Source organism: Calliopsis andreniformis, chromosome 12 (genome assembly GCF_051401765.1).
Source record: "Calliopsis andreniformis isolate RMS-2024a chromosome 12, iyCalAndr_principal, whole genome shotgun sequence".
In the NCBI taxonomy this organism is placed as follows: Eukaryota; Metazoa; Arthropoda; class Insecta; order Hymenoptera; family Andrenidae; genus Calliopsis; species Calliopsis andreniformis.
The window spans coordinates 13,372,618-13,846,542 of NC_135073.1; the positions used below are offsets into that span (position 1 = coordinate 13,372,618).

The 473,925-nt window shown below is 36.7% G+C and overlaps 60 protein-coding genes, 1 long non-coding RNA gene and 1 other non-coding gene across 108 annotated transcripts; 39 read left to right on the forward strand and 23 right to left on the reverse strand.

Annotated features, from left to right (window-relative positions):
• Positions 1 to 18,747: 18,747 nt before the first annotated feature.
• Positions 18,748 to 24,070, reverse strand: Bsg25d (blastoderm-specific gene 25D). 2 transcript variants are annotated; one of them, XM_076389272.1, is made up of 13 exons: positions 24,043 to 24,070; positions 22,805 to 23,231; positions 22,587 to 22,717; positions 22,281 to 22,480; positions 21,935 to 22,177; positions 21,449 to 21,869; positions 21,203 to 21,363; positions 21,070 to 21,125; positions 20,924 to 20,988; positions 19,942 to 20,835; positions 19,158 to 19,881; positions 18,989 to 19,089; positions 18,748 to 18,885 (listed from the first exon to the last, which is right to left on the reverse strand). In XM_076389272.1, exons 2-13 carry the CDS (start codon positions 23,184 to 23,186, stop codon positions 18,748 to 18,750), a joined length of 3,516 nt encoding a protein of 1,171 aa, XP_076245387.1. In that variant the 5' UTR covers positions 23,187 to 23,231; positions 24,043 to 24,070. The 2 variants fall into 2 exon arrangements, with proteins under 2 accessions (XP_076245387.1, XP_076245388.1); XM_076389273.1 differs by lacking the exon at positions 24,043 to 24,070 and having other exon boundaries at positions 22,805 to 23,250.
• Positions 24,071 to 24,677: 607 nt separating this feature from the next.
• Positions 24,678 to 28,110, forward strand: Tos (Exonuclease tos). Its single transcript, XM_076388733.1, has 9 exons — positions 24,678 to 24,970; positions 25,043 to 25,162; positions 25,544 to 25,805; positions 25,893 to 26,108; positions 26,182 to 26,469; positions 26,566 to 26,782; positions 26,872 to 27,677; positions 27,786 to 27,891; positions 27,982 to 28,110. The coding sequence occupies exons 1-9, from the start codon at positions 24,810 to 24,812 to the stop codon at positions 27,990 to 27,992; spliced, it is 2,187 nt and encodes a 728-aa protein (XP_076244848.1). The 5' UTR covers positions 24,678 to 24,809; the 3' UTR covers positions 27,993 to 28,110.
• Positions 28,111 to 28,117: 7 nt separating this feature from the next.
• L(3)neo43 (cytochrome c oxidase assembly protein COX16 homolog l(3)neo43) lies at positions 28,118 to 28,983 on the reverse strand. Of its 2 annotated transcripts, none has more exons than XM_076388735.1 (3): positions 28,719 to 28,983; positions 28,534 to 28,636; positions 28,118 to 28,378 (listed from the first exon to the last, which is right to left on the reverse strand). In XM_076388735.1, exons 1-3 carry the CDS (start codon positions 28,817 to 28,819, stop codon positions 28,310 to 28,312), a joined length of 273 nt encoding a protein of 90 aa, XP_076244850.1. In that variant the 5' UTR covers positions 28,820 to 28,983; the 3' UTR covers positions 28,118 to 28,309. The 2 variants fall into 2 exon arrangements, with proteins under 2 accessions (XP_076244850.1, XP_076244849.1); XM_076388734.1 differs by having other exon boundaries at positions 28,534 to 28,648.
• A 1,315-nt stretch (positions 28,984 to 30,298) lies between these two features.
• Positions 30,299 to 67,071, forward strand: LOC143185553 (SLIT-ROBO Rho GTPase-activating protein 1). Of its 8 annotated transcripts, none has more exons than XM_076388659.1 (14): positions 38,477 to 39,177; positions 41,045 to 41,923; positions 56,472 to 56,655; positions 57,251 to 57,416; positions 57,965 to 58,189; positions 58,516 to 58,644; positions 58,858 to 59,079; positions 59,250 to 59,525; positions 59,612 to 60,207; positions 60,479 to 60,700; positions 60,776 to 60,846; positions 60,927 to 61,107; positions 61,453 to 61,732; positions 63,449 to 67,071. In XM_076388659.1, exons 2-14 carry the CDS (start codon positions 41,848 to 41,850, stop codon positions 64,475 to 64,477), a joined length of 3,657 nt encoding a protein of 1,218 aa, XP_076244774.1. In that variant the 5' UTR covers positions 38,477 to 39,177; positions 41,045 to 41,847; the 3' UTR covers positions 64,478 to 67,071. The 8 variants fall into 8 exon arrangements, with proteins under 8 accessions (XP_076244773.1, XP_076244774.1, XP_076244775.1 ...); XM_076388660.1 differs by having other exon boundaries at positions 39,163 to 39,177; positions 41,089 to 41,923; XM_076388661.1 differs by lacking the exon at positions 38,477 to 39,177 and adding an exon at positions 53,849 to 54,158 and having other exon boundaries at positions 40,163 to 41,923.
• A 909-nt stretch (positions 67,072 to 67,980) lies between these two features.
• LOC143185552 (E3 ubiquitin-protein ligase RNF123) lies at positions 67,981 to 73,281 on the forward strand. The gene is made up of 11 exons (XM_076388657.1): positions 67,981 to 68,178; positions 68,368 to 68,647; positions 68,729 to 69,045; positions 69,166 to 70,143; positions 70,217 to 70,353; positions 70,451 to 70,554; positions 70,722 to 71,851; positions 71,926 to 72,254; positions 72,326 to 72,491; positions 72,580 to 72,726; positions 72,793 to 73,281. The coding sequence occupies exons 2-11, from the start codon at positions 68,550 to 68,552 to the stop codon at positions 73,119 to 73,121; spliced, it is 3,735 nt and encodes a 1,244-aa protein (XP_076244772.1). The 5' UTR covers positions 67,981 to 68,178; positions 68,368 to 68,549; the 3' UTR covers positions 73,122 to 73,281.
• Positions 73,268 to 75,611, reverse strand: LOC143185554 (sodium-coupled neutral amino acid transporter 7). The gene is made up of 4 exons (XM_076388666.1): positions 75,317 to 75,611; positions 74,645 to 75,005; positions 74,327 to 74,576; positions 73,268 to 74,252 (listed from the first exon to the last, which is right to left on the reverse strand). Exons 1-4 carry the CDS (start codon positions 75,420 to 75,422, stop codon positions 73,596 to 73,598), a joined length of 1,374 nt encoding a protein of 457 aa, XP_076244781.1. The 5' UTR covers positions 75,423 to 75,611; the 3' UTR covers positions 73,268 to 73,595.
• A 480-nt stretch (positions 75,612 to 76,091) lies between these two features.
• LOC143185557 (bolA-like protein 3) lies at positions 76,092 to 77,263 on the reverse strand. Its single transcript, XM_076388668.1, has 4 exons — positions 76,878 to 77,263; positions 76,517 to 76,643; positions 76,348 to 76,436; positions 76,092 to 76,276 (listed from the first exon to the last, which is right to left on the reverse strand). Exons 1-4 carry the CDS (start codon positions 76,926 to 76,928, stop codon positions 76,211 to 76,213), a joined length of 333 nt encoding a protein of 110 aa, XP_076244783.1. The 5' UTR covers positions 76,929 to 77,263; the 3' UTR covers positions 76,092 to 76,210.
• Positions 77,264 to 78,755: 1,492 nt separating this feature from the next.
• On the forward strand, positions 78,756 to 83,081 carry LOC143185556 (uncharacterized). The gene has a single exon (XM_076388667.1). It carries the CDS (start codon positions 79,570 to 79,572, stop codon positions 80,077 to 80,079), a length of 510 nt encoding a protein of 169 aa, XP_076244782.1. The 5' UTR covers positions 78,756 to 79,569; the 3' UTR covers positions 80,080 to 83,081.
• Positions 83,082 to 83,419: 338 nt separating this feature from the next.
• Positions 83,420 to 92,373, forward strand: Dip-c (dipeptidase C). 5 transcript variants are annotated; one of them, XR_013003001.1, is made up of 13 exons: positions 83,420 to 83,502; positions 83,585 to 84,844; positions 85,910 to 86,108; positions 86,178 to 86,417; positions 86,495 to 86,556; positions 86,628 to 86,672; positions 89,597 to 89,866; positions 89,947 to 90,391; positions 90,467 to 90,618; positions 90,716 to 90,793; positions 91,065 to 91,091; positions 91,176 to 91,485; positions 92,347 to 92,373. XR_013003001.1 is itself a non-coding variant. In XM_076389479.1 (11 exons), the coding sequence occupies exons 3-11, from the start codon at positions 84,810 to 84,812 to the stop codon at positions 90,756 to 90,758; spliced, it is 1,491 nt and encodes a 496-aa protein (XP_076245594.1). In that variant the 5' UTR covers positions 83,420 to 83,502; positions 83,585 to 84,431; positions 84,636 to 84,809; the 3' UTR covers positions 90,759 to 91,041. The 5 variants fall into 5 exon arrangements, 3 of the variants coding, with proteins under 3 accessions (XP_076245594.1, XP_076245593.1, XP_076245592.1); XR_013003000.1 differs by lacking the exon at positions 92,347 to 92,373 and having other exon boundaries at positions 91,176 to 91,560; XM_076389479.1 differs by lacking the exons at positions 91,065 to 91,091; positions 91,176 to 91,485; positions 92,347 to 92,373 and having other exon boundaries at positions 83,585 to 84,431; positions 84,636 to 84,844; positions 90,716 to 91,041.
• On the forward strand, positions 87,112 to 89,292 carry LOC143185920 (uncharacterized; the record flags this gene model as incomplete). Its single annotated transcript, XM_076389249.1, has 1 exon — positions 87,112 to 89,292. A coding segment is annotated over one exon (2,181 nt), but the record flags the coding sequence as incomplete, so codon positions are not given.
• LOC143186077 (C-Maf-inducing protein) lies at positions 92,373 to 102,960 on the forward strand. 4 transcript variants are annotated; one of them, XM_076389476.1, is made up of 10 exons: positions 92,373 to 93,056; positions 95,076 to 97,002; positions 98,788 to 98,973; positions 99,056 to 99,624; positions 99,864 to 99,953; positions 100,118 to 100,370; positions 100,466 to 100,723; positions 101,621 to 101,921; positions 102,000 to 102,152; positions 102,261 to 102,960. In XM_076389476.1, exons 2-10 carry the CDS (start codon positions 95,725 to 95,727, stop codon positions 102,269 to 102,271), a joined length of 3,099 nt encoding a protein of 1,032 aa, XP_076245591.1. In that variant the 5' UTR covers positions 92,373 to 93,056; positions 95,076 to 95,724; the 3' UTR covers positions 102,272 to 102,960. The 4 variants fall into 4 exon arrangements, with proteins under 4 accessions (XP_076245591.1, XP_076245590.1, XP_076245588.1 ...); XM_076389475.1 differs by having other exon boundaries at positions 92,373 to 92,744; positions 92,875 to 93,056; positions 102,000 to 102,960; XM_076389473.1 differs by having other exon boundaries at positions 102,000 to 102,960.
• Tsp (Thrombospondin) lies at positions 102,885 to 114,456 on the reverse strand. Its single transcript, XM_076389472.1, has 14 exons — positions 114,207 to 114,456; positions 113,213 to 113,386; positions 112,678 to 112,901; positions 111,016 to 111,607; positions 110,849 to 110,934; positions 110,497 to 110,560; positions 109,663 to 109,870; positions 108,872 to 109,148; positions 108,415 to 108,567; positions 107,892 to 108,273; positions 107,445 to 107,798; positions 106,895 to 107,122; positions 106,296 to 106,805; positions 102,885 to 104,622 (listed from the first exon to the last, which is right to left on the reverse strand). Exons 1-14 carry the CDS (start codon positions 114,280 to 114,282, stop codon positions 104,510 to 104,512), a joined length of 3,441 nt encoding a protein of 1,146 aa, XP_076245587.1. The 5' UTR covers positions 114,283 to 114,456; the 3' UTR covers positions 102,885 to 104,509.
• A 1,592-nt stretch (positions 114,457 to 116,048) lies between these two features.
• LOC143185631 (uncharacterized) lies at positions 116,049 to 120,386 on the forward strand. The gene is made up of 12 exons (XM_076388801.1): positions 116,049 to 116,322; positions 117,058 to 117,232; positions 117,335 to 117,513; positions 117,680 to 117,789; positions 117,856 to 117,981; positions 118,048 to 118,213; positions 118,294 to 118,530; positions 118,604 to 118,747; positions 118,836 to 118,972; positions 119,077 to 119,205; positions 119,288 to 119,461; positions 119,566 to 120,386. The coding sequence occupies exons 1-12, from the start codon at positions 116,259 to 116,261 to the stop codon at positions 119,806 to 119,808; spliced, it is 1,884 nt and encodes a 627-aa protein (XP_076244916.1). The 5' UTR covers positions 116,049 to 116,258; the 3' UTR covers positions 119,809 to 120,386.
• Positions 120,387 to 121,949: 1,563 nt separating this feature from the next.
• Positions 121,950 to 123,151, reverse strand: Smb (small ribonucleoprotein particle protein SmB). The gene is made up of 3 exons (XM_076389480.1): positions 122,970 to 123,151; positions 122,252 to 122,786; positions 121,950 to 122,126 (listed from the first exon to the last, which is right to left on the reverse strand). The coding sequence occupies exons 1-3, from the start codon at positions 122,970 to 122,972 to the stop codon at positions 122,011 to 122,013; spliced, it is 654 nt and encodes a 217-aa protein (XP_076245595.1). The 5' UTR covers positions 122,973 to 123,151; the 3' UTR covers positions 121,950 to 122,010.
• Positions 123,152 to 123,577: 426 nt separating this feature from the next.
• LOC143186266 (uncharacterized) lies at positions 123,578 to 124,753 on the reverse strand. The gene is made up of 2 exons (XM_076389837.1): positions 124,051 to 124,753; positions 123,578 to 123,978 (listed from the first exon to the last, which is right to left on the reverse strand). The coding sequence occupies exons 1-2, from the start codon at positions 124,751 to 124,753 to the stop codon at positions 123,578 to 123,580; spliced, it is 1,104 nt and encodes a 367-aa protein (XP_076245952.1).
• An 80-nt stretch (positions 124,754 to 124,833) lies between these two features.
• Positions 124,834 to 126,328, forward strand: Cbp20 (cap binding protein 20). Its single transcript, XM_076389078.1, has 3 exons — positions 124,834 to 125,260; positions 125,411 to 125,731; positions 125,803 to 126,328. Exons 1-3 carry the CDS (start codon positions 125,186 to 125,188, stop codon positions 125,905 to 125,907), a joined length of 501 nt encoding a protein of 166 aa, XP_076245193.1. The 5' UTR covers positions 124,834 to 125,185; the 3' UTR covers positions 125,908 to 126,328.
• Positions 126,329 to 126,351: 23 nt separating this feature from the next.
• Positions 126,352 to 130,969, reverse strand: LOC143185814 (ras-like GTP-binding protein RhoL). The gene is made up of 6 exons (XM_076389077.1): positions 130,731 to 130,969; positions 127,648 to 127,813; positions 127,191 to 127,317; positions 126,919 to 127,033; positions 126,723 to 126,840; positions 126,352 to 126,647 (listed from the first exon to the last, which is right to left on the reverse strand). Exons 2-6 carry the CDS (start codon positions 127,664 to 127,666, stop codon positions 126,448 to 126,450), a joined length of 579 nt encoding a protein of 192 aa, XP_076245192.1. The 5' UTR covers positions 127,667 to 127,813; positions 130,731 to 130,969; the 3' UTR covers positions 126,352 to 126,447.
• A 2,387-nt stretch (positions 130,970 to 133,356) lies between these two features.
• Cse1 (chromosome segregation 1) lies at positions 133,357 to 138,359 on the forward strand. Its single transcript, XM_076388384.1, has 16 exons — positions 133,357 to 133,576; positions 133,949 to 134,094; positions 134,189 to 134,527; positions 134,593 to 134,700; positions 134,794 to 134,886; positions 134,959 to 135,126; positions 135,193 to 135,322; positions 135,408 to 135,571; positions 135,642 to 135,831; positions 135,910 to 136,108; positions 136,184 to 136,444; positions 136,531 to 136,622; positions 136,682 to 136,985; positions 137,101 to 137,268; positions 137,361 to 137,671; positions 137,779 to 138,359. The coding sequence occupies exons 1-16, from the start codon at positions 133,492 to 133,494 to the stop codon at positions 137,922 to 137,924; spliced, it is 2,904 nt and encodes a 967-aa protein (XP_076244499.1). The 5' UTR covers positions 133,357 to 133,491; the 3' UTR covers positions 137,925 to 138,359.
• Positions 138,360 to 139,168: 809 nt separating this feature from the next.
• LOC143186134 (sterol regulatory element-binding protein 1-like) lies at positions 139,169 to 143,329 on the forward strand. Its single transcript, XM_076389588.1, has 8 exons — positions 139,169 to 139,347; positions 139,686 to 140,297; positions 140,369 to 140,600; positions 140,674 to 141,068; positions 141,134 to 142,066; positions 142,144 to 142,451; positions 142,704 to 142,859; positions 142,938 to 143,329. The coding sequence occupies exons 1-8, from the start codon at positions 139,248 to 139,250 to the stop codon at positions 143,292 to 143,294; spliced, it is 3,093 nt and encodes a 1,030-aa protein (XP_076245703.1). The 5' UTR covers positions 139,169 to 139,247; the 3' UTR covers positions 143,295 to 143,329.
• A 151-nt stretch (positions 143,330 to 143,480) lies between these two features.
• Positions 143,481 to 144,434, reverse strand: LOC143186137 (nuclear receptor 2C2-associated protein). 4 transcript variants are annotated; one of them, XM_076389594.1, is made up of 4 exons: positions 144,254 to 144,434; positions 144,074 to 144,164; positions 143,633 to 143,952; positions 143,481 to 143,552 (listed from the first exon to the last, which is right to left on the reverse strand). In XM_076389594.1, exons 1-3 carry the CDS (start codon positions 144,289 to 144,291, stop codon positions 143,674 to 143,676), a joined length of 408 nt encoding a protein of 135 aa, XP_076245709.1. In that variant the 5' UTR covers positions 144,292 to 144,434; the 3' UTR covers positions 143,481 to 143,552; positions 143,633 to 143,673. The 4 variants fall into 4 exon arrangements, with proteins under 4 accessions (XP_076245709.1, XP_076245712.1, XP_076245710.1 ...); XM_076389597.1 differs by lacking the exon at positions 143,481 to 143,552 and having other exon boundaries at positions 143,559 to 143,801; positions 143,868 to 143,952; XM_076389595.1 differs by lacking the exon at positions 143,481 to 143,552 and having other exon boundaries at positions 143,559 to 143,804; positions 143,868 to 143,952.
• Positions 144,435 to 144,710: 276 nt separating this feature from the next.
• On the forward strand, positions 144,711 to 146,256 carry Surf1 (surfeit locus protein 1). The gene is made up of 5 exons (XM_076389592.1): positions 144,711 to 144,967; positions 145,044 to 145,165; positions 145,246 to 145,446; positions 145,532 to 145,705; positions 145,789 to 146,256. Exons 1-5 carry the CDS (start codon positions 144,752 to 144,754, stop codon positions 146,006 to 146,008), a joined length of 933 nt encoding a protein of 310 aa, XP_076245707.1. The 5' UTR covers positions 144,711 to 144,751; the 3' UTR covers positions 146,009 to 146,256.
• A 156-nt stretch (positions 146,257 to 146,412) lies between these two features.
• Gs2 (glutamine synthetase 2) lies at positions 146,413 to 164,448 on the reverse strand. 3 transcript variants are annotated; one of them, XM_076389590.1, is made up of 3 exons: positions 164,277 to 164,448; positions 149,091 to 149,281; positions 146,413 to 148,907 (listed from the first exon to the last, which is right to left on the reverse strand). In XM_076389590.1, the coding sequence occupies exons 2-3, from the start codon at positions 149,272 to 149,274 to the stop codon at positions 147,982 to 147,984; spliced, it is 1,110 nt and encodes a 369-aa protein (XP_076245705.1). In that variant the 5' UTR covers positions 149,275 to 149,281; positions 164,277 to 164,448; the 3' UTR covers positions 146,413 to 147,981. The 3 variants fall into 3 exon arrangements, with proteins under 3 accessions (XP_076245705.1, XP_076245706.1, XP_076245704.1); XM_076389591.1 differs by lacking the exon at positions 164,277 to 164,448 and adding an exon at positions 156,154 to 156,410; XM_076389589.1 differs by lacking the exon at positions 164,277 to 164,448 and adding an exon at positions 151,545 to 151,855.
• LOC143185715 (uncharacterized) lies at positions 149,822 to 150,615 on the forward strand. Its single transcript, XR_013002950.1, has 2 exons — positions 149,822 to 150,231; positions 150,317 to 150,615. It is a non-coding gene; the product is annotated as an uncharacterized LOC143185715 (long non-coding RNA).
• A 4,185-nt stretch (positions 164,449 to 168,633) lies between the features above and the next one.
• Positions 168,634 to 175,875, reverse strand: LOC143186374 (putative peptidyl-prolyl cis-trans isomerase dodo). Its single transcript, XM_076390031.1, has 4 exons — positions 175,789 to 175,875; positions 170,814 to 170,995; positions 170,064 to 170,276; positions 168,634 to 169,994 (listed from the first exon to the last, which is right to left on the reverse strand). Exons 2-4 carry the CDS (start codon positions 170,866 to 170,868, stop codon positions 169,774 to 169,776), a joined length of 489 nt encoding a protein of 162 aa, XP_076246146.1. The 5' UTR covers positions 170,869 to 170,995; positions 175,789 to 175,875; the 3' UTR covers positions 168,634 to 169,773.
• On the forward strand, positions 171,558 to 175,244 carry LOC143186267 (coiled-coil domain-containing protein 39-like). The gene is made up of 10 exons (XM_076389839.1): positions 171,558 to 171,662; positions 171,920 to 172,345; positions 172,416 to 172,637; positions 172,751 to 172,942; positions 173,008 to 173,223; positions 173,292 to 173,675; positions 173,750 to 174,004; positions 174,092 to 174,574; positions 174,646 to 174,858; positions 174,936 to 175,244. Exons 1-10 carry the CDS (start codon positions 171,558 to 171,560, stop codon positions 175,242 to 175,244), a joined length of 2,805 nt encoding a protein of 934 aa, XP_076245954.1.
• LOC143186372 (S-formylglutathione hydrolase-like) lies at positions 175,583 to 177,185 on the forward strand. Its single transcript, XM_076390030.1, has 5 exons — positions 175,583 to 175,808; positions 176,058 to 176,128; positions 176,195 to 176,572; positions 176,646 to 176,871; positions 176,939 to 177,185. Exons 2-5 carry the CDS (start codon positions 176,058 to 176,060, stop codon positions 177,119 to 177,121), a joined length of 858 nt encoding a protein of 285 aa, XP_076246145.1. The 5' UTR covers positions 175,583 to 175,808; the 3' UTR covers positions 177,122 to 177,185.
• Rho-7 (rhomboid family intramembrane serine protease rho-7) lies at positions 177,087 to 179,612 on the reverse strand. 4 transcript variants are annotated; one of them, XM_076390026.1, is made up of 9 exons: positions 179,369 to 179,612; positions 179,056 to 179,240; positions 178,795 to 178,978; positions 178,406 to 178,507; positions 178,167 to 178,332; positions 177,886 to 178,106; positions 177,696 to 177,797; positions 177,523 to 177,620; positions 177,087 to 177,458 (listed from the first exon to the last, which is right to left on the reverse strand). In XM_076390026.1, exons 2-9 carry the CDS (start codon positions 179,100 to 179,102, stop codon positions 177,365 to 177,367), a joined length of 1,014 nt encoding a protein of 337 aa, XP_076246141.1. In that variant the 5' UTR covers positions 179,103 to 179,240; positions 179,369 to 179,612; the 3' UTR covers positions 177,087 to 177,364. The 4 variants fall into 4 exon arrangements, with proteins under 4 accessions (XP_076246141.1, XP_076246142.1, XP_076246140.1 ...); XM_076390027.1 differs by having other exon boundaries at positions 177,886 to 178,046; positions 179,304 to 179,612; XM_076390025.1 differs by having other exon boundaries at positions 179,304 to 179,612.
• A 140-nt stretch (positions 179,613 to 179,752) lies between these two features.
• Klp3a (kinesin-like protein 3A) lies at positions 179,753 to 184,804 on the forward strand. The gene is made up of 14 exons (XM_076390017.1): positions 179,753 to 180,033; positions 180,249 to 180,474; positions 180,640 to 181,075; positions 181,158 to 181,423; positions 181,505 to 181,945; positions 182,037 to 182,436; positions 182,517 to 182,883; positions 182,951 to 183,245; positions 183,360 to 183,496; positions 183,568 to 183,750; positions 183,832 to 184,023; positions 184,119 to 184,298; positions 184,372 to 184,442; positions 184,522 to 184,804. The coding sequence occupies exons 2-14, from the start codon at positions 180,249 to 180,251 to the stop codon at positions 184,538 to 184,540; spliced, it is 3,213 nt and encodes a 1,070-aa protein (XP_076246132.1). The 5' UTR covers positions 179,753 to 180,033; the 3' UTR covers positions 184,541 to 184,804.
• Positions 184,805 to 185,711: 907 nt separating this feature from the next.
• Positions 185,712 to 186,761, forward strand: Rps23 (ribosomal protein S23). Its single transcript, XM_076390032.1, has 3 exons — positions 185,712 to 185,750; positions 186,106 to 186,265; positions 186,446 to 186,761. Exons 1-3 carry the CDS (start codon positions 185,747 to 185,749, stop codon positions 186,711 to 186,713), a joined length of 432 nt encoding a protein of 143 aa, XP_076246147.1. The 5' UTR covers positions 185,712 to 185,746; the 3' UTR covers positions 186,714 to 186,761.
• Positions 186,762 to 186,821: 60 nt separating this feature from the next.
• On the reverse strand, positions 186,822 to 195,527 carry Kto (mediator complex subunit kohtalo). The gene is made up of 13 exons (XM_076390016.1): positions 195,468 to 195,527; positions 194,600 to 195,371; positions 193,673 to 194,385; positions 192,825 to 193,605; positions 192,389 to 192,717; positions 191,776 to 192,307; positions 191,038 to 191,631; positions 189,246 to 190,960; positions 188,736 to 189,161; positions 188,167 to 188,641; positions 187,835 to 188,097; positions 187,601 to 187,762; positions 186,822 to 187,475 (listed from the first exon to the last, which is right to left on the reverse strand). Exons 2-13 carry the CDS (start codon positions 195,141 to 195,143, stop codon positions 187,275 to 187,277), a joined length of 6,735 nt encoding a protein of 2,244 aa, XP_076246131.1. The 5' UTR covers positions 195,144 to 195,371; positions 195,468 to 195,527; the 3' UTR covers positions 186,822 to 187,274.
• A 504-nt stretch (positions 195,528 to 196,031) lies between these two features.
• Daxx (Daxx-like protein) lies at positions 196,032 to 200,211 on the forward strand. 2 transcript variants are annotated; one of them, XM_076390019.1, is made up of 5 exons: positions 196,032 to 196,311; positions 197,114 to 197,243; positions 197,415 to 198,528; positions 198,602 to 199,276; positions 199,377 to 200,211. In XM_076390019.1, exons 2-5 carry the CDS (start codon positions 197,184 to 197,186, stop codon positions 200,003 to 200,005), a joined length of 2,478 nt encoding a protein of 825 aa, XP_076246134.1. In that variant the 5' UTR covers positions 196,032 to 196,311; positions 197,114 to 197,183; the 3' UTR covers positions 200,006 to 200,211. The 2 variants fall into 2 exon arrangements, with proteins under 2 accessions (XP_076246134.1, XP_076246133.1); XM_076390018.1 differs by lacking the exon at positions 196,032 to 196,311 and adding an exon at positions 196,767 to 197,020.
• A 35-nt stretch (positions 200,212 to 200,246) lies between these two features.
• On the reverse strand, positions 200,247 to 202,327 carry Kfase (kynurenine formamidase). The gene is made up of 8 exons (XM_076390029.1): positions 201,880 to 202,327; positions 201,723 to 201,813; positions 201,546 to 201,647; positions 201,123 to 201,257; positions 200,971 to 201,049; positions 200,701 to 200,892; positions 200,495 to 200,630; positions 200,247 to 200,420 (listed from the first exon to the last, which is right to left on the reverse strand). The coding sequence occupies exons 1-8, from the start codon at positions 201,889 to 201,891 to the stop codon at positions 200,286 to 200,288; spliced, it is 882 nt and encodes a 293-aa protein (XP_076246144.1). The 5' UTR covers positions 201,892 to 202,327; the 3' UTR covers positions 200,247 to 200,285.
• A 4,002-nt stretch (positions 202,328 to 206,329) lies between these two features.
• Positions 206,330 to 206,402, reverse strand: Trnar-acg (transfer RNA arginine (anticodon ACG)). The gene has a single exon. It is a non-coding gene; the product is annotated as a tRNA-Arg (tRNA).
• Positions 206,403 to 208,593: 2,191 nt separating this feature from the next.
• On the forward strand, positions 208,594 to 213,611 carry Inx2 (innexin 2). Its single transcript, XM_076390024.1, has one exon. It carries the CDS (start codon positions 209,093 to 209,095, stop codon positions 210,167 to 210,169), a length of 1,077 nt encoding a protein of 358 aa, XP_076246139.1. The 5' UTR covers positions 208,594 to 209,092; the 3' UTR covers positions 210,170 to 213,611.
• Positions 213,612 to 214,041: 430 nt separating this feature from the next.
• Positions 214,042 to 223,913, forward strand: Inx7 (innexin 7). 2 transcript variants are annotated; one of them, XM_076388883.1, is made up of 7 exons: positions 214,042 to 214,114; positions 219,979 to 220,069; positions 220,556 to 220,628; positions 221,471 to 221,648; positions 222,098 to 222,435; positions 222,697 to 222,887; positions 223,136 to 223,913. In XM_076388883.1, exons 2-7 carry the CDS (start codon positions 219,987 to 219,989, stop codon positions 223,380 to 223,382), a joined length of 1,110 nt encoding a protein of 369 aa, XP_076244998.1. In that variant the 5' UTR covers positions 214,042 to 214,114; positions 219,979 to 219,986; the 3' UTR covers positions 223,383 to 223,913. The 2 variants fall into 2 exon arrangements, with proteins under 2 accessions (XP_076244998.1, XP_076244997.1); XM_076388882.1 differs by lacking the exon at positions 214,042 to 214,114 and adding an exon at positions 219,413 to 219,516.
• A 15,775-nt stretch (positions 223,914 to 239,688) lies between these two features.
• Positions 239,689 to 248,091, forward strand: Ogre (optic ganglion reduced). Its single transcript, XM_076390023.1, has 4 exons — positions 239,689 to 240,832; positions 243,472 to 243,579; positions 244,118 to 244,273; positions 244,530 to 248,091. Exons 1-4 carry the CDS (start codon positions 240,584 to 240,586, stop codon positions 245,100 to 245,102), a joined length of 1,086 nt encoding a protein of 361 aa, XP_076246138.1. The 5' UTR covers positions 239,689 to 240,583; the 3' UTR covers positions 245,103 to 248,091.
• A 1,047-nt stretch (positions 248,092 to 249,138) lies between these two features.
• Shakb (Innexin family member shaking B) lies at positions 249,139 to 271,529 on the forward strand. 2 transcript variants are annotated; one of them, XM_076390020.1, is made up of 7 exons: positions 249,139 to 249,271; positions 249,372 to 249,502; positions 249,885 to 250,128; positions 265,319 to 265,538; positions 267,812 to 268,101; positions 268,674 to 268,927; positions 270,930 to 271,529. In XM_076390020.1, exons 1-6 carry the CDS (start codon positions 249,233 to 249,235, stop codon positions 268,920 to 268,922), a joined length of 1,173 nt encoding a protein of 390 aa, XP_076246135.1. In that variant the 5' UTR covers positions 249,139 to 249,232; the 3' UTR covers positions 268,923 to 268,927; positions 270,930 to 271,529. The 2 variants fall into 2 exon arrangements, with proteins under 2 accessions (XP_076246135.1, XP_076246136.1); XM_076390021.1 differs by lacking the exons at positions 249,139 to 249,271; positions 249,372 to 249,502; positions 249,885 to 250,128 and adding an exon at positions 261,858 to 262,256.
• Positions 271,530 to 273,363: 1,834 nt separating this feature from the next.
• On the forward strand, positions 273,364 to 291,786 carry Pot (zona pellucida domain protein papillote). Its single transcript, XM_076389010.1, has 6 exons — positions 273,364 to 273,503; positions 282,122 to 282,203; positions 284,865 to 285,201; positions 286,099 to 286,255; positions 286,731 to 287,088; positions 287,172 to 291,786. Exons 3-6 carry the CDS (start codon positions 284,865 to 284,867, stop codon positions 289,302 to 289,304), a joined length of 2,985 nt encoding a protein of 994 aa, XP_076245125.1. The 5' UTR covers positions 273,364 to 273,503; positions 282,122 to 282,203; the 3' UTR covers positions 289,305 to 291,786.
• A 2,220-nt stretch (positions 291,787 to 294,006) lies between these two features.
• Positions 294,007 to 312,150, forward strand: LOC143186043 (GTPase-activating Rap/Ran-GAP domain-like protein 3). Of its 5 annotated transcripts, XR_013002989.1 has the most exons (19): positions 299,345 to 299,520; positions 301,564 to 302,100; positions 303,611 to 303,677; positions 304,624 to 304,707; positions 305,202 to 305,283; positions 305,762 to 305,880; positions 305,959 to 306,023; positions 306,090 to 306,156; positions 306,380 to 306,482; positions 306,693 to 306,791; positions 307,044 to 307,256; positions 307,533 to 307,801; positions 308,095 to 308,380; positions 308,595 to 309,037; positions 309,495 to 309,831; positions 309,901 to 309,987; positions 310,056 to 310,313; positions 310,442 to 310,783; positions 311,064 to 311,974. XR_013002989.1 is itself a non-coding variant. In XM_076389419.1 (18 exons), exons 2-18 carry the CDS (start codon positions 301,790 to 301,792, stop codon positions 310,687 to 310,689), a joined length of 3,138 nt encoding a protein of 1,045 aa, XP_076245534.1. In that variant the 5' UTR covers positions 299,345 to 299,520; positions 301,564 to 301,789; the 3' UTR covers positions 310,690 to 311,974. The 5 variants fall into 5 exon arrangements, 4 of the variants coding, with proteins under 4 accessions (XP_076245536.1, XP_076245534.1, XP_076245535.1 ...); XM_076389419.1 differs by having other exon boundaries at positions 310,442 to 311,974; XM_076389420.1 differs by having other exon boundaries at positions 308,134 to 308,380; positions 310,442 to 311,974.
• A 2,715-nt stretch (positions 312,151 to 314,865) lies between these two features.
• Positions 314,866 to 334,158, forward strand: Hr39 (nuclear hormone receptor FTZ-F1 beta). Its single transcript, XM_076389423.1, has 8 exons — positions 314,866 to 315,228; positions 327,126 to 327,658; positions 328,054 to 328,478; positions 328,551 to 328,889; positions 328,965 to 329,646; positions 329,847 to 330,712; positions 330,798 to 331,088; positions 331,227 to 334,158. The coding sequence occupies exons 2-7, from the start codon at positions 327,316 to 327,318 to the stop codon at positions 331,062 to 331,064; spliced, it is 2,922 nt and encodes a 973-aa protein (XP_076245538.1). The 5' UTR covers positions 314,866 to 315,228; positions 327,126 to 327,315; the 3' UTR covers positions 331,065 to 331,088; positions 331,227 to 334,158.
• A 1,137-nt stretch (positions 334,159 to 335,295) lies between these two features.
• Vhasfd (V-type proton ATPase subunit VhaSFD) lies at positions 335,296 to 339,865 on the forward strand. The gene is made up of 9 exons (XM_076389424.1): positions 335,296 to 335,448; positions 335,824 to 335,905; positions 336,054 to 336,243; positions 336,339 to 336,557; positions 337,491 to 337,696; positions 337,777 to 337,861; positions 338,725 to 339,131; positions 339,209 to 339,322; positions 339,410 to 339,865. Exons 1-9 carry the CDS (start codon positions 335,394 to 335,396, stop codon positions 339,501 to 339,503), a joined length of 1,452 nt encoding a protein of 483 aa, XP_076245539.1. The 5' UTR covers positions 335,296 to 335,393; the 3' UTR covers positions 339,504 to 339,865.
• Rpi135 (RNA polymerase I subunit Rpl135) lies at positions 339,816 to 344,575 on the reverse strand. 2 transcript variants are annotated; one of them, XM_076389417.1, is made up of 15 exons: positions 344,439 to 344,575; positions 344,021 to 344,353; positions 343,676 to 343,915; positions 343,277 to 343,599; positions 342,944 to 343,203; positions 342,629 to 342,871; positions 342,253 to 342,530; positions 341,965 to 342,162; positions 341,787 to 341,894; positions 341,541 to 341,717; positions 341,258 to 341,472; positions 341,052 to 341,190; positions 340,819 to 340,975; positions 340,326 to 340,744; positions 339,816 to 340,096 (listed from the first exon to the last, which is right to left on the reverse strand). In XM_076389417.1, exons 1-15 carry the CDS (start codon positions 344,505 to 344,507, stop codon positions 339,887 to 339,889), a joined length of 3,369 nt encoding a protein of 1,122 aa, XP_076245532.1. In that variant the 5' UTR covers positions 344,508 to 344,575; the 3' UTR covers positions 339,816 to 339,886. The 2 variants fall into 2 exon arrangements, with proteins under 2 accessions (XP_076245532.1, XP_076245533.1); XM_076389418.1 differs by lacking the exon at positions 339,816 to 340,096 and having other exon boundaries at positions 340,353 to 340,523; positions 340,601 to 340,744.
• A 272-nt stretch (positions 344,576 to 344,847) lies between these two features.
• Positions 344,848 to 347,632, forward strand: LOC143185770 (uncharacterized). Its single transcript, XM_076389012.1, has 9 exons — positions 344,848 to 345,029; positions 345,166 to 345,384; positions 345,455 to 345,641; positions 345,702 to 345,928; positions 346,002 to 346,130; positions 346,205 to 346,544; positions 346,613 to 346,842; positions 346,908 to 347,076; positions 347,150 to 347,632. The coding sequence occupies exons 1-9, from the start codon at positions 344,848 to 344,850 to the stop codon at positions 347,288 to 347,290; spliced, it is 1,824 nt and encodes a 607-aa protein (XP_076245127.1). The 3' UTR covers positions 347,291 to 347,632.
• A 1,411-nt stretch (positions 347,633 to 349,043) lies between these two features.
• Positions 349,044 to 358,506, forward strand: LOC143185773 (thioester-containing protein 1 allele R1). Of its 2 annotated transcripts, none has more exons than XM_076389018.1 (28): positions 349,044 to 349,134; positions 350,338 to 350,413; positions 350,495 to 350,687; positions 350,769 to 350,993; positions 351,063 to 351,313; positions 351,483 to 351,641; positions 351,716 to 351,887; positions 351,964 to 352,155; positions 352,246 to 352,347; positions 352,415 to 352,548; positions 352,618 to 352,738; positions 352,816 to 352,959; positions 353,038 to 353,157; positions 353,237 to 353,291; positions 354,029 to 354,251; positions 354,834 to 354,951; positions 355,028 to 355,214; positions 355,290 to 355,450; positions 355,520 to 355,658; positions 355,744 to 355,862; positions 355,927 to 356,066; positions 356,147 to 356,366; positions 356,443 to 356,823; positions 357,071 to 357,223; positions 357,289 to 357,464; positions 357,533 to 357,704; positions 357,768 to 357,870; positions 357,955 to 358,506. In XM_076389018.1, exons 2-28 carry the CDS (start codon positions 350,349 to 350,351, stop codon positions 358,152 to 358,154), a joined length of 4,425 nt encoding a protein of 1,474 aa, XP_076245133.1. In that variant the 5' UTR covers positions 349,044 to 349,134; positions 350,338 to 350,348; the 3' UTR covers positions 358,155 to 358,506. The 2 variants fall into 2 exon arrangements, with proteins under 2 accessions (XP_076245133.1, XP_076245134.1); XM_076389019.1 differs by lacking the exon at positions 354,029 to 354,251 and adding an exon at positions 353,458 to 353,593 and having other exon boundaries at positions 349,047 to 349,134.
• Positions 358,507 to 358,736: 230 nt separating this feature from the next.
• Positions 358,737 to 359,973, forward strand: LOC143185602 (NFU1 iron-sulfur cluster scaffold homolog, mitochondrial). The gene is made up of 4 exons (XM_076388743.1): positions 358,737 to 358,894; positions 358,996 to 359,423; positions 359,509 to 359,612; positions 359,684 to 359,973. Exons 1-4 carry the CDS (start codon positions 358,815 to 358,817, stop codon positions 359,906 to 359,908), a joined length of 837 nt encoding a protein of 278 aa, XP_076244858.1. The 5' UTR covers positions 358,737 to 358,814; the 3' UTR covers positions 359,909 to 359,973.
• Positions 359,969 to 361,929, reverse strand: Rack1 (Receptor of activated protein kinase C 1). Its single transcript, XM_076388740.1, has 5 exons — positions 361,730 to 361,929; positions 361,205 to 361,413; positions 360,725 to 360,931; positions 360,424 to 360,534; positions 359,969 to 360,336 (listed from the first exon to the last, which is right to left on the reverse strand). The coding sequence occupies exons 1-5, from the start codon at positions 361,836 to 361,838 to the stop codon at positions 360,019 to 360,021; spliced, it is 954 nt and encodes a 317-aa protein (XP_076244855.1). The 5' UTR covers positions 361,839 to 361,929; the 3' UTR covers positions 359,969 to 360,018.
• Positions 361,930 to 362,253: 324 nt separating this feature from the next.
• On the forward strand, positions 362,254 to 363,887 carry Mrpl15 (mitochondrial ribosomal protein L15). The gene is made up of 5 exons (XM_076388741.1): positions 362,254 to 362,489; positions 362,700 to 362,854; positions 362,998 to 363,163; positions 363,243 to 363,402; positions 363,481 to 363,887. Exons 1-5 carry the CDS (start codon positions 362,388 to 362,390, stop codon positions 363,780 to 363,782), a joined length of 885 nt encoding a protein of 294 aa, XP_076244856.1. The 5' UTR covers positions 362,254 to 362,387; the 3' UTR covers positions 363,783 to 363,887.
• A 204-nt stretch (positions 363,888 to 364,091) lies between these two features.
• Positions 364,092 to 366,937, forward strand: LOC143185636 (solute carrier family 25 member 16). Its single transcript, XM_076388806.1, has 7 exons — positions 364,092 to 364,404; positions 364,635 to 364,727; positions 364,794 to 364,927; positions 365,289 to 365,474; positions 365,775 to 365,931; positions 366,021 to 366,162; positions 366,241 to 366,937. Exons 1-7 carry the CDS (start codon positions 364,341 to 364,343, stop codon positions 366,413 to 366,415), a joined length of 951 nt encoding a protein of 316 aa, XP_076244921.1. The 5' UTR covers positions 364,092 to 364,340; the 3' UTR covers positions 366,416 to 366,937.
• A 537-nt stretch (positions 366,938 to 367,474) lies between these two features.
• On the reverse strand, positions 367,475 to 372,819 carry Mts (protein phosphatase 2 catalytic subunit mts). Its single transcript, XM_076388320.1, has 6 exons — positions 372,538 to 372,819; positions 371,073 to 371,282; positions 370,626 to 370,889; positions 370,371 to 370,543; positions 370,182 to 370,289; positions 367,475 to 370,095 (listed from the first exon to the last, which is right to left on the reverse strand). Exons 1-6 carry the CDS (start codon positions 372,637 to 372,639, stop codon positions 370,023 to 370,025), a joined length of 930 nt encoding a protein of 309 aa, XP_076244435.1. The 5' UTR covers positions 372,640 to 372,819; the 3' UTR covers positions 367,475 to 370,022.
• Positions 372,820 to 373,282: 463 nt separating this feature from the next.
• Positions 373,283 to 375,599, reverse strand: LOC143185375 (uncharacterized). 5 transcript variants are annotated; one of them, XM_076388319.1, is made up of 6 exons: positions 375,479 to 375,599; positions 375,297 to 375,397; positions 375,026 to 375,222; positions 374,422 to 374,893; positions 374,158 to 374,349; positions 373,283 to 373,790 (listed from the first exon to the last, which is right to left on the reverse strand). In XM_076388319.1, the coding sequence occupies exons 1-5, from the start codon at positions 375,489 to 375,491 to the stop codon at positions 374,176 to 374,178; spliced, it is 957 nt and encodes a 318-aa protein (XP_076244434.1). In that variant the 5' UTR covers positions 375,492 to 375,599; the 3' UTR covers positions 373,283 to 373,790; positions 374,158 to 374,175. The 5 variants fall into 5 exon arrangements, 4 of the variants coding, with proteins under 4 accessions (XP_076244434.1, XP_076244433.1, XP_076244432.1 ...); XR_013002903.1 differs by having other exon boundaries at positions 373,285 to 373,790; positions 373,885 to 374,349; XM_076388318.1 differs by lacking the exon at positions 373,283 to 373,790 and adding an exon at positions 373,811 to 374,061.
• Positions 375,600 to 376,088: 489 nt separating this feature from the next.
• Las (lipoyl synthase, mitochondrial) lies at positions 376,089 to 378,380 on the forward strand. Its single transcript, XM_076389103.1, has 6 exons — positions 376,089 to 376,448; positions 376,660 to 376,965; positions 377,256 to 377,412; positions 377,494 to 377,551; positions 377,615 to 377,770; positions 377,844 to 378,380. Exons 1-6 carry the CDS (start codon positions 376,383 to 376,385, stop codon positions 378,202 to 378,204), a joined length of 1,104 nt encoding a protein of 367 aa, XP_076245218.1. The 5' UTR covers positions 376,089 to 376,382; the 3' UTR covers positions 378,205 to 378,380.
• Positions 378,381 to 378,463: 83 nt separating this feature from the next.
• On the reverse strand, positions 378,464 to 380,062 carry Prosalpha6 (Proteasome alpha6 subunit). Its single transcript, XM_076389105.1, has 5 exons — positions 379,963 to 380,062; positions 379,309 to 379,559; positions 379,072 to 379,231; positions 378,788 to 378,997; positions 378,464 to 378,707 (listed from the first exon to the last, which is right to left on the reverse strand). Exons 1-5 carry the CDS (start codon positions 379,963 to 379,965, stop codon positions 378,486 to 378,488), a joined length of 846 nt encoding a protein of 281 aa, XP_076245220.1. The 5' UTR covers positions 379,966 to 380,062; the 3' UTR covers positions 378,464 to 378,485.
• A 136-nt stretch (positions 380,063 to 380,198) lies between these two features.
• Rpl21 (ribosomal protein L21) lies at positions 380,199 to 381,120 on the forward strand. The gene is made up of 2 exons (XM_076389100.1): positions 380,199 to 380,243; positions 380,596 to 381,120. The coding sequence occupies exon 2, from the start codon at positions 380,610 to 380,612 to the stop codon at positions 381,087 to 381,089; it is 480 nt and encodes a 159-aa protein (XP_076245215.1). The 5' UTR covers positions 380,199 to 380,243; positions 380,596 to 380,609; the 3' UTR covers positions 381,090 to 381,120.
• Positions 381,121 to 381,143: 23 nt separating this feature from the next.
• Usp12-46 (Ubiquitin-specific protease 12/46) lies at positions 381,144 to 384,464 on the reverse strand. 2 transcript variants are annotated; one of them, XM_076389092.1, is made up of 8 exons: positions 384,141 to 384,464; positions 383,404 to 383,484; positions 382,860 to 383,076; positions 382,662 to 382,742; positions 382,289 to 382,578; positions 382,076 to 382,213; positions 381,845 to 381,988; positions 381,144 to 381,762 (listed from the first exon to the last, which is right to left on the reverse strand). In XM_076389092.1, exons 1-8 carry the CDS (start codon positions 384,180 to 384,182, stop codon positions 381,655 to 381,657), a joined length of 1,101 nt encoding a protein of 366 aa, XP_076245207.1. In that variant the 5' UTR covers positions 384,183 to 384,464; the 3' UTR covers positions 381,144 to 381,654. The 2 variants fall into 2 exon arrangements, with proteins under 2 accessions (XP_076245207.1, XP_076245206.1); XM_076389091.1 differs by having other exon boundaries at positions 381,146 to 381,762; positions 382,289 to 382,581; positions 384,141 to 384,455.
• Positions 384,465 to 385,043: 579 nt separating this feature from the next.
• On the forward strand, positions 385,044 to 387,738 carry LOC143185635 (condensin complex subunit 2). Its single transcript, XM_076388805.1, has 2 exons — positions 385,044 to 385,092; positions 385,186 to 387,738. The coding sequence occupies exon 2, from the start codon at positions 385,244 to 385,246 to the stop codon at positions 387,296 to 387,298; it is 2,055 nt and encodes a 684-aa protein (XP_076244920.1). The 5' UTR covers positions 385,044 to 385,092; positions 385,186 to 385,243; the 3' UTR covers positions 387,299 to 387,738.
• Positions 387,739 to 387,990: 252 nt separating this feature from the next.
• On the forward strand, positions 387,991 to 390,725 carry LOC143185826 (cysteine-rich hydrophobic domain-containing protein 2). The gene is made up of 4 exons (XM_076389099.1): positions 387,991 to 388,465; positions 388,806 to 389,016; positions 389,254 to 389,370; positions 389,619 to 390,725. The coding sequence occupies exons 1-4, from the start codon at positions 388,347 to 388,349 to the stop codon at positions 389,667 to 389,669; spliced, it is 498 nt and encodes a 165-aa protein (XP_076245214.1). The 5' UTR covers positions 387,991 to 388,346; the 3' UTR covers positions 389,670 to 390,725.
• L(3)05822 (SH3 domain-containing lethal (3) 05822) lies at positions 389,410 to 400,007 on the reverse strand. Of its 4 annotated transcripts, XM_076389090.1 has the most exons (7): positions 399,948 to 400,007; positions 399,384 to 399,462; positions 398,627 to 398,753; positions 397,791 to 398,546; positions 397,446 to 397,709; positions 397,325 to 397,376; positions 389,410 to 389,758 (listed from the first exon to the last, which is right to left on the reverse strand). In XM_076389090.1, the coding sequence occupies exons 1-7, from the start codon at positions 399,967 to 399,969 to the stop codon at positions 389,733 to 389,735; spliced, it is 1,326 nt and encodes a 441-aa protein (XP_076245205.1). In that variant the 5' UTR covers positions 399,970 to 400,007; the 3' UTR covers positions 389,410 to 389,732. The 4 variants fall into 4 exon arrangements, with proteins under 4 accessions (XP_076245205.1, XP_076245201.1, XP_076245204.1 ...); XM_076389086.1 differs by lacking the exon at positions 389,410 to 389,758 and having other exon boundaries at positions 395,179 to 397,376; positions 399,948 to 400,006; XM_076389089.1 differs by lacking the exons at positions 389,410 to 389,758; positions 399,948 to 400,007 and adding an exon at positions 399,760 to 399,921 and having other exon boundaries at positions 395,179 to 397,376.
• LOC143185828 (uncharacterized) lies at positions 393,369 to 395,379 on the forward strand. Its single transcript, XM_076389101.1, has 7 exons — positions 393,369 to 393,544; positions 393,660 to 393,838; positions 393,920 to 394,092; positions 394,162 to 394,378; positions 394,526 to 394,708; positions 394,781 to 394,964; positions 395,049 to 395,379. Exons 1-7 carry the CDS (start codon positions 393,441 to 393,443, stop codon positions 395,377 to 395,379), a joined length of 1,371 nt encoding a protein of 456 aa, XP_076245216.1. The 5' UTR covers positions 393,369 to 393,440.
• A 920-nt stretch (positions 400,008 to 400,927) lies between the features above and the next one.
• Positions 400,928 to 428,341, reverse strand: Trbl (tribbles pseudokinase 2). Of its 2 annotated transcripts, none has more exons than XM_076389093.1 (4): positions 428,205 to 428,341; positions 424,264 to 425,024; positions 413,322 to 413,623; positions 400,928 to 403,551 (listed from the first exon to the last, which is right to left on the reverse strand). In XM_076389093.1, the coding sequence occupies exons 2-4, from the start codon at positions 424,555 to 424,557 to the stop codon at positions 403,101 to 403,103; spliced, it is 1,047 nt and encodes a 348-aa protein (XP_076245208.1). In that variant the 5' UTR covers positions 424,558 to 425,024; positions 428,205 to 428,341; the 3' UTR covers positions 400,928 to 403,100. The 2 variants fall into 2 exon arrangements, with proteins under 2 accessions (XP_076245208.1, XP_076245209.1); XM_076389094.1 differs by lacking the exon at positions 428,205 to 428,341 and adding an exon at positions 428,059 to 428,162.
• Positions 428,030 to 468,711, forward strand: LOC143185824 (putative RNA methyltransferase CG11342). 4 transcript variants are annotated; one of them, XM_076389096.1, is made up of 4 exons: positions 428,030 to 428,194; positions 428,713 to 428,918; positions 466,974 to 467,189; positions 467,965 to 468,711. In XM_076389096.1, exons 3-4 carry the CDS (start codon positions 466,986 to 466,988, stop codon positions 468,508 to 468,510), a joined length of 750 nt encoding a protein of 249 aa, XP_076245211.1. In that variant the 5' UTR covers positions 428,030 to 428,194; positions 428,713 to 428,918; positions 466,974 to 466,985; the 3' UTR covers positions 468,511 to 468,711. The 4 variants fall into 4 exon arrangements, 2 of the variants coding, with proteins under 2 accessions (XP_076245211.1, XP_076245210.1); XM_076389095.1 differs by lacking the exon at positions 428,030 to 428,194 and having other exon boundaries at positions 428,704 to 428,918; XR_013002959.1 differs by lacking the exons at positions 428,030 to 428,194; positions 466,974 to 467,189; positions 467,965 to 468,711 and adding an exon at positions 429,088 to 429,838 and having other exon boundaries at positions 428,704 to 428,999.
• Positions 468,712 to 470,223: 1,512 nt separating this feature from the next.
• Lsm1 (U6 snRNA-associated Sm-like protein LSm1) lies at positions 470,224 to 471,729 on the forward strand. Of its 2 annotated transcripts, XM_076388861.1 has the most exons (4): positions 470,224 to 470,480; positions 470,568 to 470,686; positions 470,963 to 471,147; positions 471,233 to 471,729. In XM_076388861.1, exons 2-4 carry the CDS (start codon positions 470,641 to 470,643, stop codon positions 471,404 to 471,406), a joined length of 405 nt encoding a protein of 134 aa, XP_076244976.1. In that variant the 5' UTR covers positions 470,224 to 470,480; positions 470,568 to 470,640; the 3' UTR covers positions 471,407 to 471,729. The 2 variants fall into 2 exon arrangements, with proteins under 2 accessions (XP_076244976.1, XP_076244975.1); XM_076388860.1 differs by having other exon boundaries at positions 470,224 to 470,686.
• A 535-nt stretch (positions 471,730 to 472,264) lies between these two features.
• Positions 472,265 to 473,595, forward strand: Mgr (prefoldin subunit mgr). Its single transcript, XM_076389098.1, has one exon. It carries the CDS (start codon positions 472,431 to 472,433, stop codon positions 473,001 to 473,003), a length of 573 nt encoding a protein of 190 aa, XP_076245213.1. The 5' UTR covers positions 472,265 to 472,430; the 3' UTR covers positions 473,004 to 473,595.
• Positions 473,596 to 473,925: the final 330 nt, after the last annotated feature.

A 473,925-nucleotide genomic window follows, 5' to 3' on the forward strand; every position in this document is an offset into this window, starting at 1 on the left:
CATTAGACGTGAGTCTGTTAAAAAAAAAAAAGGGAACTTTTCAAAGGTATATATACCCAGTACGTGCACAAAAGCGTACTCCAGCGAGTATATACGACTGCATAAGTTAGAGAGAATTTTTAACGCGCGTACGCGAACACACATACATACACACATAACTATTCCTATATACTTATATATACATATACGTTCTAGGCAAATTTGTTTAGCTCTACATGGCCGACTTGCGAACTCAGCATTTCTTCTACTCTATTTTTTGAGTACCTTCTTTCACCCAATGACTGTACAGGCTGTTTTAAAACTAGGGTATCAATCTAAACACGATAATAGAACTGATGAAAAGGCAATAAACGCAGACAGTCATTTTAAATCAACGTAAGCTCAGTGTGAGCAAAGCCTTTAATATTTCACAAGCAATTGAATTGTTGATCCATGTTCATGAACAATCTGTTTGGCTTCTTTCACGACTATTGCTAGGCAGTTTTGTACCCACAGTTCTGAAGCATCCTGTACATAAAGCTCAACGATTTTAACGTTCCAACGTGTACGACTGTACGAATCTGTTTCTTCTTTTCATATACATTTTTCTTTTCTTTTGAATTTAATTCGTAACGAGATCGTGTAGTTTCGAGTTCCGCGAGATACATCGACAATCTCGTTTCGTTCTGCATCTTTTCTCGACAGGCTCGAGCGCCGAGTTCTGTATTCCTATCGAAAGCTACAGATACACTCGCCCAACGATAACGGGGCTGGAAGAAAGCTAAAATCCTTGTGCAGGACGATACGGAGACAACGCAAGCTAGGTGCATGGTTTTATCGTTATCTCGAGGTCTAACTTTTCTTAGTTTCTTGGTAATCTAAGCTGAATCGATCGGCCTGTATTATCGTTAGAACGCTGGTGAACTCGGGTTGTCGGTTATCGAACGATTGGTGAAGCTTTAAAACATAATCGTCTCTTTGTATATATCCGTCAACTTCCATCTAAGCTGCATCGTGCGTAGTTGATTCCCGAACGATAAATCAGGGAACGGTGTGTCGGTTTAATTCCTCGATACTTCTATATCAGTCTTTAGACGAGACGTCGTAGCGAAGTATTTAGTTTAAGTAATAGTGTTATCACGTTATTCGAATACTATTTCCAGGTTGTCTTTGTCGCCGATCACGCCTACGCGCTTCCTCAAAATTGTTACATATTTACAGAGTTTTATATATCTACATTATATTTCTCTCTTATTCAAGGCTGCCTACTTCTAAACAACATGGAAACATCACTACACAGTGATTAACATCAAAGTGAAAAGTCTAAATTCGCTTTTATACAGGGAGATCCTCTGGCTTGGAGACTCAGAGACAGTGTCGTCACGAAAACATCGCATTGTGGGCTTTTTAGGTCACAATAGGGTCCTACAATGTATATGGCATCGCTATATTTGAGCCTCCAAGCGAGAGGTTTACTCTGCACTTCTTTTCTTCATTCATAAACCACTGTCAGTGTTCTCATTACCTCACACTAACTAATCTTTCATTTTTAGAAGGTCTGTTTCTGAAACGAGTCGCACCAATAAGAGAGAAATAGAATTTGTTGACCCTAGCCAGAGGGAAAGTTTCGGAGGACACGAAAGTATATCGTTAGGAAAAAGATATCCCTGCGTGGAGCGAAAAGTATGGTCTTTCTATCGAAGCGCCGTAGGAGTCGAGGATTGGCTCGGCCTCAAAGACAATCTCGCGTGGAAAAGAAGAATTGAACGGCCCGGTACTATTCGATCTTGCCAAGGAGGCAAGACGTACATACAGACTGTTATAACTCGCTTTTACATAGCGCTTACTTAATCATTGGGGACCATGTCGAGCATCGTCTCCGTGTGTCAGCATAACACTTAGAACCTCTCGTTTTCACTGCGCGAAGGAACACATGCATTTCTTCTTCGACCTCCGCCCTTCTGCCTAATTTCGGAGGTACGCGATGGTTGACCCCACTCTTGCATATTCTTCTTCGTTCGCGTCCCTCTTTGTCCCCAATTTTCTTCCCTTGACGAAAGAGAAGCGAGCAGCGAGAAAAGGCGCGCGCGATTTTGCGCGATCTTCGTTCTTTTTCTTTCCCTCCGAGTGTACAACGCGTGTCCGGGTGTCGAAAGTATAGGCTTAGCAAAAATCTAGAGAAAAAATGAATATATATATTATACGTGTGTTTGTTAGGATAGAATAGGATCGTCGAATGCTCACGAGCGTACAATGAACAGATTCGCCGTCGCTTGTACCGCGTTTAGCGAACGTGGAACAGCGTGAAACGCGATCGAGGGGACAAAAAGCTGTGCGTGGTGTTGGACGAGAAACGAAAGCGAGCGGGTGCTTCACAGAATTTCCTTCCGCATTTGTCGACGTATATTATATTGTAACTGTGATATATATAATGCCAATTTGTACATAAACTACGCAAAGTTTTTTCGCGACAAAGAACACGGTGAACGCAGCCAATCTGTTGGTATCCATTTGTCACGAGCAAATGGGGGCAAATGAGTTTCGACCTAGTTCTGTATTCCCCAGAATACAAAACCTGGAAAGACTCTGCAGGGTTCAGATACGTTCGAGGTGGAAAGTCATTCGATCCCAACTGTGCTCTTCGTTTCAGCATTTCTTCGCTTCGCGAGGCGCTTAACGCTCTTTCCGTATAAATACGTGGAATGTGATAACGATAGGGAAAATTTTTACCACGTCCACGGTTCTGTCCGCGAGGATGATCCGCGAGCAAACAGGATTCCGCTATGATGAGAATCGCTAAGCCGTTTCTAGCTTGCACCAGAGGAGTGCTCGAGTTTACTTAATCGATAGTACTTAGCCCGAGTAATTGTCAATATCGTGCAATCATCCGAATTACTCTAGTGTACTTGTCCCTTTTTGGATACCCAGCCACTCGAAGCCCATGTGAATAGCACCACGGTGTCTTTGTCAATCGAGTTTATCGTTTACTCCGCATGATTACTTTGCGAATCGTTTCTTCGGGTTCTAGGCAACGAATGCAGACATTTCTATGCTCCATCGGTGTGTATTATAGCGTTCCCAATTATGAGCTGTTTCAATTTCGCGGAAATTTAGGGCCCTCGAGGCCAGTCAGGACCGATCGTAGTTCTTCTCAATGTACCAAGGACTTGGGAGCCTTGGATATTCGACAGTGAATAGTTTATTCGAATCGTACAAAAGACTAGGAGATTTTCTATGAACTGCAGCTTTCGAATGCACTGTTGGAGCGATGGTTCACTTCTGGCCGAAAGATATTTATTGTATACGTGCTTAAGTAGGGAAATGAGGTATCGCTAGTGGGAATAAAAATTCGAGTTCGTCCGGTTTCTTCTTCTTCCTGCTCGGGAAGGCACAAGGAAAAGCTTTCTGCATAAAGGTTCTATATACGTATATGTGCATGCGCACGTATTATAAACGATTACCTCGTGTCGTATTTATCATACGCAGCATCGTTAAGAATAGGAACACTATCTGCATAGATATGTGTTTGACAATCCTATTTAAATTGCATGTGATATTATATAGTACTGAATAGCTAAATATGTATATCTGTGGTTGTATACGTATGTGGAGAATACTCTGTTACCGAGAACTCGACGACAATGCATTCATTGCATTAGTGTGATTTCTCTTTTCTAAACTCACAACAAAAGAAAGAAATAGTTGGAAAAAGGGAAATAAATAATTTCTCAGAATAATAAGAGTGAAAAATATCACTTAAAATTCATTAATACACTATTCTACTCCATTAGAAAAATTACCATACTTTCCATTGGTTCCACAAGAAAGCCTCTCTAAATAATGAAACCTCTAATAACGAATCTATTCATGAGAAGTCCTCATAACAGAATTAATGAAGCATTCTGTACGTACGTATACAGGATATATGTGCGTGTATATGCTCGTATATACGAATATACAAATGAAATATATGAGCGCCAAGAGCGCAGTATAGGGAGAACCTGAAGCGTCCATAAACACTTGTACATAGAGCAGGCGAGCTATAGTTATGGGGAAAAGTAGTGGAAAAAATCGACCAATGTTTCAATCGTGAAAATGATGCACATCAGGATATACGTGTATTAGTACACGTTATAAGATCGACGATTCCTTTGCCGATCATCGCGTAGAATGTCAATAGCGAAGATGCTTATACTAGATCGCGTTTCCAAAATTTCAGATAACAGCTAGGAGCGATACAGGGTCCGAATGAAAATTTCGAGATATCACTTACGCGTTACATAAGATGAAAATTAATATTATATAAATAAGAATGGACAGTGTTTGATATTATTCATAGCGTCACGTTTTTTCCCCAAGAATTTTCGTTTTTTCATTACTGTTTGTTTTTTCTGTTGAATTTGCATTAATCAAATACGAGTAAAATTGCTTGCTTAATGAACACCACTGAAATACGAGTCGTCTATTATTCTCCTGAACTTGACACGCACTGCATTATGACCGTGGCACAACATTGTGCATCAGAGATCAATAGACAGCACGAACGTCACAACAACATTCAATATAGAAACAAATTTCTATCACATGAATAATTTAATCTCTGCCATTATATTTATACGCGCATTTCCCTGCAGTTATTTCACTACGATGTGTTCGCTATATTCATCAATTTACATTTCATTCTATTATAATTAATTTATGCATTTGGGTGAAAACAAACTTCAGTACTTAGAAATTCAGTTTCCAAAAATTATAAACGTGAAAAATATCATAAGTAATATTAAACACTGTCCAAAGAACGTGCGAGAATTACTATTCCTATTTGTATTCTTCTGAAGCAATTCTATGCAACCAAAGCCACTCACTGAGCCAATTAAATCGTTTTAGCTCGAGGGTCTCGATAATTTTCAATCGTCAGTTCCCATTGTGGCCGATTCATCGATTTCCCTGTCGTGAGACGAATTACAAATTATTCATTCATATCGCTACGATGCTCAGTTCCATAAAATTGAACCAGAAGTTCGTTATTCGATTAACCACTTAAATGGGTTGCATAGATAGCTGTACGTTCACTAGCAAAAGTCACATCAATTAATCGCTAATCTAGGGGAATAACGATAGATTAATGGCCAATTATTAACTCACTGGGAAAATCGTTAACTACGTGGCACGCTCATAAAACGCTACGTGCTCAAAGATACGAGAAATTCATTTCCGCTAGGTAATATACATTTCTGTACGCCCCATTTGTCCGATGGCAATATTTCTCTTAGAACAATGATGCTTATAGTCGAAGCAGAGTCAGATGGCTGTCCAAGGTCACCGAGGGTCTTCTCCCACCACTCTGCTTGACTGCCCCCACTCTATCTTCGCTCCGCCCATTTTGCTCGAGAGACAGCGCAAACCTATGGAAATAAAGCGTACCTATTATTGTTTCTGTCTCTGAGAAGCAGAAAAAAAAGTAAACATAGCGTAAAAGTAGTGTCTAGTTGATCTACGAAGTGGGAGAGACCTTGCACAATCATTTGATTCTATTGTAGTTTATGGTAGGACGTGTTCTATGCGATACAGGAACATGGAATGACTTTATCGAATTTATAGAATTAGTTTCTCAGCTTTCCATAGCTACCACGGCCACAGTTTCCTTTACTCTGTGAAACTTCTACAAATATTACGTAACATATTCGCTGTAAGATCGTGGACGATACGTTTTTCGATTGAGAGCCTTCTAGCGTTGGAATTCCTCTACTTCCAAGCTAACAGTATATTAAGGTATGAACGTACAAAATTTGTACTGGAACTATTTTCTCTGTACGGGAAACTTATATCGATTGCATTACACGTATCACTGCTTCGATATCGTTCAGCATTTAAATCGTCTGAGATTCTCTAGCAACAAGGTCTTCTAGTTCGTTTGAAGCTCCTTTAGTGTTCGCAATGTGTGCACGATCGATCTTACTGAATCAGTAGAAGTAATGTCGGTGCTTCGATTAGTGTCTATTGTTCCTTGAATAGATAGTCGAATGATAGTTTAATGTTAAAGTGAAATCTAACGATTAGTTGCGTTTCGAATGTTCGTCGACAAGTTCGCGTTCTTGGCGCACGCGTTTCGTTTTTCGTTGCTTCAGTTTCTTTTAATCATCGCTGGGGACTGAGAGGACGAGTCGTTCCTTTCTTAGTAATTATTTGTAGTTTCTATTGTTAGTCAAATATATAGTAAATTATCTTAGCATTAAGGCTGTCTTGGAATTATAGGTACAAACGTTTTCAGTATAGTCTCAATTCGTTATAGTCTCGGGACTCGTTAGTAGAATTGAAATCAGTTTATAGCAAAACGATTGCAAGACATTAAGAAAACAGTGACTTTATGACGAGAATTATTGTACGAGGAAATTATATGAAAAAAGTGTACATAAATATAATTTTCTCAGGAATATGAAAAATTCAAAAGTTTCAAGACTTTTAGTTATCTTTAATGAATACTAATAGTATCTTAAATTATTTCTCTGAACTCTGTGTTTACTCACAGGATAATGATCCAAAAATTAAAGGAAAAAAGAGCTGCAGCCTCAGGTACATTTTTTTTTATTTACCAGCAAGCTAATTAGGTATGGTGGTATCATCAGCACTATATCAGAATTTTCTTTAATTAACTTAGTGAATCTGAAAAAGCGATCATTTACAAAAATAGTACTAACTTCTATAGTTACTATATTCGTGTCAAATTGACACCTTCTTTTATTATTACTTATTACTTATTTACCTATCCATTTTAGGGTAATGTATTAGCCATTAATACTCCAAAATCTCAAAAGATTCAACTCTATATATTATAATATAGATAATTATCCAACGTTTATTAAACGTTTCTCTAGAAATTCATATCTATAATTCTGAAACAGCCTATGTCCTAGCTATCTGTGCTTTCGCCATTCTCTTCCAAGCTTCAGTGGTTAATACCAATTAGTAGTCAGTAGAATCAAGTCGTCGTTCGTTGGGATCAGAAGCGTTCTCGTCAGATGTTTGGCTCTGTATTAAGTCCATGTCACTTTGAAAACGAGATCTGAAATAGATATTGTATTTATGGAATCAGTAGCGCAATTAAAACCTAGGGAAGCCACGATTAGAGTCACGTTCGACGTTGATCGAGGAAAATCGATTCGAGAACTGTTTGAATCTGATCACACGTGTCTCTGATCTTATTCGAAGATTGTCGAGTATGATGCAGCCACGAGACTATTGGGGAATCGTGTCGCCAACTACGACGGTTCTCCATGCTCACGAGATCGAGTCGTGAACCATTAATTGCATCGAATGCAACGTCGAATGTTGCGCTATCGATTGGCGAGGACTCGTTAGAGCCACGCGACGAATCGTCGTGTTTGATAGAAAGAAAAGATCTTAGAAAGAGGGGTTCAATTTTATCGTGACCGATTTTTTTTGTAACAGCTAGTCTGTTGTTGGTATGTGTCATTAAAAATGTCTGGGTAAAATTTTGTTGTCAGTAGTAAACTGTAAATGTGTGAAAAGTGTAGTTAAAGAGAAGAGGTTCGAGGGTCCTTTAAAATGCAATTTTTTTTTTTTTTTTTTTTTTTTTTTATATACACTTCAACTACTATTAAAAATATATTTGCACATTAATTTTCATGCTTCTTTTCCAGAAATACTGACTCAGATTTTTACTTCTCTGTTTATGTAAATTCTCATTCACCATAAAATTTATTTATCAATACAGTACCAAGTGTTACAGACATCTCCAACTATACTTTTCATACATTTACAGATCACCATTAATAACCAAATTCCACACAAGTATTACTGATCACACATTCCACATGCAGATTAAAAACTACAATAATTGGGCCACGATAATCATCTCTCCTCCTTAGACAAATAGTAGACGCGTAGACGCGAAAGTTCACGATTCTCGATTACTCTAAGGTAGCTGCATCGATGTTAGATCGTAGCTCGTAGCAAAAGGAAGAAATAGATTAGCGATCGCCTAGTTAGAAGAAAGTAGTAGCTAGAGGTTGAAACTTACAGTTTAAAAAAAAATACGTATTACGCATATATGTGTGTATGTGGGTATTTATATCTGTATCTGTGTTAGTAAAGTAAATTGCTTAGCGAAACGTCGAACCCTAGCTAAAAGGAAATCCTAGATGTTTTGAATAGTCGGTGACGAAAACGGTTTCATTCGCACCGAGGGTAGTTTAAAAGAGCTTAGGCATTTTCTATGATCCGATTGAACCGCTGGCGAGGTCCTTTGTCGCTGATTCGCGTGGGCGTATTCGCGATCGTTCACTCGTCCGCGAACCTGGAACGTACATCGGTACGGACGAGGGAGATGGTCAAAATTTCTAGTACAATTTCGTAGAACCCTAAATCGCGAATTTTTCATCGTACCGATGGCGATTTCCAATTGTAAATATCGTAAAGAAATTGGAGACGACGGATCTCCGAGAGAGAAAACAGAAAATCAGAAAGATGAAATTGTGCGTAACCATTGGCACATCATGTTTGATTCTTATTTTTTTCCTCCTTTTTTTACTATTTAGGAAATATATACATTTAGTGTGAATTTTATTATATTTTCTCCTTTGTTTGTTTTCTCTTTTATTAGCTTGAGAATTTTTCATAGGATAAGGTAGAATGTTTTACTGGTCAGTCTGTGGTTCGCCCTTTTGTTTCGGGAAACAAAAATCACGCGAATCGCTGAAGCTATTCCTATTAGGTAATTTAGTATAAAAGTATTAGGTAATGGTTAGCTCGAAAATTGTATTATTTATTCTCATTTTTGCTAGGTGTCAATTCGAACGACGTCTAAGGCGTCGTTTTTAGTATTACATTATTTGAAGCACGATGTTCGTGATGTTTCACATATCGGTAGTCGACGATAGATATCAGCGGTTCCTTGCCAGCCGGTTTATGGGTTGTAATTTTCTGCTTGTTCAACGTTAAAGAAAAGATAGAAATATATTATAGGCATCGTTCTTTGCGAACGATTATATAGACTTTCGTGTGTAAACGAGTAAGCATCGTTAATAGATTTAACGCTAGTTGCATTCTCTTGTCTATGAAATAGGGGCTAAAACTAAACAGAAGATACTTATAAAAAATTCATTTTTCTTTTTCCATTGAACAGGCTGTAAAAAAATATTCAAAACTCCTGTATCATAATTAAAATCAAATTCTCTGAATCTGAAAAACATCAGCGTTGGTTTTACACTATCTATAGCAAAATTTACACACTATAATATTATTCCAACGAGTTTAACGTCATTTCGAGAAAGAAAATGATTTTTTACCGTCTTTCCTGTTTACGTGCTTTATACTTAATTGTACGATACATTAGGCAAACGTGGAAACGATACAGCGATGAATCTATTAATGCGGGAAATCCCTGTGGAAATTGTATCGATGTCTCTAGCGCCAGTACACTAGGATCTTCGCTGATCCTCAATCAAATTCAGCGATCGAATGTCGCAACGATCGGTACTCATGGGTGTCTAAGAAATAGAGGCAAACAAAAAATGCACATGCACACACGTACGAAGCAAAATTGCTCGCCGATGTAGAATACGCCCGTGTATGGTCTACGTCGCAGGCTATAAAAGTTCTCAGGGAAATGCAACCGAAGGAGGTACGATTCATTATGAGAGCGCAGTATTGGTCGCCCTGATCGATTTTCTTTTGCGGTGCCAAGAGGATCTCGGCGATTCGGAAACTGTCTCATTGATGAATTTCATGAAAATTGAAAAAATATATGAAATCATTTTCAGTGGAAAAATCCTATTTTTGTTAAATGAAGAAACGTCATCCATTGTGGAAGATAATTCAGGAAGGATCATAGTATCTAAGAATTTATGGTATACCTGTTTACCAAATATTTGGTTTCAATTAATTTTATTAAAATAATAGGTGAGTTTCTGTACCATTAATGTGTCTAAAGTATTCTCAAATATGAGTACTAGAAATTATGTCGAGGCTTCAGAGAGAGAAGAAATCTATAACTAATGATACCTGGCAAATTATATGCTACCCAAGATTCAATTCTAAACTCCTTCAAATTTTCCCTAATAATGAATCAGTCGTATTTAAATATTTCTAAAGAAAAAAAAAAATCGAGTATCATCGAGAACCAGAATCGTCGAGATCCCCGCGAGATCCAGCTTCGCGCGTCATGGGACGACAGAATGCAAAAAGGGGATGATCTCACGGCCATCGCACGCATGATTCGTTCGTACGAAGACAATCGTTTTACGCTATTTCGAGAAAGTAAACGCTCTGCTGATTCAGGGTAACGGGTCAACGGTTGGTCGAGTGTTACTAGGCCAATTAAAAAGCGACAAAAAAAAAAGAGGATAATATAAATAATAATAAAAAAGAGCAAAATACACATCGACATCGCGAGGGGATTGGTTTGCGGACCATTAAATACCAAATACTATACAACGATCGCGTTACAATAATTATTTAAACGTAGGATTGCAAAGGGGGATGAAAGGGGGAGGGGGTATAAGCTTAGATCTGTCCCGACAATGGGCCAGAGTCTGTGCATCCGTGACGCGGCTGAACAAAGGAAGCGCGATTCGTAGCAGCGACGCGCGACCCGCCAAAAGATCGAGTCCAATCGCGATATAGGATATTCCTTGCCGTTTTGCGGTTATCGGTTAGTAAATTTGATTGAGGACGTCACCCTTAAACGTAAAAGAGAAAAAAAAATAACAGAATATAGTTCGTGTGCGTTTCTCGAGTAGTGGCGAGGTACCAATTAGTTTCGTTGACTAGGACATCTTCCGTGGATTCGTCCCATGCTGATGAGTCGAACCGGGGAATCGAGAGAAAGAAACCGTGTCGGTTCGGTCTAGGGGAAGCTTCTTATCGCGTGATGGATTGTAAATGCTTCTGCGAGCATACACTGAGATGAGAAGGGACTCGCGTCTGAAGGAGAGAAATCCAGTTCGAGTTGTGTGTCGCGAGGGGTTGTATATTCTCAGAGTGATCTTCGGAGCATGTTTTACTTCTTATTTCTTTTCGCTTTCCTCGAAGCATTTTCCTTTTCCTTCGGCGTCTATCGAATTGAGGGTGGGAATAGAGAGATTCGACGTTCGTAGTCGCGAGACGCTGCGAGGTGAACGTTCGCGCTCGTAGAAGGGTTTACTGTGATAAGATTAGTCGGAAATGTAGGAAAGAAGAAAGTTATCGTTCGTAAATTCTAAATCGCTGAAATTCCATCCTCTCCCGACCAGAGTATCGAGCTCGGTCGATTACTCGATCGAATCTCCAACATATCGCAATATTTCCTAATCTCGCGTGCTATCGTAATTGCGTTTCATGAGACTCTATATTATACTGATGATGTCGTGGAGGTACTTGTACCAGCTACTGAATCGTTTACGACCTAATTATTTGCTTGCGCGTAACGTAACTATATGCTTATAATTTGAGCAGATTTGCTTTTCAATATACCCACGAGTAATCATTATATTCGCTGATGTATATTTTACGGGCTTAAAATTTGAACGTTAGGTTTCCACGCATGTAACCCGCTTTTCATTTAAGGGATTGGGGATTTAAGTATACTCTTGTTATACTTTTTACACGTGGAAACACGGCTTTACGTACACCTTATGCTGGATATTTTACTCGTGGATACGGGGCTTTACTTGCATCGCGTATTTCACATGTAGGAATGTGGCTTTAGACATACCTTACGTTGGACGTTTAAAACGTGGACATCTTGTATCGCTTATTCCACATGTGGGAACGTGACTTTAAGGCATAGATTGCGCAGTAGTTTCACACGTGGGAACGTGGCTTTATGTACACTTCGCGCTTTTGATTTCACTAGCTATTCGTGCGTGGAAACAGGCTGGTACCCTGTCCTATCAAATTTTAAGCGACCGTTTCAGTGGGAAAAGTGTATAAAACGGATACGAAAAAGGATAAAATAAACGATGCTCAAATTGTAAGTGCGCGTCTCGGCGTGCGTCTTTTTAACGTCGAGTAGACGCGGGCACGTCAAAACACTTCTAAAGTACAGACTGTAGAGATGCTAAGATAGTAGCTCGCACCTTCTATGAACTGCACAAAAATAATTTTTTACGGATATACATATATACGTAAGTGTACATGTGCTGTATGTGTCGGTGCCACTGACCGCAAATTCGCTTTCGTCGCTTGCAAGCGATCTGTACTGTTCGCCTAACTCGATTTTTTATATTCGTTACGCTTATACGTTATGTTAACACTAAGGACTGTTTTATCGAAATCTCCGAATCGAAATAATACACTATATACTGCCGAAAGTGAAATTGTAACCGAGATCATTGCGTCTCAGAGACCAATTCTGCGTCCTTCGATTCGAAGCTTCGAAGCTTGCACAACGGCACGTGTCGCTGGTTTTATCGTTTAATTCGCTTATGTTCCTTCAATTGAAAGTTCCTCGAATCTTTTTAAACGTTCGAATTTCGTCTGGTGCAATGCGTTCGACTGCGTTTTCACGTTGCACAGGAAGACACGATGAAACTGTTCGATAAACTTTGTACGCACCGAAATCGGTACCGTTTCATTTCTCTATTATTGCGTAGATTATATGTCGAGAATTAATTTTATCGTGCGACTATAATTATATATTTCGATTGCCTGCGTATTTTATTATAAATCGATATGGAGGAAATGATATGGCGGTATAGTTAATACTTGAGGTGCCCAACTAAAAGTTTCGGCGTGACGAAGACGAAATATCGACCAATTTTTAACTCTAGTACAACTGCTTTTGGCTTTTGCTCAAACGTCTCGTAAAACGCGTTCGCTTATTTCTCTCTTATGTTCCTTTGCGTGCGTGACGAAACCAAAGGCCTCGCGACGACTGAATTATATTTGACGATGGGTCATAAAGTCTTATTTCCGCGTGTGCAATGCGCGACACGGCGTACATTTCGAGAATATATAAATTAAAAATAAATGTGTGGGAGTGTGGCTTAAGTCTATTAACATACGCTGAAAACACAAATACCAGTACTTTTTGAGTCACCCGTTGCACACGTGGGATCGCGGCTTAAGCGTGCTAAGTGCTCCACAAAATTCCACATGTAGAAACGCAGCTTAAACTAGCACACCTTACATGTGGAGACACGGATTAAAGCACAGTCTGAGTCTCGCGTTGCACACGTGGGATCGCGGCTTTAGGTGTGCAACGAGCATAAATCGCGGCACGTCACGATTATACAAATAATCACCGCCCTCACTTGTCCATTTTCGTTCGTTCGACTCCTTCGATGCTTTGGGGCTGTGAACTTTACAACGCCGATACCCGAACCGTACTTTATTCTCAAGCGAAACTAAATATCGACAATCCAATCCGCGAGAACTTTTAAGGACTTTAACGACGCGTTTTCTTATTATCTCTTTCTTCGAGTTCGTACGAACCTTTGACATCCTGTAACTTAAGCGCCAGTAAACGAACGTTTACCACGATAACGTCGATCGTGCAGTTCCGAATAATATAGATAGGTATGAAGAAAGTGAGAGAGAGCGAGAGAGAGAGAAAAAAAAAGATATATTGAGCGTAGAGAGAGATGCGAGTAATACGAGCGAAAGATAAAGGGAGAGGGGGGGAAAAAACGTAGAAGACAAATTCCATAGGATTTGGACGCGAAAGGGAAGGAAAGAAAAAAAATTAACTGTCGTTCTTAGTGTTTTATATATATTATATATGTTACGTTTCAATGTACACTACGAATCGTATTAATATGATACGTATATAATAATATAACAATAATATATATATTATATACATATATTATATATATATATGAATGATATATCGTTAAATGGGCTGTGGTAGAAACCTTTATATACTTTATACACCAGACGAGTCGGATCCTCTTGTTTCGTTTGTTTTCCGAGAGAAATGAACGACGATAAAGCGGAAGTAAGAAACAAACAAAAAAAAAAGAAGTTAACACAGGAAAGGAGCTCGAAAAAAAAACGCATAACGGAGAGGTTATGGCATCATTTTACAAAGACGCTTCGGTCGTTTTGAGTGCGTAGCCACTTGTCCTATATTCTGTCACACAACGATTACCTTGCACAAAATGTACCTAATTATACTTAATATAGTAGGATCCGTCTTAATGATTGTCAATAATACTGTACCTACCGTGCCCGTCGACACGGGCGTGTTTATGATATTAGGCTAATAAGGCTGTAAGGCGTAACTACGATTAGATAGAGGAACCCAATCGCTGAAACTGTGTACTGTGATGCACCTGCTTCGAAGAGGAACGTTTCTCGATTCCGCAGTGCAGAAACGTAACATTACCTTTTTCTTTTTTAATCTACTCGAGGCATGTCGCTACGCCGATTATATTCGTAGCCACTTCCTCCCCTTTGTCTCTCCCTCTCTCCCCCTCTCTCCTTTCTGTTGAATTGATCTTTGCGAAGGAACCGTTTTTAAAAGAGAACTTTTGAGAGGTGCACGTTTACATTATGATGTTTGTTACCTACACTATTGACGAGATTTTGATATTTCGAAACTTTTCTTCGCGACGACTTTTCACCGTAAGAACGGTTATACAGTAATATATTTTGATTTTAGAGATATCGTTGATCGTAGTCACGTTCCAGTAAGATTTTACGAAGATGCTTTTCGATACGTATCACTGATTCTATAGCTTTAGCAATATTGTTTTAAGGATTGAGCATCCTCTTCATTTTGTTACGTTGGTGGAGCGCGAACAGATCGCCGAATTGAATATTTTATCAGTATTTATTTTCGCAATTGCTCTTTGATTAGTTTTAAATGCTTGCTGTTTTTGTTTCGTTCCCTTCTCTATCCCTCTTTATTTCGTTGTTATTGTACAAGATACCCTTTTTTTTCTTTTTTGTTTATTTTCGAAGATCGCGAAAGCGGAAGCACTCATATCCGGGGCTATGCGTCGTGCAAATCTTCGAAGCAGCGTGCACGATTAATCGTTTATATGAATGTCATAGCCTTAGTTTCGCTAGTTGAGAAGAAGAACGAATGTTTTAGACCCTTGCTCAAATAAATAAAAATATTAATTTCGATGTCACGAATTATATATATATATATATATATATATATATATACATACACATGTCAGAAACTCACGTAGAGACTCACTGAACGCTCAAGGTTTTTTGCTTCTCAGAAGGAGCTTTAAAGCTCTGGACCTCGCTGTACATTTCTCTTTCTATTTATGTTTATGTTGTCTTATTGAATCTTCTCCTTGCCTAGCATTGAGGAAACAGTAGAGTCTACAGAAAGGTGTACACCAAGGTCTATCAAATCATTATCTAAGTAAGTAAAGTGCATCTTAAAAATCGACTTTCTGCAGAACCAAGCTTTATTTCAAATAAATTAACCCTTCATTTTTTATTTATTTTTTCTATTACGCATATGAGACCCTCTGTTCGATTAAACTACACTTCGTAGGGCACCTATATATTTGTGGAAAAAACCCTTTATCTGAATCCCCCTTTGCAGGAAATACAAATTGTCTTTTGGATTTTAATGACGTCATAACCTTACTTTTTTCGAAAGTGTGACTTATGTCGATTTACCATATAACCATAAATATACACACATTTTAATCCCTTGTATCTTTAAAAAAAGTTTCCCACTTCATCTTTCGCGTCAAATTCTTTTTAGTCCTCAGATTGATTTCAAATTTGAAATTTTGGACACACCCACAAGATCACTTTTTTCTTTTTTGAAACGTAAAGGATAAGACCTTGAGCTTATTGTACTCTCTCGTGAAACCGTGTATAAAACTCCTGTTTGTACCTTACTAGTTTACTATGATGCTATTATATATTACATATATAGAGGAATTGAAGCGAAAGAGAAAAGCGCGGTAAAATAAAAATGAGAAAGAGAGAAAGAGAGAGAGAGAGCACGTGAGTTAGAGCGAAAGAAAAAACGAGAAAAAGAGAGAGAGAGAGATAAAGAGGGATATTTATTGTCCAATCGAAGATCACGTTAAGTCCTTTATTTTTCGCTACAAAGCGACGGAAGATTAGTGTGTTAGTATCATTAGCAAGAGAATGCGTATAATTATCGTGCTTTCGCTTCGAAATGTTTCATAAACATGTTTCTAACTGAATTGTTTTCAATGGCGTGTTGCAAATACGAACGCCGATTCAGTGAAAGACTATGTATCAGCAAGGCTGGTGATTAGATTTCGGTTAGTTTTCTTTTTTATGTTAAGCATGATACAACGGTTTAGCAAATGTGTTTTACTAAAGTGTCCTTCCTATGTAAATTGACTTGTTTGTCCTCGTAAATTATAAATAAATGATATCTTTCGTGTTCACGTAAACCGGCGATCATTTTACTTTTCGATGGAATCGGAGATGCCATTTAAAGAAGGTATGTAACAAGTTTTATCTCATATAATAATAATGAATATGGGCAGAGAAATAGAAAGAAAAAATATTGATTAATATTTATAGGGCAGTTGAGAAATTTATTTATTAATAAAGAACGAATATATCTGCTACAAGGTCATTTCGATCTGATTTTATTAATTGCATTTAGCTGATATACAGAGTGATTCAAAATGAACCGACCTGAATTTAAAAAGACAAATGGAATAGATTTTTTTTTATTAAATGGGAAATTTAATTACATTCTCAAAATGTTTTTCCTCAAATGTAAATAAGATAACGCATGGAAGCTCGAAATTTCGAAATGCTCGATCCATTTTTGTTCACCCTATAATTATGATCTGATTTTCAGTAACAGATACAAAACGGTTTAAATTTACGATAATAATAAAAAGCTTTACTTTTTTTCATGCTTTTACTCATCAATATACTTTGTACACCTTTCATACAGTGTAAATACAATAGGGAACATAATTGTTTAATAACAAAATCAGTTATGCCTTTTAGACACTTTATAGTTACTGCATAAACTGCATAATTTGCTTATAACATTACAATTATTGCCGTTTAACAATTCCATTTTGGAAAACAATACACTCGAAGACAAAATATTTTATCTTTCTAATAATATCTAGTAAAACGTTTAATATATAAAATAAGATAGACACTGGAATTTTAGCAGGAATCTGAATAAGCAATAAGGCAAATCTGACAAACTTAGTTTGCTGCAACATGGAAATATACAAACGTTTTATATAAATATCATGTACAAAATGTTTTATATGGCAGCTGTATGATTGAATTTGTAATAGTATGGAGTAGGATAGCTACTATACAAAGTGAGTAAATTGTATATATAGTATATATACATATTATCTAGTACATTCAACAATTGTTAGTTAAAGTTAAATATTACTGTGTCTTCTAATTTGATACAACTATTGCATACTGAAACAGAGCCGATAACCAAAAATTCTATCATCATAGTAATCTTCAAAAATATGATATTGTAATGTTCATTTTTCAAATACACATTATCAAGTATTAATAATGTTCATTTATAATTCTCAAATTTCGGCTTTTTTATGTGAGATTATATTAAGAGAAAAGTAGATGAAAAAATCAACATTATGATTTGCGTTCATTCCGAATTTTTCGATTCAAATCTAATGTTAATTTTAATACTAGTAAACTTCTCTATCTTACTACATGTGTAAAATACATTTGTTTCGTATAAGTGTTCCGTTTTCATTATAGTTATACTCTCAATATAACAAAATAATTTTGTTTCAATTTCATAGTGCTAATTAAAATAAATTATATCATGAGGAAACAATCACTTACACGTAACAAATAACAAATATAATAACGCCATGTTTTACAGTATAGTCAAATCAATCGTCCGTCTTTGGCATTTACACTAAATAAGCTAAAAAGATAGCTGCTAAATATTTGTTTCATATACAATAACATAAGAAGTAGAAACTAAAAAATGATAATGAAATTCTTACAACAGTTAGCATACCTTTTTCGCACATACTTAATGATTGAAGCTGCTTATTTCTCTTGGTCTTTTTCAAATTATCTAGCTAAGAATATTAATTAATTGGATTTGTAAAAGAATACATGTATGAATTACAAAACTAGTTATAAACTTTTATCAATGATTGTTAACATCACAAACTAATTCAATAGTGAACACACTACAGTTTTGAATTTATTTTATGTTAGAAAAATTTAAAGTCGTAGATAAATACTGGTAACCTTACATGCACAAATTGGTTTCGAATTACCCAAACTCTTTGAACCATAGTAGTTTCATTAGTTTCTTTACAGAACAGAATGACCTGTAGAGTAAAGAATAACAATACACAAGACCTTTCATTCGTCACAACTACACACATACGTATAATATAATACAACAACAAGTTGAATCAATTTCAAATACCAGTGCCTTCAAAATGATCTTCGTATAAATGCAAGTACGATAAAATTGTTTAGTGCATTCGATATTGCCCTGTATGTATGTGTTTAAAGCGTCAAGTAAAAATTATGCATACATGTCTATCCCAGAAAATTTACATTATCTCCCATCAATCTGATAGTATTAACCAGTATGGAAGGGATCAAAATAATTGATCCTGTTCACTTTATAAATGATTTTTCACAAATTGTCTACTAATATATGTATCGCAATTAATATTTTATAATAATTTATAGTTCATAATATATTATTTAATAATTCAGATAGAATCATGTCTATCTTTGATTCACTTTGACGTTAGAACAGTAGCAATGCTTTTATTAATACTTTATGAATAGAACTTGGCATTCCAGATATCACTTACAATATCATATAGAAGTAGACTCAGCGCTCAAACCTGTTAACGTGTGAAAGCGTTGCTGCAAATGTTTTAGATTGGCTAATAAATTTGCATTTTCTATGTACAAATCTTTGACTAATATGTCCGTCCACGCCATACGCTCAGCCTGTGAACAAATTTATTATTACGATTGATTAAAAATTAATAGTTATTAGTACAGAAATACTAGTATTAAATAACACAACTATTAGAATTATTTTAAATATTACCTGTTCAGCCCTAGTTTGGAGTTCTAATTGCAGCCTTTCTTGAGTAGTGCGAAGAAGACTCTGTAATTCTGACACCTCCATTTGATGTTGAGATATTATATCTGGAAAAGTATTATCTCGTTAATAATCAGTGAAACAAATGCTATAAATATATTATTAGAATTCTTACTTTGTAGTACTTGTTCAATTTTATACTGTTGCTGCTTAAAACACTCTTGCAACTGGTGTTTCTTACGTTCTTGTGCCTGAAGTTTCATTCTTAAGCTCTGCAATATATTTACATCCACACAACACACTTGCGACTGCGCGTTATTTCGCGCACACTGACAAGTTACAGGTTTTAAGTTCTGCAATTTTAATGTACAATTTTGCATCGCATCGTAATCTGCGGTATGCACGTTCTCCACTTTCGTGAATTTTCCTCCAACTTCTGCTGCCTTCCATTGAGGTTCTGACTTTTCCAATTTACATGTGCTATTTACATCTTTCATAGGATATGATATATTCATTTGATACGGTGCAAAATTGCTAATGCCTATGTTTTCTTTCGTTACCCGTGGAATAAACTCATTTCCTAAGTTTGACGATTCTAGGATTCGACTGAATTTGTATTCCTCAGGAAGTTTAGAAATATTATCAGTGAACTGAGCTAACTTAGAAGTAGACTCGTTGGACGGTTGTACATCGAAGAAATTATTAGGAACATAATTTGTTTGCATTGGTAATGGCGAGGAAATAGACTCATCCGTAACTTGTACAGATACATCAGTCATTGATGGTCGTTCAGAAGCTTTCACTTTTTCTTGTAATTCCTGTACTTCTTTATCTTTTTGTGCAATTTCTTCTTCCATTTGCACCCTCCATTTTTCGAATTCTTCTTCCAGATCCAAATACTAAATAAATAACAAAATTTAGAATGTTTAAAGATATTCAATTTTCATGCATATACTTACTTGTTGTTCCAAGTTAAACTTCTCTTCAATCGGAGATAAACGTCCACCATTCTTTCCTTTCTCAACTGGACTAATTAACTCTTCGTATTCTTCCATTTTAGCTATAAGTTCCGAAAACTTTTCATTGCTAATTTTTTGTTCCTGTTCGAAAAATTGTCTCTCTTCTTCTAATTTAGTGGTCCAATAATCTTCACACTCCTCGTACTCCACCTTCAGCAGATCAAGACTTCTTTCCAATTCTGCGCATTGTTCAATTAACTGTTTTTTCTCAGCAGCATGCGCCGTTTCAAGTTCTTGTAGTTTCAAATTCAAAACAGAGATATCTTCAATTGGTTCATTCTTTACTACACTTGAATTAGTCTTTGCACTAGAATCATTGGACACTTTTACGTGGTTAAACGATACATCCCTTTCTTTATTTGATTTTGATTGGTCTATAGTTCCATGTTCTTCTTTGCGTGGAGGATAATCTCTGAGACTTGAAACTTTGTTCTGCGATGTACTTTTCATATCTTGATTATTGAAATTGTCGTCAATATCGGAATTATTGTCACTATTGGACATTGCAGTCCGCTTAACAGAAACAGAATTTTTATGCTTGGAAACGACAAAATCTCTTAACGATTCACTCGTACGTTCTTCGCATTCTGTCTCCATCTCAGATGCAATACTTTTGGCAAAATCTGTTTCTTTAACAATCTGCGTGATTGTATTTGATTGCAATCTCATGATTACCTCTATTATTTCATCTCTGTACATACAATTTTCTAAATTACATGCATTACTATTCGCTAAGATATTTTTTAGTTGCTTTACTACCAAGTCTTTAAAAGTTTTTAAATCTGTTTTTCTGTAATTTTTCGCGCTCTCCTCTTCACTAACATTACAAGGCATCTATAGAAATAATAATGGACGATACATTAAAATTAGAAATTAGTTACAGAGAATTCTATGATAGATAATTTTCTTTAAATCTACTCACAGATGTGGAATGTTTTAAAAATACATCTAAATCATCTTCTTCGTCCACTAGAAATGCTTCTTTGTCTGAAAAAGGGAGAAAAATATTGAATTTGAATGCTTTTGATAAAATGTTGACACAAATAAAATATTTAATATCTTCACTACCTTCAGTCTCATTTGAGTGCACATTTCTTGCACAAGCACCTGACAGATTATTTTGTCTGTAATCGTATAATATAAAATTAAGATTATTTCATAAAATCAATATATACTTTACAAAATATTGTGTTCACACTACCTCGTATCTTTAATATGATTATCGCGTAGTTTTACAGTTTCTAATTCTGCTGTGAGTTCATCATTCTGATCACGTAAAAGAACTGTTTCTGTTTGTAATTGTTTAATACGATCAACTAAATATAGAACTTCTTGTTGATGTTTCACCTCTACACTGTGTGACTAAATGAACAAATTAAAAATATTATACAACAAGGCAGAGATAAAAATTACATATGTGACTTTTTCATAAAAACATTTAAGATACCTCATCATCTTCTGCTGCCAACATTTTCACTTGAGTTACCAATTCGTTGTTCGACTGTTTAAGTTTCTCAATTTGACCACGAAGATTTTCATTTTCAGTTTCTAGGACCTGATTTTCTTGTAACGTATTTACAAACTTATTTTTAATTTCTTGATTTTCTTTCTGTAACATTTGTATTTGATGATGTTTCAACTGTAAAGCACTAGCGTTTATATCTCGCTCGGAGGTAAGTTGATTAGAAAGGTCTTCCATAATTTCAGCATGACGTTGTTCGAGTTGTTTCCGCAACTTTTGCATAGCCTCCTCTTGCCGCGCATGTTGTTCATCAATTTCTTGTGCAAGAGTGTTTACTCGTTCATTAGCTTCGATAATATCTACACGTAATTTTTCCTTCTCCCCATTGATATTCTCTATCATGAGGCTAAAAACACTATTTTTAATTATTTGTTCTTTATCTCAAATGTTCAAAGGATGTGTAATATTTACTTTGAATTATGTAGTTCCTCCTGATACAACATCATAACGTCTCGTAATAACATTATATGCGATCGGGTTGCTGAGTGGTCTAATGAATCGTTAAAATTTTTCAACTCATCGCACAAAGTCGTTGTTAAATCAGCTAAACAGACTTCTGAAGTTTTAAGGCCTCTATCCGTTAATAAAGCCGTATTCGTGACGCCAGATAGTTTCCATGAATCCAAGAAAGTGTTGTTTCTTGTAAAGCTGTTACTTCATAAATAGAAAATAAATATATTTATGATATGATATTAATTATTGAAAAATGGACCGTTTCTTAAGTTCATGATAAATTCAAAACATTATAATGTAATACCTCGTTTTACGAGAATTATATACATCAAAATTACGTTTCTTGAAATCTAATTTAGTTAATCCTTTCATAGACTCATCATTCTTAGCTAGTGCTGATTGTTCCTCCATGATTCCCCTATTTTGAAATATAATTAGAAATTCATCCAAACTGATTAATCCATCACAATTCTGGTCTAGTTTCTCGAAGATGCATTGTGTAATCTGTAATAGAAAATTTATCTATTTAATACACAACTTACAAAATACAAATAACTATCGAACTTAAATATTATAAATACAAGAAAGAAAAACATGACTATGTAATTACTTGTTTTGGAAGAGCTGGGATTCCTAAACAATTAGATATAAAATACATTGCTGCAGAATCTACATTTTGCTTTAAACAGCTATCTACTTTTTCCCATAGGCATTTCAGTCTATTTTCATCTAATAGTGTACCTAAAAAATAATGATATGTAATTTAAATTAACAATAAATTGGCTTTTATGATTTTCAGTACTCAATAAGTACAAGTATTACAATTACCTGTTTTTACATTAAGAATATCTACAGGAGAACTGGAATTATTAGATGCCACAGTATTACATCTTTTACTATTTGTAATGCCTGAATTTATGTCACCTTGTGACTCTGTCACAATATTTTTATCTGTATGGGCATCTAATTCTTGAGTTTTGCCTAATAAAGTCAGTAAAGCAGCTCTAAACTCTTGGAATGATATAGATTGCTTTTCTTGTTTATGCTGTTGAATACAAGATTTCAGCTCCTCACTTTGTTCTGTGAGGTGTAATTTCTGACATAGACTAAGCCAATTCTCTTCCTGTAGTTCGGTTTCTCCTTCTGCCAAGCAACTTTGAAACACAGCATAAAGCTGTCGTTCATAGGGATCATCGTTGTGTTCATCCATGGCATCCTTTCATTGTCTTTTGATATACTACAAAGTACTATACATCTATAAATGATTATATTATTTATCTTAGATGTGCTAATGGGAATTTTAAATAAAATCTTTATAGTTTAAAACAAAATCTTGTTTTAAAAAGTGATGTAAGTATAGTAAAAAAATATGTCCTTCACAAACATATAAAATATAATTCACATAATTTATATCAAGTACTTCAAAACTAAAAAGGTACAAAATCTCTTTACATTAATTTTTGAATTTTTGAAAATATCCAATCAATTTAAAAAACAATGATCAATTAGTTATTGTATTTATTTTATTACCATGTACATTGCTAATACAGTAAAATAATCAACAATTAGTAACAATTGCTTGAAAATTAATTATTTATTATGTAATAATTGTGATCACTGGATTCGACTGATTGCATTTTGATCAATTAATGTGATTTTAATAAACTGTCCACATACAAGTAAAAGTATAGAATCATTTGACAACTGAAATATATTTTATTTCTTGCATAATGTGCTAACCTAAGAAACGCACAAATTAATTAATTTGCACTATGAAGTAGTTTAATAAGAAGGTTACTCCATAATAATAAGTGGAACAAGTGAATCATTTTTTTCAGCAATAACTGTTACACCAAGTTTCCGTTATTTTTAGACTACGTGACAAATATGTTGTAAAATTATATTGCATATCTTTTGCAAAATAACAGGCATGCACATAAAATTTAACGAATACATTCCACAAGAAAAGAAAAAGCAATAATCTTCTAATAACAAAATTCTTTAATCACGATAAGTCCGTTAGACGAAAACACCAATTATCTACGTATAAAATGATTATAACCTACCATTAAATTATAAAGTTCGTTTCACGACTACACGTACACATGTATCTATACATGCATGTATATACATATTAACAACGGCCACGCTACACAATGAATACGCGACACTAAATACTCCTCCTGTTAATACTCTCCGATCCCTGACTGTTATTTTGATTTGACAGTTTCTCGGAAAGTTTCAAACTTCTACTTGTGACCTACGATTCCAAAAAAAAGTAAACATGGTTTAAATCTACTAAATCATGATAAGGAACGGCAGGTGGCGCGTATCCATCACTGGAAGCATGGCGTGTATTCATGTTCATTTCAAATTAAATATTCGTTTTTTTAATTAATTTCAAAACCCCATTTAGTTGCAGTTAATTTAGCGACATTTTTGTTCAATTTTATGTTGAATACAACCTCAATATGAGAAAGTACACCAAGTGTTACGAGTAAAATGCCTATTCTTTTTTTAAATCATTAGAGCAAGGACACTAAAGTACCTTTTTCTTTGAAAATCTTTTATATGATTATTACTATAGGTAATTACCAGGCATTTTACCTCTATTTTGGATAAATTCTCGAATACCTGAACTGTCGAGTGTCAGAACTGGGTACTAAACAGTGTATACCTATTTTGAATAGTATGTAGCTCATCTATGAATTTCATAATCTTCGACTGTAGTTTGGCGGTAATGCGAATAACGGCGCAGAGAATAACTAGGTGATAACTGTGAAACTCAGCTGTTTAGTCGGCCACGATTTGGAATTTTTGATTGAAGTCAAAAATGGGTATCACTGGCTTACTGCCTTTTTTAGAAAAGTCTTCGAAGAAGACGAATATTGATCAATTTGCCGGTGGTACTGTTGCTATTGATTCTTATTGTTGGTTGCATAAAGGTGTTTTCTCCTGTGCTGATAAACTGTCAATGGGACAACCGACTGATGCGTAAGAAAGTCATTGTTTTAACCGAGATTGTTTGCTGAAACAATTTGTCATGGTATTGTCTGCATGTTTTAGGTACGTTAATTATTGTATGAAGTTTATACATATGCTGCTCAATCACAAAATCAAACCGATTCTTGTGTTCGATGGACGACATTTACCTGCTAAAGCACAGACTGAAGTTAAACGACACGAGTATGTATAATGAAATTTTATATTTGAAGTATTTAGGATCGTTTACGGTAATTACGTAACTGCAATATATGTTTCAGTAGCTATATGATAAATTCATTGCAGATGTAAACATTCGTAAAAACAAATTTTTAAAGAAACAATATTAAACAATTTTTTATAAAATATTAGTTTCGATCGTTAATTATTATTAACATTGTATCAAATGGAGTTTGTTATTTTACTTTATGAGAAAATAACTAATCTCATTGATTGATATTATTTTGAACACAATAATTGCTATAATATTCAATTATTTAACAGAAAATTTTGTACTTTCACTTTGAATGATTACCCACGCATTAAAACTTTTTTTAAAATTTTGTATTATATTTGTGTACTTAGAGCTAGACAAGCAAATCGTCGTAAAGCTATTGAGTTGATGAAAATGGGGCAGCACTCAGAGGGAAGAAATTTATTGAGGAGATCTATAGATGTTACACATGAAATGGCTCTACAATTAATTAAGCAGTGTCATAAAATGAATATTGATTGTATTGTAGCACCTTATGAAGCAGATGCACAATTGGCTTATCTTAATATAACAGGAATAGCAGATGTTGTTATTACTGAAGATAGTGACTTAACTTTATTTGGTTGTAAAAAGGTTCATGTTCTTTCATACATACTTCATTTAAATTTATTTTACAAAATTTACCAAATATATAGCTCTAAAGTCAAGTTCACATTGTAGGTTTTTTTTAAAATGGATATAAATGGTAATGGTCTTCTTGTTGATCAAGAAAGACTGCATCTTGCAATGGGTTTGCGTGCTGAACACTTCAGTATGGAGAATTTTCGTTATATGTGCATTTTATCAGGCTGTGATTATTTGCCATCTCTCCCTGGTATTGGATTAAGTAAAGCAAAAAAATTTATTATGATAAATACAGACTGTGATATACATAGGGTAAATATTCCTGAATGTGCAATTACTAATAGTCTCCTATAAGCAAACCTGTTATCTATATTCATTTTTCTAGGCTTTAACACGCTTGGGATCTTATTTAAACATGAAATCATTAGTTGTAACAAAGGAGTATAGGGATGCATTTATATTAGCAGTTATCACTTTTAAACACCAATTAGTATTTTGTCCCTTACAAAGAAAACAAGTTCGTTTAAATCCTCCTCTGCCTGATGTGACAGAGGAACAATTATATTATGCTGGTACTGAGACCAATCCAGATACTGCATTACAACTTGCTTTTGGAAACTGTGATCCCTTTACCATGCAATTGCTTCATGACTTTGATCCTGATAAACTAGAGGTAAATACTATTACAATGAATTCATTTAAAAAATGAAAAATACATTATTGTAAATGTTTAATACAATATTAAATCTTATTGTTTTGCGTGTCGTAGCAACGACATAATAAAGGTAATACGTGGGGACGAAAAGCAAATCATCCTCAACATACTAGCATTTGGTCAAAAGAATATAAATTAAGACATGATTGTCCACAAAAATCTCCTAAAAGTAAAAATTGTACACTATGGCCAAATACTGCTGGTAAAGAAATGGTTCTAAATACAAGTCGCCTAAAAAAAGTTATTGCTATAAAACAGGAGGACAATTCTGGTATAAATTTCGTCTTACATATAAATATGAGTGAACAAATTTTTTGAATGTATTTAGATATTTAATTATCCGTATTGTACTTATTACAGAGTGTGCAGAATTAAATCAAAAAGAAATTCTAGGGATGTATGAGTCTAAGGATTCAATGGACACGGAAAATAATTTGCAAATGGACATTTGTAGTCCCACTGAAGAGACAGTATCTCCGATTTTAATTAGGAGAACAAATCCATTTTCCCAAGAATCGTCTAACAGTAAAACTTCTCCAAGTCTCCTGTCCAAAGGCAGAAATCGAACAAGGGGAAGAAATATGATGCGTGTTAGACGAACAATTATAAACGAAGATACTGTTACAGAAAGCAAATTTTTTTCCACATCGACCAATGAAGAAAATACTGACACTTTGACAAATAACGATGCGTTGCGTTCAGCTAGCAACTCGAATACAAGTTTTCAAGAAAAAGAAAACATAGAAGTAGAAAAAACTGATAGAACAAACGACATTAGTCTTAAAAGATTAATGGTCACTGAGGAAATGGAAGTTGAATCGCATCCTATGGATGTCGATGAAGATTATAATGTATCACTTACATCAGATAAGTGCAATAATGTTAAAAGTTTAAATACTTTTTCGCATTGTGATTCGGGAAAATCGCATTTGAATGTTCAACAAAATGAACCAATGCTGAATGGAAATAGTATTAGATCACATAACTTAAATATCTCGTTGACGCCATCGGAACAAATTGATGTAGATCCTGATTTTTTAATTTACCAAGAAGATATAAGTATTGTGAACAGTACTTTATTTGATTGCTCCACTACGAAATTATCTCCACAAATACTAAATAAGAATAAGCAAAGCAAAAGTAAAAATTCTTCAAATTCTCGCACAGTAAGTCACAATTTTAAAAGGGATGTTATATTGGAAATATTTATATGTTGCTTAATTTAATCTTTAATTGAATAAATAGTCAAAAAATTTCACAATGTTCTTTTTTAGTCAACGAATAATAAAACGAGTACAACAAACGGTACACGTAAAAGCCAATCCTTAAGTTCATCGAGACAGCAAAGTTTGTTGAGCATGTATGGCTTTGAAAAGAAAAGTAAGTAAAAAAGTGTTGAAAGATATTTTACATTAATGTCCAGTAAAACTTTCAGATATTACAAAATAAGTTTCATTTTTTTTCTTACAGAACAAATTTGAAAATAATTTTATACATAGAAGATGTGTGTGCTGTGCTACAATTATCGTATAAAAAATTTGTTATAGTATAGAGGAAATTTTAAATTGACTATTTATGAAAATAATACATGAGTTGAACCATGTGGTGAAGAATAATTTAAGAGAATTAAACTTTATTGTAAAAAAAATACTCAAAACTAAATACTGAAGTATTATAATTAGTACAATTTTATATACATATATATACATTCATATCAGTGTAATTGTACCTACAAATGTAATAAAACTCCATTTTTTCTACTATACATTGTATATGTTTGAAAATGAAGATTGAAGTTTCAGCTGCTCTCATCTTTTTCTTCCCATGGCCTAGAAATTCGGACATTCTGCCAGTTGTCAATATCCAACTGTTGAATAATATTATGTTACTAAGTAATTATACACAAACTTCAATATATAATCAAGACAATATTATTTTCACATTTTGTTATATTTACAAAATTAATTTTAATATAATATGAGAAAGACTTCATGTTAATCATCTTAAATAAATTTTACTTACTTTTTTTATTTTTTCATATTCTTCTTCTAAAGTAGCAGGTTTATTCATTTTAATATCATCTGCCCCTATCTGATGTTTAATATCATCGTACGATTTAACTTTTCTGTATTTATATCTGAAATAATAAAACAGGGTTAATTCACCATTATCGATAAAATTAAAATATGTATCATTAAAATACATACCTCACCTCGGCAAATTCACGTACATAGAATGATCCTCCGACAACAAGTATCATAAACGGCACAAAGTGGCGAAATATTTTTGACTGAAAAAATGTATGCATATTACAGGTTATGTGTAAATTGATGCATACAAAATTTTTAACATCCAGTAGTATTCGTTATAGCCTCGTGTCTTATTCAGCGTAAAGAGTTAACAGAGTGTAAGACTCGTAAAAGTTTTGGTTTTTCAAAGACTGATACTGCCTTGCATTCATCGGATACAGAATGTTTCTAATTTTTTGTGACTATTTGAAGTCCGCCATCTTTGAGAATAAACCCTAAGCGCTATCTGAATAGGGTCAATGATAACTGCTTCAATTTAGTGTAAAATAAGATTACAGCGCAAAGAACGGTAGGAATTCAAGTTAGGTGTAATCAAAACATTTGAAAAACAAAATAGAAATATTCATATTTTTTTATGGAGATATGTATTAACAAAAACCTAAAAAGTGGAAAGGATTATGATAAATAATAGTAATCATGGTAAGTAATACATACTGTATATAGAATAGGATTATATGATAGATTATAACTATAATTTATCCGGTAAACATAATCTTATATGATTGCCACAATAACCAGTGGTCATCTACCAAGTATCCATTGAGCAGGCGGGTCCAGGGGTCCAGGGGTCCAGGGGTCCAGGGGTCCAGGGGTCCAGGGGTCCTCCAAGAAGAGGATCCACACCCCTCGAAGGGCCCATAGCGAGTGAGGCACTCGTGCTCCTGCAGGAGTATTTATACTCTCTCAAGGAGAACGACAAAAACAATCCCACAGACCAGACATCAAACATCAATATCTTATCGGTTAGAACTAGAATTCTAATCAACAGAACAATCCAATTCAATTCAATTTATTATTCAACTTCTTCCCTCGCTTCTCACTCGACAATATTCTAAGTCTTCTCTAGTTAAAAATGTAACATATAACAGACCGTTCGAATTGAAATCTCTACTACCAAACCGCCCCACTAGATGTCGCTAAGGTGTCCTAACCCAGGCACGGGGAGCAGTTGCTAGGCAACAAAGGTGACGCGTCGTGGCGGCGAAGTGACGATGCACGACGGTGACGGCGACGGCGACGGTGACGGCGGCAGCGACGCTGGTTCCCCCGAACTTGAATTAATACACGGCAGTCCAAGAATATCCTCCGCCTGCCTCGGGATAGCCAGAAGTCGATCGGCGTTACCACGGTGACCCGCGTCGCGGCTAGGTTCGCCCGTGGCCATCGCTCGACGCTGCTCGACGCTGCTCGACGCGCAAAACGCCTCGCCGCTCACTCGTTCGCCCGCTCTGCTCGCTCGCTCCGCGCCGTTCGCTCCCTGGCATTTCTTCCTCGCCTTCCGTTCCTTTTTCCCCCCTTTCGACCATTCTTCTCGCTCCTCCCGCCTCAATGGGCCAGGCCGTATGCACCGACGGCACATGTACTCGTTGATAGCGCGTCTAGTACAGATTAGAGGGAAAAACAGAACCGGTAAACCGGTTTCGCCGCGGCGAAGCGGTGACCTCCTCGCGGCCGAGAATGCTCTAAAACTGTGACACGCCGAAGTATTCTTTCGTCCGCGCTCGTCCGTGGCTCCTCGGCTCTGTGCGCGTCCCTTGGCTCGCGTCCCCGCCCACGTGGGGATCGGAAGGAAATCGGTGGCGTCGACAGGGACGAAGAGGAAGGCGAAGAGACGATGGACGAAGAGGAAATCGACGGCGTGAAGTCGCCCATCAAGAGGCTCGGCTCCACGCGGAAGCTGCTCGTCTTTAACAGTAAGTCGCACACTTGCGCGTATCTCTTTTCTTCTCGCTCGCGCCTAACTGATACACGGCTTTCTGTCCCGCTCGACGCGATGGGGAGAAAGCCAGCTTTTTGTAAGCACTCGTATACCGCGTGTCCATTGCTTGGCGAGCTTGCTTTCCGCGAGAGGAGACGGTTGGAATTGTGTACCTCTGAGCGAGGCTAAACCAAGCCCGTTTTTGCGGGATCTTGATGCTTACTTTTCATTTTGTTTGAGTAGGAGGAATTTTCTTCAGCTTGCGTTACAAGTGAAGGAAATTTAATGGTATTAACTGCTTTAAATATGTACCCACTGTGTTGAGAGATGGGTGATCGTTTTTGTTTTTCGACTCTCTCGAAAAATAGCTAAAAAGGACTTGGGTTAGAGTACAGAATCGAAGTATATCTGTGAAGTAGAGAATTATAATAGAATCTGGATCAATCGGATCTCAATTATTCATAGTCGTTTTTAGTTGAATATTGAATCTATTCTTCATATACTTTCGACTTATTTCCTGTAATGAGCTTGTAGCAACATATGTATAGGGGCAGGTCTGGGTTTAGTTAGACATATCATGAAAAGTGGATGTCAGAATTCTCTACCACTGTATATCTATGCTCTAACAATAAGTGACAACGAATGTGAAGCAATATTCTATATAATTAAGCCATGATTAACCTTTTTTTACTTTTAGGATTTAATATCGTATTGACTTCTTGATCCTCGGTCATTAACGACGAATTTACTTCTATTTCTCGATTATCTTGCTAGGTTAAATTCTCTAGTTAGATTGGTATCCTTGAGCAATTTGATTGTGTTTTTCCTGTCGTTGAACGTGAATGTCGTATCTGGTTTTATGCAGTTTCTTCACCTATGCTGGTCAAGTTTTCTGTATTCGTATACTCTGTAATTTTCGAAGCTATGATACTAACACTGCAGTAGAAGATCGATAGAAACTTAAATTATGCATTATTTGATAATAGTTTATTGCAAGCCATAAAATTAGCCAATAAGAAAATCTTTCAAATTTAATTTCAATATAATTCTAGATAAATTAGTGTCCATCGTGGATGCATATTATTTATTTTTTCGATATACGCCCACGAGGATTAGCACTTATAAGGAGGAAAGATTTGTGAGAGCCACTCAGGTTGATAGTTTTGTGTTTTGTTAGACTGTAGATTTAAGCAAGAGTACTTCATTGTAGGATTCACATTTGTTTGAAATAATTGTGAGATGTAGTGAACATAGCTGCGGGTTAAGTAACAAGAGGGATACTGTGCGTCGGTGATTTAGTTTTCAATGCGTGGAACGCTTTTTCGGGGGATCATGTGCTCGCTGGGATTGGAGGCATGTAGGAACAGTCTGACACGATGTGTATGGTCAGCAGATGTTAGAAAATCTTGTTATGTATAACGCGTAGCCGGCGACACAAGAGCACCAATGTTAGGTTTCCAAGAACGATGAGAACGTCGACGCTTTTGTTTTTCAGGATCGCTATTTTCTTCGATCTTACAGTTTCGACACTGTTACCCTGAAAATAATTGCATGCAATTCTGCTTCTGTACAGTGAATAGATTCTTGAAGCAACCTTGCAACACATAAAATGGAAATTAAAAAATAGAAGATTCATTTCGGAAATGAAAGTTCAGTACAATTTAGGATCTCGATTAATCGACTTTAAATCGTTCAGTAGTCTCATCGTTAATACTTGAAATAATTATGTTGAATAAAATATTGATTGAATTTTTATTCATCTCAATTTATTGTAATTTAGAAAACAGTAGCGGAATTTTAGTAACGATTTCATTAATGGCGTTTCGCGACATCTAATCGCTGTTATCTGCACTTTATACATATACCAGTGTGTGGTAATTAAGTAGACACAACTTCACCCCGAGTGGAATGTTCGCGCGCGTGAAGGTTACGCTAGGCATTCCTAGTTACTGGTACACTTGTGTGTCATGTATGTACATACTTGCACCAGTAACATGTCTGTTATGGATTGAAATGGCACTTCTCTCTTACTCAATCAGGCATGAAAATAATATGGAATATTATATCCTTGAAACATAGGTTTCTTCATTTTCCGTTTACTGATTTACTCTTCAACATACACAGGTATCTCAATTCTGAATTACAGACTGACGTTTATATTCTCATTTTTTGAGGGGAAAGTTTCATTTGATAGAATATTTTTTTTCTGATAAGTACAATGAAGCTGCAAGCTCAAATTCATTAAAAATGTAACGTCGAAATTCCTTTCAACCTAACAAAGTATTGTATTGTAATATTGTAATTAAAAGGGCATCGAGGAACTGGGATTATTCCGTTTCGCTTAAACTACGAACAATCGCGCAGCACCTATGGCATTCGATGGGAACAGATGAGGTGCTTGCACGTCTCCCAGTTGAAATGTTGGCGCGGCGCACTTGAAACTGCCTCGTCTGCATATTAAAATTGTGGGAAGCAACAGGGATCGGTTTCCGCGACATTCTCGCGAAAACTCTTCTACGCAAATACACATTTCAAAGAACTGAAATTCAGAAAACTGGAAAAATGCACTGCTTCAAAAATGTGTAAATCAGTAAAAAATAGTAAAAATATTTGACTGCTATTTTGCACTAAAACAAGACAAAATGTTTCAACTCATCCAAAGATGCAAGAAACATAATTTCACATTTTTCTGTAGTCGCTATCTTCCTCTATAGTTGGGGGCAGTATTAGGGTCCCCATGTGACCTCATCTTGCTAAGGCTTAAGAGATTATACAGGATCACCATAAATTATACAAAGTATCTAGTCAAGAGAATGAATTATAGACTACTAGTCTATCAAAAATAGCTACACTTCACAAAATGAAATTTTTCCTGGCTTATTAATGTAACCCACGAAAGTATCTATCCCCATAGGAAGTTCCCCAAGAAGCGTACATGGGCTATCCTTATTTCCGTGTACAAACTTTCGAGTCGATTTTCATTTTCTTTTAACACGCGTCGTTCCACCCCAATCCCCTCTCTCTCCCCTCGTCTCTCCCCCTGCGTGCACACACACACACGTGTCGAGCATTTTCAGGCACCGTGCGACGTGTGTCTGTATTCTTTCGATTCCCCCCGTGGCGCATGCGCACAGTTTCGTTGTTCCTCGCCGCGAGTTCTACACAGCGTGCGTGACTGGGTGACTGTGTTTCCTCCTCTATGCATTCTGGCCTTTTGTGTTGTATCCCTGCCCACGGTTGCAACATTGTCCGTTTTAATATCGATCTCCAGGCGACTGCGACAGTATGTGAAAAATAACGCACGCTCGTAACAGATAATATTAATAGATGCTATTTATTCGCGTTAATGCATTTCACCGAGCGACACGCATCGAAATAGGGTTTATTGAACAACACGCGATGCGGGTGATTCGATATGCATGGCTCATTTGATTCTTACCGCCGTGGCTGCAAACGCATCGACGATCTACCAATCGCGCGCCACAGCGACCGTCTAGGATTGGCTCTACGCGCTTCCGCTTGCGTACGATTGGTCGGGTCGTCGATGTGTTTGTGGCGACGAGGTTAGAGTCTGTTGAACCGAGCATCCTTGATCAAAAAGTTGTTATTTAGACCTCAAAGTCAGGGCCGCTTTACTGTGAGGTATCTTTGGTGTAAGCTGGGGTCACGTTCTTCGAATCTTATTCCTTATAAATGGCAAAAGGAAGAAAAAATGCGAATATTCTTCAAATATTTTATTGGTTTATTATTTCATTGAAAATTAAATATTATTTATTGAACAATAAGTTTCAGTAGGCACAAAAATCTTGAAACTTTGTTACCGCCAGAGATATGTGACTTACATCAGTATCATAACACTGGATATAATGTCAGACAGCTCAGAAGTATTTTTTTTTAAATGAGTATCAAGTCTGAAATTATCTTAACCTAAAATTGAACTTAAAATTGTTTGGCCCTGAAGCTTTTTATAAACTGGTATCGAGTCTAATATTATGAAACTTAGCAGTGCAATTTAGAACGTGCTAAAGCTGGAAAATATCTAAAGCTTTTTAAACTGTTTAGATTAAAGCAAAGATTAGGGTGGTAATAACTTCTATTCATATCGTAATAATTCTTACTATCGGAAAGATTGAAAAATTTTGATACAACAAAAAAGTGGTATATTATTTTTTAAATAAAGTAGACTTAATAAAGTCTGGCTCAGAACTTCAGATATGTCGTGTTACGTGAGACGAGAGTCGTCAACCTAATCGATCGTGTGCGTTCGAAAGCGACTATAATTCGGTGTTACGTGCTTACAGCTGCGCACGATTGGCAAAATTGTTCATACGTTTGTAGCGTAAAATTGACGATGTTTTTAATCGAATTACGTCACTCTGACGAGCACATACTGTAGAATAAAGCTACAGTGCTGATGCAATTTTTAGAATCGTATTTATTGGAGGAATGATTTCAAAATATAAACCTTTCAGAAAATTGATCAGTTCCACTTTTTGTAAAAATTTTAATTTTACGACCAAGGTGTGTGATCAAACATTTTGATTTAAATTAGAATTTATTTCTTGAAATGTGTCTTGTTACTTCGAGAATCAAAGGAACTTATTCTCCAAAGATTTCTTCCCACAGATTGTACCTTGAAAACGATAAAAGCAAAAAAGGAGCTGATGTTTCCTGTTTCCTCGCGACAGATGTTTTTAGGAACCGAACCTTTTTAGAGTCAAAGAGAGTGCCTATCCTACGCAGTCAAGTATACTTATACCTACCTTCTGGACGGCTATTTAAATATAAAAACTTGAATTTATATTTTACTTTTGGAATAAATATTCCCTGTTTTATTGGAAGAAAATTATTCGCGTCGAGTTAGTACAATATTTCTTTTTATTTGTCACCAACAGAAAATATGCATTTTTAATACTAATATTATCTGCATTTTTTCTATGCCACATTTTTATATCATCACGCATCAACTCGACGAATGTTTTCGATTCGATTTTCCCCATCTATAAATATCTCTGAACTTTCGTTCAAGCTTTAACAGTATGGGTTAACTCGTGTCGTATTATACGGGGTAATGTAATTTTCTGGTGCACACAAGAACCGAGCCATTCATTCTAGTTCAGCTCATTAGTAACCCTAGTTCTAAATAGCAGAGCATGAGCAAAGAACTACAAAGAAATGACTTGTCTCCCTTGCATCTGTATCATTGTCAAATTAATTAACTCGTAATGTGCGTCTCGTTGAGCCACAATTTTTGATCCAGACATAAGTCGTTAATAGAGATAAATCGTCAGAGAAAAGATCGAAGCACAAAACTCTCGTAATGATGATCGATCGCCGCAACAATACCATTCAGAACAATAGAAAGTTCCATGTATTTCGCAGCGAAAGAAAAAGAATTTATTTCACTCGCTACAAAAACGATATTCATCAATTTTTTTTCTGCAGAGGACCAAAAAAATATACTGAAAATTGTTAATTCTTATTTAAGAGATCAGAATATTTTTTAACCTAATATTCCGCGTGAAGTTGCACTCAGTAGTATTTCTGGTTTTGAGGAGCCCTTCTAAAATTTGCACTTAGGAAATTATTTTTTTTAATGGCGTTGCGAGTCTAGTGTATCAGCAAGTTTCGGATACGCGTAAGAAGGCCAAGTGGTATTATTGAATTTGCACGCTTATCTGAACGAAGGTCGGAACCCCCGAGCGATCTGCAGCTTTAAAATAGCGTTGCTACGTAATGATCACATGAATAGAGGGTTTAGTTTTAGAATAGTTACACACGTTGAATGATCGTCATCCATTATACTCAATCATTGATTCAGAAAATTTGCATTGATATAGTTGACATTAAAAAGTATTATACTATCGAAGTGATTAAGAAAATCGGGAAAAAATAATTTGAGGTTTGAGTGACCAGATTGAGAAGCAACACAATGGCCGATGTTTTTTCGCTGTGAGGTTAGCAACCTTAATAAAATGGCGTGTATTCCATTGAATCACTTGGCTGACCCTTCCAATTGCTAATTCACGAGGTCCAAGAACGTATTTTTTACAAGTGCTTTTATGAGGCTTCACGATTTAATGTACGCTTATGTCGAAGGGCAAGAGATCAGTATACGATGCAGAGTAATAATAAAATAGTGTTTTAAATTCTTTACTGAATAATGAAGTGTATTTCTTGGTTTAACTTACATTTGAAAATTTACGTGAGAATATTCTTGAAAATAGATTCATAAAATTAGAACTACTAATATGAACTTACTAGATTGCAAATGTATGGGGAAACTGATCTCAGAAATCGATCAAACAGAAATCCAATAGTCATAACTCTCAGATGAAATAACAGATGACGCCGTATGTTCTGCATTATTCATCCTTTGACATTTAAAAACGATGTGGTGATCATTAATTTGAAACGACACATGAGAGGAGAAAGAAAGTATCTCTTTATTAATAATTCTATCGTTTTATCAACTTTCACGAGTTAAAGTTACAATATACGTGAAACCATTAATTTTTTGTAACGTGATGGCTGGATAACCAGTGACATAACCTTCAAATTGATTTCGCGAACTGGTAATGTAATTCGATATACAGTGTGTATCTTTTTATCACATTTTAACGATCAATAACTACCGTATTTATCATTTTTTGGTACATAAGTTTTTTTGCTAGATTCATATAAATCTTGAAACATCGACGTAAAAATTGACAGTTAAGTGCGTATACAATAACCATAAAATATATCTATACCGAATGGGTTGCAAAGACTGCAAAAAAATTAACTAATTAGTTACCATCTCAGTAAATTAATCGATACGATCACCAGTAAGACAATCTTTAAATTGAATCCTGTGAAAAGCAATTTCTCTCGCAGAATTTCACTTAAATGCGATGCAACTTCGAAGTGCATTTTGAATAGAAATAAAATCTTAGCAGATACAACTTTTCTTTCAAAAGAGTGGTTATGCTTACGCAGAAGTTTTAACTAACTTCGAAGTACAGTAAGCAAAATAGCAGTAAAATTGTAACGAGGAAGTACCGTAAATACTCTACATAAAAATTGTCTATACATACTCGGCGCGACCGAAATTGGCCGAAATAACACATTCACAGTTCTACGACCCGTATGTGGGTCAGGATAATTTGGGCGATATTTTCAGTACGTTCTTGCTAAATTGTTTATTAAAAAGTATATACATATATACATTTTATTTACAACGATACGAGGCAGTGAGTGCAAAAGTGGACTAAGCTATATTTTTCCGAAATTGAGTTACTAGAACTATTTTACTACAAAAAACCCTATATTTTAGTATAGAGTTATATCAATTTTATATTAAGATTATAATATAACCCAGTATTAAAGGATTTATGAAGCTTGCTCATTTTTTTTCAGTCTAAAAACTTAATTTATTCTTTATTGTTCAATATTCATGGTCAAATGACTTGTTTAAAGCACCTTTTCTTATCTTTCCCCCCACTCAAGCTCTCAACTTCATTCTAGACGCGTTAACAAAGCAAACACAAATGGGACGCACGCGTCTCAGAAGCCACGAAAGGGTTAAAAGAATTTTTCTCACGACAAATGGTATTTATAAGAGGCCTGGCTTTGAGGGAGCTCCCTCAGGCTCAGGGCTCATCGCTTCTAGGGTCATCTCGCTCGTTAAGATGGTCATTCGGCGGCGTCGCGGTTGACCGACAAAGGGGGCGAACCGCTGGCCAAACAAAAACCGATTGAACCAGACGAACGCGTGGTGTCGCACGTGTATCGCGTTAAATAACGGCCGCGAAACGGCCAGTCGTGTGGTTCTCCACGTGGTGAGACGAGTCACAGAGGAGGCGGCGGGCACATAGGCCGCGGCGTGCATGTGCACGGTGGACACGCGCACTCCGTTTGATCCAGAGTCACAGTCACGGTCACGCTTCGAGGGTTGGACGAATCTGTGGGGCACGGTGGGGGAGCCGAGAGCACGAGAATACCATCTCGGCCAGAGAGCGACAAGGAGGGGAACAAAAGCCGCGGCGCGAGTACACTCATTGATTCCCCTACCACCTCCTCTGTCTTCCTCGCGCCGATTCGCCATCTTCCTCGCCACCACCTCGCCTCTCCCTCGCTCTTGACGTCTCCTTCCTGCCTGGATCCCTCGTTAACCCTCTCCCTTGGCCCTCTCCCTCCCTCCCGTGATACTAATGATTTGGCCTGTCGATCTGTCCCTCTCGTTCCCTCGCTCGCTCGCAGGATACGCTTTCCGCTCGACGCTCCCGCAACGGTATTATGCGATTCAGTTCATTTCGAAACAGTGCATCGGGAACGCGAATTTCTCCTGGCGCCAATCGGTTCTGTACGAGCCCCCTGCTCCCCTTTCCCCTTCGTTCGCGAAGGATATTCGACGCGGTTCTTGAAGAATCCTGTCGACTGGTTTCGCGGTGCCTGCGGATGTACTGTTTCGCGTGTGGAACCGCGCGTATTGTGAAAATTGTGATGGATGTGAAGGTTTGATAGAGCTGATTCTGTTTGCTTTTCAGAGACGTGGAATTACTGTTTTTGTATGTAATACGTACCAGGAGAAAAAGTGGAATTTTAGAGTGCGGGGAGAGGAAGAATGCATTTGTTGACTTTCGTTGTTTTGAGGAGTTCGAACATAACCTATAGGAGGTAGGCACGAATTTTTTGGACGATCCAGTACAAAAGATTTTTGTGTGCTGTTAGGGTTTTGTAGTTTTTGTAACTGTTTGGAAAGATTTGTGTTATTTATGTGAAGGTAGTTTTTAGAGGTTAGTGGTATTTTTTATTTGAAATTTGGGATTGAGTTTCTTGGGAGTTTTTCGTATTTTCGATTTATGTACGTATCAATTCGTGTATTCTCGGCCAGACTGGGTGAGTGCAAAGCGCACGCTTAAAGGTTGACCTCACACTGAATCTACAGGTGCCAATGGCGTGCATTGTGATGTATTAACTTTTTTGCGATGGATTTTGAGGGATTGAGTACGAAAATATGAGTCTGAGTAGTATTATGCAGGTTAAGCTAGAGGGCTTAACTTCTTTTCCTTTCTTTCTTGTTTTCTTCACTGTGTAATTGATGTGGCTTTCTGTGTATTGAGTGCCAATGCGTCGTATGAGAGGGGGAAACGATCCATCGGGAGATAACGCTGATAATATTCGTAAACAAAATATTTTTTATGTTAATCACGATGTAGAGTCAATAACATTATTATTAAATTATTAGGTTGTTATAGTATTAAAAAGTAAATTAGTTTCGATAGTTATAGTTGTTATTTTTACAATTTTTCAGTCAGTCTAGTATAGTTCTAATCTCTTTTATTTAATCATCAAATAACACTGATTTATATTACTGTCGTAATTATCGGTAGATTGCTATCTCCAAACCCAAGCCACCACCTTGCATTTCTATCCTACTTGCAGTGCCATCCTGTATATTCCAAACCAGAGTTGGAATTACTCTATTTATTTCAAATAAATACATTATTGAAAACCTGATAATAAACGTAGTTCTTGTCAAATTTTACGATCTTAGAGATAAGAACAGTGTAAATAGTAATCAGAAACGAGCTTAAGAAACTTCCCAAATTTCTAAAACGCCATCCAACACTCAATACGTGTACTACGATGAATATTTTTTTAAAACAAACATTACTCAAATAATACTAAAAGACGCTCTCCACTCTCTCAGTACGTTCTTTATCCCAGAAACCTACGAAAATTAACAAGAGTAATTTCTCTCAGCACCTCCTCAACTTGCTCATAATTTTTATTACAATCCACCATTCCAATAAAACGCCGCCCATCCCTGCCTGCAGCCCAAGCCCCTCAGAACCTCAACCAAACTTATTTTCCCCGAGAAAGCCCCATAATCCCGAAATGCATCGGTGTGTACGGTCAACCTCCGCGGCGCGGGGGGATCCGCGGCGTTCCGGAAGATGCAGGGGGTGACGAGAGTCTCTCTAGAGATAGAGCGAGAGAAAGAAAGCCAGGAGAGTGAGTGAGAGAAAGAGAGAGAGAGAAGAGAACCTGGCGAGCTGCGCCTCCTATGGGAATAAGCAAGAACACGGGAAAGGGGAACGGCGGGTTGGGAGAGAGAAAGAAAAAGAGAGAGTGCGCGCGAGAGAGTTGAGCGCAGAGGGAGAGAGAGAGAAAGAGGGGTGGGGGTTGGAGCGAACGCGAGAAGAGCAGAGTATGGAACCGAGACGTTGGGAATCAGGGAGAGACGGACAGAGAGTGAGAACGAAGTGACGGGGAGGGAGGGTCGCTGGAGAGAGAGAGAGAAAGAGAGAGAAAATCCGGTTGCCTGGCGACGAGCCATCTAGTTCGATCCCAGCCAGCCGACCAGCCACCCTCTGGTTGCAGGAGCAACGGGAGAAGGCGACCACCTCTGCCTTCGTTTCCTTCTCTCGTGTTTTCCTCTGCTTGACCGCGCCTTTGTTCCCCCCTCCTCCTCCTCCTCCCCATTCCTCGGCCCCCCCTGGCCCGTGGGCCCGATCTTCACCGACCCTTCGTTCACCAGCTTTCTCGGGCATCATGGGTGTTGTTTCGGTCGACTCGACGAAGGTGCGCATTTCAAGGCCGTCGTGAATCGGTCCAGTGACGTTCGCACGCGGTGAACCAGTCGGCGAGGACTCCGCGGGTTCGAGACAGTGCTTGATTTTCGGGAACGGGGATGAGTGGCTCTTAGGGAGAGACTGGAGGGGGGCGTCGAAGGGAAGAAAACCAGGAGGAAGCAGGAGGAAGCGGAACGGGACAGTCTGTACGCGTGTGCGTGAGAGAGAGGATGATAGAAGGGAGATGAATCCGAAATGAGAGTGATGGTTGGACAGGAGATAAGGAGCGCGATCGGAGATGAGGCTGCGACGACACGAGTGATTAACGAAGCCAGGATGGCAGCGGAGAGTTTTGACCTTCGGCGGTGCGCGAGGAGCCAATAACTCGAGGACCCTTGGGAGTGCATTTTCGAGATGCAACGTCGATCTGTTGAGTAGCTTCTGGGAGACTCGAGCTGCGAGACGATTCCAAGTCGCGGCGAACGTTGGTTCAATTGCCTCGACGATTGCACGGGGCAATAAATCGAACGATAATCCGCGGAGGAGGATCATCGATCAGGGGTTCAATCTGGAGTGCGCGGCTCTAGAGATATTTTCGAGAGGATCAAGGTGGAAGGCTCGTTTCGAAGGAGCTCGACTATAACGGATCTCGATTCTTCTCTTTTTTTCTTTTCTTTCGACGTGCTGCGTCTCCCTTGCTCGTCGCTGCCGCTCTCTTGCTAGTTACGAACGATCAACGTGAATCGAGACCCACGCACACCACGACATCATGTTCCAGTGCATTATTCAGCAAAGGAACGGATGGATCCATCCTTATACTCCCGACACCAAGGACGTTTTTCCAGGTACGGTTTCGATAGAAGCTAGAACATCCCTTTTCTCTTGCATCGCTGAACTGACCCTCGAAGGCAGTGTTTATCGCTACTTCAGCTCTTTATTAGAAGTTGAATCGAGGGTACGGTAGATGAAATCAGATCTGGGTGGTTTATTTGAAATATCACTCGAAATAACTTTATTTTATTTTATTTCTGAATTATTTCCAGGTCTGTGAACACTTTTGAAATATTATTTCACATAACATGAAATTTAGATTTCAAGCTATTATGAAATAAAATAACACGTTATTTGATATAATATTTCAGATTGTATCATTTCAAAAGCGCTCACGGGCCTGGTGGAGACAATACCACAATTTTTTTTGGTCCAATTCGAAGTAAAAAATAACGGTATAATTCACTAAGTAAATCGATATTTCTTATGGTTTTAAATAACAGTGTTGAAAATAACGATTCGAAATGTTTCAAATACAATTTACCCAAGTCTGAAATCAATTTTTAATAATTGTAGGTAGTACGCCATTCGATTGTAGCTATAAAAAAAATCGCCTCGCAAATATTTATCAATTTGTTCGCCATTTTAATTCCCCGTAGGGTTCATGCCATTAATATCGACTTCACATTTCTCATTCTTTTGTTTATTTTTGTATGCATTGCGTATTTTGCGATGTTTTAAAAGCATTTTTTCTGGGGGAAGGTCAGTACAGGTTTCTGTTGTACTTCATGCATTTCGCGTGCATTATACAATAATTCGAAACTCTAGATAGAAGGACACCGAATGTCACTGGGCAGAGCCTCGTACGAGTGTTGCGCGAATGGATAGAGTTTCTCTTCACGTTGCAGGAACGCGAGGAAAGCAGTCGGTGTTCGATGGTAAAAAGTCTTTGAGGGCACTAGTACAGCGTCGTAAAACGTGCAATATGAATCGCGAGTAAATACGAATTACGATCTGTTATTAATTTTTGTTTACGACTCTAAACTGAGTCTAAAATGTATACTATTCATTTTGAACTATATAGTATATGTTTTGAAGTATTAGACAGAATGATTAGATATTGAGTTAGGTTTAATTTAAAGATCTGGAGAAAGTGTTCAATAAATGACCATCTAGGTAGTTGTAAGAAGAGAATAAATTCAAACGTACGATAACAGTATAAAGAAGAAAATTCCTGAATTTATTTCGTTCTTCAATGTAACATAAATTAGTCCCAGGTCCTTGGGAACTGCTTTTATTATCTTTTTCATCTTTCTGCCACTTGGCAGTAGAATCTCAATTTTCGATTTTTGGTCTTTATCCCCTTTTACAAATTATCAGCTCAGACCATATTTTGCTATCACCATGTATGTTACAGAACACGTACTATAAGATACATGAACCATGAAATTTAATATTTTCAAGAATCTAACATTTCACAAACGTCACCAGGAAATTGCAAAATTCTTCCTAACATTGAAAAGGTAACGTGAAAGATCGTCTTTCTAGATTCCATTCGTTTGCCTAGTTTCTTTTATATGGTAATTCGTTCATCACGCTTCAACGTTTTATAGTCTCTCTGAAACGACCAGGGAAACGCGCTAAGGGCAGCGTTCGCATGATCTTCACACATCTTTCCATTCTGTCGTCTGCTCGCGTCTTTTCCAGAGTTGAATGCACCGTGAAAGGCAATCGCGATTCCATGGTGGCGTACCTTTTTCCGCCTCGATTATGTTCTCACATAAAGCACTGTGTGCTCTATTTCTAGTTAATTGCATAATATTTATACTGTAAATTTACTGTTTTAATTATGTGAAAAAGAGAATGGGTTGTTGTATCGCTGCGGTAACTTCAGTTTACAAACGGCTACAAAATATCCTGCAGTCTAACATAAATGTATTGCTATTAAAATTGTGTTTACAACGCATTTATAATTATAAAATAATGTACGACTATAATTAAACGCGTTTTCAAGCTCTGTGTACTTCAATTGATAATGCATTTATGTTGAAGCGTAGGATATGTTTTACATGATTGCATAGTGGAACCTCAACTATTGTACCAATCTATTTTTTATATATATATATACTGACACGACTTTTAAAAATTTGAAAATAGTTTCAAAATCCTTGCGTCACTAAAGTGTAGGATATTTTTTAACCGATTGCATAGTGGAACCTCAACTATTCTACCAATCTATTTTTCTTTAAATACTGACAAGATTTTTAAAAATTTCAGAATCTTCGCGTCATTAAAGTGTAGACTATTTTTTAATCAATTGCATAGTGGAACCTCAACTATTCCACCGATCTAATTTTCTTTAGATATTGAAAAGATTTTTAAAAATTTCGAGAAAGTTTTGAAATCCTTACGTCATGCAATGTGTTGATTGAAGTCCCGCTTCCGTGAGTGATAGTATGCATTGTATCAAAACAGGATTACGTGTTGTATATCGTTCGTTAGACGAATTCTGTCCTACCATATGGTGCACGAAGTACGGGTTAATTTCCGGTCGAGTCGGTTATGCGATCGTGTCGTATAGAAAATCGGGGGGTCTTGCATGGCTTCACCGACATCGTTTAGCACTTCACCGTCTTTTGCATTCGAAGCTTTCGTTTCACTGTTGAATAATATTCTATATTCTATAACTCTCTTCTATCCAGTAGCAATATTCTTGATCTAAAATAATATTAATTATCTACTTCTTGGTACGTGATCTGTTCATATGAATGTTTGATTAATTGACACGATCTGCAGACTGTAACAGTCTAATTACTATCTAATTTTATGATTCAATCTTGTCGTGAAAGTGGGATAATATAGAAACTATATAAAGAAAGTTGTTTTTCTGTAAAGCTTGTTTATATTAATTGTATACATAATGAGCTTTCATTCGTGATTCCTTTTAAAGCGTATTGTATGAATTTTAGATTTATTATCGATAGATAGAAAAGCTTTAGAATTTTCGGATTTTTTAATTTTATGAAGTTCCATTTATATTTCAATGGAGTCAGTGTTTTAAAGTAATTCAATATTTTAAAATTTTTCTGATCGAACAGCGACCTATATTGATTAAACAACTACGTTGCATAATTATTCAGGGATCATCGCACTGTGTATTAATCTTATAAGTCCATCGTGCGCACAGCTATTCACACATTCTACTATTAAATTGTGTAGATACGACGATGAGCTTGCTCGACGAGCATGCTCGCTAATGTACATACAGTGGCCTTTAACGCGTTGAAGTTTCTAGTTGGCCACGCACACGCGGGCCTCGACACAATTATGGTCTAGCTGGTGTGTATCAGAATTGAGATAACGAAAAGCAAACCGAGCCGACGACGCAATAACCATTTGACGCTTCCCTTCAATTCGTGCAGGAAGGAAGTTGATAGAGAAACATTGCGTTGCATATCAATTTGTGTGCGAGTCATGCGCGAAGATTCCCTCCTCCATCATCTTAATTGCATCTTTTCAAGCGTTCTTTATGGAACTATTGAGCGAGTAATAGATGGACGTGCGTTTGCATCGCCCATCGACGCGAGGAATGTCTGAAAGAATTTTCTAACAGGACAAAGAATTCGATAAAAATGAAATAGATTTTTAAAAAATTTGAAATTTTACGCGTTGGATTCATTTTACATAACAAAAAGTGGAAAAAATTAATTGTTCATTTCCGTTTACGTATTGTCCGGTCGCTCAGTGGACTCGAAAAAAAATTTAATTCAATAAAGCTTTCGACAGCAACGTTTACACGCATGACGTGTTCGCGAGCGGTTATTGCAAACGATAGCCTGATAATTGGCGGCTGACTCGGTGGTATGTCCACCTTCCTCCCGAATTTGCTGGAATTAAGCCCATATGTATTTTGCTGGCGCCTCGAATATCTATTCTAGAGCCATCTGGACTTCTGAAATTAAAATTTTAATGGAGATTTTACAATCAGTTGATCGTAAAAAATCAGTTCGTTGTTTTTAAATTGAATGTATTCTTTATCTTTTCTGTTTGAGTAATAGAGATTGCCCAACCCCTTTTTCAATAATAATATTAATAGTTAGTAATAAATTTCAACCTGAATTTAATAATTTCTCTCAAATAAATTCGTGAGTCATTATAAATGCAAGAGGTTCGCTTTGCATTTCGACAATGCTGTTGTTCATCATCAAGCTATTCATCAAAAGCATTCAGCATCGAAAGGGTTAACCTATATTTACTACTACTACATCAGATACCACCACGAAGTATCAAATTACACGATAATACTCGCAGACATCGTCTCTGTGTCTGCAAAAATTCTCGAGAATTCGAACACACCTGATCGAACAAATCAATACCTGTGCCACAGTATTTCCTCGTTGATTGCTCGTACTGGGACCGACCGACATTGATCGATCTCTAATCGTGAGGCGAATATAATTCCCTTTAATGTTTATTCAGTCGTCAATCAGTCGCCATTTCCAAATTAATTCCTCTAACATAATTTCCTTTACAGAGAATTTGAAACATGGACATCTAAACTCGAATTCTTTTACAAGTATCCAATATACTGTGTTATTTGTGTTCCAGGAGAAGTCCACTGAGAAACATTGCCCTCATTGCTTTCCAGGAGACTTCTCATGAGACACGAATAATACATTGGTCGACTTCAATTGAATCTGTATCGAATGCCGATAAAGGCAAAATAACCGATGTTATTTTCTGTATCTGAGAGCCAGATTAACCCAAGTCCATTATTATTATTTTTCAAGAGAGCCGAAAAACAAATGCAATTACCTATTTCTTAACATAGTATTTAAAATAGTTTATACTATTAAATTCCCTTCACTTATAATTAACGAAATGAACTCCTTCACTCTATTCTAATAAAATAAAGAAAAAAAAGCAACAAGATCCAGTAGAAAAACTTAATTTTGAAAAAAATGTCCTTGCGTCAGTCTGACTCTGAGTTACAGAATTAAAGCATCAGGACATTTAGCTCTAGATTGTTTACTGGGACATTTGTCATCAAGCCATTTAGGTATCGGGACATTTACCTCGCTGCTACCATTTGAAACATTCCCAGACAAGATCGACCATTCACCGAGAGGAGCCCACAGTGTCCTCTCCCAAAGTTCGCCTCACTGTCGCCTCGCTAACTCTGCGGCTCCAGATCGTCCCCGGTATCCCCCGTTTAAAGGCGAGCGCGCAAGTGCGCACGCACACTGGCACCGATCGCTAAGACGGATGCGTGTACGTGCAGAATGTTGCACGGCTGTGGGGGCCAGGGCACAGTAGGCGTACAGAGGAAGGCGCGTGCGTGTAGGTTCCGCTGGTAATTGTGGTTAATTTAACGGCTGGTCAAAGCGACGACTGGCTTGTCCTTACTGGTCAGTTCACGCGGCCAAGTCCCTCTGGTCGCCCGCGAGACGCACGGCGATCGTCGAAACCGCACGTCATCGATATCCGCCTTTAGTTTCGCCTTCTCCTTCGTCTAGGATCGAAGGTACCTGTTCCCATTGCGCGTTCTTTCAACCTCGCCGAATGTATCCACTCTGCCCGCGACACGCTTCACTCGCGACGGACTCGCGCGAGCTGTCGACGATTTCGAGTCTCTGATTCTGTATTCCTTTGTTAGAGAAGTCTTGCTGTCGGATTTGGTGCAGCTTGGAATTGCTTTGGAGTGAAAGAGGTTCATGGGAGCACTGTTGATGAGGATTTTTCTGGCACCTCGGTATCCTTGGATCCTAGTTCAGGTTGAATGAGGCTACAGTGGAATACTGAGTTGACCTCGAAAAAATATCACGGGTTTTTGATAGCGAGTAGTAGTGAGTCTGTATCAGGGAACACTACTCGAGGCGACTTGTTGCTTGATCGTCACTTGAGAAGTGGATGAAATCGGTATACGTTTTGGATCTTGAATTTTGATATTTTGTGGTTGGTTTGGAGAGAGCTGTGGAAGGAGTCGATAAAGTCGTGGAATTATTTAGTAAATTAATCCTTGTGTCGATAGAATGTTTATGATTATTCTGTATGCATTACAAGTGTTCCAATTTTAGGCAGATCATATGCAGTGATGATTTCATATTTACCTATACCATACTTTGGCAGAATTTCAATATTCCCTTTTGTGAGAAATTAATGTGAACATAGCAAATTCTCAACTCTACAGTGTGCAATACTTTATCTTGAAACAAAATTATTTCTTTCTTTCTCTCTAACATATAGATATTACAATTTGTATACACATCATTGTGCATTCTTTTGCACACTTTAACTCGTTTGAGATGCATGTATGAAACAGCACTCAGCTTCCTCACAGTAAAAAATATTGACAAAAAACTTGGAAAATGTACATCTGCATTTTACATCACTGTCCACTTCTAGACTTAATATTGATACATAATAACAATATTGTCTCGCTAAAACCTCTCTGCGACACTCACCATACCTTCTAATAGTTCATAATAAGCTACCACCCACAATCTACCCTCAGAAACGTGCCTCAGCCCATAAACTCCTCAGCAAACTCCAAACTCCTCAGCAAAAACGACACTCTGCCCGATCGTCAACACAAATCTTAAAAAAAACCATCACTCAAGTTAACAAAATCGTTTCGGTTGTCATGGAGAACGGTCATCGAACTCGCACGTGAGTTGCCCTCTCCCCTTGGACCCTCGTGGACCCCCGTGGCTTCTCGGCCATCGCAGTAGTCCTGGTTCACGCGTCGACAATGACTTACCGCTCGGCGAACAGTCCAACGTCAGTGTAACCATGACGTTTCGCGAGATACAGAGGCTGCTCGCTCGATAGAAGCGCTCTGTGACATTTACGTGCCGCTGTGCGCGCACCTCGCCTCGGCGAGGCAGATTCCACGCAGTTTGAACGAAGAGCAACCGCGATCGGTGCGTTCGCAGCCTGGCGATTATTGATACCAAGAGACTTCGGTAAATAAAACGATAAGAATTGGCGTTTCGAGGCACCAGCTGCGTTCGACTTTCCCCGTTCGCTGCATAAAACTGTTCTGAGTCATCAGAAGATACGCTCGCGTTTTGAACGAGGCAGCGTCGCGTTACCGATCGCGGAACGCTGTTGCGACAGAATCGAAACGTCTGGGAAGTCGTTGGAGGGGGGTCTTTTGATAGAACGACGCCGAGGGTATCGTCGATGCTCGCGCGAGGTAGTTCGCGATCGTTGGATAACGCGAGCGGAGGGCGAAGTAGTAAACGGTGAACGGGGATATAGTAAATGGTGGTCGCGAAACGAGTGGCTGTTTCGAGGTCTAATGGTAGGTGGACTGAGAAGTGTGTGAAAGTATGACAACTGGCGAGTTCAAAGCATCTGAAGGGAATGCGCGAGAGGCTTGAGGAACACAGGTGGAACGGTTTACATAACGAGACGGTGTTGTAGTTCTCGGGAACAGTAAACATGACTGTCTGTTGACGTCGAGAGCTCGGTGGCCGATCGAATTCGATCACGGCTTCTGCGCCTGCCATGATTGATACGGTTTATTAAGCGCCAAGGATAATTGGTTGGGTCGTTCATTCTGGAAGTACTGGAGGACTCGTTGCACTCGGTGCTAAAATTTTCGTGGCTGATAGAGAGTCCTCGGTTAGTGATACGTTGCTGGGGTGCAGTAGCTGAAGTGCGAGGGAGGGTGGAGTTTGAAGAATCGGTTGGAATATCACGCGCGGCGGAATTGTCTTGTTTGAAGGATTCCGTGTCTGGAGAGAGTCTGGAGAAAGTGGTAATATTAATCAGAAATAATGTTAAGAGAGGATGGTAATTATTTGTTGGTGTATTATTTATTATCAGAGTGTTAAATTCGTTGTCATTTTCATTAGGTTTCTGAAGGTTCATTATTAATGTCTCAGTGGTATATTTCGTTTAGAAATTAAATTCAAGCATGACCTAATTTGAGCTGAGTTTGGTTAATTATAATGTGCAAATTATTTATGAAATCTAAATATTATTTCAATGACCTATCAATTTATTAATCACTTTGGGGTCAGGGAAAATAGTACTTGTCGTGTAACTGAACGAAAATTACAAATAATTGCATAACTCCAATTTTGGGCTAATTTTATTCTAAATAATGAGCAAAAAATAACGAATATTGATTCAGTGTAATTTTATATTTATTGAAAATATTGAAAAAATAATTCTTCATCTACTTGAGTACTCTTTCACATTTCCCTGTGATAAAATTCATTATATTGAAACATAGAATAACTTTTAGATTTCCCCCTACGCAACTGCTATTGTGTTATACTTTGTACTTTAGTCTCTCTTTCAAAGTTACAGCTGCATTGCGATACAAGAGGTAGAGTGGCAGTTTGCCATATGGCCATATGGGGGTAGCATTTTCTCATCTAGACCAGTCACAGTATTTTCTTGTATACAGGATAGGGTTGCCATTGTTCGCCATAACATAAATACTGGTTCGTTACAAACTTTCTTAACTGAAGTTGATGCCTTTAATTAACTTAGCGAATACTAGTGTGGACGTATTTGTTAACACCTTCAGTGCCACGCGAGGTTCACTAAAAATTCCATCAACTTTTTATTACAATATCACTATCATATGTACGTTGTCACCTACACATGACGAGAGACAGTCAAAGTGTTAATTAACATGACAATGAACTGTCAAAAAAAGTACTAAGGAAATATTAAAAAAAAATCTTTCTTTTTAAAACTTGCACAACAGATTGCCTCTGGTGAAAAAAATCTTTTTTTTTCTTTAAATACTATAATTTACAAACATTTGTACGAAATTCCTCGTTGCTGAAATTTCAAAGTTTGTTCATAGCTCAGACAAGTTTCTTCGATATCCTTTCTCTTGAATTTGATCTCGAACATTAAGCGCCCCTTAATCGACCCATATAGTCATTGCAAATTCATGGGTTCGGTCCGAATCAGTTTTAGTGCGCGTCAAACGAAACGGTATGAATGAAAGTACATGTCAATTTAGGAGCAATTGTGCCTAACAGTCCGACGTTCTCAATCGACCGTGGGCGTTCGTCTCGCTGACGAACGAGCGAACGAGCAGAACCCACGAACTGTTCCATTCTGTTCTGCATTATCAGCGTTACGATTTCCCTTTCCGGTCTTGGCTTACTGTATTTACGCCTTCGTTAAAATTATGTCGCTCAAATTTACGACACATCGATACATGATGAACGATTAGCCGATTGTCCTGGAAGTAATCGATTTCGCCTTGTCGACTAATTACGGCGTTGCGATAGCTGGAGGCAAGAAACAGGAATACTATCGAGCTTGCCTCACAATTAAGCATCGGTTGTGATTCAATGAATCACGTTTATCCTATTCATTTGTTTCTAATGTTACAAAAGTGTACGAGTCACGTCGAATTCGTTGGAATAGTTTATTATGTATAGTTGTATCATGTTTCTAAGAGTTGTCTTCACATATTGCAATGGTTTCGTTTCTTTTTTTCTGCAAATAATGTTTTCATAATGGAGTTCATGAATATGAGTTTTGGCTGGTGGGAGGCTTTCAGTGATAATCCCCACTTAACATTCCTTCGTATGCCCCTCGGGAGTCACGCGATTCAAGCAGCTATATTATAGTCTCGATTGCTGTTCATGACCTTGAACAGCCAAAACTTGGGAATTTTGGTACTGGAGATTAGCTAACGATCTATCGAGAAAGCAAATAAGATCGTTTGCATTATCGTAGATATTCTGAATCTTATGAAAATTTCATTTAAGAAATAAGAATAGTTCAATGCTAGGGTGGATCATTTTAATTGAAAAATATTACTGAATTTTAGATTTATTATTTGAAATAAAAAAGTCAGTGTATAAAAGATATTTCAAATAATAAATTATATTATAGTATTTCCTTCTTGAGTATTCGGTTTTCACGTCACGAATCGATAGACGAATGAATGGGTCTTAAAATTAGTATTCATGTCGCGATGAGATATCGTCGTCGGTTCCGAGTTGAGAGTTCTTTCGGTAAATAGTTTCCAATAAAAGTAGTGACTATTAATAAAAATTTGAGAAACCTCTCATAAAAATGTTTTATATATATTCTATCACTAGTTTTATTAACTAACAAAGTTCTTTAAAAGATCGATCTCTTCATACATTATCCTAAATTTTTTATTTCAAATGATAGTTAATATATGGTTCCAAGAACATCAATTTTCTATTTATTCCAGAAACTCAATTCGTCTTCAAAGATAGTTCCAAGAAATGGAGCCCAAATAAAAATTCACTTCCCTCTTCAAACACCATAATACTAACTTGAAGTGCTACTCCACTTTTCATATTTCGTATATTTTTGCGTCCTGTAACTGTTTACATATTCAAAATTCCCGCAAATGCATAAAGATCAGCAGTCCAGTTATGATAATACGTGCATGGGCAATGACAGACCGAAGACGGTTCGAACCTCGGCTGGGCTCCTCCGCGTCGCATAAAACGGCCTATTAAGGCCACACTTCGCAGGCAATTTAAAAATAATTCCCCGCATGGGCATCGCGCTGTGAAAATCGCGTCTCTGCTCCTCTCGTGTCTTGCTCTCTTTGAGAACTTCACGCAGCAATCGGCGCGCGTAATCGCGAAACACACGAGAACCTCCGCGACTCACCTTTCGCGCGAGAGTTGCATTCTATTCGTGGAAGAATCGTCCTTTCCGCAGGGTTATATCGAGATACGAAGCCCGCAGGGGGGAGCCCCCGTTTCTTGTGCCCATCGAACTTTCGATTTTCCTCTGCTTATATCGCAGAACGCAGAGATACACACGCCCTGTTTCTCGTCTAACATTTCACTCAAAGCCAGAGTGTCTCTCCCCTTCTCTCGAGCGACGCCGATTTTCACCAGAGTTTGTTTTAACGTTGGATTATTTTTAACCATGGTACCGAGATTGGGAGGAAGCGGGTGGGGCTGTCTTACAGAGATTGGAGGCGGTATTTCTTGTTTCTCGTTTTCTGCTGGGTCCTTGGCTCCCTTTTTGTTGCATAGAAAGTTTACTGGGAATTAGTGAGTCTTTCATGGATTGGGGGTGTGGATTTAGGAGTGGGAGTGATGTCTGTTTTATTTTTGTCACCTTGTAGAATATATTGCTTAAGAGAGTAGATCTGTTTAAGTATTTCAATAATATGAAAAAAGTAACCACTGAATACTTAATTACTTTAATAGTACACAGATGTGTGCTCGAACCAAGTATCTCAAATATAGGTATCAATGTTATTCGTAGGTGCTACTTAGATAAGTACTCAAATATCACAATGTTCAAATATTTACATAGGCAGGTATTCAAATAAAATTTTGAATAATGTTAATGAGCACTTGGACCATCAAGATGTTCAAATATTCGAGTGTGATAAACATTCTAGTCCTCAAGTCTAGTCTCAACTACCACCAGTCTCAAACGCACTATGTAGTATCTGCTATTGTATCGTAAAGCTGTGATCAAAAAGTATCATCAGTAGACTGCGACTGTTTCCTCCAAAAATATCTATTTTTTGGATAATTAGTACATTTTAGCTAATTATATATACAATGTACTCATACGATTTATCTAATTTATCCTGAACTTTGAATCTAATAAGGTCCACAGAAGCACTTCAATCAACATTCGAACTTCCTTCCCATAAGTAAACATCCGCAGTCTACTTATCAGTCACACGACAGCTACTACAATCTCACCTGTTTTTCTCACGACTTTTGTTACTATTCTCGTACCACATTTTCGTTGATCACCATCGTCCCATCACACGCGTATCGTTCGCCAACAACGACCTCTTCGCAAGCCCATCTATCATCACAGCAATCCGCGCGATTAGATTGAGTCCATCGCAATAAACCGACGATTAGATTACTTTCTTCCGCTTTCATCGTTTCCTCCCCCCCTCTTTTCACTTTTCCAACGCGTCGCTGATTTAAAAGGCGAGAAAAGAAATTAATAAAGAAGGAAGAAAAACGAATGTGATATCCATGAAATCCTAGATGCTATTGTCCCTTGAGCGCGGGGGACGTCGAAGATCCACGAGAAGTGATTCAGCCGCTGCTCCCCGACGATCGGACGATCTCTCGTAAGATGGGAGAATAGTGTCGTTGATTGCGCGAGATTTCACGCGAGAACCGAGTCTCCGTATCCGTGTGTGCGTGAGTTTGAGGAGAGACGGCGGTGATTTGTGGGCACGAGGAGATCTAATAAGCGAACATCGACGGAGGTACGAGCGTGGAGTTGGCAGGATAACAGGCGGAAAAATGTTCAAGCTCGCTGGACGTCAAGAATGGGAAGCTTTGACAAAAGGTAAATGGCGCGGCCGTTTACGGAAATCCTCCCACACTTTTTATTATTATCACGATAGGGACGTCCTTGATCCTATGGAGGATGCTTAGACACTTAGGTATAGATGCATGGACCTGCCCTCGGATGAGATCACCGTGAGATCCTAATTCAATTGAATATTTTTAACCCTCTATATCTTAATCCATTTTTGGGCTATTAAGTGGTATCCTTGTCTTGTGTGTTCCTTTTTTTTCTTCTTGTTTTAAATTCAATTGTATATGTAGGCGTATAGAAATTCTACCCCACTGTCCCTTCAAGGTTACAAATAAGGGTTTGTTGAAACAAAAAGTTTGAAATTTATGAAGTAATTGTTAATTTATATCTGGAGAACAGTATTTCTTATTTCCAAATAAAATGATTTTTTTTTACTTTCTAAAATAAGTTTGAGTTATGGAGGGTTAATGTTTTTTTGATTTTTAGTGGATTCTCTATCTGTGGTAATTATTTGGAGAACAAAATTCTTTCGTTCTTAGCGAAAAGGGAGAGTCAACTCGACCCTCCATCACTCGTTGAGGTTTTAAATATTCTATAGAGCTAATTTTTTTATTAGAAAAATAAAAAAAGGGCTTTAAGAGATTAATATTAAACATAGAATTCATTTTCCAAAAGTACTTCCCACGTTCGTTCTCTGTTGCACGCCCTTTATAGAACAGACTATATACTGCGTGCATTATTACCTTCTTATGGACGTAGAGAGCTTAATTCATGGTTTCAACCCCTACGTTGGGGTCGAAAATCTCGCTCAGGGAATGAATCACACATCGTAAATATAGAAAATCGATACAGACTGCACTGAATTAGGGGAAGAAAAATTCTCTGGCGTTCGTGCGAGGATATCAGGAATAAAGGACAATAAAGCAATTGAAAAAAGATATTCATGACCAAAAAAAATTAGGATTGCTGGCTTGAATTTCTTAAAACGCTAAATAAAATTCGCATTAACCCAGTGTAATTGAAAAATTAATTATTTTCGTATTTTTGTGTCTCTGTATACTTTGAATTCTTTTTCCCTTTGCCAATGGATAAACCTTATCAAATTATATAAACAGATGCACGATGCATTTGATGTACCCTTGTATAAATATTAAGTACTATTTATGTTAATTTACTTCTTAGCAAATTCAATAAATATACTCTTTGTAGTTCAGTAATATATCAATATATGTGAATGGAAGTTTTCGTGATATAATCAAAAGTAATTAAGACAGGTGTAATTATATTTTCTTTTAATTTCTGCATGCGTGCTAATATGCAAATATGTATATGTATCTATATATATAGTTTCAATATTAACATTCATTTTTTAGGTCTGTCGAGAGCCATAGATTTAAATATTCATATGTTTAACTTTATATTATATAAAAATTAGTGTTCTATTTAAATAATGTCAGAGCAACTAAAATCCTAAAAATAGTAAAATTTCTAAAAAAATTGCAATTGTTCGACAGGTGTCATTAAAAATATACACTTCCTCTGATATTTTCCCACAATTCACAAATAAAGGAACTATTTGAGCTTCTGAACTTTGTTAGTCTATATACAGAGTGAGTCACCCAATTCCCACGAGGTTTATCTCATACGGTTACTACTAAGACAACAGTGATACAGAAAAAAGTTGAATGGCACAATAATTACCAGCTTCTATAATACGTTTTCTTTTTCTCAAACACAATGAATCGTTTTTTAAAATGAAACTTACTTTTTCCTCACAGAAATCTCTTTTTTCTTTCCTAGATAATTTACAAATAAAAATAAAATAAACTTTCTAAAATAATTTCGCTAATCAATTTCATTACGCTTGTAAAATCGTACTTATTACAAAGTAATAATTACTATTATATCATTGAAAACTTTCCTAGCATCAATTGCATATAAAGTATTAACCAAGATTTGTATGACTCACAAAGTATTTTAACTCAGTCGCGTTAATTAATCTAGTAATTAGATTGTAAATGTTATCTATTGCATTTCTGAAGACACCGAATTTCAAAGGCTTTAAAGGCTTTAAAGTACAGAACTAGACGCAATATGGAGCCAGGAAAAGCGTTCGTTAACTTTTCCAAGCAGGTGCACAGACTAGAGGAGAGGAAAAAGGAAGCAAAAGCTGAATGCTGCACCCTTGGAAAGCCCAGTCCCTGAAGCAAACGCGTTAGTAATATGAAACGCGTTTGCGGTGAACCCCAACTCAGCCCAGACCTAACCGATCGATTATCGAAAAACCGAAGGTCCAAACTGAATCTCTTATTCTGCTCGCTTTCTTTTCCTCTGTTACAGACATACGGCTGCAGCTGAACGAACAGCTGAGATGTCTCGATATCAGGATGGAGGCGCAAGTCGCCCTCGTTGCGGAGCTTCAGGATTTTTTTCGAAGACGGGCCGAGCTCGAGCTCGATTACAGCAAGTCCCTCGACAAGATGGCCAGAAGCATACAGCTGAGGCACAAGGAGCAGAAGCAAAAGTACAGACCTTTCTAAGTGAAAAAGATTGAGGGGATCTTGACAAAAACGGACCTTCTCGTTTTTTCTCACCTTTTTCTGGGGAGAGAGAAAAATGCTCTGCCATTATTCATTCATGTTCAGTAGACGAAAATTTCGTGTTCTTATTCAAAAATAGGTGGTGTTTGAGAAAGGTTTTTTGTTATGAGTCTTTCAATTTTTTCAAATTTTTGTTTTCGAAGAGTTGTACGTAACTAGAATTTAAAAAAAAAGATAGAACCTTTTGAGAATTCTTTTCATTGTCTTGAGAAATACAAGTACAAATTATATCAAATTTTGTTCTAATATAGACATTATTAATTAATACATCGATACTTTACAGATCTCATTTAATCGAGTCTCGATTATGCACAGTCTCGCTTAGAGTTAATGTTATTCACTACAAAGCACAGTAAAATGTCAATTTATTCTTGAACTATTACAAAACTCTACTGCAAACAATAAAATTAGCCATCCAAGAAGGTTCCGTATGTGTGACTCTTGCGTCAAGTCGGTTAATCGAGGCCCTACTGTATGCATAAATCGAGAGATTTCATTCAAATCCAAAACAATTTTCAGGCGAGAACAATGGCCCCTATTCTCCAGCTACGCTTGCTGGCAGCAGCTCGTCAACGAAACAAAATCCTTGAGCAGGGATCATGCAGCCCTCTCGGAAGTCTACAGCACACACCTCGTAGGTCGTCTCAACCAGGTGATGGAAGACGTTCAGCGGATATACAAACGTGTGAGTATGAGTTAGTTTCTCCTGAAAATCAGCTTCTTCACAGCTCATCTCATATACTTCTCTACATCCTCATTACAAACTGCAGAAGCTACTAAAACCTGTAGAAAGACATATTAATATCTACTAAGTAAACACAAAAATTATGCAGCTCTTGAAATAACAGTAAAATTAAAATTGTATTTTTTAAATAAAATAATTTTAAACTACCCTTTCCCAACAATAAGGTTGTCCACAAATTTCTTCTTTACTTTCAACTTCAAAAGCATTAGAAGTTTCTTAGTTATCCAATATAATTAAAAGGAACTTAGCAAGGTCAATAGTTAGTTATTTCAAATAGAAATGTGGTCACAGAAAAATTTCGTCGAAATTTCAACTGAGAATCCGAGAATATTTCGATAACCATGACCCTGGCCTTGACCCTGCACTCAGCCGTGACCCTGACCCTGACCCCGTCCGTGACCGTCATTGTTTCAGTTTCCACTTTTCTGAATCTGAATTTAAAGCTCTGACGAAAGCAGGAATAAAATGGACCAATTATCGATTTTCAGTGCCGCGAAATAGGCTACGAGACGCACGAGGAAATTCTTCGGGTGTTGCATGAACTCCACACGACGATGAAAACATACCAAGCGTACCAGGCGGAATCGAGGCAGGCTGAGACAAAGCTCCGCGTTGCTGAACAACAGAGGACTAAGCTCGAGGTGGCGAACGCCCCGCCCGAGAAGCTTGCACGCAGTAAAAAGTACAAGCTCATCGAAAAAGAAGTGAACAAGGTAGGAGCAGAACCAAGGCCAGCCCTCTTGTTCCTATTCAACCTCTCTTTCTGTCTTTTTCGTGCCACTACCTGATCTTGAAGCGGTCGAGTTTACTCCAAGACTTGAAGTATTGATTTCCGTCTCAGAGTTCTAGCATTCAAGAGACACACGCATTACCTGGGTCGTTTTAATTTCAACTGTGACGCTGTGTGTTGCAATATCAGAAAGAATTGTATTTCCCTCTTTTTATAGTTGGTGTATTAGTTACCTTAGAATGGTATTTTTAAGGCGTTAGGTGTTGAATAGAATTGATTCCACTCATGTGAGTTCTTTGCTTGTTTTAGAGAAAGAGCAAATATCAGGAAGCGAAGCTGAAGGCCCTGAAGGCGAGGAACGAGTATATTTTGTGTCTCGAGGCATCAAATACGACAATACATAAGTATTTCGTGGACGATCTGTCGGATCTCATTGATGTAAGTTCTTCTAGAATGTTTTGAGTAACTGTGATATTTTATTTCATGGTGTTCTGGTTGCAGAGAATAAAATATTGAAGACTCTTGCTTTTGAAATTGTCTCATCATACAAGTTGATCCCTTTTTCAAAACTAAAAGTTGTTTATCTTTAGTGCTTTTTTTTAGATATACTTGTTTCCAATAGAAATATTCAGATAATGATGTTTTTTTCAGTGCATGGATTTTGGGTTCCACAATTGCATCGCTAGGGCGTTGCTGATGCATTGCAGCGCGGAGGAAGGTAGGCAGCGTTCGTTGCAATCTGGTGCTGAACAATTAGCTGCCTGTGTCGGCGCTCTAGATTCCAGAGCGGACAAACAAAGGTTTCTGGAGTCTCATCATTCTGCCTTTATGATCCCTAAAAAATTCGAGTTCCAAGGACAACGAGGAGATGAGGTATTTTAAGAGACAAAGCTCTTAGTCTTTTAAATATTTTCAGTTATCTGTAAAGCAGGAAAATTCAAGGAATGTTTTTATTAAAACTTTGTTTCACATAAATATAAAGTTGTGAAGTCTGTTTAGTGATAAATATTTTAAGTGTTACATATATGATTTTATTTCTCTAGACTCCGGAACCTGAATTGCAAAAACTGTTACACGCGGAGATGGAACAGCGACTAACGCAGCTGCAACAGAGAGTAACATCTCTGAGGACCGAATCTGAGGAAGTTTGGAAAACTTTGGAAACAGCAGAAGCTAGTCTGTTGGAAATGTTGACAGCGAAGGACTACGATTGCTCCAGGTATTTTGGAGAGAATGCTGTGTCCACGTCAAGGCCTCCCGAAACATTGCAAATCAAGCTCAGGGCTGATCGACAAGAAACCGAAGAATTCTACCTCACGGTGCGTTGAATACCTTAAAGATAACTTCGATCATCTATTTTATAATCACGATCTAGTGTCACAAATAATGTTCATGAATGTTACAGAAATTTAGGGAATATCTTCTTGGAACCTCAAGAATAGCTAGGCTAGACGCGAAACAAGAATACATTAGACAGAGCCTGTTGGATGGCTCTACAGCCAGCCCGAATCCTTCGATATCAACGACAAAGCAAAAGCAAGCCAGGAGGAAACGAATCGGCCGTTTGCAGATGAACGGCCAGCCAAAGTTATTTGGTGGCTCGTTAGAAGAATACTTAGAGAGCACGAATCAGGAGATACCTTTGATCATGAAGAGCTGTATCAGAGTAATCAATCTATACGGACTTCATCATCAAGGCATCTTCCGAGTCTCAGGATCTCAAGTAGAAATTAACAATTTTCGCGAATGGTTCGAGAGAGGAGAAGACCCCCTGGCTGATGTCACAGACGCGTCAGACATTAACAGTGTTGCTGGCGTGTTGAAGCTTTATTTAAGGGAGCTCAGGGAGCCGCTATTCCCCATCATTTATTTCGAACATCTCATGGAACTGGCGCAGTTGGAATCGAAGCAGGAGTTCGTCAATAAAATGAAGGAACTGATCTCGAGTCTTCCACGACCAGTTGTCATTGTGATGCGATACCTTTTTGCCTTCCTCAATCAGTAAGTATTATTGCTCACTGACATTTATTTTTCATCGTACAGGGACATTATACACTACTTAACATGATCGCCTCAATTATTTTCAAGATTCTTTGAAATATGTGACAAAAAAAAATGTTAATCTGTCCATTAATAGTAGAAATAATTAAGGTAATCACATTGGGTGGTCCATTCTGTATAAAATTAGAATTTACGACACTTGTGACTCACAAGTTATGAGTTTGAAGATAGGTCGAAACAAAATTGAAAAATTGAAATCATTTTTCGCCAGCCTTTCGGAATTCTCCGACGAGAACATGATGGACCCATACAACTTGGCAATTTGTTTCGGTCCAACGCTGGTTCCCGTCCCAGAAGACAAAGATCAGGTTCAGTACCAGAACCAGGTGAATGAATTGATTAAGAATATCATCACCTTTTGCGAAGAAATATTCCCATACGACATTGGTGGTACTCAGTACGAAAAGTACATCAGTAGAGAACCTGATGACGTGTAAGTGTCTGCACGTTTTAACATTACCAGAATGATTCTCGTGGTTTCTATTCTTGAAGTGAATTTTTTATACAGTGACGTGGGTGATTCGCCAACGGACCAAGTTCAGGAGGACATGGATTCCGAAGTGTATCCATCCGAGGACGGTAAGTGTTAGATAAAATTTGAGGCGTAGATAGGCCAATCCAAACAGAGCGCGATCTACGTTCGTTTTGTGTATTCCCAGAATCGGAAAACCTCGAAGCCACAGCGCAATTCGATTTCAATGCAAGGTCCGAAAGAGAGTTAAGCTTCAAAAAGGGGGATACCTTGACTCTATACACACAAGTTAGTAATGACTGGTGGCGAGGTGCCTTGGCCGGTAGAGAGGGGCTTATTCCCGATAAATATATTATGATCAAGATAAAGTAAGTGCGACTTAATCACACGCAATGCCGAATTATTTACTATGACACTGCTTTTAGTTCAATTGGTGAATCTGGTAGTCTGAAGGGAATAAAATTTAAAGGAATGAAGATTCTTGCTTTAAAAACGCTAAGAAAAATGCTTCTTCAGTAAAAATGCTTACACAATTTAGTCAGTTTTAGAAAACATCCGCAGAGAGATTCGTAATTAGAGAGTCCTCTTATTAAGACAAAGAGAAAACCTCTACTTATAATAACTCATAGACACTTAACTGATTCTGTAACTATGATTTGTATCCCTTAACCTAATTTCCATCCCATAAAAACATTGCGCTGTCGTTTGTTCAGGGACGAAGAACGCGAGAAAGAACTCCTGAAATCATCGAGCGAAGAATCTATGAGAAGGAGAACTTCCAGTTCAGCCGACAGTGTTCTATCAAGCAACAATTCACCGCTAATGGGACCAACCGGAAATCCGACTACCTGGTCTTCTAGTAGCACGTCCGACATGCCAGCAACCACGAGCATAATAACGTCAGACAATAGCAGCGGTAACAGCGGTGTTATCCCAGCAGTGGTGACAAATATCCCTTGCATCTCGTCGACACAGCCAATCATCAGTCGAGAGGTACTGGAAACTACCGTTTAGTTTGAGCATTTTCTCGATTTTCCTCCTCGTAATACGTTTGCTTGTGTATCTTTGCGGCACACTCGAGAATTTGGAACTTCAAGCACAAGTGCATGGCTGTTTTATTGTCATTTTTTTTTGTTTCTCGTCCTTCAAACGCAATCGCAAAAGATTGATATGCACAAATGCCGTTTCAAGTCGCAGACTTGCTGCCTACACCATTGCACCTGGTAGACAATCATCAGTATTGCTTTAATATCGCGCGACTGAGATCAGTCGCAAAGACTTTTATTTTATTTTATATACGACAACGTTTTTATACTCGAAGGACATGCAAGTTCAACTTTTTTTTTTGTGGTTCGTGACCGGTGATTCCAAGGTTCAACCGAGTTTAGTTTTTTTTTTTTTACCAAATGACGAGTTGACGACGAAGTGGAAGACGAATTTAGGGCTATGTTAAGTTTAATGTTACTCGAGGTAGTAGTGTGTCACAAGTAGCTGTAATCATTTGTACGATACTATTTTTGTAAATAAAATAGAAATATACGTGTTTGTTGCTGCATGTGCCTTGGTCTCTTTGTCTTGTCTCGCCTTGTGTCCTCTTGTGTCTTGTGTCACGTTTTCCTTGCCCCCCCTTTTTTTTGGTACTGATCATGACTTTCGATGTTAACAGTTTGGGATGGTTGCTGTTTTTCCAGATATACGTTTAGTCAGCCTTTAGTTGACAAGAAAAAGTTTCGCATACATAGAGTAGTGGGCGAAATGGACTAAAAACTGTTCGATAAAAACTGCTGCCAAGTGTCGTGTGGTTCTCTGTCGTTTGTGTTTTTCGTTTCGTTGAAGGAGTGCCTCTGTTTATGCGGTTCAGTTGGTTTGTGAATCCTAGCATTCTGTAAAAAAGCAATTTCAGTCTATAGATGATAACAGGAATGAACAGGAATGCTACGCGCAGTGTCTACTTATCCAGCGGATATTCTTTTATCCTAGGTGAGTAAAAAAGTATCTCACCCACTCCAGCACCAGTCCAGTTAATATTAACTTCGCCGTTGACATCTGTAGAACGAAAAATAGGTATCCGTGCAAGGCTGTTGGTTGTATTTACACGTTTGCCTGCTTTTATTCATGCTATTCATATTGTCAGTTTTTCGAGCAGTTTTTAATCCTAATCTTCGCACGAATATTAATTCCGTATAATCAAATCATTCCTTTTTTTTATCTTCACATTAACGCATGCTGAAAAACAACTATTCTCCTTTTTATGATAGATTATTTCTATCAACAAACTTTCTCTATAATAATTGATCACTAATCTGACTTAGATTTGACTTAATATATTTTCTACAAAAGCTGTTAAATTATGATTCCATCCCTTCATAAATCAAATCCAAGATTTCTTCACTAAATATTCTAATTTAGACTCTAACACACCTGTTGAGCATTTTGAAAATGCACAATAAACTGCAGGCAGTTCTCATCACTGTCTTGCGTATAATAATAACTCTCTAATGCATTTCCAGGTCACTGCATCATACGTAATAACAATGAAAGTAATTTGCATTCAGTTGCAGCGAACATGATTGGGAATTTACCCTATTTCACTCCATTTCAAATCCTACTGTTTACTTCGTCATGTAACCGAACCTTTCACTTCAAAAGCTTACTGTGGAGACCCATCCTCCTACTTTAAATTTACTTCATCTATCAAATTGCTTTCAGGAATGTTCGACCCGAGTGGCAAAAGTCTCCACGCCCGAGAAAGAAAAGCAAACCTTCCCTTCCGAGCATCGTACAGATGGTACATCAGTCGTCGTGAGCGCCGCTGAGAATGAGAAAACATCCAGCACCAGCGACTCGCCCGTGCAGCAGCCACAGCGCAACGAAGAGGTCACTGATGACGCAGAACGCGGTTCCTTACTGAACGTAGACGGTCAGAAACGTGGGCTCAGCAGGAAACAGCACTGGAAGTCTCAAAGCATGGGGGACAATGTACAACAGACAGGGAACTCCCTTCAACCGAGTAACGCGCTCTCTCAGGAAGAGGATCTTCAAGAACAGCCGACCTTCTCAGCTAATCGAGAACTCTGGCAGAGACGAGCGACGTCTCAGACCCAGTTGAACCCTCCAGGGCCCCCCAACCACAAGATCTTCCGCACGTCCCAAGAGTTCCGCGAGATGCGACAGAAGCACACGCCAGATTTGGTGATGGATCTTCCTCTATCGGCGCAGGACGCTAGCAAGAAGTCCGCCTCGTCGAGCAGCCTGAGCAGCTCCGACGAAGAGACGCCTGTTCAGCCAACTCGCACAGAGGCTGCCACGTCTCCCACGGGAGGGCCAGAGTCTCCTGATATGAGCACGGCAGCGGAACGGTTCGCTAAACAGAACCAGTGCACTCTTAAGAAGAACACCAAGACGAATCCAGAGGCGTCCAAGTTGAAGCGCGTGGAAACAGAGCACGAAGGCGAGCACGAGCCTGAGGAAATGGTTAGATCAGCCAGCTCAAATCAGATTTCTGAGTCTGTACCATTAAGGTCGCCACTTCCTCCTCGCTCTACACCGAAAATAGTCGCCAAATTCGCGGACATGCACCTGACCGGGGGCAGCCAGGTGTCCTCGTTCAAGCCCCAAGTAAAAGTGAAGCCCACGATCTTGAGGAAACCGGTGCTACCCTTCCCGCACCCTCATATGAGCCCAGAGCTAGCGAGGAAGATCGAGAAACAAGCGCAGAGCGCCGAACAGACGAATTAGTTCGCTGAGTTGGAGGGGAGGCCTCTGGAGAATGATTCTTTTGCAACGATCCAGTGTTTGAGTAAGGATACGTGTCCACTTGAGAGTACAGTACTTCCTTGATAAAGTACCGTTACTAGGAAGACGATAGTGTATCGAGGAAGCATTACACAAGTATCATGAGTGAAATTTTCTAATACTCACAATATTCCCTCGATGTAGCTTCATTGTTAGATTCGCTATAGTTTGAAATTATTTAGAGTGGAAGAGTTTTATTTGCATGCACTGTCACTCATAATTTTCGATGAGAAGTGGGATACCAGGAGCATGGGTTGACTTCGTCTCACGTTATGAACATGCCTGTAAGCCTGTATTGGGGAAATATTGTACAGAGTATTGAGAATTTTCACGAAAAGAAACTGTCATAGAAAATTCTTAGGTGGACACGAATCCTGACACTTAAAAGACCGCTCACGAGTTTTCTCGTTTTTATTTCGTATCTCTGGAAATTGTCGGTCTTAGGGTAAAACTGCGGGAAATGATACGCGGTCGTTTAAGTGTTTGAAACAGAATCGCCACTAACTTCCCGTTTGACCAGTTACTCCGCCCAATCGCGAGGACTTGAAGAAGCGCGTTAGTTATTGTACCCAAAAGAGAGATAAGGAGAGAGAAAGGGGAAGCCAGGCAGCATTGTTCCTCAATATAGTAACGCCTGAGATAGATAGCACTAGGTATACGCTACGTGAGATTGAGGTTAGGTGCTGTCCTCGGGCCGAGTTTATTTTTTCTACGACTATTTTCCATTTTCGCATAATTTTTTTACCAAACGACCCGCGAAACGATGTTTCTAGTCATCGAGCGACGACGCGAAATATGTATGAGCGAGAAAATACATCGAAACGAAAACAAGAGAGAAAAAACAAAGAGAATAAGATTTTTTGAGGTTAAGTAGTTGTATTTGTGAGAGAAAGAGGGAGCGCGTGAGAGAGAGGGAAAGGATAATGAGAACAATTTTGTACGTGTTTGGAGGATACATGTAATTTATTATTGCAACAAGGATAGATCTCCTTCCGAACATTGTGTATTGGTTAACAATGATATTTGCAAGAAACGTGTTCGATGTTCCTTTAAAACGCACGCGAGTGAGTATGAGTTTTAAAACGCCGTTCTTCGGGAGTTTTTTTTTTTTTTTTTTTTTTTTATGGAGGATGAGTGAGATGATCTTTCGGGATAGATCCCCGGCTCACTATTAGACATTATAATTTTATTATTATTATTATAGTTATTATTATTATATATTAACGTATCACGGACATCTTATATCATTAAGAACTATATGACAATGGTATGTTCGATATATCCCAGAATAATAAGTGTACAATAACGCACGAGTATTTAATGGTTCGACGTCAGTCTTTAGGCATGGTAATTCCGCTACGAGCAGTTCAACGAAATAGAAGAAAAAAAAATGCGTAACGATTCTGCGACATACTCATGCCCCTTATAACCAACGTAAGAGAAAGCATCGCTGGGCAATAGAACCTCGATTAACCGAGTCTCAATTATGTGAGTTATTCAGAGTTACTTATTGTCAGTTTACGCAGAGATCCCAATACTTGATAATTGAATTCGAATATTCAAATTTTCAGTCTCTTTACATATTTCTTTCCATTTTCTGGAGTCCAATTCTTGGAAATCTGTAATTGAACTCCGAGTAGACTCTGGTATGATAAAAAATAAGAGTACAGCAGAACATGATTGAGACTTGAACTACGATTTAACACATTCGCTGCCTATCACACAATATCTTGTCTCCAGTACATTGTTCCAAAGACTCAGTATTTCTTCAGCATTGACTACTACCCGCTTCTTGGACCAGGCAACGAAAGTGTTAATAGTAATTATCGAAAATAAGGAAAGTAGCCATCAGGAGTGAGAGTGAAACAGTTTGACAAACATTTTTCGTCATCTATACCTAAGGACTTCCCTAATCAGAAATGTACTTCAAGCTTAAAACTCGTATTAAGTCGGTTAATTAAGGTCCTATTGTACTCGTTTATCGAATAATATCGCATACAGTAATCCGATGCTACGTGCAGGCATTATAGAAGGTGAAATTTTGAGAAGAAAACGTATCGCATAACGTGAGCGTGTTCGTAAGCTACACGAAGGTCCGCGAATCGTGGCTAGGGTGATTAACGTAATACTCTTTCTAGTTACTGGTAAAGTATTAGTACGAATAATTATCGCAATGTATTCCCCGCAATAAGATATACCAAAGTCAACTGGATTATCCTCCTCCCCCCCACTTTTTCAAATTTTGTATCATATTCGTTGAAAAAGAATAGCAACCTCGGTTCCTTACGGATATACGTACATATATATATATATTTGTTTTTATATTCTTCTCACGAATGTTGCGTTTTTAACGTACACCGAATTGTCATACGTATTTCTTCAAGTAGAAGTTCGGTGTAGCACGCGTTACTATTGATATCTTGTTGCGTCTATACCCGGTTGATTTTCGTCCTTCGAGATAAACGCAGGAACAATTTGACAATTTTCCGTGACGATTACTGATTAACTTCAATAAAAAGACTTGCAGGCCGCATTAACCTTTGATGCAACAATCCCAATCGTTTCTGATCCCAATCTCTGCGAATTCAATGTCGACGGTAAGTTTCATCTCATTTTCAAGTTATTTACGCGGGAAACTCCTGTTATGTATGACCAGACTATACAGGGTGTCTGATAAATCGTAGAGCAACTAACATGGGGTTGATTTCTTACCAAAAAAATAAATAAATGTAGAATAGAATTTTTTTATTTTTGCGGACAACAAAGGTTTTGATTATAGACTATAGACTAAGCACAGTCTTTCTTAGATCTTTTTGTTTACAATCATTTTCTATAATTTTATCACATCTTTGCTGCCGATCTGGAACAACAGGCGATCTCAAACTGCCAGTCGCAGAGCTTCCGTTGACTGAATACAGATGCATCACGCGATAGTGCGTGACCGGTTACTTACGAAAATGCCTCATCACGCATTGACGCGTAATCGGCACCGAATATATCGCAAAAATTACACGAGTTAGACTCGTTAAAATAAATGAAAGGGTTAATAAAAATCCTAAAACTTGGAGACAAAATTATCCCATAAAATTAGGAGACGAATAACGTTCGTAAGTTCCATCTTAAACATTCAAATCCATAATACTGAAGTAAGCAACAATTAATGTAACCGAATCGATTCTCGTTATCAGCTTTCGCTTGTTCGGAAATCGTGCCCTTTCTTCGTCCAACTATTTCCACATTTTTCAATGCTAACGCAGTGACTAATGAAAAATGTAGACAAACAGGCATGAAATCGTCCACTTGTGGCTTCTTTAATACATCCCTTAAGGTAGGGTCTTATCGCTGCGCGAAATCCCTCTGTTTCACACGAAAGCCCCCCACCGATGCAATTTGCGCGCCGCGCACGATCCGTGTATCGAATTCGATGAGCTTAACGTTAAGTGCTTCTATGTGTGCACTCTTTTCCACTTCGCAACGTTTGATACGTCGTAAAAAAGGACGACCGTGGCTTCTCATTCCTTCCCCTGTCCTCGATATCGCGCTAAACGAAAGTGGGGACAGGGACATCGGCATCTAACGCGACTAGATTAGCGCGGCTGATAGATCAACCAGTATCAGCTGATGTACGTGACACTTGAGAAATGGTAGGAATCTGTAGCATTCCACGTGCGTGGATGTTTGATAACTGATCAATTTTTGACGACTCCTGCACCAAACGTCACGATCGTGGTTGCGTTACTTTTTCTACTTCAATCGCTGTCGGGGCGATACCAAACTGGTTTCTTGATAACTAAACTGGTTAATTGATGTCTGAATGACCGTATTATTTGCAGATTGATAAATTGAACGTCTGAGAGAGGAACGAAGATACTGATACGAGTCGTCCACTGATAGGAAAATATTGAACACTGATTTTCATTTAACATTGTGAGAGAATTTCGTTGCACAATTCAGTTTTGCAGAGGCTGCAGCTTCTTCAAATGTTTTCAATGCTGGTGATCAATAGATTTTAGAAATGGAGGTCGATGAAATTGTGAGGAACATTTTTGGGCCAAACGTAGTTGCAGAGCCTGTAGATGCAAATTCAAAGAAAGAGAGTTCAAAAAGTTCAAGGTACGTTTATTTTTGTGTTAACTTTGCGTCTCTGTAGTTACTGTAGGATTATGTACCTCAAAGTATGTGTTTGTATTGCAGAGTTCCAAGCATTTTGAGTTTGGTAGATGAATACATTAAAACTACTCTTACGAAAAATGTACAGAATACAGAAGATAATAGGGTTGGTCGGATAGGACCAAATTTGGTTAGATTTGATATATCATTGATTCAAGGACTGTGTATGATTTCCCCTGATAGACTGAGTATTAATTCTAAAAGTAACTTCAGTACAATGAGAGCAAATACAGCTGTGTACAAGGGAAAATGGATGTATGAGTTGCAGCTCGGATCAAAGGGTGTAATGCAAGTTGGTTGGAGCACTATTGATTGTGTATTCAATCAAGAACGTGGAGTTGGTGAGCTTTACTTTATTGTGGATATTTTACAATCTTGCAAATTAGGATTTAGTATTCTCTCTTTAGCACTGAGTTTACTGAGACATCAATTTTAATGAATACAGTTTTATATCTTTTTAGGAGATACTGTTAACTCATATGCTTACGATGGCAATCGTGTCAGAAAGTGGAATGTACTTACGCACAAATATGGGGAACCGTGGCTCACAGGAGACATTATTGGATGTGCATTGGATATGGATAATGGAACAGTTGATTTCTACAGAAATGGGAAACATTTGGGAAGAGCATTCGAGAATATAGCAATGGGCGCTGGTTTTGCATATTTTCCTTCTGTGAGTCTTGCGTTAACAGAAATTTTAACAGCAAACTTTGGTTCCACTCCAATGCGGTATCCCATAAAAGGCTATGAGCCTCTTCAAGCACCTCCAGAAAAAGAAATAGCTCAAGCCACATTTTTATTCGAATGGTTCTTGCAAATAATCAAACTGATGGACATGAGAGAAAATGAGGATGAACGGAATATATTACGTGATGGAAATATGAGCATTCAGGCCTTATTAATGTGTCTTTCAAGATTAGTTTTAAACCATATAGGTCCTTTACTTACAGTACCATATGTTACAGAGTATATTTTTTATCCATTCTTGCAACAACTTTCTGAATCAAAAACAAATTCAGGAAAAGAATATGTTCAATCAACTGTACATTCTTCTATGCTGTTAACATGCTTCGATTTATTATGGACGTTTCTCGAAGAGCACGAAATTAAGGCATGTCTGGAAAGCATGGTTTTTTGTTTACTGTCGAAATTTAGATATGTTTCACTGTCATTGGAATATCCCAGTCAATGCAGAACTTTACTCCTACTAACGAAAATTTGTCAACATACATCGACTCGTCAATATTTACTGCAATACTTGCTCTTTGATCGAGTAAGATTCGCAAATTTCATGCACGTTAAACCACTCGATGAGGGAGGCCTCGCTGACATGATTAGCAAAGTGTGGTGGGAAACGAATCCTGTGGATCCAGCAGTTGAAGCTAATAAAGCGAGCTACATGGATATATGTGAGAAAATTAAAACTGCAGTATCTGGTATGATCAGTTTACAATATAACTTTTCAATTTATCTTTTCGTTTTAATATCATCCTGAATTAAATTTCATAGAAGTAGAAATGCTACAGGTGGAATTGTTAGTAACACTTCTGAATAACTCCGATGGTAATGCGAAAAGACCCGCCTCGAGAACGATATTCTTGAAGAAATTTAAACGTTTCGTTCAAGAGAACGTTGAATCGAATAGTGTAAGTAAAAATACTATTAAATTTCCTGTACTTGAATCGCTTTACATAGAGTCATGCTTTCGGTCAGTATTTCTACAGATAATAATCAATACTTCAGACCCCGCTACCAATCACGTTATGTTGTTTTTATCGCCTACTGGTTGCATTCAGAGTTTTGTGGGATACAGATATAAGGACACCTTCTGTGTACATACCCTGCAGGTAAAGGAACAATCAATTTCTATTCTCCTGTTTCTAAAATCGAACTTTCCACTTACTTAACTTTTGATAAAGGGATACCATAAATGTTGCTTTACATAAGTTTGTAAGCATTATTGAGTCTCATTTAATTTACGTAATAGCATTTCCTTATAAATTGGAATGGGCAGGGCGTTCTACGATGCATCCATCGATTACTCTAGAACTGAGAGACTGGGAGGAGTTTTGTCACACTTACATAAGACGTTCAAACCTGAATTACTTGAGCAATTAGGGCCTGACCACGAAGTAATCGTTGCGATCGAACAGAATCAAGATTCGTCTAACAGCAGAGCAACCAGACTAGTGGATTTACCTATAGTCATTCCGACGCTTGCTCGAATGACCAATATCGGCCCATCTGGTCAAGGGAATTCGATGATTTTCGAGAGACTTGGATACTTTCCATACGCAAGAGAAGACAGAAGTCCATTGCGTTTGGGCCCTTTAGATCCAACTATATCATTGCTCGAACTGCTTGACAGTATCATATTGTTTTACCACATAGTGGCAAAGAAGCAAATAGCAAAAGTGGCTGTTTTTAGAAACAACATGTCAGAATATATCTCTGCCGTCCAAGACACCAAAGCAAGGCTGGAACAAGTCAAGAAAAAGAAAGATCCCGAGTCACAATTGATTCAGCAAGAGCTATTGAGAACTATGGATGTCGTCAATAATGAGCTAACAGATCAAGCAAGGCACATGGCATGGATTCGTGCGGCAATTTACTCGGAAGAAAAGCAATTACAATTGGCATGGCTTTTAAAAGTGGTTACAGCGACCTTACAAAACGCCAGCAAAGAAGGGAACATGTTCAGCTTTGTGCCAGACTTTTTCCTGGAGTCACTGGCAGATTTGTGCGTTGGTTTGAGGAACCACATGCACCCAACAGTACGAATCGAAAAGATCCCAAATTATAGAGAAATGCTTCTAGACATAGCCGAATTTCTTTGCGAACATTTTATGGATCCTCGTATAGTAAATGCAAATTCGAAGAGTACGCTGCTGTTAACTTTAGGTGGATTTGCTTTTAATCCCCTCACTTTGGAAGCTTTGGAAAATGTACAAGAGAAAAGTAGAATAAAGCTTGTGACAAATTTGTTGAAATCGTACGAAAACAGAGCGTGGGCTGAATCGAACTGGATTCTAGTCAGATTTTGGCAGGGAAATGGCTTTGCCTTCCGATACGAAAAAAGTCCCCATCTCTCGAAGAGAGTGGGACCAAAACTTTTGCAGCAAGACTCAATTTCTCAGTCTATAAGTACGTAATCATTTTTCTTCAAATATACTTCAAAAATTAGTTGTTTAATAAATCAATTAAATTTCCTTTTTTAGAGCTTTGCCCATCTGTCGTGTACCAAGGACACATAAAAGATGTACTGCTACAAAATCCACAAGCATCTATGAAATTTCTAAATTCTTTGCTGAATCAATTGAACTGGGCCTTCTCTGAATTCATTGGAATGGTGCAAGAGATTCACAATGTTTCACTACGGCCTGAAAGAGTTTTCATTGACTCTAGACAACTGAAAATTTGTGCTACTTGCTTCCACTTAGCCACTTCTCTCTTGAGAGTTTTAGAAATGATTGCCACGGTGGCTCCAAGTATTTTCACTGATCCGCTAGTGGCTTCTAGCGAGAATTTACTATCTAGACTATGCCAAGTATGCAAAAACCTTTTATACAAAAAAGTTTCTTTAGTTAAGATGATTCTTATGTCAAATTACTTTTGCAGTTACTTTGTCAAGTACTAAACAGAATGAGCTCACAAACCAGTTGCTTCCAACATGTTGTGTTATTAGAAATCCCAGATTTAGAGTCCGTGGACCATTTTCCAATACTGGCAGCAGTCACTGGTATCCTGTTAGCCCTACTCAGTGAAGATATGGCTAATTTTAAATGTAAGAAGTACTAATAACTAACTAACTGACTTAGATTTAGACGAGACTACGTAATTGCAATTCAATAACTAAATGTAAATTTTATTAGCCAAAAACTTAACAGAAGTACCAAGAACCACCCAAATCTTGTTAATGGAACCTAGTTTTCAAATGAATTCTCTTTACTTTATGTTGGGAGACACGAAGCTTAGCAGTAAAAAAGAAAAAGTTGCGAAACCATTTTCGTACGTGAACTGTAAGTGTTGGATATGTAATTGCCATCAAATTTTGATGTATTATCATTATGTAACATTTATTATAGATCCAGATGATGTTTCGAAAGAAGAAATTAAAAAGGTAGAAGATATGATAGAATATTTAGACGAATGTCGTGCCATTCTACCAGATTTAAAAATTTTGAGCGATGATGACGATACTTGTACAATTTGTTACGCTTATCCTGTTGCTGCTACATTTAAACCGTGTCATCATCAAACTTGTCGCAATTGCATCGACCGACATCTGTTAAATACCAGAGAATGCTTTTTCTGCAAGGTGAACATCGAAAAAGTCGTAGATCTTTCGGGTAATATATTGCACGATTTTACTAACGAAACTTCAACCTCGGAACAGCCTGTACAATTATCTTGATGAATCAACGAATATATTGGAAAGTCGTGTGCATACTGTGAACAAATTATGAGACATATTTTGTCGTAATGTTGATTATAGGGATAAATTTCAGACTAAAGTTGTCTTTTTGTAAAGATTATAAGTAACAGAAAAATTGTATAAAATAACGTATATAAGGCTTTATTTATTGAATAATTGTTTTCTGTTTTCAAAGTATATAAAGTGCGATATAAAAATTAGAGATTACAGATCTTAGTTTCTAAAAATTTCCTGGCACAATGACCTACTGGATATAGTAATAAATTTGTATATACATATCAGTCTTCTCCAGTTTTTTTCTATACTAATACTATAATTACAATTATCTATCGCAAAGTACTAACTTTAAATACATAAGTTTTCTGTTTTACACTATATTGAGCACACAATGTTTAGAGGACTTACAGAAAATCTTATCCAAAATGATATTTTTAACAATCAAATCAATACAAATTATTTGCATAAACTCTCTCTGAATTGTCTGAAACCAGTTACTAAAAGCGGTTTTTTTGATGTTTTTAATAAGTCTTCTAAGGCTTCTACAAATATCACACCAAACATGAAGGCCCCAAGAGCAGTAATAAAAATAGCTAAGACTATTAAAAGTCGATCTTTATTCAAATATAATTCTGAATCTTTTAAAAGAATACTTTGAAACAGACATATGCCAGGGAAAATGAATATGAAAGTTGCTGACAATGCTCCCAACAGATTAATAACTGGCGAAATGTCTGGCACTAATATTGCAATTATTAGAGATAAAATATACCAGATAAGTGTAATAAAAACCCGAAATTTATCATTTAACTGAACGTCCATTCCAAAGAGACTTACCAAAGCATCACGACCGCAATATAAAATGATTGGATACGTAGTAAAATTTTTAATTGCTATAAATATGATTGCTAGTGTAAGAATTATACTTTTGTCCGTGTATCCTTGAAGTATGTCACTAGGCACGTTTCCAGCGCCAAATGTTGCATATCCAGAAATGCCGACCACTGTATAGGTAGCAAAACAGATGATCATGCTCACAATAGCACACATACTAAATTTCCCAAGATTTCGATCCTTCATGCAAGCATACATTGGTATTGCTGTCATATGGGTCTAAAAATTCATTTTAGATCACTTATAGATTATGAAAGCTTCATTTGTATTATTCTATATTTTTACTAATTTACCTGATATGCAAAGCATATTATTGGAATTATTTGAAGTGCTTCGTAGCCATTATCTGGCCATATCTTCATAGGATTGACAGAGTTCTCAGTTTTTGTTATGCTTTTATAAACAATCAAACCCGCTACATATAAAATAGTTATACAACCAACAGAGCTACTATAGCTCAAAACGTCTAGTTTCTTAAAAAAGCACAATGGTAATATGAATATAGTGGAAGTCACAATTGTAACAAATGATCTGGACAAATACCTAAAACAGTAAATTTCTTAGAGAACAACAGAAAAATATTTGCTGATACATAATTCAATTGCTCTTACCAAGTGTAACAGTAATTGTATCCATAATAAGTTGCTAAAACTCTATCAAACTGATCACCAATGATTATTAAAAATGTCAAACAACATCCAAAACTATATATAGTAACACACAGAGCACACAGAAAAAGTAACTTTTGTCCACAAAATTTAGCGAACATAGTTTGCATGGTAGAGGTATTGGTGATGTCACTACAATTTGCTAAAATTACAAGTGTTACTGTGATAAAAACTAGCAACACACATTGTGTGATAATTCCCGTGGCTATACCCCCAGCTTTATCAAATGCCTGGGGGTAATTTAAAAGGCCTGCTCCTAAGGTGGCATTGATAATTAAGAAGATAGTACTGAGTACTCCAGTTCCTATAAATATTAGAAATACAAATAGCAGTTTAATGCATGCAAGAAAATCATTAAAAGAATTATATAAGATACGGAATACCTATTACTACACTGTGATTATATTCTCAAAGATATTGGACATGTATTAAAGATGTAAAACAACTCAAAATATGTGATTTTCGAGGTTCAACAATGATTCAATTTGCTAAATACACCTCTATTAATTACAAAAATTTTCTTAGTTAAAACATACCTTTTTGAGTTGTGTCACTCTAAATACATGTGCGATATGTAAATTAGAAATGACCGTAAAATAATAAAAATCAATATACCTGATCGATTAGGCTGCTCATTGCGAAGAGATGAAGGATGCGGGGCAGTGCATAATAACATATCATTGTAAATAAGTCGATCTCGTTCTCCAGTTAAGCAATTCATATCCAGCGAGATTACAGACGAAATGGTTATTTCTCACTAACGATCTGTTCCGTTTCTATCTTGTATTAATGCTCTTGTTCGTATAAAAAGGAGCCATTTATCACTGATAATGATTACAGTGTAACAGCTGTGCCAAAGGTCAATTTAGGAACAAACAAAGCTGTATTTATTGTTTTGATGAGGCAACACGTATTATCACCCCTTCACGAATGTTTTGCATCGACACAATGGAACGTTTCAAATTTTTTAATAAATTACTGACTCGAACCACATGATGTCGCTTTTTCAGCTTATTTCAAATGCGAGAAGGTTATTAAAGAAAATTCAAATTTGATACAGTGATTTATTTAACCAGAAATATTCTGAATTACAGCAATGCTTTCATTAAAGAGTACCTTTTTTAATTATATATTTTGTCAAATAATTTTTTTCAGTTACATTTCATCTAATTGTGATTTGAAAGAAGTGGGAAAGAAATAAAGCTAAAAAGAATCCATGGAAGTATCATTTCTGGGGTTATTATCGGTAAAGTTTATCTAAAAGGTCGACATTTGAGACCCCCTGCACATGACCTATACACACATGGAAATACTGTTCTGCAGACTGCTGTTGCCCTCTCGCGGTGAGTTAAAAAAGCACAACTATCTTCCAATTCAAAAGAATTTAAAATATTCTTGCAGGTATATTACATTCAAGTATACATGTATGTATATTTAAAATTTACAAAACTTTATACAGCTTATATATAACTATAGATATAAGAAATAATTTTGTACATTCAGAATTGTCTAGGACTCAGGAACACTTGTATATATCCGTAATCCATGCATATCTTTAATCTCTTCTTTAAGTGCCTATGGGAACATTTCACATTAAATATCTCTGCAATCGGAAGGTGACAAAATTTGTAGTTAACATTTCCTACCTCATTGATCAGTCGGTGCTGCTTAATGGTATTCAATCCCTTGAATTCGGGAGCAGTAACATTTATTTCAAACATTGCACCACAACCTCCTGAAAAAATAGAGACTGATCAGTAAATTCTTTTTCCCAACAGAAGTATTTTTCTTCCACAAAGGCTGTGGTTTCTTTACCTGACACGTCATTCACTTCAATGACCTTAGCATTAGGAAACTTGTCCCTCAGTATCGCTATCATCTTCCTTTCGGCCTCTTTACCAGCCAGTACTCCACTAGGCCCATTCCATACCCGTGACAAAAGCTGTAAAACTTTCATTTTATTCATCTTTCGCATTTTCGATGAGTTTCATTCATCGATTCGGTTTTAAAAGGTGTGTTAATGGGAAACGGAGAGGCGGTGGAAGTCTCATCGAACGTGAGAAATAACTTTTAATTCGACGTCGGCATGCATGTAGCAACGAGGAAAACTGTGTTACAAATTTTCACTGATTACCGCGTGTAAACATGCGTCTGTGCAAAAATGCTTTGTACCTACCGATATATTACGAAAATTTGACATAAACACACGACCGAACATAGTTGTCATAATAGTTCACGTTATCACAGGTCTCGCTTGTTTCGATCTTCAAGATTCACCGCGTGACAACGTATTCTAACTTAAAACAACCACGCGATAAAATACTGATACTCGGAGACTGAACCGAATCTAACCGCAACTAACTGATTTTTAACGAAGTCACTTCTAATGCTCACTGTTTGAACACTCAATTTCATATAAGAGAAAGATATTTAAAGCATAAAAAGACATGAAAGGCGACATTAACGGAAATTAAGCGTATATAATTTTTAATGTAAATTTTTCTTAGGCGCTTCGAGAACCCGGAAGATTCTTTTATAGGTTAAGGTCTCCGAGTGGAATAAGACTGTAACGCTAATGACGGCGAGAATTGGAAATAATTATAATTTTAGGTAATTAAGAAAGTGCTGTCGCTTTTAAAATTAAAAAGTCGCTTATACTGTAATAGATAAAGTCTGACTTTCGTAAATATGAAATTTGTGAATACTCTTCTTGTTAGAGAAGGGTTCAATGCGAATTGAGGCGTAGAATTATTTTATTTAAAAAATTCGAGCGATGATTTTACTGTAGCTTCGAGAATGATAGAACTTTTTTTGTTTACTAATAATAGGAATAATATAGAAGGTAATAGTGAAATAGATAGTCATACTTTAGTAGACTATCTAGTGGAGTATCAATTCTAGGAACCGTTATTTTTTCTGTTCTATATTTATTTCAAGATGGTTCTAGAATCAATTCCTATGTCAATTTTACAGCAATTGGAGTCATCAGCTGTTATGGCTACAAATTACTATGATACTATATAAGTACAAATATTTATATAATATTCAAAAATATAAATACTTATATAATACTGGAAAAATATAGCCTGTATAAAAAAAAAAACGAAAAAATGTTAGTTTCGCACTTCAGCTCATATTTCGATAATTTCATCAATTTTCTACAGTTCTGTGAATTATACGTAACAAACTTAAGGGGATAGGAAATCTACCTATACACATCACACAAAAAGAGCTTAAATGCCTACAGGCTATGTTTGCATTTACCACCGCAAATGACAACGAAATATACAACTTTTATCGCATATCGTATCTCACGCGATCCCCATTACGAATCCGAATAAATCCCTCTATTCAGTTAACGCCTAAAAGGAACAACAATCTCGTACAAGTATTACGAAAATGATGTAACAATTTTACGATGTGCATTAAGAAAGCATAAAAAATTGATCCTAAAAACATCGCGAATCTCAACAGAAGGTTCGACCATTCGCCGTGGTGACGCAACGAATGCAACCTTCCTGCCAATTTCACAATTTCCAGCAGGTCGAACGCTCCCGAAACGACCATGTACACTACATGTTACGTTATCCTACGCGGATTAGCCTAATGAATGATTCGTTAGCTGCAGATAAGTGCGCGCGTAAATACACACGGGCCATCGTGACTGGGCAATCGGTAGCGGCGCGTATGCGCAAGCACGATAAACTTGGCAAAGGATGACGTAGTGAGTTAACACAGGCCCGAGTGTAACCTTGATCCGTGCATCGCAGCCTCTCCCTCCCTCTGCATCGAGTGGATGCCCCACAATCTTCATACACCCTTTAACCATCGGGATTCTCCAGAAAAAGAACGAATTCGTCCCATCAAAGTAGGTATAAAACCTACGGACAACTGAGCAATCATTTATTCGAAGCGATAGGACGTAAAGTATCGCAATAATCGGCATTTAAATAGACAGCACTCCCTCAATGGGGATACAGGGCAACGTGGAACGAGGAAGTGGCATAGGGTATTATCGATTCGCTAGAGCTCACGAGTTAACGGTTTGTTTACACGAGCGTGGGGGAATGTGCGCATGCGCGGCAGAACCAAAACAATAATAAGAGAGTAGAAGGTTCGTGGCTGGCGGACGAACGGTCGCTCGCTTTGCTCGTACAAACTCCTGCTCGCGCCGTGTTTCTGCTTCGTCTCTCCGACAAAGAAAGAAACCTCGGCCCTTCCCACGGCTCGTGCCCGTTTACTGCTCCACGAGAAATCGACTCAGCGTGCGTGTACTCTCCACGATTCCTCCATCGTCGTGCCACGCCGGAGCGAGACTTGCGTCAAAACCTGTATTGTTGTGCAACGACGTTTTGCACAGGGACACGTAGGCCGCCGACACAGGCACGCTCGAAAGCAGAGTGAAAACAGTGTGTTGTACACCGAGGTGAAGCACCGATCGCGAAAAGGACGCGATTTGGTCCTCGCGTACGCGCGTGTCGGTGAGAGTGCCCGTTTCATTCAGCCCCTGAAAAGCGGAGCAACGGTAAAAGTCTGACGATTTGTCAACAATCTTCGTGGAAAGGAGCGAGCGAAGGGAGGGGGCAGGATACATCACGCGTATTTACCCAGTGAATCACGCGTGCTGTTCCACACGATTACGAAGCCAGTCTATGTTTACACACGTACACGTCCCTAAATATGCTGGTAAACATTAGACTGTACAGCGCGCCGGTCGATCGGTTCTAGTTACCTGTCGCTTTGTGTACGAGCAACGTCGCGAGGGACGAGACCAGAGGCAGGATCAAAGGAAGAAAGGGACGTTGGCGTATTAATTGATTCGAATAGCGAAGATAAATACGGTTCGTGGCATCGACCTCTCGTTCAACATGCCGAGCGCCGAAGAGACCACGTACTTGATCGAGGTGATGCCGAACACGACCCAGGACTTCCTCTCCAGCGACGTGGACCTCCTCGTCTCGCAGATCAAGGAGAACCTACGACTATCTAGTCTGAAGGCCAAGTCGAGCGTCAGCCACAAAAATCGACCCTCGCCGTACAAAGTGCCGTCGAGGTCGTGGGCAGACCCAAACGGCTGCGAGGTCTGCGGCGTAAGGAGCACAGGGCCCCACGATCATCGCCATCACGTGATCCACCATCACAAGAGGCCCAGCTCGAGGGAGGACGACCCCTACGAGCTGTTCAAGGAACTCCTCAGAGAGGGTGGTTTAATCAAAGAAGCTGTGAAGAGGCTGCAGACGAACCTCGACGAGCTGAGGAGCTCCGAGGCCGAGGAGGAGGGCGAGCAGTTGGACTACAAAACTGTTTACATACGAAAGAGATATATGTACGACTCAGAGGACGAACAGTTGCCGCCGTATGAGCCGCTCGAGCTGTGAGACCGCGTCGCTGTGATTCTTTCTCGTTTAATGTGATAAAAATCGTATCAGGGTCGAAATTCTCGGCGCTCTTCCCTTCGGCCGCCTCGCGACGCCGTGCGAAAATTCGGCTCGTGTCGGAGGATGGCACGATTGGAGCATAATCGGCCGGAGAACTCGCCTTACATGACCGTGTTTCTAAATATGGTATGTTGTGATGCGCGCGCATCGTGTGTGCCCTGTGTTGCTCTCGTAGCGGCCTCCTCGAGCAGGTTCGCGCGCCCTCGGCCGCGGTCGTCGGCTTACGTGGAGGACCGACGATGGCCGCTTCGATCCGAGCGTGTTGGACTCGGTTTATGTAATCGGCACGTTTCATCTTTTTCCTCGATTCCACGAGCCCCGTGTCTCGTCCATTAGGAGTTCCTGAGTGCTGCTCGCGTTCGAATGTACAATCACACGATTCACCGTTTCCCATTATTTCGTGATGTTCGATTTTCTCTTCAGTTCTCTCGAGCAATGATGATAAATCTCTGGAGTAATGTCTAGGTGAATTCATATCGGTTACCGTTGTAATCTACTTTACGTTGTTATCATTTTTGTAATTCCGAAGATTACGAAGGCAAGCACGCGTACGAATGAGAAGTATCCTATAGGGTATTAGTTGAACATTTCGCTCGCTATCGGGCTTTTCAAGTTACTATTAGAGGTATACAGTATTTCTTCGTTATAAGCTCGTCGCTGTCCAGCTCAGTTCTAGGAGTTTTCTCAGTTTCTTTAGTTCTTTTTTTTACTTTGAATCTTTCGATTACTAGGCGCGTTTAGGCGAACTTTGCAGACTGTGCGGACTGCCTTCAGGTGTATTTAAACTAAATGAACGAGATTTGTATTCGTTTAGTGGAAACAGTCATGATTCAGAGACGTTCAACTTTCGCTGAACAAAGCTCTGGCGATAAATGATGTTTATTTACGCTTGAATTTTGTCAAAAAAGGAAAATTAACAAGCATTTTTTCGCTCAGTTTAAATGCACCTTTGGATGTCTCTGTAAATATGAGTAATAGGTTATGTCAATTTCTCGTGAATCGCGTGAAGAGTTGATAAAAAGAGAAATGCGTTGTCTTGTTATTCTCTGTAAGCTCGTTCCTCATACTGAATCGCGAGATTATAGCGATCAAATACTGTAAAAGAACCGTCTGAGGATCGATCAACGAACCGAAACGCATTTGCGCGCGATTTGAAGGACAGCGATCTCATTTTTATTTTGCAAACAGCGATATTCGTTGGTTTAGAACTCGTATCCTCGATTTTTCGTCTGGCGACTCGTGAAGTATAAAGTTGCGTCTTCACTGAAGCAACAACAAGGAACCTTTTGTTGTTTGCTGTGAAACAATATAACCGGAGAAACATTTCGGTCTTGTGCTTTCAAGGCTACACATGTTCCTTGCAACAAATTAGCGAAATTAGCCACAAGTGTAGCATTAAGTTGCGAATGACTGAAAATGCTTCTTACAGCTGCAGCATTTATTCTTATCAGTGGTAAAAAAAAAAAGGAGAGAGAAAAGCGTGGGTTAGATCAAGTCTTCATTTTTCTCGCGACTCGTATTCTGTTAATTTAATCATTTGGTCATTGTCCCACTTCGCTATTGTGGGCATTTTAAATAATGCATTAACTCTTAACAGCAATGCACTTTCAATTTTATGAAATTGAAAACAAAATGTTAGTACTAAAGGAATATTTATTCTCCTTGCGACATGTTGACACATTTTCTGTTTCTCTTTATATTTACCACTTCGAATGGAAACTAGCAATAAGCAGCGACTTTTGTTTTGTATGGAGAAACATTCGTCAACAATCAACAATTTTAGAAAATGTGGAATATAAAGGAAAAGTTTCTCGTTGTTGCTCAAGTGAGGACATAGTTTAATATTGAAAATTTCGTTGAAGGAACGGAAATTCGGCGCGACGTGTGCGCAGAATCGTTATTCGCTCCACGTCTATTTAATACATATAGTTATTTATCACTATCGATCGTTAGCGACATAATAAACACTGCGCGGCGCCTTGTAAATTTCTTGTATATACAATTGTGCGTGTATACACGCATATTCCGCTCCCATTGAGCGTGATTCATTTATGGAATTGGTAGTGTTGTGATAATTAATTTGTTTTGCGTGTGGTACGACGTCCGCTGAAAACGTGAGTCGAGTCACGCATGTGTTGCGTTTACAACGCGTTATCGGGTTATCGGTTGATACGTCATACGTTTCCTGTGACACCGCGATAGATTCAAGGGGTACACCATCTTGGAGGTCTAAAAAAATAGGTCAATTTGAAATTTTGTCCTATAGTAGGTCTATCGTTTATAGCTTTCTCTGTATAATAATTTTCCAATTTTTCAAACCGACAAAGTGGTGTATCCCCTTGACCCATTAAAACCCAAAGTTGAGTAAATAACAAAAACATTTGATGATACTAAATAATACTATATAAACAGCTTCTGAATGAAAAAGATTCACAAGAAGAAGTCTATGACTCATAAAAAACTGGTGTACTCTAATTTTATAAACACTTCAATTTTTGTAATTTTTAAAACATAGAATCCTTTCTACATCAGAAAGGAAAAATAGTAACGATAAAAATTTAATCTTCTTTCATAATAATCACATTAAAAAAACAGAATTCGATAATTTATATTGACTTAAAAGAAAAAGAAAATAATGCAATGTTGCGTTTACGCAACTCTAGGCCTTAGTGGGTTAAATCGCGGTTCCAGAGAATGCATCGATCGTATGCATCTTGAATGGAAGAATCAAATGCATTTCTTTTTTGGATGCTGTGCGATCGCGCCTGCGCAGAGGTTTCAATTGTATGTAGAGCTGACAAGAGTGTAAGAGGGAGAGAGATTTGTCTTTAAATTGACCGTTATATAGTATAAATCGAGGAAGCTATACCTCGTTGTGATGACCGGATTCGCTATCCGGTGAGATCTTAATTATAAATAAAGAAGTTAAAAATTTTATTCAATCCTCTCGTTTTTCCTTGGCGTTAAAAAACTGTTCAACACTTTTTACATCGCTTTATTTTTAACGCGATACAAGTCCAATATCCTTTGAATCGAGATATTTTTAATGTTTCTGATTTATCTTTGCAAACATTATGGGTCATTAATGAGCTTTTTTTTAGAGACTATTCTACATATGCAGTTTTCTTCATGTAATTATTTTTGCAAGTGTTTTCTAAAAATAGGACACTGTTTTCATTAACAGCTGGACTGATAAATTATAATTCTGCTATCAGTATTTTTCTGTTCTTTTCTTTGGAACTACTTTTTTTGGAGTTCAGTTTATTCAGTCTTCAATGACCTAAGACAATTTTTATGAAAAACTTATTTACAGATAAAAGATGCAAATGACTGATAAAAAAATATAATTTCAATAAAAAGAAGGTAATTATAACACAAGTAAAAAAGTTGTGAGTAAATTGAATTTTCATGAAAAGCAGCATTAACGATTAAAATTAAAATCTAGGTTAAACTAACAGATAAACACCGTAGTATCAATTCATATTAACGTTACATAACAATGGAATAAGTACTTAGGAACAAAAATTGTTATTGGTACTTAACGCAACAAACAAGTCATAATGACACTTTCATTGATTGTATCGTATAATCAAAGTTGAGAAACCCATATCGGTTCGTATCAACTAGATAAAATAAAAGGAAACAGTCGCGATAGACGTTTCTCGGTGTTTCAAAACGATGAACGTGACTTGATTAAAATGCCCACGTCATCGCTTAGGACTAAATAGGAATGGGGAAGGAGAATATACATAAACAATGTGTGGTGTTATGAATAGCCCATAGTTAAAATAGTCTCCTATTATATTTGATTATAGACACACGTTCTGTCTACACATGTACATACATATATATGTATTAGATCATTACATATGCGTCAATTACGTCATCATTGTCACGTTCTACCCACACACTTTCGAAAATAAATAACGAACCGCGAGTGAATTATTGGCAATACATCTAATGCTGCCAGGCATAATGAATACAAACTGTGTACAAACAACTTGTCGCAATTTCGGTCGTTTGGCTACACGAATTGGCTTTGCTTACAAATCAACACAACCTAAAATAGTAAATTAGAACCCAATTGCATACGAAATAAAACGATGTTACTAAACATTGAAACCTTAGACAGGATACATAAAAATAACACTTGAAACAATATTTCTGCTTTAAAACCTAGTAAATAATAACGAAATGATTATTTTTTTAATTAATACGGGTTTTCTTCTTTGTTTGAACTGTTTAGGAAAAATTTTATATAAAAATTGCGTTCGAGATTGAACAACTGTAAGGTTATATTCGGCAACATATTGTTAGATCGCGTATAGTTTTGCGTTTAATAATATAGTGGCTTTAATAGTGACCCTAATACCTATTTAAAGTTTGCTTCCCAGCTTCTGTTTACTAACGCATATGTTTCATATTTTTATTTCTAAAAAAATAGTAACTGTTGGTTGGGTTGAACCCATCACGTGATACTATATCCCACGTTGCAGATAAGGGATAATAAAACAGAATGGGATTTGAGTGCGCGCAAAAAAAGTGTTCTGATAAGTAATAGAAGGTTTTTCACATCTGCACATCGCATAGCTTTCGATTACGCTGCGAAATCATCGTTGAAGTCAGTGTCCTATACAAATTCTACTGGTCTACGACAGACAAATCGACGAATGACAGAAATCAACATGGCGAAAGCCAACCATTCGTATGTACATATGGATAATTTATTGACTATTTTAGTCTTGTTATCTCAGAGGGAATCTTAGTATTCGTTAAATACGAGTATAAGTTTTGTAATGACATCTAAGAGATGATTAAACATTTCCTCGTTTCCATTTTCCTTTAATTCCATTGTTTCCTTTTTTTTTCTACTGAAAATGCAATACTGTTGCACTGTTGTTTTATTATCGATCATTTAATGGTCTACTGATTTTATTAACGATCATGTGACTGAATGACAACTTAAAATACTGTTGCATTAGTTTTTCTACGGGTATACATATCTTGATTTTGATTTTACATACAATTTTAAGGTTATGTCAGATATTTTTAACTCTGAAGAAATATAAACTACATTTCGTTTTATAGTTATACGTTTATATTTAATCACAGTTTATTGATTTGTAATTAATCTTTAATAAGCAGCGCGAAAATATTCGCGATTACAGCAAATGCATTATAAATTTAAATGGATAGAACTGGACAGCCAATTCTAATCTTTGTTTGCGTCTTTTTTTGGTATCCTTAATGATCTCATTAGTCAGGTGGATGATGCATATGGAACAGTGAAGAACGCTATTTTTTAAATATATCGTACATCAATATTAATTTACGATTTAATTTAGAAATAAAGATACGTTGAAAATAAAAATAAATGCGATTAATACAATGATTTGAAACGTATTATTGATATTTTGCAATTAGTAGTTCACTAATTAATTTTCAAATAATCTAAATTATTCTTATCGGTGCTTTGATAAGTTTTTATTTATTTCATCGATTATAAGTAGATTCAGCATATGCACAGACAAGGTCTGTGATACAGATAACATTATCGATTATCGGTACAAATGTTAGTCTACACTTTTAAAGCGGTTTTTATAAATAGTTGAATTTTTCAATTTTTTTTATTTGTCTTCAATTATATGTTTTCCTTTATTCACGAAAATTTTTAATTTTATTCATCGTTATTATTTCGAGACCACATGACACATTTTTATTAAATTTCTTAATTAATTTTTATAATAACTTAAAAAATGTTTTGTTTTAGAAATTCGGTAGAATCCCATTTTCAGAGAGGCAATCACACTCTAAAAGTGCCTATGTCACTTTTTCAAAACAATCGTCAAAGATTAGTTGAACGTATCAAAGCAAATTCAAAGGTTTCAACTACAGGCAGTTTTATTATTCTTCAAGGAGGAGTAGAAATTCCATTCAATGATACAGATATAAGCTGGCCATTCAGACAAGTAAGTAACTTTTCTATTTCATAATATATTGAACAAACAGTAGTATTTTTTATATAATTGTTTTAATAGGAATCATTTTTTCAATGGTGCTTTGGTGTTGAAGAACCAGGATGTTATGGTGCTATTGATTTATCAACAGGATCATCAATTTTATTTGTACCTCGATTACCACCTGAATATGCAATTTGGGAAGGAAAACTGCATACTTTGGAGGACTTTAGAGAGAGGTACAGGGTAGATGAAGTTCGCTATACTGATGAAATAGCTGAAGTATTGAAGAAAAAGCAGGCCTCTCTTCTTCTTACTTTAGTAAGTTTATCTTCATAATGATTCATATAATTTTTTTTTTACAAGATATTTTAATTGTATATTATTTATTACTATAGAGTGGCCGTAACAGTGATAGTGGTTTACAAGCACAGGAGGCAACTTTCGATGGAATTAGCCAGTGAGTAATATTTATTTTTTATATGGTTTCATATTGCATAGATAGGTTGCTTATTTCATACTACTTTCTAGGTTCAAAGTGGACAACCAAGTTTTGTATCCAGAAATATGTGAATGGTAAGTATTTTAAAGTATTAGTATTAGTTATAAAAATGTGAAATTTTATTTAAGAAATTCAAAATATTGTCGACGTACGATTGATTGCTGGATGTCAGACATCGGTAATTTTTAAATAGAACGATCGTACAATTGACGATCTGTTATATCGATATCTAACGTTATAATTAACTCTTACTGGGTTAAACTTCCTTCTCTGTATTTGTCACAGTCCCTTTGTACAAAGTTTTTACAATAATTGATCAATGATGTCCGAATTCAGTCATTAAATTTTAAAGTATTTTCAGAAGCAACTTTAAGACAGATATCAAACCATTGGAAAATAAAGAGATTTCATTATCATTTGATTAAAGTTATCCCATATTCGTTAACCTTGTTACATTATAATAAGAAAAGGTACATTAGATAAAATCAGTAGATTTTTCGTTAGACGTAATCTTATTGGATACTTGTATGCTCTATGCAGATGATCCTAGCTGGCCAACTATGGGCAAAATATTTAATGCGTATGCAAGTGCAGCCATCCTGTTTGATTTCTAAACTAAAAACGCGATGGTATGAATCTAATTCAGGCCAATGCACTGGGCAGCAGATTGTAATGCAAACTAGTATTCTTGTACAAGAGGGACTGGAAATACAAGAGGTGCCTTTAATTGTAAGAAAACTCAATAACATTGAGGCAATATGTAATGTTAAGGATAAGAAAGGGATGCCTATTTCTAATATTAATCAGAAAATATCTAATGTAACTAAGAAGAATGGTCAGTTCACATTTACTACTGGAGGTGTTTCAAATTCTCAAAGTAATATTGAAATAAGAAACAAACCATTGAATAAGAGAATAGACATAGAGACAGATGAAGGAACCGCAATATTGTTCTGCTCTGATCTTGAATGTCTTAAAGACTCAGAGATAGAAGAAGCTTTACAGGAATTGCAATCGATTAACACATCCAATGGCTTATATTCGTTATTAGAAAACAAAATTACACATGAAATAAATTGCAGATTAGCCTTGGAAGGACTAAAGAAAGTTATAGAGATAGAAAATAATTGGTCTAGGCAAAAATCAAATAAATTGCAGAGAGGCAGGCAAGTGGAAACTAATGCAACTGCTAGAGATGTTATGATGAAACAGTTAATTAAATTAATCCTTCATAGTGAGGACAGTGAAATAATACTTCAGGGACTGATTGTATTGAAGAAAGATAAAGTTAGTCCCTCCAGAAACATGTATAGAGATTGGATGTGCGACGAAGCTTTAAGTCGAGCTACAGATGGAGAGTTTACACCTGCACAGTTAATAAATGTAATAAAAATTTTATCAACTTATAAGGACTCTAAATATCGAAGGTCTGTAGATACTTTATGGGTTGGTATTCTGCTTAGAGAACAAGAGATTAATGCACACACATTGGTTGCATTGTTCAAAACATTAAAATATTTTAGTCAGAGTAAAAATATGGTAAAACTTATCCTTGAAAGGAAACTTTCCAATTACTGGTTGAAATTAACTGGCTCGCAAATTGCAGAAATATTAGATTGCTTTTATGATGATGTTTCTGCAATGAAATGTTTAACAAGTGCCAGTAAATGGGCAAGTACAAGTATGTATACATCTAGTGAAAGAGACTTGATACATTTCATACGAAGTTTAAATGCAAAAGATTACATTGATAAAGGAATTGAAGAAACTTTAGAAAAATATTTAACATCCAAAGCACTGGAAATTGAAGATTCAAATTTAATAGCAACGATTATGAATTATTGTAAGAATTTACAAGTCAGAAACGAATGCATATTATCAAAATGTGGAGAGTATTTCATCAAGCATGCCACAAATATACCAACTTCTTTATTACCATCCATGCTCACCCCATTTGGAGTGTTGTACATACAACCACCAGATTCTGTGAGATTTTGGGAAACTTTTGATAGTGTATTATCAAGAAAATTTCATGACTTGAAATTAGATGATGCATTAGATATCCTTCTCTCTTGTACATATTTAGAAAAGTATCCAGTGAAATTTTTTAATAAAATATTTATTTCACAGCTGCTTCATAAGCTTCATTTAAGGAATCATTCTGTTTTCTTTAGTCGTATAAAAAACAAATTAAAATTATTAGATGCCACTATGTCTTTAGAATATAATGATTATCAACATTTGCATCTTCCTCAAGGCAGAATAGAAAAACCACTTTTCATAGATGCAAGAATCAGAAGAACAATCAATATGATATACCAATCACTAGCAACATTGGTAGGAGAAAAATACAAATTAAGCAAAAATGTCATTCTGAATCGATTGCCAGTCATAAATTTCTATGTACTCGATATCTTGATACATCCGTACTTATTATCCTCTCCAGTGTTTCATATGAATTTGAAACAGGAGAAAAATATAAACACAGCAGTTTTAATTTATTTGCCAGAATATTATTGTAGAAACACAACTCACTTAATAGGACCTCAAATAATGAGAAAAAGACATCTCAGGAAGCTAGGCTTTCGAATTATGACACTAGATTATATAACATTACAGGAAATTTGGGATAAATCTGATAAATTATCGTCTTATTTGCTGGAAAATTTAAATTCAGCAGAGGATGCTTTGTGACATATTCATTAGTGGAAATTGTAAAAATAATGTAATAACTAAAATATATTATATAATGCATAGATTACATTACATAATACGTTTTATTTATTAGATTATTTAAAGTAATTTGTAGATAATAAAATCGCTTGTAGAAATAAAATTATTTGTAGATGAGAGCTGTATAATTTCTTTTAAATAATATTTCAAAATTCTAAATAAAGTTTTACACACTTAGTAATTGTCATGAAACTAATTTAATGCTTTCAACGTGACTACTAATGAGTATATTAAAATATATTTATCGTATATTTTTTAATTGTAGTCGAGTCATAAAATCTCCAGAAGAAATCAAGGTGTTGGAGTATGTGATTAAAATAAGCTCAGAGGCTCATAAGTCCGTTATGCAGTTGGTGAAACCAGGACTTGCAGAATTTCAACTGGAAGCAGCTTTCATGCACTATGTGTACTCTCAAGGTGGCTGCAGGCATGTGTCCTATACTTGTATTTGTGGATCTGGGCATAACGCGTCTATATTACATTATGGACATGCTGGTGCACCAAATAATAGAGTCATAGAAGACGGTGACATGTGGTGAGTTGAAAAGTTTAGATTCTAAAATCATCTGTTTAGCAGAACTAATATTTCTTAAAAATTGATATTTCCTTTTGAAGCCTTTTCGATATGGGTGGAAACTACTGTGGCTATGCAGCTGATATTACATGCAGCTTTCCAGCCAATGGAAAGTTCACAGAAAACCAAAAAATGGTATATAATGCAGTACTTGCTGCTCGTGACGCAGTTATGAACGCTGCAAAACCTAACGTCACATGGACAGACATGCACCTTGTGGCGAACAAGACTATGTTAGCCTCGCTGAAAGAAGGCGGTTTATTAGTAGGCGACGTTGATGATATGATCAAAGCGGGATTGAATGAAGTTTTTCAACCTCATGGTCTGGGACACCTCATGGGATTGGATGTCCACGATGTTGGTGGATATCTTGAAGGGCATCCAGAACGTTCTCAAGCTCCTGGATTAAGAAAATTGAGAACTGCTCGCGTGTTGCAAGCTGGTATGGTTTTAACAATTGAGCCAGGTTGCTACTTTGTCGATTGTGTAAGTAGAAAAGCAATTGAATCGGTAAATATTGTAAGTTACACTGATTCGAGTAAATTACTTGATGCATAATAGTTGTTAGATGCTGCTCTGACCAATCCAGATCAATCAAAGTTTATCGTTGCTGAAAAACTGAAGAAGTTCCGTAATTGGGGTGGTGTTAGAATCGAAGATGATGTTCTTGTAACAGAAACTGGCGTAAGAAATCTAACTGATGTGCCGCGCACGTAAGTTCTACACAATTGAAATGCAAAATGGTTTGCAGCAATTTGCATTTAAAATGTTAGCATTGCTTTTAACATAAATATGTAATTTTAATTACAGAGTCGAGGAAATAGAAAGCTGGATGGCCGCACGTAAAAAATAGCGAATGAGGATTTGAAAAGAAGGAGAGAAACGGTGGTATGTGACAATGTACGCAAGTGTTTAACTAAGAGTTTCGAGGCAAAGACCAATTATTTGCATATTCCGTTTTCCTGATATAAGAACAGTTGCGATATCAAGATATGACGTCACAAAATATTTTTACACGTATTTTTTGTACTACATTAAATGCAGTATTTAAATATCGAGCGAACTAGCATCATTCCTCTATGAATTATATACACATAAAGCAAAACCAAGTAATAAAATATTTCTGATTGACACGACGCAGTTAATAATACTTTTCCAGCTTAAAATTTTCTAAGGGCATTGGAAGGTTTGTATAGAGGTCATTGTTTTGATCTGCGAATGCTTGGAGTGGGCAAAAAAGAGTGAAAGGTTTGGTAATGAAAATTTTCAGGTCATAATTCGTAGACAGAGGGGCAGTGTCAAACGAACCTTGCACGTGGTATCTTATATTTATTAAGAAGGAAATCGTGTATGATTAGCGACTATGGTGTTCCAGTCGTGGCTGAGCAGTGGTCGCGCAAGCAACTCTTCCTTTTAAGATTCCGAGAAGCGGACAGTGGATTTGAAATGTTATCTAATTTTATTCTTGTGTGTCGCATTATATCATGTGACATATGATCTAATGGCGATTCACACTATATAAAACTACACACTGTTAGAATTATTCTGTTGCTGCATTTGAGAAGAACAAAAGATAATTGGTAAGCTATTTTATTCAATCTCTTAGAAACTGTTTATTCAGTAAGGTCTCAAAATATAGCAAGTAGATAAATTCAGTGAAGTTATAGTTACTATCTCCAATAAATATAGGAAAATATTGCAAACAGATACAGACTAATAATACTTCAATATAAGTAAGTATAACGGTTCCCAAAATAGTAGCAGTTCATCTTTAACTCATAAAAGAAAGACCTCAAACAGTATTTAAAGAGTGATATAAACCCGACAAAATATTCCTATTCAAAGTATTGAAATTAATAATAACTGAAACAACAACGGAGAAATTGAGTTTCAATGAACAAGTACGTCATTCAATATCAGGGCAGATAGCGCTATCTGTCATTTATCATTTCCCCTTCTCTCTGTCAATTAATATTTCATTTATGCACTGACCAAATCAAGATAACGACGCAGAGGGATAATCTATATTTTTACGGAAAAAAACTGTGTAATTTTGTTAACGAATCGCGAGTCGCGTGGTTTTGGAGCAGTGACGAAACAGTGATCGATCTCTCACCTAATCGTGTGCTTTATATTCCCCCAAGTATACTCTGCTTAAAAAATCAAGATTAAACACTAATTAACACTTCAAATGCCACGTTAAAATCACCGAAAATTCTACCATATACACAGTAATCCTAACATCAACAAAAATTCTTTTGAGCTCATATTTACATACATTCAATATCCAATACATTCACAATATTCTATCCCTACTATTGAAAGCAGTGAAAACTAATATTATTCAAAATCATGAATAAATTGTCACACACGATGCCTTGACGGCCCATTTAAGTCTCCTCAGATGTCAATAAAATAAGTAGCAAAATATTGTAAAATAGGAGTACCAGAGCCACCCAGTTCCGCTATCAAGAACTAGTCTTGCTTGGTCTACTGTATTATCATCGCTGTTCTATTGTACGCCGCGTTAGTCCTTCGCTGAAGATAAAGGAAAGTTAAAGACTGCGGAAGGCGTGCGCGTTCGCGTCGATTTTCGCTGGTGGAAGTCGAGGACGTATGCGAGCCAGATTTGACGTAATACGTCGTCGGTGATAATCAACCGCATCATACAACCTGAACGCACGTGGGCTCGTCACGAGGTTGCCGGTGTCAATGATTCGGGAACAGCGAGCGCGAGCGTTAACCGCGCGCGATCGAACGAACTTCGCCCCGAGTCGATGGCCCAATTCCTCTGACTCCAAGCCTTCCTGCTCGAAGGGTTGACAGTGGTTGACAGGACGTGAGTACCAAGGATCTCGTAGAGATCGCTGATTACATAACCGCGTAGGAACGTGCACGATGATGACTTCCGTTTTGAGATAATGAGATATTCTTAGATTATTTATTTTTAACTCCCACTTGCTCAGTAGGTTTTCAGATGGATCGAGTGGCGTGGATTTTATGTTCGTCGTGGAAATAATGAGCCGCTTAGTGGGTTCTAATTGCCGAGAAAATATTGTGAATAAAGGCATGTGTGTGTGGGTACATTGTTGGGTGCCTGTGCGCGCGTGTGAAGGTTTGTTAATACAGAAAGTTGTGGAAATGGAGACAGGTTCGTTGAGTTCTGATTTTCTTTTAGTTTTCTTGCGTTTTAAAGACGTGTGAGTGCTTGATTAATATGATTGAAAATACTGTAGACTATTTTAAATTGTTTTCGATATTTTAATCGGTATTAGGTTTTTAGAAGCTTGATGAGGTTGACTGTGTTGTCTTTGTGAAAGTTTTCTCTTAGTAGTGGTTTCATTTCAAGGGAAGTTTGATAATTATTGTCTTCGGACAGTGGAGTAGTGTGTTTTATTGTAATTATCGCGAGAAAAATGATGCAAGTCAGAAAACTGGATTTTTGAGTTAGAACCATGAAAAGGTTTCGTGAATATAGTTCTATTGATTGTCAAAAATTGAATAGTAATTATAAACTTCGGAAAGAATAGAAAGAATTCGAGATCATTCAGTTTTATGTGAATTGGATTAGAAAATCTTAAAAATTGTTTGATACTAAAAAGAAACAATTATCGAGGGGTAAGAATAAAAAATGGGAACATGAATTTGACCACTTTCCTGAAGTTCTGTCTAGTTTCGTCTAGTAATTAATTTCTTTTAATATGCGCAAATAGTTTCTCACTTTTCCTGAAGACCGTACTTTTTTGAGTTCTGTCACTTTTCTCGAGGGTGTACGATATTATTGTTTTCTAAGAAATTTGCAAAATACTCGCATAGACTAAAGTAGTGATTTAGGTTACAGTGTGAAATAGTGATTCTTGCGATTTTCGTTCACGTTCGTCTTGCTTTCACAAAAAGAAAAATCAAATAAAAATAGAATTGGAGAAATTCCGTTGATCTTATAATATTACGATCACAGAAAAATTTCCGTTTCTTCGATTGATAGTTCGAGCTATAAAAATCTAGACAAAAATGTACATTTGAAATAGTTAAATTTTAGATACTATTTTAAATAATCGATTCTCTGTAATGTTCAAAACGAAATATTAGCAAGTCAAATATTTTGATATCTTAAGTATGTTTTTTAAATATCGCTTCGTCGGGAAAATAGGATGCAAGAAGAAACGATCCTATGACGTAAGAGGTGTCACGTAGTCTGGCAAACTAAATTTATTATCAATACTATATTATATTCCATTATGTATCTGTGACCGTAAGGCAACACGACGTGCGTCATATTTACAAAAAAATGTCTAGCTTAATTGAGGACTAAAAGAATTTATAGAATGAGGACTAATGGAATTTATATTCTTGGTATAAACAGATTAGAGGATTTTTTTCTTTAAAAAATAAATATAATAAAGTGCAAGACTAGGACCGGATTAAGAGTTTGTGAGACCTGGAGTCGAGCAATGATTGATGACACTTTTGATATAAAAGACAGAGGGGAGGAGAAGTTTGATACTGCAGTAGAATATTACCTATTTTTTGCGAGGATTTTATAAAGGATAGTTATTTTGATTCTTTGGTAAAAAGTAAACTAAATTTTATAAAAAATATTTTCAATTAAATGCGAATTTTTGAGAGAATCATTAATAAATCGAAAATAATCTTCTTGAGTATCTGCAGGAATTTATTTTACTATATGAAAAATGAAGCTCGAGGCTACAGCCCCCTCTCCTTTAATCCCAGCTTCTGCAAGTCCATAATCTAGACTTAAGATTCAAAATTTCAAAAATGAGTGTCTCGAAATTAGAAACCTATGACTTGCGCCGTTTTGCTTTACAACTACCTCGTATATCACACTATATATCATATTCAAATTTTCCCAGACTTTGCTTTAAATAATTGCAAAGTCGTAATCAAGCCCATCAACGATTCCTGGTTGAGGGTTCACTCAACGCGCGAAAGAACGGGAGCAAAGCTCGAGGGAGAGGGAGAGGAAGAAACCGAGGAAACGCGATAATTCCGCGCGAACTCGCGGCCAGTCATTGATCGGCCGCGAGACGCCAAGCGCCGTGACGCCCTCTCCCTTTCTTCGCTCCAGCATCCCCACCTGCTTGTTCACAATTGTGTCAGACATTTAAGCGTCACGTCTCCCTCTTTCTCTCCCCCTTTCTTCTTTTTTCAGCTTCCCCGTTCATCGACTCAAGAGTTCCTCTCGCGACGAATTGTGCGGAGGCTTTGTCATCGAACACCAAACGAAAACCGTCTGGCCCTCGATCAGCAACCACAGTCCTACCACCGTGTCTACGCGAAGGAAAGTGTCTCAAAGAAAAAGCACCGCGACGTTCAAGTGTCTCATTCGAGTAAAAAGAACCGACTGACTCTGAAGTGCTCCCTGAAAAACTGTCCGACAAGAGGACCACGATCAAGATGTGCCACGATCCCCTCTAAGTGAACGAAAGAAGCTTGCATGGTGAATTCAGAAGTCTCGAGGCGCGTGTCGGCATGGTTCAGCGAGGAGGCTCGCTCTAACGTTGCTCCCCGTTGTCCATTGAATCGGCCTGCGTGAATGGGGAGAGGCGAACGACCGTTTCTAGGTCGAGCGGAGTTTGATTGACTTGCGTCGAGAGGCACCAGGAATGGGACAATCGGAATCAGGCCAGTGGAAAGCGAGTTTAGAGTAATTTGTTCACTTGGCGCAGCCTTTGCCCGTTTTCCCGAATTTCACAGAGAACGCTAGTCGAGCGGAGGGAACTGGGTCACTAGGATGCCATAGTAACCGCGACCAAGTAGAAAGTACAGAAGGCTCGTCAAAAGGGACTGTCGTCGAGAGGATGTTCTGCTTCCAAAGCCCGTTCACTCGCGCCTCTCGAGTGCTGGTGTCACCCTTGTCCTCCAGCAAGACCAACACCTCCTCCATGAGCATCGTCCTGCCGAGCAAGTCGCCCTCGAGCGCCAAGTGCGACAGGCGAGGCTCCGAAGCCATCAGCGAGGGTTCAGGCTCCTCTATCAGGTACATCGATCAGGAGCCATCGATCTCTGACTACAGCAGCACTGACACGCTCCCTGACATCAAGGCTGATTACCTGGACCCTGAGTCGCTCTCACCTGGTCCTGACTCAGTGACATCGCCGAACCTGATCACAGTGATCTCTAATGGAGTGGACGACGTGAGCGATCACAGGAAGCTGCTGGAGGAGGATGACAACACTCAGTCGTCGTCTCCTAAAAGGAAACCCTTTAGCAACAGGCGGTGCAGGAAGCTCTTGCTACGTTTACGATCTAACGATAGTGGAAGTAATAAGGAAGCTTGTTTCTTGTCTACGTCCCCTTCTCCAGGGAGCGAGTCGATGGAAACTGCTTCTCCAGGATCTTCTAGGGACTGCCACGAGGACTATAAAATAGGAGACACGACGACGCTGTCTACTAAGTCTTCTCCTTCTGTTTTGATTGATTCTGCGGAGCCTGAGGAGAGTCTAAGAGGCTGCAGAGTGACTGCTGCTTCAGAGAATGATATTCCTTCGCTGCAGACTACGTTCAGTGAGTCAGAGAAGGAGAATTTGTACCAGGAACAGGAAACTGAGACAGAGGAGGGGTCTTCTTTGCCTCTGAGCCCTGCGGGGCCATCGACAGCTGGATTATCCTCGTCCACTGTGCCCTATTACAATTTTTTGTGCGTCAATGGCGGATCTATGCGCCAGGAGATGACTAGCACCAGTTCACCTCAATTGTCCTCGGGTACTAACCTCAGGTCCAACGAGGAGTCGCCTTCAGCGGATGTCTGCAACTCCTTTGGGAGCGAGAAAAGCTCTAGGATAGATACTCTGAAGCCTGAGGGTTTGGATAGCTCGTGCTCCTTGCCTGCTGCGAGGTCCTGTCCTAATTTGGAAAGGCAGAGCGCGGGGTACACGTCTGTTAGCGGATCCTCGAGCTCCAGTCATAGTCCTGGACCCATTGGGCCTAGGTTCAAGCCTGTCGAGGAGGGAGACATTCAGCTTTGCTTGTTGAATCACTCGAAGACTTTAGTGAGGAAAATTCTTTCCAGCTTGTTTCTCAGAAGGTGGGAGACGCACCACCTTTATTTGAACGACACTGGCATCTCTTCTAAGACGGTGAGTTCTTTATAATTAAGTACCAGGAAGAAAATAGCGTCTTATTCACGACTTGTCGTCAATAATTAGCTTGCAGGCATTGAGAAACATCTTCTCGAAAGCAATTTAGATGTTAGTAATTTGCTTGTCTTTTATTGTAGCTGAATGTGAAAGGCAGTGCGAAAATAGCGTTTAAAGATGAGGCAAATAGCGACGAGTTTATAGCTTTATCGGAAGAAAATATTGTAATTAGCAGACTGCGAATATTTATGAAAAATTCATATTTTTATAAAGCTGGCTAAAGAAATGGAATCTAAATAGAAATCTGATACATCTTCTAAATTTTATAATATATATTTTATTTTGAATTTTTTGTGTCTTTTAATATTATAGGTATTATATATCTAGGTACTTTTTTTAACATTTAAATTAGCCATAAATGTATAAATATCCGCAGTCTAATAATTACAATCAACTTTGCGAAGTTAGTTACCTCGACCACGATACTTTACGTTTGTTAGACAATCGTTTAGTTCTTTTTATTGACTTTGACGCGCATTCTGTCCTTTTAGTGAACAATGTGCGCGGCCAAGCGGGGGAATTTACTGTGTTGCACCTGATGACCTCAGAAAAATATTAATTGAGCGATACAAGTGTAATTTGAAGCGGTCACGGGACACACTCAGGGTCAGCTTTGACGCAAACGAAATTCACGCACACGCAACTTTCCTTTTGTTCCCTGCTTGTCTCATGTATATTAAACTGTGTACAGGGTGTTCCAAACATTGTTGCATATTTTGATGAAATAATGATAAAAAGGTTCGTTACCGAATTATGCTATGTAGAAAATTGTTTCAAACTTAATTACACATTTTGATAAGACATGAATATATTTTGTACTAAAAAAAATTATGAAAATACGTGGATATACAGCCTTAAAAATTTGAAAATAATAATGAACGTTAATTAGTTACGTTTTTGATATTATAAAATTGTCTTTTTTCTACTTGTTTTATATTTGTTATGATTGTTAAGGAGTGTCGACTAATTTTAATTAGTATTTTTTGTGTGTATTATTTACAGAAGTATTTAACGCCGAAATTCCTTCTTTCATTTTATCTAAAGCGAAGTTTTTGAGTTCTGAATTCTGCTAAAAATTAACTGATTGACTTTTTCATTTTCAATATCAGATAGTTAAATCGACTAATTTTCTCTTAAGTTCGATTATAGTTATTTAAATCATTATTTACCTAATTTCGATAAACTTAATTAAACTCATTGACCATTCTGTACTCGTCGCTTCTATAATAAGCGCATTGCTGTAGTCAGCAATGTGTAGGAGTAGGCTAAATGGATCACCCTCCAATCGTTATGATCATTATTACCTAAAGGTTACGCCGTAACAATAGAACTCGAATTTATTTTGGGTTAAGATTACAGTCCCTGAATGAAAAGAAGATATACTTTGAAGATATGCTCAAGTGGTGTGTCAAGGACCCTCGCAGGTCAAGTTGTTAATAGATTTTTTGCCATTCAGTAGGAGGACACAATAGCGAGGACAATTTAATGGTTTGACCTGCAAGGGTGTCATTGACTCACCGTTTAAGTGTACTACATCATTCTGCATACCTTCAGACTTTTCCCTATACAACAACGAAAGCTTGAACGTATTGGCGAAAAGAACATTGACCTGGTTCTCGTTCCAGGCGAAGGGTTGCAGAGCTTTAAAAAGCCAATATTGCAAATTGATGTTTCAGTAAATCCAAGATCGGAATAAAATACCAATAAAGATATTTTTTGCCACAGCCCACGGGATTCCTACAGCATCCAATTCCATACAGCAGCATGTCGAATATTCGGAAGTATGCTGTTGCCAAGTGGGATCCTACTTACAAGAACTGCCTGAGTATAGACCTGCCAGACAGTTCTCTTCTTCTCCAAGCGAGCAATCCTTACACGAGGGACCAATGGTACCATTCGATACTGTGGAAGGTAAATTATCTTCTTCTTTAAATCCTGAGAAATTTCGTACGTTTAACTTCATGTACAAACAACGATAATTCTTCAAAAGTAGAGAAGTATCTTCAAGTATCAACACCTGGTATCTTCAAACACGAAAGAAGAAGTGATCATTAGGGAACTAAAGTCGATGGTGGATTTTGCACTGTGGACATGCCTTCAAGATGAGAGGGTGACCGCGGCGCCGCTGGAAGCAGTTGCGAAACTCTTTGAGGATTCGGAGGAGTCAGAGAAAGCTAAGGAGACGTCGCAGAACCAAAATGACAGGAAACAGTGGGTGGAGACTGTTTTCTCAGTCGTGTTTCCTCTTCTGGATAAAGTTGCTCTACCCGCCTGCCTAGCGAAAGTTCTCGTTAAACTGACTGAACAGTATCCGCGATCCTCCCTAATTTCTACCATGAGTCCAGCTATTACCAGATGTTTGAAGCACACTGTTGACTTTGGCAAGTCTCCAGAGATGAGGAAGCTTCTTCAAGTCTTCATCGCTGCCCTACATGCCAGCGAAGATGGGGAACAAGAAGTGACAAAGTATATCGCCTCTGTTCATGGATCTGGAAGCCATTGTCCTCATCCCAGGGTGCTTCCTAATTTAGTGTCTGTTTGCCTTGCAGCAATTTTTCATAGGTAAATGAAACTTTTACTTTTTATAGATTGTGAATCTTCTTTGAATTCTCCATTGGTTTATTCTTGCGGGAATTTTTTTAATATTTCAGTAGATAAGTTCAGGTAAAGTGGACTTTGCCAACTCTAGCATTGTCTTCATCAATTTTTATTCCGTCGTTTTATGTGTATCCCTTTTTTATGAAAGATTAATATAAATACAGATCATTATTTAGTCAACTAGACAATGTTAATAATTGCAGATTTGAAGTAGCTCGACATACTCCATCAGTAAAGGACGAACCACAAACCCTGCCACCCTTGGATTGCTATTTACTGGTGTTAAGTATTGTGTAAGTATTTTCAGGTACTTCTTTTGCGAACTTAATGAGCCTATATAGTGTAGTAGAGGTTTTGATAAGAATCCTAGAATTTTTTTAGATTTTTCGAAAGCTTAGAAATTTAAACTTGGATAAAAATGACCCTGTTTGCCTACTGAAGATTAATTCTGTTTTAGATCTGAATATTATGATTGGCGACCTGGCTTTGGTGCTCTGTTACAACCGGTACCATTCCCAGAGGAAGCTCTAGCTGCGAAAGAAGTCCAGGAAACGATATTAATGCGCGTGATTAGGCGTATAGCAGAGGATCCAAGATGCATCGTTCATCGTGTTCTGCTTCCAATTAGGGAACCGCGACCTGGCTGGATTAATATTGCTGCTCCATCCAGCCCTGCTTGTCCTGATAACGGAGAATTGTTCGGTGATATGGTAAGCATTCTCCTAATTTATTCATACTTCTATTATTTAATTTTTTTGCATTTTTTTGGTAATAAATCTAATGGTTCGTAATTTTATTTTACTAGTTAAAAAATCTGTTGGCGTGCTGCTGTCGGCGGAAAAGATTTGTCAGCTCACTGGTGAAACAAGCGCGTGACGATTGCGTACTTCTGGCAGTCAGGGGCTGTGACGCTGCTGAAGATGCCCTCTGTTTGATGTTAGAGTGGCATTTACTACCAACTGAAGAGACGCGACTGCAAATAGTAAATGCGCTTCAATCGACAGAGGGGGGCAAGGACTGTTATGCTACACTTTGTAGGAGACAACGAAATTTACAAAAATTGGTGAGTAAAAACCATTGAATTCATACACTATTTACGTTCTTAAAAGATAAAAAAAAGATAGAAGATTTTAATAAGAGTCTACATTTACACTACTCAAAGAAATATGGGGCAAAAATTGGTCAACTTTGATTGACGATAACTCCGCGAAAAATTATTGTAAGATCATGATCTTTTTTTTAAATTAGAGCCTGAAATCTTTAGTTTAAGATACCATGTCTAAATTTTGAGATTAATGCACCCCTATTACCGTAACCCCTTAAAATTGATGGCATGTTTGTGATATGCAAAATCGCAAAGTTTGACGGGCTGCAGGGACTTACTAAAATTTTTTTCGGGGATAGCATTTACGGTAACACATAGTTCAAACCTTCCTTTTTAATTTAAAAAAAAGATCAAGTCGCTACGATTTTTTTTCGCAAAGTTACAGAACTTTGAAGTAACCTCTGCATTCTGAAAACCTTGCACTTTCCTATGAAAATGCAAAAATGCAAGGGTTACTTTAAAGTGCTGTAACTTTGCGAAAAAAAATCGCAGCGACTTGATCTTTTTTTTAGATTGAAGGGAAAGGTTTGAACTATGTGTTACCGTAAATGCTATCCCCGAAAAAAATTTTAGTAAGTCCCTGCAGTCCGTCAAACTTTGCGATTTTGCATATCACAAACATGCCATCAATTTTAAGGGGTTACGGTAATAGGGGTGCATTAATCTCAAAATTTAGACATGGTATCTTAAACTAAAGATTTTAGGCTCTAATTTAAAAAAAAGATCATGATCTTACAATGATTTTTCGCGGAGTTATCGTCAGTCAAAGTTAACCAATTTTTGCGCTAATTTTTTGTATGCCTTAATTTTCGTTGAACAGTATATAAATTCTTTTATTCTTTTTTCATGAAATAGCAACAAAAAGGAGGTCCCAGAAAGCTGACGTTATCTGTTCGTGCGACAGACGCCGACGTTGCTCTTCTCTTAGGTGGAAGAGCTCTTGGCAATCTTGAATACCTTAGCCTGGCCTTCACCTCGGTAACTTCAGCTTGTGCTGAACAGCTCATTAAATTGCCATACTTGAGGCACCTCAACTTGTGGGCTACACAATTTGGCGACGCTGGCCTACAAATGATTAGCGAGCATCTACAGAAATTACAAGTTTTGAATCTCTGCGAAACACCTGTTTCTGATAAAGGAATCTCCACTTTGACGTGTAAGTATCCCATTATTAAAGTCATTTGCGCTACTTCTTTTATTGGAACAACTTCAGTATGAATATTTTTGTTCGCAGCATTGACGAGCTTAAGAAAATTAAATCTGAACAGCACGAAACTGTCCATTCAAACGTTCGAATCCTTAAAAAAGTGTCTGCCAGCGCTACAAGAGTTCGATGTAAGATATACAGAGGCTTGGCGACCAGAGCTTTTACCCTCCGCTAAGTCAAGTAATTCCATTTGTTGTAATTTGTTGCAATATTGTTGATCTCATTGCTTTTTTTACAGTCTGACTGCTTTATGAATTTGTCGAATCTTGTTGAACTCTTTTCTTTCAGTTCGTCGATAAGAATCGATAATCCCATAAGAAGTAGTATTCTTTATAGCGAATGTTGATCTTCAAAGGTAACATTAATTATTAATATTCCTTAAAATGTGATCTGTCTAGTTAAGTAAATGTAGTTTTATAAAGGGAACAGAAAACTATTTAATTGAGATTAACTTAATTATGCAGGATAGAATGTTAGTATGTAAACAGATACTTAACAGGATTAAGTATAACAGATCTCTGAGTATGTTTTGCTTGAATTCACTTAATTTCAATCAGTAAGTAAACTAACGAATGACTTACTCATTCCACTGTTCTTTCATTATACACTTATGGAACTTGAAGTATTTGAATATTAACACCTTTGAAATTAATGATTCTGCAGAGAAAACTTTGAGCTACATTATGTTATACGTTAATGCAATAGTTATCAGAAAAAAATTATCTTCGATATAGTATTTATTAAAAAATTGCATCAAGTGCAATTTGATATTTTCCATTTTATGAAATTTAATGCCCATGAAGTCTCGTTAATTACTTCTAACAAATATAATTTCTTATCAGACAATGAGAGTATTCTGTAGATTAAAGTCGAGTAAAATATTGAAAGGAAACAATGATTAGCAGATGAATATTATATGAAATAATATCAAATTTATTTTATTTATATTTATCTCGTGTCCTAACAAATAAATAGGGATGAATTTCCTACGAATGAGGGTTATTGAAGAAGGTTATTCATAGAATATTATTAATCCTTTACTTAAATAGCGCTCAACTGCCTTAGCAATCGAGCTCTGAGTGACCACTGCCACAAAGTGTGTGTGTATGTGTGTGAATTAGGAAAGATTGTAAATTAATGCTATGTGAAACAACTTTTATTCCGAACTTAGGAAAGTTTGCATGATTAATCTTCATCAATTAATTAACTTTCTTCTCGCCTATGGCATGTTAAATACATATTCCCTTTTCCAGTAATAAGCAACGTAAATCAAAAGTCATATATAACAATAAAAATAACTTTCACAGCACAGGGCAATAAATCTACTCCGAAATATGCACATTATACAATGAAAGTTGTTATGACAGTTTATTTAATGTAGCTTAATTAATAATTATTATTTTTACGTCTGTGAAAGGCCTAATTCTGTATTATATTATTTATTTTGATATTTATTATACATTTGTACTATTAGTAAGTTTTTACTGGATTCATCTTTTGAAGAAGTGAAATTATTATTAAATATTAATAGTCTTTTTGTCATTTCTGTCAGAATTACTTTTTCATATTGATCAGAATTTAGAGTAATATGTATTTGCTTGCATGAACGTTTCAACATAAATTTTTTAATGATAAAATCAATTTTTTCATTCTATAACGTTCTATGTAGCACTCCTCTAAAAACGAAATAGCGATACATTAGGTTGACAGTCCTTACGAATTTATTCGCTAAAGTAAACAAATCTCTACAATATTGCTAAAATGTCAACTTCTCCCTGTTATTCTTGGGTTGAAGGAAGAGTCGACTTGAAACACCTACCGATTATCTTGGTAGGAGGAAGTTACTCTTCATTTATCATTTTGGATTTAAAGTTAGGAGAATAATTAACAAATAAAAATAATGCTAATTTTCTTGCTTACTAAAGGGGACAAAGAGCACACAAATAGCAAAGAGTTAATCTTCTAGGAAATCATTTATTATTGAAAATTACAGCCTCCTAATAACAGTAGCAACAGCAATAAGAATAGCCAGTATTGTTAACAAAATTTGCAAAATACTTTATGTAAAATTTGTAAGGTATTCTAACACTTTATTCAACTTGTTTAATATTCATATGCAAAAGGAAGCAATATATGAAATTTTTCGTTTCTGAAGCACTTCCTACTATCCAAATCGATTCTTTATCCGACCCAAGAATATTTCAATTCATTATGCACTCTTCGAGAAATATAGCGTATGTACTTTTAAGACTCTTCGAGCAGATTTTCTTCTTCTTTTAGATGAAGGTAATATTCATTAAAGAGCACTCCTCATACTGTATCTCTTGAATTATATTTACACGAAGTGTTACGAATTAAATCCACGAACACGAGATTAAAATCTCGATCATAGAACGAAGTTCTATCAAAGCCGATCAAGTGTTGAATAAAGTATATATAAAATTGTAAATATATACATGTAAGACTATTACTAGTTGCGGGATGAACCAATTCTATTGAAATTACAAAAACTGTTACACAATTTTATTGATCGTCATTTAAAAGTCACCATCAACCCGACGTTGAGGTATAATCTCATTGCTCAGCTCCACTCCTATCTGGGTTTGTAGATTCGCAGGCAACTCGTTCCACACTAACTGTGGTACAGTTTCTGAAAAATTGAATTTACAATTAGCAAATTTAATAAAGGCAACAGTGTTCTTCGGTGTAAACAATGTTTCTAACATGCTCGATAATTCAGTGATAAAGTTGAATATATTTCCTAAAGAAAAGGTAACTAAATTTAAATCGATTACACCTATCTAATTTATATTAACAGTTATCTAAATTTTTAATCATTTTATCACTGAAATATCAAATATGGTAATGGATCCGTTCCATGAGAATATGTTAAGAGCAGCTATACAAAACTACCACTGTGATTTGCGTTCTATTATAAATTAATTAAAAATGTATTTAGGCTCAATTTGTTAAATCTGAGTTTAAGAAGGTTGCAAACGTTATGAGTTCAAAATTAAACTAATTTGTGTGGAATTCTATTACTTATAAAATTCAGCGTTTTCAAAGAAAGAAACAGATCAACGAGGACTCTTTCCAATTAACAGTAAAAAAGTGTTATTTTGTTTAGTACACTGTCGACGACTAAATATCCTCTAATCATAATTAGTCATAACGAATGTATTTTTAATTTGTTGGATGGACATTTACAGTAACGTTCCCCTATACGCTTGTTGATCAGAGCTACTCACGTATATGCAAATTATTAAGTAAGGCACTGCCTCACCCTTTATCACACGCTTCAACTGAAAATCCTAAACAAGCGTGAAGTAACTTTATTACCTCATTACGTGCATCTGAGTGGGTCCAATCAACAAGCGTATAATGAAGAAATACTGTACCCACAGCGGAAAGACCTGAATTATCTAACTTTGATTTTAACGTGCTTTTGTGGGATAGTAGTGTACAGAATCGTTGGAATTGTAAAGTAATATGACTATAAAAACTATAGAGAATATAGTGAATATAATTATAGAAGCTATGGAGATTGTAAGGCAATCGATACCAAAAAATATGAAACAATTGTACAGGGTGTTCGACAGCAGGTGTCAGAAATTTCAAGAGATGATTCTACATAAAAAGAAAAAGTCAAGAATGACAAAATTACGTTTAAGACTTCGTTTCAGAGTTATTAGTTGTTGAGGAAAGGCCCAAGGTTCGCGTGAAATGTGTCTGACTCGGGACTTATTCTACTGCCGATGTGAACTAGCCAAGTCAGACACAGTGAAGTCAGTACACTATCGCTATACGCATTTCTTTAGTTTCTGTAATTATATTCGCTGCATTTTTCATGGTCTCTATAGTCAAATTACTCTAAAATTCCCACGTTCCTTAAAGGAGCATACAGATTTCTTCCCTCAGGGCCTGGACCAGTCTCCAGGACGGGAATTGGCGATCCCGGGGGTACCTCAGCCGAATCCACTATTGCAACCAAGAAGAGACTCAACTGTTAACGCTAACTTACTTCTAGAATTTCAAATACACTACCATCCTATAAAAGCACATTAAAGTTCGAGTTCTTGTACTAGTATCGGAGTGAAGCATAGAGAATGCGAATAACACAGTAACTTCAGAGAGAAAGCCATTCGAGAAGAAACTTCTCTGGTTTGAAATTGACCTCTCTCAATCTCTGCAGGGTTAAAAATGTAATAATGTCAATTAAATATTAATTCGAATTATCAGTTGGCATCCTGTATGCAGCTGTAAATATAATGACGATTTACTGAAAACAAGATGATGATTCTACGTTATTTCTCTTCACGTTACCTTTACACGTGTATAACAGATTCGACCAAGTGATCTTCTCCTGGGAGAAGCAGTACACTCCAAGACGACCGCCTCTTAAAGTGGAGTCATACACGTTTCCAGAGTCTGCTATTAATTGTTTGCCTTGGTACAGCCAGAATCTGATCAACCCGATCTGAGGTCTGTGCAGCAGTTGCCATCTGTACGAAGTGTTCTCCTTCCAACCAATTCTCTTCGGGTCGCTCCAGAGGATCTTCACCTGGCCAGGAGTGTCCTTGTTGTGCCACAGGCTGTTCCTGAGGTACTCGCCAGGACCTGTACTCGAGTCGACGAGCTTTAAGAAGATTCCTGGTTCACCAATCGCTCGGAATGGATTGGGCATCCAGTAGGGCTGCTCGTGCTTCTTCCATGCTACGATATAAAATCGACGTGAGTTCTGGTAGGAGAAGACGAAGCCCACGAAGTCGTCGTCGTTTTCATCCTCGATGAAAAACGTGCCCTCGAAGTCCACGCCGCTGAAAACGTCGGGTCCTGTTGAAGAAGGTGAAAGGAAGGATCAGAGTGGGGAAGTTGATTTTTCAGGTATTTTTTAAGCTCATTTTTTCGAACATTTGTATTACCAATGGCAATTCCAGGGTCACTATTCACTAGCTGCTGTATCTCAGCGCCGTTGTTGAGTATCCTCCAGACAGGGTCCTCTTGGGCAGTGCCTACAGGGTCCAAAGCAATTGTAACATACTTCGTGAAGTCTGTCGTCCAGATAAGGCTGTTGTTAGGACAGTTGTCGTAGATATTTAACACAGTGTCGTTGTCGTTGTCGTTCCAGCAAGCATCGCCAAAGCTCCTATCTGGCAGTCAATACACATTTGTATACATATGCTTTGTAGATTTTCTTTTCAGTATAAATTAAGGATTTATAGAAAAAGAAAAATTCTTTTAAACGTTTATAGTTTCAGTAGTAAAGAAAGAATATTTCAATTTTACAACTACCTTGTAGATACAGTTACAATTGCTAACATAAAGAAAAGATAAGAAATTACTGATATATGAAGATAGAAAAACTTTCTTCTCAGTTTGCTCTTACTACTCCAGAGACATCAGCTTAATTAATCGTTTAATAATTTACTTTGATTAAATAGTGAATTCTGTAGATTGATTAATGTGACTTACGAAGAGTACGTCGTTGATCAGGATTATGCACAAGAGGGCAATTATCCAGGTGATTTAATACTCCATCGTTATCCATGTCGTCATCGCACTCGTCTCCTTTGTAATCGTGATCGATATCATTTTGTCCAGGGTTCGCTATATCAGGACAGTTATCTCTGTCATCTTGGATACCATCGCTGTCTCTGTCGAAATCGTTATCACAGACATTGCCCACTCCATCTCCATCTAGATCCGCCTGATCGGGATTAGCGTAATAAAGACAGTTATCGCAAACATCTCCGACCCCATCACGATCATAATCTTTCTGATCTGGGTTCTTCTTCTTAGGACAGTTGTCTTGGTAATTCAAGATACCTAGAAGGTAAAATAAATATCAAACACAACTGTACTTTCATCTATTTATGAAGAGATTGAAAGATAGGTCTGTATCACTCGATAAATGATTACCATCATTGTCCATGTCGTTGTCACAGGCATCACCGATGCCATCACCATCTGTGTCCTCTTGTTTAGGGTTTCTGACTAATGGACAGTTATCACAGACATCTCCAATCGTGTCTGGACCATCTTGATCCGAGTCTTCTTGACTTGGATTCGAAGTTAGGGGACAGTTGTCTGTGGGATCTAGAATGCCATCGTCGTCATCGTCCAAATCACAGGCATCACCTATGCCATCCTTATCTGCGTCTTCTTGGCCACTGTTAGGGATCAGTGGACAATTGTCCTTGCGACAGTTTCGACTCTGACATTGAAGATCTTGATCGGGGAGACCATCGCTGTCGCTGTCAGGTCCACAAATGACTCCGTTTCCAGCCCATCCAACGCGACACTAAAAATGTAGGAAATATTCTTTTTTATTAGGTGTTCCATAAGTCCCTTTCGTAATTTGCTTTCGTCGTTTTTAGATTACTGAAAAAATAAAAAGAACAGGAATTCACTGTGCTTTATTGAGCTTCAAATAAATTATCACCTTGCATGAATATTGGTCCATGTCCAAGCACAGACAATCAGCATTTATGTCGCAAATTGTCACCCTATCTGGACAAACAGTGTGTGTCGGACGACAGCCGAAGGTTTGGTTTCCTGTGAAGCCTGATCTGCAACCACCACATCTGTAGGAACCCTGAAAAAGGAGAATGTAATACAGTTTAGTTTATTAAAATTTGTAATAAGGTTTTCCAAGTGAAGTAGATACAGTAGCTTCTCGTTGTAAGCTCGTTGCTACTTTCGCTATGGATACTATTCAAAGATCAGAAGATGGTCTCTGGAAATAATACAGATCTGATTGATTTCAGGGTCCATCTTCTGAGCTCTGAACAATACTTTGTACTTTGTTCAGACTGTACTTTGTACTTTGAATCGTTATCTTCACCTAGTTCGAGGAAACACTGTAATACTATATCTTCAATAGCTAGTTAGTTACTTACCTCAGTGTTAATGCATTCCATGTATCGATCGCAACCCCCATTGTTGTGTTCACACTCATTGATGTCTCTGCAAACTTGTTTATTAATTCTAGCAACCTCTATACCAACTCCCTCGATTATACTGCCAGTATATCCTGATGGGCAGGATTCACATCTGTATCCAGGTCGAAGGTTAATACACCGTACTCCAGGGAAACAAGGCTTAGCTAGTTCACACTCGTTTATATCGATGCATGTGGAACCATTGCCTGCATAGCCATTAGGACAAGGACCACATCTAAAACATAATTTCGTGAGAGCAAGGACGTACAGAATTCATAGGGAAATTAAATTCAAAAACCTAGAAAGAGGGCTGGAGACTTTTAAGATTCGAATAGTGAAATTTCTCTTCTTTATACAAGAGGAAGTTGTAGAAGAGGATTCTTGAAGGAAAGTCCAGGTTCTGTATTCAATTCTTGTATGAAGGATGCTAAATTTTGTGGTGTTTAAGGAATTGAACAATTTATCCTTTCTTAATCCAGACTTTAGACTTCATTCCCAGTTCATAAGTATCATGAAGTATCAAAAACTAGGGTCTTTGGTGGTATTTTTAAGGAAGTACCATTAATTGTTCAGAAAAATGGAAATGCTTTTATCTGACACCAAGGAAAGAAGCTTCAAAACTTTACACTTCATCCTTATACATTCAATATCGAATAGATCAGGTAGCGTCTAACAATGAATTATCTTTTGTAGATATTTTCTGCTATAATTCTTATAGTATACGAAGAGATGCAAGCAAATGATTGTACCTGTAACCATCAGAGAGATTCTGGCAACGTACTCCGTGAAAGCACGGGTTACTCGCGCAATTAATGACCACTTTCGAGCAATGATATCCATCACCGGTGTAACCAGCCGGGCATGAGCCACATTTTGGGCCGTGTGGTGTGTCACGACAGCTAGCCCCTGGGTAGCAAGGTGATTTGTAATCGCAACTAGGAGGTGGTGTCGGCGGCACTAGAAATGTGGAATTATCTAGTGTCAGGTGCAGTCAGGAATAGTGCTATTTCCAAAAAGGCTGGCCTGCGTAAAGCTTTCTTAGCGAAGAAGACAAAACGGAAGGCGCACCCGATGGAACCTGCTTTAGAAAAATGATTCTACGACTTTCAGTAGGCGCTTAATTTGTAATTCGTTGCAGCTTCGCTAGTTGCTTCTTAGGGTTCGAAAATTAGTCTCCTCTTCTGCAAGGGAGGAAAATTGTGGGGACGATCTGTTCTCCTTTTTGGGCGTAGCACGCAGATAAGAAAATTCTCTTTGTCGCTTGAGTAACCCAGAGCGCCCCCTCCAAAGAGTATGCTTTTTTGTCGATTATGATAAAGACGAGTCACAACATCCTTACATTTTGAGGCAAACATACATTTATTGAAGCAATAAATCAGACCATATTTGTACATCCATGTGGATGGTTACCTACATTCACGTTTCGTTTGCAGCGAGCTAGGCGTGAATCTGTTGTAAAGCTAGTGTAGAGGTATAGAACATTGAAAGCAATACGAGAAAATTTAAGAAAAAGAAGATAGAGAGCTCTGTTTCGGCGATTAATTGTTCTTTTCTTAGTTTCAATACAGCAGAACTTCACTCACCGGGGGGCATACGACAGGCCACGCAATTTTCTATTAGATGACGAAGGTGTTGTGTTCCCACTCTCTGAAATTACAAACATTTTTGTAGATAAACCATCGATAATTGTATGAACAGATTGTTGGCTTTCATAACTTGGTATCATGCATAGTTCTCATTATTGAGACTTTTAAAAGAAATTTCCTAATGTCTTTCACAAACACAGCTAGTTTCATTAGAAGTTCGAATGAATAATATTGATATTAGCACTATTTAATTGTAGAGACACTATTGTTAGAGGTTCCCACGTGACGACCTCAATATTTTTACTAATTTCTAATCAAATCAGCTTCTTCAAACAGTATCATTACTCACATTCAATTCTACTTCTCTCCACATCTGTTTGACAGCATTGATCAACTCGTTCAGTGTTTTCACTATTTGAGAGTCGGTAAGACAGGCTACAAACCAGAAATTCTCGATCAATTTACTTATAATAATCCCAAGTGAAGTTTATAGAAGCTTAAGAAATATGAAATTACCCCTTTCATCTAAAGATTGGATCCCTATGTCCCCCCTTCTGGGCAGTCTTTTATAATTATCAGTCGACTGACTTAATAAATCGGATTCTCTTAATTCTGACCCCGCCCACTGGTGCAAGCTCGGCAGATCCGATGGATTCACATCGAGGTCACCAGTCGAATAACGTTTGTCACGATTATCTTCGGTAAAAAGTTCGTCTTGGCCATTCGATTGAGCCAATTTAACTGAATGGTGACCGTGACCTAATCGACGAGATTGTTCAGGTTCGTTATTGTATTGGTCAGAGTTCTCGAATGTATTAGAATCATCGACGGCATGATTTTTTAATCCATTCGATCGAGCAATGTGCTTCTGAAAATCTCTCGTGTCTGAATTGTCTGACTTCCTGTTCGAATGGCTGTCCTCAAAGAAAAGGTCGTCGAACTTGGTACTAGATTGGTCTTTATGCGATTCTTGAGAGTTTCTCTCCAGCGAAAGATTCCATAGAGAGTCCATTTCGGCCAGACTGCTGGGGCAGTCCTCTTCTTCTCTCATCACGTCGATGATGGATGATGAGGAGTATACCTTCACTTGGCTTCTTCTTGACCTGAACTGAAGACGTAATACTTTGAGATTTTATGATAGTAGATAGCTCATAGTAGAAGAGCTCATAACAAATAGGTAATTTGTCTTCCTTGTCAATTTTTATTTTGTCTAGGAGAGCAAAAAATACTGTAGAGTAGAGAAGAAATACTCCTCTCTGACCACTAGAATGTGTTCTCATTAAAAAACGCGAAAAATTTTATGGACCCTTTTATAGGACCCGACTATAATCTCTTCAATTACTCAGTTTAATTTTAATCGTCGTAAATTATTAATGCCTTAAGACTCATCGAAGTACCGATTAATGCAAACAGATGACGACTGTTAATTGTGGTCCTGGAAGAGACTGAAACGAAAGAGTACGACTGATTTTCCAATCACGATATATTTCTGCCGTCGATTATACCAGTTGCTGCTGGCTGATTGAAAGGCAAACAGCCTTGGTCTGGCCGACCATATTTGGAACGCATCATCCTACGAACTCTAACGTCATCGGGGCCCCGTAACGCAACCGTGAAACTGTTCCGAAGGTCGTGGAAAAAAAAAGTAAAAGTTGGTTATTTTCAGTTATCTCTCTGCTCATCGCGCATCGATACAAACAGAAAGAAATTCCTTCTTTTTTTAGATCAAATTTGCTCCAATTTGCATTTATTTTCGCCAATATTAATTTTTTAATATTTATTTTTTTATTTTTTTATTTTTTCCAAGTATATCTATCAGAATTTTATTATTTTCAACTTGTACGACTTTTTAAATATTTGTATGCATACTACAGTCGATTTATCAAGTCTGCATCTAATTATAGAGTCAACTTCTTCGTCAGGATTCATGTTTTAGTTTTTTAGAACACTAAAATCAAGGTGTACAATTTTTGATAGTCTTTGTTGAAAGTCAGAGACTGGATTTAAGAAATGGAGAAAAAATTAGTTTATTATTGTAGGAGAATTTCTGTGTTCGCGGAGGAGCACGCGAGGCTGGGAATGAGTGAATGAGTCCACAAAAAGTATCACTGGGTTGAGCGGATCTAATTTAATTACGTGATTACTCGGCCTATATTATGTTTTGTTGAAAGCACTCACCACTTCTACAGAAGAATCGTCGTTCTCCGCAACCTCGCGGAAAGTTCTTTTCAATGGCATCGCGCCTTGATAAACGCAGTCGATATAGACCTCGATCTTGGCATCAGGCTGAACCTGGTGAACCAGGAAAATTATGTTTCGCAGCGGTGAATCTACATTCAGCGTGTCCACGTTGATGTGTTCTGTAGGTCGTTGACCATTATCGTCGAGGTTCTCGAGGATCACTGAAAGAAATCATGTCTATCACTTTTCCTTAAGAAGTAATTACACTGATGAATTATTTACTATGTTCTTTTCAACGAATGCTATGTCTTGGTGTAGAAAAAAATTAGAGAAAAAACTCGATGGGAAGAGAGGTCGATTATAAGTAGATTATGTAAACTAGTTGACATGATCAGACCTTTTTCTTTTACTGTCTTTTATTGACTTATTTCGATAAGAGAACATTGAAACGCTAGAAAAGGGGTCCTAAGAGTTCCAGTGCTTCGAAAGATCTATACTCGATTTGAATATTGCACTTGGTGAGTTGTGTCACCTCGTTTAAGACGTTTGTCGATCATCAGCATCGTTTTCGTTCGATATTTTCCGTATCTCACAGCTAGGAGAGTTTCAACTGCGCTGTCTGATGTCCTCTTCTTCAGTTTTAAATTTGAGAACGCGATCACGAAGTCGTCGTTGCGCCATGCTTCTTTAAGATTCGTTGTCAGTTCTGCGAAAAATAAATTTGAAGAAACTATATAAAACATACGTTTTTCTATTAAAAAAATTTGATTTATCTGTTTGATTCTTATTAGTATTTTGTATTGAGCACTAAAAATATTGTGTAAGTTAAGAATCTGAAGTGAAGATGCTGCAGTAGTTATAGTTATAGTCAGTCATCGATTTGTCAACCGCGTCTGACCATATACGAACCGTTTCCCTTACTACTTAACTTACAGGGTGTCTCATAATTAGGATAGATACAAATCACGCAAATACATAATAACTATTCCATTTCAAGTATGTTTCTTAATGAATCTATGTTTACAGATTTTGTGAAACTATATCGTTTCGAGTAAATTGAATTTTTTTTTATAATCACTGAACATTTTGAGGAATTTTACAATTAGAATTTTAACGATACAAAAGAGGATTTATTTTTACATTTTTTAGAAGTCAAAATAGCAATCTTGTGCAAAATGATTCTGAAAACAATTTATCGTTCGAAGTCTGCTGTTTACTGGGTTTCTTGTCAGCATGTATAGGGACTGGTTTGCAATACCGTAAGCACGTTATGGGAATGCGATGCAGGTGCACTGACACCATACAGTTTACGTAACTTTTAACACTGTATTAGTTCAAATGATAGTTAAAGGGTAGTGCAGTGAATACTGATCATTGCTCTACATAAATATTGAAGATTTCATACATTACTAATTTACTAAACTTAAAAAGAAGTTTCCAGCTATTCTTAACTATTTTCGCAAACTTTTTTCTTTCGAACAAATTAAGAGAAACGAAGACCACTGTCTTCAGTTATTTAGTCTTACCTTTATCCTGCGTAACACTGGAATAGGCAACGCAAGCGAAAAGAAGCACCCCGATGACCAGCGTCGCGAGGCGCATCTTCGAACTGCTTGTTCTTCTTTCAATTAATTTATTTCGGTTCGATTAATTCTGGCGATTCCCACGAGTTAATTTTCAGTAGGTTTGGTTTGCGTACCGCTATCGTTCTCCTCTGAAATAATTTTGAAGGAGCGAGCACCGATCATGTACGAATAAATAGATCACCGCACGTTGGCGTTCACCGACTGAGACGAGGAAAAGCCTACAGACGACTTTATACATCACCCACGGAAAATTCCGAGTACAGAGTCGTCGTCCATGGCACATAGAAGATAACGAAAGGAATCGACAGGCAGGGGATAATTATTTTTGTTGGACTACTCTTGTTTTCATTTATTCAGTCAGCCTACATCTATTGTGCTGCCTTGCAATTTATTCATGAAAAAGTTGATCAAAATTGCAGCATTGGAGACGTTACAGAGCAACTTTAATCGTTGCACTATATGCACTTATAATATTTTTCAAAGTTTTCATACGTTTCTATGTCTTTATTTATTTCTGTTTACAGATTTTGGAACTTTTTATCAATTACGTTATTGCAATTAGTTTCTTAAATAACTTACTTATTTAATGATAATTTCCTGGTGCAAAAATAGAGAAAGCAAAATGATATGTTGTGAATTTTTTTCCTAGTTTACTGTGATAGCGAACATGTTAAGTAACTTTTACAGCTATTAGAGAATATTTCATTATCCTTTTTAACTAGTTTCTCTTTACTTATTGATTAAAAGAATAAAGAAATTGGAAGAAAATCAGACTGTTCTGCTGTTTGATGAATATAATTTGATTTGAATTTAAATTTAAAATGAGCGGGTGAATCAAGAGGGCGTAACGTGACGCAAAAAATCTCAATAAATAATAAATACGGATTATGAATTAGAAATGATCTGTGTAAAAACAAATACGAGTTCATTCGCAAAAATAAATACATCGGATGAAACTTTTACCCAATTGTTAAATACATGTTTACCCTGCATCGATAAGATTAAAAAGTAAGCTTTCAGAAATTGCACGCCCACAAATTTCATAAATGATGATTCACATGATCTGGCCTCTATAAATATTATACAGTTTCTGAGAATAATACTGATACTTTTATTTCAATTGATATTGACATTGACATTTTCAAGAAAACAGTTTTTTTAAGATATATTTTTTTGAATTTACAAAAAATGCATAAACCAAAGAAAATTTGATCTAATTAATGAAGTAGTTTTCTTATTTCGTGGTAGAAATTGTAAGATCCTTATTCTAACAGGAAAAAATAAAATTAATTTCTAAATTTGAAAAAAAATTACTACTTTTTATAAGTGTTTAATGATTATACAGAATTTAAAGACATTCGAATTTGTACCTGGTTAAAAAATTAAATCGTTCGATTTACTCAAAAAAGCAGTAATTATCGGTTTAAACTTGAGCTTAGCCGGTAAGATAGAAAACTTTGGAATTTATAGAACATTATCTGCTAATATTCACGAAATACATTATAATAAACTTATATTTATAACAGAATAGCAATTTTATACAACAAATAAATATTAATTGTCAAAATAGTTTAAGAATATATTTATAAAAAAGAATCAATAGGTTATTTTCATTAAGAACTCTATACTTTCGGTTTTCGTTCTGAATAAAGATAAAAATGATGATTTTTTAGTAATATTATTGTTACAATATCTGTACATATGCACATATGCATATTAAAATTAACATTTAACAACGATTTATCACATTTCAAATTTCAAATAAATATAGAGAAGATCAGGGTTCATGTTAGCCAATAGACGATTGTGGTCAATTCCTCTAGTGGCGACAGTGCCAACATTAAAATAAAAATAGTCGCAACAAGAGTAATTATACGACAAACTTCATCATCAACTTGCCATACTGTCAACGAAACGTCGAAAATGTGGGAAAAGTGTACGGATGGTGGCAAAATCTTGTCGCATTTATTATAATCATTAAAATATGTAATCATGTGGCCAGTTAAATATGAGACGATGACTCGTGACGAATGCAGAAAATGTTTACGATGCTTGGGTAAGGTTATGTTTCGAATAATTGTTTTCTCGCTTCGGTAATATTCGACTTTTTACAGCCCACGAAATAATTCTATACGTCGAAAACACATATTTCAAATTTTAAAATATGCATTAGGTACGCTAATATGCGAGATTTGCGTGATTGCAATATAGAAAATGGAAACCCGAAGGACTGCATTCGATTATCATTATTTGTGAACATAATTAATATTTATCAATATTGTATGAAAATGTATCTCTTTTATTATTAAATCTAACTAGAATACCTTAAATGGCTTTTTTATTTTTAATGGTATTTTTGTATCACGTATTATATATCTTCATTTAAAATAGCTCGTTTCGTATAGTATTTCATTTCTCAGACATTTTTGCGAACGTTCGATAATGATTAGATATGGAAAATAGTTAAGAAACATTAGTTAGAATATAGGATGGGAATCGTTTTATAAAGCTTTATTAAAGTATAAAGAATAAATTAAAAATTTCATATATTTTAGGAAATGAATATCTTAATCTTTCTTATATAATTATATTTTTATTTATTATTAATATCAAAAAATAGTATTTGAGATAAGAATACTGATATTATTGTACCTACATAGTTACATATTTAACTATATTTATATTATGATTTCTTGAATTACACTTTTACAAAGAAATATTTCAAACTGTTATAAATTATTTTCATTCCTTATATTGTTCATACAATCAACATAGTGCTTGTTTAATATAGAATTAGATGCTTATGGAAGTATGGTGTCTGTCTTGCGTGCTCAAGGACCTTTCACAAGTGAGAAACAAAAATTATTACAAGAACTAGCTAAGGTTTTACACATTTCTAATGAAAGGCATCGTGCTGAAGTAAGAAGAGCTGTTAATGATGAAAAGTTGACAACAATAGCTGAACAGTAGGTATTTTTTTGTCAAATATATTTTTAATTTAAAGAACAAATGCATTTAAATTGAGTTAATCTATTTTTATTGACTATTAATAAACTATTGTAATATAGATTAAATGGTCCAAACACTGGCACAGATTGGACTATTGAAGGTCGTCGTGCTATCCCACTTTTGCCAAGATTGAAGGCAAGATCTGCTTTTACAACATTAGCGAATAGCTTGTCTCTTGCAACGGCAGCAGCAAACAAAAGGAATCTTCCTGTTCACGAAAGAATGGAAGATACAAAAGGTTTTAAGGAAAACTATTATCTACTTTGGTAAATGTGTGGTTTTAGTCTATGTAAAGTAGTATACAGCTGTAGAACTGTAAGTTAAGCGAGCACAGTGGTTAAGCTTACCCATAGACATTATTTAGAGAAACAAAATATTTATTACTTTTCTATCTGTTTCAATAGATATTAGAAGCGAATCTCCAGTGAAGATAAATGTACAAGAAAAATTACTTAGCAATAATGAACTCTCACCCAGTGAAGAGAAGGTTATCAATGAACATGTTCCAAACGAGGTAATTTATAAATTTATGAATTTTTTTCACTTGTTTCATTACTCTGTTCCATGGGAAATGTTGTAGGTCATTGAAACGTGTACAAACAACGATACAAGTAATCAAAGCAATAATTCTGACATCAGTGAAAAAAGTACTGTTTGTGAAAAGCGTAAACCTTCTTCTCCACTTCCAATAACGCTTCCAAATAAGGTAATTGAAATAAATAAGAATCATTGAACTTTCGTTTGGTAATACAAAAAATATAATCTTGTGTAGGTTTTGGTAGTGTCTTCAAACTCGCTAGGAACGCTAAATCATAGTACTACTGAAAAAGGATCTCTTGAAAATACTATACATTTATCAAGGGTCACCACGAATTCGTTACCATCTCAAAGTGTTACGATAATACCACTTAACGTTAATTGCGACGAAAACGTTACAGGTTGCTATATCTTTCCTAATCTTAATGCATTTATAATATATATTTAAAAAAAGATATTAAAATAATTATATTAAATATAGATTCTAAAGAATCAGACATACAAGAAAATACTAGTAATCATTCAGTAATATCACCTGGTAATTTTGTAAATGCTATGATTCCTGTGAGTACAAGTATGACAAAAACAAAGGGAAAAATAATTACGACCCAAAATAAACTTAATCCGAAAATTGGACCAACAATTTTGGTGTCCAGTAATGTATCGCCAGTAACAACCAGTAACTTACAAACCGACATGCAAGACACATCGGTACAAGGTATAAAAAAATACAATATAGCTTGTCTAGTATAGTTCTCTCTACATTTTTGCTAATTAAACTAATATTTCAGGTTCTAAAACTTCATCTACATCTCCTGCTGTAGAAAATACCTCAAATTCGGAGAATTCAAATTCTGTTACTAATAATACAAAGCGTATTGTACCAGTTATACATTCTAATATTAAACCTTCTATAACGAAGGCCATTACTTCAAGTAAATGTTAAATACTTAGTAAAATTAAATCGACAGTTAATTAAATACAAAACATTACGAACCTAAATTATTTTTTCATCGTTTTCAGGTAATTCACATAGGGTAATGACTGTTAGTCCTGGAACAACAGTAACAAATGGGCCAGGACCACCTTCAGCTGTGCAAACAACATTAACTTGCAAAAAGTTGCCTACAACGCTCAACAATCAAAGCACTGCCAAAATGGTACAATTTTAAATCAAAAAATTTTAATATGAAGATAAAAAATTTGAAAATGAAGATTTAAAAATTTGAAGCCTATTGTAAAGACGTCATTCGCAATGTTTCAGGGTGTTACATTAAATTCTAATAAAACTGTAAATATATCTAATCCTAATACGAAGCTAGGATCTAAAACGAATGTAATTGTTATTCAAAAGGGTCAAACGAAGGGTGTGACTCTTTCCCATGCAGGCAAGGTAGATAAATCTTTCAATCGCTCGTATAATAGTTACTGTTATCTCTTTTGAATGCAAATGCAGGTATTTTTATTCATTTTAGGAAGTATTAGGAAAAGTAATAATGGGTGGGAAAAATTTGTGTGTTACAAGCCAACATAATGCTTCTATTAATGTTCTACCACGCCATATTACATTAAATAATGGAGATCAAGCTGTGACTGTGTTAACAACAACAAATTCATCTCATACAGAGTCTGTAACATCCAATATAAAGGTAATAATTGTTTGTCTGTATTTAATTCGCTATAATTACTAAATAGCAGATAGTAATCTATTTCAACATATTTTGTCAGTGAATAAGTAATCTTTTGTTTGTAGTCTGGTAATACTATTATGTTCAATCTTCGACAAGACATTTTGGAGAAAAACAAAGCTCTGTCCCATCTCCTCGAATCTTCTAATGTTCTTGCCTCAGAATCTAAGACTGTGATACAAAATACGAATACCCGTCTTTCGAAGGAACCAAGTAATAGTGATTCACATGTACAGGATAAAGAGATACTTGTAAAAACCGATGCTGTAATTACGTCTGTTAACGATGAGAAACACAGGTCAGTTTAAAAAGAAAATCATGCAGAATGACGTTATAAAGTTGTTACATTAAGAAGTGTATGTAATACTGACAACTAATCTTATGTAATTACTTTGAAAATCTGTTTTGTAAATTGTTCATTGTAAATTAGTAACGTGTTTTATGTACAAGATATTTCGAAAATTGAAATATATCCAAGGAACGTGAGTTTCTTGCATTAGAATTAAAGTTGTTTGTAAATTGAAATATTTCTTTCACCGGTAGTACAAAAGTAAACTAAGAAGTACTTTTTTTACTGAGGAAATTTTTTATTTTTTAAATGTCCCGCATTTTCCGAAACATCTTGTATATATTTTTATTGCCAGTTACTACCGATGAATTTCTGAAAAGAACGAATACGAACTTTTTCTTCAAGGAATTCTATAAATCATGCAAAATTTTCAACAAATAAAGAAACACTCTTGAACTACTCTGTAAGTACGTACAGCGTATTTGAATTTAACGAAATCCTATATAACAATTATTATAATTGCTTGTTATCAACACAAAGTGTCATTTATATTTTTGTATAATCTAAATGATTTATATAACATATTGTACTGTTTAAATTTCGATGGTTACACTTTTCTGTACCTTATTTCATAGATATTTTTTTATAAATTTTTCTATATTTTTATTTTATGGAAATAAGAGTAGACTAACAATGAATATATTTATAATCAAAATTAAGTTATTCGTTTAAAAAAATCTTTAATACTCATTATTAATGAAAAATTATATTACAACGGTTGATAATTAGAATACTTCACAACAGAATCTTTAAACATACTAATTTCAACATTAAAAGACTGCCTATATTTTATGACAAACAATACTGTATAAGCCTACATATTTAATCTTGAATAGATTTTAGTGCATTCAGGAAAACAAATGATTTTCTCCTTTGTTTAATTAAGGAAATATCACACAATAACTTCATTAGAAAATTATATCACAGTATGACTAATTTACATCTAGTATGTGTCAAATTTGTATTCATAAGTCAACAGTTCATAGAACAAATGCAATACTATTAGCAGTATCACGAATTTTATAACAAATATAACTGCATACAGGAATATGATATGATTGACCATTTCATGTTTGTGCAGCATCGTTATTGTAAAACGATAATGTAAAAAGATGGTGGTTTGAGCATTGTACAGATATTAATAAGTTATATTTTTTGAAGAAGGTAGACTATGGAAAAAAATTTATTCAAGCTTAATATACTTTTTATAAAATATATTGTGCAGTACTACAAGAATATACATTTTATGTGATTGTAAAAACTCATGATGCATTTTCTGTATTGTTATATTTAAAGTATGCAACAGAATTTTATACAGCGTTTACAGCGTAACTGTAGAAATTTTTGTTTCTACAATATTAATATTTGCTCATACCAGTGAAATCCTGCAAATATGTATATAAAAAGTAATTAAGGGATTTTGAAAGCTTAAAGGAAGAACAAGGAACATTTATATGCATAAGCATTGGCAATTGTTTCTTGTAAATGTTTAGATAGTTGTACTTATTTTACTTGATTAGATTTTTATGTTAATCGCGTGTACATAAGCGGAAAACTTAAAGTAGTTAATAAACATGTGCATATACGTATACTTCGAAACGAAGAGAACCATTTTGTGTTTTCAAAGGAGAATGCATATGTTTAAGGAGAGAATGATTGTCTTCTAAACAATAAACTGCCCATACGAACCGCTCAAAAGGTAGCTGTAAATTAATAGTCGTATTTCTTTATGTACATTTATAAGTCAGTTATCCCATTGTCAATCATTTAATATACATGATACAAAACGTTCGAAATTAAAACATTTCACGATAAAACACTTTTTCTCTGTTACTAATCAAATTTTCAATGGGATGGTTGGTGCATGAAACAAAAAAATTACATCTATCAAACATAAATTGTTCTTGTTTTCATTATTTGTAAACTATTTGATATAGTTAAATTTATTAATTAAAAGAATATTATAGTATTAACATTATATTCTATTGTCATTCACATGTACGTAATTACTGCCAATTTTTATAAAAACTATATTTTGATACTTTTTTCATCTTTCCAATTTTTTTAGGTATTCTCTGTATGTAAATGAAAAGAAGACACTGCGATTATAAGAGACCTTTATTATTATTATCGAATGTGATAGTATAGTATATTTAAAATATTAATACGGACGAGGAGGTGGACCGCCTCGCATCATGCCAGGAGGTGGACCTCTCATTCCTGGTGGTCCCATTGGTGGACCTCCACGTCCCATGGGTGGCATTCCAGGTGGCATACCTGCGTTTAAACGAAAAACTCTTAGTTTTCTCATAAGTATTAATGTAAAATAAAAATTCAGTTTTTGGAGTAACTGCATCCTTATGAAAGTGAAAGGCAGAGCAGTACGAAAACCTATAACTTACCCATCATTCCTGGTGGTGGGCCCATCATTCCTGGTGGAGGACCTCCAACTGGCATACGTGGGGGACCTCCAGGATGCATCTGTGGTGGTGCAGAGACTTGACCCCTGCTTCCTGGCGTCATTATTTGCTGTGATGGACCGCCAACTCCTCTTACTGGCCCTTGCAACCCAGCAGGTACACCAGTAACATTCGCAGGCATGCCACGACCTGCAGCACGACCCATACCAGGGCCTGGCGCAGCTCCTGGTATAGGTACTCTAGGTAATCCTTCTTCTGGGGGTGGAGGTCCTTCTACAGTTAAAGCAACAATGTTCTCTCCCCTTAACAATACGAAGCCCAGTACACGCTTATCTTCTCTTTCTGGTTGCTTAGTATTTTTAGGCTTAATTTTACGGAATTCTTCACAATCACCAAGTATAAGATTCATATGTTTGTCGAAAGCTTTAAATGTGCCTATAAATGTTCTGGAGTCTTGCAAAATAATTCGGACTCTGTAATTAATATGCTGAAGCATCTTATTGTTTTTGCCGATCGTCTGCAAAAAAATTAGTGTTTATTAAATTTCGTTTTAATTTATAACAGATTTGAATATTGGAAGAATTATACAATGATCAAGTGTGTTATTTAATTTGTTTAATGTATGATATGAATAAGGTTATGTTAACACTATATTCCAAACATAATACGAAATATTTATATATTATTAGTTTCCATTTACCATTGTGACTGCTTTTTTTAGTAGATCAACACTAAGAATGAATACTTATTTGCTAATTGTTTATTGAGGAATCACAAGCATTAAAATAAATGTTTGCTGCCTATGTTTTAATAACATAACCTCTTTTTACAAAAACATGGCGCCGGTATATCACTGTCGCTCAGTGTCGCTGCATGACGCGCTTGGGTACCCCCACCAAAATTCTTGACCGCAGATCAGTCGTTGATCAGTTGGATGACAGATAGCAATGGTGGTAGACGTTGTGAACAGAGCATTACAACTCACAAGATCTATTTCTATGTGAAATCTTTGGCATGATCAGCATAGCAACGCGACATCCTGATCTATAAGGTATTAGTTTACTTATGGTTATAATTTTTATTCAAAGAATTCGAATCATACTAATGTTCACATTATATATTTTAATTAAAAAGTAAATACATTTCTGAAAGCAGTTCTGTTGTTTAAATATAAAATATTAATGTTTACGTTATTCTTTATCTCATTCATACTTTGATTCGTAAAATTTTACTTCTTTTAAAGTTCTTTTTATGCTCATAAATTGTATATTGAAATATTCTTGAATCTTCAAAGAAATTGAAATAATATTACGGTTTAAGTTTATGATGCTTTATAATAATCTTCCATCTTAATGTTATAGGTGATAAATCGGAAGTTACGATATTTTCAGTTAGTGTTTTAGATTCGTTTACAAATGATTCTTGTTCTTGTCTGTATTGTAATTTACTACTCGTTTCAGATTTAACTTTTGCACCTTCATGTTCATGCTGTTCTGTGATTAAGTGATTCATGTTAATAGTTTTTTCTAAATCTGGTAAATTACAAAACATGTTTTCAATAGGCTGGGCAATATGTACTTCTTTATTCTTATTATTAGCGTCGTTAATATCGTACGATTCACTTAAACGCGTATTTTGCATGTGGTTCAGATTATAAACTTTCTGATCGTTTTCCAGCTTAATGTCAGAAGTCCTTAAACATTTTTTTTCTAGAAGTAAAAGGAACATTGTTATTAAGTCTCTTGCAAGTAGTTAATATACTACTAATTTTAAATACTAACCTTTCATTATCAAATTAGGATCTAGAACATCAATTGTAGGTATCATAAATGTTTGTTGCACATGCATACCATCACCTTTGCTTAAAGACTTCATACTCTGATTAGCTTCTATATCTTTAGATAACATATCCTTATTCTTTGGTATATTTAAAGGATCCTTGGGTGGTCTTTCAGAGATTTTTAAATCTGGATGTAAACTGCTCATAGCATTCATTAGTTCTATAATTCCAGCTTTATAATCAGAAGATGTTAAATTTGTCTTGTTTATCTCATTTAATAGAGACATGTTTGCATCAAGAAATAATTTACTAGTAATTCCTGTAGGCTTTGTGTTTTGATTCAGTTTATCAGAATAATACAATGATTGGGTTTCTGAAATATTAGAGGGTATAGTTTTTGTTTCTGATAAAATTTGTGGTTTCAAAGAATCAGTTTGATAATTATTGGTCTCTGAAATATTTTCTGGCACTTTAAAAAAGACAAAAGGTACCCTTTTTACAACAAGTTTTTCAACTATGTAATCATAGTCTTTATGTTCAGAATTATCAAAGCTTGCTTTAAGTTGCTCTTTTTTATTAAATTTAAGACAACGAAAAAGTGAACCAAAACATTTTCCTCTAGAACTAGAAGTAGAAGTGGCTCTTGATACATCAGAAGCTGTAACTTCATGTAAAGTGGCAGAACTTTGTAATTTATCGCTCATTTTCGTGAAGTATTTGAATATTTTATTCTTTGTGATTTATGTTGTAAGACAAATTGCACAGATCAAAATAAAAGTGACATGATCACGAAATTTGTTTGAAACGTGCATGCTCTAGAAAATTTTTAAGACTGTACAAATTTATCGTTCTAAGTTTGCAATTACAAAAACCGTTATAATTTCTAATTCAAAAAATTCTTAATAATAATTATCTTGTTTCAAAAATTTGAAACGACAAACATATCGCTACATTTGAAATTAATCCGTGATAGATGGCGTCCTTATCGTTGGAAATTTATATGTCACAGCTTCTATATAGTATATGTTACACATACACACATAATCGAACGTATAGTTGCGTTTTGTTTATCTTCTTATGTTTTATCATTACAAAGTTATTAGGCAAATTAGTTGGAAGAATTTCTGAAGCAGGATATGGCAGCGGTAAAAGTAAACCCATCAACGTCTCCTTCTGTCGAATTAAGTTCATATCGCGATCAACATTTTAAGGTTAGTTGTTTGGTATAACCTCAAAATATTTCGTACATTCAAAATTGTAATAATTTAATAGAAATAGAATTCTTTTTTCTGAAATATAGTTTTCTTGTTTTCCATCATTTCGCACTATAAAGTTTCTTTTATAACTATTTTTTTTTACAGGGTTCAAGAGCTGAACAAGATAGACTTTTAAGGAATTCTACAACTTTATACGTCGGAAATCTATCTTTTTACACCACAGAAGAACAAATATACGAATTGTTTTCAAAATGTGGCGATATTAGAAGAATTATAATGGGTTTAGATAAATATAAAAAGACTCCTTGTGGATTTTGTTTTGTTGAGTACTATCAGAGGTCTGACGCAGAGAATTGTATGAGATATATTAATGGAACACGTCTGGATGACAGAATAATTAGGACAGATTGGGATGCTGGTTTCATTGAAGGCAGGCAATATGGAAGAGGAAAAACTGGAGGACAAGTAAATGATGTTCAGTGCAATGATATTTTAATAAATATTCTGCTGGATATAATACAATCTTTATTTTCTAGGTAAGAGATGAATACAGATCAGACTTTGACAGTGGGAGAGGCGGTTATGGCAAAATAATACAACAAAAGGTGACACCCATTTCTGATGGAGGCTTTGGACGTTGAAAGTGTGAGCCAATGGACAATATTTATTGATCTACTTTGTATGTATAAAATAATTATAATAGTATTGACCTGAATGCCCTTTGTAATAAGTACTAAGGTATTTAGACTGATAGTTGCAGGGTGAGTTGGTTAAAAATATAATTACAAATGTTATTTTTGATGATACAAAAAATGATCACAATTTTATCATGAAAAAGTGATGAAGATATTTGAAAATTTAGTTTTATTTTACATAATCTGTACACTATAAAATATATAATACCAATCAATTGTAAAGGAATAACTGAATATTAATTAAATTATTAAGCAAATAACGTTAATGAAACAAATTTGCTTTTATTAATTTAAACTGTAAAATACGTATAAAATGAGATTTTCTTATTTAATTATATAAATATAGTATTAGCAATTTTTTTATTATTTGCTTAATAAAAGATTCTAAAATACTGTAATCTTTGGAATAATATATTTTCCCTAAATATTAAAATTTTTACACGTCAGTACCTTATATTATTAAACATAAATATTGCTTTATAATTATCAGCATGTACAGCAAAACTTATTTGATGGCTTTTTTAGTACAGCTCGAATTGCTTCAGAAAAAACCTCTTCTAAATTCTCACGTTCCAGTGCAGAACATTCAACATATTTAAAGGCCTTTACTTTCTTTTTCATCTTCTTGCAGTCTTTTTGTGGAATTGTGTCTATGTTTTCTGCACTTCTAAGATCCCCTTTCGTACCTACAAACAAAATTAGTAAATAATAATACAGTTCAAACTTTTCGTTCCAAACAAATTAATACCAGAAATACTTGCCAACAAGAACTATAGGTGTATTAGGACAATGATACTTAATCTCTGGATGCCATTTATTTATTACATTTTCATAAGAACTTCTAGAATTTACTGAAAAGCAGATCAAGAAGCAATCAGTCTGAAAATAAAATTCAAGTTTGACTATGAACTCCAAATAAAATTATCAGTGGTAAATGCCTGAAAAAGTTTCTCTTACATTTGGGTAGGATAAAGGTCTGATCCGTTCATAATCTTCTTGACCAGCTGTGTCCCACAAAGTCATCTCATATTCTTGTCCATCTACATAAATGGTCCCTGCATAGTTATCGAAACTAAAACAGATCAGAAATATATTCGCGAATATTCAATTGAAAATAATGCTTTATGATATATTTAAGGGACAATTTTTTATTTGCAGTTAGATGTTTCAAATATCTTACTATTTGTTTGATTTAAAAATACATTTCATGGCACTCCACAATTACTTACACTGTAGGTACGTATTCTAAGGGGAATTCATTTTTTGTGTATGTAATTAGCATGCATGTTTTGCCAACAGTGCCATCGCCGATTGTTGTAATTTTGATTGGCCTGAGCCGGGAGGTTGCCTTTTTTTCTGAAGAATAAAACATTTTCATTATTCAGGTCCAATAAATTTGATTTCTTTTTAAAGAAAAAATATAAGTATTAAGTTCGATAAATTTAAAAATAGAAATATGGCGAAACCTGTGATCTCTTTACGTTATTGACTTTAATAAAATAAAATTAGCAGAGAAAATCAGTCCTTGAATTTCAATTATTGATATTAATAATTGATAATGTCTTGTGTTTTTACCGATCGCAAGTAATTTCATTTTCTCATTTCATTCGATCAGTAATTTTTCTAATTTATTCCTGTAACTTCTATAAGCTTTCATTTAGACCTAGTTTCTTCTTTGATGCTTACCTTGATTGTTATTGCACATTGCGTATAAGAATAAGACTCCAGTGCCCACAAGTCTAGGTCAAACACCCAGCTTCCCGTATGATTCGACGTTGCTTCGTTATCAAAATAGCAATGCTAGTTATCTATTCGTTATCCGGCCCATTCCATTATCAACTACATTATTCGGCTGTAGAAACATAAAAAGGATTGATAACGTTGCAGTAGTTCATATCAACCAGTTTTAAGTAAGGATCGATTCATTGAATACACAAAAGGGTTTGATCTTTAACAATTGTTTTATTTAAATTCAATTTGAAGAAATGATGAGAAAGTTTCATTTGCTATATTAGAAAGAAAATTATTTCAGCTTATCAGGTGTAAATTATCGCTGACAGGAATATGATAAAATTCACATCAGTTACGAGAACGATAATTCTTCGATTTAATTTGATAAACATTTAAAGAGACATTACTTAAACAATCTTCATATTGTTAAGGATTTTGGTTTCACGAGTCATTTCGTATTATTTTAATGCAATAGTAACATTCATTTCTATATTTCAGTACGTTATTATAATAATTTAATATTGAACATTTCTTGGATGTAAACTATTATTATTCATATCAATGTAACTAATTGGAGGGTATAGCGGCTGCAGAGAAATTTCACGCTTGATTCACTGCACCGCAACGATGGGTAATTATTCAATTAAAACGACAGAATTATGTTTCCTAATTTGTGGAACGACTCGACCCTATAAAACTGAGATCATCATACTTTTCTGTAAATTACTTTAGTAGATTCTTCAGAGAAATGTGTTTATCTTCGAAAGAAATTACAGAAATTTTGTAAATAAATAAACAATTTGTTCTCGAGTCATAATCGAACTATGGATATGTACGCAAATTGCTATTTTCACAAACACAATAATTAGAAAAATAATATTTAATTAAAGACTTGTTTTACTTTTCAGATACTGTAACAAGCGTCTTTAATTAAATTCTAATTCTTTCATATTTTTATTTTTATTTTCGATTTGTGTTGTGTTCGTTTTGCACATTAAAATTTCCCATAAATACATAAAGATTCGCTGGCTATTCATGATATAAGAAAGGTGTCACTAAATGATACGTGAAATATAAGAAAAGGTGGGTAGTACGCGTAGGTAGATCGAGAGTGTGCCTTCAACACTAAACGCATCAAATAATTCTAACCACGCCCTTCCTTCCGCATTCCACTTTTCTTTCTGTCGTTTTGAAAACTGAGCTGATTAAGCTTCCTGCAATTATCAATTTACATCGTACGTTCTATCATCTTTCATCGCTTACATTCAGTTAGAGTAACGCAGACTCGAATTATTTAGTGTACCATGAAAAAGAAAGCAATGTATTTAATACAAATTAAATAAATTACTATACACACTCCTACTGTTTTATTTATATATATTTAAAGGAACTAATATTTTTCATGCTAATAGAAAGTTCAGTAACAAAAATTTCATAATACAATTTTCAATATCGTAATCTTGTTCTCACTTTTTTGTTAACAGAATATGTAGCAATAATATTCAGTAAACGAACAGTGAAATTCATCGTGGAATGTAATTTTTTTTCTGTTCACTGTATTCACTTAGCGACTTGTAATTATGTTTACCTCCCTGACTGTCCCTCTCTCTCTCTCTGTCTCGATCAACGAAGCGAGACTTTTATGTAAATAGGCTAGAGATACACACCGATAAAGTAGCGATGACATAATCTAGCTGTTCGTGAACCTGCATGTTCATGTTAGACCTTTACAAGAGCGTAATTAAAAAACGCGGAGTGTCTCACGCGAGCCGATCATTTAGCAACATCCATTGCGTAAACAATGCGTTTCAGTGATTATATACCTTTTACATAAAAGTAGATTTTTATCGTATAATGGTATTAGAAAGGGAGGGTTGCTTTTCTCATACGTTAGTTTCAAAAATTTTGAACCATTAAAAAAGTGACAAATTTCAACTTCTCGTAACTTGTAAATTCCCGTTTAAAATTTCTGTGAAAACAAATTATTCTAAAAAAAAAGATTCTATGAAAAAACTATTAGTAAAATTTCTATGAAGAATTAGTATTTTTAGTAGAATTAATACATTCTTAAAAAATTCTTTCATAAAGTCCTTTAAAAGTATATCAAATTACCAAGTATTGTACTATTCGTATTTTTAACCAGAATAAGGTAATGGTTCGCGGTCTCTTATCAATTCCTCATCCTGTTCCACGTTCAGGAAAATTCCGATTAAAAACAACTTAAAACTTTATGACAGCCTGAAGAAAGTGTATATACCCTAATTATATGCACATTAGATAACAGTAACCGTGTCTAATTTTCGTTTCTGCAGAAATCGACAGTAAAAGATACGATTTCATAAGTGTTAACAAGTACGACAGGAATAGATATTTCATACTGATACAGACTGATAAGATCATTAACGTACGATTACATTTTCTACTCTGCGTGTACATTCGAGAAAACTTCGCGATTTTCAAATCACAGGTTTGAAAAGTTTCTTCCTCATACATATTTCATATGACGAAGTTTGAGATACCTTGACAATATAAGTACACAATAGGCTTAGAATAATGATCACTTGATTATACTAACTATAATCTTGAACTATATTAATTTATTAATTTAAAAATACAATTTCTCTGTCCCTAAATGAAAGTAAACTACATTCTTCTAATTCAGCCCAGTAATTTTACTCAAAGTAACTATAACTTTATCCACATTGCCCGCTTTGAAAGCCAATTCTCATGACAGTAAATTAACTCTTTCGTGGCCGAGTGATTTTTCTGAGCATCTCTCATTTTTCTCCTTTTTCGTTAACTAGGTTTCCAACGTCGTTCTACGTGCGATAACAGAAAAAACTAAGTGGGACACACATGTCCCACTAGCCACAAAAAGGATTAGAGCAAAGTCGAAGAGAGGGTGAAACTAAAAATTAACATAAAAAAAGCGCGCTACGATTTGGGCCCACCCAAAGTCGTTCGAGCTGTCGTAATCTTCGTGAACAATGTATGTTGGAACAGGTATAAGAAAAGTGTTGTTCAGTCAAGTGACTCACCGCGGATCGCCGTGCATGTTTACTCGAAAGAGAATATAATCAGTTGGCACTGTGACACATGGTTTTATGCGATGTCTTTGAACAGAACGGTTTCGACTCGATCACTCGCCACTCGAACCGATTGAAATTCTTTCAAATCCCGACGAGCGTAACGGGAAACCTGCATTGGACGCAGGTCGCGCAACGGCGGCTACTTGACGACTACGAAACACCGCGGACACGTTCAAACGTTCACCGAAACATCAATTACGCTACGCGCATACGCTAGGAAATGGCAGCAAACGTCGCCTTTTCAATTTGAATCTCTTAGGTAATCCATCTTGATCGATTGAATCGATATGCGACGAAACAGAGAAATGAAATGTTAATTTTCTGCTCCATTTGTCACTAAATTGATCTTTCATCTTGGATTCCTGAAAAAAATAATTGGAAAACACTCTTATCGTAAATTCAACACTTTTGTGGCTATTTTTTTCGTGTTATCGTATTCGAAATGTCTTTGGAAGCCTAGTTAACAGGGAAATAAATAGGACTTCATTTCAAAAAATATATCAGTGACCTTGGAATCTCCTTTTTTCCCCAAAAAATGATCTTGAGAAAAATTCTTTTCCATGATTATACACACTCTTTCAAATAATGTAGCTTTGTCCTGAGAATTTTTTTCATCAAACCACAGATAACGTGGATGTTTAGGTGTTTCCATTTAAGTGCTCCACCCTGTATAATTCCATTATTTTGTAAACCATAGCACGATCTAGAAAATACTGTTTCGAATTCGGTCTTATTATAGCAGCAAGAGAAAGTATAAGAAAGAGACATTGAAACGTACATCGAAGCGTGTCGAGGAGGATCAATCGTTTACGATTTATGGTATACATAAATTAAAATTTTAAATTATACACGCCCCCTATTTGGAAAGGCGAATAGTTTCATATTCACGAATAGTACCCGACTGATGACGCACGAGTCGCTTCGGTTAATTACTGTATGGCGAAACCTTGCTCAATTGTTTGACATGTTTGGTACAATGCTATGATTTGCATTGGTTCAGAAATGTTTTTAGAAAAGTACTATATAATATCTCGTAAATATTAATAAACTGAGAAAAGTTACGCTGCTAATTGCAGGCATCCTTTCGCATAAATTGAGAACCGTGCGTGCAGGGCTTAAAGTATTTAATTTAACATAACCTCGTTAGAGGGCGCGGTACTCGCTGTTTTTTATATTTCAAGTGTCCTTCTATGTAATACAATACCTGTTTGAATTTAAAAATTGGAAAGCAGCTAGACAGTTCTGCTAATATAAATATTCTTTAATAAATGGAAGAAAAAATGGCTGAAGTTTTGAGGGAGAACGCAGAGGCATTATCGAAAAACTTAAATAATCAAGCGGATCGAATTAACTCTTTAATAAACGAAGTAATAAAATCGTTCAATACTGATATTCGCGTTACCTAATTATGTCTTCGTGTTTCTTAAGTTCGCAGAGCTAAAGGAAGCTATTGATAAGAACAAACAGAATCGATATTATTGGAAATCGCAGTTTTCTGCTTTATCGATAAGTATTTGGCTGGGACAAGTTAAATATAAGCAGCTAGAAAAAAAAGAAGCTCAAGTTAGACAAGCAGTTTCCGAATCAATGAAAGTTATAGATCTTAAACAACAGGAATTGAAAGAATTGAAAGCAAAAAGGAGAGAATATACTTTTGAACAATGGTTCTCTTGTTTTGTTAATTAATTCTTTTGATTGAATTTTTAATGGCAATTTAAAATACTAGCAAATACATATCAGGATCAAAATATTATCGGAAAGTTATGCATTATTTCTATTTTTTCAGCGATAATTTTCGAGTCAAATATTCCAATTACACTGATAGTATTGTTCGAGCACACAAAGAATACGTAAGTTTGACTACAGAGAAAATATAATCATAGGATTAATTTTAAGTTCATCTAATTTTTCAGTCGACTGAAAATTTATTGCAAGACATTGAACGTTATCGTGAAAAGTACAGAAACGCTGAGCGCGAATACTTAACATCAAAAAAAAGATTAGAAAGTCTAACAACGTGGTACAATTTTCATTGTTTGAGTACTGAGGACATCGAGGAAATATTGAAAATTAATACGGTGTTAGCTGATATAAAGTAAATACAGTAACTGCAAATTTATATATTTTTCGAACCGTATATTTTATTCTTCAATAAACATTTTATTTAAATATCATTTTTACAGGATAATTGATAGCAAAGAACTGCAAAGTATTACGCTGGCGCAAAGTACTCTGGAAAAATTAAAAGATGAAATAGAACAAAAAAAAGTGAAGCTCAGTGACTTTAAAAAGTAATTCGTTTCGCTGCTTGAAGCGATTATTAACTATTTCAGTTAAATTATTCGTATTTCTTAGATATCAAAAGATTGCTTTACTTTTATTTTATGTTATTACATTATGTACACTACTTTGTCAATACTTTAATTACAGAAGGTCGTTACAAGTTCAATAAAATATTTTTCTATTTTGTATATAAGGACATTTTATACTTTACCTATTTTTTCATTTTAGTATCTTGTTCATTGATCAATTTATTTTAACGGAAAAATTTTTCCCGCCTAAACCGGCGCCCAGAGCGCCAACCTCGACGGTTATTGGTAGGAAATTGAATTTATCAGAGACCGGTGTGTTACTTTGTTTGAAGATTCTTTGAAAAGTATTTGATATTTTTTCGAGTCGAGGAAACGTAGTGTTTTTAAAATAAGCCAATATGGAGCTGACTGATGACAATTTGCTCACCCTTAGTGAATATTTAAAACGTACACTTAGCCCAGATATAGATGTCAGAAGACCAGGTGAACATAACCTCTGTACTAATAAAAATATTAATTGAGAAATTTATATAATTACGATCACATGAATTTCTTTATCCATTATAAAAGATACCTTTTTACCTGATACATGCATTAAGGATCAATAATTAATAAATAAATTTGTTTAAAGAACGTTTAACCTCTAAATAGGGACAAGTATGTTAAAAGTATTTAATGTTTAATGTCGTAACTAGAATTAATTTGAATAAGTTCGAAATATGATGAAGAATTCTTTGTCAGAGATTCTTGTCTTTGCTTATTAAAAAAGGGAGAGGATTATACATGTATTTGTTACATACTTTCTGATATTCCAAAACTGTTATCTAATTATTTAATCCTGTTTCCTTATTCTAGCTGAAAAGTTCTTAAAGTCTGTTGAAGTGAATCAAAATTATCCATTACTTCTGCTGCATCTGGTGGACAAGTCTGAAATTAATATAACCATTAGAATTGCGGGTGCAGTTGCATTTAAAAATTATGTGAAACGTAATTGGAAAGTGGTAATTATTTTTTCCTATTAAATAGTGTATCATTTGTTTTAATATTTTGATTAAATTGTAACAAAATTCTAATTGAATTTCTGATTTCATATAGAAAGAAGATTCTGTGGATTGTATACATGCACAAGATAGAGAAGCTATAAAAAAGTTAATTGTTAATTTGATGCTGCATTCTCCAGATTCAATCCAAAAACAGTTATCTGATGCAGTATCAATCATTGGAAAGTATGACTTTCCAAACAAATGGCCAGAACTTATAGATCAGATGGTTGAGAAGTTCAGTACAGGAGATTTTCATGTTATTAATGGAGTTTTACATACAGCACACTCTTTATTTAAGAGATATAGATATGAGATTAAAAGTCAAACTCTGTGGACTGAAATAAAATTTGTACTAGACCAATTTGCTAAGCCTTTAACAGATTTATTTGTTGTATGTATTTTGTTGTTAAGATTTTCATAATGAATATCATGTTCTAAGTACATAATATCTTGTAGGCTACAATGAATTTAACAGAGGTACATGTGCAAAATCCAGAAGCACTAAAAATTATATATAGTTCCTTGGTAATTCTGTCTAAAGTGTTTTACTCTCTCAACTTTCAAGTAAGTAATAGTAATGTTAATAAATATATTACAAATATAGAATAACGTTTTAACAATGGTACATCTAATCAAACTAATTCATTTCTTTTTCAGGACTTACCAGAATTTTTTGAAGATAATATGGCTACTTGGATGAAGAATTTTCACATACTGTTGAACACCAATGTTCCCTCCTTGCAATCCACAGTACTGTAAATTTTTTATTACATTTTGTATTATAATTATGACTCTTTTTTAGAATACTTAATATATGTTTAGGATGAAGAAGAAGCAGGAGTAATTGAACAGTTAAAATCACAAGTCTGTGATAACATTGGCCTTTATGCTCAGAAATATGATGAAGAATTCCAACCATATTTACCTGAATTTGTAACAGCAGTGTGGAATTTGCTCACATCTACAGGACAACAGCCAAAATATGACAGTGTATGTGATTTTAGTAGAAATGCTCGTCTATGAAAATTATTCTAACAATAATTTATGTGTTTGCAGTTAGTTTCGAACGCTTTACAATTTTTAGCAACAGTGGCAGATCGTGTACAATATAGGCATCTTTTTGAAGATCCAACTACCTTGAGTAGTATTTGTGAAAAGGTCATAATACCTAATATGGAATTTAGGGGTATGTATATTACACAGTGTAATTTTTCTTGTATGTTCAAACGTATTATATTTATTTTATTATTGATTTATTAAATACATTACAGAATCAGATAATGAGTTATTTGAAGACAATCCTGAAGAATATATCAGAAGAGATATTGAAGGCAGTGACGTGGATACAAGAAGGCGTGCTGCTTGTGACTTGGTGAAAGTGCTTTCAAAGTCCTTTGAAACAAAAATAATGGAGATTTTTGGTGCTTACATACAAGTACAGATTCATTATACTTTTTGAGAATATAAATAAAAGGGAACTCTATATAAAAATTATCGTCTTGCAGGTAATGTTACAAAATTACGCGGATAAACCAACCGAAAATTGGCGAAGTAAGGATGCTGCGATCTATCTAGTCACTAGCAGTGCAAGCAAAGGTCAGACGCAAAGGCATGGAGTTACGCAAAGTAGCGAACTTGTTCCGTTGCCTCAGTTCGCAATGCAGCATATTCAACCTGAATTAATGAAGCCAAATGGTATGTAGACTTATCACTAATGCTATACCAGTTTTTCAATTTGCTTTCCTAAGTTTAATCCTGCACAATGCATTTTAGTGAATGAGTTTCCAGTACTTAAAGCAGATGCAATTAAGTTTCTAATGACCTTCAGATCAATATTACCAAGCGAAATGATAGTTGGAAGTTTACCACAATTAATTAGACACTTGACTGCTACGAACATCGTTGTACACACGTATGCTGCTTGTGCCATTGAGAGAATATTCGCCATGAAAGGACCTGATAACCAGTCTTTGTAAGAAAGATTTTACTCAATTATTGCTATTAACTCAATACATATTTGTCTTCAATAAGTAAATTTAATTTACAGAGTGAAAGGAAGTGATTTACAGCCACTAGTAACGGATTTATTGAAGAATCTGTTCGCTTGTTTAAGTATGGCTGGTTCAGAAGAAAATCAGTACGTAATGAAAGCTATTATGAGGAGTTTCGGTATCCTACAGGAAATCATTGTACCATTTTTGGCTGATCTTCTGCCAAAATTCACGGAAAAGTTAGCCATTGTATCCAGAAATCCAAGTCGTCCCAATTTCAATCACTATCTCTTTGAAATTTTCGCCTTGTCAATTAAGTAAGCAAAATACCACTAATTTAGTAAAAATCGAAACGAGAAACAAATGTTTAATATAAAAAAAAAAACTTGAAATTAATTTTTAGGATTGTTTGTAAAACTAATCCAACGGCGGTAGCATCATTTGAGGAAGCATTATTCCCTATTTTCCAAGGAATCTTGCAACAGGATGTACTAGGTAAAGTATTTGTATAATAACGTATTTGATCGTGATTTTTAATTAAAAAATTCTTTCAGAATTTATACCATATGTTTTTCAAATTCTGGCTTTATTATTGGAGTTACGAACAACTCCAGATGTGCCAGAAGCATACCTAGCCCTGTTTCCTTGTCTGCTCTCTTCTGTGTTATTCGAACGCCAAGCGAATATTCTTCCATTGAATCGATTATTGAGGGCATTTATTAGTCATGGTGCACATCACATCGTAGCGCAAGAGAAACTAAATGGTCTACTAGGTGTGTTTCAAAAACTGATTGCATCCAAAACTAATGACCACGAAGGCTTCTTATTACTGCAAAGTATCATTGAACATTTTGCCCCGTAAGTTTTTCTTATATTTACAATTTTTTTGATCTTTCAAAAATATGAATGGAATCTTGATTAAGTAATAGTACTAAAGTCAGCGTAATTAAAGTTGAATGAATAATATTTTTAGGAATGTACTAGAGCCATATATGAAGCAAATTTTTGTACTATTATTTCAACGACTTTCGTCATCGAAGACCACAAAATACGTGAAGGGTCTCATTGTATTTTTTGCCTACTATATCATCAGATACGGTTCAACCAGTTTGGTTACGATCATAGACCAAATACAACCCCAGTGAGTTCTCAATTTTATTGCACAACTGTTTTTAGTAGTTATACATTATAATAATTAAACAATAACTATTATAACTATTTTCTTTTTTGCAGAATGTTTGGTATGGTCATAGAACGCGTGTTAATTACAGACATGCAAAAGATATCGGGCGATATAGAGCGGAAAGTAACTGCAGTAGGAATATCAAATCTGTTGATTGACTGTCCAGCAATGTTGGAAAGCCCGTACAATGCCTATTATCCACGCTTATTGGTGGCATTATTAGAATTTTTCGAGCTCCCACAGGATCAGAGCATGTTACCCGAAGACAATATATTCCCAGAAACCGAGGATGAGCCTGAATATCAAGGAGGATATAGTCAACTTCTCTGTGCGAAGAACCCTCCAAAGGATCCACTAGAAGGTACAGTTCCAAATAAAGAATATAAAAAAGAGTAGAGAACTTTTGAAGTTTTCATTTTTCATATTTAAGAACTGTGGTCACTGTTATTTTATATATTTTATACACAGCTATTGGCGATGTGCGTTTGCACCTAGCACAAGGACTAGGAAGATTATCTCCAGGCCAGCTACCGAGTCTCCTCGGTCAGATTCCAGAGTCTAGCGCGAAGCATCTGAGAAATTATCTCCAAACGGTCGGTATTAGCGTTGCATAATACAAGCGAAATGTCCGGGATAGATTGAAGATTCATCTGATCACTCGGAGGATAAACAACATTGAACTGAATAAACTGTAAACGAAAGAAGTGCGAAGAAGATTCTTTTCTAGTGATACATACATTACGGACGCCGTGTCTGCCTATTCTGTGACTTTGAATATTTTAACAAAAATTTGTCATTTTTGTACATGATATTGTTGGGAGTCTGCGACTCTATAAACTATTGTAAGAACTAGTGTGATATCGCGAAAATTCATTGAAATAATCTCCGTGGTTATTTGTATAGGAAACATTCCCGAATCGTTATTTAAATCATTTTGTTCTGCATGATAAACGAGACGAACACGTGCCTCTTTTGATCATCCAGATTGTCTTCTTCCATTCTTTTTCCTATTTTCTAATTTAATGTAATAATAAGCGATGTTCACTCGAGTAACACTCCGTACTTTCTAATGGCCTGTGAGTATATTAACTTGTTAAACATTTTTTTTTTAATTAGATGTACAATTTTTAAGCCGATATTCTTTGTAATGATTGTTGAACACAAATTTTAATCCTATTTTGTATTTGTAATCGAATTATTTTTATTCTTCCCACATTCTCTTTCAAACTCCTTGTTTCTTCACGACATACAAAACAAAATAAACTTTTTTTCACCATTTTTAAAGAATTTTAAAAGCTACTACAGTATACAGTAACTAAGGGTAGTTTAAGATACTGTAATATGTGTGTAGTGCTATATAGGGTAGCATATTTCAGAGTATAGCATAGTGTAGGTATAGGATAGTGTTGGATAACTTGGTTAAAGTTGGATAAAGTATAATTACACTAACCAACACTATACAAATTGGTTCTATACTGTTCTATACCTTATCTGTGACAGTCTGTGATAAACAATCTCATTCAAATACTTAACCATTTAACTCCATTGGTCGATTCCTCTTCCTAACATACTCTTCTAATTCTAAACAAGTTAGATTATAAATGTTAGGTACAAATTTCATAACGAAATACTTGCTTTGAAACACTTTCTACAATCATATCAAATTATAAATTCTTAACTAAAATTCGAATAATGCTCAAAATCATTGTAAAGTTTTTCATAAGAATGCAGCTGTATTTTGTATTAAATATTGTTGGTTTAGTAACACACACTGACGTAATATCATCCGATCTTCAGGAGATCTCTGATTGGCCACAGCAAAGGTCGGGTGACTGTTCGTAATTTGTTACCTACTACGTTTGACATATCAGCGTGTCGTTGTTTTAATTATTGTGTTTATTTAATGAAACTAAATGTTTGACCTGTAACATGTCAGAATGGCAGATCCTGAAGGATGGTCTTCGTCACAGGATAACGATTTTTCTAGTTTTCAGTCAAATGATAGCTTTAATTTAAATGAAGTAACTGGTATTGATGGTATGTTAATGTTTATGACATCAAATTTTATAGTTGCTTTAACTGTACAATATCCATTTTACTCTTATTTTTTTTATTACACTTTTTGCTCTTTGCTGTGTAAGTCTCATTCATGTATACTTCATTTTCTTAGAAGAAATGAATGATAAAGTAGCAGCACATTGATTAATCTTGTGCATATTATGAAAAATTGTATTAAGGGAGAAGTATAATAATTGTTAATCAATAGTATATCATCAATAATATATCATTCCTTACGAGTATTCTATTTGTAAAAAAAAAAACAGGTATTCAATTAAGATTCATTTATCTTATTTTACTTCATATTTTGGTTACAGATTTGCTTACAAATTGTGAGAGTGAATTATTAAAAAATGAAAATTTATTCAGTGATGATGCATTGCTCTCACAATTGGAAGAGCCTCTGGACATGGACACAGAGGAATTAGATTTTCTAAACTTTAACAGTAGTGAAGAATTTAAAGATTTCAAAGAGTTTCGAGATTACAAGGATCCAAATATAGTTAAATCTATACAGAACGAAAATGTGATCCTGACGCAAGCTGTTGCAGAAAATGCACAGCAAATTGCTTGCGTGTCACCACAACAAACTCAGCAACAACAAAAACAGATACAGCAGCCACAACAACAATCACAATTACCAGACATAGCAACTGTACAAAATAGACCACAACGGATATCTGTTACACCTGCACCCACAATATTTAGTTCACAGTATGCTATTCCACAGAATGTAAATTTCAGTGTTCAGTCACCTGTTGTAACAATAGCACCAGTAACACAGCAACGGCAATTACTCTTGCCTGCTAAACTAATAAAATCAGAATCAGTTGTTTATTCAAAAGGATCACAGGCTGTTACTTCAGCCTCTGTACCACACCAAATACATACTTTAGTGAATACAGCTAATGGAACAGTTCTAACTACTGGTAAATATTGCACCAGTTGTATATTACATAATCTTATTCATGTATTTTATGATATATTAATCCTTACTTAGGTATTCCTGTTGTACTGGACACTGACAAAGTACAAATAAACCGTTTGAATACAAATACGCATGTGGGAGTACCAAAAGTGAAGGAAGTAAAACGCAGTGCTCATAATGCTATTGAAAGACGTTATAGAACATCCATTAACGATAAAATCATTGAGTTGAAGAACATTATTGTTGGAGTGGATGCTAAATTAAACAAATCTGCAATTCTAAGAAAAACAATTGATTACATTAGGTATATAACGTTAAAAAATGTTCAATAATTTTCTTGCATATGTATGAGAGTAATGAAAGTATGAAAATTTCAGATTTCTTGAAAACTCCAATGCAAAACTAAAAGCAGAAAATATGTCATTGAAAATGGCTGCACAGAGGCAAAATCTGCGGGATTTGTTAGTGTGTGGCGAGTTGACGCCGCCAAGATCAGATTCAAGCGAACCGTCTTTGTCTCCTGCATCAGCACCATTATCTCCACCATCTCCGTCATCTATTAAAGATGATCCAGATGTGTTACAAAATATTCATTCAACGCCTGACCTTCCAAATTCAGGCATGAGAGACCATACAAGACTCACACTTTGCGGATTCTTGTTCTTCGTCCTGGCATTTAATCCCCTAGGATTTCTCATGAGTAACGTTGGAAGATTCAAATCTGATTACGCAAATGTTAGAATGGATGGTCGTACGATTCTTACTGTTCAAGGTACGAATAATATTTTTGCAATATAATCTAATAATATCATTCATGTCACGAGTAATACTTTTCAGATCAAGCAGAGTTTGAAAATCCAATATGGAGCACCGTATTCCTCTGGTTAACGAATGCTATACTCTTAATTGGCGGGATTTATAGATTATTGCTTTATGGGGATCCAATATTGCCTTCTGACAGTAAAGTATTTCTCGAAATTCATCGATGGAGACGCCAAGCAGAATTCAATATATCGAAAAATGAATCTAGTCAAGCATGTGGTGATTTACACCAATGCTTGCAATACTTCGGCCGTCCGTATCCATCTTCGAGGACAGAAGCTTGGCTGGCAACGATTTGGCAAATTACTAGGCAACTTCTCCATAAACTGTGGATCGGGAAATTGATACTGTATGTTCACAAGTGGCTTTCGGAGAAAACGACACGGCAACAAACAGAAATGTCTGCCATGGAAATAGCTATTATTTACCAGCATATGCTCTGCTTACGATTATCAAAAGGATCGAGAAATGGAACACTGTATCTTGCGCTCTCCGCGATAAATTATGCAGAAGCTGCTGGAGAAACAATGCCGAAACCATTGCTGGCTGAAATATATATTAATGCCGCGTTGTGCTTCAAACAATCGCTCTTTCCATTCATTCACAAATATTACTTGAGCAAAGCACGCATCCTGTTATCATCGTGCGTGGTCCCACCGAAATTGAAGTGGATTACGAACGACGACGGTGCTAAATTTTTAGCATTCCAGAAATGGCAGTGTGGAAAACAGACGGATAATGAATTCACGTCTCAAAGTAGCAAAGCTAATCCTTTGTCTTATGCATCTCGTGCGTACAGAGATTACTTAATTGGGAATTGCTTGCGTATCTTAGCTGGCACTGTAGGTGATGCTCATCTGTCTTCGATATTGGAACACAGTCAAGTCATCATGGCTTCTGCTGGAGTAGAAGCTGGCTTTGTATGCACTGACAAAGTTACTGTTACAAGTGAGTTTGAAAAAACTAAATTGTATGTTCAATTTTAATTTTACTTTGAAAATTGATTTGTAATTTAAATACTTCAGGCTGTGAAGATGAAATTGGATTATGGTGGGGAGCGGTTTTATACGTGGCTGCTTGCTGGAGATTGAGGAAAGATGATTCGCAGGTGTGGAGTATCGTGGAAAGCAAATTTCCTTATGAAAAGAATTATCAACTCTGCAATAATAATAACAGCGTCAGTCCATTGCCCTATATTGTACTAAATACTTTGCAAGCAGCAAAAGCCACAACTAAATCAGCTACTATGCGTTTCATTGATCAAGCAGGAATAATGTTGGAGCAGTCTCTGGTTTATTATAATTGTAAACATCAGTCGTCACAAAATGTTCTGGTGAGTATCTAAATATAGTACTTGTATCTAATAATAATAATTTTAACCAGTAACTGTATGCAACTGCTTTCCTGTTACAAGTGTGCATTGTAGTTGCATTGCATGAAATATAACTATGCAATACTTCTACAGTGCAACTCCTGTGGCAGGTCTTGGCATCATGTAACAATATTATGTACAGAAACTATAATTAATTACAAGAAACTTTGGACAAGTATTTTATATTTGATTGAATATGACTTGTTTTTCTAGCTCACTCAATTATGGGTCTGTGACTGGTTACTTGAAATGCGAACTACACTTTGGCAGGAATTAGACAGTGATTCAGAAAGGCCAAATTCAAGTATGTCTTTGGGAGGCTTCCAGCGTGATTTAGCTTGCTTGAGACAAATATGTCACCATATTCCAGTAAGTTTGAATACTATAACAATTGTACGAAAAGGTAGATTTGTAACTCATTTTTGTTATTCCCTGTGCATTTTTCAGTCTACGTTGTCACGAGTATTTCTTTACGAAGCCACAGCACGTATAATGGCAGGAGCAACACCAGTGAAAACTCAAATATTGTTAGATCGTAGCGTGCGCGATCATAGAAATGCTCGTTCTTCAATTATTTGTGGGAAAGATCGTTCACAGGATCAGTACAGTGGAGAGAGGGAACATGCAGTTGCTTTATGCTTAGCGTGTCGACATTTGCCTGCATTGTTATTGTCTTCCCCTGGTGAACGTGCTGGTATGCTTTCAGAAGCTGCTAGAACGTTCGCAAGAGTAGGTGATAGAAAAAGACTCCGGGAATGTTATAAGTTAATGAGACAATTGGGCCCTGCTATTTCTGTTAACTGATACACCCAATAAATATGTATCTATTTTTGTTTAGACACTGGATATTATATAAGATAAGTTGTATATAAATTTCAAAGCAAAACTTATGGGAAGAAATAATCTCTTCATGTTTGAGGTAGATTACTTAATTTACCTTCATAATTTGATATTTTTTACTTTTGCGATCATTCTATCATTGTATAGATACGTTCCTGCTCGCTACCCGTATTGTATAATATTTATAACTTAATATGTATCATAAAGTACATACCTAAGAAACTAATATAAAATACTTTTAATTATAAAACTTACATTGTATAAATATAAATATACAAAAATATTCGAAATACTTTACTTACATTCATTTTATTCAATAAATAATGATTAAATTTTCCTGTCTCTATGAGTATAAAGATAATTTATATATGATTATTCTACCAAAGAAATCTGTGCTCTCATTAAACACAAGTTTGAAAGTTTTTGCTCTTATAGGTTCCTTTAACTCAAATTTTTGTATTGTATTATTATCTTCTGGGTAAAATGATGTAACAAATTTAGTTTCTTTATCACCAGCCTCTATATAACAATCCTTACCAACAAATCCTCCTTGAAATTGAATTTCAAATGAATTAACTTCACAAGTTTGATCAAAGTTAATGACTACCCATTGTGGAGTTCCCTAAAATACATTTGTCAATGTCTTTAATTCTTTATCATACATATTGTTAAATTTATATTTCTACTTAACAATTTTTGTAACAATATTTTAAATGTCTAGAGATGTAAAAACATTTTCTCACCGCATCGGAGTTCCAACACGATTCAAGGCAATTGTCAAACATATGTTTTTTCCCATATGATCGATTGTCCCTATTTAAAACTGAACTAACCCTATACATATTCAAAAAATTCAATTTTCATTATACTTAAATACGTTAGCAATGACACAAAATTTTTAAATATTATAACGTACAACTTACCGACACTCAAACCTGTTTTGAGTTAATAAACAAGTCATAGTAAAAAAAAAGTAAAAATAATTGATTCAATTTCAGATATTTAGTAATCACACTTTTAGCAGAATTTTTGATCAATATGTAACAATAAAAACTTATTATTAAAACAGAAAAATTACTTAATAAATTCGCTACAGTATTTACGTTAAAGGTTATGTTACAAACTTAATTAAGGTTAACTTAACCTAAAATTTCAAAATAAAAATATAATAAATTATTATTTTTTAAACAAAGGAGTGAAGAAGCATATTGTATTTTTTCGTGTAATTAAAAAAAATATTTGTAGCATCTATTAATATAATCCAATACAATAAATATATCCAAATGAATATAAACATTTATACCCTCGCTTTAAGCTGCGTTCTCATTTCTCATAGATATGAACACGACGGAATTATGTTTATAACTGTGTATTCCTAACCTATAGCTACATGTGTAAATAGTAGTGAACAACAGTGAATAATGAAGTTAATGTTTGGCACAGTTTTTACCCGTTTAACAAATCAGTATAGTATTAAATGGTTAAGTAATAAAAATTTTCTACGATCGTACTGTAAAGGTACAAATGCAGTGAAAAGTGAAAAACCAAGATTGGCTAAACCTAACCTCTACAGACCGCAGATTAAGAAAAAGAATTTTTCTGACGAGAAAATTGGAATTTATGGGTATTCTTTACTGGCAAGTAAAAAGTAGATCTACAAATGCAGATATGAATCAGTTCAATAAGATATATTAGTACTTATTGTTTATACAGAGTATACCGATTATTACATTTTTACTCGGTACATGGCAAATTCAAAGACGCAAATGGAAACTGAATCTAATTCAGAATTTGTTTACTCGTACCACTTATGAACCTATTGAACTGCCAGCAGAGTAAGATAAATGAATATTTAAAAAAATAAGTAGTATTAAATTAAAGTTACATAATAAATTAAAATAATTTTGTTCTTTAGCATGAAAGAGTTGGAGTCAAAAGAATATTACCCTATTAAGGTGAAAGGGAGATATTTGTATGATAAAGAATTTACAATAGGACCTAGAGGTTTGATATTACGTGGTAAACCTGCAGATGATAAAAGTAGCTTCATTAGTAAAAGTGATAGTAATCAGAAGGGATATTGTATTGTTACACCTTTTAAATTATCAGATCAAGAGTAAGTAAAGTTTCTGTGAAATATTTTATGTTTAGAGTAAATGTATTTAGTCTTTTTCCACTAAGGTTTCTTAAACATGTTATAGTTTGACCATTTTAGTCAATCGTGGCTGGTTTCCAGCAGACCACAAAGGTTTCATAAAGGACCCAAGCAATCAAATAAAAGATGAAGTGGAAATTGTAGGACTTTTAAGATTAAATGAAAAACGGCCAACATTTTTTCCTAAAAATTCCCCAAAGGAAGATATGTGGTTTTACAGGTAGAGAGTCATTTACTTAGGACAATTTTCAGTTTCTTAATTTTCTTATTATCATTAACATTATCTAATGTATTGTTTTTCAGAGATATAAATGCAATGGCTGAGAAAGCAGAGACTTCTCCAATATACATAGAAAAGGTTTATGATAAAAATTCACCTCAGAAATACCCAATTGGTGGTCAGACAAGAATACAGTTAAGAAATGAACATTTAACTTATATTGTAACTTGGTACTCCCTTTCTATTGCCACTGCATACATGTGGTATAAATTAATTGTTAAAAAAGTACCAGTTCCAATTTAAAATTTCAGAAGTTTGTATGTAGAAGTATTGAAAAATATAAACAAAATAGTAGTTACTAGAAATACTGTATAAATTCGTTTGTATTCTTTTTTTAATGTCATCATTAATACATTTATAACTATTGTTTCTTGTTTATATTTATGTGTATAGTGGCTAAAATTATTTTTTAACATACAACTACAAATACATTGCTAATCTAATCGATTATATACAAGAAGTGCACAAACCAATACTGAACATTTTTTCTAGTAGTATCTTATAGTTGTATGACTAGAAAAAATTTATCCGACTATACGTATTGTTAAAAATTATTTACACATTCTGTTTTATATATTTATGACTATAAATGTATATAGTTTACTTGGTTTATATTATAATTGAGTGAATGAAATAAGTAGGCATAATGCGCAGAGAAAACACTATGTTCATAGAAGTTTTTATTGTATAATAATAACAAAGTGAATATTCCATCCTAATGAGAGAGTATTATTTTCTCATAGAATCTGTCACTTTTCATTATTATTGTTATCATCATTAACAATAACAGTGATAACCACTACTAACAAAACTGTCAACAATGGTCATGATGTACAATTACATTAAAGAAGTCAGCATAGAAAATACAAATATGAAAATATACCATACAAATATGAAAATACAGCATATACATGCTACATCGATTTTTCTTTCTTTTCATTATATTATACATTATTCTAATACAATAAACAAATTCAGCGATAGCATTATCGCTTTCATAAGTTCGCAGATGCAGGTATCTGCAACTAATTTCACAATGATTACGATAAAGAGGCGCTTCTAATCGATTCTCAAAAATTCCATGATTTACAATTCAAGCTATAGACGATTTGCTCTAAAAGGAAACTATACATATGATGCATTTCAGCATAAATAATACCATATTAACCATTACCGTAATAACCATTAAATTCCTTGAGAAGAAGTTTTGTAAATGGCATGTAAATCATGCTTTTCGTATGATCAGGGCAATTTAGCGGATAAAAGTCGTTACCTATACAGAAATAAAATATACATACATTCACTACACGGCGTACGTTCTTATGATACCTTAGAACTTTATCGTATTCGCCTTAGAAAGTTTTGATCTGTGATCAGCGAGATCTACTTTACACAGATAATGTCTCGCACGTAATAGCGAGAGTAATTAACTAATCGATTACTTCAGGCTATTTGCAAAACTTATTTCGAGGAATGCAACATGTCCTATAAAATATACTGAGTATATTAAGAATCAGTATACTTGATCTATGTACACTTTACTTTCCCTTGCTGAGCACCAGAACGATTCAAAGCAATAGTAATAGAAATTATCATGCCTATTTTTTTCTCAGTGCCTAGAGAACGATATTAAACAATACGTTTATTGTTATTGTCGTGGTTATTTTAACATCACCAATTTAAATAGGTAGACATAATAAGCATTAATGCTGTGTGCACGAAGATGCAGTTTTAAAATCAATATTTTTACATATTTAAATGTACAGATACCAAACGGTTCTAGAGTATTTTCTAGAAGTAAAAAATACAAATTACAGATACTAATTTGAAAGAAAGCATCCCTATTGGACATGTCTCCGTCAGCTGTACTCTTTTTTCTCTTTCCTTCCTTATTTGTTTTTATATGGAGACTCTTTAACCACTAATTACTATCTTTTTACCTACGCTGATCCTGGATCAGTGCATGCAGAACTGTATCAAAATCCCTTTCTGCTTTTATCACAATCTTTTTTTCTTCTTTTTTTTTCAAGAAAAGGATTTGCTTTTAAGGCAATCGTTGGTCCTTGAACGATCCCGTATTCTCTAAAGTATTTCACACTTTCAGATCTTTCTTCTATGATTAATCTGTCATAGAACACGTTCATTAAAGGTATACAGCTAATATTGCATTAACAATTTCTTCCTTCCATCTACCTCTGCTATTTAAACAGCTTCGTTTACTCGTTGAGAACACAGGTGCGCACAAGAGCATCACAGACAGCATACGGATCGCAGTTGCTGCTGGGTCTCCTGTCCTCCAGATATCCCTTCTTGTCCTCTGCCACGCCGCGGGGGATACGAATACTGACATTACGATTGGCTACGCCAGCGCTGAAATCGTGTATACTGCTGGTCTCGCATTTTCCAGTAAGACGACGCTCGTTGTCTTTTCCTCCACGTGGATCGTACGCCTGGATGTGCCTGAGGTGCTGCTTGCTCAGTTTATCGATGGCCTTTTCAATTTCAGAGATGCCATTCTCGCCGCGCATTGCCTTCGTCGAGAAATTGGTATGCGCACCAGCGCCGTTCCACGAACCCTCCATAGGCTTGGGGTCCAAGGTAACGATCACGCCATATTCTTCAGCCACGCGGTGCAAGATGAATCTAGCCATCCAGAGATCGTCACCAGCGCTTATCCCACTGCAGGGACCGACCTGGAACTCCCACTGAGAGGGCATGACTTCAGCGTTCGTGCCAGCGATCTTGACACCAGCGTACAGGCAAGCTCTGTAGTGAGCTTCGACGATTTCGCGGCCTATCACTTTGTCGGCGCCAACGCCGCAATAGTAGGGACCCTGGGGACCTGGGAATCCGTTCTTAGGCCAGCCCAGAGGCCTACCATCGAAGTCCAAGAACGTGTATTCTTGCTCGATCCCGAACCATGGATCCTGATCCTTGGCTGCTTCCATTGCTTCGTTGGCCTTGAAGCGTTTGTTGGACGCAGTAGGGGTTTTGTCACTGTTGTAAGTGTCGCAGAGTACCAGCTTGTTGTTGCCACGACGGAACGGGTCGTCATAGATTGCTACTGGGCACAGATAAATGTCGCTGTTTGCGCCGTCTGCTTGGTAAGTGGAACTGCCATCGTATGTCCAAATGGGCAACTCTGGAAAAGGGAAAGCGGTTGAGTAATGTGAGTAATATTGTAGTTAAAGTGAGAATAGAAAACTAAAATTGGAAAGGAGTGTTCAATTTTAATAACATAATGTCTTCGACAGTTTAATACTATGTCTGATTCATTACTAATAGTTATCTAGATACATAAAGACTGAGAGAATTGTTTACCAACCCGATGGATGCTTGGGCACAAAATCAACAGTCCTGGTCTTGCTTCGTACATTTTCACCAGTGCCATCAATCCAAATGTACTTCGCTTGAATTTTATCGTCTGGTTGGGGCAGACTCAGATACCTGTTCAGCAAGGTCTTTTCCAATGCCGCATTTGGCGACTCCTTTAGCATTGTACGCGACATTGTGATGCTGTAACATACCATGAATAATAAATTACACACTATTCTTTCAGTTTAACAACTTTTACTAAACTTATTAAAAATTTCTCGCCTTTTTGTGTATTTATATTTTTTTATTTGAAATACTTTGAAGAGTGGTAAAGAAGCTCAACAACCAATCAGAAGATTCTGCAATTTTAGACTCATTTAAGAGCAGAAATAAATCAAAACGGTCGTAATTCATTTAACTCAATGATGATTTTAAATTTAAATTGAAATTCGCGTATTTTTTCAGAAGCGCATGTCGGAAAGTGCAGATCCTGAACGGTGTCGCCGCCTGTGGCGATAACGCGTACTAGCAAGATACGCCGAAAGGGGATTCCCTCGAGCACAGTAGATGAAACAGGCAAACATCAGAGGATTCTTATTCGGATTTATTCTCGGTGGGCCAGCGGACAAGATATAGGTGCGCCCACGTATCACGCAACTCGCATCGCTCGTCACGTGTCATGCACGCGTTTCCCGCGTGACCTCTGCTGTGTGTATGTTAGTCGCCCACGGGCAATGCGCCCGAACAGTGTCTTTAAGGTCTTTAACCGATATCACTTTGTTACTTCCCTCTTCCCTGTTCCCAACATACACGTGCGACGACTTCCCGAAAGATGCTTCGAACTATTTTTAGAAATTCTTTACTTTCTTCGTTTCTTTGAAACAGTTGGAACGAACGATGGAGATTTCGAATATATTTTTAAGCTGACAAGCGAGTTGGGAAACAATCACGTTCATATTTATCATTGATTTATTGACAAGCTATTTTTCAGATTTAATACTAATATTGATATTATTCGATTGGATAACATTTTTTAAAATGATTGTCTATTTTTTAACATGGGTGATCTTATTCAATACCTCGAGCAATGCGCTAGTTGCTGTGCTGAATCTTCTGGGACAATGATTTGTGTATTTTTATCTCTTGAAATCGTCAGTATTAATAGGAATATTGTATGAAGTATGTATCTATTTTTATAAATTCTTTGAAAGTTAAGTGAAATTTCTGTTTATTTAGGTTTGAATTTAAATCTGAAGTCAAGGTGCGGAGTCATCTTGGAAAATTACTCAGCATTCACTTTTGAAAAGGGAATTTCCATTGCCCACTTGCTTGGCTGATGACTCAAATACTTTTACAGAAGGTCGAGACGTGGGCAAAAGCTATCTACTTGGAATTAAGTTCTGGATATAAGATATGTAAATGAATATGTAAAAACAAATAAAGTAGCATATGAATTACTGCTACAAGAAATGTTTTAAACGTTAAAATGTAAAAATTGTAGAGGTTAGGATCAATAAATTTAGCGAAATATTGGATTTTTTATTTTTATGTATTGCTACTTTGACATATTAATATTCATTAGTTAAACTAGTGATAGCTTCGAGCAGCTCGCGACAATTCTTGTTTGAACAAGTCTTGTTCCTAGCAAAACGAACAGCAGAGAATAAAATGACAGCTATTTATAGATCATAAGACGTAAATAAAAAGCTAGTTATTTTCACTCCACTCGCAAAAAATGCGTATTTTTCAATCTTATATTCATTCTTGTTCTACCAAATATACATATAGTTTAGAAAAAAGAAATTCAGTACATGCAAATTAGTTAAAAAATATTTATAAACAACGATATACTCATTGAAGCTTATACACTGGCTCTGACAATGATTAATTGTTCTTATAATGCATTGGAAGCTGTTACTAGCTGACTTGCTGTGACTTTCACTTTAAATATGGCGGCATATTTTTATATACATGCGCATTGTATGCATATGTCATCATAGATTAAAGTAAAAATGCAGCAGCATTGTGCGTAATAAATTATGTGTATAAAACTGAAGTCCAGTTTCTAATTTGTATTCTATTCTCATTTTTCTAATAATAAAAGTAACCTCATATTTATGCTTCAAAAACGCACATAAAGAAAGAGATATACATTTTATCATAACAAAATGATAAGAATCTTCATTGATCTTAATCTTCTCTATTACATAGACTGAAATATCGTTCAAAATCAGACTTTCTCTTTGACATAGTTTCGTACTGATAAAGAGAGCTAAGTTATGGAGGTCAAGGTTAGGTTAGTCGTAATAACAAATGGAAAACGTTTCATCGCGTCACATTTCCTCTTATGTCATATCTCTCCTTACTTTCCCATTCCGTTTACTTTGCATTTTGTTAGTAAAATTGAACGAAGCTACTACTCAATACTAATTAACTAATTACTCAACGTTCCAGATTTACTAACCTAAAACACCTGTTGACGGTCATCCATTTCAGCTTATGATTAACACCGATGTTCTGCATAATTCTGACCCCACACAATTTCACGAGTATGCTCGAGCTCATCTTTTAATAGTAAATCGGTCGCGAATTCGCCAACTCGTTCACGAAAAGGAACACTCGACTTTCTTCTCACGAAAGCTACACTCGAAAGGACGCAAGCAATGGGAAACTCACGAAAACGAATACGAGAGATCCGGTAAATAGCTTTGATTTGTAGTTAGGAAATATATAAGTATATAGGTCGATCAAAAATAAGATTCAAATAGCAGCCTTGAAGACACAAAAGATCAACGTACTCTTCGTCGACCTACTAACTATAAAAGACTGGCAGGTACCACTTATACAGGTGTACCTCACATCGAATTCCAATAACATCAGCTCCATCTCATTTCTTATAAGATTTCGACTACCCGTCTTTTCCCTAGCCTAATGTTTACCTCTTCACCTTATTCTTATATTGTCTCACTAGCTCATAGACTTAATCGGAAGAATAATTCTTCGATTTTGTTTTGTTTCGAATTCTAGCAAGTAAAAAAATCGAAACATCTGAAATAAGGTCCACGCAGCCTCCGATATTCAAGAAACTACTACCATGGTTACAAACAGTGATACCATTCGCCATAACTTCCTAATTTCAGTCAAAATAACGTTTCTAATTCTAGGTATAATAAATCGGACATATTTATAGAAAACTTGCATTTTCCTTAATATACTTGTAAATTCCAATTGAGATATCGATAAGTTACCTCATATTCCTGTGTAAAGTGGATAAAATTGACCACGAAACGACCTTCGAGAGATCTAAAATATCGAATCACTAGGATGATACGGTTAATTGATACGCTCAATATTTGTGATTAAATGCTTATATAACGCTTGTGTGTTGTCAATTATGAATTTGTTGTAAAACTGATCGTTATTATGTAACGATCAACAGGTAAATATTAAATGAAGATACGATATCGGTGCAAGAATGTTAACACTGATATCGTAAGTGTATCACTAATTTATAGGTAAAAACGGATAGGTTTACAAATTTTCAAGTAGTTAATTTTTTTTTAAATATTCCATTTTTTTCAAGTATTCAGATTTTTCAGATTAATGAAATTATTGAAATTTATTCAGACTGACGAGTTCTACAAATTGGAAGACTTGTTAAAAGGTACACGCTACACAGAGAGCTTTTCTCGCAAGGAATAAGAAAGAGGGTAACATATCTTAATTCCTCGAGTAAATTTTTCATACAGCGAGTCTTTATTAGTTCTTCATGTGCGCAATATGAGATAACGCATTAGTCAATAGATGACATTGTTTCTCAGGCTGCGCATTTTGATCAATAGAATTCGCATTCGATCCGGGTCTAACTTGATTCCTGATTTCAATCTTAATCAATCTCATATAAGTAAAACCAGATAAGACTAACGATAACATGATTGATCTGCATGACGATACTTCCTTGATAGTAATTGCAATTGCTTAGATTCAGATTGCTACGAATTTTGAGATTTAATTTTTTGCGAGCAAGTTATCGTTTCGTTTGAACTGTCCTCGCTGTAGGAAGATATAATCGATAATTATAGAGAAAGGAAAATTGTAAAAGAATTTAATGAAAAATCGAATTCGCATTCGTTGCATGCGACACGTCAGGTTATAAATTATCAGTTTGCGAGATGTTATGCTAAAGTGTCCTACTAACCTACTCCTGTCGATAAAAATGGCCTTTTCTTTTATAAGTCCTCCATTCAAGAGTCTACCCTCCTTCTAATATCTCGATTGTATCATGTTCGTTTAAACAACACCAACGCTGAGTGGCTGTTCATTTGTAGCAACTTTTTATCAGAAAATATTTCAGAGTTGTGTACAGAGAACAATTTGTGGTGGTATGATCAATAAATTATCACATGGAATATGTAATTTCGCGTGTCGGTAGTTAAGGATTAAATCTTCTGTGTCTTTTTTCAGTTAATGTTTACTGACAGTTACATTTGGCTCTCAATTTTAAATGAAATTAGAAGCTCACAGTTCGGAGTACATTATTATACAAAATCTCTGTTTGGAATCGTTCTAAAATCTTTATTCTAGACTTTTTATGATCTCAAGTGACCTTCAATTATCTTGTAAAATTCACTTATCATAGGTCAATGAACTTTTCTTCAAGTAGATACGGTTTTCTTCGAAATCCTACAGCTTTTTTTTAATGTGGGTTTCGTTGAAACTTTTCATTCTTTACAACTGCCTGTAAAATTTAGAAAATGTGACTTATCAAGTTTTTCCTCTCTGATCTTCAATTACACTACAGACGCGTCCTTGTTCTTATCGTATATGCAACTCCCCAACTGCAAGTGCACGGAGACACCCGACACGAACACGACACTCATAAATACCTATTCTGTATGTCAAACCGTGTTGCTGTTATGTAATATATGCAAATTCGTGGCGCATTGCACTATGCCAGGATTTTGAAATGCAGTTTACAATAATATTTACCAGTGTCTTTCTTTCATGCAGCCTTGATTCTAAAATTCACTATCACGAAAATGACACGTGGGACTATTTAACGAGCTCCTTGACGATTTTTTTTTCTTGTGACCAGTGGTACTTTTCCAACCGATGTTGGAAAAATACAGTGAGGAAGAATACAATGACTGGCTGCTCGCTGGGTGCCACCGCTCTTCAGAGGAAATTAAAAGGAAGCCATGAGGGGAACAATTAACTCTTGCTTTGTAAGATGTATAGGTTCCTCAGAAACTAATACTAATAAATGGTTCATATTCCTCTAATTAAAAAAAAAATCTACTATTACAGTTTTCGTATAGAATGTTTCGAAAAGTTCTATTAATTTTTTCAAATTTTTGTTCAGTTTTTTATCCATTATTTCTCTGTAGGAAATAAATGAGCCATGTTATAATTACGTAGATTCAAAAGACGTTTTCAGAGTAGATTTGATCAGGTGTTAATTATCGCATGGGTTGTTGATATCGAAGGCCCATTCGAGAGATTTACGATGGGTTTTATTGCCTGATATAGGCTCGCATCTTTTCGAAACTACGTTTCGCAGAAAATAAGTTAGAATATCGTAGACGCGTGTAACTTTTTAAGATGTCAATATTTACGCGCTAAATATTATGTACAGTAAAATTAACCTTGGTGTACCTGTGCTCGCTCGACTAATCATTACAAGAATTTTACGACATCTTTGGCACGCGTCTAATAACTATGGCAGGCTATTATATTGTTTAAAATTTTGTTTTAAACAGTGTCATTTAGAGAGAATAATTCTAAGCAAACTGAATTATTCTTACTATTTAAGTTCAAAGTATTTCGTGATTATTTTCATTAGAAAAAGAATAAAATAAAGTTGACTCTGCACGAAATTATGAAACGAATGATTTTTTAACAATTTCATATTATTTAGTTACTGTCGCGAGTCAAATTAATTAATAATGATTATCATAAAATTATATAATGAAATAGTAGATAAAGTCATAGTATAAGTACAACAGCAAATTTATCATCAATTTTCGCGGCAATATCTCGTGAATAGTTATGCAAATGTATGCTACTTAGTTCATGAGATTGGTTCTGAAACTCATTACCAGGAGTTGCGTAAACTTTATGGTTCAATAATAAAGTATGGACGTGACCTTGAGTCAGTTACAGAAATGAACCAGTTTTCCTAAATTATATATTCCGCCAAGAATTTAAAAAAAGAAAAAAAAAGGTAGTCGAAAGAGATATCAAGTTTTACTATTTCGACACAGATTTTTTTAGGTTCAGCTGTTCCAACTATTCCGAGTTCACGCACAAGGGATATCTACATGTGATTCACTGTCAAGGAGATTTCTTTGCTTCCGCCTTATGAATAATTTCTGTTTCTTTGTTTTTGTAACAATTATTTCAAAATAGATTCAACAAGTAATTATATCCTCCATTCCTCCACAAGGTTATTAACGTATGACTTCATACACAGCTTATTTTTTCCTTTACCACAGCACTTTCAGTATGAGGAACTTTTAATAGCACACAATTTTCAGAAATTATCTATATTTTCTTCAAATGAGCCTTCAAATACCTTGGTGGAATTTTTTCCTAAACTTTTTTCCCATAATTACAAACGCAAGAACACATTAAACTAAAAAGCCATTAAAACCTTACAAATTCGCGATTTGTAACATATTCACCTCACAAATTCATCCCCATTTTCTTTATTCCTCGAAACCCTTCTCTCATATCATCCATTTTCTCTCTTTTATACCATAAAAATTAATTTCTCTTCAAAAAACCTCATCTCATCTTCTACTATACATTCCTGGCACAGAGTCGCCAACTTGTAGCAATTAAAAATAAGGTAAGAGTATCTCCACATGTAACACCTTGTAGTACTATTAAACTGAAAATATTTATGCAAAATATTAATAGTCGTACACCTTATAAAAAGGAGGGTGGTACAATAATCAGTCAGCACACAGTAATTAACACTTTTACACAGCACTAAATGAACCGACGTTCTCACAGAAATACCAATCAGCTTAATAATCACAGCCAGAGGGAGGAGATTGCAGAGTAAATACCTTTAATAAAGCCTGATCAGTTCATCTACTCTAGGTGGAGGTGCGCTTGATGGAGCAGTGGGTGTAGAAGTATGCCAAACGCAATTGCCAGGTGACTGCTACTGAATCCAACGCAACGTGGCCCTGCTGGTATGGATAACACACCGGCGAAAATAGTTTCCGATCCCGAAGTGCACTAAGGCGAAAGTAAACTAGACTTCCGGGTATAAGCTGCGAAGGAAAGGCGCCCGTCTTCTCTAAGCTCGACTCGAGTCGAAACTGCGAGTCGTTTACGCGTGTCACACGCTTTTATGTTAAATTCCCCCACCAGTGGTGTTGTTGTTGTTTTGCAACGTGTTTGTAAGCTTGCTCCGAGGTGCTACCGCGGAGGAAAGAACGTTCAATCGGCGAGATAAGATACATGGGGAGTTCTGACATCTGAACTGTTCAAGCATCCCTTTGTTGTTAATTCTTATTTAGATTTCCTTTGTTGTCGGTTGATAAGGGAGAGAATTGGTGCAGTATATCAAGAAAATTGGCAGCTGGGATATCATAATGCTGCAGTAAAATGAGGCGAACTTTGAGGAAGCACAGTAGGAATTCTATTAATTGATTTAAGAGGAGGCTCAAGCCTGAAGCATCTTTTTAATAGCTAATTTTATTTTCTGTGCTAAGGAATAAAGCAAATATCTAAACACTGTAGGCGATATAATTCACATGTGATATTTTATGAGTGATATCACCAGGTAGAAGTTATTTTTGTGGTACTAATAGTTCTTGCAAAGAGGAGATACATACAGGAAATCATAGGGACTTCATATTATGTCATAATATTAATACTACTGTATTAGTGAAGATTTCACAGTGAAAATTATACTTCTGAGCTACAAAACAGCAGAACATGCAGACATTGATGCAGCTGTGCATAGTTTGTTGCATCGTGGAGTAATTTCTGGCGAGTAGGAGTAGAGGATAGTCGAGAACACATCAATTACACCTCTGAGAACATGGGTATAGAAATTTGGGTCTCTGGGAGTTGGCAATAAGCTTTACAATAAAGCTCACGAACTATAACAGAGCACATCGTTAAGATTAAAACACATAAAATGCGTGACATGACTCATTGTCAGTCTTTTTAGAGATAATTGGTGAGGGTCCAAGATACACAAACTTGAAGCATGACTTCATTACGAGGACAATAACTACTGAGAATAATTATTTTTAAAAATTTTAGATCATTTTGTAGCCAGACAAATTTATTATTCTTCCTAATAAAGGACTGTAAAATAATTTGATTGTTTCATCAACATTTTGCAACCTGTTGCGGGAGCCTCCGACTCACTTGTTGAATTAAATGGCTCAGAGGAGAGGTAGTCAAATTTTCCATCCACTTAATGAAACGATTTATTTAGTTGTCTCAATAGCGATTTACACTTCCCACGTGTGTAATAATCGCATTTAGCGGCTTATTTGAACATTCTATAGACGAATTAGGCGACATGTGACAATGACTGAAGCAAGCATGCAGGTTCGAGTTTATAGGCTGCTAAACACCTGTGAAACGGTGGTTACGCTTTAGGTAAACGAATGGCATACGTGGTAGTGTTGTCTTTACACGCATTCGATATCATTCTTGTATTTTTAAGAAGTTTAAATGAGAACATTGCTCTACATCGTTAGACAAAACGGTCGATGACGCTATTTGGAGTGTATGGTTAGACTCTTATCACTTGTATCATAATTTTAGGTAAAAAAATGAAGAAAAAATGCCTTACTTTTTCTGTGGAAAAAAGCTCCTTCCCTTCTGCAATTTACACAGATATTTAACCTATATTAAGTGTTTTCAATTTTTATGCGTGGGAAATGAAATTGTAGCAATTACTGAATAGATCGTTTGTGTAGTCAATGTAACAGCTGTGCACCAAATATAGAGAAAAATTGTAATTTATCTTACGAGGTCATGACAATCCTCTGGAGTGAGGATAAGGAATCCTCAGATCGAGAAGTAACTAAATATCGAGAGTCTAAAGGAATTTCTGAGGAAAGAAAGACTATTAGAATTAGCCAAAGTGTTCAATTAACAAAATTAATATGTTCGTTACGTAAAAAATTAAAGATTCATAAATCATTCATATCAATGAAATTAACAGTTCCATTCAATTCTTGATTACAGCTAGTTTCATCAGAGGTCAGATGGCACATCGATACAGAGACATTCAGGTCACTAAAACATGCCACTAAAAAAAGTCTGACCATTCCACATTTCCTTGAACCTATTTTATACTATTTAGACAGTCTAATAAACAAAAAATGAGTTGTGAGAAATGAAAAATAACAAATTACAAATCATTCTAAATAACTCCTTTGGTGATTCATTGATGAAATATCTAGCTTCTTAATCTAGTCATTTTTCATTTTCCATTTTCCTAAATCACAATTATTCCCTGCAAGACCAACACAAGAGTGTTAAGAAAACAAACAACCTGTTTAATAATTACTGTAATCTAATTTACAGCATGTCTAAAACTCGGAGCACCTAGTGAAATGCCACAGTCTACAATAAATCAGAGGACTTTACGAAGCTTTCAGAAGCTACAACAAAAGGAACATTTTAAGAATTAGTATTTCATTTGTTAACGATAGAAGCTCAGAAAATTCGTCGATTTTATTTCATCGATCATTGCAGGCTACATATTCAGAGATCTGAACAGCAGCACAGCACACCTTTACTTATCGTTTCGTGGGTGTTGCTCAGATGCGTGATACGCGTCCCACGGAAGATCAGACACGTTCCTGTCAACCACGCTCGCCTTCATTCTTGTTAATACGAAAGCAACAGCCGGTGGATCGATCAGTAGCGACGTTACATCGCCATGGAGACTCGCGAAAACATAACCGAGCGATTCTCGAGACCCGATGACCCCATCGCGGGGACCTCGGAGAGAGTTCAGTGTGCCGTATCGGGAAAAACGACTCATCACGTGCCTCCAAGTGCGTAAAGGTTCCCCCTAAGCGATGATAAATAAACTTGTTACGTGTGGAGCCTCACACAGTAGCTACGTATGAGAAAGGGGAAAGACAAACAGAGGAAGAATGTAATCTTACGCTAAGTCGTACGAGCGATTTTAGATTTACAAATTTTTTGGTACTCGGAGGTTCCATTTTTAAACGACCAAAATTAAAAAGTTTTTTATATGTTTCAATCTTCGATTACAATTCTTAAAACAGAATTGCATATATTTTTGAAAATGATTACATCTACTCAAGGATGGAAATGAATATTTTCTGATGTAGAACTGGTAGAATAATTTGCAAAATTATACCTTGCGTGCTGAAGGATGTTTAAGAAGTCATCTTCTTCAAGGCCAAGCGCAAGGTTTACTTTTAATCAATTATCTTCGATACTCGTTTCTTTCGAGGTAGTTTTCAACTTGAACGATTTGTCGTAGTTTTAACGTAATCGACTACAGATAAACACTTATCGAAACGTAGAAACCGGTTATATCCAAATGTTTACGGAAGTGGCACTTTGCTATCAATATCAGGGACTGCCTCACAGTAGGTAAATAGGTGCAAGTATCAGATGTATGCTTTCTGACATATAATACCCGGGAAAACATTGACAAGATGTTTTAATAACACGATTAACTAGCTCCCAGGATTGTATTTAATTCGTGTTAGTCATGGACTCTGCGTCGTTACATGTATGTGCTATTGTGGGAGATGAAATTAATGGGAAAAATATCCCTCACTTGAAATAGTTAAAAGATCATCTATTCTAGTTAAGTGTAATTCGAATTCTGTAACCTTCTCTAAATTCTAAAATATGAGACTAAACATAGTAGATAAGGTTCTCACGACATAAACATACAATTATACTCGCTATAAACTCCCTTTTAAGAAATGAGGAAATAATTCTGAGAAATTCTTTATTATAGCAAATAATAAAGTAATTATATTCCTTTTGTTGATAAGATCTCTCCGATAACCTGTGAAGTGAACTTTAATCTTGTTTTTCATTCAACTTCGAGTCAATTATCTCTTATTAATGCTTCTAATCTCTGTTAATATTATCTTAATCCTATATTGTATTTTATAGAACATTGTTGTAAATTCTAGAGTCAATCGCTAGCTTTTTCTAGATAAACGATCCATGAGGAAAATTTCTCGCGATAATTTCCACATCAGGCTCGCGAATACCCCTTAATTACGAGTGAATTGAAGTTCCCGCTAACGAGTCGAAATATCACGTTCATTCTCAGCGATCAATTGCGTAAAAGCATCCTCGTATCTCGTTTTCCTCGTATAAATTCCCCGATTCTTGGTATCAGTCGTGGAACGCTATTCATCCAACTTTCACCCAGGTCTAAAATGCATTTTACAATGTCACGATAAATTGTCAGTCAGTGGACTCTCCTCAGATTAAAATATGACACTCGTTCAACGAGATAACAAATATTTAAACAAAGAAAAAATTAAGAGAAATGAGGAAAAATATTGGTATTCTCATTATAAAGTCATGGTTAACTTCATACTTGTGGTAATTATTCCCTCATTTTCTTTTAATGAATTATTATACTTCCAATATCTAAATGATGAAATCTCGAAAAGGTGTCCATGTTCCCTTCGTTAACTCACTAGATGGTAGCAAGTAACTACTAGATAAAAATATAAACATCCAGAAGTGCCAGAGTGAACTACACAAAATTTGATAAATTTTTTTTAGATAAACCTTTTTTCTAGAGATTAATATCCAATAAAGACTCTTATATAAAAAAGACAACATAAAATTCTGCAAATATTTACACACATTTTTATCAAAAACACTCTCAACACATTTTGCATAAATTAAAGAAACATAAAGTCATATTCAAACTTGAATCATTAAAAAAGAATCTATTGTGATTTCTAACAATTATCTACGACGCGATTTTTAGCGCTCAGAAACGTGAGCGCAGAAAAGCACGATGTTTCGAATATTAACGTGCAAACTTCGAGTGATTCAGCTTTATCTATAACACGATAAATTATTCATCGAACGGGATACAACGTGCACTGGCAATGATAATCACGTTGTTTCGCTGCGAGCAAAGTGCAAGTGTTCCTCTCGTCCTTTGTTTGATTCAAGGGGTTACAGCAGGATAACGACCCAGGAAGCGGGACAAATTTTCGGAGCCTTTTCTGAAAACGAGTGTCTGCAGCGTCACCAGTTGCTCCTTTGTTCGAAGAACGAAACAGGTTGGATGCTTGATCCAATGGATTCTAGCTGTAAGACTATAAATACATGAAGAAGATTCCCCTCTTATTGTATCATTTGCAAAGTGGAAATGCGCGTTCGTGTTTAATGTTGGAACATTGACGAATGCTCCATCGATTATTTGACACGATTCAGACGAAGACACTTGTTCCCCATTGTTCAGTAAATGTACACGTATCTAAGGAAGACGAACTCCATTGGTCATCATCAGACTGATGTTTATGTAAATTCATGTTTTTGTGAAGCTGACTACTGGTTTTAGTAAAAACAAATTGGTTTATTATCCAAGAAAGCGATACAATTCTGTTATCAATTTAATTAAACATGTGTAACCATTAGGATAACCGAGTAAGCTAATTCTGACGAGAGTTTGTAGTTTTCTTGTAAACAAACCATGCTTAACTGACATATTTAGAAATACAGCGAGCATCGTGTATTTTTCATCATGGATCAATCATATCATCTTTTTTAGTCTCGTAAGCAATATTCTGGAAATGCATATTCAGATAAAAAGTATTATGCCATTCTAACACAAATGCTAAAAATATCTAGAGTTACCAAGTTATTTAAGTTTAGAAATCTATCAAGACTGACATTGAAGATAGTTTAGCTGCGAGCAGTAATAGAAATCTGGTTTTTAGTAGATAAATATTTACCAAAAAGTAACAGAGTAAAATTAGCGAGTTTTAATTGAGTAATTTATTCAAAATATAATTACCCGTTAAATGTGATAAAATATTATTAATTTTAAAGCAACCATATTTAATAATTAATTCGAGTAATCTACAGAAACAACTGCTGGTTTTAGATAAGAAATAATATTGATTAAGTTATTTAAATCTTCATTTGAATGAAAGTTTATTCATTACAGACGAATAAAAAGCGGTCTCTTATCCCCATTTGTTGTTCGTTATGCAAACTGAATTGTGCTCAAAGATATCAACGCGTATTGGCGTAACAAAAGATAATCGTCCATCCATTACAACATTAATGAATCCTTCAAATTCGTAATTACCATCAATTGTAACGTACTTGTTCATTTAAACGACGAAAAAATATTTCAGAAAGACAAAAATACATTTAAGCAATTAGTTTTTTAGTAAGTATTTAAAAAATTTTCAATTCTATTATTCATCCCTACTATAAAAAAAGAATTACTTGAGAATATATTTCTAAAAATATTTCTAGCAAAAAATTCATTTCAATCCACGAACACGTACACACCTATCAAATAAACTTATAAATTGCAAAAGTTACTTTTACGTGGACAGAAACCTCGTATTAGAATGCTTAGATGAATGTTAATAGAGGAAGGAGCTAAGGTCACTTCAAGGTCGCTCATATTTTGATACCAAGCTGCATAGCTTCCTACGAGATAACAAACGTATCATCAGACAAACTTAACTATCCTTATCACGTTCGAGCTCCCTTCCCTAAATCCGTGAAATGGGGCAATAAAAGTGGCCTGACCGTTTGAAAGTCTAATTCATTCCCGCATTCTTGTCTCGCCTTTCCCTTTTGTTTTACAAAGCCGAAGAGCGAGAGCCAACGAAGAATGAGAGAGAAACAATACGAGGTCATCCACACGGATGCGCCATGTGCCATCCACTACAAACAAAGTATATATAATACTTTGTCTTACTTTGTTTTTCCATGTGTCTACACATTGTCTCGAGTCTGCATTGTCGCGTGGCAAGTCTATAGCAAACAGGCTTGATTTATTTGTTAAGCCTCGCCTTGTCCCTTTCGTCGTGAACGAGATATGAAATACACTTGTTATCCCACGTTATCGCATTGATTAAAGCTTAGGCTTAAATTTTGAAGATATTTCACCTCTTCAAGTGAAATTTGGGACTTTGGATGAGAGGTAAATGTAACAGTAAATAATTTATACTAAATTCAATCTTTACATAAGTATTCTCCATTTTTTTTCTTTTTTTTTTCATTTTTATACTTTTCTTCGTAACTACGCTAATTTCTGCGATAGAATCGAGGTCCTTGAATTACAAATTCAAACCGAGACAAAACTACTAACGCTAGCAGCGGTGAAAATTAAAATTAAATGATAACAAGGAAAGGAAGAACTTATTTTTAATCTACTTCTTTAATTCTAAGCTTTTCTCGTTAATATATTGATAGAGTTTTATGAGATTCCTAATCTTATTAATATCGATATTAATCGTATGATCGAGAGATTTACAGAGTTTTCATGAACTCGATACTTCAGTTCAAGTGACACGGTTTCCCATAAGGTTATAGCTCAACTGTACACATTATCTATGCTTGTGCACTATACTTTGATTCTCCAAGAATAGAAAAATGACCATAGTTGATACAAAATTTGTTACCATCCCATATTTATACATAGAATATATATCCTGACACGAGCAACACGTTTACAGAAAACAGGAAACCTTCTGAAGTAAATTTACGTGTAGACTACTATTTATCTTATCAGAGGCAAAAGTGAAAAGAAATGCCAAAATAACTTCAAAACCTACCAACAACAACGAATGTATAATAAAAAAATATGTACACTGTCATTTTAGAATAACCACAAAAGTTGCGCTTTCCTAAGGTCGCGACTTCTAGTCAGCATCACGAAAGAAATATATCAAAACCTTAGGCACAAGGAATTACTCTTTTTTATATAAGTTCACTTATGAACACGTAAAATTAAAAAAAAAAAAAAAGGAATCCACTTTTAACACAAATTATTTTTTTAAAAATGATTTTACTCCGAGAGCACAGAAACATGGAATAGTACCTATATCGAATTTTCAATTCAACATTTGTTCACTTACGAAAACTTTACTTTAAAAATGACGATGTGCTCCAAACTTTCGAATGACAATATATGCAAGATAAAATTACCGACATCACTCACCGTTGTTGCTGTCACTGGTCCAGGCCGCACGGTTGATAACAGTTTGATCGATGATTGTCGCACGCTGCGTCCTGTCACGTGTTTTCCCGCGAACGGTTTAAGATCCACTGGTCACGAAGGCAACGAGCGCCTGATCGAGCCCGTGTTACTACCGCGGTCGTGCGGCTCCCAATATTTATGTAGAGAAGTGTTTTCAGCGCACGCGTCGCTTCGCCTCGTAGCTGGTTCGATTCCCCACCTCTTCCCCATTGAAAACGATTATCCGACACGATCGTGGGTCCACTCGATCGTTACGAGCCGGAAAATTCTTGTCTGCACGCCACGAGCGGTTGCTGGTCACGAACCAACTATGGAAATTGCTCTTGCACGATGACGTAACAGTGAACTTACACAAGGACGAGGAACCGTGGGACCGTGGGTCCTAATAGTCCAATGGAATTTTCAACGCGATGCTTTTTTCCTGCTAGCGTCCACCTTGGTCGCTAAATTGATGGCCCTGGTGGCGATGTATACCAATGAGCACCGCGCGAGACGAAAGGGACAACTTTTCTCTGTCACTTGTGCGGTGTGGGAGTCAAAGCGCGCGAATCTGCTTTACCGACGGAGCGGGAGATTATCGACTTCTCTGAATGCGATCTATTTATGGAATTTTTGAAAGATTTATTAGTATTTATTGGGAAAAGAGATGAAGATTTCTTTTCTATGAAACAATAAATGCAATGTAAGTGTTTCATGAAGGTGTTAACCTTAAAATATCGATATCGCTTACACAAAGTGAGAAATACAAATTTTCGGGAATTTTATAAATGGATAATGAATTGTGAAACGCATCACGTAGCTAAGACGAAAGAAAGCAATATTTTACGCGGATTTGAAATGCACGATGCAGTGCTGTTATTTAAATATACGATGTTGGAACGTGGAATGCACTGGAATGGTACTGCTAAGCGAATACGACAATAGAAAATGAATTCTGGATATAGGATCTTGCTGAAGAACCAAATCTCGACTCGATATCTTTCTTTTTCTCGTCTCTGTTTTGTCATTTTGGTTAGGCTGCCTACAAACAACTGAAATATGTTAATGATAACGTATATACCTACGTAATAAAACTGTGGTTCACGAAAACAGAAAGGGGAAACTTTTTTATAGCATTTTCTATCGACAAGCGATGCGATTAAAAGAAGCGATGAGAAAGCAGGGTCTTTGCACAATACTCTAAAAGTTCAATTGCTTCAATGATAAACTTATCACCGCGCAGTACGATAGCGGCACGTTTCACATTTTCCACTTACTATTTAAGCACTAAATTACTTGTTTCACGTAGGCGGACATTATGTAACAATTCATGCGCATCGGGATCGTTTAATCGGTTCAATTATTTACGTGTTTCGAACGAGATGCATATTAAACAGTAATTAACGTTATTTTTGAACTGTTCAAACATAACTGTAATTATTATGAAAGAAATAGTTGAAAACATTTTAAAAAATGTCAAGTTCTCTTTTTAGTTATGTTCTAAATGCTTTTATATTGTATTGTAAGAAATGCGTCATAAATTTTGTAATTATAACTTGTAAGAAATAAACTATTATACTGAACCACCCTTTAAAAATTTAATCTCATATAATGACCACAGTTTTTATAAAGATTAAAAACAGAATCCAACTGCTAGAAAGGTTACGTTAGATTTGTATGTTTTTCCATTTTTTGGGTGGACCTGTATCAAAACATAACCTTATTTAATTATGGATAATCTACGATTAGTATAGTATACTAAAATGTTGAAGAGTAAATCTAGGGCACTTCATTTGCTAACAAAAACAAATCAGGAGATAGTGATAAGCTAACCAAGCGCTAACGAAAGTAGCATCTGATAAAAGGTAACCTTCAGCAAACAAACAATTTATTTCGTCATATAGTATAACTTATCGTAACACAGAAAAACTTCTAAAATACTTGAATATGTAAACACCTTGAAAAGAATTTGTTAGACCTGTATTTACACAGTCATGCCACTTGTTTCACTAAATTATGCTATTAACGAAGTCGTGCTCGGCTGTTTATATGTTGAAATGTATTTAAAATAATCGAGATATTCGTTAACTGGGCTGTTATCGATGCCTGCTACTTACACTTATCTTTGCAGAGATAACGATGACGATCAGAAAAAAATAACTTTTTTCTAATACAAAATCGGGACGCACGTGGTTCTCTCGACAAAAATCGGTACACTATCGTGCCATATGCAACGTGTTTCATGAAGATATTCTATTTTCAAATCATTCGAGTTCTCGTTTCATTCATTGTTAAAAAAAATTTAAATAAGACTTATGTTGATTGATATGTAAACAGACATGACTACGTGCGAAAGGGAAGAGTTAAATATGCTAAGTAATAATTATGATCCAAGAAAGACACTTAATCATTTCACGTGTAAATTAGCCTAAAAATTTCGATGTTTCTCTATTTTCAAAACACACTTTAGCTTTATTTGTAATAAACACACGTTAAAGGAGTCATTAATGACTGACAACGAAAAATTAGAATTCGTACTCATCTGTCTGTTTTTCGTCGTGAAGTCCAGCAACGTTTATTACCACGCTTAACATTTATGAAACGACCAATTACGTTGCACGCGATCCTCTTAGTCATACTCACGTTTATTACATTTGTGCGTCAAATGCGTATCGTGTTTCCGAATTTCCTCGTTTCTTTTTATTATACACAAAAAAAACTCCTCTCGAGACTCGTACACGGACAAATTTCCTGTGAATTCGCGAAATCATTCGAAAGTTGCGTGTTACGAGCATGGTTCCGTTCGGATATCGTGACCAATTTGCGAAAAATAGTTTGACCATGCAAGGACGTTCAAATGAAAAATTGGAATCGCGCGATCGTTAGTAACCCTCTGCTCCAAGGACTCTCGAAATGATAATCACACGATATATAGATTTATATTTTATACGCAGTGACTCCCATTAATATTCGAATTCCTATAACTTGTTCTTTAACCCTTTCCCTATGTAACCATATCAGTAGCTACATATCTTCTTCAAAATCTTATTTAAGTTTTATGTAATAGTAAATGAAATAAAAACTTGAATGATTCGAAAGTGTTAGAATATATTGAAACAGATATTTTATATGCAAAGTGCCCAAAATTTAACTAATATATGTGTCTTTGTAGTAGTTAAATAATTTGGAAAAGAAGGACTTCAATAATTTGATAAGATATATTACATCCTGTTACAATAGCACCATATTTTGAAAGAAGAATCAGTAAGTCTAATCTAGACTTGCAACTGAGTCCATTTCTTCGCGCGTTTCTAATGAGTATGTATCCCTGTTCGTTGCAGAAAGAAAGTGATCTAGAAAGAATGCGGTGCAGAGGCTTGTCACCTTTAAGCTGACCTACTGAACTGCGATAATCGTTTATATTTAACGCGAGTAGAATCTATGTGGATATGCAACGTCCTCTAGCATATTGTGCCAATCATATTCCGACCCCTGTGGCGAAGCGAATACACGCTCCTACTTATGATTATATAATGATTTAAAACAAGTTTCGTGTGGGGCTCTCAGTTGAGAGGGAAGTGATTGAAGGACGGATTTCCTGTGTCTATACGATGTTACACATAAATAACAGATAGTGTGCGCTGTGGACGTTATATGCATTAACGGATCATTTGGCATTGAACGTTTCACGCTGAAATTTCTATATGACGCTACTAATAGCGGTCTTTAACGTCTATTTCTCGGAAGTATACAGATAAGGGGGAGAAAGCTGCCTTTGTTTTGTACCGAAAAAAGAGAGACGAATCGATTATTCTTGAGACAATAGGTTTATCTCCTTTATCGTTGAGGAAGCAATAATTTATTCACAGATAAATGTCAGGAAAAATATCAGGTGCAGAATCAAGATCAAATGTAGAACTTGTATTTTTTGTTGCTAACGTTCATATTTGAATAATGATTAAATTTTTGTAATATTTCAAATTCTTGGGATATTAATTATTTTTTAGTTTAGGAACATAAACGAAGCTCGCTTTTTGAAAATAATTTTAATTGCAATTCAAAAATTAAAACAAATGAAAGAACTTTGAAAATTTTTAAATTTGAATATTTGAAATCACTAAACTGAGAAAATAAAAAAGAGGTGGAAATGTCACATGTAACTTCAGAAAAAATTTTAATTATTATTGCATAGATTGCTTGTAAAACAAGATTAGCTGAGTACTATTTATATTTTACAAATATTTTATTGCTGTTTATAAATATGTTAAGTAGTTAGCTAGTATGATACTTAGTCTATACTATGTCTTTTGTAAAAAAAACAAAAGCACTGAAAATTAGACCATCAAAAATATTTAATAAAATTGCAATGTATATCTCAATACAATAAGTAAAATGCATTGTGCAATATTAACAGTTTCTAAAAAAATAATTAACAATATTTTAATATAGACAGTAGACTAGAAAAATGATAATTACTTTGGACAGTGAGGATTGCTGAGTACATTTCATTCTTATTGTGTCTAAAAACTTAAAAGAACAATCAAAATGGAACAAAAAGTATGTCCACTGTTATGATGTTATGATCTGTCAGTAATTTCGATTTTCGAACTCATAATAAGTATTTATGAACACATAGACCCATGTATTTCATGCATGTTCGTATACAGTTAACAATAGCAAAGACAAAAGTTGTATTATTTGATTCAACAATTCTGTATTTTTGTTAATCAAGATTTAAATACCTGAAATGAATCACATATAAATACATTTTAACTCTTTTACATCTACAAAAGTTGTTCCACTTCTAAAACAAACCGTGATAATAATTCTAAAGTGGTGGTATGAACATGTCTCTCTACTTGAGCAACAATTTCACTTCCACTTTACATATTTATATGTCATACTTTATTCCACTTCAATTGGGCCAAACACTTAATTAAAGACACGTTTAATTTGAAAAAGATTTAAGACATATTAGATTGAAGCAAAAGTTCGAATACCTTCTCAAAGAATAATTTGCATATTTCAGTAAAATAAAAATTAAAAAAGATGTAATTAAGATTATAAACGGTTATACTAACATTTAAGGAATGTAAGGACAGTAAATAAGAGAATAGAGAACTTTGTTTAAGACACATGCATAATCTATCTATTTTATCTTGCGTTACTTTCAGACTTTTTCTATGTGCAAATGCATTTTTCACTGTGAACAAAATCTCAATTAATTAAGAGTTTGCCATATATCACCTCTGCTAGAATTATTGGAAGACATAAATACATAACTTCACATTAAATTATAAAAAAAGAAATATCATTTACACACATTGTCCACACACAAAAATCCTTCCAGAGTGCAAGCAAATGTATACAATTCTTAATAAAATTATGAAAATTTCCTATCTTTTGTAAACACATATTACCAGCAAAATTGTGGGACTTCTTTTTAAGGAGGATTTAAGATTTTATTCAGAATTAATCTTTATGCTGTTCGCTGAATAATATGAATACCACTATCTGTATGCACAGGTGAAGACAATTCGCCAACTTTGAGGGCAAATGCTGCTTGTTCAAAAGGTTTCTGCATTGCACCTCTACTAAATGGTCCCAAGTCTCCTCCTCGCTTAGCTGAACTGCAATCGCTATATTTTGAAGCAAGTTCAGCGAATGTAGCTTTCCTTGACACAATTTGTTCTCTGTAAGCTGTTTGTAAACACAATTACATTAATTTATGTAACACCATCACTATATTTTTAATTAATAAAAACTTACACTTAATAAGTTCCAGGGCCTCTTCTTTTGATCTTGTGATATTTTCTTCCCGCCACGAGGATGGCCGTCGTGAACCTGAATGTTTTACTAACAAATGAGAACATTGTACTTCTTCTGGACCATCTCCTTTACTATTTCCAGATGGATCTGCAGGCTTATCTGGCCTATCCCATTGGCTTTCTTTAGTATAAATATTTAAGTAATAATGTTGTCCTATAAGAAAACCATTAAGAAATATTAATATTCAAAGTATTGGAATCACATGATTATATACATGAAAAAAGTACCTATAATATGTTAAAAATATCTAAACGCCATGATTACGTCAATAAAATACGTCAATAGGTTAATTTTAAGATTAACAATTATCAAAATAGCAGGTATATGCTATTAATTTTCGATTCGTAAGAAATATTCTCGTGAATCATAAAGGTTGTCAATCTTAAACGTTAAAACGAACTGTTCCTCGAAATATTTAAAGGTACCACAGTCTTATATATTTTTGTGAAATATAAGACGGGCGAAATGTACAATAGTTGAAACAATAAGATTTTTGTGTAATTAAATGTACTATACGATTATAATCAGTATATTAACAATGCGGAAAAATGCCGGCCTTGCAGTTCACAGTATCGACTGCATAATAAAAAGGTATAATGAATAGAGCAAATTAATAATGAATGAAACAAATAATTCTGCAATTGTATGTTTCTACATCGATTGTAAATAACTGAAAATAAACTGACGTACCGGTAGATCTGCTCAAACGTTTTTCCCAACCCGCTGGTAGTTCTTCGTCCGCCATTGTTGTGCAATATTTTTCTACTCTCGACTCACGTCAAACATCGAGGACACCTTTTCACTGCATTTCTAGTTATTTTCTCGACTCTGATGCTCCAGTTTGGACAACCTTAGCGATAGCTATTAAATCACTACAATATGCTTTTTAGTGAAAGATTTTTTAAAATTTGAATACACAATTTTGCATTAAATTGAAAAAAATGAATGAGCATAGGAAAACAAACTTTGCTACATTTTTTAAATGCTGCTAGGTTATGAGATCTTCATCTTTCTATTGTAACTTTTTATGATTATTCAAACACTAATTTCTATAGGTAATTTTATTTTGTCAATATTGTCAACTATGTCAAAAATTCCCTCAGAATGTTTCACACACACTAATCAAACATGTATTAATCAACAATGAATATATAAACTTTATAGCCAAATATTAAGCTTCAAATAAAAACTACTCGAAAATTATTTACTTAATCTTAATATGAGTACAGCGTATATCTCAGCAAAAAAAATATGAAAATAAGTGTTCAATAGAATGACCATAAACATGTATGGTTTCTGTGCATTCTTAGGGTTATCAATAGACGTATGGTTGCCATGGCGGCAAACTACAAACGTTTTCTCTTTCGATACTGATGCGTCCAAATATATCACACGTTTATCCTTCAGTTAATTTAACGAAAAAATAAAGGCAAAATGGCGATAAACAATAATATAGACGAAGTCTTGAGTGCACTCGGTTGGCACGATGGATTTCGAATACCTGTAGCGAATGAAGAAAACAGACGATTAGAAGAAGAAGTAATACATTTAATGCTTCATTGGCTTTATTTACACTGCGCATATGTCGCATCCTTTTTTTGATTGCGTTCTTATGCATGCTTTTGTTTTTTTTCCATTAATGCAAAGCATTTTTTGTACAGTCACATGCGAATATAAGTTAATAAACTTTATTCAAGTTGATAGTAGGCTTACGTTTATTTATTGAATATGCCTCGTAATATCGAAAATTATTTTTTATTAAATATTAAATACTTGTATAACTTTTTCTCGATAAGATTGAAAGAAAAATGAAATTGAAAGAAGATTTAAGTATGAAATTCGAGTCAACGAACGATCGAGTAAAAATGATGGAAAAGCGCATTAAATATTTAATGACGGAGCATGATATAAATCAGAAACTTTTGAATGCTCATTCGATGCAATTAGAGACAGAAAATCATCATTATCGAATCAGCTGTAATACCGAATCGAGCCTTCGTCAAGAGGCGCGAGATTCCGAGAAAGAATGGAAGAAAGTTACTGAGACTGTATCCAATATTAGACAAGAGTTAGATAAAATGATGAAGAAAATAGAATTGTCAAAGAAAGCGATCAAATATGATGAAAAGAGCTTAAGGGAATGGGAAGAAACATTGAATGAGAATGAAGATAATAATCAACTGATAGAACAATATATGAAGGAGGATTTGAAAGAGTATAAAGTATGATCATTAAAATAGACAGCAATAAAATGCTGATTCTAAAGTAAATTACTAATCTTTTGCAATACAGGAACAGGAATTAAAAAGACAAAAACTCAGCATAGAATTACAAATGTATCGTGAGGCTATCATTAAGACAACTAATGAGTCAAGAGAAACAGAAATTGCTCTTGATCGAACCACTAAACTGTATGATCAAGCATTAATAGAATATCGACAAATGTTTAATCAATGGAAGGAAGGTGTAGTCATGTTGCAACAAAAAAATGATGATATCACAGGACTTCTCAAAGTATGATTAAACATTATAAATTATGTTGCTTTCTGAAGCAGATAAGAATCAACTTTCAACAATTCTTTCTACAAAAAATATTATTCTAATTATTGGCAAATTGTTTTATGTAGGAAATTGAAACATTGCGTGAGATTTCAAAGGATAAGAAACATTCCTTGGAAGAATCAGAAAAGTTCTTAAAGGAGCAAATTGAAAATAATAAGCAAACTGAAGAATCAATAAAAAAATTGGAAAAAGATCTCAGCAATATGAAAGAAGAACAGAAGAAGAAGAAGGAAACTATTAGTATATATGAAAATGAGGTAAGAAAGTTATTGAAAGCAGTTCCAAATATTGCTTTTTTAATTTTAATATTTTTCTATTGCAGCTTGTTATACAACAAAATATTGTGAAAGATCTGACTCAACGTCTACAACAAATGAGGGCTAATACAAAACGTAAAAAGATAGAAATTCAAAACAAGTATGCAAAGATAGAAAAATTAGAAAGGCAAGTAATCAATTTGACTGCAAAATTACAAGATATTGATAATCAGAAGCTAAGTATGGAAGAAAAAGCAAAAGAACTGGAAAATATGATTGAGGTATTAACTTAAATAAATTTTACAGTTTTTATACAAATGTACTCTTTTAATTTGCTAATGGAATTTAGGAACAAGAAAAAAAGAATGCTGCAATGATTAAAGAAGTAAACCGATTGCAAGGTGCAAATGCACGTGTAACAAATGAAATAAAGGATCTGGAAAATGAAAATAAAATTTTAAAGATGCAGTGTGAGAGTGAAGTTAAAAAAATTGAGTATTTAGAGAAACTACAGACTAAGGATGAGAAAGTTTTAGAGGAAAAAATGGAGAAATTATACCAAGTGGAGTTTGAGTTACAAAAATGTGAAATGAAATTAGGTAGATTAAAAGGTCAGGAACAAGATAAATCTGAAGAAGAAAGGAAACAAAAAGAGATTGAGGAATTGGAAACCATTTTAAAAGAGAAATCAGAAATATCAAAGCTATTGCAAAAGCAAATTTCGAGTTTAGAAGTATGTTACACTTAAGTAATTTATTTATTGAAATATATATGCGTATGTATAATACATATTTTCCTTTTATGTAGTACGAAATGAGAAAAATAACAAACTATCTAACAAGTGACAACAATGAATTAGAATCTTTAAAAAGTAAGAGACAAGATCTTGTTCTGCTTGTGGATGCAGGAGAAAAGCAATTAAAAGCTGCCCAAAATCGTTATGAAGAGAGACAAGTAGAAGAAAGTATCCTAAGACTTAGGATGTCACAAATGGAAAAAATGATAGTTAATCTTGGAAATAATGTTTATGATTTGGAGAAGTATAAGCTTGAACTAGAAGCGGTGAGTTCATTAATAGAACAAATTACAAATATTAAGTACCTGCCTGAATTTAAATTATGATAAAATTACTATAATGTACTTATTCAGGCAATAAGAGAACGCAAAGCAGAAATTGCAGTAGAAGAGAAATCACTTATAATTCAAAAAAGGGTCATCAGTAGTGAATGCTCTGAATTGAGGAGTGCCATTGCTGAAAGAAGTATACGAATACAACAACTACAAGCAAGGTACAGTTGTGCCTTAGCAATGTTAGGAACTAATCCTGATGGTACACCAATAAATACTACACACTTGAAGATCCAAAATGCGCAAGAAAGGTATCTTTTACAAGAGCAAGGTGACAAATTAGATGAAACAATAAGGAAAACTGAACTGGAAATACAAGCCATGGAAAATACATTAAGGGTAGTAAACACTTGTAATGATAAATACAAGATGACATTGACTGCAGATGAAAAAGAGGCACCTGAGATGGAAGAATATAAGAAACTGGAGGAAGAACTGTTTAATACAGAGCAAAGTTTGAAACAAAAAAAACAGGAATTACAATTTTTAACAGATACTTTACAGGTATTCTTCAATGCATTAAATTTTGTACCATATAAAAAATGTTCACTTCTACAGTAAAATGATTTTAACAGAGATTACAAAATGATTATACCCAAATGCTTAAATACATGGAAGAAGCTCAAGAATTAAAAGAAAATAAAAATCAGTATTTAGCTGAGCTAAAACATCAAATTGATGATCAGAAAGGGAAAGTATTAAGAGCTAACAAAAACTTACAAAGTGTTCAAAAAGATATTCATAAAAAGTTTGTAGCTACAAATGACCAAATGTTTCTCATACAACAGGTTTGTAGAATATAAAAAGATTGTTTGGAGTTAATATGATACATATTATAATAGATATTTTTTAATTATTTAAATAGAAAGAGGTAGAGTTGCGTGAGCTTCAAGAACAGAATTCCATAGCATTACAAGATATTGCAGAATTTACAATTAATCATGTTGAAGCTGAGCTCTATATCAAGAAACTTTTGGCAGCTAAAAACATAGAACTTCCTTCAATTTCATTATTTAGTCAATCACCTGTATCAAGTCAACGATATAGTACTACAAATTCAATGGATCATGCATCAAAAAGTACAAATCGTGGAAGCACTATAGCATCATCCAGAGGAAGTATTAAAAACATTGTTAACTTAGAACCTGAATTTGAAGGTATGTTTATAAACTGAACATTACTCAGTTAATTACTAATATTTTCAAATTTTACATAGTATCATTAATTTATATATAATTATTTCAGTAATCTCCACAAGGAACCAATTGAAAAGAGATTTAAAGCATGAGCAGCCTGTAAAAGATCATGTGCATGCACAAACAATTAAAAAGACTTAATAAAATTACTTTAAATGTATCAATTACTTTTATCATTCAATCGTATGGAGTACAATAATAAAGCAAATCTTATATAAATAAAGATGAAAAAATAAACTTTTAATGCGAGTAATTAATTACCATTATTTGTTACTTTTCTGAAATGATAGAAAACAAGATTTTAAGGTTATACGTAATTTTTTGTTAAAATGATTAGTAAATTATTCGTAACGAAGATTCGAGATCAATTTAATCAGTATGTAAGTATAATAAAAAAAGAAAACTTATACTATCAATTGAATTGATAACATATGTCTGTACGATCACCGCATATTTTTATCGTATCCGAAAGGAGTAACTATCTGAAGTCTGCAGAAAAGCATAAATATTATATGTACTTACGTTAATCTGCGTTATACAAGGTAAAATAAATTTTAATTTCAATTTAAATATTCACTGAATTTGAAGAGAAATTATAACAAAGCATACATTTAATGAAATAGCGAAATTTGTATTAATATATTTATATTATGAATGATCCAAATATGCCGATAATTATACTATTTCATTCAAGACACTTAACCCTCTAATATCGTGTATTCACATAATATTTAAAACCTAATATGTATTTATTTAATTTCAACATTTAAAAATAATACCGGCTTTTTCAGATGGTCGACATTAACGAAGTTTCTAGCAATAAAGTTTTTGGAGGGTGGCAAAAAGTTTACTCCCATGAAAGGTATTGTGATTTTAAGTTTAAAACAATAAGAAAATGAAACTTATTAAAATATTATTTATACTGTAGCCAGGAATTAGGATGCAAAATGAATTTTGGAATTTACCTTCCACCTCAATCCGAAGAAGGACCTGTACCTGTTATTTATTGGCTGTCTGGTTTAACATGTACAGAAGCCAATTTTATTCAGAAAGCAGGCGCACAAAAGTATGCTTCTGAGCAAGGAGTGATTTTAGTTGCACCTGATACAAGTCCTCGTAATCTTAATATTCCTGGAGAAGATGATGACTGGGATTTTGGCACAGGTGCTGGTTTTTACGTTGATGCAACAAGTGAACCGTGGAACAAGAATTACAGAATGTACAGCTATGTTACTAAAGAGTTACCTGCTTTGATTAATAACAAGTTTCCAGTTTTACCTAATAAACAATCTATAATGGGACACAGGTAAAAGAAAAAAGTTACTTGTGTGAGTTACTTTGAATGATGCAAATAAACTGATGAATTACCTTGCTAATAGTATGGGTGGACATGGAGCTCTAATATGTGCTTTGAAGAATCCTGGATTATACAAAACAGTGTCTGCCTTTGCACCTATAAGTAATCCAATTTCTTGTCCATGGGGTAAAAAAGCTTTTTCTGGATATCTTGGTAGAACGGAAACTAATGCTGAATGGAAAGAATGGGATGCCACAGAATTAGCAAAAAAATATAATGGGCCACCTTTGGATATTTTAATTGATCAGGTACTATATTATAGTAATATTTTATAAGGAAAGTATTGTAAATGCAATATGTATTTTGAAATTTCAGGGAAAAGAAGATAAGTTTTTGAAGGATGGACAGTTACTGCCAGAGAATCTATTATCAGCTGCAAAAGATGCTGGATTGTCATTAGCCCTTAGGTTTCAAGAAGGCTATGATCATAGTTACTTTTTTATATCCACTTTCATTGAAGATCACATTAAACATCATGTTAAATATCTTAAAACTTAATTTAATAAATTCTGTATAACTTTTATAATACAAAATCAAATATTTGAATAAATTACTATTATTAAAAATACTTACACTTCGTTTTTTTGAAGTAAACGTGAAATTTACATTGTTTAATTTTTATTTTGATACAATTACCAATTTTTCAAATTTCAATTTTCTTTCAATCAGGTTTTTATAATTTTTGACAAAATTAACAACGTACAAAGTACATAAATATTAACTTATAACTAGAAAATGTTATTAAGACTTAGATGGTCCACGAAGGTCATGCCAAAGTGCTAATACTGGTTCACGTTTTCGCCATATATTAGCGTTGCCCCATGCTTGCCAAAATCTGTGATAAACAAGGTGTGATGTGTAAATGTTAATAAATGCAAGCTTTTTATGAATATACCTACATTCCAAATAATACTCCCCCCAAATGTGCAGCATGATCAAAATACTGCCAACGTAAGATGCATCCTAGGATATCCAATCCCATTACTGTTTTAATTGCCTACTCATAAAATGTTTATATTAAAAGGCATATAATTATATGCTCAACTTAGTACAGTGAAACATATCATCATACCATGCCTGCCGTAAATATGTACATAGGAAGAAAAATAATTGTGAGATATGTATCAGGGAACTGAGTACACACAAATCCAAGAACACCCATTACTGCCCCTGACTGTGTAACAAACAAAAAATTATTATTAAAACAAATGACATGAAATTGCCACAGATATTTAACATGCTTAAATAAGGTAAATACTCACAGCTCCTAATGAAGGATTTTGGAAGCCACATGCAGTTTTATACAGATTGCTCACAAAACTGGACACTACTCCACTAGTTAAATAAAATGCCACAAATTGTTCTTTACCTAGTGCTGCTACAGCCAAAGAGCAAAAACTGTGCAACACATACATATTAGCAGCTAGATGGAAAAATGAGTAGTGGGAAAATGATGACAGTAACATTGGCCAACATATTGCACCTTAAAATCATAAACTTTAATATTTTTCTTCAACTATGTTGCAATCCATATAAAACTTACTAGATGCTGGATTGGCACAAAAATATCGCACCATTACTTTTTGGAATGCTGGGACACGCCATGACAAATATACTAGGACATTCAAGAAACAAATAGGAGCAAATATTTTTTGCCCTTCTGTTAAATTCATCCACCATGTCCTCATTTCCTGTCTCCATCCTGTTCGCTAAATATGATTAATGCTCTAACAATATGTAAAAAATATATTCTCTTGTAAATAAATTTTTTGTTATACGAACATATATTGCAGATTGTTTATACTGGTTGATTATCCAATAGGTTTTTTTTCTGATTCGCTCATATTCCCAAATGGCAGCAGTAACGAATGCTGTTCCACTAAACTGATATGATGAAAAACATGAAACTTATGACATAAGAAAAATGAGTTATACTTAGATTGGTTCGATGTAGAAAACAAACATCTCTTTAATTTTCTTATATTATGGTAACCCTTTCACAATAACATTAAGTACTCAGCAGATTGACAAAAACAAATTATATCATTTTTATGTGATTATTAACTAATTTATGTATGGTATTTTACACATTTTTAATATATAGAGCAATCTTGGTTCAATTTTGTTGCAGTGAAAAAGTTAAATAAATATTTTAATTTCTATTTACTTACCATAAGTGTGAAAGCAAATGGTTTCCACAATTTTCCAAAATATAGGGGCCCCTTTTCCACGTAGTTATTTGGAAAAGGAGTCTTTGGTGACTGTTCTTCGACTTTAAATCTCCCATATCTTTTAAACTGCCTATATGCTTTAGTCATATGTAACTTAGGCTTGAATTGTACAGATGTAAAAACGCTAGAAAATATACCACAAAATTGTAATCTATATGACAAACATAACCTTCTTTTTACAATATTATAAACATGCCTCACCATTTACATACAGTATCACCTAAATATAAAAATGGTCTAACTGCCATATTACTAACAATTTAAATACCACGAGAAGTTTATTAATTACGTATAGATTTCATGAAGTATATGCATATTGAAAAAAAGTTGACTCTAACGAAACGAAACGCTCCGTAAAAATGTTAATGATGTTGTAATCACCTTAGCTGAAACGTAAAAAGAGCGTAAAATACTTGCTCTTAAAGACGAATGCTTAACTTAATACTGACCTACTTCTGATTATTTAAATTTGAAATATATTTGATTAATTTTAATAAAATTCACATAAATTTACCCTGTTAGATCATTTACGATTACGAAATTAAGTATTGTATTCATTGAGACATTGCAGTGTCTCTGGATTGTTATTATTGTATAATTTGCCGGTATTGCAGGTGAATAAAAAATGCAGACTCATTTAACTCAATTTTTGTCAGCAATATTTATTTTTAATGGCAACATTTTATTTGCACTGTGCTCGTATATGTAATTATAATATTATATTGCACATACTACAATTTGAATATGCACAAGGCAGCTATGGAATCTGATATTAGTAACAAAATTAAGTTTCTCTTTCTAAAGTTATAGGATCATGTGATAAGAGTTATCATTTATAGTTTATGAAACACAGTTGGACACACTGCAGCTGCATTTTCAGAGCACATCCAATTTAAGATTTCCATTGGTCAGTTCGTGCACATGAGTATTAAAATTTAGGTTGATTTAGGTTTCAAAATCGGTGGTGTCCACTCTGCATGTTATTCTATGTCCATACGAAAATTCAAACGCTTTCAACGGTTGTCAACTTTCAAGTTCTTTCCGTCTGTAGAAAAAGAACTTCAACGTATTTATTGTTCAGTACTCTGTTCGTCTTTTGTGAGAAATATCAAGAAAGATTGTACATACCTTAAACTGTATTATTTGCATTAGATAAGAGTATAAGAGTAAACTACTAAAGTAAGTAATCGTGCTTATTTTCAGGGTGCTTCTGAACACAATTTTCTTATGTATTTTAACTTCAGTTTGATTCACTTTATAATACACGTTTTAATTCTTAATTACCCACGTGGGAGTCTAATGATCTTCTATTGGATTATTTAAATTTAAATTTCAAATTCTTTTAATGACACCTTTTATCATAGGTTTATTAAAAATGTAAATAAATGTTACAGATGAGTGAAGATACAGTCCGTGTCGCCGTACGTATTCGGCCTTTAGTAAAAACTGAAGTTGAAAAGGGATGTCTAACATGTTTGAGTGTTGTTCCTGGTGAACAACAAATAGTTATACGTAACATGGATAAAGCATTTACATTTAACTATGTTTTTAATTCTGATGTTGATCAAGAAAATTTTTATAATACAGCCATTAAGGATATGGTAAAAGATATTTTTCAAGGTAATATTGTATTGAAGGGCTACAATAGCATTCATAGCTACTGTTGACAATGTTGACAGATGACTAAAATTTGGAAAAAATGAAGTTTTTTCATAAAACAATAAATAAGTCAAATATTTAGATGATATATGCATTATCTGTTATGTTTTATATTTTATGTTACAGGTTACAATGTAACTATATTAGCTTACGGTCAGACAGGAAGTGGTAAAACCCATTCAATGGGAACAAACTACATAGAAACAGAAGATATGGGTGTTATACCTAGAGCAGTGCACGATATATTTGATATGATTTCATCAAAAGAAGACTGGAGCTTCAAAGTTACAGTTTCATTTATGGAACTCTACCAAGAACAATTATATGATCTCCTGGCTGATAAACAACGAAATCAATCTATTGTTGATATTAGGGATGATGGGAAACACATAAAAGTCACTGGTGTAGTTGAGAAGGATGTTGCAAATGCAAAGGAGGCACTAGAGTGCCTGGTGCAAGGGTCCCTAGGGCGTGTAACTGGTGCAACAGCAATGAATGCCCAGAGTAGTCGTAGTCATGCTATATTTACTCTCTGTATAAACCAACAAAAGAAAGATGATCCGTGAGTTTTTCTAATGATTCTATAGTAATGTTAAAATCACCATTATAAATTTATGACTAACTTTTTTTTGTGTGTAAATTAGAAACACAGCAACAATGGCGAAATTTCATTTAGTGGATTTGGCTGGTTCTGAACGCAGCAAAAAAACACAAGCCACTGGAGAACGATTTAAGGAAGGAGTTAATATAAATAAAGGTTTATTAGCATTAGGAAATGTTATATCTCAATTAGGCGAAAGTGGCTCTACATCTTTCGTTAGTTACCGAGATAGTAAACTCACGAGGCTACTACAAGACTCGTTGGGAGGAAATTCCATGACACTCATGATTGCTTGCGTCAGTCCAGCAGGTTGTTATAAAAAGAAAATATATAATATATTCACTGTAATTATAACATGTAACATAATTCGATATTTCGAAATATTTGCAGACTATAATTTAGATGAAACGTTAAGCACATTAAGATATGCGGACAGAGCTCGCAAGATAAAGAATAAACCAGTGGTAAATCAGGATCCGAATGTTTCCGAAATAAATCGTTTGAATAAGCTTGTGCAAGAATTGAAACTTGCTCTAGTAGATAAAGAAGTTAGAACCTCTTGTCCCCTTGAACATCAAGAACTTGTAGAAAAGAATCGATCGTTGCAACAGAAGATAAGAGATCTAACAGAAAATCTGAACAAAAATTTAATCGAAACTGTAGTCATGCACGAAAGAATAGAATTATCAGAACAAGCTAGAGAAAAAATTCAGACTGATATGGCAAAGATATTGGAAGAGTTTCAAGAACTTTTAGATATTTTTGAGAAGAGTTCAGACGTACCCACCGAATATCGTACAAAATTAGAAGCTTTATATCTCCAAATTCTTGGTAAGGAACTTGATTTCTTTTTCATTAATTTACTTCGTAATATTAATGCTTAGAATTATTCATTTATAAGATAAAATTGTTCCTTCAACAGCTACACAACAAGATCTGAAGAAAACATCAGAAGAACTTATGAACTGTGAACTAGGAAGCTCTGATTTGAAAGCAAGTTCAGTGAATGGTACTGAGGATACAGAACAAAAATATGTAGATGGGACAAATTTCGAACATTCAGATACTTTAGAAGATTTTGATGAGAAACAGGAAGAACATACTCTGCTTCAAGTTAAAAGAAATAACGAAGTTCAAAATATCAATAAAGAACTAGCTATTAAGGAGAGTCTCATACATCAGCTTTTAAAAAACTCCTCTCAAATGATCGACTATTCAAAGGAAATACAAGAAATGGAACAAGAAATCAAAGCGCTTCAAACGGAAAAGGAAGAACTTTTACAAGCACTGCAGCACGTTCAAACAAGCAGTATTAGCTCAAAGTAAGAAATTATTAATTGATTTGTACTTTACTATCATTTAGTAAATTAATTCTGAAATTTATTTTATGTATATTTTACAGACTGGCAGAAACTCGACGTAAAAAGGTACAGGAACTAGAAAAAAAAATAACGGAGCTGAGGCGAAAAGTCACAGAGCAAGATAAAATAGTTAAAGTAAAAGAGAAACAGGATCAACAGATCAAAAATTTATCAAATGAGATGCGGCTGTTAAAGCAGACCAGAGTAAAATTAATTCGACAAATGCGTATTGATTCTGATAAATTCACAATATGGAAAGGAACGAAAGAAAAAGAATTGAACCGGTTGAAAGATCAAAACAGAAAGCAAGTCAATGAAGTAACGCGCTTAAAAACGTGGTACTCTAAACAGGAAACAGTTTTCAAAAGAAAATTGGAAGAAGCTTTTGCAGTTAATAAAAGATTGAAGGTAATCAATTTTAAAATACAGAATGATTTTTGTTGTAACATATTTATAATGTTTTTTTTTCCATTAGGAAGCTCTTGATGTACAAAAGAAAGCAATAATGAGAAGAGAGAAAATGAATAATAATTCAAGCAAAATTGAAAATTGGTTGAATCAAGAACTGCAAGTGTTAGTGAGTACTGTCGATGCAGAACATTCTCTCGAGAAACTGATGCAAGAGAGAGCCCTATTGACATCTATGCTGGACAATATGAAAAACAGCAATGATGCAAATGAAGAAAAAATTGCTGAAATGACTGAATTTTTAGATCTACGTAATACACAAATTACTGATCTTCAACAAAAAATAGTTGAATCTGATCAGGGTGAGTTTTCTTCAAATCTTCTAAGAAATATATCATTGAAACATTATTGAAATAAATTGAAATTGAAGATCAGTGAGCAGATGTAAGCATTAATGTATGTAATTACTTGTTCAGAAAATAGATCAATTACTAGATTTCAAAAAATACTTACAATGGAGGATGCAAAGATTGCGCTTAAGCTACTATTTAAATACAAGGCAGAAGATAGGAGAAAGCAATGCGCAAAGGAATCCGAATATAATGAACTTCTGGTTTGTAATTCGTATACTGCATTTAGTATATTAGTTAAAAGTTGAACATTTAATACTAATTATAATTTTAGGAAAAATACGAGTTGTTGCAAGCACAATTAGAAGACTATCGAAGTGCAGAGAAAAAAAGACGTCTTTCAAAGCAACTCACACTGGATAACACAACTTCTATAATCGAGCTTGAAAGTGAGAATAGTAAATTAAAAGATGAATTAGAAAGCTATAAAGAGCAATGTCAACGCTTAGAGAAAAAGGTCAATATTTGATTTCAGAAGTGTTCTACCAATAAAATTAAAGGTTCGTTCATAATAAATTTCGTTTTCTGAATTTTATAGGTACTGGGCGAAATCACGAATAAAAATGAAAGTTCACTACCAAAAGCTAAGAAGAAATCAACAAGGGTCACAACATTAATAGAAGAAGATTTAGATTTTGCAACAGATGACAGTATGTTTGAAGGTGATGATAAGGAGAAAGATCCAGATTGGACAGACACACCACTGTACAATCGCATACACAAACTTTTGGTAATTAATCTACATTGATAATTACTTTCAATTATAGTCCTAGATTATAAAGAACATGTTTTGCAATTTTTATATTTTTCTATTTATTTTTCCAGAGCACAACTAGGCAATCTACATTTGAACGATCGACACTGAAACGATCATCAGATGGAGAAATAAAGTGCGCTTGCAAAACGAAATGCGCTACACGCATTTGTTCGTGCAGGAAAAATAAAATTTTATGTGTCAACTGTAATTGCAATGCAGAACTATGTCAGAATAGAGACCAAGATAATGTATGTTTTAAATTAACTTAAATAATTACTTTTGAACACTAGTATTATGTTTTACATAATTACTTTTTTTCAGTTGAGTCGCGTACTATTTTTAGACCATAAAGAAGATGAAGAAGAATGTGAAGAAGAGATAAAGAAACTAAGGTATTTTTAATTATACAATATATTCCCTCTCATGTGACAACATTACTAACAATTTTGATGTTTTTCTTTTTTTAAATAGACTGACAAATTCGAGATAATACCAGAGTACAATGAAGTATTGAAGAATGGACAATATAGCAGCTGCAAATGGATAAGAATTTCACTGTACATAACTTAGAAGAATACTTTTTTTTATTTTTTGACCTTGAAAAGGTTGAAAAATACATGAATATGAACATGCTTGTATCATAGCTTGTTACATAGCTTTAAGTATTATTTGCAATATTCTTTCCATTTTCAACTGGAATAGAATTCGTAATATTTGAATTTTGGGCTTTATAGTTTTTCACACCACCTTTATAAGTAATTTCTACCAAACGTCACTATTTTTTAAAATTTGTATTTATCCATTTTTATCCTTAAGATATACAATATAATTTGTAGTTTATCTACATGAAGAATATGAAGCTTTATGTTCAACTTAGTACATTACTCATAATAATGTCAATTATCACTTTTTACAGTGATGAAGTAGTTTTTTATGTTCCATATTCTTTTTCACGATCTTGGAATGAATATAGAAGTTGATATCACACTTTTATCCTATTAAACATTGCTCAATTGGCATTTATTATTTTTAATTTATGATTATTGTATGTCTTATTTTATTAAATTTTTATTAAATAAATTGCTAAGTGTTTTGTCCTATTTATATTCTATCAAAGTCATTATTAAATTCAAATAAATCGTAAATTACCTTTTTCCATTTTTATTCACGACACATGTCACCTGTGACGTTGCGAAATGACCCACTAAACACCAGGAGACACCGATCTATAAAAAAAAAAAGATTATTTCACTCAATAACTAAATAATGAAAGAATTCAAAAAAAGAAGTATTAACTTATTCGAGCAATCAAAGCATAATTATTTCAAAATAACATTCAGTCAAATAAGACGATATATCTGTACTTATAAGGCCACATTCTCAATTTTTGATACTCGAATTTGAAAGTTCGAATTTTAATACTCTTGTGTGTTCCATTCGGTTTTTAAGAAAACGATTTTTAATCTAACCTCTAGTTTTTTTTTTAAATATATAACTTGCGTCGTTCTACCTTATAGTCATAGATATTACTTGAATATCTAATCACTTTTCAAAGATCTTATCGAAATAATATCCAACCCCAGCAATTCAAACGGATGTTCGTTTTTCGTATTATAGCGGCAACACTTCGTACTACACTTTAAGTTTCCGTTTAAAGAGGTTAGGTCTCTTCCGGTTGTAAGGCACACCGAGCAACATGGGTATGTGATGAATCTTACAATTATATTGTTCTTAAACGTATAAAATAAACATTGTACGACGCGTGTGAAAGTTACATATATATTTTTCACCTTGTGCAGCTATAATTTTCATAAATAAGTGATAGCAAGTTCTTAAATAATTTATTTCAATCTTAGAAGTGGCGTGGTTGCGTGCGTACTATTCGTTGCAATCGAACGTTCATAGAGTCAGGAATATTATACTTACAAATTTAGAATCTTCTATGGACACTGTTTTATCAGAGAGCTGAAGTTGATCGTTCAAACGTCGAATTGAGACTAAATGAAAATTTGAATCGTTGGGAGATTGTTATCTTTACTATCCGACCTTTCGCAGGTAAACCTCGCGGTCTTCGTACGGCACGTAAACACGTGAACCACAGACGGGATCAACGTTGGAATGACAAGGACTACAAGAAGGCTCATTTAGGGACCAGATGGAAGGCTAATCCTTTTGGTGGAGCTTCTCATGCTAAAGGCATTGTTTTGGAAAAAGTGTACGTATTTAACAGTGGAATTGCCACTTTATGTAAACAGATAAGAATATCTAAGGAAGGAATTTTCTTTCCTCAATATTTTCATTGTTTTAACATCTTAAATGTGTTTGAAAATGTACTTCTATTCTTAAATTGCTGATTTTTAAAGAGATTTTAATTGCAAACAATTTTCTTTTCCAGTGGAGTAGAAGCTAAACAACCAAATTCTGCTATTCGTAAGTGTGTGAGGGTACAGCTGATCAAGAATGGCAAGAAAATCACAGCTTTCGTACCTAGGGATGGTTGCTTGAACAACATTGAGGAGAACGATGAAGTTCTAGTGGCAGGATTTGGTCGTAAAGGTCACGCCGTTGGTGACATTCCAGGAGTCAGATTCAAAGTAGTGAAAGTTGCTAATGTTTCTCTGCTTGCATTGTACAAAGAGAAAAAGGAACGACCCAGGTCGTAAACCCTTGTAATGTATTTCTAATTACACTTATAAAAGTTTTTAAATAATTACTTGCGTTTTATTAATACCTTTACTACTTAAAAAACAAATGACCCAGCTGTGCAACAGTCTGCTGTTCGAGGATTAAACGATTTAAAAAGTAATAACATTTTGTGCACACTGAAGAAGTTTGGGTATGGATAATAATATAGTTTAGATTCAGGTAGTTTTTATGACTTGCTACCTGCACTATCACGTATTCCCAAATATTCTTCACGGTACTCAGTTTATTTCTACACTAAAATAATTCGTTTCTACACTAAAACATCTGTTACATAAATTACATACAACTGAATCGTCATTTTTATTAAATCTATCATACATTTTCTGGAGAAAGCATAAAAATAAAGTTCGTCTCTGATATTGTTTTTAAAATCCTTCTGATTTTATTGCCTTGTCCATGGCACACTATACACATTCATACTCTGAATTAAGTTATGAAAACTTACGACCCATGCGTACACACTTCATTGTAAATTATACTTGTACATTATATCAATCAATTATATACATTTTAAACTACTAATAAGGCGGCGGTTGATGTTGATAATGTTGCGGTGGTTGACTTAAATGTCGTTGTAAATGTGTCACTAATTGAGGAGTTGGTTGTTGCCCACCAGCATTGCCCTGTTGCTGTTGTTGAGCCTGCTGCAGTTGTGCTTGTTGCTGTTGCTGCATTGCAAGCATCTGTTGTTTCATGCGTTGCTGATTTATCACCTGTTGCTATAATTTAGACAATCACAGTAAATCATTAAGAATACAAAATATACACGTCTACGATAATAGAACTCCGAATCCTACATTAAACAATTAGTGAAACACTAATTTAGAAACAGAACACAGCTTACTTGTTGGAATTGTTGATTCTGTTGCAAACTAACGCTAGTATTTCCTACTCCTGTCACTCCAACAGTGCCAGGTTTTCCAGCTGTTTGTCTATACGGTGGCGCGGGTTGATTTTGTACTCCGCCTCCCATTGGACCCATGGTATTCATTGTGACATTAGGAGCCTGAAAGATTTGATGTTAGCAATTGTTTCATTATAGTAAAACCTGTCATTTTCTTATTTTTTTACATAATACCTGAAGGTATGGCGGTCTGGTAACTCCAGGTTGCATACGTTGTTGCGGCAAGTACTCTTGCCCCCTTTGAGGACCCATCATTTGCTGTTGATTCGAGAACATCATGTTTTGCTGTTGAGTCATTAAACCTTGCTGCTGTTGTTGCTGTTGAAGCAGTTGTTGTTGCTGCTGCGCCTGTTGAGGTGCCTGTTGCTGTTGCTGCTGCGGCTGTTGCTGTGGCATCATCTGTTGGCCTCCGTATCCTGCATAATTTTGATTCATTCCTGCGAGACAAGAACATAAACATAGTTTTTAAACTGCCTGTTTCGAATTTTAATTAATAATTTATTTACCTTGCTGCATTCCAGTATAAATTCCCTGTTGCTGCGGTTGTTGCTGCTGCTGTTGCTGCGAGGCAAACATTCCTTGCTGTGGATTCATATTCGGAGCACCGTGTTGAGCTCTCAACTGCTGCCGAATAAATTGTTGCCGCTGCATTCCTTGGAAGGCAGGACCACCCACAGGCGTGGTATTTGGTTGTTGTTGGGAACTCATTAATTGATTGGATGGCAATCGTAAACGTAACATATGAGAGAGTGCCTGTTTCGACTGATTATTCATGCCTGGCCTGTCGTATCGTTGCCCGACTGGGGTTGGTGGTAATTGTTGACCGTATCCGTATTGTTGGGCTGGTGTGTGAGTTTGTTGATTAGCGTACCACTGCTGTTGATGCTGTGGTGGTTGGCCAGTAAACATTCCAGGCTGCTGACTAACAGGTACTTGTTGATTTCCAAAGGCAATCTGTTGTAATTGGTTCTGTTGCGTTTGCTGTATAACAGATCCCAAGATATTTATTTAAAATGAAATATGAAAAAAAGGTTTACTGTGAAAAGCGAAACGAAGTTCTATTATTTAAACTAACCTGAATTTGTTGCGATACAGGTGTAGTAGGTGTGGCGGCTCCTTTATTCCTTCTATGCCTCCGAGTTTTCATAGCCTTTCCTTTGCCATTAGTTACAGCGTTACCGATTCCTGTACTGCCAACACTGCCTGGTACTCTTCCAGGAGAATCGATGCTCATTGGTGTATCAGCTTTGCCAGGCTCAGATTCCTTCTTATCTGGTTCTAAGTCTTCTGGAGGCAGTGGTGGTGGATCCAAGTAGTGGCTAGGTAGCCTAATTTGACTGTGGGTATGGTATCTAAGTAGTTTATGAGCATTTTGATATGTAAGAGGCTTGCGTTCCAATCTGACTGCCCTGAACCAGGCCCATGAAATTGGCGCTGGATTCTTATGACCCTCTAATACTTCCCATGCAGATACCCTTTGCGAATCACATACTTGCAGGCCCTAATGAATTTCATTTTAGTGTTACTATTTAAATAGTCTTTTAAAACGATTTTTAAATAATTTTTTGAACGTATTTCGATTTACCTGCTTCTTATCGATGCTATCGAACCCAGCTATCTTGTTACCTTTTGTATCAGTCAAGCATCCAACTGGTTCACACGTAATAACTTCCATTGTCAATTTTGGCAATGGCAATAACTGCCTAACGTATCTAATACTTGAAGAATTTCGATCACCAAGTTCCTTCTTCAATTTTTTCATCAAATTTTGATAATGCTTCTTATTTTCATCTTTTTCAGACTGCGAGTCAGAAACTAAGGTGGAGTGTATCAAAGTTGCCAACATATCTATGACAGTAGTGAATAACTCTGAGTTATTATTTAGATCTATAACACCATAACTAACTAACTGCACCAGAAGTATAGCCCAGTCCGTGGTTGCAGTCGTATTTCTCTGTATAGTATCAAAAACGCCACCAACTAGGCTAAATCTCAATTGCAACGCGTCCTGTAATACTTCTCTAGTTTTAGGGTCTTCTGTGGCAGAATTCTTCTCTTCTTTGCTGATATTCAAAAACTGCGACAGCTGCGAATGCAGCGACATCAGCAGACCCTCTCTTTGATCATCTTGACCCTTTAAGCAAGTGAGGACCAGTGAAAGGAATGGCTGATGATTGAAGAGAGACGGTGACTTTGACTTTCCCCTTTCACGACCAGTCGCTGTTTTCGACCAATTGCCAGACTCTAATACTTGACCAGCAACTTTAAGAACTCTGCCTTGAACTGCACTCGGTAATTTTGAAACGAGTGGTGCTACCAGCCATATAGAACCAGATCGTTTGTCTGGTTTGCTGGACACGGTGTTTAATTGAAAAACATCGATCGCAGCTTTGGCAACTGTGTCCAACCACTGTGAAAGATCACTCGATCCTGGAGGAAACTGTTTATACATGAGCTGTAAATCGAGCCAAGACATCCTTAGACTCCACTGTTCTAGATTCTCTAAGATGTTCGTTATATGAGTTTTCTGATCGATGAAAGCATCGATGGAAGTGTCTGGATAGCAAATCATGTGAAGCAGTCGTTGAGCTTGACGAGGCGTCAGCATATTGTCTAAGAGCATATCAGGGTGACAAAGTTCTTCTGGGTTTTGCAAACATCTCTCTAACACCCACTCTTGACTGCAAATTTGTCTAAGAACGTGTTGGGCAAAGTCTGACAATCCTTTTACACTTTCTGTTGTCATCCCAGCACTGCTGCTCGATGAAGACATCGCTAAGTCTAATCCCATATCATCACCGCCACCTAGAATATCACTAGTACCTAGAATATGACTGATAGACAGTTCATTGGGTCCACCAGTGCTTACACCAACACCAACACCAACACTGGCCGGTCCACCAACTTTACTCGAGTGATTCATTGGCACGTCTGGCTTTTTCGATGGTTGTTTACCAGCAGTTGCATCAGCGACGACAAGTATAGCCTTAAGCACTGCCAAAACGGGACCAACTCTGATATTGTTGTGAGCAGCAGCCAGTAAATGTCTGTCACAACTTAATTTGATACTATAACCTCTGGAGTTTCCATTTGGCAAAGGATGAGGACTCGTGCTCACAGAGTACAAAGCTGGCTGGGGGCATTCGATTGTTTTGAACAGTCGCAGAAGCAAATGACATGTTAAACGTGCCCCAGCTTCAGCTTCCATGTCTGCATCTCCTCGACCTTCGTTACAAGCTTTTACTAAGGATGGCAGTGCTATGTGCACGACGAAATCCTCCAAAGAGAAACAGTGCCTAGCTGAAAAAATGAAAGACTACTGTAACAGAAGTTCACGTTGCATTACTATATAAATAGAATAATCGTAAAACACTAACCAATTAAAATCGACGTAAAAACAGCTAGAGAATTATGTATACTCAGATCTTGCACATCGATTTGGTTCAAAACATCAATATAGAAAGCAGAACTATTCGAAGAACAACAAAGAGCCATAAGAACACCAAGCCATTCTGCGTTTAATGCATTGCAACAGGCGGTTAACTCAGCACATGTTATCGCAATATCGTTCAGTTTGTCGTTATCAGTTTCGCTACAAACAGCGACAATCGCGTTGCAAACGAAACTGTAACGATTGGCAGGTGTTTCGTTCAATTGTCTAGCCCACTGAGGTTCAATTTTTCCACCACGTCTGGGACTAGTAAAAACATCCACCATGAATTGTGAATTATAGACGTGGCTCGAGGTGGTCGGTTGTAATGTACTGTATAAAGCTGTCCGAATCTTTGGATAAGCATTACTAAACGCTTCTACTCCATGTGGCTTGGTTTTCAGTAGAGAACAAGATGAGTATAAATCGTAGAGATGCGCCAATACACATCGTTCAGCGGAGCTACAATCACTAGGATTGGACACATGTTTCACTACTTTACAAAGTAAATCGAATACTGCTGTTGTTTGCTCTGGAGATACTGTAACAGTAATGAAATATGATTATCGCCTGTGTTATTTGATATTTTTATTAGAGGTGGGTCGAAACTTTTTGAGTTTCTAAGTTTCGACGTTTTGACCCATCCCTAATTTTTATTTATAAAATAGGACAGAATGATACGTACATAATAAACAACAATGATATCTCCTTAAAACTCCTACAACGTACAGACTTAAGCTTGTTGTATAACTTCTGACAAGTTGACTGTTCCTAACCGTCAACTGTGCTTCAACCTCTGGTAACTCTTTCAGTATTTGGATACACACATCTATCAGACCATATATGTTCAATGCTAATTCCATTAAATCGAAAAGAAAGGCTACATGTTCCTGCACTGGCAGGTACGACGATCCAGCCACTGCAAATGAATTTAGCATTTCGATGACTTGAGTTGCACACTGCCATGTCACCACGTGCTGATCAAAATAGCTTGAGTTCTGAAACTTCAGAGTAATTGCTTCGAAACTGAATTCACTACGGGAATGTTTCTTCACTTTTCCTCCTTCTGCAACGTCGATGCTGAATTTCTTGCCAAACAATTTGCACACTTCCTTTGTCATTTTCTTGACGCTGTGTCTAGCCTCGTCTCTAACGCGTCCTACTCCATAAAGTAATACGTGTCGTTGATTGCAGTCGTGTTGGCTACATGTTTCATCCTTCAAATACAATATTTTTAATGAGTTTACGATTGTATATTCACATGATGCTTAATAAAAAAAAGTTATTGTAGTAGATACCTGTGGTAAAGGAAAGTGAGTAGTGTATAACAGATGTCTGCTATGACTTGAAGGCATTTTTGAATCGAGTCCTTCTTGGGTCCCATGACTGGCTAGTGCATCTTCTTTAGGGCTATCAGGAGCGTCCATACTATTTTGCTGATCTTCTTTAATATGTTGCAACAGCTTGCCCAGATCATCATCAATTTTACTATCATCATAATCCATCGTCCTTCCATGATCTGGTACTTCTAGTTTGGCTGGCTTTAAGTCCATTCCTAGAAATAGGCTATCTTCATCGATCGTCGGCTCTCGATTGCTTGGTGTTCCAGGCTTACTTGCTACAGGACCTGAACGAATCAATACAATAAATTGCTTTCCAAGTGAAACAGAAGCTTGCAATCACAAAAATTACTTCAAATATAAGTTAATGAAAATTGAAAAAAATTTATTATACCTTGAATAAGATCTCCTCTGGAAATTAACGTACACATATATGCATCGTGTGAAAAAACATCGTGTCTAATTAATTCTGAAAATAAGTGAACCAAATTCGTGAACTGAACTTTTGATTGAGCTGATGTATTGTCTAATACCGGGGCGTCCATGTCCAAAAACTTCATAAGCAACGGCTGAAAGATTGGAAGCACTGGTGGATTTCCGTTACTACACACGCTATCTTTATCATCGTTATCATTGGTTTCTCCAGTAACCTCGCTTTGCCGTTTCTCAAGAAGTTTTGCAACCGCCATTGCTCTATGCTCTCCCCATCGTTCGGCGCTTACAGCCCATTCACACAGGATTTCGACTACAGCAGAATCTTGTTGAGGATTATATTCCGTTTTTGTATCTCGTTCGTTCGTATTATCCTTTGGAGGAGACGTGAAAATCTTAGCGTACAAGGTGTCTAGCGAATTAGTGGAATCCATTCTGTCGAAGCTGTGCCGATCCAAGGCGTCCAAAGCAGCCAACACTTTAGTCGTTGTTATACCAGCGCTGCTTTGTTGCCATTTATCACATGACCATTTTCCTTCTGCAGCTTGAGACCTTGCTCGGATGTTTTCCTGAGCAACTTTCAATTGTTTCAGCGTGGGATTAGTCGCGCTTGCGGGTGGACAAGGCAGAGCTGTCGGAGGACACGGTAAATAATCTAAAGGAGAACCATTTAATACAGACGGAGCTTTTCCTTCACCGACGCTATTCCATACTAATGCTGTTGGACACTCTAACGTAATGACCTAAATCACGATCAATATTATTTTCATATTCGATTTGTGAGTACTACATATTAGCGATCGCTGTTACCTGTATTATTGTTGACAGACTATATATCACATCCCTGTGATGAGGGCATGATAAATAATCGTTGAAAGCAGCGGTTAATGGGTTCGTCGTTTGACTAGCAGTGGCAGTGTCTTTCCCACCATTAACGTCGCTTTTGCTTATGGACGGACTTTGTGGATTACCATTCATCTCCACATTACTGCACATGTGTGCCAATTTGCGACAACAGAGATATGCCAAGCGTCTGGCTAATAATTCTGACTGCACAAATTCCTCCAAATATTGTAATGCTAATGGCAACAGAAGTTTCAGAATACCATCCTCTGAAGGGGAAGATTTAATTTTGTCTAATAACTCTAAGATCCATTGCAATAATTCCTGTCTATCTAATAAACCTTCCTCGAACATATACTTTGCTAATTGTACACAATAATGCCATTGCTTTAATGCTAATTTATGTTCTTCATTCATGGTACTTCCAGATACTGATTGGTTACTCGAATTTGGTGTGGCTGGTTGATTATTAGTAACTCCATTATTACTGTTAGTACTGTTGTTAACACTAGTGTTATTGGTGCTACCACTGTTGCTATTTCCAGAACCATTGCTGTTGCATGAATTATTTATAACACCATTATTATTACTGCTATTTGATGTGTGGCTATTTAAATAATAATATTCTTGCAGCTTTGAAAGTTGATCTTTCAAGAATTTGATAAGTGTTCCTGTCCATTCTAAACAAAGAAACAAAAAGACACAAATTACTAAATAAGTTACTTGTATGTTTATTTGTTCACAATAATTTTAAATTTAAATCATTTTAAATTTGAATTTAAAGTTAAATAATTTCAAATTTGAATTTAAAATTTTAAAAAATACATATCAACAGTAACTTTCAATTATAATTAAAAATTTACTTACTTCAAAAATCACTAAACAATTATTTACCTGTAGTTGGATCAGGTAGTTGTCTCTTCTTTATTTTGGCCTCTGAAACTGCAACTGTATAAGCAGAACTGAGTTTAATGAACCAAGCAGCTCTCAACATAGGTACTTGATACTCGCACAACATCATAAATATCTCCTCTTTCTTATTGAAATTCGGAGCCTTCTTTGCAAGAGCTATCAACGGTTTACACCCAGACAAATCTTTGAACCATGCCTCAATGCCATTCTTCGTCCTAGCTGTTACTGGCCAAAAATTATCCTTAGGATTAATCTGTTGTCTCTTTCTCCCAGTATCCGGCATCATGGAGAGCTCCTCCTTCTTAGCAAGGATCGCGTTGAAGTATGCCCCCACTTTGGCAGCAGTGACATTGCAGTGTCTAGCAGTTCCAAATTCGTCAGATAATTGGGGCATTGTAGCGAATCCATGCTTAACGTTTATAGAGGTGAGCTCGTCCTCTTTCTGTTTAGGTTCCTGAGGGTAAACGTCAGGCGGGCCTAGTCTAGGCCGTTTCAGTGGCCGTTTCTCGTACAATATTCCCATCATGGTACAAAAGAGTTATCAAAAATTGTCAGCCGGCTAACGACATCGTTCACGTTACTCGGAGAATGGATGAAACCTGTCCTGACGTTACGAGCTCATTTTCGGAGTATAACCTTCGCCGTTGACATATTTACAAATTACCCAACACCGTACAACTGCAACGCTACGACACGATTCTCTACGTGTACGGTGGCTTCTAGGTGGCGCGTTACTATTGAAATCAAGAGACTCCTAAAAATACAAGTTGACATGTCCAGGTGACTACTCCACGAAATGTTCTGCACTTATTTATGAGTTTTGAGAAATTTACATGAACCGAACGCGTACCTGGATATCGCAACATCTTCGTGATGCACTATAATGTTACTAGTACGGTGAACTCCTCCAATCATCTGAAGATACTTTTCTGTACAAGGTGCTCCACAATTGTAGGTCAGTCAACAAATGGACACTGACGCATACAGGCCCTCTATAAAATCGCAGGCTATTTTCGAGTCGAAATTTTCAACGCACATGCGCGTCTAAAGGTTATTACCGTAAATATTTACTAGATGTTTTTCCAAGGACGAAATTTACTAGGGGTTCTTCAAGAAAAAAAATTACTAGGTGTTTTTCTAAGAAAAAACATCTAGTGAAAGTTTGAGCTCACCAGTTTTAAGTGATGGTTACTTAAAATAAAATTCATGAATTTGTATACGCTTTTTAATTATAATTTTTCTTGTTTCAGAAATCATTTGGCAATTATTTGTTAATCATTTTCTAAATTAGCCCCCAATCATAACTAAATAATTATAAATATACGTTCATGAGCATCCAATTGGTGATCATCACATCATCAGCGATCATTATCACGTAATAGTCTGACTCAGTAAGGTTGATCAGAATCCTTAAGTTTCCACGGTTTTCCTTCAAGTTCGTAAATCACACGATTTTTGAAGCAGAAAACTTTTTAGTTTTATTTGTTTTTCGATCAAATATACCTGACTGTGTTTGTTGTGCAATTGGTGGAAAAATATCTTGTCTTCTGTCATGATTTCTAGTAACATAACCTAGGATTGGTCCTACACTAACGCTGTTCCAGTTTGCGAGCCCTTTGAAGTTTACCGACTTCCGTTTCCATTGTCACGGGAAATCACCTCTGTTGTTAAAAAACTCAAACAAAACACAGGACGTATGTATTGGTAAATTAAAGGCGAATAAATGATTGAGTTGATTTGAGCATGCCTGCTATAAATATGTAGATTGTAGCGTTAATAATTATATTTTGTATTTTAATAATACCAACTGAAGAAAACTACAAATAAAATCTCGATTTTTAACACTATGACGATCTGTTAATATTTAAAATTTATCTTAGATAAAATTTGATATGGAAGAATGAGATATAATTAAAAGATATACAAACATATTGAATTCTGTTACATTTTCATAGGTAAAATCATATTGTTTCTAAATATCATTCCTTTAAAATATGATAGAAAGTATTAAATTAATCCCTCTAAAAGAGAATTATCTCAATGATTAGCTTTCGTATAGAGGAAATTATCTTTATCTGTTTCTATTACCTTGGCCCACTAGATAGTCCCGAGTCCCGACGAATTGTCGAAAACAAATAGTGAGGTTTTCCAATAAAAGTCGCATGTATAAGGTAACATATTAATAAGTTAATTATTATTGCAAATTATGTTACCTCTACGAGCATTATCATTGTTTCTCTGATATGACTCTGAAAGTTAAAACTTTTTCGAAGGAAATCAACATGTAGGAACAGTTATATATTTCAGCGAGTTTATTCTGCCTTTATTAATCACCGAATTTATCTATAAATAAAGCAACAAACTCTAAACTGAATGTTAATGACTATTTTTAAACATATGCTAGTATGTATTAATGTTGAAATGTTTTTAATGAAGCTACAATTACAGTAACTGTTTGTTTCACTTTTTTTTTCTTTGATGAAAACAATTTTACAGGTTTTGTCAATAGATTTCTCAACGTGAAATTTGTCATACGTATTTATTTTTCAATTAAATTAACTCAAACATGGAGAAAAATGAGGTCATTTGTATTTCATCTGATGATGATGATGATGAGACAGTACAGGTTTGTGTATTTTATACTGCGCTAAAATGCATCCAAATGCATTATTCTGTAGTTCATAAACCTTCAATAACTATTTATATTTCATTTAGATTTTTCAAATTAGTAAGGTATGAGTACTATAGGTTGGAAAATGCTAGAACTAAGGAATATTTACGTTACTAATTTTTACAGAATAAAACTGACAAAAAACAAAAGTCTACCGCTAAACCAGAAAGTTATTGTGTTTCTGAAGTCAAGATGGAAGTTGTTATAAATAAAATCAACCAAGAAACACATGGACAAAAACGAAAAATATCTGAAGTGTATAGTGATGATAGTGTTGGAACCGAAAAGAGTGCAAAAGTATTTATAGGTGAAAAATATATTGAGATATCTGATATAGAGAAGGATATCAGTGAGTCTGTGAATAACCATGAAATTGAAGGAAAAGAAAAAGTAGTGAAGCCTCAATTAGTTGTAAAGGAGAAGAAAACATTTTCTCCTATGGAGGACACATTTCCTATGTTCATAAGTTTGTGTTTACAAAAAGATCGTTCAGAAGATATGAATCTTATTGTTAACAAGTTGAAAAGACGTTATGAACAACTAGATGCAACATATGTAAATTCAGAAGCATTTACTAACTTTTTAAATGAAAAAAGAAACGAGATTATGAACAATAAAAACCTGTACACGCACATAGTAGATGTAATGAATGAAATGAAAAATCGCTGTAGGGGAATGTCAACTTTATTAAATGACAGAAATCGTACTTCAAATAAAAATAACAATAATGATGTAGGTAAATCCAGTGCAGCATCTGGAAATGAAAACACTGAAGCAAACAAAGGTAACGAAGAAGCGGAGGAGAGAAACAGTACTATCCAAGAAAAGATTGATAAGATACTAGGGGCAATGGATAGGTGTAGAAGATATATTAGTAATCTGGAAAAAGCAGAGATAGATTTTGACGATGAAAATAATAGTAATTATATTAAATTAGAAAAGTTTAAGCATCGAATGGTGGAACTTTATAATAAATATTGCGAGTATACGGGCGAAAATTCCGACGCAGGGCGACAATACTTAAGACCAAAGCACTTTAGTACAACTGGAATTGTTGCGGTTGATCATGCTATTACAAGCTTTATTAATTCTAAAATATCTAAAAGAAATAAACTTAAGAGAATTGGTTCTTTCGTGGATGCAATAATCTTTCCAGATTATAGAGATATTGTAGAATGCATCACAGCTTGCAACGTATCCCATAATTTGGGGCTGGATGATAAAAAAATACAACAAATTGGTAAGTTGTTATGATAGAACTTTCGCTATTCGTCAAGTTTTCGTCAAACTAAATACATATTTCTTTTTTACAGCAAAAAATACATTTCTTGAATTGGGGGAGCATTTACAACGTTCTCGACAAACCGACTATTGGGATACATTTTCTTTGTATCTAGATAGTGAAGATGATGATCCTGCACTAAAGGACGCACAACTAGCTGACAAATTAGTACAGAACAAACAAGAAGGTGAAAAACGATTGGCAAATATATTTGATGAATACGTTAAAAAGCAAGAAGAAATGAGGGGTAGAGATCTCGAGAATGAAGAGACAACTTCGACAGAGAATGACGAAAATGAAGAGGATAGTTTAGAAAATGACCAAGACATTAGCACCGACGACGATATTGTTAATACAAGTTTAAGTATGGTCGAGGATGATGATTGCATAGATGAGAGTGATAGCGGTAAAAGTAAAATAGAAACGGATGTTAAGTCTAGCACAGAAATTGTTACTGAAACTGTAGAGTCAGAAACGATACACGAGATAGATGTAAATGATAAATTGGAAGATAAAGAAGATAGCTCGAATACGACAGATGCTAATGACGTTGCGGGCACTTCTGATTGCGAGAATAACTCTAAGTCAGAACCTACAGAAGAGATAGATTCAACACAATTACCTGATGCTTCATCGAATGCAATATCGTCTAGCGAAGTGCTTGAAAAACCGAAGGTAGATAAAGACCCGATAGATGAAGAACGAGGTTAGTGTATGAATATAAAGTCACTGAAAAAAGATTTAATTACCCGAGAAGTAAGAAAGATGCATTTAGATTTTATTATCTGTGTGTATATGTGTTGTAGAAGATGAATCTAATGGTGTCAATGAAGAATCGACGGATGATAAACCATTAGAAGAAGAAAAACCACTACTACGAGTACGGTCCTTCGCTAAACCACCTACGACATGGGAAGATACACTAGAAAAAGGAGACAAGTCGGACGTAAACAAAACTGCATCGCAAACGTTGAACAACAACGGTATTATAGACCTTACGACTGAAGCGTCGAATGAAACTGAAGTTTCTCAACGTATGACGATTCAAATTGGACAGAAAATAGTTCCGCTCGTGAGGCGTAGACAAAATACGGTAGTAATACCAGCAGGTAAAAGTGTAATTAACGTAAAGAACATTACGAATAATTATGTGAGACTGAACCCTCGGAACATAGACGGACGTAACATTGTAAAATCTCAGAACAATGTGTATATAATACCTGTGAAAAAGGCAGTAGAGGTAAACAAACCTTCGATCGCGGTTGTAACGTCTGGTACATCTCTTAATCTTCAAAAGAACGCCACCAATCAAACGAAAAACCGGGAGATAAAACAATACGGCAGTAAACCTGTACAGGTGATTTCAGTCAATCCAAACGCATTGTTGACCAAAAATCAAAAGGGGAATACATTACAGCCGTCTAAACCGAAATGATGTGTAGAAGAATTGCTAGCTGTTTGTCTTGATCATTGTTATGCAAAGCCGTTACAAGCTGAAAGGTGACCAATCACTTTCGAATAGGATAAGCGTAATAATTTTTTTACAGACTACTTGTAATTTAATCCCTCTGTATTATTACATTAATAAATGCTATACTTAGTAAATTTTTTACGAATACTAAAATATATATACGATTTTTATATGTGGAATATTATTTATAAATGGTTCTCCTTCAAATTACGTATCTTCGTATTATTTCACGGCTTTATCCCTGTTATTCGCATATATCATTCAGTAATATCTTTGTTAAAATAAATTTTGTGTCTGTAAATTTCTCTACAATATTGAAGTGATCGATATTTTCTCGAAGTAAAAGGTACTGAACGTTATCAACTATCGTTATGAGTTTCTGAAATAAAAAAAAAGCAGAATATTAAACACTTTTGTTTACCAAAATTGAACGTAAAAATTTTTGTTTAGAACCTGAGCACATTCTCGTGATTCATTGATGAATATTGGCGAATCACATTCTCCCATAGTCACGATGACTTTTAATGATTGAATACTTTTATGGTTTTTGGTATCAATAGCATTAAAACTGTAGGCTTCGATTTCATCTCTGAAATCACATAAATTCATGAAATTACGCATACGTAAATACTAATTAGGGGAAGTATATAGGAATTTACCGTGAAAGCTGTAAAGCATCATTGAAAGAAGTATCAAGCAAAGGTTTCAAATTATAAATGCCGCAAATTAGAACGACACCTTTTATCAAATCCAAGAAACGTTTTTCCGCCATTTTATCAAGCCATGACTTATCGTACAAAAGACTAGCAGCTAAATGTGCACCAGCGCTATGTCCAGCAATCCAAACAGCTCTATATTGAAACATTAATTGTATAATTAAATTAAAGATCAATTGAACGAGATTTATATATTAATAAGGAGAAACATACCGACTTCCATTAGTGGAAGCGGATGACAGTATCTGTTCGACTGCTTTCTTTATCTTTGACACTATGTCCCCAAGTCTGACTGAAACATAATATTAATTAATTAATGAGATCCTGAGATTATTAACTAGAAATAAAAGAGACAGGGAATTTACCATCAGGACATAAATCATAGCCAACAACTATAACTTTAATTCCCTTGGCGATGAATACAGGCGCTGCAAACGCAGATATGTCTGGGCTACCTTCTTGCCAGTATCCCCCATGAATAAATACAAATACAGGAGCATCTGAAATACATTTTAGAAAATTAATACAGAGTTATGGAAAGTAATTTTACAAAACAAAAGGCACAATAAAAATTTCAAGTATTTGCTTTATCAATCTTCATTGATCAGATATCTCGAGTAACTTTTATGTGTTAAATATAGTCAATGCACTTTTTAATCTCTTTATGCACTCTATAAAAGCAATATGGCGCGTATAGCTGAAGGGCTTAGCTCCCATCGTACGTTGTAACAAGTCGACTAATTAATTACTTTATAAAGTTTTACAAATGAAAATGTGCACGTTTATACCTTTGGGTAAATCAGTTCCATAAACGTCGTAATAGCTTCGATTCGTGGTGTCGTAGGGAATCTTGAGATCACATTTTAGGTTTCTACGAGCGTTCCTTGTAACTACAATTAAAAGATTTCTTTTAATACCTCATATGAGTCGTAACGGTAAAGTACTTTTTTAAAATTATTAATTACCTTCTGCAGCGAATTTAAAATAGTGCTCCAACAATTGCACACTTTCGTATCGTTTGCTCCAGCAGCTCGGAGTGTAATTCTTCTCATGCTCCTGCAAGAAAGTGTAGGTACAACATTTAATTTAATAAAACAGACGAGTAATTACAGCGTAACGTACCGAGATAGACATTTTTAATCGATAAACGCACAAAGCTCGTAAGTCAATGAAACTAATTACGATAGCGCCTTGGATAATGCAAGTAAAGTTTTCTTCGCTATCAGCATGTCCTTCTGATAAACACCGTTTTCGTGAAATTTAAAAAAGAAATGTGGAGAATAGTGGACTTCGAAGTTTTTCCAGTTTACACTGTCTACACTTGGCTCTGCTTTAAATTATGTTATTCAAATCACACGATTCTCAAGCAATGACTTTATAGATCGCGCCACCGTTACATGTCACGGGTGAATGCAAGTAGCCAAGCCTGTCTCTTCTATTTACAGGCTTCAGTACTCTGCTTTTTTCTGTTTCTTTTTTGTTTTTCAAATTTGTACTTGTCATTTTTTTTAACTTGAAAGACGAGGAATATAGTTCAGATTTTTGCAAGATAGTTAATTAAATATTTCGATCTTAAAAATTCACTGTACCCTTCTCGATGCATTTTATCAGCTATTTGCTGTTAAATACTTGTGCGTAAGAAAGTAAATTAGTGCATGTATTATGTATCAGTACATATATGGAAAATGCAAATAAAGTAACCTTGTTCTGATACCGATGACGAAGTTATGTATCTAGTAAAATTAGTAGAAACATTAATTTTGCGTTGAAAAGAATTTAGTATACTTGTATTTAATATTTATCCCTTAATTAAATAGCAGAGATAGTAAAACATCTCAGTAGAGGAATCTAAGAATTTAAATTAATCCAGTAAAAGATCATTAGGATTTCACGCGGGTAATTAAAGGTTAAGGTTACAAGAGCATGCTGGGATTTTTCTAGTTTTCTTTATCTCCTTGTCTATTATCTTCGATTTACAATCTAGAAGGAAAGTATTATAGTTTAGCCTTGAGATTTTACGAGACTGTCAAAGGATTAACCTGAGTCGAGAGAATGTAAATTGTTATTACTGTATGTAAGTACATTCCTGTAGACAAGGAAAACTCTCATAGAATCAAATTATTACTAAAAGATAATTTTTAGTAAAAGAATCGTTTGCAGTCTGGGTCCTTTATGACCCAGATCATTTTTGTTTCTGAATTTTCTCCTGCTTTATTTAAAAAAAACTAAGGTAATACATAGCAACAAAAACTATTGCAGAAACTTCGAAAAGTATTTAAGTATCTTTTTGGATTTTTTAGACTACTAAAACGCACAACAAATGCATGGACTTAGTTTGCAAATGGTTTCAATGAAAATAAGGTTGCTGATGGAGGATTCAAATAATCTTCAATAGCTAATAACCAAGAATCATTTGCAACTTTAAAACACAAGAGGAAACAATCGCTGGAAAGTTTCCCAATAGTCGAATAACTGTACAGATGCAATCGTTTAGCTTTCAGAAATCGGGACACAATGCTCCCAGCGACTGCATCCCAGTCTATACGCAGCTTAACATTTCTCTCCTGGAAACGGCAATCGTTTGAAGACAGCGGTTGAGGGAGTACGAATACTTTCGTGACTCACTGTATTTGATTCGAGATGTGTCTACACATCCTATTGCACGGAAAAGAAGATAGCGAGAGAATGAGCCGCGCGAGGGGTTGGCAGATATTGAAAACCAGAAAAACCGGTCCCTTTCTTTCTTCCCCCCACTCCTCCGTAACACGCGCCATTCTCTATGGAGAAGTCACAGGTAAGCTTGCAGCAGCTGATGTATCGAGTATCGCGCCACGTCGTCGATGCCTAACCGCAGACCACAGGTAAGAGAAGCCTATTCCAGTCAAAAATCCGTCGGTTCGAGGGATATTTCGCTGTCAAGAGACCTCGCTAAGTGGAACCCCTCTACATATGTATGTAAAATAGAACGTCTGGCTGTATGTTCTTTATTAACTTCTAAGTCCTTTCACCACTCTGAAGCAAACGTTAGTCATCCATTAAGGCCTTGAGGAACATGTATTTATGATACCATAAAACTCCCTTTTCGAAACTCCTTTTCTTTTCCTTGTGTCTCTTCACTTTTCATTCTATGGTAATTTCAGCAATTTTTTAGATACATATATGAAGCCTGAGTAATATTGGATAAGTCTAATTAAGTAGACTCAAGTTATTGTAGCTTTCGAATTGTGAATATGTATTCTAGTTTACAGAGAATCCTAAATTTTCAATGAATATATAATTGTTACGTACGCTATTATTGTAAATAAAGAAACATACATTATATTATGTAAATGAAGGTACGTAAATGTTCGAAAGTTTATGGAAATAGAATAACGTCACTGAGCTGCCATCTGTTGTGAATATTTGATACTTCTTACGTGATATGAACGGTAACTATTGATCAGTTTTATCAATTTTACTTGCAAATTTCTTGTACAATGATAAAACTAAATAGACTTCTACGAATTATGTAATTATTAGTAATTATAGCATTAAAAGTCATGTCAGGTGTTATTTTAGTATGAATATTCAACTGTACTATGTTAAATATACATCTGAATAAATGTCTATACCTAGTAATTAACAATTATTCATATACACGTAGATATGCTTATTAATTTAACACACAGGGTGAGCAGAAACGAACCAAAAACTTTTCATGTATTCCAGTTCGAAAAAAGTGTAAATTTAATGAATTAAATTTTCAAAATGCTTTTCTTCGAGTACAATAAAATGGCATAATTAAAGCTCGAAATTTCAGAACATTGGACTCATTCTTATTCGCCCTGTACATACACCTATTAAATAATAAATACAAAGAACGTCGCATACACTGATTCACAGACTCATTCACACGTGCGCAGAGCATAGCTTATCCCTATTAACCTGTCAGCTGTGTAGCTCTATTTTAAAAGTGTGTTTACTTATTTCATGACGAGTATACGCGTCACAACAAATTTCCATTTCTTCATGACAAATCTACTCGTCATAACAAAAGATTGCCATTTCCTCATGACGAGTATACTCGTCACATACAGACACAACAGATTAACTGTTTAACAATCCCCAATGAGAAAACGAACTGCGCGATCGCATTACTCAAATAAACCAGCAACGATTTTAGCCGACAAAGGCGTACGTAAGAGTAGAACGATTTCGTCAATTTCATGTTTCTCGCGAGCATCCTCGCCTTGATGGACCTTCTCAGTTTACATGACGTTGCAACCGGTTCTGGGCTGCATACTGGGTTAATTCATTTGACCCACCGACTACGCTCGCTTCCAATTAATTTCCACGTAGTTAAGTAGATACCTTTTTATATACACGTGTAACCTTAGGCGAAATTCAGAATCGCTATTTATAGTGCGAGACCTACCGCTAATCGTCAACAAGATGCTACTTCAGAGCTGTGCACGTATTCTACCATCGTAGGCGTGAGACGTGGACGCGAGGAATCCCACGATGCATAATGCCAATGCGTGTTCCTTTCCCCGACTTGCCCAGAAACATTTTCGACCGGGTGAAGTAACGAGAGAAAGTGCTGGCAAAGGGCGATTCATACTTTTCGACTTGGTCAGCAATGGTTTCGTTTTCTTTACTGGAGAATATTTTGATCTACCAGATGGTTCGAACACGGGTTTGGGCATTGTTTTAATCAAATATTTGAGAAACGATTATTCTTACAAATATTGAGATTTACTTTTAATAGCTACTAGAAGCTGAGGAATGATTTCAAAAATCCAGAAAGACGCAAAAACAATCAGTATTTAAGGAAAGACTGTGTGAAATGGGACTCACATCAGAACGGGACAGATTTCTATGATTTTGTTAAATATTGCACAGGAATATGGAAATTCATATTTCTATAAATTTGTATAAAGCGTCAGGCTAATTTTTCTTTCAAATCAAATTTCACCAAGTCAGAAACGCATCGCTCAAATGCCACAGCGACAGGACAAAATGTTCCCTGTTGAAGAGGGGGCTCGAACGGTGCCTGGACAGAGTGCCCTCGGTTCCTTTTCGTTTATTTGCTAGAGAAGCCCGAAGACGTGGTTAAGGTATTTTCGTTGGACGAAATATTCCCGCCTGTCGAACCAGTTCCTTCCCTGTCCACTCCTGCCACCGAACAGTGTGAACGATCCTTAAAAGTATGCATAGCTGTAGGGTGAATGTATGTATTCTCACGAGAAACGTGAGTAAGCGAGGATGTTAGTCAGCAACTTGGATTTTTCAACGCCTGACATTTTAAATTTCGTTAGAATCTCATTAAACCTTGATTCGAGTTTTACTTTTAGTCTTATTGTACTCTTACTAACACATGAAATAATGACAAAACTGAATTATAGGCCATTGATTTGCTCAAAATTCGATTAAATGAGGCTGCACTTCTATGGACTTAAAAATACAATAAACGAAATAGCAGTATCATAATTCAGAATCTAAAGGGTTAAATACGAGTAATTGATATTTTGTACTACTGTTATGACATCGAAATATAAGATTTGAGAAGATTTCGAGAAAAAAAATATACTTTCGATCCTGCCAGGATTCGAACCTGGAATCTTCTGATCCGTAGTCAGACGCGTTATCCGTTGCGCCACAGGACCGACCTTGGATACTACTCTCACGTATTCGTATGAGAATATTGCATCGTTAAATGTAACTCGAAGATCATCCCCCAGAATGTTCTCCAACCTGAAAGAAACGTTATGAAACGTCAAATAGTCAATGAACCAAGCACGACCACGCGTAATATTATCGACACTTGATACAGCACAATCTGGTGTAATATCGCGTAACAAGAAGTAAGCCACTATGGGGGACAATGATATTGATTTGTTTCTCGTTTCGTTTTCTACGCACGTTTATCTCGAATTCCGATTTCAAGATTAGTTCTGGAGACATCGATATGGAAATACTTCTGTCAGGATGAAAATAGAGTTCGTGTTATTATCGACGTCTTCGGTCGCGAGATAAGAACATGATCCAGCGAAATTAATTAATCGAACGCTTTAAATAGATATGCAACACCGTATAAACTTCTATTGATATATAATTGCAGAGTAACGAAATGGATTCGAATAACGACTCGTAATGTATCTGGCGTTGCAGATGTGTCGCGATACGAATAACACACGGTGTGTAACTTAACGCCTTTGCGGTGTCGCATTTCTAAATTCTTAATACTCGTAAGAAGTAGAGTAACTCTCTAACACAATTAATGATTTTTTAATAATATACTGTGATATTGAAATTTTAATTATTTATGGAGAGTGTCTCTGAACTTAATAGCGGTAATAATTGATATTAGTTTAAATTGCTGAGCTATTGATGAAAGTTCTTTTCAAAAATTTAGTATATATTATTGATAAAGTAATTATTCTCGAGCAAACAGTTTTAATAAAAATCTATGGAAGATACTAATTTATTGTCAATGATTGTCATTCACTGTAGTGACCATATAAAATAGAATACAATTCTAGGTGCGAAACAATATGCCAAGCTTGGCATTTGTAATACGAGCACGTGGTTCATACAATATATTGTGTACCATTGTTCATTTAACTCGTTTCAACCGTATTTTCTGTTATCCTCCTTTCTAATCGAGATTCCACTTTATTGTTTGTTTCATTGTAAGATACATGTAGAAAATTATATTCAACATTAGATTTTCTTTTAAATATTTGACGATGTAAATACGTACTTAAAACTTGAAATAAACTGTAATGAATATTAACCACACGTTTAATCATACGTGATTAAATAACTAGGTTACAATCATCGGTAAAGAAGTAAACTATAATTATCAATTATCAAAATTGTCTTGTTTCGAAACTATATTAAAATCTTAAATTGTTCACGGAAGAGTCAAGAAATTCAAGAAACCACAAGCTTTCTTTTAAACAAAAACTGATGACATATAAAGGAAAGTTAGTGTATTTTGACTAATCACTTTTTCGTCAAATTCATTTAGTAATTACATAGGCAAAGGATTCTCAATTATTCATAGAAAGAGGTTAGGTGATTTACCTTTATGCTTACGTTTAAAGAACCTGAGAACTCAGATTAACAATAACCCAACCCAAACAAACAAATCAAATTCATTCAACTTATAAAAGCCCCCAAAAAAGAAAATAGAGAATTCTGCTCTCAGAAGTACTCCAAAACGAGCCAACTCCAAACATCAAACGTAAGTATAAAAAACTGTATTCCAAATCAAGCACAAAAATCCCGTCAAGACAAAACAGTCATTTCATCGACAAAATTCTTTTCAAACATCGCAGCAATGTCCCCAAATCCAAATTAACCCTTAACTGGTATAGTGAACTTACAGTAATATAAAAACCTGAATTTCTCCTGAACTACGATTAATTACTTCAGACAAAAGAATAGTAGCAATTTCACCACGTTATGTTATAATACTACCACCATATCAGTTAAAGGTTAACCTCTCATCCGCATCCAAAAGTTCTTCCACAGAAAAATTTGTCCACCACTAGCAGACGTCAAGAAAGAAGGCCCGAGTTCCCATGCCCTTCCGCGCGTGCGCGCCGAGTCCGAGGGAGACCTGAACCGAGCGCGTCCGAGTCGGGCCGAGCGGTCCCGAGCATCGCAGAAGTAACCGTGATCGGCGTCCGACGCGGCTGAAAGTGGGGTTAGGTTCTCCGTTAGAGGGACCGAGAGGGACGAGATTCCTCGGGTGGTGGTTGCAGGAGTGGGGATAGGAGAATCTCGGTTGTACGACAGAAGCAAAACGGTCATATAGTTCTCCGTCCTCTAGCGGGTTGGTGTGTACGACCCAGAAGCGAGACAGAGTGAAAAAGACGGGCGTGGGGGAGGAAGCGAGACGAGGCTAGGCGACGGAGCGCGGTGGCTAGAAAGAGAGCGAAGTAAAAGGGAAGAAAAGCGCTCGTGGAACGGCATGTCCTCGCGTGCTCGTGTCGTGCAGCGTTTCTGAGCGCAGCCATTACGACAGAGCCGCTCTCGGTGACGCTTGGCTGCGATACGCCTGTGTTCGCGCGCGCAGTGACCACGGAACGATCGGAACGGGACGCACGTGCTCTCGGGAATTCGGAACGGAAATCTCTGTTGTGACTGTGGAGGCGAAGGGATTCACCTGCGAGCCGGTGGTCGCTGTGATAAACGAGACCCCTCGATAGCTTCGTTATCGCGTCCAAGGGGCCCCATAGACGCTTCTTGACGCGCGGCGTCACGTCGCGCCGAACCGTTGACCCCCGACTGTTGCCGCAGGGCACGACTCTGATTTGAGAAGCCAGAAAATACCTAAACAGGAACAATGTTCGACGTATTCGGCTCGGTAAAGGGGCTGCTCAAGCTCGACGCAGTCTGCATCGACAACAATGTGTTCCGCCTGCACTACAAAGCCACCGTCATCATACTAATCGCGTTCTCCCTACTGGTTACCTCCAGACAATACATAGGCGACCCCATAGATTGCATCGTCGACGAAATACCATTGCACGTGATGGATACCTACTGCTGGATCTACTCGACGTTCACGATCCCAGACAGAACTGGTATCGTGGGCAAGGACCTGGTGCAACCCGGCGTTGCGGCCCACGTCGAGGGCCAGGATGAGATCAAGTACCATAAATATTATCAGTGGGTGTGCTTCACGCTGTTCTTCCAGGCGATATTGTTCTACGTTCCTCGGTACCTGTGGAAAACCTGGGAGGGTGGAAGGATCAAGATGCTGGTACTGGATCTGAATTGCCCTGTGCTCAGCGAGGACTGCAAAGCTGAGAGAAGGAAGCTGCTGGTCGACTACTTCGCCACGAACCTGCACACGCAGAACTTCTACGCGTTCAGGTTCTTCTTCTGCGAGGTGCTCAACTTCGTCAACGTGGTCGGGCAGATCTACTTCATGGACTTCTTCCTAGACGGTGAGTTCACGACGTACGGGTCAGACGTGGTCAAGTTCACGGAGATGGAGCCGGAGGAGAGGATCGACCCCATGTCCCGGGTGTTCCCGAAGGTCACCAAGTGCACCTTCCACAAATATGGTGCGTCTGGAACGGTACAAAAGTTCGACGGGCTGTGCGTGCTACCCCTGAACATCGTCAACGAGAAGATCTATGTGTTCCTCTGGTTCTGGTTCATCATCCTGTCGGTGTTGAGCGGCCTGACGCTGGCGTATCGCGCCGCGGTCGTCGCTGGTCCCAAACTCCGTTTGGTGCTGCTGCGCGCGCGCTCGCGTCTCTCGCCCCAGGAGCACATCGAGATGATCGCCGAGAAGTGCCAGATCGGCGACTGGTTTGTTTTGTATCAACTAGGAAAGAATATAGACCCGTTGGTGTACAAGCAGTTGGTCGCGGACCTCGCTACGAAGCTGCAGGGCAAAGAGTCCGTTTAGTTTCTTTTCTTTTCCTCGGTTAAATTCATTTCTCTTTTTTCCCCCGCATTTTTCTCTTTTCGTCCTTTCTCCTCTGCTTGCGTTTTTCTTCGATCCTTGCATCCTTGAATGCGTGCGGCGTTTCGAAGATCGAGGAGGGGGTGATTTCATTCGGGCGACTGTGGCGCCCTCTAGGCGCACGTATTTTATACGAGGAAATTTCTGAGGAAGATTGCTTCTCGAAGAGGACGAAACTATGGGGCAATATCGATGAGAAAATTGATATTTTCTTTACTGTATTTTCTTTTTTTTTTTTTTAAGTTAGTCTACGAATAATCATTCCTGTTCGTATCGCTGCTGTTTTTGGCCTCGTTTTAATGTTTCTTCTAGTACCTTTAGGTTTCGAAATCTATTCCACGAGTTGTACTCTATTTTCTAGTTTATTTTTCAATATCGAATGCCTTCGCGAGAGAGAAAGAGAGAGGAATTGTTGCCGAAAATGCGTGTCTTATTCCGAGATATTTTCGTGGAACAAGAAAGCGGGCAGCGTGACTGATCGTTGTCTTTTATTTTTGTAACGCGCCGGTAACTTCGGCGGCAATAAATCAGAGGGAAAGAAATAAAAGGATTCCTTCTCTGATATCTCTCAAATCTGGCAGCGTTGGCGCAAGCTACCGACGAGGAGACATCTGTGAAAGAGCTTAAGTATTAAGTTCCTCCGAACACCTTTCGGGGGTCTCTTTTCATAGACTTTTGATCGTGTGATAAAACGAAGAGGGACGTACATGCTTTCCTTTGACCATTTTAATTTCCTAATGCATTTCCTGTATGTTTCTAATTACATCAAATCTGTAGCTGTAAAATAAGACTTCATAAGTCGCAGTTTCAAGAAATTTGTATTTTTAAATATTTGAGATTCAATTAAAGGAACTTTTTCCTTGAAAAAGTGGAATATAATAAATTACGAATCAATACAGAAAGAATAATTCATTAGAAAAATAGTAAATTATTTTGCTGATATTATTTTTTTTTTTTTTTTAAATACATGAGGGTGTAACTCATGTTGTTTTGTTTTACAACCACAGAAATTGTACTTCGACGTTTTGACTGTACGCGAAGGAATCCGCGAAGACTGCCAGCGGCGGGTCAAGCGTATCGCCTCGTAAATTGACCTCTTTTTTTTTTTTACCTTCGCGATCAAGTTTCGAACACCCGCGAAATGCAACTTCCACCGTCTGAACCAGTAATTCTCCCTTTTCTCCGATTGCATAGACGTAGGAGTGCATTTTGTATATTGTAGACCGTCTTACGCAATAGAAAATATAAATTTATTATATATATTATTATATAGAGTGTATAGAGTGAAATAAACGAAACAGGAGAAAGAGGAAAGAGAGAGAATGAATGAGTGAGTAGAGTGTGTGTGTGCGAGAGAGAGAGAGAGAGAAAAATAAAATAGGACACCATAAATTCTCTTTACTGTGAGCGTATTTTCGCATTTTTTAAGGCATACGTATAGATAAACCGTGGGACCAAGAAACGGAAGAACAAAAATCGTCAATTGCTTAGAAATCTCTTTCTAAACCCCCTGGGTTCGCGATATTGTACTCTTCAGCGGCAAATTTTGATAAATCATATTTTGTTGTTGTGACTAAACTGTGGATCTTCATGCATCTGTGGAAATTTTATAATTACAAATACAGTTACATGTAATATGCAAGAACATAAAAGGTAAAGCACAAATTACAGTGTTACAAGAGTGAAATGAATTTCGATTTGAGTTTCATTTTTCCAGAGTTGTGTTCGTAAAAACTTGCATAAAAATTCACAGTTCAATTATGACCAACGTCGTGCAGCCGTCCCGCGAGATCGTTAAACCAGGAAAATTCGTAAAGAAACGAAGAGACTAAAGGGAAAAAAAGACAAGAATCGCTTAGGGATAAGAATTTGTACGAGAGAGAAACGTCGACGCCATTGTTATAATCGCGAGGGAATCATGCTCAAAGTAAGACTGCCAATGTAATCGAGACACTCCGTATCATCGTGATTTCATATATTTTGTAACTACTTAGGATTATATATCGTAACACGTGAATAGACCATGGAAGAAACTCTGCCCAGATGATCATTTTCTGTTGTATCTTCCTTCTTCCGCTTCGCGCCATTTTGCATAATAACCTATACAGACACTTCGTGTTCCTTGCTCCAATATTCTTTTGCCTTATACCTTTTTTTCTTTCCTTTTCTATATATCATATTTTGTTTCAATTATCGTGTGTGTTGTAATAGTAATAGATAGACAACGAATTTTTATGCGCTTATGGAAATTTAAAATGTATGAAAGGTTACAGGATTATACTGAAAAATATAAGAAATAGACTACAAATTATAGCATCTGAAAAATGAAGCAAATTTTTGTTTAAGTTCCATTCCTTTAATTGTGTTTCTCAAATTATGAAATTGCATAAAAATTCGCAGTCTTGTAATAGATATCGAGGAATAGCCTCGACCTTAACGCCCCCGTGGAAGCTTTTTGTTCCAGCTAGTAAGAAGGATCCGCCGGAAGTGGAGGAATCAAAACGATGTAGTTAGTCGTAACGATTTCGCATGCCAGAATTATTATATGTATATTTTACGATTTCCATTTAACCGTCGAATACCTATCGTCAAAAAGCGTATCCTACGGGCTATGAAGTTTAAAAATAAGTCTAATGAAAGAAAGAAAGAGAGAGAGAGAGAGAGAAAGTGCCTATTTTTGTACGTATGCATATCAAGAAATAATCCTAGCGAAATTATGAACTGTAACCGTAGATAGTGATAGCGTATTCTATCGGTGCATTGTTCTAATTAATTATTTCCCATACCGAACGTAGGAAGAATATTATTAATATTATTATTATTATTATTATTATTATTATTATTATTATTAATAATTATTATTATTCTAATATACGCAAGATTGTTGAGCGCCGTACACACAGTGTGTGTGTGTTTAGTGTGTACGTGCCTTCTCGCGCTTGTAGGAGCGATAAGAGATATCGAAGAAAGATATATATAAATATATATATATATAGAGAGAGAGAGACAGAAAAATATATATATGTATAATTATAACGATCCAGCTAGATGAGAATTGCTGGAACGTGTGATAATTGATTATTAGCAGTGACACTTGTACGTTATTTTTTGCCCTGTATCGATAACCCTCTTCTTTGCTCGTTGATACGCGTAGCATATTATCGAAGACAAAAGCGTTAGAAACGACAATTTTTCGAACGGTACGAGGACGCCGAACAATCGAATGCAGTATTACACGCACAGAGTTCGATTCGCTAATTACGCCTCCGTCGTCCTTGCCCGACGATCGACAATACTGCCCTCCCCACGTATATTCTATATTTTCGTACGAACGATGTCCTTTATGAAAGTATTGAACGATGAAAATAAATCTGTCAGCGAGTAATCGGATCTTTGTTACGATTTCCCTTCTGTACTCCTGTCCATGATCACCTTGACTCCCATTAAATTCGTATTATAAGTCTCCTTGGATTCGTGGGTGAAAATCGTGGGAGGGAAATATCAATAGTGTTGGTTAACAGTCGATACGAAACTGGTTTTATAAATGTATCTATCGTAAATTAAAAGCGACGTAGTCAAGGTTGAGAACCCCTGATGCTCTAAAAATATCGAGTTAAAAATTATTCAGTCTAAATTCGCAGGTAATCGCGATAAATAAATTGCCTTGATAGGATTATGTGCAGTTCTGTACAAGGTGTTTCAGTATCTCTGATTATGGGTCAGTTGAAATTAATCTTTTCATACTTGAAAATGATACTATTAATCGGCAGGTTTCTTCAGATTGCTAAAATCTGCTGGAATTATATCAGTTTTTGGTAACCCAGTTAACAAGTAATTTGATAGCGACCACGAGTCAGTTTTTAAATAAATTAAAATTGATTTCAGCTGGTAAGTAATTCTTACTCGAATGAAATGTTTAAATGTTAATAAAGTCAATTCTGCTTTATAAGGTCTTCGAATTGCTATTACATACTATTCAGTGTTAAAGAGTAGGTGATGACGTTCACACTGTCAACTTTACAGCGTCTCTTAAGCTCTATCAAATGTATCTACTTTCCCAAAGACTTCCAGTTCTTAACAGATACATAGTCGTAAGCAGTTTTATGAGTTCATAGCTCTATGACCCACATATGGGTCGGGCCATCTTAAAATGTTCATATTTCCTTTGCAAATACAAATACTGAGTTTCACTGTATTTTATTTTGAAAAACTACAAATTTTTATTCGACTTATAAAATTTCTATTACCGCAGGTGTAAATGACAAAAAATTGAGAATATTGAGAACCACATAAAAAGGCACGTAGGGGAGTAGTAGGGAAAGTAGGGAGGGCGATGTGGCCTTCCAGGTGTCTATAAAACTACTCTCTTACAGTGAAATATTCTGTGTGCATGTTTAGAAATTATCTCCCGCATGACTGACTAAATTCCACGGATCTTACATTGAATAACTGAATTAAACCAAAGAAGTCGTTTTCTTAGAAATTCTTCAACAGCTGATTCATTTTAACTGCACTTACATATAAAAGATATCTGTTTTAATAATATTTTATTCTTGGAAAACTAGCTTCTTCGTAACATGCACGTTCAACTTGAATGTAACTTTAAAAATTATCTTTATCATTTTTAAATAAATTTCAGATTATGCATAAAGAAAGATTATGCTTCTCAGATTAAAAAATATTGAAGACTTATTATTGAAGATAATATTGAAGAAAGTATTGAAGGTAGATATTACTTTTCTAATATGCTCAAGTTTCAGAATTCTCCATTCGAAGTAACTCATCCACAAGAACCTCTCCATAAAGTTGCATCACACATTTCATTATCATCGTTCAAATGAACAGTCCCTTGAAAGCTCCTCAAACAAATAAAATCTGAGCAGAGTATCCAAAGATGCTGTATCGTCGTTTTGCAGTGACCTTTTTTATTAAAACTCGTAACCAATGACCCTGCAACTATTCCCACCGATGCGCCGATGGAATTTATTATAATAACGTAACGAGCATGTGGGTGCAGGGGTTCCTCGCGCGCATGTGTCCCGATTAGAGATTAGCGATTAGCGAAATGAGCTTTGACACTGGTTCGCCAGCTCGAGGTCCAACCAATTTTGGATCCCTCTCCTCGTATCACATCCTGGTTACACGGGCAAGATTGTTCTTCATTTTCGTTGATTGCTGGCTCTGTCATAATGCTCAGTCTCTGAGCACCGACGAGCCAGGCCATTAGTCAGCGGGAGGACTCATCGAATCTCGCAGCTGTTTCCCATTAAAACAGCATGCCCACGATTGTTAGTTAAAACATGAGAGGCCTATGGTCGCGCAGTTACGTAAAAATGCAAATGGTAACAGAATAGTGTCTTTATTATTCCGAGAGCCGTGTAAGCTTCAGGTAAACGAACCTGGAGACTCGACAGGGTAGGGGAGGGGACTCTGGACTTTTATGGCCTGTTCTAAAACGCAGATAACGACGGATCTTGAACGGTTGAATCCACCTGAGGACGGTTTTCTGTTCTTTTTTAGACACCGAGAAAGGCCCAGAGACCAAGCTGGTAGAAAAATCGATGTAGGAAGAAAGGTTCCAGAAGATCGTCAATATGGCGGCAGGACGATCTTACCTTGAAATTAGTCCACATATAACTCGAGGAGTAGAATTACTGGAATGACCTTAGTACGTCTCTGTTAACCCTTTGACTGCACGTCGCTCATACGTGGCTCGATCTCATTTACATAATTGTGAATAGCATTAATTTACGCGTATGAAAGTAATATTAACGGTATCTAGAGTCTTTGATAAAGATTGGAAGAGCAAGAGCAATAGTCTACGATAAATATAAATAAATTAATCAATTAGAAATAGTCTTGTTCAATTCTACAATGTTCTTTGAGGCTTTTTGGTCCTAATTGTGGTTCCTGTGTTTTAAAGAACACTTTTCATTTTAAGAAGAATCAGAAACGAGTCTCAAGATGTGTCCAGGTCTAGGTAGCTCAGAAATGATGTTTGACCACTACTAAGTATTGGAAAAAAGCCTCGTTATTCCAAAGCTCCATAGCACACACACACACATTGTACTATTGAATCTATTAGACCCAGATAATGTAAATCCTTAAAACGAAAAACCAGAGAGCCCTAGTCCCCCCAAAACTAAATACTAGAAAAAGCCCTATTACGTCCAACCTTCGTAGGCTGGCGTTCCTAATTAGCTGAGGCTATTGAAACTGCCGAATAGTGTGTACACCATGTAACGCAATATTAGCAGTTTCAGTTAAATTTCGGACTGCAGCCATAGTACTGTACCATATCCTGAAGCAACTCATCCCAGAGAATGAGATTCCTCAAATTGAAAAATCACCGAGTCGTAGGTAGTGCCCTAAAACTGAATGCTGGACTCTGTTATTTCAAAGCCATAGAGCACTGTCTAGTCTCAGTAGCACAGACAATGGGAACAGACGCCAGGTGGGAGTTAACGATTCTGGTTCGATTCCAGTACGCTGCAAATAGACAGGAAAGGTGCACGGTCGAGAACGTATGGACGTCTACGAAGGGAGAAACCAGAGGACAGAATTTTCTTTGGAGGATTCGTTTGGTTTGCGAGCTAGAGGCGACCGCATCAGGGGCAACGGCCGGTCAAAGTCCTACCTTCGACATTCTATCCCCTCCACCTCTTTGTTCCTATCTTTCTTCTACAGCGATCCTCTTTCCTTAAGACTTTACTCTTTACTCTTCCTCTACCTGGTCGCACCAGCTCCCCCTGGTCCTCCTATCTCGTTTGGCCCCCTTGTTCCCTTCGACCTAGACTTCCTATCTCCTTCCTCTGACATTGATAATATTGGGCACTCCTCGGGGTCCCTTCTCCTCAGCCTTCGTTCCTTTCCCATTTTGGTGACTATGTAATAGCTTTTCCTCCTATTTACCTTCCTCTAGGTTCCCTCGGCTCTGGAACCTTCGAAAGCTTCTGAGAAGGAAGAAGCGTGGGTTCTGGCTTGGGCCCTTTTGGGATTTTCTGTTGAACCTTTCCTTGTTATCTTATTTTACTTTCTTAATTAGGAACTCCGGTGTATTCGAGGATTATTAGAGGCTGGTTGATTTATGGTTATTATGTTTTTTAATGGTGAACATTATCTTTAATCTTCTGAACTAGACTGATGTAGACTCTCTTTAGTTTTTTTTTTAGTCTCTGATCATTAGGGATTCTCGATAATTTATTCCGCAATCGTGGAAATTAGTATTATCCACAGTTGTGTAAATAAGACTGTCACTCATTGTCAGCGTGACGCGAGTGACCCAGGGTGATGTAGCAATCAGAGTCCCGAATAAAAATATTGCCAGCTTTTCGGTTTTCTGCATCTTCCTCGGGTCGCTGAAATCCCGATCGCGATGAAATAACAATAAGTGAATCTCGTATCTCGTGAACGTCATTCCTGAATGGAACAATACTCGAGATATGTGGGGATAAGATGATTAGTCATTGGTTAGATTCATCATTGTATTCGCCTCAATTCGAACGTGATTAAGTGGAGTAAATTGTTGATTCCAATATAGATTACTGGGGAACGTTTCGTAACTCGTGCCAGATATGACAACCTAGCGGGTAGAAGATTAATAGACACAGTTACGTTATGCCCTAGGAGAATTACAATCTAAAGTCCATTGTATTGACAGTGTGCGATTAATTTACACACTGAACTCTGTTAATTTATTGTCTTATGCTTTGGGGATTCATTTCTTGGTGAAAACAAGACACAACAATTCTAAACGAAGGAGGTTTTCTTTAAAACCTTGCTGCTGTAGTCTACTGAGACTATATCGTGTAAGGAGTACAGTAGTATGATTCTGAAGACAGTGTCTCTTTATCATACGACTGAAACTGTGAGTTTATGGCGTGTAAGAAGTATGGAGGTTTCTGAAGTCAACTGGTATCATTTTTACTATTCTGAAGATAAGAGTTTATAACGTATAGGAATGTGTAACCAAAGCCATTTTATGTCACCTTTTCATTTCTCTAGAACTGCTAGCTTATACTGTATGAAGGATATGAACGTATCTAAAGTCAAATCGTATCGTTGCATGACTTTCTTGTTTGTCTTATCGCAGGCTTCAGCGAAAATGAAATTAGGTACACAATGAGTCAAAAAGGTATTTTCAGCGAAAATGAATAATCAGTTTATGTATGGATATAATAACGAGAATTTCAATGCATACGGTGAATAAAGTTATGAGTTCATATCGAAGAAATGTTATATTTCAATAAAATGCAGAAGATTGCTCTTGGTTTCAGAGCAAGCCTTCATGACATCGATTTGATGCTAACACATCAGAGAACGATGACCTACCACTCGTTAGGTCAGGTGATAGCTCTCCTCAGTAGCCGAGGGCACATTTGAGTCATTTTTATACTTAGAAGACTGTTGTCAGTCACTGAGTACAGTCTTGGCAAAATCCACTAGAATATGTTAATGAATAAAGTTCGAAGATTTCTGAAAGGAATCCATCGCGAAAGAAAGTGTGTATGTAAACATCTCTTCGACCCCTGGTCCTTTAAAACAGGGCGAATGACAAGCTTCCAAATTGACTGAAAACAAAACCACTCCCTTCCAAGCACCTTATCATTCTAAAAGCCTAATAGTAGAATGGGGTATCATCATCAGAGGCTGGTCGAGTGAAAAAACAGATACCATCTAGTCCTCGACTAGACGTCAAGCTACAAAAACAAACTTTTTCGTTATCCAAACAGTGATCGAAATCTCTTGGAACGAGTAGAGAAAGTGTACCCCAGTGTTACGTGCTCGATCGGTTCTTATTATATTCTTCGTTCCAGTTTGATATTATCAGACCTTATCTACCCGCGAACAAGCAACTAACACAATAATAATAAGCCTGACTCCTTGAGCGATTCGTGAAGCGTTGTCACTCCAGTTACTGCGCAATCGTCGACTGCTGATAAGAAGAATTGAGAATTACTAGCAACGGAGGCTTCAGTGGTGACTTAATCGACTGTTCTATCGGTATTGAGAAAACTCTTGCCGAAGCTATCTTTGTAGGAAAGTTTGCGAAGGAATAGGAGTTTGGAGAGAACAGACGCTTGATGACGCAGGTCCAGTGGCGTTGCGTCTCGACGAGCTTCCAAGTTCAGGCGTTTTAGGTGGTCTAGAGAGACTTCAATGACGGAATCGTGACAGAAGTGATACAAAATCTTCAGAGATGTCTCCCACTATTGTTTCTACGTTCGCGATCATTAAGGACCATGTTAAATTGAAGATCAGTCAGGACTCTGTGTCCATCGACAACACTGGTAACGTAGACTGTTGATTCTGGGAGGAAAGGTTCTGTCGTTTTCTTGGAGCAGCTTTTCATATCATGTCCACTAATTTCGTTTGAGTAGTGTGTGTGGTTGATGGGAGCAATATTGATATTTTTTCAAGGCAGGAATTTTGGTTTGTCATGGAAAAGTGTGATCGAAGGTGATGGTATGTAATCTGGTGCTGAGAGTTAGAGAGATTTAGTCTTCAAGAAGAGGACAAGTACCTAAATTGGCTTGAGCATTTTTTACTTGTGGACGAGTCTGGGATTCTCTTAAAGCTGTCCTATAAAAACAATTTTTATAATATAATAGTTACTACAATAATAATTTACTACAAATAAAATTAGCCATTTGTAATGTACTTCAAAATTAAAAAAAAGTTGCACGAAAACGATAGAACATTTTTTCGCTGACTCAAGATCAGTGAACTGATTGGTGTTCTTTTTCGATTAGTGTTTAAGATGCACTACAGAGCCACGTGCCTGATATTGCTAATCAGTTGCCTTCTGGTGTCATCCAGGCAGTACATTGGTGAACACATCAGGTATAGAATCTTGATAGCATGGTTACTGACAAGGTCCACAATAAACGTCACCCGATATCAGATGATCTGAGACGAGCTTATAGCGGTTAGCTCACGCGCCGTGATTTACTTATCTTATCGTAGATATAAATACCAATGGAGGACATAAATAATATGGCGAATCTAGCTACGAGCTTATAGCGAGAAGATACTATAGAATGCTTTTTATTCTCGTAGAGGAAACTATCGATTATGAAATATTAAATCAATGAACTATGAGGATGGCATCTCAGCATCCTGATATCGCATTTTTTAATTAGAGACTTTCATCGCTGATAAACGTGACATTACATTGTTTTCGTCGCGCATCGCGATAATGTAGCACACATATTTTTACAGAATAGTTACAGATAATGTGGTAACAGGTGATGTTCACTGTATGATGAATAATTGATCTCAATGGAACGAATAATTGTATGTATTTACCATTTTTGTTCGGTGATTAAGATGCATCAGTGGGACTGGAGTAGCGGAACATGTTATCAACACCTTCTGTTTCTTCACGTCCACTTACACCGTGGTAAATATTAGATAATTTAGAAATCAAAGTTTCTTGATGGTACTTAAGATATATTTAATATCGCTTGAAAATGTTACTTTGCGAAGTGTCGATCAAATACTCCGATACAGTGTTTCTTTGGTATGAGCTTGTGACTTGGTACCACTAAGAAGATCACAGAACTTAAAGAAATTTAAGAAATTCTGAAGCTAATTCTGAGATTATATCGAGGAAATACTGTGTTGTACTATTGTCTTTAGCCCCAGACTTATTTAATATTTGTGGTTGTAAGGCAAAATAACGTAAGTCATATATTTTTATCTTCGAGATATTGACATTCAATGCTTTTCAACTACAAAATAAACAACTTTTTCTGTTTCCTAAGCAAGCAGCTATTATTCACAATATAGTATATAGTAATTCTCAAGAAATCATAATAGCTGTATCAAAAGAATCGTACATTAGATTGTAGATAATAGATTCTATGTAACTTATGAGTCAAGAAAAACATTTTTATCTCAATCCCAGAAAAGTTCAGGAAGTGACGAATTTTAGAGAACTCTGCTATTTAGTAAGATTCTTACAATTAAAAACCTAGGGAATAGAATAGACTTTTCAGTGCCTTTTACTTATTGTTAGAAATTATGTATGAATAAAATTGCCAAACTTTATCTATTTCTAAACTCCTCAAGATGAGGTACCTCCTTAACTCAATCTTCTTTTGCTAAAGTTACAAATTCTATTTTAAAGATTTCAATTATAGTACAACAGTTCAATTTTTGAAAAATATGCCTTGCAACCACAGATACATATTTAGTGTTTAGTCTTATTAACAATTGAAAGACAGAATAAATGCACTTCAGGTAAAGCACATGAACGCCACATCGTTGGAGTTAGGCGAAATCCCTCATCCTGGCGTAGGGCCACAGAGCAGAGAGGACCCAGTCGTGCACCATGCCTACTACCAGTGGGTGCCCTTCGTTCTGTTTTTTCAGGCAATCCTCTTTTACGTGCCTCACTACCTGTGGCGAAACGCCGAAGGTCAGTCCTACTATATACAGGGTGATTCGATCGAACATGCAGAAAAATATCCCCAGCCCCAGGACCTTCACAAGTCAAATATTAACGAGAAACTGAGGATCCAACACATTTCATATTTTCGATGATACCCTAAAGTCCATTTAAAGATCTCTCGAATTGACCCCCTCCAGTGTAGATACTTCTTAATCTGGATTGTCGAAGATGTCAAATGTTACATAGATTTGTAAACAACGATAGTAATTATATAACAATAATTAAAATTAGTATTAAAGCTGGAGGAGAAGTCACTTTGAATAATTCCTCTCAAGGCAGCTCAGCAATCTTAACAACACAAAATAAGCTGCAACACGAAAACAAGGTCACAAATGTGTTTTAGTGTGTTGAATCCACCCCTTATGTACTTTCCATATGAAACGAGACACCCCGTATAATTATTGTTGTGTGTCCAGGCGGTCGTCTGAAAGTCCTGGTATCCGGCTTGCACATGGCGTCCCTGGCTTTGCAGGAGTCCTCTCTGAAGACAGAGAACGGCGTTACAGTTCTCTCGAAAACGGAGAAGGATGAGAAAGTCCGGCAGATTCGCGTCTCTTTCCTAAATCGCATCCACTTGAACCGACCGTGGGCGTATTACCTGGGCCTCTGTGAGGTTCTCAATTTCATAAACGTGCTGATGCAAATCTACTTGACTGACTGGTTCCTCGGCGGAGCCTTTCTCAACCTGGGTCACGTCCAGTCTGAGCCAAGGTTCATTGGAAAAATGGATCCCCTCGATGTTCCGTTTCCCAAGGTAGACGCGGAAAAAGTGAAAAATTAAACAATGGGAGGAGTGGCCAGTTAACTGGAGCTGACTTTTTCTGCTTTTTCCATATTTTTAGTGAACTTGATGGATCCTCTTGATGGATCCTCTTGATGAATCCATTTTTCAAAGTAGAGACAAACTACTAAAAATTGTAAAAAGTATGAAGAGATAGCTATGAGGGGTGAACAATTTTCTGGAGCTGACTTTCTCCCAGTGTTTTCTATATTCTTAGTGAATTCGATGTTTTAGGTGACCAAGTGCATCTTCCACAAATATGGTCCATCAGGGTCGATACAGCAACACGACGCCCTCTGCGTGATGGCGCTGAATATCGTTAACGAAAAGATCTACGTGTTCCTTTGGTACTGGTTCATCATTCTCGCGGTGGTAACCGGTTTGGGACTGCTCTGGAGGATACTGACTATGTTGCTGCATGCCAGGTTGTTACTGTTTATCTTTTATGTCAGAACGTATCAATCAACGAGAAAATATTGAGCTCTGTGTGCTCCAAACGATGGACGGCCTTGGAGGCAAGAAATTGCCCAGCTCGACGCTCTGGTGGTACCAGAACACAATATTTTCAATTAATAATATGAAATTTAGAAATTCTAGTGTCACAATTGGTTGAAAGAAATCTTCAAACCCAACTGAAACATTTATTTAATAATCATTTTTTTTTCATTTCTAGGAGCACATTCTTCAACAAGATCGTATTCTCCATGGCCTGTCCAGGGAAGTACAATCCATGGAACATGTTGAGGGTCACTCACGAGTGTCACTTCGGCGATTGGCTGTTTCTTTATTACATAGCTAAGAACCTGGATAATTACGTTTTCAAGGATCTTCTGGAGAAACTAGGAGAGGATTTACAAGAGAGACGTCAGACTTACCTCCGTGTCCCTACTAAAGAAGAGGAAGCGTTAAAACAAGCCTGATGTAACTTGTTACAGACTGAGAATATTTGATATAAGACTAAAGCAAAGTCAAATTTGTTTGTGAAAGACGATTGGTCGAAAATGTGGAATGAATTACTGAGATGCCAAGATACAATTATTTATAGTATTTCACCTTTGGTTACGTGGTGCTGAGAGGTCAACTTTGAAACAACTTTTTGTACTTTAGGATAATTGTATGCATTTGTATGTATATGTTTGTGCTCGGTGCACGTTTGTACAGAGAGTTATTGCGAGCTGAGTGAATTTTGCAAAGACAGTATTTAAGAGACATTTTTGTTCACAGGTTCCTTTTAATCATTTAGATTATTTTAGATGGTACGATTCGACCCTGTACAGATTTAATCTTCTCTCAATTTTGATAGATCTTAGGCTCCATAAACTTGATAGATCATCCTTGTGATCTAAGGACACAAATCATTTTTTAAAGAATAAGATATCGATTGTTTAACATAAAAATCCTTTTCTGTTTCTTTTTCTATTATTCAGGAATGAAGGAAATTATTTCCTAAAATTTTCGCGGAAAAATTTGCATCATCATGTTAATCCTAAATAAACTACTGCACTTCCTCCTTCTCTTGCAATGTTATTGCACCACCGAAAGTAACTTCTCGTTCGTAAATTTCCACGTTAATCACTATCCTTGGAATTTCTGAAGATAGGAGGAAAATGCAAGTATTTCACTGCCAGCAATTACACTGCCGACTGAAAGTTTGGAATCTTTTCCTTAATTAAAGAAAATAGAGACTACCTTCCCATGCACGAGATTTAAGTAACAATAAACAATCCTATTAATTTCCTCATTTAATTAAACATCGTAAAATATCGTTCAAGTAAATCTGTGCAAATGCTCGGCTTAAGTTTGTTCAAGCATGTAAATACAGCATTCTCTCGTTATAGACTCATGATTCGCTAACGAGTTATTATACCGAGGGACGCCACTTTCGAGGTCAACACGCGTACTAGCAGTTCGCTTCCGTCTCGTTGGAGATGCGAATGAGAATGCATGAAAGGAAAACCCGTTTACTTCAAATAGTTCCAGGATATGGCGAATGTGGCATGCTTATGGAGTGTAAGGGACTCATTCATGCGTGGACGCCTCGTGCTTGTCTTGTCAGAGAGGAGACTCGCAGAGAATGAGAGTAATTCCAAGAACGAAAGTGTGGACTATAGGGCTAGGAACGAGCTCATAACGAGAACATACTGCGCTTCGATGTTCAGCACTTGGACCTCTTATTCTTCTTACAGACTTCACTTTGTGTAGATGTTTGGAGAGCTGGTAAATGTATAATGAAGAGCAAACTCATGGAGCCTCTTAGGAACACTTAGGTCTTGTACTTCTCTAGTCTCCTTTATACAGTTTACTTTATTTGTAAAGGTGGTACACCTGGGTATAATGAAATTCAAATTTATAGTGTCACTATTCCTGTGAACAGTAGAGGAAGTTTAGTAAGTTTAGTATGAAGAAGTTAGTCAATTTGTAAGTTTTGGTGTCAAGATTATTGCTGTAGTGTTTTAGGTAAATTTAATGGTTTAGATCAATTTTTATAGTTTGGACTCCAGAAGCTGGTCATTTTACTAGTTTTGATTTAAATAGCATTGCTATAATATTCTAGACAAATTTGAGTGAGTAATCACACAATGTATAAGCAACCTTGATTCACTAACAAGTCTGAGTTAATCTTTGACCAGCTCTCAAGGCAAGAAACAATGGACTGTGGTCCAGTGGCTCTCAGAAATTAACTAAATAGCTAGTATTCAACCTATTACCTAAATGCAATTGTCGACACAGAAATGCTTCATCTTCACCTTCTTCAAAGACGAAGAAGAAGATCCCCAAGAGGATATAGGTCTTATACAGACTTATATTTTTTGTACAGATCTTATATAATATATAACAATATAAGTCTTATATAATAATATGTTCTAGTCTTACATGTTAGCCAATGTACAATGTAAATAATCATTATTTCATGCGTACAACACAAATGCCTTGGAGGTTCCCCAATCAGCTGCGTCTAGAGACCATTTGCATGCGCTGATAAGCGCATGCAGGTAAGGCTATATTGAACTGACCTCTCCAGTTGCTCGACAATAGTCGGAGATTATTCAATCGTTTAGAAGGTTGATTGGCTTTGCAACGTGGTTCGCCGTAAAATTAGAGCATTCGAGCAGTCACTTAGCCAGTTGATCCATCACGTTTTCGAGTTGTTTTACGCTGAAAAGCGATCGCCACGTCCTCCTGAAGAGCTCGCTGACGTAAAGCCGCTTAGCTTATTGTGAGGGGAGCCTTCTCTTGGGGAACACAGCTGGAGTATGATCAGAAGAATTTTTTCAAATAATGTAACCAATTTGATTCCTTTTAACTTTCAACATTCAAGGTTCATTACATTGAACTGCCATGACATTTACTCCTTTATCACCTTGTCCTTTTATTACTCGAAGACACAGATCCCCTGCTAATTTTCTTCGAAAGTGGATCTCCCATTCAAAATGGCGGAGTAACATAGAGTGGCAGAATGTAGGTGATGTCTGTCCTTCAAAAATTTGAAATTCAAATTTCAAATACAATCGTTATTAATGAACGTATTCTCTACATCGTATTTTCTTCGTGGAATGTTATGGAAACGTTTATTAACGGTTAGTGAGGTCACAAGGTATGCAGAGTTAATGGTGGTAGGCAATTACGGGATGCGTCGAAAGTCACTTCTCGCTTTCCTTCGAATGCAAATTTTGTAGAAGCATTCTCTTGTATAATATATTTTATAGAAACGCAAACTTAAATTAGACAATTATTTACTGCTCAGTTCCCATAGTATTTTCTTAATTAGGTATGGCACATTGCATCCTCTATGTAGTCACTTGTTGAATCCTCACAAATTTAATCTCCTTTCACACTGAACTCATGATCTACTGCTTTCATTAAAACTTCAAGTGACATAATAATATTATAATTGATATACTATTTCTTCAGCGATGTTTGATTGCTAGTGGCCACAAAGTTTGAAACATCCTGTATTTGCAACAGTCAGAAAGTTATTGTTACGATTACTGAATGCGTCAGCTGAAGGAAAAGCTTCCTCGTTTTTGCTATTCGCGTTCGTCATTTCCCGGTTACGAGAGAGAATATACATAATGGACCCGTGTTCCGGCTACGATGACTCTGCCCTCCCACGCGAAAAGATTGCGCGATTAAATTCGCTAATTCATCTCTATTCATCTCCCGTTTGCGTTATTTATTAACTGCATCGCATTCCGTCGCGTTCAACCTGACCCTGTCGTACAAAAGGATTTCTGAATATTCATGAATTTCGAGAATACACTATTTTGTTTCGATAAGTGTATGCAAACACGAGAATAATATATACATAATCAGTTTACTCGAGATTTTACGCGAACATAAGAACGGGCCCCTAAGCGCTGTGCATAAGTAATTTGAATCACTTGTTGCTAATTATACTGTAATTGTACCTTGCCACATGGCTACTTACAACGTTGAGCATAATTTATAAATGTGGATAAAGACGTCAAGTCTAGTTCTGATTATTAATGAGACATTTCCTGAAAGACACTTATTTCTGAAAACTGTGAAGCCATTTCCAGGAATAGATAATTTAGGGGTGGGACCTAATTTTTCTGTTCTCGAAACTATCTTATTTTGAGAATTGAAGTCTCAAGAAAATTGTTGCATAAATCTTTATTGGCCATAGTTCAACTGCTATTTTTTATTAGAGAGTATTGTCGATTGGTGATGGATTATTTTTCTAACAATTTCTTCAAATTTGGATACCTTTTTCTTTCCTATGTTTCAAGAGTTTCGAATCACAAACCTTTCGAACCTTTCCTGAATTTTGTGTCGTATCGAGGTTTTGAGAAACCCATTTATAAGAAAATGTTTCCCAAGTTTCAGGGTACTCTTCTTTTGTCGAAAACAACTGTTGCCTCCACGTGGATGATGTTGAGCAATAATATTAATCGAGCAGCGATAACCGAAAGTTCGTCGGATAATCAGCTCCAGCTGAATTTATTACGCTAGTAATTTTCCACTATTTGTAGAAGAGAATAGAAATTCACAACATGTTGAAGCAGGCACAGACGGTGTTTAAGACCGCCATTCTGATGTGATTCACAATTTGAATACTTGAAGGAGATCTAATCGCCATTTCCGCGAAATCGTTTTCTACAGGCTCCTTGAGCTGTCTCGGCCGCTCTGGAAATTCAGAGTGCCAATTTTTATTGAGAAGCCGAGAATTTACGTTTCTCGTTAGCGACAATTACTGCTAAGCGCCAGAGAGCCTTGGATTTATGAACTGAGGAAACTTTTTTTAAATGACAAGAAATCATGAATGCCCTGACTGAAATTAAAATCGTTTCTATGAGCGGTAACCTTATTTCAAGCGTTACTATTCAGTTTACATTATCTAGACTCTAGATCTTTACTGAGACTTTATAGTAGAATAGGTTCTGAGTGTCCTAAGGCACATAAAACATTCATAACTTAATTGAGAAATTTATCACAATTAAATCAAATATAAGAAGAAATTATTCTTGTATTTTATTCTAATTTTAATTTCTTTTTTTTTTAAGAATTTCCCAAAATAAATTATTTCAGTGTCAGAAGTTTCTAATTATTAGATTTATAAAAATTGTATATTTGCCTGATGGTCGTCGAAAAAGTGAACTGACTTCAGTTATTCTATCAATACTCCCATAGCTCGAGTCTAAAATCTCACAAGAAGTGAATTTATCAATTTAACTTTATTTTGAAAGGCTCATAACAGAACGTTTTATCATCCATTATTTTGGATAATTGAATCATGTCATGTTTCACATGGCTCTTCTCTATCAATCTTTTTTAATCGAAGATTCCCAGGAAGTCTCCACCTTGAACAATGCCTGCGGACGTCTCCATTCTAATTTGCCTCGTAGCAACTGGGCAGGATCGAGATGGAGAGGTCGATACACGGCAAGTCACGGCAAGTCACGGCTTCCAGGAATTCTCTTTCCTTCCTTTTGCCTTATACAGGCCGAAACGAGCGAAAAAGACGTCGAGAAGCTGCGTGCCGCCGTTTAACGTAAGCTGACGTGATAGAATACACGTGCCACGAGCCCTGAGATGGTTCCAGGTTCCAGCACATAATGCAAAAGGTGGTACATGGAAGTGAAATCGATCTGAGTGACTCCTTTCGCCACATTCCCCTGTTTTTGCTAATGAAGGCTTAAGCTATCAGGTTGTGTCATAAGTAGACAGCCGGTATTTATGCAAATTCGTATTTTTATAATCTTTAAGAATAATTTTACAACACCTTTAGACATTAACTACAATTTCAGGAACTTAATATTTCAAATTTTAAAAGCTTTCCAATTTTCAGAATTTTTGAAATCTTACATCTTCTCTTCAATCAATTTGTCTCTGCGACTAATATGTGAGCCGCCATTTAGAGACGCAGTTTGATTATCATTGGCCAGCCCTTTATCGTATTGGTAGATTACACACACCAATGTAAACTTAATAATCTAAGTGGGAGTGCTTTCTACGTGCCCCTGAGCACTTTGGGCCAGAATCATGTGAATCGTTTGCACGCGTATGTGTTAATGCAAGATGCAAATAACTGAAGAAGATCCTGTGCAACTAGAAATCAGCTAGTTTTAAGAGCGTACAATTTTTTTTGCAAACAGAATTCGCTGATTCCCTCATTATAAGCTTGTTACTATGTGTATTCATACCTTGAGACTATTTAAAGCAAACTAGTTTTGTCTTCGTAAAAGTTCCTATCTCTAACAAAAGTAAGATGAGCTAGCAGCAAAGAAGTCGACCTTAAGAATCCCCCGCTATTTCCTTAGCAGTAAGCCTGCAATGGGACAATGTCCACTGCCAGCTGACCCAATTCCCTCTTAATAAAATCCTGTGGCAATGCTAGTGATAACGAAACTGTTCTATAGATTCAGATATATGGCGGTCTAAGCTACAATAACAAATTTTCGAAATGGTGTTTGTACGGTCGACGATCTTGATTGTTAGTAAGTGTATTCTGGAAGCGTTTGGGGAGACAAAGGGGCGTAACGAATAAAAATGCATTCCGTATTTCGGTTCCAGTGCCTACGTGGTGCTTTTTCGTGACGAGAATTTGAATCCACCGTGTGGACTTGCCCGTTATAAAATGTGCCTTCAAAGAAGATGCACGTTTCCGAGAGAACAAAAGACAACAGCGAGTCTCTTGAATTGAGAAGGTACGCCATCTTTGGAGAGATAGAAAAATAGGTATATTCAAAAGCTTTCCAGGTGGTAGATAAATAGTCACTAGAATATTAAATTTTCCTATTTTCTGTTCTGAATTCCTATTTTCTATATTTCGTTGTTAGTTGTGGTCAGTAGGGACAGAAAGAAGCAGAGAAAGAGGTGAATAAGAGTAAGAGGAACAGAAGTTGAGGAATTCTCAGATATAAGAATCAACCTGTGAGGAATTCCTTTTAGCAAAATATTCTTGAAAAAAATTCTTGAGGAGACTAGCGTATCCCTTAGTTCCTTTCTGCTTGCAATTTCCCAATTTTTTACTCTAAATTTCTATTGTCTACCCCTTGTTCTTAATCTCAGTAGACTTTCCTCAGCAAGAAGAAAAGACTGAGCTGAAACGATTATTGCTCAACAATCGAGAAACTCTCAAGTATAGAAAATTCCCTGTGACTAACGATAAGCTTGAGAGTGTTTCCCATTAACTCGAGAGAAATGGTTCAATTGCTGCGCATCCATTAGACAGTGCTCGATAGCATTCCCACAGTCGCTAAATATTGTGCTAAGAGTAAAACGGCCGTCCCCTGTTGCGTGCTTTATACGCGTCCTTAGTCGCAATTATCTTAATTAGAGTTCGTTTACGGGCGACGACAATCGTTTTGTCGGCGAAAAATTGCTCTTTCCTCTGCGCTTCCGAATGAGCCTCGCCCGCAATAAATCTCGCCGAACGTGGTCTCCCTCAGTCACCTGTGGCCTGCTCAAAAACCGTGACTGCTTTTCGATGCACTCGATGGCGTTCACGAATGCTGCCTCTCGATCGTGTACAACACATTCTAACTTCCCTGTGAAGTTTCCCATCGTCGCTGACAATCCCCCCCTTTCTGTGCGCCACGATTGGTGGATGTCGCGTAAAAGTCACCACTCGAACCCAGATCGCGTGAGTGGCCTTATTCTATTGACACAACAGTCGTAAAGCGCGGTAATCTAACGCCACGAGCGAGTTTTTCTTTCTGGTGGGACGTGGATCATCCCTGTCGCTCTTTGACACTGGTGGCGTGGCTAGAAGCTATGTGGGTAACAAGTTATGGGCTGGTAGCGAGGAGAGCGAGTGGGAAGAGAGTTAAGTTACAGAGTTGAAGGGTAAGATTTGTCTGGACTGTGAGTAGCTGTTTAGGTAGTGCTTTATATGGATGTCTATTTTTTTGGTTCTTTTTAAAGATAAGGCAGGGATACAGGTTTAGAGATTTGAGTGAAGATAGTCCAAACACAGTGTGTATTTTTAATCAAATATGAAAACATTTTGAGTACTATCATTTTAATGTTTTCTAGTTTTTTATAAATATCCTATACTAATAAATGAGAATATTTTTCGAAATTTTTATTTGAAATCTATAGGAAATAGAAATTATTTTACTATGTAGATATTGGTAGCTATGGTCAGTATATGTGAAATAATATTATCTCAAGTAATAAAATCTTTATCCTAACAATTTCTCCCTTTCTGAATTTTAAAATAAAGAAGTAGATTATTATTTAATATTCCTGTAATTTCAAACAAATCATATTTCCCAACACCAGAACCAAACATCTCAAGCTTCAATACTACTTCAGGTAGTCATCTCCCATCTTCAGTTCAAATAAGATTTACTCAGGTTTATCACCCAATAAACCACTCGGCCTTCAAAGAATGCATCTCCAGATGCAAGTTTACTATCAATTTCCTTTGTCAGTAAGCTCTTTGTAAGTAAGCTCATTGTCAGTAAACTATGCACTTCAGGTAGATTTTTTAAAATACCCTCGTCCAGCATCCAACATGAGGATACTAATCGCTTCCTCGCGATGAGACCTTTCCAATCGAAGAATTCTATACCGATCATTACACGGCCTTTGAGTGTGCCGCTTAATACCAGAGGAAAAGCGGAGAAAAACTGTCCAGTGACCGGTTTCGAAGCGGAACTTTCGAGCTGTGACGAAAGAGGAGTCGAAGAGCCACGACGAACGTTCTATGCCACTGTTGTCTGGCCCTCGATACTATAAACGAACGTATTAGGGGAAAATTGTTCGCGGAGCCTTCGATGTTGCATAATGCAGACGTTCTGTTGTCCGTAAGCACTCATGTCACTCCGACGAGGCTTAAATGCCGTTTCCTGGCAACCTTTATGGGAGTGAGTCAGGCAGAAACTCGACAAAGTTTCAAATAAACTGCAGCAAAAATACTACTGTTTCTGTTTTAGAATATGCAGGCTAGTCGGTGTGTAATTATGCAATCGCTGAAGAAGAATTAACGTGAGAGAAAATTGTAGTGTTGGATGCAAGAAGGAGCCTCAGTGCTAAAATTGAATTTGAAATATTTAAAGTGTCTTTAAATATTGTTTATATAGTATTTTTAGTGAAGTTATTTTGAAAGTCTCAAGGATGGTTAAAAATTCAATATTTTTTCTATCTTTCTTTTTATTAACTCTGCAAAAAATACAAAAGACCACCCAAGACAACAAGAAATACCCCATGTAACATGTGCTATCAATACTATCATCAATATTCATCAAAGACACTACATCCATTACCGATTGAGCTCTACTGTTGATAATCTTTCGTGAATAAATCTGTGAGTCACTGTACGCTTGACTACATATAACAGTGACTAATATCGAAACAAAGATTTCTAATGAGAAAAATTAATAGAACAATCAATTACAAATAACCTCACTTGAATCGGTGAGTTGAAGAACAGTTCAAGTCCAAAAAACGATATTTCAAGATACTTGATGTATACCAAGTCTACTTATTCTCAGTATGACTCAATACACTTTGGTTCTACCTAAAAAATAGCTAATTTTGGACTTGTCCTGTTTTTCAGCTCACCAATTCAACTACAGAGGGCTCTAAGCTACACATAACCACAGTGTAATATCTGACAAGGCTTCTGACGATCCCTGAATATCTCTGACCAGAAGCTGGAAGAGGGACCAAAAGGGAAGCATCACCTCCCAAAACACCTGTTGTACGCTTCTCATAATTTTACCCAAGTTGAAGAGATCGCGAGTTCTCGACGTTACGTAAATTTGCTTGAAATTCTAATTCCCCTGATTTTATTCGCCGACGCGCAACCCAGACCTGGACCTCGTTTGAAAGTACATCTTTTTCTCCCGTCTCGACGCTGCCTCCGCAGATTAAAATCCTTGAGCCGTGGTTTCGTAGTCGCTCCTCGTAGCGTGCGTACTGAAGCAACGTACCGATCCCTGGAATGTTCTCGTGGACCTCGTCAAACCGGTTCCACGAGAGAAGCGGCTGGTTGAGAACCGCTGTAGGTCAATCGTGTCAATTGTGACGAATATGTGCCGACTTTGCTGGCCAGTCTGGTACCTTGTAACTCTTCAGCCTCTGCACAGCTGTGATCCAGCACGTTTCGCAATGGCTTGGGTACACCTCCTATGATAATCATGATAACTCGGGGATCGGAAGTCGTACGTCTCTGACGCTACTGCTTCCAGAAACGATGGCGCAAGGCTTTGATGAAGTTCCCATTGTTCTGGGTTTAAATTCGAATGAGATGACCATGTTGTCTGGGATTCTTGATGTGTCCTTGTAGACTTGTGGCTGTTGCGTGCACTGGGGCAGTAGACAAATTTCTGGGGTTTTGGATTCTCAGTGGTTGTTCTGATTCGACATGATGATAGTAAAGTGTTATTTGAAGGGCAAGAGAATTACTAATAATTTATATATACATACTTGTACTAGGATAATTGACCATTCTTTTGATTCACAGACTCACACAAGTTTTAACTAACTCTAAGAATTTTATTCTCTATAGTCTCATCAAGTTCCTAAAATTTCTCCTACAGTGAAATTAGTTTACACTTATGTAAGGTGTAATATTAACTAACTTTCATGGAACCAAAATTAATAATCTGAGAAAGGTTTAAAATATGCCTATCTGGACTACTTACCTAAGTGAAGAAAATTAAAAATTAATATACTAATGTTAAAACACGTATTCCCTTACCAAATAGTGACGATTCTAGTTGTTTTAAAAGATCTAGAGGATTCTAGTGCCGTACTGCCACATGAATCGTTTTGGTCTGAAATATATCGAGTCGCAAGAAAGATTGAGAACAAAGTGGCATTGGACTGGTGAACGCCTCGTTCGTAGATAGAAAGAAGGAAAGGCTTGAGACTTATAAGGGAGTAGTTGCTCACGTTGCACCAATCACTGTGTAAATGCCTTATACACGATGGCTGCGTGGTAACCTCATTATCCATGCACCCGTTGTGCCTGGAGGTTCGTCATGGCGACGCCAATGGGAGCGACACATCGTGAATAAACTGAATAAAGTCGTCGTGTCTACGCACAACGTTGTCGTTATTCGCGAAATAATAACGAAGAAGCTTACGAGTAAGGTATATTCCTTGTATTGTGAAATAACAGCAGTGGATATGTGTTTCCAAGAAATAACATTGTAACTACTGTTCAATTCTGAATACCAATAGGTATTTGAAACGATACTTTGTTCAAATGAAACAAACAAATTTCTCTTTTAAATAATAAGTAATACTCGTGAACGTATTCTTGAAAAATATAACAAATGACGAATATAATTTTCGTAGAATTTCATTAAGTGATATACGTGTTTATAGACGCAAAATTTTGTTCACTCGAAGTCTTGTATCGTTCGTTCAAACAAAAATGTTCGCACCAGGTTCGTACCCATCACTACTATCGTGAGATATTGCTCGATTCTGTACGTACATCTGAACTGTCAGCCGTGACAGAATGATGAACGTGTTGGGGTTATATTCGGCCTAGGTCATGGTAGAATTATGTCGAGATAGATTTGGATTAGATACACGTTGGTCCCAACAACTTTTTCTGCAGAGATCAATTTTATGCTTCGTAACATAATCTTAATCCTCTACTTCGAGCCTCCACGTATTGTTTGTCTGTGATAGATAACAGTATTTGGAATATCTATAGCCCAAATTATAGAATGTGATATAAAATTAAATAAACAATTTCTAAACTATTGCAGATTGTACAAATAGGGACCTAAATAGCAGAAATGAGTCTTGTCGATTTTTGTCTCTTTTCCAGGAAAATAAAAAAATACTTCAGCGTCTCTTATTTTTATGCATCAGATTGGAATTATTTGTATAAAATATTGATCATACTCTACATGTTACATTCTTGTAAAATTTGGTACTCGATCTCCTCTTGAGACACCCTGTATAACTACGTGGGTGTTAGCAGTCAATTTCATGGTAAATCAGTAGGGTCATTGTAATTTGCACCTGCTAATAAATTAAGACTGGCAACCTTTGACACCGAGAGCAGTATGCCGTTTTCGTGATACAAACATAGATAATATATCTTGCACGATAAGATCAAATTACTATAATACAACATTGCCTCGATACTAGCTCGCGACTTGGAAACAGCTAGAAACTTAAAATAAAAAGTTCGTTTCCTAGGTCAGTTTTCGTATGAGTGACGTAAACTTGTAAAAGAATAAAACTATTTTTATTTTCTTTTTTACCGATATACAATATTATGTAACACTTAACCTAGTAAAATAATTGTATGACCACCTGTGGTTCAAAGCAAACTCACATGCACCACCGAGCTCGTACCAAATCAACACTGTACTCAGCTTCCATAACTCCGTCTGCAGCGATCGCCTTGGATATCCACGCAATCCATAAAATCATTTTATTAGTCCTCTCTGTATAAGCACAGCGAGCGTGTCCCCGATCGACAGGGGACCATTCAGGGCACAACCCGTGACTTAAAAATAAAACAAAGACTCGTACCACGGGTGAACACGTCCTGATGTGCCACGTCTGTGCCTACAAATATTTACGCGCATAAAAACGACGGTGACACATGTCACGCACGTGTTTACAAAATTCGTTGAAGAAAAGTCTCCGCAGAGATGAAACGACGCGTCGCACAACAGAGGAAGATGGAAGGAAGAAAATTCTGATCTGACTTTTGAAAAGGAACCGACGACCACCTACTATGATGTTAGAGTAATGTTCCTCGAATGTAAATCGAACTTTAATACGAATCAGATTGATACAGGAACGTTCTTCGTAACTGTAAGGAACGAGCAGTGTAACGCGATATCGCGTAAATATTTTTATACGTTTCTTGTCATCTAGTCGATGCTGTGCACGCGACATGACTTTTGTCTTCTTGCTAACTTCTGATAGGGAGGTCGAAATTTTAGATTTTGAATGGGTTGACGCGCCAAGTTTCCTGGAAAAGAGGAAATTGGGATGGTGAGTGCATTACCTTTGAATTCAGTGAAGTTGGCGATAAAACTGTGGTTTTTTGACTCTTGTACCTTTGAAGAAATTGAATTTTTTAAATGTTTGGAATGAGAAGGTGCAAGGAGACTATGTTTGCTAATTATGCATTCAGTGGATAGTAAAATGATCTATGGTTTTAGGTGTCAGATAAATTAATGATAGTGAGGGTACGTGAAGATCGCATTAATGTAAGTGGTATGGATATTTGAAAATTGATATGAAGAGAATTTAAATTAGACTTAATTATAAACTGGACCTAATATTTAAAATAAGAAACTAATTAAAAAATCTAATTTAATTTAAGAAAATAGATAGAAAGAAAATAAAGAAAAAAGAAGACAAAAAGAGGATTCCTGTTGTATTAAATCCAAGTTATAAAATAATCGAAACATGGCCCTTTTTCTAGTCGATTGGCTTTCTGTAAATCACACTTGTCGTTGCGGTCTTATTTCCCTTCGTGATCGGTCGCTCGTCTGGTCCAAATGTGCAACGTGATGTAACTCAAGCTTTTGTGCAGACGCGCCGCAACATGATATCGCGTACAACCCAGACAGACATCTCGACTTCTAGATTAACACCGGTCCTCAGCGTGACCAGGTTCGCGTAACTGTGCCACACGCGTGCTGATAAAAATTTGGATGAAGAGGAAAGACGAAGGAAGAGAGAGAAGATTTGGCGCAAGTATTTGATTCTTTCTGCGAAAACGCGTCCCTATCTTATCAGGCGAGCAGAAAGTGACCTCTTGATGAGCAGCCCATTGAATATCACCCTACATAATGTGTGGGCGTATGTTAAACTCGGTCAAGGCGTGAGGCTGCGCTCAGCACTGATCTCTCTACCCCCTCACTATTTTATATTGATAATGCATTGGAGAGTATTTTAAAATTTCAGTCCTAAAAAGGGAGTACATGTGCGAGCGTGGCTTAAGACACATTTTTAGATACTGATTGTCACGAATTATTATTCCACACGTGGGAACGTAGCTGAAGACACTTGCGAAGTCTGAATATCTCGAGTCATTATTCCACACGTGGAAGCGTGGCTTAAGACACTTTCAAAAGCCTGAATATCTCGAGTAATTATTCCACAAGTAGGAACATGGCTGAAGGCACTGTCGAGTTTGAATATCTCAAGTTATTATTCCACAGGTGGAAACGTGGCTTAAGACACTGAAACCTGAATATAGTTGCACATGTAGAAACGTGGCTGAAGACGTTTCCAGAGTTCACAGGATGCCTAATTTCGAGATACGACACATTTTCGTGGAACTGAAGTTTGAACAAGGGGGAAGGTTGTGCATGCGAGAATGCAGCCTAAAATGCTCTTAAACGAATAGTGGAGGGAATGAGCTGCTGGTATTTCCGTTTCAAAGGGCGAAAGGTTTTTAGTCCTTTTAGGGATCGTGCATCTGGTCACGTACACAATTGCAGCGAACACCCTTCGTGAGAGGAGAAAAGCGTGGATGAACAGACGAAGAGAATCGAATAATACGAAATCGTTGATATCGATTGCGTATGCCCAACCTTTACCCCGTTATCGGATGTGGTTGAATGCACGAAAAATTGTATCACTATAATTAGAACGAATTCAAATGTTGGCGACATAATGTTGAAAACGAGTACCGTTAATAGCTCCTTATCTTCGTCATGAATTCAAATTTTTACTAATTATTCATTTGTAATGTATCTTCTTGACCTCATTTTTACGCAGCCATATTCTAGTAAATATTTTATTAAACGAAATCTTTCGTTAAAAAAAAAATAAAAAACGCTGATTCACGTTTGCCGTCTTCAACGTTCTAAAAATAAAAAACGTCGATTCACGTCTCTCGTCAACAAATGTGTTAAATGATAAATATTCGATGAAAATTAGCTACATCGCAAAAGTCTGCTAATACTTTCTTAAACGATTTGCATAAAGCTACTTCTATCTCGAATACATTATTCTCTCTTAATTTCAGCAATTTTACGTTTAAGTATTGTCTGCTACCTCAAGGAAAGCTTTTCCTCGAAGCGCGGGAAAGTGCATCATTAGTCACTACTCGCTAATGTCTCCTAACGACACTAACAATAGCGTCAGGTCTCTATACGCGTTATTGTATCGATCGATTCACCGAGCAAAAACACTTCGACAGAAATTCGAAGAACAGCAAATTTACTCTACGACGCTAAAGAACGCAAGAGTTCTAAGTACGCTTTTCTCAGTGACCTTATTGGTCAATTGAATTTAACGATTGAATTAAAACGATTTACCTTCATCATGATACCGTACGTGAAGGGATCGAACGCGAGAGACGAGTAGCGAGAACGTTAACGCTTCAAGCATAATACAAGTTCTATGGAACGTTATAAACGTACAACGAGAGTGCGTCGTAACACCCACGCTCGGAGGGGACGTCCTAACCAAAAATTTCCCTCGATAAGTTTCAAGCAAGGTCTCGAGCGACCCTTCGTATGCATATTCCGTTAGAATCCAGTGCACTCACAGTTCAAATACGTTAGAGTACCGGAAGCACCTTATCGCTCATGTACTAAACTCTCAAAGAACCACAGCCAATGATAAATCGAAAATCTGAGGCTTTCAGCTTTGGGAGATTACATAGTATTATTGTTGAGGCTTTCGGGAGAAATTTCCTAATATTACGTAAGCATTGAAGCTAGAACATTAGGTGGTCGAATTCCAAAGGTATAGACAATATAGAATTTTCTCGATATAACCTCGCTGTTATGCTCGTTGCTCCTCAAAAGTATTTTTGCATTGCATTATACGTTATAAATATTGAGGTACTCTAGTCATTACTAGAGGTGGGTTCAAAATCTAAATTTTAATTTTCGGAACTCGAATCTGAAACTTTGTAACATTTCGAAACTCTCGAAATTCGGAACTGTTTTATTTTAAGAAGTGAAATCTTAACCAGTTTTTGCATAAATCTTTATTGATTATAGTAAAACAGAACGTTAAAGCATAAACTAGATTCTTGTCCAGGAACGCTATTTAGACTCTTTCTGTATTTAATCTATATACATGCTTGCTTCTTTTAATTGACTACAGCGTCAGAAGTATTGAAAAGTATTTCAAAGAAGGTTGCGCGATGACATATTTTTCGACAATTTCATTAAATTTAGATCCTTTCCTCCTACCTAGGTTTCAAGAATTTCGAGGTCAGAGAGAACGACAAAGTTTCAAATTTTCAAAACTCGAAACCTCCTCATTTCAGAGGGTTCCAAGGTTTCGACGTTTCCAGAGACCCCTCCCTACAAATAACACCGCGAAATAATTCCGAGCAAACGAGTTACGTTACACATAGCCACATTTTCAGGAAGGCCATAACGAGCTACCAGTATATACAAGTCGACCTCAGAGCCGTGTCCCCGACTATAAACTCATCAGTGACCCCCGTGCCCATAGCTAGGAGCCACTGATACCAACTACAAACATCACGGTTACCGAAAGCCTCAACAGCCGCGAACTATCCAAGAATAAAACGAGACAGTTTTCAAGAATCGTCGAGCGCGCGACAAAAGGGAGAACAGAAACCGGCAACGGTAGCCATCGACGCAGGAACATGCACCATGGAACGGCAGGGGGAATACAATGTGTTTGTGTGGCAGGCGCAAGAGGGGGGCAGGGTTCGTAGCAGCCGTCGGTCCCCCACCGTAACGATCCCCACCTCCTGGGCCCTCTCCTACTCGTTTCTACTGCAGCAGTCCCTCTAGCAGATCGAAAGAGAGTTTCCCTCTCGCCCCTCGTTCGAACGACCAGCCACTGACTTCTCTCGTCAGTCGACGTCGAAGTGACTGCTTGCGTGTATGCACGACGAGATTCGGCGTTCTCCGTTCGGGATCCGTTCGTGCATCGTTAAAAAAGATCCAAGACAGAGAGAGAAAGAAAGATTGAGAGAGCAAGAGAGAGAGAGAGAGAGAGAGAGAGAGAAAAAAGGTGGGAACCGAGTCGCGTCGAAAGAAGAAAAGAGAAGGAGCTACGGTGTCGACCTCGAGTGTGTTGCACAATTTCGCGTCAAGCCCGACAGGATCGACGTTCTCGAAGATCGCGGGGACAGGAAATCGTTCCCATTTCGCACGGTCTCACGTGGGGCAGCAGGGGGACAGGACGCCGACGCGACGTTCGTACGATCAGTCGTTTGTTTACGCGCATGTGTGCAGATTGAAGGTGCCCCGAATCGATCGAAGAAATGCTCGAAGGGCACGTGTCACGTCGCAGGACGCCGTGTTGATTCTCAGACCGTAATAAAAGGTCTAGTTCGCGAGAGATCTCTCGCTACTCGCGCGTGGTTCGGTGACCGATCGGGTGCGCGCGCGCGCGCGTTCCCTTCGCCCCCGTGAAGAGGAGGGCCGAAGAGAAGGAAGAAGGACCGTCGAGGAAGGAGAAAAGGAAAAAGGGGGAGAGACGGGGCCGCGTGGACACGGCCGTGTGTGTCTCTCTGTCCTGTTTCTTGCTTCGTTTTGCCGCTTTTCGCGTGGCGAGCGCGTTAGATGAGGGCCCCCGCGAGCTCTGCTCCCTGCGTCTTTTATCATTCTCCCTTCTGCGCGTTTTCGTGAGGAAAGAGACCGCTGTTTGTGGCAACGGGCCCTTCGATACGGGACTTTTTTGTATACAGAGACTGTGAGATCCAGATCGCGGCGTCATGTATAAGTTGCTAGGCGGTCTAGGACAGTACCTGAAATGGCAGGAAATAACGACGGACTCGATGGTGTTCCGGTTGCACACCCACTTCACCACGGTGCTGCTCTTCACGTGCTCCATGGTGATCACGGCCACCCAGTATGTGGGTAACCCGATCTCTTGTATCGTTCAGGGCTTACCCACGCACCCCATCAACACCTATTGCTGGATCACGTCCACGTTCACGATGCCCGACGCGTTCAATCGACAGGTGGGTGATCACTGATTTTCCAACCACTTTGCACGTGTGCTAGCCCACTTGTGACACGGTAGACACTTTCATAAGGTTTTCTCTGTATTTTGTAACGTAGATTTTTTCCACTTTTCACTTTTCACGATTGCGTCACTTTGGGAACGCGTTCTGCGATTTCTTACCGCGATTCACGAAAGCGCGAGGTGAACGTTCAGCGACTAGACGCGCCCTCAACTGTATTTTGAAATTATTTAAAAGAATGTAGTTCGTTTCACCTGCTGTAGATGTCCAGAGCTATGACGTAATCCTTCTATTTGCTGTCGGAGGAATGCAATCTGCCTTGACCAATCAGAAATGTACTTTCAAGTTCATGAGTTGATTTGCATTGTGTGTTCGATGGGTTTGAGGAATGTGCGTTAGTATTGGTGGTTGGAGACAGAAATTGAGGGGTTATAATCAGGGGTAGGATTTTTATTAATTTCTCTTTTTTTTAGGAGAGTAAAAATATAGTAATATATTTGATTCTTGCTTCAGTAGATCAATATCTCTGTTTTAATAGAATATTTGTCATACTTCACATAGTATGTTTTTGCTGCTTCTGACTGAGTGGGTTCTGCTTCTGACTAATAGAGTGTGTTCTTATTAAAAGAAGGATCGTAAAACTTGACATTTTATTATGAACCACAGAGGCGTTCAATTTATAGTGATTTGCATGTTGAAAATTTATTAATAGTGGCCCCAATATTTCCGGTTTAGGTTCTTCGAGTCGACTTTGATGACGCAATTTTGTTTGTTTTCTGAAGGCTTAACCGTGATTTCTAAATATTTATAGGTTTCTAAGTTTGTTTGGTTTGTTGTTCTCTTTAGTATTTTTGACGCTCATTAGTATTTACTTAGCAAAGAATGTACTATGCAGTGATTTATGGGTGCGTTTCTTATTGAGTTGTTTAACCATTGGTTAAACTTAATGCTATTATTAGCAGAGTAGTCAAAATGACTAATACATATTCAGATATTCAACTTTTTATTTCATAAACTAAATTCTTTAGATTATTACATAGAATCACTGGTGTTTTGTCACTTGTCAGTCAAAGGCGTCGTAATCTAGAAGTTGTTGTGGTACCAAGGTGCACTAGTTTCATATAACACGTTAGTGCCCCCTCTAGGTAGTTAACAAGTTCACAGACGATCGTAAAATTACCATTTGGTTCGCCCACAGTGTTTCAATAATTTCTAGTTTAACACATTTACCGCCACGTAATTTTTTTAACATTTAATAATTCTAAAAAAGAAGAAACCTTAATAATTGATACAATTATTCTTTTATGTAAACCTTTATTTATACTACTGTTACTAAAAACTTAATAAATGTAAGGTTTGCTTTCTGCAAGCTTAATTTAAAAAAATATTTCAAGTCGAGTATTAGTGACTAGAAAAACCGTTGTTTTAATAAATGTGTTAATCTCGGTGCTAATTCGTGAAGATTCTACAAACGTATTTAAATGCAAAAAGGCTTTGCAATGTATAATCGTTTAAACAGCAAGTGTGGTATCGCTAAACTTTCTTAAAGCAAACGTGCAAAATTTAACGGGTCTTTAAATACGTTCATATGTTTATGTATGAGAGGATATATCGAAGCGTGTATTAAAGTGAATGGTCGTCTCTTTGCGCATCTTCAAATATATACATTCCGACAACACCTGTAAGTTAATACTACATTGAGTAACGATCGTATTATCGGTTCTATAGCGTACACAATATTAAAAAAAATTTATTTACATAACATATATGATTAAACATCTCGAAAATGATTAATTAGCAAACCTATGTTAATCAAGATAACAGATTTTAGAATGGTAAGGGAATTGTGTATCCTAATAACTGTTTAATGAGTGACTAGGTTTTTATCCCAGTATTGAAAGAAAAGTATTGGTCTTTAAAAATCGTGTCAAGTAGAAACTCAATTGCAAAATCATTATATAAAATGATTATATAAAGCATAAAACTCTTGGCGCGAGAAAGGAATCATGGAATATCGAAGGTATCTTGTATCGTCAAAGTTATCTTTTGTCTTCTTTCATAAAAGTCGTACGCCAGTTTTTTAAATTACGCGCGCAATTGCTCGTGTGTATCATTTGCATAACAGTACTTATGCATAATATAAGCTGTTCGTTTTTCCCCTAAAATTACGTATAACAGTAATAATAACAATAAGTGACGAACCAAGAGATATACTCTTACTTCATCAATAATTAATGTAAATTAAGTTAGTTAGAAATTTAGACTATAGTATCAGCTAGAAACATTAAAATATAAATTCCAAGCAAATTTCGAATCCTGTAAAAAAAAGAGGATTCTAAAATGTATATTTTTATATATTTCATCCCCTCACCTTCTCCCAGGAAAAACTTTTGCATCCATTTCTGTTTTAGTAGATAAAAAAAAAGTTCATCTACCACACTAGTATCAGTATATTTTTTATATAAATAATACAATATACGTGAAAATATAGAGTGTCCCAGAAATAATAGTACCAGGATAAAGGGGTAGTAGAGAAAAAGTATTCTTTAGTAGTATGTAGTGTCCGATAAATTTAGTCGAGAGTATTGTAATGTGCTTCGTTATTATTCTATCGTTGACGAGTTAATTTGATACAGGTTGGCCTGGAGGTGGCACATCCAGGAGTGGCGAACGACTTCGGCGATGTGGACGCAAGGAAATACTACACGTATTACCAGTGGGTGTGCTTCGTGTTGTTCTTCCAGGTAAAGGGTTCATGTTTATCGGTAATCTTGCACGCGCGACAGATAAGCACCTCCGACCGCGGAGACTGGCTACACTTATGGCTCAGCTTTTCGATACCACCTGAATCATTCTCAGCTTTCGTATTAGATATCCGAAACGAGATTCAAGCGAGTGCACGTGTGCGAGAGATTATCCATTTGACTTCGACGTGACTCATAATGCAATTTATGCAATTTCTATTTCTTCTTTCTACAAAGATCTATTGCACTGTTCCTTGCTACCTTTTTCTTGATGATCAGAGAAAGATGAAAGGGGGATGCTTGTCTCTGTTTCAGGATAAGAGTTATAAAAAGTAAGAAAATTAGCCGATTAGAATTATGTTTTAGTTAATATTTTTTATGGCTATTAAAGATAGATGCATGTGTATTATTGAATAGGAAAACTATTAATCAATTTGATAAATATCAATAGTCTAGTAATAAGTGTACGTAAGATTGTATTTAATTTTTGCACCTTTTAGATTCCCTATAAGTAAATCAAATTCTTCTATTTTAATAGGCAGTAATGTGCTATGTACCACAGTGGCTGTGGAATATGTGGGAAGGTGGTTTGATAAACGCATTATTAATGGGAATGAATCATGGACTAGATGTCGAAGAAAATATTCAGAAGAAGAAATCTGTACTAATGGATTACCTTATAAACCATATAAAGGTAAGCAGAAACTATACCTAAAATTTTGATGCACAGAATTCTCTCTGATCACTGCTGGACGTTCTTTCTCCTTAAAAGAACAAGAGACAATTCCATAATAAACATTTTACACACTCTTTCCTGTTATAATATAATGGAGAACACAGACTGGAGAAAGAACAGAAGAGTAAGGGAGAGAACAGCTGAGATGGGTTAGATCCAATTTACCCTCATTGAGTTCAATTCATACCAATTCACCGATTACTTGTTCTTTTAGTGTCACAACATGTACGTCTACCGCTACTTCGCCTGCGAGGCCTTGTGCCTTGTGAACATCTTCCTTCAAATGTACCTGATGAATCGCTTCTTCGATGGCGAGTTCCTGAGCTACGGGCTACGCGTCCTGCAGTTCTCTGACGTTCCACAGGAAGAACGCGTCGACCCAATGGTTTACGTATTCCCGCGGGTCACCAAGTGCATCTTCCACAAATATGGTGCCTCAGGAACGATACAGAAGCACGATTCTCTCTGCATACTGCCGCTGAATATCGTCAACGAAAAAACATACATCTTCGTCTGGTTCTGGTTCATGATTCTCTCCATTATGCTGCTTGGACTGATGGTCTACAGGGCTGCTATCATTTTCGCCCCCGTGGTTAGACCCAGACTCCTGCACATGTCGTCGAGACTGTTGCCCATCGAGACTTACAGAAGCATCAGCAAGAAAATTGAATTGGGTGATTGGTGGCTCCTTTACGTCCTCTCCTCTAACATGGATTCGGTGATCTATAAGGAGTTCTTGGTGGAGCTGACCAAAAAGATGAGCGACATTCCTCCTGTTATTCCTTAGATATTTTTGATATTGCAAGAATTGTTGAGTAAGAGACGGCAACATGGACTGATAACACGAGCTTTATATTCATGGCTCATTGTTTCTCTGTAACTTTTCCATGTTGAGAATTTACAGACGAATGTTGACCAACATTTACATATCGAAATCATCGCGTTATTGAAATATTTTCATACCTAGAGGTCTAAAGAGAGCAGAATTACTGATATATGACTGATGTAGATTGTTGTAGATACGCGATGACACTTCTTAGTTTTGTATATTGCACAAGTGACCATTTTAGGATCTCTGTAATATCCGTGGTTGAATGGATAAGCGCGCGCGTGTGTTATGTGTGTGACGAGGGAGGGGAGTTGAGAATGGACAGAATTTTTATATAGATAAAAATTTCAAATAACGAATAAGAAAAGAGTTTTTATCCGTTATTTGAATAATTCGTGAATAGATTTGTTCAGCGAATTAAATGATTTCGTTATTCGAGAAGCTTTTGAATAGAGTTCTTATTTTTGTTTGTGCCTTATTCGAGATAGTTGTTTAAACTATTTACGAGAACGACTATGAAATGGAATCCTGTCCGTTTTCTTAAGTATGCAAATGTACATATAAGAATATTTATTCTGGGCCTTTAGTAATGTTGAAATAATATTACGTGAATTACAAATTATATAGTGCTCGAAATATTTACACCATTTTGCTATTTTAATGAATGTAATTCATGCGATTGGTGATAAATATTTATAGAAAATTTGTGTAATAGAAGAATTTATGAAGAATTCGAACAAAAATAAGAATTTTATGCGATAAAATTGCGAAACAAGTAGATAAAATATTTTTCGCGTATAATACATAATAATGATCGAGTTCTCGCGAATTGACTTTTGATATTTTTATAACCAATTATCAGGTAATTAGCTAAAATAAGAGCAGTACATTTTAGTGCATACGAAAGTACTGCAATTCCTCGAATAGAAAAAAATATTCGTAACCATCGAACAAATCTGTTTATTCGTTTTATTTGTCAAGTTTGTATGATTTAATTTTTCGATGGATAAAGAAAATTATCTCGTTCACTTTCCTATCTAGATAACGTTTAACTCTGGTGCGTGAGTGAATAATTGTTTTAGAGATTGGTAATCCTGAGAAATGTTCTGTATACTCCTCATTAACGATTTTCTTATCCAAAGGAAAGTTATTTTTACTTTTGCGAAGTATTGCTCAAAGCAAATTGATGTATTTCAATTACGTTTTTACGATGATGGCAGAGGAATTTTCAATCAACGTTGATCTCAGAGTGGGGAACGGAACATTGTTCTGTTATGAGATCATTGTTGGCTGCTTCGATTCATCTGCTGTAATCGTATGGCATCGTTACGACAAATTCCATTTTTATGCATTCCTGTATAACTTATGCGGATGGTTTTCATTTAATATTTTTCTCCCCGAAACCAATGACGATACATTTTTCTTCTAATTTTACTTCGTATATTTTATTTCTTCTTCATGTTCAAATACTGTGAATCTTTTCATTTGCTGTTAACATCGGGTAATTGATTAGAAACATTGTATATCTTGTTTTGGCAACGTATTCAGTTATCATTGTGTATTAACAATATATAATGCCCACTTGTGTTCCATCGACGAGTAAATACTGTCGAAAAAGACTTGTATATTTAATATTTGTAAACATTTTAGCCGTATACAAGGTGATCCAGATTTCTATTTAACTACTTGAGATATACAAACGATTGAAGAAAGAGAAGTGTATGATATTTGTAACGTTTGTTGGGAAAACAAGGACTGAAGAAAGTGCAGTCGAATTTCAACGGTACTATCCTTTTACAATAAATGATTAAGAAGTATATAGCGAGTAATGGAAGGAGTATGTAAGTTAATATGATTTTTTAGTTAACTTTGCAACTTATGTAAAACTGTTGCAGCAATATTACTTTATTTGGACAAACATAGGTATGATTCATGCGCCTTCTCTCTCTCTTTTTTTTTTTTTTATGAAAATTGTACCCAGGTACTCAGAGTTTATGCTTTCCTTTTTTTAGGGGTTTATAATTATATAGACGAAGTAATAAGTAGCGAAGGCGATATTGAACGCATTATGCTTTTCCTTTAGTATTATTATAAGAGTATTTAAAAATAAAAGTTTCCTATTGTTAAAAAATAAGGAAAAATTCTTCACTCAAGATTATTTGAACGGATATAGTATTTCATTTTTGTCACAAAAAGGACGTACGTTTCAGTTAATTTAAAATATATATATATATATTTTTGTTTATGACTGAAAATATATCGGTTCTCAATAATTCATTGTTTTTTTGGTAATAATCGAAGGACTACAATTTTAGGTAATATCCTCGAACGAGTTGCTAGTCGCAATTATGAAGATTTTCAGATTTCAATGCATTTTCGAAGATGAAGAAATATTGGAAGCAGCGAAGAGAAGTAGTAGAAAAAAATTCCCCCCAGAAAAGAGGAAACAATATGGTAAAGTTTTTTATATTAAGTTTTTTATATTGAGTCCCTTTGAAAACAGTCGTATATCAATCTTAATTAGTTACAAATGTAAACTAATTCTGACTATCGCGTTTTTTTCACGCTTAGAGTACTTTTATATGGCTTCATATGCTTCTAATCATTAGTAGCTGAGAAGTAGAGTAATAGTTTACAGAATTACAAATATAATGATTGTTATGGCTGCTACAAATTCCTGTAGCAATATCGAATAGCTTAAGAAAACATTGAGCTCACGGAATAAAAGTGTCTGATTTCAAAAGAAATAGTCAAAATGGTGTCCTCAAGACTCATTTCTTGACGTAACAACACGCTAATGCTGTTCGAAAAGTCAGCAATAAAATGAATGTAGCGATCGGACGACAGATTTATTTCGATGTTAGTCTCTTCGAAGATTTCTAGCTACACCCACAAAGTGCCACGGAAGTAGCGATGGCCTATTGATATCTTTTAATCCTTCAGAATAAATGAATTTTAATTGAATAGCTTGAAGGTGGCAAAAATATTCAGAAAAAATATTAACTTCTCTTTTCTCTTAACTCTTGACATTGAATAGACAAAAATTTGGAAAATTTCAATAATTTTTTAGAACTCTGAAAACCATGAATTTTGAGCATTTCTTGAGATATTAAAATATTCCAAGCTACTTTTTATGCACAAACTTTTATTTCATTAATTCATAACAATTTTATCGTCAGATAATTTGACAAAATTCGTAGTGTTTGAAGTAGTAGTTCCAAGACACTCTAAAAAAATGATTATTAAGACAACAGTTATCCTAGATCACTTTGTCTGTGTTTATTTTTAAAGATTCTTAATTCCCAATGATCTAAATTAAAAGCGTGTTAAAGCCATCACTAAGAAAAGTAGATGGAACAGTTTTGTCGTCGCATCATCGTCGAGCCGAGCCAGGAGGAGAGGGATAAGTGGAAATAGGGAGAGACAGAGGGGTAAAAAATACGAAAATAAAATCGGACCGAACCAAAAGAGATCAGAGAAAAGCAACAGTCGTGGTGTTCATGTTTTGTCAACCAGCAGTGGTTTAGCTTTCTGCGCTTTCAGCAGTTTTGCTCGTGTTCTCTGCCACTTTCTTTCTCCAAAATCATCTCTTTCTAATTACGTATCGATAACACTATTTAAGCAATCACAAAAGTGATAAACACTAATTTTCCACTGTTCAAAATCTTACCTATGGAAAAACAATGTTTACAACTTGGACCGCTATTTATCAGTTCTAATTTCTTTTATTCGACATCTTGACTGCGTTAGCTAACAAAATTTTAAATTAATTAAGTGAATCTGTGTATCAAAAGTCAGTGTTTAATCCTGTGACAGAAAGTTTTGTAAAGAAGTCGCAGTATTCGCTCAGGAATAAAAATGAAAAATAGAGGATTTTTTATAAAACTAGTGCTCGTGGATCTCAAGCTCTTGTTGCTGTTAATCGTTCAACTATGAAGTATGAATCAATTGCTAAAACTTCTGCAAAATTATTGGTGAAGGGGGATGCTTCATCTTCGTATAACAGTAAAAGAAGCTTTTGGAAACGATCGCACGAATGGAATATCGCGAGTAAGAGGACAAGAAGTAGAAAGAAGAACGAAGGGAAGATGATCGATATCGTCACTGAAGTTTATTATTACCTACGTGTAAGTGATAATTTGAAAAATAGTATTTCGATCCTTATCACTCTAAATGTGTAATTAGTCTTTAGAATACGCTATAGCAGAGGTTACTGTAACTTCACAGGTGCATAGAGTAAAGGACAATGGTCTAATCTTCAGATTGCATGCGTTGACGACGGTCCTGATATTAACATTCTCCTTCATCATTAGCAGCAAACTGGTCGTTGGCAATCCTATAGAATGCCTTCATACGAGGTACGAGTGACAATCAATGTATAAAAAATTTGCTGGATAGATTATGTCTTAATGAACGCTTTAAAAGCTAATATGTTTACAGTTCTCTGATATAAAGACAAAAATTATATTTTTCTCAGTATTTAAAAATATTTATTAGATATAGCTAGTGTATTGCTACTGTGAAATAGCTTTGGGGGTTTGCAACCCCTTCATTCTCTGAACCTATAGACCTCTAGTAGGACAGTAGGTACAATATTCGTGGGGGTATAAATAGTTTGCCTTTGCTTCTGTATGTTTACGTTCCTTTTTTTGGTGGATCTCGCACGTGTTAATTGTTTACAAAACATTCAGTGCCTCTAACGACACGTTCTCCAATATTTCTCCATTTCCTTTCCTCCAGAGACATTCCAGTAGAGGCGTTCAACGCGTACTGCTGGATACACAGTACCTACCTTATAACCGGGGCGATGTTGGAGGCAACTGGCGCATATAAAAACATGGTAGCACCAGGTGTCGTGTCCTCTTTCGAAAACCTTCAACTCGATCGTCTCCATCGTTTGGGGAACGACTCGATGCCATCCTTCGGTAGGAAGATAAGACACGTGAAGTATTATCAGTGGGTGGTTTTCGTCTTGATATTCCAGGTAAGTGTATCTATGTACTTTCTATTTTTACTGCGTAAAAATGATGAAATAATAGAATGCACAAAACACATCATGGCAATGTCATGAAAATACACGTATCTGTGGCTGTAAGGCAAAACGACCTATGTCATATTCTCAGAATGAAAGTACAAGTTGAGAACTTAATTAAGATCTAGAATACAGAATTAGTATTTTTAGAAAAAAGGCAGGGTATAAAAAGAATTCTTTTAGTTAAAAATAAAGGCTCAAGAAGACGTAAGTCCACGAGACAATGTTGAAGCTGAAATCTTTAAATAAAGACATGTGATCTTAGGTCATTTTACCTTACAACCACAGATAAATGGATGTCGATCTCTCTTTCTCTTTACTCGTCTGCATATCGCGTTTCTGTGATCACTGTGTACGTATGGGTCAGCACGTTTTCCTAATGAAACACATGTTCCCGAGGAAAGCATACAAATAGAACGATGCAGCGGCGATATGATTGATTTGTGTTTAAGAAGTCGGAAAACGGGAAGCTGGCTGATTGACGTGTGGGTGTTTTCCGTGGAACACAAAGGGGAATTGATTATTATTCTTTTTCACGATACGCGCACGTCTTTGAGCCGCCTTGGAGTGGTGACAAAAGCTCCAAGATTTGGAAGTATCTTTGATGGTATTTCACTTGCGCCAGAAATTTCGTGTTTCGGATTCGAAGAAAGTTTAAAAGTCACTGGGACGAGCAATAATATAATTAAAAAGTCCTCTGCTATTGCATGGTTGCAGATTTCGTCTTTGGGATACGAATACTTTGCGTTTACGTACGTTTACTTATGTTTACTTGTTTATATTGGAGCTTACGAGTATAGATAGTATAAGCTCCTATGATTGAAGACACGCAAGAAATATTTAGAAAATGGTGATGCACTACAAAAATGTTTAAGTAGTCATCATAAACGCTAGGTTGATTTTTAAACAAAACGTTCTATATTAGAAATAGTTCTAGAGACTCAACACTCGGCTATTAATTAGAGATTAGAACTTAAGCTTCTTGTTTTCACTTTGCCTGATACGTTCTGAAAAATGATTGACATAATAGGTTCCTCATCCAGCAGCTTCTTTAGTTTCTGTTTAAACTCTTCAATTTCTAATAATTTCTCAAAGTAGACTTCTCATTCGTGGGTCCACAAATAACTCTACTCGAAAGAAGAAATATATGTCACTCATATGAAGATTCTTTCATAACACTTAGTCATAATTTTAGGAATTTATTGGATGTGGAAATATAATTAGAAAAATTCGTCTAAGAATTCCTCCCATATTTTTTTAGTCTTATCTACCAAAAAGATTTCCTATTTCAATAATTAAAAAAAGAACTCAATAGAACTGTCGTAACGAGAAACAGCATCAGCTCTCTTAAATTATCTCCTCTCCAGTTTAAAGAAAAACGTGAAATCCATAAACTCGATTTCTCGAAAATGTTCAGGTGCACGTAAATTGTTTGGAAAAGCATCCCCACGATGCGAGCATTCCTTGCTGGGAAATGTAAGTAGTTAGCACGTGGATCGCAGCTACCACTAGACGTTTCCTCGTAGATCATTCGGCCACGTGGTCTCTGTCTAAATTAGCCTTAAGAACATTCCACGTCAAATGTTCAGGCCACGGTCTAAGGTCCTCTTAAAAAATTTTTTACCACGTTGCTCCGTGTTGCTGTTACCAAGTCTCATGTGATGCCTGAATTATGGGGATACGAAATAGTATCTGAAGAAGCAGCGTTGATTATTTTCTCTGAAGATACGAGCTAAGTCGTATAGAAATATTAAAATACACCTCAGCAGACGTAAAACATCAATAAGAGGTCTCTTATCAATTTTTACTCGTCTATATTGGCATTTTCGCAAGCTCCTCCAAAGTTTGCTCCATTATTCTCGAGGCAGTAGGTATATTTAATAATAAAGAATTATTGGTTCTTGATTTAGATGCTTTTGGAGCCCTGTGGAGGTTCTTTGAATGTGTGGGAGTGGAACGATACTCGAAACTATTTGTAATGAGATGATAATACAGATGATAGATAAGTCGATGCTAACAGGTGCTTAGTAGTCTTATTATACTTATATAGAATGCTTCAAAAGAATTGTAGTTATGAAGGTTGTAGATAATTTCAATTTGTTTCCAAGTACTATGACAATTTCAGAGAACTTGATTTTTGAAGGTACCTAAAAAGGAAACTTGCATAGAGTAGTATAGGAGTGTCTATAGCCTACAGCTAGTGGGGCGGAGATTGATGAGCTTTTAATTGTCAATAATTTACAAACAGGTTCAAGTAGTAGTACAGGTAAAAAAATGATAGATTGTTATTTCAGAAGAGAGACATAGTATAAGAAAAATAGTAAAAGAAATTAATACCTAATGATACTATGACAGTACTATGTACAGTAACTCACAAATTCGTTTACATGTAATGAAGATATTAATTAATGGTGATAAGTATTGTGGCGTATTACTATTACTTTTCTACTTTCCTTAAGGTTGAGATAAAGAGCAAACTATATTTAGAATAATTGGAAAAGGTGAATATAATAATTTCTCGTGAACAAATTTGCAAGTCATTATTTCTAGACACTATTTCAATCTCGTTACTAGATCCTAAGTAGTTGAGGCCAGTAGAAGTATTTCAGGAGGAATTAGGTTCCACGATATTTTCATTTTTTCAACAATTCTTATTCAAGCTATCACAAAATTTTCCTAACTTAGAAAAATTCTTTAAATATCCCAAAAGTATAGATAAATCTTGAAAAACTTGAATTACTCTCTAACGTAATTCAAAAAAGAAAAAATTCTCAAATTTCCCGCCCACAGCCCGATCTCTGGCAACACCTCCTCGATTTAACAAACAGTTAAAGAATAAAAAAGAGGAACATCCATCAGCATCCACGAGAATGAATCGTGGCTGGCGCGAGCTCTCGAACGACGCGGTGCGTTTCCAACGTTGCGCTTCCACGTTCGAACATTTTGGGGTTCGGTGTTTCTATTCCTGGAGCGCGTTGACTCCTCTCTGCTCGGCTCCTACGGGAGGTGCTATGCCCTGGCTAGCAAACACGAGCAGTCGAGCCGTGTCCAGTGGAGTCGTGTAGTGTCGCGTGCTGTGTCACATCTCCAGTGTGTTCCTATCAAATAACAGAAACGTGAATCCTCACAGAAAAGCCCGTAGTCGAAGTCATTTGTCTCTCCAGCGAGCTATTTGCGAAGCTTGGACGCTGAACAAATCGGTTCGATAGCGATTGATCGTGTTTGGAGTCACCCAGACGCAGTCTGGTCGTCTCGGTGTTGATTGGCTGGAGTCGATGAGCCTAGATGTGCCATCCTTTCGGCCTCTTGGGTAATTAAACCGCTTTTGGCTGTTTCGACGTTGAGGAACAGGCGTGGAAACAATCTGGCAGATTGATGTCTCGCGTGGAAGAGAAGCCTAGCTCGTGTTGCCTCTGTACCAGATTTAGTTCTCGAAAAGAGCCAGCCGCGTGTTCTGCAATTCTGTTCTCTAAACGTTCCTCGAGTTTTTCGACTGTGCCTCTGTTATCCCCGCGATTCGATATAGCATGCTGCGCTCGAGTAGAACGCCAGCCAGAATGTGTACAGTCGAACTATCGCGTGTCCATTGATATACAGGGTGTTCCATGAGGAAGTCGACTGGTAGCATTGAGAGGTCAGCTTGAATGAAAAATGTTAGGTAAACAGCGAGGCAATTCTGCTGGATGATTGAGACGTGGAACGAAGTATTGGTACCTATGGTCGTCGAGTTGGGAGACTGTTGGTTGATGCATTGATTGAGATCGAGACAGCTTTTGTGATGTTTGTATTTTGTAGTGATGAGAAGGAAACATTGACTTAGCTCATGCAGCTGCATTTAGTTTCACTCCTGTCAGTTCCGAAGAAATAATTAATGGGTTATTGTGCTCTAGATGTTCATTTTTTATGCACAATTTTAATTATTTTTATAAAAAGTAGGAAACACTTGTAGTGCTGATTTCTTTTACAAAAAATTCCAGAGAAGTCGCCTTCAAGAATACTTCCTTAAGGAAAGAATAAGTAGCTTAAGTATGTCTGACTATTTATAGTCAATGTCACTTCACCTCCCATATCTCAGAAATGAAGGCAGATTGACCTATGGTGTACACAACAATTTTTGTTCAGAATGATCTCCCAGATATCCCAGAAAAATTTCAATCAGACAGCTTGTAAAAAATCTCTTATTAATTTTCCTGAATTTTGCCAAGAAACACTTTCTATAGAATTTTTTATTACCAATCTTCTTAAAATTTCAGAAGAATCACGAGATTACGACAAGTTTATTTATGATATCTTCTATTTCTTCTAATTTTTTAAAATCTTCAACACTCCCAAACGAGTGACTCTACAAGGTCCACTGATCTAAAAAAGATAGAAAAGTGTTAAAGAGAAGTCTTTCGGAATTCACTCCTCCAAATGCAACGCATATCCTCGTGACTCAATGTAAAATGAAATATGGTATCGTTTCGAGATGGAAAGGTTGATTGTTTGACGCTTGTCCGTCTCGTACAATGTTTGGCTATGGATTAAATCGGCAGCAGTAGAGATGAAAGCTTGGCGAGCGGCAAAGTGCACCGATGCAGGCGATTTTGATGTTTGAAAGTGATGTCTTATTTGAACAGTGTTTGTAGATTTTGCGGTTGAATGGAATTCGGTTTATATTGTTGATTCTTCGATATCGCGTCTAACCTAGACCTAACTTTATCCTTGAGCAGACTTGGGCCAGACTTAACTGGAGTCGGATTCAGACTCAATTCAGAGGTCATTTGAACGTGGTTCGAGCTTGTCTTAGGTATCCCTTAGATTGGTTTTATAATGAAAGTAGTTGAAGTGGAAAGTGTTCTGTCATAGATAATTAATAGAGATTTGTTATAATTTAGGAGCAGTGTATTCAGTGGGTAATTAAAGAATTTAGAGAAGTATTCTTCTTAAAATTAATTTTGAGGAATATGAATTTTCTGCTTAAGTAATCTCATCAGAGATGTATCTATCTCTTAGAATTGAAAAAGCATAATTTAATCAGTTAATTAATGAGTCACGTACGAAAGGCTCTTTTTTCCAATCGAGCTGGTTTGTGTCAAATTTTTTACAAATTGATCACAATTTTCAGTTAAAAAAATGTAGTTATATTATATAATAATTACAATACAACTCAAGTTAAAATTCTTGTACTATATTAAGATTCAAATTGGTCGAGATAGTTGTACTAAAAAGAGATTATCGAACACACATCTGTCAGTATGTCTAAAGAAGTTGAACTAACGTCTTCTGGTATTTGGAGAACCTGTCAGTCAAAATCTAAAGATTTCCTGTAGTGTATCTGTAAGTTATTAAAGTCACAATTTGTGTCATATCAACCCTCAGAAGCTTCCTTCTTTCGTCAGAATGGTTTCATTAATGTACAACGCTTAACGAGTTCGTTGACTGAAACTTTCTAAGCTTTTCAGAGCTTCACACTCTCTTGTTCCTGTCTCATAATCTGTGCATACCTTAACTCAGACTAGTATACTTAATTTTAGTCAAGTTGCAAGTTGAGTTTGACAACAGTTATTGAAGAAATAATATATGTCTTCACTATGGTTGTGCGAACCTTATATCATATTGTATGAACATATAATTTACGACTTGAAAATTCCCATATTTCGCCCACGATATCACACTCCTCTAAAAAATGTCCATATGGAGTCTCACCTTAATATCAATTTCATTAAATTGTGAAGTCAGATTTCTTCCTTTGCCACTTTCATAGTGTAGCTAAAATGAAAAGAAAAATTGAAATCTATAATTTCTTCTACTACTTCTCTAGACTATAATAAACCACTTTCAATCGTTTTAACATTTCTATTTATACGAACCATAGGAGGTATTCCTCAAATAGTTTCAACTAAATATTTACCTAATTGCAAGAAGATTATCTGACTGAATTTAATCCAGCCGAATGTTTCATTAATCATTCCAATAAACACTACATTAAAACTCCATTTGTGGTAGATAAAAAGTGCTTCATCCATCATACGAATAAACTCTCGATCTCTGGCATAATAAATATTATCATCCAACTGCCACGCGACTGGGAATCGTTGCCAAACAAAAATACAAAGTTTCCTCCAAAAATGTCAGAATTTCGGGAAGAAATTTATCGATGCACTGGACCGATGAAAAATCCCTCGAATCCTCGGAAAATAGTGTCAGCTTTCGGGATCATCTGGTCCATGTTCGTCCCTCTATTTTTAGGTAATCGTGCTTTGTGTTACAAATAGTATTGGCCTTATTATTATCGCGAGTCCCATGACAAACGTTGCACCCCCGACTGCCAGCGTCTGATGGCGCGAATTCGATCGTGTTTTGTCTTCGACCAGAATAAAAGAAGAAGGGAGAGAAAAATTGTAGGCGGAAGCTAGGCACCTTGACAACTATTCGCTCTAGAACTGAGAAACGTTCGCTCGCGGCTGACAAATCTTCCAGATCACGGCACGCTGACACGTTTATCCCTTTGTCTGTTCCTCTTGTCGAAAGAATTTATCAACTACCCGACGGTACTTATTTCGTTATCTTCGAGCCAGAGGAGCTGCCTCGTTTCGTTCTCCCGTTTGTGACAGATGTAACAGGCCGAAATAGCATGGCACGCGTGTCACTCGGTATTACAATAGTCTGTACACGCTTCCTTTACCTATTTCGAATGAATGAGTCACGGAAATTTGAGTCTCGAAAATTCAATACGAGTAGATTTTCTTGGGAGGCTTTCCTTCATTTTCTTGGTACTTCAGGCTCTCTGTTTTTACTGTTTCCATAGTTCTGTTGCAGTTTCTTGATTAGCTTCATATTAGAATTGGAGAAAGAAGTGAGGTCTGAAATAGAATAAGGGTATTTTGTAAAAAGTGTGAATAATTACAAAATACTTTTAGATTAAGATCACCGAGTCATTAAAAATTTTTGAAAAATTTCAAAGTTCACCCTAGTGTCCTATTAAACCTAAATCGACGCGACAGTGTCTAAAAACCTGTGCTCCACGAAGTTAAAATAACTTTTAAGTATTTTTCGAGCATGGTCCACTGACTGGGACCTTAATGGACCGAAACGTGCTTTCACGCTGATTGTGGACATTTCAAACAGTGCAGGTGTACAGTGGCCAATTCCTATTAGTCATAGCAAGTGGATATTCTCATGCATCGTTCCCCTTGAAAGCAGAATACTTTCAAATTCATCGAAATAGAAAAATCACTTGAGGGACGAGAAGAAGAGAAGAATCACCCTCAAACAGCACTTATAAAGAACTGATCAGCAACACCAAATAACAGAAAAATTGTTTTAGACTCCTTGGAGACCAATCTTGGTAACAAGTTCTATCAAGCACCCAAGAAAATATGATCGAATTCGCCATGGAAGAGTACAGGACCAAGAAAGCTATTATAGAAGCCTCTTATACAAATACCTAAGCCCCAGGGATCTATCTCAAACCGAGAGGGACTAGCTGACGTTCTGAGGAAAGAAGAATGCAGGAGACAAGATCGCTGACGGCACAGGATCCAGCCTCTCCCAAGGATCCTACGTTGCCGCGATCGTGTTGCAAGTTCTTCAGGAAGAAACACACCCCCTCGAGCCTACAGACTCTGACCCACCAATCTTAGACAACCCCTGAAACGACCTGTATCAAATCCTCCATATTTTCACGACACCTTGAAGACCCTGGGGTGTGCCATCATTTGGCCATCGAGATCCTCGAGAACCTCCGAAGTAAACATCATCCCCGAATAGACGAAGCTCGTCAGATCTCTCTTCCTCGAGCTGGACAGATCAAAGACAGAGATCAAAGAGCGAAAGATGTAAGAAACGAGGGTCTAAAGGGATCGACGGACGATCTGGGTGCCGTGATCCAGTACCCTTTCGACGACTCTCATCCCCTGAGGATCCAAGATGCTGGACATATTTCGGGGCCTGAAGAGCCTGATCAAGATCTCCCACGTGCACATCGACACGGCTGTCTTCAGGTTGCACTATAGCCTGACGGTGATCTTGCTTATTGCGTTTTCGTTGATCGTCACGACCAGACAGTACGTGGGCAATCCCATCGACTGCATCCACAGCAAGGACCTTCCTGAGGACGTTTTGAATACTTATTGCTGGATACACAGTACTTATACGATTACTGCGGCCTATAGGAAGCGGGAGGGGTTCGAGGTACCCTTCCCTGGCGTGGACAACTCCAAGTCCCATCCTGAGACTGAGAGGAAGGAGTACAGGTACTATCAGTGGGTCTGCTTCATGCTGTTCCTTCAGGTAATCAGCTGCTCTACCTTCTTTCAATCGCGAATGCTGCTTTGGAATTATCTTGTTAGCTTGGGGTACTTTGTTGTGGGGGTGGGAGAGTGTGGGTGTTTTGGTGTGAGAGTAATTGGAAGTGTAGAATATAGTGTCATTAGTGAGTGTTGTTGATGGTCAGGTAGGGGTATTGTTATCTAGGGATGTTTCTGAATTTGGGTGTACAGGGTGGTAAAAAGAAGAATCTTCAATTTTAAGGGTAGTCAGTGCTTGTTAAAATAAAAAGAGGAAAGTCCAAGTAAATGTGACTTGGAAAACTAATATTTTCCTAAGAAAAATTCACCAGGAAAATTCACTTTCTTTTACAAGTATCAAGATTTAACTTATCCCTAGAAATACTTGAACCCTTCAAAGCTGTCCTCCAATACTTCTCATACAAATCTGGAAGACAATTTACCATAGAAAATTCATGATTTCTGAAGAGTCGTCGAGGTTGATGTTTTCAATTATATTGATAATAACTGTAGATACGTTTGGCAATGAGGAAAGCCGGATAACGAGCGAACTGGTTGTGGCTACGGCTCGAGGAATTTACTCGCTGCTTACAGAAGCTTATATCTAGTTCATTGCCAAGAAGGAAACCCTAAGCATATTAACTCGTTAAACCCATAGTCGTTACTTCGTTGTCGAGGGTCGCTGTCGTGCTTGTCGCCTTGACGTTCGGTCAAAGACGTTCCTCCACCCTCACCTTCCTCAATTGATCTCTTCGAGAGAGGCTTATGCTGTTCTTATGATGTAAATACAGTTGCTGACGCTTCTGTCAAATTTTTCTTGAATTTTCGATAAAAGAATAATGTAGATTTACTTTACGATGGTATATCCTCTAAATTTGTCTAATCTCTTATTTTTTTAATAAATTTGCTAAAATAATACCACTGTCTTGAATGCAAGGGTAAACGAGGGAGTAAATCAGTATGATTTTTGTGGACTTTGGACCTGTTAATTTATATTTTAACCATTACTATTAGTATAATATTAATGATTTACTTTGACGAATTTTCTACCTTCATCTGACAGTATTTCTTCTAACATTATGGTATCTTTGCTATCATGCAGCTTCTAAATTGTCTCTCAGTATTATAGATACACACATAAGATAATTATCCAAGTCGAATACAAATAATTCTAATCCCACCTAAAAAATGAGGATTTCCCCACAATTTCATCAACTCAACAACCTCAGAAGTCACAGTAGGCACTATAATAAAATTCCTCACTGTCTCAACTCGTCCTCCATCTTCCCCAGATCGGTCTAACTTCAAGATCCGCGAGTATCGCGCTATCCTGAACCAGAAACGACAGAATGGTGATTAATCAAGCCGTCATGTGTCTCGCTATATCATGCCGAAGTGATGAAGACCAAACGATCTGGAATTTTCCACACGAGCGATGGTACCTCCCAATTACGAGGTAGATGGAACGAATCCAAACGCTCTCGCGATTAATTAAACCATTTCCAGCGCGCATCGGTGTGTAATTGGAGGGAAAACAGAGACCCTTGGCTCTAACTATAGAGCGACAATGACCCGAATGCCTCGTCTTCTTTCTGCCGCCGTGCCCCGTCGCGCGTTTTTCGTGCACCCGTGTCCGCGACAACAAGTGTCGTTGGCCAATCGCCAATCTTTAATAATCTCGATATCATAACGCGTCCCGTTTTTAATATTTCTCGACGATCCGCGTCATCGGCGGTAAATTAGCGTCGCAGGTTTCCAGGTCACGATCCTAACTTATTGCTTGGCCTCCTTGAACGCTCGTTTTAGAGGAACGATACCAACCCTCTTCAGGTGCTCACTCGCTCTGGCGTTGCTTAACACTTGCCATGTTAAGTCTGTCGACTGCCATGCCATCCATGCATGGGTGACAATTGTAGTGGCTAAAATTGTGGCAGCAATTGTGGCAGGTAGAAAATTATAGTGGTAGCTAGCTAGGGGAAAGAGAACCCTATAGAGTAAATATAAAAGTAACCAGAAAGTCATTTCTATGTTTTAAGTTGGAGTCACTGGTACAGTCAATTTTTAGGGCATTTAGTGTGGCAGTTAGTGTGCTAAGGGAACACAGAAATGAGGTCCACTCATAACTTAAGGGGAATTATTAAACAGATTTTTAGCAAATTTCTGTTTGAGGGGATACAAAATTATTTTCTTTTTTTGGTATTTTTTGGGTTGAAAATATTTTTTATTGGACCTCGACTCTTCTACCACTGAAACAAAAAATAGCAAATATTTATTCAGAATTGTTTATACGTAGATATTAGATACCCCAAAAGGTAATTTTCTCGGTGTTAAAAGTAACCAAGCACAGACAAAACACACGGCGAAGGTCAAATAATCGTCAATATTTTGTCGAACTTTCGCCTGTAAGAGAAAGAGATGCTTAGAAGATCATATAAGTTATGTGTTTAGCATCGAGGCCAAGGGATGCCTCTCAAGTTCGTTCCAGTCTTCTGACGGCTAGCTTCCGCGCCCCACGTGTCTTTGTCACCGTGTCCGAATACTCTTGTCGCTTGTTCCCCGTTTAATTTACTCGCTTAGTTCGTCCCGCAAAAGAAGCTAAATTTCTTCAAACAATTTATCGCCAGCGAAGTCCAAAAACTCCACATCTTCACTTTTAAACAACAGTGGAAGCTCTTTGCATCGACAGTTTAAATTCCAATAACAAGCCCACTCTTCGCAGTCGAACGTGAATCGCTGCCAACGATGAGACTGAAAACTGAAGAAAAACGATCTCCAAAGAAGTCAGTGACCTTTTTAATAGTAAATTCGAAGAGGAGCTCTGAAGTGAGGAAGTGAGAGGACGAGGCAAAGATCCTTAGTGATTTTAATGTTTCTTTCATCGAAGAGTGAAAAATTGAGTCAAAATGTGCACAGTGAAACTCTCGCGACCCCCTCGAGCTCAGACCTCGATTTTTGTGGAGCCTTCTGATGGGAATTGCGAGGAGCGTGACGAAGAGAGCGACACAGGCGGTTCCCAGTAATTCTTCCTGCTCGTTGTCAGCAAGCCAGGGTCTATAACTCAAGGAAGCGAAATATCAGATATCAAAATCAATTACAGTCACGGTTACACCTTCGTCCTGAGCAGATTCGACTCCAAGAAACGCGAGGAAGTCAGCTACTCAGACAAGTTCTAGTAATTACTGGGGAATTTCTTTCACTCAGTATCATCAACAAAGTGTCTACTAAATCTGTCGAGAAAACTATCCTTCGCAGATTTAATCGACTCCCCCATTATTCGTACCTCAATTTCTGGCACTAAATTCAGAATATTCCCCAGCAAAGACGGATTTGCACCAGGACGAAGGCGATTGTCTTCTCGTAGAGGAAGATCAAGAACGTTCGAGGTCGCAAAATCGTCCACGACGATCGAAAATGCCTCTGCTGCTGAAGATGGTCGATGTGTTCGGCTCCCTGAGATCCCTGTTCAAGGTCCAGAGGATCTCCGAGGACACGATGATATTTCGCCTCCATTATCGTGCCACTGTTGCCCTTCTGCTCGGCGGGTGCTTGACCCTCGCCTGCAAGAGCATCTCTGGCTCGCCCATTCACTGCGAGGCTTCTGGTTCCGTCGACAAGGTCGTCCTGGAGACCTTCTGCTGGCTCCACACTACTTACAGCATGGTGCACGCGTTTAATAAGACCCTGGGTCAGGCTGTCCCCTATCCTGGTGTGTCGAACAGCAAGGGCGTCGGAATGCACGGTCATACGTCCCATCCCTTGGTCAAACAGCACAAGTACTATCAGTGGGTGATCTTCTTCCTGCTGCTGCAAGTAGGCAATACTGGATTTTTATGGTGTGTAGTGGATAATTATATGGTGGTCAGGTAGGAGTTGGTGTTGCTTAAGGTAGTTGAATATTGGTGATAGGCTGTTCGATACAGTGGAATCTCGATTAACTGGGTCTTTATTACTCACTTTTTTGGTCAGGTTCTCTGTTACTTAGCGCTATGACAGTGAGAGTATAGTAGAATATTGATCGAGACTTGCACTGTGATTTAAGGTTTAAGATTGAAGACTTAAGATAGTCTACTGCAGAAAATAGAATTAGCTATCAGGAGGAGGGTTCAAGTTTGTCTCCTGTTAAGATGGTTAATCGAGATTTTCCTGTTTTAGCTTTTTGGTCATAGGTTTGTGGTATTAGTAGGCCTTGATGAGAAAGGGTGGCTAAACTAAGAAAAATTGCAGTGGTGTGCTTAGGGGGGATATTTTCGAAGGCATAGTATCCTAAGCTACTTGCTGCAAGGTAGTATTTATTTAAAATTCCCTGTTTTTAGTATTCAGTAGTCTTTTGACATACACGTTTATAACTCTACACATACATGTGTAGAGTTGGACCTGTCGAGCTATAGAATTGAAGATCCATAGAGTTAGAACCATTATCTGTACTATCGTATTTAAAACTCTCAAGCTTACAAGTGCACAAATTTTAAATCCCTCAAGTTCCCTCAAAATTTTTTAATAATTCAGTGCACAACTCAATTTAAAAAAGGAAGATTCTCTTATATTATTTCTGACCACATCGATTCAATTTCGCTTCGACTGATCCAATGAATATCGAGAAACGAGTTCCAGACCGACAGGAACATCTTCGTCGCGCATCGAGCACGATTTCCCTATTGAACGGAAGCAAAACAAATGATAGAATGACCATTGAATACGGTCGTGTGCCTATCGTTCCGCCAAGCGGCCACGGTTCACGCGAGTCCAACGAAAACGGAAAATCCGTGGGTGAAAATAGAACGAAGCCGGTACATAACTCAGACTGCGCTCACGTGTCCAGTTGGGTCGCGTTCAATGCTCGTGCAGAGAGTTGCAACAGAAGAAGAGAACGCCTCGACAAGTGGATAAAATTGCACTTTCTTCTGAGGCTGAAAGAAATTGAAGTATCACTCATGAAGAATAATTTTATGAAAAAGAATTCGAAGCTGGAGAAATATAGCAATTAGGGAGATTCGAGGAAGAGACACACGGGTGCAGACGTAATATAAATTCGTGACAAGTAGCACAAGTTATTGTTAGGTGTTGCAGACCCAGAGGTAGATGCAGACATCATCTGATGACGCTCAGTGATACCTCTGTTTGGAAGGCGTTTACCGACCTTATTGAAAGAGCGAAGCCTATCGAAGGTCTCTGACATAGCCTTGAATTATGAGTATAGTTATAATTGCTGGCGATTTATCGATAATCGGAAAATGACCGACTTCGAGTGGCTTGACTTTTGACTCAGCCCTTGGATCAGGAGCAGTCATGCTCAATCATCACCACTGATCGTTAGCCAAAGACCAAATTTCAAATCCAAGAAATGACTCATAGTAGATAATTTGCAAGTGACATTATTATTTCTCAGATTAAGTACTATATTGAATCTGTTGTTTCTACGTTTGAAATTTTGTCAGTGGCTGGTGATTGGTGATGGTGGTACAGCGTGAGTGCTCCTTGAAGGTCTTGGGCAATGTAGAATTGAGTGAAGGTGGGAAAATGTAGAAGTATGGGAATAATTCTTCTAAGTCTGAAAATTGAAAAATTTGAATATTTGAATTTTTGAATATTTGAAAATTTGAAAATCTGAAATTTGAAATTTGAAATTTGAAATTTGAAATTTTGAATTTTGAATTTTTGAAAATTTGAAAATTTAAAAATTTAAACATTTGAAAATTTGAAAGTTTGAACAGTTGCAAATTTTCAAACTTTCAAACGAGTTACACTTGAGAATCCCTCGCCAAAGCGATGGCGAAGCGCCTCCGCTGCGCCTCGGTTTTAACGCGAGTCATTGCGAGCTTTAACAGCTCTCCGAAACGGAATTCCGCGATGATACATTTAGCACGTCGTGTCGCGGGTTCCTCGTGACAGTGTAAACACGTTAATCCAGATTAGTTGCTCTTAAATCAACAGCGATTAATCAATCAGCGAGGTTAAAACAATACTATCGTTTATTGCAGTTTTATCGTTTCCCATGAAATGCCACGGCCGATTCGGCACCTTTATGCCTGTGCCAAAGTATACGCTGGAGCAACGTGTACAAACTGCTCCTTTCGAGCTTCTGTAAAGTGTTCGTATCCGTGTTTTCTTACGCAAGTGGCGTACTTCTTTCTTTTAGTTTTCTTTAAGACTTAGTACGTAGCATGTGGTCTTAGAATTTTGCGAAGGGAATGGAGGGACTTTAAATTAAGAAGACTTTTTTGGTAGACAATTTTTTCAATTGCACTGTACGTGCACTGTACTATTACATTTGTAATGCACATTACAACATTCATACAATATTCTTAATTTCAGTATAATGCAAAAAATGAGCACACCTTACTTTCCTTTATTTCGAAATTAATTCCAAATATTTTCCCAATAGTATAGCTTCCAAATTTCTTCCTTCTAATCTGCTGAACCTTCACAAACTAACAATACTATATGTATAACAGACTCTGTTCTAAGCTGCTGTCCCTGGAACATGTTCACGCCCCCAGTTAAACTCGATGAGTGGCGAATAGTTAAACCATAATGAATGGCATTCTCTAGCACAGTGTTTTTATCTCCCCATGAAATAGATCGCTAATTCCTGTTCACGATTGTTTAGCTATAACACATTCCTCTGGCCACCAAAGGAATTTCTCTCAGCAACATTCCTTCCGGCGTACCAGAAGGAAGGTTAAATAAATGAATCACCACTGGGGTTCAAAATAAATGAAAACAAATCTATTGGAAGAAATTACAAGGGGATGATTGGAAAATTGTTTCCAGATGGAATTTTCTTGATAAATCTTGACGAACATTGCGATGATAATACTGATGAAGCTAAGTTGATGCATGATTCTTGAATACCTGTCGATTTTTGTTCGCAGGCGATCCTCTTCTACACGCCTCGATGGCTGTGGAAAGGCTGGGAGGGTGGCAAGATTCACGCGCTGATGATGGATCTCGATATAGGCCTCTGCTCCGAGGTCGAGAAGAAACAGAAGAAGAAGATGCTACTCGACTATCTGTGGGAGAATCTACGCTATCATAATTGGTGGGCATACAGGTACTACCTGTGCGAGGTTCTCGCCCTGCTGAATGTGGTCGGTGAGTGGCTATATGTTACTTCTTCCACGGACACTCATTTCTTCCTTATTTATATTACCCTTCTCTTACTGTTTCTGAATACTTTTCCCACGGCTGCTTGTTACCAAAGTTTGCCATTATAATAAAAACAGAGAAGAATAAACTAGGAGTATTTATCGAATCATATCAGAGGAACCAGTTTTGTGGTTGATCAGGAATATAAATTGTAGGAAATAAAATATATGAAACTGAGGAAATTATAGGAAATTAAAAGCTTCAACAGAGAGATACTTTCCAGGATAGTAAATAGGTAATAATCATTAAAAATATATTCGTTTAGACCTGAGAAATAGAGAATAGATCAACTTGAACTAAAAATCGATTTTGCTTCACTTTTTTCTGAAGAAAAAAAGATTCTATTAGTTCATTATAACTTTAACATCAGATTCCTTTATTTGTCACTTATTGTTAGTGTCAGAAAAATTACTTCTTTTAGACTGTTTCTCATGCTCCATTCGTAAGTGAAACGCTTTCGCCAATCTATTTTTTTCTCATCCAAAAGAAGTCTTCTTGGAAGACGAAACGAGACTTTCTTTGATCTCCAGTGCCTCTGGTGACCCTTCGCTACTCTCGTCGTTGCCTTCTTTGACTCATTTTTAAAATAGCAGCATTCCCAAACGCTGCATCAATCGAAGGAAGAAGCTCGATTAAAAGGACTGTTTTTCTTCTCGGTTATTTATGGATCGATACAACCATCACGAACTTTCAATCGTATATCACGTTATTCTTGAATCTCTGGAATCTCGAGGATTCTGCACTCCAGGTCTGGACATTATTTAAACAAATTTATTCTGGGATTATTGCTTGAATAATAAATCGTTTTTAAATTATTTCTTTTATTGGCCTTCATGTTCAAGACTTACCTACTTTCTTTAAAAATTAATTTTCAAGCAGCGAGTACAGATATCCAAATTTTCAAATCATACTTTGTAAACTATCTCCTAGAAATCTTGTAGAAATAATTTAGAAGAATATAGACCTGGAACAGGTGGATTTACTCGTCCTTTGTAAAGAAATCTCTTAGTCACTGTAACATTTACTCACTGATTAACGAGAACTCAGGTAACTTCTATGACCAACAGTATTTTGCATAATTTTCGCCCAGCTCTACTGCATTCCTTGACACCCAAATCTCCTCGTTCAACATTCCCCCAACTTCGCCAATCCTCACGTCCCGATGTGTTTCCCTTCTCTCTGTATTTGTTTTGTTACTTTTAACGAATCCATATATCTCTTCCCCGTATGTCGGATATTAAGACCCCGTTCGCTTTTGTTATTGTATATTTTTCCTCGAATCAGTGTGCACAAACCATCCCGTCTCAGAACGCCTCGGCTCGCCTGTTTCTACGGTTTTTCCATCCGAACTCTCCATGCGCTCGTAAACTTCACGGACAAGCGATTCCGCGGCACGTGAAGATGGATCGGTGAATGAACGATTCAGCACAAAGTTTGGCAACGATACAGCTGGCGACTGCCTGCAAACCCGAATGCAGCCAATCTAGGCGACAGTCTGTCACTTGCTTCTACCATCCACTTTGTTTCGTATCATCCTCCTGTTAGACTCTGTCTTTCCACGGAATCTGTCAAACTGACGGGTCAGATTGATCGATACCATTTTGCTGTGGTTCCTTCGATTTTGAAAGGGGATTTCTCGAAGAGTTAGAACTGGAGCGTCAGTAGTTTTCTGTGAATTTTAGTTTGCAGAGATGAGGGACTTAGAATTTGACAGAATGGAGTGGAGGATGATGTTTCTGTACCTAAATGTTTCTACAGTTTCTACATAAGATTGTTTTTGCAAATAGATGTACAGAGCGAGCAGTTTAACTGGAAACCCTCTAACGGATATTGACAGCACTTACAATGCTAACAGTATTTAGAAGAAATGCTGTCAGCACTCTGAGGGTTTCCAGATAAACTGATCACCCTGTACAAAAATGAAAAAAAAGAAAGAACAGATTTTGATACTATCAAAGTTAACTTTAATGCTTCCAGGAGTTTCATATTAAATTTTGATAATAATATCCTACGAGAAATATTAGGTTCTTTGATTCTGAGCTAGATGCTACTAACAGTGAACTGTTATTGATTGCTCAAGTCTAACCGCGAGTCCATATCGAATAAATATATTATATCGTGTAGTAGAAGAGAGATGGGAATGCGAAGATGATCGAGTAGCGTAAGTATAAAGATAAAAGAGATCGGTGATTACAACGAGGGACTTGGATTGTGCGCAGGTCAGATGTTTCTGATGAACCGCTTCTTCGACGGTGCCTTTCTGACGTTTGGTATCGACGTGCTCAGGTTCCTCGAATCGGATCAGGAGGACCGGGTCGATCCAATGATTTACGTGTTCCCGCGGATGACGAAGTGCACCTTCTACAAATATGGCGTCAGCGGGGAGGTGGAGAGACACGACGCTGTCTGCATACTGCCTCTGAACGTCGTCAATGAAAAGATCTACGTCTTTCTTTGGTTCTGGTTCCTCTTCCTCGGCGTGCTCAGTTTTATGACGGTCTTATACAGAGTAAGTAACCTCCTCTGCTCTAAAATAAACGAGTTTAGGGATTACCTCGATGTAAACTCGTCGTTATGTCTATCATTCCTGGGAATTACTGTCTCATTTTCTGGGGATTCTATTTTTCAATAGCGATTTAAAGGGAGTCATCAGTTCGTAAATGTGACTCAAGGATATAGGTAATACACTGTGTAAGCTCGTTACAAGTGATACTACTATCAGCGCAGAGATCATGATAGGGATCAGGATATGGAGTAATGGTTATTGTAGACACGAGTCAGGAATTATGTGGGAGTCGAGTGTCCTTTGATGCCAATAGATATACAAGTCTCTTTTATTTTATAATTAATAAGTGAAGACTCTGAACTCAATTTTATTACTCTTGATTTTCGTCTTATTTTGAAGTTTAGAAGCTTTAGAGTCACTCCTTAAGTTTTCTGTCACCTGTAACGAGCTTTAAACTTTCAAGAAGCTTCAAAGAATCGTGTCATTAGGCTACTCTATTATTGTCTATTTTTATTTCTACTTCTGCTCTATTTTTATTCTAAAAGAAAAACTTCGTAACGTTTGGTCGTTTACAGATCATAATTATATTCTCGCCGCGAACCAGGGTCTACCTTCTTCGGCTACGGTTTCGTCTGGTCCGAAGGGAGGCCGTGGAGACGATCGTTCGACGGAGCAAAGTGGGCGATTGGTTTCTTCTGTACATGCTAGGGGAGAATTTGGACACGGTGATATACAGGGACGTGATGCATGAGCTGGCTAACAAACTCGCCTCGAGACACCACCACAGCGTGCCTGGGATCAAGGGGGAGCTTCAGGAAGCCTGATCGAAGTGAGTACATATGTAAGAAATTCTTTAAGAAAACGATTCCAGTCGACGGTTTTGAGGTAAGTGCTGTGGGATTTGTCACAATCCTCTTACCAAAAGGCATTGGCTTCTCCACCCTGTGAACAGATCTTTTAGAAACAGTACTCTTAGTTTTCAACAGTACAGTTCTAGGCCACTTGCTGTCTTTAAATAATCTCCCTTCCTCTACAATCCTATGAGGAAATTGTGTTTGAGTATTTGTTCTACATTTATTAGTAATTATTGCTGTTAAAACGTCTAAAATTCGCGAAAAATGTGCCTGAGTTGGGGCTTATTCTACTTATTTTTTTGTGTCTGACTTGGGGCTTATTGTACTGACTTTGCTGTGTCTGATTTAGGGTGTATTCTACTGACTTTGCTGTTACTGATTTAGGGTGTATTCTACTGACTTTGCTGTGTCTGACTTGTGGCTTATTCTACTGAATTGGCTCTGCCAGACTTGGGGCTTATTCTACTAATTTTGCTGTGTCTCACTTAGGGCTTATTCTACTGACTTTGCTGAGTCTGATTTGGGGCTTATTCTACCGACTCGCTATGTGTGACTTTGGATTTATTTTACTACTGGTATTAGAGTCAACTCAGACACAGCGAACTAGTAGAATAAATCCCAAGTCAGACTCGTGTTTTAAGCATTCTCCTAACAATAATTAACAACCCAGAAACGAAATCTCTAACGCAATTACGTCTATCTTCATTTTTATCTTATTTTAGCACGTAGAATTCGATAATTTTTTTGAAGAACATTTCTTACATTGAAATTCTAGGAAAAATTGTTTCACTAAATTAACTTTAGCATAATTCATTCTAGCATAGAAAATAAAATAACTATACATTTTCTCAAGACTGTAGGTAAATGGAAAATAGCTGAATAACAGACACAATTTGATTTCCTCTCGAGTGCCCCTTTTCAGAGCTCGAGCTCTCGTTTTCGCGTTGGCCATCGCCGATGGAAATTCGATATATCGGGGCCGTAGTTACATAAAACTTCCGAATACGCAGAATGCATGCAGGGCGCACTTAGGCCCGATATACGACGTACGATTCGATTGGCGTTACGTCGATGGTCGGCTAGCATAAATCTTCCGACAACAAGCTTTTGACATTAACGCGTCGTCCTATTTCGAGCCGGTTTTAACAGCTGTGTACCCAGAGGGTGGGGGGTTGCTTCCGCTGGATTTCGGTTCGAAATAACCGCCATTATCTCTAAGAGCAACGCGTGCGAAATATCATGTTGTAAAAGGAAAGAACGCGGTATTTGTTTGCGCTGGCGAAAGGCAATCGGTCACGCACACGTTCCTTGTTGCAACGAGACTGTCGTGGCTGTGCCATTCGCGATGGCACGCATTCTGCCCGAGGATTATAAGAGGAAGATCTAACAACTTTGATTAGCATGTCATTTACGTGGGAAGGACACTCTTGTTTACATAAGTCATCACTGACTCGCGATTCTTTGTTGGAGTAGATGTGGAAACACGTATAGCGTGGTTGCAGAGACAGCCAAATGGTAAAGTAAATATTTTTGAAGTGATGGAAATATTAGAAGATAGGGCTTTTGACCTCTCTTATAATTATGATTCGTTGTTATTATTTTTTTGTATTAGGCGATGTTATTATTGCGTCAATTTACCACGTCACAGAGGGACAGTGCCAATTACTATGTGCTGACTAATTACTATCACTCTCATTTTATTTTCACAGATAACATGGTGTAACACTACTGAATACAAGATATTTGATATTGTTTAAAAGGCTTAAATATTTGATTTCATTAGAAAAACATAAATATTTTCAGTTTATAGTAATTAGTCAAAACACAGTACATACTTGCTATCTTTACCTTACTTTTATATATAACTGTAATTTATACGAGAGAAGGGAAAAAAATATTTGATAATTTTGTATCAATAAAATTGCAATTTTAGAGTTCAATATTTCAAATAGTGGAACAATTGAATTATTTTTCCAGATTGCCTCGGAGTGCCCCTAAACCTGACAAGATTCTCGAGACGAGGAGGACAGTTTCCACCCCTGAAACGACGGGGAAGCAAATGCCAAAGACGAAGTTTGAAAGGACGAATCGCGGAGCTGTTTGTTATTCACTACTCGAAGCGTGTGTTTTTCCTTTTTATCTATGCTGATACCTCGGAACTCTTCGAGGAATCACATCGACTCATGTTCGTTGTTATTAATCGTTAACACGCGGCAAAAGACAAACGACTGGATGTGTATCGCGCATTTATTCTCTCTCTTTTTTAATCTCTGACTGTAAGGGTCCAGGATCGAATCCAAAGAAAACTGATCGATTCTGGGCTCGAGTTGCGCGTCACCTGCGGCTCTACTTTAATAAGTTAATTATCAAAAACGAGTGGCGTTCGAGTCGGCCATTTTCTAACCCATCCATGTTGCCGTCTTTTTTTCTCGACGAACGCGCACTGACGAGAAACAATCGACTTTCCTTCGCTAAGACTGTGCTAAGTGGTGAACGTCGGTGCCACTTCTGTCGCTCTGCCGACACGCAAACATGTATTTTTATTTAAAAAGGTAATTTAATAAACATAGTTTATCGCCTTAACGAGGGGATGAATAACGCTTGGGCTAATCGTATTAGGATTCCTCTGCATATTCAACGACGCGTTATGAGCCTGATGTGGATCGCGAAATCGAGAGAATGAGATCGAAATGCGCTAAAATGCGCGTCTGTGTGCGACTGCGCGAGTCTGGGTGTGTGGTTTACCATATTCGGAAGTGGAAGCAGGAGGACCAACCGGTCCCTCGGAGACTCGTAAAACTGCGAGTCTGAAAAGGAGGCGGAGGCGAGCGCGTTCCTTCCATGCTCCCTCTGGCATTTAAAGGGTCCTTTGTATTAGGCTGGTGTGTATGAAGTGTCATTTTTTTCAGAGTTCAAAATATTGCCATGAGGACGTAACAAGTGTTTCTTTTTTAGATTATTTCTCGAAGAAAATATTGTAAATGAAAAAAACAGTAAAATGTTTCAAGTATAATCCTCTGGTAAACTACCTCTGTATCTGGATCCCAGAGCCAAAGTCTACTAAGTCCACTTTTTTCCCATGTAATGTAACACATTTTGACTCTGAGGTCCAGATACATAAACTACACAGAACTACACATTAGTATCCAACATCTGAAAATATCGTTTTTGAGTACTTCAGTATCATTCTGACATTGAAATCCTATTAAGCTAATTATTTGCTCCGTTGATCCTCCATTCACGCGCTTTCTCCGATTTCACGACTTTGCCAGCCTTGATTTGCGAATTGAACAGCGCGACGAGTCGCTCTGGCGACCACCGCGCGTGACTTCAGCTTCGAGCAGCTTCGACAGAGGACTCGCTGCATGGGCCAGTGGAAATTTCAAAGCTGGAGCTGGAACTGAGCAAGAGAATGAAGAGATTGGAAGCAGAGAATTTATCTTTTCGCTGAGAGAGAGAGCTGCCGCTGCACGAGAGGGAAAAGGAGGAATTGTTTGGGCGTGGGTGTCCAAGGTCTCTTGTTCGCCATTTACGGATTCAGAGCCGGACATAGCGTGGCCTGTGAACAGGACTAATGTAAGACGGATTTGAGAAGGCAAAGCGTGTGAAAGGATGAAGTATCCTTTTGGGCCTAATACGAGGACCATGGTGATCTGAATTTGCATATCAGAAGAAGATTATCTTGTCATCCTGGAGTGTTAGCTGAGGCTGTAGTGTTATTTTTTTTAGAGTGTTACCTTTTTGCCAAATTTTTTTTAATAATTTAGCAAATTATTTTGGGCAGGGATGAATTTAAATTTCTACTCTCCATTTAGTGTCACTAAGTCAATCAATTGTATATTATCGTTTAAATCCTGACGATCAGTGAAGAAGGAGAAATACTGATTCAAAAGATACATAGATAGTACGTGTAACAGAATCTTTTCTAAAAGAAATAACACAGCTACTTCAACGCGTAATAAAAACCTCCAGACTGAAAATAATTGACCATATAGTATCGTTAATAAAAAGTCTTAAAGAAATCCATTTTTTACCAACAGAGAAGAAGAAATTCCCCTTTTAAGATTCTACTCGTCAGAGTTCAAAGACACCAGAAATTGAATAACGAGCAACGATCAAGATCTTCCCTTTTTCGCGAGCAAAAACCGATCCATTTCAGACAATGATTTGAGAACACTGTGCCTCTGAAAAGGAGCCGAAGCATAGCCTGGTCGTGCTCCAGTGTTACCGCGGAGCGACATAAGGCCACGCACTGGCAGACGTAAATAGGTGGGTGGTTGTGGGCTGGCCGTGTGCGTGCAGCCGCGCAGAGCTGGCGAGCGTACACACGCGAGCCAGGAAAGAGAGGGAACCGAACCGCTCCTCCAACTGTTAAGAGGTCTCTCCTGTCGCAGGTAAAACGTCGCCTCTGGAAAGTGAGTTCAGTCGCTGCCGCGCAATCGCGTCGAACGATATTTGCCTTGGCGCGTGAAGTTCCGTCGACCTCAGGAGCGTGATCGTCGGCTCCTGTAACCCCGTCCCGCCTCGAGAACGAAGCCGTGGCCAGACAAGGTAGGAAGAAAACCACCTGTTACCCGCTTTGACCCGCGAACCCACGATCCCCTCGGTCACGTTGCTTCTCGCCAGCAGCTCGTTGGCCGACGTCTGACGTTCCATCGAGACGACTCGCGTGCCTCGGTCGAGGAGCCAGAGCCTGGGACGTCGGAACGAGAGATTTCAACGATTCGCGAAGGGATCTGGAGTGCGTAGAAGTGTAGAAGTGCGACTGTCCACCGAGCTGATGACGACATCGCTGGGAACACCCACTCGATTCGAATAAACATTAGGTGGGAGCCGATGAAGGTTTGCCGATGAATTCCTCTGTCATCTCGAGTGTATGTGTAGGCTTCTATCTTTGGATAAGGGAGTCCTGGGTGGCTCGAGTTGTGGGGGCGTTGGATCTCGCGGGTTTTTGGGGTTTCGTAGTTCTAGTGTGTCTGTAGATGAGTGTGTAGATGCTGTGGATGGTGTCTCTGGTGGAGTGGAGTCCATGAGTGTACACTCCTATGTCTGACTAACAGTAGTTCTGGGTGTATTAAGCTCTGGTTGTTTTATAGATGGGTTTTCTTTTTGGAATCCCTTGGTTCTAGAGTGCAGAGTACCCCTACCTCTAGTTGTTTTCTGTATCTCTGTTTTTTAAAATTCTTTGATTTTAGAGTCTAGAGTAATTCCTAGCTCTAGCTGTTTCTAGATCTCCGTCTTTTTCAGTCCTTTGATTCTGTAGTCTAGAATATTCATAAATTACGTGTGCAGCTTCTGTTGATAGTGTTTCCAGTGGATTAGAGTTCATCTCGAGTGGCCACTGATCTTGTCTCTAACAGTAGTTCTAAGTATCTCTAGCTTTAGCTTTTTCCTAGATCTCTGTTCTCTTGAATTCCTTGCTTCTAGAGACTAAAGTGCCCATAGAGTATCTGTGCAGCTTCTATTGATAGTGTTCCAGTGGGGTCCATCTCGAGTGGACACTATTCCTATATCTGGCTAACAGTAATTCCATGTACTCTTAGAACTCTAGTTGCTTTCAATCTCGCTACTTTTTCGAATCCTCTAGTTCTGGAGTATCCACAGGCTAACATATCCAGCGTTTCTTGGAAGTACCTCTAAAAGACCTAAGCCTATCTCAAGTGTACACTACTCTTATCTCTGCCTAACAAAGAGTACCCTCAGCTCTAGCTATGTTCTAGATCTCAATTTTTTGGAATCCTTTGGTTCTAGAGTTCATACTATCTTTACAATTATTTCTAAATTTCTGTATCTTAAAATCCTTTGACTCTATAGTCTACAACACCCATTGAGTACTTGCGCAGCTTCTATTGATAGAGCCTCTATCGTATGCGAGTCTATCGCAAGTATACACTATTCCTATTGTATACTACTCCTCTCTCTAACAGTAACTCCACATATCCCTATAACCTCTTTCAATTTCTCCACTTCCTCGAATCCCATGATCCCAAAGTACCCATAAACCAACATGCACAGCTTCTCTCAATAGTATCTCCAGTAAACTCAATCCCATTATCAAGCGTGGACTCCTCCTCTCTGTCTAACAGTAATTCCATCTATCTCCGTCCTCATCGGCTTCAAATCTCTCAACCTTTCCGAAACCTCTGCACCCAGAGCCCCTCCGAACCGAGCATCCAGCTCCTCCATGATCCTCTGATCTCCATGGTCGCTCAGTGTCGACGATCTCGAGCGAAAACCTTAATTACTTTCACTGGCCGAAGGAACCAGGCGAAAAGGAGGCGGGTCGAGGCTACGCCACTGGGCTTGGTTGCTTCGCCGAGCGACTCGGTGCATAATCCCCGCGTGTCTGGCTATTATACGGGAACACGACACGCAGGGAGGTCCCCCAGGGAGAGGGAGAGTTTCGCAGCTTCTACATTTCGGCCGCAAAACGACGAAACCACGCGGATAAACGACCCTCGTCCCCTCTACTTCTTTCCCTGGCCCCCCCTCTCTCGTCGCCGCCAGCTCGCGGCAAACCGGTCCTGCTCGCGGCCGCTAGCCGATTTTGCCTGGCGAACGAGCGCCATCTTGGATCTCCGCCAGGGAGATGACGTCATTGGTACAAGGCACGGGCGCTTGCTCAATTCTAGCTGCAGCGACGAGATGGAAACGTAGGTTGCGTTTCAATTAGCATTTCTGAGGATAGCCTCGATGCTCCATTTTCTTTATTCTAGTTTTGTGGAGATTCTGAGGACTCCAGTTTTTGGGGATGAGGATCTAGGGTTTTTTTTCTGGTGAGACTTTGAGAATGAGAGAGGGGGAAGGTATTTGGTGTGGAATGGTATTGTTTTTTGGCTGTGTATACGCCAATGGATTGTGTTTGTAAGGTTTACGTAGGTTTTGCTTTGTTTTGGAGAGTACTGGATGGATGATTTTTGGGTGGAAAAGAAGGGGTACTGAAAGGAGGGAGATTTGAATTTTTGAATCATTTTCAAGGGATTTTTAGAGGCCTAGAGCATTGTAGAATATGTTATAGAGAAGATATAGTTTATTGTTGAATTGAATTTTCTGTTTGAATTAGTTTCATAAGAGATAGTGGAGTCCTAAGTTGATGGAGCTATAAACCTTTAGAAATTACAGATTTTTAAGCATAATATTACACAGTAGTAGCTCTTTGTCCTGTTGTGATCTCTAAAGGAGCGCCGTAGAAAGTAGAATCGAGCAATGAGTAGTGAAATTCTTATTATACTCTTTTGAATTATATAACATTTACGCTTGAACATTGCAAAGTTTTAGTTCTAATGATATTGCATGAAAAAATTCACACTACTTCAAAAATGATCAATGAATAATGTCCAACAGTGACAGTGTTCACTTCTGAACTCTTTCAACCTCCTACGCCTATGGGTTTTCAGGTTTTACGCGAATTTAAGTTATGTCATACAGGAGAAATCTTTTATCGAATTGGAGTGACTGAAAGAACGTAGTAGAAAATAATATGTTACAATTCTTACAAACTATGGTGTGCAACATTCGTGCTATGACTAATCATTGCAAAAAGGAAAGATTTTACGTTTTTATGAAAAGTCAATATAAGTCGCACTTCGTTATAAATTTTACACGTTCCAGTCTTCATTCCTGTGCACTGATTTGCATTGTATGTCGTCACCTTTCTTTGAATTCTATTCTTAAATCCTTAGAAGATCGTCATTCTACTGTCATTCGTGAATATACAGGGTGATTCAAAAATTGAAACCAGATAGACCAAAGAATTAAAGAAATCTAGTGATAGTATGATACAGAAAAATGTATTTTAACTGCTGTTTAGAAAAGCTTCATTAGAACGTTTAGAAACTCTTTATTCATTAACCAAATTGTGCAATGGTTGTCTGTTTCACCATTGCGCATAATTCCCTGTTTTATAAACAAGTGGTTGTCGTGATTATCAGTTATTATTCTACTCCACCGATAAAGTTACACCAACATCTTGTAACAGGTGGTCGAATGTTCTTCTTTCTCTACTTCAACAAAGGCTCCTGTTTCATGAATCAGATTACGCTCATAATTGGCAGTTCTTTTTTAAACACTTGCCAAGTTGATACTACTAGTTATTAAATTCTAGAGAATTTCTGAACACCCCAGAAAGAGGTAACACCATTATCACTGTTATGTGGTAGTGAGAAATCCACACGTGTACAATAATATCTACATTAATATTTTGTCTGACCATCATTAATTTTTTTCGCTCATTAAGCTCATTCTGTACATCACTTTTTTCTTAAATTAATTAATTTAGCCTAGCTCAGTTTTATTTGAATTTTCCTCTTTCTTTCTTCTTTCAATTTTCTATTTTTATAGCTTTCTTCCCCTACCTTTTAACCCACATTTTTTTCTGTATTATCTTTCTAATAGGTTCGTCTAGTTTCTAATTCTTAGTAATAAAATTCGAAATTAACGTTTCTGTTGCCGTTTCGCATCTTAAATTCTCTTTCGACCTATACACACTGCAAATGCAGCTGTTTTGCGTAACCACGCAACGGGTCCTTGATTTCTTACGGCTGCTTAACAAAGAGGAGAGGTTTCTTTAGCTTCGTTTCAGTCGTTTCTTTTAGAAAATTATTACTTGGGCACGTTGGTGGTATGTTTAATGGTATTGCTGAAACGAAACGATCGATTTCCTCAATAACGTTATAAACCTTTTGCGGTATCCAGCGTTCCCGCTAGGCGAACGTTCTAAAAACTTTTGCATACATTTGTCGGTCATGGTTTCAGTTCGCGTGCTTAAACCGCGTTCTCAGCGGGCGTTAAGCAGCGTTAACTTTTACCGCGTGGAAAGGGATACGACGAACGAAACCGCGATCAAGAGCAACAGTTGTGCTTTCACGCACCATGGAATCAGCATTTATGTATTGTACGTATTTAGGTGGAGAAGTTTCCAGTATCCCATTTTCGAGGCGTCAGCAAGTAGATTGATTTTGGTTTCGGTAGGACGACTTTTGTGACTGACCATAGACCCATCGAATTGCTAATTTTAATTAATGTCTTGGAAACTTTCATGAAACTTAAAAAATGGAAGAGAAAATTATAGCGAAGCGATAGTAAACTGTTTCAACACAGAAACTATCAAAATAATGAAAGTGATTATGGTAGATCATTATGAACAATTGATGTTCTAAACATACTGTACTTATTTTGAAGTTGAAGATATACAAATACAATTTTCTTCAATTAGGTGAAGCAGATGTACATTAGCAATTACTTTTAAATGATTAATCTCGTTCAGATCTCTAATAGAATCTCAAAAATTTATTACATATTTTGCTCGTATTTTACTTTTACTTATTTCAAAATATTTAACTTATTTTAAATTAATCTTAAAAAAGTCTAAAGAAAGAGATATGAATATAATTTTCTTTAATTATATAAAACACGTACTTATATATTATGTAACAACAAGTTGAAGATTGTTAATAGTTGACATAGTTAGTATAAACTTCTTCACAAATTTAGCTGATCTTTCAACCTTGTTTCAATTCCCAATCGCAGGAAACGTTTACCCATTATAATGAAAGTTTCACTCGTGATAAATATCATGGGTCACACGAGACGGAACAGGTCGAGGATCTTATGAGTTTCTTCCAACTTCCGCCAGACGTTCGTGTGTACTCGAACTTAAAAGCACGTACAGACCTGGGAGTATTGATAGTGCATATACCAAAACTGGTTCATCTGAACATCCTTTTATGTCCATCTTCATTCCAGTCGACAGGCAGGAAATCGCACGAATCAGATTCCAAGAAAATCACTTAAGATTACTGTCAACGAGCAGAGATAAATATTCTTCTCACAATAGCTCATCGATAGAGTTAGACGTGTTCCTAGCGAATCACCAGTTGAATATAAGGTACAGTAACGCCTCGAGACTTCTGACTCTCCTATATTAAATTCTCCCAGGAAACGGTAATAGTAGTGATTCAACAAGTGGAATAAAAAATGAATAATAATGTTTGAAGCATTGATAGAAGGAAAAGTAGAGTCTTCGGTCTTAAAGACACCAGTTGAAGAAATTTCTGGTTGCACGAATCTTTATATTTGCATTAATTTGGGGCCCACCTTTGCGCAATAATCGCGGTTTCACTTTTTATGAACTCATAAAAAGACACAGAATCTTCAAATTGTATATAATATGTAACATATGAAATATTCCATTTCTGAAAGTCATTTTTTTTTTGTAAAAATGGTAATTAGGTGATGGTTTGTAAACAGATATCAAGTTGAACTTTTCGGATAAGTTAATGTATTCGAAATGCAAATAATCTGTATTACATGAAATATTTCAATTCTGAGAGTTGTCTGTTTAAAAAATGGTAATTAAGTGATGGTTCGTAAACAGCTATTAAGATGAGAAATGGTCGAAATTTTGGGATAAGTTAATGCATAATATTACGAGGCCCAGTGTTTTTTCACTTGTTATGCGAGGAGTTCGAAGTGTGCAAGGACAGGATCGCGTGCACACGAGCCAGTTTCGCGTGTGCGTGTCGCCAGTGAAAGTAGTATGTTTGCGCAACGAAACGACGTGCCTCCTTCAGATACTGGTTCGACTTTAAAGGCTCGACGCCTGTCTCCTAGACTTTCAACCAGACCCGGTTCGCGTCATTTCTGCCACGCATTTGCCTTCGTTTTTCCTTCAAATTCACATTTTCTCGAACCCCACTCAAACCTATCTGACACTATCTCTCGAATCCCCTGAATGATTTATTTTCGATTTTATCTTCTTCGCGGTCTTCCCTTCAATTTATTTCTTCAATTTTCTGAGATCCCATCCGAACCTCCTTGATGCTATTTTTGGAGTACCTTGAAAGGTTTATTTTCAATTTTGCCCTGACAATCTTCTTTTCGAAATTGACATTTTCTGAAGGTCTACCCACATTCCCTTTCACTTTATTTTTCGAATGCTCTAAATGATTTATCTTCCAGTTGATCTTCACGATCCGCGAGTGAAGGTCGTAACGAGAAAGGCTCGCACTACTAACTCTGCAGGAAAAAATGGTTATGCAAATTGAATGGGAACATATGGTCACAAAAGGTAGAATATTTCTTCTACCAACACTAGAATCACCTAGATTAATTTCAACACTGCTTCCCAAAACAACAATCTTCACAAAGCTTCATTTCTTCATTTTCTTCGCTAAAAATTAATTAAACGCGTACTATTATTAAATACAGTGTTACTTTCACATCCTCATCTGCATGGATCAATACTGCCCAACTATGGAGAAAAGCAGAAACTACAGAAAAATATGAAGCTGAGTTTTTTGCATTTTTGGACGATTTTGAACATCTTGCAGGTCGTTTTATTGCAGAATAACAGTAAAATAATTCTAGTAGATAGCTGTTTCTCATAGTCGAGCAGAATAGATACAGGTTCCGTGATAAAGTGGGCTCTAATGGGGCATTAAGGGGTACCTCATTTGCATATCAGATGTCTGGGATACCTAAGTGCCCCTCGAATCACACAGAACGCCAACGTGCTATCGACACTCCTCGTGTCATCATCGGATGAAATTGTTGTGCGGAAGACACGTCCATTGTTTGATTGTGTAAATTCGCTTTTCCACTCTGCCTTGTCGGGCGAGGATAGAAGATAATCTATGATTTGAGTCACGAGTGGAATTTGTACCGAGGACAAGGAGATGCAATGACCTCCAGCTAGCATCGAGAAGAAACAATCGCGTGGGAGCACGGCTTGACATTCCTCCCGCTCAATTGCGAATTAAGAACACGTACGCGGCTCCTACACGAAAAGTATGTGTATGAACGATGCGTTAGACTGGTTCAGTTCGCTGGCTTAGGACGTGATCGACAAGGCTGTTATTTCTTCGACTCGCCTGCCCACCTTTCTTCTTTCCTCACAGCCCAATTGAATTTCAATGCGCCGACTGACATTACATTGGACAGCTATTCGATCCGAAAGAATACTTCATTGCGTCTTCTTTGTTAGGATTGAGTGTTTAGTATCTCTTCCTTGAGATTGGGTGTGGATTATAGGAATGATGAAATGGGTACTCTGAAATTCTTAAGATAGGGGCTAGAAAATTGTAGAAAAATAATTAGGTCATTGAAGAGAATAGTAGGTCATTATTTTTGTGAAAGAAAAGTCGAAAAATTATGAGACATTATTTTTATATTTCACTGCAGCTTCTCTGTTAGTATTAGATATCGAGTATGTATCTGTTTCATGAGAGTGGATGTGGTTTATAGAAATAATATAGATATTCTGAAGTTGTTAGTATAGGTACCAGAAATTGTAGAAAAATAATTAGAGCATTGAAGAGTATAGTAATTATATATGTTTGTAAGAGAAAGAAGTTAATAGAAGACAAGAGATATCAGAAATGTTAAGAGACGATTCTCCTTACTAAAAGAAGATAAAAATGAAGATAAATGAAATTGGATTTCAATTTTCAAGCTTCGTCTGAAGGTTATTGATTGCTGAAAAATTGATTAAAATTCGCGTGAAGTGTGTCTGACGTGGTACTTATTCTACTGACTTCGCTGTGTCTGACTTGGCTAGTACACATTGGCGGTAGAATAAGTCCCATTCAGACATATTTCACGGGAGTCTGAAACGTTTTTGCAACAATTAATAACACTGAGATGAAACGCCAAACGCAATTTCAATTTAGAACTGATATATCAGTTATAGTCATAAACAGACACTACCTTCCCACTGTGTATCACTTTTTCTTCCTTCTCCCTCGCCCTCAGCTCCTCCCTATGGATCTTTAAATCATCCTTATTCAATTTACGATCGTCGGAGTCGTCTCAAGTATTATAGTTTCATAACCGTAAAATAGTAAAGCGTCATCGGCGGTCGGTTTCTCGTTTCATCCTCGATTTCACGTTCTTCCCAGCGTCATCGGCTTGATCGTTGTCATCGAAGCGCGAGTCACGTCGATCCAAAAGAATCGGTCGAGGTCTCCGCGAGAAGAGAGCGTACCCGAGACCGGAAGTGGCCGAGGTCGGCGCAGCGTCATCCTCCGCCTTGCTAAATCATCGAACGATACACGAATAGAGGAACAAGAAAATAGGATAATAAGTCGCGAGAAAGCTGGTCCGAATTTTCAGGAAAGACTAATTCAAATTCGTCGATTGTTACTTAGATTCTCTTTGCTTTCTTCTTTCAGACGATGCGACTGTCACAATAGGGCAGGATCGAGGGACAACGGGGAAGCGATCTGAGACGTTTGAGCAGCTTGAAACGTAAACGTGAGTTAGAGGAAATTTCTTTATTTTAGACTGGTGTTAGTGTAATAAATAATAGAGTTTTTTTAGAACCTTTTTACTTTAGACAACAAGTACTGTAATGAATAGTAGAGTTTTTTTTAGAACTTTTTCTTGTACAATAATATTAGTGTAATAAAGAGTAGAATTTATTTGGAACTCCTTATTTTGGACTAATATTTGTGTAATAAATAATAGAGTCTTTTTTAGAACCTTTTACTTTAGACAAAAGGTAGTGTAATGAATAGTAGAGTTTTTTTTAGAATTCCTTATTTTAAACTAGTATTAGTATAATATAGAGTACAGCTTACAGTTTTGCAAACTGGATTCACAGCTTCGTGAATGGAATTGTGATTAAAAATAGACGTGCTGTATTAATAAAGAGGAAATTAACATATTTCTGCTTTTAACAGTGTGTCAAAATGTCAAGTGTTCTAAAAAGTGCATAATTCACAGACATGACTCTTATTTATAACAAGTCCTGTGTACAAAGTTTTATTTACCGCTGATGAAGTGAATTGTATGTAAGAAATAATCGTATTAGTCACTTTGATTGCTCTGCTAATGCTAGTGTCAATAAAGCCTGCAGAGGCTACTTGTAAGAAAGAGAAGCATCTCGTAGCTGAATCTTAAATGATTTAAAAGGCTAATGAATATAATGACGCAATTGGCGATCGCTATTTAATAAATTCCATCCAAGTCTTTGCATCACGTTCCACTGACACTTTCGTTTTTCATTCACTGTAGGATAAAAACGGACGTCGTTGGGCTATATAAATTCCATTACGCACAGTGCGATGGTCAAAAGGGAATTTAAACCGCAAACAAAGGAATTAAAATACGGTAGCTTATCAGGAAAATGCGAGGGGATTCCCCCAGAATAGATCAGTAATACTAACATAACATGTAAAGCTTAGTAACAGAGTTACTTATATCTCCACATACAAATACTTATTTTTAATCTTCCTTTAACCATCACTGCGTGTAAATAAAGCACACTACAGAGTTCTTAAGACGTCTCAAAATAAAATGAAAGTTATATAAAAAGACTTTGAAGATGTGAAAATTAAAAAGTCGAAAGTTGTTAATATTTGAATATTTATATTTGTATGCTTTCAATATTTGAAAAAATTCCATATTTGAAAATTCAAAATTTCAAGGCTTTCAATATTTGAAAATTTAAAAATTCGAAATTTGAAGGTCTTCAATGTTTGAAAATTCAAAATTCGAAATTTGAAGGATTTCAATATCTAAAACACTAATAAGAAGTTGAAGATTTCCACTCGAATTACTTAAAACTTCAGAAATTTGAAAAGTTAGAGTTCTCTGAATCGAAGAGGGAGGATTGTCCTTAACCGACAGCAGCTCGGTATGCCAAGGGTTAATCGATCGAAGCTTTTTCGGCGAAATGGTAACTGGAGTAGGGGAAAATAGCCGAAGCCTAAGGCGATACCGGTTTGTTAGCGATTCTATGTAAAGGGAAGCTTCGCGGCAGCGTGTAACGGTTGCGAGCGCATCGAAGCATGCCAGAACTTTCCTTCGCGGTCCTGCAACACGCAGAGAGCAGAAGAAGGTTTCGGGATAAACCTCCTCGTGTCGTGGCGTTAGTCGTTGCATAACGTTTCCATCGTGAAACTAATAGTGTCGTTTGACCTCCGCTGGAACGCAAGGCGGAAGAAGGAATTTGATCCTTCTAACGATCCTCGTTGCGCGTGGACCCTTAGTCTCGCCTAATGGAGTCCAGCGACAAAACGCCTCGGAATGATCCTTCTCGCTCTATCGGGAACATCACTTCCTACACCCTATTAATATACAAAAAGACCATGTTATTTGTGAGCCACAGGAGGAGGATAATTGTAACTGCTTCGTGGTAGCCGCAGCACGCTCTCGTTATGATCTCGTTGCCACGTTCGCAATTATTTCAAACTGGACGAAGTAAATAGCTTTTACTCGCGCCAGGTACACTCCCATGTGATGCTGAAATAAAACTATGATCTGGTAAAAAGTAGGTGCAATCTAGAATTGAAGCAATTTTGCCTACATCAGGGAATGATTATATTGAATTTTCTTTTGACCAGCACTGTAGTCCCAGGCACAGTAACTGAATCTATTTGCAAGGCACGTCTGACTATGGACGATCCTCACTTCCTTGCTGTCTTGTACTTCGCTGTTCTGTCACTCCTTGCGTTTAGGAATCAATGTTTCGATTATTTTACTTGGTCATTTCTCTGAAAGAAAGCTAGGATTGTAGAATAGAATTAAAGAAAATTTATTTAGAAATGAAATCACAGAAAAATTTATCCATGAACATGAAGATCTCTCAACCAATAAGTGGCACGAATTCAGAATTTTTAAACACGAGTTTCTACTATGAAATAGCGAAAATAGTGAAATCCTACTAAAATAGAAATTTATATACTAAAATCAAAAAATTAGAATCACTTCTAAATTTTCCTCAATTAATTCTCAATAACATTATAAAAAGCATATGAAGTATTTAACTTAAAAGACACAAGCTTCTCAATAACGCAACCTTTATTTTCCCTCACACAGTATTTCTGCAAATGAAAATGCTCTCTTCTAGAGAAATCAGGATTCTTCCTCCTGAAAAAATGAAAACTGAAACTACTGACATTTGAATTTCAGATGCTGCCAGGGTTGTTACTAGTGCTCTCGACAACGCTTCCTCTAGCGTTGTCGCAGAGCAACTATGCATCGCAAGGCAACAGTATCGAGTATCAGCCAGGCTTGCCGCCGAGCACAGTGCTAGACGGTAAAGTGACGAAGCTGGACGACATCTCGTCGATGATATTTCTGAATCGCACCAAGGCGTATCTGAACTGCAGTCAGGGTAGCATGCAAGTCGAGCTGAAGTTCGAGGAACCGTTTTACGGTGTCGCCTACGCCGACTTCGATCGTAACAGCGCGTGCATATTCAAGGGACGCGGTGCGACCAGCGCTAAATTGGAACTACCTCTGAAAGGTGAGCGCTCCTCTTCTGGATTTACGATCCATTCGCCATAAGCAATGCTGGATACCGAGCTGTTATGGTCCGTCTGACCAAGTATAGAGGCTCACGCAATGAATATCGTCTGTGGGCAAAGTCTTCGATATTGTTCAGACGATTTTCTTTTTCTGTAACTTGTATTCGGTTTCGAAGGCACTGAGTGTCTGTGAAATAATGGCACAGAGAAGGTGAGGGGAGAAGAGAGGTGTTTTGTTTGAGTTAAATAGAGGGACTCTTGTAAAAAATAATACTCGTTAATTTGTGTCTTTTTCTAATCCTGCAGGAAATATGTGGTTGAGAAAAAGATACAGGAAAATGGCAAATTTAATGTACATTGTTTATGGGTCAGAAGTTTAGAATCATTAGAGGCCTTCTTTTCAAGTTATTCATTATTAAAGATAATCCTAGAATGCGCTTGAAACGTGTCTGACTTGAGGACTTATTCTACTGCCAGTATGTATTACCCAAGTCAGGCACAGAAGTCAGTAGAATAAGTTCTCAAGTCAGACACTTTCATGTGTACGTATTTTTGGCATTTCTTGACAATTAATATCTCGAAAGCGAAGCCTCAAACACAGTTTTCATTATTCTTTATCATTCTTTATTCTGATACTTAGAGTCACCTCTTAAAATTTCTGACACCTGTTAAGATAACTCTTCTCGTCTTCCTTTAATAAATTTATGTGTGGTATTGACCCATGTGTCTCAGTTACAAGCTACGTGCGTTGATATTATTAGACTCACGTGTTTATAAAGTTGAGCAGTTAACGAGGGCTACGTTCTCAGTAGATATATATATATATTAATTATATATTAAAGTTACAATAGTTTTCGAATGGTAAAGGTTAAGGATGTTTAATATCGATGTTCTAGGATGTGGTACGAGGCAGGATCCTCAACGTGTGTTCACCAACAACGTGGTAGTTCGTTTTCACCCTGGCCTTGAAATGGATGGCGATGAAGTTATTACAATAGTTTGCAGATACCCTCCGCCAGTAGCCCCTGTGCCACCATCTCCTCCACTTGGAATGTAAGTAGAATATTCTTTTCTTTTATTTTAACCACAGAAGTACTAGGTACGAAATTGATTAGCTTCATTTTTTAAAATTAAAACATGACTGATTTCTGTACTGAGTTTAGTTGCCTTATTAGTCACCTAAATTAGCTATTCCTAGATGATTCACTCTGTTACATAGGGTGACACTCAAATATGTAGTCTCTGTTTGATAGAGTATTCGACTTTTCCTAAGGATGAAGAAAGATTATATAAACGTAGGTCCAGAAACTCTTTCTTTCCAAGAAGTAACTCCAAAAATTAATTTATTTTCACTAAATAAATAAGTTTCTATTTCTCGAAATATTTCGTCAAAACCTGACCTAGCTCCTCAGGATTTTTATTTGTAGAACAGTAGAATCCCGTACCAAACTAGTCCCACTTATTTTAGTCTTACCTTCTATACTCTATGGTCAATAAACTCTGGGACTAATATATCTACGTTTCACAGATTGGCAACCCTGACGCCATCTCCACCAGCTGAGCCTCCTCTAAAAGGATTCCAGATCCTCTTGATCATCTGCGCGATCCTGTTTCTCTCGCTACTCCTGCTAGGCCTGGGATGCTCGTACATGTGTCTAAAACGCAGAAACGTTCGCGTGATTCATCGCCATCCGTTTGGAAGCGGTTCAGGGTCAGAGATCACGAAACTGTCCACTTCCTCTCTGAGCAACATCACCATGTTCGAAGGCCTGAAGATCCCTCGAGCCCACGCGTTGTTGCATGCTCCACCATCGACCACTGGCAGCGACGCGAATCCAATGATCGATCACTCTCTACCCAGCGATTATCCCAGCGAAAGCTCTGAAGTAAGTTGTCGAACGACATAGTTCATCAGAAGGTACTTACAAATCCTCGAGACTATTCTCTAAAACAATTAACTTATTCACAGGTGGACGAGGAACCTTCGTTACCTGTTTCCTCGGCTGGCTCCTATGATAACAAGGCGTTCGTTCACCATGAAACCCATCAACGACAGGAAACTCGCACTAGCAGCTCGCTGTACTCAGAAACAGTCGCTGCTGAAGTGGAGACATCGTCCATGACAGCAGCAAATGCTTCCAGGACGACTATACCCCGTCACATGGTCGCAGTGCCTATTGAGCCCAAGTTCGACGTGCAAATGAGGGTGAAGAGAGCTCCACTGCCTCCCGCTAGTCCCATGCTATCAGAGTCTGACGTGGCAAGCGTCGCCTTGGAGAGAAACCTGACTACTATCCTGGAGAAAGAGGAGTCTAGCCTCACTCGCAGTCTAGAGAGTCCACCTGCTAGGATGACGACCTTCTGCTACGTTCCAGAGCTCCATGGGCCACCTGGTCCAGCCTCCTCCACCTCCAGTATCTCCAGACAGCAGACACCTCCTGTTTACTCGAGGATCCTCAGGAAACAGGCCGAAAGAGAGATCACCAGCACTAGTCTGCTTCAGGAACGCATTCCCTCGCCCTCTCCAGTGGAACAGCCGCCTCTCCAGCACCACGAGATCCGTCGACCAAGGTCCTTAACTTCCCTGAATACTGAATTAACAGAGACACGTTCTCTCACAGAGGTCACCGACCACACTCACGCGAAGTACAGAGTGGCAAGTCTCCTGGCGCCGACTCCACCACCTCCTCCACCGATCGTCCCCACGACCACCACCACCCACACTGCTGTGCAGCACCACGAGCATCGTCTATACAGCGAAGAAGTGACCGAGCCGCTGGTGGAGCCTCAGGTAGTCGCTCCAAGGCGGCCAGAGATCACCACCCACGAGGTAGACGACGTGTTCCTGAAGACAGTCACCGAGAAGAAGACTATCGAGGACATAGAGCGCCACCGTCGCCAGGTGACAGAGTACAGAGCCAAGCCTCAGCCTCCGCCACCTGATCCCAAGTGGGACGTCACTATCAGGAACTATCCTCAAGAGAACCTGCCTCCTCCTCCACCAGAATGGGAAAACTTCTCTGACGTTAGTTCCACCTCCAATCTGACTATCACTAACGAGCCAGTGAACCAAGCCGACGTGGCCGTCGACGAGGAGCCTGACGTCAACATAGAGCCAACCTACACGGCTAGAGCCGAGATACCCTGCAGGCCTCCGCCCTCAACACGTCGACCAGTGGATGAGCCTGATACTGACTGGTTCAGCAGACTGTCTCGTGTCCTGGACCCTCGGTACGCGTCCGAGTTGACGGAAGAAGAACGTGCAAAATGGCGCGAGATTATCACGACTGACAGCACTCTGAGGACTCTTTTGACTGAAGCTGTCGTTAGAGAGGACTACGAACTGATCCGCAAGGACGCAAGATATACGAACTTATTCGCTCCGGCGAAGTGGGACGTGATTATACGGATCCTCGGCCCTCCTCTGACTCACCCAGGCTCCTCCTCGTCGTCTACCCATGGCAAGAGCCATGGGCAGAGATACAAACGCTCCAAGTCGTCGGAGTGGGACACCAGGTCCAGGAGGTCCTCGCTGCCGACTCTGTATGAATACGAAAGCGATGGAGGCAGCATGAGCCAGGACCACAGGCTGCACATGTCGCAGTCGACAGCGATGATGAGCCAGCAGAACCGTCTGCGTCGACTGGGGTCCAGTCACAAGGGCGTGGGTGGCAGCAGCGAGGTGGACGTGAGGTCCATGTCCGAGATGACTGTTCGAGACTTCGCTAGGGCGGACGATCTGACGAGTTTGAGTTCCTTTGAGGGAGCTGACTCCTTGGTGAGGTCCCTCAGCCAGCCCAGCTTAGCTAGGAGCGGGTCAGAGTTCACGGAACACTGGGGCATACCCTCTGGCATGATGGACCTTCCGCCTTGGGCGACGGAGGAGGGAACCAGTTCTGTGGAAACGACCCCAAGGGCTGTTAGGAGGAACGATCGTTTAGAGGTTCTGGCTTCGTTCGATGATCGCAGGCAAGTGGCTGGATCGTCTACCACCAGATCCAGTCGGTACGTGGAGAGGGAGCTGAGCAGCGTGCATGTGTCGGAGAGTCAGAGGGGCTCGAACTGGTTCCACGATGACTCTGAACCGGAAATGCAGATCTGAAGATGAGATCTGCTTGGAGATGTGTTGATTCCGTCCTTGTTCTGCTTCTCGGTGGAGGCAGAATCACATCGGCTGGTTGGACCGAGTCTCCAGCACTGTCCAAGCTAGGGTTCGTGAATTCTTTCAGGTTCCTCTATTGTCATTCGCTGGGGAAACAATACTATGAGGGTACTATGATAGATTAGAGTCTCTATTTTTAAGGAACTTGAAACACTGGTTAAGATGTATGTATTACCTAGTGAGTCAAAGGACAGGGAAGAAATAGAAAGGGAAAATAAGCGAATGAAGGACTCTAGTACTGGACAGCGCTGATTTAATCCTTAACACGTTGACTGCCATAGTTTTTCGCTTTTTTAAAACCTTCTTATTTATGAGTATGTACTATAAATACTATGAATACTCAGAATTTTTGTTTAATTCGATATTGCACTTATGTTGCATCCTCCCTGATGTTTCTGACGTTGCAAAAGGTTCGATAAGTGTGAAGGTTCAGTTGTAATAATAGTTTCAAGGGAGTATTAACAACTGAAAGTGGTAGTCAGTGGATACCATTGCAGTCAACGTGTTAATTCTTGATCTGTACGTATTTCTTGAGAGTAATTGGTAGCGTCGTCAGGGTACCAGATCTCTGAGCAGCTTATCACTGCCTGATAAAGGGGACGATCACTGCCCTCTTCCTCCTCAAGTTTAGCAGATCTGAAGATGCCTTTTTGGACATGTTCCACTTATTATTATGGTTTCAATTCGCGCGCTTGTGACACGACACGTTGACTGTAACTACTTTAGAAGGTTTACTCTCTGATCTTATTGGACTCTATGTGGAACTTGTTTTTTGTTTATAATTAACCGACTAACACAGTCAAACACAGTCGACGTGTCGATGAACTGTTTTTTTAGCCACTTTCTCCACTCGCCACTCGGAATTCGGTAGAACTGGTGAATCGTGACATAGTAACTGGGGGTCGACTAGCAAGGAACGAGTGGGACTGTAGACTCTGGCGATGAAATGAGTTAACTGTAATCGACACGTTTAGGTATTAACTCGTCGGTGAGCTGAGGAGTAAGTTTGCAATATAACCACATAAGGAGTTAGCTTTTATAACGATTGACAACCAACTAAGTATTTTAAGGATCTCTGTGGATCGTTGGAGGCCACTGTCATCCCCTTGGAGGAACGATATTTAACACTTTCGATGCAACAGATATCTCAGCCTCTGTACACTCTTTTATTCTATTTCATACAGTCTCAAATATACTACTGCCTAAAAGTAAGAAAATATACTTCAGAAAATTGGAAAACCAATTTGCAGCTCAAGACAGACAAACTCATAACAAAAAGGTATTTCATTACATTAGACCAGGAAATAGACCAGGAAATAATTCTCAGATTTAATGACTGCTCGTTTTCATTCACTCAACAGGAGCCTATACTTGGAAACCTCGAGGACACTGAATAAGTAAGAACGAAAGCATCGAAAGTGTTAAATAATCAATACAGTGGCACTACCAGCTGCGATAATAGTCTGTCTAAGTAGGTAACGAAACATACGGTGCTGGGTTATACGCTTGAAACAATAGCTAGGATTTCCTTCTTCAACACGTACTTAATCCTCTCAGAGTTGAGCGTGTCCGCTGGTCCAGAGCGACGTATCGACCGTGAGCGCGAGCAAACTAGTTTATCCGCAACAATTGTACACTTACGCGACAGGGTATCTTGCGGCTTTGATTTGCGAGGCGTTCCAGCGTCAGAGATGGGACGAACGCTGAAAAGGAACTTGCCGAGGGAGGACTCTCGATCCTCCGATTGTTGCGACACCGATCAGAATCGAATCGATCGCGCGACCGATCTGTAGTATGTACTTAATGTGCCTTTTGTAAATTCGACCTTCCAGCAACTGGAGGATGACTTCCGAGCCACGTCTTGTCGGGAAGCTTAATAGAATTGACTCGATATAAGGTCGATGGAGTACTCGTGTCTCCTTGAGACGATATTTTTATTTTCGTGGCTCTCTCAGATGTGGGAAAGAAAATTAAAGTTACTGAACAGTGTTTGAAGGAAACTTGGAAACGAGTCTTTTTAGATGTGAGTTGGTGTCTGGTACTGTGGTGTCTCGATATGAGCTCCGTGGGCCATTTGAGTTTTTGTGGAATTATTTTTTTAGACTTGGGTTCTTCTACCTTTGAGAGAGACTCGAATTTTGGTGTTTTTTAAGTTTTTTTTTTTTTTGGTTGCTGATTCCAAGTTGAGAGTTTTTATCGAGACAGACTTGTATCGAGTTGTGGGCTTATATCGAGGCAATGCTGTACTCGTAGCTCTAGCGAATTTGTTTGCCACGATTGTGGAAGGAGCGACGAGGGATATTCTTGGATGATGTACAGGATCTCTCTTGAGACGAAGATAACACTTCTCTTCTTTTTTTTAAAACTCGTTTTTAGGTCTAATCTTAGGTCTGGAGAGAAACATTAAAATTTTGAAGCGAAAGATTGATTTTCTTTTCTCATCGCCCTGACATTGCTGATATTTAACCACCTTGGACTTGAAATATCGGGTGAGTGCGCGAGCTTGTGATTATTTTCCTTCATCGTATTATAAAAAACAAGTACGTGAATTTCCAGACTCCAATTTCTTCGCACTGTTTCGCGCTTCAACTTGTAAGGAAAAGTGGCAAGACATTTCTCTTAAATTATAAATTATAGAACTTGCACGAAGCAAACATGAATGATTTCTGTAAGTCTAATTCTCTAACTTAATATCGAAGATGAATAAATTTAGGAGTCAGTTTGAGCCAGAATAAACTCAGATCGAGGGAGAGTGAAGCCGAGGTTTCCAACAGCTACAAAGGGTGCACTAAAGGGAAAAGTTTCAGAACCAGTGACCTAGATGATTAATATGCGCCATGTACAGGGTTTCCCAAAAGTTACTGCGAATTTTAACGAAATATGATAAACCTCGGAACTACCTCAGTAATACGACTGTATTTTCATTTTTCTTTGAACTGCAAATTTAGAGATCAAGTGATGAGGTTTAAACAATAATATAAGCTTAAAGAGAAAGCTTATTATTCAATGTCTTGAAAAGAGAAGAGCTTATTACAAGAACAGCTCCTGTCAAATTTTACCAATTATTAAAAATAAAAACACCTTCTAATGGTCGAGGTTCGCAACTCACTAGAATCTTTCGTTATGAACATTGAATTTTTCTTAAAAAGAACATTATTCAATTAGACAAGAGTATCTATTCTACTCTCCTAGAAAAACACAAAAATTGGCAAGTACCATTTTTGTTAGAAACTCCAATTATAAAACAGAGTCCCACTTCAAAGAAGCTTGGAAATCGCTGCAACGAGTGAAGTGGATCACAGAACCAATACACGTTCTGGCCAATATCTTCTACATGTCATGTAGTTCGTCACTGTGGGCATTAGCTTAGGCAGAAACGACTAGCAGAAACCGCGAGGTCACCGCGGAGTCAACAAGTCTCGGCTGTGATCGACGTACCATGTAACCACTTCCGTGATCGATCCTCCGCGAGAAGAAGGACACACCTCGACACGGTGCATGAGTGCCACGTTATTTTCCCCGAAAAACAAAGTCCTTCGAAAGCAAGCTGAGCGACGCATGCGTTCATCCCTGCGATGCTTTCACCCTTCACGAAACAATCTTGGCCCTGAATCGAGCAGTCAACGACGACCGTCTCGATGCAACGCGGTTCCGTGCGCGTCGTCGAGTCGAAGACTCGATTCGGTGATAACTCTCGCTCGCTGACCTTCGATCTTCCCATTTTTCATTGCCATTGCATCTTCATGTTTGATTCGTTGATTCGGGATTATTTGAATTTTTGTCTTAGCTTGAATTATTTCGAGATACAGAGATGCTCGATAAGGGTTGCGATTTTCAACGCGATGATCTATTGAAGTTATGTGTGAGACTTCTTTTTTTTAGCTTTTTTGTATATGAACGATTCTGAAGTTTGAAATTTTTGAGATTTCTAAGATTTTATGAGTTTTCTGATTTTCTGATTAGAGAATTATTTTAATTTTAAAACTGTTGAATTTTTCTGCTTTCCAATTTCTAGGTTTTCAGGAATTTTCAGGGTTTTGTAAGTCTGTAGGACTAAGTTACATCTCGATCCATTAAGTGACACTTTCAATTAATGACGCTTTAACACCTCTTAGAAAATGATATACCAAAACATCCCCTTAATCTCGACTCTGACTTAAATCTAATAAAATCCAAGTCCTCCCCCAATATTTATTCCCACTGGCCCAGTGCTTCCACAGATTAAAATACTCCCTTAAAGAATCAACAAGACCTCCTTATCTCCTCCAACACAGGCAATGTTTTCAAACAATTATAGACCCCACAGAGTAACTAAAACCCTCAACTCTTCCCCATTTCTCAGACCACGCAATTACCATCACACCCGACAAATCACCAGAAGAGCCTCCTCATGATCGCGAGTCTCCTCGCCATCCCCAAGAATCCCAGCGTAAAACTCGCCACCGTCCTCCAGCGACTTTCTTAAACGCCGACCGCTAAAGGAGTCCTTGATAATGACGCCCCTCTTCGTCCTCTCTAATTAAACACCCTCGAAGAACGCGCAAAGAACGGCTCGGTCAATTGAGCGTGGTCACGCCGCTGGAATCACCTGCTAACGCGGTCAGGGAAGCGTTCAGATCTACGATCGATCGTTGGATCGCGCGGGGCTTTGAAAAAAAGGGTATCGGCCGAGAGGAGAGTCCGATGATCAGGGTATCCATGGGACAGGATGGTGGGGTTGGCAAGGTACGACGCTCACGACCAGTTATGGTGGCGACCAACGCTAGATGGTGGGGTTGAAAGGTGGCGCAGTCATTTATGGTTGTCGATTCATCGGACGGTTCAGTCGTCTGTGCGCCCAACAACGGCAAAAACCTCGGCTCGGCTCGAACGTACGATGAGGCTGGAGCCATCGATCGTCGCGACGAGAATCGAGAAGTGGAGGAGAAGAGACGAGCAGAGACTCGAAGAGGTCGATTAATGAAGATATCCCTGTGACTAGGAGTCCCTCTGAACGTGATTCAATTTGAAGAGAAAAAATGGAGCACAGTTTGCAGAAGCTTTGTTCTTCGGATTTCTGAAGGGGTCTGCTCCCTAGGCGATTCGGAGCTTTGGAAGGTGGTCAGGAGAGCCGAGCAGAGACTTGCAGAGGTCGATTAATGAAGATATCCCTCTGACGTGTCACTAGAGATCACTCTGAACACTGTTCAATTTGGAGAGAAGAAATGGAGCACAGTTTGCAGAAGCTTTGGTCTTTGGAAGGTGGTCAGGAGAGCTGAGTAGAGATTTGAAGAGTTTGACTAGTGAAGATATCCCTCTGTGATCCTCTGAACACCATTCTATTCGAGGGAAAAAGATGTATCATAGTTTCGAGGAGCTTTGTTCCTCGAACTTCTGAGGGAGTCTGCTTTCTAGGAGATTCGAAGCTTTAGAAGGTAATCAGAGGAAGACCCGAGGAGAGACTCGAAGATATTACTCTGACCTGTGACCAGGGATCCCTCTGAATGTCTCTGAATTTATGAAAAAGAATGTGTCACGATTTGAAGAAGCTTTGTTCATCGAATTTTTGAGGCACCCTGCTTTCTACACAATTGGAAGCTTCAAAAGTTAATCAGAAGAGCCAAGCAGAGACTTAAAAACTCAACCAATGAAGAAATCCCCCTGTGGTCCCCTGAACACCATTCAATCAGAGAGAAAACTGTACATCAGAGTTTCAAGGAACTTTGTTCCTCGGATTTTTAAGGGGGCCTGCTTTCCAAGCGATTCGAAGCTTTAAAAGGCGATGTCCTCGTCAGAGTGTGGTATCGAATCCCTTCTTAGTTGCCCTCGAGCTCGAAACTCCCTGAAGTAGTGTCTAGAAAGGATGTGAGAGGCGACACTTGGAAGAGAGTCTTAATACTGAAGATGAGTTCTTTGAAAAGATCGACGAATCAGTCGACCAGAGAGGGCACGTCTGGCAGGAGGCACGCACTCACGGGGATCAGTTCGAAGAGCGTGAGGAACGTTCTCCACGCGACCACGGCGCCTGGTTCGCCGCTTCGACACAGGTCCAAGTACGAGCTGAGGAGCATCAGCCTCGAGGGCACCAAAGTTCTGCCGTGGACTGCGCGGTAAGTGGAAAATCTTTGAGAAGAATCTTGGTAGACCTGGGGACATTTCTTGGGTTCAGAGTTGGGGAACCACTTGGTGGCCCTGGGGTTCCCTAAGGGAGGTTTTATCAATTTTTTTTTTTTTAAGAATGATTGAGAGTATTAGCTTTAGGACATCTGTTATTTTTAATGAACTTTCGTTACACAATGTAAGTTACTAATATAAAATTCTTTTTTTGACAAATTCTATCGCGAATATAGATTTGGATTCAGATATTCAAACCTAGGAACTCTAAAATCCTATTTTTAACTCATGTGCTTGTACGAAACAGCTATGAAATGCAACTATAGTTCAATTCCATTCTTTTTGCTCAAAATACTGTGAATTTAAAATTTAAATCTGAATACTAGATTACCTTCGTTTAAATCTCGCTTGCGTTTTTCGTTTCATAATAACATTTCGGTGCATGCTCGTTGGTTTCAGTTAGCTTCAGCATTAAAATTACAGGAATTATTATATTCACCGTTGCTGCTCATTTCCTACTTTTTTTATTTAACTTAGTACCTGCAGATTAGAAACTGAAGGGCCTGTCGCTTGTTAAACAACAATAATAATAATAAATTCTATTTTAACGTGAAGATACACCTACCTAAGCATTTAAATTTAAATACTGTTACAAAGCGTGCACAAACTCTCTATAAATTAAATTCCCATAAAAATAGCGACAAAGGCTGCGATTAAAACTAAAGTATTATCAATTTTGAAATTAATAAACCTGTCCATACTGATTGATTTCGCGACCAAGCAGTCCAACCATAAAACGAACTTTTTATTTTAATATACTGGGAATCGAGCCTCTCCTAACATCTCTCTCTCTCCCTCTTTCTCTCGCTACGTCTCTGGCTCATGTGTCTCGATCTATCTCCGATAATCATTATTCGCGATCGAGCGGATGCATAAGGCTTCGTTAGCGGCGGTACAACGACGTATCGGATTTTGACGCTCCTTTATATAATTAACTCTTTTGCTGTCGGTCCGAACGGGCAGTCCCCGACCGTGGTTAACTCCCTTTTGTGCCGTGTAGATCAATTTGAGTCACGCTCGACCAAGTGGAAGTCGGCCGCGGTCGCATCCCGACCATGGACACAGAGAGATACCGAGACGAGGGATACACGGATTAAACAGCGAGGGAACAGAAAGGAATACGCGAGAGAAATTACAATGCGCCGAAGTATCGTGGAAATTTGCGTCGAGGGTGGAAATAAATGACGCGAAAGCTTAAGAACAGGGGGAGGATTGGGGAGGGCGTAGATTTCAGACATATTCGTAGAGAAATTGTGCAGCAGGTATATTGCTGTAGGAGTTCCTGGGGAAAGTGTCTTCTAGGTATAAGGTGGCTTGGAATTGCTGGTAGAACTGAGAAGGGGCGTTTTTTGTTAATGATTCTGTTAGGAAATTATGTTAATATGATTTCGTGGCATGGAAGTGTTGGATAATGTGTAATTATAATTTTCTGCCTGAGTATACTAATAGAATATGTAGAGGTAGTTAGATGTGATACCTTGAGTATTTGCTTGTTTCCTATGAGTCATCTTGAATTTTCAAGCTTTTAAAGATTTTTATGCTTTCTAGGATTTTTTACATTTTTGAGATTAAGATTTGGAGGACTGTTAACAGTTTTAAGATTTTCAGAATTTTTGTGATTTTTAAGAGTTTTGGGATTTTGCGTCAGGACTGATTGACAAACTTTTGTATGTACAGAAGTTCAAAAGACAGTCTCTATACTAAATTGAAATCGAACCGATGTGCTGAACACAGCGCACTTTTTCTGTACAAGAAGGGAAGTTACGTTTTCAGCGTATGCAAATGTTTAATGCAACTGCATTGTATGTGTGCGTTATGCACGTGTGCACAAAAAACACGCGGGGAACTAGACCGTTTCCGATTACTTTGTCCTGCACGACATATCGAGAATTGCGTCATCTTGATGGCCTGCATTCGCAGCCACGCACATGCACAGCATTCCTGTTCATACGTAACGAACTCTAACAAACTATTTAGCGGAAAGGGTATTCGAAATTTCATAGATTTTGAATTTTTTCAAATTTTCTAAGTCTGTGTTCGAGTCTTTTGAATTTAGTTATTAAAATTATATCTGTCTTTCCTGAGAGCGTTTTACTATAACTTATTCACATTATTTGTTAGAAGGAAAATCTCATCCATAAATCAGGTACAAAGTATTTATAGTTAATAGTACATTTACACGTAAATGAGCTTGCAGTATGCTTAATTATAGAGAAACTAAAATAGATATGTTATATTTGCATATCTGAAACATTTGTTCAAACATGGACATGGAGACACTATAACCATCTAGCGGCGAAACGTATGAACTAAAGTAAGGAGCGTATATTTGAGAAAAATAAGTATATTTTATTAATACAAAACATGTTAAGTGATAGGTCCATCCAAATATTATTTAAATAATTATTTAAATATTGCTATCGACGAAATATGGAATATACCTATGATTTTTTGAGATTTTATAGAACTGCAATACCGACCTCACAAAACATTATTGATTTTTACGCCCTCTGCCCATGTGATTTGAAAACCACATGCAAGATGCAACTCAACCACTAAAGTCGAAATAAAGCTAATAAATAATAAATTTATACTTTGATTATTGATATGTAAGAAAAGTTAGCAAATATTATATTGTTTAAATATGTATTATCAAGTAAGGTTGTTGTACAGGATAACAGAATCCCATAAAATGATAAGTTTATTCTACATTTCATCGAGTGTTACTGCTTTTAAATAAAATTTAAAAAAATCATTCGACTTAGCTTTCGTCGGTATAGTAGGAAAGGCTACATTTTCTCCTCTTTAGTTTCAGTTCCTACTGCTAGTAGCGTTGCAATCGTATTCCTTTCAGAATCGATAACGTATGCTCGCGAACTTCCAAATTACACGACAAACACTCGTTGGATGATAAATCTGTCCAATATATCAGCTACATTAAAAACAATAAATCAACCGTGACATCGTATATTACTGTAATTAAATTCGTAGAACAAGTGCTTATAAATTCTGCACAAAATCTGATAAAACAACAAACTTACGCATTGAATTCAAACTTTACCTTTTCCATAGCATACATTACAAAACTATTTTTCAATCGTAAATTCTTCCCATGCAACAACAATACTATTCCATCAACAAAAATACTCTACAGTATCGCGCTAAAATAGCACTTCAAAAAGCCGACAGAAAATTCTCAGACAGCGCAAAACTGAAACCCACACGTATCCCAAGAAAACACCTTAAAGCAGATATACGCAAGCGAAGTATCTAATATACATAAAACGCCAAAGGAAAAAAAGGTTCCTTCAGCGTACTCCCAAGAGCGTGCCAAGCGGCAGCAAAAGGCTAGCCACCAAAAAGCCCGCAACAGCAATCGATAAAGTAAATAATACAAAAACTCCGCAAAGGTACATTCAATCCAAAACGCGCAGAAAATATGACCGACCCTCTCTCTAAGGAAACAGAATCCCTCTATAAAAGCAATCCAGCGAGCGATTTTCCCCCAGACAGCGAGACTTCCTCCAAAACACGGGCTGAGTAAATCAGCAATAAGGATCGGAGGCGAATCCTCGCGACGGGATCGGCGGATGCCACGGCGGAAGAGAAAAGAAGCAGGAGACTCGTCTGGCTAAGGGGGAGACGGGTCCAAGTCGTGAGAGACACGGATACGGTAAGACGGAAAACGCGAGAGAAACGAACGGACGGAGGGGGGTGAGCCAATGAGCTCGACGACGCGGCGCCAGTCGTCGAGTCGCCGTGTTACTACGACTACTTGCGTCCTCATTCGAAAAGGGTCGTGTCCTGGCTCAGTAGGGGTTGCAGACCCGAGGCGAACCCATCGCGCGGCGGTCTCGTGCACTCTCGTCCCTCCCATTGATTCATGGATCCCTCTTAATCGATGGATTCGGTGCATCGTGACTCTCGTTCCTCCTCTCTCCTCGAAGGGAACACCTGATCAGTACCGCGTATATCGAGCTGCTGGTCCAAACTCGGGTGTAAGGTGATTGTGCCTAGGGGGAAATCTTCTTACTGGCGACGATGATCGACGATGAACAAAGTTCGGCTGGGCTGCACGAATAATCGCGCTCGTTGGGATGAATAACGGCACATCGCGTGGCCAGCGTTTACATTGCGTCCACTTACTCGGCGAACCGCGGGCCAGGGTGATGCGAGAGGGTGCAGTTTTTATTTCTCGCGAATAAGTTATCGCGCGCACGATCGCGAGGTAGCCTGTGTCCGAGCTCTCTCGAGCGATTACTGCTTCGGGTTGATCCCTGATGCTCGAGTTAACTTCTGTCTGCGACGTAAATTGTGACGACTGTGAGGTGGAAGATACGTGGCGGAATAGGTAACAAGCGTAGTTAACGCGTTGACTGCCACTGGCGGTCGCGAGTGAACTTTTGAATTGTTGTGGTCACTTGGACCACTTGCCGCAATCAAATCGTGACATATTTTTTCATAGTTTTGTGTGGCATGAATAATGTACATTGATGAGTGTAGTATTGAGTTTCTTGCTTCATCTTGCAAGAAAGATTGTATTTAACGAAATATGGTGAAGAATAAAGAACTTTGTTTTGATTCGGAATAGAAATATCATCTGTCGTCAAATGACGATATTGTCTTGTTTTGCGTAATATCATGATTTTTTATTAGAGCTATTTTGCTGTTGCAATAAATGGGTGGTTGTGAGTAGGTACAAATGAAACTGTGTGGCAGTCAACGTGTCCTTTCATTCTTTGAGGTAATAGAAGTGAACACTTGTGATTGGCAGTAGCCACGAGGCTTCTTGGGAACTCTGGCAACAAAGTAGTGGGGGTAACTAGTCAATAGCCTTGAGCAGTCAGTTGAATTTATGGAGACTATAGAATTGTATTTCAGTAATTACGTATACAAAATTTTTTTATTTTTTTCTTCTTCTAATCGAGTATTATTCATTTGAACAAAAATACTCGCGATTTGTTTGAACCCATCACTACTTGCACTAATTAGCCCTTAACTATCAGTAAGTTGAATAACTAATATAGAATATAAACAGAGATTTCGTTTATATTGCGTGGTAATAAAACAAAAATACTCGCGGTATGTTTGTATCCATCACTACTTTTGAAAAATAATTTTACATAAACTATACAAGAGGTCTTACTGTTTGTAAAAACGTTCAATACTGCTGTTAATATAGTTGATGATAAATACAGTCGAGGAAAAAGAAAACCCAAAAATCTGTAAAATAAAACGTAGAATTATAATGACGTCGAAATATCGATTTTAAGAGTCGCAACGCGTCAAATAGTCGAGATCATTTAAAGTGTCGAACCTTTTATCGAAGTTTGGAACACTGGAGACTGTTAACCCCCAGGGGTTAACTCGAGCATCAATTAGGTCAAAGGATAGTAGCCCGTGCTCACTAAACAAGTTTCGAAGGACAGGGAAATCAAGATGCCGCGGTCGATGGTGCTTAACCTTTTAGAATTGTCCCTGCTGTTGTTTCTGTCCTGCTCGTATGACTCAAGTGCTTACTTTCTACGTCTACAAAAGTTAGAATTATTTTTTCAAGTTCAAAATTATTTTTCGAAAGTCTATCGAAGAGCAATGATTTTTTAATTAGCTTATTCGAGGCTGATTAGATAGGTATTTCAAAAGGATACGTCTTCTTCTTATTGCTATGTTGGTAGCCCTAGTATGCTCAAGGCTGGGGTATTCCCCTCGTCTTATGGTTAGGCTACGGAAGGATTCGGTTATAATTATGCATGACATAGAATTTTTTTCATTTTCTGAACCCAAAGAGATGAGAATTTTTAAATATTCAAGTTTCTCTTCTTTCCAAGCAGATTCACATTTGAATATTCTTCTGACCATGAACATATCTGGGTTCTCACTTATCAGGTTGATACCACTACCATGTAACAGGGAGTCCCCTCAGAGGTGCTCAACCTCACCATCCCTTTACAGATTCCAAACCGAAAAATTTAAAACACCCACAGAATCACAATCCATGAATATTTCTATCTGCTACTTATCTCACAAACCAACACCCAAATTACAGATACCATAACAATCCAAAGATTCAACCCTCGAAAATGGTCATCAAGAAGCCTTCTCGGGGAAACCTCCACTTAAATCCTCGCATTTCTCCATCGCACAAGTAATCGTGGATTCCTCTCCCCCAGAAGAGAAAGAAACAAAAACTATGTCGAGGGATCTCTGAAGCCAGCGGAGATCGATCTGAAAGAGAGAAAAAAAAAACGCTTCTGCACAGTGGTTCCGCGAGAATGTTGTGCTTGGACATAAAACTGGTGTCCCGCTTGCGAGGAGTCGCGCTGACGAGTGGCTCGTCCGCGAGCGTGACACCCTCCTCGTCGTCGACCTCGACCTTATCGACGCCCGCCGTTGCGGAAAAGTGCAAACGAGGCAAAGGTAGAAGAGAGAGCACTGGTGGCTCGACGGTGGAAAGCGACAGCGAAGAGGAGACGTTGCCCGTGGGCCACGAAATGATACGAAGGAACAGATCCAGATCTGTCTGCGTCTCTGCATTGCCATCCGTCCAGTTGAGAAGTCTCCATCGACGCGCCAGTCACCACGTGTACGTTTCTCTTAGGCTTTGTCTTATGGTAGACTCGTGTCATCCGAGTACAGAATTAACTGCTGACTGCCATCCTTTTTCAAATGGGCCTTAGTCAGTCACAGCCACTGTCGACGATACTTGACGATGGGCATGATACGATGGGTACGATGGTACCATCCCTGGTAGTGTCAGGTACCTTGTAAGCAGGCTCGAACCAGGCTTGGATTTGGTAAATCGTTTGTGGGAATTTTGGGAAATAGAAGACTTGATTTATACAGGGTGTCCACTCTGAAGCAGGTCACCTAAATATCTCTTCTGGTTTTAAAACCAGAAGATTCTATTTTTATATTAATAAAAATAGAGGTGGTATTTGGGTGGCCTGCTTCAGATTGGACACCCTGTCTTGGACACCAAAACTTCCTGACCAATAGTACGTTTTTGAATGTCTAGACTAGAAGACCCCCTTAATTTGACGATACTGTATAAATCATACTTTCGCCACACCGATAGTATGTAAAGTGGGGTCTAACGATAGACGAGATATAGGAGAGACTTATCACGCAATGCAATTTTTTGTCACACGCCCTCGAGTCCCCTAGAATTACCGAATCTGAGAGGAATATAACTGTATATAATGCTATTAGCAGCGAAAATTAGAATTGAATGATAAAAAAAGTGGTACAAGATACTTATCTCTGATTTATCTTAATGCAAATCATTAATCATCTGATTATTCATTTAAATACTAATTTTAACTTGTACGTATCTAGCTGTTATCGCGTGTCAGTTAATTGTAGTAATCTAATAGCAGGAAATGGGATAGGTTGATTGAGTGGTTCATTAATTTTTCACGAAATTGGTACTTCAGTTTCTGTCGACTCCCATAAAATGATAGGTTTTCTCTTTTATACATGCATAGAGTGATCCATCATTGGAGACACGAAGACGAATGATATAGAAACAAATATATATAATCTAATACATATTTTCTTAACATATATATTATGACTAGAGACATAGAGACAAATGCAAAGTTTCGAAATCTCGAAAATCGAAACTTTCTTGGGCCTTGAAGAATCTCGAAAACTCCATTCTTAATTATATCCACAAAAGTTTGAACATAGGACTCCCTCTCAAAAGAAGCATCAACTCAAAACACGAAACTTTATTTCAGAAATAATTACAAGTCCCAGGAAAATGGTAAAACAATATAACCCAGCTTAAACTTCATTGATATTACGATTCCTCTTCCACTAACAGACGAAGAAAACGATTCGAGCTGACCGATTCTGCTGAAAAGAACGTGACTGAACAGCGTGTTAATTGACGAGATCTGGGCTCTTTCTTCGCGAGCTGTTCTCATTAACCTAGATTATTTCATGAATAAGAAAGATAAATATTGAAAGAAGCTCTGACGAGGGAACGAGTATTTTTTTCCCTCCCTGCGTACAACCACTTTCACGGTGGGACAAAACTTAAGGAGCATAATAAATCGTTAACTAATTCTGAAACTTCTCGAATGTTGCAGGACTACCACAGATGCTATTTCCAGGCGAGGTGTTCTCTCCAGACGTTACTATGGCAGCGTTGAAATGGTGAGCACTGTTAGAACTGTATTAACACCTCTTGTCACCTCTGGCTCGAAAGATTTCTTATGTAACCAAATATTGCTTCGTGTAGAAATGCTCGATCTCGGTTACGAAAGACGTTAACGTCATCTCCTTTTTTCTCCCTCGGAAAAAGGGGAGGGTCCCTGCTCGAAACAATTTTATTTAGTTTCCTCTACGTAACTGTAACTGAACAGCTCAGTATCTGCCCAAGTTATGTCAGCAGCGTCTGCAATTTGAGTTAATTAAAGTTAATCATGAAGTAGCTTTAAATTGAAGGTAATAGAAACCTGCGGGGGTTGGTCTTATTTACGAAAAAAAAAGAGGTAGATAATTTTAAAAATATTGCTGATTAAAAGGAAAGCCACAGCACAATAAGAGCTAATTGCAAGAGAAGGAAGAAGAGTGAGTCACGAAGTGGAGCTCAGTGGCCAATTTAAACCACATAGGGCCTATATTATAGGTGGACTATTTTATTACTACACAAATTCGTAAATTTGTTCCTCTGTTATTTCACTTTTTCTATATCTTTCGCTTTAAAATAATTAGGCGAACATATTCCTCAGTTGAATTGCCTAATAATAATGATGACATAATAAAAAAATGTACTGTTTTTGAGTGATTGGTAAAAGAAGGATGGATATCGATATTATCTAAGTTCCCTGAAAATCTTGTTTTTTAAGTTACGTCACTGCCGCAGAAACTGACGATTCCAATAAGATTAGATATTGTACAGTGTCTATTTTAAGAACTGAATTGATTTTGTATTGTTCCAAGAAAACCGATGTTTTTTATTTCCCCGACAAGACGGTTTAAATTGGCCACTGTGGCAGCGCTCGTTTTTTCGATCTCCCACGCGAAAGTGGAGCATAGTCCCTCGACAGGCGACGATTCGCCACAGCCACTAATGCCGCTCCTCGAAATCGTCTTTTAGCTGCCGCAAATCGAGCAAGACGGCTCCGACAATGGAAGAAGATTCCGGGTTGAGAACGGGGATTCCCCTGGCGAGAAAGAGGAAGTAAGAAACGCGTAATTACACCCTTTGCATGGCACTCCCTTGCCTTCTGTAGATTTTCCACCCTACTTCTGCCTTTCTTCCGAAATTTTCCACCTTCGCTGAAAAGCAAGTGTTCTGTCCTAGAAAGGTGTCTCCTTTGTGCAATGTCTTCCATCCAGCAGCTGCTATGGAATTTTAAGACACCTTTAGGACGCTTAATTTCAGAAAATCTAAATTTTTTAATGCACTCACTCCCCTGACCCATATACGGGTCAGGATGATTTTAACGTGAGCTGATGTTTTTAGTAATTTTGTGGTTTTGGTAGACGAAGTAATTGAAAGCATTCTGCGTCAGTAAGAAACTCATTAAACGAAAGACATCATAATGTAGAAGTCGTGGTTATTGTTGAAAGAAAGAGGACGAAGTTCTACATTTCGTCTGTGTCCTTTTCCCTTCGCCTTGTTATCGATAAATTAAGGCAGCACAGTTGGAACTGATTTTTCAACGTGCGCAGATGTTCGGTTCACCAAGCACGCCGATATTGGAGAATCCTGAGTACCAAACGCGTTGGTACTTCAAGTACTTTCTCGGGAAACGTGAGTAAAGTGCACCAGCAACTATTTTTTAAGGATTTCCGATAGGCAGAGCGTTAGATAAGGGAAACGATGCCTCGATTGTCCTTCGTTGCCTTCGATATCTCATATGTCCATTATCAAACATATTTTCTTTGATAATATGATACTTTGTTATAACATTTACCGTAAAACAATGTAATTATTATCTTCATTATTAGCTTTTCAATCTTTATACACTGCTCGAGTCAATTTGTCTGGAAACTACATTTCAATCTTAAATACTTTTTTAATGAGAATTTGTTTTATATAAAATTCCTTGACTTTTAGTGTTTAAAAGTACTGAAGATAAATTTGAAAAAGAAAGTCTGTGTTTTATAGGGTTCTGTGATTTATTCTTTTCCTTTTATTAGTTCATAATTAGGTACTTCTTTTTCCAAGTACAAATGCTTATTGCGCAAACAGACTTTAATCAAGAGTCTCTTTTTCCCTCGATCTCCAGTGCACCAAAATTACGTCGCCGCAGATCAAGAGAGGAACCCTATATTTCTATCTGTCGTGACCAGCGAGACCAGTGATCAAAGTGTACCACATTACAGAGTAATTTTGTGGAAGAAAACGGTGAGTGCCAGCTGCGAAACGCTCTGTAATATTGAACAGAAAATTGAGAAAAATCGATAAACGAAATGTGAAATTTAGGGCGCGCAGAAGATATCGTTGCCGTATTCTGCTAATAAAACAATGACGATTAGGCAAATCTTAAGGTGAATATTCATTGTTCCAGAGTTCTGTTCAAAGTGATCGCTGTTCAAACTTTTTTCATTTTCCAGCAACTTCTTTGGATTGGAAAAACTGGACAAAGCGCCACGCGAAGTTTTCTCGCCAGAGATACAGAAGGTGGGTTCTACAATTTTAATATTTTTTAATATTGTAATTAAATGTTCTGGACACTATTTTTATCATTTATGGACCACTGTATTTTTTGAAATTCAAAGATTGTTGAATAACAGAAAGTTCGAGTTGTAGAACTGTTTTATTGATTCTCTAATTTGAGTGCAATCTCAATATTTCGAAAATCAGATGTGATAAATTAGGAATAAATAGGAGTGTTGTATTATAGGATCTTCTGCTGCTAGAGGAACAAGAGGGGTCGGTGAACTTTAAATTTGGCGTGATATACGCAGAAACGGGGCAAACTACTGACGATGAAATGTTATCCAATGGTAAATGAATTAAAAATTTTACTATTTTCAGATTAGCGTATCTACGATTAAAATATCGATTAATCAAATATTAAATTCGATGATCACTCAGCCTTAACTGTCCCAAATTTATAATATTGAAAGATGAATTATATCATTAGTAAGTTGTTTAAAGAGAGGAGTTTAAATGGTAATGAAATAGAAATTCTTTACATAGTGGCTCGTTTACAGAAAAAGGTAGTCCAGGTTTTGAAAAGTTCCTCGAGATATTGGGCGAAAGGATACGACTGAAGGACTGGGACAAGTATCGAGGTGGCTTGGACGTTAAAGGTATGCTACACCATCACACTAAAAATAAAAAACTGTATATCACATCATAATCCTCAAATTAGTGAAACTAAATTAGATCCACTGGCTATCTCTAATCCAAAATGAGTACTATATACTTTCGCCTTTAATTTCCCAAGTATTTACTTACTTATTTTACAATGGAAAGGTTTTATAAATCCACGAGCCACTCATCCAAAGCTTCAAGACTCATCAATGTCTTGATGTATCATTTTCCTGAATAAAACTTTCTAGGCGATATGACTGGCAAAGAAAGCTACTACACAGTATACGCAGGACATGAAGTGATGTATCACGTGAGCACAATGCTTCCTTATTCGAAAGACAATCCACAACAACTGGAAAGAAAGCGTCACATCGGAAACGATATTGTCAACATCGTTTATACTGAAGATCCTGCTGCCATAGATACTTTCAATCCAAACTGTATTAGGAGTCAGTTTACACGTAAGTAAAACAAGTACAGTGATGCCCACTTTAATGTCCTCACTTTAGCCCACTTTAGCATCCACCACAGCCCTCATAAATTCTTAGAATTGGTGTCTCAAAATAAGCTTCGATCATTCATATCTAATTCCTATAACTCTCAGGATTCTCAGAAAACACCCACCCACATAAATGTCCAGATGAAGTCCCAGGCAGCGGACGCTAAAGTGGACACTGCTACACACGATTATCTCCATTTTAAATAAATTGATTTATGTATTTTATATTGCAAAATAGATGTATTTGCCGTGGTGTCCGCTGAAAAGAATAGGGGATGGCGAGTAGCTATCTACTGCGACGAAAGTGTCCCCCTCTTTGGGCCTAGCCTGCCCTGTCCGCCTGTCTTCGAGGACCCATACACTCTGCGCGAATTCCTCCTCGTGAAGCTAATAAACGGAGAAAAAGCCACGTTCAACACTCCCACGTTTTCACGCAAGAGAGAGAGAACGCTGGACGCTCTGCTAAGAGACATGTACCAAGAGCACACTCAGGAAAATAAGAGCAACGTAAGTTTGATAACTGAGAAGGTGGTCTCTGTACTCGCAGTCTACAGAACCGTAGAACTTACAAAATTCTAGAATTTATAGAGTTCGAAGTAGTTGAAGTAGTTCCAGTAGCTCCAGTAAGTAGAACATTTCTAGAGGCACAGACTCTCCTTTCCACTCTGTAGAAAAGATTTCCAATTTTACTCGAAGTCCTAGCTCTCAGAAATTCAAGGAAAGAAGAAACTGTAAAAGTTTCCGCGTGATCGATGTCCTCCCTCCCTCCGTGGAAAAGAAAAGCAATCGAATTTTCGCAGAGTATGTTAAACCGACGAGCATTGTCGGATGTGGTGGAGGCTCCAGGTCGACGTCGCGAGGAAACGCGTGCCGTGGAGATGGTTCGCGTCGGGCAGGCCCTGAAGTTGGAAGCCATCGTGCGAGGTCTTGCGCCCACTTCGCTGGCCACTGCTGGCCCCCTGAAACCTAGACCCTGGGAGCCCAGGTGCATATATCCAGACTTCCCTCATGAAGTAATCTGTGGTGATGTGTGGCTAGAGAACAGGCTAATTCTTGCTACAGAGAATGGGACTTTTCTGATAGAAGGTAAAAAGAAGTCCAGTTCCATAACAAGAAGCATTCTTGTGAAAAGTATCACAGGTACCACAATTAAAAATTGTCTTTTTTGATAAAAAATAATCGTATGTACCATATACAACATTTTTTAATTTTGGTACTCATGCTACTTTTCTTAAGAACGCGTCAACTATATAAATTAATTCTTCCTGTGTCAATAACTTGGCTGTTTACTCAATTTCAGACAGCTTATCCCACAGACTGATCTTCGACGAATCCGTGCAGATCAAGCAACTGAACGTGGTCGAACAGCATGGTATTCTACTCTTTCGTGCTGGAGACAAGGGCAAAGAGAGCAACGTTTACGTGTTCCGACTTAGGGAATTTGAGAACAACGCAATGAATAAGTCGCCAGAGACGTCGAACGACCGCGAGGACGATCAGGGTTGCGAAGACAACGCTGACGAGGAGGACCTGGATGACGATGCTGATGAGAGCGAAGACAATGATTGTGACAATTTCACGAGAGCTACCGCGAAGTTTAAACCTGTGATCCATAGAGGAAGGGCTCGTGTACGTCCATTGGCAGTCAGAGGACGCGCACATACGAAGGAGAGAAGATTACCACGAAGCAGAGGCTGCCAGTTGTATGCTCTTAACATGCCTGGTGGTTCCCATCTGCGAATGGTATTTGTTTGTGTTTTGGCTTTATGATGTGATAGAGTGAACGAGAGAGATTGATGCTATAGTAGTGCACGCTTAAATTCTAATAGAGTTGTTTCTTCTAAATTTCAATAACTCAGACCCACTACTCATTGTCTTAACCCTCGACTATGAACACCCAATTTTGAGATAGAAAGAGTTTTATTAAAACCTACTGATATTAAATGTTTTTAAAATTAGTATAATGTCAATTGGAATGTGGGAACGAGGTATGGCATATATTTCCAACTTTCATTAGGAAGTCTTTGATATGGAGTCCATCAGACTCTAAAAAGATTAAATGTCAGTTTAGTCCAAACTTATTGGAAACTTTGAGACTGGAGCTCCTTGCTGGAACAAAATCTGTATTGAAATTTAAGTGTACGCTACATTATTTAAGAAATGTCACAGAAACTTCTGACATTTTCTTAATTTTCCACAGTGTGTAGCTGTTGGCAGGCGCTTGACAGTTCTTCAATGGAAACACAATGCTGCTTGGTCTGCATGGTGTTCCGCAACTGATACAGACACAGTCGAAGGTTTCCTCTTGCTGAAAGAGTTCAACGCAAGTGAAACACCGTCTCTGGTGACGATAATCGAGAACACAGACACGAGTGACGAATGGATGCTCTGCTGTGGAGTTCGACATCACTTTGAGTTGATCTCTGCTTCTGGAAGCTCGAGGATCCTCCATATGGAAGGAACGCCGAAGCCACATTTGGTGGCAGCGTTGGACCTCTGCGAGGATGAAGAACCAGAGCTGCTTCTCTGTTATAATAGTACGTGATACTTCGTTTCTTTTATTAGATTTCTTGCTGACTTGTTATTTATAATTTTGGCAATCGTAGATACATGCCACTTCCAAAAACTGGAAGAAGAGGGCACTGCACCGACGGAGTTTGATTTCAATTGGAATTCTGTACCAGCAGCTATAGGTAAATTGATGTTCATGTTCTTCTTGGCGTTTGTGAAAGGAAGTCCTAACAAGAAACTGTGTTCCCAGCTTGTGCCTTCCCTTACGTGATTGCCTTCACTAATGACACCATGGAGATTCGACTGATAATCAATGGAAACCTGGTGCACACGATTGCTATGCCAAACTTGAGTCTGATAACCTCGAAACAGGACATCTTCTTCGCGACCACGGCTCCAGAGTTTCTGCCAGGGAGATGCGAGAGAATCCGCTTGGATTCAAAGCCTGTGGACAAGGACGAACCAGTTGCCAATTCTCTACAGTCTTCTTCACGATCCAATCCACAAAGTATGCTCAATCTTCCACACTTTTCAAGCTTGAGTCCAATGCTTCATCTTTGTAGATTCACTAAACATAGAATACCCCATTTTTAGCTCTAATCATGGATGAAAATTTTGTTCTTTTTTCTTCCACAGACAGCCATAGCGACTGGAAGCCAATAAGGATCTACCAAATCCCGCTGCAAACGTTATCAAGGTCCACCCTGTCGACTTGCAATCAGAGACGGTGTCCAAGTCCAGCAGAACCAGAAATCATCTCGGTGCCACCGACAAACGACAAGACCTTCCTCAGTGTGGAGCCTCATAGGGCACTGAGCAGATCCTGTAGCAGCAGTCCAACACCAACACCGACGAACCTGATGCCACCACGATTGAGGAAATAAGACTAAATTGTGTGGGCATCAGGTTCAAGGTTTGTGTAATGGATTGCTAGGTACCTGACGCTCGTGCCTCGGTAGGATTGAAATAATAGCAGAGGTATTCTGCGACATGGAGTATTTTCACAGTTCTATGCACGTGTACTTACAAGAGGAGGTCATAGCAATTGTCAATTTCAAGGAAACTCTTTCTCTGATAAATCTAGAGTGAAAATGAGTGAGGGATGGTCATGTATTGATGTCAATTCGCGTTGCTTTCTGCTTTCTTTTTTCTAATATCGAGGTATTAATTAATTGAAGGGAGATTTTGGTGACTCGAATTGGCTGATGCATTTGATTTGGAATTGACAGAGGAAATCGAGTGCTCATTTTTGTTCCAGATTCATTAAGAAAGCTTCAAACCTCGCTGCTACGACTTCACTTTATTAGTTTTACTGCCCTAGCAAGAATTACTCGAGAAGGTCGCTGTGAAAGATGTTCAGAAAATCCAGGAGGACAATCAAATTCAAGTGACAGAATAGTCAGTTTTTAGGGGAAAACAGAGAAACGGGTAAAATGTGAAGAAAGTTCTATTGCTTTCCAGTAATTTCAACAGTTAGGCTGTGTACGTCTGCAGGTTTTTTTTATAGAACTTGGGAAAATGGTTTCACCCAATTAAATAGTATTTTGGCAACCATTTCAATCAGTATACGTACAGTATACACAATTTAAGTATGTATAGACAGATAATTATTTTTCAATCTATTGGAAAAAATTCAAATTTAAACAACATTTGAATAGCTGGCAATTACTTTATTTTGTGTAGCTTTAATAGTTTGAAAAATAATTGTACATGTACACTTAAATTGGGTATGCTGTTTTATGCAACTACACGCTTAAAGTGTAAAAAAATAATGAACATAATTTACACAGAAATTAATATTTAATATAAAAAAAATGCAGAGTGAAATTTATTTTGTTTTAACATAGTTCTCTCTCGATTTAGCTTAACTTTCAGTTTTTGGAGAAATAGTTAATATAGTAGTCGATTCATCCCCCTCTTATCTGTCCATATAGGAAACAGAGTAGGGGAACGCTCCGCCCATAAGAATGACGTGGCATTATTTAATTGGACACGTGTTCAAAATCAATTCACAAAAACGATACATTTGCAGTTTCGTTTAAATTATTTTGAAAACTGCGAACATTATTTTTTTCACGATCTATACACATACACATAATAACAATAGTAAGATGTATAGCACCGTTGATAACGTTTCTGTTATGAACTTGCTCACGTCGTTGAAAATCGCCTGGCGATCTACCATAATTCATTAACAATCGTTCAATTTCTACGTGTATGTATCTATTGCAATTAAAAAAGAAAAGAAGAAATATAGTATTTAAAAATAAATATTAATCATTATAATGCAGAAGAATAAGTTAAATAAAATAAGTATTATAAACTGAGGGGTCTCATTACCCTAAATTACACTTTCTCAAACGAAATTTTCGCTGTCCTCATTTAAAAAACTTTTTTAATTATTTAATATTTCTAGTAGTGGATACAGTGGGGGAGGGGGCACTAATAATTTCTAAAAATATATCACATTTTGATTACAAGCAAATTTCAAATCGTGTAAAAGAAGAAGAAGAATTACACCTTTCCCCTCCACCTCCAGCCCCCTCTCTTCAAGAAAGGTTTCTGGATTCACCCCTGAGTATTTTCAGTATTCTGAACCTGAACAAGTAGCTCGTAACGCACATGGTGTAAGTGGAATGGAAACAGTTGCAAACAAGTTCTTTCCGTGCAATATTAACAGACATAAATAACAGTTCGAATATAATGGTTCAAAGGTTCAAACGAGAACGATCGAATCGTTATGATCGTGACCGATGGAAAAACTATAGCTCACGTTTCCTGAAACGCGTTCAAACAGGTTCGAATCAAACACATTCCGCGACTTTTTTGCCACACCGCCGACGAGAATTATAGATGCCAATCGCTGTCAAGCGGAGCTAAAGCAAAATGCTTTGACGACCTCGGTCAGTCTCGATCGTTGAACCACGATGGTTTACCTTTATCTGACTTACACTACCATCAAAGTAGAATTCTCTTATAGAATTTTTTTAGCCTATTTTTACTTTCAATTACCGACGGACGATAGATTCTGAACAGTTCTAATGGTATTTTATAGATGTTTTCTATTTTTTTAACGGTACCACCGAAAGTCAGCACGAAGACACGATTATACGATTAGAGTAGGGCTACGATTTGTTATTCGTTCGCATAATGCAATATTACAGTGTTGAAATAAAGTTACATTATTATAATAAATTTCTCAGAGTGATTATTTGTAACTCGTAGAAAATAATTAATCTACTATGTCATTCTAGTTATTCTTTTCTTTGCTACTGTATTGGGGATGAACGATCTATTGAATACAGGCTTGAGCATTATTTAAATAAATAAGTTAACTCCAATAAACAACTGTATAAAAATAATTCATTCGACCGTAATACAAAATGTATGTCGAATAAATTTGTGATAGAATAATGTAAAAGGCGGGTAATATGAAACGCAAATACTCGAAAATGTTTAATAGCAAACATTCTGCTATACTTTGTCAGTAAAAAAGTAGCCTTGTCAATCGATAAAAATCAACTCACAATTTTCACTGTATATTCGAAACTGTGGTAAATATTAAAATATATTGTATGCCAACAGTCATAACCTAACAAACAGCGAAATATCACATAGAGTCGATGAGTTATTCTACAACATAGTAACAGAAATATAACGCTTACATTTTCTCAGTATATTCTTGTCAATGTGAATAGGAAAACCTCATGCAGCGTATTAATTGCCTATTTGCACTCCGTCGATCTCAAAGCAGTAAATCCACGTTCACTCTTACGATCAAATGGGCCACAATTAAAGAATTGCTCGAACTTCTACCTCTGCAGTAATTGATTTCACGGAAAACACAAAATAAACTGCAGTAATTGAAAGTATCAATGTTTGGAAAGGACAATCAAACACCATAAATCAAGCACACAAGTCACCTAACAATGCTACATCAATTACAGCAAATCCCGCGTTCGCCATATTGGCACGTTCCATATGATCTATCTGATCACTGGAAAATTTTCGATCAAGATACTTATGTGAGGAAATTGAACACTAAAATTAATCAGACGTGATTTTATTTCATAGATGAGAACATAAAGATAAGAAAGTACACTAGAGTTCACTTACAACGTTAAACAGGAACAAAACGGACAAAAGAAGAAAGTATTTAATTACGATTATGCGTCGTTTCTTTGAGTGACTTATTTCTGCATTGTTTTATGTAATGTATAGCAATTCTTAAACTTATACAGTAGGTTATGTTTATAATTTCGTTGTAATAAAATATGTATCCATAAAATATTGAAAAAGTATTCTACTTCATAAATTGCTACTTTGTGTATCAAATGCAGTAACAAGTGGCTAGATTGAGAACCACTGAACCGACTTCAATAAAATCAGTCTTCGCCTTTTCAAAATCAGTTTCCTGAAAGAGATACTCGAGCAAAAAAATCTTCGCTCCACATTTACAATGAATTTCTCCAGACAACCGAAAGATATTTAGAAATATTTCTTCAAAAACCATTAGAAACAGCTTACACGCCCTAAAAAATAATACAAAACATTTCGAAAATAATAAATCCATTAATAATAAAATCATATCACGTTGAAAATACCTACAAGTACATAAACCCATCAGAGCAGTTTCGGAAATCTATTACACGCCAATCGTACCTCAAAATACTACATACATACAATGCTGCAACTGTTTTTCAGCGTTGAAAAAACGAATCACTAAAACGCGGTCCCACGAGGGCCCATCTCGAGCCCGCCGCGCCTCGCGCTGAATGCAGCCCTGCGTTCCTCGCGTTTCGTTCCCGTACTTTCGCGCCGCCCTGTAGATCTCGCGTCGGCGCGACAACGTCGTCCATCTGGTGGCGTTGCACTGTACCACGCCGCGACTGGCTCGCCGCCGCTGCACGCGAGAGAGCGTAGCGCGTGAGCGAGAGAGAGGGACGACGAGGGAGGGAGACACAGGTACGAGAGACGAGGTTGTGGTGTGAGGTAGCCACCAGTCAACAGCGGAGACGGAGACGGAGACGGAGAGGCCGAGGTAGCCCCGTACGCCTTGTAGCTGCCCGTGGCTCGTTGTAACTCGTTGTAACGTGACGCGAAGGTGTGCCGAGCTTTCTTTCTTTCGGTCGCCTGTTACTTCTCGCGCGCGGGGGCACCGTTTCCCAGTGTCGCGTTAAACGGAAGTGTCGATAGTGTTTGTGGATCCATCGGGGCTCGGTTCGTCTCCCCCCCCTCCCCCTCTTCCTCCTCCTCCCCTGTCGCGACCGTGTGCCCAGGCGAGCGGCGTTCACCGTGGAACCGTTCGAAAAAACTGTCAAGAGTGTCGTGCCGTGCCGTGTCATGTCGTGCCCCGTCCAGGAACGCTGCCCACGAGCGGGAGGCCTCGCCACGATCACCGTCGCGGCGGCGTAGAGCATAAGGTAAGGGCTACGCTCGCGCGTGGAATTCTGGTCAGGGGGAACGGGCAAGGTGACGTCTGAAAATCGTACTGCGTCGGGTACTGTTGCGTCTTACAGAGGTTATGTTTCCCGATGACCCCTCGTCTCGCTCCTCCTCCTCCTCCTCGTTATCCCCCTTTTCTTTCCTCGTTCTCCTTCTTCCTCCTTGCTTGCTCTCTCCCCCCCCACCTCTCTGTCTCTGTCGATGGTTCTCACTTTTTGCCTCGGTGTCTTTCGTTAGAACCGTTTCGGTTGCTGGTGTCGAGGAAGAGGTTGCCGATGTCTCGGGGTATCGGGCGAGAAATCGGTCGATCGTTGATCCAGCGGGAATCTTTCTCCCGCACTTGGCGTCTCTTTCGTCTTTCTGTGGTCCTCTCTTTCTCTCTTTCTCTCGGGCTCTCTCTGTCCTTTTCTTGCACTCTTTCTTTCTCCTCCGAGGCTCGCGAGTCGCAGAGGCACTCGCACACGCACGCTCGCTCACACATCGACGTACTCCGCTTCTTTCCTTCTGCGAGAGATCGTGTCGTAGCCTTTCTCGCGGTAACGAGTTTCGTAACCTCCCTCGATACGAGCGGAGTCACGAACTATCAGCTGTCAGGCTCCTGTAGTCCTACCACCTATCCGAAAGCTGGGAATTTTTCCCTTGTCGGTGTTGGCGTTTATTGGAAACCGAGAAAATGGATTTTCGTTTGCAGAATTTCACGCGGTTGCAGTATTTAGTGGAGGCAAGGTTGTTACGCGTTGGGATTACTGCTCGAGTTTTTTCTTGGTTTCGTTTCTCGGTCGACGTGTTCAGTGGTCGCTGGAACGTAAGACGCTTGTCTTACGTTTAAACGTACATATCTACAAGTTGTTCTCTATAAGCTCAGCATTTCTCAGGATCATTTCATTTTCTCTTAGTGTTAATCTTATTTCGTAGTCGGTGTAATAACTGTTCGCTTTAGCTTAAATATTAATCATACTCGCTAGAAGCTCAATTTCCCAACATTCCTATCTAATCTTATTTCATTTGTTAATCAACGCATAAGTTGATTCACAAAACGTGTATTTCGCATTTTAACCCTCATTTCCATTTACTCGCTATAATCTCGCAATTTTTGATCCCTGCTACGCGTAACTATAATCTCCCATAAGTTTCATTCCTCAGACGCATTAACAGGTCCCTGAAACGTGCGCCTCACGCTTCACCGACTTGTTACTGGTTAAGAAATCGCGAGATTATAGCGAGCAGTGATTGTACACCGTTTCGCGCGCAGATGCACGCGTTCGATCCTGCGAACGTGTGCGAAGCTAATCGGAGCAACGAGCAAGGCTAACTGACTGCGAGCCGGACAAGTCATGTTGATATTTCGGCGCGCAGACTTTCTGGCTTGACAGCGTGACCGGCCTTGAGCCTCTCCGCGTCCCCCTCCTGCACCCTTTGCCTCCATCCCCACCATCGACGATAATACACGCGATATAGAGTGCAGATCAGTGTTCCTCAACGCGGGAGATCCTGCGTCTTCTGGGGATTTTCTTCGATCGCGCGACTCTAGCACGCCGACTTTCCTCTCGTAAAACGCGGTTGCATATGGACGTCGGTCTCGCGATCCCAATGGTCGCGTATGGACGTTGGTCTCGCGATCTCTTGCAAGGCGATCGCTCTGACGTTCGGGTAACCGGTTTCGATTCAAATTTTGCAGTTAGTTCCGTGCGTCCCATGTACGATAACATGGGTACGTTTCACGCACTTACCGCCATGATGGTTTATTGGTGACCGATGGTTCGGGCTTGGGGAAATTTTGAGTTACAGGGGAAATAACTTCGTATTAGATATGAAATGTTCGTTCGGTCACTTTTTGAGTAGAAGTTGAATTTTATTTATGGGAGACGATGGTTAGGTTAGTTGGTTTGGGTTATGTTAAGTAATTTTGTAAAGAGAAATTTGGGATTTAGATTCTTTTTATGTTTTTGACTTGTGGCTGTCTTATTGTGGAGGTGTAGAAAATTGAAAATGCACTGTTGAGTCTCTTGTAATTTATTATAAGAGATTAGATATTTGTTACGGAACTAATAAGTTAGGTGCAAATAATTATCTACTAATTTAAGTGAATAATTTTGGAGATATTTAAAGAAAAGTATGTTTATGTAACTTTCCCAGGAAAAATATGTTTATGTAACTTTAGTGCAAAATGAAAAACTGGACTTCATTTATATTTTTATTCGAAATAAAAATGAAGGAGCCACTAGATAGTAATTTTTTATAGTAGTTTCGTACGTGTCCGTGTATACGCATGCGTGCAAAATTTCACGCAACTCGATTTAACCGCCGCGACTGCAGTGATAAATGCATTCTTGTCGGAACGTTATCCTAGCTGTTATCAAGTCGAAGGTCGAACGCGGAATCTAACGCGTAGGCACGTTATCTTTAATCAAGGAACTAATAACTTAACAAAAATTTAGCATTCTACCTATAAACCTTTTCTCTAATCAATTCTCACACCTGTGCTTATTTAAACTACTCATTACCGTAGCAGAACATCAGAAGTTATTTAACAACGCATGTAATATTTATAATATGCAAATCGAACCTAACCTCTCGCGTACATTCATTAATACTTTTACTTTTACTTGACCACCTGTCTATCTTCCTGTTCTTCCTAACCTAACCATCGTCTCCCGAAACGTAACGCAGGACTTTAAAAGGGGGTTGTACAGTGACGCATATTAAATCAAGAAAGAATAAAAATAATCTGTGTAAGTAAAACTAGCTCTAATCGGTTAGATAAAACAGTTTACCCCGCGATTATCCGTTCATGTGACGATAAGATTACTATAGAAGTATCTTGTACGTGTCTTTTGTCGACTCGCGTTTGTTTCTCAAGCCATTAAAATTTCTATTTTTTTTTAAATTTAATTGTGCCATACACGCTATCAACTTTGTCACTGATGGCTTCTTTACAGGCGCATTGTTAAATCTTAAAATAAAAATGAAGTTTCTTTTATTTTCCATCGGTAATATCCCTAGTGGTAACTGTTTATCAATGCCCCGCGTAAGAAAGAAAGCGCGAAAAACAAAACGAATGAAGAAGACGGTAACTCGAGAAAGACGAATAAAAACGTGGAGTGGCGAGAGGGGGAGCACGAGAAAATCGCTCGCTCGAGGCTGACTGTTACAGAAGAAGGGAAACGGGATCAAATGGATGGGGCGTTAGCCTATAGCGGTATATACGTGTACACAGCCAGTAATGACATTATTGATGCGACATTGACGGTAGATAGACCGTCTTGGATAGGCAAGCTGCTTGTAACGTTGGAAATTCTGACGAAACACGCAAAAGTCGCTAGACTTCTAACAATAGCGTCACGCGAAAGATTATCTAGTGTGTCGAGTCATTCTCCATATTTTACTATTTATAGAAGAACTATATTTGAAAAGTAGCTTTTAAGAATACTTCTCTGCAATAAAGTATGTATGCACGCAATAGTAATTTCACGTATGCAGCATTTTTTACGCTTACAGATACCTGCAGTTGATAAAGCTCTACTTTATTGACCGTGGAAAACCAGAAGTTTGTTTCCTTGAGGATTAAAAATTTTTTAAAAAGTTGAATAATCTGAAATTAAATGGCGACTCACTACTGTTTTACGTAATTGCTAAAAGGGTAATCAATATATTAAATGTCACGGAAGCATTGCTTCGTTATCTGATATTTCTGATAAAGTTATCGTTTCTTTAACATATGACTGTGGTTCAGCCTTAGAACTTCGACTGATTTTTAGTAATATTAGGTAATGAGTGTTTTATGGGAGAAGAATTTTATTTAATTTTTACCAGTATTTGTATGAGGTATAGGGACATCAGATTATACTATTATATATGTATAACCTCTAAAAAAGGACGAATTCTTTAACATAGAGTTAGAGATACATTCTGTACAAATAACGATGGTTCAGTTATGAGAGGTTCTACTGCAATTATTAAAAGGGTGCTTCAGACTCAAGTCTCAGTATGTATTTCGGTTAATCGAGTCCTACTCTACTGTCTAACCTCTCCATCAAACAATGTACAGGTAAAAGCCAGCCTCTAGTGGCGGCGACGGGTCTGTCTATCCACGACACTGTCTCTCGCGGTAATCGCTACCCGAGATTGCGCAAACTCCTTCTCGATCTTATCACGACCACAAAATATATACATTACGCGTGCATATACGTTCATACACGTGCATACTCCTTCATGTATGTATACGTGTACGTGTAATGGTACACGAGTAATGTTAGTAAGTGAAACATACATACAAACAAGTACATGAGATATACAAGGTGTCGAAGAAAAATTGGCGCCAATTTCAAAGTGTCACCGCGGACTACAAGTACTAATTACATTATTGCACTCTTTTAGCAGTCTGTGATAGTTTGATGAATGTAGTTACAAGTTGCGCTTAGAAGCAGGTCATGCATTCCTTCGGTTTTCTTAGATTCAGTGCAATAAAGTTCGAACGTTCTGTTACCTCGCTTTCATTGCGCATGTGCAACAATGTTACGCGGCGATCTGCACGTGTGCGCGCGTATTAAGGTGCGTTTACACTAAAATTGTGATTAATGGATTAGTTTCTCATTATTGGATTATTTATTTTTCAAAGTGGAAGAAATATACATGTTACACCAGCTGCTTCTGTAATCGTTGCAATGAACAATGAATCGTTTTTACATTTTCCTGTAAATTTTATGAAATGTAACACTTTCTTCTAGTCACTCATTCAGTTGTTCACAGAATTGGAAGTTGAATGTCTCCGAATGATGATTGCTCGATGACCGTTTGCATCGACCACGAATGAATGATCTTGCTCTCGCTCTGTGGTCATGCTCGTTTGGTCTAAACGCACCTTTACATATAGAATTCTGTGTCGCTGCACGAATGTTTCTTTTGTGCATGTACAGCCACACACCCTACACGTGAAAAGAGAGGAAAAAGGAGACTGGGAGAAGGAGTACGTGCTGGAAACTCCCTGGATCCTTGAGACGCGGATAGGCCTAGTGCAACTTATGAATATTGATGAACCTTTCTCGACGTACTGGCCCAGCCGCGCCTCGATCTTTCCTTACTGTTCAACGATAGTCTTCCTCCTCTTCCTTCTCTTCCTCTTGCCCCTTCCTTCGAATTGATTTTCCTCAACACGTTCTGCACTGTAATTACCATTTTTAATTTAACTTTGTGTCCAACATTGCTGCATCGAGTAACTATTTGTTAACATGCTGTAAACGTGCTTTCATCTAGTACAGTAGTAAATAGTTGTATCCCTTGATATGTGCACCTGAATCACCCTTTTATGTGTGCAGAGAGAAGCATTAATTCCCTGACTAAATAGTGATCACTTACACATTAAGGTTAAATCTTTTAGATTTTCTGAAAAGTAATGAAGTAGGATTACTAAAAAAAGTCGTTAATTTTTTTTAAAACATAGAAATTTTTTTTGGTTAGGATATTTTAAATAAATTCTTATTCGGTTAAAAGTACTTATACTCGATTACAGAGAATAGAAATTGATGTATTATTTTGTCATTCACTTTCTGAGTAAAATGTTGCCTATCTCTGGTATACAGTATCACGGTAGTTACGAACTTCGAAAAATCATTAGTGCGTGGCTCATATTGGAAAACGTCATTAGCGGTTTCGTACCGGTTCACTGTACATGTATGCAACTCTAGTACGCACTCGTTTTAAAAAGCAATATCCTGCGGCGCATTCTAATGCGTCGGTGGAAAACCGTTTGACTCAAGGCTCTGATCCAGAATCAAAACTATAATAAATACGCGAATGCATTGCGATCTGAGAATTGCTGAGCAGAAAAATTCCATTATAGACAGGAGGAAATTGAAAGTTCGAAAATAAGATAATTGATTACTTCTAAATTGAAACGGCTATAGGTTAGAAAAGAAATGACCCAAAAGTATTTGATACTATTCTTACTCAAATGTTAAAATTTCTAGTGACCCATTCGAGCTAGTGACATTTCCTAGTAAAATGGCACAAGGCACAACCGTTTTCAGCAATTCTATCCTTCATAGATCTTAAATTAAAATTTCATAAGAGACCTTCATTTATGAATACATATACATATACTCTATCTGCTTACATAAGAGTTTCCTCAAAAATTGAAAAATTTCAAAACAGCAGGAATTAAATTAACCCAAAAGTGGGGACTGTTTAATCGACAATTACGTAAACGTCTGAGATGAATAATTATTTCATATCATTACGTTACTTTCGAAATTTCTCTGAATTGTACTCACGAATAACTCCTACCTACTGTAGCTGCAAAAAGTGTACATTTATCGCGGTAACCGTTCGATTATGAGTCGTTGAGAGAGAAATCTCGTTAGACTCGCTGGCCAATGGATTGTTTTCTATAGTGAATGGTACTTTTATCTGAGTGACAGAGCCAATCCGACGCGATCTCGTTGGTGCAGGCGAAAACAAAATGCGGCAGTGTGCATGGGAGACGGTAGCCAGGCTGTTGCAGTCGGTCCAGAACCGAACCGGTTCTCGATGCTGCTCAAAAATGCCCCTCGACCGGCTATAATAATTTTAATTGACACCAGACCACTGAGTATCTCCGATCGGCGTGTACATCAGGGCTGTCTCATACAAGGTGTACCCGTCGAATGAAAAATGAGCATTCCTCGCATTTTTACGTAATTATCAGTACTTCACCTAGATGTCGTTTCACGCAGAGGCCTATTTCTGTGCCTATAGTTGCTTAACTAGACACAGACGATAGTAGAGATGCAGGGACCACTTGGTAAATTGCTTTATGTCCTGCGTTCACAACCTTGTGAGCTGCTGGGGGCTTTCGACCTCAAGGGGGTCGAAAAGTGCCTTGGAAGGATCGTCACTTAAGGGTTATTTGTAACTGTTTCATAATAATTATTTTTATACAGAAATTGTATCGTGAAGCTTCTCAGCATTTATTTATTTTAGTACTTTTGGGGATTTTTGATAGTATATGTTAGGATTTTTTATCAATCAGAGAGAGTGACTTGAAGTAATATTGTTTAAAATGCTAGGTTAATAGCTACACAGTCACTTTACTAGTTCATTCACATTACCATTTTGTTCGTTAAATGTCTCGATAAAATATTGCATAGTCAGTAAGATACTATCTACCAAAACATTCTTCCTTATACTTATTTATTGAATGATTCTCATATTTGACATTTTTTGTGTTTTGTTATACAGATATTCAAATTTCTAAGTTTGCTTTAAATAGGAATTCTTAGAGTCCTAAGTATCTTCACAGGTAAGCTATTTCGTTATGTATTGAAAGATAAATGGCGGTGAAATTTCAACGTGAAATTCCTCGTGAACTATTGCTTACGATTAAAAGCATATATCAATAACCTCAGTATTTCAAGCCCTATTATTGTACAAAGGCTCATTAAAAAGTCAGCATTACACCTGGGGACCCCTCCTTGTCAGAGGCGCGCGTGCAGCTATAGAAAACACGTGTGTGAGATTACTGTACACACGTTCCAGTGGATATATTAAACATATGCACAGTTGGGCCCACTGGCCCGGGTGAAAGGAAAACCGCGCCTACCTTCCGAGCGAAACAGAGAGAGAGAAAGATTCCACGTTGAAGCTAGTACTCTTTTCGTACGTGTATGTGCGTGACAGCTGAGTCAAGGAGAGCTTCCATGGAATTCCTATACGCGTGTCACCGTGCAAATGCGTTGTTACGCGAAAAAATCCTGCGTGCGTGAAGAGAACATCAATTTTTCTTATCTATACTTCCTTAACCTCTTGAGGGAGACTGATTGCGAGACATATGTCACATACCTAGATTTAGTCTTCTTTAAATTGGTGAATAAAATCTCTTGGAGGTACATAGTTCCTAGGAAAATTCAATCTTGTTTAGTGAAAATTCTTGGGGGTACTTATTCTCTAGGAAAATTGAATCTTCTTCAGTGAAAACTCTTAAGGGCAAATATTCCCTAGGAAGGTCCCTATGACCTATTGTCTTCGACTTTAAAAAATTCCATCCCTCAAGAGGTTAATTTCTAGGCAAAGACAAGTACGTTTTATTACAAATCGACGATTCGTGTGGGAAGATTGATGTAGAAAAAATATGTGTACCTACTATATTCTATAACCTATATTCTATTAATTTTAATAGCAAGTCTACGCGCTTTAGAACTCATCCGTAAATAGACTTCCAAAAAAGGACAATTATTGAATGGTTGTGTGCATGTACGCTCTTTTTGTTTGGGGAAATATATCGATGTTGGAGATACGTGTACCCCCATTGTTCGCAAAGTACAGTCGACACGTAACTCGCTAGATTATCGTCCGTCGGTACGTCGAGCTAAAGTCAAAAGTCTGCTAGGTCGTTTATTCTGCGTTAATATCGTTTTAGAAAGTGTTCACCCTACCCGATGGATACCTCTCGCAATTGCCAATGCCCGCGTGTCTTTTCGCGAAACATGTTTTATCGAATAATTAAAATCCATCGAGGCTCGACTAGCCGACGTGGAATTGTGAAAGCGAGGATGATTAATGACATAATGTTCGCAATGTGTTAGGAAAGAATGTAGAATTTCATCTTGCGTAGATGTGCTTCCTGGGATTCTCATGAACTTATATGAATTTCAAAATGGAGGCAAAATTAATGTGATTAACCTTATTATGAATTATTATCGCAGAGTATCTTATGTTTTTAGTAAATTACTGAGTTGAACAAGTGGAAAAATGAAGTTGAAGTAACTCGATCTTTAGCGGAATTTTTATTCCAGCAATTAACTTCAACATGTTGAGCATTTTCTATTGTTCTGAACGTTCTAATCAGATTTTACATGTTGACTAAATATTTTCTGTTCTTCACAGTGGGAGTTAAGATCCCAGCCTCAGGCCTGTTCCCTTTTAACACCCTATACGAATCGAGAGTACGACGACGTTCTGATTTGGCTCGCGTTTCGTTGGCAGTGACGAGATCAACGTAACAGTGGAAATAAACGTGGTGTCTCTTTTTTCACGGTCATTCCTGAGTCTCGATCGGGGACTACGGTACATACGACTCGCTCAAAATAGAGTCGATGTGTACTTCTAAGGTCATCGATCCCTCTTCCGCGTCACCTGCCATGCCTACACCTTCTATTAAGCCACGAGCAATAGTTCAGCATCACAGACAAACTGAAAACACAATAAGACTCGAGATCAATACAATTTCATCGTTTAACCTAATTTTAAGAAAGAAGTATACAAATACAGCGCACGTGCATTCCAACAGTGACATAACTCGAAAAAGCATGTTTTTCAGGAAAAGCCAGATAAGTTATTTGTGAGGTTAGAAAAGAATAATCTACTACACTAATAAAATTGGTAAGAAGAATGGAATTATTGAATGAAAGTTATCTGATTTATATGATCTACTCGTTATAGTCTTATAATTAGACAAGAGAAATAAATTCGTAGCCTAAGTGACGAACTTATAACGAGTGAATATTGTCAATATAACAAAACAGGTTCTGTTCGATATGAGTAATATATTAAAAATAATAGAAATCGATGATTCGTTCAAGCTTATCGACTCTAGCTTTTCGATAGAATTTCACACATCGCGTAATGAGAGCGGAATGTCTGGGAGATATCGATACTACTTCCCACGCTATTGGCCAGTAGAGCAGTGTGTTTTAGCACATACCTAGGTACAGAAGAGAATCACACATTGTCACGCTATTGTGAGTAATACAAGATGGAATGATATTACGACATGATTAATGATAAGCATTAGAAGTGGCTGTGGCGATAAAAAGCTAGGACAAGAATTATTTTTTCTCGCCTCCAGGCTATTTCTAACTTGCCTTATCAATTTTAATCGTTCCTCAGCTTGCTTCCTTTAACATTGCAAGAGGCAATAAATCAATACGACAAAAAAGCAGAAAAACTAGATTGCTCAGAATATAAAGAGTGAAGAATTTGATGATGAAAACATGTCAAGTGGCAGTTTTGAAAAAAGTGGACTTAAAGAGGTATTCTCACTTGAAGGTGTCGACTTTAGACTATCTTTAAAATATCTATAAGTAATATAATAATTCATTATTTTAAAGGTCGCCCAAAGTCCACGCCTCCAAGTGGGAATGTCTCTTTAATACACTCTGGCTTTGGGGTCCAGATATTCGTTCGAACACACGAAAAAGAGCGATCTGGATGCATTGCTGCACAGTGTAGCTTGGCGTGGCATGGCGTGGCCGGTGTGCCGGTCAGAGTAGGGAGAAAAGACCTTGAGTCACGTCACGTGACCAAGAAGGTACATAGGAGTTGGGTAGGGCGGTTGCAGAGGGCCTTGACCTTACCGCCGGCGTCGCAGCCATAGTTGTAGCTACTATCGTCGTGGCCTCCGCAAACCTCCGAGAGAACAGGGTAGAGATATTCGTATAATATCCCGCAACAGATATCCGCATAATAATGTACGCTTGATTCTACCTGCTGTAAGCCTCTAAGCGGTTTATTTACATATCAGTTTTAATCGAAATCCGATGTTCTAACTAAAAGTCATCTTGGCGACAAATACCAGTAGAAGGTCACCTACCATAATGCATTAACATGTTTTAACACTGTATTATTTTATTTCGTGTACCTGTTAGATAGAGCAGTGAGTCTAGGGACTTCTAGTTTTATATTCCCCTGTAAATATGTTACACTATTAACCTTTTGGTACCACTATTGTAGTACCAAATTGTACCGAATAGTACCATTATTGTGGTTCTCCTTGACTGTATTAAAAAAAATGTAACACGTGAGAATAGTTTTGAATTCGTACTACTTTGTACAGGGATTGAGGAGAAACACTCGTCAGTTTTTAATTAAGTAGGCATCACTCTATGCTAATAAACCTTTGTTACTAAAAACTCACGATGAATCTTTCTTTATGGATCTAGTATATCTCTTTATTTCATTTTGGAAATCGTCAAGTGTTTCAACTCAACCCTGTACGCAAGATTTAGATAAATAATTCATCAGTAGTAAATAAGACAGTCTCCCTTGATAATTCAGAAAACATCGCTCGTGTATAACATTTCTAGCGGGAATACTTTCCTTTCGTGAAAAAAGGATCGCAAAGAACGTGTACTGTTACTTCTAGGTTGAGGTTAGGTTTAATAGTTGTGCCTCGTCTTTCATGCTGTTCGTGTACTTATATGTGTCTTCAGCGCAAGGTGTTTCTTTTGTTACATCTGTCAAGTAATGTAAACGTACAATAGTTTTTGTACGACCATTAAGCGTCGTAATTGTTCAACATCTGGAGATAATTATTGATGCGTAATAGTTGATGTATGGACAGGCGTAACGGGCAAGGTGTACGATTTTGTACCGTTTGTTTCCTGCTTGATACGTTGTACCGATTGCGTGAATTAATTACATAAACAAAAGGCGTAAAGCGCGTTTGCATTTCCGCGCGAAGGTCAATCGGTGGTTCCGCGGGAACCGGAAGTGGATCGACCTTGCGGGACGGCCGTCAGCGCGCACTAGCGGAACTTCGATGTATGCAACCACTTTGTCTCCGGACGTTTGATAAATCCTTCTTCCCTGCAATTCCTGAATTACAATTTTTTTCGATACCTTCTCAAAAATAGAAAAAAGGATTCTGAATTTTTCTGGTTCAAAAATTGACACTTTATAGAAGATGATTTTTAAAAAGAAGAATCACGTGTTTAAGGGTTGATGTTAATAATAAAAATACTAGAGTGTTTTTAACGAATATAAGAAAGCATATTTTTGAGTCCAATAGGCTAAATAAAAAAGTAATTTTTCAAACATTTGTTCTGTCTTATTACTATCTAATAATTACTATCTATTATATTATTTTGTAGAATATTCATAAATTTGTATTTTGTATTAACAGAGCCAGCTTTTCAATGTACGAATCCGGGCGGCCCTAAGCAGAAAGCCGAGCAGCTCACCCAGAAGTTTGTCCAAGGGTTGCTGAAACCAGTGTTAGCAGCCAGAGAGGTTCTTCCCAGGATGCCGCAGGGTTTCGCGACCATCCAGAGATCCCGAATCGCGTCAAGAGCGTACGGCATAACCAGCTGAGGATGTCGGAGCAAAACGGGCCCAGCGAGGGCCCAGGGCCTGGGCCAGGACCAGGTCCAGGCTGGTGGCCAACTTCCTCGCAGTCATGGAAAACTAATTCCACTACGTCCACCTCCTCCTCCACTGGCTCTGCTGCTCCAGACAGCTCCGCCTCCGTCTCTGCATCCTGCACCACTTCTACCTCCTCCCTGGCGATCACCACTTCGGCCACTTCCTCCTCTAACTGCTGTTCCTCGACTCCTGGCGGACACTCGTGCACGATCACCGCGACTCGTTCCACGGAGGCGGGGAAGAACGTTTCCGTTACGACGATCAACGTGCCTCCTAATCAGGATATACACGATGGTAATCAGCTCCACGAAGTGTGTGTAAAAAAGCCTGTATTGTCTCGTTATAAGCTCGCTGCTGCATTCATTATGTACCTTGAAATTACGAAGACCAGAGTTTTAACCCTAGAACTCCTGATGAGGGCTTCCTCGAACCGATAAATCAACAAGCTTCGAACCAGACTTGTTCCCTTTGATTTATTGTCTTATACACATTTAGAGTATATTCTGAAAAAACTTATTCTTGACCATAAAGTCATCAGCGAGTCTATAACAAAGAGACATACGATTATCTGCTATGATCAGTCTCCATTAAAAGCTACAGAAAACCCTTTCTCATAAATAGAACTCAGTAGAAATACATTTCTGTGGTGAAGGAGCATAGAATTCTAAAGTCGTGGACGAACGTTTCAGGCAAGGGCATCTGCAAGTACCTCACTGGCCAGAACGGCGTGACGGTGTCCGTGGTTTCAAACTGTGGTTCTGTGCTGGGCTGCGGGAACTCGAGTGTCCCATCCACGACGGGAATTGCCAGCGGTGGTGGCTCGCACAGCATTGGTATCGGGATTGGAGTCGGTGTCTTGAGCCAGAACGTGGACAACGACGCAGAGGACAGTGATGGTGAGATAAGTAAGATCGACTTCCGCGGTGTGAATCTGCGCACGAAGAAGAAGCGAGATGTTTTGGGGAGTGGAGAGAAAATTGGCGACGGAGACGTTGAAGATGGGAACGGTTGTTACGATGGGAACGATGTCTCTCAGCAGCAACCAGAGAGACCCATGTCATGGGAGGGAGAGCTGTCAGATCAAGAAATGTCTTCCAACACGATCACTAATCAAGTAAGTGTGATTAGATATAGTGATATATTTGTTGCCTGTTTTTTACTAACAAAGACGATTGTCTCTCTGCAGGACACTCATGAAGAGACGTCGATGGAAGGCGTCCAGGTGTGTGGCAGTCCCATGGAACAGAAGTTCCCCATAAAACCAGAGCCAGATTTTCGGTCCAGTCCAGGGTTCACGTTGAATTCCTTCCACGACGTCGGTCTGTCCTTAGCCCATGGTCAGCAGATGCAACAGCAGCAGCAGCAACAGCAAAGGAATATGGAGAACCTAGAGCAAACGCAACAGAATGACCTGCCTCTTCTCGTGGGCAAGTTACTTGGTGGTTACAACAGCTCCACTCCAAACCACAGCCCAGTATTGAACCCCAGACACCATTTAACGAAGCACAGTCACACAAGATCGCAGGTACGAATTTCTGTTACAGTACTAAAGTGAAAAATTCAGCGTCACTTTATTTCTCACACTTTTGAAATGATTTAGGTACCGTCTCCAGACTCTGCCATCCACTCAGCCTATAGTGTATTTAGTTCGCCAACACAGAGTCCCCACGCAGCACGACACTCCGCTCTGGGAGCAGGAAGTCCAGTCCCTTCTTCATCGCTCTCTCTTTCGCGTCATAGTTTCAATAACTCCACCTCTTCGTTATCGCTGTCGTTATCGCACTCGCTGTCGAGGAACAACTCGGATGCTTCGAGTAGCTGTTACAGCTACGGTTCTCTCAGCCCTCCTACCCACTCACCCGTCCAGCAACCGAGACATTCACAGCATCATCAGCATCAAGTGGCTCAAGGAAGTCCCCTTCATCTACCAGGGACAGCCTCCTCAGCTGTGCCGCATCATTACTCATCCTCAGCTCCTGGTTCCGAGCTCTCTCCCGAGGGACACGCTGTCACTGATGACCAAGAAGACTGTCGAATACCCTCCGCTCCCTCGGGTATCTCAACTAGACAGCAGCTGATCAACAGTCCTTGTCCAATTTGTGGGGACAAGATCAGCGGCTTCCATTATGGGATCTTTTCCTGTGAATCGTGTAAGGGATTCTTCAAACGCACCGTCCAAAACAGAAAGAATTATGTGTGCCTTAGAGGCGCGGGCTGCCCGGTTACCGTCGCTACCAGGAAAAAGTGTCCAGCCTGTCGCTTCGACAAGTGTCTCAATATGGGTGAGTTCCTGTAAAAACACGTGATAGTTTGAACCATGTTCTGCATTGGTATGTTAACCCATAAATAACTAGTTTTGAAAGATCGAACATTTTTCATTTTTTATAAGTTAAAATTCGATTTCTTGTGGGTTAACACACCAATGCAGAACACACTAATAATATTTTTATTAAGCTTACATGCTAAATTGAATTATTATTAGGTATGAAGCTCGAGGCAATTAGGGAGGATCGTACCAGAGGTGGAAGAAGCACCTATCAATGTACCTACACGCTCCCAGCAAGTCTAGTAGGTAGTCCAGCGGGTGGTATGTCTGGTGACAAGATGACAGCAGGGGGGAACTGCAGTCCAGCCCCAGCTGGTAGCGAGCATCATTACTCTGTCAGGCATCACTCTAATCACTCGCACAAGATGCAAGTGGTGCCTCAACTTCTACAGGATATCATGGATGTGGAACATCTGTGGCATTACAATGACAATGATCGGATGTCTGGAGTCCAGCCTGGAGGGACCAATATTGCCAGAAGCAATGATGCAACGTTATTAGGAGGTGGGACTGGACCAGGGACCGAGACTGTTGAGTGTTCCTCTAATGGGACCGCAGGAAATGGAAATCTTTGTAACAGGGGGGATGGCAGGTCGTCTTCCTCTGTTTCTGGCGTGAGCAACGAGCATCGTGCCGCATCTATTAACAGTAATTCTCAGATTGGGAACAATACGAATGGCAACTCGACTCAGCATCCTGATTTTCTTTCGAATCTCTGTAACATAGCAGACCATCGGCTCTATAAAATAGTGAAGTGGTGCAAGAGCCTCCCGCTGTTTAAGAACATTTCAATTGATGATCAGATTTGTTTGTTGATTAACTCCTGGTGCGAGTTACTACTTTTTTCGTGCTGTTTTCGTAGCATGAGCACTCCCGGTGAAATTCGAGTGTCTCTCGGCAAGTCGATCACTCTGGAGCAAGCTAGACAGCTTGGTCTGGCGACCTGCATTGAGAGGATGCTCGCGTTCACAAATAATCTGAGAAGACTTAGAGTGGACCAATACGAATATGTTGCGATGAAGGTGATTTTTTAAAAATAGATTATTGTATACATAGTAACTAATAAAGTTCGTGTAATAATTTTATTTCATTTTTTGTTTCGTGAAGGTGATAGTTCTGTTGACTTCTGACACGAGTGAACTGAAGGAACCTGAGAAAGTTAGAGCCTCCCAAGAGAAAGCATTACAAGCGTTGCAGCAGTACACTATAGCGAGGTATCCAGAGATGCCAGCTAAGTTTGGCGAACTGTTGTTGCGAATCCCAGATTTGCAAAGAACGTGCCAAGCAGGGAAGGAATTGCTGAGTGCAAAGCGCGCTGAAGGAGAAGGCAGCTCGTTTAATTTGTTAATGGAATTGCTTAGAGGAGATCACTGATTTATCACCACAATGTACAATGCCGTAAGTTTATTCGTTAATTGTTGATTGTCCATAGAGTTCCATTTTTTAATCGTTCTGTCTCATATAATAGGATCTTATTTTTAATACAAATGTAAATCTAGAGAAAGATAAATATACTGGATGTTCTTATTTTTTCAGATTCCACGCTTATAGGGTCCATAAGCTTAGGGAATCGGATATGTTAGGTAATCGAGAAGCGGAAAAAGAATTAGAGAGAAACCATAAGCATTTATGGTCCATGATACATTAGTTCTGGGTGAAGGGACTACATTCTTATAGGACTAATTAGAGCTGAACTACTTGATGTACGAAGCAGACGAAAACATGTTTTTCCCTCTTTTTCGTTCTTTAATATCTTTCTTTTTTTGTAATGAAAATGCTTCCACGCAGGCATCGCATAATGCGAGAACCTGTCTTGAAACACGAATTTCGAGATGGCCTACGGCATGCTCGAAATATTCAGCATGCATATTTCTATGCAAAAGAGACTGAAAAAAGTATAATCGATGGAGAGATGCAAAGCATTTACTTTTACAAATAATAGTGATGTACAGAAGTTGAGAAATTGAGAGGGAGGGAGAGAGAGGGAGAGAGAGAAAGAGAGAGAGAGAACGAGTGTGAGAGAGAATCGGTATCAGATAGCATAAAAATGCTAAATTTTATTAGATAAGTTCAACCTGTTCAAGTGAACGACGAATACAGAGTTTTACCCTTAATGATTATTACTATGATGATAAAACAAACCAGTATTTTGTATTGTTCAGCGCTTACTTAAGAATAAGACACGGAATGATGTCTTATTAACCCGGTAATGAAAGTGTACTTAAAACATGAGTCGACCAATTGTTTACTTATAGAGCAGTTAATCATGTAATAATTATTAATTAATGACGTCTAGTTAGCATTATTGTCAACGGAACATTATGGTTTTTATCTGTTGTATCAGATACATCTTTATTCTCTGTATGTTTTAATGCCGCGCCAACGACAGATGAAACATAATTTTGCACGTTGCAAATTACGTGCATTATTCTTTTTTAAGGAAAGAAGTGCTGCGAAAAATGATCGCGACAAATCTTTTTTTTTTTTTTGTAAATAAATTTTTATTTTAAAAAATTCGTTTTCAAATTATATATTCTGTTCGAAAAGAATTTGTTAAGAAATTTTTATGAACGTGACGCTTATTTATTATAAAATTTTACGATTATCTCTATTAGTTAGAGTTTAAAACGATTTAAATTCAGCGTAGTTGATTTATGTAAAGAGTGTATCATTTGTCGCAATGAAAACGAACCAATGATGAAGCATATATTTTCATATTTGAAATGTTCAAATTTGACTATATACATTCATGTTTTGTTATGCATTTAATGTAATTATTAAAGGAAAACTGTTAGGAAAGCACAGTCGAAGAAGTGTGCTTTAGTTATAAGCTGATGCATTTTTTTAATCAGGATAAAAATGGAAAATTTTTGTCAAAAGACAATCATAGAACGGAGCTGGAGTCTCCCGTTAAAAAAGAGGAATACTCATCTGTGTCGTTGGTATTTTAACGAGACTGTCACGTCAACGCATTATTCTTTTTTATTAAAGCAACAATTAAGTTCTTTTTGAATCGTTGGTAAGAATGTTACAACATGCAATACTTAATCTATAATGTAATTTCTAAGAATTGTCTTCCCATCTTTATATCAGGTTTCTTTATATAAAAGTTGTAGATCATCTTTTTATTGTACACAAAGTGTTCATTAAAAATAGTAAAAAGTAATTCCTACTGCTGTATAAAAAATGAATTCTAATTCAACTTTTTCATAAGAATTTCAAAGTAATTATGCATTTGTCACGTCCACTAATTTTTGTATATTTTAAATTCGGTACAATTTTTCAATATAATTATCAATAGAGAAGTTTGTTGTTCGTCAATTTTAATGAAACACTTTGTGTAAGCGTACATATCGTATGCATAATAAAGCATGTAAAAATATGGGGATTTGTTTGCGAAATCGAATTTCCCTGTCAAGTATCAAACTATTATAAAACTATTCAGGATACATTAACTTGTTAGCCCATCTGATATGTTACATACTTTTTGGATTTCAATATCTAAAAATGTTGAGGAACAACTTTCTGCAATAATTGTCCAATTCAAGTTAAATATTATTTGAAAGCTATTGGAGAAAAATAATTCTATGCTATTTGATCACACACAAAGATTGTCATTTTCTGTAAATAAGATATTTTTCTCCTTCCAAAAAAATTTTACAGAATAATTTTTATTAACCATTTAAAAAATAAACAAGATTAAAGTAAGATGTGTAATTATGAACACAACTTTTATAATTGAGCTTATTCCAATTTACAATTAATTAATTATGTAAGAAATAATGGAACAAAAAATTCTTGAAAAAAAAAATTAGTTTCGAACCACTGTTGCAACTATTGGAGAAAATAAAAGAAACAGTATATTAGATTAAAAAGTAAATAAGATTTTTATAGTGAAGAATGGATGCGCTATTGAACTTAAACTGAAGTGTCTAAAAATAATGCATGGAAAAAACCCTGTCAAAAGAAGTATTAGCACCCCAGTGGATTAGTCAAGTATTATAAAAAGAAACTAATATATTTGTGCCTTCAATAAAATTTAGTATTTTCACTTTTTCATAAAACTGTTTTAATACAATTTGTGATGCGATGTGCAAGCGAAAAGATTTAAAGAGAACAAGAAATAAGTAATAGAAATGTAAATATCTTCTATAGAGATAAAATGATCGAGTCTGATTACGATTAATTGATAAAGAAACTTTTATGAGAACTTCGAATTTTACATTTTGCATGGAATTCATCGATAATAGTACATCAATTATATTTATTGGTAAATTAAATGTAATTAGAAAGTCCTAAAACTTATTGAGACGATTGAAAGCTCGATGAAACTCCATGTTTAATATAATTGATTTGATTTAATCCGACCGCATCCTATATTTTAGATTTTAGATAATCATACGTATCACGATACGTGTGATGATTATAAGTCTTTCCTTTCCACCATTTATTAAAAAAAAAAAAAAAAAAAAAAAAGAAAAATTTAGCCAGTATTTCCGGTGGTTCGTATAATCAAGGAAACCTTTATTCAAAGGGAAAAGTACTGACTTAATTTTTAATTGGTGTCGTAACATCGCGTTTATTACTCTCGAACTGTTTCGTAAAAATTAGACATTGATTTTGATAAAGCATTAGACGGCACCAATTAAAAGCGAAACAATTATAAAGTTAATAAGAATAATAAACTGTAAATACAGAGATACAGAATATTTTATTGTGATGAGCGTTAAGGTGAATAAGAAAATCAGTCGAATGAACTAGTTTAAAAAAGATTGAATCTATACATTCGTGGTGTCGATTTAAACAAGAAAGTATGAAGCATCAATTTTATTAAAAAAATAAAATTTTCGGTAGAAATAACGTTCATCGTCTTCCAGTTATAACGTATGAAATTGTAACACTAAAAATGTACAATTTAAGACATGTTTTTTTAATCTGTCGAGACAATATTCAAACGATAACAACACGAAATATTGAAAACTAGAAACTAGACTGGAAATGTTACGTGACAGATGAATGTATCTTTTAACGCAAGTTAATTGTAAGATCATTACTGTTAAAGATATAACCGATTACCGAAAGTTAATCGGTAGATAGTTGCACAAGCGTAATCGTGAGAAGATAATTCTAAAATTTCGTACATAAAAAGATCGCTATTTAAACGCAACTAGAACGTAGTTTTATACATATATATATATACATATATATATATGATTATTACGAAATAAATAAATTTTTATAAAACTTCCCATTCTCGATTTCTACTTCCTACGAGTTCATTTTTTATTTGAAATTAATTTAAAAACTCACAATTATAACGCCACGGAATTCGTTCCAACTGCTGCTTAAATTACACAAATAGTTCTTTAATTTACAGTTCAAACAATTGCACTTGCACATGTTCTTGAAAATCGGTTTTACTCAAACGTTATTAAAAGCAAGTTAGACCTCAAAAATTAGGGCACGATTGTGATTTAAACGATAGTTATTTTTAAGCCTGATGTTTTTTTTATATAGGGATATTTCGACCTAATATTGACATGTGATTTTTAGGGACTTTGTTCACGTGTTTTTGAAGGCAGTTGGTCATACATTGGTCTTGTGATCCAACAGCTGAGGGAGGTGCGAGTTGTGAAGGGATACTTTAATCTGCCAGCGAGTAACTCACGTGAATAAAAGGGTTTTTAGGGAACGACAGCGAAAATGGTTGATCGCGCGAATATAGAGATGATACCGGCTTTGCCGGACGAGAAAATTGGTAAACACTTTGCGATACTATTATTTGCTAATTTGACATTGCCCCTCCCAATATTGTGATCTGTTTATATATTTTATAAAGACATTATATACTGCTTTAATTTTATCCGTTTTTTCATTTATTTATTGTGAAAATAGTGTATTATTTGTAGTGTGAAAATTCGATGAATTTTAATATAACTATATACTAGTATGACTACTAGAATCTTGCATTGGAATTTAAATACTTTTTACAATAAACTAAAATGCATAAAAGTCATGTGTATATATACTGTTTGTTGTAATTTAGTGAATGTTTCATTTTATATTAGTATATTTCATTTATATTAGTATATTTGTATTATATTGAGTGATAATAACGATTGAAATGTTTCAGATATGCTGGCAGCTACGAGCATTCTCCAACAGCAAGCTGCTGACATTAGAAACCAACGGATCAATTGGCTATCATATTCACAGTAAGATCTTTAAGTTCAATGGTGATTTTAGTGTTATAACATTATATTAGTTAATAATTTTGACTACTAGGAATATGTAAAGATATTTACTGTGACTTTAAACAGAATAATAAATCATATGTATATATTAATATGCTGTGTTTTGTAGGTCTCAAATGATATCAAAAGAGGACTATGATTTCATAGTTGCTTTTGATACCAGTGATGCCAGTGTCCGGGATGCAAAACTTAAAGAAAATCCACATCAAGCTGCGAAGACATTTCTTAATTTATTAGGTCATGTTTCAAAAGACCAAACCATTCAATATATTCTTACAATGATCGACGATATGCTTCAGGTATACATGTTTATCTAATGTAGAACACTGTATAATTTATTTTAGTTATTTGCTGAAGCAATATGTATTCATAATCTACGTATTTTAAATATTAGGAAGATCGTAGCCGCGTAGAAATCTTCCGAGAACATTCAAATCGCAAACGTGAATCAGTTTGGGGACCTTTTCTGAATTTATTGAACAGACAAGATGGATTCATAATGAATATGACTTCTAGAATAATTGCTAAACTTGCTTGTTGGAGTCATGATCTAATGGAAAAGACAGATCTTCAATTCTACTTAACATGGCTCAAAGATCAGTTGAAGCTTAGTGTAAGTATAAAAACGTTTGTTAATTCATAGTTTAAATTGAAGAAAGACTATACAGAAGACTCATAAATTATATACTAGCGCAATATTCTCTGCTTCTTACTTGTGGCTTAGCTTCTATTTTTAATATAGTTATGTGTGTGCACAATATGGGTGATGGTTCTTACTATAATAAATTTTACTCAATTATAACATAAACCTGACATAATGTAACTAAAAACTCAATTTCAAAACTTTCCATTGATAAAATAACACATTCTTATGCACAGTTATATTTACAGTTTTTTAGTCTGCATTATATTCGTGTCCTTGTAAATTTACATAAATAAACATGCAAATAAATTGTTAAATAGTACATGCAACTAACCATAGAGTAGAAATGTAGGTATTACTGCAACTTACCGTCCAGCAGATACATGTTGCTTTCTGCAAGGTAAATAGAAAATGTTGCCAAAGTGAACACATAAATAAGTTGCATGGGATTTTAGTTTGAGGCACTTCAGGACTTACACATGCATGTGGAAGTAGAACAAAACAACGCTATGAACAAGGAAGGAAACGAGCTACATGAGCAACTTGAACCGGTTGGTCTGATAGTAACTAATTATTAACACTAGAATATTACCCAGCTAAGTTACTTCGATTCATTCTTAAATATGAGTCATAAATATACTATACATATAATTTTCATTTCAAATATCATGAATTCAAATGCAAATACGAGGGAACAAAATATGTAAGTAATCATTTTTTACAAAATAGTGTTCAACTGCATATCAGATTTTTTTTACTGGGAAAAAAGATAATTTTACATTTTATGAACAATCCTCTTCTTATCTCTCTATTTTGTGCACACACATAATTTTAACTTTTAACTTATTACCTTATTTAATTAGACTTTGAAAATATCATGTATTTTTTATTGTTTTTTATCAGAATAACGACTACATTCAGTCTGTTGCACGTTGTTTGCAAATGATGCTTCGTATTGACGAGTATCGTTTTGCGTTTGTCTCCGTCGATGGAATTTCCACTTTGCTAAGCGTTTTGACAGGCAGAGTGAACTTCCAAGTACAATATCAGCTTATATTTTGCTTATGGGTGCTTACATTCAATCCATTACTCGCCGAGAAAATGAACAAGTATGTATTAAACATATCGTAAAAGCTAATTTATAAGAAACTAGCGATTTTGAAAGTCATATCAAATCTTCATATTTCAGATTCAATGTTATACCTATTTTGGCAGATATTCTAAGCGATTCTGTCAAAGAAAAAGTGACGCGTATTATTTTGGCCGTATTTAGGGTGAGTTGCATAAATAAAATACTACAAAAATAGTATTAGTATAGAAAAGTAGTGGGCAAAAATTGGTCAACTTCGACTGACGATAACTCAGCGAAAAATTGTCATAAAATCATAATCTTTTTTTTTAATTTAAAGTCTAAGGTCTTTACTGTAAGTTACTATGTATTGATTTTGAAATTGATGCACCTCCTACTGCTATAATCCTTTAAATCTGAGGGCATGTTTGTCCTATTGAAAATTGCAAACTTTGACGAGATGCAGGGACTTGCAAAAATTTTTTTAGGGGATATCGTTCACAGTGACATAAAATACGAACCTTCCCCTTTAATTTAAAAAAAAGATCAAGTCGCTATGATTTTTTTTCGCAAAGTTACAGCCCTTTAAAATAACCCTTGCATTTTGAAAACCTAGCACATTCCTAAGAAAATGTAAAAATGGAAGGATTATTTTAGAATGCTGTAACTTTGTGAAAAAAAATCATAGCGACTTGATCTTTTTTTTAAATTAAAGGGGAAGGTTCGCATTTTATGCCACTGTAAACGATATCCCCTAAAAAAATTTTTGCAAGTCCTTGCATCTCGTCAAAGTTTGCAATTTTTAGTAGGACAAACATGCCCTCAGATTTAAAGGATTATAGCAGTAAAAGGTGCATCAATCTCAAAATTAATACATAGTGTCTTACAGTAAAGACCTCAGGCTTTAATTTAAAAAAAAGATCATGATCTTATGACAATTTTTCGCGGAGTTATCGTCAATCAAAGTTGACCAATTTTTCCCCAAAATTTTCCTATGTCACAATTTTGTTAAGCAGTGTATTAATACCTTCGTTTCGGTGCCTCTACTTATCTTTCCTAACTTCATAGAACCTTATCGAGAAAGTAGAAGATGGACAAGTTGCCAAAGAACATTGTATCGCCATGGTGCAATGTAAAGTATTAAAACAACTTTCAATATTGGGACAGCGTAAATTCGATGACGAAGATATCACCGATGATATTGAATTCTTGAATGACAAATTGCAAGCATCCGTTCAAGATTTAAGCTCTTTCGATGAATATTCGACTGAAGTGAAATCTGGACGTTTAGAGTGGTCGCCAGTTCACAAATCTGGCAAATTTTGGCGAGAAAACGCCAGTCGACTCAACGAAAAGAATTACGAGCTGCTTCGTATTTTAGTTCATTTATTAGAAACCAGTAAGGATCCATTGGTTCTCAGCGTGGCCAGTTTCGATGTGGGAGAATACGTGAGGCATTATCCACGTGGTAAACAGTATGTTCAAAAACTTATTTCCATTCGAGGATCGCTTATGACAATTGCCAGCTACTGAACTTTTAAAATCGTTCTAGCGTTATCGAACAACTTGGGGGTAAGCAACGAGTAATGCAACTTTTGGGACACGAGGATCCGAATGTGAGATACGAAGCTCTTCTTGCGGTTCAAAAGCTTATGGTGCACAATTGGTACATAGTTCGAATAAGATTTGTTTTAGAAAAAATATATCTTAAAGTAGAGGTGTTAGTATAACGTTATACTTATTTCATTTATAGGGAATATTTAGGAAAACAATTGGAGAAAGAACAAACCGGAACATCAGGTGCACCAGGAAGCAAACCTGGTTCACAGGTGCCAGCAAAAGCTTAGACAAGTATGATAAACTTCTTAATCGTAAGTTTCGTTTTAAATCCGTACATCTTTATTTTAACGCTCTGTTGCGTTGAGAATCGGATAAAAAGTACTCCTCTGAAGCTATAGTTAAATTACAAGCATTCCTTTGTATTCAGTGTAGCTGTAAACTAAAGAGATACAAAAGATATATTCGAACTAGTTCATCCAACTCGAAATTATCTTCGATGTGCAAAGGTTAAGAAAAATGTACATAATTGTTCCGATAATAAGATGAATACATTGACAGTAATATTACTGACATTTATAAATAAGATGTTTAATGGAATGTTAAGGAAAGAAATAAAGTATTATTATTGCCAGAAGATGGTACAAAGGTATATACAATTATTCTTGCTTTTTCATTTCTCCGTAAACGATAGTTTCACGTTAATGTTACAAGATGTCAATTGTGTCACCAGATATCGAAATATATATGGTATGTCAACTTCTCTCACTGATTCATCATCACCACATAGGCGGCATCTTGCTTTTTCATTGAAATTTGGTGTGTTTAAGGCTGTTTCCATTACTGGGCCCAACAGTGTCCCACATTTTTGACAAACCAAAGTCTGTAGAAAGATGAATACACCTTATTAATCCTTACTCTTTAAACAAGGGCCATTTATATCTGATAGGTTTTTAAACGAGTAAAAGTCTTCGAAAAAATTCATGTAATATCTTTAAACATTCCAAATTGAAATTATTAGAAAAATGTCGAGATAAGAATAATCTCTGTTTATAGAGTAAGGGTTAATAGTGCAAGAATTGAAAGAAATTTTTTAAGAAATTGAAACTTACCGTAGTCTTATCTGAACAGTGGAAAAGACGATCTTGAAGCAGAAACGAACAACCGTGAGATATTAACGAATCTCGCTCCATTTCTCCAAATCGAACACCACCTCCTCTTCGTCTACCCTTTATGGGTTGCCTCGTTAGAACATCGATCGGGCCTGTACTCCTTACTTGCCACTTATCGGAGACCATGTGTCGCAGCCGCTGGTAATGTACGACCCCAAAGAAAATGTCAGCAGTCATTTCTCTTCCATCTATTCCAGAATACATTCTTTCAGTACCATAATAATTGTAACCACCACTTTCCAATAATTTCCCGAAGTATTCCACCGCTGTCTCATTCTCATTGAACCTGAAGGATGTTGCATCGTGCACCAATCCATGTATAGCTGCTGACTTTCCAGCCATCACTTCGATCATCATAGCTATCGACATACAAAAATTATAATTGAAGAGTGTCTGCATATGTGGAGAAAACCATTGAAAATGTTTATCTTACCTATTGTCATACGACTTGGGAAACCGTGAGGATTGAACACGATGTCAGGAATGAGACCAGTTTCTGTGAATGGGAGATCTTCTGAAGGCCACTTTTGGGAACAGATACCTTTCTGACCTGCTCTTGAAGCGAATTTGTCTCCAACGCTTGGATTACGCTGAAATTTTTGGTAATCATTACATTAACATAATCTCACGTTGAATTATCATTTGTTCAAATCAAATTTTACTGACTGAAATACGAAAAGTTATGCAAGCTCTACGTGGAATATGACTCTGCAGTGTTCCACAAAGCTTCACGTTGTCCACGTGTGCGTCTTCTTTTCCGTGATATTTACCGATTATGTATGTTGATTGATCTGCATCATAATAGCTGTTAAAAAAGATAGGGAGTAAAATTAGAACTACATATATCAGCGAATGACCTACGTGTAACTTACCAATAGTAGGGATCACCTTCGGTAATGATGGTACCTGGTATAGGAAGGCCATCTGTGTCCAATTTTTCTGCCAGCTCAGACTTATCGGGATTTCTTGCGAAATAACTTCTTTGATCTTTCAAATCCACGAACTCAGATTTGTAAATCATGCCATGTGCAAAGCCTCTGTCATATGCTGCTTTGTTTATAATCATTGCGTCTTCCATATCGTATCCCTAGAGATACATGTATTATAGATAAGCATTTCGTTAATATTAGGAATTCTGTTTCATAGTTCTTTTACCGTGTATGAAATAACAGCAACTATCGCATTAGTGCCCATTGCAAAATCGTCAAGGTTGATCTTATCATGATGTACAGGTCGAAATAACGGGGTTGTGGGTGTTTGAAGTCTGTATAATTTAGTTTCAGATTGCAATTGCCATGTGTGACAAGGAGTACCCATTGTTTGTTTACCCATCTAGAAAAAATATAAAATTTAACACCTGCAAGATTTTTTATTAACACTAACACTTGTAGGAAATCTTACTTGGCATTGATACATATTTCGTGGACTCTGATTACAATCTGGCATAGGAATGAGACTCGCTAAATTACTCAGAAAAGCTGTTTTTGATAGTTCTTGATGCGATGTTAGCTGTAATAATAATGAATTAAATCAGAAACTTGAGAACATCTTGGGAGATAAAAGAGGTAATTTATATTACTCCTTCGTAAGCTTCCTCGGGTGTGACACAGATATCTAGGTAAACTTGTTCAAATGTCCCAATATACTCAATCTTCTTAGCAGCTAAATTCATTACTGGTCTCATCATTCGAGCTGGACTTGTGAATAAATATAATCCTGGGTATTGAGCTGGTACTTTTTTCTTTGGCACTAGTGCTATTTCCAACGTTTGTGGAATCTAAAAACAAGTTACGAGATTTTAATTAATTTCTACACTATTTTCAAGCTATTATTTAAAAAACTATACTGATATGAATCGTTTACTTACTTCTTGTCCTTTTATTTTAAGCAACCTTAATTTATCAGTGACTCTGGCAATAATACTATCCTCTATTAATCCAATTAATTTTCCGTCTAACATTACGACATATGAATTTTTCCAATTATCAGCAATAGATAATGGAATCATTCCAAGATCCATTAATGTGACAGGAATGTTTTCTTTCAATTTCGGATCTGCATGCTTCGTGATAGTACAATTCATTGTTAAATGATTGAGAAGACCACATGGAGCACCATCAGGTGTATGTACAGGACAAATGAAGCCTACAATAATTAATAATGGTTGAAGTAAAGCTTCGCGTTTCTAATTCTTTGTAACTAAAAGTATAAATGGTACATCTGTGAGAAAACTGAAATATTACCCCATGCATCTGGCAGTAACTGTCTAGCTTCAGTGGTCCTCATCTCTTGGAAGAAGGAACCTCTATGTATGGCACGAAAATGACTCATGTAACGCATTCTGTTAATATTTTCAGCAACGATCGTGAGACCTGTACTTTGCATCAACCCTAAACCAGTTGGTGACTTTAAATTTCCAGTTGATAAGAAATTTTCCATCTGTGATTCAAGCGAATTCCCATGTTTCATTACGTTCAGCATTTCCTCTGTTATTAAAAGAACAGGATTATTCATAACAAGTACACTGAAACCTGTAAATTACCTTTTTAAATACTTACGCACGTTTAAAGTGTATCTGTTACCAGCACTCCTGGCACGTTTCAAAATGCCCATTTTCAGACCAGTTAGCCAAGCGTGCAGCTTTTCTTTTAATACTTGCAAATACAAATGACCGCCGAGGAGACATTCCTGCATCATTACTGCATCAGCACCTTCTACGGCACATCTGTTATTTGCAAGAGCAAATAGCTTTTTTGTCATGAAGACAAGTAAATAGAATTTGTCCATTGGGTCATCAAGATGAATGGCTATACAATGCCTGAAAATAATATATATTTAATATATAAACTAATTTGTAGACATACATGTACACAGATATTTGTTGCACTAACTTGATGATAAAATTACAAACGTCTGTGTCAGTAGCATCTTGAGGTAATTCGAAAAACTTTATTCTGAACATCCTTCCTATGTAAGCTTTGCATTGTTCGTGATTGTGTAAGTCTTGTTCGTGTATTTCTCTCAACATATTTAGAATGCAACCCTTATAGTAAAGATCATCTTCACAACCAGCAGTCAGTGCATTATAAATAAAAATGTCTGAGACATCAACCAAACATTTTAACATCAAAATCAATGGAACATAATATAAAACCTTCCTATATGAGAACATCAACTTTGCAGAACCATCAGTTACATAATGTAAGGTATTACTCTGTAAAATAGGTAGTTTAATTGTAATATAATTTAATTTATAAGAGGCAGAAATGTTTTTGTCATAAAAAACGTACATTTGCAGTGTTGTCATCGCGTACACTTCTCAGAAGCAAACCAAGATCACTGAATTGTACACCACGGGCTTTCCACCCTGATCTCCTGATAGCAATGGGGTAATTTCTTCTTGTCATTAGTAGCATTCTGATAATTCTTTCTAGCCCTTTAACCACAAAGTATCCACCCCATTCTTGTTCATGCTCTCCATGAGCAACCAACTCTTTTGGACTCATTTTACTTAAATGACATCGATTAGACTATAGAATTAAATAAAAATTAATTAATATGGAAAATTTCAATACACAATATGCACTTGTCTAATTGTGTTAATGAAAATAGGAATTCTCATAAATATTCCATACCTTAATCATAATTGGAATTTCTCCTAAGTCCCTCTCAAGAGCCTCTTGCAGTTTGCCATTGATAGACCAACCCAATTTAACTGTTATCTTTCCTTTATAGGTACAGCCTCTCTGCCTGCATTCTGTAGGATAAATTTTATGATTCTTCACTCCAATGGTACCAGAAGGCACAGCGGGCTGATGAATAGACACATCATCAACCCATAAAGCCACCTTGTCTTCATTAGGAAGATGAATGTAAACAAGTGGATTATCTCGTACAGCTATGGAGAGACCATCTTCTAGCATATAATTAAAGGAATCTATATGAGGAGAACCCAGACTTTGGAGCAACTAAAACAGTACATATAGTGATTGAACGTTTATTAAACGAAGTATTTTAAAAAAGCAGCTAACGCAAATTTAAAATAACACCTACAGGGTTTTGTTTCTCGGATGGTTTACCGAAATTCTTCGATGTGTTTGTCAATTTCGGTTCGATTAACATTTTGATATTATTTGCAAATACTATTTCACACGTAATTCAAACATACTATTTATAAAATTGCTGGGCAAATTTGCTCATGGACACAATACCCGCGACAAGTGTGGTCCACTCACGTGGAGCAGCATTTTCGTTGCCAACCTTCTCAAATTAATTTCCCTTAAAATGACACTTTAATCTAGGGTGTTACTGAAGCTACGAACATGTGTGATATTAAACTAAAAAGAACTAGCAACGAATTTCCTATATTAAAGCCAATTGCGCAAGTGTAAAATCTGATTTGAACTGTATTCAACGACAAACGTCACGCTTGCTCGTTTATATAAATGATTCTTCTGAAAATATGAAAATCACCGGTAAAATTCTGCACGATAAAATTCGAAATTTGGATTCAGAATTTTCGAATGGCGTCACACCAGAAATATTAGACAAAATCTGTAACGAACCCTCGGTACAACCGTTTTTAAAATGGTTCTGCGACAACGTGAACTATGATAATGTTCTGTCAAATGAAGAAATTGAAATGTAAGTACTGAATGAGATTAAAACATTCAAGTACTCATATAATACTTTAGATTCTTGTCTTTAGTCTCAGAAAGTATTGACAAAAAGTTTCTAATCATACTGTTCTTTGTAACTAAATTGTGATATAATATTTCAGTAAAAACAGACTACAAGAAACAAAGGAATGGATAGAAGGTCCAGAATTAGATTCCGCTTTGGAAGAAGCCACCAAAAATGACCCACATTTATTGAATATTATTTCTTTCAATGCTAAAGATAAAGATGACTTATTCGCAGAGTACGAGATGATGAACAATATGTATAAGGAAAACACAAATTATATTCGTACATTGCAAAATGGGATTAAAAATTTAAAGTAATAAAATTCTTGTAGATAGTCTTGATTAGGTATATTTGTTATTGTTAACATGAATAAAACATTGTAGGAAATTGGAAGTTAAATTGGATGAGGATATGGAAGAGGAAGAAGAATCTTTAAACATGGAATATATTAAAGCAGATAAAGCATATAAAGATTGTTCTAAAATTCTGAAACAATTCGATGAAGATAATAGAGAATTCTTTGAAAAAGTTAAATGTCTATTAAATATTTACACAGATGCTGCTGAAAATGTGAGTAAATTTGATTGATGTTTTTTAGAATGGAATGGATAATATGACTATTATTTACAGAAAGGAACCCCACTTCTATGGACTCAAATGCCATTGGATCTAGCTATTAAGAAAATTGAATTGTACCATCATTATTTAGACATTCACATAAGAAGACAACTTGGAAATGAAAATTGTTGTACAGAAGAACAGAAGACTGATTCAGACTATGTTTCATTAATAAACAATGGCAAAGAAAGTAGCATAGATAATGAAAAACTGCAAGAATTAATGCTGTGTAAAACAAAGTAATTATAATGATTATTAAGTAAAATGTGTGTTCATCCTCTGAAAGATAGAAATGTAATACTTTTCTTGTAGCTTAAACAATGCAAAGATGGAAGCAATTCTAGCTAAAGTACAAGAAGATTCATTTGCTGCAATGCTAGACAGTGCACAAGATATATACAACTCAGAAAATTTAAAAGTACCAAGACAGTCTGAAATAAGGTAAGTACTCAAATATTACAATTTGTTTCTATCAGTATGCTTATGTTACATAAATATTACTTTTGTGTGTATAGAAGAGAAATCTTAGCATTATCTAAAAGGAAAGATTTGTTAGAAGAAAATGTCTGCTTGCTACAAGAATGCCAACTAACAGAAGTAGTACAGCAGTTTGCAGAATTGGAAATAATGAAAGTTCAGAAACAAGATGCTCACAAAAAGCTTGAACAAAGAAAAACTGAGTTGGTAAAGCTTAAGAATTTGCGATTTCTTGCGCGCGAGGATGGACATGTACCTGCTAATTTATTAAGTATGCTAATGCAGATGCAATTTCAACGTCTTAAAGATGTCTCAGAATTTGTGGCCGATGTTCAACACTATTTAACAACAGAATATTTACTCTCGTCTACGAGATGTGTTAGTAGCAAATATAACTAAGTATTATTGTTTTAAGCATGACTTTTAATTCAATTATCTTTAAATAGGAAAGTATGCAGCAGCAGCAAACTGAATACTCTGCAATCGTCTCTTCGTCAAAAGTGTATAATTCGTTTGATAAACTTTTAATTTCTATGATATTCCATAACGAACATAATAGCTGTCAGTTGCCTGTTGCATTGGATAAATATAATGAATTAATAGATGAAAATAGAAGGAAAAAGAAATTAATAATGGAAACATCTTTAAATTCAAAAATTCATAAGTTAGAAACATTGTAAGTATTACTTTATTTATTAACGGTAGAATATTCATAAAGATTAAATTATTATTATTATTTAGACAAAGCGAAGTAAATCAACAATATACGAGTGAAATTCAGAAAGGACCGACGTATACTTTTAAGCCAATTCCTTACAAAATTGAAACCTGTTATAATGAAACATCTAATAATCTGCAAAAGATACAAACGGATTTAATGAAAATAAGAAATCAAATGAAAGAGCGAATGGTAAAGTAAAAAACACACCTGCATATATTTTAATCAATATTTTTCATAGAATGATTTGAATTTTTTCTTACAGAAAATTGATACGGGTTTCGAACGAGAAAAAGACATACTTTGGCAGCGATTTTTAGCCGATGCAAATACATTAAAACAAACGCATAAAGAGATCAAACAAATGATAAGCAAATCTTGTTTTGAGAAGTATGCAATTGAATAATTCATGTAGATTTTTAAAACTGTACAATACTCGTATTGGAAGAAAACCAACATATTTCTGCTGTGCAGAAGAATATAAGAAAATGTAATAAGTTAAGTTCTAACAAATTTACGAAAATATTGGAATAAAAGTTAAGAATATTTGTCAATAATTTTATAAGATGAGAACGTGTCTTTTCAATTTAAAACACTCAAAAATGAGCTCGGACAAACATTTTCTTGACTTTACCGACTTCGGTATCTTGATCGTAGCGATTCCTAAAATCACCGTTTTTATGTACAGATGGCGCAATAATATCGGTGACTGTTTACCAAGTAAAAATATCTATTTTATAAAATTTTAATCTCCAAATAGTTTACAGTGAACTATAAATAATAAAAAAGTTATTAGTTCCATAAAATTATTATGGTACTCTTTCCTACAATTTTCTACACTTTTGTGTTTCAGGTAGTCAGACAGGCATTGAAATCACTTGCCTACACAGACAGGCATTGAAATCACTTCAAATACTCGTCATTATGTCATATTCAAATATGTAGAGATAACATATTAAAAGATATTAACGCTAAAAAAAACAGTAACATTTACTTAATAACAGTAATATTTATATTTAAAGTAGTAATAACTATTATTCGATGATTTAATTCCATTCTCACAACAGGATGTGAAAATTCATTAAACATCCTTTCCCCTGATACCATTTAGATACATAAATGTACATGTAACGCCTGATCAGCCTCCTTTACAGGTGCATTACTAATCGTGACATACATTAAACTATGTCAAGTATTGTTGCGCTGCAATTGACCCTGAAATCCGGCGAATGTCATTTTTTGGTCCATCGGATGTAGACAACAGCAGCTCACAACTTCGTCGTCGGGTATTTTTTTTCTATTAAAATATACTTACCTTCAGGACATTTTAGTACTCCGATCATATTTTAGGTTTTACAATAAAGCAATTAATCTTTTTCATAAATATTTATATTTTTAGATTTCTTCGTGAACGAAAGACGAAACTTGATGAAGTTTCGTTGAAGCTATAATACATGTTAGGGATAAGAACTTGATAAGATTCATATAAAAACGCAGTTATCGTTTACGTATTGCATATATTTCCAGTGATAAGATATTTCGTTTTTTTGTCAACGAGGCTGTTTTAGTATAAAACAAGATATCCCATTTCCCAATTTCAGTGTTAATCCAACTGGCAAACAAATAATGCTCATATAGTTCCACAAAAAAAATTCGTAAGAATTAATGGTAAATAATAACAACAGTATTATTAAAGTCTTTCTATTAATACAATGATGCTATAACAATAACTGAAGCATTTTTGTGTAAAGTAGCAAATGGGTAAAAATTGGAAGATTTTGTAATAGAACATTTCTTTAACAAAAAATAACATTTTTCGATTTTAGCACTTATGCTACCTTCCACAAGAACGCTTCAATTAAAAATTTTTAATTAAACAGCAACATGTGTGGCCATTGACATAGGACGCCTTCGTTGCAATCTTCTGTGTTGGAATTTATTTCTAATCAAAGTAAAATTCATACGTGAAACTCGCGACAATGGTACTCCACTGACTTGTTGGTACTTCCATAACGGTAAAAGCGTGACAGCAGAGGCGAGAGACAGGCAGGAGGAAGGGAAAACCTGCACTGTTCGGTTTTTGGGGTCCATGATTGGTAGTGTCTCCTTCAGTGTTCGTTTAACTATCGTATCGTAAGCGTTGCGATTTTCTTGTCTTCGTACATAAATCTTTGTCGGTGGCTTGGAAGAAATAAATCAGATCGCATGCAACATCATCATAAACACCAACGAAACAAGTCTTTTGACGAGGTGAGTCAGTGTTCATGACTATTTCGCGGGATGACGCGATTTTGGCGATAGCTGTCTCCTCATAAGGCACGCAGAGAAGTGAATAACGTGTAGCAAATAATTTTTTAGCGGAAAATCAGTGGAGGGTTTAGAAATTTTTCGATCTCGTTTCGTTCATCTTTTTTCTTCTTTTTTAGAAAAGTCGAAGTAAATGTTGCTGGCGAATTGGGTTTCGGGGACTCACAGGATGTAAATTTCTGTCGTTCTACTTTCTAATTAACGAGCAGAATCCGTTCGCCGACGGATGTTGAAAAAAGATATATATACGTATATATATAAAATTGTCTTATAGAGAAAAGTACTATTTTATTTTTCTTATTTTTGAAATAAAAGTATTCGTGTCCTTAAATGTGTTAACAGAAAAATCGATATTTTATGGATCGATTTGATCGAATTTCGCGCATGTATTATGATCTTCGATCAATTTTTAATTGTTTTCATTTGAAAGTTTATTTTTTGCAAAATTTTGTTCCTCGATTTCTCATACTATTTTACATATCGTCTAATTACACACACGGTTTAAATTAGATCGATGAGTCAAACGTCATAAATGCATTTCGCTTAAATTCAATTCTAAAATGCATACGATAATTTTGCAAATATAATCAATGATTCAAGCGTGAGCAAACATGTGGAAGTTTTCCTATTGTTGCTATAATTACATAGTGTTGTAATAATTCATATGAAGAAGCGGTTCTGAGAATTATAGAGGAAAAAATGAAGAAGCTGCACAATTATGATAATTGATAAAATCCCAACACACTTATAAAATACAAACATATGCTACACAAAAATTAATAAATAAATGGATATTACATTGTGTTGAAAAATACGTAAATTATGTAGTATATAAAGATACATTTTTTAATTATTAAAAAATATTTTCGACTAATCAAAAAGTAAAGATATATTTTCATTCTACTGAAATTCAGTTTTTCCTCATTCATATCTACAATAGTAATCCTAACAATAAGTCTATTATATAAAAACTTGATAGAAAAACAAGATAAAAAAGATTGAATAACATTGTCAACTGATTGTGTTACAATCATTAACTATGCTTACATCACAGATGTTTTCTTCTATGTTCAATTTAATTATACTAAAAATTATTATAGAATAAATATTGTTCATAAATTAGTTGAATCAATGTAAATTTTTCAGAAGCTGCAAAAATGAATTGGCAGTGGTTCCATATATTTTTTCTACTCTGCATCGCTAAGTACTTGAATGCAGAGTCGTAAGTATACACATATTTCATTTATTTATTTCAGTAAATAAATATTTGTTCTACAACTTAATGTTATACTGTCTTCAAAAGGTATTACAGCATAATTGCTCCAAAAGTGGTTCGACCTGATTCAGAATATCATGTAGCAGTGAGTGTTACTGGTGTATCAACAACATCATCAGTGTACATTGAATTAAGAGGATTACTTGATAATGGGGATTTGTTTAATGTGTCCCAAATTGCAAGAGTACAGCCATACTCTACAAGAATTATAAGGCTTGAGGTAAATCTGTTTAAAGTCAGCTTTTTCTTCATAATGAAGTTCATTTCTAGTTTTTACTGATCTATTATTTTTAAATTTTAGATTGGAGATATTATACCTGGCAAGTATGAGCTAGTAGCACGTGGCCTGTCAGGGATAGAGTTCTCAAGTACAAGACCAGTTGAATATATTCATAAAAGTTACTCTGTCCTTATTCAGACAGACAGAGCAATTTACAAACCAGGGAATAAAGTTATGTTTAGATGTATTCTACTGAATTCTAGACTTCGACCTACACTTGCTAGATTAGTAGATATTCACGTTACAGTAAGTATTGGTAAATAAATATTAATTAGAAAAATTATATTTTATGCAATGAATACAAATTCTTTGTAGGATGGCAAGGGAAATAGAATTAAACAATGGATTCGTCCACCTGTAACACGTGGAATCTTTAATGGGGAAATTGAATTGTCTGAGTCACCAGTTTTAGGCACTTGGAAAATTATTGCTAATATTGCTGATCAAACTTTTGAGAAAGAATTTGAAGTTGCTGAGTATGTTCTCCCTAATTTCGAAGTGACCATTGATGCACCTAAACATTTTACATTTAAAGACTCGAAAATCACTGCAACAGTCCATGCTAAGTAAGTAATTTCTAACATTTACATGAATTTACATTACTCGTTTGATGTTTTTCTATAAATATATTTCAAATTACTAATAGCTTTCTTCTCCACAATTATGTCGCTAATATTAATTTTACTTAATTAATATTTGACCAAAATTATTCATTTCAAAGTGCAAATCATTTAGGTACACTTATGGCAAACCTGTGAAAGGGGAGGCTACCATTACAGCTTATCCTGATATTTTCTCTGGCATCATTCAGCCGATTTATCAACAACCTGTGCGGAAGGTGATACCTATTGATGGAAAAGTGACTGTTGATTTTGATATTCACTCTGAACTGAAGTATGTATTTTTAAATATGTTTTTATATACCTTCGAGAAAGGAAATATTTATTATTATCTTATATCTTGTACAGATTAAATGATGAATATGAAAGGCCAGTGATGATAGATGTTGCAGTGGAAGAATCATTAACTGGTAGAAGACAGAACACTTCTATGCAATTAACACTGCACAAACATAAATACACAATGGAATTAATAAAATCATCAGATTATTATAAACCTGGTCTAAAATACACAGCATTTGTATGTATAGAATGATTTCTAATGTATAAATTTAAGTTTGTGTAGTAAAGTGTATTATAAGAGAAAATTTTCTTAGATAAAATTAACATATCATGATGGGACACCAGTACGAGATAAGAAAAATCCTGTAACAGTAATGTATGGGTATACTTACAACCAGTCTGCATATACTAATATCACTGGCACACTAGACGACAATGGAATGGTACAATTAGATTTCTATCCTCCAAAAAGCGATGATAATACTTCATTTCCATTAAACATTGAGGTCAGCTATCGTTTTAAGTAATTTATTAATATTTAGAGTAGAATCAGACATTTCTACGAAAAATTAACTAATAAAATTTGTTATAATTAGGCGCAATACTTAAATCTTCATGAATGGTTTCCTTCTACAAATCAAGCAATGTCTCGCAACAAGGAATATGTACAGGCTATTCTAAAAACTGAAAAACCGATGGTATGAGGTCCTTGAAAAATATTTTCAAACATATTAATATCGATATTAATTTACTTTATTCTGGTAGGTCAATCAAGACGTTGAAATTGAAGTGAATTCTACAATTCCACTGAAGTACATTAGTTACGAGGTATTTGGACGTGGAGATATACTGGATGCTGGCTCTATCTATGTGCAAGATGAACACACAGCAACTTTTAAGTAAATATTTAATAATTATCAAACGTAAAATAGTTTTACAATATTTGAAATTAATATTTTTTTATCAAGGTTTTTGGCAACATACGTTATGGCACCCACTGCGCATGTAATCGTATATTATGTAGGAAACGACGGGGAAGTTATAGCAGATGCTTTAGATGTAGAACTTGAAGGAGTGCTTCAGAATTTCGTAAGTTAATTTCAAATGTTAAGTAATAACGAAAGAATTACAATTAATAAATTTATACTTAATGTTTCTTATTTAAGGTTGACATTAAAATAGCACCTGAAGAAGTCGCACCAGGGGAAAACGTTAACTTAGTCATTACTTCCAAACCAAATTCGTTTGTTGGATTACTAGGCGTGGATCAAAGATCAATTTTACTGAAATCTGGCAACGATATTTCGTATGTATGTAAATTTCCATATACATTTAATAAATTCAACTTTATTTGAACTGTAACTGATCGTAACACACTCCATTTTAAGGAGCAAGTATATAAAGAGTTGAAGTCGTATGACATGGCGCAGAGATCACCATATGCAGATTCAGTTTTCGATCGATATCTATGGAGTCCTGGATCAGCGACTGCAAGTGACGTCTTTAGTGTAAATAAAACCCTTCTCTTGCTTTTAATCTGTTCCTCGTGTTTCGTTAAAAATATTAATTCGTATATTTCTTTAACAGGATAGCGGCGCTATCATTATAACGAATGGATATGTTCATGAAAATTTCCCAATTCGTAAGTAAATAAGCAAATTTTTATATAGCTTATTGTTAAATTGGTTACTAATATCAATTTACCTACTTCCATTATATATGATCTCAAATACTTTTCTAATAAAGTAACATATTAGTTTATGATTTTATTCATAACGTAGCATGAAAGTAATGTCCCTCAATTATAGTATACTACAGAGCTGGTATAGAGATGCCCCTTGGAGCCGCTGCTGATGGTTTAAGTTCAATTGTATTATCATCAGAGAAGATGAAAGTACGCAAGAATTTCCCTGAAACTTGGCTTTGGCAAATGCTTGATGCTGGGTAATGCCATTGAAATTTTTACCTGCGAATGACACTATATTTATCATTAAAGCAATATCTGTCATTTTGTAAATAAATATCACTCTAATTTTACATACTTATCATCAGAAATCACTTAACATGTTTCATCGTTATCGATAGTAATCTGTTAGAAGGGAAATTTACATGTGGTAATAGTTCAGGTGACTTATGCTTTGAGGTGATGGATTAATAACGTATTCTATCCTTCTGCAATTTCATGTTCTAACAACACTTAAAAATTATTACTATTATTCAAGATACTATCTGTGATATACAAAGATCATGAAAGTTTCTCTTGTTAATCCGTTTTAAACAGACTTTAAGTTGAATTTTATTGCCATAGTAGCGTTACATTATATTTTGTTATTCTTTCGAGTGAGCTGATATAATACAATATATAGAATTGGATTACAGGACAACCGGGAATACTGGAAGGTAGAATAACAGGCTCGCCTCATGGGTCATCTACACTTCGACCAGACCTTGGTCCACCTGTTACGCACAAATTAGCAACAAGACCACCATTGGCAGGTCCTTATGCCTTCTCTCGCATCCCACCTCCTGTCTGGAATAAGCCCCGTGTATTCCTAATGCATGACATCTTAAACACCTGGCTTTTTACAAACTTCTCTTCAGGGTATTTATCGTATATACTTTCTATTTATAAAGCTTTATATATGTGCTTTATACATGTACAATGTGATCCACAGACCATCAGACACTTGACAAATTTAGATGAATGAGAAAATAAAATTAGCTATGGAAACACAAATCACAAATAATGGATATTAAAATGTTCATTGGATGTTATGTTTCAGTGAAATAAAAAGTGTCTGAAACTTACAGATGACAGTGTACTTTGATGAATAACGTTCATGTAATGCGGCTTTATTTTGTTAAGAATATTTCTATATAAATTAAAACTCTGGGATGTTCTGGCTATTCATGTATATGCAGTAAAGTATAACATATCGTTTCTACTCTCTATGCACTTTGCATTACATGTTTTATATCATATTACATTATTATTATTGATTTTTGCATACTGTACAGAGTAAATTGCTTTATTTACTATAAGGTGATTGTCTTTCTAAGTTCCGTCTCTAGGAAGGTGAATTTTTGTTTCTGATAAGTGATTTCGTTTGTTTACTGTATTATATTACTTTTAAATTGAATACGAAATTTGACCAAAAACTAAATATATATATATTGAAACTAGGTATGACGGAAAAAATGAACTGAAGAGAAATGTACCTGATTCTATCACATCATGGGTGCTAACAGCGTTTTCTGTAAATGATGTTCATGGACTGGGACTTATACAAGAGCCACGGAAGGTAATCGTAAAATAATTATACAAATAATATACTTATACAACAAAGAAAATGGTAAGAAAATCGAATCCTTTTTCAGTTAAAGGTGTTTAGACCATTTTTCCTTTCTATGGATCTTCCGTACTCTGTGATTCGAGGAGAAATTGTCGCGATACAAATTGTGGTATTCAATTATATGAATAAAGCTGTCACAGCTGAAGTTTTACTATCGAATGAAGGACAGTTTGACTTTGCAGAAGTGTCCAACGAGGTTCACGATGTACCAAGTAAGAATGAAACACAAATTGTCGAATTTTATGAAACAATATACAATACAATAATCTTACATTGAAATATTTTAGAATTAGAGTTATATCGTAAAAAGAAAATAGAGGTGAAAGCTAATTCTGGTACTAGCACATCTTTCATGATCATTCCAAGAGAGTTGGGATACATTACAATCAAAGCAACAGCAAACAGTGTATTAGCTGGCGATAGCGTGGAGCGTAAATTGCTTGTTAAGGTAATTTCTTTTGTTTCTTTTTTTGTTGGTTACTCTTGAATGAAAATAAAGCTTAATTCCTCTTTTTAGGCTGAAGGAGAAACGCAATATATAAATAAAGCATCATTCTTGGATCTTAGAAGTACATCGAGTGTATCAACTAACGTTACAATCGATATACCTAAGAATGCTGTGCCAGGCTCAGAGCATATTGAAATTTCTGCAGTAGGTAATGTTCTTTCAATTATTAACGCACATTTTATTAAATTTCCTATAATAAAAACACTTCAATTAACAATTTGCATTTCATTCAGGTGATATTTTGGGCCCAAGTATTCTAAATCTGGCGAATTTAATTAAAATGCCATCTGGTTGTGGAGAACAGAATATGTTGAATTTCGTTCCAAACATTATGATACTGAATTACCTCAAAGTAAGTAGATACATAATACTTATAATAAAGATCACTAGATATAGATACAAAAATTTCTTTGCAGAATACAAATCAATTGACCCAAGCAGTCCAGGGTAAAGCTTTAAGGTACATGGAAATCGGTTACCAAAGGGAATTAACATACAGACACGATGATGGCTCATTTAGTGCATTTGGCATGTCAGATAGCAAAGGCAGTACATGGTATATTACCTAATATTCATCTTCTCAAAACCAGAAATAATATATTCCTTGTTATATTGTATATTTTGTCACCTAATTAGGCTTACTGCTTTCGTGGCCAAGGCTTTTAAACAAGCAGCCGAATATATTCCAATCGAAGACAGGATAATAGATGATGCTTTAAAATGGCTGGCAAACAATCAGGCTCCAAATGGAAGCTTCCCAGAAGTAGGTAAAGTTAGCCACCGTGATATGCAAGGTGGAGCTGCAAAAGGTCTCGCGTTAACAGCCTTCACTGTTATTGCTTTTCTTGAAAATTTAGTAAGTTCTAATAATTTCTTTCTTAGCCATTACGAAGATAATAAATACCAGTGTATTAATAAAAATATTATTGTAGAATTCCAATGGAAAGTACAGGAATACAATAAATAAAGGAATCGATTATATTGTCCGTAACATGAACGAATTGGACGATACTTATGCTTTGAGTATATGTACGTACGCTTTAAATTTGGCGAAACATCCATTTGAGGATACAGCATTCAATTTGTTAGAGTCGAAAGCTATGGCGAAGGATGATCTTAAATGGTGGAGTAAGCCTATAGAAAAAGATGACAAGAATCCGTGGTATCAATCACTACCTAGACCTGTTGACGTTGAAATGACATCGTATACATTGTTGACTTACCTTGGACGAGATTTAGTTACCGATTCTATACCTATAATGAAGTGGCTTGTGAAACAGCGAAACGCTGAAGGAGGTTTCGCATCCACGCAGGTAAATATTGTAGAAACATAAACTATACTTTGTAACAAAATTAAAGGATCTCTAATTTTGGGTCGAAAAATTGTTGATCTTTGAACTGCTGTAATTTCGTGAAAAAAAATCGTATAGTAGTGAGATCGACAATTTTTCGTCACAAAATTAGCCATTTTTAATTTTACTGCGATGTGTAAAAAGATACAAAATTTTTACTGAAGATTATAAGAGATGGTATCGACAGTATTTCTTCCTAAATTTTTAGGACACCGTGATTGGAATTCAAGCTTTGGCAAAACTGGGTGAAAAATTAGCGACGAGAAATAACGCTGTTTCAATAACGTTTATGTACGAAGGAGGTGGACAAACTCACATGAATATAAATCCTGATAATTCTATGATACTTCAGAAACAAGTGGTACGCTCAAATTATTAGCCATTGTAGTTTTTTAATTTATATTCATAATTCGTTATTTTATTTAGCTTCCAAGGAAAGCACGCATGGTTAACGTAACAGCTACTGGAAATGGGTTTGCTGTGATTCAAATTTCATACCAATACAATTTGAATGTAACTGGTGCATGGCCACTCTTCACTTTAGATCCTCAAGTAGACAAAAATTCGAATGCTAATCACTTGCAACTTTCTGTTTGCTCTGGGTATGTACAATTCATTGAAAACTGTGTAATGCATCAGACACTTGATATAATAGTCGTCTCTTAAATAGATTTGTCCCAACTAAAGAAACAAATGAAAGTAACATGGTTGTGATGGAAGTTAGTTTACCATCTGGTTTCACTGCGGACAGAGATTCATTGCCCAGTCTTGAAGTATCACAAAATGTGAAGCGCGTAGAAACTAAAAACGGTGATACAATAGTAGTGTTGTACTTCGACAAGGTACGTAAAAGATGCATATTATTTTGAGAAATCGAAAATTGAAAAATAAACGATATATTACAGATGGACAGACATGAATATTGCCCAACGATATCTGCATTCAGAACGCACAAAGTAGCAAAACAAAAGCCAGTACCTGTTTCTATATATGATTATTATGACTCATGTAAGTTACTTAATCATTAAATATGATTCTGTATACATAATTTTCATAATTGTTTTGTATGGATTATTCTTTTTGTATCTTTAGCAAGAAGAGCAAGAGTATTTTATGAAGCACGAAAAGCCACTCTCTGCGACATATGTGAGAATGAGGACTGCGAAGATTTATGTGTATCACAAGCTGGTAAACAAGACAGTCCACAGTCTGCTGCTTCCCATTTATCTATTTGTATATACCTACAGCCGTTACTTGCACTGTTGTACATTAAATATTTTGTGCACTTGTAATTATAATTCCCCAAGAATGTCACATAGCTTTGTCATAAAGTACAATGATAGAATTTTGTATAAATAACATAACTTGTAACCAAAGTACATTGCATGCAAAAATGAATTTGTCTCAATAGTTAAGTACTGCAATCTATTTAAATGATTGTTATTTAACGTATAAACGAACTAATCTTAAAATACCTGACATTGACGTGAAATTGATTAATTTCGTAATTATATTGTAATGTAATTGAAAATACTGTATTTTATTCAAGCTTGATCAAATCTGTTACAAATTTATAGTCTCTGTTTCAGCAAATATACCTTATTGTTATTGATAGCACGTTAATTGTTATTTATTTGTTTATAATTTTTATTCAAACTAAAATAAATAATACAGGCAGATACAGGTAACTTGCTCTTTCTAATTTATTGATTCATTTTATTGAAGTTAAGCATAAAAAAGTTTATTTTATTTCATTATAAGTATCTTATGTTAATAAACAATTTGTCATATATTCATATATACAAAAATTTATACATAGTAACTGGCATAAAAATGTGAAGTTCTATAGAGCAGTACTCTATATGTAAATAAATAAGAAACGTAGAAACATAACATAACCTCAAAGTCAAAGTAACAAATTGTGGTAGTAGGAAGAGATCAATGAAGAAACGATGGACAAAATTTTAACTAATACTTTACAAGCTGGTCGACGTCTCGCACGTAGATCGTTGACAGTACATCAATGCTCAAAGTAAGTAAAAAAAATGAATTTTTATCCTAAGAAACCGAAATTAAAAAGTAAATATTAGCATAAAAATAAAAAATATATATTCATGACATCCTTTTTTATAGAATTTTAAGGAATTCCTCAGCTCAGTTGCATGTGTGCTGCGACACCCATACGTCAAAACCATGTCTGTTTTCTCCAACAAAACAGCTCAATGTCAGTGGTCTACAAAAGCGAACAATGTTCATTCAAACGCAAGATACTCCAAACCCTAACAGTTTGAAGTTCCTTCCTGGAGTAAAGGTGCTTGAACCTGGTCAAACCAAGGACTTTCCTAATGCTACAGAGGCATACTGTTCTCCTCTTGCAAAAATGTTATTCAGAATTGATGGCGTTAAGTCTGTATTTTTTGGACCTGATTTTATTACAGTGACCAAGATGGATGAAGATGTTGAATGGAAATTGTTGAAACCAGAAATATTCGCAGTAATTATGGATTTCTTTTCATCTGGTTTGCCTGTGTTGAATGAGGATCAGCCAGCAGCAGACACTCGTAAAGTTTATTCTTTGACTTACCACAATAATACATTTTATATGTCCTTAGAAAATGAATACAGTTAATAGTTATCTATTTCTAGAAATTAATGAAGAGGATGATGAGATAGTACAAATGATTAAAGAGCTGTTGGATACTCGAATAAGGCCTACAGTACAGGAAGATGGAGGTGATATTGTATTCATGGTATGTATTTATGTGCAATTTTTCATAAGTATAATTAGTTTTAAACTAATGTTTTCTTCGTTTAATTACAGGGTTTTGAAGAAGGTATAGTGAAATTGAAAATGCAAGGTTCCTGTACAAGTTGCCCAAGCTCTGTGGTTACTCTAAGAAACGGAGTGCAAAACATGATGCAATTTTATATTCCCGAGGTGCTTGGAGTGATACAAGTAGAGGATGAAACTGATAAAGTAGCGAAAAAGGAATTCGAGAAGTTTGAAGAAAAGGTGAAGAAAACAGAAAATAGTGATAAGAAATGAGTCTAGTTTGTTGTTCAGGTAATTATGTAAAAGTTTTGTGTAAGTAAATGAGCGTTTACATTTAATGTATCTTTTCCCATTTTTTATTCGTAATATTTTGTATAAAACATTTAACGGCTAGATACAGAAACTTGCCAAACACGAATGGTGTTGTCAGAATATCCAGCAAATAATGTTTGCCCATCGGTAGACCACGCTAACGATAGACAAAGTGGTGGTTCTGCTTTGCTTGTGGCGGACACAACTTCCGGTTTCAATTCCTCAACCATCTCTTTGGTCTCGAGATCCCATATCTTGATCCATGGCCCAAAAGCAGCGCAGAGCCAATAACGGTTAGGACTAAAGCACAAAGCTGTTATGATGTCATTGTGATCCAGGGTGTGCAGATGTTTTCCATCATTCAAATCCCACAGCATAGCTTTGCAGTCCTATAAATATTAAAGTTTAAAATTAGACGACTAATATTAAAAAATTTGATTATATTAAACAGTATAATATCCTCTTTGAATACATACCTTGCCACCAGAGGCACAAAGTGAACCATCAGGAGACACAGTAACAGTGTTAAGGTAACCAGTGTGTCCGCTGTGATTGATCTTTAGCCTGCAGTTGGTCAGGTTCCATACCTAAAGATTTAAAAATCATTTTGCTATTAACTATGTAGCTAATTAAAACATTGGAAATGATCTATTATTTTTGCAATCAGTCCCATATCCGCAAACACTCATGGATATATCGTGTTAAATAAAAAAGTGTCATCACATTGTGCATTAACTACAAAAAAATATTAATATCCATTGTGAAATGATAACATACCTTGACCAATTTGTCCCAACCTGCAGAAACAATGATAGGATTTGAATGGTTCGGGGAGAATCGTACACAGCTGACCCAGTCTGTGTGTCCATCATCTTGAATGGTGTATTTGCACTCTGCCAAAGTGTTCCACAGCTTGATTGTTTTGTCTCGAGAGCCAGAGACAATTTGACGATTGTCCACAGAGAAGGCAACACTTAAAACATCCTGTTAATGCACATTCATTTAATTCAGTTAATACACACAGACTAAAGGAAACAATTACACATACTAAGTTTGTTCCAATACTTACAATATTGAAGAGCTATGCCCACCTCTTCTATTTATTATAGACAAAAAAAAATATATAAAAAAAAGCTTCAGTATATTTCCTTCATTCACTTACTCTTCTGCCCATGGCATTCAATAAAAAAAAATTTAAAAAAAAAAGCTTCCATTTGTTGGAATGGTGACTCGTAGATCTGAAGAAAAATGTCACACCTTAGTATGGTCTTCAAATCTTCTTGTGGTACGACCTGCTGCCAAATCCCAGAGCCGCAGTGTTTTGTCCCATGAGCCAGACAAAGCATAGTTACCATCAGAAGATAAAACTACGTCACTGATAAAGTGAGAGTGTCCATATAAACGTTTCTGAGGGATACCATAATTAGCTTCATCACGTGTCAACTTCCATACTATCAAAGTTTTATCTGCAAACAAAATTTACAAAATCTTATGCTTATATTTAAATATAAATGCAATAAAACTATATACTATGGAAAAAAATAATATATATTTCGAATTCAAACTTTTCTTTTTAAGAAACAACAAAACAAACACATGCTTAAGTCTGTAAAAACTGTAGTACAGATTGAAATCGTTTTTAATATAAATTCTACTGAAAGATCAGTAGAATACTTTAATATTAAACTTAAAACATGTGTAGCTAATGTTCTAATACTTTACACAGCTATTATATACAAAAGAACTGGTAAAAAGTGAATGACTATATGCCGCTAAACTTACCACGTGAAGAAGACAAAATCATATCCGGATATTTCGGATTCGTTGCGATTTGGGTGACCCATCCATTGTGCCCCCGAAGCGTGCCTCTTAGTTGAAGAGTTTCAGTCATTTTTACAATATCTAACTTAGTTTACGTTACGGATTAAAACGGATTCCAACGGAGTGCCCACATTCGACAAAGCATTGGACGAAAAGAACCAAGTGGCCCTCCGTTTCGTCTGTGTTGCAACACCATAGATTATGTGACTTTAGATGTGCTGCATACGTGAACAACATAAGGATAATGTGAATCCTCACGAATTTACTTCTCGTTTTAAGAACCTTTCAGTGGTTGTTAGATTTCTTACGAAAATATTGTTCGACTCGTTAAATACACAATATTGTTCATTTATTTCTTTTAATAAATACGATTAGAAGTGCCCTTACTCATAGCGTTTTTTGATTGACTATGTCGATTAAGAAGATTTCTATAGATTTGTGATAACTTGAATGGATTTTCATGTGTGCTTTTTTCGCTTTAGTGAAAACTGGCCTTGATATATCCGGCTGGGAAATGTTTGTTTTTGAGGTTCTGCTTCATAAAGTGCTACGAAAGTAAAACTTTAAGAAAATTATTATTTTAAATTAGTGTATAGTTCATCGAGTAATTTACAGCATAATGGCTGGGAAACAGGGCAGAGATTTAGCATTGTCGATGCTACGAACATTACCGAGAATATGTTTGAAAAATATTCGGGACAATCCGGGTTCGAGGAAACCTGTAAGTAATACTTTAATCTCATGTATTTTAATATAAACTTAATCGTGTATAGTTAGAGTATGTCATTATTAAAATTTTGGAATAAATATATAAGTTACTAACGGTTTCTTAGCATTTTTAATAGAATATCTCTATTTAAATTTGAGTTACTGTGGTACCTGTTTAGTATTCTCATTCTTCGTCCACTTAGTATTTGTATATTTTTAATAGTCTAAACGTGGTCGGGGTCAGCATGGTGGAGATAAGCATGGAGCTGGTAATAAAGGTTCAGGTCAAAGGCAGAATTATATGCGTACAGGATATGAAACTGGAAATACTCCATTTTATTTAAGATTTGGTTACGAACCATATTACAAAGGACATCAGTAAGTCATTCGATAAATTTTAATTTGAATTTTTCTTTCAAGTTTTAAGTTGTGAAATCATTATTACCATGATAAAAATTATACTCAATATAAACACTTAAAAAAAGAGGTAATCTAACTAAATATTTTCATACATATTACAGTTTAAGAAGAGAATATCCACCATTATCTTTACATAAATTACAAATGTTTATTGATACAAACAGGATAGATACCTCTAAGCCTGTTGATTTTGTATCTATAATAAACACAGGGTTGTATAGATTTAAAGTAGAACATAAACATGCAGGTGTTCATCTTACAGATGAGGTATTAGATTTTACTTTATATGAGAAAAGTTTTATATTGTTTAGTAGCAGCTTGTAACTTATTTCAAATTATTTTAAAGGGTGCAGATATTTTTAAAGCAAAAATAAACATAGAAGTTCAATGGGCCAGTGAACCTGTAATAGCAGCTATTGAAAGGAATGGTGGTACTATTACTACTGCCTATTATGATACTCATAGTTTGTTTGCATTGGTTGATACAAATAAATTTTTTAGTAAAGGTAATTTTTACTCAGTTGCTGTACAAAAGTTATGTAGTAATTAGATATATCATATCTAACATACTTTTGAACATTTAGGAGAACCAATACCCCGCAGACTATTACCACCAACAGACTGCTTAGAATATTATTCCAGTGCAGCAACACGAGGATACTTAGCAAACCCTGAGGAGATTTCTCAGGAAAGATTAGCTCTAGCTCAAAAATATGGTTATGAACTTCCAAAGATTGAGGATGACCCAAATTATGAAATGCTTGTGCAACGCAAAGATCCTAGACAATTGTTCTATGGTCTTGAGCCTGGTTGGGTAGTCAGTCTAAAGGACAAAGTTATACTTAAGCCCAAGGCTGATTATCTTAAACAATTTTATTTAAGCTAAAATATTTCTTTGTAATATACAGATACGTTAGACAAATAAATACCTTGTATAAAAGTAGCATATAAAGTAAAGTATAATAAATTCAAGATCATCTGTTAATGAGTAGCAAGCATTTTTAGAATTTCCTTAAGTATATAAATTTAATAGATCTAATGAAATAGTTTTTATAACTATAAATAAGTTATATTTATAACTTAATTTTAACTAATAAGTTAAAATATTATTATTAGTATAAGGTTGTATAATATACATCGAATTATGTATGTTTCTCTGTTTTTCATTTAACATTTTTTTGTATTTGTATGCGCTTCATTTTTATATTTGTCTCGTCTATTTTTTAACGACCGTTTCGTAATCTTGTGTGAAAGTCTATGTTTATGGTGAACATAACCTAAATATCTGACATTGCTGACACAGATAGAAACGTAAGTCAAGGTCAATGACCTGATTACCGGCATTCACGCAAAGGAATAGTCTACGCGCAACGTTCTTCCGTGACAGGTGGTTCGGTCTACTCCTCTGACTTTGAGACCTTCAACATTTGACACCAACCGTAAAATGGCATTTCGTGTCGAATCTGAGAAGGATTATGTATTTTTTCTTAAAAATTTACTCGCTGGTGGTGAGTTTTTTTATTTTTAAGCAAAATTAACTAATTTATTAATAATTTATATGAGACAATATATATTATATAATTTATTTGTTAAACATTATCTGTTATGATTATAAAATAAGTGATAATATTGATATTAAGTGATAACATGTTTATTATCAGAGACATACGTCAAGTATTATAATTATTACCTTATTTATAGCTATAGACTTCTTTTAATTAAAATAAATATTTTCTAGGGGTGGCTGGAATGTGTTCAAAAACAACCGTAGCTCCTTTAGATAGAATAAAAATACTATTACAAGCGCACAGTGATCATTATAAACATTTAGGTGAGAATGATATTTTTAAATAATGTCATTGTAGATTCTTAAATAAATATTAATTTATTATTACAGGTGTCTTTTCTGGACTAAAAGAAATTATTCAACGTGAACGATTCTTTGCTCTTTATAAGGGAAATTGTGCTCAAATGATTAGAATTTTCCCATATGCTGCAACTCAATTTACCACGTTTGAATTATACAAACAGGTAATAAAATTATTGGTTACTTTCTGATTACGGTAAAATAATTCAGAAAGTAATAAGAAATTTGTTCTGGATAAAGTGGTTCTGCAGAGAGAAGTAACCATTATTAATATAAAGACATGCTCATAGTTTGAAGGTGAGCCTTAATCATATAGATTCACTTGTGAATTTTTGTGCGTATGTACATAAATGTACGCATAAAAAAATGTACACTAATTTATTTTAAATACAAATGTGTAAGAATAGCATGCCCAATTGAAAATCAAGCAGGACAAATAACATATATTTGCAGACTTCCAGTCTTAAAAATTTATGTTAATACATGAAACTACAAGAAAATTAAATTGGATTTAATTTTTATCAGCATCTAGGAAACTTATTTGGGAAGAACTCGCATATAGATAAGTTTTTTGCTGGATCTGCTGCAGGCATTACAGCAGTTACTTTAACATATCCATTGGATACCATTCGAGCTAGACTTGCTTTCCAAGTCACTGGGGAACACATTTATACAGGAATTATACATGCTGGTATTACAATTTTCAAACAGGTAACTTGTAATCTCTATTACAATAAGTACCATTAAAACAACTATTTTATATTGCATGTAATATTTAATGTTCACATCAATATTACTGTAATGAATAGTCAACTTTCATTTCAGTGTAAAGTACAAAATTCAAACAGATTTAGCATACTTTGAATGTTTTTGTTGAAGATAAGAGATTTTAGATAAGCTGAATATCTCAATAGCGTAATAATATTTTAAAATACATTAGCATATATGTTTTTCTTGAGAAAAGATTTGGTTTGAATAAATTCAGAATGTGTCTAATACTGAATTTCACAGGAAGGTGGCATTCGCGCGTTGTACAGAGGATTTTGGCCTACCATTTTTGGCATGATTCCTTATGCAGGATTTTCATTTTACTCATTTGAGAAACTCAAATATTTATGTATGAAATATGCACCAAATTATTTGTGTGACAAGTGTGATAGAAACACTGGTATGAAAAATATTACATTTCCATGAAGTATTTACATAATGTTTATAATTAGGTTTATAATACCATGATTATAATTTATGTGATTCTAGGTGGTTTAGTGTTAACAGTACCAGCAAGATTATTGTGTGGAGGTGTTGCAGGTGCTATTGCTCAAAGTTTCTCTTACCCACTAGATGTTACTAGAAGACGTATGCAACTAGCAATGATGAATCCAAATACACACAAATACAGGTAATATATTTTTTAGAAAATCATTCAACTCCTTTAAATAGTTTATTACATAATAACGTTACATTGCATATTTTTCAGTACTGGTATGTTACATACTATAAAAATGATATACAAAGAAAATGGTATTGTAAGAGGTCTGTATCGTGGAATGAGTATTAATTATTTACGGGCTATTCCAATGGTATCAGTTAGTTTTACAACATATGAGATAATGAAGCAAATATTGAATTTAGATACAGGAATGAAACTGTGATAAATTTATCAGGGTTATAGGTAAAAGGGATAAGTACAATTAATTAATATGTAAATATGTTAATAAACGAATAATATGGTTTTAGTTATGATAAAGTTATCTAATGTAAATTCGTTAATGAGAACATTCCATAACCATATTATTAGTATTTTGATGGTTGTTTTAATAGAAAAAGAGTTATAGAAACCGTAGCTAAAACTGCCGCTATAGTTACAAAAAACACAAAATGAAATAGTTACAGTACATGATCTTTCCTTCAGTAATAATATGTCAAAGTTCAATTAAATATTGAAATTATGGATAAGAATTAATTTATTGTCAATTTATTGTATCATATTTAAGGAACAGTGTATTTACAAGGGTTCTAAAAAATTATTGTATCAAAGATGCCTTAATGCCAGGTTCATAAGTTTATAAATAAATTATTTTTCCTTAAGCATGTCTCATTTGCTGAATCGCTTTCTTATTAATTAGAAATATTGAAAAAGAAACTGGTAACAGTTGGAAGAAATCTGGAAACGTTTAAACTGAATTAACTTTTATAAAAGCATTTAGTACTCTCAGACGTTTTTCAATAATTTTGTGATTTTATCACAAAACTTATAAAAAAATTTATTATTTAGCAATTGAATCTATTAAATAAAATACTTTCTCCCAGTAATAACAGTAATAGGTAATAGGTAGTAAAGGTTACAAAGGAAATTGAAATAAAGAAGTATATAGTATATACAAAATGTATAATCTATGCAATAAGATACAAAATTAAACAAGTATCAGTTAATTATATTGAACGATAACGTAAAAAGTTTCAAGAATTGAATTGCAAAGTTGATAATTACCGATAGAGCGAAATAATTTATTCCTGATATCAATGTAAAAATATTCAGTATTATACAACATATCATTTTGTTCACGAAATCCTATAATTTCTAAGCATGGTTTCTTGTATATAAATTTTATCTAATTCTATGAAAATGATTTCAATTTTGGAATTCACGAATAATTGCTTCACGTGTTTCAGTAAGTTCAAAGTGTAAAAATGACATTAGACTCACTAAGTACGATAACACCTCTTTATTTTTCTAGTTTTATTTATAATGAGACGATATAATATCAGTTCATGGCGTTACTGTTTTCCTTTGATGTAATATCTGTTCAAACACAGATCTTGCAAACCCAATACGATTAAAATACTAAAAAAATTTTAAAAGAAAATAGTATTTTAAGAAATTAAAGTCCAATTGCACACACATATAATATGCACTCGTTCAAAGCATTCGTTTTGACTGATATGAAACATTTGTAAAAGATATCATGAAAGATATTATCAATTTGATATATACAATGTAGTATGCATGTGATACACAGTAATTACACATATACCTATATACACACCACAGACAAATATAAACTGATTCTGTTTACGCGTTTTGCTTCAGATTTTATATATATATACACGTAATAAACATGTTAAAACGTTTCGAGTTCTTAGTTGATTTTATGTGTGTGCATAGGTGATGAATCAATCAGTTTTAAAATGAAAACACGATTTTTCTTTGTTTTGTTCACCTTCATTCTCAATTATATGAAGATTTTGCAAGGATTATACATGTGGACGCATTAAGAACAAAAGAGAACACAGATGTATCGTCTGTATGCTTGAATAAAGTAGACTTGATTCAAAGTATTATACTGATCTAAAAGTAAAACGTAGTAACGGGAAACCAACTGGCTTAAAAAGTCTTATCATTGAATCTAATAGCTAACAAGTTTGCTGCGATATTGAAATTTCTTCATTGTATGAAATATTAAGAAGAGAATAAATAGAGCAAATACAAAATTAGCTATACAAGTTCTAGGATCTATTACTGATTTTCATGTAAGGCATTAGTCTAATTAATTTATCTGCTTGCACTGTAATACTACGATTATCATTTATACACTATATATAGTGGAAAGTCACTATATATACATATATTGGAAATTTTATCCTTATATTTTATAATTCAGTGTATATGTTCTAGTATGGGATATATAAAACAAAAAAGAAAAAAAGAAAAAAAAGAAAAAACAGAAAAAATGCTTAACCCCGCATTATGCAGAAAGGTTGCTGTATCGATATTATGATTGTTTCTGTGCTATATCCTTTCAGACTTACAGTTTTAGTAAATTTCTATAATGTGCATCCATACATTTCAATTTTCTTCACTTCATCGTTGCTACTAATCGATTCAGTATGTATATGCTCGAAATTATATGCTTATTCCTTTCATAAACGTATGTATTTCTTTATCCGATATTTAATGCATACAGTGTTTTGTGTATCAATGAATATCAAATGACTCGACACAACACATTAAGTTTGTTTGACTTGCATTACATGTTTATTTACCAGAAGCATCACGTTTTAGAACTAGTGTAATTATTAAAAAGATCGTCGATAGGATTCGTAAGCAATTAACTTTCAATTTAGTCAATGATTGTGAATGAATGAATAAATGAATTCATTCGGTATAAAGTGTGTGTATCTGTATGTTTCACTTCGGTAGTTTCGTTAGGATTGATGCAAAAGTATTACACTTCTTTAAATAAAAAAGGTCGGAGTGATGCAGTGGTGAGTTATAAATTTATACAAAGACCTAAGTTTAAGAAGTAAAAAAATAAAAGCAACAGATATTGAAACAAAATAAATGCTGAAAATGATAAAGCAGCTTGTACTAAAATACCTTGGTTTTTTTTTCTATGATTATAAAATATACAGTTCACGTAAATTATATTTTGGTCTACTTAATAAAGTAAATTGAACGATATAATAATAGAAGTACTAATTACTATGCATTTTTGATGATTTACGCGTAATGCTATGTTACAACAATTAAAAAAATTCTCTAAAAACTTTATTAAGGATTGTTTATATGGCACAATTGATATATGCCTGAATTTACTGTTGCATCAATCCTTTGCATTTCCCTGAAGTGGAACATTTTATGCTCCATCCGCGCTAATAATTATATACGATATTCTCTTAAATATATAAACTATGACCATTTCGGTATATTTCTTGAAACCTCAAGCAACATTTCTATTTAGTACACGCAACAAATAATATTTGCTCGTACAAACAGTTTTTAATAAATTAATAATTGCTCAAGGTTTCAAAATAATACCACACGCATTTTTTTATCTTTTCTTGTTTGCACTACTTATTACGTTTACTTCTTTCTTTTTTTTTCCTTTACTCAGTAATAAAAATACAAGCAGTACAATAAAAGTTGTAGAACTCAAAATAGTATACGTGAATTTTTTAATTGGTACGTGTGTACATTATTGTTTTTTTTCCTTCTCATGTATACAATTAATATTGTGTCTAGAGATGTATGGTGTTGGACACGCAAAATACGCGATCGTGTTTCGTCTCTCGACAAGACATCACAAAATGAGTCATGATATAATACTTGAGACTATAATATGATGGTGTGCAAGGATAGCTGGGACCTTACACTCTTATTTGATGTTCTATCCGTAAATTATGTTCAGTGGCGTCGCTATAAAGCCTGAATCTTTCTTCCATACCTCTACCTTAACATTTAACTCTGGGGTTGACTTTTTATAAGAAGTAGTCTGGTGTCCGCCTAGTGACATGTGGTTCTCCACGTCTTGGTGCTGGGTCGAACTGAAGGCTGCAAAAGCAAAGAATAAAAAGTATATTGACGCTGCAATTTTTAATCATTCATCGTCGTATATAAATTTATATTGAAAAACTTACAATGAATATTTTAAAGCATCATCTAATTCCATAATTGCAGCTTGATTTCCACAGCGATAGCAGTAGTTAGGTGCTGAGAATATAGTCACGACGTTACGATCATGACACCTAGAAATTAAGTGTAAGTATTACTACATAAAAATGCGTGCTTGAAATAGACTCATATATAAGGAATTTCAATCTTTATACCAATTATAGCCTTCCATAACTAATTGATGCGCTCGTGATACTAATGTCAGGCCATTTGAATGGTTAAAAGTTTCAGAAATATCTTGTCCAAAAGTATATCCTGCCCCACGAGGGGAAATACCCCACCCTCCTCTATCATCAGGATCTGACCATAAAAGATCACACATTGGGCCCTGAAAACAATAAAGATATATTAATTAAATGTATTATCTATTTCTCCCGTTTAATGTTAAGCTGACAAACATAAGTACCAACCTCATGTGGTACCTCCTGAAGGCGATCTAGGGCACGTATATGATCTAGAGTATCGATTGAAGGTGATAAACCACCATGCAAACAAAATATTTGACCATCCACTAGTGCGGTTAATGGTAAATAATCAAACAGGTCCGTGAAGAACTTCCACACATTGGCATTGCCATATTTGCGTAAACATTCATCATAAAATCCATATACTTGTGTAATTTGTCTTGATTCATGATTACCTCGTAAAATAGTTATTCTTTCTTTGTATCTGACCTATATAGAGACAAGATTATTTTGTTAATCAATATCAAAACACAAAGAAAAGTTTCAATATGAAAGGTTTAATACATTCCATAGTTTCACACAAATTATTATTAGGGTATTAAAGTTTCTTTGCAATTTTTTTATCATCTCAACTTCTATAGTGACATATTCATTTACATAAAATGATCTTACCTTGAGTGCAACAAGCAAGGTAACAGTTTCAACAGAATAATAGCCACGATCTACATAGTCACCCATAAAAAGGTAATTTGTATCTGGAGATTTGCCTCCTATTCTGAACAGTTCCATTAAATCATGGAACTGTCCATGTACATCTCCACAAACTGTTACAGGACATTTTACTTCTTGTACATTAGATTCCTTAGCTAAGATTTCTTTTGCCTAAAAAAATCATATTGTTTCTTTTTAAGTTACTATAAAAATAAGGATCTTTTTATGAAGAAATTGCCAATAATGATTAAGGTATAATAGGTTCTATATTTAATTAAAAAAAAAAGTTTTACAGTACAGAGTATATAGTGTGAACAATTCACAATAACATTAACAGAGACTGTAAAAAAAAAATATTATAAATATTCCTTATACAAATAATTAGGACAATGACAGTTTCAATTAATAATTTTTTGAAGATGCATAAAAAATGCACTTGTAGATGTTATCAATGTTAAGTAAAAGATAAGATTAGAATGAAATATATACTTCAGATATGAAATTATTTATTGATGTCTACATTAATCATAAACTTTATGTATCTTTAAAAACTGATGTGTGCAAGAATTATTATGCTTGCAAAACTTTTTTTTGTTTTCCTAACTCTTCTTACAAAACCTATTTTACATAAAACCAATAATGAAAATTATTCCAAGCTCCAAGACCAATACCATAATTTTTAATTCCAACATACATCATTATTTCACCGTACATCTCAGACATCAATAAATCTCTTCAAATTTCCAATAATATCATTTCTCCACCAAATACAATCTCTTATCTCACATAAGCATATATTTCCTCCATCCAAATCCTTCCTCCAACTAAAGACTGCATCGACAGAAAATGTCCAAATAAACATAATCTCATTCAACAACATACATCATACAAAACCCAATTAACAAAACGAACAAAGTACATAATTCTTTTTTACAGAACTAAAAAAGTACATAAAAGTAGGATAAAGGGGGAATATGAAAACCGACATTGCACCATATGCTCGAAATGTTACGAAAATAGAATCAGTCAGACCGATTCCGACAACAAGCCAGCGAATCTTTTTTACAGAGGCAGGAACAAGTTGCAGTTGGATGCCCGAATACCATCGTACACGGTCATCGTCGTTCGAACGCCTCGATTCATTTCCAACGAATTGTCGGCGAAAAGCGAATTCGATGGGATCGGAAACGTGCGTACAATTACGTATCGATATTTCCCTCCACACATAGAGGATATTCGAGTGCATCGGAATGAAATTCGTAACGACACGTCAAGCCATGCTCAGCGGTTTCGTACAGTACGACTATAAACGAACGCCGAAACGAGAAACGGTGCAGGAAAGGAACGGGTCGATGGATAATTTCTATCAAGCAGGTACGCAGGATGGATCGTCTTGGAGAGATATAACTGAAGATAGGTCGTGTACCTTCTCGCACAGAATTTTCACTTGGCTTTCTGTTAGTTGTTGGCATTCATTTAATTGTTCTATCCACTGGTCAAGCTCTTTCAACGACACTTTCACCTCCATCGTACGGGCCTACACAAAATACACGGGCACCTCGCCGCGCTCTTAGCACGTGCAATAAAAGTAAAACGAGCCCGTCCCGTGGACTAAATCATTCGGTTTTGCTGGAAAAGCTTCTTAACACAAATATCCCGATCAAGCACACACTCACAAAATGGCCGATCGCGAGTACTGACGATGACGTCACACTCGATTCATGCGTGCTTCGCTGAACTGTATAACCCAGGCCAGCCTGTGGTCCAATCGGCGGTCTTGTTTGCCAGACGTCCGCCAATCGAGCGGCGGCTATACCATTGTCGCCAGCGGTGAAAACCGTCGTGTGTACTCTGCAGAATTATGACTGCATCGTTTTTAATGACGATGATTACGTTTCTCTTTGGGAATATCAGTCTTTCGTGTGACGTATCGGCGTGAAAGAGGATACGCAGGGGAGAAAATGATTAAAGCGGCTCGGGGGTACGCGACGCGATTAGCATCGACTTCAGAGCTGTTCAGAGCGTTGAGGCTTGGAAATGTCTGATAAATGTCTAATAGAGATGTCTTGACGAATAGCTTTGAGAATTGAATATTCTTAAGAATTTGGAAATTTAATATGGGATATGTTTGTCGAAGATGCAATGAAAATTGTATTTTAATATTTCATTGAGAAATTGGTTTCAATTACTTATGATTGGTTTAGAATTGGTTATTGATTAGAGATTTTTACTATTTATTATGGCTACTTTTCCTTTGGATGAGATTATAATGTTGATTCTGGGTTCATCAGGGAGAGTGACATATATGTTTTTTTAATCTCTGTATATTTTGCGTACACATTGATAAGCACAAAAAATTACATTTTATGATAAAACTGTTTAATGGAAGGCTATATAGAATCATACAAAGTTAATTAAAAATTGTAGTAATTTACTTATATAGTATATACTTTGGAGGGATTATAAATTTATCTGTTGAAATTCAGAATAATTATATAAAATATTCTTTTATGTTCCTATTTTGTATAGATGAATTCAAAATGTTGTAATCTGTGATTACAATTGTTGCTTTATGACCTTTTATGTTTATTCCAGTTATGATACCAATAGTAAAATTTATTGACTGTTTTTCTGTCAAATTTTTATCATTATATAGACTGTCTGATGATATTTTTAATCCTGAATGGGTTAAAATAAACTATTAGATTATAATAATAAACTATGGTAAATGTTTATCTGTTAAAGTTTAGAAATTTTAACAGAAAATACTGACACAGCTGTTCTTAACAAATAAAATAACTTTTCTAAATGTTTTTCTTCTGTATCATTAGTAATTGTTACTTTTCATCACATAATATAATGAGTAGAAAAAAGGAATGTTATTCTATGTTGGAAGAAACTATCATTTCATATCTTTTACCAATAAGATTAGAGATGTATTTACATCTTTCTGGCTGAAAATAATTTCTTGGAGTAATATCAAACGAGATAAATGACAAAATTAATAAATAGAACTTATTTAACAGTCAATACTATAATGATTTACTTTGTAGTGTTGCACTGTTCATCTGCAAAGTGTTGCATCCAACTGGACAAGCCATGGTAATAACAATTTTATTTTCATTCTGTAATTTAGATCTGCAGCAACAGGATTTTGCTCCAGATAAACAGTTTGTAACTTCTTATTAGCTGCTAGATTCTCGACAGTTGCCCACTCTGCAATCTCATTGTTATTTATCTGTAAGATTAAATAACATGTAGATAAAGATACGAAACGATTTTTGAACAGAAAATAAGTAGCTGTTCTTACCCAAAACTCTTCTAAATCTTCAAGATGATCAATATTTTGTATCTTTTTTATTTTATTATTTGCTAAATCCAATGTTGTAAGTCCTGGACAGTTTGAAAGTCCTTCAATACATGTTATCCCATTTTCAGAGATATACAATTGATCTAACTTTTTAAGCTCCTCTAAATTTTCAATTTTAGTAATACGATTGCTTTGCAAACTTAATAACTGAAGATTCTGTAGGCATTCTAAGTTTTCAATTTTTGCAATCTTATTTTTACCAAGGAACAAGCTTGTTAAATTCTCAAGACCTTCAAGATTAACTATTTCTCGTATTTTGTTATCTCCTAACTCGAGAGTTGTGAGATTTTTCAAATGTGATATATTTTCAATGCATTGAATCTTATTTGATGATAGAAACAATTTCTGCAATGTTAACAAGTTATCCAAACCTTCTATCTTCTTAATACGATTGAAAGATAGATCCAAAACTCTGAAAATGCAATGATTTTAAACTAAAATTTATTCACATTATAAGAATCTGAAATTACTTGATAGCGTACTATTCGATCGTGCAATTATTAACACAAAGAAAATATTTTGTATAAAAAAAAGAAATACATACTCCAAATTTACAAGAGCATCTAAATTCTCTATAGTGACAATTTGATTGTCCCTTAACTCTAGTTCAACTAAAGTTGTAAGGGTACTAAGATTTTCGATCTTTTTAATTAAGTTCCATGTAAAACATAATTTGCGTATTTTCCTCAATGGTTCTAAATTCTCAAGTCTCGTTAACCTTGAGTGATTGAAATCTAATTCCTAAAGCACAAATAAAAAATACAGAACGTATGGTAAATATTAACCGAAACAATAATTACGTGAAGATAACGAACCTCGCTGTCCGGGTCTATGATAAGAATCTTTTCCGGCTCTTCGTTCTCGGCATTTTCGTTTTCTTCTTCAATCTCAGCTGAAGCCTCGCTTTTACCATCCTCTAAAATGACAAAAAAGTTTTTCAAATGAAATTGTAGATACTTCCGTCAACAATCATTTCTAGTAAACAATTATCGTACACCATTGTGTGCCATTATAATCCGGTAATCCGGTATAACCGACAATGATTCTCGGAAATATTATTTAATAGTTCCAGATATAAAAACCAGGGGGAAATTTATGGTACTACTGCTTTCTACAGGCATAGATGATGTATTACATATAAGGTAGACATATCACTTAATTATTTTTTAGTCGCCATTAACAATGTTTAGACTAGATATGTCGTTTAATGTATAATTGCGGTACCAATTTACTATTCTCATATCATGACCGATGTTATCGATACAGTTTAACATAAGATTACGATGCTACGAGTGACAAGAATTGAAATTAAATATTGGTCCTGATGGGACATGTTCTGTCTCGGGCCAGGCATGTTCTGCCTGGCATTGAACATGTTGAACGTGTTCTGTCTGGTGTTGAACATGTCTAATACGCAAATAGCGACCTCCACATGCACCGCCTTATTTAAAACTGAATCGATAACATCGACTGTGACACAAAAATAGACTGCATGATACATCTATCTTATATTTTATCAGTGGTCGTACTATATATTATCGATTGAATCTAAAACAAGATTATAGCGCTACGAGTGGATGGAACTAAAATTAAACAATTTCAGGTAGACCAAAAGATAGATTTGGAATCTGTAACAGTCTAAATATTACGACTGATTTCAAGAAGTACAATGCATAATTCTGTTCATTATAAACATAAAATACATAAAGAATTGAGAAATTTGAATATATGACCACCGACGAATTATAGGATAAACGTGTAGGAAAGTGACATAAGTTTTGTTGAGTCAGTTGCATGTTGCATCTTTTTGGCAATGCTTAATAATTATTACTCCAGGTCATAAGAGTGGCTTTATATTTTACTTTTTAAGCATTACTTGATTGTTTGTATATTATATAAACATGTTTCCTTCACTTCGTAATTCAAGTCGAACGAAACTATCATCTGTATACAATTTCCACACTGTTGTAAGTAAAATATTTTTTCCTAAATCTTTAATTTTGTTTAAGAGTGTGAAACTGTTCATGATAATTATTAAGTGACACTGCTCATACGTTTTTTCATTACAGTATTTCATCATGTATACACATATATATATAAAGATAATAATAAAAATAGAATTTACATAATGCAAATTCCATAAAACTTATCATTTTATTTATTTTATTTATGTTATAGGGTATACAATGCACCAAACAAAAAACTTTCTCTCAAAAATTGGAAAATGGTCCTGAATTGGAAGATTTTATTGATGGAAATGTCAAAGAATACGATGGAAAATTAAAGTTAGAAAAAGGGGACAAGTCCCGTTTAAGGTTACCACCTTGGCTTAAAACTGAAATACCAATGGGTAAAAATTATAGTAGATTAAAGTCACAACTAAGGCAATTACGGTTGAGTACTGTATGTGAAGAAGCTCGATGTCCCAATATTGGAGAATGTTGGGGAGGTGACAAATATGGAACTGCAACTGCTACTATTATGGTTAGTATTACAGGAATTTCATTTATATCTTTTACTCTAATTAATAATATACAACTCTCTTTATTCCTGTTTTCCATGTAAAAGTAAAAGTTATTATTTAGACTCTAATAGCACTCTGTGAATAATAGTTGTAAAACACTATTCATTTTGCTATTAGGTAATATAATTTAACATTTTATTTTTGATCAAATCTGTCCATTTACCACCATACTATTATGAAACAATGTCTTATTTAAAATGATTACTGTTAACATGATGAAAACATAATGGTGGGAAAACATTTAATATAGTTAATGGGAGATACATGTACCCGTGGTTGTCGTTTCTGTTCTGTAAAAACATCTCGTACACCTTTACCATTAGATCCAGAAGAACCAATAAATACAGCAACTGCAATAACAGATTGGGGTTTGGATTATGTTGTACTTACATCTGTGGACAGGGATGGTAAGTAAATTTTGTTATGACTTAGAAAGAGGATATTTTGTATACAACTACTAATCTAATATGAGAATTATGTTCTGATAGATTTAAGTGATGGTGGAGCAAGTCACATTGCAGAAACAGTGAAAGAAATTAAGAAAAGGTGTGTGATTTACTCAAGCAATTTTTTTACAATTGTAATTATAGATTTTATATGCTTTTGCAGAAGTAATATTTTAGTGGAATGTTTGGTACCAGATTTTAGAGGAGACAAAAATTGTGTTGCAACTATTGTTAACTCTAATCTTGATGTCTTTGCTCATAATATTGAAACTATTGAACGTTTGACACCATTTGTTAGAGACAGAAGAGCTCAATACAGGTAAGCTCATACATTTTTTAATACTTATAATTTGTGTGTAATTTTAATAGACATACTTTTTCTTATGGTTTAGGCAGTCACTGAATGTTTTAGAGACAGCTAAAAAATTGAATCCAAAACTGATTACAAAGTCGTCGATAATGTTAGGATTGGGCGAAACGGATGAAGAAGTTGAACAAGCTATGAAGGATTTGAGAGACGCGGGTGTAGGTGCTTTAACTCTTGGACAGTACATGCAACCTACAAAGAGACATTTAAAAGTCATTGAATACGTTACACCTGAGAAGTTTAAAAAATGGGAAAACAAGGGAAGTGAAATGGGATTTTTATATACCGCAAGTGGACCATTAGTACGATCATCGTATAAAGCTGGAGAGTTTTTCTTAACAAACATCCTAAAGAAACGAAACGAAGAACATTTAGAAAAACAATGAATTTGTAAATTTTGTTCCTAGTATAATCATGAACATAAACGTATGTTCATGCATATGTAATGTAAATTGTTTTAAATCTTTATGTACAAGAAAATTTTATTAAAATGTATATAAATTGTTGCTGTTTATAGAGAAAAAAATGTTTGATGGTTTGAGAATTGTGTAGCAAAATTTTTATACCTGGATATTGAACACTGTTGCATTAATTTAATAGCAGTAATAGTGAAAATATAAATTTCAAATGTAAAATGCATATTCATCTTTTTACACATACATAAAATTTATTCTTGTGTCTCCATTGCTACTGATACACGTGGATCTGGTAGATCTCGTGGATCTTCATCGGAAGGTCGAGCTTGTGGAGGTCTAGGATCTTGTTCTACATCTGGTTCAGTAGGTTTCCCACGTTTGTCATCTTCAATTTGTGACAAATAACCGGGTATTACATCTTCATCAAATATTGTAAAATCTGTGCCTTTCCCAACTACTGCGATAGAAACGTTCTGCAACAATGTAATTACAAGTTTTTACAAATATTCATATGGAAATATTTTGTTCTTGTAAATGATCTTGAAAAATTTACCTTAACTGATAAATCAACCTCGTTAGGTAAGGTATCCCGTAACGCTCGAAGACCATGTTTTATTAGCTCATCAAGATCACAAGATAAAAATTCGTTAAGATGTTTCTCTAAATATGTTCTAGCGCTTTGAGAACGTGATCCAATAGCCATTGCTTTACAGTCAAAGTAATTTGATGAAGGACATGTTTGACAAATATGAGGTCCTTGATCCTTTGTAAATATCAAAAATAATTTAAATACACCTTATTTTTATGTATAAATAGTAAGTAATGATAATTACTTACATCATATCCAGCTACAAGCAGACCCACACCATATGGTCTTCTATCATACCTCTGAGTAGAGGTTTGCAGTTTATTCCCCAATGAAGTCATTAAACGACTCACAGGTAATACATCATCATGAGAATATTTATAATATAAACATTCAGTTCTCATATAACGACTGTAAAGATATTGATAAAGATTTTAAATGTGATTGAAATGAAAATTTCAATAAAGTCTGGCAATTTATAAATGTACCTTAACATTCTAGCATCAGCTGTTAAACCTGAAATAGAAATTCCCATATGTTTATCTATGGGAATAATCTTTTTCTGATGAGCTGATAGCTCAGATGAAGCCCTCTTGAGTGCAATAAGAACAGCATGAGTTTTATTTTTAAGGCCTACAGTAGCTGATCCTAATTTTACTGCTTCCATTGCATATTCTACTTGATGTAAACGTCCTTGCGGACTCCATACTGTTACATCACTATCGTACTGATTACGGAACTGAAAAATATTTCAAATTAGTTTTATTAACCCTCATACTGTGGATTAACTAACTAACAAACTAATATAAAACTTTGAATAATAATAATGAATCTAGTCACACTATAGCACAAACATTTACATACTATAGTCATCTTTAGAATAAAGAAATGCTCACAGTCATCTTTAGTAAGGAAACTTAGTATACTTATATATTAGAATACTATCAATTACAATTAAATTAATATAATTAGTTTAATTCACGTATATGTTAATTTATGAAATACAAAGATATAACTTGTATGAAATTCAACATAATCATTCAGTAAACTCTTTCCTCACAATGAATTTAGCTTTGAAAATATTTTGTTTGAAATGTATTTTAAACCATATTCAAATATAATAAAATATATAAAACAGGTACCATTATTTAATAATGTTTGATTCACAAACAACTTAAAGTTGCAAAATAACCACTTTTCCCGATGAATTTTCAGAAAACAACTGTCATGCACCGGGATAAATGGATATACAACTAATAGAGAGGAAAATCTGTATGTGGTCTTGTTATCGCAAACATTCTTCATTGTAAAGTCTCCTTAAGTAAAACGAGTATCGATTAACATCGATTTCTACGTACTAATATTTAGGTTGTCAATCTTAAGTTCTCTTTTTCAACGTCCCGAGTGGCTGTGCCAGCTTCTTGTACGTTTAATAATAATTATAAAGAGTTTTTAAGCTTTTATCCAGTACTAAATTCGTATTTCTCTTAATACGTAGTAAACAAAATTAACACTTAATTAATACAACGTATTTATGTTCCTTATTTTTAAATAAAGGACTATAAATTCAAGAAATTATTTTCGTAAATGAACGCACGTGTCACCTGCTTTTATATATCTCTCTTTAATTCAGTTTAAGTTATCGTATGTTTATTAATTTCACTTGTCAATTAAAATTTTGTAGTAATATATTTGGTTGTAAAGCTGTGTAAAAAAATGTTACGATGAATTTTTGATAACCTATATAGATATTTATGCAATTTTATTTTTCACAGATTGAAGTATCACAATGACGAATTCAAAGGGATATCGCCGAGGAACGAGGGACTTGTTCTCCCGAAAATTCCGCAAACATGGAACGATACCATTATCTACGTACATGAAAGTGTACAAAGTTGGAGATATCGTTGACATCAAAGGCAATGGAGCTGTTCAGAAAGGAATGCCTCATAAAGTTTACCATGGAAAAACTGGACGTGTATTCAATGTAACTCCTCATGCTCTTGGAGTTATTGTCAACAAAAGAGTACGTGGACGTATCATTGCCAAGAGAATCAATGTTCGTATTGAGCATTTGACTCACTCTAAGTGCAGAGAAGATTTCATAAAACGTGTGAAGGAGAATGAAAGACTTAGGAAGGAAGCAAAAGAGAAGAACATTAGAGTTCAACTGAAGAGGCAACCTGCACAACCTACATCAGCACATATTGTGTCAGGACGTGAAAAGCCTGTTTTACTTGCTCCTGTTCCATATGAATTTATTGCTTAAAATTTGAATAAATGCGCTTTGGAAAAATTGATTTTATTTCTTCTAAGTATATTTATTCCCCAAAAAAGATCGTACATGTAACAATAAAATAGAAGCAAGATATTTTGTAGTAGTAATGGACAAATACTTAAATTCTGATAACAATGATTTTATTTTCATTCATACCTTTTTACATACATATAGAATCTGTTAGTGCTTCCAACGTCTCTAAGTTACTAGAGAAATTTATCTAAAAATAAAATAAGTAACTTCTTTTTTACAAAGATGGACTAGTTCCTCATTGGAATTAAAATAAATAATTCTCACATAAATCATCATCAATTCATACGTAACGAGGACTGTTAATCCCTATTAAACTTTTACAGTTTGCAATACATAGCCACAAAATTAATAATTTCTTCTATATTTATAAACAGAATACGATAGAACCTATTATACATACTTCAATTTTTATAAATAATCTAATATTTAACATTGCTAGTCTTATACATACCGCACTTTGATAAAATATGAAATTATTACATAGGATTTATTTAATTTAATTGCTATGTATTTATAGTAAATTCTAACTACAATCTCTTGATTGATAGAATAGGATATAACCAGTTTCAGAACTCTTCTGAATATCTGACGTGAGTCCATAAAAATCCTCTATTGTAGATACATCAATTTTCTGTAAATAAATGTTGAATGTACGTAAATATTTCTGTAACAATAAATAAGTTCTTGTTTATATTGTAGACAGTAAATCTTACGTCGACCATGTCATCGTCAAAGAGCAGCCAAAACCCATGACTTTTAACTATAGAAATATAGTGTCCTCGATTAGGCCCACTCCCACAATGTATCACAACAGCGACCAAATCATACAATCGATCTGGATTTACCGCGTCGTCACTCTAATAGTTAATTGAAGAAATGTATTTCAATGTAAATTCATCGATACATTTAAGAATTGCGAGTATACGATCACACAAATTACTTACTGTATTAAACAGCCGCAACTCCAAAGGAAAAACTACCCTGTGAGAAACTTTGATGTGTCGATTGTATTGTTCCACATATTTGAATCTTTTCAAATGTAATGCTAGTATCATTGGTAATTTTTTAACCCTCATTCGTTTCTAAAACGAAGAAAATACATCGCTCAGTACTAATTACCATGATTATGCGACAATATCTTTTTTTTTTACAATTACCTGAGCTTCTTGATAACTGCTACAATGATCGCATTTAAATTTGTTATCACTACAAAGAGTTTCAGTATTAGAGAAGCACCTGAGGCAGTGTGTAATTGAAGTGTTTTGATCTACGTCAACTTGCAGATCGAAAAAATCCTCGTCTTTACTAGACACAGTCTCACAATTAAGGCAGCGCGTTTCTGACGTCAGGATTCCTTGAAATATTTCGTGAACCCATGTAGGTTCGGGTGGTGAACCAGCATCTCCCGCTCCACATTTCCCACCAGCTGGCTTACTTTGGCTTCTCTCTGCTAAAACATAAAATAATAAAAATATCTTTTAAAAAGATGTTTTATTTGAAAGTATAATACACTTGTAATAGTATGCTTACCCAAAATAATTTCATTTATGTGGTTTATCAAGAAATTCAGAAACTCATGTGCATCTTGCTGCATGTAATTATCAAATTCCTCTGCAATAAAATACATGCATCGCATACAGTATGTATAAATAATGGTTCAACAGTTTTATAATTTATATAATTATGAAAAATTAAAAAATTATTAATAAAACATATGTATATGCTGACCTTTCTCTTTCCTCAGTCTGGCAATGAACTTTTTTGGAGCTATAGAGCCAACTTTTTTTTTCTGAGTTGCAATACTGTAGAACAAATCTGCTAAACATGTTAATAATGTTTCTTTGGTACGTTTGTTTCTAGCTTTATACTCTAGAACTTTTTCTCTAAATGGTCGACAAAAATACAAAGCTTGCAATACAGAATTACTGTAACAAGTGTTTCCAAACTGCAAAATGAATAAAAAGTCATATTAAAGACAGAAAAAAATAACTCTTCTTTATTTTTGTAAGTCTTAATTTGTATCCTAGTATCTACAGTTTTGGGAGCAGATGAATTTGGACCTGAGAGGTATCATAATGTAAAGGAAACACTTCTGAATTCTAAAAACTATAAAATATATCTCTACATGATATATACTAATCATTCATAGGTATGCAATAAAATAATATACCAATTAATACACCAAAGCTTGCATTCTGGGTAATGATTCCTGTTCAGCCCAAATTCAAACTATGCTCCTAACAGATTGCAAAATTTATAATTTTTTACTCACATTAACTAAACCAAAATAATGTTCATTAGGTGGAAATTGATCAGAGCCAATATCCCTCTCTAATTGTGATATATTTGCACCCTAAATGATAACAAATTTTATTGAGACATAAGCATAATAATTTAGGTTTCAAATTGTCTTTGACTTTTAATTTTAATACTTTTTCTATAATAAAATTAGAATATAATTCATTCATAAAATAATAGAAAAAAATAAGGCACTAATTTAATACTATATTGTTCAAATTATTATATCATTGTGCATAGCAATTACTCAGAACTCAAAAAATGTAACGGGAAAAGGGTTACAATCATGTTATAATAAAACACATTTTGTTACAAAACATATATAAATTATTTTTTAATTAATTATTAAAAATTATGGCCATTAACTTTGACAATAAGACCAGGTCTTCTGTCAATTATCCTTTTCTGACATATTACAATCACAGAAGTATCCACAGATTTACTGAATTTCATATAATATAAATATATGTATGCATAATTAATAACATAAATTTATAAATAAATCTTAAACAGATTCATATCTCTGACACATAAATCTGACTTATAGGCATACACGGAATCTCTGATAACTAAATATTGTTTCAATATAGTATTGTATGATTTAGAAAACAGAATGCAATAAGCAAAAAGGGATTGAAGATTGAATCATGCACAGTACCATGAGAAAGTAATTTGAAACATTTATCAATCACGAGATTCGTTTAGCCTTACCATTTTATGATTTAATAGCTGAAACTGACCACTGACAAGCATATAAAATGGATTTTGGCAATAACAAAACCTCCATGGTATCCTCGCTTACAGATTTATTGGTTAAACTATTTATAATCGCATAGTTTTACGTAATCGTAATGACACAAACGGAAATATTTTTTTCTATAAAATTATAACATTCACAATCTTCGTCAGAAGATGATCACACGTATCGTTTAACGTGTTTATTAAAGTAAGCTTTAAAATAAGATCTGTCTTCTAAATTTTTAGCTTTCGAGAAGTAATCGGAACCTGCCTTTGCGTTCCCAAATCTACCCAGAAGATTGCCTATGTTAAATCGACTGTGAAAACGCATTTTCATGTAGCGTTTTTGTTATAGTAATTTTAGTAACAAAAGTAATTTCTATAGTTCGCATTGTTGTTCAGTTTTAAAATGAACATATACTTTGAATAAGAATGCTGTTCTTTATAGACGAGAAATTTGATGGTCAAGTATTCGTTTGAGTCTACTATGGTAATGTGTTTGATACTCTAGAATCAATTATTTTATGATTTAGTATTTATATCTAACGAAATATTTGAATTTGATGGTTTGGTAATTTGTGAAGTTTTTCCCGCCAATATTTTTATAAATAATAATTTAGGTTGAAGTGAAAATAAACATACATTACCTGTGATCAAGGAAAGCATTCAGTGTTTCTTTCTTCTAATTTCTGTATTGCATATGAGGTTTATGTAAACATAGGAATCGTTCTGTTCGTGATTTTTGAGATTCGTTACAATGTTAACGTACTTTTGTGTATGAATGAAGAAAATTATTTTGAAATATATTGCAGAAATTGCAATGCTATATTATGAATGTATTCTAGAATAAATGGAACTAATAAATACGGAGAACAGGAACAGTCTTCGTGAAATTAATCTCCACGATCCACTGTCAAAGAATCGGGTATGTAAATTGTATTTGTCCATGCTTGTAGTAACTCTTGTGAAACTTTGTGATTTTTTAGTAAGAATTTATATGAATGGTATGTTTTTTCAGAAGTATAAGTAGTAAAAGTTTCTGAAAGGCACATTAAGTATTAGAATACAATAACAGAATGGCTGCTCGTAAAAGTATGGCCAATATGTTGATGGACAATGCTATGCAGTCGCCTCCAATTTCTTCCCCATTACGGAGGAAGACAATTTTTATGCACAAGCCAGGCGAATCTTCAGCTTTATCGGAGAATGATGATGAAGCAGAGCGTTTGGCTCGTCGCCGTGAAATCAAGGCTACTTCAACACCATTAAATGCTATAAGTACAAATGACAGACGGCGTTCTTTAGGGCTTAGCTTTCTGGTAAACATGCCAGCTGCCCAAATGGCAGATCGTGTATCTCAATGTATAAAACTCAGTGCAGAAAACAAAATTAACCTGAAGAATGCATTCAGTTTAGAGATGATTGATTTCATGACGTATATGATTAAGAGGAAAGATGACAACATGTCTAATTTACAAGTGGCAAGTACGTCTTTAGATGTAAGTACAAAGATTTATGGATTTCGTGTTGATGGTGTACATATGGAAACACTTAGAATGCTTGGAGGATTGGATAAACAATTAGATAAAGACAAAGAGGATAAAAATGAGAATAATGCTGAAGAACCAATGGATGTTGAAACAGAAGATGTAAATGACCAATTGAAAGAACAGAAAAAGAAAAAGAAGAAAAAGAGTAAACAACGAATATTTAATACAGTAGAAGCTTTGAGAATGAATGTTGAAACTGAGAAACCTTCTATAATAACTTTAGAAGCAGATTCACAATCAACAGATATGTTGTATCAAGCAGTCTTGCCAAACCATGCAAATTCTGGATTTTATCAACACCTATATAATGATGTCTTGGTAGATGTGGTGGAATGTAAAGATGTACAATATAAAGATGTGAATTGCATTATTCCAAACACAGGAGACTTTTCAGATATGTCTATTTGTCCACCACTTGTTTATTTCGATTTTCAAAGTTGGAATGCAGATGATGAACCAGAAGAAGTTGTACCAGAAGAAAATAATGAGACCAGATTTGAATTTGATCTTGATGCTAGCTTACCAAATGATGAGCCTGAACATTCTGCTATGTGTTATTTTGATATTGACGATAATGAAGAAGAAAATGTATATAAATGTACTAGAGCACCTAACGAGGCAGAGAATATTGTAGATTTTCGTGAAGTGTTATCCACTACTGTATCGAAAAAAGGTTCAGAATACTCATTTATTGAAAAAAATTTAAGTATACATTGGGCAGGCCCATCTCACTGGAAATTTCCTAACTTTAAAAAAATGTTAGGTAATAGTAAAGTAGTCGAAACGTGTCGTCAAGCACCAAAGAGAAAAAAAAAAGAAGTAGAATTGCATTATGATGATGAAGCAATAGAAAACATCCATGATAAATTTTTGCCAGCTCTATCAGTCAAACTGCAGGCTAGAACAGCTAAAATGGAATGGAATGAAGAATTGTTAATGTTACCACCAGATGAACATTTTGATATTAATATAGTATATAAATTGTATAGTCACTCAACAATACTAAAACATTCCGTAAATGTAGACGACATTAATGCTACTCATTTATCTAACAGTGAAGATAATTACAATTACGATAATGACAACGATATATCGAATTATTGCCCTAATATAAATAATGATGAGGAGTGTCAAAACATTGAAGTAAATAATACAATAGAGAATGGAGCAAAATTTGATGATGAAGGTGTATTAGGATCACAAATGCCTTTTACCGGGGATAATCTGGTTGCCATACCTAAGCTAACAAACAAGTCTAACATTGCATATTGTGTACGTGCCAAAAAAATTGATATGAGACAACTGAAAAAAGCTCTTTGGAAATGTTTAACTATTGATAAGGAGAACAATAAGAGTATACAAAACCAAGTGCAACAAGCAATACAGCAGAAGGAAACAATGGACCATAGTGTACACTTTAGTGATGTTTACAAAAAATTACCAAATGAATTAACAAAAACGAATGTTGAAGCATTGAGCTTTCCAATCTCTTTTGTGTCTTTATTACATTTAGCAAACGAAAAAGTTTTGAAGGTGACTTCCACTTCAGACATGTCTGACCTTGTTGTAGAGCAAGGTTAAACATGTTAATAAAAAATAGCACAAACTAGAGAAACAATAACTGTAAAAACTACAGATATTTTATGTGAGCAGTCAAGTAGCATTTGTTATATTTTTTTATATCAATGAAACGTTATTGTAGCATACAATGAATAAATTAATTTTTTAATAAATTTATCTGTTCATATTTCATTAATTTTCCATCCCTTGCCTTTTAAACGTATACCTATAAAAAATAGTTTCAGTTAAGGTCATCTCAGGCACTTGCAAGAAAAATACAGGAAAATACCAGATGCTTAATAACATCATTTGTATTACTCAATATTTGAAAAAATATAATCAGTATCGTGGAAACAAATGGAAAAGTACTAGTCTCCCGATTTGATTCATCCCGCATTTTTGCTGATGTCGTCAATATCAATTTGTCATACTTTCGTCAGTTTAAAAGATAGTGCAACGAAACATAGAGAATATTTTTAAAAAACCGTGGAAAATCTATACACTTTATGAAAACAAGATAGATTGCGGATATTTAAGTAAATTCACATTATTTCTGTTTACTCCAAAAATATTATTACAACGTGCATGCTTTAGATATTTTGTACACTTTCACAAATGATGTGTATCCTATACTATTTTAAGCATTTAAATACCCCATACATTGATAAAACCGCGTACATTCGATTCGTCCGATAACGAGTGCAGAACGATTTAAAAATTTCAAGCAACGCTGCCTGGTCTCTGATTTGTATTGCGAACGCGTTCGCAGTTGCGATGTTGGACAGCCTGAAATCGCATTGAATGAAAAATTGATGAGCTGTGAGCATCTGCAGTGCGCGTTGTGTGTTGTGTTGCGAATGGTGTTACGAACGATCCACGATCAAAAGTTTATTTCCTGGCCTATGATTCGGAGTCGCGGAAATGTTCACGCGTGATACTTGAAGAGCCAGTTCACGGTTTCGCGTCGAGGCATAAATGAGAGAGGGATCTTCCTTTTAACAACACGAACATCGTTTCTTTGCGATACAGTTGTGTTGCTCGTAGAGCGGGAACCGTCGAATATCGCACAATGGCAGATTTCGACGCAATCTACGAAGAAGAGGAAGAGAACGAGCAAAATTTGGAGGAACATTATGTGACGACGGTGCCAGATCCTATAGTTATCCGTGGGGCTGGTAACATGACTGTGTAAGCAACTTTAAACCTTTTGCATATGCAAATTTCGACTCTCAGTCTGAGAACAAAGGCATAAAAACTGTATAGTGTCTCAGGCTTCATTGTTTCAAGTTTCTTGTTTCGTTTTTTGTATTTGGAATCATCAACAAACTTTGAAGTTTGGAAATTTAGATGAGCACTTATTTTATTTTCTGCACGTTTCTGTATAAATATTTTTAGTCTGGTTTCTAATATGTTTAATGCAGGTTTTTGTAATTTCTCTGGGATTCTGTACTGTTGAAACAGAAGAGTAAACAGTGTCACATAAATAAAGATATGCTAGTGGATTATAAATATAAATTATTTGTTTTAGATTTGGGCTTAGCAATCGTTTTGAATCTGAGTTTCCAAATGGCCTGATGTCACGTGTTGCTCCAGAAGAGTTTAAGGCAACTGTTATGAGAATAAACAGTGTCCTAAAAAAAACTTTGCCAGTTAATGTTAAATGGTTATTTTGTGGTTGTGTTTGCTGCTGTTGTACGCTAGGCTGTTCTCTCTGGCCTGTGATTTGTTTGAGTAAAAGGGTAAATACTCAATCTTTATGATCGACTCAAATGTGTTAAGTCTAAATAGAAGTATATATAAACATCTACAGAATTCTCTGGTAATACCTCAAATTGTTTTGAGTTCATTATACGTCTGGATACTAATTTGTCAAAAAATATATATTTTAATATTGTTTCTACTTAAGAACCTATATTTTTTTAAACAAAAAGTAATGAATACCTTGTAATTTAATTTCTTTTTACATTTTTATGCAGACACAACATTCATTAAACAAATTATTAGAGTGGGAAAACAGTAGGCTTTACCACAAACTTGGGTTACATTGGAGACTAGCAAAACAAAGATGTGATACTTCGTCCATGATGGAATATGTAAGTATATTCAAAAAATAAATTTTCTATCCACTTGTGTAAAATAAGCTAAAAAATTTGGCATACTGAATGTTTATTATATTATTTACAAGTATGAAACTATTAATAAGACTACAATTTACAATGTAAATTGTTGAAGCCTCATTGATATGATGGATTATATAATTGTTTGAGCTGTTCTTACACACATCCTAATGTCTGTTTATATGTAAACATACACTTATTTGTTTTCACCTTTCACATTACAGGTTCTGTTAATTGAATTTATTCCAAAAATACCTATATACAAACCTGATTAAAGCGAAGATCTGGATTCTCAAATAAGTTGTGCACATAACAGATTGGTGCAGGTCTCAGACACATTAATCGCCAAGTACATTTGGCATACCTTGAAATGAAAAAAAAATAGTGAAATGTCATTGCAGATGACATTTGCAGGAAGCATATTTTTTGTAAATATACTTAGGATTGCACAGTACAATAACGACATATAAATGTGGAATAATTATCATATATTAGTTATATCCCTTAAATTCAATTTGACCAGGTATACAAGTATGGTCAATTTACATACTCATTTTCTATTAAAAATGATTTGCCGTTTTGTTCTTACTCAATATCAATTCTTAAAAAAGAAAGAATATCAATATGATGATTTACTTTTCGACAGAGAAGACATTTTAAAAAGTACTGCTTGACATTCAGTTCACTAGTCATTAAAACATAATCATATTAAATAGTTTTCAGTTCTCTATTAACCATTTTTTAAAATGTATACTTTCCAATTAGATATTAAGCTTTCAAGTAAGAAATCAATCTGATACAGTACAACGAATGTATTGAAATATTTTGTGATGCAAAGGCAGAAAATAATTGTTGAGAAGTCTTTGTATAATTGCAAAATGCAAAATGTACACATACCCATTTGTACATACTTATGTATACAATATAGAAACTTATTTTGTCTATAGGTTGATTTATTACCGTGGTGATATTAGAAAGTATGACAACATACAGATATGATTTACTTTTTTGACATGAACTTGAAGTTATAATTTAAGATATTACATACATAGAATTATTAAGGAATAACAGTACTATTCTAAATCAAAGTATAGATCGCTTCAAATATGGTTCAACAAGTAATACAAAATGTATATGATTCTGCATTTGAAAAAGGATTAACTCTTCGGTTACTGATAAGAATTTTTAGAGAACGGAATTTTTTAGGAAATAGAAAAAAATTAAGATATTAGAAATTCTGTATAACATACTTATCACAGTGTTCACCTAAGATTTTAGTAACTTTTTTTATTGTATGATATTGTACATCACATCGTATGGTTCTGCACAGACATTTCTCTCCAAAAGTTATACGTTTTATGAATACAAATTTTGATTGGTATGTAGAAACTAAGATCAAATATGATGATGTTATAAGAAAAATTTATAAGAAAACATATAGAGTACTTGTTAAAATTTGAAGAATATTAAACAATTTTTTGTTGCTATTCAGTGGCTGTGATCGAGAATATAAGACTAGCTTTCAAAGTATGTATATCAGTACATGTCTTAAAGATAACATGCGTTCGAATTTAGAATCTTTCGTGCAAGAACATCGTAAATATCTCCTAATTTCTCTCAGTACGTACTTAATTTGCAAAATTATTAATTATAATTTTAATTCCTTTTTTACACTAGTACAATAATTTAGCATTTATACAATAATTCCTATGAGCAATCTTTTAAACCATAATTTTAGGATTTACATGTTCTAAATTAATATTTAAAAATTATTATTTCGTGGAACATTGCAAATTGCGTGTGCTTAAAATTGTTAATCGTGGATAGAAAGTAAATGATAATATAGTCTCTATTTAATGTGAGTTTTCAAATCATTATGCAAAATTCAATAGAGAACATATTTTGAGATGTACTGTGCAATGGAATCATGAATGTAACAAAACTTTTGCATATTTAAAAGTTACACTTACAGTAGAACTGTGCAGAATTGATAAATGTAACAGTCAACATGCTTGTATGCTACGAACTAGGAACTTGTAGATATGTAATTAATGTTTATTGAGTTTTCCTACAAAAACATTGAGTTCTTTCTATATTTGTTAAATCACATAAAATGCAAATACTTTTAGACATTAAAAAAAATATAAACATGAATATTTTATAGATAAAAAAATACAAAATCAATTGTTTATTAATTACGAGATATAAATTCATATTCTAATTAATCATTCTTCAAAAGATTATATTAAACAATTGGCAAAAAAAAATGTACTTTTTTTTACTATTCTTTCTTAAAAAACTTTAGTAAACTTTCTTTAGCATTAAAAATACTTTCAAAAGTATTTTCTTTGACCACATATTAATACTATACAAAGTTAATTTCTTGTATTGTATTTTTTGAAGGTCGATTTAAAGCATATTGCACATTTTTATGACTACGACTGTAAAAATGTTAAAAATTTACGTTTAAAATTAAATATTACAAAAAAAAACTGGTAAGCGGATAAGTAGCGACTATATTAGACTTAGGATTTGCGAAATTAACTAATTTTGGAATTGTTTCAAGGAATACATTCAACCTGACGAATTTATTAGCATTTGGACAAATAAATATTGTTATTGAAGAAGAAATTTATTCTTTCGAAAATAAACAGATTTATTTATTGTATATTGGAATTGTAATAGAGAAGATCTGTGTAAAAAATGGAGAATATGAGGCGTTAAGGCAACGTGTGTAGTATTCATCAACAGATACAAAATTTATGAAATGAGAAGGATATATTTTTGATAGGCAGAATAAATAATGGAAAATAATGTCTCTAGAAATGTAATATCACTTCTGTTAATTTACAATCACATATTATGTTCAATAAGAATATAATAAACAAGAGTTTGTAGGAAAATGCTTAAAGTTGAAAATCTATGTAATCACCCTAATGGAAAAAACGATAAAGCATACTTGGTATAAATGAATCAGTTCATTATCAACATAAATAACAGTATTTAATAATTATAGAAAAGATAAATTAGGCTATCATGATTTCAATGTGTGCCTTTCACTTGTGGATTTGTGTGGATTGTATATGTACATAGTGTATGTTTAAAATATATTGCAAAATATATTTGTATGAAGTGATGATTCCTATATACCATACAATTAAAATAAGTATTCTTATAGATACAAACTTGTACCACTTTTCTTAGTTGAATACGAAATTTTCCATTTTTTAGAATTATTAATTTTATGTTTACTTCTCATTAACAACTTGTGATTTAAATAGTAACCAAGTTACTTGATCCTTTAAAAATTATGTAATCTCATGTAATTGCATTCATTATTTTTTTAATTTAGAACAAATTATTAACCAAAATAAATTTCATTATAAACGACAAAAGATCTTAATTATACATATAACATTTGTGAAATATTTTATTCTTACTTAAAAGAATCTTATTCTTTTTTTAGTAAAAAGTACTGCATCATTACTCAAAGCCACGAGTACATTTCTGAACATTTCTGACGCGTTTCGATCCCAAAAAAAATTCCAGATTCAAACCGGTCTCGTAATCTCGAATTCCCGCGTCTGCTTACAAATTCTATTTTTATGAAAGCAAGAATGTAGTTATTTACGCAACTTTGAAAATATACCTATCTCTTCTTTTAATATAAACTCGAAATGAATGTAACATCATAAATATGTTTGTTATTCAACAAGATGATTTGTATTTAGGTATACGCAAAATTCTGATCTGCTTCTAGTCGTACGCAAGTCGTACAAGCTGTTGTCTGCATTGAAATGATACTTGCCGGGAATAATTCTATGTTATGATAATTGACAACAGGTGCCTTTGCAGCTCTTAATAAGTAATACATCATTATGAGTCATGGTAGCGAAAAGGTGCTTGACAAAAGAAGACATATAATTCAAATAAAAGCGTTTTCTTTAGAAGTGTTTTCCGAATATAGTATCTTATATTGCAAATAATATTCTAAGAAATTTTGAATACCCTTTTCACGAACTGCGATCAGGTATTCATGTTTGCAAATGGCTACATTAAACAATGTAAATGTGCACGTATTCACGTTGACAGTATGTGTACTACTGCAATCTGTGGAAGCAACTCAAACATTAATGAAAGATGACACCAGGTAAGGATTCAAAATTTACACGAAAATGAAAATGATTAATAAAGAATTTATGCTTTTTAAAGAATACAATTTTATGTGTTTTAAAGAATTATGCATAGTTTGATTTTTTTACTAGAGGTAATTTGACATGCCCACTGCCACTTTCAACTTTGGATTTTATTTATAATCTGACACAGCCTGGCTTAGAAATTATATGGCCCTGTGAAGCACGTTATTACTGGTTGTCACTGCAACCATTTGTCAAATTTGTACGTTTTTTGCTTGGCTACATTACACCACTTATTATAATCCTTGGTAAAAATAATTAGTTCAATAGTTCTTTGCTTCATTCATTAAAATATTTGTATTTTATGGACTTAAATATTGTTTCTGCAGGTGTACTGTTCAATACAATTTCGTTTGGAATGCTAAGCACTCCTATACTTTGTGAATCAAACTTGTCATTATATTTAAAAGCACTTGCATTATCTGATAATGGAGCTCTAATCTGCAATTATGCTGTGGGTATTGCAAAATCTCATTTCATGTTTATAAATAATCTTTTTATGGTAAGCAATTAGTTAATCAATTGAATGTTTTCATTATGAAACTTAGAATTACATTTACTGCATTTTTAGAATAATAGATTTTTGTGTGGTCTGAATTCTATAACAATGGAGTTTTTTCAATTTACATCTACATGGCTGGTTGTAGCTCTCACGTGGACCAGAGTGTTTGCTGTTATATTTCCTTTTGGAATACATGATCATTGCAATAATCGTTCTGAAATAGTGACTCTTACTATTTTAATATGTATCAGCTTTGTAATATCACTAACAAAATTGTATTCAGGAGGTAAACGCATGCATTATTTCCTAATGTAATTACTAACATTTTTAATAATGTATATGTCATGAAAGCTACAAGAACAATTTAAAATATTTGATTTAATTATGAAGTATTTTGAGTAGTTTGAAATATTTAAACTTGTTCAAATTTTAGGATATGAAACAGACAGTGTTTTTGAATTTATACCATGCCAGAAAAAAATAAAACCATGGGGTAGTACTATGTACGTTTATATCGCGTTATCAACGTGGTTACCATTGCTTTTTATATTTATTGGAAATGTTTTGCTTATTTTCCACATGAGAAAAACTGAAAAAATTCGTAGCCAATTAACTCGTAAGTAAATTGCACATTTGAAGTACCCATAACAAAAAGGGTATGTGTACATTCAGTAATATTGTTTCTTAGAAAATTTCAGCCACAAAGCAAATAGGGTACATCATACTACCAGAATATTATTTGTGGTATCAACAGTTTACTTAGTGTTATTATTACCCCTTGGTATAGTTGAAACTTTGGAACTTTACTGGGATGTTATATTGATTAAGTTTCCTACTACAGAAGCAAAGAAGAAAACAGAATACATACATTGGTATGGATTTGTAGACAAGAAGTAATAGTAAATGGAAGTATTCACGTATTATTTTCCATTGTAAAGTTCTTAATTATTTCGCAGGTTGAAGGAGAAAATGTTACTGAAATGGTGTCGTGGCCTATGCTTTCATGTATATCACTGGAATTTTGCAATTAACTTTTTCTTATATTATCTCACAGGTGAAAAGTTTAGAAATGTTGTGATACAAACATTGAAGCGTTACAAACTCGTAATATTTTCAGTATTTTCCAAACATATTAACAAATGTATGTCTTGTTTGAAGTTTCCTACACATTTAAAGCCTACACAGTCTTCAAACACGTTACTGATAAGAACTATCACGCTCAGCGAACAATCCATCACTGGTAGTATTTCTATGCATAACAATAGCAGTACTGTAACAAATACTTAACAAAAGTAATGGAAAAAATCATCGAGCAACTCTCCAAAGACTGTTAACAGCATTAAACATAATGAAATACTTTTTCATATGTATATCTTTTTATTATCTATACTCTTACGTATTTCGCGCCAGATATTGCTTGTTTTATGCAGCATATTTATAGGAACGAAGAATGTAACAAATTAAAAATTTATCGTAATTCTAATTCTAATTGCTTCATTAAACTCATTAAATTTTATAAGTGAAATATCTGGTCCCAATACAGATCGTGGAATTAATTGAAATATCGCTAATTAATACTGCAGGTTTAAGCGTCCTCCGATCTTTTCACCAATTTCATAATTTAGTACATATTACAATTGAAAAAGTACTTATTTACATACATACTCGCACATTCTTACATATATACATACCTTTAAAATAGATAACAAATAATTTATAATGTACGTGTAAATGAGATTGTTAAATATGTTTCAACATAATAAACGTGTAAATAAGTATTTACATTAAAATATACGATTTTTAAAAGTAAATCGTTTTTACAAACTCGCAACTGTATTTCTATATTTTAGATATATTAATTACAGCATTGCTTTTGCATTGGTAACTTGTTCAATATACGTATTACGTATTAAAACATAACATATAAAATTATATTAGAAATAAAATGTACATGTAATCCACTAATATATCTCTTCATTAGCTTTACTACTCATTATATAATTCATTTTGATCATGAAAGCATATAAGACAAGTTACACAAAACATTTACAAAACCTGCTGTTGATATATTTAAAAATACAATATTAAACTGTATTATTTAAAAAGCGACGTACATATATTTAATATTTTTATATTGATTGTAATAGGCTTGAAATATTTTATACACATATGGAAAAATACAATTGTGTCACGTGCTACCTACATATGGTATTTGATAAAAAATTACAATCTTCTTAAGATAATTGTTTATTAAAATTATTATTGATTATTTTATACCAATTTATCATATTTTTTATCCATTTAATTAGTTGAGCATAATCAAATGTGACAAAATTATCACATAAAAAACTATACTGTAGTTAAAAAATTCTTTATATAGCAAAATGTTATTACTCGTTTTAGTCTAAAAATATCTTGATTAATAAATATATTATCTATAAAAAACTGACATTAGAATATAATGATTTTTATTCTGTGCGTAGTGACATTGAGATTTATCTGAAGAAATAAGTTCTAAAAGTTTTAACTATGTATTCTTCCATATAATCTTGTATTCATTCATTCACTTTAGCAATCAAAAACTTTCAATATATGGCTGGAAACTAATTTTAATATTCAAGAATTAGTTATCTCATAAGAAGAAAACATTTATTTCTTTCAAAACGAGAATTAATATATGTATATCAAAATCTTACAATTTTATAGATACTGATGCAAAAATTATACGTTATGAGAATATTTTGTTGGAAGATTAAAGGAGATAATTACTCTTATCATACCCTGTTAATATTATACATACTCTCAAAAACCAAATTTCGTTTCTAAAAATTTTATTAAAAAACTAATAAAAAATATCTTTTCTTGAAATAGTATCAATATGCAAAGGTACTTTTCGGGTATAAAGAGTAAGAATCAATATTTTCATAGAAAGTATCAAGGTACTTCAATATATAATACAACATGCAAATTAATATAATAGTAGAACAATCAGGGATTGTAAACAATTATGACGTGGACTTTAGATCTTAAAACAGCTATAAAGAACCTTTACTCTGAACAACTGTAACTGTTATTCAAGGTAAAATTTCTTTGTAACTGTTTCAGTCAAAATCTGTATAGGACAGTTAGAAACGAGTAGTTCTATTACCGTTTCACTTTTCACTGGGAACGTTACATGGGACCCTGTCTACATAATTGACTGGAAACCAGCCTTGCCGACCTTTATACTCACCATACAACCAGTCATCCGATATCCTTGACAAAACTGTTATTCTCGCGCCTTCCTGTAACGTATTTAACTGTTACGAAATCTGCACAAATTAAAGAAACAAAAATAATGTCTCGAAACTCACATCAAATGTTAAATCTTCAGGTGTTTCTCCTTTAAATGAATAAATAGCAGTAACTACATTGTCTGGAACGTCAGGCAATGGTACTTTGATATCGATAAAATTAGTAGGAAATATTCCTTCTCGACTTCCTATTCTACCTTCCATCCATTCATCGTTTACTTTTCTTATTAGATAGATAACGTCACCTTCTTTGAAGGATAAGTCATCTTCGCGCATCAACGGGAAATCGTAAAGCGCAATACCATAAGGTTGTTTATTACTGATCTGGAAAAAAGCAAAAAAATAGTAAATTGTTCTGATAATGATATAAACATAGATTGTTTTAAATAATTCTAAATTACTTACTGCAACATCATTATTCACTTCTGCTAAATATTCTGGCGGAGGTGCAGGTGGTGGTATTGTGGGCATTGGAGGAGAAGGACTGTCTTTAGTATCACTCGACCATGTATTTGTTAAATTTAACATCATTGGCTTAGTAAAAGGCACTGTTGTTTTACTTAAAGATGTCGTCTTTGTTTCAATTTGATTAATTTTTTGTAGAATTTTTGGTGCTGCTGGTTTTGGCGGTTTTGCGCGAATAATGGTTGGCATTGACTGATTAGTTCTCGAACTTGTTTTATTAGAAGGCACTTGATTGTCAGTTCGACTGTTTGTATTGAAAGCATAGAAATATGAGTCTTCTACTTGTTTTACGGGTTGTATTGCATTATGATTAGGTACTTCTAGTGGCCCAAATGGATCTGGTACAGAATTAAGTTGCCAAGGATCATTCTGTGCTACTTTCTTAGTAGAGATTCCAAAAAAGTCAAAGTCATCTTCAAAGGCACTCTCCGTTTGAGATGTATTTCCACTGCTTGTGAAGGCAGATGGATTTGAGTTACCATCACTGCCGAAGCTATCGATGCTCACACCATCGCTACTCGATCGAGTTGTGAATGTTGGTGATCCAGGTGGACTGAGATCTATCAGGCAAACTGATCCATTTGTATTTTCTTGGTGTAATATCGTGTTATGTATTTGACTGTGTAGTTGTGTAGTGCTTGGCTGGTCATTTCTCTTCTTTCCAAAAAGATTGATTAAGAGATTTGTTGGTCTTGGCTATATAAACATCACACAAATGAATTAGAGATAATAATACATAATTTTAACATGAAATAATAAGTCCTTCTCCTACATACCGGCTTCTTTAATTTATCTTTTGGTGTTGGTGCATAATTCTGATTAAACTTTGGTGGTGGTGGCCGAGGTGGTGGTTTCTTCTTCTGAACAGGCTGTTGCATTAATGTAGATCCGAAGACATCATTTCTGTAAATAATAAAATCAATATTAGTACAGCTACAATCAACCATGTGTGGACACTTGAGTACACAAATCCAAGTCTGGATATTCGAGTAATCAGACTCAGTTCGCTAGTAATGGGTCTTTCTTTTAACTGCTAGAATTATCTCAAATGGCTGGAAATATAACACGACACCTACTGTATCCTTATCTTTGTATCTTTAGAATAGTTAATGTTCCACAAACTTTTACAAAAAGATTTAGGAATATTGAGGAAATTGTATTTTCTGCCCTGATCACAACGAAAAACATTATTCACCAACAATGGGCTAATACAGCAATACAAAATAAAGTTACAGACTTTGAATAATAACGATTAATAGTACAAAGAACAGCATAAGATTCGTCTCTGAAACCTCACAATTAAAAAGCATTAATCCTTGTTCAAAGCCTCTGTATGCCAAATTTTCCTTCATTAAACCTCTCTTTTCCTCAAGAAAAAACCTGTTATTTTTAAACCTACACATCCTGATAAGAAACTTCCAGAACTCAAAGATTTTAGCTACTCCCTCAAGATCCGCCTGTACATAAAAGCACACTATATACACAACAAACGAACGCACTAAAGAACTGTTTTAAAAAGGGCATAAAACTTACGTGCTGCTCCAAACAGCATTTCTTTGTGCTGTTGAACTGACAGGTGGACGAGGGGCCGAGCGCGTGGGGATTCGCATTTCTAGAAACAGTTGAAAAACGAAACGATGAATTCGCCTGCAACTTTGCCAAACACGTTACTGCGTACTAATCCACGGTTAGATACCGATTGCATAGATCCTCTCCTACACACTCACACCCAGGGGATACAGATACGCAGGAACGGATGCAGAGGAAGATTTGTGAAAAATGACAACAGGCTTCGCGAGAGTGACGATTCTACGCCACGGTTCTACGCCCACCGCGAAACGATATCTTCTGACAAGAGCCGCAGGCACGGCGATAACGATGCAAATTTAACGAATAGCAACATACATACTCAGGCTTGACGTAAGAACTGAAAGTGTGACGTAGTAATGAAATTTCAGCTGTGATCCACGGCTCGAAAAAAACGGATTCGTGTCAATCGAATTTGCGTTGCACAGAATGTTTTAGAATGGATGGCTCGTTAGATTTTGGCCGTAGAACTGTTATGCACACTGACAGGTTTCCACATACACCACTCACCTGTTCTCACATTTGCGGCCATTTTTCATTCGATACAATCGCGAGGCGTATCTTATGTTACGGCGGGACACGTTCAAAATAAAGTAATTCGATGGCGATTAATCGTTAATGATTCGATAAGCGAGCAAGGTTCCCATTTCCTGGGAATTACGACCAAGCTTCGCGATCGACTGTTGCTAAATACCGACTGTTTTCTCAAAATCGCGTTTCGACATTTCTGAACGATTTCACTTATTACAGAAAAGCGAGCAATTGCGTCATTATTGTTTAATTTCGATGATTAGGAGAGATATTTCCTGATTATTTTTTATGGTCGCTGATTCGGCGGTTTTGAATATATTTGAAGATTTGAGTTTATTACTGGGGGGCTATATGTAGGGATATAAAGAATTTAGGCATTTCTTTTTTAATTATGGAGATACGATATTTTTTTTATTTCAAATTGGAAAATCGCGGAAGATAGTTCAATTTCCCCAGATTTTCTGAGGTTCTAGGTATATCATGCTTTTATAGTGGCTAGATTGTAGCTTTGTATTTTTTTCGTTATTAATTCTAAATACTACATTTTTTTTTAGCCTTTCAGATTTGTACTTTCAATACAATTTATGTGTCATGTAAATTTTAATATTCTCTATTTGATTCTACAATATTTCCATTTAGTTTGTTTAATAAATATGTATCTCGGAAGCTCGTAGAGATTCTAGAAAAATCGGTCATCGAATTTTTACGCTTATTATATAACATGATAACATTAATTGGAATAGTTTAATATTTGAATTAAGCAAGTATTTTAGTTAATAATTTCGTATATTAGTCTTTTGAATATTAATACCTAGCCTTTTCGAGGTATTTTTTCTAGGAATACTGCTTTATAATAGCATACGTTTTATGTGTGAAATTTAGAAAAAAAAAAACAGTTTTAAACAATTTTTTTTATCTGAACATTTTTTTTAATATCATTTCTTGTAAGTGCTGAAACAAAGAGTTTAATAAATGTATATTGTAAACACCATTTTATTTGTTTATGTACAGAACGTTTCATTAATGTTTCTATTTTATTGATTCATTAGGACTTAGAGGACTGAACCTATATACATTTTAGCGTCAGTGAACGCTCTCACCATTGTACCCTGACTCAAATGATACGAGGAAATGTGCACTGAATGACTGCTTCCAGTGCACAAAGAATTGCATTAGAAAATATAAAAGAAAAGTCTCTTACATTCATATTCAACACATGCATTCATTAATCTTCCACTTAATTTTACGTTCACAGAAGTTACAAAATAATTTGTATAGATATCAAATTCAAGAACACTTGGTACTTTCTTCAAACCAAACCATCAGTGAAGATCAGGGGCTTAATCGTTCGACCAGGGATTTTTTTATTGATACTAACTTCTGATGCACCCAAAATATTTCTATTTTCGAAAGTAGAAATCACACAAATCAAGTGATGTTGCCCTTGAGAACTATCTTCTTTTCATTACAATACGCAGCAATAGATCTCCATGAATAGATCCTCTTTTCTATAGTGAATTCTATTCAGCATAATTTTATATCACTAGGAGCAACATCAAATTATTACTTATTTTTGGAATTAATGGGTAAAACTGCAACGTTTTTGAATTTACTTTTCAGCAAATTAATTTTATATTTACTGACATTTATGGTTTTCTTTAATAAGAACAAATTTAACATTTGAATAATATTTAAGAAAGAAAATTTAAAGACATATGAGCTTAGAAATCAAGACACAATTTTCAACAACAATAAAAATGATACAATTAGAACGCAATGATATAACTTTTTTATACACATATTTGTGTACAGGGAACAAAACTAAATATTTGTTTTTCGAAATAAGTTACAATTCTTCTGAAAAATAAGAAACTAGCTCATAAGTCTTTATTAACAATGAATTCAAGCAACGATCGCTTCCCATTAGACCTTCTCTAACGTGTTCCGACGAAATTTATCCTAATTCTAGGCCATCTTTCTTCGTCGTATTGACGAAGCGAAGAAAAAGAATCGGGATCAGACGATCCCTCGATGCGACAGCTATAACATTTAACCCTTTATTTGGTATCCTTTCGAATAGGTAAACATGGCTTTTACGCACAGCCTGCGCACGAAAGCATATAAATGAGTTTCTATCCGATTTATGTTATACAATATAACATCACATGCGAAGGAACATCGCGCTCTGAGAAACGCCTGGTAGAGAATGTTTCTAATAATGTGAGATATAATCGAAAAGAGGGCGATTCATCAGGAGAAACTACATTAAAAATAATAGATCTCAGCCTTCCCAAAAAAATTGAATATGTCTACATTTTAGCTTTAGTTAATACAGTAGTTTGTATTATAAATTCTGTCTCTTCTACATACTTTTATTTATATCTGTAATGAAGTAAAGGCAAGTTACAGTATTTCCTTGTTATAGATTCAAGGACTATGAGTTAACAGGGAGGAATATATTGTTGAGGTTAACTTATCTAGTGATGTCTACACCGTGGATCTTTATGAATTTATAGATCTGAATGTGCAAAAAAAATAAGGGATCTCTATAATGTGGAAAAATGTAGAAATTATTGAAAGGTAAATACATTTTATAATATTTGTATGAAAATAGGAAACAGTTCCAAGACAGCAATATACATATAACGAGGGAATACTGTATCACAACTCATGATAGACAGAAACTAGAATACTCCACCACTGTCTAAGTTTCTCTCAAATACAAATAACATATTCTCAAGGAGTCACCCTCTTCCGATTACCCCTCACAAATCATAAAACAACACCAAAACCTCCATACGTGCCACAAATTCCAAAAATGTTCTGCGTAAAAAGACCAAGGAAATGAAATTCATCACTCATTTTCTAACATAAACCGAAGCAACAACCAAACAAGTGCTGAATTCAATTTCCTCCCATTTCAGCTCAGACCACCTCCACAATCATCGCCACGTATGACACAGTAATCAAATTTCCAGATCTCTGGGGGTCAGAACAAGCGAAAACGACCAGACGAAAGCCATGTTACAACTCCAGGCGTCTTAGCTCCTGACGTCCTCCCGGCCAAATAGAGGATTAAGACGGAAAGCTGGCGTCAGCGCGCGCGGAATATAATTTCTTCTCCTGGAAGAGTCAGTCTTGAGGATTGTTAGGTAGCTCTGGTACGACTTGATCCTGACACGAGGACCGGCTCGATGTCGTGCAGACTCGCAGAGGTTTCGAGAGCCACGGATGCCTGGGCACGTCCTCGGCGTAGGGCCTCTCGGACGGTTCCTTTCTCAGCAGCGAGCGTATCAAGCACCGAGCGCGCGGGCTGAGGCCCTCGGGGACCGCGAACTGGCCGCGCGAGATCTTCGCGAAGAGGGATGCGTGCTCGGCGTCGTTGAACGGGTAACGACCCACCAGCATCGTGTAGAGCAGGACACCGAGGGACCAGATGTCCGCCGCCTTGCCGGAATACGCTCGCCCAGAGCGCAGCACTTCCGGTGCCACGTAGGCGGGACATCCTCTTCGGTCGGTCAGCTTGTCGTCCTCGTCCTCTACGATCACCGCATCCTCCAGGCTCTCCAGACGAAGCCGTGTTCTGTGAATAGGAGTTGAATGATGAGAAAGTAGCTCCAGGATGACATTTGGGATAATTAGACTGCGGACTTTTATGGGATTTTCAAAGAAATGATTGGGAAAATTCTGTACTTGAGAGCTGACGTGACTTAAGTTTTTTTTTGTTACTTTTTTGGGAGAGTTGAAATAGTTTTTTATTCGATTTACTATATACTAGTAGTGTATAACGTGGTAAGTTATAGAGGGTGAGTCACGTAACTGTATCACCTGAATTTTCTTGTAAATTATTTATTGCATGAAAAATTGTTTCGAATGAAAGTTGTTTGGTATTCAGAGGAGCGTATCCAAGGAGAGTAACTTTCGTTTGAAACATTTGTTATTGTAATAGAGTTTACAAGAGAGTTCAGGTGATACAGGTACATGACTCATCTTGTATACTAGTAGTATACATATAATAAGTTATATACTAGTAGTGCATAGTAAGTCGAATTACAGTATTTGAAAGACAAAGCATATTTTGATTTTGTCTCCATTTCTTTAACCGTGTTCATAAAAATATGAAGTTGCATAAAAGTTCACAGTCTAAATAGTGATAATAATACAATCAAGTGGATATCGAAAGGCTTTTGGGTGATGGTTTGAAATTTAACCAGGGATCAGAATCAATGATACAATTTTAATTTAAGAAATCTACTTAAGCAAAACATCCTAGAACTTCGTCTAAAGCTGCAATCGCACTTTACGACTGCATCCACGCACAAAGAGTGCACAGATCTTTTACAATGAAGCGATACACATAATTTGTGAGTTATCTGTCTCGTAACAAATATCTAAATAAGAAACTGAGGACACATTGCAGGCGAAGATAACACATCACTGATAGAAAAGGAACGTTCTGCAGTAGTCTTCTGCACAGTGTCTAAAGGTGAATTCAGCAGGTACTTCAATTTAGCAAGGGGGTCACCATGATTGAGTCATCGTGTCGATGGGGCATCGTCGGATTATCGCGGAACAGGGAGCAACACGAAAGGATTGGCGAAAGAAAGGAGAGTGCTTTGCCTGCCAGCCAGTTGATCAACCTGCAACGCGGAAGTCGCAGAACGACGTGTATGTACGTAATATTCCTGACTCTTGGGTAATTCTAAGCTTTCCACGACGTTCCTTCTCGCACCGATTACGATAGACGATTGATATGCAATGAGCATGCGCTTTCATTCAGCTCCTTTTTCTATGAGAAAAGGGATATTTCAATCTCGTGAAGCTGAGAATTAAAAATGAAAGAATCTGAAACTTTGGAGTGAATCTTCAAAGAGAAGAAAGTAAGGTGATAATTAAACGAAGAAGTGTAAACGAAGAATCTTTAATGGATAATTAATTAGAAATATTTGCAATTAAAGCAAGCAGTGTGGGCAGTGGAGTACTTAGAATACCTACGCTCCGTATGAATTAGCACGAGTGTGTCTGTGCAATATTCTTAAGCAACTTTGAGATCTCGGACGATACTTGTTCTCATAGCGAGACACTTGCTCGATATGTAGTGGCGCAATCGTTCAGGAAATGCGCACCTGTGAGAAGGAAATATAATCGATGTCGTAAAACATCTCGGTTTGTATCGAAAAAGAGTGATTTATGTAAAAATTCCTATCTCAAGAGTGTTTATGCTAAAAGCTAGCGTTGCGTCATTTTTTAAAAAGCTAATTATTTCTAAATCATTTTTAACATTTAAGACCCTGTCATTGAATAGTGTATTCTACTTAGATACATGTGTCTCTGAATAATTACAAATAATGACTCAGCATTATGTAGAGTCACATGCTTTTGCAACATCATAGTGACGCGTAAAGAAGTATAAATCATTTGTTATCTACGTAAATGAAACAATTACCTCTTGCCTCGATAACAAAACTTGACAATCGTGGATTGATAATTTCCAATTTTGGGTTCTTTATCTTTTCATCGCAATTTTAACTCGACTGTAATTTCAAGTGATGTACCAAGTGTTTGTCCCATTAAGTTATGGTGAAGTAGAAGATATAAAATTTATTATTATTTATTATGCATTTTGTATTCAAGTGGATCCTTCATGCTAATCTAAAGCTACAGATACTCAAAATCTAATGTAGGTGTGTCCGTGTTAAATTGTCTTTAATATGCCATAGAGTGTTCATAAACGCTGCAGAGACCACAGTCACACCTTCACGTCGTGTCTCTTTCACCAACTATGCTCTAAATACTTGTCACCAAATCTAGGCTACTATTCTTAACCCATTCAATGCTTGCACTTACACCGTCTACCGAAAGTTCAGAATCACTTTGCCACGATTACAATACTTTTAACTTAAACACCACTCCAGTAACTCACGTCTTCATTAACTCCAACACAAACGTGTCAGTAATTTTATCATGAAAGTAGTCCAAATAAAAAATCAAGAAAAGCTGATTTTACAGCTCATCTTGCAGCGAAAATCAAAGCAACAGCAAATAAGAGATAAATTCAATTTTCCTCCATTTCTATTCTTAGACCACCTTCACCATTACACTCATGACAAAATAAAAAAAACCCTACTTCCCTTAATTATCAAAGACTACAGTCACAAAATGATAAATACAAAATTTCTCCCCACCCAATCAGCTCGTCTCCTCGAACCCTCGACCAAAGAAAGTCACCAGAAATTACCATCACAAAAGAAAGGTAGCTACGCAATCGCAGCGACGCTAGATTCCAAGAGGGCATCGAGAACAACGCAGCAGGTATCAGCACAAGTCTAGAGTCTACCTTTCTACCCATCCCCCCTTTCCCACCTGTCCACCAGTCTCCACTTTCATCGATTCCACCGCGGAGAGGAGAAAAGCGAGAGCCACGTAGTCGCGGGCGATCTTGAAAATCCGTGATAGGAGCGAGTGTCAACGTCCTCGAGGTATCACGTCCGAGGAGGACCCGGTTCCTCGGCGTTCCTCGCTCGGATGCCGCGGGACACGCGCCTAGGACAGCGGCGCGCAGCTTTCTTCGCGAACTTTCACTCGCGCCAGCCGAGTGACTCCTACACGACGCGCCAGCGGGTTCAAGAACCCCGAGAGACGGTAGGTAAATTCTAGCGCGGCGATTTCCTCGAGAGTGGCCCGTGTGTATCCGAGAGCGTGGTTGGGAAACCAGCGTGCGTTGGTAGTGACTCTGGTCATCGACTTCTTCTCTACTTTCTTCCCTCTTTTCTCGAGCGTCCCCTTTTCTTTTCACTCTAAAGCTGCGCAAGGGAAGTGTCCCACTAGTCGACCATGTCCCGATACCTGGACACTGTCGTTCATTCTAAGGAGCAGAAAAGTATTAATACGCTTTGTCGCATCTCTTATGGTTTAACTGTTTAATGATGCTTGAAACTCTGAGATCTTTGGAGGAAATGGATTGGGGATTTGAAAGAGATACAATAAAGGGTATCAAGACCTTTTTGCTCATCAATGGATTTGTAAAATTGCAGAATCTTTGGACTGTTAGCTTATCATATGGGCATGCTTCTGAGATGTAAAATGCTTTCCATACAGTATAATATACCATTATATACATTCCAAAAACTAGAATCTAAAAAATATTGAAACAACTTCAAAAGTGTATTTTCCTACGTTTTTGAAAAGTGAAGTATTTCTCACAAAATTTCCAAAAAATACTCAATTCATTCGTTTATGCGTTACAATTATTAAACAAATAAACGACATACGGACTAATCACCGAAAGGGTTTCAAACAATCCTATTTCCAATGAAATATAATACAATTTCATTCATTACTTCCTCAAGAGCAGACCCCACAACGAATCCCCATGAATTCCATCCACGATCGCACGGATTACCATTATTCATCGTCGATTTCGTGTCGAGAACCCGGCATATCGCGTAGCTGAAACCGTGAATGGAATTCGATGTAAAAGTTCAGCGGCACCGAGCCGACTGAAAAGATTTCCGGCCGAGCGAAGTTATTTCCCCGTGTCGTAGACGATGTATGCGTCTGTTATCAGATGGTTCAACCGAGACACTCCAGCTCCATAAAAAAGGCACATCCGGGAAACCGTTGATTTCGATCGATCGATCTTCTCGCTCTTGCTCGTTCTAACTCGTGCCGATGAACGGAAAGGCGGCGGTAACGAAGGTGCCAAGGACTCGAATGGAAGTGAACTCTTGGTCCCCGATCCTTCTCAGTTATTGGCCTGGCCGTATCGGGATGGGCTTTCGTCGTGTCAAGTACTTCGATGCCAATGAATTCCGCTGTATGATGCTACAGGCCAGAATTAGATACGTCGAGGAGAGCAGAGTCGTGCTCGGGCTTTGTCGGGGAGACAAAGATCTTCGCTTACAAGGATATTGCCACGTACTTGGACGCGTCATCGCGGAGCTGGGTCTCGTGCGTGACAGTAACCGCGATGGGACGTGGATCAAACGCGTGTTTTAATATCCTTGGATTAGGTAGGGTCGATGTGACTCATTGTAGACTTGGTGTAGTGTACCTAGAAAGCTAAGTATTCCTGCTCTCACTGGAAACTTTCTTTGCGTCACCATCGTGACATCTGCATCATTCAGTCTCATTCTTTATGTTGTTTGGCTTGTGTTGTCGTTTTAGAGGAAAGAAATGTAGAGAAGGAATATTTGCAGCTTTTTTCTGAGGAAAATTTGTGTAATATTGATGAGGCGGTTTGGTTGGCAATTTCAGTCTTGATTTAATGAATAAATATAGGGGAATTTGTTAGAAAACTTCAGTATTTCTTAAGTACTCGCAATGAAACGTCCAAAGTCTCAAATACCCCACAAATATGATGGAAGCAAACCGAATAATCTGCGCAGATTAAATCAGAAAAAGGAACACATAATCGCGGGCAAAAAGGGTGATGCAAATCCAAGCCAGAGCAAACACAAGGATATTTGCATAAGCACGATTGCTGCAAGACAGCAGGATAGTTACGTGTATCGGATTGCGCGTTGCCAGCCATCGTAATCTTATTGGTAGCAAGCATTTTGACGCGAAACCGAGGCGTTAGAAAATATTTTCAATAAATACGCGAACTTTTTACAGGCTCCTTTCTGTAAATCGTGTTCGAGGTGGCTATTTCGAGACGGCTCGAAGGACGGCCAGTTTTTCGGCGATTTACCAATGAAATCGCTGGTCGTTTTCGAGACACGATATATCAAGAGTTTAACGGTCAACCAACGGTTCGATTGCGTCAGCAAGAGGAAGTGGGCAAGACATTTTTGAATGAAAAGATCTCACAGAGTGTTCAGAAAATAAAATAAACGAGCCTCGTTTATTTCTACAATATTAGCCACTTATTATTCATTTCGAGAAGAAGCAAATGGCTCGAGACACTGAATTTCTCAGTCCTTTTGTAGATCTTGTCAGAGCTGAATCTTTGCACGGTACAATAACCGCGAGCGCAGCTTCTTGGATGGCGACCAAAGAGACCGAGTTCCCGAACTTTACAGAGGAACAATTTATCGTTCACAGTTCCACGATGCTTTGTGTAAAGTTGGATACTTTAGGAGGCGATATACGTCACTAGGATTTCTATTCCTCAGCGGCAAAGAGTACTGAATTATCTAAATGCTTTTTCTATTTGAACGTACATTCCGAATTACGTAAGGCAAGGCTCCCTTTTGCAATCTTTCGAACTCTAACCTTCCTGGATTACGAGAATACACCTTTCATTAGAGTTATCTTGTAGTCATTTAAGTAGGAATAAAATCTCCTGGACGCCTCGATACTGTAAGCTTCAGCGAAGCATTAACGACTAATAACTTAGGAAACTGATGTTTTTTTATTGTCGCCTTTTAACCCTCAGCTGACTACGTGGGGTCATGATATTCTTCCACGTTTTATAGTCCAGTTCGCAGAGCTGTGTAACTTGATGTCTTGAAGACTGGTTACGCAGAATTACATGCATCATTTCAGAAGTTAAACCTAGTAGTAAGTAACGAAGTGGAGTGTTCGCTGAATGTAAGCCCGTAAGTAGATTAAAGCTCACACATTAGGAAGAATTAGAGGTAGTACGTCTGTGCAAGCTAGATTTGAGAGTAAAATCTCAAACATAATAAAAAAACACCAGCTCTGTACTAGAATTTAATTATCAAACATCAGCTTCCTGAAGACACAATTTTCATTACCCTTTGCACAGACTGCAGGCGAGAATGCTCCACCTTTGAATGCTTACTAAGTAACTAAACTATTAACTGCAAGTCCTGAAAAGGAGAATTAGGGTATTTAACCCAACAAGTTCTCAAACTCTAATCCAAAACTGTGCATTACACTCGCGAAGCCCTCGTCACACAACTGACTCGATTTAAAAGACTCTGGAGCCAATTGGTCCAGCAGCAACCCTAACAACCTATGGTTCCTAGCCAATTTCTAGTCGCTTATGACTCCTTAGGGGAAGGAGAAGCGTTTCATATTCCTCCACGAATTTCAAAGCATCATCATCGAGACCTTATCGAACCGCGGAGCGAGCGAGAAACGCTCGACGCTAACGCAATATCCCAGGGAGAGAGACGTGCGTCTGGACTCGGGAGTTCTGGGAGGTGGTACGAACCACGCGTTTCCTAATTATACCAGCGTTTCAAAATCCCCGCAGCCGATGAACCAATATGCTTTTCTGGCTTGCAACATTTCCCGCGCCCCCTCCCCTCGGCCACCTCCCCGCTCGGTATATCTCACAGTGATCTTTCCTTCTCGCTTCTCGTTATTCTACGCGCGGGAGCAGCTCACCGAGCGGCAGGAATGCGAGCGCAAGCCACGATTGGCCAACATCGGGCTGACAGCACGTAGAGAGGCGAGCGAGCGCGAGAGAGCTCGCGAGGGAACCGTGTTTCTCGACCTCCCTGTGTACCTTCTTTTTTTTAAATCCTTCCCTTTTGGATTCTCTTGGCACGTTACATTGCGTGTAACCCTCGACTACTGAGATGAGATCTAGGAGACTGTATTATTGATTACATAATTTAATTTAAGTATGCAAGATTTCATAACAAACCTTGGTAATATCTGTCATATCGACCATTTGCTGCAATGGCGATATAACTCAAACAATAATTGTTCTCGAGTTTTCAGGATGGAAGAATAAATATTGCTTAAAGTGAAGGTATAGCATTATTTCTTGAGAAATTGTGATTTTTGAGTTACAATACTGCTGTAGCTACTGAGGGTATCTAGTTTCGAAGTTTCTATGTGACAATTAGAGTCATATTAATTTGGTGAATATTTAATATAAATAACTTTAGGTAGAAGTCTTTGTATCCCAAAATCCAAGGATTATTTCTTTTTTGACATTAATTATACTTGAATACTGATTCTACTTCAATTTTATATCCATTTTTACAATTCCCCTTTATCACCAACTTGTTACAATATTTCATAAGTGTTAATTCTAAAATAAATTAGTATTATCTATTTATAATCGCGCGGAGTCTTCTACCTTTACACGAGGCATCACCTGGTACATCAGTCAAGTGTTAATTCAAAACCCTAGAATAAAGGTCTTTCAGTGGCCAGCCTCCCTGTCGCAACGCAACACGCGTGTAACACACGCTGCTCGTACACCACGCCTATCCCGAGCTCGGCGACTTGCTCGTTTGGTTTTTTGATGCTCGGTTGCCTGCTCGGTTGCCCTCGAGCCTGCGCCCAAGAGAGGAGAGCCTGCCCGCTGGCTACCGTCGCGACACGAGCTCGCGCGCGCGCGTGTGGGTGTAGGTGCGTCGTATCACGCGCGGAGAACAGTCACGTTCGGCCACGAACACGCCTAGCAAATAGCTCGACGTGGCGTGGCACTGGCGTGGTCTGGCGTGGCGCGAGCCTGTCGTTCCTCGAATTCATTTCGATTTGTCTGATATCTCTTCGCGAAGGTGTTACGATAAGTGGTGCCTCCCGAGATCATCAGATCTTCTCAGATCTCTCTCGACTCATTTCAGTCAGGGTATATTACGTGGAGTGGGGATTCTAGGGGAATTTTGGACGACTTTTTGTTCATATGAACCTCTTCTTAATTAATCTGTAGCTATGAATTACTTTCTGTGAGTTCACTGTCTTCAGTGAGTCAAGGTTAATGACTTCTATTCAAAACGATTCTTAAAGATTCTCATAGTATCTTCTAAGAAATTCTGAATTAGAAATACCATGTACTAAATATGTTCGTTATTATTTGTTGCTGGAATAATTGTCTCGATGAAAAATCTATGGTCTTCGAAATATATCTTAGTCCTGTTGCTTAAGAAAGATTAATGGAAGAGAGTCTCTAATGAGGAAATGCTTAGAAAGGGGACTCAACAATCGTCCTTAAGAGTCGACGAGTCCCTCTTTGGAAGCTAACGATAGCTATCGAGTTAACCAATTGGCGATAAATAATTGAATCGAACTAAAGGCGGAAAATAGAACGGAATTCATTGAACGTAGGAGGGTGATACTGTGGCCCATTGAGTGAAGGGGAAGTTAATGTATGTAGGCGTGGAAGTACCTATTTTCCAAGAGATACGTCTCGTACCTGATTGTGCGAAAGAATTACAGGCGAATATGGAAATGAAACGAATACGAACTGGTTTTCCATGGCTATGTAACCGCGTCTCCTCTCACTCGCTCGAGGAATGCCACAAACGATACGTGGGCGTACCCTATCGTTAACAGTCGCGTCAAATTAGCAGTCAGTTTGTCACCTCAAAAGTACCTCTCTTTCTGTACACATGATGTTCGACAACAGGTGTCAAAAATTTTAAAAATTGATTCTACACGCTAAAACAAGAGGAAAATCAAGAATGTCGAAAGCGCGTTTGAGGCTTCGTTTCTGAGTTATTAATTGTGAAAGAGTGTGTCTGACTCGAGGACCCATTCTACTGATGGTAGATGCAAGGGTTACTTTGAAGTGCTATAACTTTGCGAAAAAAAATCGCAGCGACTTGATTCTTTTTTTAAATTAGAGGGGAAGGTCCCAGCTTTCTGCTACTGTAAGAGATACCCACGAAAAAAATTTTAACGAGACTCTGTATTTTGTCAAACTTTGCAATTTACCGTATTGAAAATTGTCAACTTTGACGGGATGCACAAATTTGGAAAAATTTTTTTCTGAGGTACCATTTACAGTAGCATAAAATTGGAACCTTCCCCTTTAATTTAGAAAAAGAATCAAGTCGCTACGATTTTTTCTCGCAAAGTTGCAGTACTTCAAAGTAACCCCTGCATTTTTGTCATGTATGACTCTACCCGATGTGCTGTAAAAATGCAAGGGTAACTTTGAAGTGCTGTAACTTAGCGAAAAAAAATCGCAGCAACCTGATCTTTTTTTTAAATTAAAGGAGAAGGATAAAATTTTATGCTCCTGTAAACGATATCCCAGAAAAAAATTCTACGACTCCCGTGCATTTCGTCAAACTTTGGAATTTTCAATACAATCAATTTTCAATAAACATGTCTTCAGACTTAAGGCGCTACAGTAATAGAGTTGCACTAAACTTAAGACTAAGTCACAGTATCACACAGTCAACTCTTCAAGCTGTAATTCAAAAAAAAGATCATGATCCTACGATGATTTTTCGTCGAGTTACCATCAGTCAAATTTAACCGACTTTCTCTCAAAATTGTTCTATACCATAATTCTGTAAAGCAGTATATTTAACCAGAAGAGATAGAGTTCCCTAATTTTCTAAAAATTCAAAAGGGAAAGGTGTTCTTTAGCCTTATTCAAACCCCTCGCTACTCAAAGGAAACCAGCATGAGAAACGATCCCCCAGCCTTATCTTTTCCTCGATCCTCTACGTGTATTATTTATGTGTTCCTTACCTCGCTTCGTCGGCGAAGACGAACTTCCTGAGCTTCAGGTCTCTCAGCACGACCCCGTACTCGTGGCACGTAGCCACGGCCCTGGCCGCCTGCCGGAAGAGCCGCCTCGCCTCTGGTTCCCGCAGCCTCCTGCGTGCCCTTACGTAGGCGTGCAGGTCACCGTGGTGACCCTCGAGCAGGAGATAGCGTCGACCTCCAGGTGCTTCCACCACGCCCGCGACGCCGCTCGCCGCCCCAGTGCCTTCTAATCGAAGGTGGGCCTGCAGCAGGGCCTCGCAACCTTTGTCGCCCACGGTCAACGCCTGAAATTCAGGAAAATCGTTGCGTCACCGTGTGGCTCCACGCTGTGACTTGGGAAGTTGGGAAAGAACGAAGATGGGGACGCGTTAACGCCTCGACTGCCTTCCTATGCTCACTGATGTCGCATGCATGAGTTTCGTTTCAAGAGACACTGATCTTTTTTATTTATTCTTGTGCTGGGTTCTGGGTACTCCTTTTCATGAGTGTCTATGATTGTTATGAATATTTGTGAGTGTTGCTGTCTGATGAATTATTGATTCTGTCACTGTTTGGTGTAAAGACTGGCAGTCAGAGTGTGAATAATATTTCTGTATATTTTTTGTCGTCTTCTTTTAGGTAATTTGTGGCTTTAGAACTGGTGTTCTTTATACTGTCCAACTGTGGAGGAAGGCAGTAACTACAGCAAGATGTGGAATTGAATTTTTAGCATCTTTGGATAATTTTGAATATTTTAGGTCTTCTTTCAGCGCAAAACAGCAGTCAAATATTTTTAGTAGAGACTGCTGTTCTCCATAGTTGGGCAGTGTAGTAGAGTTTTCCTTCATGAGGTTACATGGATACATCCATCACTGTGCTAAGAAATAACGAATGAAATAAAGTCCCTAATATTCCAAAAATACTCGACAACTAAACTCCTCAAAATACAAATCATACTTTTTTGTCGTCCCTAAATAACTTGGAAAAAACAGAACGAATAAAAAGTGACGTACAGATCGTTTCACGTTCCACACAGTGAGTACAGCACATCTACTTCCTAACGACGATTTATCAATGAACCGTTTTAGGAGCTGCGTCAACCAGCCACTTGTATGCAAATTTCCTCTGCTCGGTTGTTAATATCGAGAGGGTTTCCGCTCGTGGAACTAGTTCTTGCACAGATCCCTCTAAGAAACGAGTCGCACGGACGCGACGTTCTCAACAACGAGCACAATATCTGCCATTGTGCTAAATAATTGTACGTTAGCATTGACCGGTTAATACGGATGTCCGCGACGAGCAGACAATGCAAGATGTATCCGGATCCCTCGAACCAGGGGCTTTATAAACGCGCGCGCACTTTCCCGTTTCCGTTTAGATTATGCTCGTTATTTTGTCCCGACGCTTTTGCAATCTTCCGCTCGCTTGGGCAATTGTTCCCGAACACGCGTCGGGGTTTAATCGATAAATTCTATCCTCCCTCGAATGTTGCAAAATCGAGTCGATTGTTCGAGCTTTTCTATGCATTCATGACTGTGAAACTTGTTACAAAATATAGCATTTTTTTTAAGCTTAAGAAATATTCATTCCCAAAGCTGATTTTTTTTAGACTGTGAGAATAATTTGTTTCAGTTAGGTATTTTAATATCTTTCAGGTGAATTTGAGGTTTTAAGGTAAACTGACTTAAGTTACATATTTTTCTTCTTTTTCGAGATATTGGGGCTTGAGGTTTTTAAATTCAATACTGTTTTATGCACTTGGGTTATTTTGATTCCTTATTTTTAAGTGAGAAATTCTTTTAATGCTCATAGTACAAAATAATGAAATATTTTGAATGTTGGTGATCTATACTTGCATAAACTCAAGAGGACATAAAAACGCAGAAAAGTTAATGCGTTAATTATAGGTTTTTGAATGATCGTTTATCGATAAATGGTTTAATTGATTGAGAATCGATAAGTCATTGGATGCTTCTCCCTGATTCGTAGAAGAGGTTTCCTACTTTATCAATGGCTTCGGAACAATGACAAATAAAATTTGCAGAATTTTATTTTCAGAATTTTAATTCCAGAATAGCAATCTACTAATAGTCTGATATATTCTTTAGACTGTTCACAATGTTTACTACAGCTTGATGGAATACGACGTTTGGAGTTCTGTTATTAAAATTATCACTGGCTGTTATCAAACTCCTCAGCAACTTCAGAGAACTGTGTTTATAACTTGATGTCAATATTATTAATTATGCAATACATAGTGCGTACTTATTCCACGAATAAATAAACAAAAAAACGATTTATCATTACTACTTTCAACTGATGCTTGCGTACTAACATTTACATAACAATTCAAGCTTAAACCTCTTCAGATATAATTTCCTCAAAATTCTAGTTACAACATTTCCCTAAACTAAAGAAAGAGCTACTTAATTACTCTCCTGTATTTCTCTCAAAGCATCCTCAATTTCCTGATACCTCAAAAACCTTAATTGCACGTTTAAAAAGCTCGCTCATCCCTGCAGCCAAAGAAACGAGGCGATAAAAGTTCCCCACGGAAATTCTATTATCATAATACCCAGTCACGAATGAAAAGAAAAGCCTGTAATCGATAGCTTCGTAACACGAAACGATCGCCATTGTCTGCGCCTAGCCATTGATTCTAGAACGGAAGGAATGATCGCAAGGTCACGAATCCTCGCCTCGTCCTATGCTGATCACGGTCAACGTTCAAGGCATCCGTGCCGCGGTATCCGGCCACGCGCTCAGGAATGACGTTTTTCTCCCTCGACAGGCTTAATTACGCTAATTGACGACGAAACCCGCGGCTGATCGATCGAGTCGAACGAACAAAGTCGGGACGACGTGCGTGCATGCAGCACGCGTTTATCGCCGCTGGTCGATAGAGAGTAATCGATCGGTTTTATTCGAGAACGCGAGACTCTATCCCGCGGAAGCGGTTGGGAAACACGAGTATACAGATACTTCAGATAATTCCATTTGATTGATACGCCCGCGCAGAGTCGACGACTTGTCCCCAGAGACATCGATCAAATTTATGAAAATTTGCGAGAAGAACTAATAGCCACTTGTGCAATAATGGAGATACGGCAAGAATTCTCGATTTGGAGAAATTCCACAACTGCATAGTGGAGATGGAACAAAAATTTGATGTAGATAGGTATCTACTATCTGAGATGTGTAAGATTTTACTACTTTAAAGAGGACATTTTTCTATTGGTACAAAATAGATTTCTTTAGAATTCTTTATTATTGAAATTATATGCTACATTATTTTCAGACTTTCTGTATGTTTTTATTGAATGTTTCAGTAGTTATAGTATGTTTTTTAGAGGAGATTCTATTACACATTCTGCCTACATTTCTCCCCAACCCCAATATCCCCTTTTTTTGCTTCAAAAGAAACTTGAAAGAAATTTCCTCTTTAAGTAGATAGTCAAACCATGAAGAAAAGTCATATTTAAGGTTCATCAGTGAATATCGACTGTATCAAACTCTTCTGAAAGTGATCAGTTTATCTAGAAACCCTCCGAATGTTAGTAGCATTTATTGTACTTCCAGTGAGCACTGTAAGTGCTGCCAACATTCATTAGAAGGTTTCCAGATAAACTGATCACCCTGTACGTATTGTCCACATTCAAAGAGTTAAAAATCGAAGTTCTACTGTACTTCTAGAGCGCTCTAATATTTGACGAAGCAACCTATTTATTTTCTTCCTTCTTTTATTCAGTTAACTACGTAATAGAGTTTGAGGAAAGAAGAAGTAACGCAATGAGTGTTCCATTCGATTAGAGGAACGTCGACGAGGATGACGCGTGCAACCTGGGTTTACAAAACGGTTCGATAAGGGAGCATACGAAATCTTGGCCACTTTTGAAACTTTGTTCGTCCGGCCGTTCATCTCGCGTGTCGAAACCTGACACGGTTTCGAAACCCCGGAGTCCCATTAGTTTAATAAGGGCACAGTGCGTTCTTTACGAAATCGAGAGCCCCGTGCCGATCGATCGTTACTTTTGAAACACTCCAACATCTACTGATACAACAGTCTCTGCTATCGATACTTGTAAGAGGAAATGGAATTTAGATCAGTAGGAAAGCTTCCTAGTGATCTAATCATCTCTGAGGAAAATCTCCATCAGGAAGTGATCTTCACAGGATCGTTCGATTTTGAAATATTTTATAACAGAGAGATCCTAAATATAATTTTTTTAATTTTTTAATATTGTAGATAAACACTCTAACATCTACTGATATCACAGTCTCTGCTATCGATACTTGTAAGAGGAAATGGAATTTAGAACAGTAGGAAAGCTTCCTAGTGATCTAATCACCTCTGAGGAAAATCTCCATCAGGAAGTGATCCTAACAGGATCGTTCGATTTTGAAATATTTTATAACAGAGATCCTAAATATAATTTTTTTTATTTTTTCTACATTAGATAGTCTCTGTTTCAGGATGGTATGAGAAGAGGAATTTGTTTCTGTTCCTTTTTAACCAAGAAAAATTCAAGTTTTAATCGCCTTACGGTCTTTCGTCAGCAGCACTAACGCAACAGACATTTTCACAAGGTCTTTCAAATTTGCCTTTCGATTGCGCCACGCGCCTTCCGTTAGACTGACACATCGAGTAATTTATGGTTTTCGTTACAGGCGGGAGCGAAGAAGACCTCGGGCTAATCATAAACGCGAGAAACAGAAATTACACGTTTCCCTTCGCGCGGTTCAAGCACGAGCCCTTTGAGTTGAACGTGAATTCAAAAGTAAACAGGCATCGTGGTTCAGTCCTTTGGACGTGTATTGACGGAATGGTTGCCACAGAGTTTCTGACGAAGCCTTGTAGCTGGAATCGAGGATACTTTCTTTCGTAAAAAATTGTTCACAGATATGGTTGCGACACTTTACCTCGGTGAACTTGGAGTCGGTTGAATACTCGAGAAATGGAGATGATATTCAAGTGTAATTTGTGTGGAACTGAATAAAAATTGAAGATGAATTAGCTGGCAATCGAGTTCGAACTCTAATCAGATAGAGCAAAGTGACTGACTCCATTTTCGGAATTTTTAAAAATTTTAGCGTCGAAGCATTTCATTGGTGCTCAATTTTTTATATTTAAAAGAAACTGTGGAGTTAATTGATTTAATAAATGAGCAGTTTATATAGAGATCAAATTCGAACTCAAATTTCAAATTTCTTTAGATTCCATTTCTCTAGTCATATTTCTAAGACCATGAATTTTCATAAACCCAAAATCTACTCATCACAACTGAACAAGTGCCTAGAAGGACAGTGTACCTAATTACACCTAGTTACACCTAGTTTCACATAAACAGAAGTATCAATTTTGCATCTACAACTAATAAATTACTTCCCTGTCATTGAATTACTTCTTATTTTCCCAAATGCAAGAAGCAGACAAGTTACACCAGCTGCTTCTTTAATTACACAGTGAGCAATGAATTCCTTTTACATTTCCCCGTACATACATTTCAGTATCCGCAATACACGCCTCCTTTCTAGACACCCACACGAGCAACGTCTCCCCGTCTCCATTAAACAAACACGACCGAGAAGCAAAAAGATTCCCAAACCCTTGCGAACTTTCCCATCATCCTCATTCTACGAAACCCAGCAAGGCCCAAAGTCAAGAAGCTCACTGTCCCAGCGTTGCGAAAGCGTCACCGCGCAAGCAGTGATCGATACGATCGTCAATTAAATTAAAGCCTCTGTCCCGAGTTTAGAGGCGATTATGAATAACGGGCAGGCAAGCGGCGATATGACGAAGTAAACGCGCGAGGTGAGGCAAGGTGCAGCCTTGTATTTGTTCGCGGGCCGATGATGTAAGCGGCGCATTGTATAACGTGACGATTGTAAAATGTTAATGGAAACGCGGCAGCGTGGCAGCTGCGACGGTGAGAACATGTGCCCCACACGTACGCGTCGACACACGTGCATGCAGGCACATGCATGCGTTCACTTTCCCGAGTGTGCGAGGAAGGGTTACGTGGCGCCTTCGGGTCTACCGAATCGCGATATTAGAGCGAGACTGGGGCGAGATTTCCACGCAGTTCAGACGCGGATGCCTGAGCTTATTTCCGGAAAGGGAGATAACGTTATCGGAGGCGGCGCTAGGAAAAGTTGCGATGCTGCAAACGAGGGATCGTCAGTTGCTTATGGTTTATGGGTCGTGTTCAGAGATTTCTGTGTAATAAGCTCGACTGCTGACGCCCTGTGTGTAATTGCAGGATGAATGTGCCCAGAAAGCAGGTATGTACAGGGTGATCAGTTTAAGTGGAAAGCTTCTAATGAGATTGGGAGGGTGAGGGTTTCGAGATAAACGGATGTACCTTGTATACATAGATAGTGTTACACAAAAGAGACTTCTATGTAGAGTGTGAACAGTCAGGCATGACTAACTGGTGATTCTAGACTCCAAAATGAGGAGAAAATTAAGAATACTGATTTCGCGTTTGAGGCTTCGTTTCTTAGTTACAAGCGTTTAAAAATCTGGGGGAAATCATCGGAGCCTGCGTGGAGGCGTCGAGCAGTGGTTGTCTGCACAGCAGTGGAGCCCTGACGTAAGAAGGGAGGGGAGAGATCAGCTGTTCGATGGTGAGTGACCTTTCCTCTCCTTTACGTCAAGGCTACACTGCCTAGCGGACAACCACTGCTCAAGACTTCCACGCAGGTTCGTTTCTGGTGATTTCCACTAGATTTTCAAACGCTTATAACTGACTGTTATAGCGGAAGTCTCGATTGACTCGAACCTCAAAGGTCCCCCCAGCGAACCGTTACGTCTCGTTTCATTGTATAACTGTCGTGTTCTGCTGGATATTCTACGCAGCTGCATCATGTAACGTATGTATCAGTAGCAGCAATTATAGCAAATGAATTTTTAATTTGCACTGTTTACGCCCCTCTGGTTGTTACGTGTCTAATTCTGATCAGTACTGACATATGTTATGCAACCCCTGTGTGATTAATAATCAGTCAACTATAATAGTAAACAATTACCGCGAGAGTTTATGCTCTAACTTCATGTTACCCTACTTATGTAATTTTTAATACAAGAACAGCATTACTATGCAACATCAATTCGAATTGAAGATAAAGCACGCGTGATGATAATAAACGATTGCTATATATATGCTATGTAATAGCTTCCTACATTTTCATTTTGAAACTCGCGCCAAAACGATTCGTGATAAATGAATCAATATTTACGTCACGTGTTCGCTGCGCCTGCGTACATCTACTCTAACATAAATTACGAATAGTAACACTTTAATTAAATACTTAAAGTAGCTTTCAGCACATGCTTAAGAAAGATAAAATGGAAGGTCAAAAACTTATCAATGAAATAATTGCAGTATTTGGAATCAGACAGATAAAAATTGCACAAATATTTCGATAAGCACAAAGTAAGGAACTGTAATAAATTTTACGTATAATATATTTAATGTTCCAGCGATTTCCATAAAATCTGAATAAAGTGTAGACTTTCTAATTAGCGTTGGCTCGATTCAATTTTTTGGAGCGTGTTCTCAGTTTTTTGCGGCAAGTGTACAAATGCTACCCGGAAGATTGGTTGCACAAAATGCACGAAACCCTCAAATAAATTGCTTCGAATTATAACAGTGAAGAGTTACGTCAACAACCTCGGAGAAGGTTTTGTATAGCGGAAGCGACAACTGCACGATCGGTTACGACGGTTGCAACGTGTTGTATAAAAGCAGTGGTTCTCAATCGAGAATATTTCCATGAATATTTCAATATAAAAATTTAACTGGCAAATTATTGGTAAATATTAAGCGTTGATCTCAGCGTTTGGGCAAATATTAATACATGTATTGTTTTAATGAATCGTGAAATCATACAGAAAGACAAAAATATAACGAAATCTATTCTACCAAAAGTTGAGAACCACTGTGCAGTATTCAATTCGTGTTTCTGCATGGTGCAAGCATGCCAGTAGGTAGCAAAGCAAAAAAAAACCTTTCTTGGACACGAGCTCAGCCTAACATTCTACGATTTCAAGATGCTAATGTAACGACTACGAGATACTGCATATAAAGAGCATCATATACGCGATTACATGGAGAGTAGTCGTTCGAGATACGAGACTCAAAGGGATTAACAGTATGCAAGTTGTGACTACAACGAAATCGCTGACGTTGATCCATCATTTTCTTGTTTGACACTCTGTCAGCTGTAAACCTTTTCCGTGAATAGCTTTATCTTTTCCAAGACAAATTTACATAAAAGAGAACAAGAGATCGCAGTCGAAGGCGGTGAAGTATTTTCTGTTGCGAAAGCGCGGTGTCACATTCGACACGTTTCTAACAGAAACATTTCTAAAAATTCCCCAAAATAGACACAATCCAATTTGAATTATAAGATATTTTAATTAATATTCAATTATATACTTTTATGAATAGAATATTTTTACTTAGAGCCCTCCATTCACAAATGAAATATTTAAAATATTGTTAAAATAGAAAATGTATGGAAAGAAAAATGTAATTAAATTTCATTTCTGATAATTTGAAGAAGTCTAGAACATACTTCACCAGGATACCATTTTTCAAATGTAACAATTGTGTTAGAGAAAACTAATGCAGAAACAGAGCATTATTCGAACCTCAACCAGGAATATACGTCGTTTCGTGAGAACTGGAGTGTGAATAAAGATAAGTATAGAAATTCTATAAGAACGGGACATTTGTCGTTGCACACTTGCTCCTGACCGCAAAAACAGAAACGCTGCGGTAGATTGCTACACCGTAACAGGACACGGTCGATACCTTGAATCGACCATATTGTAGTCTAAAGATTGCAGTTTAAACGCTGATTTCGGAAGGAACAGCGACGGCCACGTGTCTCAGGGACGAAAACAGAGCGATAAAAAATTCATGAAATCCACTGCTGCCTCACAGATATCAATTATTCTACTCGAGATACACGCTTGGACCTTGATGGAAGAAAACCAATAACTCTGCTAAGATCGTCGAACCAGTAATGTAATCTAAATGATATTTAATATGCAGATAATGTGTTACTTGTACTAATCCTCTTATTTGCTGAACAACTGTGTCGCCAGCTGCAGAGTCTATGAATTGTATTTTTATATGACTCTGTTTCGATGCAATTATTAAGAATATTTCAATTCTTAATAGTGTACGAGACTAGCTACTATATGCATAAATAAAAGTCGATCTTGTTATTGGTAATGAAACACCTCTGAGACCCCCATGGATACACAATTTTCTTTTTTTTTTCGTATCAATAACAATTACTCACGTTCGATAGAAAACGTCACCGCGCATCCAAGGCTCGTGTTCTTAAAACAGCGATGTTCATTAGAAATGCAACAACTACGGGATTTAATTGCGAGAAATGCGGTGAAGGTTGATGCAAGAACATTCTGAGTAAATTTTCTCAGAAAATGACACACGCAGGTCTCTAGAAATGAGTCCTACAACAACGTTAATGATAACAATGGAAATAACAGTCGTGCGAGAAGAAACGCCGGATATACGCGAAGATCCGCTCATTTTTTTGCCAGTTGAAGGTGTAATCACTCAAGGGTATGCGAGGAAAACTGTATTCCATAGTGGAAATAGTAGAAAGTAAATTATAAATATGAAATTTTTTCTCTAATTTAAAAATTCGATTATTTTTATTACAGTGTAGATTCTGGATCTTTAACTCTCATTTCGGCTGAGTTCTTGTAAATCAGGGTTTCTCAACAGGGGTAATATCACCCTTTAGGGGTTCTAATACCGATTTTTCGGGACCACGTGAAAGAAAAATGAAGATAGAAACAAAAAGTATGGATGGAGAAATAGTAGAGAGAGAGTGGCATATTGCTTGCTAATGTTCGAAAGAGAGCCACAAGTTAAAAGTGGTTGAGAAACCCTGTTACAGATTCATAACCCGCAGAAATTCGCAGATAAGTATAGATATATCAATAGCATCCGATTTCAAAGGGCGTCCCACAATCTCTACATAAAACGATAAGAAGAATATTTTGCATACTGAGAACGCAACCGAGCGCATGTTGAAACTCTCGTGTTATCGTAAACAAGGAACAATTGACTGGAATATCCGGCGTGAACCGAATAAAACGGGGCGATTTTTGTCACGTCGAGGGTTAGAGATTGGTGTCGTCGACCGATAACACTTCGAACTTCGCGATCGACCCAATTACAGAGACGAGAGAGGCCTGCGGGCGACAGTTTAGAAAGGTGATTTCCATCGATTTCAACGCGCGCGCACGTTTTGCCGGACGTTTGACGCCGCGTTGTTGCACACCTGCCTTCGAGTGATCTTACGCGACATATATCCTGGAGGCAGGATGCGTTTGCACTACCCAAGGATAGGCACGGAGACATTTCGAAACCCATTGGTTCGCCATTTTTCCTCGTCGCGAGAAGTCTCAGTCGATAGCTTGAAAAGCAGTTTTTACGCTTTCAAATTACGCAGTTACGCATTTGAATTTCGCGCCAAAACTATAAATGAGAATCTACTTAAAAAAAGAAGTTAAGACTCAAACCTAAACAATTTCATTTGAAATTTAAACAAAAATTCACTACCAGAAACGACACAATTTTCATCTCCCCTAACCTCACTTATAATTACACAGACATTCCCTAGAAAATTCCCAATTATCTATTCTTCTCAATTCATTCGAATCCACTACCTTAAATTCATCCATTTACACAACAAAATACAATTCTCCTATTCTTAAAAAATATTCTTGAATAGGTTAAAAAGATATTCCAAGAAAAAACAAAGATCACAGACTTCAGTAAACACGCAACCCAAAAGGTTAACCTTACCGATTCGACGAGAATTAAAGCCCCGACAATGCAAGACAGCTTGCTTAAGTGAATATAAAGTATTGACAGGTGAATATTGGATTGCTCACCTTTGCGACGAGTTGTTGGCCAGTGTGGACGTCGACGCATCGGTACAGAGCGCTCCCCTCGGCTGGGCCAAGAAGCAAGTACCGATCGCCGAGTATGGCGGGTCCATGATGATCGGTGGGCAGCGGTTCATAGCTAGGGAAGACAACAGCGGGCGAGACTGGGTTCGTCTCGTCGCTGCTCGGCTGCTGACTGATGTCCTGATTATTATTCGGACTGACCAGGAACTTTCCATTGTTGGTACGAGTCACTTGTAGATGAAGAGGATGCTGCCTGGTGGCGGCTGTCACTCTCATATTGTGCCGTTTTCACACACGCGCGCACAGTGTTACACTCGCGACACTGTCCTCCCTATTCCCTTCTCTAGCTTCCCTTCGTCGTCTTCGTGGCTTCAGGCAACACAACGCGCACCCATACGAGTGTCCCAGACGAATTTGAAAATATAGTCAGTGTAGAGATATATACATGTAGAATTGTTTCTAATATTGTCGATCGACCGTAACTATTAAAATGGAAAAAAGGTTTTGAACACACTTCACGTCACAAGGTTACCGGAACACTCGGTAGCTGCGACGATTTCTCGATCTTGTATCGGTCGATTTGATCGCCTCTTTAGGCTCTACGTATATACGAACGCGTTATTATAGGTACGAATTAATTGGTAGTTAAGAATATCACTTGTGCTCGGGCCCACGCAGCGTTCCTACCGCTGGGTCCTTGGACGGAGATCTTCGTGAGTGACAGTTACTCTTGCGAGTAAACTCTGCAACAAACAAGAGCAGCATGAGATTAGTAAAACGTGACACTTCGATTTTGCAATTGTAAAATAGTAACTACATCAAGGTTTCCCTATACTTAACAAACAAGCCCCATTTATTCCAACTATTACATCAGAATAAAATATGTAACACGTTTATCTGATCACCCAATCGTTACATGTAAAAATAAATTACGATCTCACGATAATTTTGAAAATGTTCTAAAAAACTTCCTCCTCGTTAAAATTCGATCTTTATTCGAGAGAACATGCCAAAGCAAGAATAGTAGCGATGTATGTGATAGGCGTAAATTTGTTATGTAAACTGTACATACATATGCGTAATACGATTATCATAGCCATCGGTTCCGTTCATTAACTCTATGTGATTCACGGACGACAATTTCAAAAGACGACAAATGTTTCGACACTCGTCCTGCCTTGTGCGCAATTTCTATAGAGAAGGGGACCACCGTAAGGTCAGGGATATCGCTGTAAAGGCGGTCGTTGCGCCGCAACGTGTTCTATACCTAAAGCCGAGGAAACAGAGTCGCAGAAAAAAATTGTAAGCTGTGATGTAAGAGAATCATCCTCGGGGCGACTATTAATGCCATTAATGGCAAACGTAGATTTTTATCGAGCATTCTCTACGAGTTTATTTACACCTTGCTGCACACACTGCTGGCGATAATCCGCGAGCGCGTGCTTTATTACCTTCGAATACTATTTATATATGTATATTGGTAAACATATACATGTATAGATAGATATCATAAGAGTTACGGTGCTTAAACTCTTTGTTTAGGTTACGATACTTAACCTCTTTTATGTATGTAAGATATTTAATACTTTGATGAAATGAAAATATAGGAAGAGAAATTCTTAATTCAGGAAATTAGAGTAAGCAAGTTATTGTAATGAAGTGTAACTTTAAGAAAAGATATCTAACCTTAAAGTTGCGACATTGTCAGATATGTCTATGTTTGAATGATTGAATGATTTTTTATATACTGAAATGCACTTTATCAAAAAATCACGCCTCCAAAAGGCACTTTAAATACTATTACAAAAATTGTGAAACATGATAGGTAACATAGTTTAGTGTCAAGAAACAGAACACATAACCTCTTTCACGACTGTAGAGTACTAAGAATACGTAAATGGTAAATCCTCCACGATATGCAAATACGAAATTCAATGACGAGGCTAATAATTCAAACTCAAAGAAAATAAAAGTTGTTAATCCAAACACGAAATCATGGCGTTTACATCGAAAACGTCGAAAAAGCGCGCTAAATCTCAATGATCGAAAATTCGAATTTCACACAGCTGACTCGATTCTCCACTGTTATCGTTCACACGACCATCGACTATCGAGATATTCGCGAAATCGCGCCATTACGATATCTGTGCACTTGCGCAAAGCTCCTGTCGTTCCAAAGATCAGGGATGTGTGGCAAGAAACGTTCGCCCCCCTCTGGTTCCTTTTTTCCCCAGAAGATAAACAGTATTCAAACACGACCGTGGCTTGAATTCGACAACCTTTATCTCGAAAAAAAGGAACGTAACGAGAACACGTCTTTTATCGCTGTGTCGCTCGTGACAACTAAATACGTTTGAAGTTTAAGGGGAGATTCTCATGTAACAGAGTTCTAGAAGCAACTTATTTTTATGAATTTCTCTTCAGAGAAATATTGATAGTATTTACCTCAAAAATAAATACTATATACAGAATATCCTTAAATTATTAACAAAAATTGTTGTCTTCTTAAAATGTAGAGTAGAAACTGTCGATTACATCTCCAGAGAAGCTTATACACTTCAATAGATCCAAAAGAATTCAGATTAAAAAATCTCTTACTGTAGCTTGAAGATATGTTCTCACATATCAAACTTGTTTCAATATTATCGAGAGAAGTCATAAAAATCGTGCTGCAGCTACTCGAGAATTTCCCCTTAAGGTCAGTGGCGTACCGACAGGTGCTGGCACCCCAGCTACTCGAAACCGTCCCCCCTGACCCACGCTCATTGAATGAACCAGGGATTCTGATGAAACAGCGGGCTCAGAATTAATAAAACACCGCGTCCCCACGAAGTACGCGTGTCGAAACGTGCGTTTACTCGTCACGCACACCACCATACAGCCAGATAGCAGATATCCTTCAGTAAGGTCAAAATGGCGGAGTTTCACAGTTGTCACGGCGATATTGCGGGCACCGGTTGCATTAATACTGTGTGCGCGCGCGCAAACTGACGCAATACCGTGAAATAAATTGCCTAATACGTCCGGCTCGGATGACCCATGGCTTTGCTCGCTACAGACCTCGAGCAAGTTCAAATGCAATTATTCGAGCATACTCGAGCCTCTTTCAAACACTCGTATTCGACGATCCTTTCGACGACAAATTTTCATTCGAGGTACGTGTTCATCTGAAAGCTTCTCGTGATACATAGCTGCTCTGTACAGCAGTATAAGAAAAATAACAGACAACGCTAGCTAACCCAACATAAATGTATTGTCAATTCAATTTACAGGCATAGAAAAGATTCTCAGAATCAATAACAGATAACTAGTTTTTCTGTTAACCTCTTGGGTCTTCGCTTCACAAGTCAGCCTCGTCATAAAAACCCAAGATGTTAAAATATTCTAATCAACTGCATATCACTAGATCCTAATCCAGAGTATCTAGTGATGCTACATACTCTCAGGTGAACACACACTCCAAGCCACAGCACTCTACTACCAGCCATGTTCAACGAAAAGCAGCAACACTACCAGAGTCCGATTCCATACACTAAATAGACAATCACACACAATACTTTGTATTCTTTCTATCCAGTGTATAATCAGACTCTACCAGAGCTGCTATCTTTCATTCAGCATGACTAAACAGTACTAGAATCAGCCGTGTTCAAGCCTGTTCAACACTCGTCAGGAGTGCATCGATTACCCGGAAAGTAAATGACCCGATGGGAAATGGGAGCAGGGGGGGTGGGCATCGATATCGGGGCAAGCGCGAAGTAAATACACGATACATACGAGGAGCCTACATCGATCCGGTACGCGTCGGCAATAATCACACTGCACTTTGCACTGTACTCGCGCGAGGTCGATACGCAAAATACGCGTAGTCCAGGGACCACAAAACTCATCGAGGCATCTATATCCAAACCAGGTCGGTTTACCTTTTGCAGTGCTCTTCTTCTTAGTTCGCCGTGCGTTCCTGAACGGGAGGCAGGGACGGAGAAACTCGACGTGGTCGAATCTCCCCCCCAAAGACGTTGTTGATAAACCGCCGTCTGCTCCGAAAATCGAATCTCCCCGGCTCCAGCCGGTCGTATTGGTTTTTCGAATAGCGCGCGCTCGAGGATCAAATCTTGCCCTCTTCTCCTCCGCCTCGACGCCAGGGACGATGGTGCGTCTGTGGTGGTGGTGGTTGTCCTCTTCACGGCTCTCGCGATCAGTCCTACGGCCAGCCGTCGTTCAATGCTTCTCTTCGTCAGATTCACACCGATTAACGGGGCCTGGACGTGTGGGCGTGCGGAGAGCTGAGCGGCGTGGAAACGAGGGAGACTCGTCAGAGAGATTTGTATCCCGCGCAACGGACGGTCCAACGTTTTGGGCCGACCCTCCGCTCAGAAACGACGGCGGCAGCAGAGCGAACAAGCACAGACCAATCGCGCCATTGTGCAGCAAACGACTGAAGCCACGGTCGCTGCCTCGAATTAACCCAACGAGAGCGCACGGTGGTCGGGAAGGGGGGCGGCGCATGCGCGCGGCAAGGCCTTCCGCAGTGGCGGCGCAACGCGAGCATCGGCGCCCTCGTCGTGACCGTGGAAACGTGACTGAAATTTCGGAGGAGAGGATTCCGAAAAGTGTTTTGCCTCGAATTTCCTGTGGTGAGCTGCCTTTTTATTCTAGTAGTGTGTGAGGATGTTTCTGGGAAGTTGTGGATACGTGTGTTTGATGGAGAGGAAGAGGTATTTTACTGGTTTAGTGTTTTTGTTGGGTACTTATGAGAGTTCTATGAAAGCGCGTTTATGATTCATTGAATACGAAAAATTGTAGGTGGAAATACTGATCGTGGGAGGAGAGGATTTTTGAGGTGGTATTGACAGTGGATCAGTTTTTATGGGACCAGGATTTACGTGTCTCGAGACACGCTCTCGTTCTACGTTTACATCGCGGTTCAGTGATGCAACGAGCGATAAAATTACAGAAGTTGGTCGAACGAGGAACGATAAGGAAGCGTGTCGCGTTGTCGCGACGCGGAACGGCGGGCCTCGCGAGATAAGGATGCGCCACTGGCCACATCAGTGCGTACGTGGGCATCCTAAACCGCGACACGCGGTCGTACATGCAAATCTGTCGTACTGTATCCTTCGAAATGTAGAATACCGTGAAACAGAATATTCTATACGGCCCTGGGCGTCCTAACATCAATGGGTGCCGCAGGTCAGTCCTTAATTTTTCAACCGCGCTGTAATTCGAAGGCTACAGGACGCTTGCGACACGCTATCTGTAACGCTAATTGCTTCTTTTACATCATCAGAATTATCATCGATTCACTCTATCGTCATTTTTTAATGAAATTCTCTGCTTATACTGCACTCTCCTTTCGTAATAAACTCGCGAACTTAACCCCTTTTTCCTCAAATTATGTGACAACTATAAAATACTTCAAATATGTGCTTCATGAGAGTATCCTATTCACCTTTCACCTTTTACTGTATAACTATCCCCCCTACTTGTATACTCTAATATGTAAATCAAGGAGTTATGTTACATCCCACTAATAAATAAATAAATATTTCTAGAAGATCGAAGTTCTCATTCTTCATATCGACAAATAAAGAGCTCAAATAAGATTCTCATTTCGTTTGATATATAGCCATATAGCAACGTGGAAAAAAGAGTTAACCTAGCGTGTTTAATTTACAAAAAAAAGAAATCGAGACTGATGGTCAAGTTTGCTCGATCGAGCACAGTTTTAAACGTTTTTTGTATTAGTAAAAAGTGGCTGTGGAGAACAGAATCTCTCGAGATATTCGTTTCGCGTAAACGACGCGCCCTTGACCTACCTTAATGTTCCTTAGCAACCGCGGGAGGCGCGGTTTGTACGATCGTCGGTAGCTAAGGGTACGTAACCTCACTCGTGTACTATGGAATGGCCGTGAGAAAACGTATCATCGTTTCGCGCCTGTAATTGTCTATCGCCGAGTATCGCGTTATCACGATAGAGGCAGTTCTTGGAATACGGTTCTTTCTTCACTTCCTGCAGAATCGAGCGCGTTTGAATGAAGTCGGAGACATTCAACGCGGAGGTACTGAATATTGAAAAACATTCGAACAATCGATAATGCCATTCGATATGCAGCGATAGCCAGGGCTGTATCACGACTTTCGCGAACGGGCGGTAATTTCAAATTAAATGACCGTGGATTTTTTTATTATTATTGAAATCGAGAAAAATACCTATCTTCATTTAAAATTAGGAAAGAAATATCTACCTAAATTAAAGTATTTTTTAATAGACCAAAATGAACATTTACTATCTTTTTAAACACTAACAATGTACCTATTTTAGTTTATTTATGTTCCTCAAATTTTAATCACATAAAATTATTTAACTCCTGGTTTAAAAAATGTAGTCATATTAAATTGTTTAAATCTTTAAAAAATTGTAGTCATATAAAATTTCTAAAATCTCGTTTAAGTCATAAAATAATCAAAAAATAAATAAAGTAAAAAGTTTTAGTATTATAATATAAAAACTAAAGAATGCAGAAAGGTGAATTGCACTTTTCAAAGTTAAAAGTCCAATCGACAATTATTGTCAAGTAACTCCTAAACGTCAGTGATGACTGCCAAAAAATAAGTTTCATTTGTTGCGATCGCGTTAGAAGATGCGAATATCTCACGATCAGTTGTGTAACCATCGTAAGCTATGCGATCGTTTCCCTCGAGTAGCGCCTAGCCTGCAACATGTGTACGTAATTCGTACACGAGTGTGCAAAATCGTCTGACTTTATTGTAACGAGCGTGCCGTATATATTCACGTGTATATTCGTCCGAAGAGATATGGCTGATTGCGTGGCGTTTGGATCACGCTCGAGTCAGGCCAGGCCTTCGAATTTCCAAACCAGCTCGGCCCCCGACCGGATATTGGTCAACCTAGTGCTTTTTTTTCGACGCACTCGATTCTGCCACTTACGTGGGTGCCGGTTGGATCATTCATTCAGATGATTCAAGCGGACGAAGCTTTTAGCGGAGATAATGATCGAGAAGAGATTTTGGGAGATAGCGGTATTTCGAGAGAAGGGAACATAATTTTCTTGAAACTGCGACTTTGTTGTTTTGAAACATTCTGGACAATTATTGATAGCTTTAGTGTGTTTTGAATCAAAACTGTATGCAGATTGAAATATTTGTCGAAATAAATTGGAGAGGCGGAAATTGTGATTAAGGTTCTTGTATAAACATGTTTACTCGAGAGACAAATTTTGATTGAATCAGGAAATCGTTTCTTTTATCTATTCCTAGAACTATATTATTTCAATGTACTGAAATATTAGTTTTGAATGTCTGAGTTAGATTTGAACTGATTTGGACTAGGTCTGAAGCAAACAATCTTATCTCATAATTTTTAATCTATTTCAAACATAATCCTAAGCATTAGAAAGACTTTCAAGGTTTCAAATTTTTTCACAAAAATATCGATTTGTTTTCTGATTAGTTTAATATACAGTATAAGAACAGCTTCATTCTGCAACAAAAAGAGAACAGAGAAAAGAGAAAAGACAGTCATTGAAGCCTTAAAAAGGTCCAAATGAACATGTATTTACATATTTCCACGATACTGTATTCAAACTTTTGTATCCTGAACTCGTATCTTTATAGGAGGAAAAAGTATCCTGAAAACAAATCTCATTCGCTAAAAATACAAATGCCATCTTCTAAACTTCAACGAAGGCGTCAGCTCAAATTTTTTGAAAACAAACTCGAAGATGCATCTATTTATTCGACAGTAACATTGCCCTTGAACCAGCCACTGTCACTACTGAAGATTTAAACAATCCTAACTCTAAAAAAAAGAAGAACCGCCCAGACAAAAATTTCCTAGAAAACCTCCGATGAGGAACACCTCACAATTATTCATCGCCACGTTTCCAGTCACTTTTTTCTGTTCGCCCAAAGCAACGCCGCCGACTCGGCAGCTTTTTTGTAACCGCGGCGATTAAAAAGTCGCGCGTGATCTTTGCCGGATATTACCGCTGAAAATTTCGTCACGCAGCCTGGAGTGGCTCCAAGGCCGAGCAGTTTTTATCACGACCGACTCTGATAACGCGCCACGACGCAGGTTTCAGTGCCTGGCTTCGAAACATCGAACGTTTCCTCCATCACGTATTCACTTCTCGAAGCGATTTCCCGCGGTTCCCTTCGGCCATCGCGGGGCCTTCCCATGCAGCCGCGATTCTACGCGCGAAATCGATCGCGATACCCTTTATCTATCCCCCCTTTTCATCATCGACTTCCCGAGGGGCGAAGTTATCGCTCTCGTGACTGCGCCGTTTTGTTGCTCGACGAGAGGAAAATCTGTTTAAATTCCCCGCGAGGCAACGTTTAAAGAACGAAGCGGGTTGCTCGCTGGACCATTCAGTCCTCGAGATAGACGACGAGGTCACTGTCTGCTGGGACTGATAATACGATGAGTGTCTGATGTACGTGTACGAGGGAAACGGATTCTTGCAGCCCGAGAGAATTGTAGATATTGCAGATATGTTTCAAGAGCGACAGAAGTTGTTTCATTTTAATCTTTAACTAACAACAGCTTTATAATGAATAGGTGTGTGAGTGTTTACTATAAAATTTATTCATGGTTGCACCTCGAAAATTGTATATTTTGAGTTATGTCACTCTGAAATGCCATTACATCATCAGCTGCATCATATTCCCTGCAAGTCCCTACGTGACGTCCGACATGCTACCATAAATTTCCTTGTCACCGATGTCACCTTCGCTCTGACGATGAGACCAAAGCGCGTATGCCTCGAGAAGATTCGTGATTACATGTAGAATTACTCATCAGAGGACATGCATCGGTGACTCGTTAAAGGACAATGAAAATCGTCGCTAATTGACGACGTGTGTCGGGCCATTCTGGAGATAAAAGATCGAGATAACTATCTTGCGTAAGAATGAACAAGTTTTGCAGGTTGTGACATCTGATTTATGGAATCCCAATGATATGACCTAAATCGAGACGTCGAATCCTAAATTTTAATATTTCCTAAACATTGATTTTTTCAAGAATTCTAAAACGAAAAGAAACACATGACATATAAAGATCAGAAGTATTATAAAAAGACGTGTCCTCATAAATCCAGTGTAACAGTGTCAAAAAATAGGAGGGACACTCTTATGCATAAAAAATTAGCAACGTGGGTCTTAAGAAGGACGATTAGTCATTGTTTCACACGTGTGATGAAATTTAGATAGAATTTTGAGAATTCTAAGGGACTTGTCTTTCCTTTCCATTTAAAATCATTACTGAAAACATTTCTTCCTCTCCATTTTGAGGACTCATCACTGTGGACGAAGTGACGTCAACGACTCGAATTTCACGAATTTTGATCAGTGCTTTTGCAATTCTTTACACAGTCGTTGCCAGTTAGTCTGCAGACGGTATGATGCAGACTCAGGAGCATTCTCATGGTAAACGAACCGGACGCACGATTATGTTCACGGCCGAAACTATTTTTGCGGATGCCTCGCGAGACGGCCCAATGGCGGAGGAAAAAGTAATGACGCAGGCAATCGTTCACAAAAATTGTTCCTTCCGGTGGCGTTATGCTCGCGAGCTTTGTCGGCTCGTGTTGCACAGAGGCAGTTCACAATCGTATGATTCAGTGTTTTTTAACCAGAAAATTAAGCCCCCTAGCATTTCTCTTGTGTCTTCTGTTAGTCACAGTATACTTAGAAGATGTAAATTGAGATTACAAATTTGACATTCCTGTTAACCAGGGAAAATGAGGTACACAGTTTGTCACGCGGAAATTTTTTGACATTGAGTCACATGAATAAAGTGAAAAATATGTATTTTAACATAGATCAGACTCAATATATGTACCTGGATAGACTTAAAATTGAAGCATTGGAAAATAAGTGAAAAGAAATTCATTCTCTTGGCTAGGAATAAATAGATCTACTTTTATCATGTGATCTAATATTACTATTAAGTACCTGCAATGAATTGATTTGTGAATGTGAAAGATATTGTCATGACACATTGATTCATTCTCCTCACTAAGTGAGTGTCTCATGTATGGTCTGTAGATGATGCAAATTCCTAATTTCATTAACACAACTAGGCAAGTGAAGCCTAATGAAAGATTGATTTCATCATTCAAATATCATAAAGTGTATATAGCTTTCAATATTTTGTATATTTTGAATACTATACGTTTCTGCACACTCAAATTTCCCACAAATACGTCAAAATCCACAGGCTACTCATGTGACACCATTTGCACGATGAAACTAGCAATAATCTAATTGAAATTCATTTAATTACATACCTTACTGTCTACGTGCGATGCAACATGTATCTTGTTTCTTCGGCAACTGTGACGCGACCTCAAGTAGAATTTACACTAGTACTCGCGACCGCGAATGATATCGAGGGCAGCTGATGGCTTGTCAATCTCGCGAGCGTAGGGAGCCAGCCTGCCTTGTTATGACTGTCCTATTCCTGAAAGACGGAGCTATAAGACGGACTATAGATATAGTCACTACCACACAGAAGCACTGAAAACATTTCGTCATGTCAGTGTGTGTTCAACATGTTAAGGGTATATTACTAATACTCGAGATATACGTATAGCATATGCACAGTACATAGAGCAAGTTAATATTCTTTCAATTATCAAAAGGAAAATATGTGCTTTTATATAGATAAATTATACTAAGTTTTGCTAATCACTTTCCTTTAAGCAATTTTTGACTTATAGTGCAACTGAAGCAACTTCGTGTTTATTTAACTCTTTGTTGCGTCAGTTGTGTAATACCTGCGATAATAATCATCTATATAATTATTGGATTGAGTCATAAATAAAATGATTAAACAGCAGACTTTAATTTAACATATATTCATTTTTTCAAGCAACTTGTCAATTCTGGTTTCATAGAATTCATGGAACGAGAACTATGTAGACTATTTGCACTGGAACTTATGACCCAACCCAGTACAAATGATATACGCCGTGTAAGCTCTAGAAACAAATAGAACCTTGATTAAAAATAACTTTATTTATTATCAGTACTAGAGAAATTTATTTACCGCGGGTGAAAGCATTAAATCGATTCGAGATGCAAACTTCTGCAATCCTACTTTCTCTAAAAGTGCAACATTGCACCTGCAGTGTGCAATTACACGTCCCATTTCTTCATTGAAACTGCATGTTTTCTTTTACATGCACCAGTTATTCTGAACTTTCTGTGCACTGGCCCTCGAATCGAGGCGCGTCAAAGCCGAGTGCAAAATTTGTCCACTTATCGTTCCAGAAAAAATGCTTCGTCATTGTACGAGCATATGACGAGCACACGAAATGTTCGAATGCTGTGTTTAGAATTGCACAAAATGTTTATCTCATGATTTGTCAGGTTTTGCCAATGCCGATCCCACGTTCGTTGCAACACAGTGACATCGCGCGCATCGTTGCACCGTTGCAGCTAGTTCCACTTTTCGTAAGAGAATTCTATCATGGTGCAACGTCTCGTTTAATCATCAATTCGGATTGCACTCGATTACAAAAACTAGCCTTTTAGATATCCGATCCCACTGAATCGTATTATTCACCTTTCTCGCAACGTAGGAAACTGCAATGTTATTCTGTATAAATTGAGCCAAACACTGGCGCGAACAGTAATCATGATCATGTTGCCATTACAAATTTGTAATGGTTCACGACGTTACAAAAAATCAGTGAAATTTAATGCTACAATATTTCATGAGCGAAGAAACTCTTCAGAGCATTAAAGTTTATAAAATTTGTTCAGAAAATTTATAATAGATATCTAAAAAAATTTTGATAGAATTACAGAAATATTCACGAAAAAATACTAATTTTATAGTAATCTTAATTCCAAGTAAAATTCTTGATTACAGTCGTGTATTTAGACGTAATTTCATGCGAGGTATGATTATTATTGACTCATCTTTCGCAATGTATGTACGTATGTATATTTCAATTCATTCCTCCCTCAAATGTATGACATTCCATTTTCACCGAGGGACGATAATACACATTGCAATAACAGGTTCAGTTACGTCAGGTTGCATTCGATTGCAGGCTCTGATTTATCAATTCATGTTAGATTAAGTTAGAACACATCGATCAGATTCTCAGATTGAGAATGGAATACATGGCGTGACGAATAAAAATGAGCTCATTCTCTATCCACGTTTCTAGATCTGCTGACATCATTTATTGCACCTTATTGTATTAAACAAATGCAATAGTACATTACAGTGTACTATGACATCATGATAAGAACATACAGGCTGATTCAGAAATACTGATTAACATTTTACTTGCTGCTAAAATAACTTTCTCACTAATATAAAAATATAGATAAGCTATTTTCTAAATATTCAATCTTTAAAAAGAAAATGTTCAAGGTACTCGTGCTATTAATAAATTAAAGATTGCATATCTTAAAAATGATTATAACTAGTCTTTTAATTTTCCAACTACTTCAAAACTTAATCGAAATAACAACTCATGAACTTATATATAAATTTGCAGTGCAGCGATTGCAACCGAATTAATTGCACTTAATTACCCTTATGTTGCATTCAGATTGCAATTGCAAGTCAGTTAGGGGACTCAATAATTTTGAATCGATTAGATATAGCTTTGATTTACTCACACATGGCTGGAGAAGTTGATGGTTGTACGCGTTGCACATGCAAAAGGAAGCTTCCGCCTCGTTTGCATGAGCATTGCGCAATCAACCGCGAAGCAAGACGGTACTTTAATGGACGGTGTCCAGTTGCTTCGCGAAACGGCAGTTTCACGGTCAACGACGCGAAGTGCCTCGATTTTCCTCGATTCATATCCTCCTGCGAATGGTAGCCAGTCCAGTCTGTGAACCACGTCCCCTGGAAAGTTGCACGAAGTCGTGCAATGTGCCTGAAACAAAGCGTAAACGGCATATTTAATCCACATCGGCCATTTCCATTAATTCATGTAACAAAACTCTTGCAAAAACTTCTGACTCGAATACTACGTACAATACTCTCTCGATATGAGCTCGACTGTGCCCATTCCTTGGAATTATTCTCTCACGTTTTTTAGTGTTCCACTTTGACGAAGTGAAATCAAGACTCACAGTTTGAATATGTGGCTCTTGCTTTGGGTTAGTTCAAAGTGGCTTCCTGTCACGAGATTATATCGAGTAAAGATGTACAGTGTACCAGTTCTCCTTTTATGGGAGGAGTTTCTGGGTCTCCTTCTTAATCACCTTTTTTTTTGCGTGATATATGTATATTTATTTTTTATAATTGCTGTGAAATTATTTCTGTTTTATAACTACTTCCTTGTATTGTCAGGTGGATTGTTGTCTATAAAAAAGTGCTGAATATTATATTTTTAGAAAGAGAATTATGGTAAGAGATTAATTAGATATACGATATGATTTTCTCAGGGTTGTGTAAACCTTGCCCACAAGGTTTTGCTATATTGTTACTCAACTTTGCTATTCATATTATCGAAAAAGTATTTATTACATATTAGTAAAGCAACAATTACGTATGTTCCCTAGAATCTGTACTTAATAGACTCCTTGACACTGATTAATAACAGATGATCCCATTTGGAAAATTAGGGTGTCCTAAAGAATTAGTACGATCCTCCAGACGACAGTCATCAATCCAAATTCCTACGAACATTAATACTTGCGAAGGCACGCCTAAACTGTCAGTCGTTTCCTTCGACGATACAGTTGTCAGTGAAGCCGTGTCACTGCTGCTTCCTGACCACCAGCTGGTTCCTCTGGCTAACGATTCCCGATATCCGATTCGATGAAGCGATTGCTGTTTCCCAATCGTTATTCTCAATTTATATTCCGCCGTGCCCATAGGCTGTCCCAACGAGAAATGTATCCCAGGTTACACAAACGTGTTATAGAATGTGTTGCAATCGTGGACCTCTGGGCGGAGGAGCAATATTCAAATGTGGAGACCTTCTCCTCGAGAATGATATGCCCTCTCGTTGTGGCACCGTGTTTCATAAACCGTTACGTTGTAACATAATCGACACTCAGTAAGTGGCTTTAATATTCGGGAATTAACATACATTAATGCTTTCTGATATTTTTCGTCACGAATTGCGACAGACGGCGTGATTGATGTATGGGTATTATGAATAAAGTGGTATCTGGTTTCTTTTTTTGGAAGAACTGAATTAAATAAAATAAGAAATGTGTTTCTTAGTGTTCACTGGGTTTTTATAGCTTCTTTATTAATCTCTGTTGAAGTGGATGTAAGTGTGTGTAGGTAGGTAGACACTCTAGCTATGCATTAATCAATCTTGCCACGGATTAAGAGTAATAATTCGACTCTGAGGACCACGCCTATCTTCAGTAGAGTAATTAAGACCTCAGCCCTGAGTTCTTAAAATTGGTGTATCCAGATTGTCCTAAGAGCCTAGGGTATATTCCAACCTTAGACCTAGAGTACCTGCAGGGTGATTAGTTTAACTGGGAACCCTCTAATTTCCAGTTAAATCACCCTGTATATTAAGTTTTCAGTCACACTTTTCAGTCCCTTGAACATCCAACTCTAGAAATTCTCGAATCCTCAAATTCTCAACTCTAAACGAAAAAAATCTCACTCGAATAAAAGTTCATTTTCTTAACACTTAATACTCACTTTTAATCACAGGTATACCTTAACATTTAATACTCACTTCCATTTCCTTAACACTTAATATTCACTTTTAATCACAGGTATACCTTCCAACCAATAGTAATTGTTACATAACTAACAATAAGAGCAGAGAAAAAGTAATGAATGATAACCAAGAACAAAACACTTGAAAGAATGCATTCCTGGATCCTTTGCAAAGAAACCCATTCTCAATCCACAAGGACTTAGTCACAGTTGACAAATTGGGTTCTGATCAACTGAGTCCCTGACCCAAGTCACTAATAACCAAGAACAAAATACTTGAAAAATGCATTCCTAGATTCTCTTCTAAGAAACCCAATCTTAATCGACAAAGATTTAGTCACAGTTGACAAATTGGGTTCTGATCATCTGGGTCCCTGACCCAAGTCACTAATAACCAAGAACAAAATACTTGAAAAATGCATTCCTAGATTCTCTTCTAAGAAACCCAATCTTAATCGACAAAGACTTCCGGGGACGATCGATAAAGGGCTCCTATCACCGGAAACGTAGTCGTCCGACCTGCTAGGCAACTTCCGCGTGTCGTTCCTGTTCCCGACACAAGGGTATCTCTATCGGGGACAGATAACAGTCCTGTACACAGGCGTGGGCTTCGTGGAGGGGCCACGAACATCAGACGCTTAGTTCCCATTATGCCCCGTGATCCCTTTCAAGGAAGGCAAACTCGCACCGGAAGTCGACGCGCGCTGCCGACCGACAGGCCAGCTTAATCGAAGAAACGTGACCGTTTCGGAGTCCATGACTCGCGGTCGTTCTCGCCAAAGACGCGGCTCCCGAGGCCGACAAACGACGGGACCTGGAGGCCATGCACGCTTTTATTTAAATAGCTGCGACTCTCTCAGTGTCGCGGTGTTAAACTCGACGAGGCTGTGAGACGGTTCTCCTTGAAGGGTGGTTCACCGTTTCTTTCCATGGTAGCTCAGGGTTTTGTGCTGAAGGAATTTTCAGGGTCTTGAATTTTCAAGTCGTGTATCTTGGTGAACTTGCAAGAGATATCACTTTATTGTTATCTTGCGATTTTTGTTGGGCTTGGTACACGAGTAGTGCATCGAAAAATAATAGATACGTACCTTTTTTAAGCTGCTGATATTTATATTTAAATATCAGTAAAATTTGAAAATAAATTTTTATATAGTATAGAGTAGAGTCAGGAGTTTAACAAGTATCGATATCATGCATTTGACTTCTGTAATCGCTGACAAATTCTGGTTTACTAATCGTTCAACAAGTGACACAATGTAAGAATCAGTATTGATCGGTGGGAAACAAAGACTCGAGTAAAATCTAAACATTTGCTCATTGATAGTTTTCGCTGCAAGTGTTCAAAGTACTGTTCTGACTCACGAACACGTAGACGTCGATGACTCGATGATAAACGCAAGGAGACGTCTTAACACAACAGAGCGACGATAAATTGCAAAATGGGGAACCGTCGTGATTCGTTATCGGTTAACCAATCAAGAGGAAGATTTTCTATTTCGTTCAAAAAATGCGTCCACTTAATGTTTCATTGACGCTGCGTCGCGAAGACAGGAGAGGATGGAAAGTGTTGATAAATTGATAAGCTGAACGAAACGTAAACGAAGACTTTTTTGCTTCTTATCTCTTCGTCCTTCGGGAGGGGACAGTAGAAGATGAAATCAGTTATCAATTCACGATTGATAAGTTTGATGACTTTTAGTGGCCTTAATTCTCGCCATAAAAATCCTGCAAATTCCATTTAATACGCTTTCTTTCATTAATATATTTAAAAAATAGATACTACATAGGAAGAATAATGTTGCATATACCATACTATCAGATGAGCACGAAATACTTTCTCAAAAGTCTAGTATTCACTTTGTTAACTACGTAGATAAAATAAAAGATAAAGCAGGGAATAAGTCAATTATAATTAAAGGATTTCTAGAATCTCATGAATGTAATTATAAATCACGCTATTATAAATCAAGGAGGTAAGGTTGAAGAATGAATCCAAAGGAGACAAATAAAAAGAGAAATACCCATTCCTAGTCCATCAGGATCTCATAAAATTAACACTGTTTTCTTCAATAACCTACAGAGAAGTCTTCTCGAAAGCATAAATGCCAATGCATTCCAAGGGACTTCTCCTGGGACACGAGCAACACTTTAACACATTCGAGTCCGATGACCCACCCACTGAGTCAAAGGACAGCTCTCCTCATTATCCAAGGACACAACGTGACTCATTTTGTGCTGAAAGTACTGTCGCTGGGGGCAGTCTCTGCAAAATACGTACACTGGTCTCGAATGTGTTAAGGAACACTATCACAAATTACTGTCCATCTTTAAAGTCTGACAAGCCATAAATCGGCTCAGGGATTTGGAGGATCCGATCAGCGCGGAGATGAAAGAGAGGATGCTGCAGACACGATTATGCGCGAGCGGTGGCCATCACAGCGACCGCAGCTGCATCTTTGTCGAGCGATTCAAAGGAAGGGCGGGCCTGGAAACCTCGAGGCACGACCTCGGCTCGAGGTGGATTGCGACATCCGACAAACGACGAGCGAAGCCAACAGCCACTGTCCATTCAGTGCTAACATCCGTGGACGTTCAGCCGACGACACTTGCGCCGGATATCGGGGCCTGTCATAGTTAGGGGCTTAACCCTCCTGAGGGTAAATATCGCGACGGAAGGGCGGCCCATTGTCCCGATCTTCCTTTCCCGTGTTTCCTGGGTTAACTGAGAGCTTTAACGGTACATAACCGAACCAACCAGACGTGTAGTTTCGTTATTTACGAGAAGTCCTCTCGAGAGCACTAGGGCCAATGGATTCCAGGGGACTTCTGGGGCACGAATGGTAGAGGGGACTTCTAGGACAGGAATAGTAGAGGGACAGGGCGAAAAACAGGATTACTCTTGGGGAAGAAACAAGGGGGCGGAACTTGTCCTATTTGGGGTAGGACAGGAATCGATTCTTGGTTGTGGACTTTGATTATGCGGGAAATTGGGGAAGAAGGAATGATTGTGTTTTGAAGGAGCTGCTTTTCAGAGTCTATTGGTACTTTGGGGGTTACTGGTTGATAGTGGATAGGTTGATTGTTGAGTTGATTTCTTGATTGAGGCGGTAGTTTGAAGGAGACAGTAAGGATCAGAAATTGAAAATTGGAATTTTGCTTTGCTAAGAATGTGTTAAAGCCTTGTTGTGTTTATTACCTTGAAAGAAAGGGGGAAAGATAAATGAAATTTTGTAAGTACTCAGTCTGATTTGGACAGCACGTGCGCACACCGACACAGTGACAAGTGTGCTGTATCAGAATCGATCGAGAAGTATCGTTGTAGAATCTGCAATGCGCAATGTGGAGGTCCTCTACCTCTGCCAAAGAATAAATCCTTAATTTACTTAAAGAAGAAGCCTTTATTAACACGTTCACTGTCCTATGACCCACACGTGAGTCAACATAATTTTCTTCACGATATTTTCATTAGACTCTTGCTGAGTTTTTGACTAAAAAATATGTAGTTCTCATTCATAATGATATATTCTCTTCATCTTTTTTTTATTCGGTATTCGTAATAGTTCTCTGAATCTTGCATCGACTTCCAAAATGTAGAGATGAATTATTACTTCTCCAGTGGAGTGAACGTGTTAATGTGTTCTAATTCCACTAAATTTTGAAGCAGCAACTATCAAGTTCACGATTAAGTAATACACTTAATAGTTAATCAAAGTTCAAGATAGATAACACAGGTTTTACGACATTTGTATATCTGATAAAATCGAGGAATCAGATTCACTTTAATCTATCACTTTTTAATACAAACTGTGAACAGTGTTTCCTCGTTCACTATCACCTCGCTTACTTCTCGTGACTTCTTTCAAAAGTCAACTCGTATGCTGCTAGCTTACTGTTATCTCCACAAAACTTATTCCCTACAAATAATTCCAAGATGTGGTTCAATAAAGTATGGAGCTTATAGCGATAGGAGACTGTAGCTCTAGATTTCACACATAGACTGTTCTGTTTCAAGTATCACTTCATGGATACAAATGTGCAGCGCAGTCTAACTGCGCAAGATGCATTTATATCTTTACTTCGGGATGGGTTCGCGCTAATATAACCAACAGTCTTCTTAATTAACTCTTCAAACGATATAAAGAGCCAGTGTCGCGAACAAACGTATCATTGAACTGCTGTCAGTGTTACCACTGTTCGACTGGAATCGTCGACTATAAACACTGCTCCGAGAAAAATCGAGAGAGCAAGTATGTATTATAGTTATACGCTTCGAATATGCCATTGATAAAGACTCGATGTTCTGAGAACGTTTACTGGATGAATATTTTCTTACTTCAGCCGTAGATAACGACTGCAACGTGTATTCGACTTACGAAAGATTGCAACTGGAAGCCTGTTGCGAGTTGCGACACATTCTGTGATACGATGCAAAGTTGCTTCGAGAAACGAAGAATTTTTTAATTCATATTAAATTCTGTCTAATATTCAGTTTAGATCGGGTTTTAATGTATTCAGGCGGATTTCGAAAGCAAAATGAAAATATGTGTTACGATTCCAAAATTTATGCAAATGGAGTGAGAATTGTTTAAGAATGAGGGGGAAGTCCAGAGGAATTTATAAATATTCTAGAAAGGACGTAATAAATTCTTAAGTAGGGTACACACTTTCATACTGAAATTAGGCAATCCCTTGGTCACAATCCTGTACATTAATTGTTCAGTCTTTGTAAGCCAAAAAACTCAGAGCATAAAAGGATCAAAAAGATACTATTAATTAATCTATTACATTAACAAGTATTATTAACACAATAATTAATTAACCTTCTACTATATTTCCCACTGTACCTAAGAATACCTATACTCAAAATGGCCCCAAGAAAGTATATCCTGTGCCCATCGTGCATCGAGAGACTCCAGCCACTTGCTCCTCGCCTCCTGTCCATCGTTAAAGCTCCTGTCCCTTCTTCCCTTTCCTTCAGACGTCTCCCTTCGACTATTTATCCTTTCTCGAGCCTGACCAGGGCACGAGCGAAAATGCTGACGAACCGGTTCGAGAATTTTTCGGTCGATTCCTCGTCCCGGACTTTAGACCGGTATCCCTCCAGGCAGCCAGGATGCGTAGGCTGTTTCGCGGTGCATTTCGCGAATCGCCGACCAGCCGGACACGCGAATTCGTACCGCATTCGTGTCACGAATACGAGGCTCGCATCCGCCTGGTACGTGTGCACGAGTAGACGATGCAAATATCGCGAAGGAATCGCGATGAAAATGTGAGAGAGTAGCCTCTTCGATCAGGGTTGCCACATGAATTCCCTCCTTGGGTATAGTGGGGATATTGAGGAAGATATAAGGGATGTTCTATTGTATTGTGTTGTTGAAATTTTGATTGGATCTGGGGCCTAGACCTGTGGCGAGATGATGTATTATAGAAAATGTGAGAGCTGTCTTTTCGATCAGGGTTGCCACATGAAGTCCCTCCCTGGGTATAGTGGGGATATTGAGGAAGATATAAGGGATGTTCTATTGTATTGTGCTGTTGAAATTTTGCTTGGATCTGGGGCTTAGACCTGTGGCGAGAGGATGTGTTATAGAAAATGTGAGAGCTGTCTTTTCGATCAGGGTTGTTGCATGAATTCCCTTCCTAGGTGTAGTGGGGGTTATGGAGGAAGACATAAGGAGTGTCGTATTGGACCAATGGGACACTCGTTATTTTATTTATTTTATTATCCCCGCCTCTCGATTTTCCCTACTGTATCCTAGAAGGGGATTTGCGCGGAAACTCTGTCTGTGATATCCTTATTCTACTGATTTTAGTGCTTTTAACGTTGAGCTTCTGTATTGCTACTTTCCTGGGGCTACCTTGTGGCGAGACTATTTTCAATTTTCTTTCTATACGTAGAACGTCATTCTGGGACCTTGTGAACTTGTGACGCTTGCATATCATTGGAGCGATGATCTATATTCTGCATTCTCATTAACCCCTTGAGTGGGGAGAGCGAATATATCCGGGTCGTGGAGTAATTGTATGGTGCGCTGTTGATTGAATGTGAGAGTTCTGAATTTGGCTTTATTGTGTATGAAATGAATAGGTAGTGTACCTACACCCTACATTTACCTAAATTTAGTTCTAAATGGAAATTATTGTAAGATATACCTATGCAATTTTTTCGAATTCGCGAAATTTTCGTCTCTTTAATGCTCTTCTCTACCTAAGTCCCATTATCATAAACTAAATTATTTAGATGTTCATACAAATGAAAATTCAAAGGATTTTGAGAATGAAGTTAACAAATAGCATGGTATAATTTTCACATAATATAATATATAAAGTAATTGATCTGTCGCACTTAAAAAATTGAACGAAACGAAATTAACGTGAAGATTAGCTAGCAGTTATTTTCTAGATTTCAAATAAAATTATTAAAAAATCAGAAGGAGGATATAAATTGAATGTAACAAATCGTGTGAATTTAAGGTACCAAAGTCACTCTAAAATCGATATTAATTTACAACCATTTGTGGTAACAGCTGAAATTGTGAGGACATTACTGTAAGGACATTGCCTGATAAATCTCACGGAAACAGTCGATCGCGGTTAAAGTCTGTGGTTGCAGTAAATCGTTCTGCGGAACTTCAAACACGGAACAGACGGAAGCCTCCGTGGACTGTAACAAAAACTAAGCGTCAATTCTTGGAAGCAACGTGGTGAGAGCACAAGGAAAACAACATTATGCAATCAATTTTAAAACCAAATCGTGAGTGCTATTATGAGTTCCTTCGAAGAACTTCGAGGGGACCACTTTTGCTGTGAAGTATAAAGAGTCGTGACTGTGGCTAAAAAGCAAAACAATAGACACCGTATTTTTAACAAATCTGAGCTATTCCTCTTTCATCCTACAGTGACGCAGACATACAGATATGCATCATCCAAGTTTGTTCTTAATATTTCCCATTTTCACATATTTCAAAATCAAAAATACAAAAAGCCACTTAGTTTCTCGCTACTATCTCACCTCTATCCCACTAACTTTTACCATTACCCTTTTCTCCCCTCCACTCAGCCCCTCCACAGTCCAAAACCCAATCACCAACGCCTGAGTTACTAAGCTAATTATTGCTAATGACCCGTGAGCTCACATCGAGTAAAAAGCACGCTCACGCTCAGTCACCTTAACGATGCCACGTGGTGTACCTCCAAAGTCACAGGCACCTCAACCAGGAAATACCAAATTTTCCACCGACTAATAAAGTCGTCGAGGCTGGCAAGGTTCATTAATCGTGTCGACCTTCGTCCTGGGAAGACAGATAATCTCGAGCAGAGGCCTCGCCTATACAGGGAGGATAGGGACGAAGGAACTCTGGGAAGGATACACGGGATCGTCCCACGCGTAAACGGCGGAAAGGCGGTGCCAAGATAAAAGCCACAGATATCGAGAGCTCTGGTCGTCTCACTGTGGAATCCACAGTGTAGATGTGCCACAGCTTCTATTATCGATCCCGGAACTCGTGGAACCCGAACACGTTTCAATGATCCCAAGATCCAGCTTTCTCTCGCGGACTTTCGGGAAAATCTGATCAGTCAGCTCTGTCTACTCGAGATCTATGACCTTTTCGCGTGTGCCTCCACTTTCTATGGCAGAATCCCGATTGGCTCGTGCAACTGGTAAACATAATTGCCTAACAGCGTGTTTGGGTATTGCGACACGAATGCGCAGGCATGTTAAGTGAAGTATGATACGTTTCGCTGGGCTGTGGTTGCAGTTAAGGAGTGCAGATTTTAAGTTCATGATTTTGCAGGTGTTTGAGGGAGGACATTACCTACTGCCTTAAAAATGTTTTTAGATATGTTTTCATAGATAACTAGTAAATGGAAAATTTAGTCTTTTCGGGATAATATAAATGTGAGTAGGTCAGTGTTATTTTTTAATCTTTTAGAAGTAAGAATATTGCAAAATGGTGGCTAATTACCTATGAACGAAAATTGTAAAATATTGAATCTTCATTTTTTGACGTCTGAGGATGGTGTCGTCTTTTAAGAAGAATTTTCAACACATTTTCATTTAGCGTGTTAGTGGTATTAAGATACACTGGAAAATTTCTTTAAAATCTAGGAATACATGCATAAGTGTATGTATCAATAGATCTTTCTAAAAATCCCACTCACGATCACAGCAGATTCTCTCAATGGAAATACCGCTTTAAACGATTCCATTCATTTAGCTCGAGTATCTTCCAGAGCTTTCAACTACTTGCTACGATGATCTAACTGTTCCGTGCAGCGTGGAAAACTCGTGGAATTACGACGATTAACTACGATCAAGGCGAAAGAGCCACGTGATCGTCTGGTATTCACCGCGTATATCCGGACACGTAATCGATATACCTGCATCGATGATTGCCAATCGATGGGAGTCATTCCTCCCCCGGCGAGCATGTGATCGGTATCGTTCGATCTCGATTTTTTTCCCCCTCGACATTCTCCCCCTTTCTCTCCTCTAAAAACAACAATCTGACGTAATCACGATAATCGTTATCGATCGAACCGTAGGCGTTGTTGTCTCACGTGCTCGCTGGGTCCGTGTTTATTGTTGCCTATGAATCAGACACGCGTAATATTTACACAGATCGTGGTGCAACGCTCCTCATTCGCGAGGGGCACGTCACGTCACCAGTCGTCGCGTGTCGATCATCACGGTGTCACTGAAACAATCGGAATTTACGTAAGAACGCATTCCAGCTTGGTGTCACGCTGTCCCGTTACGATGGAAAGTTTACGCGATAACGATAATCGCGCACTACCGGGAATCGTGATTGGATTTTTTCTTTCTTTATTCCACTTTTCAACGCAGGAGGCACGTGATTGGAAACGATCGTGAATGAACGTGCCAATTCTGGGGAAGCTGCTTCTCGCGTGGGGTTAAGAGATAAGGGATTCCAGGAGCGATTCGAAGTGAGAGATTTGTATTTTGGACTGGTCGAATAGGGTGAATTGGTACGACAGGCATGGGCAAGCATTCCTAGTTCGGGGGTTAAATTATTATTGTCTTCGAGTCGAGGGACAGACCAAATTGTTAAATAAAAGAAATTAATATTAGGTGAATTGAAAGAAGTTGCTATTTCATATTTTCTGGCATCGTGAGTCAGACATACTTCGTTGAAAGAGTTTAGTGGAGTGCCAGGGGTTGCTCATATGTGACACACAGGAAATTATTTAGAAGTCTTCTGGCTTCCTTGAACGCTGGACTTTACCAAGGTACTTCTCCATAATTTCGAAGAATGACTTAAAATGTATTCAAAAATAGATATGTTTACCACTATTCGACAATCCCAAATCGTCAGGAATTTGAGTCCTAAAATTCTCCAGAAATAAGGGTTCAAAGCAACCAGAATTTCGAGACATTGAGTTGCAAGAAATTTCGAAGACAGAAGAGAAGAGAGCTCTCAACAGTCTTCTCATGAAAAGATCTCGTACCTGCGAGGAATAATAATATCGTCGCTAGAGGCAGCGTAAAGTTTCCTCATAAAGCGGATTTTCGAAAGGATACGCGCATCCTGTTCGATTGTACGCAGTTTCTATTTTCCGTTGTGCAGTCGAGAGAGCAGCTGCAATAGGGAAGCAGAGGAGGAAGAGGATGCTAAGGAACGAGGAAGGTGGGACATGAGGGATCCGACTCGTTTCGCTTTAATTTGACCGCAACCCTCTGGAAACGTGTTGCCATGAGGAAAGGTGCACGTGGCGTATTATTTTCGGGCTTCGATGGAAACTGGGCCAACCCATCTGTTCACAGTGCTCACGTGCATCTCGACATTCTCGACATAAATTCGAGTAACGATGCTTTGAAGACTGTTTTAAGAGGAAGCTTTTATACGATGGTTTTATCTGTGGCTGCGAAGCTAAGTGGTACTTATAAGTCACTGATTTAAAAAGAGAAATTTTAGAAATACATGCACGTATGTGTTTCTCAAGTACCTGTTCGTGAGAGACCTAATCAACGTTTTTAAAGTACTGAATAATCATTTCAATATAATGCATTAGCTGTAATACTGTGAATACATTCACTTCGAGATATTTGAACATAGCGTTTATCGATCAATGCAGAACTCGAGTTTTTACTGTAGGGTGCAGATGTTAATATGAACAGGTCACGGGATCTTCATTAGGGAAATGTATGTAATTTATTAATATTTTTCATATTAGCTTTGTACCATCTAAACATAGTGTTTAGCTGTCACTTCAATCATCAGTCAATTGTAAAAAGGTCATAAATATACATTAAAATTCTAACAACATCATTCATATGCAGGTAGCAATTTGTAGTCTTAAAAATGTCTACTATTAATTTACATAACAGCATGTAGTTCTAATCTAAGTTGACGTAAATATCTATAAAACAACAAAACGTAGCTATACCTAATTCAGACCTAATTAACTCTAATTACATATTATCTCCTAAAATCTTCTTAAAATCTAACCCAAGGTACGTGTCCACTTCAGAGTAAAACTATCACAAGCTACTCTCAATAGTACTCTCAAATAATGTGTTCATCTCTGACAATCACTCTCAATTACTCTAAACTTTAAGCTCAGTGTCTCACAGTAAATACACTGTTAAAAAGTACTATCAAGAGCAACTCGCCATAGTTTTACTCTCAAGTGAACACATACCCTTATAGTTCAAAAAAGAGGTACCGTGCTCCGCTGAAGAAATGATCCCCAAGATGGCACAGAGGCAAGAAGAGTCTCTCGATCTACATTGTGTGCATAGCTGCCATGGCGAATTGCACGCAAGAATCAAAAGCATACCCGAGACTGGGCGTGTCCTCTTCTACTCTGACCAATCAGCCTGCATACCTTTCAGGGCTCATCTCTCGAGCAGAGCACAGTGCTGGCATATTCCTCGAAAAAATAAAACACAGTCAACGAAAGAAGAGAACGATGCCTGACGTTCCAAAACGATTACGTCTGTCGGATCGACCCACAGCCCGCAGCTCAATGGCAGCGCAGTCAGCAAGGCGGATCCGACCAATGACACGTTTCAAAGTCAGCTAGCCGATCGTCTGGTGGTCGTCGCTGACAATGAACGCTCGATTCGTTGATTTTCGAGGACGATCCGCGGGGAACGAGCGAAACGACAGTCATGGGAGAATGTCGACCTCGGCTCGAGGCTCGCTGCGTTTCGTGGTCCCCACCAGGCCAGAGCTCGCCAGGCATCGTTCGTGCTCGTTTCAGGAACACTTAGCTCCGATGCAACCGTGTCCCAACACTCGTTAAACGCACGCATGTATACACACGCGTGTTGAGCGAGCCAGCAACACTTTTCACGCCTACGCGCGTGTGGGTGCGCAGGTGAAGCAAGGGAGGCGCAAAATCTGATCACCTACACTCGTTTGCGTAACGCCGAAACGATCCCAGCGCGACGCAGGGCGAAGGGAGTGGGACCTGAATCCTTATGCAATTCTGAATTTGGCGAATCGCGACGAGTGCATTGCGTGCACCGCGCTGTGGAAATATTTAGCGTACCACCCACGGAATCTGTGCGCAGCGAGGTGAAGTTTTGGGGCGGTGTAGTTGGTGTTACCAAGTTGGTAATTACTTTGGGCGTGGTATGGAGGACTCTGTTTTTGTAATATAGTATTACCTCGATACAAGTTCAGTGGTATACTCATTTATTCTTGGAACTATTCTTTTACTTATCATTTGCCTTTCCAAAAAGAAGTTCATGTTTCTACCTGATAAGTAAGCTTCCAATGAAGCGAACTTATATCGAGACACTAAGATAGCTTCAAGGAAACATGATTGTCCCAGTGGATTTGTATCGAGACAATACTTGGATAGATTAGTAATAATATCAGTGATACTAAAACGTTGGAAGATATATAATTTAGCTTATAACATATCCTAGGAATTAGATTTCTAGAACTTGGAATTTTGTTCACTTCCCTCATTGAAGAGGCGAAGAAAGCTATCAAGGTAAAATTAAGGTGTACCAAGTGTATAAGTTATTAAACTCTAAGAAATAAATTTATCGATGGACCAATATTTCGTGGACTTAAGAAAGCATGAAACTTTAGGATACTTATTTTTATCGATAACTGGTATGAAGAATGGTTTCAGTTTTTAAAATTCCACGTACTCTTGTATTGTTTCTAGGTTACGTGCTTTTTTAAATGTCCACCACGTGTGTGGCTTAAAATATGAATGCCCGATATCGAGTGAAACCAGTGCGGTCCAGATTGATTCGATATCGATTTAAAAATGGCCAGTATTGCTCGTAAATCAATCTTAATCGGACAGCCCACAATTTGCTCAAATTAAACCGTTCAATCAAACTGTTACCTTGCACGATATTGCTACAATACCTACACATACCATTACACTATCTTCGACATCTTCAAACTAAGGAGAATTGAGAATTTCGTTGACTGTATAATGCATCAAGTACAAAAATCTCGTAGGAATATTCTTACAAATAACCTTAGATTTTTGATCATCATTAGGACATTATATCAGAAACAATTAACAACTAATATTAACGAAGATATGTCTTCGACTAATCTGTGATTCTATGTACCTCCAAAAACTTCAGAATTTTCTCTAATATTTTTTCTTTAATTTCCACTATTTTCCTTAAAGATTTCTTAAACACATAGTGGACTACATAATTATTGTTGCTCCGCTTAGCATCTGTTTTTTAATTCCCACAATTTATCCAAGATTCTTTAAATGCATAGTAGACCACACAAGATCTTCCTCTCCAATCCAACGCTACCTTCAATGCTCTCTCCAAACCTGTACCTTCTCGCGTGACCACAGCAACGCAGCGCTGATGACACTGTAATAACGCAACCGCAAGGAGACAGGCACGCGTGTAATTGCACTGTGGCGGTATTGGTAGCACCCTTCGACGAGCATGCACGTGTACGGAAAAACGTCGAGCTCTCTTCGGCACCAATTACGAACGAGAGTAATAAAAAACGTGATCTGCCACGAGAAGGTATTTAGCCCATCCTGTGCACGCGCGATGAGTCGAAAGTTACTCGAGCGTTCAAGATCTGTTCGAGCCGAGGAAATCTTGGTTCGTCGAACTCGGTACAATGTTATATATAAGCTTGATAGCAGACTCGTGTTTCTTTAGAAGGTGTCTAATAATACTTTTCAGATATCTAATAATACTGATCTTCTAGGTATACTTAATAAATTGTACCAATTTTGAGCTGGAAAATTGTCGATATTTGAACTGCTGTAACTTCATGAAAAAAGATCGTACAGCGATGAGCCTGGACTCATATTAAAGAGCAGAGTCTCTATTTTCATACCCCTGAATTGAATTTTCTAGAAGATAATTTTCTATTTGGCTGCAGAGCGAGAAAGAGAAGATGGTTTCTCTCAAAAAATTTGCCAAGTTCAAACGCCTCTATGGAGCTTAATAAATTTTTTTCGCGATCTGTTTTAGGGTAGAATTAAAGGTAGAAGTCTCCTCTTTCCAACGAGCCTTTAAAAATCGATCTACGATTTTTTTTCGCCGAGTTATCGTACTTTGACTGACTAGTATACCTTGGATATATTTCATTTAAAATGTACTTTGAGTACCATTTCATTCAAATTGCGATAACTCGGCGAAAAAAAATCGTAGATCACTTTTTAAAGACTCATTATAAAGGGTAGACTCCCAACTTTAATTTCACCCTAAGCTAGATGACGAAAAAAATTTATTAAGCTCCGTACAGACGCTTGAAGTTGGAAGATGTTCGGAGAAATGCAATCCTCTCTTTCACACCCTGTGTTTAAGTATAAAGTGGCCTCCAGGATAATTCAACGCAGGGGCGTGAAAGTAGAGGCTTTGCCCTTTAAAATGAGACTAAGTTTACTCCAGCACGATTTTTTTTCACAAAGTTACAGCAAGTGAACTATCGACAATTTTTCGTCTCGAAGTTAGTAATCCTTTAATTTTCCTACGAAGTGTAAATAGCCTACATATGCAAATGAATAGTGTCATAATGTACTCTAGTAACGCTGAAACACACACCGGAAACGTGATGCTGCAATCGTCTGTTAGGAAGTACTACCTACCACATATCGTATCCCGCACTCGGTTCATTCTCGCATTTAACTCGGCGAGTCTGGCAGGTTTTGCCTCTCGGAACGAAGGACAGCTAGCGTGAGAGAGACGCGAGGAGAGGGCGGGGAGATCGAGAGAGAAGGTCTGAGGATTGGTAAATCGCGTGTCATTGAAGATACTCGATCCTCCAATTGTCCTCGAATATAAACTATTTCACCTGCGCGAGCAAAATTCTATTTCTAGATCGACCGAGATCGACGATGAAACTACCAAAGCGGTCACAATCAGTGGTACGATTTAGTGTTGCGTGCTAATATCAGATCATTCTGTTTATTACGAGTTGGCGCTAAATGGAATTTAGAGACATATTATTTCTTCAATTATATAGATTGCTTTTTAAAGATAGGTCACTCTGTAATTTTTGAAAGTTTTGTATTAATATTAATAGACTCATCTCGAGTGAAAAGTATTTTATATTGTCTTCAGAACTTCAGTGCTTTGCACATTGGTGACTCTTAATATTTCTGATTTCTTAACATAAAATATAAATATTTATTATCTTCTTCAACGAAGTAATTTTGGATGAGTGTCATTTCATCTTAGTAAAAATATGGAATATATAGTATAGTATTTAGTATCATGCGTGGATGGAAATACTAGTAGTTCTATTGTCAGATGCATTCAGCTCTGAAATGGTTGATCTCGATCACTGTCAAGACGCCACAGAATGCAAATCGTGCACGCGCTACCTATGTATCTCCATACTCGTTTTTTGCGTCAGGTTCACCTTGAATGCTACTGATTTCACAGAGAACGAAGGGAAACATCGTCGGCGTCCATTGAGGAAAAGAGCAAAAGACGAGCCTGATTGCTCTTTCCACACGGAGCCGCTGTTGCAACGCAGTGATGCAACAAGACGAGCAAAACAAAAATATGAATAACTGTTATCTCGATATGTTTCATTGAATATTGCGAAACATACGCTAGGGAACATTGTATTTGCTACAGTCCGTAATATCTAGTGTTATCGTTCTTTTTCCTATCGTTCGTTCTCTGCTCTTTCCTTGTTTTTCTGTTTGTATTGTATAATGAAGTACTTTTATCGAAGATTAATGGAAAGAGGAAACTAAGGTAATGTAAAGTTCTTATAAGTATTTCCGCATTTTACCTCGATAAGGTGTAGGATTAAGGCTTTGGAATGATGTTGCAGTCTTTTTATTGAGGGAAAAGGCGTTGATGAGGTTTCAACTTCTCAATGTTTGAAGATGGTTCAACTTTTCAATATTTTTCAACATGTTTCAACTCCTCAACTTTTCGGCTTTTCAACATTTTTTCAACGCCTGAACTTTTCAACTCTTCAACTTTTCAGTATTTTCAACTCCTCAACTTTTCAACTCCTCAACTTTTCAATTCCTCAACTTTTCAACATTTTTCAACTCCTCAATTTTTCAACATTTTTCAACTACTCAATTTTTCAACATTTTTCAACTACTCAACTTTTCAACATTTTTCAACTCCTCAACGTTTCAACATTTTCCAACTTCTCAACTATTCAACATTTTTCAACTCCTCAACTTTTCAACATTTTTCAACTCCTCAACTTTCCAACATTTTTCAACTCCTCAACGTTTCAACATTTTCCAACTTCTCAACTATTCAACATTTTTCAAATCTGTCAATTTTCAAGCTTCCAAATATTCAATCGATCCCAACCGAGATACGACCATCCTCTCACCGAGCCTATAACGAGAGCACCATCCCATTACACCATCTCATCCCCGTCTACGTCTCCCCTGCACGCAGGCGCTAGGCATCGTGACCCTGTACCTCAACCGCGATGGGGCAACGATTCGTTAAACTCGGATTAGAAACGTAAGATCAGCCTCGGCCTCGAGGGGCCGATATTGCGAGGAGCGCGTGTGACCGCGGTCCTGGCCGATCGAAACCGACGTGTCTGGGGGGCTCGAGACGAAGGTCGATACCGTGGAAAAAAAGAAGAAGGTGGGACGGCACGACGGTTTATCGTACAGAATGGAGCGCCGATCCATGGCTCGCCGATTGCGAAACGGAGTTGCTTCGTTCACGACCGCGAGGGGATTGGCTCGGTTTGCTCACGTGCCACCGCGCCAGCCCGATTGAGAAACGGCCCTGATAACGAGATCCGTAAAATCCGCCGTTTCTCTCGCCTCCTGCCCCAAAGATCGTTCCACTTCGCCATTTGGAAATTCAATTCCCTGCCGCGCCGATTCGGTTCGCTTCTACTTCAGACAGGGCACGATCTGAGAAGTGGGGCTTGGAATTTGGGATACGATTGCTTGCAGATTTTTTTGAGAGACTAGGGACGCGTGGATTGAAGATGGAGGATTGAGGATGCTTGAGGATTCTTGGTGAGTTGAGGGTTTGGAAGGTATTTGCTGGCTTGAGAATTATCGTGTTTCTGTATTTTAATACATGTTTGATGTCTATGTTGATTGTGCAGGGGTTGCTTTGGTGGTTCAGGTCCAGATTGAGTTTAGGAAACTTTGGCAAACTTTGGAGAAGTAATCTTAGGGATGTCTTTTAATTTTTCGAAGAAACTCGATTGATTTCCTTTTGTCAAGCTTGAAAGTGGAGGAAAATGAAGTATCAATTCCAAGAAATGAGAAAATAGTTAAATGAGGAAACAGGAAACAGTGTACAACGATAAATATTTTATCTATAATAGTAGTACTGGGGTTTAAAAGTTGACGAAGGTGGAGACTAATATTTACATACTTTAATATTTAAAAAAATCATGTGTTCTGAAGAATGATTGTTATCCTCCATGAACTCATTGTTTCCAGTCTAGTCGCGAGTTGAAATGTAGTATGCAAGTAATGCATAAATGCGTCGAACTTGTAACCTTTATTAACATTATTCATTGCTAGAGAACGCGGAGTCAATATCAGAACAGAGGCGGAAAATTGAACAGTTCGTGCACCGATATGCATTCTGAGCAACTCGAAAGGGATTACTTATCGTTGCTGTATCTAAACTAGCAAAGCGTATTGAGTATTTTGTCGATTGTGATATTCTTGGTAGGCGAGTCACGGGGAACTCTTTCGCTCACCTTCGCGAGGCTTATTACTAATTCGCTAACGAGAAAAAGGAATGATATCATTCATTGTTTGGAAAGGTCGAGCTTGCGCTAGCTCCGCGAGCAGCGATTGCTTAAAAAGAATATCACAAAATCTCCATGTTTTTTAAGAAAAGAATCGAGGAATTTTGAGGAAGCTGCACGACACCTGTTCGATCACCCTCAGTAAAATATTAAGAGGATTTTTGCTAGCCTGAAAGAGACTTTTGTATAATACTCATATATTTTTATCACAAACTGTCGGTGTTTTTAATACCTACGAAGTATCCTTACTGGGATGACCTAGTTACGCGGTTGAACCCTTTGAAATCGCGTGCACGAGAATTTATCGAGTGAGACTGAAGGACATCAAGGAGAATCTCTGCCGTCGACCAGCAGATAGTCGATGTATCTTACTCAACAGACTCGAAATCGTTCATTCAAGTGTTTTTCTTTTCGAATAACTGGGACGATGGAGATTACGAGGGCTACGGTGAATGACGAACACTCTCGAGACGACGACTGAATAAGACATTTCGATCATCCATAGAAAACTAATTAAACCTGCTTTAGTCTATTGAATTTACTATCTACTACTTGAATATTTCATTTTTTAAAGATAGAGCTAATATCTAGTATTATATACATTTCCTCTGTTTGAATTCAACTAACTTGAGGCTTAATTCTTATCGAGAGTCTAACCAGCAATGCTCGATTCAATTTAGACTCGTCTAAGAAGAGGATGCCTGCGTTTCTCAAGGAAAAAAATAGCCTAACTCGCCGCCGCGGAACATGTAAGTATTCTTTCTCCCCGGTGAAGAACTAAATGTGTCTTCATCCGCGATCCAGTTTTACTCGCTCTTCCTGTGGACCGTGGGACTTTTAACGGCAAATTAGAGACGAACCGGATGCAACGTATGTTTCGCTGACGTCCGCGTATCCGCGGAAATTGCAATTGTGTGCGCGCGCGCGAAAGTTCTGACTCTCTGACATCACCATCATAGACGTGGCACAGTGTTCCTGTTCCAGGAACTTTCCAAGTTCCGCGTGTTCTACAATTTCTACAGAACAATAATACCGACTTGCAACGCGTCAGGTTTTTGACATCATGGTCTTATATTGCCATAAGTTACACGGGGTTTCCTCGAGCCTGAACTCATTAACGTAAATAGAAATGAATCGGTGAGTTGGAGAGCAGAGCTAGTCCAAGAACCATATACTGAGATACTTGATCCTAGCATGGAAATTCTATTTATTTTAGTTGTGCTGTTTTTCAACTGATCGAGTTGAATTTAGTTATTCTTTGGATTTTCTTCTATTAAGATGTAATTAGTAATAAGGAAAGAGAAAGATTGTAGAGCAGAAGCTTCTTTCTTACTTGAGCTTGATTCTTGCTGGCGATATCTTTTGATTAAAAGAGATACAGGTGGAATTTACCGCTTGACGTTTCTTTATGCATGCGTTTGAGGCTGTTAATGATTAGGATCGAACACAAATGCGAAAGTTACTGTAGACATTAATTTTGCAATATTTTAGACGATACCGAGAAATTCGATTTCTGTCGCGTTCTTTGTTTATATTGAAATACTTGAAACAATTGACATGAAATTCTTTTGTGAAAATCATGCAGGTTTATTGTTGGTAATTCTAGCTTCACTTCCAAATTTGGATTTTCATTCTATCACAATTTTTCTGTTCTTTAAAGTACCTATCATGAATTAAATAAATAAATGATCGTATCTTTATATTTTCACGAATGGAAACTTTTTCAGACTTCAGATCGATTTTAATCTTTGATTATAATGGTTACGCAAATCAATAGTCACTTAAGCAAAATGTATAGGTAAAGAATGCTGAATAATTCTTCTTCGACGTCTATGCATACAAACTGTACAATTTTTAACTTCTACATAGTTGCACTATTCTCATTATACGATTGTTAATAAATTACATGCATCATTAAACCTTTTATCTATTCATACAACAATCAATCTCTATCCCACTATGCATATGTGTTCAATATTGCGTAGTATTATGTATGCAACCCTAGTAAAAAAACACGTATTGCAATTTTCAATAGCCATTGTCACTTCGAATCAACAGCCAATAATTTCTCGACTCATTTTTCCCTGAAGCTTAACTATTTTCACCCGGATTTTCCTAAGCTCGTTTTTAGACAATGGAACACGTGGATGCTTCATTCCCCGCTCATAATTACGTAAATCTGTTCCTCGAAGTATACATTGAATAATTCTATTCGCACGAATTGTTCATAAAAATACATAAATAAAAAACACTTGATAACCGAAGACTTGGAAAGATGAGAGGCACAATTCAGAATCGCGTAAACGTTAATCAGGATCCTGGAAGAAAGAGCGTGTCTGTTAGAAAAAATACTTCCCCCCTCTGAGACGTCAAAATTCCTGCATAAACTGAACAATAAGCTCAGAAATGCCAACGTTATCGATTTCGCGGGAAATTGCGTCAGATTACGACGACGCTGCTCGAGTCACGGAAGTGATAAGCGCGCGAGCGTGTGAGAACATTCCCAAGCTTCCGATAACGCTAGCAGTGAAACAGGTAGAAGACACGCGCGCAAGCTTTGGTCAAATAGAATTGTGCGCAAAATCCCTTTCAGTTTCAAATCTTAGTTATTACATGTTGGTAGTGCCGATTTATTCTGGGGAATTCCCTGGTCCTCGAAACAAAAAATTGAGGATTCACTAAACTGCACTGTGGTAGCTCAGTTACTATTTATCACAAGTAGAGGCTTAAAATTCACATAGACTTATATTTACAGAAAAAACTTTAATCCCAGATTTATTTATTACGCTGTCTTATGCTTCCAACAGCTTTGGTTACAAATCCTACTCCTCACATGTTAACACTAGCGTAACATCTCAAGAAGAAACTCAGAAGATTCATCTAATCAATAAAAAACCATCTGTCTCAAGAAGCAAAGACAAAAAAATTGAAAAAATTTACAAACACCCAATCAACACCTTCTCTCTTCCCTTTTCAACAACCCTAAAAAAAGTATCCCCTCTGTGTGAACTTTCACCCGCGGCAGCTCTCAAGGGTTAACCCAAAGGGTCCACTAGCCCCACGACTCGACGAAAGCTACGTCCCATAAGAGATCCCAAACTGTAGAAAGCTCCTAATCCAGAAATTCCAGAGCGCAGAAAGAGGCGGAATAAAGTCGTGTTTGCGGAATCCATTCGTCGCGATCCCTCGAAAATCGGCTCGAACACGCGCGTGTCGAATACAAGATCCTTCAGGATTCTCCCATTGAAGGCAACACAGGAGTACAAGCGTAGAAACGGCCCACGCTCTGCACACCTACTTCCTGTTCCTGCACGAAACCTTTGGATGACTTAGAAACGGCGCCCCTTTGTCGAGGGGATCGTCGATCGCGAGAGGGCCACGTTTTGGTTTTGTACGGATATGAAAATCCGGAAAAAGCGGATTTCCCTGGCGCGGGGAGAGCCCTGAATACGCCGGATGCGAGAGGATCGCTTTACGGCCGACTTCCGGGAGGCATTTTACTTTACCTGGACGAACTTAGTCTCCTCGAGATGTTGTGGAGAGGAAAAGGGAATGGGACAGAGGGAGGGACGGACACAGCTGTCTTTTGGTGTTGTTGAATGGTATGGCGCCAGAAAAATATTTACCCTTCCTCTGTGCTACCGCCACTCTGCCCTACTGACGCGTCCCGCCTATTGCGATAGGCGATTCGCGATTGGGGTAGCTGGTGTGGGTTCTAATTAGCGAGGGAAAGTTTAACCCTTCGTTTGCAACCTGAGCTATTTATGGCCTTATGGCCTATTTATGGCCTTACCATTTATATTTCTGCTTTATTTAACAAAATTAAGATATAGCAATAGAAACTATTACATGATGTTCTGGAAACTTGGAACAGTGTTTAAGAGATTTTTCTTTGTTTTTGAAAATATTGAAACGTACACGAAATGTATGGGCTTACTTTGCAAATGGTTTCAGTGAAAGTAAGGTTGCTGGCGAAGGGTTAATATTCGTACCTATTGACTTAGGTTTGAAGAAGAGTCTTTGATTGCTTTTGGTTGGTCGAGGTTTCCAGTATTCCTAGGATTTACATTTTGGGAATACTATTTGTATTAGTATTCTGAATATTACTATTATCTGAGAATATTATTGACACGAGTTGAAAAATTGAAATGAGCAAAATTGTGTACTAAATTCATTCAAGTAGGTACTCCATACATTACAATTTTTGATCATTTGTATTTGTAGTACCTCACATAAATCATTAACGAACTAATCTAATCCCCAGTCCTCCAATTCCGAGTTATCACTTTTTCCCTCGCATAGGTACAATCTCCATTGACATAATGAAACAGATGTGACTGATTCATCGTGATTCAAAACTGCAGAATACAAACGCAGATGTCTCTTGTTCTATTTCCTTACGGCTGGTATCGTTTTCGCTGCTTTTATTAGCAGCGCTTAAACGACGCTGACACTGATTTGTTTACGATACCTGTGTCATTGGGTGCAATGACGTGATTCTACAAAGAGCACAAGCCAAAGAGTGTTGCGACACGTTAGAATGCCTTCAGGCGTTACATGTTTCAGAGTCAATGATGACGAGACGCTGATGACTAACGCGGCAATGTATCATCAAATAGGAACCTACTATGGAAGTTCGTTGTCCCTTGTTCCCGAAATATTTTCTTGGCTGTACAGGAAGTTACGCACGTCGAAACGATTCGATTGTCTTCGACTTACGTGGCTGAACCTTCACCGATTCCTGATAAGATCGAATATGGATTCTAGTTATCTTTCCTTGCACAATAGTATTACGTTTATACTAGAACTGTTTACTAATAGGGTACACCTATACTTATTTCTCATTATATTTTGATATGCTAGCTAGGTATCTGTGGAACAAGTAAGAGAAACGAAATAGAAGTCTGTAATTCAGGATTAAGGGTTCTTAGAAATCTGCCTGGAACTCCCTCTGAAGAATTTGGAAAATCCCTAGATGGGGATAACCAAATGAAGAACAACTTTAAGCTGAAGTCACATTACGTGTCGTAGTTGAAATTGGTCTTATTTATATTTTACCTACGAGTATGAGTAATTAGAAAACCTGTCGTATACATAGAAAAATAATGGAAGGAGATGTTAGCTAATTGCTCTATGAGATTTTAAATCTCGTAACACATAACCTTTAAATTCACTACATACTGTTCAGGCAGAGACTAACTACAGAAACTAGGTTCATAAATAAAAAAAATATCTATTTTTTCTGTTAAATACGTATTAATTATTTAACTCAAGAATATAGCAAAAAATGACAAGAAAACGTGACGGAATATGAAGCTCATAAAAATGATGTCACACGTTCTTTTTTCTAAAGTTCCTCGATAGCGTCGATGCAATCATTAAGCAACTTCTTGAAAGATGCATGCGAAAATGATGAATAAAACTCGCTGCTTCCATTTGCCATCATGAATATCTCAGTCACCTACTTACGCGAGCCCCACTGGAATAGAAATACCGATGCAGATCCTATTTCGTCGCTATAAAAGTATTAGTAGGTCATATTTGGCAAACGTGGATGAGAATAATATCGAGTTTTCATCTACCGCGAATATTACGCGGGTTCGGTGTTATGAAGCTGGGTTTCTAGACCGACCCAACTCTCTGTCGAAGGTTATTAGGCTAATTATGCCGTGAAATGCAATCTGTCCGCGATTCGTCTAAATAAGCTCTTCCCATAAATAAGCATCGCTATGCAGCGTGTGTCGTAATTTCAAATAGTGGGACTAATTTATTCGCAAATTTCCATTAACCCTTCGATTATTTTAGAATTTTGGCGTACACGTTAAAAGCCAAAATATAATAGAAATATTAGAATAAAAAAAAGAATTATTACGTTTTCCATTCATTGTTACAAGATGTTAGAAAAATAAAAAAAATAATACCTTATTAGAAAAAAGATATCTTGTACAAAGGTATGATATATTTTATAAGTTTCCTGTCTAATAATGTAGAAACTAGTGTGTTAAAACTGCTAGAGTCAGAAATTTCATATTTAATTTATATAGTTTGATATCCTAATAAATCTTCTGTTACCAAACGCATAACGAAGCATCTCCAAATACAGAGGCACGTAAAATGGGTTCGAGGGAAAATCGTATTAAAGTATGAAGGATCTCGAGATCACCGACGACCGCCTAAGATGTTCGCAAAGATTTCCCGCGACATATCACGAACTGGTCATAGATCAAATTTTCCAAATGGATATTTAACAGAAACGTTGTTTCAGGTGGGTCTCGGTAACGAGGAGTATTAATTTTATCCGAGGCCTCGATATCGAAATCACTGTTCCGACGTAATAAATCGTCCCATTGTGTGGGACGACGCTGTGTAACGTTCTACGCGCAAATATGGTACAGTACACGCAACCCGAACAATTTCGAGATAACATCAGGAGTGAGAATACACGGAAGAACGAGGCTGTTTTTATTTGAAATCATTGCCTCTCCTCTCGTTGATGTTCCTAACGATGTATAGGCAGAAACTGCTTTGTCATCGGGACTCTTGCGATACATCCTCTTATGTACAGATGGATTATTTTACTGTAACTTCAATGGTAAATGGATTTATTCTGCTCACTGTAACGAAATTTTCATATGACGAGTTCTGTCGCCCCTCGATCGATAAACTAAAACCTCCGCTTCTAGCAAAGAGGACAACTCCAGCGTTCCAAAGCACATTCCATTGTCACGAAATGCAATTTTCCAGTTCACTAGCGAGACACAGTGCACAGAGGTGCCATAGGCGATGAATTCATGAAGAATGCGAGACACAATATGAGCCAACACCTTGCCTGTTCCTATGGTATCTTTCGCACCGGTTGTCCTGAGCGACGTGTCCCTGCACACGACAGCACGGTCCAAGAACGAGCGGGAAGAGCGAAGAAAGTGCAAAAATAACGATGGTAGGTCATGAGAATCAATTTTAGACGTCGAAAAGAGGAAAAAGAAGTATCAAGAACTTGTATTTTTAACCTTTTTCCTTGCATCGCGTCTTTTAAGACACCCACACGGTCCGAGTGGTCTTGTTTCGTTCCTTTCCAACCGACGCTGGAGTATCGTAAATTCGTTGCAACCACTCGCTGTGTTTTACGTTGGACAACCATTTTTTCATTGTCTGTAGCTTTTGAATGAAGAAAAAAGAAACGAAGAGGAGAAGGGGAACGAAGGTGAAACGAAATTGGAGAAATACCTCCCACCTAATTTCGATTGCGATAGGTTTTTATCTTCGATATCTCACATTAAGGATTTTTAATACTCTTCTTATCTTTACATATTGATTCTGCCTATCTCGGTGCACGTGATTTGGTCGCGTACGCAAATTCAGCTGAGAAAATACGATATTTTGAAATGCCAGAAGGTGGTTCAGGCATCTCGAGTTTCTACTTTCTGGGGGCATCTTTAAATTTGCTGAGGGATTCCAGAGAACTAGTCCTACTAGTCGAGGTGTTCTTTTACTAAGAACCACTTGCTTCTTTTTACAAGTATAGGCACATACCTTCGACGCTCCACACTACCTTTAAAGAGTACGATTTCCACCCCTGACCATGAACACGTTCACGCACGAATGAATGACACGTTCCTTGAAGAAGGCATTTCGCCATTCATTAGTTCTGATCCCTTGTAACTTTATCCCGATCCACGCGCGGAATACCTTCGATACTTGAAGCCAGCTCAGCCTGTTTGACGGGACGAAAAAACACTCGGCACACGATGGCTCCGTAGCTAGAGATGGGATGAAGTGTTGCTCGTGTCTCAAGAAAATTTTCGTAAAAAGACTCGAAAATTATGAGAAAGACATGAAAAGTCTCAATCCAAAAACAGTAAATATATAGAGTGATTAGTTTAACTAGAAACCCTCCCAGTGTTAGCAGTATTTATTGTAAATGTAGGATTCTAAGTGATGCCAAGACTCATTAGAGACTTTCCAGTTAAATTGATCACTCTGTATAGATACTATTCGTATCCCATAAGAAGTCCCTTGAAAAGCATTAAGGGCAATGCATTTCAGGAGACTTCTCATTACATACTAATACTACTGACACGTTTTATTCATATGATAAGGGTACAAAATACGACTTCTGAAGAAACGCATACCTAAACACTTAAACAGTCAAATGTCCTACTAAGTAGACAACCTAAAACTACATACCCCCATACTTTAATTATATTACCTTATCCCACTAATTTTTATTTCTAGTCAGGTATACCTAATAAATCAGAATTTCAGCCTACAATTGAATAAAATGAACGTTAATGTCTATGTACCAGGACACGGTCAACCACTGAGACATTTACCGCAATACTGAGGGCGGTATAGCTATTAGCATTCACAGGTCACGAGACAAAAGCCAGGTTCCCAAAGTTGGCTGAAATTCGTGAGTACACATCGAACTTGATCCCATCCCTACCTCCAGCCAGCTTGCCTTAAGGTGACCCTCGTAATCCTGGTTATCTCCTGCGTTCGAGGCTCTGCTGGCCTCTGCACCGGCCTGCAGGCACATCTGCCCTTTGAAGAAAGGAGAAATTGCCGCGGGAAGACCCGCGTAGAATGGACGCCCCTTGTGTTCTTGGACCGGTGCGCGTGCACAGGCCAACACCTGCCCCGCGAAGCTATTCCCGTTCCTGGTTCCTTTTTCCCCTTGATTGCCTCACGGCAGCGGCGAGAGGCCAGCGAAACAGAAATAAAAGGGAACACGAAGGAGGAGCGAGGCTCGTGCTCCTCGCACAACAGATCCTCGGGGGTTACCTGATCCCCACAGGGTTTATGGTCAGCCTTGGCCCGTCCGAAATTTCCGGAAACTCGTCGGTCTACTTGCCACCCAGGACTGCTCAGGAGTCCCTTTGAAATTCGGGGGTAAGAGGACAAGGGAATGTCGCAGACTGCTATATCCAGAAAATCAATTTTTAACCCTCGGCTATAGTGTCTTCAGGTAGTTGTATTTATTGGAATTTAATGTTTATTGGGAGTTAGTGCTTATTGGGACTCAACTTTTAGTGTTCAGAGTAGAATACACTCGTGGGTAGTTTGGAGAGATTTATAGAGTGGACAGCTGTGAGTTTTTGAGAAGCTATTAATGATAATGCTTTATAATAGAGTTGCCTGTTAAGGAGTTACCTGGCGGCTTGAACAAGAGATGGAAGTATTGGAAATTGAGGAACCCTTTTTTGCATAAGTGGAGGTAGGAATTGGAATATTTGTTTTAACAAAGCTATTCTCAGGAAACAATTGTTTTCTAGTCTGAAATGTGGAGGTAAGCGATGGAGGTATCTTTAAAGATGAAAGATTAGTATTTTCTAATTCGCAGACACTGTTCAGTAGGAATGATTGATTAATACAGAAGAAATCTTTTAACTGCCTAACATAACTAAGATAGCCTATAGCAAATTCCAAGACATTTAGTATGTTCCGCCGTCAACTCCTTGACACATGAGAAATGAAGATATTTATCTAACCAAAAACCTATAAAAAAAATATAAAAACCTTCCTCATTTCTCTATTTTTAGAGGCCATAAAATGAGCAGAATGTTTCTAAAATTCAATTTAAAAACTGTACTAGTATGTCGATTTCTCTCGATTCGCAGAATCAAAGAGGCTACTGTTCGAATAAAAGCAGCGATCGGTTGATCCAAGATCCAAGTATCGTAAGGCAATCAGTGACGCGAGAGCTGGTTTCTCCGCGAGCAGCAAGACAATGCATCATCGATTTTTCAGGCCTTCCTCATGCCCGAGCACGAGAGCCTCGATCGAAGGCTGCATTTATTTGGGTCGCGGACACCAGCGAATTATCTCCTCGATCCTTCCGCTCTTACCGCGTCTCTGACCCCCATTCCTCTCTCGCTATCAGCCTTTATCGTTTTGCAACTACACCGAGCATTGTTTTTGCCAGCGGTCGCACGCCAGGAGAATTTATAAAAGCCGTCTAGACGAGCTACATTACATTTAAGCCTTATCACAAACGAACTAGATGTTCCCGTGACTCTTTTATTGACTGATCTAACCGTACGAACAAGTTTCAATAATACTTAACGACGAGCCTATTGTTACGTAATCCGATGGAGGGGGGATGGAGAGGATTAAGTAGTGCGCTTACGTTAATTGAAGTTTCAACGTGAAAAATGGTAACCTTGCTGAAGGGATGTGTACTTGGAGATTTGTAGAATTTTTGAGAGTGAAATTTGGAAGAAATGATACATCTGGGAAGATGGGCTAAATGGTACTATTCTGTATTACCGATGCAATTATGGCACCACTCTGTAGTCATAGTTAGTCTATGAGATTGGTTAGATAAAATAATTAGCTCTCCTTGGTATAGGATCTTGAAAAAAGATATAGGAAAATATACATATCTATATAATATACACAAAATTCTATAATGTGCCAATACCTACATATCTCTAGAGTTTAACCACAGTTTATCATTCCTAATTTCCCTATTAAATCACAGACTAATCCTTTAACTACTTTATAAAAGCCAACACTCTCTAAAGAAGCTACAATATTCTTGTAACTCTCCTAGAAACAAAACCAAGTCGTTCTTCTTATAACCTCTTCAATTCCTATAACCTAACAAATACCGATATCTACCTTTTGCATGCCAAAGATCGCTGACCAAACCTTCAAGGTACAACATACCTAGCTACTAAAAAATCATCTGCCTTGTGCCCATTTCCAGCACTCAAAAAATAAAAGCAAAGAAAGAAAAAAGAAAACTTAATTCTTACGACGCTTGTTGATCAATCGATCCATGACTCACTGCATTGCAGATCCTGTCGATAATGTCGGGCGACGCAACGGGGACACCATCTAAGGAAAAGCAAGAGGAAAAGACGGATCCGGGCGCGAGTAGGCACGGGAACTTCATGAATTATTACCAATTCCATCCTGCGGAAGAGCGCGTGCGACAACTTCCGCGTGGCGTGTGGCGGTCGACCCATCCGGACCGGAAATACGTAGGCCTAGACGTCGGCTGTAACGCGGGGGTGAGGTTGAAACGCAGCTGTCAGACGAAATAGGATGAGTCGGCCGTGATCCGAAATTACAAACGACGCCTATTCTAAATTTACCGACGTTAGCCCTTTTTAAGGATCACTCGGAAGGCTTTAACAGCTTCCGGGAATTCCTGGCTTTTTGGGGAAAATACCTATGTATTACTGGACTGTGGATAGCGGTGGGAGTAGGAATCTAGGTTTTGGGATGATTTGAAATGGTTTGAAGTCTTTGGAGTATTACGAAGATTCGATGTGATTTGAAGTCTTTGGAGCAGGTATTATGTACGAAGACGCGAATTGCTCGCTAATTTGAACCTCGTGGCGAGCAGTTTGCTATCTAGTGGACTTTGATACTTTCAAACACGTATATAGACTGTTGCTCTGAAGTGTGAAATCATTTTTTAAATTACAGAAAAGGGAGGTCACCTTGTTTAACTCATAATTTAAGTAACAATAAATAACTGTGAATTTTCTCGTTCCACTCTGATTCCCACCACTATACCAGTTTCTGCAACGTAAAACTGCGTAGCTCACATATTTTTATTTTCGAGATACTGACGTTTAAAATGGCGAAATTCAATTCTGTACCACAGAGTATTATACTCAAATTAACAAATCATTTCTCTACTTTAATATTAAAAAAAAAGTATCTGATTTTTAGTAAAACTTCTTCTCTCGTAAATAATTTCAATTTGCAAACACAGAAATAAAAACAAGTGCCCTAATAATCTCCAAGAAAAATCACGAATTATATTAATGGTTCCAGGATTTAACATTCGTCTTGCACGAGTTCCTCGCGAGCGCCTTATCACCCGATCAGACAGAGATCTCATTGCTCGGAGTGGATCTCGACCCGATCTTAATCGAGAGGGCACGTGAACGCAACCCACGACCGGATCGGATTATTTTCGAGTGCCTCGATTTTCTAGCGGACGATTGTAACCAGACGCTCGAGCAGTACCTTCGTCCCTTCGACAAGTCACGCTTCGACGTCGTGTTCTGTTTCTCCGTTACGATGTGGATCCACCTGAACCACGGGGACGAAGGGCTGCTGAAATTCCTGCGGAAGGCGTGCTCGATCGCGGACATGGTCGTGATCGAGCCGCAGCTATGGAAATGCTACAGGAACGCGTCGAGGAGGCTGAGACGGTCGAAGGGCGAGGACTTCCCTTTGCTCAGGACGCTCAAACTCGTCGGGGATCCCGCCAGCCACATCGAAAATATATTAAAGGAGGATTGCAAGTTTCGCAGAGTGATGGTCACGGCGGACAACGAGTGGAAGCGGAGACTATTAATCTACGAGAGGACGTGATGGACTGCTCTCTCAATATTTATGCGTTTCCGTGCGCTAATCGACGTCGAACGGATGAATGAGGAGCTTTTACGAGACTATCGCTCAGAATGCTGATGCGATCGTTGAGGATGATAGGAGACTGTTGCCATGTAGATAAGGCGTCAGGCGTGACTTTGCTTTTGTTGTTAGCTGAAGAGTGGTAGAGGGGCAGTGTGGTGGGAGTATGGGAGGATAATTATGGAAATGGTCTAAGTTGAAAATTTGAATAATGTGAATATCACTTGTATAGTGTTGTATCCATTTATGGATCCATAAATGGATACAACACTATTTAATAGACTCTATAATAAGTGATAAATTCAAGTTTCCTACATTTTTTATTTAGATCACTTTCATGAGCACCACGTGTGAAAGATAGAGACCATGTGCTTATTTTTAAGTGGATTTTTTTGTACGTTCAATTATCATTAGATTTTAAATATCAATATACGAGGCAATTTTTACTATTTGTATTTCTATGAAAATGAACTGAAAATTTATATAGTAAAGAAGTGTCAATTTTGAATAATAAATAGATTTATTCTTTGAAGTACTGTCGTTTTTGCTTTTTTATATCAAAGTTACTTATTTGTGAGTTTGGAAAATTCTAGCTTATTCTACGCTATACTCTATAAGAACATTGTCATTTTGTAATTTTTCTGCGTATATAAAGAATTTGTACATTTTGGAGCCGAACTGTTTTGTGTTTCTTTAACATGCACGTGGTTATAAAAAAAAGGCGCAATAGAAGGCTGCAGCCATCTAGTGGTGATCTCTGAACCACACTTCACGTGTTCTAAGTCTGTCTTACCTACCTAGAACTTGTAGGCTGATTTTAGCGACCTCTTATTATACATGGCGGTCAATTTAAGAGTTACTCAGCCATTTATAGAGTTTTGGTATTTCATGTACATCATTTTGAAACATTTTTGCTAGAGATTAACTTTTAATAACTATGCAAATATGTATCAAAAAGAGGTTTTCTCTTAAAAAATATCTACGAGGGAAAAGCTAAAACTTAGTGTACCCTAACTGAACAAACTTAGCCTAATCAATTTATATTTTAGATATTAATTTCTGTACTCACCCCTATGCTTTCTGCAGTACAGATGACAGATCGACGAATTCCTTAGGAGATATCTGCTGGATCTGAAACGAAAGAAATAGAAATTCTTTAAAAATTAGTTCTTAAATTTTCAAATATCCTAATATCCTAACAAATATTCTAACAAATTTATTGGGTTCTAACCTCTATGTTATAAATTCTATTTCAGCTTCTGAACGTATGTGCACACGAACTTTTTTACTGTCTTCATATCTAGAATGTATTCTTCCAAAATATCTCACATGTTTCAAAACTCGCAGTACACTGAACATGACATGGTTCACAACTCACAACAGTGGCAACTGTTCAAACCGCGCTATCTTTGAGAAATTCTCGAAGAGAATATACTTAGCGCCACCTAAACGAAGCCAGCGATACGACGCTTTTATTAATATCTCGATAGTTACTAGAGTATCAAAATTTATAACTAGAACGAACTAGAATTTAAACTTTGACATATCCTAAATATTTTCATATTTGCAGGTTGCAAAATAAATGAATTTATATAGACTAATCACAAATGCGTAATTTATAGACGAATATCATATATTTTATTATTAATTAATGATAATTTTTAAATTTTCTACGCGTCACGAATGAGTCGTATATAATGACCTAATGGCACTTAAAGCGATTAAAATTTATATTGTAAAAAATAGAAATTTGTCCACTATTTGCTTTAAGATAATTTATATTAATTAGTAAATTTCATTCAACCATCAAAAGGTCACTAAAAAACATATTGACCTGTGTTGATCTCGCATAGACGAGAAATGTGGGAACGATAAGATTCACAGCTTTATTATTTTAATTTTCTGTACGAACATTTTATCAACGTTAATCGGTAAAAATCAACAAACTGCAGGCTGCAGTAATTGGTGCAGTTGTGAACGAATAAGCGAAATGATTGTAGCTTTAAATTTCACTGCAGGTTAGGTTGGCGTGTAATATTTGTCATTATTTTAATTCGAAAGCTATTTCTACGAAAACAAAGAGATCGCAAAATGAATATTTTACCAGGAACAGCGTCTCTCCTAGAAGAACTTGACAGTACGTATTTATATTAAAAATGCATACGTTTTTTAGGCTATACCGGTATATTAATATATTCTCGGCTGTTAAAATTTAAATATTTAATCTAGAAAAAATACTTATAGTTAAAAAAAATAAAACTATGATAGAATTGCTCCTGAAATATAATAGTAGCACACATACTCAAATGTTTTGTTATTTGAACTCCAATTAAGTTCTTACACTTTCACTTATCATGTACAATTTAATGAGATTTACCTTCACTGTCATGAAATATATGTAATTTTCATTTAGAAAAACTTATGGTTTTACTACGAGATGGCAGAACCTTAATTGGATATCTTAGAAGTGTTGATCAGTTTGCTAATATAGTACTTCATCGTACAATTGAAAGAATTCATGTTGGTAAAGAATATGGAGACATCCCAAGGGGCATTTTTATTGTGAGAGGAGAGAACGTAGTGCTTCTAGGAGAAATAGTAATATTTTTGGGAATTAAACTACATTAAAACATTTAAAGACTCATAATGAAATTCTTATTGCTATAATTCTGTGTTATTATAGGACAGAGAAAAGGAGAAAGATTTGCCATTAACTGAAGTGTCTGTAGATGATATTTTAGATGCTCAAAGGAGGGAACAAGAACTAAAGCAAGATCAAAAGAGGCTAATAAACAAAGCCATAAAAGAGAGAGGTCTTTCATATATTCCAGATATGGGTCATGATGATATGTTCTGACCCAGATTTGTAACTTTGACTACTGCCACCTTATCATCCACTTCTTCGCATAATTCTGATGGCTATGTATCACTTTCTTTTTGAGAGTGGACAATGATGAGAATTTGTAAAATGTATTATTAGTATTGTTTAATTCTCTTATAAAAGTTGTTATACGTATGGTGCAAAAGAAAATTGGTACATGTAGAGATGAAATAACTGTTGTTAGACTTATTACATTAAACTGATGGCTAGTGTGAAAAATACTCACACAATAATTGTAACATACTTTTAAATACCCTGTAACTTTTTTCTGTATACAAATATATTTAAATAGAAGTACATAATAATTGGTATATATTCTTTTATCATTTGTTTTAAGAATGCAAGTGTATTAAAATGTTATGCAATATTAAATAATTGCATATTTTTTTTATGACCAGTTTTACATATCTAATGTTTTAAAAAACATTCTTGAATCAGATATTTTAAAAAATTTGTGCTAATAAATACATAAAATATATTTTCATACGTTAAAATATTTATTATCGCTAAAAATGTAATCTGTTTTAAGATTAAATGATTTATTTGAAATCATTATTATGGAAAATTCTACTAGCATAATATACAATTATTTATTTATTTCTTCAACAGCTCCTACGCTTACTGCATGTAAATTAAGTTATACGTACGATATAAAAGGGTTTTAATGTCCACTAATACGTTCCTGGATTACAAAAATAGCGCGTCCTGTAAGAGATGTCCATAAATGTCGTGGCATATCTAGAAATGCCAAAAACTCTTCAATATCCATGTCTAACCAAATTTCTATTTTTCAAAATGATTGTAACATAAGTAATAACAACCTTATCAAAGATCCAGAACATTCAAATACAAAAACCTAAGGAAATAGAATTTTTATTCTTTTATATCACTTAGAAACTGTGCTTTAGTTTATATTATCGCCGCTAGCTGGCCACAGCGTCTTGGTATCCATCAAACTGGACAAATCGCCATGCAGAGAAGATTCGTATGAGCAATCAAGATGGAAGACGGTGACAATAAAGTGGACGTCGAGCACGATAAAGAGAAAAAGTCGTACGTCGGGATACCGGTGGCCTATTTTGTAGACGATGTCGACGCTTTTATGGCTAATGAGAATGAGTCGGTGGACAAGGTGCTTCAGATGCTGGACGAGGACCATGGCAAATACAAATTCATGGAACTTAACTTGATTAATAAGAGAAAACGACTAAAGGCGCAGATTCCCGATCTGGAGAGATCATTGGAGATGATCAAAAAGTTACAATCGGAAAAGGCCAACGACACAAAGGAACTGGAAACGCAGTTCCTTCTGTCTGAACAGCTCTACACGAAAGCTATTATTCCAGTCACCGACAAGGTGTGTTTATGGTTAGGTGCAAACGTTATGCTCGAATACACTTTGGATGAGGCGGAGGAAGTGTTGACGAAGAATATTGAATCGGCGAAGAAAACTCTGGGATATGTCGAACACGATCTGGACTTCCTCAGAGACCAATATACGACGACAGAGGTGAACATGGCAAGGGTTTACAATTGGGAAGTAAAACGCAGGCTGGCTGCTAAGTCGACATAAAAATTGCCCACGCATTTACGTACACACAACGATTGCCTAAAATCTGAACAGTTTGCTACGCTATCAAGAAAAATGCCTGTGAATGAGAAATGCTCTCGGATGATGTCGATGGAACGGTGGATTCGAATGCATTACATTACAAACTGAACACATATTTATGTATAATGCCACAAATATATTTAAATCCTGACTTAAAAAACGAACACGGAAAAATTCTTTATTTACCTAGAGAAATTATAAATTGATGATATTACTGTTGTATGATATAGCGCGTAATAGATTATAAGCTTAATCTCTCGAGTCGTTTCGATGTATATACATACATGTGCAAGTCGGTATGAAGTGATAATTACTGGCTTGAGGGGTTAAACAAAATATTGGCATAGATTATTTAGTAAATAAGATCATTATTCGATGTATTTTTATCTCCATACCATTTCCATGTCGCTTCCAACGTTATCCATGGATTATAGGAAACGATTATAGCGCTCACTATGGTGGGAACTGAAACTTTGTTCATACTGCATATGATAAAGCAATTATATTATATTTAATAAAAATATATTAATATAAACATCTCGTTGTATTAATTATAATATAAATTTTAAATCGTTGTACATCTAACATTAATAATGAAAAACTATTAATATTAAGAGGAGGGTGGAAAGGAAGAAGGGGGTGGGAGGAGTGGAGTGCTTCGTACAGATATTAGAAATATGTAATTATAAATTCAATATCAATAGTAGCAAAGTCAAGAACGATATACAAGAGTTAGTCTAAGAATTAGACCATAGGGTAGCCCAAGGATGAGACCAAAGGCTAATCCACTAGATTGGACTCGCCTTAGAGCTTTTAACGGGAGTCGATCATCATGATGATTCTTTGGAGAGATTTCTTGGACCACCTTTCTAAATATCTTCCT

Excerpts from the sequence above, each read along its gene's own strand:
- Tsp (XM_076389472.1), bottom strand. The coding sequence starts at position 114,282 with ATGCGCCTCGCGACGCTGGTCATCGGGGTGCTTCTTTTCGCTTGCGTT. Across the intron at positions 110,935-111,015 it reads CCAATCTTTAGATGAAAGGG|CCTGTCTTACCGACTCTCAA; the intron begins GTAATTTCATAT and ends TCTGGTTTGTAG. Across the intron at positions 108,274-108,414 it reads TGGACCAATATTCATGCAAG|TGTCGCGTTGGATGGGCTGG; the intron begins GTGATAATTTAT and ends CTACATTTTTAG.
- Cbp20 (XM_076389078.1), top strand. The coding sequence starts at position 125,186 with ATGGCAGCGGTAAAAGTAAACCCATCAACGTCTCCTTCTGTCGAATTA. Across the intron at positions 125,261-125,410 it reads ATCGCGATCAACATTTTAAG|GGTTCAAGAGCTGAACAAGA; the intron begins GTTAGTTGTTTG and ends TTTTTTTTACAG. Across the intron at positions 125,732-125,802 it reads GAGGAAAAACTGGAGGACAA|GTAAGAGATGAATACAGATC; the intron begins GTAAATGATGTT and ends TTTATTTTCTAG.
- Mts (XM_076388320.1), bottom strand. The coding sequence starts at position 372,639 with ATGGAGGTGAAAGTGTCGTTGAAAGAGCTTGACCAGTGGATAGAACAA. Across the intron at positions 371,283-372,537 it reads TGAAAATTCTGTGCGAGAAG|GCAAAAGAAATCTTAGCTAA; the intron begins GTACACGACCTA and ends TGATTTTTTTAG. Across the intron at positions 370,544-370,625 it reads TTCAGGAGGTACCACATGAG|GGCCCAATGTGTGATCTTTT; the intron begins GTTGGTACTTAT and ends TATTGTTTTCAG.
- Surf1 (XM_076389592.1), top strand. The coding sequence starts at position 144,752 with ATGAAGTTAATGTTTGGCACAGTTTTTACCCGTTTAACAAATCAGTAT. Across the intron at positions 144,968-145,043 it reads TTTATGGGTATTCTTTACTG|AGTATACCGATTATTACATT; the intron begins GCAAGTAAAAAG and ends TTGTTTATACAG. Across the intron at positions 145,706-145,788 it reads GAAGATATGTGGTTTTACAG|AGATATAAATGCAATGGCTG; the intron begins GTAGAGAGTCAT and ends ATTGTTTTTCAG.
- Rps23 (XM_076390032.1), top strand. Across the intron at positions 186,266-186,445 it reads GGCATTGTTTTGGAAAAAGT|TGGAGTAGAAGCTAAACAAC; the intron begins GTACGTATTTAA and ends TTTCTTTTCCAG.
- LOC143185828 (XM_076389101.1), top strand. The coding sequence starts at position 393,441 with ATGGCTACATTAAACAATGTAAATGTGCACGTATTCACGTTGACAGTA. Across the intron at positions 394,379-394,525 it reads AACAAAATTGTATTCAGGAG|GATATGAAACAGACAGTGTT; the intron begins GTAAACGCATGC and ends TTCAAATTTTAG. Across the intron at positions 394,709-394,780 it reads AATTCGTAGCCAATTAACTC|AAAATTTCAGCCACAAAGCA; the intron begins GTAAGTAAATTG and ends ATTGTTTCTTAG.
- LOC143186077 (XM_076389473.1), top strand. The coding sequence starts at position 95,725 with ATGTTCTGCTTCCAAAGCCCGTTCACTCGCGCCTCTCGAGTGCTGGTG. Across the intron at positions 97,003-98,787 it reads CTGGCATCTCTTCTAAGACG|CCCACGGGATTCCTACAGCA; the intron begins GTGAGTTCTTTA and ends TTTTTGCCACAG. Across the intron at positions 100,371-100,465 it reads GAGAATTGTTCGGTGATATG|TTAAAAAATCTGTTGGCGTG; the intron begins GTAAGCATTCTC and ends TTATTTTACTAG.
- Shakb (XM_076390020.1), top strand. The coding sequence starts at position 249,233 with ATGATCGATATCGTCACTGAAGTTTATTATTACCTACGT. Across the intron at positions 250,129-265,318 it reads TTTTCGTCTTGATATTCCAG|GCGATCCTCTTCTACACGCC; the intron begins GTAAGTGTATCT and ends TTTTGTTCGCAG. Across the intron at positions 265,539-267,811 it reads CGCCCTGCTGAATGTGGTCG|GTCAGATGTTTCTGATGAAC; the intron begins GTGAGTGGCTAT and ends GATTGTGCGCAG.
- Kto (XM_076390016.1), bottom strand. The coding sequence starts at position 195,143 with ATGATGGGAATATTGTACGAGAAACGGCCACTGAAACGGCCTAGACTA. Across the intron at positions 188,642-188,735 it reads CTGTATCGCAACAAATTCAG|CAAACGCAACAGAACCAATT; the intron begins GTTAGTTTAAAT and ends TCTGTTATACAG. Across the intron at positions 188,098-188,166 it reads TTATACTGGAATGCAGCAAG|GAATGAATCAAAATTATGCA; the intron begins GTAAATAAATTA and ends CTTGTCTCGCAG.
- Prosalpha6 (XM_076389105.1), bottom strand. Across the intron at positions 379,232-379,308 it reads GCTGATGCTAGAATGTTAAG|TCGTTATATGAGAACTGAAT; the intron begins GTACATTTATAA and ends ATATCTTTACAG. Across the intron at positions 378,708-378,787 it reads AGGTTGATTTATCAGTTAAG|AACGTTTCTATCGCAGTAGT; the intron begins GTAAATTTTTCA and ends ACATTGTTGCAG.
- Ogre (XM_076390023.1), top strand. The coding sequence starts at position 240,584 with ATGTATAAGTTGCTAGGCGGTCTAGGACAGTACCTGAAATGGCAGGAA. Across the intron at positions 240,833-243,471 it reads CCGACGCGTTCAATCGACAG|GTTGGCCTGGAGGTGGCACA; the intron begins GTGGGTGATCAC and ends AATTTGATACAG. Across the intron at positions 243,580-244,117 it reads GCTTCGTGTTGTTCTTCCAG|GCAGTAATGTGCTATGTACC; the intron begins GTAAAGGGTTCA and ends CTATTTTAATAG.
- LOC143185554 (XM_076388666.1), bottom strand. The coding sequence starts at position 75,422 with ATGAATTGCTTAACTGGAGAACGAGATCGACTTATTTACAATGATATG. Across the intron at positions 75,006-75,316 it reads TGAGCAGCCTAATCGATCAG|GAACTGGAGTACTCAGTACT; the intron begins GTATATTGATTT and ends TAATATTTATAG. Across the intron at positions 74,253-74,326 it reads TAATATGCTTTGCATATCAG|ACCCATATGACAGCAATACC; the intron begins GTAAATTAGTAA and ends ATGAATTTTTAG.
- Trbl (XM_076389093.1), bottom strand. The coding sequence starts at position 424,557 with ATGAGAGTGACAGCCGCCACCAGGCAGCATCCTCTTCATCTACAAGTG. Across the intron at positions 413,624-424,263 it reads GCCAACAACTCGTCGCAAAG|GCGTTGACCGTGGGCGACAA; the intron begins GTGAGCAATCCA and ends CCTGAATTTCAG. Across the intron at positions 403,552-413,321 it reads GTCTTCGCCGACGAAGCGAG|AACACGGCTTCGTCTGGAGA; the intron begins GTAAGGAACACA and ends TCCTATTCACAG.
- Vhasfd (XM_076389424.1), top strand. The coding sequence starts at position 335,394 with ATGGTTGATCGCGCGAATATAGAGATGATACCGGCTTTGCCGGACGAG. Across the intron at positions 335,449-335,823 it reads TTTGCCGGACGAGAAAATTG|ATATGCTGGCAGCTACGAGC; the intron begins GTAAACACTTTG and ends GAAATGTTTCAG. Across the intron at positions 336,244-336,338 it reads TGATCGACGATATGCTTCAG|GAAGATCGTAGCCGCGTAGA; the intron begins GTATACATGTTT and ends TTTAAATATTAG.
- Usp12-46 (XM_076389091.1), bottom strand. The coding sequence starts at position 384,182 with ATGCTTGTCAGTGGTCAGTTTCAGCTATTAAATCATAAAATG. Across the intron at positions 383,485-384,140 it reads AGCTATTAAATCATAAAATG|GGTGCAAATATATCACAATT; the intron begins GTAAGGCTAAAC and ends GTTATCATTTAG. Across the intron at positions 382,743-382,859 it reads CAGACTGAGGAAAGAGAAAG|AGGAATTTGATAATTACATG; the intron begins GTCAGCATATAC and ends ATTTTATTGCAG.
- LOC143185814 (XM_076389077.1), bottom strand. Across the intron at positions 127,034-127,190 it reads TTAGAATACGTACCTACAGT|TTTCGATAACTATGCAGGGA; the intron begins GTAAGTAATTGT and ends GATCTGTTTTAG. Across the intron at positions 126,841-126,918 it reads GACCTTTATCCTACCCAAAT|ACTGATTGCTTCTTGATCTG; the intron begins GTAAGAGAAACT and ends TTTTATTTTCAG.
- LOC143186267 (XM_076389839.1), top strand. The coding sequence starts at position 171,558 with ATGGCGATAAACAATAATATAGACGAAGTCTTGAGTGCACTCGGTTGG. Across the intron at positions 174,005-174,091 it reads ATAAGCTTGAACTAGAAGCG|GCAATAAGAGAACGCAAAGC; the intron begins GTGAGTTCATTA and ends GTACTTATTCAG. Across the intron at positions 174,575-174,645 it reads TTTTAACAGATACTTTACAG|AGATTACAAAATGATTATAC; the intron begins GTATTCTTCAAT and ends TGATTTTAACAG.
- Daxx (XM_076390019.1), top strand. The coding sequence starts at position 197,184 with ATGGAGAAAAATGAGGTCATTTGTATTTCATCTGATGATGATGATGAT. Across the intron at positions 197,244-197,414 it reads ATGATGATGAGACAGTACAG|AATAAAACTGACAAAAAACA; the intron begins GTTTGTGTATTT and ends TAATTTTTACAG. Across the intron at positions 199,277-199,376 it reads CCCGATAGATGAAGAACGAG|AAGATGAATCTAATGGTGTC; the intron begins GTTAGTGTATGA and ends TATGTGTTGTAG.
- Inx7 (XM_076388882.1), top strand. The coding sequence starts at position 219,426 with ATGTCTCCCACTATTGTTTCTACGTTCGCGATCATTAAGGACCATGTT. Across the intron at positions 220,070-220,555 it reads TACATTGGTGAACACATCAG|ATGCATCAGTGGGACTGGAG; the intron begins GTATAGAATCTT and ends TCGGTGATTAAG. Across the intron at positions 222,888-223,135 it reads ACTATGTTGCTGCATGCCAG|GAGCACATTCTTCAACAAGA; the intron begins GTTGTTACTGTT and ends TTTCATTTCTAG.
- Mgr (XM_076389098.1), top strand. The coding sequence starts at position 472,431 with ATGGAAGACGGTGACAATAAAGTGGACGTCGAGCACGATAAAGAGAAA.
- LOC143185552 (XM_076388657.1), top strand. The coding sequence starts at position 68,550 with ATGGAGGTCGATGAAATTGTGAGGAACATTTTTGGGCCAAACGTAGTT. Across the intron at positions 70,354-70,450 it reads AGAACGTTGAATCGAATAGT|ACCCCGCTACCAATCACGTT; the intron begins GTAAGTAAAAAT and ends TCAATACTTCAG. Across the intron at positions 70,555-70,721 it reads TCTGTGTACATACCCTGCAG|GGCGTTCTACGATGCATCCA; the intron begins GTAAAGGAACAA and ends TGGAATGGGCAG.
- Gs2 (XM_076389589.1), bottom strand. The coding sequence starts at position 151,645 with ATGAGCTCGAGCATACTCGTGAAATTGTGTGGGGTCAGAATTATGCAG. Across the intron at positions 149,282-151,544 it reads ACCGTCAACAGGTGTTTTAG|CATCACAATGTCGCGTACAA; the intron begins GTTAGTAAATCT and ends GGTATGTTACAG. Across the intron at positions 148,908-149,090 it reads TGTGCCCAAGCATCCATCGG|AGTTGCCCATTTGGACATAC; the intron begins GTTGGTAAACAA and ends TCCCTTTTCCAG.
- LOC143185635 (XM_076388805.1), top strand. The coding sequence starts at position 385,244 with ATGGCTGCTCGTAAAAGTATGGCCAATATGTTGATGGACAATGCTATG.
- Bsg25d (XM_076389272.1), bottom strand. The coding sequence starts at position 23,186 with ATGGATGAACACAACGATGATCCCTATGAACGACAGCTTTATGCTGTG. Across the intron at positions 22,481-22,586 it reads TCCCAGCTCTTCCAAAACAA|ATTACACAATGCATCTTCGA; the intron begins GTAATTACATAG and ends TTTCTATTACAG. Across the intron at positions 19,090-19,157 it reads AATTGAACAAGTACTACAAA|ATATAATATCTCAACATCAA; the intron begins GTAAGAATTCTA and ends ATACTTTTCCAG.
- LOC143186134 (XM_076389588.1), top strand. The coding sequence starts at position 139,248 with ATGGCAGATCCTGAAGGATGGTCTTCGTCACAGGATAACGATTTTTCT. Across the intron at positions 139,348-139,685 it reads TGAAGTAACTGGTATTGATG|ATTTGCTTACAAATTGTGAG; the intron begins GTATGTTAATGT and ends TTTTGGTTACAG. Across the intron at positions 140,601-140,673 it reads AAAACAATTGATTACATTAG|ATTTCTTGAAAACTCCAATG; the intron begins GTATATAACGTT and ends TGAAAATTTCAG.
- Klp3a (XM_076390017.1), top strand. The coding sequence starts at position 180,249 with ATGAGTGAAGATACAGTCCGTGTCGCCGTACGTATTCGGCCTTTAGTA. Across the intron at positions 181,946-182,036 it reads TTTATATCTCCAAATTCTTG|CTACACAACAAGATCTGAAG; the intron begins GTAAGGAACTTG and ends TTCCTTCAACAG. Across the intron at positions 182,437-182,516 it reads ACAAGCAGTATTAGCTCAAA|ACTGGCAGAAACTCGACGTA; the intron begins GTAAGAAATTAT and ends TATATTTTACAG.
- Rpi135 (XM_076389417.1), bottom strand. The coding sequence starts at position 344,507 with ATGTTAATCGAACCGAAATTGACAAACACATCGAAGAATTTCGGTAAA. Across the intron at positions 344,354-344,438 it reads CATCCGAGAAACAAAACCCT|TTGCTCCAAAGTCTGGGTTC; the intron begins GTAGGTGTTATT and ends GTACTGTTTTAG. Across the intron at positions 343,204-343,276 it reads GTTTGTAATTTTATCATCAA|GCATTGTATAGCCATTCATC; the intron begins GTTAGTGCAACA and ends TATTATTTTCAG.
- LOC143186372 (XM_076390030.1), top strand. The coding sequence starts at position 176,058 with ATGGTCGACATTAACGAAGTTTCTAGCAATAAAGTTTTTGGAGGGTGG. Across the intron at positions 176,129-176,194 it reads AAAGTTTACTCCCATGAAAG|CCAGGAATTAGGATGCAAAA; the intron begins GTATTGTGATTT and ends TTTATACTGTAG. Across the intron at positions 176,573-176,645 it reads CAATCTATAATGGGACACAG|TATGGGTGGACATGGAGCTC; the intron begins GTAAAAGAAAAA and ends CCTTGCTAATAG.
- Lsm1 (XM_076388860.1), top strand. The coding sequence starts at position 470,641 with ATGAATATTTTACCAGGAACAGCGTCTCTCCTAGAAGAACTTGACA. Across the intron at positions 470,687-470,962 it reads TCTCCTAGAAGAACTTGACA|AAAAACTTATGGTTTTACTA; the intron begins GTACGTATTTAT and ends ATTTTCATTTAG. Across the intron at positions 471,148-471,232 it reads TAGTGCTTCTAGGAGAAATA|GACAGAGAAAAGGAGAAAGA; the intron begins GTAATATTTTTG and ends GTGTTATTATAG.
- Cse1 (XM_076388384.1), top strand. The coding sequence starts at position 133,492 with ATGGAGCTGACTGATGACAATTTGCTCACCCTTAGTGAATATTTAAAA. Across the intron at positions 135,572-135,641 it reads TTTTTGGTGCTTACATACAA|GTAATGTTACAAAATTACGC; the intron begins GTACAGATTCAT and ends ATCGTCTTGCAG. Across the intron at positions 136,445-136,530 it reads ATTTTCGCCTTGTCAATTAA|GATTGTTTGTAAAACTAATC; the intron begins GTAAGCAAAATA and ends ATTAATTTTTAG.
- LOC143186374 (XM_076390031.1), bottom strand. The coding sequence starts at position 170,868 with ATGGCGGACGAAGAACTACCAGCGGGTTGGGAAAAACGTTTGAGCAGA. Across the intron at positions 170,277-170,813 it reads ACGTTTGAGCAGATCTACCG|GACAACATTATTACTTAAAT; the intron begins GTACGTCAGTTT and ends GTTTTCTTATAG. Across the intron at positions 169,995-170,063 it reads GGCCCTGGAACTTATTAAGT|CTTACAGAGAACAAATTGTG; the intron begins GTAAGTTTTTAT and ends GTTTACAAACAG.
- LOC143185773 (XM_076389018.1), top strand. The coding sequence starts at position 350,349 with ATGAATTGGCAGTGGTTCCATATATTTTTTCTACTCTGCATCGCTAAG. Across the intron at positions 351,642-351,715 it reads GATATTCACTCTGAACTGAA|ATTAAATGATGAATATGAAA; the intron begins GTATGTATTTTT and ends TATCTTGTACAG. Across the intron at positions 357,465-357,532 it reads CAACTTTCTGTTTGCTCTGG|ATTTGTCCCAACTAAAGAAA; the intron begins GTATGTACAATT and ends TCTCTTAAATAG.
- Rack1 (XM_076388740.1), bottom strand. The coding sequence starts at position 361,838 with ATGACTGAAACTCTTCAACTAAGAGGCACGCTTCGGGGGCACAATGGA. Across the intron at positions 360,932-361,204 it reads GATTTGAAGACCATACTAAG|GATGTTTTAAGTGTTGCCTT; the intron begins GTGTGACATTTT and ends GTGCATTAACAG. Across the intron at positions 360,337-360,423 it reads TTTGTGCCTCTGGTGGCAAG|GACTGCAAAGCTATGCTGTG; the intron begins GTATGTATTCAA and ends TAATATTTATAG.
- LOC143186043 (XM_076389419.1), top strand. The coding sequence starts at position 301,790 with ATGTTGTGCTTGGACATAAAACTGGTGTCCCGCTTGCGAGGAGTCGCG. Across the intron at positions 308,381-308,594 it reads TGGGACTTTTCTGATAGAAG|ACAGCTTATCCCACAGACTG; the intron begins GTAAAAAGAAGT and ends ACTCAATTTCAG. Across the intron at positions 310,314-310,441 it reads TTCACGATCCAATCCACAAA|ACAGCCATAGCGACTGGAAG; the intron begins GTATGCTCAATC and ends TTTCTTCCACAG.
- Hr39 (XM_076389423.1), top strand. The coding sequence starts at position 327,316 with ATGTCGGAGCAAAACGGGCCCAGCGAGGGCCCAGGGCCTGGGCCAGGA. Across the intron at positions 327,659-328,053 it reads TAATCAGGATATACACGATG|GCAAGGGCATCTGCAAGTAC; the intron begins GTAATCAGCTCC and ends CGAACGTTTCAG. Across the intron at positions 328,479-328,550 it reads CCAACACGATCACTAATCAA|GACACTCATGAAGAGACGTC; the intron begins GTAAGTGTGATT and ends GTCTCTCTGCAG.
- LOC143186266 (XM_076389837.1), bottom strand. The coding sequence starts at position 124,753 with ATGAGCGATAAATTACAAAGTTCTGCCACTTTACATGAAGTTACAGCT. Across the intron at positions 123,979-124,050 it reads TCCTAATTTGATAATGAAAG|AAAAAAAATGTTTAAGGACT; the intron begins GTTAGTATTTAA and ends TTTTACTTCTAG.
- LOC143185631 (XM_076388801.1), top strand. The coding sequence starts at position 116,259 with ATGTGGCCAGTTAAATATGAGACGATGACTCGTGACGAATGCAGAAAA. Across the intron at positions 116,323-117,057 it reads AAAATGTTTACGATGCTTGG|AATTAGATGCTTATGGAAGT; the intron begins GTAAGGTTATGT and ends TGTTTAATATAG. Across the intron at positions 118,531-118,603 it reads GCAAGACACATCGGTACAAG|GTTCTAAAACTTCATCTACA; the intron begins GTATAAAAAAAT and ends CTAATATTTCAG.
- LOC143185826 (XM_076389099.1), top strand. The coding sequence starts at position 388,347 with ATGGCAGATTTCGACGCAATCTACGAAGAAGAGGAAGAGAACGAGCAA. Across the intron at positions 389,017-389,253 it reads TGATTTGTTTGAGTAAAAGG|ACACAACATTCATTAAACAA; the intron begins GTAAATACTCAA and ends ATTTTTATGCAG. Across the intron at positions 389,371-389,618 it reads CTTCGTCCATGATGGAATAT|GTTCTGTTAATTGAATTTAT; the intron begins GTAAGTATATTC and ends TTCACATTACAG.
- LOC143185375 (XM_076388319.1), bottom strand. Across the intron at positions 375,223-375,296 it reads TCATAGACCCGGACAGCGAG|GAATTAGATTTCAATCACTC; the intron begins GTTCGTTATCTT and ends TTTGTGCTTTAG. Across the intron at positions 374,350-374,421 it reads AAGATTTAGAAGAGTTTTGG|ATAAATAACAATGAGATTGC; the intron begins GTAAGAACAGCT and ends TTAATCTTACAG.
- LOC143185556 (XM_076388667.1), top strand. The coding sequence starts at position 79,570 with ATGCCGAGCGCCGAAGAGACCACGTACTTGATCGAGGTGATGCCGAAC.
- Dip-c (XM_076389477.1), top strand. The coding sequence starts at position 84,810 with ATGACAGAAATCAACATGGCGAAAGCCAACCATTC. Across the intron at positions 86,418-86,494 it reads CCTCTCTTCTTCTTACTTTA|AGTGGCCGTAACAGTGATAG; the intron begins GTAAGTTTATCT and ends TTATTACTATAG. Across the intron at positions 90,619-90,715 it reads CTAACTGATGTGCCGCGCAC|AGTCGAGGAAATAGAAAGCT; the intron begins GTAAGTTCTACA and ends TTTTAATTACAG.
- LOC143185553 (XM_076388658.1), top strand. The coding sequence starts at position 30,436 with ATGGACGAAGAGGAAATCGACGGCGTGAAGTCGCCCATCAAGAGGCTC. Across the intron at positions 58,645-58,857 it reads ATCTGTCGGATCTCATTGAT|TGCATGGATTTTGGGTTCCA; the intron begins GTAAGTTCTTCT and ends TGTTTTTTTCAG. Across the intron at positions 60,208-60,478 it reads CTTTTTGCCTTCCTCAATCA|CCTTTCGGAATTCTCCGACG; the intron begins GTAAGTATTATT and ends ATTTTTCGCCAG.
- Inx2 (XM_076390024.1), top strand. The coding sequence starts at position 209,093 with ATGTTCGACGTATTCGGCTCGGTAAAGGGGCTGCTCAAGCTCGACGCA.
- Kfase (XM_076390029.1), bottom strand. Across the intron at positions 201,258-201,545 it reads TGGAACTGATTTACCCAAAG|ATGCTCCTGTATTTGTATTT; the intron begins GTATAAACGTGC and ends AATGTATTTCAG. Across the intron at positions 201,050-201,122 it reads CTATGATTTATGTCCTGATG|TCAGACTTGGGGACATAGTG; the intron begins GTAAATTCCCTG and ends ATTATGTTTCAG.
- Mrpl15 (XM_076388741.1), top strand. The coding sequence starts at position 362,388 with ATGGCTGGGAAACAGGGCAGAGATTTAGCATTGTCGATGCTACGAACA. Across the intron at positions 363,164-363,242 it reads GTGTTCATCTTACAGATGAG|GGTGCAGATATTTTTAAAGC; the intron begins GTATTAGATTTT and ends ATTATTTTAAAG. Across the intron at positions 363,403-363,480 it reads AAATAAATTTTTTAGTAAAG|GAGAACCAATACCCCGCAGA; the intron begins GTAATTTTTACT and ends TTGAACATTTAG.
- LOC143186137 (XM_076389594.1), bottom strand. The coding sequence starts at position 144,291 with ATGACTTGTTTATTAACTCAAAACAGGTTTGAGTGTCG. Across the intron at positions 144,165-144,253 it reads CAAAACAGGTTTGAGTGTCG|GGTTAGTTCAGTTTTAAATA; the intron begins GTAAGTTGTACG and ends GAATATGTATAG. Across the intron at positions 143,953-144,073 it reads CGTGTTGGAACTCCGATGCG|GGAACTCCACAATGGGTAGT; the intron begins GTGAGAAAATGT and ends AATGTATTTTAG.
- LOC143185824 (XM_076389096.1), top strand. The coding sequence starts at position 466,986 with ATGTCGGGCGACGCAACGGGGACACCATCTAAGGAAAAGCAAGAGGAA. Across the intron at positions 467,190-467,964 it reads ACGTCGGCTGTAACGCGGGG|GATTTAACATTCGTCTTGCA; the intron begins GTGAGGTTGAAA and ends TAATGGTTCCAG.
- LOC143185770 (XM_076389012.1), top strand. The coding sequence starts at position 344,848 with ATGAAAATCACCGGTAAAATTCTGCACGATAAAATTCGAAATTTGGAT. Across the intron at positions 346,545-346,612 it reads TACTCTCGTCTACGAGATGT|GAAAGTATGCAGCAGCAGCA; the intron begins GTTAGTAGCAAA and ends ATCTTTAAATAG. Across the intron at positions 347,077-347,149 it reads ATCAAATGAAAGAGCGAATG|AAAATTGATACGGGTTTCGA; the intron begins GTAAAGTAAAAA and ends TTTTTCTTACAG.
- Smb (XM_076389480.1), bottom strand. Across the intron at positions 122,127-122,251 it reads CCCACCACCAGGAATGATGG|GTATGCCACCTGGAATGCCA; the intron begins GTAAGTTATAGG and ends GTTTAAACGCAG.
- Pot (XM_076389010.1), top strand. The coding sequence starts at position 284,865 with ATGCTGCCAGGGTTGTTACTAGTGCTCTCGACAACGCTTCCTCTAGCG. Across the intron at positions 285,202-286,098 it reads ATTGGAACTACCTCTGAAAG|GATGTGGTACGAGGCAGGAT; the intron begins GTGAGCGCTCCT and ends TCGATGTTCTAG. Across the intron at positions 287,089-287,171 it reads ATCCCAGCGAAAGCTCTGAA|GTGGACGAGGAACCTTCGTT; the intron begins GTAAGTTGTCGA and ends ACTTATTCACAG.
- Rho-7 (XM_076390026.1), bottom strand. The coding sequence starts at position 179,102 with ATGGCAGTTAGACCATTTTTATATTTAGGTGATACTGTATGTAAATG. Across the intron at positions 177,798-177,885 it reads AAAATCCTTCATTAGGAGCT|TCAGGGGCAGTAATGGGTGT; the intron begins GTGAGTATTTAC and ends TTTGTTACACAG. Across the intron at positions 177,459-177,522 it reads GGGGGAGTATTATTTGGAAT|ATTTTGGCAAGCATGGGGCA; the intron begins GTAGGTATATTC and ends TGTTTATCACAG.
- Tos (XM_076388733.1), top strand. The coding sequence starts at position 24,810 with ATGGGTATCACTGGCTTACTGCCTTTTTTAGAAAAGTCTTCGAAGAAG. Across the intron at positions 26,470-26,565 it reads TTGATCCTGATAAACTAGAG|CAACGACATAATAAAGGTAA; the intron begins GTAAATACTATT and ends TGCGTGTCGTAG. Across the intron at positions 27,678-27,785 it reads ATTCTTCAAATTCTCGCACA|TCAACGAATAATAAAACGAG; the intron begins GTAAGTCACAAT and ends GTTCTTTTTTAG.
- LOC143185557 (XM_076388668.1), bottom strand. The coding sequence starts at position 76,928 with ATGACAACTATGTTCGGTCGTGTGTTTATGTCAAATTTTCGTAATATA. Across the intron at positions 76,437-76,516 it reads TGAAGTGAATGACGTGTCAG|GAGGTTGTGGTGCAATGTTT; the intron begins GTAAAGAAACCA and ends CTATTTTTTCAG. Across the intron at positions 76,277-76,347 it reads AGCACCGACTGATCAATGAG|GCACTTAAAGAAGAGATTAA; the intron begins GTAGGAAATGTT and ends ATGTTCCCATAG.
- Las (XM_076389103.1), top strand. The coding sequence starts at position 376,383 with ATGTTTCCTTCACTTCGTAATTCAAGTCGAACGAAACTATCATCTGTA. Across the intron at positions 376,449-376,659 it reads TATACAATTTCCACACTGTT|GGTATACAATGCACCAAACA; the intron begins GTAAGTAAAATA and ends TTTATGTTATAG. Across the intron at positions 377,413-377,493 it reads TACATCTGTGGACAGGGATG|ATTTAAGTGATGGTGGAGCA; the intron begins GTAAGTAAATTT and ends ATGTTCTGATAG.
- LOC143185636 (XM_076388806.1), top strand. The coding sequence starts at position 364,341 with ATGGCATTTCGTGTCGAATCTGAGAAGGATTATGTATTTTTTCTTAAA. Across the intron at positions 364,405-364,634 it reads TAAAAATTTACTCGCTGGTG|GGGTGGCTGGAATGTGTTCA; the intron begins GTGAGTTTTTTT and ends AATATTTTCTAG. Across the intron at positions 366,163-366,240 it reads CCAAATACACACAAATACAG|TACTGGTATGTTACATACTA; the intron begins GTAATATATTTT and ends CATATTTTTCAG.
- Rpl21 (XM_076389100.1), top strand. The coding sequence starts at position 380,610 with ATGACGAATTCAAAGGGATATCGCCGAGGAACGAGGGACTTGTTCTCC.
- LOC143185602 (XM_076388743.1), top strand. The coding sequence starts at position 358,815 with ATGGACAAAATTTTAACTAATACTTTACAAGCTGGTCGACGTCTCGCA. Across the intron at positions 359,424-359,508 it reads TCAGCCAGCAGCAGACACTC|AAATTAATGAAGAGGATGAT; the intron begins GTAAAGTTTATT and ends ATCTATTTCTAG. Across the intron at positions 359,613-359,683 it reads GAGGTGATATTGTATTCATG|GGTTTTGAAGAAGGTATAGT; the intron begins GTATGTATTTAT and ends GTTTAATTACAG.